We start from the raw sequence: 543331 nt of genomic DNA on the forward strand, positions 1-543331 counted from the left end.
GAAGGGCTCCCTGCTGCCCTGGATAACAGACTGGAAGACATGGCCCTTGGGGACTACAGCTCCCAAAAGAGCCTCAGGATGGGAGGCAGGTTCCAGTAATTGTGGCCCAAGCTCTGCTTTTGTTTCCATGATAGGGCCGCCTTCAGTCAGACACAACTGGAAGGCACACGACAACAACAGAGATAGATAGATAGATAGATAGATAGATAGATAGATATTATTTACAGATATACTCACACACACACACACACACACATATATATAGTTTCTATCTATCTTTCTATATCTGTTGTTGTTGTCGTGTGCCATACACACACACACACACATATATATATGTATATAATATATGTCTATATCTGTTGTCGTTGTCGTGTGCCTTCCAGTGGGGGAGCATCTTTAATTTACATTACAATTACAATACAATTACAATATATATATATAGTGTGTGTGTGTGTACAATATATATATATTGTAATTGTAATGTTAATAGGTTTTGCTGCAGAATGGGCCTTTCAGGTGAGCCCTAGAAGAGGGAGGGAGGGAGGCATCGGTCCCTGGGTCGATCCCTCTGCATCGCTCTCTGGTCTCCCTCTCTCTGGGTCGATCTCTTGCTCGACCTCTGCGCCTCTCTCTCTGGGTCGATCCATAGAAGTTGGTAGGAAGTTCAAAGAGGCTGCAGTGCTCTAGAGGCGCCACCAGATGGCGCCCTTGTATTAGGAATGTTCTTTATTAGCCAGAACTTGATCAAACCAAAGTCTATGGAGAGGAGACTCATGTGTTGATGATGATGATGATGATGATGATGATGATGATGATGATGATGATGATGATGATGATGATGATGATGATGATGATGATGATGGCATCTAAATGCACCTGGAAGCCTTCTTCCTCTCTTCCCAAGTAAAAGGTGCCTGCAGGGAGACCTCCCCAACCTCTGCATGGCCTGGGGATGATGGGAACCCTAGTCCGACTCTAGTCTTCTTGAAGGGCTCTAGGACAGAGAACCCAGGGCTTGCAGATTATATACAGATAGATAGATAGATAGATAGATGTATATATATGTCTCTCTGTGTGTAATTTATATCACTACATAATTTAACATCAAATTATATACAATTATAAAAAACGTATTTTATATAATTATATAAAATTATATATATATATACTGTATATATATTGTCTGTATATTATATATGTGTGCTTGTGTGTGTGTATATATATATAAAACTGTGTGTATATATGTGGGTGGGTGTACATATATATGTGTGTGTGTGTGTATGTATATATAATATTACACTTGTATATAATATTATATATATATAGTATATAGAACTGCATAAAGAATTATGTATATGTGTGTTGATATATATTTATATAATGTATATATAACTGTGTATATAGAATGATGTATATCTGTATGTGTGTGTATATATATAAAACTGTATACTGTATAGAATTATGTATATATGTGTATATATAATGTGTGTGTGTGTGTGTATATATATATAAATACCATAAATAAATAAATAACTGTGTATATAGAATTTGGATTGGATACTAGACCCCTCCTTACACAAGTGTGTTACAACCACACAAACCACTGCCATAACCCAGTTTAATGGCCATTTAAGGAGACTCTGAGAGACTGCGACTCTGGAGATCAGGATTCAAAGACATAGCCATGTTAGTCTGTGGAATCAGTACATAGAGAGAGATCTTGGAGCACTTTTGAGACTCATTGAAAGAAAGATGTTGGCAGCAGGAGCAGTTTTCCTAGACTTCAGTCTACTTCCTCAGATGGAGCTGTATCTGCTTCATTTCCATACAGAGAGCACATATATAATATATATATATATATATATATATATATGTCTGTCCCTAGTTTCCATTCCATCAAATGCATCTGAAGAAGTAGACTGAAGCCTACGAAAGCTCATGTCGTCAACTTCTTTCTTTCAGTGAGTCTCAAAGGTGCTGCAGGATCTCTCTAGAGATCAGGGTTCGAGTCCCCACTTAGCTATGAAACCCAGTGGGTCGCCTTGAGCAAGTCCCATGCTCTCAGCCTCAAAAGGCAAGGCAATGGCAAACCTGCTCAGAACAAATCGTGCCAAAAAGACATGATAGATAGGGTTGCCTTGGGGCTGCCATAAGCCGAAAGACCGGATGGGCCAAAAGTGAGGCCCTGGTGACTGGGGATACTGGGAGCTGGAGTCCAGTATACCAGTGCACCAAACTGGGGAAAGACTAGTCTATAGGTCAGTTCAAATCAGTGGAAGGACTTTATCACACAGTGCTTGGAGCACCGAAGGGAACAGAAAATTACTAGAGCAGAAAAGTCCGCTCTGCGCAGCGCAGGCCAGAAGGCAAATTCCTGGGCAGCAGCAGGAAAACACACTTATTGAAAAGTTGGCATGAAAAAAGGCCCCAGCATTTGCATCCAGACAGAAGAGACGGATATCCAAAGGCTCCGGAAAAATGAGGCTGGACACTGCTGCCCTGAAGCCATGCGTCTTATTTGAGAGAGCCCTCGCAGTTTATAGTTTGTACATGTATCTGTCCAAAAGGAAGCCATACTGAGTTCAACCAGGCTTTACTCGAAGGGAAACAAGCACAGAACTGAGACCTCAGTTTCCCCTCTTCCTCCTTATTGGCTTTATTTCCATTATTATTATTATTATTATTATTAGTCCAGTCTGTCTTCCTCATCTTGCAAAAAGTGTGCGTAATCCCTGGAAATGCAACAAGAAGGTTGAAGACCTTACTGAATGGGAATTGCAACCAAAATGGTGTAACATCTGGAAACTATTAAGCCCTATGAGGAGCAGTTTAGGGAGCTGGGGATGTTTAGCTTGGAGAAGAGAAAGTTAAGAGGTGATATGAGAGCCCTGTTTAAATATTTGAAGGGATGTCATATTGGGGAGGGAGCAAGCTTGTTTTCTGCTGCTCCAGAGAATAGGATCCGAAGCAATGGATGCAAGCTGCAGGAAAAGAGATCCCAGCTCAACATTAGGAAGCCCTCCAAGAAGGTAAGAGCCGTTCGCCAATGGAAAACGCTTCCTTGGAGAGTGGTGGAGTTTCCTTCTGTATCCACGGATTCAACCAACCAAGGCTTCAAATGTGTGTGTGTGTGTTAAAATCCCAAAAGCAAAGGTTGATCTTCCATTTTATAGAATGGGCATCGTTTCAATACACGGCTGTATATAACTGGACTTGACCATCCATGGGTTTCGATATCCACAAAGAGTCTTGGAACCAAACCCCATCAGATAGCAAAGGGTCCACTGTATAAAATCCAGTTTGGGGTCACAAGCATTTGAAATACGCTCGGGTATATTATCGAAATGGCTTTGGTATTCCAAATAGACACGTTACCGAAGATCACATTTGGATTGAGAGGGAGATGGACAGACGACCATCCAGCCTCTGCTTAAAGACCTCCAAAGAAGGAGACTCCGCTACTCTCCAAGGGAGTTTTGCTCCACTGTCGAATAGCCCTTACTGTCGGGATGTTCAGTACACTGAAAGCCAAGGGATAAACTCCAATACGAAATAAACCAAATCAAATCTGGCGCAGACGTCACTCATGTTGGGCAATTAGTTCACTCCAGTGAAATGCCAGGCCACACGCCGGGGAAGCGAATCCCCAGCGCGCTCTTCCTAATCCTCCCAAAGAATGTAAAGGATTATTTGATGCCGATACGCTAACAGGCATCGCCTCGCGACGGTTGCTGCATTTGGCCGGGGAAAAATAAAAAGCAATTAACAACGTTGCCGCTGTTGTTTGGGGGCAAATGGAGGAGATTAATTTGAAGCAGATTGCAGAGACGCAAGATACTTTCGGATAGCGTGTGCGTGTGTGCATGCATGCACATGCACACGCACACATAGGGAAACCCCTGGAAACCAATCTGGATCACTGCCTCTCCAACGCTGCACCGTTGAATGGCTTTCCAAGCACTGCTTGGCTGCAAAGGAGGATTCGGAGGGTCGTGTTCATTAAATGTGAATCCCAACCACAGAACAGGTGGCAGATTTTGTCCTACACACCTTTCAAGGCAGCTCTCTGGCCCTGAAATTCCTCCTCCTTGTCCTGAGACCTGGCAGTGCTAGTTATATGACTTGCTTTGCTAGGGCTCCAACATGCATTTGACAAAACTGTGGATCTTCAAGGCGGCCTTTTGTTGTGTTGTCCATAGCAAGCTGCCTCCCTGAGTTTAGTAAGCTGTCCTTATTGCAATAGTGGAGCATGGCATAAAAAGTCTTATCTTAATAAATAAACTATCTGAATAAATACATAATCTTAATTAATAAGTTAGTGGTCTCTAGTGGCAGCCTCCCTCCAGCTTGGCGGAGAGAAAAGGGAATGCGCTGTGACCACAAAATAGGTCGGAAATGGGTTTTGAGACGCATACTGATGTGCCATGATCCTAATCGTTCCTTCTTATTTTTAAAGGTTTTAATGTTATTATTACAAGCAGAACATTCAATCCATTCATTCATATATTTAACATCACATCTAGCGCTTGCATCGACTTCCCTCCGCAGAACAACACAATAACAACACCTTGAGAAAATGCAGGCCTGTGGTTAATATCATTTTATTTCTTCTGTAGGGTTAACCTCCTCTGGACAAATCCTGCCAAGAAAACCCCATGATCAGTTCATCTTAAGTTGGAAAGAACTTAAAGCTCACCACAACAATAATGGTTTTAGACATTTTTTTGCCCGATGAAGAAGCCAGGGGAGCTTCAAAAGCTTGCGTCGTGCATTTTGTGCATTGTGGTTGGTCTCTCTTTGATGGATTTTGGATGTTATTGTTCTTTGCTATATGGCCAACATGGCTACCAATTGCCATTCCTTGCAATGCAATTGTCATTCGTTGTCTCTTCTCCCCTTCCTCCTCTTTGACTATTTTACTATTCCCTCCCTTGCTTTGGGAGCACAGCCGTCATTGTGCAGCACCATCCATCAATTTTCCAACTGACCAAAGATCTGAGCCATTTATATTCAGATGCAAAAGCCCCCTTTCAATAGGATGACATTTGGAAGGAAGGGTGAAATTAAATAACAGAAAACCAACCACAAGCCATTAATACTTGTTCTCTCTCCCTCTCTCTGAATGTGCGAAGTGTCTGCAGACTTTAAGCAAAGGCCGATGAGCAACAGCATCACATGGAGTGGTGGTCTCCCCCACCCGAAGCCGCATGCCTGCACACAGTGTGCAGTTGTGTGACATAGACCCTCAGGCAGTAGCAATAAACAGGAATCTAATCCAATTAGCTGCAGACCCAGCATTAGACAGCCTGGCACTGCAGAGATCAGCCGCAGAAGAGCCAGGGAAGGGGGGCTGCTGCAAAAAGAGAGAGGGGCCACTTTGGAGGGTGGCCAATTCTTTTTCACCAGAGGGTTTTAGATAGCCATCTCTCAGCGCTGCTCCGGGAATGGATTCTTGCCCTGTCCAGGGGATGGTCTAGATGACCTTAGAATCATAGAATCCTAGAATCGGATGAGACCCCAATTTTAAATTATAACAGGCCCTTGGGATCCACTGGGTTTGGTTCCAGGAACCTGCGTGGGTACCAAAATCCGTGGATGTTCAAGTCCCATTAAATGCATTGGCATAGTCAAATGGTGACCCTTATGTAAAATGGGGAAATCAAGGTTTGCTTTTTGGAATTCCATAGAATCATAGAATTGGAAGAGACCCCAAAAAGGGCCATCCAGGCCAACCCCATTCTGCCATGCATGAACTCACCATCAAAGCACCCCCAACAGATGGCCATCCAGTCTCTGTTTAAAGACCTCCAAAGGAGAGACTCCACCACTCTCCGAGGCAGCATCTTCCAATGTCAAACTGCTCTTACTGTCTGGAAGTTTCTCCTAATGTTGAGTTGGAACCTCTTTTCTTGAAGCTTGCATCCATTGCTCTGGGTCCTAGTCTCTGGAGCAGCAGAAAACAAGCTTGCTCCCTCCTCAATGTGACATCCCTTCAAGTATTTAAACAGGGGTATCGTATCACCTCTTAACCTCCTCTTCTCCAGGCTAAACATCCACAGCTCCCTAAGCTGCTCTTCATAGGGCTTGGTAGTTTCCAGACTTTTTATCATTTGCGTTGCACAACTCTAGACACGCTCCAGGTTCTCAACACCCTTCTTGAATTGTGGCACCTAGAACCGGACACAGCATCCCATCCTAGGAAGAGCTCTGCCGAAGTCAAACACTCACCTTTTTTGTGACAAACCTAAGAAATGGCTTGCCAGCTCCGATGTTTATCCTCCTGGGAAGTTAAGTTAGTATGCTGAAAGGTTTCCTTCCCATGGAAGTCAGTTGTTAGATGGCTCCCCAGATCTTAGGCATCCAGCCTAGTTGAATTATTAGCTGCCAGGCTGCATCTCTGAAGGACCCCTTTGCAAACAGTGCAATCTGACTCGATCCACCCACATGAGGGAACGAAACCATAATTTTAAACAGGCGCATGGGGAGATGCAGGTTCTGTGCCCACTCTCCCACATCAATCATCTACCCTTTCGAGAAACAAAACACTCTTGGTTTGCATATATTTTTCCTCATGTGTTTGTGTCTGCAATGTCAGTTCTCCTGGATGCCTCCGTTCCAAACCCAAATAAATACTATTATCATGTTCAGCAGGAAAATGGAGGCGCAGGAGGTTTCATTCCGTTTTGGCCGTTGTGCAACAGATGTGTTCATGCTTGCATAAACACAGCTCTGCAAGCGTACCCATTTCACTGGCAGTTGCTCATTCTGGGACGGTGCATAAATAACTATTTGCCAGGTTCTTCAGCATACCAGTTAATTCACTGGCACTGCAAAAAAACATCCTTGTTGCACAGTGGGGCAGTAAGCACATGGTACCTTGCCAACCAAGTCACACTCTCTCAGCCTCAGAGGATGGCAACGGCCAACTCCCTTGGAAGAAACTTGCCAAGAAAGCCCTGTGATAGGTTTGTCTTAGGGTTGCCAGAAATGGATGACGACTTGAAAGTACACAACAACAACAACCAACCTTTGCTACTGGGGAAAAGGTATTAATTGCAAGTTATTTGCACTAGTGAATGTCAAATTACAGTTAATTGTAACTAGTTACTTCTAAGCTAGAGGGGAAGGAAGGCACCCAGAGATGGTGGACCTAAGATTCTGGGTCAGAAAAAGCAATTAAGACATTTCTGGAACTAGGCTTATTACTTCAGGGAGATGCGCAACCTGTCACTTGGGCGAGCTTTGAAGTGAGAGGAATTAATAAAACAGATAGACAGAAGGAGTGCAAAATATTTATTCATATTTCTTTCCTTTCCCCCGTCACATTGCAGATCTGGGTAGTGCATTTACTGTCAGGACGTTCTGCCTCCCTGCCCCCTGGTTCCCAATTCCATGTTCAACCCTATTCTATGTTCAACCCTGCACATTTGTCAGTAGTCATATGCCTCATCTCTCCTAAAACAGGCCATTTTTTCCTCCCCGCAGCCTGATATAGCAAGAACTGCAGGGTTGTTGTCGGCCCATGCACCAGAAAGCCACTGCGGAACCAAGTTTTGCTTGGTCTCATGGTGCATAATGTATTAAAATCAATACACACACCCCATTAATGCTTGCAAAATTATTCCTTTCCTTTGCTATGGGACAAAACTACATTCGCCTTTTTCGAAACCATCTTGGAAGTTTAACCGCCGAAGATCCCAGCGCTCAGCCAAGTTCCTTTCTGGGACTACAACTCCCAGGATCCTGCAAGCTATAGGAGCCTGGGAATTATAGTCCCAGAAAGGAACTTTGTCAGGGTTATCTGTGTATCAACTACAGGCACTTTGCACCCGTCGATGCTTCCAAATCCCAAAGACATCCAGGGCGAGGGGTAACCATTGTGCGTTTTCCATCCTGGACATGCTGGCTGGAAGATTCTAGGAGTTACTTCTTTTAAAATGACTAACCATCACCAAGATGTTTCCAAGCTCTGCTGAGGAACCCTTCCAAACCTTGGCAGAAGGTTGAAGGTACTCAACCGCTTGTGCGCAAGGTCCCTGAGGATGGTACTACTGTACTCTCAAAGTTTGGATGATACCTGTCAGTATCATTTGGATGATTTCCTAAGCTGCCACTAGGCAGAACAAGGCAGGTGAGAGGCAATAATGACCGCTTGGGCTGCATCTGCACTTCAGAATTAATGCAGTTTCATAGAATCACAGAGTTGGAAGAGACCCAAGGGCCATCCAATCCAACCCCCTGCCAGGCAGGAATTCACAACCAAAGCACTCCCGACAGAGGGCCAACCAGCGTCTTTCCCTGCCATGATTCAATGCTATGGAATGCTGGGATCTGTAGTTTGTGAGCTATTTACTAATCTCTGCCAAAGAGCTATGGTGCCGCAACAAACTACAAAGCCCAAGAGTTCATAGGATGGAGCCAGGACAGTTAAAGCAGTGTCAAACTGCATTGATTCTGCAATGTGGCCCCAGCCCGTTCCAATCAATATTCCTTTCCTCTAAAGTACAAAACTGTGTGCATCATACAACTTGCCCTAAACTAGCCTGCTGACCTCCGGTGTGGCGGAAAAAAAGGATCCCACTGCCAAGGTTGGCATGACTCTCCAGGGCTTCAGACAGTCGTCTTTCCCTGTCCTACCTAGGGCCCATTCATACTATAGATTTATATAGCACTATGATTCCACTTTAACAGCCATGGTTCCATCCTGTTGAAACCTGGGAGTTGTAGTTTGGTGAGGCACGAGAGGAGATGCTCTGGTTGAGAAGTCTAAATGCCAATCCCAGGACTCCTTAGGACAGAACCACGGAAGTTAAAGTGGAATACTAGTGCTATAATTCTGTAGTGTGAATGGGACCCCTTGGAAGTGCTGAGGGTTGAACCCAGGACTTTGGTATGCAGAGCAATGGCCCTGCCACTGAGTCCTACATGTGGAACGTCTATTATAGTAGACACTTGGTATCCGCTGGGATTTGGTTCCAGGAACCCCCCTGTGGATAACACAATCCATGGATGCTCAAGTCCCGTTATATACAGTGGCATCATAAAATACTGTCCTTTATATAAAATGGCAAAATCAAGGTTTCCTTTTGGGAATTCATACACTTTTTGAATATTTTCATGTCGTGGATGGTTGAATTCATGGACAATCTGTGGATATGGAAGGACTGAATTTTGCACCTGGCTTAGAGCTTGTAGCATTTAGTAGAAGTTACATTTGAAAGAGCACAGTTTTACATCAGTCTGGGCACCCAGATACCTCTGCCCTGGACTGACCCCATTCCCTAGCAAGACAGTACAGTTAGCCCTCCACATCCACAGAATTTTAATCCATGGATTCAAGCATCCACAGCTTGAAAGTACTGTATTTACTCAAGTTGACCTCATGTTAAGTCGAGGGAAAATTTGGAGGCCAAAATAATGTATTTTGATATGGCCCAGGATTTTAGGGTCAATTTTTGGGCATAAATTTTTCCACTTACAATTGAGTATATACGGTATATAAATCCCAAAAGCAAACCCTGATTTTGCCATTTTATATAAAGAGCACTATTTCACCATGCCATTGTGTTTAATGGGACATGAACATCCACAGATTTTGGTATCCACGAACGGTCCTGGAACCAAACCTCAGCGGATACCAAAGACCCACTGTACTTGGCACTGCGAAGCATCCTTATGGGAAGTCGAGGCAAAGGATGAGGTCCAGTGGCCCTTTAGGAGGGAATACAGATCTCACCATCACAAATGCTTTTATGGAATGACCCATGTTTGATATCTGTCTTAAGGTTTTGAAGTGAGTTCCTTAGCTATGCTCCTCCTGAACTCCAAAGTGCATGTGCGATTGTACAGCTTCAGAACCTATGGAATTTTCACCAACTTGCACGGCAAAACAGATTTCAAGCCCCCGACTCGTGACCCTGAACAAAACACGGAGGACCAAACTCACCCCATGCAAACCCTCCCACCCACCTGAGATTCCAGAAGTTGGCCATCCCTGATCCGAATCAATCCCCTGCTCTAGAAACCAGCTTCTGAATGCCCAACATTTAGTCCTGCGCAGGACCGACTGCGCAGTCACTGTTCCATCAGGACCAAACAGGGAATTTTTGATGGGCACCTTGGTGAGACTTATAAAAGGTGCAGAGGAAAGGCAGTGGAAGGGAGAAACAAGAATTCACTATCTCAGCTCCATTTGGTGTTGCAGAGACCAAGGTTCATTTGGGATTCTGCATTAAGGCTAGAGCATCTGGAGTACATCAAAGGAGACAGGAAGGTGCCGAGGAGTAAACTGTACCCATCAGTCCAGGTAGCTCAGTATTGGACTCTCCAGCGACTTGGCAATGGCTCTCTAGGGGGGATCAAACCCAAGACCTTGCGCATGCAAAATTGGTGCCCTGCCACTGTGACATGGAAAAAACGCATGGTTCCATCTCATGTTTCCTTCCTTCCAAAGGAACCCCAAGCAGCTCCCAGGGAGAAGAACTTCCTGCTCCAAAGGCATGACTCTTCCCACCTTAACTTTCTACGGATTCGAACCGTTTTCTTTAGAAACTGAAACACACGGATGGTAAGAAAGCAATGGTTAGCTGCCATTGGGAGCCTGCTGAAACCAAGCAGAAGCCAGGAACGAAAGGTTCAAAAGGAAATGCAGGGGGAACAACACTTGAGAGAGAAAGGAATGATCTGAAGGCCTCTGCTAAGGGTTCTAAGCAGGTCTGGGTAAGGCTGGGGCTTGGGTGACACACCATTTTGGGAACTGGGGAAAGGTTGGGATAAAGGGCTAGTAACCCGCCCTCACACTACCTGCCCTGTCCCCAAAACATAAATCCTCATGCCTAAAAGGGAACAGATGAGCACGCACTTGTGAAAGAAAAAGAATTTGTTTTTAGGAACCGAGGAGCACCTGTTCTGCAGGTGAGGTTTGGCATACGAAGGGTTTTGGGGACAGAGGGGTTCATTCATTCATTCGTGGGCTGCCAACTGTCTGTGCAACTATCCTGCCTCTCTGCAGGAGCCTAGCACAGGTTCTTTTTTTTGGTTTTCTGGCATCTGGCGGAAACATCGTTTCAGAGACGCGACGTGCGCGGCATGCGCTCTGGGCTCCTTGGCTGGCATGCACCAGGCCAGGCTTGCCCTCCTGCCTGCCCGTCCTCCCTGTCCCCCTCCCCAGTGATGTCTGCAATGTTGGGCACTTCCAGGCTAAGTGTTGCAGAGAGAACTGGGGCTGGGCAGACCGCTAAGGAGGAGGTGGAATCTGTGCCCCTAGAAGGTCGTAGGCGAAGATGTTCCAGAAGATGGCAAAGACCAAGAAGGTGGCGTAAGAGAGGAGCACAACCCACCACCCGCACTGATCCTGCAGGTTCTCCTCATAGCTCCGGAGGATGGTCAGGCCCATGCTGATGCCTACGATCGCCCCTGCCAGGTGGGCCATGAAGCTCGGCTGGGGACCTGAGGAGGGCAAGGGGGGTGAAAAGCGCAGCCAGACGGCTCGGCCCACCTCAGAGCTCACTGCAACAGAGAGAGAAGAGGAGTGGGGGAATATAATTCAAACAACAAAGTATTGGAAATAATTTGTACATATTTTTTTTAAAATACAGTTGGCCCTCCACATTTGCGGCTTTGACTTTTGTGGATTTGATTATTTGCACTAGGAATCTCTGGGTCTGCCAGAAGTTGATTCTGTTACGGTTTCACTTTGTGCTGCATGCACCCCTCGCAACATGCTAGTGATGTCACTGAGCACAGCCACACATCTTCTATCCATGGACCCCTGCTATCCAATAGCCACCAAATGAACATAAAGTGGGGCACTAGCAACTCAATGGAGGGTTCTGGAGGGAGTGAGAAGGCAACCATAGTCCCACTCCAAAACATACGCTGTTGCTCAGCATGCTGCAATAGGTGCATGGGTCTAGTGATGGACACAGGTGAAGCCAACACAGTAAGGAGAAGATTGCTCTGGAAGAAGGAGAAGGGAAGAAGAGATATACTTACTGCACACCAGTGCCAGCACCATGCGGAGCAGCTTATATGGACAGCGCATTCCTGCCCAGTTCTAGAAATGGAGAGACAAAACAGAAGCTTCTGTGGACTAAACTTTAACTTCGATCAGAGGCAATCTGTTATGAGTCACATTGAGTGTCGTTCATGTCAAAAACAGGGTATAAAACCTTCTAAATAAACAAATGTGCTCAACTAACCTACTCTCTAACATTAATGTACACAGATGGAGGGAGACAAACCACCCCCTTTTTGTGAAGTCATTTCCGACTTATGGCAACCCTAAGGTGATCCTGTTCCCAGGGTTTTCTTGGCAAGTTTCTCCAGAGGAGGGTTGCCCTTGCCATCCTGCCATCCTCTGAGGCTGAGAGAGTGTGACTTGCCCAAGGTCACCCATTGGATTTACATGGCCGAGCGGGGATTCGAACCCTGGTCTCCAGAGTCCTAGTCCAACACTCAAACTGCTACACCACACTGGCTCCCATCTTATATCCTTATATTACTCCAGTTATTCCTCACCTGGAGCTGATGGGACCTGAAGCCTCAAAACCCTGAATGGGTACAAGGTTCTAAATCTGCTAATGGTAAGTTTATTTAATAGTGGGTTTCAGACAAACCCAAAACAAAGTTGCTCAATGAGGGCCGAGCCGGTCCAGTGGCCAGGGGATTCTAGCCAAAAAGTGGGACCAGGAGGGGATGTAATGGAGTCTCTGGGAAAAGGTTGTGGCTGGCAACCAGTCAAGCAGCCTGAACAAAAGCATTACATGCTGCAACATCTTGCTGCAGGGAAAGGGATGCTGGATGAGAGGATGGAGACCATACCAATAGCATAGCCTTATTCCACCATTCTTACCATAACAACATTGGCCAGATGTGCTGAGCAAAGAGCATAGACTCCCCCTGAGCCTCCGACCAAAGGTGCTCTCATGTCTGTGATGGAGACAGTCAGCGAACCTGCGGTAAAAAGAAAAAGACGGGAGGCGAGATGCCATTTCCATCAGCAATGTCAGATTGGCCTTGTGGAGAGATCTTGTAGCACCTTTGAGACTCACCGAAAGAAAGAAGTTGGTAGTATGAGCTTTCCTAGACTTCAGTCTACTTTCTCAGATGCCTATATATGAAGTCTATGAAAGCTCATGCTACCAACTTCTTAGTCTCAGAGGTGCGACAAGATCTCTCTACATACTGATTCTACAGACTGACACGGCTATACCTTTGAATTCTACATAGTTATAGCACTACAATTCTGCTTTAACTGCCATGGTCCCATCCTATAGGGATGGGAGGGTTAGGGAGGGTTTGGGGTACAATGGTAACAAGCGATTATTGTACATTTATGGATGTTTTTAGTGTTAGCCACTTTGATCTTTTGGAGAAGCGGGATACTACTACTACTACTACTACTAATAATAATAATAATAATAATAATAATAGAAACCTGTGTTTTTTGTGAGGCACCAACACTCTTTGGCAAAGAAGGCTTAAGATCTTGTAAAACTACAGACTCCAGGATTCCATAGGATGGAGCTACATCACTTAAATTGGTGTCAAATTGCATTATTTCTACAGTGTAGATGCATCCCAAGGGCAGATTTCTTATTTGGCAGCACAATGCCTTCATTTTGCCCCTGCTCTGCATAGCTTTGTTGTTCTTGTTCTTTACTTTCAAGTCCTTTCTGACGTATGGCGGCCCTATGAAAGGATTTTCTTGGCACGTTTCTTCAGAGGAGGTTTGCCACTGCCATCCTCTGGAGCTGAGAGAGTGTGCCATGCCTGAGGTTGCCCAATGAGTTGACATGGCTGAGCCAGGATTCAAACCCTGGTCTCCAGTGTCACAGTCGAATGCTCAAACCATTACACCACACTGGTCCTCACCCTTGGTTAAAACCTTCCACTCCTCGCAAGCGTTTCATCTTTCTTTCATCCTGAATTTGGGTTTTAGTTTTCCAGGCTTTAAACCCCCTTTTAACACCTTCCACATTCCCAAACACCATAATAATTTAACATTGCAATATTGGAATTGGTTCCCTTATTGTTTCGGTTCTTTCTCTTGGCATTTTCTTGACTTTGCCAGACTGTTACGACAGTAAAAGTGCAGCCGCACAGTACAGAAATCAATCGGCCCAGTTCATTAGATAGATAAACAAATGTCGGATAGAAATTTGCAAGGCGGAGAAGGACAAAAAGGCCAGGGAAGAGTTAAAAAACCTTACACACAGACACCCGGTCCCTACAAACGGCAGTCCTGATTTGATCAAGCCTTCAGCAGTTGCTATTTCTAGGTTAAGAAAAGATTCACACCACATCAAGCTGCGCATTTAACGCATTTAACGTCACATCTGCTTCGGCCCTAAGAGCAGAGATCTAAAAATAATCCAATAGGCCTTGTGTTACCAGCGGTGAAATCGTAGCCAACTGATTGCTGGAGTTTTTATCCATTCATATCTCGGGAGATTTGCATTTCAATGAAACAAATACCAAAGGGGAGAGGGAATCATCTCTTGTTTTTAAATGACGGCACACAAGTGCCAGAGATGCGGGGAAATAAGCATTCCCTTGTGTGTGAGCGAGCATCCATGGCACCTGGATATTTGTAGGTAATATCCAAAATGCTGAAATCCAAAATATTCCAAAACCTGAACATTTCGGGTGGCTGAGAGAGTGACACCTTTGCTTTCTGATGGTTCAGTGCAAACCAATTTTGTTCCATTCACAAAATGATTTAAAATATGTATAAAACAACCCTCAGGCTATGCATGAAAGGTGCATGCAAAACATATATAGATTTCACGTTTTAGACTTGGGTCCCATCTCCAAGATCTCCCATTACATATATGCAGATATTGCAGAATCTGACAACAATCTGAAATCCCAAACATTTCTGGTCCCAAGCATTTTGGATAAGGGAGACTCAACCTGTACTTAGGTTCCAAAATAATTCATGAGTTTACAAGAGTAAAGTGGGGTTTCTTTTAAATCGATTGAACTAATTAATTAAATTATTAGCTGGAGCTGTAGTCATCGGCCAATTTTAAGAGAGCTTGTGACAGATTGAGAGAAAGCGAGAGAGAAGTCCTATGTATTAAACAATGAAAACCTGTTTCATGTTCATACTGCTGTCAATTCAGGGGTGAGCAAATTCAATGGGTCCATCCTCTGCCCTTGAAATCCTCCAAAGAGTTTCACATACTGCCCCAAGTCCCCCAAAATTAAAAAGGTAATAAACCATAATCTGAAGTGGCAAGATGTTCCCTTTTCATTTTATACAATGGACATTTATTACAAATGTTAAATAGCGCAAGGAGGCAGTGAGACCGATTTAAAAGGTGAATAATCACTCTTTTCGGCTGCTGCCACACTACGGAATTAATGCAGTTTGAGACTGCATCGACTGTCATCGCTCCATGCTATGGAACAATGAGATTTGTCGTTTGTTTTGGCACCAGCACTCTCTGACGGAGCAGGCTGTCGCCAAACTACAAATTCCAGAATTCCATCACATTGCACCATAGCAGTTACAGCAGCAACAAACTACATTAATTCTGCAGTGCAGATGCAGTCCAAATGTCTTCCAGGAGAGACAGCTTGCCCTTGTTTTACCAGAAATGGACAAGACAGAGGTTTCTGGGGGGCAATGAAAACAACCACAGAGAGCCCCACGGCTGCCCACCTTTGTTTTAAACTATCCAAGGTTTAAAAATAATAATAACACCAAGTGATCCAGTCCATGAAGTTATTTGTTGACCACATCATCATACCTTGAATTTTAAAAAAGACGTGGAAAGAAATGGTCCTGCGTGTTAAATACCATATATACTCGGCTATAAGTTGACTTCATGTATAAGTCGAGGGCAGGTTTTGTGGCCAGAATTATGGATTTTGATATGACACCTGGATAAGGGTAAAATGTAGAGGGATGTAATAAAGGATCTGAAGGATGAAGCAAAGGAAAACAATGCCAAAGAACTTACAAAATGCAGACAGCTGTGTTTATACTGAAGACTGAATGGATGAGAGAGGAGAGCGGGATCAGTACTTCCAGAACAGATTACGCTCTTGCCTTTCACCATTTTTAATAAGAATTAAAGTACAGTACTTAGACTGACCCATGGATAAGTTGACTCTGGTTTGTTGTATCTTATATGTTGTGTGTATATGTTTTTGGAAATGTATGAATTAATAAATGTATTGTAAAAGAAATAGAAGAAGTATGAGGAATTGCAAGGAGAGTCCCCCAACACACAGACCGCCTCTCTGTTCTCCGGAGACGGCTTTGCTGAGACAGCAGCATGCGAATGGTAGAGAGTGTGATGGTGTGGTTTGATGAGGAATTGTTCACCCTCCATTTCACTCTCTCCTCCGCCTCTTTCCAAAGATGTGGCTTTGTGCATGTTGCATTAATTGTCAAGGGGTTCAGTAATACCTCACTTGCTAGTAAGCACTCTCCAGAGCCCTGTAATTTTTTGCGGGGAGGGAAGAAAGGCTATCTTTTCCTCCAGCAATGTGTGTGTGAATTACTGTATGGACCCTGGAGATCATGTACTCCTATGCAATCCAGGGAGCACTGCAGAAAGGAAAAACCCTTGGTGGGAGGCAAAGTATAATCACAACCCAAATCCACAAAACAGGGCTATCTTTCTTGGCCCGCCAAGATGCACAAAATACATGACGCAAGCTTTTGAAGCGGCTGCTTCGAAAGCTTGCCTCATGTACTTTGTGCATTTTGGTGGGCCAAGAAAAGTAGCGCTGTTTTGTGGGTTTGGGATTTCATTGTACTTTTGCATCATGTATTTTGGGCATTTGGGATGGTTAAGAAAGGCAGCACTGTTTTGTGAGTTTGGGATATCAGTGGCACTGCGATACAAATAAATGTGCCCCAGTGTGACACAATGGCAAAGAAGGTGACACAGGGAGGCCATTTTGAGCAGAAGCCCTTTAGAGAAGACAGCAGCTGGAAGAATCCTGCAGAGGTGTACTATGTGCTGAAAGAGCTACGCTGGTGTCATCAGGGGTATAAATCTTCATAAACTTCATTCTCACAGGCAAGAGTGAATACAGTAATTCTGCCATTTCTCTCTTTGCTGCAAGAATGTTGTCAAATGCTGTACAGTTTTTGTTAGGTAGATGGAGAACGCAAGACTGGGCGAGCCACATTCATGAGGAGGGCAGGGGAAAGGTTTTTTATGACTGGGTTTCATGACTGATCCAGATTGGAAACACAGGGTGCATCTACATTGTAGAAATAATGCAGTTTCACGCCACTTTAAACTGCCATCTTGTGAAATCCTGGGAGATCTAAATATCTCCCCAAACTACAAACTGCAAAATTCCATGGCATTGAACAATGGCAGTTAAAGCCGTGAGACCAGTCCGACTCACCTGCCAAAACACCTGCGAGGTAGAGGAAGCTGATGCGAAGGACGCCGTGGACCATTTCGAGGGGCACCCCAATCATCAGCTGCAAAAGGGCATTAAAGCCTAACTGTTCCAACCTGGAAAGAGATAAGAAGGAGGTAGCCACAAATTTCCAGGACAGAACAGACACCATTCAGGTCACCTTGGCTTTAAAAGAAAGAAAATGAGATTTCGCTGTACGCGTCACATTTATTGGAGTGTATAGCATAGCCCTATGAACAATGGGGTTGCTTTTGAGATGCAATGCAGGGTTGCCACACTGGATCCTGTAAATTTCATCCAACCTTCACTTTTGGGTTGCATCCCCCCTGCGGGAATAATCCAGTTTGACACCACTTTAACTGCCATAGTTCAAGACCATGGAAGTCTGGAATTGTAATTTTGTGAGACATTTAGCCTTCTCTGTCAGAAAGCTCTTGTGCCACAGCAAACTACAAATCCAAGAATTTCACAGCACTGAGCCATGGCAGTTAGAGTGGTGTCAAACTGGGTTATTTCTGCAGTGCGGATGCATCTTGGCCAGTTGCTGTCCAAAGAAGGAACTTTCCCCAAAACTCTGTTCATCACCACTCAGATCTGTGCAACTTTGACCACTTCAGACTGATCATGGGTTTCACTCCTGAAGGAAATGGGCAAAAAATATAGGGAGACCCAAGAAATACCTACCCCACATGCATAAACATGTACGTGAGGAACCTCCAGGCGCGAGCGCGATGCCCTGGATGGTAGACCAGGGGGCTCTTCATGTACTCCGGATGGTACGTCTGCAGCACCCACTTGTTCAACCGGGCCCCATAGCAGAGAAACACGATGATCTAATGGGAAAAGGGAGAAATTATTTTAGGATAGTCTATTGTAGGGAGACCAGGGTTCAAATCTCCACTCCACCATGGAAACCCATTGGGTGACTTTGGGCAAGTCACACTCTCTCAGCCTCAGAAAATGACAATAGCGAGCCCCCACAACTTTCTAGTCCTCATGCTTGCAAAATAAATATTATTGTTTTGGCAAGTTGTACCCCACCTTGAGAAGAGGCAAGAAATAAATAAATTTTATTATTATTATTATTATTAGTAGTAGTAGTAGTAGTATTAATGAGTTATGGCAAAACAGTCATTGAAGCTCTCAAGAACCAGCTGCTCTCTTTTCAATGTTAGCTATTTCTTTCCCTCAGAGCAGTATGTCTTCCAGAGATGCCCTCTTGACACACCTGGGTTAGTGTGACGACTGCCATGAATACTGGCGGCGGACAAGCGCGGTGTTGGTAGAAGTACCACCGCCGATCCATCTCGCAGGGCAGGATCTCATACGCCACGTAGCGGACAAAACGCTTGTAGAAGCCCAGGCCGGTCTCATCCAGGAGTCCATCCCGGGGCAGTGCCCTCTGGCCATTGGCGATGGCTCGCTTGAAACTGCTGGACCGCTTGCTGCTGATCTGAAAAGTGAGACCATGATGTGCAAAAGCAGGCAAAGGATAATAACGTATGCATCAATAATTTGCCCTCCCAAATGCCACTGAAGATGCCCCTGAGCCAAGATGACCTACTCCACAAATTCTATGCCCACCACAAAATCAGCTAGACAGTGAGTGGCATGCAGTGAATTCACTCATCCTGATACTTTCTACATCCACATCTTCACAGAATCAAAGAACTGGAAGAGAAGTCAAGGGCCAACCAGCATTGAGCCGTGACAGTTAAAGCGGTATCAAATTGCATTAATTCTACAGTGTAGATGCAACCAGAGAACCAGCGTGGAGTTGTGGTTTGAGTGTTGGAATACAACTCTGCAGACCAGGGTTTGAATCCTAGCTCAGCCATACAAACCCACTGGGTGACCTTGGGCAAGTCACACTCTCTCAGCCTCAGAGGACGGCAAGGGCAAACCCCCTCTGAAGAAACTTGCCAGGAAAACCCCACAATAGGTTTCTCTCAAGGTTGTCATAAGTGGGAAAAGACTTGACACTTGACAAAGTGGCATGACATTATTTCTGTGGACCCTGAACATGCCAGTAAGTCCTGCAGGTGTTATATGTGTTTACAAATGGTCTCCATCCTCTTCACAGTTAGGGTTACCAACTGGCGATAGCTTCTGTACCTTTAAGGGTTGTGTATTAGAGGGCACCAGATTCGGCCTGATCTTGCAAGCAAAGCAGGGTCAGCCCTGGTTAGTACTTGGACGGATGACTGCCAACGAATACTTGGTGCTGTAGGTTATATAGTCAGTCCTCTTTATCCGCAGATTTTTTATCCATGGATTCAACCATCCATGGCTTGAATATATATATATATATATATAAATCTCCCCAAAAGCAAACCTTCATTTTGCCATTTTATATAAGAGACACCTTTCTAATATCCCATTGGGTTTAATGGGACTTGAGCATCCATGGGTTTTGGTATCCACTGGGGGTCTTGAACCCCAGTGGATCCCACTGTATTTCAGAGGAAGGGACAGTCAAAACCCCTCTGAGTATTCCTTACCTAAGAAAAATCTACTAAATTCACAGAGTCTCCATAAGTGAAGAGGTGACTGGAAGGCGCATATACATACACAAGAACCAACCTTGGCCCCTTTTCGACAAATGCTGGAGACCAGGGTTCGATTTCCAGTTCAGTCAGGAAACCTGTTGGGTGACCATGGGCAAGCCACACTCTCTCGGCCTCAGGGAAAGGCAATGGCAAATCTTCTCTGAACAAATCTTGCCAAGAAAACCCCAGGATAGGTTTGCCTTAGGGTCGCCATTAGGCTTGAAGGCACACAGCAACAAATGCAACCATTCAAGGCACAGGCACCCTCTCCGGTTTTCGCTTTGGCAACCCTATCCACCACTGTCATCCTGATGTACCCCTTCCTGCCGCCGTCCCACCTCCACACCATCTTGAGATCAGCAATGTCTGGAGCAAAATGAAGCTCACTTTGGGAGCGTGCCATTGCATTGAGGAATTGGCTTGCAAAGCACGTGGTCCCATCCGGAGTGGGCCCTGCTCACATTTCCTCTTGCAGGTCCAGTTCGGCACTCCACTTGAGCCAATTAGGGAGAAATTATTGAGCATTAAGTATTCATCGCTGAATAGCTGGAGGAGACTTAATGCTTTTGGGGAAGGAAATTAGGAGAAAGGTGGAGGGAAAAGGCAGGGAATCAGCCTGACATTATCCCATAAAACTTTTTCCTGGACCCTTTCCAAATCCAACTTTCGGCAACCTTTGGTATCTAAACGTATCCAATCTGCTTGGATTTCATTTTCACTCTTTTATTGTTGCTTTGTTCTAATTTTATCCTGATTTCCCCTCCAAGGAGTTCAAGGCAGCATGCCTGCCTCTTCCCTCCTGTTTTCACCTTACAACAGCCCTGCAACGCAGGTCAGGCGGAGAGGCAGCAACTGGCCCAAGGTTGCTAAGTACGTTTCGTGACTCAGGGAGGAGGGGAAGCTCCAAAGTCCCATTTCATTCATTCATTCAACCTTTATTTGGCATACAAGTCCCAGGTCAACACTCTAGGGATGCATCTGCACCGCAGAATTAATACAGTTTGATACCATTGTAATTGTCACTATTCCATCCAACAGAATCCTGGGATCTGTATTTTGTTGAGGAATCATTGCTCTTTGGCAGAGAAGCCTAAGGACCTTGTAAAACTGTAAATTTCATGATCCCATAGGATGGAGCTGCGGCACTTAAAGTGGTGTCAAACTGCATTATTTTAACAGTGTAGATGCATCCTAACCAGATGGGTCTCAGCCTTGGGGACTTCAATTCCTAGAAGTCCCAACTAGCATGGCCAATGGTCAAGGTTTCTGAGACCTTCCCCATAACCATTTAGGCTGCATCTGCACTACAGAAATAAAGCAGTTTGGCACCCCTTGAACCGCCATGGCTCAATGATATGGAATTCAGGGATTTGTAGTTTTATGAGATATTTGGCCTTCTCTGGTACCATCACAAACTACAAATCACAGGGTTAAATAGCAATGAGCAGTGGCAGTTAAAGCAGTGTCAAATTGCATTATTTCTGCAGTGCAGATGAACCTTAGCCATCAAACGGTTGTCCAGATAGAAAGCTCATTCTTGTTGGAGGAAGGAGAGTAGGGAGAATGGCAACCTAGTCTCTTCATCTCTACAGCTTGGAAACTTTTACAGTTTGGAAACCCTGGAATCTGTCTCCTCTAGCTTTGCCATTTCCCCTGTTCCTGGCTTGTCCATTGCCTCATGCGCACTGTTAAAACAAATCCCAAATTTCCGATTCCCGACGTTTTTCACAATTTGTTTGCTGACAACATGGGTTCCTCAACAAAACCATGGAACAAGGAAATAATGAGAATGAGTCTTTTGGAACAGAACTGTATTGATTTGTTTTAGGGTGCCAGACATTTGAAGGGCGGCGATAAAAGTTGATAAAAGAAAAGGATTGTAACAGGAAACATATCGTGAAGTAGCCATGTTGGCCATATAGTAAAGTACAATGACATCCAAAATGCACAAAACAAGGACACCTTCATTGAGCCAACCAAAATGCACAAAATATAGTAGGTCCTTTGTATCCACTGGGGGTTGGTTCCAGCACCCATTGTGGATACCAAAATCCATGGATGCTCAAGTGCCATTCAATACAATGGCACAGTAAAATGGCGACCCTTGTATAAAAGGGCAAAATCAAGGTTCTCTTCTTGGAATTTATATATTTTATAAATATTTTCAAATTGAGGATGCTTGAAGTCATGAGTCAAAAAAATCCATGGATGTGGAGGGATGGCTGTACATGTTGCATGCTTTCGAAGCATCAGCAACTTCTTAATCAAGCAATGGTGATAAAAATCATAACGGAGGAATAAAAAATACAGGCCACTCCATTAAGAATGAGCCACATTAATAAGTTATTTCATTTAAAACATATTTAGTGACCACAAAAGGTAATATCACAAGATCGAGCAAAGAGAGGAGAGCTTATGATCAAAAAGTGGTGCGGCCACGGTGTGGCTGCTGGTACTCACGCCACTGACCAGGTCTACCAGCTCCTGGTAGCAGATCTGTCCTTCGTCGTTGCTGTGGGCCAGTGCCACCAGCATTTCCAGTTTGGCCGGGTCCAAGGGCAGTTCATGGCTGTGCACCAGGCTGGCAAAGGTCTCCACGCCGATGAAACCAGTGTTGTCAGGATCAAGCTGCCAAAGGAGGTCAAAAGAGTTAGCATCAACAAAGTAGGTTTGCACCAAGAGTTGCAAACCAACTTGGACATCCTTGGTGTGTGTCATTCTACCCGAGTTGCAAGACTCAATAGTAGCTATAGAAACCAGCGTCCTGAAAAATGCAAACGTTCTGTTTGGAAACAGAAGGAGAACAAGTTCCTAGTCCTTATGGCACTAAAGCAGAAGTGGAGAAACTGAAGACCTCCAGATGGTGCTGGACCACAAATCCCAGATTTCTCCACCACTGGCTATGCAGGCTAAGGGTGCATCTACTTTGTAGAAATAATGCAGTTTGACACCACTTTAACTCCTATGGCTCCATCCTACTGAATCCTGGGAATTGTAGTTTTGTGAGGCACCTCCATGCTTTGGGAGAAAAGGCTAAAGACCTTGTAAAGCTACAAATCTCAGGATCCCATAGGATGATGCTACAGGACTTAAAGTGGCATCAAGCTGGATTATATGTGCAGTGTAGATGCACCTAGGATTGATGAGAGTTGTGGTCCATATCATAATCCATGTAGTCTACCCTGTCAAATTGAAATAGTTGGAGAGATGTGAATTCTTGACTTAAATATTGCATTCATCATTCAAAAGGAACCCATATTTATAATTTTTTCATTAAAAGATTTGATTTTCCCCCTAGACTAACATCTCACTGTCTCCAGGCCTGAACTTTCAACATCTTTACTCTAAAAATTGCTGCACAATTTTAAACCAACAGCTAGTGAAGAGTTGGGACGCAGAATTGGATGCCGAATAGGATTCCTCTTGACTGGGGCTGCATCTACATTACAGAATTAATTCATTTTGACACTACTTTATCTGCCACAGCTCAATGCTATGGAATTCTGGGACTTGTAGTTTTGTGAGCGACTGAACTTTCTGTTGGGTCACTCTGGTGCCAGAACAAACTACAGATCCCAGGATCCCATAGGATGGAGCCAAGACAGTTAAAGTGGTATCAAACTTCATTATTTCTGCAGATTGGGATAGACAGATGGCTTCAATGTCCTCCATAGTTCTTTGCCCATCTCTTTGCCCAGAATCAGTTATCTGGGGAAAAGAGAAGGGCAACCATGGCCAACACGAAAGCAATAGGGAGGGCAAGGAAATCTCAAGGCATGCAAAAATAAAGGTTTTATGGACTTGGTGCATTTTGAAATGCCACTCTTCCTCAGGGATGCTTGAAAAGTGTTCTGTGGTGTGCTCTGCAACCAAATGAATCAATTACTTGACATAAATCTAGCCGCATTGGTTAATTTCTGCGATTTGGTTTTGGGGGTTAAATGAATTTGGGAGAATGACATCGAAGTTGGGTTGTCTCTGAAGAAGGCGCTTGAAACAGTGCTCGGCTTTACTTTGGGCTCTGGATTTAGGAATGCAGTTGTATGTCCGCGAACAGTTATTCCTTGCTTTCCTGTAGTCCATAAAAGTAACTTTTTCACGGTGCCTGGTCTAGTATACATCGGCTGCCTACGCTCCATCAGGACCTGGTCATTTGTCATAGTTTCTGGTATGGTCCCCTTCCAGCCCTGTTTGGTGATTCCAAAGACTAAACCTGGACCCTTTTGCATGCAGAGCATGTGCTTTGCCAGGACGCTGTGGGCCCTTCTCACACACCATATGTCTCACAGCCAGGAAAATTACATTTCTAGTTTCTAGGTGCCCTTTGTGGGCACTGCATCACTTTTAAAAAATTAAGTGCCAACCCCAGATAACAATAAATGATCCAAAATGCCTAAACCCCTTGTGTCAAATTTTCAGCAAGCAGGTACCTGCAATGTCCCTGGCTGGAATGGGGAAAATCAAAGAAGAATACAACGCAGCCCAACCTGAAAGCCTGCCCCGGGCGCTTTAGGAATAAAAAGTTTCATTGAGTTTAAGGGTGCATCTACATTGTAGAAATAATGCAGCTCGACGCCACTTTAACTACTGTGGCGCCATCTGACAGAATCCTGGCCCTCTTTGGCAGAGAAGACCATGTAGAACTACAAATCCTTGTAGCTGGTGCTTGCAGATGTCGGCTAGGCCCGAAAAAGAAATGGTGGCGGATGCCCACTGAGACTGGTGGGATCAGCTGAAATAGAGGCAACTACATCTAGACTGCTACCTAACTTCCACCTTTGCACTAGTCTAAGTATCCCTTGTACCCCTCTTCTGGCAGGAAGAAGGGTTGAGAATTAAGTGGGCAGTACCCCTTGAGCCAAAATGGTAGGATCCCACAAGATCTCGATGGCTCCTGGACATACAGGATGAGAAAAGAAAAAGGAATCTCCATTATCACTTTCCAGGGACTGGAGACCACAAGGAGTCCTCTCTAACTCCATCTATTAGCCAGGAAAGGGGTGTGAAGTTTGAGGGCAGAGGACCAGTGACAGGTTGGTCACAAAAATTATTTCCACACTCCATCCCAAATGTGTATGATCACAGTCTGTGAGCTTTATCGCATGAAAAAATAAAGCCAAAACGGAGCGGGAGAGTAGTGGTGTTCTCCATGCCTCTCCGCATGCCGTCACAGCACTTCTATTCTCTTTCTAAGAGAGACGGTGGTAAAAGCATATCTTATGCCGAATGATTTTTTCCAGTGAGACAATGGGAAAAGAAGAAGACATTGATGTGAATGCCAATCTTGCAACTGACACCCAACAGCAACATTTCACACTTGAGGAGTCCTGGGACTGCCATTTCAATAGAAAAAGGATACCCTAACCACACTTGGCAGACACAGCAGCAATGGGTTGGCGGCAACATCGTGCAATATGTATTGCAAGTTGTTGCCGTTGTTATGCGCCTTCAAGTCGTTCCTGACTTATGGGGACCTTAAGGCCAAACGAGGATTGGAACTCTGATCTCTAAAGTCGTAGTCCAGCGCGCAAACCATGTTGGCTCTCCATGTCGGTCATGTTGTTGCTGCGTGCTTTCAAATCATTTCTGATTTATGGTGACCCTAACGTGACCATATTGTGAGGGTTTTCTTGGCAAGATTTTTTCCAGAGAGGGGTTGTTTTTGCCTTTCCCTGTGGCTGAGAGTATGTGACTTGCCCAAGATCAACCAATGGGTTTCAAGACGGAGCGAGGAACTGAACCCCGTCTCCAGAGTCGTAATCCAATGCTCAAACCACTACGCCATGCTGGCTCTCCAAGTATTGTTACTTTATGACTATAACCATGGTTTAAAAGCCGCTTGTAGTCATCTCCATACGCACTTGTTGCTGCCACGCTCAACAATACAGACAGCTAGCCAGTGTCCCCTCTGCACAAAAAGGTAGGCACCAGTCCTATGTGTACAAAGGGGGCAAAGGGAGGCAACAGTTGGCAGACACACCCCTGGCATGGCAGGAAAAGGAAAAGCAACAAAGATAGCATCGGTTGTGGTGCTGGCACCATCAGACCGTGTGTGTTTCTGAAGGAGGGACTGGTGGGTGGCAGTGGCACAGATACCCGCTCTATTTAGAGCTGGCATTTTTCTTTCTTTTTTCCCTTTTTTAATGCCAGGCTTCAAAGGGTCTTCGAAGCCAAGGCGTTTAGGGAGTGCTGAAAACTGCCTCTGGCTTAATTACGTCTATATTTATGCTTTTGTTTTTCTCCGTTGTCTTACGGATGCTGATGCTCCTGTTCTTCCCAACAGCCGAGTTGTGAAAAACAATTTAGGTTTTTGTGGTTTTCTCATTCTCTGTGTTAAATATACTTGGGCCTCATTCCCACTTACAAAAAAAAGCAGTTTGCGATCTGAATTGATGGATCCATTCGACAGTGAAGAGTGGTTCCCACAACATTTGCCCTGAATGCATTTTTCCCCTTGTAAAATAACCCACTTCTGGTTCACATTCACGAATGAATCAGTTCAAAACGAACCCGCTCCAGCCGGCCGAAGGGCAAATTTAAATCGATTCCAATCTGCATCTGGTTCACACTTGAGCAGAATTGATTAATCCAAAAAGATGTGAGTTAAATGGGTCTGGTGCATGGTCCCCCTCGCCGAATCACTTCAGCGATTCGATTTAAGTGGGAACCAGGGTCATTTGAACCAGTTCAGATCGAATTGTGGTCCAGTTTAAAAGGTAGTGGGAATGAAGCTCTGGCTCCACTGGAAAAGTGGGTTCTGTATTTTGGAAAGGAAGAAATGACCACGCAGAATATCTTATTAAACGTCAAGAAGCCCCCGTTTGAATTGGATCCAAAGTTCGCAAAGAGATGCCAAGTCCCTCTCAGTTAGGGTTAGCCCAGGTTAAATGCCTGATGGGTGGTACAGTCAGTCAGTTGTTGTTGTTATGTGACTTCAAGTCAACATTTGACTTAGAGAAACACAACCACAAGGCTTTCTTGGCAAGATCTGTTCAGAGGGTGGGTTGACACTGCCTTTCTCTAAGGCTGCTGCTACACTGCAGAATTAATGCAGTTTGGCACCGCTTTAATTGTCACAGTTTCCTCTTATGGAATAATGAGATTTGTAGTTTGTGGTGGCACCAGAGTTCTCTGAGAAGACTAACTTATTCTCACAAAACTACACATCTCAGAGCGCCATAGCCCTGAGCCATGGCAGGTAAAGAGGCACCAGTCTGCTTTTATTCTGCAGTGCCAATTAATCTTAAGGCTGAGAGAGTGTGACTACCCCAAGCTCATCCAGTCACTCTTCATGGCTAAGTGGGGATTGGGACCTTGGTCTCTCAGAGTCCATTTCAGCACTCAAACCAACAGTATACTGTTGTGATGCAGATATACTTCAGCTAACAACCTAGAGACTAGCCACACTGCAGAAATAAAGCAGTTCGGCACCATTTTAATTGTGATGGCTCTGTCTTGTGGAATCTCAGGATATGTAGTTTGGGGAGGTATCCAGTCTGGGAAGTTAGGTAATTCTGGTGCCTCACCAAACTACAAGTCCCAGGATTATGTAGGACAGAGTCATGGCGGTCAAAGTGGTGTCAAACTGCTTTATTTCTGCTGTGCGGACGCATCCATAGATGCACTCCTGGGCATGACTTCTTCAACAGAATATTTGATACCAGAAGCAGAAATAACAGGGAAAGAATAAGGATAAATTGGCCGCAAATAAAAGAAGAGCAGTTCAAGCAGCTTTTCATCTAAGGCTAAGGATATATATGCACATGTGAAACGAAAAAGCCAGGCCAGGTAAGTTTTGCATAATTAAACAAGAACATTTTAAACGTTCCAGAAACCAGCTTCTTCCTAAATGTATTCAGGGATGATTTGTGTCTTTCTTGCGTCACTCTCCGCTTTTCATATAATTTCAATTTTGGTGGCCAGGCTGATAGCTTTATGCTTCTTTAACATCCGGGTGGTAGCTGCTTAAAGGAGTTGATCTCTGTTTGCTATTCATGCATACACAGTAAGGGGCTTTGGAGAAACCTGAACCTGCAACCTGTTTGTTGTAGGTAGACACAACACAGTTACAATAGGATCCGCTAGACGAGAGCAACTTGATATATAGTGGGATAGATTGTCTATTTTACTGCGTATTCCACTCTTTCCCAGCTCAAGTTTTATTGCAGATACACAGCTGTAATAAGAGCGACTGCGCAACTTTCACGGGATAATCGCTGTTTAAACCCCCGATTTTCGCCCATGTGATAAAGTCCGATGTCACGTTACACTTGCAGATTACTGAATTTCACTGAATTTTGCAGTGCAAAGTTACTTTTACCATTGCAGCCTATATAGTTGCAGTGCTATTTAAATGGCGAAGGAAGATTGTGAGGTTCAGGTGATTCCGGGTAGTATACCTGTTGCTGCTGCTGAATGAAAAACAGGACTTTTAAAAACCATTTGAATTAATGTTGTGAAACAGGAAAGCAATGTCACAAAATACTACTATAGCTGTTACAAAGTATAGGTTGAGTCTCCTTTATCGGGAATTCCGAAATCCGAAGATCTCCAAAATCCAAAACATTTCTGGTCCCAAACATTTTGCATAAGGGAGACCCAACCTGTATTCGGGTAAAACTATAATGTTAACTATTTTAAGGAGCAACTTGCCCAGTGTGGTGTAGTGTTTTGAAGGTTGAGCAACAACTCTGGAAACTTGGGTTCAAATCCCTGCTCAGCCATTGGTAATTATTGGCTGGCCTTGGGCAAGTCACACTCTCTCAACTTCAGAGGCAAAGGGCTTTTGAAGAAACCTTGCCAAGAAAACCCTGTGATAGGGTTGCCTTATGGTTGCCGTACGTCAGATACAACTTGAAGGCACACAACAACAATAGCAACAACTTTGCGAGGATGGCCAATGACCCTTGTCAACTAGCAACTAGTCATATTTTGTCTTAAACTGGGTGCCACCTGGGTGGCATCTTGTTTGGTAGTAGAGCCAAGGTGGCATAGTGGTTTGAGCGTTGGACCGCAGCTCTGGAGGCCAGGGTTCAAATCCTGGCTCAGCAATGTAAACCCAGATTGGGTAAGCCACACTCTCTCAGCCTCAGAGGATGGCAGTGGCAAACCCCCTCTGAAGAAACGTGCCAAGAAAACCCTATGGAGTTTATGACATGGGAGGCATCCCCTGCAGAAACAGGATTTAAAATGGGATTTAAAACATGGAAGAAAAAAAACTAAGAAGACCTGCAAAAGTGCAATTGATTTTCAGACACGTCGGGATTAACGCAACATTAAACTGGCTAGAAAGTCAACAAAACGCTACTCATTTTACTCTTGGGATTTTTTGGAAGTAAAACCAATAATGTTTTGTTGACTTTCTAGCCATGTTAATGTTACGTTAATGCACCTTAACGGCGACGTCGTCTGAAAATCAATTGCGCTTTTGTGTGTCTTGTCTACATTCTGTTTGGGTTAATGTTAGGTTAACCTGGCCATTATCTGATAATAAATCTGCTTTCGTGGAGTTTTTTCACTTTTAATCCTGTTTTTGTACGCGATCCCTCCCATGTGATAAACTCCTAAGTTAGTTTCGCCTTAGGGTCGCCACAAGTCGGGAATGACTTGAAGTCACACAACAACAACAACAACGCCATGCGCTTTGGAGGTGTCTGGATGTGCAATTCTGCTTATCACCCACAACAAAAGTTAATGGGTAGCTGCAAAAACATCTCTGTCAACCATCACGACTCTCTCCCTTGCTCTATATGCACCAGGGCATGTGTGTCTACACAACACTCCAAAGAAAGGGTCAAGGCCTGCCGACCTCGATATTGCTATGCATATTTCTACACGCTATTGCCAGCCTTTCACTCTGGTGCCAGCCATATTGCATAGCAATAGCAAGTACATTTCTATTACTACTTATCAGTGCACTTAAGCGCTCTCTAAGCAGTTTACAAAGTGTAAGCTACTGCATCCACCAATCCGGCAAACTTCGGCTGACTCTCGCAAGCCAGCCAAGTCACAATGCATGCCAACGTTTCAAGAAAGTCCAAAGATGGAATTCTGGGTGCATCTCCACGGTAGAAATAATTTACTTCGACATCACTTTAACTGGCATAGCCCCCATCCTACAGAATCCTGGGGTTGGTAGTTTGCACTCTTTGGCAGAGAAGGCCTTGTCAAAGCAGCGCCAACCTTTCCTCTGCCTGGCACCTTTAGGTTTGACAAAGACGGGCACCAAGAAGAGAGAGTGGCACAGATGGCATCTCTCTCAACCCATCAACTCTTCCCTCCATTGCATCAATACAGCTCCAAAAGTTTTTGCCACTCTGCGCCACTGTGACGCTTTTGCCACAAAGGAGGATGAGGGCCCACAAATGTAGGACAAACCCCAGGACAATGTGACCAAATGAAAGCTAAACATACTCATATAGACATGAATCCATGCTTCTCAGTCATGCTCAAAACAGAGGACATTTGGGAATCAGCGGGGCATATTTGATAACAATTGGATTTCTGGATTAACCGTTGACTTTGATAATATATGAGTATGATTTTTGGGATTAGGATAGGTATTATTACTATTATTAATAATAATTATTATTTTATTTTCTTACATCCCGCCTTTCTCCCAATACAGGGACTCAAGGCGGCGAATAACAAGTATTAATCCTTATGGTAAAGCCAAAGTTAGGTTAGGTATATAACTTAGGAACAGCTGGAAAGAGTTAGTATTGTATTGCGAGTATTGGAAGTTAAGCACTGAAGATCAATTATAAGGATGGAACTGATAATATAGAAGAGAACTGTAAATCAAGTAGATCTGTATTAATTGTGTTTATGCTTTTTTAACCATTGAATTTGATAATATATGAGTATGGTCATTGTGATTCTGATCGGCCCGAATCCTGATAGCAAAGTTAGAATTCAGTTGCGTTGTATGTATAGTAACTTCGGAACAGTTGGAAAGAATGAGTTGGACCATGAAATATATTGCTAGTGGAGCACTGAGGATCAATGATAAGGATGGAACTGATAATGCAATAATGTGAATATTTATTTGGTTTGGGTTTTTTTAACTTTGTAATCCACGTTTTAGCTTGGTCTTTTCAAATACTGTAACCCGCCTTGAATCCCATCGTGGAGAAAGGCGGGATAGCGATCTTGGAAATAAAGGAACAGATAAATGTAGAAGATGGGTAGATCTATATTCATTGTGCTCATGCTTTTGTTATAAATATATATTTTAAAATAAATAATATTATTTAAAAAATAATAATACAGAGGGCATTTTGGAATCCTTCCTGGACAAGGAGGTTGGAATGGAGGACACATCTGAGGAAAGGAGGACGCCCGGTCACCCTGCATCATCCCCATGCCAAGCAAAGTGCCAGAGCAGGGTGGGTTTTCCAAAATGCTCACCATGGACCTCTGGGGAGTTTCCACTTCTGGATCTTGGAGAGAGAAGGTGGCAAAGCATCTCTGGCCCAGATGGATCCACCTTGTGGGCACTGTGCCCTACACAACCAACACACACATATATATATATACCCACTGAGCACTGAATGACCCACTACACACACACACACACACAGAAATCCACACACAAGTCCTTTCCTCCTTTGCTGACTCTAAATCCACCACCATCTGCTTCTGCCTCCCAGCCCTGCATCCAGAGATGCTCTTTGCCAACCTAGATGCCCACTACCAACCAGCCTGGCCCAGGACTTATGGGGGGGAGGGGGGTTTCAGGAAAAAAGCATTTCCTACTGAATATACCCCCCTCCTGTCTCCTTACACACACAACATGCACACACACGTGTCTGTCCGGTTGGCACCTTGCCCACTCTTCATCTTTCCTGGCATCACCCTGGCACCTCCATTCAGGGAGGCTGAAAGGCAAAAGGGGGCATCAAGAGAGGCAACCCACCCTCCCTCACCCACCCTCTGTGCCCACTTGGGGGAGAGATGGCACCCCGATGCCAGGAGGGGGAGGAAAAGGCTTTTCAAAAATGCCTGGCAAAGGGGGCATCCTGGGCTCACCTGCTCCTGGATGAGCTGCAGCAGGGAGCTGCGATCCATAGATGCCTTTCTGAGAGCCTCAGCAGCAGCAGCAGCAAGCAAAGCAGCAGCATCCAGGCTCCGGAGGCGAGTGGCAAGGCAGGCAAAGGGGGAGGGCGAGTGGGCAGCCTATGGCAGGCTGGCAAAGGCGGGGAGAGGAGGCTGCGGGGCCGGGGAGGGCCGCCTGGCGCAGGAGGAGAGGATGCCAGGGAGACCCAGGGCCCAGGAGGAACAGCCCTTGGCTGGCTGGCTGGGTGGCGTCACCTGGCAGGCCAGGACACCCAGGGCATCCCTTGGGTTGGCATCACCTAGGAGACCAGGGCCCTCAGGGGCATCCATTGGGTTGGCATCATCTAAGAGACCAGGGCCCCCAGGTGTATCCCTTGGGTTGGCATCACCTGGGAGACCAGGACTCCCAGGGGCATCTCCTGGGTTGGCAACACCTGGCATCAGTCCATTAATGTCATTCTATAGGTTAGGGTTTGATTCCTGATCAGCCATGAAACCCACTGGATGACCTTGGGCAAGTCACACTCTCTCAGCCTTAGGGGCAAACCTCTTCTGAACGAATCTTACCAAGAAAACCCCTTGTTCAGTAGTGGCCTTAGGGTTGCCATAAGTCGGAAATGACTTGAAGGTGCACAACACACATGCAAAGGTGTATATGTATATGTGTATATATATGTGTGTGTGTGTATAATATAGGGACAGCCAGTTTCTATCCACGCCTAAGATCTGAATTCTGAGAGCTGTAGTGTATTGGACTATGACTCTGGAGACCAGAGTCCCAACTTGGCCATGCAATCCATTGTGTGACCTTAGGCAAGTCACACTCTCTCAGCCTCAGGGGAAGGCAATGGCAAACTCCCTCTGAAGGAACTTGCCAAGAAAACCTCATGATAGGTTTGCCTGAAGTCGGAAACGATTTGAAGGCACACAAAAATTGCTTTGCTCTGGTGCCGCAGCAAACTACAATTCCCAGAATTTCATAGCATTCAGCTATAGCAGTTAAAGTGGTGTCAACCCAGATTATTTTTGTAGTAATGGATGTAACCAGCGTCGGCTATTTCTTCTCTATCAACTCCATGAGCCTTGATCAGAGATCTCATTTTAAGGAGGTGCCCGAATGCAGTACATTTGCTTTAGAAGTTAGCAATGTGAACCATGCTTATCTTCATGTCATGAAAGCAACCGGCCTACAAATCATCCCTATTTATCAAAGGCGAATGGATTTTTCCCCTGGTAAATTGGCAACATGGCCTTCAAAATGAAGGGATGGTTGGGATGCTTATTCCAGGCGCTTTTGATAAGAATGTACCCAAATGTGCAAATCTCCTCCTCTTCAGAGCAGAAGGGAATCGGAATTGTGTAATATAACTGTGGATATAAGAGACACCGAAATCAGATAGATTTCTCCATCTTTACCAAATGCTCAGCTTTCCCCAGTATAGAAGAACTATGCACTAGGAAGGCTAGAGATCTGGGGTCCTATACATGCAAGCCCTATATATGCTCCTGCATTGAGCTTTGCCCCATCTATCGCTGTTCTCTACACTCCTCCCAGAGCAGAGACACAATGGGGCTTCTTTCTATTCTACAAGCGATCGCTCCCCGGAACGTGTGAATATGCATTGGACAGTGATGAATATTCAGCCTTCCCCAATCTGAGCATTTCATGATCTGCTAACCAGCTTCCAGAGTGCCAGCACCACATATCTCCACTTTGCAGACGATGGTTAACCAGGTAGAACACCCTTTCAGTGAACGCACCTTGTCTCAGTTTTTACTACTCCTCGCTTAAGAGGAAGGTAGCCAACTTTGCAACAAGCTCTTGCAGCACTGCCTTTAACCTTAGCCTGATACGCCAACACGTTTATTGTTGTTAACCGGCCTTCTGCCATGGCGACGATGTGGATGATACACATCCAAGACCTCCTATCATCCACTGCTCTGCTTAAATCTTGTAGATCCAATGGCCTCTTTTGAGTTTACCCAATAGCATGCAGTTTCGCTCTCTATTACCTTCTATTTTCCCTAGCATTTTGGTCTTTTCCAATGAGTCATGCCTTATCATGATGTGCCCAAAGTATGACAGTCTCAACTTTATCATCTTGACTTCTAGGGGTATTTAAGGCTTGATCTGCTCAAGGACCCATTGGTTTGTCTTTTTGGCCGTCCAAAGTATCCCCAGCACTCTTTTCCAGCGGCACATCTCTAATGAATTGGTTTTCTTTTTATCTGCTTTTTTCACCGTTGAACTCTCACATCCATACTTGGTGATGGGAAATATAACATATTGGACAATTCTGACTTTAGCATTCAGTGGTGGTATGTCTTTCCACTTAGAAGAAGTACAGAAGAACAGGACCTATATCTTCCACCCGGGTCAGAATTCAGTACCCTCCAACCATCCTGATTTAATCTTTGCCAATTCCGCTTTTGCAGCCGCTTTTAAAATGCCCCTGTTTCTATCTCCATTTCCTCTTTCTGCCTTTGTCCTCGCTCATCTCAGTTGGTCCAAACTAAGCTCAAAGTGTAAAAGTAGTTTGCACCCAGTTAACTCAGCTAGAAGGAAAGAAGAAGAGGGGGCAGAATCCTGCCCTTCCCAATAAAGGGTTAAAGGTAAAGGTATGAATGTCTAGTCATAACCGACTGTAGGGCAGTGCTCATCTCCATTACTAAGCCAAAGAGCCAGCATTGTCTGAAGATGACTCCTGTGGTCATGTGGACAGCATGACTGCACTGAATGCTGTTACCTTCCCACCAAAGTGGTACCTATTTATCTATTTGCATTTGCATGCTTTTGAACTGCTAGGTTGGCACAAGGTGGGACTAGTGATTGGAGCTCACCCCATCATGCAATGCTTGGGCCTCAAACTGCCAACCTTCCAATCTTCCAATTGTCAGAACTGGTGTCTTATCCACTAAGTCACCACATCCTTTGCCCTTCCCAGTAGACTCTGGCAAAAGCAAACTGCTGCAGCATCTCCTAGCTTGAAAGTGCATCCTATTTCATAACTTTGGCCATCTTGACCATAACCTGATCTTGCTTTGTGTCCCAGTTTTCACCTGTGAAACATTGGAGGGAATGGACTTTCCTTCCTAGGCCTTTGTGCATCACTGTACACACCAAAGATAGTGCCCTTTCTCCACATTGGTCCCCGTGTGATCTTTTCACAACTCTAGTGTGTTAAACCTGTCCATCGACTATAGTGCCAACAGCGGTGTCTATCCGTCTGACAAGCTGTTTCTTGAACATTTAGAAACACACACAATCACACTGAAATCTCTGAGTCCTAAGTACCCTGGTCCACTCTCCGACCCAGACCTGGAAAGTGCTTGGATATTTGTGACGCTGGCTAAGCACACAAGCGCCTTCCTTGGGAAAAAATATATATATTTTCCCTTTTTTGTGTTTTAAACAAGAGTTACACTCACCTGACCAGGAGAATTCTGCTCGAAACAGAACAAGAAGAGCAATGTTGATGGCTGGGAGGGAGATTTCAGATGAATTAATCATAAGCAAAAGCATGTTGTTGTCAGTTGTGCTTGTTGTAAGCTGCTTCTTTCGGCGGGCTTTTGTGTCCTCAGTTTGTGTGAAATTGCACCAGTTTATTCTGCCTATATACCTTTGCTTCTCTGATGGATCTCCCACAGAGATCAGAAGGAATGGTGTCCCCTGCTGTCTCCGCTTTCCAAAGGCTTTCGTCTGTAGCTAATTTGGACTCCAGGTCAAAATGAGTCCTGGCCCCTTTCGTGCACAGATCCATTGGCATGAATTCTCTCTTGTTGCACACAAGTTAGCCACAATGCTTGCTGTCTCTCCTTCTGCACTAGTTGGCCTATATACCTCCATGGCATAGATCAGGGATGGGAAACTTTCAGCAACGGGCCAAATGCAACCTGTAGGCATTCCTTACTCAACCTGCAAGCTTCTCCTGCTCTTATCTCCAATTAGTGTTTGGAGATAAGATTGAATTTAAAGGTGGCTAAAGGAAGTTTTTGCATTGAGCTGTGGTACCTTTTGCAGTCGCAGAAGCTGTTGCATGGGAGTTTCAGTCTGGAAAAAGAAAAATAATGTTGCCAGAGCTAGCATAGGCTGCATTTGCACTGGAGATATAATGCAGTTCGACACCCCTTTCAGTCCATGCAATGGAATCCTGGGATTTGGAGTCTGAGCAACAGAGCTCTCTGACAGAGAAGGCTAAATAGCTCACTAAATTATAAATCCCTGGATTCCAGAGCATGGCGCTATGGCAGTTAAAGCGGTGTCAAACTGCATTATTTCTGCAGTGCAGATTAGCCCTTCCTGGCAGGTAGGAACCTCCAAAAGGAGTCTATTAGGAACACTGCGATCTCTCTGAAGATGCCAGCTGGTGAAACGTCAGGAATAAACTCTTCTAGAACGTGGCCACATAGCCTGAAAAACCCAAAATAAACTAAGACTGCAATATCGTTGGAGAACCTCAAGTACATTCTGTCCAATCATCCTGATTTGGTAGGGACAGCCCCAATTCATCCTCACTTTCCCAGCTGCTTTTAAAATGTCCCACTTTCTCTCTCCTCCTCCGATTTTGTCGTGACCGAAGTAAGCAGAGGACAAACTGAGCTCAAAGTCCAAAACTAGTTTGCATTTAGTTAACCGAACAAGAGAGAGAGGACTTGTGGAGGCAGAATCTTGCCCTTCCCAGTGGTCTCAGGCAAAAGCAAACTGCTGCAGCCTCTCCTAGTTTATGTGTTATTCCTTATTAATAACTTTTCCCATCTTGACCATGCTCTTAGGTTGGTTAGCCACATGTGCCCTGTATTCATCATGAAACATTGGAGGGTAACTAGAGTAGATCTATGCAAACAAAAATCCACCAGTGATACCTTTATTGGTCAACTGAAATGCACAATATACTTGTTGCAAGCTTTCGAAGCTCCATAGGCTTTTTCATCAAGCAAGATGTTAGAAATCAAAAAACAATTGGTGATGTTAGTCAGATGCCTGCATGTTGTTTCAGTCCTTAGTAAAGATGGTATACTGGGGCAGATATATTTTGTGATATATATATATATATACCATCTTTACTAAGGACTGAAATGACATGCAGGGATCCGATTCACATTTCCAATTGTTTGGTTTTTCCTCTCCTGTTTGGTTCGTAACATCTTGCCTGATGAAGAAGCCCATGGAGCTTCGAAAGCTTGCAACAAGTATATTGTGCATTTCTGTTGGCCAATAAAGGTATCACTGGTGGATTTTTGTTTGCATTTGTTAAATGGCCAACCCAGGTACCCCTGCATGTTTTCTGTATTGTAGAGTAGATCTATTTATTCAACAGCCGAATGGTAAGTCAACACATAAGTAAATCCAACTGTGTCAATGGCTCTCCTCTTCAGGACTAGCAATAGGATGGAGGCTGGACCTGAGAATAAGTAACAACAGTTTGGTGGCAGCTGTTGCTTGTCTCCTCTTGGTAGCAAAGACCTTGGTGCGTCCTATATAATTATTTGCCTTCATCGGGAAAAAAGCGCGTGGGGTGAGGATGCTGCAGGCTTTTCTTGCTGTTCCCTCGAGGACTCCTTGCATGCAGGGAAGAACAAATGCTAGCTTTCAGGGAATTTGCAATTATCTCCGAATGGTATGCTGCTTGCTCCTGAGAATCGCATTGAGTGTTGTCTCCTGGCTACTAGCAGCAAAGGAGGCTCTGCGCATGACTATTTGAGCATTGGCTATAGGCAGTTTACACCTGTTGGTATTTCCAAACCCCAAAGACATCCATTTAGAAAGGTGGATTTCTGCACATCTTGAGTGAGCCACAACAACGCTTCGAACTTTCGTCCTTTTTGGAAGCCGGCAACGCTAGGGCATTAGATGAATGACGAAGATGCTTAACGTAAGCGATGTTAGATTATAGGTAAATACTGGGCAAAGTTGAATGTGTATTGGAATGAAAATGCATGTAAAATGGAGATTTTGAAATTCCTCCTGGACAAAAGGTTGTTTATTGGGCCAACCAAAATGCACAAAATACAGGTTGCAAGCTTTCGAAGCGCCCTTGGCTTCTTCATCCGGCAAGGAGTTCACCATACAGAAGACGTTCGCCATAGGCCTGCATTTTGCTGTTTTTGTTCTTAGTTCAGATGGTATGTGAGGGCTCTGTTATGCAATGGCCAGCCTTTACTGCTGTTTTTCGACATCCTAGTCTTCACAGTCCAGACTTTTGATGGCTGTCTGATACTTACAAGGCAAGCCGACAAAGAATGAAGACTCATCCTGGATTCCTAAAAGGCAGCCCCTGGCCTTGTTTGCCTTGGCAGCCACATCGGATGCCTCCATCCCCAGCGGCACAAAGCAGTTTTTCCATTTGCAGCATCAGGCCCAGGAAGACTTCCAAGGAAATGTTCCGGCACCAGGCAGTTCTCGCTTCCCTTCGGCAGACGCTCTGCAAGCTTTGCTCCAACTGACCCCTTCAGAGACAGAAATAGCCACAGAGAGAGAAAGTGCTATCGCAGGGGATGGAGATGAGAGAGATTGAACAAACAAAGGCAAAGGGAGAAATTAAAAAAAAATGCACATAAAAGGAGGAATGAGGAAGATGTGAGTAAAAATAAGAGATGGGAAAAATGTGGATGTTGCTTAGGTCTTACACAAAGGTCTTGGGCATCTTTTGCCAAGAGGCATGTCTCCAGGTATCATTAGAGCAGGGCTGTGGGATGGCTGGCTCTCAAGATACTGGTGGACTACAACTCCCATCAGCCCAAACTAACAAGTGGTGATGGACAATGAGTATTGTAGTCTTGGGTAGCCCAATGCCCTCCATCCTTTCTTCAACTAGTCCTCAAATTATGGTAAAAAGGCTGAAGTGCCCTTCATTTAAAAAAAATATCTCCCCAGTTTTATATCAAGCTTATGTCTACTGGCTGACTTTAGGCAAGTCACACTCTCTCAGCCTCATAGGAAGGCAAGGGCAAGCCTCCTCTGAACAAATCTTGCCCCCAAACCCCATGGGTCACCATAAGTTGGAAATGACTTGAAGGTACACAACAATGACAACAACGAAGGGGACTACCTTAGCTTTTGAATGAGGAACCCATTAGATTTAATGGTGAGAGTGCAGAGAAGGTGGACATCTTTCCAGCTCTTAAAGACACCGTCACCCAGTTATGGATTCTGGAAACCATTTTGCTCTCAAGTTCCATGTAGTTGATGTTTAACATACATGCTTGTTGCCTATGTCAGTCCCCAGTGGGTAGCTACACCACTTCACCCCATAGAAAACCCCTCTGCCCTACAGCTGTCACCCGGGAGTCCTTCTTTTTTAGTGTCACAGTGCTTCTGATCCAAAAGAACCACAATGACCCAAAGCCTCACTACCAAATTATTGTTGCTGTTTGTTGACAGCTGTCCTCCGGTTGACTTTCACTCATGGAGACCTCATGAATGAGACACCTCCAAAACCCCTTATTCTCCACTGCTCTGCTCAGGTCTACTAGGCTATCCATCTAGTGCAGGGATTCCCAAACTTTGGTCCTCCAAGTGTTTTGGACTTCAACTCTTAGAAGCCCAAGCCAGCTTGGTCAACAGTCACGAAGTATGGAAGCTGACGTCTAAAACATCTGGAGGATCAAAGTTTGGGAATCACTGATCTGTTATGCACTCTTTCTCCCACGCTCCACCTTCTCTAGCATTATTGTATTTTCTAGTGATTCTTACCTTCTCATCATGTGGCCAAAGTACAACCAGCTCCATTTAGTCATCTTGGCTGCCATGGAGAGCTCAGGCTTGATCTGTGCTAGGACCCATTTGTTTGTCCTTTTGGGCATCTATGATATCCTCAGCAGTGAACACATTTCTCCAGCACATCTCAAATGAGTTGATTCTCTACCTTGTTATCAGCTTTCTTTTCTATCTGCCTGTTTCTTCACTGTCCAGTTCTCACATCCATACATGGTGACGGGGAATACAGTGGCTCAGACAATCCTCTAACTTTGGTATTCAGCTTGATAACTTTGTACTTTAAGATCCTGTCTAGTTCTTTCCTAGCTGCCTTTCCCAGTCCTAGTCTTCTTCTGGTTTCTTGAACACAGTCCTTGCTCTGATCAATAACTGAGCCAAGGTATGATTCTACAGAACAATACAAGCAGAAATGCATCAAGCAGCTGCACTGTTTTGCTGCTGGCGTAAGTGGCAAGATTTGGCCACAAAAGCAGAGGGAGACAAGGGGTGGGATGGGAGGTTCTTAGTGTCCAAGTTACTAAAACTATTCATTTTAAGTTTAATTTTGTCCTGCTTTCACCACCGAGTCTGAAATGACTTTTCTGAAGACTTGGGGGTGCCTCTAGATGGTGTCCCTACTGCATTGTGCAACGATTCCATCACATTTGTTGTGGACTGCCCTTGAGTCGATCTCAATCCATGGCAACCCTGTGGAAGAGACATCTCCAAGTCCTCCAATGCTTGGCTTACTTCCTGCAAATTTATAGCAGCAACCTCCCTAATAGAGTTCATCCATTTAGTATGCGGCCTTCCTTTTTTTCTCCTTCCCTCCACCTTTCCTAGCATTATTGTTTCTTCCAGTGATTCACGTCTTCTCATGATGTGTCCAAAGCACAACAATCTGTTTTGTCATTTTGGCTTCCAGGGAGATTTCCAGCTTGATCTGCTCTAGGACCCATTTGTCTGTCCTTTTGGCTGTTCATGGGATCCTCAGCACTCTTCTCCAGCAGATCTCCAATGCATTGATATTCTTCCTATCTTATTTCTTAACTGTCCATCTCTCACATCCATACAGGGAATACGGTGGCTTGTATGATCCTAACTTTTGTGTTCAGTTGTATATCTTTGCATTTTAGCATTTCTAGTTCTTTCATAGCCACCCTCCCCATTCGTAATCTTCTGATTTCCTGGCTGAAGTTCCTGTCTCTGTCAATGTTTGATCCCAGGTATGGGAACTCTTTTACTACTTCTGTTTCTTCATTGTCTAGGTTGAATTTGTCTAGAATTTCTGTTGAAAATCTCATTTTCCTGCCCTTGGCCGCACCTATTTTGAAAATGTGTTGGCAGCAAACAACTGTTGTAAACCTGATTGCAACAAAAGGGAGGCTGGGTCCTCTCCCATCATCAGCTCTGCTGAGACACCAGCCAGTTGTTATATCTTGGCTCACCTACAACTCATCCACTACTCAGCCGCAAGATGGGGGCGGTTGGACCACAACTCCATCAGTTTGGCTGAGAGACCAGCCGCCGTTTGGCTTCCCCGCTTCCTGCTTTCATTCTGCTCAGCAATCAAAAGCAATGGACTGGATCCAAGGTCAATTTGCAGCACTTAAACGTTCCATTGCACCTAAAAATGGAGCCATGACTTAGCATCCTACTCTTAGTCTGGTTCCCCACTCTATGGAGTTTATCACATGAAGGAGATCGGGAGTTTATCCTGTAAATATCCCAGAATGCCAAACAATTTCACATGACATCGCACAAAACCTGCCACTAAAGTGGTCACAAAGAAGCATTAATGCACATCTTTTTACTTTTGGGGACTTCAGTGACAATGCATTTTTGATATCACTTTATTTGTGCAATTGCATGTGTGATCATCATTTGTCCAATTACTTGCCTTTTTTGCTTTATTTGCGAGATCATTTAAATATGCGTTCATCTCTCTTTAATGCCAAAATTAGCCCCAGTGTGATAAACTATTATTACTGTTACTATGATTATACAAACTCCTATGTAACTTTGAAAAAATCAAGGACTGAATTTCTGGTTTTCTTCTCCCTGCTCTGTTAACTCACTGTAAGCCTGAGGCTGCATCTACATTGCAGAATTAATGCAGTTGGATGCTGCTAAAACTACCATGGTTCAATGCTATGGGTTTATGAGATCTGTAGTTTTATGATTTAGCCGTCTCCAAGCACTCTGGTGCCAGAACAAACTACAAATCCCAGGATTCCATAGGATGGAGCCATGGCAGTTAAAGCAGTGTCAAACTGCATGAATTCTTCAGTGTGGCAGGAGCCTGCCTTGCTTTTAATTTAGTGTCTGTCTGTGCCTCCAAGTCACTTGTTGCTTATGGTGACCCCATGAATTTAATAAGGTTTTCTTACACAAAGAGTACTCAGAAGGGGTTTGCCATTGCCTTCCCCTGAAGCTGCACAGAGCAACCGCTAAATTGTAGGTTCATACATTATTTTTGTAATGCTGCCCTCTTTTAGGATAAAGCCTGTTTGCCCAGGAATTTTTAAACTGGTTGAAATAGTTCTTACGGTCTTCCTGATTTTGCTTTATGCTCCATTTTAATTTATGTTTAGCGCTCTGAAATACATGTTATGTGTGCGAAGGAGCCATCTATACATGTTCATTATTAAAAATGAGAACTGTTGGAGTTGTTGTTTTTAACGGCGCACGGCCTCCTCTGGGAAACGACTTGCTGTTTTAATTTATTTAAATTATGGAAATTTAAATGTGGAAAGATGTGATAGGGAAACCAGCAAGCTGGCTTTAGCTCTGCTGCTTGCAACAGCGATGCTATTGCTAAAGCTGCACGGACAGCACACAGAGCAACGCGGCTGCATCATTTATTCCAATCCCAAATATTGGAATTTAAAGAAATCGTGGAGCCCCTTATTAACCAGATAGGCAAGCGGGATGTGTTTAAGGAAGTAATAATACATTTGCTGCAAATAGTCCGCCCTGCAAGCGTTCCTCCACCTCCTTCCCTTGGAAAGAGAAGCCGGACACAAGGTTTTCTTTTTCTCTGCAACTGGCAGGTGCATAAGGATTTATTCTGGTCAACAACTGTAGTCAGCTGATAAAAGTCCTACTTATGGTCATATGAAGAAGCAGGCAAAGAAGGATGAAGCCGAGAGAGAGAGAGCTGGCAACACTTCAGCCTCTTCCTTTTGTGAGAACTCCATTTTCCAGCAGCAAACTTTTACTGTTGGGACTTGGCTTTGCACAGATGACACACACCAGATAAGCATAATGGAAGAAGGAGAGGTAAATGTAAGATCCCACAGAGAACCCCCATCTCCCCTTTGGGTAGATTCCCAGAGATCCCCAATGAATTCAGAGGGTCCATTCTGTGTGCAACAAAACAAAGAAAGACTAACTTGAGCAACATTACTTTTTTCCAGTTACTTTATCCAAAACGGTACAGAGATGACCTTCCAGAAATGGCAAGACTGCAATTCCCATCATCTCACCACTGATTATGTGGGCTAGAGCTGATGGGTGTTTCAGTCCAACACCTACCCAGGCCTTTTATCACGGATTAATTCAAGAACTGAGATGAAAACTATTCCTTGACAGAAATGGAGAGGGCTGAATGATAACTCCTCTGTATAAAAATAGCTCTGGATACGGGAAAGGGAATAAAATTTTAGCCCATATTTCTACCCAAGATGTTAATTCTCTTATGCGAGGAAACATATTCAGGGGTAGCCATGCTGACCATGTAGCAAAGGACAATAACATCCCAAATCCACAAAACAGTGATACCTTTATCGGATCAACCAAAATGTACAAAAAACGCAATGCAAGCTTTCGAAGCTCGACTGGCTTCTTCATCAGGGAAAGGCGTTAACAATCATACAGGAGAAAAACATTATAAAACAATGTATTTTCTCAAGTTGTTGGTGTTGTTCTTTGGCAAGGTTCAAAAGGGACTGTAGCCTCACCAAGGATGGAGGCATCTGGGATTTCAGAAGAAGTACCTTTTTGTATTGCTAATGGAATTCAGATTTTACTTCCAGGACTTTGATTCATAACACTTTTGCCTGATGAAGCCAATTGAGCTTTGAAAGCTTGCATCATGTATTTTGTGCATGCACCACTGTTCAGCAGATTTTGGATGTTATTGTATTCTTATGTGAGGTTACCCCTAGCTGCTAATGGTTAGGCTACAAGAGCTTTGTCTACTGAAATGGTGCCATTAAGGAACAGCTTTCCATCAATTCATGGCTGGCATGTACTACACCTAGAAAACATTTTAAGAGGTGCTTAACATGGGCCGCTTTCTGAGAAAAGCCTCCCAACCTTTCTCCCATTATGTTTTTCTCACTGATGATCCTCCAAGCCAACTTCTTTCATTCAGTGAGTCTCAAAGGTGCTACAAGATCTCTCTACATACTGATTTTACAGACTAACACGGCTATCCCTTTGAATTCTTCCAAGCACAGTTCCTGAGGCAGAAATGCACAATGATGGGAGACCATTTACAGCAAGATCTTGGAACAGAAAGGATGCATCTGCCCTTTTCTCAAGAGAGGAAAATGTCAGCATCAAGTGCTTTCTAGTGGAGCTAGTCCTTATGAGTCATACTGGTATCTGAAGAAAAGAGGTACATCGAAGGTAATGATAAGAATTGCTATACTTTGGTTCTGAAGAGAGACTCACATCTGGGTTAAAACAATCACATAACCATTTTCATGTCAGCAGGCACCTTTTCAACTCAGTTACAGGACCCGTCCTTGTCATGGAGTGGGCCATGTTGCCACCCACAACCATGAAAAACATTTTCCAGGGATTACCTAGTAATCTTTATTAGTTTGAGATCACATTTACAGCCGTAAGTCCATCCTAAGGAATCCTGAAATGTGTAGCTTAATGAGGTACTTTGCTAGGGAGTGGTAATGCATTGTTTTGAGCTACAGCTCCCAAGGAAGCCTAAGAAGAAAGATGGAGAATTAAATTTGGGGGAGCTGTGGTTCAAGAATCCACTAGAGCTCTCCAGCAGAGAAATCGAAGTACCTCATTAAGCTACACATCCAGGATTCCTTAGGATGGAGCCACAGTTCTTAAAAATGGCCTCAGACTGAATTAACTGTGCAGTATAGATACTCTTAATGTTCCTTAGAAGAATGAATCTAAGAGGCTATGCAAAAATTAGGAATGTAAATGAGGTCCTGCCATGTATATTTATCATTACCTGGAATGATGAAGATCCATCCTTGACTCTTTTCAACTGATACTGTATATGACTCTGGAGGAACATATGCTAAAGTAAGGTGGCGGGTCTTTTTCTCATCAGCATGCAGTGTTCCTCACAACTTCGGAGTATTCTTTCATTTTTAAAGAATGACAGAATCTAGTACATATTAAATATCTTTCACCCTGAAGGAAGGAAGAATATCATATGAATACTCAAGAAGCAAGAGATGATAAAAAGGCCTACAAGCCAGAAGGAACCCAGGGTACCAACAAAAACATCAGCCCCATGGCAAGGTCTCCCTCTCTCATTCCATTATGTCTCATTCAGTTACAAAAATCATCATGACATGAGCATGGGGTATCTTTCCCTAAGCCAACAATGTGGGACAGAGATGGGGAAAATACATATCCCGACAACATCAGGACAGTGTGGATACTGGATTGTTCTTGGCAGGTAGAAAAGGAATGTTTGAATTTCGTGGTAGATAAATATTTTCAAATAAACAAGTGGTCACCCACCATGTTCTGCTACCTGAAACATTAATAGGATTTCCAGTGTGAGGCTGCATCGGTCAGTCATGCGCAACCTATGAGCAAAGCAAGTGATACATTAACACTGTCCACTGGAAAATCTTCTAGGTTTATTGGACTACAATGCTCACCATCCTTCAGACAGTACTGGGGGCTGACAGGCTGGTGCATAGGACAGAAACCCTGATAGGGCAGCTTCTGTTCATACAGAGGATGCCAATTCCCCATACAGACTTACTGCCCTGTGAAGCCTGCAGGGCCCTAGACTGGAGTGCACACAACCTCATTCTGCCACATATTCCTCCCAGAAGCACTTTGGGGAGGGGGTGCTAATTAAATATCTCCATCATAAGCCTTTATTGATCAGTGGCAGCACTCTGATCAACGCTGCGGTGAACCAGGGTAGATGAACAGGTTCCGTTCAATACTGGCCACCACCAATGGGAAATGGAAGCACACCACATCCCTTAACAGAACCATTGTGCAGCTTCACAATCCAATCTGCAGTAGCCCTTAATACTGGGACAGCAGGAAGCAAAGAGCTTAAGGAATCTTTAGAAGGATACAACAGCACCATTCTCGGCTGAAACAATGCCGATGGACCAAAATTTAAGAAGAAAAAAATAGATCCAATGAGTCCAGTGAAACCTGGCACAATGCTATACCAGAAATACAAATGATAATGGGGGTTCAGAGCCCTGCCTCTCTGTGCCAGAGTATCTAACCTTTCCCCATCATTCTCAATTGCCCAATGCCTTCCCCCTGCTAACATCTAGCTAGCAAGGCTTCCATACAGCCTTACTTCTCCCTTATATCAGAAAGAAATGATAGGCAATGGGGAAGGCAGGGATGGAACCGCAGTCCCTGGGGCAAAGATCAATGGATGGGGTCAGCAAAGGGAGCGCTAGCTCACCCAAAATTTTCATTAACACTGCTTTTTTGTAGCTAGCGTTTGGGAAGGCCGGGCTTTTTTTTAAGTATACAGATAGCTACAGTACTATAGCTACAGGACTTTGGCCTGTTACAGACTGCCAAAATAAAGCTGCTTCAGGTCTCTTTGGAGGTATGCTATTTAAATGATGCATGGGTCCTATGAGTCCGGAGGTTGCGCCAAAGCCACACTCCATTCCTAAGCACTGGAGTGCAGCTTTGGTGCAGCTTCCGGATTCTTAGGATGCATGCATCATTTAAACAGCATACCTACAAAGAGACCCGAAGCAACTTTATTTTGGCAGTCTGTAACAGGCCTTTGATGGAACTGCCTTGACTCCATCCTGTGAAATCCTTGGTGATTCTCGGCAGAAAGCTCTAGAGTTGTAGCTCAAGTGAGCAGGCATGGAATTCTAAGCAACCCTCAGCTACTAAACTTTGTTGTTGTTGTGTGCCTTCAAGTTGTTTCTGATTTATGGTGACCCCAAGGCACACCTCTCATGGGGTTTACTTGGTAGGATTTGTTCAGAGGTTTGCCACTGTCTTCCCCGAGGTTGAGCTACTCAACTACCGATCTAAAGAATGGAGCTGCAGTAGTTTAAGTGGCATCAGAAGCTCATCCTGCATGCAAGCAACAAGTGGAAACGTTTGAAATACTCTGGCAGTACACAGATACAGATGTGACTGTCTTTGCAATCACTGCATGCAGAAGGTAGACCCAGGCTTGGTGGAAATGGTTGTGTCCTGCTTCATATTAACAGCTTTGTTTGTCCAACATTTGGAAAAGTTCACAGAATCTTCCAGCCAACATGGTCAATGGCCATATCGGTTAGGAGATTCTGAAGGCAACAGACCCAGAAGTAACTTTTCCAAGCTCTGGTCGTATGGCTCATATGTATGCCCAGTCAGACTGCACAGACATGGCTAAGAGCAGCCGTGCTTTTATTTGGTGAAGTGCTTGCATCTCAAAATTATTCAGATGTGAAGTTTGTATTAAAAAAAAACACAGATGAAAGGCAGAGGGGAGGAATCCAAGAAAGACCAGCTCTCTCTTTCCCTTCCCCAGCCTTACCCCCCAAAAAGGATTACCCATGAAACTGTGCAGGAATTGCTAAATACTACCACTGTTTTTAAAAGCTTTGTTTTTAATTTTCCCCAAACTGCCTACTATAGAGCGCAGAAAAGCTTTCCTTTATCATATACATATTTACACTATTTTTTTAAGCTGAGACAGAATTTAAAAAAGAAGAGAGAGAAAAGCAGGCTGAAAGGGGCAGGAGGTTTTCTCACTCTCCTGGGGTGGCCTTGCTCCTTCAAACAAGAGCTTGCAGCAAGAAACTGAGGTGGGCAACACTTTTCCTGGTAAGCGATTAAAAGGCTAGGAAGTCACCACCTCTTAAATTTCCACTGGAGACAGAAGAGGGCAACCCCATTATTAGCCCAAGATCACTCTAGGACACAGATCCCTAACCTTTTGGTCCTCCAGATGTTTTGGCCTTCAGCTCTCATAATTCCTGGGACCTGAAATCCAAAACAAATGGAGAACCAAAGGTTGGGAACCACTACTCTATAAAGTAAGGAATATAAGCACACAGCCATCAGTTTCCTTTCCACCATTTCAAAAATTGCCTCTGCATTAGGGTTGCCATAACGGACCCCTGTGCTTTTTAAGGGTTGTGCTTAAGAGGGAGTTTCAGCAGGAGTTGCTTGCTACCTGGTTGTTGACATTCCCTCTTCTACACAGCCCTTCAAGGGACAGAAACCCACTCCAGTTCTTAATCTGGCAATCCTGCCATGGTTACCAGCTGGGGCACTGAAAAGACACAGCAGCTGCTGATGGATGTAGGGAGAGCAATGAATGGGATACAAGGAGTAGGCAGTCGCTTAGCAACCATCTCATCCATCCTCACCTTCTTTATACAGGTATAAAGAACTTGTGGTTCTCCAAATCCCATCAGCCTCAACTAGCCTGCCTGGCGATCAAGGAGGATGGGAGATGCAGTCTGACAACATATGAGGTTTCCCAGCCCAACTCAGCTTTGTCGATATTTGTTCAGGGCCTGGCCCAGAGGAGCCAACCCAAGACAACCAGAGAGGATTAGAGGCCTTTCAAGTTGCCATAGCAATGACAGCCCAGGATCACTGTACAAACAGCACAAACGCATGGCAAGTTGACATTAGCCCTGGGAGACACATTGTGCTTGAATGAAGCGTATCACAGAATAGCTGTTATACTCTCGTCATTTAAGCAACCATGCCATCCTTGCCGGGTTTCCTCATCCTGCCTCGTTTTGTCCCAACACACCAAGCAACATGAAGACTTTTGCCAAGAGAAGGATGCCAAAGAATTCTAGAAGCCTTTGGGTCCCCTCACGACAGCCAAGAGACTCCATTAAAGCCATACCTTCACTACAGAACAAGATGCTGAAGGAAGGAGCAGCCCTGCCATTGCTACAGCTTTGAGAACCAAACGGCACACAGTGATTTCGCAAGGCTTTCTAAGGCCCTCCTTGAGCCTGAATGTCCCCATAAAACACAAGTCTTTGTTAAAAAATAACAACAACAATTCATTTTGTTGCAACAGCTTCAGACATTGAAGACCTCCCCGAGTTGTAAAAAAGTGAAGCGGAGCCTTGAGATACATCTAGGAGCGCAAAGGAGGCAGCTGCGAGGTAACTGAAGCTATGGCTGAGGGGAGGCACTCCCTGAGTGTGCAAAAATGTACTTCTTTGAGGAGATGGAATGAGAAGGTGAGTCTTGCCCATGCCAGCGGGATGACTCTGTGACAATATCTGCTTCTGCTGGTGCAATGGCTGCCATCCATCCTATCCTTGCCCCCACAATAAGAGAAAAGGAGGTCAAGCCATTCTCCTGCAGCCATTTTCTTCCCCTTGCCCATTTCTTCTGCAGCGTGCCACTTGCTCGGGGCCAATGAAGCTGGTTTTGTGGAGCTGGGTGAGCAAAAGGCAGAGGAAAAAAGAGGGCCCTGATACGTTCTCCTCTTCCTCTTCCTCTATTTGTTCTTCGCCATCGCTTTGTAGAGAGTGACGCCCACAATGGCGGCAACCGTGGCTCCCAAAGCGACCCTGATCCAGAAGGAGGCAGCTCCCAGGTCGATGTCATTTAGATGCCTGTAAGACAAGAGAATCAGCCATTTAGCTCAAAGGGTAATGCAAATTTAAAAAAGAAATGGAAAGTAAAGAACAAAAGAGATTCATTTCTACAGCCCAGCAGTGTAGGGGAACACACCAGTATGAGTCAAGAGAAGCAACTATAGGAGTAATGCAGTTTGACACTACTTTAAGTGCTGTAGCTTCACCCTATGGAATCCTGGGATTTGCAGTTTTGCAAGGTCTTTAGCTTTCTTTGCCACAGAGAGCTGGTGTCTCGCAAAGCTACAAATCCCAGGATTCTATAGGGTGGAGCCATGGCAGTTAAAGTGGTGTCACACAGCATTCTTTCTACAGATAGATAGATACAACCGTGGTTCACTTAGCCCAATACTGCCTGCTCTGGCCACATGTCCTCCATCTCTGCTTATGTGTGCTGGGGTACTGAGTACACCCACAATTTCCATTACTTCCTTCTTCTTGTGGTGGTTTCTTCAGGGGAGGTTTGTCATTGCCTTCCCCTGAGGCTGAGAGCGTATGACTTTCCCAACCCTAGTCTCTAGAGTCATAATCCAACTCTCTAACTGCTTACTTGCTGGTATATTCTTGGAGGTATTAGTTGTTCCTCCCCACAAAAAAATCCCACATTTCCAGGCTCTTGGTACAATCTCTTCCCCAGAACACAAGAAGTTACTGAGAGCAAGATAACTTGCTCTCTTAATTCATCTCCTGTAGCCCAGCATTGTAAACAGCTCTTAAGGGTCTCTGGCAGAGATATTTCCAAGACCATCTATCCCAAAATCCCCTTCAAAATGGAGATGCTGGAGGTTGGCCAACAAACCCTGCAACATTGACACTAAGTGGGGTTGGGCTTTTACTGCCTGGTGTAGCACTTTCATCCCTTTCAGGCTAGTAGATGCAAAATAAATTATGCATCCTAAGCAAATACACACTAATTTCGATTTGTGTAACACATACAATTCCCCCCATTTAAATACCTCGCTCCATTTTAGCACGGGAGCAAATGTCTCCTGTACTCCTTTGCCCGGTTCCCATGCATATGTTCCAGGTTGGGCTCAGCAAAAGATATTACGCCAATGCTTTCTACTTAGCATGGGTATAAATAGTGTGATAACTTCTGAATAATTTGTACCAGAAAAGAGCAATCGCTGTGCCTTTCTAGGTCATGCTCCTTCGGTACCTATTCCTGATATGGAGGTAAAAATAAAAGAAACTTCCATGTTTGAAAAAGCCATGATCCACTCTGCACCAATTCTGTGAATCCTCCAAGCCAAGCCTTATTGAAACAGAGAGTACCTGGTGGAAAAGCACCAAAAGTAAGGCAAACATCTACTTAAGGCTCCCAACTTTTACAATATTATAAGATGGATCAGTATTATCTGAGGTTTGCTTTTTGGAATTTATATATTTAAAAAAATATATTTTGCAAGCCGTGGATGTTTGAATCCACAGATGAAAACTCTGTGGATATGCAGGGCCTACTGTACTGTTTTAAATTGGCTGTTATCCCTATAGTGGGAGAAAGGTGGGCTATAAGTACAAGTAAATCATCATCATCATCATCATCATCATCATCATCATCATCATCATCATCATGAGATTTAGGCCAAAGGAAGCTGAAACAAGAATACAGATGAAATAAGGTTCTAAGAGAGAGAAAGAAATAGCAGAAGCAGTAAAAGAAAAGAGCTGGACCAGAGGCTTGAGCAACACAGCCCCATCCAGATGGATAGTTACATTTCCAGTAACTAGTAGACATATAGCCCAACCAATGGCATCTGTCTCCACATGGACAAGCTGAATATTAAAGGAACCAAGATAAAATTAGATCCTTGAAAAGGAATGGATGTTATCACTCATACAGAGCACTTTTTCTAGCCTTCTTTCAACATATATTTCTTTTATCACTCGTGCTTCCACCTCCCTTTCCTCCCCCCTTCACAGATATATTAGGATGTTTTAAGAATTGTGGTATAAATAAATAAAGCTCTTAATGCAGGGCCCAAGACTGGCTTGCTCTCCTCTGCCCTTTCTGGATTTAGTAGGGTATAAATAATGGATTTCCCATCCTCCCTGGGGAGATGCTTACATTTATATGAGCCGAGGAAACACAGCACGTTCCCCTGCAAGCTCTTGTCTTGGTAAAATAATGGGCTAGGCCAAGCTTTGGCGGCTGGGTCACGTTTGTCCTGTCCAAGGTGCAGAGTGTACGAAACAGCATTTTATTTTGTCCCCAACATCAGAAGAGCTTGCCTTTGAGCTACACAGAACTCTTCTTTGGGCATCAGGATTAAAAAAATAAAAGTTATCAGCAGGACCTGGCTAACTGCACTGGCTGGCACTCACTTGTAATATGGGAGCCTTCATAAATGAAGCTACTTCTGGAAGGAACAGAGAGGGGACATTGTGACCCTTTGAGTATAACTATAGAAGCTTGCCAGAGTTACTTGGGATTAAGCCATGCCTTCTGGCATATGAAGGTTTTTGTGCTGCCTTTTAGCATAACACCTATTACTGAGGATGCCTGCCCAAGTAGAGGCTTCCACTGTCTTGCCTCACTTGGTGAGACACATTTGCACATCACAACAAGCTATGGCATAGCTTTCTGAAATCTAGTTTGCGGTGTGAACATGCAAGAGCAAGTGTGGTGTAGTGGTTTGAGCACTGGACTAGGACTCAGGAGACCAGGGTTCAAATCCCTGCTCGGCTATGAAAATCCACTGGGTGACCCTGAATAAGTCACCCTCTCTCATCCTCAAAGGATGGCAAAGGCAACTCCCCTCTGAAGAAACATGCCAAGAAAATCCTATGATAGGTTCGTTTTAGGATTAACATAAATTAATCCTAACTTAACTTCAGAAACAATTTGAAGGCACACAACACACATACAACACATGTGAACATACCTCCACTAATCTAAGCTATGGTTTGTTAACCAACTGCAAACCTCAATTGGAAGGCATGGTTTACCTGCTGGCTTACAAATCTCTGGCTTTTGAAACAATGGCTTGTTGTCACACAATGGCTTTACCCTGGTTGGTTTCTCAGGCTATCCACTTTGAAAAAGCAGATGACACAAGCACCAGAAGAGAAACTATCTAGACATGTTATCGTTTGTTTTTTCCCCTATGCAAGTTGTGGCTCAAGGAACGAACTATGGCTATCACAAACCATGGCTTATCATGATGTGTGAATACCCCTGGTTAAGAGGGGGTAAACCACGAGGATGTGGTCTTGAGAGATGGAAACCTATTGAGAAGTGGGTCTTTTTCTGTAGATTGAGGGTAGACTGCCTGAAGTGCCTTGCAGTTATTTCACTTTCTTTTTTCTCTTTTTGGCTACTAGTTAACAGGAACTGCTGAATGAATTTTTGGTCTATGAGTACACTGCTGATGCTATGAGGACTGTATGCTGTGAAGTAGCTCATCGACATATGTTGTATGCTTATTTGAAATTTTGATATCCTTTAAAGAAAGTGTTGAAGTATTAACTTGGAACTGTAATGATACTGTAACTATGGTTACTGCATTTAAAACTCTCTATTCCGTAAACAAGCTTTGAGCACAATATATTGTGGAGAATGTGCAATACAAACAATTCATTATGGTTAAATTTTTACTACATTTCTATATTGCCTTCTTCTGCAGAACTTAAGATAGCACACACCATGGTTCCAAGTAGTTTCCCATCCACTTACTTAGCTCCAAAAAGATTTGACTCATCAAGCTCTTTTGAGCTCTTTGTCCTTGGAACAAGGCCTGCCCAAGACGACTCTCCTTCACCTTGCATGTCACTGAACAAGCTGGCTGGACTGGCAGCTGAAGCTGTTTTCTATGCTGTAGATGGGACAGAGTCCTTCACCTCACTTTGCTAAAGCAAAAGCTCAGGCACTGTAGGGAGGACTGGACCTAACCAAGGAACCTAAAAGGCAATGTTCCAATGGTGTGTATCTTCAGTTTGACTTGAATCAAAATGCTTAGATACAATCTGATTGCTAAGCATTCAACCTGGAAAGGGTACTCCCTTCAAACTTCACACTCCCAGCACTGTGGCTTAGTAAATGCTAAAAATCTTGCTATGATGGTGCAGCACAGAAGTTAAGAGTGATACATAAACCTGGAAGTCACCAATTTGAATCTCTCCCTCTGACATGAACTCACTACACAAGACCACCTCCTTCTACCTTAATAAATTCTGTCCGTTGCCCTCTGCTAGTACACAGTTTGTAATATCTTACTGGGTTACTGTACGGAGTACAACTAGATAAGATGTGCCAAGTGCCCTGGACACTTGAAGGTATACAAGTATTCAATAGTATGGCTCAAATACTCTCATTAGGCCCTATTTTTGGCCACAGGTGCCAAAATGGCTTAGACAGCCTGGAAGAAGTATTCCTAATACCCACTGAAAGGAATATAAACAGGAGTGGAAGGAGATACTAACGGGAAGGTGGCGGCTGTGGCCAGCTTTGTGTAGACAGCAGGGCTAGGCAGACCCTGTCCATTACAAGTGAAGTAAAACGGTGGCGGGAGGCGGTGTTTGTAGCAGAACTCGGCGGGTGAAGGGCCATGTTGCGGAGACGTCTCAGGCAAGTCTGCCTTAGTGGCCACAAAGAGGCAAGGGATCTGTCCATCCATGTAGTGTTGCTGAGGAGACAACAATTAACGGGGAAAATGAGTGTTGAAACACAGACGAACCATAGAATCATAGAGGTGGAAGAGACCAGGAAGGCCATCCAGTCTTATCTCTTGCCATGCAGGAATAAGGATTCGGGGGTTTTGTAGCAGAACTCGGCCAACACTTATTTGACTCCCCTCCTGCTCTTATTGTCTGGTTTACATCCCCATTCCTTTGTTTTAACAAGGATACTGTGATCTGTAAGACTTGGGTTAACAGAACATTTGAAATGGGAAAAGTTCTTACCCAGCTTTAAAAAAGAGACCCAATGAAGATTCTAAGATCCACAGCTGCTCAGTCTCCAAAAAGGTGTGTACTTTTAAATATTTTAAACATTTTTACAATCAAAATCAAGGATAACAGTGGAAAGGCTCCACCAACAGTGCACCTTTGATTATTGTTTTATACCACTTGGAAATGTTCCAATATTAAGTGATTTATAAATATTCATAAATGAACCAACAGCGCTGAGGGAGAAGGGAATAAGAGAGAAAGTATTCACCCTCAAGATACTAACCCTTTTGTTATCCAATAAAACTGACAGGTAGAAAATTTACAACCTCAAGAAAGGGGAAGGGGATGTCTTTGTACAGCAATGGAACATGCTGTCATAGGATGCCTGTGAAGGCCACAAGCATAAATGGCTTTGAGGAGGTTATTTGCAGAGAAGGCTTTTAAAGCCATTGTTGCTGATAATGGAGTCTCTAACATTAAGCAACAGCTTGCGTCTGCTCTCCTTACCTATATTTATGTCTCATCTATAAAAAATATTTTAGAACCACTTCCCCTCCTTATGGATGCCATGGCAGTAAGCAAATATAGTTAGAACAACTAAATAGCAATTAATGATAAAATGGTAATTTTACTTTCTCTTTCATTGCCATTAATGATAAAACATATCAAAGCAGGAAAACAATAAAATAGTTCTATAATCCACAATAGCTCCAATATCTTTCCATTAATCTCTGTCTCATTCCAAACATACTAGTGTATTCAATACACTCTGATTTGCAGTGATATCTTTTTCCAAAAATAATGAATTTTAAGGCACATGAACCACACATGAAATAATGATTATAGTCTTTGACTGCAGCCTCTGCAACAGGAGAGGACAAAAAACTGCTGATATAAAGTGTTCTAACTCTCACGAGAGTCTCAGGAACATGAAAGACATTGCAGACTGGCCAGAAAAATCAGCAGTAGCAGAACTTGTTATAAACCATCCTGGGCATAAAATGCTATTTGAAAACACTGAAAGTCTGGGCCATGCCAACAACTGCCAGGTCAGAATGCACAGGGAAGCCATTGAAATCCACAAGGACCTGGACAACTTCAACAGGAAAGAAGAAACTCTTAAAGCTAGCTAAGTTTGACTAGCAGTCCTGAAAAACACTAAAATCAATACCCAGCAAGTGCAAATGAAACCCACCCAGGGACAGGGATTTTCCCAGCAAACATGGGATCTCTAATTAAACAGACACAAATCCTCCTGGAATATCCTCCCACCCTGAGGCCTTGCCATTCAACAACAGAACAATACACAGATGAACATGGAAACCACTCCTCCCAACCCAAGGTCACATAGTATATATATACACCACTCTCTTCCATGCCAGCATTCTCTGAAGATGCCAGCCACAAATGCTAGCAAAACGTCAAAAACAAACTCAACTTGAACATGGCCACATAGCCTGAAAAACCCACAAAAAAACTATGGATGCCGGCCATGAAAGCCTTTGACTACACATTGCTCTAACTCTCTTTTGCAGATATGCTGTGTATCTAAGGTACATGGAGAAGACCTTCCTGTGATGATCTTAAATCCCAGGCTAGCTGCTGGAGGGAGAAACAATCCTGCAAATCCCAAGCTTCTTCAGCTCTAAAGGTTAGCACCAGCATCTCAAATTGGGCTTGGAGCTGAACATGCAACTAATGCAGCTTTCTGAGAATCATATAAATTGAGAACTTAGAAAAGGGTACTCTTCACTGTATCTACTGAAATACCTCATGACTACTGGTCATCCTAGCTGAGGAATTCTGTGATGCAGTCCAAAGAAAGTAACTTTTCAGATCTCTTATGTGGCTAAACCAGGCACAATTCTTTCCCTGTTTGTAAGCATCCAACTGCCACTGCATAACCCATAGGGTTGGAGGCGTCCAGAACCTAACAATCTAACCTTGATCTTGGCCTACAGACCTTTCCTTGGCAGTATCCCCTCTTTCTGAAAACACTGGTCCGATGAGTTACTTGCCTGGGGAGCAGAAAGGAACAAAGCTCACCTTATAAATGCTTGCACAGTAGTTGAAAGACTTGTGGTCCGTCAGATCATATAACAAACAGGCAACATCACAAAATGCATCTGATGCCTTCACAAACTCCATGTCGGCATCAATCTCGTGCAGCTGGAGAGAAATGCAAAGAGGGAATTCACTATTTCTGAACCATTTTTGGCAACTCCATGGCACCTTTTGGCTCACACTATATATGTTCACTCCCCCCCACCCAAAAAGAGCACAGAACATGCATTAGTTTTATTCCCAACAGAAAATTAATAATAGGTAGACAAGAATTATTAGCATCAATATTTAGATCAAAATATTATTGCAAACAAAGCAATGCAGTACATTTTGAAGAACCGCAATAGAAAGACTTACTATTAAATACTTTTCCTGCCCGTTAACTTGCACAGTGTTAATGGTATAGGAGAACTCCTTTCCCTTGGATTCACTCTGGGCCTGGAAACAAAAGAAAGCAGGAATATTTATGTTTTGGTGTCTCAGAAGCCCCTGGCATAGAAATATGGGTTTAGAAAAGATGAGATGAGAAACACTTTTGAAGCCAAAACAGAGTGACAATCTTGGCCCCAGACCAGAAGGCATTTCCTTAGTCAGAAAAATGTGACTCTGGTGCTACAACAAACTACAAATTCCAGGATTCCATAGGATGGAGCCATGGCAGTTACATTACATGAATTCTGCAGTATGGCAGCAGCCTTAGAGGAAAAGCTCAGATCTGTCCAGCAATTGAATCAAGAAGAAAAGGTAGGCTGATGCTTTAAGTATACAGGACATCAGAAAGAAGAGACAATAATTTGGAACACAAATCTCAGGCCCAGTTTGATTATGGATTCCTGTTCAAGCTCAGTCTCAGTCTCTATCTGTAAAATGGGAATAAGAGACATTTTATGATTTGATCTGAGCTCATCCCATCAGACAGACTGGAGAAGGAGCATAATGCTAAGAGCTGGATGTTACTTGTTCACAGCAAACCCATGGCAGAAATGGACTCCTAGACCCAAAGGTCAAGGATCACACTGAATTTGCATTTGCAAAAAGCCAGAAATGAATGAGAAAACTGAATGCAGAGATTTCCTTACAACTCCCCCTCTCTCATTCAGACTTCCCTTCCATGATTTTGTCTGCCTTTTCGGAATCACCACACGATAGGATGAAAATGAAGGAGGGTTGAACAAAAGGCAAGGGGAGAATCCTGTTCACTCACAGCCAAGGTCTTCCCAAGGAAGGCCTGCAGGAATGCAGATTTGCCAGCACCTCGGGATCCAACCACTTTGCAGAGGAAAACATTCCGATGGGTTTGGCCCTTCTCCAAATCAATCCTTTTCTCCCGTGTAACTGGAGCAGAAGAAAGCAGGAAGGGAAAGTGGGAAATGAGAAAATTGTGTTTATGGTGCTTCCCTTTCCTTCTGTCTGTGACTGGAAAGTCTCTGCAAACAAGCTACTGTTATCTATGCAGGCAGATTGTTTATTTGACACCCCTTCATTTCCAAAGGTGACAGATTACTCCCAGTCTTCCCAGTATTGAACTCAGAAGCAGAGGCTTGGGTGGCAGCAGAGAGGACAAAATCTGCCATTGTTCCACGACAGTACCCCCTGCCCTGTCTTCAAGGGTGTTTGAGGTTTGAAAAGCAGAAGTGAGATGACCCACCTGTGACAGCGTGAACCTGTGAGTCCTGTTCAGAGAAGATGGGGTAACCCAGGTAGCCCAGATGCTCCAGGCAGCGATGTACGTCCAGATAGGCAACCAGCCTAGGAAAATCCGAACACACAGAAGGCTGCCCGTTACAGAGAACAAGGGAGGAGCTCACCAAGCATGAAGCAAACTGGTTTTAAGGAGGGAAGGCAGAGAGGGGCTGCGCTTACGTCCACTGGCAGAGGAATCCATGCAGGGAAAGCAGGCCTTTATCAGTGGTGCATACCGTGTGGTAGAGCTCAGGACCCCAGGGCACATAGGGGAACACGTTAAAGAAGCTCTGCAGCTCGGCAGGGGAGAGGGCTCCATCATGGTCCTAGAGATAAGCAGGGGAAAGAAATGGCAGCTAACCAGCATCCTGCATTTATCTCACCTCTTGCTACCATTATTGCCCCAATCAAAGATCAAGGCCTAACCATCAGAGGCTGTACTTTCTCTCTCATTGCCATTAAGAGAAACATCAGTCTGGCCAGGCTTCTGGATTAATAGCAGTGCAGAGTTTGTCTCCTTTTTTCAGAGGTTTCTTCTATTATCACTTGCCCTGTAGTTGCAGAGGGAGTCTGTAGGGCAAAGGATGTGCGACCAGGAGCTATAGATTATGGGTGCAGTGATGATTTATGGATGGCTGCATATCTGTTTTTATCTGTACAGATACTAAGTCCAAAATGAGACTTGCTAGTTCAGAGGTAGTGCAGCTTCAAGGATCAGTGGACAAGAATGAGAACCAAAGGGCTGCCTTCGAATTCCACTGGGAGCTTTCTGGAAATCTTTCTCTGGCCTCCACTGGAACCAGGATGTGGGACCAGACAGGACACTTTGGAAGATTCAGTCAGAGTCTGGAAAGGTTACTTTTCTGGACCACAGCTCCCATAATCCAGCAGCCAAGATGGCCATGCCAGTTGGGGGAGTATCAGAACTGTATTTCCAGAACTATGCAGCAAACAGTTCTTATATGCTCAGCTACACAACAGTCTATAGGTTATTATAGGTGGTGAATATGCACAAAGGGAAAAGCAGCAAGATGCAAATGGCTTAACAGGGGCCATGATAGTTTTATTCAGCCGGATTTAAAGAATGCTGAACTGGGAGAGACACACTGACTTGCAAAGGATTGTCTCTATCATTGCTTGTGCCACTATGAAGCTCACCTTGTCATGCTTCTCAAACATCCTCTGCAGAAACTGGTAGGCAAAGTGGTTGAGTTCTGTGGAGCAGTCGTGAGGCACCTGGATCCTGAAAAAAGGCAAGTTACCCAGGTCAAGGCAGGATCTTACAAGGAGAACTCAGAGACTCCCGCAGTCTTCATGGTCTTTTTTCAGTCACTGATTACTTGAGTGGGTTGATACAATCCCTCTGTAAAACATGTGACTGTGACCCGCCATAAGGGAAACTCTAGACAGGTAGAAAACGATGTTGTTATGCACCTTCAAGTCATTTCCAACTTATGGTGACCCTAAGGTGGACCTATCAGGGGTTTTTTTGGGATTGAGAGTGTGTGACTTGCCCAAGGTTACACGGTGGCAGAGCGGGGAACTGACCTCTAGGGTCATAGTCCAGCACTAAAAACACTCCACCATGACAGTTCTCATTCAAAATCATATACACCTTAGGAATGTTAGTATGCAAAGCTTGCTTAATCTTTCTCAACTTGATTCTTCTGGATGTTCTGGAACATATCAGCCCCAGCCAGCCTGGCTGACTGAATTTGGAGAAAATCACAATGGTAAGAAAAGCAGTTCATTAGGGTTCAAAATCTTTCTTTTCCATAGTTTCATATATCAGTAATATCATTTCCTTCCTCCCAAACAATCTAAAAGGGACATGATCTACTCACGGTGGGCAGAGATAGTCATCCATCAGTTCTAGTGCATCATCATAGCCAAAGCGGCGTAGGATGGTCCATGTGGTTTCATGTCGTCCTCGCTGGATAAAGAGAGTATTGAGGAACAGGAATCCTGGATAAGAGGAGAGGAATATCAGATCCAAGCATGAATGTACAGTAACAAAAAGCTACAACAGAACTGCTCCAAATGGAACATTCTCAGGTCTGGTTATTATTACTATTTCCCAACCTTCTTGCTAAAACAACAAGGACTGTCTGAATTTAAAACAGTCTTTAACTTTAAAGTCTTTAACAGTGTATTGGGAGTTGTTCGTTGCTAGACCAGTATCCAGTGTCAGTTGCTTCTTTTTAATCACTTTAATTTGTAGTGTACAAAATGACAATCAGAAATAAATCCTTCCATTAACCTGAGTTCAACCAAAACAACTCTGAGAGTACTTTGTATGTTTTGTTATGTATTGTTGTTGTTTGACTTCAAATAGTTTTCGACTAATGGCAGCCCTAAAGTGAACCTATCATGGGGTTTTCTTGGCAAGTTTCTCCAGAGGGGATTCGCCATTGCATTCCTCTGAGGCTGAGAGACTGTGACTTGCCCAAGGTCACCCACTGGGTTTACATGGCTGAGCTAGGATTCAAACCCTGGTCCCCAGAGTCACAGTCCAACACTCAAATCACTACACCACACTGGCTCCTTTTATAATGCATATTCTACATATTTGACATATTTAATAGGAATAATAAGCAGTAAAAAATGGACGTCTTATTGACAGATGTGCATCATATCAAAGCCTTTGGATTATTAATGTTAGAAAGCATTAAAACTTGCTTGATCAAGTTTACTAAAACATAAAATAATGTTGCACAATATTAATAAGCAAGTTTAGGTTTTTTTCATTGAAACATAAATGAAAAAATTACCTGTTTTAAACAAACAAACACAAAATAAAAAAAGGGTTACACTAAAAAAATTGGATTTAAAAAAAATAAAACCGGTACACACCCACTAGCTGCATAGACTGGCCTTTGCTCTTTAACAGCAACATGTTGTAACTGGGGCATGTGTATAATTTCTGCAGCTTGAATTCCCAGCTTGGAGGCATCATGCATAGAAGACTCTGTTTTGCAGTATTGATTTAACCTCAAATGCTCCTATAAATTATTTTATTCAAGGAACTTTCCCCGATTCACATCCCGGCTTCTCTCCCAGTGCAGCTCCCTTACTTTCCCCCATCATTTGCCTTTGTTCTCTCAGTGAAACTGGTACGTTGCTCCCAGGGTTATTGAAACAGGATGAAATCCACACAGAGCGGCAACAGGGAACAAGGAATGTCTATTAAAGTAGAAGTGTATTCTAGCAACACGACTTTTCAAGTTAAAGGACACAGCCGGTTTCAAAGCAGCAGCACTGGTGCCCTTAGGGGTAGGGTCTAACTGGATGAACAGCCATAGCATCAAAGCACAGCCTTGGGCTAGACATACAGTGTCGCTCAGCTGTCATCCCTCTTTCTCATCCGCCAAGAATTCTGAGATCAGCCCCCTGGGCCAGACGTGGAGGAGCTCTCTGCTATAGTTACCATTGAGCGTCAGGCCGTTGTCCTGGACCCCATCTGTCGTGTTCTTCCAGACCACCATTTTCACATCTTCTAGAGCTTGAGGGGCTAATGGGTTTCCAAAGCAGGACTTCTACTTCCCAAGAGAAACAAGGAAGCCAATAAGAACAAGGAGAACCATAAAATCAAAAAAAGAGTAGGAAAGACCCCAAGGGTCATCCAGTCCAACTCCATTCTGCCATGCACAAAAACACAATCAAAGTACAGTGTGCCCGTGTTATACGCGGACGCACTATATGTGGCTTGCAGCATATGCGGAAAGCTGTGAGGGAGCCATGTGGGAGCACGCGGGGTGGCACGTCCCATTTAGTTGAATAGGGTGCACGCCTGAGGTGCGTGTGCGCTGCCGTGCCACCGCCACATGCACAAGCCCCATTACTTTCAACGGGGCTCGAGCATACACTTTTTTTTATGCAGGGGGTGGGGGTGGGGGTGGGGGTCCGGAATGGATCCCCTGTGTAAGAAAAGGGTGCACTGTACTCCCAACAGATGGCCATCCAGCCTCCATTTAAAAACCTCCAAAGAAGGAGACTCCACCACACTCTTCTACTGTTGAACAGCTCTTACTGACAGGATGTTCTCCCTAATGTTTAGGTAGAATCTCTTTTCTTATAGTTTGAATCCACTGCACCAGGTCCTAGTCTCTGGAGTAGCAGCAAACAAGCTTGCTCCGTCCTCGACATTCCTTCCAATACTGAATCACTGCTATTACTCTAAAAATAAAGCATCATGTTTCGTGCAACTGTGGAATCCAACACACAGTTTCCTGAAGAAAACAAAAACAAGGTATCTCCTTCTCTTGCTTATTCAAGGGTGCAGGATGAATCCCAATGTCATCAACAGAAACAGAAGATATCATTCACAAATACAAATCAAGGGGCCAAAGGATGTAGAAGGGGACAGCTACACTAAACTACATTAATGCAGTTTGACACATCAGAAAAATGGTTTGGAAGCCAATGAGGTCCATGAAGATACAACAATAGCAAAGGTTATTAGGGAAAGGGGGTTTCAGGATAGTCAACTGACTAATAGCCAATCTTTTAGAAAAGGGATGGTGAATCTTTGATCCTCCTGAGGTTTTAGATGACAATACCCTTATTTTCTTATTAGTGGCCATGCTAGTTGGAATTTCTATGATTTGTCCTGTAAAGCCAAAGGATGCCCACTTTAGGCCTAACAGGTCCTATTTCCTGACCTTCAATAATCTTCAGCCAAGTATAGAGATGTTTTTTTCCAACTGTCCAATACATAATAACTGAACAAGACCCTTTGAAACAGGATACGTGAGACTGTGTCTTTTCAACTAGACCAGATATTTTGTCAAGGTACTCAAACCTTTAAGACCCAAGATCTTTTCCCCCTGCATTAAAAAGCAAAAGTAAAATAAATTTTGTTCTTAGTCAAGGACAATGCTCAGAGGCTGACAGGGTAAATCTGCCTTGAGAATTAAGACGGCAAGAACAGATTATGTGAACTGAAACCACAGTAGAATAAATCCTTGCCTAGAGAAAAAGTCTGAGTGGTGGTTTGGGGAGAAGGTTTGTTTAAAATCTTCAGGGTAAAAAAACACCTTTGCTGTCTATTTTTAATGCCACGAAACACTGACAAAGGAAAACCTCACTTTACCAAGCAGACGTAAGCAATACAGTTTAAAAGAACAAGAATATAGAGTTTTACAATATGATTTTTAGACAATATTGTCCTTATAGGTACAGGTTGGGTCTCCATTATCTGAAATGCTTGGGACCAGAAGAGTTTTAGATTTTAGAGATTTTTTGGATTTTATTCTATTTCCATATACATAATGAGGTACCTTGGAGATGGGACCCAAGTCTAAATATGAAATTCATTTATGCTTTGTATATACCCTATACCAGTGATGGCGAACCTATGGCACGCGTGCCAGAAGTGGCACTCAGAGCCCTCTCTGTGGGCACACATGCTGTCGCCCGAGCAGAGTTTGCCAGAGTTTCTTATTAGAAAGCCAGAGGGACGTGGCGCTTTTCAATAAATAAGTGGGGTCTGGGTTGCAGTTTGGGCACTCGGTCTGTAAAAGGTTCACCATCACTGCCCTATACACATAGCCTGAAGGTAATTTTATACACAATATTTTTAATCATTTTGTACTTGCAATAAAGTTTGGGTACAGTGGACCATCAGAAAGCAAAAGTGTCACTATCTCAGCTACTCATATGGACAATTTTGGAATATTTTGGATAAGGAAGACTCAACCTGTACCAAAAAGACAGCAAAGTGTCACTGTTAAGATCTTCTGGAGCTGTCTAGCACTGCTTTGTTTAGAATGGGATAATTATAATGGCATAATTGTGATAGTGAGGGACAAAAAAGAATGCAGGGCACCGATAATACCCAAATTGTGCCCCTCACCATCAGTCTTATTCAACCAGCCAGCTCCTGAAATTCCAGCAGCCATTGTTTACAAATTTTAAAAACACATTTTGCTAAAAACAAAGAAACAAAGCATTCACCAGAAGCTGAAGCTGGTTTCATCCAGCCTTTAAGAGGCACTTGTGTGCACATTTCCACTCCAAGTGTTTAAGGCCTAAAAGTTCCCCTTTTAAAAAGACCGAAGCTACAGATACCAATACCAAGAAGCTCTGCCGGATCCATCATTGCAAAGAGAGATTCTGAGGAATCAGGCTGATTTTCAGCTGCCTTTCCCCATTCCAGCCCCCAGTATGTTAAGCTGGAAACGCACCTGGAAATAGTTCAGCTCTTCGTCACTTAGGATCTGGTTGTTATCTTGGTCAGACATATTGAAAATCCGAGTGAGTGCTCGAGTGCACGCTGGTCTCAGCTGTGGCGGTGGTGTAGAGAGAGAAAAAAGGGAAGGTGTGAGGTTTAAAAGTAGGCCATGCAAAGCATACTATCCTACCCAATGAATTCAGTAGCAGAGAAAGAGAACAGTTCAGAGCCACTAGCAAAACCATCCAGGGCAGAGATGGGCAAGATGGAGATTCCACAATCCCCAACATCCTCTACCCAGGTGTAGGCAACAGTGGAAGACCAGGGGTTAGCCTTAGCCCCTAGGAGATATTGGAGGGCTGCACCCAACTAAAAACAACAACATTATCTCTCCCTCAAATGCCCTATAGGGAGCACTTAGGGCATGGTAACTATGTTTTTAGGTTCCCTGGGTCCAGAAAAGCCCTTTTAACAGGATGCATGTGGAAGTCATTGCCTCTTTTTTTAAAAAAGGCCAGTCTTGGACCTCAATTGGCCAGGGGAGGAGCATGACGAAAATAATCCCACATCATCTAAAGGATATTTGGAGACAAAGAAGTTATATGACCCATTGTGGGCACTGGGTGCCACAGCCAGACCCTAAGCTGCACTTTGCTCATCCCTGCCCTTAAAAAAACAAAACCCTCTACTTCCTCAGATGCATTTAGTAGACTAAAGTCTATGAAAGTTCATGCTGCCAATTTCTTTCTTTCAGTTAGTCTCAAAAGTGCTACAAGATCTCTCTACGTACTGATTCTAGAGACTAACATGGCTATATCTCTGAATTCTACCAAAAAGAATACAATAATTGTACTCATGAAGACCAATTATCATTCAAACCAAGATGTGCCTTTATGCCCTGTTATGCCAAAAGAAGGAAAGAAAAACAGAGGTGGGCTACCAAACACTTCCGATTTGGAAGTGGCATTGCCTATAGTGGATCCTGCTTGGAGGTGCAATCCTCAGATCCATTTAAATTGCCCACTCTGACCTATGAGCAACGTAGAGTGGCTTGATCTTTTGGTTGGAACTGAAGGAAATGTGGATTCAAAATGTGGATACAAATCCAATTTATAGGATGGCTATGGAAAAGCCACTGTCTCTTAGCTCACAGTTTTGACTTTGTACATACATGCAATGGTTCTGGTTCTGGCTCTGATATGACAGCATCCTACCTGTTTCTCCTCTGGGTCATACAGAGGAGCCGTTGGGTGCAGAACTGCTTTCTGAGCATAATAAAAAAGCTCTGAGATATTCTTCAAGTTCTTTGCCGAACACTGGTGCAGAAAGAGAGAAGGTGACTTGAGAATAGAGTCAGACAGGACTGCTTGATAAATAAAGCACACACAGTGCAAGGAATGCTTGAAGATACAATGTTCATGCAAGCCACAGAGGATGGCCTGGACTAGAACAGGGGAACTGTGACCCTTTAGATTTGTTTTGATATTCCCATCAGTCCTAGTCAGTATAGAACAGAGAGGGATGCTGTGAAATGCAATCCAAAAGTTGTTGCCCACCCTTGGACTAGAAGCAATAATCACCTGACAAGGTAAACGTCATGTCTGCTGTGGACAAAATTTCTCTGTGCACTCCTTCAGATGCAGCCATGTCTCACAGAATTACAATTCCCAGCATTTCTTGGGGTGGCAGTGTGGGAGGGTTGACAGGGAAGATGTGTTACTCCAACTCATTTGAACAGCTGGAGGAATGCTTCAAGATGATTATACATGGCATTTGGGACACAGACAGCAGACGTGAAGTGTCATAAAAGCCTAAAGGGCACCCTTGCCAGATCAGAACAATGATTCATTATCCTGCTACCCACAGGAAGAAACCAGGTGCCCCTGGGAATTCCAAACACACGCTAAACATCTCTCTCTATCCTTATATTAAGACTTTTTCTACTTTTACCCTGCAGCAGTTGACAATCACTAATACATATCGATGTCTGGACATGGAGGTTCCACTTAGTAGCTGGTCAGATTGTCAAAAAGTGACTTTTTGGATTAGAACACCCAGAATCCCCCAGCAAGAATGGCCAGTTGTAATGAAAAAAAATCACTGTTCCAAATTTTACTTAGCAGTCAGGGCTAATAGCCGCTGAAAGACTTCTCCGTCATCAACCTTTTAAAAGTTAGGTAAGCCAGTGGCCTAAATCTTGTGGCAGCGAATTTCATAGGTTAAGCACATGGTGTTGAAGCCTAACACATTGGGAGTGCACTAATATGGGGAAGGCCTTTGAGGGTTACTGAAGCTCCCCCCCACCCAATTCAGAAGTAGTTTCGAACCTCTACACAGGTCTCAATCTCTGAGAACTGGTTCATGATGGGCAGGATGGTTTCCATAGAGCTTCCAGTCTGCAAGTCGGACTTATTTCCCACAAGGATGATGGGGATCCTAAAATAGAGCAAAATAATATTTTGAAATGGTAAAAGTGGCTAAAATAGAGCAAAATAATATTTTGAAATTGGTATAGCCTGGCTGGTGGTTATAGCCAGGCTATACCAAAGAAAATCAAACTCTCCAATCAGAGGGAAAAAAGGAGGCAGGAATACAAATTCAGAAGATTTACATTTTCATTTGCCTTGTCTAACTGAGGACTGACTCATATAATGATGTATGGAAGTACTGAAATAGTTCCTATACAGAATTACAGGTTGCGTCTCCCTTATTCAAAATGCTTGGGACCAAAATTGTCTTGGATTCCATCCCCCCCCCCCCCCCCCCATATTTTGGAATATTTGCATATACATAATAAGATAACTTGGAGATGAGACTCAAGTCAATGTCCTCCAGCAAGGGTGAAATCTGCTTCTTCATTCTTTGGTGTGCAAGAACACTTAGGGCATCTCTGTGTTTGTCCCATGACCAATTAGAAGGTGGGGAAACAGATCTTCATCCAGGAGACTCCAACTGACCTTCTATACAAGACACCTCTATCTGCTAAGTCTTCAAAAGTGCTTAAACTGGCAAAACCAGAGGCCATGCCAGTGTAAGCAATCTATAAGATTTGGCCCAGAATATCCCATTCCATTGGATGTTATAGTACCTAGAACACTTTTCAGCTCCACCGTTCACCATTGGAATCCATTTTGTCCGAATCTGAAATATAAAACAAAAACATTAAATTGACTTGAGCACTCTCCAGACACATCATCATCATCATCATCATCATCATCATCATCATCATCATCATCATATATTTATAGCCTGCCCAATCACAAAGAATTTGGGCGGGTTACAGTAATAAAAACACATATGAAATACAGTAAAATCAAGAATTAGCCCCTTCCCAACCCCCCATCCCAGTACTAAAACTACAATTAAATAATCAGAATTTAAAAAGTAATTAATACAATAGTGTTAAAATTAGGGGAGAGCTCATGGACAGAGTGATGTAACTCACAGTATGTGGGGAGAGGATTTTTGTCATGCCCCAGCATGACAAAGCTCCATTCAAGAAATCATAGATAAAATATGACTGAAAGATGATCATCCAACACCTCCAAAGGCAAGTTCATCCCCTTCCAAGGCAGTCCATTCCACAGGGAAACAGCTGAAATTTGTCCTAGTCTTTAGATGGAATCACTTTTCTTCCAATTTGAATCAATTGGTTCCTGTTCTAACTCACTCCACCTTCTATCTACAGGACACCCCTTAGATATCTATGGCTATCAAGTCTCTATCAATATGGCTATCAAGCCTATCAGTCTTCTCTTCTCCAAACTAAATATACTCAGCTCTGTAAGGTTTGTTTTCTAGACCTCCTCCTGCAGGACAAAGAGAAGCCAAGTCATTCAGAATCAAGCCATGCCATCCAGATTGCTGTGAGTACCAGAGGAAAGCAGACACATCTGAAACTGGTGCTTGAAGATCAGCAAAACAAAGCCAAGGTAAGTTCTCAGTTTCACTTGCTCCCGCATTTGATTTTTGTCTTTATCGCAGACACTGTATGTCTCAAATAGGAAGGAATCTGCAGATCAGCAGAAGCTGAAAATGACACTTTTAAGTAATTTGTGCTGGGTAAATCTAAACCGTTTCACCATGCTCAGCATGAAAAGGATAGACTGGAAGACAGGCATTAAAGATGAGAAGCCTGCCAGAAAAAAAGAAGTGGCAATCTTAATTCAACACCGCAATCATGGCTAAATATACAAAGATTTAAAGTCCCGGGCCTGGTTGAATGAATCTGTCAGTCTGGATTTCTCTCTTATTCTAAAATCTCAGGCTCTTTCCACCCCAATTATGGAGATATCTTAGAATTTGGGTAAAATCTTCTTGAAAGTGATCTCAAAATTCCCATTCATCCTTAAGTGAGATGTTCTCCTGCTTTTAAGACTGAGACTGCTGCAGATGGGTCATGAAGAAGACAGTATGAGATGGCACCACCATGTTTGCCATGTTATGGGGAACGAGGAGCAGCTCATGCAAAAGGCCATGCAGTCACCATAAGTCGGAAATGACTCGAAGGAACACAACACACAAAGACAGCATTTACCTTGTCAATGGTGGACTCCTCTGTGACGTCATACACCATGCAGACCACATTTGCCTGTAAGGGATCAAAGGAATACAGGGCTTTTAGCAATATACAGAAACAAAAATGGATAACTACTGCAATGGATTACATCAGACCATCTAAATAAAATAAAATAAAGATATCACATGAGAGGAACAGACCTGTCTCCCTGCAGTGTCAGGGACAAATACTTTGTGCTCAATTGCTTCTCTTTCATACAAACCTACTAGAGTATTAAGATCTACAGAGGAGGGCTTTCTCTCAGTCCTGCCACCATTTCAGGCTGATATGGTGAGGACATAGAAGAAAGTCTTCTCAGTGGCTGCTCCATGGCTTGCATACTCCTCCTTCTCCGCAGTTGAGAGAAGTAGTTTACTGGGTCCCACATGTAGGAACCAATAAGCTCCAAATTAATCTTCACTGCTTGATTCTGCTAATTAGATGAACTAGCTGACTCAATAGACTGCAATTTCAGATCATAAGAGGGTCAGGAAAGGGCCTCTCTTTTTTAAAAAGGGAAAGATCTGACCCCCCTCCCTCCCTCCCTGGCTTTTGCAGAGCCTCTGCCTGTTTCTCTGCCTACGCTCAGCACTCTACTCAGTTCCGACCATCGCTTCAGCTCAGATGGTGCCAACGGCAAAGCAGATGGTGGGATCACCGTCCCTTTGGGAAGCGGGTTTATCGCTTAATCTCCCAAACATACAAGGTTTTAGATAGGATTTGGCAAGGCTGTGCTAAGCCTCGTATGTAGACACAATTGCTGGGGATAAGGAGGTGAAGGAGGCTCTCCTGCTCTCAGGGAGAGCACCTGCCTACCAAGTAAAATCCTTGACATATCAGCTTACGAAGAAGTTGGGAGCATTTGTAAGTGCTTCCAAACCACCTATCCACTTGTGGTGACTTCTATTAATTTCATAGGGTTTTCTTAGCCAAGGAATATTGCCTGAAATATAGCACCTGGCATTCGTTTGACAGTCTCCCACCAAGTACTAAGCAGGGGCCATTTGCTTCCTATCATCCATATCTGGGCTAAGTGGACTGACAAGCCCCCTTTAGTATAAAGAGTGGTTATGTTGTTCCATATGGTCCACATGGTTATCTCAGCTCGACAGAGAATGTTACTCAACAGGTAATGCAAGCACGTAAACCAAACTCGTTTTGACAGGGAAAACCAGACCTGTCCAGAGTGAGCATCCACCTGGCATCCTAAAGCAGGCACCACAATCTGCCTTGGGTCCTGCCTACTAAAAATATATATGAAATGGTGGTCTGGCACTCTGAGCATCATTGGAAGCCTGAGTTCAGAGGCCAAATTAATTCCACAACAGTCTTGATGAAGCCTCCTTCCAGGAGTATTGTGAGAAATTCAAATGGTAGAAAGGAGTAATACAGAGCACTGTTAGGCAAGTCTGAGGTGGCCCAATGGTGCTCACTTTGGATCAGGCTTGCTCATGTGCTCCAAAGATGGAGTGTGAGGCTCAAAGTGGAACACCAACCTCCAATGTATTTATTTGTTTGTCTGATCAATTTATATCCCACCTTTCTCAGTACAAAATCCAATGGCGAAAGGATTTTCACACAGCTTCCACATCCCCTGGTGCCTACTGCTCTCCCCCCACCCAACACACAGACCAATGTACCTTGCAGAGCATGGAAATGTTGCATTTTTAACTCCAATTTTCAGAATATCCAAGCCTGCAAGACCAGTGGCCTTGCTAGCCAGGAGATCATTTTCCAAGCTCTGCTCCAGACAGCAGATAAGAAGATGCCATGCTTCTCCCAATGAATGTAAAGGAAGTAGACATTCTGGGTGCATTGTGAGTCCCTCAACAGTAATACACACCACCCTTCCCCCTTTCCTTTTTGCTGGGGTCTGATTTAGCCCACCAAGTTAAGCCACATACAGTGGCTTACAAGCAAGCAAAGGATTATACAAACTTTTAACAAAACTGATAATGCTAATCCGAAGATGCCCTCTCTCGGAGAGTGGTCTGCTGTTGCACCTGAGCTTTAGGAGCAAAATTCAGAACTCAGCATGTGTGTGAGGGAGGGGGGTATAATAGGCCCGGGGGGATGTGGGAGCTTTTAAAAACTGCATTCCCATGCTTTTCTTGCTCACCTTGGCGATCTCCTCTTGTAGTTCCTCTTCTGTCTGCTCTGACTCTAAAAGGGGAAGAAAAGGTTTGTACATTTTGGCAGCCTGGTCCCTCATACAACACAAAAAACTGCTCACAAAGATATACAAACAGCATTCATGATTTATGTGATCCAAGGCATGGGAAACCTGAGTTCAAATCTAGGCTCACTCACTGCAGAATCTACACAGTTTGGGGAAAAGACTACTCTTTCTCACCTTCATTTAAATTTCAGAAATCAGAATGCTGCATAGTTTGTACTGAAGGTAAGGAGATCTGCCCCAGCCCCCAAACCTGCCTCCTCACTGTTTAGAACAATCATCAATGTCTTTGTAAGTTATAAAGGGTAGACTTAAAGTGTAAGCAAAACTTTTGTAATTGCAAGAGCATTTTCCCAGTGGAGTAAGCTGCTTAAGTAGATTGGGAAATCTCCTTCTTCAAAGATCACCAAGACAAGATAAGCAAACTGTCCACTGGGGATGCTTAAGTGGTAGGATGTTCTGTTTCATGACATGACAAGGAAGAAAACAGTATTAGTAATAAAGATGAGTGAAGCAGAATTCATTGTATTTATAAAATACACTCAAGTATCCAACATGTTTCAGCTATACTGTCAAAGTACAGTCATCTTACAAGCCAGGGGAATGTATGGAAACACAAGGAATTGCAGAAACAAAGTTATCTTTGGATTACAGAAGCAAGAGGAAATGACATCCTGGCACCTGACAGAGGCCAGACTATTAAGGGGCACTCATACTAAAGCCACCCATTAGCATTGTGGCTGTACTGGTACGTAACTGCGGACTTCCATCACCCAGCTTTGGTTCTTGAGAGACTGTGTTGTGTTGCAGTCAGCACTGGATTCAATCAGGGAGACCTGAGTTCCAAATCCTCTCTAAGCCATAAAGCTCACTGGCTGGCCTTGGGCCAGTTACCATTTCTATACCTCACAGGGAAGATTAAGTTTAAAAAGAAGGTAAGACAGGGGACCACTGTGGTCTCTTCAGCTTCTTGGAGGAGAAAGGGTAAGATATGAAAAATAAAGGGACTAGCGTTGTATAGTAACTATGATACAGCAACATTCAAAGAGCTTTATGTTTTGTTAAATCTCTTCCAATCCTCTACAGGTAAGAAAGTCTCAGAAGTATCAAGAAAATCTATCTACACATTATGTAGCATGAATGAAAAGGTAGACCAAGATGGCAGAATTCAGATTTCAGCTTCTGTGATATGTCATTTTTAAAGTATATCTTGAACTGTTTGAAAAGCTGCCCATATTATACCAGCTCAAATGGATGCTGTGTTAAGCCTTCAATGTCATGTGTTCACTGTCTATATGCAGGAAGATCTGGTCTTTTGGAAAAATATCACTTGGGTAGAAAAAAAAAGAACTAAAATGAAACTAGGGCAACTGCAACACCTACCTGAATAGTCCACAATGTGGGTGGGAACCTTCTCAGGGGTGACATCTGCTGGGATGGTGATTTCTTCTGCACGAGGCGGCACCTGGAGGGGTGGAACAGAGAGAAGATCATTCTCACAATAAGGAAACAGGTACACGGAGGGGTGGAGTGGGACGTATACTTCAAGTGGTGAAGAATGGCTATAGAGAATATAAGGAGAGCCAAGGGTTAGCAATAAAAAGGCTGCCAAAAATTATGAGAATGATGCATTTTGTGCAATTATATATTGATTTAAAGCACCTTTCTGCTGCTTTTAAAAGTAGAACAGCAGAAGCCAGAGTGGATTATATACAATTAATAAAACAAAGTAATCTCTGGCAGTGAAAGCCAATATGGTGTAGTGGTTTGACTCCAGGAGACTTAGGTTCAAATATCTATTCAGCTATGGATGGATTCAGCCAGCTGGTAACCTTGGGCAAGTCACGCTCTCTCAGCCTAAGAGTAAGGCAATAGCAAGCCTCCTCTGAATATATCTTGAAAAGAAAACCTTGGGTTGGGATCCCAGTAAATTGGTGAAAGAGAACAACACCACCACCACAATCCCTGCCGGCGGGTCTACAACCTTAAAGTTTGAACAAAAAGAAAAAGGGATTGGGTTATGGGGGAACTGAATTCAGATATCAGTTCTTAAAGTTAAAGAGTTATTCATAAGATGGTTGTGTAGAATGGAAATGGCTGATGGAAGCAAAAAGGCTAGTTGTTCAGCAGGGTAGCTGCCAGGATCTGGCTTCCCATCTCCCACTGCCCTACCTCATGGATTGGTTTTCATCTGTTCACCTTGATGGACCTGAACAACGCTGGGGAGTATACGCAGGTCTCTAGGTCTCATCAAGGGGACACCCCATTTGCCCCACAGACTCATATTTAGAGGCAGAATCTCTTCTGTATGTGTAAACTGAATGAAAGCAGAGACAGAGTCAACTCCTAATTGCAAGTTCCTTGAATACAAGGACAAAAGTGTGAAATGCAATCCCTGCCATCCATATGACATTCTGCTGGAGCCCTTCTGGCCTGTTGATCCCCTCAACCGCTTGCAGTCTCCTAAGTCTCTGAAAATCATGACCTGGTTCACTGACCACTGTGAGTGTACTAGTAGAGAGCTGGGGGGATGTGAAGAGGGACAGAAAACATTAAGCTGCTTGCCTGGGCCCAAAGCAGGGAAAGGTACTTAGAATGATCCCGGTGCCTGATTAGGCGACTTACTACACTGACCGTGCATGGGTCACGGGGGTCAACTTGGGGGGACAGGCTGTGACACCATCTGCTTGTGCAGATAAAGGGCTCCAACTTTGGAACAAGGAACAGGCAGGCAGAGGGGAAATACAGCCCTTCAAGGGAATTAAAGCCACATTTTCCAGCATCTTGGGACATGTGTGTGTATGTGAAGGGATGGGGGAGGTATTTGGCCAACTGCTGATGCTCTCAGGCAAATGGCAGGAATAGCTATGGCTGAAACCACAGGAACAGATGGCCACTGGCTAAAAGTCTTACACAGATACACAGAATGTAGCAGCTACTCCGGAAGAACCTCATGGGCACAGCCATGGTATTAGGAAAAACAGAAAGCAGCTGGAACACAATGGAAAAGCAAAGAATCAGGCTGAAAGTCCATCTAACCCAGCATAGGGTTTCTAATGGTAACCAGCAGTCAAATGCTCCTGCAAATCTAATGAACAAGGGAGCAAGAGAGGAGCTTGAAAATTTTACTTTTTTGGACTACAGTACCCTCTCCCTACTAGCAGTGTGTAAAAAGGTAAATTTCCCAAGGTCTGGAATGATAACTATCCCCTAATTGCTACCAGCATTCATAAACACCCACTTCACCACAGAAGTTCCACAGCCAGCTTTTCCTAAACTGGTCCACTCCAGATGTTCTGGTCTCCTTCTTCTATCAGTCCCAGCCAATACTCTGCGGGATGGATTAAGGCACAATGGGAGATGTACTACAAAACCTCTGAAAGGCTTTGGAAAAGGTTTCATTTCATTTAGCCATGACATATTGTAAAAATTGCCAGGTAGTCCCTGAAAGGTTGTGAGCACCTGAAAGGAAGAGGGATGTTCAGATGTGTCATCTTTGCCCAGATGGCTGCTCTATGATACTATCCACCTGGAGAATTTCTGCATCTGTCAGAAGCACCCCACACCTCCAAAACTAGAAGTCTGCATGTGGAAGCCTGAATACTTGAGCTCCTGATACTACGCAAGATAATAAAGGGGACTTAGGTTGCTTCTGCACTGCAGAAATAATACAGTGTGACACCACTTTTTGATTAGTCTCACAAATTAAAAATCCCAGGATACCATAGCATTGAGCAATGGCAGTTAAAGTGATGTCAAACTGCATTAATTTTGTAGTGCAGATGCAGACCAAGTCAGTGGACTTCTCCAGGGCACCCAATGGACTGGGTTCTGTTTGGTAGGCAAAGGAGCAGTCTGGCAAGAGCATTTGCAGACTGTGGACCAAGGAGCAGAGAAGATTGAGATAGACAGGGAGGTGATGGTAGGAAAATTTGACTATCTTGATTAGAAAATATCAGTCACACGTTTACAGTTGCAGATCTCATACTGATGCGCTCATGGCAAGAGCCACCTTCCACTCACCTCTTCAGGGAACTCTTCGCCCACCAGGGCCATAATCAGCGAGGTTTTTCCCACCTGGGCTGTGAGACACAGAGAAAGGAAGAAGAAATAAGATTATCACAGGAGCTGTGCTTAGATAAGGAGAGATGTGTACCAGTAACTAACATTTTATCATCACAATCACCCCGCACAGGAGTTTATTCTTGCTCAAGGCCATCCAATGATCTTTATGGATGTACAGGAATGAGAGCCAGCTTAGTGTGGTGGTTTGAGTGCTGGGCTAAGGCTTCAGGAGATCAGGGTTCAAATTTTCACTCAGCCCTGGAAACCCAATGGGTGACCTTGGGCAAACCACACTCTCGCAGACTCTCTCAGCAAATGCCATCTGTACAAATATTACCAAGAAAATCCTGTCATACGTTCTTCTTAGGGTCACCATAAATTTGAAGCTACCTGAAGGCACACAACAACAGCAAAGAGATTTGAACTTGAGACTCCTTTGCCCAGTTTCAGCCATCTTTCCCCTAGCTAACCAGGGATCTCTCTCATAGACTATAGCCATACTACAGATATCTTTTATCATCGGCAATGCTAACTCGGGTGACATGAATTATAGAACAAAAGCATCTGGAGGGCCACAGTCACTCACCCCTGTGCCAGGCAAAAGGACAGAGGAGACAGAGGTTTCGTTCACACTACACAAATATAGCACTATAATTTCATTGTAACTGCAATAGTGCCATCCTATGGAATTTGGGGATTAGTAGCTTGGTGAGGGATTTAGAATTTCCTGCCAAAGAGTTATAGCGCTTCCCCAAAGTATAAATCCCAAGATTCTGTGGGATAAATGCATGGTATTTAAAAGGGCATTAAAGTGCCGTAATTGCACAGTGTGAAAGGGACCAGAAGTAAAAAAGGAAAACTTGTGGAAGCTTGGAGAGAGAAGAAAGGTAAAAGTTGAAGAACACATCTACCATTTAAGAAAAAGCAGAGAATTAAATAAGAAAACCTGCAATGGCACAGTGCATGGCCTGGGCAGGTAGGCTGGCAGTTAAATGTCTGGGTCGGCTGGGTTTGCATCAACCACATGCTGAAAAGCAGGCAAAACACTGCCAGCATTCACTTAGGAGAGTCAAGTAGTATTACGAATGTGACATAAGTGTTTCACCTCTTTCCCAAAATGAAACCAGACCTTTCCGAGCAAAGCAGTGAGGCAGGGGAAAACCAGAGAGTTAAAAGCTTCTTGGTTGAGAATGTAAATCCACAATGCCCCCAATACATTGCTTCTTATATACACATGGATCTTTAGTGAAACTCAGATAATTAATAATACAAGGCGCCTCAGGCCCGAATTTGGAATAGCAATAGCTCTCAGTGAAGAGAAGGCATTTGGCTGTGTTTGGTTTCTTTTTTTTTTTAAAGGTTATGAATATTTGAAAAGGTTGTCTGCAGCCAGCATGTTAGGAAAAATACAGTTTGTTTTAAACTGTATTACAGATTCCCGAAGAGCTGGTGGAACAACTAACACTGCTTTCTGAGACATGGTTAATTTAAGGAAAGAAGGGAGGAGGTGAGCAAGATGCATGCTAATGGATGGTGGGTATAAACTTTGCTTTATACCCCACCTTTTCCCTCTCTGTGAAGGACTCAGAACAACAGTGATGCAAAACGGCCCTTGCTGAAATAAAAGGGGAATGAGATTCTCCACTTTCCCCCTTGCATTTTCTACATACAAATCTTGGGAGGTTTGAGGATGTTTTAAAAGGGCAAATTAAGTCAATACGGATCAAAGCTCCAATTCCAATGTTGTATGTCATTTTCGTGATTCTCATTGTTACAGAGAAAACCTTACCTGCAAGAGGGGAAGGTGGGATAGACAAACCAGATTAATTCACAGGAGACAGTTCCATCAGTGGGATATTCGATACTTACAATTAGTTACAAATAATAGTACAAATGAATCTCAGGTGAAAGTAATTACTATTAGAAAACCATAACTATCAGAAACACTAGAGCTTTTTGGATAAAGGATGTTTGTAATTCACAGCACTGGGTAGCCAAGCGTGCGCCCTCCAGACGCTTGGGACAATAATTCATACACTCCTTGGCTGTTGAATATAGTGCAGTTGTCATCCCAAACACCTGAAGAGGCACTAGGTTGCTCATTCTTGCAAGTCCTAACAAATTCAATTCTAAGCTCTAAATAATGCACATCAAACAAGCTTTTCATAGTTCTTTGCATTGTGTAATTCTGCTCTTGCTAGATAGGAATCCATCTTTCTGGACGTCCACACATTCCTCATCCCTGCCCTGCAGGGGAAGCATACAACTGGCTTTTAATAATGTACTGGCTTGAGAATGTAATGTAATAATGTACTGGCTTGAGAACTGACTGGCTATATTAGAACTTGAAACTGGGATAACTTCACTTTCTGGTGCTGATACACTGATTTTTCCATTGTTTGTAGGAGTGTGACTTCACAGGCTGTCTGACCGTTGTTTTTATCGGGCTCTGAATATTACAACGTTCAATGTGAACTCCATGGAACCATGACATTCACATTCCCAAGAAATTAATGAAGTAAAATAATAACACAGTAGAAAGAAAAGGGGCTCAGCAGAGGATTAGAAAATCACCCAATATCTCTATTAAGATAAAGGCACAGGATGTTATCTCTTTCAGTTCTGAGATCTCATCAGATACCACTCATACTTTGGAGAACTTTTGGACCCATGCATGATTTGGATTCCTATTCTTTGAAGCCCTAGCCAGCAAGATAAAGGTGTATGGGTACTGTAGTCCAAAGCATTTGGAGGATCTAGAGTTTCTCACCTTTGCTTTAAAGCTTATCGTCACAGCTAGGAACTCCCATTACACTCCCAGCCAAATGAAAGATAGAATTGTAGACCAGACATCAAGTTCCACAAGTTGTGCACTGGGAACTACAAACACGGTGAATCCACTTGTACTTCCACTCTATAGTCCCTACTCATCTTTCACTTCATTACCACAAGTACAGGTTTTAGGGAGCTGGGCCCACAGCACTTCCAAAATGAGACCAGCTCTTTTAAATGTAAGAAAAAGAATCTGTCCCTTTGGTCTCCTTCCAGTTCCATAAAGGCAGGAGAGAGTTCCTGGAGGCAAAGACATATTTGCAATGACTCTCTGGAGGAAACATTTGGGTTACGTGCAAATAAGAAGTTGAGCAGACATGACAGAATGGCTCTGTCCCAACGCCTGAGGCCTCCTCTCCAAAAATGAAGCCAACTGCAAAAATCCTGAGGAATCAGCAAGGAAGGAAGGCATAAGACAAGGATGAGGAACATGCAAGTTGTGCGTGCAGATGGTCACATAGAAACACAAGGTTTTTTGGGGGGGAAAGTAGTACCTTACAGAAAGCTATTATTACCATCTTCTCCAGACAGACCAGGCTTTCCAGAGACAAGTGCTTTTCATCCTGGCTGCCAGTTTGTGATAAAGGCAAACACAATATTTCTTATAAGGCTAAGCTGGACAGCCCCAAAAATACATTTCGGTCAAATATGCATGGGCACTGAAAGACAGGAGAGAAACTCCCTTATACCTGCTCAAGCTTGTTTCCCATTCAAACTAGTATTTCTTATTCTGTCTGGCAGTTGCTCTCTGCAGCGTTGGGCAAAGAAGAGTATTTTCTGTCACCGGCTCTTTTCAATGAGGGGAGCTTACAAGCTACATACTTGATACACCAAACATGTATTTGCTTGGTCAGTTGAGAGGCAGATCAGGGAATAGGGACTTTGCCTGAGCTGGAAGGGGTTACAACCCCCCTGAAATCTCCTAGGCGCAACTCTGAGCCTGGATGTCCACGTTTCAGAGGTGACAAGTTCAGTTTTAATAATGGTCTGGTCATCGGGGGACAAAGTAAAGATGTTGCCTAAAGCCAAGCTTAATAGATAACCATATGAATATTAGAATGCAATGTAGGAGCCAAAAAGAACATATGAACTGGCCGAGAGCCCCCATGAGACTGGGGGGTTAGCTTGCGCTACAGTGTGTGCAGCATGCCAGGAAACCATTGTTTCTGTCCAACCACTGCTGATGGACAGCAGTGGTTATATATTCCAATTCTGCCATTTCTTTCCAATCTTTCTTTGTGGCCTTTTTGTTCAAAGACCACTGTTCTGAGGTCCAAAATGGAAAGTCCACATTGTCACTGCATCTCCATACCCTCAAAGTTCTGCATTCCTATGGACATTCTCACACAAAGACTGCTCTGTCCATGGGTTTTCCACTTCACCAAATGCATCTGAGGAAACAGACTCAAGTTTAGACTCATGCCACCACCACCTTCCAGCTAGTCTCAAAGATCCCTTTGCATACAGGAAAACCAAAGGTGAGGGATGGCAGGAACTGTAGGCCAGCACCATCTGGTGGGTCATATATTCCCCAATTCTGTTCCAAGCCATTCATAGGGATCTGGCAATTCTTCCACTCACTACAGTCAGCTGTCCACATCCATGGATTTTTTTAGCCATGGATTCAAGCATCCACAGCTTGCAAGAATTTAAAAAATATATTCATTCCAAAAAGCAAACCCTGATTTTGCCAATTTATATAAGGGACAGTTTTACTACGCCATTGTATTTAATGAGACTTCAGCATCTATGGATGTTGGTATCCATGGGGGGCCCAACAGCTACCAAAGGCTCACTGTATTTCATAAGGAAGGGAGCTAATTCAGCCTCCCTTCCCATCAGAGGGCAAGCCAGAGGGAAGCCCTCCTGGTCAAAGGGTTTTGGCCTTTGGAAAGACATGCCTAATTTTAGATATAATTCTGCTTCGCGACAGACAAATCCCCCGTAAGCTGAGAGCTGGTGGCAGGTCAGTTTTTTTCTCTGGCTGAAGGTTCAACTTCATACAGAGTTCATAAAGACTGTCAACTTCACCAACTAGGAAACCCTTGAGCGTATTCAGTCCAGTTCAAGGAGGCTTTCAGATTTCATAGAAGAGATCTTATTACTATGAGTGAGAATAGGCAATAGCTTCCATCAAGACCTTGCCTGGAGAAAGGCCAACACAGAAAAAACATGATGATAGGTAACAACAGTTATTTGAACATTTAACATGTGTTATATATGATTTGTTCAGGGGAGGTTTGACAATGCTTTCCCCTGAAGCTGAAAGTTGTGATTTTCCCAAAGTCACCCAGTGGGCTTCATGGCTGAGTTGGGAATCAAACGCCAGTTTCCCAGTCCTACAGTCAAACCACTACTTCATGCTGGCTTTCCATACAGTTCTATACTTGGGGAGGAAAGAAGCATAGTGTCAAGATCAAGGGACACAACAGTGCCACTGTATTCTGCTTTGGTCAGGCCCCACCTGGAATAATGCTGTGTCCAGTTCTGGACACCACAATTCAAAAAGGATGTTGAGAAACTGAAGCGTGTCCAAAGGAGGGAGACTAAAATGGTGAAGTGTCTGGAAACCATGAGGCCCTATGAGGAACGACTCAGGAAGCTGGGGATGTTTAGCCTGGAAGAGAGACGTTTAAGAGATGATAAGACAGCCCTGTTTAAATACATGAAGGGATGACATATTGAGGAGGGAGCAAGCTTGTTTCCTGCTGCTCCAGAGAACAGGATCCAGAACAATGGATGCAAGCTCCAAGTAAAGAGATTCCAGCTCAACATTAGGAGGAACTTCCTGACAGTTAAAAGCTGTTCGACAGTGGAATAAGCTGGGTCTTGTGGAGTCTCCTTCCTTAGAGGCCTTTAAACAGAGGCTGGATGGGCATCTGTTGGGGATGCTTTGATTGAGAGTTCCTGCATGGCAGAAATGGGGTTGGACTGGATCAGGGCCCTTCTTGGGGTCTCTATAATTCTTCCTCCATCTCTTGCTGTCTCACACATCCACACAAAACATAGCAGATCCGTCCTGAAACTGAATGGGCTTTCAAAAGCTGTTTGCCATGAATCAATCAATGAAAAAGTTAAACCACTGACCATCAGGGCTCAGCGGAGCCACAATAGTAGCAGCAAACCCCTCGCGACCCTCCAAAGACACACTTTTAGTTGGGCTGCCAGACCTACCAATTTCATAGCCAAAGGAGCTCTTTGGGGCATCTATTGTTGTTGTTCTGGTGTGCCTTCAAGTCATTCCTTACTCATGGGGATGCTAAGATCTGACCTGGGGATTCTGGGAGTTGTCATTCCAATACAAAGTCCCCCAAATGTAGCCCTAGTAGCCCCAAGGCCTGCATCTTCTCCCTCCATGCCTGAAAAGAGGGATTTCAATGGGTGCTTCGTGTCCAAAATTCATTGAACAACAATTCCCAGAATCCCCTGGCATGGGAATTCTGGGAACTGGGGATTCTGGGAACTGCAGTCTCCCCCAAAAGTCACTCTAATAGCCCCATGGCCTGCGTCCTCCTCCTCCAGGCCTGAAAGGAGGGCTTTCCATAGAACTTTCCTGCCCCACATTCACCCAGCAACAACTCCCAGAATCCCCAAGCCATGGAGGATTCTGGGAGTTGTAGGCCCCACAAAAAAGCACCTAGTTTCTGAAGCTCTGGACCGATGCTGTACTCTTCACCTCCATGCCTGAAAGTTGATGGCACTTTCCATGGCCCCTTCCTGCCCTGCACTCTTTGAACAACGACTCCCAGAATCCTCCATGGTAAATGGGGGATTCTGGGAATAGCAGTCCCCACACAAACAAAGTCCCTCCAACATTAATTTTTCTGGAGGTCTGAAACCTCCCTCCCCTCATTCCAGGGTCTGTTTCCTCCCCTTTCCAGGCAGTCCAAGTCCCAGAATCCCCCAGTCAACCAGGACAATGGGTGGTGGATTCTGGGAGTTGCAGTCCCCCCAAACACACAAAGAAGCCCACAGAAAGTGACTTACTGGTACCTCCCTGCCCTTCCTCCCTGGTCCGTTGCCTCCCCTTTCCAGGCACCCCTTGAACAACAAGTCCCAGAATCCCCCATCCAGTGGTGGATTCTGGGAATTGCAATACCCAGGCATTTCTCCTCCTCCTCCTTACCCTCCCCCAGAAGGAGGATGCGGACGTCTCGCCTCATGGCTGCTGGAGCCTCCTCACACAGCTCCCCACGTTCAGCACAGCAGCGGCTTCTCCGTCCTCCCGCCGGGTCCACTTCCGGTTCCGGTTTCCGGCCTCCGCGCCTCCCGTTCAGAGTTGGGCTGTTACGCCACAGCGGCACCTAGTGGCTGGAGGGCGAAAGCGACCTCGCGCTGAAGGACAAAGACTGTATAGTGTAGAGAAACAGCGCCACCTGTCGGCCGTGTTTGGAACTCCATTGCAAGACTTTACACTGTTGCAAAGATTATTTGTAATGCAATATTTTGCATGGCAATTGATTAATGGTATAATAAAATGATAGCCCTGGTTAAATATTTGGAGGGGTGTCATGCTGAGGAGGGAGCAAGCTTGTTTTCTGCTGCTCCAGAGAACAGGACACAGTGGAGCAATGGATGCAAACTAAAAGAAAAGAGGCGTTTTAACTGTTATTTATTTATTATTATTATTATTATTATTATTATTATTATTATTATTATTATTATTATTATTATTGTGGGGATTTTATATGTTTAAGGGAGGGAGGGAATAATATTTGGGATTGTTTTGTATTGGTGGTATACTTATTGTTTTGCTTTGTAAGCTGCCTTGATCCTAGTGCAGAGGCAGCATATAAATAAAAATGTATTATTATTATTATTATTATTATTATTATTATTATTAACATTAGGAAGAGCTTCCTAAAGGTTTCAACAGAGGAATATGCTGCCTCAGAGAGTGGTGGGGTCTCCTTCTTGGGAGGTCTTTAAACAGAGGCTGGATGGTCATCTGTCATGGATTGAGAGTTCCTGCATGGCTTTCATTGAGAGTTCCTGCATTGCTTTGACTGAGAGTTCCTGCATGGCAGAATGGGGTTGGACTGGATGGCCCTTGCGAGTCTCTTCCAACTCTAGGATTCTATGACTATGATTTTAAAAACAGCAACCGTTGTCTTAACAGTTATTAATAACAAAATAACAAACCAGTAACGGTATGGATATGATAATGTTGAAAAAAAATAAGGGTATTGAGGAAACTTTCCAAAGGGACATAATAATGGGTGATGGAGAAACTCGCAGACAATATAAGAATGTCAAAAAGACTCATTGGACAAAACGTCACTTACTAGAAAAACGGTTCCTTTTCACAGAGCCCTTTCCCTTTCTTATTAGGTTGCATCCGCACCGCAGAAATAATGCAGTTTGTCGCCTCTTTAACTTCTATGGCTGGGGTTTTAAGTTTATTGTGTCCCCAGAGTTCTCTGACAGAGAAGGCTAGACCATATAAACCCACTGGTTGATCTTGGTCAAGTCACACTCTCTCAGCTCAGAGGATGGCAATGGCAAGCCCCCTTCTGAAGAAACCGGCCAAGAAATCCCTATCATAGGGTTGCCATAAGTCGGAAATGACTTGAAGGCTCACAACAACAACTAGGTTGCTACAACTTAGCACCCAAATCCTGTGTGAGTGACTGTCAGACCCATCACCTCCCAACCGAACTCCATGGCTAAACAGGGATTTAACTCACTGACTCCCTAGTCTAAGTACAACATAGGAGCCACTGCGTCACATTCTGCCTTTCTGAGTGTTCAACAACTACACATTACATTACGGTTGTTTTTCACAGAAAAAATGACTCTGACGATTTTATAAATCAATATGTTTTTAATTGAAAAGCAATTCAGCTCCAGTAGGCGTTTTGGAAAGCATGCCAGAGTTGTTATTTTTTAGCTGAATGATGTTCTTGCTGCTTCATCAATGCGCTGCGGAATTCCCTAGACTAATGAAGATCTGTGAACATCTCAATCTAATAATCTAGGACCACCAAAATGGTCTCTTCCCTAGTCCTAGTCCCCTGACACCAAATGGGTACAGATGTACTCTTCTCCTTCCAAATTGGTGGACCTAATGAATTCCAGTTATGCTGGGGATAAAGGTTTTCTGCTCCAGGACGTCTTGGCCTTGTTGATTCCACATGGACCACAGGTCTTTGTTATGAGCATTAAGTTGTCCCAAGGAAGCAAGTGTTTTCCGATAGACCCTTCCTGGTCCAGGGAGCTGAGAAACCTACCATATGGAGGCCTTAAACAACAAACTTATATTCCTTATAGAACGAACTTGTATTCTTTGGGATGTAACTGGTGTTACTAATTCAGGGCATGCAGACTATGAGCACGGATGAAGCAATGAGGTGTATCTTCTTACTCTGTAACATCTAAACCTTTCTTCCTCCCTTCCATCAAGAGTGTCCATAAAACAGAGGCATTCAGAAGGATGGATCCCCAAAGCCAACATCTTTCTGCACCTGTCTGATCTCCTGGAGAAGGTCCGCATTGGCCAGTTCCAGCTGCAACGAAAGGAGAAGAGGGTGAGACCGAGGCGCAAATCAAGGGACTATTTAAAGATCTGTCAAGTATGCTTTGGTTCCAGGAAGAAAATTGAGGCAGCTAATCCCTCCTTCAAGGCCACACAAGACAAGCAGAAATGGTTTCGTGGTCAATCTGCCAAGTGGAAGTTATCAAATATGGCATCTTGCGTCAGGATGGTAAGAGAGCAGCGAGCGAGAGCAGCTGACTCAGAAATGCCACGTTTAATTCAGCTGCATTTTCAGTATGCCATGGTCCTCACTTTTCATTATGGAGGCATTCAGAACTCAAGATGAAGCCTAACACACGTCGAGTATAGTGTGTGCGGGCGATCTAAAGGAGAATCTGTTTTTATACTGATATCTAAACACAACCAGAGTTTTAAAAAGCACTTTAGCAGAAGAGTTTATCTGTGCCTAGACAATTCACAAAGTAATTTACAGTGCAGTTCTATAAAAGCTAAAGTGTATTAAATGGAATGTGCTTCCAAGTCATTAAATATAGTATTGCAGTTTTAATTAATTTTCCCACAGTTGTTTCAACCTTCTGATGTGGCACACATTGCACCACACCGGGCAACTGGCAACAAGGACATTGGAGAAGACAGTGTTGGAGTGTCCACAAAACTAGCTTGGAGAAAAGAAAGGTTGTGTTTGCATCAGGGCATCTTGCTTTCAGAAGAATACATGGCCCCAAACAGATAGGCCAAACTAAAGCTGCTTCAGGTCACTTTGGAAGCATGCTGTTTGACACACACATCTTAAGAGACCAGAAGCTGCGTCAAAGCTGCACTCCAGTCCCTAGTATGAAATGCATATCCAGTTTGGCCATGGAATTAATTCATTAATTCTGGCTTTCAAAACTGTGACCTGCTAGTCGGAAGTAGGCTCAAATCTACAAAAGCTTGTGCTACCAGCTTTTTCATTCATTTAGTCTCAAAGGCGCTACAAGATCTGATTTTTTAGACTAACACAACTATGTCTCAGAGAACCTCAGAGCAAATGATACACTCCTCCAAAAATGCAGCAAACTAGATAGAGAGGGGAAAAAGTGACAAACCTTGACGGCATATTTATATGACTGTTCTGCTTCCAGTTGCCTTCCACCCTAAAAAGATATAAACAAAACAGCAACAGGAAATGTTGTTGACTTTTTTTTAACCTTATAAATGTTCCTACATTTTCTGTTCTGAAAGAAAGCAACCTTGAACCACTCCACGTACAAATCAAATCTTGGAGGATGCGCTCTTTCAAACCCACAAAGAAACAAAAGGAAAACCACATGAAGTCTGGAGATTAGGGACTCTGAGTACTTGCTTCCACTGGGAGCATCCTTGAGCATCAACTATTGACACCCCTAGTTTGCCACAAATACAGTTTGGATCTCTTCATAGCATTCAGTACCATATGTACCCTTCTGCATTGCCAGAGGAGTTTGGGAATCAGAGGCATTGTGCTTCAGTGGTTCTGTGTCTCTCAGGCATGTTCCAGATGGTGGTGCTTGGAGATAGCTGTTATATGGCATATCACTAGGTGCCATTCTATCTCCAGTGTGGTTTAATATGAAACCACTGGCAAAGATATTATGGAAGCATGGGTCTGGGTGCTATCAGTATCCTGATGACACCCAAATATACTTCTCTATGCTGTCAACAACAGCATCTGCTACATATAGTGTGTCTCCTTTGAATTAACACCTGGAGGAGGTAATGGCTGGATGAGGAAAGTCAAACTGAAGCTGAATCCAGACAAGATGGAGTGCGTACTATCAAGGGTCCTAATGTGGGTGTGGAGATGTCTCAACCAGTCCCTGGATGGGATGGCACTTCCCCTGAAAGAATGGGGGTGCTCCTGGATACATCGCTCCGAATGATGACTCAAATAGATGTGACAGTCGGGAGTGCTTATTATCAGCATTGGCTGTTATGCCAGCTGTGCCCCTTCCTTGAAGTGAAGGACCTAAAGATGGCAATGCACACACTGGGCTGCCCCTATACCAAGTTCAGAAACTTCGATTAGTTCAAAACATAGTTCCATGTTTTCTTTGACCACCCCAAGACTATGGAATGGCCTGCTGTCAGAGATTTGTCAGCTTGAGATGCTGTCTGAATTTAAGTTAGCAATAAACTCTCTTCCGGCAGGACTATGCAGATTAATTTTAAATTATGCTTTTCAAGTATTTATGGATGGATTTTAATTTGTATTGGTTTCACATCTTTTAACTGATGTTATGTGTTGGGTTACGGTATTTGTTGTTGTTCCCTGCCTGAATCCACAGGGAGAATTGGTTAAGAACTTCCTATCATCATCATCATCATCATCATCATCAATCTCCTGCTTGTTGCTGGAGAGAAGGACCTTTGGGAGCTCACCTGCATGCAGACTAGAGCCAGATATGCCCAAACTTCGGCATTGTTGTTGTTGAGAGCATTGGCTTCAGAGAGGGCATCTTCTGCCTCTGCCATCTCCTTTAGCTTTGGAGAGGAAGAAATAAACTTACTAATGGAAAAAAACATGAACTTCAGGAGAAAGACTTCACAGCTTCTCTAACAGCCCAACCTTCACCACCCCATCATGGATGTCTAGGAAAACTCTAGCAGCTCAGCAATGAGAGAAGCTTGCACATTTTAGGACTGAACACCAACACCTCCTTGTAGAAACAAACTGTAGATATTGGGACACAACCAGCTCATGCTCAGGGTCACGAATCAGCAGAGATGCACAACCTTCTTGGTTTTGAGGGCCGTATCTGGCACGGAGCCATAGATGCCAGTGAAACGTCAGGAATAAACTCTTCTAGAACATGGCCACATAGCCCCAAAACCCCACAAAAAACTATGGATGCTGGCCATGAAAGCCTTCGGTTTATATGTGCAGAAAGGTGCTAGGAAATGCAGACCCATGTAAATAAAGAAAAAAAACCAAGTTATAGTTACATGGGTTCTGGCATCACCATGGTTACCCAAAAGACATAATCCTTTAGAAAAAAAGCATCCGTGAAAGATGTTTGATATTGGCTGGTAAGCTGCAGTTTTCGTGCAAGAGCAGTTGGCACCAAATAGCCCATTCTGGGGCAAAATATTGCCCATAACAGCTGGGGAAGGGTCAAAAGACACTGCCTTATATGATGTCAAACCACAGGCCCATCTGGCTCACTACAGAGGAAAAATAAATGGTCAGAAAATGTGTTTTGCAAGTGTCCAGAAACACTGACGAGAAAAATTTCAGCGTGACGAGAATCTTTGCAGTTCCGGACTTATTTTGCACAAAATGTATGGGTTTTATGCAAAAACAGCAAAATGATGCTTCAAACAAACATTCACATGCAAATCCTGCACAGTCCTGAACTGTAAACAGTCTTCCAAAACGGCACAGTTTTCAAAAATTTTCTCGCCATGGGAAGGAAATGAAGCTACCCACTCCTCCTTTTTCCTAGGGAAAAGCAGGGGTTTAAACGGACATTAGTTTGTGAAAAGCGCACAGTTGGGGTGATCCCTGTGAATGATTTGTTGCTGGTTGTTACCTGTTTATTGCCGGGATAGGTCCTCTTTAATCGCAATGTGTGTGAAAATCTTCATGGGCTAATGTCCATTTAAACCCTCGTGTGATAAAGACCTATGACTGGCAGTGGTTCTCCAGGATTTCAGATGAGGATTTATTCTGGAATCAGGGATTCCAGGGACTAAAGCTGAGACCTTCTGCATGCAAAAGTTGTGCTCTGCCCCTGTCACCTTCCTAGTTAAGAATCCTTGCAGGTATTCCACATGAGATGGGAGCATGTAAGAGCATCAGGCCTTATCGGTAGTCAAGCCATGGGCACATCCACTATTAGCTAAACTCCCTGGCAGTAGTTTTCCCAGTGTTTTACATACAGGACTTTCTTTGCTTTCCCTGAAGATGCTAGGGACAGAGCCTATGACCTACTGCATCCAAAGCAGGAGCTCCATCACTGAATCAGGGCAATTCATGTCAAAGGAACTTAGACACTCACCCTATAACAGGCAATGCCCACTCCCAGCCAGGTGAGACACGTTGGCGATTTCTTGCTGGCTACCAGGTAGATGTTCTTTGCCTTGTCGTACTGCCAAAAGAAGAGATTGGCAAGTTATGCTCCACGCTCTGGTTGTTTGCACTACTACAGCCTGTTGCTTGAAAGAAGCTTTCTCCTCTGGAAGGAATCTCTGGATGAATTGCCAGAGGCAGGTGGCTGGGAAAGGCTCAGATATTTAGGGAATTGGAAACTGGAAACAGAAAACTGAACTGAGAGAGAGAACAGAGTTTACGTTTTTGAGGACACTTGGAGTTTTTGTTTTACGGTGGTGCACATTCACTGGGGTTAGGAGCTCAGGACCCCCGTGAAAGTGGAACAACTGCACATAAGAAGCCACTAGGTTTTTCAACCTGAGAGAACACCTCTCTAGGAATCTCTGATGAATCTGTGGGAATTTGACCATAGAATTGTGCTGGAGGACCTGCAAATGCCTAGAGAAGTGTTCTCTCTAGGAAGCTCGGGGTTCTCCAGTGTCACTCTATGGTCAAATTTCAGAAGGGTCACACTGGAGGACTTAAGAGATTCCTAGAGAGAACATAATAATGACGTATGTGAATAATCAAAGCTTCAAAAGTCAAAGTCGCAAACCTGGAGAGACGACTGTATCACTATCTGCTCCTTATACAATATTTACATTGTGTTTTAAGGGATAGAAAAAAAAGACCATCCCCTCCTAATGTACAGACATATGAAGTCGGCACATGCTGATGGGGGAATTTGAGAACTGTTGTCTCAAAGTAACTTTTCCAAGCTCTATTCATAGGTACACTGTCTCTGCAAAAGGAGGGTCCATTTAGCTACCATGGCCAGATCACAAGTAACCCAGAGTACCTCTTTTTCATCTGTTTTTTCAGCATCCTCCTCACCTCCTTCTCTTCCAGATAGATGGAACCCAGTCTCAGGTATACAAAATGGATCTCTTTTGCATCTGTCACAAAACTGATGGTTCGCTCATAGCAAGCCTTGGCTTCACTGAAGTTCCCAGTCAGATAGGAGAGGTGGCCTTTCTGGGCCCAAACATCTGGACTCTGCAGAAACAAATGATGGCAATGCCAAGGGAATGGGGTTAATGTTTCAAAAGATGAAGCCTCACTATGCACTGTGAAATGGTGAAAATGTAAATAATAATGTCAAATGGCTAAGAAATGGGCATGGTAGCATCTGAGATATCATTGAAGTGATGTGGTCTTGAGAACCAGTGTGGTGTTGTGGTTTAAGCATTGGACTATAAACTCTGGAGACCAGGGTTCAAATCCCAGCTTGGCCATGGAAATCCACTGGGTGACCTAGGACAAGTCACATTTGCTCAGCTTTGGAGGGAAGCAAAGGCAAACTCCATCTGAACAAATGTTGCCACGAAAACTCCATGCTATGCTTGCTTTAGGTCACCACACAACAGAAATGACCCAACAACCACTTGATTCCGTATGCTGCCAATTTTAGGGCATTGATATTTAGAGTGGAGTGTGCACTTTTCAGGGCTTAAAGGATCGGGGCGGGGGGTATCAATCACATTTATATTTTTTGCACGGAGAGATCCACATCTGTGAATCGATTCAAAATCGATTCACCATTCCCACTACGTTTTAAGGCAGTAAATCACTCTGTGACCTTTAAGTTCTCATTGGACACTGTTCTGGATCAAAATGGAGGCACCTCCATTTCCTGAACGGTGGCTGCACGATCCAAATCAATCCGATAGCACATTCACACTATCAGAGATGCGGATCGTTGTGGTTCTTAAGAAAAAGAATTGCTAAGGGATCCGGTGCCAAATGCACCGGTTTAAATGAGCTTTCTGGTGGGCCCCCCCACAAACTGCACTGAGTACAATCGGTGCAAGTCTGAATGACATGGAAATAACCTGGTTTCCACACCGGGTTATTTCTTGGTGTGAATAAGAAGGCTGCGCTTTCCTTGCAGCATCTTCAGTGGTGCCTTCCTTGTACTGGAGGGCATGGCGGAGCACAGCTGGTGCTAAAAGGAGATACTTGCCAAGTAATCAATCTGGACAGCCATTTCAAGGCATTCCTCTGACTTGCTGTACTCCTTCTTGAGCAAGTACGTCTGGGCCAGCACCAGATAGTAATCGCAGCTGGGACCGCCTTGTGGGCAGAGCAGTTCGTGAGCCAGTGCCCTGTGAACAAACTGATTGGGGAAAGCCAAATAACGTGAAATGATTTCACACGACGTCGCACAAAACCCGCCATTAAAGTGGTTACAAAGAAACATTCACGTGCATCTTTCTACTTTCGGGATTGCAGTGACCATGCATTTCTGATACCACTTCATTTGCGCAATTGCGTGTGATAATCACTCGTGCAATTACTCGCCACTTTCGCTTTATTTGCGGGATGCTTTAAATATGCTTTAATCTCTCTTTAATGCCGAAATTAATCCCAGTGTGATACGGTAAACTCCTAAGATTACTAAAACTTTATGAACCAGGTTTAGCGATTCTTCAGAGAGAAAAGGGTGCATCCTTTTCCGTTCCACCTTAGTTGGGAGCATCCCCATAATCAAGATATCAAAACCCCAGCAAATTAATTTGCAGCCCCATCATTTAAAACTGGTCCCTCTTACGATTGCTAACCCTTTAGATGTCAATGAATTCAGGCTGACAAGTCTGGAAATTCCCATTAAATAAGATCATGGCTGTCTTGCAGCCACCTTTGCCCTCCGGTTTTTCTACACTTACCTGAAGGGCATTGACTTCTATCAAGAAATTTATTGTCTCCATAAAGATGGTGATGGTAGGTTGGGGGGGAAGCACCGGGGGATGTTCTGCTTCAAATGTAACCCCAACAGGTTTGGCTGCCTCTGAAATGAAAAGAAAATATCTAAGCGTTTCAGGATGAACTCTATGATGACCTTTTTTCTTGGTTAAAGAAAGAGAACCAAAACAACAATGACACAAATTTTGAAAAACAGTTCAATAGAAAATTTCGATACAGATCGGCCCCCTGTCCTTGAATATATGAAGGAGCAATGGGGCAGTTTTTGTTGTTGAACGATTGAAATACTATTATACTACTTCAGATTAATAGATTACATCAATACAGATATCTTTTATAAGTGTGTAGATAAGAAATGTAATCGTGAGAAGTAGAGATTTGGGATATGCAGTAGGGGCAACTAGCTAGTTTTAATGCAGTCGTTGATCAACAGATAACAAGATTAAGTTAAAAGAAAGAGATTGTTAAAGTCGACATCGGTTTAGGGGAAAAGGAAGTCAGGTCTAGATTTATGAAATGAATGAGTCTAGATTTATGAAAGGGTTGTTGTCTTTGGGTTAAGGGTAGGGGACACTAGAGTAAGGATGTTTGTGTGCTTCTTAATGTGTTGGGAGTTTATCAAATGGGAGGAATTTCTCTTAATTTTGAATGAAAAGAAAGTGGGGCCAGAACGCATTCACATGAATTTGCTAGTTCGGCGAATTTACGTGAATTCAAATTGCGTTTGAACTGACTTCCCATTGCTCGAAAATAGCTAGCCATTGCCCAAAATTGTGTGCGATCACCTCTCATGCATTAACGTTAAACCCTATGATTGCATTCGGACTGACTTCCCATTGCCCGAAATTGTGTGTGGTAGTCTATCACGCAATAACGTTAAACCCCATGATTGCGTTCAGATGGACTATACTTCCAATTTCCCTTGTCTGATAAACTCCTTGGTCTCCTCCTGCCCCAAATGTGTGGCCTCTAACCTTTTTGAGTGCTCATCTTGAGTTTACTAGTAACCGTTGATAGCCTTTTGGATGCCCTCCGCACCACTAGTTGTTCCTCTTCTGGGTGAGAAAGGTTTAAGGTGGTTGGCTCCAAAGAATCGGGTTGGATTTTCATGGAGGTGTCTGCAGTGTCTTCAGAAACTAAAGGGAAATCAGCAAAAAAATGAGAACAACAAATAAGCAACTTATCCAGCCCTTGGCAGCTTCATCTCTATTCAATAGGACAGAGGTCTTACGATCAGCAGAAACAAACTGGCTCCCCACAATCCCATGTTTTGTTTGATTTTAAAAATACCAATTGTCTAGGGCTCTGGTGATTTTCTTGGGTTAACTAATGGTATGGACAATCAGATAACAGCTGGATGTGTAGTCAACATGTGCCAGGCATAGAGTACCTCAAAATGCAAAGGAGGGCCCACATGACGCCATGCGACACACTCCATGAACATAGAAATCTAGCATGTTAGGGAGAAGGAGTGTGGCTTTCTCCCTAACCAGTTATGTGGTCCATCTCTCTGCAGGAGAAGCGAATGAGCTCCTACTTGCAATCTCAAATGGTACCGAAAAGATAGAGGTGCCATCATTGCGCAGTGTCACTCTGACAACTGGCCTCACAGAGCGAGGATAGAAGAGAACATTCATAGTGTCAAAAGGCCTGTTAGCATTATGCATTCTGCACATTATGAACATGTTTTTGCTGTGAAAGAATAGGCGCTTTAACTTTCTTTGGGCCCAAACCACCTTATTTTACAGCCCATTCTCTGCCAACTTTCGGCAGACTGTGCCTCAACATACTCAGTTCTTCCCCAGCCATTGTGATAGACTGGGCTCTTGAACTCGGGGCAGATACGTTCTTCCGTCCTCCGCCATCTGAACTCTCAGGGGGCGGCTTCTCCTTGGCCAGGCGAGCTTTCTGAACTTTGGAAGCCTCCCGAAATGCCATCTCCACCTGAATGGGGTTCTCCTGCATATCATAGAACAGCCCTTTGGGAAAAGCCAGAAAATTACATGAGGACAATTATTGGCGGATGGAAGAAACTCAACTCCAACTGTCCACTTGCTTTAAAGCATGGGCTGTATGTAGTCTCAGCGCCTTTTCACACCGGACTTAAACCAATCCCTGGAAGCATTCCCAGTATTTAATAGGAAAGAAAGCACCTGGGGATGCTCCAAACACAACAAATGTAAGAGTTTACCATCCACCCCTCTCCACAATCCCTGCCAACCCCTCCAAAAATGAAAAATAAAACCAAAGACTGAAAATACATAAAGTGAAATTGACACGTGTTGAATTTACTGAAATAAAACTGTCCCACTGCAATCTGAATGGTGTTATTTCCTGAAAAAATGTTAAAATTTAAATATGCATGAATGTGCAAATGACAATACACACACTTAAATATTTTTATTCATGTTCTGCGTCGAGTGTGGGGTGACATTCACATGTAGATGTAAAAGAGGGTGCCAAGGGTACAAAGTTTGAGCACCATTGGCTAAAGCAATGAACCTGAGACGAGGAATAGGCAAGCTATCAGGCTGTGAATGAATCAGATGCACAGCCAAGCATTCCTGGGGACAAACTTATTTGAGCCTTAAAATGTCTACCAACATGTAGACAGACTCCTTTAAGTTTTCAGTTTAAATTTAGTTCCTGTACAGGATTTGTCCCATGCGATCAACTCCCAAGTTATACACAGTACTGGTGGATATAACATTGCGATAAATGCATCAACAAGCTATGCACACGCACACACACAAATCTAGTTGTACCTAAGATAGTCCAGGCCACAATGCTGGAGGGATGTATGCAGGTGGCATTCTCAAAGAAGACTTCAGCCTCTTCGTAGTTCTCAAGCATCACAGCCAAGATGCCGCAGACCAGCAAGCTGAGTAGACAAAGACCAAAGAAGTGGGAGCCCTTTGCAAAAACAGGCCTTTGCGCAAAGACTGGTGTCATGACAATTCCTTATGCTGCAGCTATGTGTGCTGATTCAGAACAAAAAAACCACAAGGCCTTCCACGGAGTTTACCATCACATCAATGTTCCTATACATTTAGCAGTAACCCCCATAAACTAAATGGGACATATTTCTCTGGAAACATGCCTAGGGTTGCACTGTTGCACTGGAACCTGTTGGTTTCTCCCAGCTGGAGCAGACCTTGCTGAATGGTGAGCCAACATATAGGTAAATCCAATTCAAAGGCAATACTCTAGTTGGGACTAATAATAGGATTCAGACCTTAGACTGTGACAAGCCACAAACCTCTTCTTTAATGAAGCAAAATGAAAACATTAAGTTGGATCCAAATTATGTTAGCTGAGCTTTGTCCATACTGAAATCAATGTGTCTTAATTATGGGTATATCTACACTGTAGAATATAGTTTGACATTACTTTAAGTGCTGTCACTCGATCCTATGGTAACTTTAAAAGTAACTTTCCAGATTCTATATTGTCATCTGTGGCATTATGCTCAGAGTATATGCTACTTAAATGTCAAAGAGGGAAGCATTTCTCCACTCCTCTGCTATACAAACCCTCTGGCTTTGTGATGCATTTCTGAACATAGCCCCAGATCCATCATCATCATCATCATCATCATCATCATCATCATCATCATCATCATCATATTTTCTTATGGCCTGTTACAGACTGCCAAAATAAAGCTGCTTCGGGTCTCTTTGGAGCTATGCTGTTTAAATGATGCATGCATCCTAAGAATCCGGAAGCTGCACCAAAAGCTGCACTCTGGTGCTTAGGAATGGAGTGTGGCTTTGGTGTGAACTCCAGACTCTTAGGACCCATGCATCATTTAAATAGCATACCTCAAAAGAGACCCGAAGCAGCTTTATTTTGGCAGTCTGTAACAGGCCTATATTTTCTTATACCTTTCTCCCAATATAGGGACTCAAGGCGGCGTACCTGGGCAGGTGATTGGGATTCAGCGCAAGGGCTTCACGGAAGCATTCTTGCGCTTTGAGAGTGTCTTCGGTCAACAGACAAAAAGCACCATAATCCAACCAGCTTCCAATATCTTGGCGATCACGGGCCAGTCTCTGCGAACACAAATGCCAGTACCACAAGGTTGGATTTTTAAAGGGTCTGGGATCACAACAGAGACGCCAGAATGCCAAAGATTGAAACTTCCTTTCTCAACATCTCCAACCCTGCCTTAAAAACAGAGGTCCTTTTTTGTGTCCCTGCAGCTGCCCTGTTTGGGGAGAAGTAGAAAGTTCTTTCACCTCCTGATAGTAAGTCGATGCCAAGGCATAGTCTTCATTGGTTTGGGCTTCGCGAGCAAAGAGCCGGAGTTGTTCAGAGGTGGTAAAGGCGGGAGCAGGAGGGCTTGGGCTCTGTTGCGATAGCACCTGGCCAAAAGGGAGGGAATCAGAAACGCATTACAGTCGGATCAACCAAGGCAGAGGTTTGCTGATGTTTAACCCTCAAAAACGAAAAGCACAGATATAGGATGGGGGACACCTGGCTGAATGAAACTACGTGTGAAAGGGATCTAGGAGTCCAAGTAGACCATAAGTTGAACATGAGTCAACAATGTGATGCGGCAGCAAACAAGGCCAATGCGATTTTAGGCTGCATCAATAGAAGTATAGTGTCTAGATCAAGGGAAGTCATAGTGCCACTATATTCTGCTCTGGTCAGGCCCCACCTGGAATATTGTGTTCAGTTCTGGGCACCACAATTCAAAAAGGACATTGAGAAACTGGAGCGTGTCTAGAGGAGGGCGACTAAAATGGTGAAAGGTCTGGAAAGCTTGCCTTATGAGAAACGACTCAGGGAGCTGTGTATGTTTAGCCTGGAGAAGAGAAGGTTAAGAGGTGATATGATAGCCCTGTTTAAATATTTGAAGGGATGTCATATTGAGGAGGGAGCAAGCTTGTTTTCTGCTGCTCCAGAGACAAGGACCTGAAGCAATGGATGCAAGCTACAGGAAAAGAGATTCTACCACAACATTAGGAGGAACTTCCTGACAGTAAGGGCTGTTTGACAGTGGAACAAACTCCCTCGGAGTGTAGTGGAGTCTCCTTCCTTGGAGGTCTTCAACCAGAGGCTGGATGGCCATCTGTCGGGGATGCTTTGATTGGGATTTCCTGCATGGCAGGGGGTTGGACTGGATGGCCCTTGTGGTCTCTTCCAACTTTATGATTCTATGATTCTATGATTTTCAACAGGTAAGGAGGGTTCAGATGACTATTTCTTTCATCAGGAGGACCTTTAAGCACATGTATCAATAGGGACCCAGAACCCATTTTCATGCATTTCAAATGCCATATGGCAAAACAGGGCTAGCAATCCCTTTGTGTGTTCTTTCAGGGCCATTGCATCCCAAAGCCAAGGATTTGACACGACCTGAAATAGCAGGCTTTGCTCTGAATACATTTTCTCCCTTTTGCCTTCGCTTTAACTTTGCGTTATTTTACTTTAACAGTGACGTTGTCTGATAAAGTTCCCGCATTTGTGGGTTTTTTCCTAATTTAAATCTAGTTTGAATCCCGTTTTTGAGCAGGATTTTGCACGTGTGATAAACTCCAATGGAAAACTGGCAAGGCCAAGCCAAAGCACTTTGGAGATAATAGTTTGCTTTTTCCAACCTTGCCTACCTGATTCAAAGCAACATGCATCTGATCTATCAAGTACACATACAATTCACTCAGGAATGCTTGGAGCTGGTCCAGGTTGTCAAACGCTTTTGTTTTCAAGTACTTCTCTCGGACAATTTTCACAACTGCGTGCTGGAGGAAATACAAAGCGAGAAAGAGTTGGAAGGAGGAAGGGTAACCAGGGGCTGGTTGATTTCCATCGCTCCGTGAGACTAACCCAGATAGAAAGGATGGAGGCATTTAAATGTTGAGTAAGAGGCAAATACACAGGAAAAATGTCAGGGTTGAGCAAGCGCTCGGAAACAATAACATTTTCTTACAGACAGCAAGTATGGGTGAATCAAATAAAAGAGAGCTCATACCTTGAGTTGCTCCTTAAAAGCGAAGTATTTTCCAGAGCTGTTGAGCTCATAATTGAGTTGGCATTTCTGGTCCTCCAAGGTGTGACTGTCAATGACAAACCCTTCTGCCAACTGCCTTCCAAACAGCTCATGGTACTCATCCAGAATGGATGCAGCAATGCTGGTAACCTGAGCATGGTAGTCTTCTACTGCCTAAAAAGAGAGAGAGAAATAAGGAAATATTTTGGGATGAACTCAATCATCTGTCTTGAGTGAGGTCTCTGTATGTATAGTTGGCCCTCCGTTTTCATGGGGATCCATTCCGGACCCCTTGCAAAAATGGAGGCTCGCGCATATTCAAGCCTCATAGGCTTGAATGGGACACGCCCCCATGCGCATGGCCCAGGCGCATGCACTGGGTGCAACCACCCTTGGAAATAGTGCAGGTCGGCCCTCCACAGATACAGTATTTGAGGTTGTGGATCAAATCCGCAAGTTACAAGGGGCTGCTGTATGCGCCGTCTATTTATTTTGCAGAACTGAGTTTTTCCTGGCATGAAAGTGACTCAGAATTTTAATTTTTGTGAGCCGGAGTTCAGAAAACCCAAATAATAGACCTGCTCTTCACCATACCTTCTTGGCTCCTGCGCTCTTTCGGGGGAGCTGAGGACGTGGAGGAATCATCTCCTTCACCCTGCAAGAAGAAGAAGTTGTTCCATGCTGTTATTACATTTACTATACATTACATACTTTAACCATTCTTCAATAAGCCAAGCCCTTCCTCCAGTCCATCTGCCTTGGTCCAGGCCTCAGAGGTTGAGAAGATCTGCTGGACCTGATCCTATTCCCCACCACCACTCCCTTCTCCTTTTGTGTCGTGTCTTTTAGATTGTAAGCCTGAGGGCAGGGAACCGTCTGACTAAAAAAATTATGTACAGCGCTGTGTAAATTTATAGCGCTTTATAAATAAAGGTTAATAATAATAATAATAATAATTACATACATATCCATATTTTACCTTAATGTCTCTTAAAAACACGACAGCAGGTTTTTTACATCATTCAAAGACATCATATTACCGTAATTCAAGGATAGTCAGTTTATTAGAAAACATCTTCTTCTTTTTCTCGCAAGGTGAAGGACATGATTCCTCTATGTCCTCAACTTCCCCGAAGCTGACTGCCCTTGAATTAATATGACGTCCTTGAATTACATTTAAAAAACCCTGCTGTTGTGTTTTTGAGAGAAATTAACTTAAAATATGGATATGTATGTATGACCAGGGTTTGATTCCTAGCTCAGGCATGAAACCCACTGGGTGACCTTGGGCAAGTCACAGGCTCTCAGCCTCAGAGGGAGGAAATGGCAAACCTCCTCCGAACAAATCTTGCCAAGAGAACCCCGTGATAGGATTGCCGTAGGGTTGTCATAAGCTGTTGTGAAGGCACACAACAACAAAAAAGTGATCTGTTGGCATGAGCAAAAGCTCTCATGAGTCTCCAAACTTCTTATGGGGAGGAAGATTTTGTTGGAAGAAAGCTCTGTTGGAGCTATCCGAGGCAGTGCAACACTACACTGTGATTGTCAGAATGAACTTCCCTTAGATGTCTGCTATGCTGAGCTCATGAACAGAATAGAATAATAGAATCCTAGAGTTGGGAGAGACCCCAAGGGCCATCCAGTGCAACCCCATTCTGCCATGCAGGAACTCTCAATCAAAGCATCCTTAATAGATGGCCATCCAGCCTCTGCTTAAAGACCTCCAAGGAAGGGGACTCCACCGCTGTCAAACAGCTCTTACTTAAGTCTTAATGTTTAGGTGGAATCTCTTTCCCTGCAGCTTGCATCCATTGTTCCATGTCCTATTCTCTGGAGCAGCAGAAAACAAGCTTGCTGCTCCCTCCTCAATGTGACACCCCTTCAAATACTTAAGCAGGGCTATCATATCACCTCTTAACCGTCTCTTCTCCAGGCTAAACATACCCAGCTCCCTAAGTTGCTCTTCCTAATGTCAAGGTGGAATCTCTTTTCTTGAGCTTGCAACCATTGTTCCGTGTTTTAGTCTCTGGAGCAGAAGAAAACAAGCTTGCTCCCTCCTCAATGTGACATCCCTTCAAATACTTAGACACAACCTAAAAATTAAGACTCTGCAGTGAGTGACCTACCTCAGCACATGGAATGAACAATGGAATTAACCTGAAGGAGCATCTACAGCACACCTTGGGTTGAATTAGCACTTTATGAAGCATTTTCCTTGACCAACCTACCCCTTCTACGCATACATCCCAAATCATTGCTCACCGGCTGGCAAGTTCCTCCGGCAAACGCTTGGGCACCAAGGGTCTGTCCAGTGCAAACTCTATCACCAGAAATGTTCCACTTTCTGCGTAGTGCTGAAAAAACAAACAAGTTGACACATGCTCAGCATCATGGCTCACGTTTTAGAATACAGCTTGAGCCTCCCTTATCAGAAATGCTTGGGATCAGAAGCGTTTTGGATTTTGGAATATTTGCATGTACATAATGAGATATCTTGGAGATGGGACCCAAATCTAAACATGAAATTCATTTATATGTTTCCTATGCGCATTATGCACATAGCCTGAAGGTAAGTTTCATAAATAATATTCTAAAGAATTTTGCGCATGAAACAACGTTTGTGTATATTGAACCATCAGAAAGCAAAAGTGTTTATCTCTGTTACTCATGTGGACAATTTCGGATTCTGGAGTATTTTGAATTTTGTAATTCTGGTAAGGAAGACTCAACCTGCACTGCCATTCATTAAATTTAAATCATTTCTGAATCTATCTCTTATATTAAAAAAGTATTTGATCTTTTACAGTCAGATGCATCAGTCCCAGTAACCATGGCTACTGTTAAGGGGAACTAGCTGTATTCAAATGGCTTGGCATGAAATACCAAGACATTCCAGCAAATCCAGGCTTTTCGAGCCTGCAAGGAGCTCCCAGATGGCACACAAACCAACATGGCGTTAACCAAAGAAAAATAATATACCATCCCAGCCACCAATTTAAATATACCAGAATATCCCACTCTGATTTGCCTAAAACCAAACATCATATAGTTATCTATATGCAACGTGAATCCATAGCGTAGTGTGGTATGCATGAAGTTTGCATTCATGTGTTCCTCTCTTCTTCCTCTCTCCTTCCTTTCACATGCCCAAGCATTCAAAAACATAGCCATGTTAGTCTGGGGAAGCAATGGGCAAAGGGATCTTGCAGCACATCTACCAAAGCTCCTGCTACCAGCTTCTTTCTTTCAGTTAGTCTCAAAGGTGCTACAAGATCCCTTTGCACGTGCTCACACTTAATTACAGTCACCCCTCCATTTTTGCAGGGGATCCATTCCGGACCACCAGCAAAAATGGAAATCCACCGATATTTAAACCCTATTGGCTTGAATGGTGGCGCGCCCCTGCGGGCATCCATGGATGCATGCCCCATTTTAAGTCCCACCATTTGCCCCTCACGAATAAGTGAGGGATGTGGATTCAAAGTCTGAACAAATGGAGAGATGACTGTAGTTAGCTGTGAGTCTACTCATGTAGAGGCCTGCTAATCCACATCTGTGGACTCTCACTGTGGGAGATGCATTCCACAGATGTTCAGAGTCACCCTGTTATTTATTCAAACATACTGTACATTGCTGTGACCCAAATCTGGGTGCCAGCACTGAAAACAAGGTTCCAGACTCAAGAGTAAGGTCTGAATGAGTAACTCCCCTGCCATCCATTTAAGGAACATACCTACCTGCCCTTCCAGATTCTGAAAAATAGACATGGCTGCGTCTATGGTGGTATCTGATGCGTCCTTTCTCACAATAGTTGACACCTTATAAAAGAAAGAGAGGATAGAGTTCTCACCAATCCAAGACCCAGCACCCTTGGGCAACATCTGTCAAATTAAAACCCATGCTTCTGCTTTGGCTAGAATTACTAGTGCCATGTCACCTTGGAGAAATCTCTGCAGCTTCAGGTTTTAGAAGAAGCAAATAAGGTTGGCATGAAAAAACAACCAGCACTCTGCCCTGACATCCCACTTTATTTCTCCACCATCACCCTGACCATAAGACCTCCAGCTGGATGGATAGATTTCTCTCCCAGCTTTTGGCTGGTGCTATCCCTGATTCTTCATGCAATGTAGTCTTGTGCATGGAGAATTAGCTACCTGATCTGGCTCTAATGCTGCAGATGTTCCAAGAGAAGCCCACCAGAGCCCACTGACTGAGGTGGGGATTGTCAGAGGAGATCTTGCCAAGGAATCCCACATCAAACATTTTGCTGAGGAGCCAAGTCTTGGTTGGGAGCCTCCACAGGTTGACAAAACACAGCAATTCCTCGGTGGAGTTTATCACACTGGGGCTAATTTCGGCATTAAAAAGAGGTTAAAGCACATTTAAAGCATTCCGCAAATAAAGTGAAAATGTGCGAATGCTTATCACATGCAATTGCACAAATAAAGTGATATTGGAAATGTATTTTCACTGAAATCCCGAAAGTAGAAAGATACACATTAATGCTTCTTTGTGACCACTTTAAAGGCGGGTTTTGTGCAACATTGTGTGAAATCTTTTCACATAATTATATGATTTTTCCAAGATATTCGTGGGATAAACTCCTGATCTCCTTTGTGTGATAAACTCTAGTGTCTGGTGAGGCTGCGATTTGACTCCAGGAACAATCACAGACTCCTTCTCCTCCCTTTTCTACTCTTTATCCAGGAGTCAATAGCATCTCTTAAGCGTGGGAAATGGGAAGGTTGACCAGAGCATGAGCTCTTATCCTCTCTTGCTTCTCTTGCCGACTAAATTTCTCCTTCCGATTTATCAGGACATCATCTCTTGTCCATGGAATTTCTCTCTGTACTCACCTTTCTTATGATGGCTTCTTTACCAGGCTTGTCATCCTTGGTGTTCTTCCCAAGTAAAGCTTTCGTATGTGGGACATACATGCCCATGGGTCCAAATTTATTGAGCGTCCCCTGGAGGCCAACATCACGAAAAAGACTGAAGAGAACCTTGGTCTGAAGCAAAAGAGGACAGAGGAAAACTGTTAAGACTGTACCATCAAGTTGTGTGTTGACATGAGTTTATCACACTGGGGCTCATTTCAGCATCAAAGAGAGATTAAAGTGCATTTAAAGCATCTCACAAATAAAGTAAAAATGACAAATGATTGCATGAATGTTTATCACATGCAATTGCGCAAATGAAGGGATATCGGAAATGCTTTGTCGCTGAAATCCAGAAAGTAAAAAGATGCACGTTAATGCTTCTTTGTGACCACTTTAATGGTGGGTTTTGTGTGACTGTGCGACTAGCTTCTATCTAGTGAGAACTTAAACTCATCATCCTTTTTGAACTTGTGTTGCCCAGAACTGGAGATAATATCATTCCAGGTGAGGCCTGACCAAAGCAGAATAGAGTGGCACTATTACTTCCCTTGATCTAGACACTATACCTCTATTGATGCAACCTAGATGTTAGAAAAAGCTCTTGCTTGTCTACCTCTTTGCTTGCCAACATCTAGAAAGCTGACATTTTCTGAGTGAAAACATTCAAAAGGGGAAGAGATGACCAAGAGGTGACATGATAGCCATATTTAAAGATATGGAAAGGTGTTATATGGCCAACTTGTCTCCTATTGCTCCAGAGACTATGACATGGAGCAGTGGACTCAAACTGCAGGAAAAGAGATTCCACCTAAACATTAGGAAGATCTTCCTTACAGTAAGAGATGTCTGACAGTGGAAAATGCTACCCTGGAGAGTGGTGGAGTCTCCTTCTTTGGGGGTCTTCAAACAGAGGCTGGATCTGTCAGAGATGTTTTGATTGAGAGTTCCTGCATGGCAGAATGGGGTTGGACTAGATGACCCTTGGGGTCTCTTCCAACTCTATGATGCTATGACAATCAAAAAGGAAAAGCAAGGTTGCATAGGACAGGTTCTTACCTTTTCAAACACCTCACTGTCATGGTAGGCTAAAACTCGGAAGGCTCCCCGAATCCGCTTCACTCCAGGGTACAGTAAAGGCACTAAGTTGACAAAAGCTACACCATGAAAAGAAATGGCCTCTTCCTCGGCTCCTCCAGCGCCACCTCCTCCGCCTCCCTGGAAATTGATCGTTTTATTAAGACTGATATTATTGTACTTGTTTTAATTTGTTGTAAATCAAAACCTGAGTCCTGTGTTGGGAAATGGGTGAGAAATTACATCAATAAATTCCTCATCTCCGGTTCCAAAAGCTCAAGAGGAGTTAGTAGAGAAAGTAAAAAAAACACAGAATAAACAGTGGAAGCCACTCCCCACCTTTGCGCTTTCTAACCTTGCAGCACTTTAACAAAAGTGTGATGACATTTTTCTTTGGCAGCCTTCCATTTTCATTTTCAAACTAGGATATTAGCAAGAACGGCCTTCTATGGTATACTGTTTGGCCTAACATTTGGCTTATCTAACTTAATCATTTTCTCCCAGAAGCGAAATACATGTTTTACCTTCTCTCCTTTTCCACCTTTTCCTTTAGTGGAACCGACCATAGGAACTCGGGTGATCTCCACAGGCCAGTACCGAGAATCTGCAATCCGCTTTCGAAAGCTACAATAGAAAAGAAAGACACTTAGGATTGTTCCAAGGCATATCAACAAATCAAATGAATAATAATAATAATAATAATAATAATAATAATAATAATAATACCAAAAATCAACTGACCCCAAAAGAGGATACTTCCCCAGATGCTCATTGTTTTAACTTATATACAAACCCCAGACTCACCAGAGTACAGCTGCAGGGTCTAAGTAACAGCGCCTTTCCAAATCCCACACGATCCGCTTTTTGACAATTTCTCCCTGAATCCTGACTTCCCTGTCCTAAGAAAGAAAGAAAGAAAGAAAGAAAGAAAGAAAGAAGTGATTCTAGAAGCCTCCAGCACTGAGAAAACCCCAGATTCCCCATTAGATAAATTAGCTATGGAGTTTATCACACAGGAGGCATCCCATGCAGAAATGGGATTTAAAACAGGATTTAAAACCTCGGGCCTCGACTTGTATATGAGGTCAACTCATATATACGATAGGTATAATGATCATTTTCAGCATTTATATTCAACACCATAAAACAGGATTCGGAGATGTGGAGGGGAGTCTGGCTTAGCCTGGCTGCTATCACAGTTCTACGATTCCCAGCAACTATTTTGGTGATGCTCTCTCCCTCCACTCTTGCAAAGTTACCTCCGCTGCGGTCAGCTCTCCATCCTCTTCCTCATACGGACCACCGACGATAAAAGAATCTGGGATGTTCAGCCCTCCGGATGTTAAGATGTTGGCGACCGGCCATTTCTTTGGTCGGGGGACTGGTTCTTTCTCACCTCCGAGTTTCAAAAGCCCGTTCCTAAACACGAAAGGGCATTCTTTCTGAATGGATTGAAAAAAAAGGCCCTTTAATTCACGGAATAAGCAAACTAATACAGTTAGCATAGAGCAAGCTAGGAAGAAGGCGGCACACATACACTTTAAAAAAAAATAGTTACACTGAATGCATGGAGTGCACTTCTCCATGTTCTGCCGGCTGGTTACAATACAATCATTCCAGCATGGCATCCTTCAACTTTCACAAGAGCAAGGCTAGCAAGAACATGAGAATAAAAACAACCACCATACTGTGGAGTACTGTGTCCAGTTCTGGACACTGCAATCCAAAAAGGATGTTAAAAAGCAGGAGGGTGTCCAGAGAAGGGCCACCAAAATGGTGAAGGGTCTGGAAACTGTGCCCTATAAGGAGCGACTTAAGGGGCAGGGTATGTTTAGCCTGGAGAAGAGAAGGTTAAGATGTGATATGATAGCCCTGTTTAAATATTTGAAGGGATGTCATACTGAGAAGGGAGCAAACTTGTTTTCTGCTGCTCCAGAGAACAGGACCCAGAACAATGGATGCAAGCTGCAGGAAAAGAGATTCCACTTCAACATTAGGAGGAGAGAGGGTTGTTTTACAGTGGAATATGCTGCTTTGGATTGTGGTGGAGTCTCCTTCTTTGGAGATCTTTAAGCAGAGGTTGGATGGCCATCAGTTGGGGATACATTGATTGTGAGTTCCTGCATGGCAGAATGGGGTTGGACTGGATGGCCTTTAGGGTCTCTTCCAACTCAATGGAGTTTGTCACACAAAAAGGATCCTGTACAGAAACTGAATTTCAAGTTGATTTTCAGACATGTCAGGGTTAATAAGCAATAACACAACATAGTTTTTGGTGGGTTTTTCGGGCTATGTGGCCATTTTCTAGAAGAGTTTCTTCATGATGTTTCACCAGCATCTGTGGCTGGCATTTTCAGACAATGCTGGTATGAAAGAGAGTGGGAGATACACACACACACACACACACAGGGGCACATATATATATACCCAACTCTCTTCCATGCCAGCATTCTCTGAAGATGCCAGCCACAGATGCTGGCATAACGTCAGAAACAAATAATAATAATAAATAATAAAACTTTTATTTATATCCCGCTTTTCAAGGCAATCAAAGCGGCTCACAACATATTCAAATCCACATTTACAAAATTATGTCCCAAATTCCCCCCTTAAAACAGGATTAAACATGTACAATTAAAATATCTATTTAAAACACACACACACACACACACAAAATACGAGGACAGAGCGGTGGGCTGGTACATGATGTGGGGGGCAGTCATTCTGTGGCCGGGCACTTTATTCGGGAAAGGCCTGCCGGAAGAGATCCGTCTTGACAGCTTTTTTAAAGCTGTCTAAGCTTGCAATTTGACGGATCTCGTCTGGCAGACCGTTCCATAGTTTGGGAGCAATTGCAGAGAAGGCCCTCTGGGAAGTAGCAGTTAGTCTGTTTTTTAAAGGCTGCAATAGATTCCTCCCAGAGGACTTGAGGGTACGGGGCGGATTATATGGAAGCAGGCGATCCCTCAAATAGGTTGGACCCAAGCCATGTAGGGCTTTAAAGTTTATAACCAACACCTTGTACTGTGCCCGGAAACTAATAGGCAGTCAGTGAAGAGATTTTAAGATGGGTGTTATTCGGTCACTCCTAGTTTTTCCGGCGACCAGCCTGGCTGCCATATTTTGCACTAGTTGAAGTTTCCAGACTAGGCACAAGGGTAGCCCCATGTAGAGCATGTTACAGAAATCAAGTCGTGAGGTTACCAGTGAATGCACAACAGTTTCTAGGTCCTTTTACTTCCAGGAAAGGGCGCAAACTCTTCTAGAACATGGCCACATAGCCCGAAAACCTCACAAAAAACTATGGATGCCCGCCACGAATGCCTTTGACTTCACAATAGCACAACATTAACCCGAATGGAAACTCGACAAAGCCTGCTCCTTTTTACTCTCAGGATTTTCCCAAAGTAAAAAGGAGCCAGTTTTATCTACTTTCTGTTTGGGTTAATATTGCGTTATTACTCATTAACCCTCACGTTGTGTGAAAATCAACCCGCTTTTGCGGGTTTTGCCCACCTTTCTGTTCGGATTAACCCCCAACGTCATCTGAAATGGAGTTTTTTGCAGTTTAAATTCAGTTTCTGCATGGGATTATTCCCTTGTGATAAACTCCATAGCTTATAATTCTATGATTCTATGAAGTCATAGCTGGAGGTAATGAGGAATAGAGGAATGTAGTGCCACAACAACAGACTCACCTCACCAACAGCTGGCACCTGAAAGCCAACCATATAGTTCTGTGGAGGCCCTACTGGAACAAATATTTCGGGAACGGCGTAAGCAGCTTCGACAGTAACCCTGAGAAGATTGCCTTCAGACAACTGTGTTGGAGACAGCAGACTTTCCGGGACAGACACCGACACATCGATGGCACACTAGAAAAGAGGGATCACAGTCTCAACATCATTTATGTACCATTTTAAATTATCACAGCAACCATGCAGGCATCACAGAGGGCTGTACTGAGAACATTAAAGGAATAACACAAATAAATAATTTGCTTAGGACTAGAATGTCTTTGATAGATTAACTTTGACTGAGAATGAGAAAAGGACTGGGAAATATTCTTCAAGTACCGTCCGAAAAGGTGGTCTATGCAATGTCTAAAATCAAAAGGATCTGACGCAAAAAATGACAATCACATAATGAAACGATTACGAAACACAAAATGTCTCTAACATCATTTATTTTTAGATTTAAGAAATTATTTAAATATGTATATGCATACCAATATATGCATATGTATATATACTCTCCCCATTTTTTAATGTTTATGTCTATGCATATTTTTTATGTTTTGTTTATATGTTATGTAATTATTTTATGTCAATAAAATTGTGTTAAATCAAAAAAGAACTAGAATGTCAACTGCCAATCCTTTCAAAATAGAGACGTCCAAATTATATCGCCATGTGCAGCTTCAGCATTAATTTGAAAGCATGCCTCCGAACGTTAAAAACAAAACAAAACTCAAAATAGAGGAAACCTTGGCATCTGGTCGAAGGGTCTCCAGGGGAGAACCAGGCAGAGGGTACACCGGAAGCGTTGCATTGAATAAACACAATCCTGCGGGGAAAGAAAAAGGGACTGAGAAGATGTCACAAAGAAAAATCTCTTTTTGGTTCAAAAGGGATAGATTGGGAAGTATTATGCCAGGAAGTCGAAGGCTTTCATGGCTGGCATCCGTAGGTTTTTTTTTGTGGGTTTTTCGGGCTCTGTGGCCATGTTCTACAAGAGTTTATTCCTGACGTTTCGCCAGCATCTTCAGAGAATGCTGGCATGGAAGAGAGTAGGGTGTGTGTGTGTGTAAAGGCAGAGTCACAAAGTATATATACACCCAACTATCTTCCAGAGAATATATACCCAACTCATACACACACACCCAACTCATCGTCAGAGAATGCTGGCATGGAAGAGAGTTGGATACATACATACATACATACATACATACATGCAGGGACAGACATTATATACACAGACACACAGACACAGACACAGACACACACACACATATATATACCCAACTCTCTTCCATGCCAACATTTTCTGAAGATGTCAGCCACAGATGCTGGCAAATGGCAGGAACAAAGTCTTCTAGAACATGGCCACATAGTCCAAAAAACCCACAAAAACTATTACACTGGGTTTGTCATAATTATCAACAGTGGGATGAACAAGGGAGGGAAGGGAAGAGATGCCCACAGCAAAGCTGCAGTAGTGGTCCAACACATAGTTAGCTGGGAGAAGTTCCCATTTAATTGCTGAGGATTTACCTATGAGCAAGAAGACGGTACAGTTGAAAGGGGTTTTTCAATGCGCACCTGTGCATTTTGCACCCAGACACACTGTGTAACTTCCAGGGAAAGGGCTAAATGAGGATAGAGAAATGATCGCCCACCTTGCAGTAGAGGCAAAAGGTCCAGCACAGCTTGGCCCAGGTTCACCGTCTTCTCCTCTTTTTGCTTCTTTTCCTTTGGCAAGACTTCAATTAAAGTCACTGGGAAGAGCAAGCAGAACGTGTTAAGGTTTAAGGGGTTTAAATTCTGCTGCGCAGAAACCATCCATTTCACAAGTGCAAATGTGTCCCAGGTTTTGTTTTGAATAAAAACAAGCGGTTACGCTCTCCATCCTCTCCGTCAAATACCTGGGATCCTCAAAATACTATTGCCTTACACCATCTGAATTACTCTAATTTCTGTTCAAATCTGGCATGTACCCAAAGGGTTTGGGAGAGAAATGGGCAACTACTGAAGGGCTGAGTGGAGACCACATATGTCCCTTTCTTGGTCTTGTAGGGCTGTACCTCTATGATGCCCTGAAATTAGGATTTCAAAATGCCCTTCTGCTTTTGTTTTGGAAACAAGAAAAACCGATTCTTACTCACAGAGCAAGGGTTTGTGCGCAATGTCATCCAGATAGTGGGGTCCGTCAGGGTTGCAGTCAAAGGTGATAGTAAAATTATACTTCACACGCCCTTCCGGTGAAGCCTCCGTTTTGGGGGAGTCCCCAAGAATAACGCCATTGTATTCAGCCCGCACATAGGTCACTGGGCTATCTCCTTTGATGCCTTTCTGTGGGAGAGGAAGATGTTGTCACATAGGAGTTTATGACATGAAGGAGATCGGGAGTTTATCTCGTGAGAAATCACGTAATTACGCGAAATGATTTCACGCGACGTCGCACAAAACCTGCCATTAAAGTGGTCACAAAGAAGCATTCATGCGCATCTTTTTTACTTTCGGGATTTCAACAACAATGCATTTCCGATATCACTTTATTTGTGCAATTGCGTGTGATATTCATCAACAGTGGGATAAACAGAAGGGAAGAGGAAAGATGCCTACAGCAAAGCTGCAGCAGTGGTCCGAACATTGGCCTCATTCCCACTTTTAGATAAATCAGTGTGTGATCTAAATCGATGGATCGATTCGACATCTGATCGTGGTTTACACTACACTTGCCCTGATCACATTTTCTGTCATCAAAATAACCTGCTTGTGGTTCCCATTCATGAATGAATTGATTCAAAATGATTCGACTCCAGCCGGCCGAAGGGGAATTTGAACCGATTCCGATCTGCATCTGGTTCACACTTGAGCAGATCCAAAAAGACTCAGGGAAAAAAACAGTGTCAAAAAGACGTGGGTTAAATGGGTCTAGCGCATGGCCCCTCTCTCTGAACCGCTGAAGCGATTTGGTTCAAGTGGGAATCAGGGTCATTGGAACTGGTTCAAACGGAATTGTGGTCTGGTTTAAAAGGTAGTGGGAATCAGGCCTTGGGCACGTTTCTGCTACTCTGCAGATTTAAAGCTAGATCCTAACAGGCTTGGCTTTGACAGTTTGGATATTTCAAGACTTAAATTGCTCTACCATACCCTGAAGATCCACAGTGATAGTATTCTATGAGCTAAAATACTAAACTCTCAGGATGCATCAGGATTTTGTTTTCGGAGCAACATTTACCAAGTCACGTCCCTCCAGCACTGTGATGCTCACTGGCTTGACTGAATTTCCAGAGATGTCAGCATGTTGCACAGAATTTGAGAGAGCCATGGGAAGGCTGGGATTCCGCCGCTGAAGCAAGACACCTATCCCTCTAATAAAAAGAGAAAATGACAACGACAACTTACAGTGGGTCCTTGGTATCCGCTGGGGTTTGGTTCCAGGATCCCCAGTGGATACCAAAATCCGTGGATGCTCAAGTCCCATTAAATACTGTAGCACCGCAAAATGGTATGCGTTATATAAAGTAGAAAATCATGGTTTGCTAGTTGGAATTACACTTTTAAAAACCTATTTTCTAACCTTGAATCCGTGGATTAAAAAAAATCCGTGGATAAGGAGGGCCGAATGTATCGATTTATATTCTGCATTTCCTCCAAAGGAAACAGGGTGGCATACGTTGCACTGTCCCTTATTTTAATAATAATAATAATAATAATAATAATTCCACAGAACAACCCTGTGGGGTAGCACCTTGGAAGGAAACTGTACGAAAGACATTGTAGCATAAGCTTTCCTCGACTTGGTTCCACTTCCTCAGATGCATGGAATAAACTGGTGCTCAGGACTGGGAACCGGTTAGCGTAGGTTTATTTTTATTCGTCGCTCTATTTTATTATTTCACGTTAATATATATTAATACACATTTTGTTAAATTATTTTAGTAGAATGTACGCCTTAGGCAGGTTTATTTTATTTTATCTTATTTTGTTTTTAACTGATTGTATGTATATAGTGCTGTGCAAGTTTACAGCACTCTATAAATAAACTTAATAATAATAATAATAATAATAATAATAGAAGTAGACCAAGGCCGCATCTGCACTGCAGAAATGATCCGGTTTGACCCCACTTTAACTGCCATGGCTCAACGCTATGGAATCCTGGGATTTGTAGTTTGTTGTGGCACCGGACTGCTCTGACAGAGAAGGCTAAATGTCCCACAAAACTACAATTCCTAGAAGCCCCTAGCACTGAGCCACGGCAATTAAAGTGGTCTCAAATTGGATTGTTTCTCTAGTGCGGATGTGCAAGAATGGGACAGGATCAGCCCTTAGGATCCTTCTTCCATTTGTTGTTTTGCAAACTGCATCATGGTTAACAGTTGCTATTGTCTGCCTTCAAGCTGACTATTATTATTATTATTATTATTATGGCCAGCAGAATATACAAACAAACAAAAAATGTCCCCACTGCATTGAGTTCACGTACATATATTACATACAATTAAAACTGCAACAGTAACAACGGGGAAAAGGAAGCATGGAGAAACCATTAACAAAATGCTTGACAATATCACTTTTCGACTGCAACACTGTATGGCCGCTGCACAACAACTGGCCATTTTTAGCTGTAACCTGAACATTTTCTGCAAGGCCTTCTGCCTTCCCATGAAACTGCAAATCCCAGAATTCCACAGGATGGGAGTTACGGCACTTAAAGTGGCGTCAAACTAGATTACTTTTGCAGTGCAGATGAGCCCTGAGTGAGTGACTCCAGGCTCTGGAATCCTGGGATCTTTACATTTGTGCAAGGTTTGGAAGCCTCCCTACCAAACTGCAGATCCCAAAATCTATAGGATGGAGCCCTGGCATTTAAAGGGGGCTCAAAGAGGATCATTTCTACAGTGCAGACACACAGAGGCATAAATACCAAAGTGCCTAAGCAAAGAGACCCAGCTGCTGCTCTGCCTCTGGCAGCAAAACCTCTTGGATGCAGCAGAAGAGCCAGGCCTACCTGCATCCACTGTGCGTCTTCCGTTGCCATGGCAACCCTAGGAAAGCCTCGCGAGAGGATGGGAGTGATGCTCTGGGAGCCATTTTGCTTTTGGGCAAAGGCTTGCTGCTGAGTCTCTATAGGAATAAGAGCCACTGATCATGACACTTGTTAGCCTTGCACTTGTGAATGCTTTCCCACCAAACAACACATGACTCTGCTCTGAGCCCCACAACAAACTCCAACTCTCAGAATCCCATAGTCTTGAGCCAGGGCACTTAAAGTGGTGCCAAACTGGGTTATTTCTCCAGTGTGGATGCTCCTTAAGCCTGACTTCTCGTGGGGTTTTCCTGACAAGTTGCTTCAGAGGGCCATCCTCTGAGGCTGAGAGAGTGTGACTTAACCCAAGGTCAGGGTTGAGCAGGCATTCGAATCCGAGTCTCCAGAGTCATATCATCCCCAGCACTGTCACTCAAGTCTGTTGTTGTTGTTGTTGTTGTTGTTGTGTGCCTTCATGTCCTTTCCAACTTATGCTGCCAGGTGGAAGGGGGCAAATGAATGGTTCAGGTTGCCAAATGCTTCCCGAAGCTGGCCGCTCTGTGAATGTGCATGCTGTCAGGGCATGCAAGTGTTGCATTATACTATTGTGACTGGAGAAAGGTATGGTCAATGGCAGGTGAACCTACGCTAGTGAGTCTGCATTGAGATTAGAAGGGCAATGAGCCAATAAGGCCAGGTGACAGTGAAAATCAGCAGACTGCTAAAAATGCTGTCAGAGTCTGCATGGAGTTTGGGAGCATGCTGGGAGTTGTAGTGCTCTACACGCTGGAGGGAGTTGTAGGGCTCTTTACGCTGGGGTTTGTATGCCGGAAGCTACACTGAGTTTGCTTTGCATCTTTTGCTAAGCCTGGTTGTACCTAGCCATGTCGCTTTGTTTGGCTTTTGACTCTTTTCGCCTCCGCTGAGTAAAGGTACTGTATATACACTTGTCCCTCCATATTCGCTAGGGCATAATGCAAACTTGCGTACCTTGACAACGTGCGCCTTCACAGAGCAGCCAGCTTTAGGAAGCATTTGGCAACCCAAATCATTTGTTGAGAAGTGGAATTGCAGTGGAAGGACCCATTGCACAAATGCTGTAATGAAATAGCAGCGGGATTGAGAGTCTATTGATGGGTTTTGCCCAACAATGGAAAAGTGCACCAAGTCACGAATGCAATGCAAGGCGGCAGCGGGATGGACACAACGTTGTGTGTTAAGTACTGGCCAAAAATGCTTTTATCCTGTTCAAATTCTACTTTTCTAGCCAGTGTGGGAAGCTTCAGCAGTGAAAAGTGATGCAAAGATGTTGTAGTGTCTGCTGTTTTCCTGTTGGAGGCAGATGGTCCATTCCAGCTTTGATGGAAGCATTTGGGCAGCGAGGAAGGAGCTAGGTTCAGGGTCTTGCAGTCCCTCTTGCCCAGTTAGCAGGATTCCTCAGTCAAGTCCTGGCGCTGGCAGGCTATCCTTACATGGATGACACAGCTCCTCCTTGCATTTCTGTGGTTAGAAGCTGAGAGCAGCCCAGGAAAAGTTGCACTCGCTGTTCGGAGAGAATCCAGCGCAGCAAAGGCATCGAACAGGCAAGTACCTGAACTATGAAAACTTTAGTAAAAGTGGTGCCAACCTTTGTTAGAATAAGGATGAGAGATTGTACAGAGGGCCTTTGGTATCCATTGGGGTTTGGTTGCAGGACCCCCCCCTCCCCCCCGTGAATACCAAAATCCGTGGATGCTTAAGTCCCATTAAGTACAGTGGCCTAGTAAAAAGAATGGAGAACGGTATCAAGAAGCTATCCGAAGAAGTAAGTATTCCAGTAATGCCCTAGTGGGTGACTTGATTTGCATTTATATACACTGGAGATATGCATGTTCCAGCCACAAAGAAGGAAGCAAAGTTTCTATATGCTATAAACTATTGTCCTAGAAAAGTTAGTTGCAGAATTAAACAGCAGGGATGTGACTCTGTAGGTAAAAAGGTCCTAGGACCTAGTACAAGATGTTAAGTGTTCTTAAACTGATTGCAAACAGTGTCACACTGCTATCAAAATCAGTGTGTGTGTGTGTGTGTGTGTGTGTGTGTGTGTGTTAGTGGAAAATTGCTTTTGCTTTTTGGAATGTCTATATTTTTGGGATATTTTCAAGCTGGCGTGAATTCATGAATCCATGGATAAAAAAAAAAATCCATGGATATGGAGATCTGACTGTACCTACGTTCCTTTCCTTCTGGGCACTATTTTGACACCTCAAGTCATATTGTGATCATAAAGTTGTTTCTGACATATGGCAACAAGGCCAGTTTTTTCTTGGCAGGAAAAACCCATTATAAGCTCACCTAAAAAGGTCGTCATACTGTATATGCTCAGCTACAAGTTGACTTCATGTATAAGTCGAGGGCAGGTTTTGGGGCCAAAATTATGAATTTTGATATGACCCGTGGATAAGTCGAGGGTAAAACTTAGGGGCATGTAACAAAGGATCTAAAGGATGAAGCAAAGGAAAACAGTGCTAAAAATGTACAAAATTCCAGCAGACATCACTGTTTTGGATGAGATAACAGAAGGGGGGGTCAGTGTTTCCAGGACAGATAATGCCCTTGCCTTTCAAAAGGGGATGGTTCCCTTTTTTTGTAAGAGTTAAAGTACAGGACTTATATTGACCCGCGGATAAGTCGATCTAGGTTTTTGAAGTCAATTTTTTCAACTAAAATTTCTGGACTGATACATGAATATATATACAGTAAGTCAGAAACAACTGGAAGGCACACAACACCAAACGACAAAACCACATATCGCCTGTCCTCAAGTACTGTGAGGACAACCCCTAATCTTTGGCAGAAACGGGGAGCTGGTATGTGTTTGGATGTGGATAAGTCGACTTGGTTTTTTTGGGTCAATTTTTTAACCTCCATTTCTAGACTTATTATACATGAGTATATGCAGTAACTGTCTTCATTTTCCTGTGCGCCTTCTCATCTGTTCACATCTATTCACCCTCCCATGCACAGCTATTCAAAGGCATGCAAAGCAAACGGGCAATAATGTGCATTTCTGCAGCTTTCGGTGGATACGTGTGAGCTGCCCTGGGTCTCAGTTCTGGGAAAAGAGAGGGATATAAATAAATAAATATAAATATAACAATAACAATAATACACTGGTAAAAATTGCAAAGCCTTTTTCGGTAGATTTTAAGGAATTTCCTCCATGGTGCAAAAACGCCTGAATTCCTGCGAATCGCCCATGGCCGGATCCAATGCGGACTGGAAAGGAGTGTTTTAAACTTGTAGACCAGCGCAAGGAGAGTTTTAAAGTAGGGATGAAAGTCAGTTAGACAGACCTCCTGGGCTCTGATGCATGAAAGGGGTGGGTTTCGGATCCGTTTCTTTCCCCCAGGCTCCGTTCCCAAACATCTGCTGAGATGTCCTGGCATATTGGCTGGATCCGCTGAGGCCTGGAATAGCCTTGCTATCTCATTCACGTTGGCAGAGGTTGTTTGTGATCTTCTTGGTCCCTGACATTTGAATCTGCCCCTACCCCGGTCTCCCTTCTCCAGACTGTGCCTCTGGTCCCATAAAGCTTCCCTTCTACAGAGTCTGCAGACGTTACCTTTTTGGACTATGGAGTGCCGACAGTATTATACAACATAGAGAGAACTCCGGTGAACATGTGGCCCATAATAACACCTTTTCCAGATTCACTGTCTGTATGGGATCCTTCTTTTTATTCTCAAAGGCATCCCTCTTCCTTTCTGATGGGACCTCATTCACCAAGGTGTCCTCAGTAGCTGACAGCAGTATCGCTCTGTTGCAAAAGCATCTAAGCCCAAGTGAAAGCGTGCAAAATTTGAGAAGCTGCACCCTTGAGATTTGAAGGAGAACGTCCCTTCGCCATTCCCGATTCCTTTCCAGCTCTAATCATGTTAGGACCTCTAAAAATACCTCTGCTCCGAGGACCTTTCGGAGTCAGATGTGGTATCACTTGCGGGTGGCTACAGCTTGAAGTGGGCTTATAAAAACCCTCTGTGTGGCTGGGCTCCAGGGTGAGTTTTTCTGTGGCAGCTCTAAGTGGACCTCAACTTTATTCTGCCACAGTGATGATAAGCAGACTCTTTTCATTTGAGAGAGCAGGTTCAGCATTGCTATCCTGACCATTGCTTGCATATGCATTAGGCTTCGGACTTTATCACATGAGCCTTGGTCTTGCCGACACTGCGTTATTAAACGAGAACAAAAACATACTGGTTTGGGAGCTTTTATTATCCCACCACTCTTCAATAGTGCAATGGGGGCTTTTTGTGCCATCAACAGTTCTTGCATGGTTTCTTCTTGTAGCCCCTTTGAGACTAAAAGAAAGAAGATGACAGCATGAGCTTTCATTGACTTCAGTCTACTTCCTCAGATGCATTCAACATCTAAACAAGACATGACACAAGGAAAAGGGAATGGGAATGAAATCCAGCCATTCCTGGTTGCTCTCCTTCCCACTCAGAGGCCACAGCACTGGCAGTAGGATTGGGGCACTTTTACTAGCTGCTGGGGTCCAAGCATGATGGAGTTGTGCCCAACTGATCTCCATATCCCCCAAAAGCCATAGTAGTGGCATCTGGAACATGGAAGGAAGAGTCCCAACATCTGCTGGGGTCCAGATTGCAATCTTCATGTGTGTGCTTTGTTGTTGTTGTGTGCCTCATAGTCGTTTCCGGCTTATGGTAACCCTAAGGCAACCCTATAAAGTGGTTTTCGTGACCAGATTTGTTCAGAGGAGGTTTGCCATTGCCATCCTCTGAGGCTGAGAGAGTGTGATGGGCCAAGGTCACCCAGTGGATTTCGTGGCTGAGCTGGGAATTGAACCCTGGTCTCAGTGCAGTGCAAAATGTTATCACCAGTCCAGTTGGCTTCTGTATCCAATTGGGAGCAGACAACATTTTGAGGTTTGCTTTGGGGTTTTGTTTTGTCCCAGGCAGTCAGATATTTAGGGCTGGGCCAGCCCTGCTGCTTGTCAACAGAGAGCCCCTTGTAAAGTAGGCTGATAAACCACGAGTTGAAACAACACGTTATCAAATGGATATCAGTTGTGACTAGGGCTGAGCTTTCCTGGCCATCAGCCAGTTGCACATGGCTTGCTGGAAGGTGGGCTGCTTGCTGCTGGGAGGTATCATATCATGGGATGATTTATGGGAGCAGGTGCAGGGGTGAGAGGAGAAGAGGCAGCCCTATTAGCTGGAGAAGAATGCCTTCTCCGCTAACCTTGGGGCCAACTCTTTTTGCCTTATGAACGCACTGTGCCTGTGCAGTAAAAAAAATGTGTGTGCATGTGCCTTTCAGTCACTTGTTGACTTATGGTGCATTTCATAGGGCTCCCTTTGGCAAGGGATGTGCAGAGGTGGCTTTGTTAGACCCTTCCTCTGAATTTTAGCCTACAGCACATGGCAGTTATTGGTGGTTTCCCATTCAAGTACTAACCAGGGCTGACCCTGCTTAGGGGTTGGGGTGGGAATTCGCATAGAGGCACACTGATAGATAGTCTTTGCACTAAGGTGCATCAGTTGATGTCCCCTTCCTTTCCATATTTGTTAGTTATTATGGCAGATGGTTTGACAAACTATGACTACTGTTGCCCCTCCAATTCCGCAGACTTGAAATCCACGGACTTGAAGAGGGGTAACTGTAATGGGGTGCACCCCTCGCATGCATGCACCCCATTCAAGCCTATGGGACTTGCATATGTGCAAGATTTGGCACTTGTGGGGTATGTGTCCAGAACGGATCCCCAGCGAGTTCCAAGGGGCGACTGTGTGTGTGTGAAATGATGAGCTTTTCAGCTTCTGCTGCTATTTTGTCTTTTAAAGAGACGCAACTGGAATATCTATAACAACCTTTTATTTACAGGTTGATTTTGACTGGAGATGGCTCAGAGAAGTAAAAAAGCAGCTTCCAAAACCAGCCGTTCCAAAGCCAGCCATTCCAGGAGCAATTCCACAGAAATCCCAGTTGTAACTGGGCCTAATATGGACTCCCTGGGCTTCTTGGCAATGGAGAACAACGTCCCGGGTCTGTCGCACGTCATCCTTCAAAAACTCAACATGAAAAGCTATGATGACTACAGGTGAGTCATGTTCAACACAGGTAGAGGACACATTTTAGAAGATGTACACACACAAACGTACACACAAAATTAGGATCCAGGCCAACAATGGAGTTTATCACACTGGGGCTGATTTCGGCATTAAAGAGAGATTAAAGCGCATTTAAAGCATCCTGCAAATGAAGTGGAAATGGCAAGTAATTGCACAAATGATGATCACGCGCAATAGATTGTATGAATTAAGATAGAGCGATCAAAATAAATTAAGCTTGAAAGTTTAACACTCGGAGGAACTGAAAAATATTGCAGTTGTACTGAAGACAGTAAGATTTGAGTGCTAAAAGTTTACTCAAACTGGATGAACTATGGGAAGTCAAACTGTCAATATGCATATTTAAAAGTATGTTTTATGAATATATATAGAGATGTAATATTGGATATTGTTATGCAAGGTAAAAAATGTTTTTTTTAAAGTCTTGCACTATTTAATGTATGTAATAAATTCCAATAAAAATTAAATTAAAAAAAATATCTTCCTCCCATACATGTGTCTGCAGATTTGTATTTTGCTTCGTGTACATGCTAATAGATCAATGCTGATGTACCAGACATTGAAAGTAATGGAAATGCCTTTAGCACGGCTGATATGTCTTCTGCCTCGTTCTCTTTTGGGCTGCTTCTTAACAGGTCCGCTATGGAGGGCAAGAAATTGTGCACCGATTTTGGCATCCGATCCTATTTTGAAATGTTCCAGAAAATGGAAGACACATTCAAGTTCTGCGTCGAGTGCAAAAAACTTCCGGGATCTCTCTCCGATCCCAAAAGCCTGCGGCGGTGCAAAAGGTAACACAACTGTTCATGTCGTTTCACTGCAGCTGTTACTCAGTTGAAGGAGAAAGTGTTGATTTATCTGTTGATTTTATCCATTCAACCTGATGATTGAATAATCATAGCATATCATAGAGTCATAGAATCGTAGAGTTGGAAGAGACCACTAGGGCCCTCCAGTCCAAACCCCCTGCCATGCAGGAAATCCAAATCAAAGCATTCCCGACAGATGGCCATCCAGCCTCTGTTTAAAGACCTCCAAGTCTTTTTCAAACATTTAGCCGTGTGGTTATATGGTGTTTCAATGTTGCCTGCAAAGTGCCATGCCAAATTTATGGTGCTATATAAATAAACATTAATAATAATAATAATAATAATAATAATAATAATAATGGTATGGATTCTAGGATTTGTAGTTATGTGAGATACTTTGCCTTTCCCTGTTAGAGAGCTCTAGTGCCTCCTTGTTAGTGCTGTTCTTGGTTGCCTCCAAGACATTTTTGATTCATGTTGACCCTAAGTCGAACCTCTTATAGGGTTTTCTTGCCAAGTTTCTTCAGAGGGGTTTTTGCCACGGCCTTCACTCCGTGATAGTGGTGTGGGAGCCAGTATCACATAGTGGTTTAAGTGTTGGACTACAATGCTGGAGACCAGGGTTCGATTCTCAGCTCAGCCATGAAACTCTTTGGGTGACCCTGGGCAAATCACAAACTCTCAGCCCCAGAGGAAGGCAATGGCAAACCTCCGAACAAATCTTGCCAAGAAAACCCCATGGCGACTTAGGGTTGCCATAATTTAAAAATGACTTGCTTTTTACTATGTATTTTATTTAATTTCTTTGCATGACCTTAACCTTTTGTCCTTCCACTTCCAGATGCCACAATGTCTACTACTGTGGTTCAGAGTGCCAACGTGCCAACTGGCCCATCCACAAAAAGGTCTGCAAGAAACTGAAACTAGTGGCCCTTGATCGACTGGTGGAATGGCTTATATTTACTGGTAGGCATAATGGAAAATGCAGTTGTCAATTTTTAAAGCCATATCATTGAAAGCCAATGGATAGGAAAGGGCAGAGTCTTGCCTTTCTCAGTAGGCTCAGGCAAAATCAAAGCACTGCAGCCTCTCTCACCAAAGTGACCATAGTTTTAAAGGTGGTGCAAGACTCTCTTTTTTTGTCTCTTTCTAGGCGACATCCCTTTCCCCACGAGCTCATGGACAAAACGTATCCAGGATGTGAAAGGCTGGGAGGACTGGTTCCTCATGCAAGAGGGCCTGGAGGAAAAGCTGTATTCGATCATGACCGGGCGTTACATGAACATCCTTTGGGCCAATGCAGGGAAGCCCAAGCCCGATGAGGCAGAGTTGGTGGAGTCAGTCAAGAGAGTGACGACAGACTTTGTCTCCAGGCCAGCCACTATTGGCCTGGGAATGTATGCATTTGGTCTTGATCCTTATGCCAAGCCAATTACGGTGCATGTGGTTGGGGCTTCCCACGTTGAGACCCTCAACGCGCGAGTGACAGACTATGATGAGCTGTCCCGCGTGTTCCCAAAGCATCAAGGCATTGAGGTGGTGATGGTCGGTGTTGATGTGGTGGACGGGCCTATCATGAGACCGCCGCTGGTGGCCTTTGGACCCCGAGGGAGAGTCTACCTCAGCAGCTACAAAGGCCTGTATCACGATTTTTGGGAATTGCAAGTGGAGACGCAGCAAGCTGCTCGCCCTGATATCGTGGTTGGCTTCCATCCTGGTAAGTCAGTGGGTCCCCAATATCCACTGGGCTTTGGTTCCAGAAATCCCTATGGATACCAAAATCCCATTACACTCAAGTCCCATTATACACATTAGCGTAGAAAAATAGAGTCCTTTATATAAAATGGCCAAATCAAGGTATGCTTTTTTGGATCTGTGTGTGTGAATATTTTCAAACTATAGCCCTTATCAGATGAGTCTGGAACTGGGGGTCTTCAGCACTGGGCGGTTCGAATTCACGTTATTTCGCACAATACCATCATACCAGCATTCGAATGGCCCAATCCGAACTCACGTGAATGCGCGAGATGCCGAACTGAATGCGTACTGGCTCCTCTTTTTGGAGCGTGTTGGCCAGTGCGCTGATAAGGGGATTGGCAATATCCTGGATTGGGGCTCTGTTCGATCTCAGTGCGAATGGCTCTGGTGTGACTACCCAATCCTGAATTCCATCGCAAGACCCCCAGATTCCAATTTTAACTTCCGGTGGGTCTTTCCTCTTGCCGGTTCCAGGGAAGCGGGGGGGGGGGGGGGGGCGGTTCCAGCGGCCTCCTCCTCCTCCTCCCGGCTTGGGAGCCAGCATAAGCTGCATCCCAAGAAGGGAAGAGACGCGGGGGGCCGCTGGAATCGTGGTTCCGGCAGCCTCCTCCTCCTCCTCCCGGCTTGGGAGCCAGCATAGGCTGCATCCCAAGAAGGGAAGAGGCGCGGGGGCCGCTGGAACGGCGGCGATCGCCGCGATTCTAGCGGCCCCGCGCCTGTTCCCTTCTTGGGATGCAGCTTATGCTGGCTCCCAAGCCGGGAGGAGGAGGAGGAAAAAAGCATCCCCATTTACTTAGATGGCCATCCAGCCTCTTTGACAGCCGCTGGAACTGGTCCTCCCCCCCCCCCCAGAATACATATTCACACACTCACACACACACACGTACAACCGGGCATTGCTAATTTGTTGCAAGGGAAGGTCATGGTAACGTTAAAACCAAGCAGGAATGTAGAGAGGAAACAGAGAGGAATGTAGAGAGGGCACGTTGTATCGCGATTGTTAATGTGCATGAGCTGGCTCTCCAGCTGTTTACCGGGCTGTCATGACGTGACCTCCCCTTTCACCCCGGAAGCGTTTAAGGTCGCAACCCATGCAGGGCACCACTGAGCATGTGCGAGGGGGCCGATACGAATCGGCCAATCCTCATGTTGAGCACCGGTGTGACAAAACATTCTGCACTGAATGCACTTCGCGCGAATGCGTATTGGCCAATTTGAATCATGCCAATTCGGAGGGGCTCCCAGGTATGATGGTATTGTGCGAAATAACGTGAATTCGAACCGCCCAGTGCTGAAGACCCCCAGTTCCAGACTCATCTGATAAGGGCTTATGGTTGGTTAACTCCGTGGATGTTTTAAATTTGCTGTTTGCCGCTTTGAGTCCCTATATTGGGAGAAAGGCAGGATATAAGTAAATAATAATAATAATAATAACAACAACCCAACACTCAAAACACTACACCATGCTGGCTCTCAAACATGTTTAATATTTGGCGGATGTATTTTCTCTCTCCTCTCTTTGTGACTCTAACCTAAGCTACCTCACAGCTGAATTAAAATATATCCAGAAACTCTAATCCATCAGCAGTGGGTTGAACGGAAACAATGTTTTCTGGCACACTATAGATATTATAACACTCATTAACATAAGGCTACTCTTAGCCAGTTTATCACATCTCCTTTCTGGTTCCCAGCCTGCATATGCCACATTCCCAAATGCCCTTCGCTATTCCTATGGTCACTCACCCACCCTGGTCTTAGGTAACATCTTTCCTCCTGCCTTTGTTCCTCAATGACCAGCATCAAAACTGAACTTGTCACCTCATCACCATACCACATGTTTTGCATTTCTATGGCTGTTCGTACAGTCTGATTATAAGGATCCTTCCTGGGCACCAGTTCACTCCTTGCATCTGAGGATGCAGACCCAGTCTGCAGATGCTTATGCTATGACGTCTGTCGCTGAGTTAGTCTCAAAGGTGCTACAAGATCCTTTTGCAAACTCATGGGGTTGCTTTGAGAGCATAATTGAGGTCAGGAGGGAACCATGTACACTGTCCTGAGCAACTTGGCAGAATGGCAGGATTATATAAATGTAATGAATATTCAGAGGCCAAGGTCTGAAGCCTGTCCAAAAGAAGTTGGAAAGGATTGAGGGATGGAGGTGTAGGCTCACAGAGGAAACTAGGGAAGATCAGGTTTTTGCTGTTGCTCAGGTAAAGTCCTAACCTGGAAAATCCCAGGATTCCATAGGATGGAGCTACACCACGTAAAGTGGTGTCAAACCGCATTATGTCTACAGTGCGGATACACCCGGAGACAGTTCTCTCACATGTTTAATGGTAGTGCTGGCTCTTTGAGTCCTGTCTGCTGTCATTCTTCCTTCACTTTGTATTCAATGACGGTGCTGCTTCCCATTTGCCCACGCTGGGTCTCCAGTGGCCAGAGCTGTTCTGGTGGAGAGCGATGACCCTTTGGTCTCTCAGGCCTTTTGCAACTCGACACAGGAGGAGCTGCTAAGGCTCCCCTGGCCTTAGAAAGGGAAGCTGACAGAGAGAAAGGTGCATTCCGGCAGCAACCTGACCTTTCTTGAAAGAACGAACTGCTAGACCCACGTAACTCAATCCCCAAGGGGTGGGTGGCATGACGGTCCTTGAGGAAGACTGCCAGTCTGAGAGACTGTTTGCTTGGCTTTGGGTCAGGTTGATCTCCCTACTCTGCCTGAAAGAACTGAAAGCACTTTGTCTGCAGAGGTTGCAATCTGCCTTTAATTTTTAAAAAAGAAAACAAAAGTTTGGGGACTGAAGTGTCCTAGGAAATCATAGCAAAAACTTTAAGATTGGCACTTTGTAATTGCTGTTGCCCTTGGTGTTTCTTTCCAGGACTTCCAGTGGAGATCAAAATCCATGGATGTTCAAGTCCCATAAAAGACATTGGATTGTGAAATGGTGTCACTTACCTAAAATGGCAAAATCAAGCTTTGCTTTTTTGGAATATACTGTATATATTCCAAAATATATATAGAATAGAATATATATAGAATATAGAATATTTTCATGCAGTGGATGCTTGAATCCATGGTTACAGAATCCATGGATATGGAGAGCTGACTGTATTTGCTTTCAGGCCAGCTTTGACATATAGCAACTCTTTTAATGAGAGACTTCCAAGAGACCATAATACTAACAGCCCTGCTCATGTCTTGTAAATTTAGGGACATGGATTCTTGGAGTGAAACATTGCTTTTTTTGAGTGGTGGAACCAGCCTAGAAACACCATCTTTGCAATTCATCATGGCTACCTCCACTGGCTGCCAGTGTTTCTGGGCACAACTGAAAGTGTTGGTTATGACCTATAAAACCCATCTGGCCTTGGTACAGGCTATTTGGCAAAGAAGGCAAAAACGACAAAATCCCAAGATTCCTAGAGCACTTAAACTGGTGTCAAACTGCATTATATCTACACTGTAGATGCCCCCCTAATTACCTTCTAAAATAATCTGAGTTAGAAAACCATCATGTCTGGGAGGTTAGAGTTCCATAAACTAATCTATGCAGTGTGCAATGCTAGTGAGATGCTGGTGTATCACATCTACTCACTTACGTCACATTTACTGATTTCTGGGGAAACTCCAGAGAACAGGATGTATGGGACCTCTTGCAACAAGGAGTTTGGGCTTTTTGTGATAAAGTTTAAGAGACATCACTGATGTAGGCCAGCAGCTGGTGACATCTGGCCGAACCTCTGGATTCCAGATGTCTCAGCAGGACATCTTACATTATGGGCCTCCGCTTTGCTTGACACGCTACATTCGCGTCCCGCTGTCTCAGTGATGGAGGCCATGCTTTCCCCCCGTCAGCTGTTCGCTTCTGTCAGAGGATATCACTGCAGGCATTAAGCTGAGCACTAAAGATCTTTCAGACACTGTCAGGATTAATCAGATCATTAGCATACCTCACACTAACTAGCTGGTTATGCGCGGAGCAGGTGTGGGGAGCCATTAAAAACCCTGGCCTCAACATGGAGCCTGCCTGTTTCCTGACAGTTGTTTAGCGCACTGTGAGCCTGGCTGGAAAGCTGCATATAATTTGTTGCAATGTAGGACCCTCAGACACTTGGTGGTCTTGGGCTGGGGAGCCCATGCATGCATTTCCAGATGTCGTTGGTTAGAAACTCCATCAGTGGGGATGGCCAACATTCAGAGATGATGGTGGCTGTAGATTTGGTCATTATTTTTGTTGTTGTGTGCCTTCAAGTCATTTCCGACTTATAGCAACCCTCTCATGGGGTTTTCTTGCCACGTTTCTTTAGAGGGGGTTTGCCATTGCCATCCTCTGAGGCTGAGAGAGTGTGGCTTGCCCAAGATCTCCCAGTCAGTTTACATGGCTGAGCTAGGATTTGAACCCTGGACTCCAGAGTTGTAGTCCAATGTTCAAACCACTACACCATGCCGGCTCTCTGCAGATCCTGTCTACTTGTAGGGCTCAGGTTTGAATCCAGACCATAGAAACGCATTAGATGTATTTATATTATAGAAATACTAACATGAATGGCCAAAAACCTACATCACAGATATAGTTATGAAGGCATAACTATGGGCATGTTTGCACAGTCCATTTAAACTGGTTTTTCCTTGTGGCATTCTGTCTTCACAATGTGGAGCCAATGCCTTGATTCAAAAGCAGATTGTCTTCATGATGGAAGACCAGTTCTGCATTGAATCTGCCCCATCCCTGCCTTAAAATGGATTACAAAGACTTACCTTTTGCTCCAGATTTTCCAGAGGAACCCAGAACAGAATAACACCAGGACTGTCTACACATACGTTCTGCTGTGCCACCCAGTGCCACCATCACTGGCACGAGATGCTCCCTCTGAGGTCACAACAAGGTACCCAGCCATACAATCAATGCTCGGCACCTCGTTTCTTCCAGAACTCCTCAAACAGCAACTCCTAGAGGATTGCGGGAGCTGAAGCCCAAAAAACAACTTTTCCAAGCACTGCGTCATACAAACCCCATCCATTGTAATGACAAATCTTTTTTCTGGTCATACCTGCTGAACCCCAAAAGGTAATTTGAAACTTTTTACAAACCCTGCAGAGCATATGTGAGTTTATTATTGCGTTCTGTGGCAATGCAAGTGCGCTCCTGTCTTGGAGCAAAGTTGTATTCTATCAGCCTGCTCCATAACATTCTCTTGGTATTAAGTGATTAGTAGCAGGACAGTGAAATGCCCTTGTAAATACGTGACCATCTTGGCACATCAATGCAAGCTTGTGGAATGGCAGTGAGGACTTAGCAAACCAAATCCCCCTTCTGCTGAATCGAACCATCCCCAAATGTTGTGATCTCAGACCAATGCCATGCCAGCCATGTTTCCCAGCTATGACATGCAAACAACTTTGGCATCCTTGTTCCGACAGCTGCACAAACAACGAGGACCTCACTGTTCCCTTGTGGAAGCTCCATTCTCTTCATCCTCAAGGTGTGATGTATGAGCGGAATGGAAAGAAATGCCTTTTAGGTTTCAAAGTGGGTAGGAGAAGACCCTGGCCTTGCAAGGTATGGAGCATTAAGCTGGCAATGTGCATCGACCCCTGGAATGAAGTCTATTCTGAGCAACCTTTTCCCATCACTCTATTGGCTTCGGTGCAGGAGTGTACACAGCAACCCAACTTCAGCTGCGCACTGTGTTCTTGGCTTGAACCCCATCTCTAGCCAATAGCACAGGAATGGTTCAACCCATTCTTATAATGCAACACTTAATGCTGCAGGTGATTGTGGAGCAGTGCTCATTGTTTGTTGTTTTTAACTGCCTTTAAATCAACTTTGACTTTTGGTGACTCTATGAATGAGAGACTTCCATGATCCATAGTCATCACGTCTTGCCAACTCAGGGCCATGGCTTCCTTAAGTGAATCACTCCACTTAATCACTGAATCAATCAATGTAGAGTAATAGAATCATAAGAGTTGAGAAAGACTCCAAGGGCCACCCATGGCATTCCTGACATGCAGGAATACACAATCAAAGCCCTCAGGAGAGATGTCCATCCAGCCATGTTTAAAAACCTCCAGATAAGGAGATTCTGCCGCCCTCTAAGGCAACGTATTCCATTGTCAATCATCTCTTACCATCAGGAAGTTCTTCCTAATATTTCGGTTGAATCTCTTTTCCCGTAGTTTGAATCCATTGCTCTATTCTCTGCAGCAGCAGAAAACAAGCTTGCTCCATCCTCAATATGACATCCCTTCAAATATTTAAACCTAGCTATCATGTTCCCCTTAACCTTCTTTTCCCCAAGGTAAACATACCCAGCTCCCTAAGCACTCCCCATATAGGACATGGCTTCTAAATCTTTCACCCTTTTGGTCACCAACTCTACCAAGCATTATTGCCTTTGCCAGTGAGTTATGTCGTTGCATGATGTGACTAAAATGCGACAGCCTCAGTTCAGTCATTTTGACATCTAGAGAAACTTCAGGTTTGGTTTGCTCTTGGACCCACTGATTTGTCTGTTTGTCATTCTGTACAATGTACCAGGTCTGATCCTGGAAGCTTAGCAGGGTTCACCCTGATTAATACTTGGACAGGAGACTGCTGATGAATACCAGGCTCTGCAGGCTATATTTCAGAAGATGGCAACTGCAGACCACCTCTGGCAGTCCTTGCTTAAGAAAGTCCTATGAAATTAATGGGGTCACCATAAATTGACAGATAACATGAAGACATATATACATGTGCGCGCACATACACATGCACACTGTCAGCCTGATCAAGGGTCAAAGGGTTGTTTTGAAGATAAAGTGCTGTGGGGAGAGAAGAGCTCATGGAAGCTCCAACTCATTGGAGAAATGGCAGAGTGTGGATGCAGTAACAGAAATCCTTAAAATATGACCGTCCATAATTGAAACTCAGGTGTTGTATTTCTGTTTCCTTCCACGGTTAGGGTTCCATGCCTGCCATGACCTGATGGAAAGTTGGCTGCCCACCTTACTCCTTCTCCGAGACTACAAGATTCCCTCGCTCTTCACTGTGTACAGGTAAAACATGGATTTTTTCTTCTTCCACCACCTGCATTTGTTGATTACAAATTTATTGTAGGGATCTAGGGATAAAACAGACCTGGTAAAATTATTTTTCAGCCCTTCATTTTAACTTTTCACACCTGGGAAACATAAAAGGGAATGTGTTTGGGGAACTTTTGACCTATGGGTTGGGGTGGAGATGATGGGAGATGTAGTGCAGCATAGCAGGAGTGCACCTGTTAGAGAAAGTCTGTTCTATTCTGACTGGTGGTGGCTCTCCTACATTTTGGGCAGAGATTTTTTGCTTCCTTGGCTACCTGATCCTTTATTTAAAAATGAGAATTTATCTACTGTAGGACCTGGCCACTTGTGTCTAAATCAGAATGATCTGCCAAACTGAGATCAACCGATTCCCTCTAACTCCAAAAAGGAAGGAAGGAAGGAAGGAAGGAAGGAAGGAAGGAAGGAAGGAAGGATATTTTAAATATGTCTTGGAATGAAAAAGAAATTCGCTCAAGGGTGGGAACAAAATGTGGGAACTAGCGATGGGGATTGCCGGAAAGTAGTGCACTACAAGAGAAACATTTAAAAAGGCAAGAACTATAGCCACAAATACAGATATTTCACAACACATTTGTCTCACTTGGAAGAGCCAAAGACTCCATTTATTTGACTTCACAGAGCTCCAAGATGCAGAGTTTGGGAAATGTTTGGATCTGTTTGGACTGCAATGCCCAGAATCCTCCAACTAGCATAGATGGAGGATTTGGGGAGTTGTAGTTTTGTTTTGTTTTTAATGATAATTTTGCCCAATTGTGGCTAGAACGTGGACTCAGAATCTCCTATTGCATTTACGTTTTCCACGACGGTAACATAATCCCTTACTTCTTCTTCTTAGTGAGCAAGAAATGAAGAATTCCCTCAAGATCCTGATGGAGTTAGAAGCCCAGATCACAGGCTGCGGACCCAATCCCTTTGCCTCCCTCAAACCGGAGCAGGCCTACTCGAACCCCAATAAGCCTCCGGTCTACTGCAACTCCCACTATATTATGTTCTATGGACTCTCTGGCGCGACGGATGAACCGGATGTGGGAGAGATAGATGAGGAAGAGATGGAGGATACAAATTAGGAGATTAGAAGAAGATTTAGAACTTTACTGGAACTCACATGTATGTGTGTTGTCACATGGCAGGCAGAGATGGAATCAGCAACCCGAGTGTCAATGTGTGCATTTTGTTGTTGTGTGCCTTCCAGTCTATCGTGCGGCTTTCTTGGCAAGATTTGCTCAGAGGAGGTTTGCCATTGCCTTCCCTGAGGCTGAGAGTGTGTGACTTGGCCAAGGTCACCCAGTGGGCTTATATGGCTGAGCTGGGAATTGAACCTTGGTCTCCAGAGTCACAGTCCAGCACTCAAACCACTACGCCACACTGGCTCTCCAACTTGGAGAGATATGCAATTTGCATAAATAAGCAATCTGTGCATGCTTATTCTTCAAACATTGCCTTTCTCCTTGCAGAAGAAGGATCAAGTGTTTTCTCTAGGAATCTCTAGGTCCTTCAGTGTGACTGTTGGTTAAAATTGACCACAGAGTTGTTATGGAGGACCTAGATATTCCTAGAGAGAACATACAGTATTAATAAAATTTATGAATAATCAAATCCGCAAAAGTCAAAGCCGCAAATGCGCAGGGGCAAGTGAACTTCCCATCTATGTTACTGAGCATTATTGCCTTTTCCAATGTGTCTTGTTTTGCCGTGTATCCAAAGTACAATAGCCTCAGTTTAGTAACTTTGGAAGAGTTTGGGCTTCACTGGCTCTTGGATCCATTTGTCTTTTTGACTGTTCATGGTATCCATGGAGCTAGGTATTGTTGTCGTTGCATGCCTTCAAATCATTTCCAACTTATAGTGACCCTATCATAGGGCTTTTTTAAAAATAAGATTTATTCAGAAAGGGACTTGCCTTTGCCTCCCTGAGGCTGAGAGACTATGGCCTGTTACAGACTGCCAAAATAAAGCTGCTTCAGGTCTCTTTGGAGGTATGCTATTTAAATGATGCATGGGTCCTAAGAATCCAGAAGCTGCACCAAAGCTGCCCTCCAGTGCTTAGGAATGGAGTGTGGCTTTGGTGTGACCTCTGGACTCTTAGGACCCATGCATCATTTAAAAAGCATACCTCCAAAGAGACCTGAAGCAGCTTTATTTTGGCAGTCTGTAACAGGCCTATGATTTGCACAGTCAGTGAGTTTCCATGGCTAAGCAGGGACTCGGACTCTGGTCTCCAGAATCATAGTCCAGCTACGACACTGTTTTCCGATCACAAGGTCCAACTATGAATCTGCAGCGATAGGGGAGACCAATTTTGACCCATGGCCAATTGCAAATTTAATTTGGGACTGTAGATCAGCCAGAAGCCATTGTGTTTGGAAGTCATTTCTGCTTGTGGCTTCCAGGTTCTCGGATTAATTTTCGGCATTTTATAAGTGGGGTCTTATAACCGCAACCTCTGGGAAGCCTCTAGTAGTAGCGGTTGAGCTCTTTAAAAAACACTTTCGGGTGATGCATCAATTTTTAAAAAATCCTGGGCACAAGGGGTTGTAATTCTTTTATCCCCAACTATATGAGAATTGGTCTACCCAGTTTTAGCATCCCTACCAGGCTGTTCTGATGACTTCCCACTTTCAACGCAGATTGAAGATCGGAGTATTAAAATTGCCCAGAAGACTGTAACGTTTCAGAAAGTGGTCTCAAAAAAGGAGGCCAAGGGTGTTAGCAAACAGCTCACTGTCTAAAGCTGCCTAGCTATTATGTCATTATATTCAATGCGGTTTTACCGTTTCTGCCGTTGCGGATTATGTTGCTCCATTGTGTAGCTCCTTTTTCCTTTTCAAAACGTGTGAGCTGTGGACAAAAGCAGTTTAGTGTAATATAATAGAGGCATTTGTAATTAATTCCTGTACCATTTGCGTCTCACTTTTGTAAAATGGCAGTGTACCTTGTTTTAATGGTTTTAACCATTTGTTTCTAAAATCAAAGTATGGAACACGTAGCTTTCTTTTCTCTCCTAGAGAAAGTAAGGTTTTCTTTTCTTTCTCTATATGCAACTGTATTATAAACTATATACTTTCAGAATTATGGAATAGTAACCAGTCATGGTTTTTTGTTCTGGAGGCAAACCACCAAATCCATGCCCTCCAACTGTCCTGATTTGGCAGGAACCGTTCCAATTAATCCTCTGCCGTCCTACTTTTTCAGCTGCTTTTAAAATGTCCCAGTTTCTCTCTCCTCCTCCCACTTTCCTCCATTGTCTTCAGTGTTTTCCAATTGCTGCAAATTGACTTTATATTATTTTCCACTCAACTCATCAGTGGGAGATGAGAGGAAGGAATCTTGCCCTTTCCAGTAAGCACAGGCAAAATCAAACTGCTATGGCTTCTCCTATCTTGTGTAGTCTTCCTCATTAATAACCTTTGCCATCTTAATCACTCATATTGCTCAAACCCACATGTCCTGGACTTAATCCAAAAATGCTGAAGGGTATGCAAACCAGAGCTTGGAAATGTTACCTTTTTGGCTTGCAAATTCAACAATTTCCATAAAAATAGCACTTTCCTGAGCTCTGTGCCCAAGATATGCAGGACCCATCTGTCATGTACCTAGTCTCTCACAGTGTTAGAATTGAAAGGCATAGCTGTTAGTCTATATCTGTATGCAAAGGGGTATTGTAAAGAAAGAAATTGGGAGCATAAGCATTCATAGACTTCATTCTATTTTCTCAGATGCAAGAAATGTCCAGGAAGAGACCTTTATAAGCAGGCTATGTGAATAGAAATGCAAAACTAGTGAGTATAGTGATGGGTTGACCATCTAATGATGGCCATTGGGGGACAAAGGCAAAAGGAAAGATGTTATCTAAAGCCAAAGTGATAACCATAGGAATATTCCTGAACACTTTTACTCAGTTCATCTCTGCCATGTTGGATATGCTTCATAGGTTTGCTCTGATGGCAAACTGGGTGGGAGACGGTAGAGAAACACTCTGCCTCAAACTGTAGGGCGGAAAGGGAAGAGGTAAGCCTTGGTCCAGGCCTCGGAGGTAGAGAGGAACTGCTGGACCTCTTACCCTCTCCCTCCACCACTCCCTTCTCCTTCTGTGTCATGTCTTTTTAGATTGTAAGCCCGAGGGCAGGGAACCGTCTAACTAAAAAGATTGCATGTACAGCGCTGTGTAAATTTACAGCGCTTCATAAATAAAGGTTAATAATAATAATAATAATAATAATAATAAAAACCCATGGCCATTGGTAATGTCATGCAACCACAGAATGCCAAGCGCACAACCAGAACATTTCCAATGAGCAATTGCCTTTATTATTCTTTTTTTTTAAAAAAAATCCCCAACATATAGCATCATTGCTACACAGATCACAAATTATTTACACCAGATCTCCCCCCACCCACATCCCACCCTTTTTGCCCTGCCCATGAAATACAAGTAGCCCAGTGGCTCATGCGCTAGATCTGAACCGACTCCGGTTCATCTCACACACAGATTCCAGATGGTCTCAGGGGCCTCTCCATCTGGTTATGCAGTGACCGATGAAGCCTTGATCCTTGTAGCTTCAGCAGGCAAAGAGTGTGGCTAGTATACAAATAGAAAATTAAAACCTTGTGTTGCCGGAGGCTATTTCTTTCTGCCATCTGACTCAGTCTTTTCCTCTTCATCAGAGTCTCATTGGACCCCGAGCAGAAAAAACACCCAGGGAATGCTCCAAAGTGCTTTCGACCTTGATAGACACTGAGCATTTCCAAAGGAGAGCATCTTCCTAGTACATGGCTGTGCTCTGGTGTCCTTCTGATGAAGATGCTTCTCTGCTTGGCCTCAGCTATGCTCATCTCAAGGCAAGCCCAGCAGTTTCTGTGCTTTTTTAAGATGCAAACTATAGCCGCTGGTAAGGGAGCAGCAGAGGAACAACCAGTCACAAAACCAACTTGATTGCAAAGAGAAGTGAGGGATCAACACTGATCTGAAGGGAGAGATGGCAGAAAATGTCCTGCACAACAAAAACAGTGCAAATCCAAACTGTGCTTGTACAAACTGGGTCCGAGAGAGACCACATTAAGACTCAAGAAGAGGCTGATGACTAAAGGAGTCTAGGACATCACCCCACTGTTCCTGGTAGGGGATGCATTTCTGGTTTTTCACAAGGCAAATTGGATGCTGGTGATGGCAACAAAGCTGGCCACCAGGCAAGCGGGTTTGCTCTGGCCCCTGGCGATGGGCCCGGGTGGCATCAATGCTCCCACCCCCTACAAGGCAGTGCCTCTGTGGATCACTGTTGCAACGGTAGGATGGCCCTCATTCCAAAGGCACAGAGGGAGAACAAAGGAGAAGAAAGCCAGAAGGGTAAACTGGTGGAAAGGACAGGCCTTCAAGGTGTTGGCAAAGCAGACCCTAAACCCAGAAGGACCACATTCATTAAATTGCTGAGCCTTGAGGATGCTCATCCACTTGATAGTGGCTAGCTAGCCTTGACTCACAAAGCTGGGGGACTGGGGCTACTAAAGGCTGAACGGCAGCCAGGGCTGGGGACAAGCCCTCTTGTGTAGTCCATCTAACCTAGGATTGGGGATGGTGTGATTCTTCAGATGTGGTCAAGGGCTCTAGCCACCTAGCCAATGATGAAGAATGCTGGGAGTTGCAATTTGGAAAACTTAGGAGGGCCATACCAGTCCTACCCCTGGCTCAGTATTTTCTATACTGACTGGTCTCAGCCCTTCGGGGTTTGAGACAGGGGTCTTTACCCATCTGACTGTCTGACTCAAAGTTGCCAGGGACCAAATCCAATCCCCCCTCCCCCCCAAAAATCACCCCATTGGATCAATAACTTCAGGGCTATTCCTTTAGCTGAGGATACTGTCGGCTGATACTGATGCAAAGCAGACAAATGGCTCAGTTCAAGGATTGCACAGAGCTCAGAAAAGTTACTGTTTTGGGTTGTTGTTGTGTGCCTTGAAATTGTTTCTGACTTATGGCAACCCTAAGGTGACCCTGTCAATGGGTTTTCTTGGCATGATTTGTTCAGAGGAGGTTTACCATTGCTTTCCCCTGAGGCTGACAGCAAGGTCACCCAGTGAGTTTTTATGCTCAAATGGGGACTTGAACTCTAGTCCCGCACTCAAACCACTGACATCCCCCAGCCATCATGATCACTGGCCATGGATTCTGGGAGGCATTGTCCAGTAAAAGCAACTTTTCTAAGCTTAAGGGTGCATCTGCTGGAAATAGCCAGATGGCACATTACTGAGTCCGATAGGTCAGTATAAAAAGCACAAAGAAAAACAATAGGCGGGGTGGCGGGCAACCTCTGGCTTTCTAGCTTTGTTGGACTGTAACTCTCATCAGTTATGGCTAGCAAAGCCAACGGTGAAGGATTATGGGAGCTGCAGTGTAACTCCTGGAGGACCACATGCCCCTCTCCCCTGGGCAAAGGGGAACACTTCTACAGACTTAATTCAGTTAAAAAAACAACACCAAAATTGGTGTAACAGTCTTAGCAAATAGGTTCTTCAAATCAATATGGATCCCAGTATATTTACATCCCCCTCCCCAGCAGAACAGACAACAGCAATGGTGACAGCAGCATCCATAGATATAGCGGCCCTGTGTTGCAAACCTCTATACACCCATCAAAGAATTCTGGGAATTGTAGTTTAATGTTCTTCTTGTTGTTGTATGCCTTCAAGTCATTTCCAGCTTATGGCAACCCTAAGGCCATGGCAAACCTCTGAACAAACCGTGCCAAGAAAATCCCATGATAGGTTCGCATTAGGGTCACCATAAATTAGAAATGATTTGAAGGCACACAAAAGCAGCAAAAAGGTGCCATAACAGGGTTTGGGGGGCTGAGAGTGTATGACTTGCCGAAGCTCATCCAATGGGTCTCCATGGCCGAGTGGCGAATTGAACCCTTGTCTCCAGGATTGTATTCCAACATTCAAACCACTATGCCATGATGACACTAGTTTATTATAGGGAATTTCCTGCTAAGATGTACCCTCTTCACAAAACTAACATTCCCAGAATCCTGCAAAGAAAGGGAGCAATATAAAATTGGTTTATGATAGCAGAGTGGTCAAATCTCCTCTATAGTAAAAGGTAGGACAAAGCCACCCATGCAATGGACAGGGGAGGCTAGCAGATGACAATGCAATCCCACCTCCCACTCCATGACAACGTCAAGGCAGCCAAAATGGAGCAGAGGATTTCTCACAATGTTTTTCTGAGCAGGTGTAACTCAAAGAGGGAAGAAGTTGGCTGCAATGTGAGCGGTGCCATCACAAATGCCCCCCATTCAAGCAAACGAGAGGGACTCAAATGTCCTGAAATGTTTTGAGGGATACCTTCAGCAATTGGGGACATCTCACAAAGGAATACAATGGGTCCTTGGTTTTTGCTGGGTTTGGTTCAGGGCCCTCCATGGATAGCAAAATCCATGGATGCTCAAGTCCCATTAAATACAACAGCAGAGTCAAACAGTTTCCCTTCTATAAAATGGCAAAATTAAAGTTTGCGTTTGCTTTTTGGATTTTTTAAAAAATATCTTCAAGCCAGGGATGGCTGAATCTGTGGATAAAGAATCTGTGGATAAAGAATCCGTGGATAAAGCAGTCCGATTGTATTTTTCTTTGTTTTTTTGTTCACAAATCTGAGGAAAAGATGTTCTGGCTGCAGGCTTTCTTCCTGTCCGGCAGATGTCCATTGGGATCGAAAAGAACATTTACAAAAATTACTTTCGAAATTTGACGCAAGCCAGGCACGTGCCCGTCTGTGGCAAGGAATGGGAGAGAAAGAAGACTCGAAGGGAGACCCCGAAGGGTTGGCCTGCCGTCACTCTGCGTTGGCGCGCTCCCTCAGCACTGGCAGAGAGAGCATTTCGGGAGCGGATTTCTTTCGCGGCCGGTCCTTGGGCACGCTGAGGAAGTCTGGCGCTTCGCCGCTGAGAGGCGTGGAGGGAGCGCTGGAAGGAGCGCTATGGGTGTTGGGCAGCAGGCCCACTTCATGGATGGCAATGTTGGGCGTCACTACACCCACAATCTCGTTGGTGGCTTCCTGCGTCTCCTTCTCGTACAGGCGCACTTCGTCCATCGTCATCCCTGCAGGAAGCAAGCAAAAGGAGGATTTTTAAACATCCCATACTTGAGGAACGTTAACTAGGGGCTGCTCTCCCATAGTAGGCCCACATCTTTCCTGAAGTGCTGGCACGGTGGAAAGACGGGTGGCTGCTGAGGTTATGTTCCCTTCTATCTACCCCACACTCAGTCCTGAGGCCCAATGTGGTACATTGGTTGAGTACATCCATTTTTAAAAGGGAGAATCAGGTTCGAATACTTCCCTTGCAACCTCAAAGCTTTGATAAGCTAATTTTGGGAGGGAAGAGGGTTCAATACAAGTCCAGAATGTCCATAACGTTTGGAGTATTTGGGGAGTTGTAGTATTCCACAGCATGGCATAGTGGTTTGAATATTGGACTATGACTCAGGAGACCAGGGTTGGATTCCCTGCTCAGCCATGTAAACCCACTAGGTGACCTTGGGCAGTTTGCACACTCTCAGCCTCAAAGAATGGCAATGGCAAACTTCCTCTGAACAAACTTGCCAAGAAAACCCCATGATAGGTTCACCTAAGGGCCGGCATAAGTTGGAAATGACTTGAAGGCACCCAGCAGCAACAGCAAGTATCCCACAAGTAACTTGTCCAAGCTCAGTTGTTCCCCACTCATGCATCTTAGTGCTGTGTTGGAGCAAGTCACCTTCTCTTTATCTTATATTGAGTTGGGTATGACTAGTACAACACAGTCTGTGACGAAGGGACAACAATCGGCACCAAGAAGAAATGGCACCCTGGAGTGTCCCACCTGGCCATGCGATGGTTTCAGGACTGGCCCTAAAGTTAGGTGGCAGATTTGGGATGTCACGAAGGAAAACCATTTTGAAGTTGAAGGCTTTCATGGCTGGCATCCATAATTTTATGTGGGTTTTTCGGGTTATGCGACCATGTTCTAGAAATAGACGGTGTACAGAAGTTCCAAAGCCCATTCTTTGGTATCTCCAAGTAGTTCTGGAAAAGACCCCTCTTAAAAATCCTAAAGAGCTCCTACCAGTCAGTGTTGACTGTGCTGAGCTAGAACCAGTGGCTCCCAAACTTTCATTCTCTGGAACGGGTGCAAAAAAGCCCCCCATAGCTGTGTCCAAAGGAAGGAGAAGCCTTGGCAGAAGTAGGGTTTTGGGTAAGGTGGGGCAGAAGCCACAGATCTGAGATTTCAGGAAATGTAATGAAAGCAACCCCCCCAAACCAGAACGTACATACAAAACAGGAGTCCTGGGCAGGGCTGGGCAGGTGGGGTGTGTTAGGGCTCCTGGCCGTTGAAGTTTTTGTTTGTGGCCACGTGCATCTGAGTCTCGAAGGCACGAACCTCCTCCAGGGACATGTCTGTAACACGCAGAGCTTGGTTAAGCACACAAAGGCAGGAAAGAGGAGCTGCCCAAAGGCTGCCAATGAGCAAGAAAGGGCTGGTGGGTGGAATTCAGCCCAGGTGAAAATGGTGAGGGGTGCCCAAAGGGACTGGCAAGGACAACAGAGCCAGTCATCTGTCATTTCTAGTAGGGAGGTATGTGTCCCTTTTGTGTCTGGAAAAACTCTGCACCCCTAAAACAGTAAGATCAGCATGTCCATTGTTTCCTTGAGGGTTATCACAGGGTGGGAAGAGAGGAACAGAGCATTTGAAAATGACTTTTAGACTACAGATCCCAGCTGTAGTCCAAAAGCCACTTTCCCCAGCTTTGGGCAAGGCCTTCTCAACAATGGCACCGAAACAGCAGAATCCTCCTTTTGCGAGGCTCACCTCCTCCACTTCTCTAATGACTTGGCATGACAAGGCTGCCTTCTTCCAGCAATGGAGAAGTCACCTTGGCTTCTCCCACATTGCAGGATTAATGCATCGCTTTAACTGTCATGGCTCCATCCTATGGAATCCTAGAATTTGGAGCTTGTTGTTAAAAATAACACCTTTTGAAAAATAACCTTCCAAGCTCTGTTCCTCTGCATTGTGTACATTTGCAAGGGTGATTTCTTCCTACAGGTTCCCAGCAATGTGGAGAAAGTCTCCTTTTGGGGAAGTGAGTAGAGAAAGAGCAAGTGTATTAAGAGTTGTCCCCAACAAGGAAGGCATAGAAATGTGAGAAAGCTGAGAGCAGTTTCAGCAGGTAGTGATGGGGCGATTAGTATCATTACACAAGAAAAAGGGGGAAGAAAAATCTAAACGGGATTGGCATGGTGCAGCCCAATGGGCCATATGGCCCCAAGACATCTCTTTTGTGGCCCTCAAAGCTTCCTAGCCCCACTATTTTTTTTAAGGCAATGCTTGTATCAAAACTACACAAAAGCCCCCCAAACACACAAAACACACACCCCGACTCCACAAGCACCCCAGAGTCCTATAACAACCAAAGTAGAGAGATCTTGTAGCACCTTTGAGATTAACTGAAGGAAAGAAGTTGGCAGCATGAGCTTTCCTAGACTTGTCTACTTCCTCAGATGCTACAAGATCTCGCTACATACTGACTCTCTAGACTAACAGTGCTATATCCTTGAGTTTCAAAATACCCGTTTTCCTCTACCGTCTATTTCAAAATGGTGATAAGAAGCACCCATTGGCATTGCTAGAGGCTATAATCCAAGAGGGATACATGGAAGACAGCATCACAGTCTGATGCAGTAGTAGTCTATAGCTACTTAGGGCTTCCACAACTTTACCCTCCGTTGCAAAGCTGCTTTTGTGGTTATATCTCAAATTCCATTTCTTCATATTTTGCCTTTCTACTGGATCATTAATTTCTACCAGGGGACGGTGAAGCCAAGCACATTTGTGGACTGGCACCTTGAAGGAAATTTTACAAAGCACGATCCCCAGATGTGCTAAGTTTTTCACTATTGGTCAGACGTGTGACAGTTGTCCTTATGCAAAGGCCACTGACAACACAGCGGCTCCAATTTTGGGGCCTGAATGAGAAGCACATGAGTTTAAGTGGAGCTCCCCTACAGTATTTACAAATTCACATTTCAAGAGTGTGAGGGATAGATAGATCTACTTGTCCTGCAACAGTTTCCTCCAAGAAAAGCTGCTCTAACTATCAGCATTGATGCTCTCACTCTTTTCTGATCCAGGGATCTGATGCTGGGCATCACTCGTGCCAGTCATGTGCCACTTTGTTGTTTTGCTGTTGTGTGCCTTCAAGTCATTTCCAACTTATGGTGACCCTAAGACAAACCTATCATGGGGTTTTCTTGCCAAGTTGCTTCAGAGGGGGTTTGCCATTGCCATCCTCTGAGGCTGAGATAGTGTGACATGCCCAGTGGGTTTACATGGCTGAGCTGGGATCGAATCCTAGTCTGCCACTGCAAGGCCCTTATTAAAAACTAGTTTCAAATTAACTGGCTCCAGGATGGATAGCTGCTGGGGACCCAGTATGAAAGCTTGCTTGTTCACACGTCTTTTTTGCCAGAAGGGAGGCAGCTACATGCTGCCACACATTTCCTACAATGCCTTGAGGTTGCACAACCTCCGAGACAGTTGTTCTCAACCTTTGGTCCTAGTACTACTGGTCCTCCAGTAGTAGGCTAGTAGTAATACGCAAAAACAAATAAAGAAGGGGAATTGGTTGAGTATAAACTCCATGAAAGAACAGACTCAGGAAAAGCAGGAGACAAAAACTACATACAAAGAATGGGGATTTGGAGGGGGAGTTAGCAGTGTTAGAAAAGGAAGCTAGGACATCTTACTCCAAAAGCGAGGGAAAGGGGAGGAAGAGTTACGTTCTGCTATCTCAATATCAGAGCTGGGTAATACCTTTACTAGGGCTGATTGCAATATATCTATATCTAGATATCTATATAGGTATACACTTTTGAGTTCTCCAGATCTTTTCATCAGGCTACATGGTAGAAAGGAAGAAACAAATAATCACAAGAAAGTCCGTCGGGATATTGTGGTCATTAGCTAAGCAACTAGCCTAAGGAGTTTATCACACAAAGGAGATTGGGAGCTTAAAGCCTGAACATCCCGCAAAAACCGTGTAATTACGTGAAACCATTTCGCACGACGTCGCACAACACCCGCCATTAAACTGGTCACAAAGAAGCATTAACACACATTGTTTTACTTTGGAGATTTCAGTGACAATCCGATATAACTTTATTTGTGTGATTGCATGTGATAATCATTCGCGCAATTACTCGCCATTTTCGCTTTATTTGCAGGATGCTTTAAGTGCACCTTAATCTCTCTTTAATGCCGAAATTAGCCCCGGTGTGATAAACTCCTTGGTCTGTCGGCAAATGGAGTCAGGCAGAGTTAGGGTATGAAGGCTATCAGTCTGCACTTCCTGCTGCTTGGATTCACAGTCGATCACTTTCCATTTCTGAAGCCAAACAAGCCAGATTATGTCTATCAATAGCCTCACTTAGAGCTCCTAAGTCAGCTCAGCACAGAGGCACTTTTGTAAGACTTTGGCTGGTGACTAATAAGGGTTTTACCCAACTCTGATTTTGGTTTTCACCCATGGATAGCATGGCTGCTTCTGTAGTTTTTTGTTCTGGCTGATATCCACTTACCCTCGAGAAGGGCATCCTTAGAAGAACAGCAGATCTTAAGGAGCTAGGAAGGGCATTGTGGTTGGTGCCTTCCATGCCAATGGGGTGGTGGTGAATCCAGGCCTATGTCTAAACTGTAAAGGTGCTATTCAAGAGGCTGAAGCTATTTGGCTCTTGCACCTTGGAGAACCCCTTTAAAGTTCAGACTAAAACCCAACACAAATTCACCATCCCACTGACATGGAAGCAACTACCTGCTATTGGTTCGGAGTAACCAACCAGGGACCCAGAGCAATGCAGGGCCCCATATTCAGAGGACAGAGATATTTGATAGAAATGCCTGGCCAGGGATGGTTTTGTGGTCCATAAATCTGGAGAGAAGTGGAAAGATGATTGGATGCACAATTTTGTCCCTCTTCCACAACTCCTGAGTGAACACACACTCACTCCTATGAGACTCAAGTGCATATGCACAGCCAACTTGTACGCTGGGCGCGGCATGCTACAACCCTGTACCTGGGAAAGGATCCAATCCATTTTGTGAAAATGAATTACTCTTGGCTGGAATCCTAGATGCAATCGTTTATCAAAGTCGGTTTTTATATGAAATTATGCCTTTTATGGGAGGGCTGGATGCTTTGGAAGCCCTCTTGGTGATCTCTAAAATCAAAATGAGGGTTACAAACATGTAAGTGAGTAAACATTAAAAATAAATAGGATCCAGCTGTTGCAGAGCCAGGGGAAGCAGACTTAATTTCAAAACAGCTCCATTTGTATGAGAGGATTCCAATGGCCGAGAGTCAAGAAGGATGATCAACAGGGAATGTCTCCCACCCTCCACCACAATTTAAATTGTGAGTATTTGGTGAGATCAGTTGCCTTTCAACCGTCTCAATGCAGACTCATAATCAGATCAAGTCAAATGAGGAATAGTACATCCAATAACATCCAAACAATGATACTTTTGTTGGGTCAACCAAAATGCACAGTTACATGTTGCAAGCTTTCGAAGACATGCTGACTTCTTCAGGCAAAACAGAAGCCAGTGTGACTTCGAAAGCTTGCAACGTGATCTTGTGCATTTTGGTTGGCCACATGAAGGTATCATTGTTTGGATGCTACTGGATTTGCTATATGGCCAACACGACTACCACTAGATGTTTTAAGGAATAGTACAGTCGGCCCTCCGTATTGTTGGACTAGCCATCCGTGGACTGGAGCACCTATGGACGGTGCTACCCCATTGTAGTAAATGACATCCATGCTCACAGCCATGTGCACATAGGCATCTATTGATGGGACTTGAGGTCCTGCAGTTGTTGGTATCGGCAGAGGGAGTCCAGTACCGATCCCTCGGCATTATGGAGGGCCCACCATACTAAGGAAATGATCAGAGATCTGGGAGGCCAAGGAGAAGCAAAGGATGGAGGCAACTCAGGAAAAGGGTGTGTGGACATTAATGTGCTACACATTAATTCTCCCACTGTCCACCCAGGATATTTTATCCCTCTTTCCCTCCTGCCTATTGGGACCAAGCAAAGAGGTTCACTTACCACACCATTCGTCCACCCAGGCGAATGCTTGTCGGTGGCCTATCAGCAAGATGTCCCGAATGACCTGCAATCCAGAACTTTGGGTTTATATATATATATATATATATATATATATGTATAAAGAACTTTCCATTTCATTGTAAATTTGACAGAAGGAATGAGATTAAGCAAAATCGAAAGAGTGGGGAAAAACAAAATGAACAGATCCACCCATTCAGGTGAGCATTTCTCTCTTGCAAGTCTGGTTCTGAATTCTTGTCTATTTGATGTCTAAGATACTAAATTAGAGCTGTGGCTTCCTCCTCCTCCCAACATTTTAAAAAACAGAGCCTTGTTTTTAATAGCTACATGACAGGCTGGCGCAATGGGATTCACTTCACTTTGCCAAAGTTCATTTAACTGAATCTGGCACAATGTAGGCGGTTGAGAATTTCAGTTAAAAATCAAAAACTTAACTCTATGGCAGTGGTTCCCAACCTTTGGTCCTCCAGATATTTTGGACTTCAGCTCCCATAATTTATGACTACTGGCCAAGTTGGCCAAAGGCATCTGGGATCTGAGGTCCAAAAGTAATGGTGAACCAATGGTTGGGAACCACTGCCCTATAAGTAAACAGTAAACCCAGGCTTTGGAAGAGCTATGTTTTGCGGGGAAGTATAACTACCATAATCCAGCACTCAGCATAGCCACTGGCCATGCTAGCTGGTGCATTCTGGGAGTTGGGGTCCAAAAACGAACCTTTGCAAACTATCTGGAGATGCTGATAGCCCCATTCTCAGCATGCCACATCAGGAACAGAGGTAGCTGTTCCAACAGCAGTGACAAGGGCCCCATGTGTGCTGTGCATGTACTGGGCATTGCTTTGTTGCCTTCCCCTGCAGTGGGACAGATTCAGGTTGTTTCTTGAACTCAGAAATAGTCATGCCCATGCTCGCTACAATGGCCATTCCTACCATCCCTTCAAGACTCCAGGCCTTACCTAACTCCTTGCATCTCACCTTGTGGACAAATTGCTCCACCCGTGTCTGGAGGCCCCACACTTCAAACTTGACGGTCACCAACTTGTAGGAGCACATGATGGGCTTGGTGTTTTCCCGCCAGCCCTCCCGCAAGGGACCGCGGCCTGTCTTCACCGAACTGAAGTGCCGGAGATCCTGCCACCGAGGAGAAGAGGAAAAACAAGAGTTGATAACCAACATGTAAGTTGCATTGTTCTCTGTTTGCATTTTTATAGGGATTGTGTATTCTTAAGTCCAGAACAGGACTAAAACACAATAAAAAGAAAGGCCACACACAGGAAGATACGAAATACTAGATACTCCCGATACTAAAGCAAGATGTTTACCTCTATACTCCGGTAATAGCGCTCAGGGATTTCGTCGAAAGCAATGTCCAAGAACGTCACCTCATGGTCTCCCAAGATTTCTTCACCATGGAAGATCTGGGAAGGCAAGAGGTTGGGAAAGGAAAATGGATCAGGCCAGCAGAGAGGTCCAAAACACACTGCAGAAATAATCCATTTTAAGTGCCATGGCAATACTACGGGATGCAGGCACCTGTAGTTTTGTGAGAAATGATAGGGTTGCCATAAGTCGGAAATGACTTGAAGGCACACAGTAACATACACGTTACTTTGCATTAAATCAGTGATGTTGCGGATGCATTATTGCTCTTGAGGAGTTTGTGGTCAGTTCATACCTGTCCTATTGCCCAGTTCTATATTGTTCAGATTAAGGGTACTTTGTGGGTTTTAGTGTTTTCAGCCCATGAATGGGCCTGAGTCTGCAAGGCAGCTTCATGTGACTGAACCAAAGCTACTGACAGGCCTGTTTTAATATTGCTCAAACTGGAAATTTAAGGCAAGAAGAAGTACCCTCCCTACCTCACATTGTGTCCTATGTTGTCCCTTGGAGACTGTCGGTTTTTATTGTGCTGTGCATTATGAATACTCACATTTGAGCTGTCTCCGCAGTTATCCTCATACTTGGTCTCTATGTAAATGGAAAATTTTGGCAGAAAGGAGCACTAGAAAGAATGAGATTGATGGAGACTATGAGAATGTATGTGAATACATATTGGCATCTAGCCACAGCCCCCAAACCACTTTTCTAGCTCCTTTATAAACTTTCCAACCCCAAGGGCTAGAATCACACGTTTCTAGATATCCCAAGGTCCCTTTAAGGGCATTTTAAAAATCACTTCGGTGTAACCTACACTGCAAAAATAATGCAGGTTGATACTGCTTTAACTGCCATGGCTCAGTGCTATGGAATTTTAGGATTTGTCGTTTGCTGAGATATTTAGCCTTCTCCTTCAGACAACTCTGGTGCTACAACGAAGGAAAAATCCAAGGATTTCATTGCAACGAGCCATGGCGGTTAAAGTGGCATCACACTGCATTATTTCTGCAGTGCAAATCAGACCTCAGACACCATGGACCTTTACTTGGGTGGACAAGGGGGGGCGGGGTGCCATTTTCTGCTTTGCTTCAGGCAACAAAACATCTTGGAACAGTGCTGCATCCCCTCTTTACCAACCACTCTCTCCCCCTATCTTCTGGCTTTCTTATCCCTAGCAGATCCCCCTGGAGGTCTTTAAACAGAGTCTGGATGGCTTTAGGAATGCTTTGATGGTGAGTTCCTGCATGGCAGGGGAGTTGGACTGGATAGCCCTTGGGGTCTCTTCCAACTCTATGATTCTATGATCCTCCATCCATCCCCTCCAGCTCAGGAGGCATCTCTGCCGCTGGATGTTTTCCTGCCACAATTGGTCCCGCTGGAGAAAGAGAAGAGCACTGAATGCGCATACGCATCTTGGCACTTACCGTGTACTCTGAGGCAACAGCGAGATAATCCCAGGAATGCACAGAACAGCAAAGGGGAGACACATAGAGAGAATCGGTGATGAGACACGGGAGGACCAAGGCTTTTCACTATTATAGATATAACAGGCCAGGCAGAAAGCAAACTGGCTACTGAGCCCTGCTGCTAACTTCACTTTTGTTGGGAAAGCCACAAAGGGTAAGGCAGGTAACCTTGCACCCAAACAAAATAGTGTCACAATACACTTCTTTAGCCAGAACTTCACAGAGCCTGGAAGTGTTAGTACAGTGGGTCCTTGTTATCCACTGGGTTTGGTTCCAGGATCCCCCGTGGATAACAAAATCCATGGATGCTCACATCCCATTAAATATAATGGCATATCAAAATGGTGTCCCTTATATACAATGGAGAATCACAGTTCACTATTTGGAATTTATACTTTTTTTGAGTATTTTCAGATAAGTGAGACTCAGCCTTTATGAGGACTAACACGCCAACACTATATTGGTAAAGGAAAAACAATTTGTTAACATTGAGACATGAAGAGAAATCCAGAATTTTAATTCACTAGTTTATTAATCAAATGGTTTCATTTCAAAACAAAGTGACTGCACATAATCTCACAAACATAGCTTGCAGCAAGTGAAGAGTGAATGAGAACCGATACTCAAAAATAACATTATGTACTAGTGTCCGATAATAAAAATGCATCTGAAAACGTAGACTGAAGGTTAGGGAAGCTCATGCAATCAGATGCATTTGGACTTAAGTCTACTTTCACCTAAGGAATTAGACTTAAGTCCACGAAAGCTCATGCTGCCAACTGCTTTCTTTCAGTTAGTCTCAAAGGTGCCACACAATCACTTTGTGGACTGTTGTTTAGGTAGGTCCCAAAGAGATCTGGCTGGTTACTGCGGGAAATGGGATACTGAGTGAAGCATACCCTTGGACCATTTTTCAAAGGGCTCCCTTACCTGTGATGGTGTAGGGGTAATAGTTCCAGGCTTTCTCTGTAATGTAGAATATCCGTGGGGTCACGGCACGGGCCCAGCTGGGAAGCTTGCTGCAGAGGAGAAGAGGAAGAATCGGAGACGAAACCGAAAATTAGTACTGTATATCTAACTCTTAGACTAGGAGGGCCATTGTGGTATAGTGGTTTGAGCGTTGGACTATGACTCTGGAGACCAGGGTCCGAATCCCGGCTCTGCCATGTAAACCCACTGGGTGACCTTGGGCAAGTCACACTCTCGCAGCCTCAGAGGAGGGCAATGGCAAACTCTCTTGAAGAAGCTTGCCAAGAAAACCCCATAGGGTCACTGTAAGTCGAAAACGACTTGACTTCACACAACAACAACAAACTCTTATTAGACTGCAATTAAAAGTCCAGGTTTTAAAGGTGCCAAAGAATGTGAAATGACCCATGTCAAAGAAACCAATGATGTTCAATGCTATTTTCCGTCAAGTCAGCTACGATTTATGGTGACCCTATGAATGAGAGCCCTCCAAGATCCATGGTCACCAGCAGCTTTTGCAAACGCAGGGATTGTGGCTTCCTTTATCTAACTGATCCATGCACAATATGGGGGGTGTTCCCATTGGCTTATATTCCGTGCTACAAATCGAATCCAAGGTACATCGGTCTTCTGCTTTTCCTACTGCCTTCCACTTCACCCAGCGTTATTATCTCCTAAAGACATTCGGGTGTGAGAAAACACTGTCAAGGTTTTAAATTTACTTATTATGACGGTGCAGCCGGGCCTCCATATCCACGGGTTCCCTATCCATGGATTCAACCATCCATGGCTTGAAAATATATTCAAAAATATATATAAATTCCAAAAAACAAACTTTAGCTTTGCCTTTTTTTTTACCTAAGGGACACTATTTTACTACCCATTGTACTTAATGGGACTTGAGCGTCCACGGATCTTGTCATTTGTGGTGCAACAGAAGGCTAAATATTTTGCAAAACCACATTCTACAGCACTGAGCTGCAGCTGTTAAAGCAGTGTCAAACTGCAACGTTTCTGCAGTGCGGATTAGACCTTAGACTCTCTGCTGGGATCCTGGAGGCCTTTATGCAGCCTGAACAGCTATTTTGCTCCTGAAATGTGGGGCAAGAGAGACACGTTTCTTCTCCCTCTTTCGCCACCGGTCAAACTATTCCGGTTCAGTTTGGTGCTCTATAAATAGGATCCCCTGAGTGGAGAATCGTGAGGATGCAGTCTAAAAATACAGCCTCTCTCGCATCCACGGCTTGTGGAGAGAAAGAGCCCCGCAGCCTGAGCTGTCACCGAAGACAAGTGAAGTTTTCCACTCAGAGGCTATCAAGCAACCCAACAAAGGTGGGAAGGAAAAGGATGGGTTTTGGCAACCGAACAGAAAAGCTCCTGGCTTCGGATCACGAACAGTTGCACATGCCTATTTATATAAAGCAAGAGGAAAAAAGACCGCCTATGTGCAGGGAATAGAGATAAGGTGGCGCTTTGATATTTGGGTCGATTAAGCTTAAAATATACAGCTATACACAATAAGAGCCAGTGTGGTGTAGTGGTTGGAGCATTGGACTATGACTCTGGAGGCCAGGGTTTGAATTTGACTCAGCCATGGCAACCCATTGCGTGAGCATAGGCGAGTCATGCTCTCTCAGCCTCAAAAGGGTGGCACTGGCAAACCTCTTCTGAAGAAACTTGCCAAGAAAACCCTGTGATAGATTCACCTTAGGTCAGCATAAATCGGAAACGAATTGAAAGCATGGAAAGCAGCAACAGTATTATAAAACCAATTGGGGAGGATGGGAGTTGTAGTCATCCAGTTATCTGGAGAGCACCGATCTGGGAAAGCAAGCATCTAAACGCTATTCCCTGTTGGTGGCACCAGAAGATAAAGGAAAAAAGGAGCAAGAAATTCAGTTTTGCACTTATCTACTTGAGCCAGTATGGTGTAGTGGTTTGAGTGTTGGACCAAGACTCTGGAGACCAAGATTCGAATCCTAGATTAGCCATGGAAACCCACTGGGTGACCCTGGCAAGTCACGCTCTCTCAGGCTCAGAAGATGTTACTGAAGAAGCATGCCAAGAAAACCCCATATAGGTTCAACTTAGGCTCACTATAAGTTGTTAACAACTTGAAGGAACACAATAACAACAATTTACAGCTATATGTGGATTTAGCTCCACCAAAGCTTAGTAGCATTGCATAGAGTTGGCCCTCTGTATCCATGGATTCCTTACCAACTCATCCAACCATCCATGGTTTGACAATAATACACACACACACACTCCCAAAAGCAAACCTCGATTTTGCTGTTTTATATAAAGGACACCATTTGACTCTGCCATTGTATTTAATGGGGTTTCAGCATCCATGGATTTTGGTATCCATGGGGTACCCCAGCAGATACCAAGGGCCTACTATACTTTGAATTGGGTGTTGGAACAACAAAGCGTGATTATTTGCACAAATGTACAGAGCTAAACTAAGATGTCTGAGTGTGGCACAAAAACCGGTTCATGCAGAAGCTCAATGGTGAGAGGCTCAATGGGGCAAGATGCCTTCAAGGTGACTGTTGCAGCTATCAACCTGCCAACTGCTCCATTCATCTTAAGAACCCCTTTCCTTTTCTTAGCATAGCAATCCAAACACTCACCAATAGATCCTAGCCTTGCTTAGAAGCAGCTGCAGAAAAGGACAAGGAACAGACAGCGCAGTATCTTCCTCCTTCCTTTTGGCTACTCCTAGAAGAAGCCAGGCTTTGCTGGAGGCTAAGCAAGACAGGAGGATCCCAACTCCCCATCTCCTTTATGTATTGAAAGACAAAGAAGGCCGGAAAGGGACTCACTGCAGGTGGCGGTGGGAGCTGGCAGAGCTGATCACTGCTGCAACCGCACAAAGACTTCTAATCCTTGGAAGCTTTATTTCGGGCACCCGTGCCAAATGGATGTTATCTAGCAAGGATGTTCTCCCACGTGTTGTCCTCAGAGATGGGCGCACACGTGAGATGTCAGGAAGCCCCGCTGCCAACACAGCTGGACTCGCTAATAATAGAAAGCGGTTATTGCGTTTGTAGCCCCCCAAAGTCTTGAGCCCTACCAAGTGGGCAACGTTGGCATGGCTGGCAAGAGTTGACTTCATGGGATCCATTAACTCAAGGGGGCCTCTCTGGGGATGTAAAGCAGCTATTGAGATGAAAAGAGGATGGGAGCTGAATGGCAGCAGGCATTGATGAGAAACTAGCTAGGAACCTTTTCCGGATCCCACATGGTGGGAACATTTTGTGCCGCTGGAGATGAAATGGAAAGGGCTTGAGTGGTGATAGGATGGCGATGGCAGGACCTAGAGAACAGCAGACAATAAGGAATGGCCAGAGCCTTTCAGTGAATCAAAGGACTTCATTTCATTTCATTTCTCCAATTTATTCTGTGACGCTGGCTGGCCCTTGGGAAGGCAATGTCCGCACCTGGAGAGGCTAGAAATAGGCCGAAAGCTCAGGTAAAAAGAGCCAGGTTCAAAATCTGTCACTGAAGTGTGCGACTAAGACATGGTGCAAGGAGGCATGAGGTCATCTGAAGTCTTCTGAGCCTGGAAAAGTTACTTTTTAATTATAATGTGAGAAAACCTCGAGCAAATGTGGCTGCTATCCATGGTGGATGAGGGATTCTGGGTTCTACAGAGTGTGGTGGTTTACTAGGGGTGCATCTGCACTGTCGAACTAATGCAGTCTGCCACCACTTTAACTGCCACGGCTCCATCCTAAAGAATCCTGGGATTTGTAGTGTTGTGAGGCACTAGTACTTTTTGGCAGAGTACAGTACTCAAGATGGTTCAGTCTTCCAATCAGGCACAATAAAGTAAATAATCCCCCATGGGGGCAGCTACACTGTGGAAATAATGCAGTTTGGTGCCACTTTAAGTGCTGGAGCTCCATTCTACTGAACCCTGGCCTTTGTAGTTTTACAAGGTCTTTAGCCTTCTCTGCCAAAGAGTGCAAAACTACTAATCCTACGATTCTGCAGGATGGAACCATAGCAGTTAAAGCGTTAACTGCATTATTTCTACAGTGTAGATGCACCCCATGCAGTTTATCTGTTAAATCATGATATTCTTCCTGATCAAAGAATGGTTTCTTTTGTGGAAGAGGAAGGTTGTGAGAAGGGATGACAACAAGTTTAGCTCAAGCCAGAATGTCAGGTTTTCAGCCTCTCTCTGACCTGGAGTTCTTTGTTCCGTCTCTGTGTATTTTGTAGATTATCCATCTGTGACAAGAGGAAAGCTTTCCCCAAGAGGGAATAATAGTTCAATCTGGGCATACACTGGGACAAAGAAGAGCTGGGGCTGTATACAGAACCAGTTGAGCAGGAAATCTGATAAACTCCTGCAACTAATAAATATAAATCCTTCTAAACTTTAACCAAGGACTCACACTCTGCCCTTAAGCTCGACTCTTCCGAGGGACTTTTCTCAAACAGAAAAGAACTGAACGACCTGGGAATCAAACCTAAGGAAAAGGTTGACTCACACAGCATGCTTTCCCATTTTGTAGAGAATCTGCAGGCATAGCTGGGTCCCTTGGGTCTCGGAAACGGGAAACTCTGGCAGCAGAATCTAAACATGTTATTATCGGCGCCACAGCAATAGCTTGCTAGGGACCAGAACTGCAGTTGTGTGTCACTTGAGAGATGGAGTTCAGACACAAATGAATCTCATATGCAGGCGCAAGTGTGGTGTAGTGATTCGAGTGTTGGAGAATGACTCTGGAGATCAGGGTTTGAATCCTGGCTAGGCCATTAAACATCAAATATGTTGAGGGCCAATGGGGTGTCATGGTTGAGCACTGGACTAGGAGACTAGGGTTCGGATCCTGGCTCAGACATGGAAACCCACTGGGTGACCTTGGTCAAGTCACATGCTCTCAGCCTCAGGGGAAGGCAAAGGCAAACCCTTTCTGAAATAATCATGCCAAGAAAACCCCATGATAGGACCCCCCTTGCAAGTCATATGCAAATACAAGTAGACAGATAGATACCACTTCTCAGTGGGAAGGTAATAGCATTCGGTGAAGTCATGCTGGCCCATGGCCGCCAGCGCAGTCCTCGGACAACCAAAGCAACAGTCCACCAAAGCAACGGATTTTGGAATTTGCAAGCCGAAGTGACTTCTGACTGTGATTTTTGGTCCAAAATGTTGTTGTGTCACCTGTCAAGGGGCAACATCTGCCCTCCAGTCCTGTTATGGCTGCCTCCTCCTGATCTAGTCAGAGGTGACCCTTGGAGGTGACCCTTAGTTGGAGGTAACCCTTAGTTCTCAAAGGTGATGCCAGCCAAGTGAAGACTTCTACCATGCCAGAAGGATTTCAAGTACAGCCCTAGAAGCAAACTGTGTGTCTCTTATCCCAGGATTAACCAAGTTTGAGGAGAGTCTCCATAGTTTGGCCACTAGGTGATGCACCAGCCACACCAACTACAGATGACAAATGAGTTGCAAGCTACATGTCTGCACATCACATCAACAAAAGCAGAGCTCTTCAAGAGAAGCACCACTAACACAAGGGTAACCTATAGTTTCCAACTTGTGGAGATCTTAAGGTGAACCTATCAAGGGATTCTCTGAGGCTGAGAGGATGCGGCTTGCCCAAGATTATCCAGTGGGTTTCCATAGTCAAGTTAGGAATCAAACCCTGGTCTCCAAGGTCTTAGTCCAATGCTCAAACCACTGTGCCACTTAAGCCAAGAAGCAGGATTCAGTTGAAGGATTGTAATGCTGAGGACTGGCAGATTTTAAGTGGAAGAGAGATGCAGAAGCTGCGGTGGCACCACAAAGAAGGTTCTATCTCCTTTCTGATGTCCAGCCAAATTGCTCTTATTTGGCTTCTGAATCTGGGCAGGTTGGTATGAATGAAAGTGGTCTTTTACATCAGTGCTTCTCAATCTTTGGCCCACCAAATGTTTGGACCCCGGTTCCCAGAATTCCTTACCAGTGGCCATGCTGGCTTGGGCTTCTGGGACACTCCAGATCTTTGGCAGACCAAAGGTTGGGAATCACTGCTTCAAGGTCCCTGGACCCAAAATATTTACAGGACAATGGTCCAAAACACACTGCAGAAACCATCCAGTTTGAGATGGCTTTAACTGCCCTGGTTCAATGCTAGGGAATTCTGGGAGTTTTGTGAAACATTTAGCCTTCTCTGTGAGAGAGCTCTGGTGCCACCATAAACTACCATTCTGACCCAGGACAGTTAAAGGGGTCTCAGACTGGTTTATTTCTGCAGTGTGTCTTAGACCAAAGGTATCATTTTCAACTGGGCCGAGAAAGGTCCTGGCAAGTAGTGCAAAAGAAGTGTCATGCAAAACAAGCACTGCACAAATACACCATGACACACGACGAACACACACTCACTCATATATCTGTTTCAGAAAAACTCTACAAGAAGTCCCCAGATGCAGATGGCTCTTGACAATGAGAGATGTGGCAAAGACAGCATACATTCATCATGATCAATATATATATATATTCCACTCCTCCCAGCCCCTCCATGGAGTGGGATGTCGATGTTCTGAAATACAAGGGGCATGGTTCAAATGGGGCTGAGGGTGAAGAGGCAAAGTCAAAGGAAGACAGCTATGTAGGTGGCGCAGGTGGATGATGGGATGGGTTTGGGGGATGCATGCCTTTGTCTCCCAGGGCCTTCAAAGAAAAGCTAGCACTGAGCAACTGTCAAAATTTCTGACAACTTAATTGGGAAGCAGCGAGCACATGAGGAGAGAAGAACTGCAGAACACTGAGTCAGCATGGCATTATGCAGCTTAGCTCAAGGTGCATAGGTTTCCCATGTCCAAAGTCTTGCATCCAGCTACTGGGCAGCTTGTTGTTACTGTGTGCCTTCAAGTCATTTCCAACTTACAACGACCCTATCCTAGAGTTTTCTTGGCAAGATTTGTCCAAAGGAGGTTTGCCATTGCCTCCTCTTAAGGCTGAGAGAGCATGACTTGATGAAGGTCACCCAGTGGGTTTCGTGGCCGAGCAGGGAATCAAACCCTGGTCTCCGGAGTCATAGTCCAACACTCAAACTACTGTCGCATGCTGGTGCTATTGGGCAGCAGAGGTGCTAAAAGCAGAGCTGGAAAAGTCCTCCTTCTTGCACTGCTACTCCCAGGCTCCTACAGCCACCGCAACTACTATTTGTTTAGAGCATTTATACTCTGCCCTTCAACCAGAATATGCTCTCAGAGCAGATTGCAAATGGTTAACTTGAGAGTTCCTTATCATCTAAAAAGACATGAAAGGCAAGGAGAAGGGGGTGGCAGTGGGGGAAAAGGATTAAAATCCAGCTAAATTACATTTTGCAAGAAAGCAGCCTGCTTCTTTGTTGATATAAGCAAGATGTGTCACACTATAAGCACCGCCTCATTCCATAACCCCTCACGTTTAATGCAGCTTCTACCACCTCTTTGATGGGTTTCTTGCAAGAAAAAAAGAAGAAGTTGGAGTTCACAAAGTAACTTATCCAAACTCTGATTAAAACTGTCTTGTAGGGCAAGAGAAAGTGCAACAGCTTGTGAAATCAGCATGCAAAGAGATCTTGTAGCACCTTTGAGATAAACTGAAAGAAAGAAATTGGCAGCATGAGCTTTCGTGGACTTAGGTCTACTTCTTCAGAGGCATTTGTGGAAGAAGACTTGTCCAAATGCATCTGAGGAAGCAGGGTTAAGTCTAGGAAAACTCAAGCTGCCAACTCCTTTCTTTCAGTGAGTTTCAAAGGTGCTACAAGATCTCTTTACATACAATACACTGGTGCCTCGGGATACGAAATGACCGCGTTACGAAATTTCCGGGATACGAAAAAGTTGGATTGGAAAAAACTGTTCCGGGTTACGAAATATTTTTCGGGTTACGAAATTAATTTCGGCGCGAAATTCAAATGCTATAGGCTTCCAGCGCTAACGGAAAGCCTTTTCGGGTTACGAAATTTTCGCGTTACGAACGGAATGGCGGAACGAATTAATTTCGTAACCCGAGGCACCACTGTATCAGTATGCAAAGGGATCTTGCGGAATCTTTGAGACTGTGTGAAAGAAATTGTAGCATGAGCTTTTGTAGACTTGAGGGCTTGACAGACCGCCCCTAAGGGGTGGTCTGCAGCCACCTCTCTTGGCGCCAGATTGGGGCCATGGCAACTACATGCTGCGGCCCTGATTTCTCCTTTCCTCGGTGCAAAAAGCGGCTCCTTTTTGCGCCCTGGAAAGAGTGCCATAGCTGCTGGTGTACGGCTTTTCGGTGCTCCTTTGCTGCTGCCAGAGGAGCGCTGTGATGCCATGCACTGTGTGAAGCAGCACATGGCGTCACGCCAGCTTGGGGGTGGAGTCAAAGCATGCGTCATGTGGATGCCACACCCCGACTCCACCCCCAGACCAGCCTTAATGGTCCGTCTGTTGGGCCCCTCTGTCTATTTTCCCAGATGCATGGTGTGATCTGATGCCCTGGAAGGACCTTTCTAGACTGTATGAAAGCCATAGAAATGCAAACCTTGTGGGCATGGCATAGGATTACAGGTTTTATCTATGGTTGTTGAGGGACAAAGGCAGGAGGAAGGATGTTGCCTAAGGCCAGGGTGGGTGGATGAGCATATGAATGGTGGAGGGAGTTTTGGAATGTGGTTGGTGCAGGTTAGGAAACAGAAAAGAGATATGTCAGACTTGTGTAGTGTGCCAGGAAGCCATTGTCTTTGTTCAATCCAGTGCTGATGGATTGGAGTTTGTAAATATATTCTAATTCAGCTGTTTCCAAAACCATCTTCCCCACTTACATCTCAAAGATGCTGCAAGATCCCTTTGCATACTGATATTCCACCAGACTAAGATGGCTATGCTTCGGAAAGTACTACGTTAGTCTAAAATTTCACTCAGGTGTAAGTCCCAGTGCAACACTCAAAGCACAGCTGTCGGTTCTATGTGGGGTGTTTAAGAACAGGTTTTTAAACCTTTAAATGGCTTTTAAATAACCTGTTTTCTGCAATCTTTGATCAGAAATAACTGCAGAAACTTGTAGGCTGCACAACAGCCTCATTGGCATAGAGGTTTTTCCATCCCTCCCTTGAGCTCCAAATCTTTGCACGCACTGACTGAGGAGAGACCCTAGCATCTGTTGGGTTTTTTGTTTAAAGGTAATACATTACCGTACTTGTTAGTAACGGTTGCTATGCTGTTATTTATGCGTTGCTTTTTAAAAAATGCTTTTGAACACCAATATTGCCTCAAATGGCTCAAAATTAACTGTGATGTAAAAAGCAATGTGTGAAAATATTAAGCAAATGTTACTTGTTGCACGAAGAAGCAAATGTTCTCTGTTGCACACAGCAGTACCTTTGGACAAAGTGTGGTCCCTGAAGCTTTCCATCATGTCCCCCTACAACCTCTTGATTTTAAACATGATTTCTGGGCAATTTTACCCCCCAAACCACACCGAAAGCCCCCCAAACATGTGCAAAGGTACAAAACTATCTCCCATATACAAGCACCGCAGAATTCCATACTATCCTCCAATATCTTTGTTGTCCTCTGAAATCCCTCTCTGCTTGTGTGCACCTTAAATGCTGGATGGATGAGACAACTGAGAAGGTTCAGTGCTTCTTGGACAGACTACACTCTTGACTTTCACCAGGGGATGACTCCTTTTTAAATCAGAGTTAATGCATAGTAGATATATTGACCCCGTAAATAAGTCGACTTATGTTTTTGGGGTCAATTTTTTGACTAAAATTTCTAGACTTATGCATGAGTACAGTGTGCCCGCATCATACGCGGCTTATACTGAAAGCCATTCACCATAAAAGGCAATGGTGTGCATGCCCAAAGCGCGCACACCATGCCGCACCGCGTGCACGAGCCCCATTGTTTTAAATGGAGCTTGAGCATCGGCGGAATTTCCCTTATGTGGGGGGGTCCAGAATGGATCCCCCGCATAAAGGAAAGGCACTCTGTATATACATGTTGATAAAAATGGAAGGTTTTTTTTAAGTTTCCAGGTTATGTTTGCAATGTGCCGATAGAAGATTTGATCATAGGGACTCGACAGACCACCCCTGAGGGATGGCCTCCAACCGCCCCTTTCCTAGCCAGATCGGGGCCATGGCAACCTCACACCACGGCCCCAATCTGGCCTTTCAAGGGTGCAAAAAGGAACCGCAAAAAGTGGCTCCTTTTTGCGCCCTCAAAAGGGTGCCTTAGCCATGGTGGCACGGCTATATGGCGCTCCTTCAGCACTGCATCCTCTGGATGCAGCACCGGAGGTGCACCATGATTCTGCACCCCATGTGGAATGCATGGCATCAGAGCACCCCGGGGAAGAGGTGTCGGGCATGCGTCGTGAGGATGTTACGCCCCGACTCTGCCCCCATGCCGGCCTTTCAAGCCGGTTGGTAAAGGGCCTTACTGAATCCAAACCACAACAGATCATGGGTTGCTTTTTCACACATGCAGGCATGCACACTGATCTTTTTTACCAGTGTAGCGAAATCCCATAGCAGACCTCTCAGCTGCTCACCTGGACAAGTGCACCCGTTTCTCGGTGAACTGGCCGCGGCCGTGAACTGGGTCGTCGTGAGGCTCATTCTTCACCACTTCCACGCCTTCCCCTTTGTCGCTCTCTTGGTGGCTGTGCTTGCTGATGGTGTACAGCTGCCCAACGCGGTACTGTTGAGGAAACACAAAAACATTGCTTTGAAATACAGAGACCCAGGCATGGGAGAAGAGTCGGAGTGAATGTCTCTCCCATTGCTCCATCTGTCCTTCCATCAGCCATGCATGTTCCAGCTTGTAACTAGCTATATCAAAACTCGGATTGATATGCCCTAAGAACGGATGGAAAGGGTGCCTCTGAGCATATGTTCAACTCAAAATTAGGTGGTCAGAACCAGATCCAAGCCCAGATGCAAGGGTTTTCCAAACAAAAATCCACTTCTAGTCACTCCAACCCCCAGCGTTCCTTTCCAGCATGGAGAAAGAAGCATTTAAATTGTTGCTATTCTTAGATAATTGGGAGTCAGAAATGCTTGTCAGTCAATTGAAACCTACTGCGAAATATCACCGTATGTCTCAAACCATTCTTGCACTCATCCTGTCTCTATACTAAGAAGTCAGAATATATCTTCACTACCCAGATAGCATGATTTAATTCCACTTTAGCTGTGATGTCCCCATTTTACAGATTTCTGGGATTTGCAGTTTGGCAAGGGAGCTCATATGACTTGCTAGAGAGCTCTAGTCCTCTCCCACAAACTACAGCTTTCTAGCAAAGGATGTTAAACACCACACCAAACTACAAATCCCAGTATTCCACAGGATGGAGCCATGGCAGATAAACGTGAAGGGTGCATCGGTTGTTGTTGTTGTTGTTGTTGTGTGCCTTCAAGTCATTTCTGACTTATGGCGAACCTTTGATGGGGTTTTCTTGGCGAGTTTCTTCAGAGCGGATTTGCCATTGCCATCCTCTGAGGATGAGAGAGTGTGACTTGTCCAAGGTGGGTTTACATAGCCAAACCAGGATTTAAGCCCTGTTCTCCATAGTCCAATGCTCAAACCACAATGTAATGCTAGCTCCGCTCAAGAGTGCATCTGCACTGTTGAAATAACGCAGTTTGACACCACTTTCAAGCGCTGTAGCTCCATCCTATGGAATCTGGGGATTTGTAATTTTGCAAGGTCTTTCACTTTCTCTGCCACAGATGGCCTCAAAAAAACAATCCCAGGATTTTGTAGGATGGCTACCTGGCAGTTAAAAGTGGTGTCAAACTGCATTGTTTCTGCAGCACAGATGCACCCAACTCACATTCTAGCTTAAGTTCTATTGAGCTCAATACTGCTTGCTTCGTAGAAGTATAGGATATGTATAGGATTGTGCTAAATCTCATGTGGTAACTGTGGTTTGAGGGTTGCACTATGACTCTGGAGACCAGGGTTCGATTCCCTGCTCGGCCGTGAAACCCCCTGGGCCACCTTGGCCAAGTCACACTCTCTCAGCCTCAGGGGCAGGCAATGGCAAACCTCCATTGAGCAAATCTTGCCAAGGAAACCCCATGATAGCATTGCCTTAGGGTCGCCATAAGACTTGAAGGCACCCAATACAAAAAATTCTGATTCTTATTGTAAATAAGAATTGGTCTAAACCCAGTTGTTCATCCCCAGGTACAGCAGACCCATTGATTCGCTTTAAGTGTTGCCTTGCCCTTGAGCAATGCATTCAATGGTCTGCTCTAGTTGGAACTAACCCTTGCAGAAAAGCCTCCTTCGTCCATGAAAAAATGCAAATAAAAATGTAGGGAGGTCTGCTTGCTCCGAGAGTATTCTCACGCGACGCTCCACCACCCGCTTGTCCTCTAAAACTGCTTTAATCCGAACGAGACAAATGTTCCCATCTATTTTTACACATTAACGGAGCCAGTTCCAACTCCTCACCCCACTCCAACGGAGGGAAAAGGGGGGCTTAGAAATCTGGAGTTTTACCACAAGAACAAAACATGCAGGGATAGATGAGAGTAAGTAGCTAACAACCACCCACTCCTATCATCTGCCAGTCCTAAGTTGCAACTCATACATTTTCACTGCATCCCAAATGTATAGTGAAAAAGTTAGGCAACTCTGGAAACCCGGGTTCAAATTCTGGCTCGGCTATGAAAACCCACTGGTTGACCTTGGGCAAGTCGCACTCTCTCAGCCTCAGAGGATGGCCATTTGTATACTGCATATTGTATTGGGTTGTAATCTCTGAACAAACCGTGCCACAAAAACCCCTTGACAACTTCGCCTTAGGGTTACCATATGTCGGAAATAACTTGACGGCTCACAACAACAACGACAACAAATGCACCCATTCACTGTTCCTTTCCCACAGAAGAATAGCACCCCAGGCTAAGGCTGCATCTGCACTGCAGAAATAATCCCGTTTGATGTAACTTTGCCATGGCTCAAAGCTATGGAATTCAGGAAATTGTAGTTTTGTGAGCCATTTGGCCTTCTCTATCAGAGAACTCAGGTGCCACAACAAATGGCCGTTACCAGAATTCCTGAGCCGTGGCGGTTAAAGTGGTGTCAAACTGGATTATTTTTGCAGTGCAGATGCATCTTAAGAGAGAACAGGGCCTCTATGTTTCATAAAAACAGAGAGGAGGGAGTTTGCCATTGCTTTCCCTTGAGGCTGAGAGTGTGTGACTTGCCCAAGGTTACGGGAATCGAACCCTGGTCTCCAGAGTCATAGTCCAACATACACACCACTATGTCACAGTGACCCTCTATATATAATACAATAGGAATGGATAATTTGTAGCCCTCCACTTGTTGCCGGATTGCAAATTCCATCAGCCCAGTATTCTCAATAGTGAGGGATGATGGGCTCAGCAGTCCATGGAGCTCAGGAGGGCAACAGGTACCTCATGCCTGAATTATGGGGTAGATCTGGGTTTCCATCAAAGCAAGAGATAGAATAAGAATGTGGGTTTAGGCACCAACATGTTAAATAGCAGGGAAATGTATGCTGCAATATTGCTATATATCTGTACCTAACCATAAGAAAACTTCTTTGCATAGAGACTGACTTCACAAGACCTTTTAAATGAGAATGAGATTTCTTAATAGGAGGGAAAAGGAAGGAAGTCACGACAATTTCTGCTAGGTAGGCTAAGTACCGTTCTGAGATCTGTAGTGCATTTTAAGCTATTTATTATCTGTCAGAACAAGACAACAACATAAAGTGAGATGCATGTACTCAGCAATTATCAATGTGCGAAGGGAGGCATCCAAAACATTGGAAATACATTTGACTCAATTATGGAGCATGCATTTAAATTATTATTTAATTATTTTTTTCAGTTGACTTATTTGTTAAAAGCCCACAATGATTTCAATAGGGAAAAATATTGAGCAGAAGAGTGCAATCCGAGCTGCTCAAAAAGCACTCCGATTTGGCTGGATGGAAGACGCGTAGCAGTTGCCACAGCTATTTGCCATATTTTGAGGAAAGTAAGGATAGGCCACAGAGCCAGTGGTGCAGTGGTTTGAGCACTGGACTAGGACACCGGGTTCGAATCCAAGTTTTGCCCACTGGGTGACTGGCCTTGGGCAAGTCACACTCTCTCAGCCTCAGAGGATGGCCATGGCATGCCCCTTGCCAAGAAAACCCCATGAGAGTTGGATGCCGCCTGCAATGTGGATGCAACCTGAGACAGCTTGGATCTCAAGAGAAGCATTCTTTTTGTCTTGTTAATGCAATAATAATAATAATAATTATTATTATTATTATTATTATTTCCTGGATTACCCACATGGCTAGAAGTAGGAGAGGTCTGCCTGCACAAATGTCCCTCCAACAACACCTGACCAGGTGCTTCTTGGCAAAATGAAACCATCATCATTTTTCTCCCTCCGGTACAATTTTTAACATCTTTGCCTGGTGAAGAAGCCAGTGGCTCTTTGAAAGCTTGCACCGTGTATTTCATGCATTCCGGTCGGTCAATAAAGGCGTCACCGTTTTGTGGATTTTGGATGTGATTGTACTTATGCGCCTTATGTTTGGCCGAAGAAAAGGATCACCATGCAACAGTCTTTGGATTTTGTTGTAGGATAAACTTGGCTACCTTTGCAAAGAAGTCTAGTTGCTCAGCCAATTCAGGATGGCCATCGGCTCTCCAAAATTTTGAACCTTGGAAGACTATTTGTCCTTTTAAATTGATGGGTATTTTAAACGATGTGTTTTAACTGATGTCCTTTATCGGTTCATTGCTGTCATTGCCCGCCTCAATGGGGTGGAGAGAAATGAGTAAATAGTAGTAGTAGTAGTAGTAGTAATAATAATAATAATAAGACAATCAGGGGGTCCTGTTTCTTTACTTCTGACCCAACTTAAACCTCTTGGTTCCCAGCCCCTGCTTGATGGCTACCCGAGGCTCAGTTCGCACCAGTACATAACACTCCACATTGATTTGGAGTTGCACGACGTTCATTTCTTGAGTAGTCCTGGAAAATGGAAAGCCATCCAAGCATAGCTGTTTGATGTTTGCATGTGTGGGCTTGGGTAACTATGGAAAGAAAGGAAAGGGAGGGGAAAAACCTCACCCACTGAATGCAGCTCTCCAGGAGACAGGCTAAACGTGAAAGCGTTTGTCTCTCTTCTTTTTCAAAGTCAATTGCACATGTTATGCAATCTTCTTGAAAAAGTGGTTTTTATTAACCCACTTGTCCAGGGCTTTTACTATCGCAACCAAAGCCCATTTATGAGGGATGCATGCACAATCATATGAGTCTTGGGGCATTATCACACCAGGACCAATCCAGCCACAATTGTGCTTTTGGACGGTAGCACAACAGTAGCGCTATAGCAATAGTGGTTTTAATATGGTTGAGCAGTTGCGCAACAATGACAGCATAAAACCTAATTAATTGCACAATTGTATTCTGCACACATGCATGAATGCATTGCTATTACATTGTGGGTGATCGTTTTGCGCATGCGCCTTTACGGCCCTTGGTATCTGCTGGGTTTGGGTCCCATTGATACCCAAATCCGTGGATGCTCAAGTCCTATTAAATACAATGGCATACTAAAATGGTGTGCCACATTAAAATGGCAAAATCAAGGTTTGCTTTTTGGAATTTATATATATTTTTAAAATACTTTCAAGCTGTAGATGCTTGAATCCATGGATAAGGAATCTGTGGATATTATTATTATTGTTGTTATTATTTAATTGGAGGGCCAATTATTATTTGCTATGGAGGGCCAACCGTACCATCATCACCACCAGCATCAGCATCTCCAAAAGCAAACCAATGTCTCCCCCTGTTTCTGATAACCCTAGTAGCTATCACATCTATTAAAAATTACATTCAGATCCATAAAGGTTATAAGCTTGCTTCAGAAGACACTTCCGAAATTCTTCCCGGATGGAATAGTCATGCCATTCAGAAAAGAGGTCATCAAGACTGTATACAACAATGCAATGGGAGTCATGTTCCTTGAAGCATGCATGTATGCATGTTGCTGTTGTGTGCCTTCAAGTCCTTTCTGATATATGGCGATCCTGAGGCAAACCTATCATAGGGTTTTCTTGGCAAGATTTATTGAGGGAAGGTTTATCTTAGCCTCATTCTGAGGCTGAGAGAGTGTCACTTGCCCAAGATCACCCAATGGGCTTCCATGGCTAAGCAGAGATTCAAACCCTGGTTTCCCAGTGTCCTAGTCCAATGCGCAAACCACTACCCCACACTGGCTTAAACGGCATTCATATACCTAACTTTTCCAAGGAATTCAAGGAGGCATATAGACTAATTTATCCTCACAACAACCCTGCAAGGTAGAGAAGGCAGAGAAAGAAAGAGAGAGAGGATGGCTGAAGAACCATTCAGCAAAATTCATGTCCTGGCTAGACCGACCATTGACCCTCTCCAATATCTTGGCTCTGTAGCACCTTCTACAGCAAACCGCAGCTCCCTGATTCTTTCCAAGGGAACCTGTGGCTGAACTAAATTCAATGGGGACGTTTCAGAAGAGTTCAACGGTTCCTCCTCGGATATAAGGATCCCTTTGCGTGGAAAGCATGGGGAGGCTGCGTTTCACTGCCTGCCTGGGAACACTTACAGAGAAGGGAATTGTTTCCACAGAGTAAACACCATCATCTCCCTGAAAGCCATCAGGCTGGAGCAAATTCTGAATGCGCTCGCTGGGGCTGTTTGCTCAGCCTAACCAAAAAAAGAAGGGGAAAAAAGAGGCAGCTGTGTTGAAATGAGCTACTTTTAGACTGGCACAAAAACACACACACACAAAAAGCAAAGAGGAGCTGAATCATACAACCCTGCTCTCCAAGCTGGCAGGAGGCCACAACCACTAGGACAGCCTTCCTTCGCTGGAAGCTTTTCCAGAGAGGGTTGAACTACAACTCCCATCACCAACGTCCCCGTCTGATACAAAATGTGGCATCCTTTGGCTGCCCCTAAAAGTGGTGAGTGTTCGGGATTTCCAAAGGCAAAAAGTACCTTAACTGCCTTCAAGTCAACTTGGACCGATGGCAACCCTATGAATGAGAGGCCTTCCAAGTTACCCTATGCTAAACCCATGCTCAGGTTTTGCAGATTCATGGCCATGGCTCTTCTGATTGAATATATCCGTCTGGAATGCGGTCTTCCTCTTTTCTTATTGCTCTCCACAAACATTATTGACTTTTTCAGTGAGTCATTTCGTCTCATGATATGCCCAAAGCACAATAACCTCAGTTTCGTCATCTTGGCGTCTAGGGAGAATTCAGGCTTGATTTACTCCAGGAGCCATTTATTTGTCTTTTTGGCCATTCACAGTATCCAGAGAACTCTCTTCCATGAGTTGATTTTCTTCCGATCAGCTATTTTTGCAGTCCAGCTTTCACAACCGTACATAGATATGGGGAATACAATGGCACGGACCATCCTAACTTTAGTATTCAGTGATATCCCTTGACACTTCAGGATCTTTTCTAGTTCCTTCATTGCTTCCCTTCCAAATCCAAATCTTCTTCTGATTTCTTGACTGCAGTCTCCCAGGATCTTGTCTAGTTCTTTCGTAGCTGTCTCCAAAACCCAATCTATATTTTCTGGCCAGCTTCCATGTAGTTTCTGCTTTGCTGCTTCAGATGCAAGGGTCATCCCGCTATCTGCCTAGTTGGGAAAACCCATACGAAGCAATAATGCATGGGTCACAGCTACAAGCAGATGTGCTACAATGAAATCTGGAGAGGACAAAACCAGAAACCACTCAGTAACATCATTGCTTGTTAATGATTGTGGGGATTCCAGAGTAAATATGTACTTCCTCGGCAACAATGGCTTTCCTGTTCTTGTTCTCAGTTGATTTCACTTGCCTTCCAGATCGGATGAGTTGTATGGCACAGCGATGCCACACTTTTGCTGTTACCTCTGGTTGGGGTTTATAACCAGATCAGACAAAATAATGGGATCATGGGGCCAGGTGGAGATGACTATTCAAACAAACTGTTATTTCGGAAACATTTCTATCTCACTAAAATGTCAGAACGGGAGCATATTACATTACTGTGGCCAGATCACATGTAAGACATGTGTTTTACAAAAACCCTTATACTGTAGTTGCTTTTTTTCTAGAGAGGCAAAAGTTGCCGCCTATATATATATATATATGTAGCAGCAGTGTTTGCATGAGCCCAGATTTGAATTAGAAAAAAGCAGAGATTCTGTCATTATTCTTTCTCCGCCACCCTTCAAGGAAGAACTGGGAACAAAAAAAATGTGCCTTTCCTCTCAATAGATCATGTGCATGTTGGAGAAGGGAAGAGCATGACTTGACAATGGCTCAGCACCCTCATTATTTTATTGTTCTGAAACCTCTTGTCATTGCGCTAATTGCAAGAGAGATATCATCTGTACTTCTATTGACTTGCCAGTGTTCTCAGAGTGTTACCTTGAAGAGTTTGCTCAGGCAGCGCATAACTCAGCTCATAACTCATCCGCAGCCCCCACAATCTCCTTGCGCAAGATGAGAGCAGAGCCCCATGTGGGGTTCACATGTGGTCACAATAAGGAGTGCTGGCGAGATTCCCAACAACAAATGACCAAGGGTTATTCACACTGTGAAAATAATCCAGGACGAATCCAGGTTAAATCTCCATTGTTCACACACATCCCAAACCCTCACTAAATCTGGGATAACTGATATTGGGTTTCCTCCCAAGTTTTTAAAAAAGATCCTCCTCATTTGTAGTGTGAGTAACCGATGCGAATAGACCCAAATCGAATAAAACATTGCATATCAAAAAAGGGGTTTTGAATGCACTGGCATCATTGACTCCATCTTTATTTGAATGTTTCAGAGGAAAGAACTGGCAAAACCACCTCTGAGTCTTTGCAGCCGAGGAAAACCCTATGAAATTTGTGGGGTTGCTATAAGTCGGCAGGCAACTTGAAGGCGCACTCATTTTATGATGCACTTTGACTCCTCTCAAAATGCTTTGCCTGATCCAGTGCCTAAATTTCTCTCTTTCTCTATGCGCCTTCATGTCAATCGTTTTCTTTGGAAAGGAATACTCAGAAGTGGTTTTGCCAGTTCCTCTATATTCCCCTGAAATATAGCCCACAGCACCTGGTAACTTCCACCTGGCTGTTAGCTTCCAAGATCAGATAGGATCTGGTGCCTTTAGGCCCTACATTTATCTCTTGCCATAACATTAGGCTTCTTTGGAAACTCATTTCAAAGAGGCCTGGGACTTTGAGAGCTATCCATTGGATGGAGTTGGGTCTGATTTTTAAAAGGGGTCTTTGGATCTCCTTAAGCAGAGAACTAATTTTATGGCTCTTCCTTCATTGCTTTTGGGATTCTCATGGAGCTCAGACCCATTGATAGTATGTCCTTGCACAGATACAATGGTGTCTTTTTGGGCAGCTTTACCACAATACAGACAAGACTGCCTCTTGCATTTTTTATCATGTTAGATACCTTATTAGATATGAGCTCCAGCATGTTATAGTGGTTTGAGCTTTGGACTACGGCTCTGGAGACCAAGGTTTGAACCCCAGCTCAGCCATGTAAACCCACTGGGCGACCTGGGGAAAGTCACACTCTCTCGGCCTTAGAGGACGGCAATGGCATCTGAAGAAACTTGCCAAGGAAACCCCATGATAGGGTTGCCTTAGGGTTGCCATAAGTTGGAAATGACTCAGAGGCACACAGCAACAAAGGCTTTTAAAAAGCTGCTCACCCGTGATGAGAAAGAACTGCCTACACAGAGTTGCTTTGGAAAGCTAGAAATGAAGTTAAGTCTTTAGGTCTTATGTGAGTAAAGAGTAAAGCTCTTTTGGGCATTTGTAACTGTGCGGAATGCATCTGAGCTTGGAAAAATGACTATTTTGAACCCAGAATCCCATAGCTAGTGTGGTTTTTCCAAGCTCTAGACTCCGTTGGTAAGGCTGGAAGCTTAGCTGAGACTATTTGTCCACCGATCTTAGTTCTGTCCATTCTCCAGCACCTTAGTCAGTCGAGGATCTTTCTACCACCTCTATGCAAATGCCCAAAAAACGGTGCTAATGGTACCGAAAGAAAAGGTGCAAATTAATTCTTTCTCACACTCAGCCTGGAACACACTCAGCCTGGAACAAAAAGTCCGGCACTTTTTGCATGGCATTGTTCTCCTAGTAAGCCAACACAGCCACATGTCAACACAATGGCCCAACAACTTTATTAGGATCCTTGTCTTAATGGACTCTATGTGGCTGCCTGCCATTTGCACCTCCTTTGGCACACGGTGTCCTCCTTTTCTATTTTACTTTCTCTAAAACCACCTGAAAACCCATTTCTTGGAAAGATCAAATTGGTTTGAGGCAGAGTTTGGAAAAGTAACTTTTTGGGGGGATGACAACTTCCAGAACGCTAAAGTGTTCCCCCAAATAACCTTTCCTATCTGTTCTACAAGGAATTCATCATCAATGGCTTTTCTGTAACAGAAGCCGCAACCGAGGCTGCTTCCACACAGCAGATTTAATGCAGTTTGGCACCGCTTTCACTGTCGTGGCTCCATCCGATGGCATCCTGAGGTTTGTAATTTCTTGTGACAGCAACAACGGAGAAGCTCCCCCAACTACAAACCCTAGAATTTGCATTTAGATTATTTCTCAACTTTTGTATATCTTAAATTTTGTATGTTTAATTTTTTTAACTTTTTACTGTTTTAATTGGGCTATTTTGTAATTGTTTTTAAAAATGTTGTTTTAATGTGTTATTATATTGTGAGCCGCCTTGGGTTCCTTTTTGGGAGAAAGGCGTCTGTGGCCTTCTCTGCCAAGGAGAACTGGTGCCTTGCCAAACTACAAATCCCAGGATCCTGTTGGATGGAGCTATGGCAGTTAAAGTGGTGTCAAGCTGCGTTATTTCTATATTGCAGATGTAGTGGTTTGTGCATTGGACTATGACTCTGGAGACTGGGGTTTGACTCCCCGCTTGGCCATGGAAACCCACTGGGTGACCACACTCTCTCAGCCTCAGAAGAGGACCAATGGCAAAACCTCTCTGAAAAAACTTGTCAAGAATACCATGCAATAGGTTCGCCTTCAGGTCTCTGTAAGTTGGAACTGACTTGAAGGCACACAAGATGCATCCTAAAAGACTACGCTTTTAAAGCCAAATGGGTACCGGGTGCAAATCCCAGAGACTTCTCTTTCCAACCCTCTCTTATCAAAGGCTAGCAAGGCCAGAGTTGCCAAACAGAGATGGAAACAGTCTCAAATGTGCTACAAGATCTCTCTATGTACTGATTCTACAGACTAACATGGCTATGTCTTTGATGTACCAGATGTGCAAACAGACGTGCAAATGTCATTGACGCTGCTGTATATTTTGACTCCTTTTATGTTTGTCAAACCACTGTTGGGGCATGAATGTAGAGTCCCCTCCCTTTCATTCCCAGCATTTGGCCTCTTCTGGGAGTTTGTATAATCATCGACAGGGTTACCAAGGCTTCATCCCTCCAGGGCAGGAGAACATGTGCATACCAGCCATCCTTAGTACGCCTGGCTGAGATCCCAGCCAACACAGGAGGAGCTATAGGACTTCCCTCCTCCACCCATTCTCTTTCTTTGGCTAAAGGCAGAACACAAAACATTTACCTTGAGCTGTGCTTTCCCAATGCGCAAAGAGTCCATTTCACACCAGCCCTAGAAATAGTTCTTGTCTCAAGCAAAACTAACGGCCATGGAAGAGTTCCAAGAGTTCAATATAAAGGTGGAAGAAACTAAAATAAAGATTTCCCATACCTTGGAGCAAGCATCGATCAGAACGAGGATTGCAGCCAACAAGTCGGGAGTTTATCACATGGAGGGCGAATTGGTTAAACCCCGTGCAGAAATGGGTTTTTAAAACCCAGGTGCTGTTTGTCTGACACATTGGCATAGAAGACAAATAACGCAAAAATAATCCGAACGGAAAGCTTCTTTGTACTTTCGGAATTTAGCGAAAGTAAAAAGGAGCTAGTTTTGATGACTTTGCATTTGGGTTATTTTCGTATTCTCTTTCACGCAAACACTGTCTGAAAAACATCCCGCAAATGCTTCAACTTTCTGTTGGGTTAACCCCAAACGTAGTCTGAAAAAGTACCTGTTTTCAGTTTAAATTTAATTTCTGCATGGGATTCGTCCCGTGTGATAAACTCCTAGGATTGGGAAAGGCAGCTATGAAAGAACCAGACAAGATCTTAAAGCGCAAAGGTATTAAACTAAAGACCAAAGTTAGGATCATCCAGGGCATCATATTCCCCATCGCCAAGTAAGGATGTAAGAGCTGGATGGTGAAAAAAGCTGATAGAAAGAAAACCAACTCATTTGTGGTGTAGAATTCAAAGATATAGACATGCTAGTCTGTAAAATCAGTATGTAAGGATTTCTTGTAGTGCCTTTGAGACTAAGTGAAAGAAAGAAGTGGGCAGCATGAACTTTCCTAGACTTCAGTCTACTTCCTCAGATGCTTCTCATCTGAGATGCGGCGCTGGAGGAGAGTGCTGAGGATACCATGGATGGCCAAGACGACAAAACAAAATGGTTCAAGAAGAGATCAAGCCGGTATTCTCCCTGGAAGCCAAGATGACAAAACTGAAGCTATCATTCTTTTGGCCACATCATGAATAATTGGAAAAGACAATAATTGGAAAGGTGGGGGGCAGTAGAAAGAAAGGAAGGCCACATCGCAGATGGATAGGCAATCATGGAAGCCATGGCCCTGAGCTTGAAGGACCTGAGCAGAGCAGCTATGGAAAGAAGGGCTTGGAGGTGTCTCATTCGTGGGGTCACCATGAATCGAGGCCGACTCAAGGCAGTTATCAGCAACAACAAGCCTTCCTCCACGGTCCCAGCTAGATCTCTTGAAGCAGTGGCTGTTTAAGGGCAAACAAACCAGCATCCCTTCATGTTTTGGACTACAACTCCCATAATCCGCAGCCAGCATGGCCAATGGTCAGTGAGAGCTATGGTTGAGAAGATCTGAAGGCCACGATCAAGGCTGAGAACTGTAAAGGTCTGAACGACTACAACTCCCATCACCACAGCTGACATGATATCAGATTGTAGTCCAAAACTGCCTGCCCCAACTTTCCTAGATCTGTCACCTTCCAAATGTTTTGGGCTGCAGTGCCAGCCAAAGGGAGGCATTCGGATATGAGGAGGCGCCTAGAAGGCCGTATGTTATAAAACAGAAAGTGGCTTGTAACTGCACATTCCAGGGGATTAAGTCGTATTCCTTGGTAGCTGCATGCACACACAAGCAAAGAAATGCTTACAAATCTGCCACTCGCACATCCCTCCCCTTTAAAGCCACAGAGACAAAGCATGCAGTGTTGTAAATCCCGAGTTTCCCCTATTTTAATGTCATCAAGAAGGCCCAGGATCACCAGGTTGCAAAATCCAGAAACCAGGATGCCTGTTAGAAATCATGGCAACAATACCTTTGACTAACTACCTCCATTTCCATGCATATAAGGTGACTTTGGGGTAGTCACACACTCTCAGCCTCATGGGGAAGGCAATGGCAAACCTCCTCTGAACAAATCTTCCCCCCCCCCCGCAAAAAAAACCATGATAAGTTCGCCTTAAGAGTTGCCATAAGTCAACACATAACACCACCACCGCAGTGGTTTCGAAAAAGGGCCTTTGGAAGGAAATGGGACCTGGACATCTGTGGATTTTGGTATCCATAGTGGGTCCTGCAACCAAACCCCAGCAGATACCAAGGGCTCCTTGTATACTGTGGATTCGATGCTGAACTGGCCGTACATTTGCACCCGAATCGGGGAATGGGCCCTGCAATATCTGGACTGATCGCTATGAGGTTGGGAGGAGGATGGGTTATTTGGTCTGTGTGGACATGGCCTATTGCAATTAAAGTGGAATTACAATGCTTTTAACGGTGTAGTGTGAAAGAGCCCTGGAAAACCTCCAGGAGTGGCAATTCACCTTTTAGCAAATCTCAGCTCTCACCCCCCACTGCACTATTTAACCTTTTCTTAAAAGCCAGTTTTCAATAAGCAACCAGCCTCTTCTAGTTTTGGGCAGCCTGTGTAGCCTCAAGAGAATCCCAAGGGCAGAATGACCCCTGAATTTACCAGATGCCCCCATCTTGTGGTGGTTGTGTGCCTTCAAGTTGTTTCCAATTTACGGAGGCATGGGGTTTTCTTGGCGAGATTTGCCCAGGAAAGGTTTGCCATTGCCTTCCCCAGAGGCTGAGAGTGTGTGACTTGCCCAAGGTCACCCAGTGGGTTTCATGGCTGAGCTGGGAATTGAACCCTGATCTCCAGAGTCCTAGTCCAACCACACTATTGCCCTCATCTGTTGATCACACCTCCAAAATTCTCCCATTCCTAGCAGAATTCAAAGATATAGCCGTGTTAGTCTGTAGAATCAATATGAAGAGAGATCTTGTAGCACCTTTGAGGCTAACTGAAAGAAAGTAGTTGGCAGCATGAGATTTCATAGGCTAAAGTCTACTTTCTCAGAAGCTTTTGGAGCATCTGAGGAAGTGAAGTCTACAAAAGCTCATGCTGCCAACTTCTTACTTTCAGTTAGTCTCAAGGGTGCTATAAGATCACTCTACATATTCTCCCATTGCTGTTACATAGCTTTGAAGGCAGCTTTCCCTCACAGAACTGCTAGACTGCAACTCTCATCATCCCCGAGCCAGAATAGCTATTGATGCCTCCTCAATGAGCAGCGCTAGCTGGGAATGAAGGGAGCAGCACCTGGTAAAGTTATTTTGGATGACAACTTCCAGGATCTATGAGCCAGCATGGCCACTGGTCTGGACAGAGGATGCAAACACATGTAGGAAGACAGATGGAGTTGCAACAGGCACGCTTGCCAGGGACGATGGGCTCTGTAGTCCCAGGCATCAACAGAGGAGCACCTTATAAAAGCTAGGGAGGGTTTCGTGTAAGGACAAGGGATGCTGGAGTTAAGGATGCAGCCCAAACAAATGATGGAAGGTGTTGTTCTATGAGAGGCCTTGCAAAGATTAATTCCCCACTCTGGACGGCTGACTTGCTTTGCAGCGGCACCACCACCGCATACCTTTAGTTTCCGCTTCTCCACAGACCTGTTTATGGGGAGGAAGTTTCCATGACGCATGCTACCAAGGCAACAACAGAGGCTTTTCACGTGAGGAGGCAAAAGCCGCACGAGCCGAGAGTGACACTCCTCATGCAAAGCAAGGGAGGCCTCCCTGGAGGAGCTGGGCAGCCCCCGGAGTCTGGCCTGTGCCCCCAAGAGAGGCTTGCCAGGCCTCAAAGGGCACAACCTACCAGTGGTTGCCCAAACTATTCTCCCCTTCAACTCCGCAACTTTAAAAACCCCTTCATGGCGAGCCCTGAACTCGGCACCCAGTAATAAAGTTATGCTGCTATGATGTTGCTATAGATCAGGGATATTGTTTTGGCTGTTGCAGTGCTATCATCAGTCCTAAGAGTTGTCTGCAAAGGGCCAAATAAGGCATCCTCCTCTCATTTGCACGGCAACCGGTCCAGATGATGCAGGGTCCAATTTGGGTGCAAATTGTCCGGGTGACAATTGTCCAGATGGAGATTTTCTCCCATGTATTAGTGTTTCTCTAATTAAATCACAAGTTTAACGCAGATCACTAGATATGATGAGTTTTTAGTCTTCTTCTAAGTATGACAGCATCTAGTTTTCCTCTTCCAAGTAGCTAAGAACGAGAGGAGCACTGGTAGAATCACTAGCTGAACAGCAATATAGAGAAATCTCTTGTTTCCCACAGCATGGAAATAAGCAATAATCCCCTTAAAATGTTTTTTTAAATCACCTTTTCCTCCAGCTCTGTTGATCTGTGTATGCAAGAGTATAGGAGCAAGGGCAAGAAGGAAGAACCATGTATACTACTCTGAGATCTTTGAATGGAGACAAAATTGTAATAAATCGGACACACTTAATATTGCATTGCTGTTGTGTGCCTTCAAGTCCTTTCTGACTTATAGCAGCCCTAAGGTGAACCCATTGTGGGATTTTCCTGGCCAAATTTGTTCCGCAGGATGTTGCCTTTGCCTTCCTCTGAGGCTGAGAGAGTGTGATCTGCCCAAAGTCACCCAGTGGGTTCTTGTGGCAAAGCTGGGCATCGAATCTCCAAACTTAATACATTGATCACTATAAACCACGACAAGGACTTATTCCATAGGGACGCAATTTTCTGAAGGTTTACTCCTTTCTGGTGGTTTATGGCTTTCTGAAGATTTACTCCTTCTCATTGCCATGTTTTGCCTGATCCGGGGCTTACGTTTCTTTCCATTCCAGCCTTGATAAATAGAGATTTCCCGAAGAACCGACAGCTCTCTTCAAACAAAAAGGCTTCTGAGCTTTGCACTGGAAGAGATCGGTCTGAATTTTCAACGGGTTTCTTTTTTTCTGAAGCGACCAAATAAATAAAAATAAAATTATGGGGTATTTTTGTGGGGTATTTATGTGGCCGTGTTCTAGAAGAGTTTGTTCCTGATGTTTCACCAGCATCTGTGGCTGGCATTTTTACTGCTCTCCTGCTATTACCTTTATTGTTGGCACAGAACTCCGGTTCATTATTCTCTAAACACGAAGTCTACAAATCTCAAAGAGGGGGCGAAATAGCTCAGTGAGGCAGCACATACCTTCCTTGATAGATCCAGGAAAGATGCCTGCTGCCGGTCAGTACTAGCGTAACAAAAGTATGAATAGACCTTGTCTGGAATTTGTGGTTTGCGGATTTGCCTTAAGGTCAACAGAGCTGCCCCATCTTTGCATCAATCCACAAGATTCAAAGACAAGCCGTCTGGGATCAGACAATACTGATAAATCACCCGAGCGACTTCTTCTCTCATTTGCCATGAAGTTCACATTTATTTCAGTTCCAGTCTTTAAAGAAGGCCTTCAAGTCGTCTGTTGACCTACAGTGACTTCATCTATTTCTTTAGGTTTTCCTAAACAAGGAATACTTATGGCAACCCTAACTAATTCTTTAGATTTTCTTAGACAAAGAAAGCCATTTGCCACAGCCTTCCTCTGAATATAGTCCACCGAACATAGCCTGGTATTCCCTGGATGTCTCCTTTCTTTGGACAGATTATCCAAACATGTTCAAAAATAGTCCAACTAAAGGTGAGCAGAAGACTAGTTTTTACCATGTGTGATGAAGCATGGAAATGCTGGATTCCAATTAACGTTGGAAAATGTTTTAAAACTGAAAATACAATTGAAACCAGAGACATTCCTGTTGGGAATGTTAAGTGCACAAATCAATAAGTAATTCAGAAGGACTTCATAATATAGGATTGCCGTTGTCTATATTAGTTGACCATTTTAGTTAGAGCTAGAGTAGATTCTGCCTCTGTAGCTTGAAGCAGCTCCAATGGGATGCAGCCTGCTCCTGGCGATGCATCGCTTTGATCAATACATTTATATTGCTTTTGGCAATGCATTGCATTGAGTGAATCCTCCGTTGCATCTACATGTTCAGAACTCTGCACAGACTTTCTATCCTAGAATGGCAGATGCTCCTGCATTATCTCCCCCAAGTTGCCACAGGTAGAGTTGAGTTATCTCGCTTCCCTATCACTATCACATGGATGGAATGGGCAAAAAACATGCCCCAGTTTGCACAGTGCTGTTATGTGTAGCCTAGCCCTGAGACAGGGCTTGGAGGCATGACCATGAAAATATACAACCAGGATCTGTTGTGTGCACATGTGCCGATCCCCGACGCTAACTCGCATTTACCTCGTCCGTCGTGAGGGGCATGCAAATGCGGTACTCTTTCACCAGCATGGTTGGTCCCGCTTACTCCAGGTGCTTGGCCGACCCTTTCGGTGGATTCAGACGCTGCGCCGAAAGTGTGGGTTCGTCACCAATGGAACGGCGCCGGAGGGATGCTCAGGGAGAGACACATCCTGCAGGGAAACAGGGAATCCCAACCAGAGGTTGAGGCCGGAGAGAAAGAAAGGTTAGCACATTGCAACGGCGGATTCTCGGAATATGCAAGATGGCCTCAGAGACTGTACGTTCCCTTCTGTACTCGGAGCCAAAGCGATTCTTTTCCTTCTTTTGCTACAGGCGTTTGTGACTTCATAATTGGTTGCCACGGCAGCCATTGTGAGGTCACCAGCGTCCTCGTGTGGCCACCCCAGAGACAGAGGAGCCACGGGAGGCGAGGGGGAATGGTTGCGCTTCAACTCCTTTTCTGCAGCAAGGTGTGGGGCAGCCGAGAACGTTCCCCTGATCTTTCTATTACAGTCAGTCCTCTATATTCGTGGATTCTTTAAATCCGCAGATTCGAGCATCCATATATATATATATATACATACATACACACACGCATACACAGTGGGCCCTTGTTTTCCGCTGGGGTTTGGTTCCAGGACCCTCCGTGGATACCAAAATCCGTGGATGCTCAAGTCTCATTAAATACAACAGCAGAGTCAAACAGTATCCCTTATATCAAAAGGCCAAAAATTCAGCTTTGATTGTTGAAATTTAAATACTCCTTATCCATGGATTTTTTATCCACGGATTCAAGCGTCCGCAGCTTGAAAAATATCCATAAAAAGTATAAACTCCAAATAGCAAACCTTGATTTTCCCTCTTCCTATGCATTGTTTTGCAACCTTTCATTGCTATTATTTTATGTTTGAGGAGCTGGAAACAAAGGAATACATCTAATAATATTCACTTATTTTATTTCAGGGCTCGCACAAGACAATCATTGAGCAAGTGGCTATATTTTTAAATCATGGCAATTTTTACCAGATTACTCACAGTTATCATCATTAGGTAATCATCATTACATGTAATGTATAGTTTTCTTTAACAAGACCGACTTTGTTTTAAATGCCATCATTTACATTATGTGCTTTTTCATGATGTTTTTAATATGATATTTTAATAGCTGGCAATTCAAGATGATGACAGCAAGCATCTGACTATCCGTCGGCCACATATTTGCCCCAAGGCCATTTTGGGTTCAAGAGAGGCCTTTTTTTACGACAAAAAAGCAAAAAGTATGTCGGTGTCTGGCTCCCTTATCCGGTCCAGAAACTGATTTCTGACTCACTTCCTGCCCAGCGGTTTTCCAGATGTTCACAGCTGAAAAAAAGGACAGCCCTGAGACTCCCTTGCCTGACAAAATGCACCAAAGGCTACATCTGCACTGCAGAAATAATGCAGTTTGACACCACTTGACCCTGGGATTTGTAACTCGTTGTGTCTCTCTCCAACAGAGAAGGCCAAACATCTCACCAAACTGCAAATCCCAGCATTTCATAACACTGATGCGTGTCAGTTACAGCAGTGACAAACTGCATTATTTCTGCAGTCTGAAATCACAGACGCACACCATGCGTCCTTTAACCCCTGGCAGGTTAGAGAGCGAGTGTGACTGACATAGTGGTTTGAGCATTGGACCACGACTCTGGAGATCAGGGTTCAAATCCCAGCTTGTCTATGCAACCCACTCGGGCAAGTCACACTCTGTCAGCCTCAGAGGATGGCAATGGCAAATGCACTTTGAGCAAACCTGGCCAAGAAAACCCCAAGAAAGGTTCCTATTAGGGTTGCCATAAGTCTAAAACGATTTTTAAAATAGTGACTTGGAAGCACACAGCAACACCAAACCGAATTATTTCCACAGTGCAGATGCACCCTCTAAGACCTCTAACTCTGTTTTACGACTCGGGAGCTCATATCCGTGGCCTGCATTTCCACCTCTTGTAAATATTTTCCAGACCAGGTCGAGTTCTCTCCCGTTGGCTCTGACGTTCAAACCCAATCCCTGTTTGGCTTAGCCTTAACTCCGGCAGCTGGGTGTTAAACATTAAGGAGAGATGGCCTGCCTTTCGGAGCTGTATTGACTGTGGATTAGCAGCTACGTTATAGAGACAAGTGCCCTTTGGGCCTAAGAGCAAACATGGAGTATCTGTTCTTTAGAGCACCGGTGTGCTCCGAAGGGGGATTGGAAGGAGTGTCCGATTCGATCCATGGAGAGAGACGGGCAATACATTATTATTATTATTATTATTATTATTATTATTATTATTATTACCACTATCATCATCATCATCATCATCATCATTATACACCCCTCCTGCCAGTGGCATCACCTGGACTGCACCAGGTGACACCTTAAATGTGGCACTCACTTGCTTCCCTTTAAAATTACCTGCTTCCCTTTAAAATGCTTTGTTTTTGTTGAATGATATTGCCTATTAATTTTGTATTATATTCCATTTTCTAGAATGTATGCCATTTTATTTTAATCTTATTTTTATCCCACCTTTCTGCCAAGTTGGGACCCAAGGAGGAATATATATATATATATATATATATATATATAAACAAACATCTCATCTGGAACGGACGTTGCTTGAGACAATGAAATGGCGAGGATCCCAAAACGGATTGCACCCTCTTCATTCGAAAATATTATTTCTATTATAGCGTTACCCACTTTCCCTGATCAGACCCCTTGAAGGCGGGTCAGACCCCCATTTCTGTCTGAGAGCAATGGGATTTGTGGTCCTAACAAGAGATGCTACGGGTTCAGCGTTCCCCAGACAAGTGCCATCCATATGCAGCGCTGAGTCCCAGTTTTGAGAAAAGAGTGGGATATAAATCAAATAAATTAATATTAATATAAATAGGAAGATAATGTGGGGAGCAGAGATAAGTACAGCCCTTTGAGCAGACTGGCGGAAAGATGGGACATATAACTAAGTTCTGTCTATATTCTGCTCTCCTCCAAGAGCCAGTATCCTCAAGGCATCCTACCTGATGCTTCTCTTACCCACTTTAAAATAATAATAATAATAATAATAATAATAATATGGACTGCACCTCCCATCTCATTGTTGTTGTGGGCCTTCACGTTGTTTCTGTCTCATATTGACCCTATCATGGGGTTTTCCTGGCAAGATTAGTTTAGAGAAAGTTGGCCATTGCCTTCCCCTGAGGCTGAGAGAGTGTGACTTGCACAAGGTCACCCAGTAGGTTTTGTGGCCGAACTGGAAATCGAACCCAGAGTCATAGTCCAACGCTCAAACCGCCAAGCCATGATCTCCAGCTAGTAGCGATCATCAAGCCTCCATATTCAAAAGTAATGTACCTTGAAGACTGACCATCTGAAGTTTGATGCCGCTTTACAGTAGCTGCCATGGCTGAATGCTAAGGAATTTGGGGGTTTAGAATTTTTTGGTGTATAATATATATATTCAGCCTTTTCTGTCCAAGAGGGTTGGTGCCACACCAAACTACAAATCCCAGGGCACCATTGTATTCAGCCACGGCAATTTAAAGCGCCACCAAACTGCATTAATTCTGCAATGCAGATGCAAACGAAGCGACAAACTTTACACAAATGATCCTCTCCATCACCCAACAGTTTTTAGAGCACAGACGGTTAACAGTGACGCCTGGGAGAGAAAGAAGCCGGCCTGGAAAACATTCCTTTGGAATGGAGCAGTCAACTTCATAGATTTATTTTCCAGGCTAATTCCAGAAGGGCTTTCTAGGCTGGCCTTTGGCCAATGAGCAGCTGGGTTTTAATGAAGAATATCTTTCCTTTCCTCCCCTCCGACTCCTTTATGCACTGGTCTAGTGGTTAGAGCAATCAGCTGCATCCGCATTGCCAAAATAACCCATCTTAACTGCCATGGCTCAGTGCTAGGGAAGCCTGGAAGCTGTCATTTTGTGACATTTTTGTACTCTCAGTTGGACTACAATTCCCGCAGTCAGATGCATTGGACTAAGACACCCATCATCCACTCCTCTGTTGGGAGTAAAAGTCCCACAGTCAGATGCACTGGACTAGAACACCCATCATCCTCTTCTCTGCTGGACTAAAACTGTCACACTCCCCCCTTCTCTTTCCAGCTGACCTACCTCGCAGGGTTGTTAGGGAGGCAATGTGGGGGAAAGAGACAAGTAGAGCAGACTGGAGGAAAGATGAGGCATTTAATTGATTTCTTCTTATAGTCTGTCCTCCTCCAAGGATGCTCAAGGCATCCTCCCTACCCACTTCAACAGGAGCAATGATACTTCACCCAAGCTTTGAAGAATCCTTCTTGGCGAGAGCGAATCTTCATCTGGAGATGTTTGAGGGTGCCACAATCTGCCTCTCCTTCGCCGGAGATACTCCAAACAGAGGCAGGGGTGCTTTTCATGGGGCAGAGAATCCCCCATTGGGCACGAAATCCACTCCAACCTTTTAGTCTGCAGTTCCAAAAAGTAACTTTTCCAAGCTCTGCAATCTAAAGAGGGGAGCGGCTCTTCCATATGGTTTCTTCAAAGCTTGGGCGAAGCATTGTTGATGGCTGGCTCCAGAGACGAGGGAGGGAAGCACTCTGGACATGCTCAGGGGCCTGATGAGAGGTTCCACCGAAATATGAGGAGGAATTGTGTGTGTGGGGAGGTGGGGGGGGGGGGGCTTTTTTTGGGCTCTGTGGCCATGTTCTAGAAGAGTTTGTTCCTGACATTTCTCCAGCATCTTCAGAGAATGCTGGCATGGAAGAGAGTGGGGTATATATATATATATATACTCTGTGAACCTGGGTTGGGAAGAGTGGTTTCCATATTAATCTGTGTGTTGCTCTATTGTTGAGTGGGAAGATATTCAAGGAGGATTAATTAATTATTTTTTAATTAATTAATTATTAATAAACCCAGGGCCACACAGTATATATATACACCCCACTCCCTTCCATGCCAGCATTCTCTGAAGATGCCAAAGCCACAGATGCTGGCGAAATGTCAGGGAATAAACTCTGCTAGAACATGGCCACGTAGTTCGAACCCACCCACCCACCCCCCAAAAAATCCCTATGGATGCTGGCCATGAAAGCCTTTCAACTTCGGATATTAGGAAGAACGTCTCGATGGCGGGAGCTGCTGAGTGCCACCTCGGGAAGGCTGCGAAATCTTCTCCTTTGGAGGTTTTGAAAGAGAGGCTGGATGTCCCTCTGTCAGAAGTGTGGCAGGATAGGGATGGACTGGATGACCTTTGGGAACCTTCTGACTCTTATGATGCCAAGAGTCTGAAAGGCTCCAAGGCTAAATCATACCTGAAGTCTCTCTCTTCTGGTGCCAAAGCAAAGGAGGCACTAAAGGGAAGTCCAAACCCTGAAGACCTGTGTTCAGTTGCATCCTCCATCCCTTGGCCTGAAGTCCCAAGGACCCCAATAGCCTTGCTTTGGAATGCAGCACCCAGAGGACTAGAAACTTCAGCCTCCAGAGGAGCAATTGCTTAGACTTGGAGGGAAGGGGTGCCTCTACACTGCAGAGATGCTGTGATGCAATCTGGCCCCACTGGGATTTGCAGTTCGCTCTCCTCTTTGGGAGAGGAGGCTACAGACCTTGTACAACTACAGCACTACAAGCAGTGCCAACCCGCGTTATTTCTCCAATGCAGATGCACCATAAGGGCTCACTCGCCCTGCCTCCTCTAGACACAGTGCTCTTGGATGGCACTGGGATTTGTAGTTTGGCTCCTCTTTGGGAGGAGAGGCGGCAGACCTGATCCACCTAGGCATCCCAGGACTCAAAGCGGTGCCAAACTGCCTTTATTTCTCCAGTGTGGATGCACCCCCCCCAGGTCCCCCTTCTTTCCTTCCTTCATGGTTTCAGCCCCCCATCTTCCCCCGGATCCCCTCCGATCTCAGTTCCTGATCTTCCCCGGATCCCCTCGATCCTGGATCTCCTTTTCCCGGGTCCCCTGGGATCTCAACCTCTCCCCCAGTCTTCCCTAGATCCCCTCCCTGATCTTTCCCTGAATCACCCCCCCGGTCTCAGCACCAGATCTCCCCCTCTTTCCCCAGATCCCCTTGGATCTCAGCGCCAGATCTTCCCCCGGATCCCCCCTCCATCCCAGCCCCGATCCCCCTGGATCTCCGGGAGGCTCACCCGGTCCTTGCTGGCTTCTTGCTTCTTGCTTCTGGGCGTCTCTCTCTCTGTGTCTCTGCCTCTCTCTTTCTCTCTCTTTCTCTCTCTCTCTCTCTCTCGGGGCTTTTTCGGAGGCGCTGCTGGAGGAGCCCCTTTGGCCCGAGGGCGACCCCTGGCGGAGAGAATCCCCTCCCAGTCCCAGGGAGGGAAGGAAGGAAGGAAGGAAGGAAGGAAGGAATAGAAGGACTCTCCTCCCCAGCCCCACCCCACGCCCTGGACTCCAACCCCCATCCTCCCCCACACTGCAGCCCCAATGGACTACAACTCTCACGGTCGGATGCATTGGACTAATACTCCCATCATCCACTTCTCTATTGGACTAATACTCCCATGGCCAGGTGCATTGGACTACAACACCCATCGTCCACCTCTCTGATGGACTAAAACTCCCATGATCAGATGCATTGGACTACAACACCCACCATCCACTTCTCTGTTGGATGAAAATTCCCACTATCGGATGCATTGGACTAGAGCACCCCTCATCCACTTCTCTCTTGGACTAAAATTCCCACAGTCGGATGCATTGGACTAAGACATCCATCGTCCACTTCTCTCTTGGACTAAAACTCCCACAGTCAGATGCACTGGACTAAGACATCCATCGTCCACTTCTCTGACACCCATCGTCCAGTTCTCTGTTAGACTAAAACTCCTCACAGTCAGATGCATTGGACTGGGACACCCATCATCCACTTCTCTGTTGGTCTACAACTCCCCCAGTCAGATGCCCTGGACTAGGACAACCATCATCCACTTCTTTCTTGGACTTGAACTTCCATGGTTAGATGCATTGGACTAGGACACCCATCATCCACTTCTCTGACACCCATCATCCAGTTCTCTGTTGGACCAAAACTCCTCACAGTCAGATGCATTGGACTAGGATACCCATCATCCCCTTCCCTGTTGGACTAGAACTCCCACAGTCGGATGCATTGCACTAGAACACCCATCATCCAGTTCTCTGTTGGGCTAAAACTCCCACAGTTGGATGCATTGGACTAGAACTCCCATTGTCCCCTTCCCTGTTGGGCTAAAACTTCCACAGTCAAATGCACTGGACTAGAACACCTATCATCCCCTTCTCTCACAGCCCCATAGTCCTAATATTTCAGGCAGCATGTTTTCTCTTCCTTCCACTTTCTAAGGACTGAAAAGTATCTTGTGTCAATGAACTTCAAGCTCAGAAGGGTTACATTTCCCCTTATTTCATTGTACAGTTATTATGTAGTTTTATATTACATTATATTAGTTTTAGATGGTACACCTTTTGGCAGGACTTAATTGTTTTAAACGGATTGTACTGGTAAAGTGCCATGTAAATTTATGGCACTATACAAATAAACGATAATCATCATCATCATAATAATAGCAATAATACATTACAGTCAAACACTGGGCAGGCTTTATCCACAGATCCATATCTGAACCTCGCTTGCTCCAAATGGGGAAGCAACTAGACTTCTGTGGAGAAATTACCTTTTGGGACTCCATCTCCCAGCATCCCCTGGTCCAGAAGGGTTTCCAAGCTATATGGCATTATACAAATACATAAAATTATTATTATTATTATTATTATTATTATTATTGATATAGGGCATCCTTCTCTGAAGATGCTGGCGAAATGTCAGGAATAAACTCTTCCAGAACATGGCCACATAACCCGAAAAACCCACCCCAAAACTATGGTTCCCAGAACTCTTGTGGAAAGTCTTGAGGAGCAAAGCCAGAGATTTGTGCATGCAAACCATGCACTCAACCGCTGAGCTTCTGAGACCTAGGAAGCGGCCTCATCCTGACTCAGACATTGATCGGACGGAGGAAGATGGATCAATGGTCTCTGACTCATTGGAAAGCAGCTTCTCATCTCCATCATCAGACAAGGCCTGCCTCCCAAGTAAAAAATTTGCAGGCAAGATTGCAGCCTTGGTCATCATGGTGCTTCCTTTGGCAAGCCAGTTTTAAACATTAAAGGGGAAAAAAGTGAGCATGGACATATTCTTGGAGGCTAAGAAACAGCAGATGGGTTTGGAATCATAAAAACATACAGTTGGAAGAGACCCCAAGGGTCCTCTACTCCAATCCCCTGCCAACGTTGTTGTTATTGTGCACCTTCGATTTGTTTGCAACTTATGGTGTTGTTGTTGTGGGCCTTCAAGTCTTTTCAGACTTATGGCGACCGTAAGGATTTCGTCTATCATGGCGTTTTCTTGCCACATTGCTTCAGAGGGGGTTTGCCATTGCCACCCCCTGAGGCTGAGAGAGTGTGACTTGGCCAAGATCACCCAGTGGGTTTCCATGGCCGAGCCGGGATTCGAACCTGAACCGGGATTCAAACTGCAAATAAAGTCACATTTTCCATGGTTCCGTGAGAGTGAGCTGGCGAATCCGCTCTGGGTTCTAATCCAAATATCCAAAGAGTTGGTCAAGTTGGAGTGCATTCTATTAGGTAAAAAGAATACTGTTTCTTCCACATTCATGAGGGTCCTTCACCCTGAACCGCAGCGAAGATGGAGGGACCGCTGTGTTAAGCTTGGAGAGCCAGAGCTTGGACAGTTACTTATTTTGGAGAACCACTCTCACAATGCTTGGGGGATTCTGGGAGTCGTAATCCGGAAAGAAGTCACTCTCCAAAGCATTGCTGGCAGCCATCTAGGTGATTTGAGGATTCTTGATGCCAGCTCAGAAAGAAGCCATTTGGAGAGTGCGGCACGAAGGCATAGGCCAGGTTTCTTGGAAAGAAAGCGTGCTGCTTTTCCTCCATCCCCATCTCCAGCTCCAACCTATTAGCAAACCCAGCAGGATGCTTCGGCAAAACTCTGACACCTTTAGGGGAAAGGCAGGGAAAGAATATGTGAGCAGGAGAAGGTGGAACATATGGCAGCGTGTTTGGCAAGCCCAAGGGCCTCATTAATAATAGCAGTGCGCCTCTGCGTTTCTGAGTTTGGAACATGGAAGGGCAAAAAGGCTCTGGGAATCTAAGAGGAAGACCCTTGCAGGAAAGTCCTCAGGATGAACTTTCTCTGGGTGAAATTCAAAGATATAGCCATGTCAGTTTGAAGAATCAGTACGTAGCAAGATTTTGCAGCACCTCTGAGACTCACTGAAAGAAAGAAGTTGGCAGCATGAACTTTCCTGGGCTTCAATCTCCTTCCTCAGATGCCCCATGGTGGTGATGACACATTTATTGTTCTCGATGTTGCGTGCCTTCAAGTCGTTTTCGACTTACGACTGCCCAAAGGCAAACCTATCCGGGGGCTTTCTTGGCAAGGTTTGTTCAGAGGAGGCTGAGAGCGTGTGACTTGCCCAAGGTCAACCAGTGGGGTTCATGGCTGAGCTGGGAATTGCACCCTGGTCCCCAGTCCAACACTCAGACCATTACACCACATTGGCTCTCTATAAAAATACAGGTACAAACTTATTCATAGAGATGTACCTAAGGAGCAAGAGGGCCAGCATAGTGTAGTGGATTGAGCATCAGACTGTGACCCTAGAGATCGGGATGCAATTCTTCTCTCAACCATGGAAACCCACTGTGGACCTTCGGTGAGTCACATCCTCTCAGCCCCAGAAAAGTGCACCTTAGGGTCACCACAAGTTACTGAAGGATCATCACTCAGATCCAGAATGGTAGTTGAGAAGGGTGTGAGGGGTTGTTTTCCTGCTGATTCCTTCCTTCCTTCCTTCCTTCCTTCCTTCCTTCCTTCCTTCCTGATTCCGAAAGTTGTAGTCCCCAAAAGTAACTTTTCTAAACTCTCAAGACAAAGGGAAGTCAAATGGCAGTAGACAGGATTGTAGGTTTGGGGTACTTTCAAAAGGGGGGGGGGATCAAAAGGTTGCATTTTGCAACCTTGTTCCATCTTTTCCTCCTTAACCAGTTTTTTGAGGGATGGTGGTAGAAAGAAATAAAGGAGAAGCTGTCAGAAAACACCAGAAGGCTCCAGAGAGGAACAAAGCGACATATGGAGTCCCCATAAGACTGCATCGAGGCAGAGCAGTTGCAGAATAAAAGCCATCTGGAAGCAAGCAGGACTGTCCACGGATCTCACCTCCCCTACCCAGCACAATATTAAAACAAGTTTACATATTATTTTGCGTCTACAGAAAGTCAAAAGCAGACCCGCACCCCCTTGTGGCAAGCAGAACTCTTGCAAGAACCTCCACTGAAACAAGAAAGCCCCATCCATCAGAGTTGATTTATCATTTATACACTGCCATCCACTCGGGTTGAAGAGGCTACAAGATCTGAACTGGGTTCTGCAGAGAGACCGTGTTCTGAATGACGCAGCACTGAAGTTTGCAGAAAGCATCGCACCCATTGTCTCAGCAATTGCGTCAACAGGGTTGGTGTCACCCCAAAGTAGCTCATGGTGTCACCATCATGGCTGCACCCCCCCCCCCAGCCAGAAGGTGTGGAGCAGCCGTCGTGGGAATCGGGGAGCCCACACGGACACATGGGACACCACACAACCCCTCGCCAAGGCTCATCGTCCCCATGAGCAAGAACATGAGGCGGGAGCGAGCTTGTTTTCTCCTGCTCCAGAGAGTAGGACTTGGAGAAATGTTTGCAAAGTACAGGAAAACAGATTCAACCTCAACATTAGGAGGAACGTCCTGACAGTAAGAGCTGTTCAACAATGGCATGCATTGCCTTGGATCATGGCGAACTCTCCTTTTTTGGAGATTCTTCAGCAGAGGCTGGATAGCCATGTGTTGAGAGTGCTTTGATTGTGTCCTTTTGCACGGCAGAACTGGATGGCCCTTGAGGTCTCTTCCAACTCTTGGATTCTTTGATTCTATGGACCAGGACTCAGAGAAGCCCCCCCCCCCCCCCCACAAAAATTACCCCCAAGTTCTTGGCTTGCCAGGATGCTGTCATTGGGGATACATAGCTGGCCTGGCCAGGATGAGGAGGACAGGCAGAGCAGATCCTTCTCTTCTTCCTACTTCTCTTGAGCAAGAGGCACTGTGGTGGGAATCAGTGGGACAAAGGGGATGGAGGACAGCACAGAGGCATCTTGGCACTCACTGCCAGCCCCATTGCCCTCATCCAGACAACCAGGACAATGCCTTCTTCTGGCACAGGGGATGCCACCATCACTACTTCTTCAATTATAACATTCCTTGCATCCCCAAGTGATGCCACTGTTTCTCAGCCATTTTTAAAAGGATCTTATAAGTGTTGTGCAGTGGTTGGATTAGGACTCTGGAGACCAGGGTTTGATTCCCAGCTCAGCCATGAAACCCGCTGGGTGATCTTGGGCAAGTCATACTCTCTCACCCTCAGGGAAAGGCAATGGCAAACCTCCTCTTTACAAATCGTGCCAAGAAAAGCCCATAATAGGTTCACCTTAGAGTTGCCATAAGTTTGAAGGGACACAACAACAAAGGTAGTCTAGTATGATTATCTCCGTAATAAAGAAATAATGATAAAGGACAATGGCTGGCCAAGTCAACTTGTGGCTCAGGTTGTGGTGTGGCTTGCACATTAGTGGGGTGGAGAATCAGTGTGCGGCTTGAGTCTGAATTTTAAAGGAACTAGCCGAGGTACTCAGTCTGTTTTTGTGGCTAGGGTTCCTCAAATAGCTTAAATAGCTCCTTTAAAGCTCAGGCTAAAATGGAGAGCTTATTTGCTGCTCCTCTGATGTGAAATCTCCAGCTGCTGCTGGACCGAGGTGAGATATTAATCAGGTTGTTATGATACCGAATGGAGAAATAGCACAAACTGTCTTTGTACAGCAGGAGGAGGAGGGATTTTGTGTGTGTTGTGAAACAATTGAGGAAAAAAGGATCAGCCAACTGACAAAGGGGGACCCATTAATTAAATGCAGAGAGTTCACCTTTCAGTGCCAAGATCAGAGAGCTGGGGACATTTTGCATAACAGTACAGCAGGCTGGCTTTAGTTCAGGGTAAGGCAAAATGCATAAAAGATGATGGTCTTCAACATGTGGGGACGTTCTCATCCAGAGGAAAAAGGTCCTATCAAGGGAGATGCATGACACAATAATGCTCTCCAACTTTTTGCAGATGAAGATCAACATGCATGAGACCAAGCCACAAACAGGCAGCAGCTTAAAAAGCCAGTATGATCCTAGGCTGCATCAATAGGAGTGACATTTCTAAATCAAAGGAAATAATAGTATCACCTTCTTCTGCTTTGGTTGGATCTCATCTGGAATACTGTGTCCAATTCTGGACACCACAATTCAAAAAAGATGTTGAGAAGCTGGAGTGTGTCCAGAGGAGGGCAACCAAAATGGTGAAGGGTTTGGAAACCATGCCCTATGAGGAGAGACTTGGGAAATCATTGATCAGAATGGAGACTGCAGTCAAGAAACCAGAAGAAGACTAGGAATGGGGAGCACAGCCATGAAAGAACAAGACAAGATCCTGAAGTGTAAAGATGCATAATCGAATACTGAGGTTAGGTTTGTGCATGCCATCATATGTCCCATTTCTATGTATGGATTCAAAAACTGGACAGTAAGGAAACATGATGGGAGGAGAATCAACTCATTTGAAATGTGTTGGAGAAGAATCTGAGGATACTGTGGAGTGCTAGAAAGTCAAATCAATAGAAGTTCCTGATCAAATCGAATTTGAACTCTTCCTGGAAGCCAAGATGACTGAACTGAGACTGTTGTACTTTGGCCATATCATGAGAAGACATTAATGCCTATTAAAGTAGAAGGCTGTAGGAAATAGGACGATCTCATTCCAGATGGATAAACTCAAGGCCTGCAAGAAGTATTGAAGATAGGAGAACTTGGAGGACTCTTGTTCATAGTCAAAGTTAACTTGATGGCAGTTGACAACAACAACAATGATGCAATCTGTGCTATAGTTACTTCAAAGTGTGTTTTTGCCTGTCTTTTTAATTGCATTTGTTTTAACTTTTCCAAGTTGCCTTGGTTCCCAGGGAACCAAAGGATATAAATGAATTGTCATTATCATCATGATCAAAGTTCAACTTCTTCCCAACAAAATTGCTGCCTTTGGTCCATTTGCCATTAAAATCTGAAGGATTGTAGGTGCTACCAGTCCGACTTGGGTTTCATTCAAATGAGAAGCAAAGCCATTGACATCAGTACAAGCGACGCCGGGTAAATTTCCAAGCTAAAAATACAGGCGCATTAAAAACAACAACAGAACCGTCTGCTATTGGCAAGATATGTAACCTTTATTTAAGCCAACCGTTCTACAGATTTGGAAACAAGAACGCCGCGCTGCTAGCCCATCTAAAATCAGAGAAAGAAAAATAAACCAACCAGAAATAAAACATCAGGGAAGAGAGAGGACAGAAATACCAAATTGGACAATACCAAAGACATCGGCACAGAGTGTGCTATATTTACAAAGGAGAACATTGGTTCCAAAATCTAAGCCTTTCAAAAAAAACAAATCAATCAATTTTTGTTCCCTTTCAACTAAATCACGAGTCTCTTGGAAAATAAAAAGAGTGTTGGAGAGGGAATGGGAGATGGAGGTTCAAGTCCTGAGTGATGAAGCTCATGGGTGAGTTTGAATCAGTTGTTCCCTTTTAGGATGATCTACCTCCTACGTTTGTTTGGAAGACAAAGTGAGAGCGCAAGAACCATGATTCCAGATTTGGGAAGAAAGGCAATATATATATATAAATATATTAAAGGGTTTCTTTCATTAGAACTTGTTGTTGTTGTGTGCCTTCTAGTCATCTGACTTATGGAGACCCTAATGGGGCGTTCTTGGCAAGTGTCTTCAGAGAGGAGTTTGCCATTGCCATCTCTGAGGCCGAGAGGGCGCAACTTTCCCAAGGTTATGCAGTGGGTTTACATGTCGATAAAAGCGGAACCGGGATTCACACTCTGGTTTATAGCTTGGACTGTCCCAGCCCTGTATTTCTAAGAGAGCTACTTGCCAAACATCATCCTTGTGTGTGCCTATGTGCCTTCAAGTTGCCTGCCAACTTATGATGATCCCATGGATTTCATAGGGTTTTCTTTAGGCAAAGCATCCTCAAAGGTGGTTTTGCCAGATCCTCTGAAATATAGCCTACAGCCCCTGGTATTCCTTGCCATTCTCCCATCCAAGGACTAACCCTTCTTAGCTTCCAAGATCAGACAGGATCTGGTGCCTTCAAGACATTTAGGGCCTGATTCCCACTATCTTTTAAACCGGATTGCAAATCGGTTTGAACCAGTTCAAATGACTCTGGTTCCCATTTGAATCAATTCACTGAAGCGATTCGGAGAGGGAGGCCATGCGCTAGACTCATTTTGACGCTGATTTTCCCCTCACATCTTTTTGGATAAATTGGTTCTGCGCAAGTGTGAACCAGATGCAGATCGGAATCGATTCAAATTTTCCCTTTGGCCGGCTGGAGTAGGCCCATTTTGAATCGATTCATTTGTCAATGTGCACCACAAGTGGGTTATTTTGTTTTATTTTGCAGCAAGAAAATGCGGCCGGAGCAAATGTAGTGGGAACCATGCTCTGATGTTGAATCGATCCATCAATTCAGATCGCACACCAATGTATTTTTAAGTGGGAATGAGGCCTAGGTCCAACATCTTCCTTAATGGTTCCTGTATGGCTAGGAAAGATCTGAAACTTCCATTCTTTCTCCCCCTCTCTTCTTCTCCAAGCTAAAGAAGATATAATCTATCTGCACTTTCTATTGTGAAAGGGTAACAATAGAAACAACAGTCTGAGTCAGAAGAGACAGATGCAGACGGATCTGTGTTTGGGATGTGTAAACTAGCTGCTAACATCCCATTTGGATTGCTGTAATGTATTGCGCCAGAGGCTGCTTTTCAAAATGGTTTGGAAAATGCCATCAGTCCAAAGCAAGACTGCAAGACTGTTAACTAGGATGGGCAGTATTGGATCAAGGCATACCAGGGCTTGGTCGATTGCATTGATTTTCAGTCTATGCCCAGCTTTTTAAAGAATCAATACAGCTTTTTAAAAGGATTAAAATATCTTTGTAGCTTAGGAGCAGGGATATCTGCAAAATTGTTGGTTCCCATATAGCTTGGAATGGTTATTTTCTGGGGGAAGATTATAACTCCCATAAGCTTCAGCATACCTTTAAAAAAGGAGATGTAGGGTGCCTGTACACTATAGAAATGATGCAGTTTGATGCCACTTTAACTGCCATGGGTCCGTTATACTGAATTCTGGGATTGGTAGTTCTAGGGAGCACCAACACTCTTTGGCAGACCTTGTAAAGTTACAAATCCCAGGATTCCATAGGATAGAGCTATGTATCAAATTGTGCAAAATGGATTTATTTGACTTCCAGTGTTTAAATAGTCATGGTTCTCTTTCTCTCTTAACTCAGTGACCACTTCTGTGGCATAAATCTTCCTAAGCTTAACATTGTATATATATTTTCTGGAATAGTCCTTTTATCGACTATTACTGTGCTTTCCAATCCTGTAACATCCCCTTTGTGTTGCTGCCAGGGTTCATTTCACAGTTTTTATTTCTCTGTGGAATCAATGCAGAATTAATTATAAAACCGCCATTATCATCATTATAAAGGCACTTAATTTTTATGACTTGGCATCGGCACGGCCAAGAAATGGAGAGGCGGTCAGTGAAGTGAAGGCATCTGAAAGGAGACTGGCTGTCTGAGTAATGGAGCCATAAGGAAAGAGGTGAAATATGTCAGAGCGATCAGGTCAAGTTGACCAGTTACTGCAGGTTGTTGCTTTTGTTATGTGCCTTCAAGTAATTTCCTAAGGCGAATCTATCATGGGGTTTTCTTGGCAAGATTTGTTTAGGGGAGGGTTGCCATTGCCATCCTCTGAGGCTGAGAGAGTGTGACTTGCCTAAAGTCACTCAGTGGGTTTCCAGGTGCAGGGAAGTCATCCTCAGATGGTGATGGGAAGACTATCTAGGTTGGAAAGTTATAGAATCATAGGCCTGTTACAGACTGTCAAAATAAAGCTGCTTCGGGTCTTGTTGGAGGTATGCTATTTAAATGATGCATGAGTCCTAAGAGTCCGGAGGTAGCGCCAAAGCCACACTCCATTCCTAAGCACTGGAGTGCAGCTTTGGTGCAGCTTCTGGATTCTTAGGATGCATGCATCATTTAAACAGCATACCTCCAAAGAGACCCGAAGCAGCTTTATTTTGGCAGTCTGTAACAGGCCATAGACTCTTGTCGTTCTTTCAAGAGTCGCCTAGTCCAACCATCAATCATGCAGAAATACATAGCTAAAGCATTCTTGAGGGATGCTCCCCCAAACTTCCTTTGAACATCTCCAGAGAAGAAGGGTTACCATTCTCCAAGGAAATTTATTCCATCCTCTAACAGCAAAGAAGTCCTTCCTAATGTTCAGATGAAATCTCTTTTCTTGTAATGTATAATTGGTTCATATTCAAGTCTTTGGAGCTTGCTCTGCCTTCCACATGACAGGCCTTAAAATATTTAAAGATGGCTATCATGTCACTCCCCAGTTGTCTCCGCTCCAAGATAAGCCTAGCTAGCTCTCTACATCTACCAAATCCAGCCATTTTGGGTGGTGATTCTGGGGTCTGTAGTCCAAAAAATTAACTCATTCAAGGTTCAGGCCAGACCTGCCTTCCATATCAGAGGCTGCATCTGCACTGCAGAAATAATGCAGTTTGACATTGCTTTAACTGCCGTGGCTCCATGCCTTGGATTTCTGGGACTTGTAGTTTTGTGAGCGATTCAGCCTTCTCTGTCAGAGAGCTCTGGTCCCACAGCAAACTCCAAATCCTAAGATTCCATAAAATGGAATAAACATATTTTGGCATTGTATTTGATCATTATTTAGTTTATTATAAGACAACGATTTGCAACTATTGATTTAAATTAATTCATATGTTGTCTTATTTTCGGCTAATTTATCTTATGCCATTGTATTTTATGCATTGTGTTTTCTTGTATTTGACCATGTTTGCTGATAACTGTTTTGATACGGTCGATTGACTAATCAATAAACTTTAACTAACTAAGCAACGTAAAATGGAGCCATTGCAGTTAAAGTGGGGGTCAAACTGCATTGTTTCTGCAGTGCAGATGCAGCCAGAGCTCACTTTCCAAAAACCCAAGGGCTAAGAAAAGTTACTTTTTCGGGCTGCAATGTGCAGAGGCCTGCACCATCCAAGGATTCTGGGAGCTGTAGTCCAGAATAAAAATAATCCACTCAATTTTTCCTAGCTCTACTAAACCCTGCCATGGATTTCTTTTATGATGAGAGAGATAGGCTTGGTTGCTCAGCAGCAGTCGGTGCATGCAGAAGGATGGAGATGTATTAGTAGTCAGAGAACATTTGACTTGCTAAATAGAGCCCAAAATAGAGACTTCAGAAAAGGAGCAGAAGCTTTTTATAGCTCCGTACCAAGCCAGCGAGAAGCACTTTAACAGAACCCAGTTCTTTGCAAGCACAACACTGACACCATTTCCTAGGCTGGAGTGGATGACAGGAGAAGAGAAGGCACTCAAGGCCAGGAGGGTTGTCAGCGGTCTGGGAAGAAAAGACTGACCCACCCCATTGTCTTGGACAGCAGTGTAAGATGCAAAAAATAAGCTTTTCCACTGCATGGAAGAGAACATGACCCAGTATATACACAGTAATGCAGGACTGCTAGAAAACTATACCTGTACTTAGGACAAGAGGCTACTGTAAGGACAGAATATGGAAAAACAACATGGTTCCCAATTGGCACAGAGAACCAGGCAAGGCTGCATTTTATCACTCTATATCGGTTCAGCATGTATGCAGAAAATATCACAGGAAGGCTTCGAATTGACAGAAGGAAGAGCGAAAATAGGAGGAAGGAACATCAGCAATCTCAGGTATGCAGATGACACCACACTACTAGCAGAAATTTTCATAGGCTTGGAACAGTTGCTGAAGGAAATCAAGGAAGAACATGCAAAGGTAAGGGCTTCTCCTAAACAAAGAAAACAAAAATAATGACCACAGAGAATCTACATAACTTCACCCTATAATGAGGATACTGATATAAAGCGTTTCCATACCTTGGATCCAACATGGATCAAAATGGAGACTGCAGTCAAGAAACCAGAAGAAGGTTAGACTGAAATCAAGAAATCAGAAGAAGGGCAGCTATGAAAGAACTAAGCAAAACCCTAAAGTGTGAAGATAGACAGCTGAACACTAAAGTCAAAACTGTCCAAGCCGTTGTATTCCCCATCACTGTTTACAGATGTGAGAGCTGGACAGTAAAGAAAGCAGACAGAAAGAAAATACATCTGAGAAATGCCATCTAAAACAGCAGAGCCAGTATGGTGTAGTGGGTAGGTTGTCAGATTCAGACTTAATGCATATTTTTAAAGGATGTTTTTTTGACACCTCCACAACTGCCCATCAGAGTTTGCCTTCCAAACTGTGTCCAGATCATGGACGGTTTGGGAAATGTAGATCACCAAGACGCTAAATGATAGAAGGACTGGTGCTGATTCAGGGCAACATGCTTAAAAAGTTTTTTGGGTGGTTTTCAGGTTATGTGTCCATGTTCTAGAAGAGTTTGTTTCTGAGGTTTCGCCATGGCTGGCATCTTCAGAGAATGCTGGCATGGAAGTGAACATACACACACACACACACACACACACACACACACACACACACACGCACACACACTGTGTGACCCTGGGTTGGGAGGAGTGATTTCCATGTTAATCTGTGTTAATCTGTGAAGGTGTCAGTCACAGATGCCGACGAAACGTCAGAAACAAACTCTTCTAGAACATGGTCACAGAGCCCGAAAAACTCACATTGCTGCTGTCAAATATTGGATCATCCTGATAAGAGTTCTTTCTTTCTTGTCGCTGCTCATTGTTGATATACACATACACACGAGTCTTTGACGGATCAGATAACATCAGCTGGTCCTTCCAAGACTGGATTCCAGGATGGCAATTTGCAACTGCAAGGGCAAACAAAAAAGGACTAAGAAAGCCAGTTCAGTTACAAACAAATTATAAGCTCATTAAGGTAACTGACACCAAAGAACTTTACCTGGCAAGCAAACCATCTCTGGATGAAGCAGAAACTACGTTGCCCAGTAATGGGTCCAACACAACCAGTGTGGTCTAGTGGTTTGAGGGTTGAACTCTTACTCTGCTGACCAGGGTTTGAATCCTGGCTCGGCCATGGAAACCTATTAGGTTACCTTGGGCAAGTCACACTCTCTGAGCCTCAGAGGATGTCAGTGGCAAAGACAAACCCCTCTGAAGAAACTTGCCAAGAAAACCCCATGATAGGTTCGCCTTAGAGTCACCATAAATCGGGAACAACTTGAAAGAACACAACAACAACAAACTTTTGTTAATCCTCCACTGAATTACAACCATAATGCACTTATACCATCACTTTTTTTTTAAAAAAAGAACTAATTACAAAGTGAGCGATTAGTGATTTTGCAACAAGTTAGGCCCAGGCTTTGAAAATGTCATTAATTGGTGTTCACACGCAGCCATGCGCTCTGGATAAAAGAGAGCAGAGGAATCCATTGTGACCGCCAGGCTTCCGCTGCACTCCAATTTGGCACACAAATGTTCCAGGGCCAACCCACTGGGAGAAATAATGAGGCCCAGAGGCCTGCATCCAACTGCGTCAGTTCAATCTGGCCTTCTGTCCAGAAAGAGAAGAATGAGAAATCGCCCTGGACAGGAGTGATCGATGCGTTAAGTGTAAGCTGGGGAGCTGGCCGGCTTCCCTCCGCTGTCAGGGATCACGGGGTTCGTGAAAAAGGAGAGCCTTGTGGGAGACAACCTGTAACCATGGAAATGCTTCTGCACATCGGTACAAGAACATTGAGGCTCACCATCCAGGTGCGATAATGATCTCTTTCCACTTGTGTCGAAACAGGTATGCAATCAAATGCAGAGCCGGAGGTTTGTTCCCCGCTCAGCCTTGTCTCCGGTCTGTGCACCAAACTTCAAAGCCCATGATCTTTGGGTCAGTTTAAATGCTGGGCTGCCAGGCAAATAAAGGACTTTAGCCCTGGAGGTGTTCCATGGGGCCGGCATGGAACTTGAATGCACTGTTACCACATAAGTTTTGGGGAAAGGCTTTTTTAAAACTGTAACTGCTGACATACTCTCTGCTTGCTCTTTTTTAAAACGTTCATGCACAGTCACACTGTAAGGTAGGTAAAGTTATGGTAATCATCCCATCCTAATAGGTCTCCCAGTATTAGTCTGATAGTCTAACCCAGGGGTAGGCAACCTGCGGCCCGCGGGCCGGATGCGGCCCGGCAAGGCCTTGGGACAGGCCCCAGCCCGGTCCTGCCGCTGATTGCTGCCGGGGCCTTTGGGGGGCAATTGTCTATAGAAGCCTCAGAAGCAAGCATTTATATTAACATTTTAAAAAAAATTAGCAACTTTTTTCACGTGTCCTCCATTTTTTTAAAAAAAGTGTCTTCCATTTGAAAATTTTGTCCTACATTTGTCCTGGTTTATTTGTATATTTAATGTTTTAAAAAATTATTTAATTATTTATTTTTTGGCTTCGGCCCCCCAGTTGTCTGAGGGACAGCAACCCGGCCCCCGGCTCAATAAGGTTGCCTACCCCTGGTCTAACCACTACAACGTATGGGAGCTTTTACCCTCAGAATCAAAGTGATGGGGCAGCTGTTTAGCTACATCTGAGGCTTCTCCATTCAATGACAGTTCACAGATCTGTTCTTCCAGGGGTTTGTTCGTGTGATCCATGTAACTCTGGCAAGACTTGTGAGCCCAAGATTTGTGAGCTTAAACTGGGTGTTGTCCACCAGTCTACCGGTCTCCATAGGGTTGTGTTAACATACCCTTTACCTGCTCTTGCTGAAATATGGTATTATCGGATGTACACTTGGCCAATTTGCTGCTATAGACTGAGGTTGTCACACAGATTGGATCTCTGCTTTCTGTGTAGCTCCCAGATGCAGTCTGAGCCCTGGTTTATTTCCCATGGAAATCCCCCCCCCCAAATAATCCCGATTTCTCACTATCCAGTCTTTCACATCTTTTTCCAAATGCATCTTAGGAAGTAGACTTAAGTCTATGAAACCTCATGCTGCCAACTTCCTTCTTTCAGATAGTCTCAAAGGTGTTACAAGATCTCTCTACGTACCAGTCTTTCTCTTCTGTTAGCCTTGTGTGGTTCTTAAGGCTGCACTGGTTTGTGTGTTTGCTTGCACCTTTGCGTGTTTCTAAATAAAACTATTCCATTTAAAACTGGAGTCTTGCAGTAGTTGTTATTGTTGTGCGCCTTCAAGTCATGCCGACTTGTGGCAACCCTAAGGCAATCCTATCATCAGATTTTCCTGGCAAGTTTCTTTGTCATCTAAGGCTGAGAGTTTGTGACTTGCCCAAAGTCATGCATTGCGTTTACATGGCCGAGCCAGGATTCAGACCCTGGTTTAGTCCCAGTCCAACGCTCAAACCATTACAACATGCTGGCTCTCAGTACTGGTTTACAGAGGTATAAAAGATCCCTAAAGTTACCCAACTTCTCACAAGCCTATTCAGCTGAATATTTCCCCCCAAGGAGACACCATAAATGTTGGTGGGGACCCCAATTCTCCCCAACATTTGGGGTAACAATTGCCAGAGTGAAAACTGGAGAAGGCTCCATTACCTTTAAAGGTTGTACAGAAGAGGGGATTTCAGCAGATGTTGCTTGTCACCTGGTTGCATGACAAGCAACGCCTGCTGAAATTTCCTCTTCTACACAAATTTTAAAGGCACAGGAATTAATATCTAGCTTTCAAGTATGGGACTCCTAGCTCTCCATCCATCCCCTCTCCTGCTTGTGCTAAACGCTCAGCATTATAAAACTAAGGGGTGTAGGATATGAGGGCAAGGCGCTTTGAACAGTATGGTTGCATCTATCATTGGAGACATTGGGACTTTGCCCGCCCTTGACTAATGGGACTTGCCAAGCTGAGGAAAAGTACTGACTATGTAAGAGGCAGGCGGTGTAAAAAGAAAATCAATACATTTCCGTCACTTCAAGGTCAGGCTGGATTTCCACATTCGTGCCTTGCTAAGAGGAAAAATTCTCTCTCCGCTGGCTGGTTTGCTCTCTCAGCAATCCTGCGGCATCTTTCTCAAGAGAGGAATTTGTGTCAAAAGGTGCACTTAAAAGTCCAATGAAAAATCCTGTCCCCGTTCCATCCAAAAGAGGTAAACAGATGACCCCCATTCTCTGTTGGTGCAAGGATATGGCTTGGAGAAGATTGCATCCTGTTAGTGGCATGGATGGGTTTATGTTAACCATATGCCAGCACAAGTCTATTCTTGGTCGCTGTTCTCTTCCTCCCTCCACAGTGGCCAAGGCCTTCCTCTGACCTACAGTACATTTGCTTCAGCCACCTCAACCATCCCATGCTTGGTGGGGGAAGAATTGCAAAAGTGTCTGGCTATGTTTACATAGCCAGACATGAAATGATTGCACCAGCTGCTAAGACCTCTGGAGGAACCTGGCAGACATAAGTGCATAATGCAATAGCTTTATGTCTGGTGATAGGGGCATAGCCAGATACTTTTGTTCTCCATCAGGCATGGAATAACGGGAGTGTGAGGTTACTCATAGCTCTATGGTAAAGCTCCAGGTGGGAAATAAAGTTTTGCATGTGGCACAGCTGATTGTTGGAGGTTCAATTCCTGCTTGGCTATGAAACTCACTAGGTGACCTTGCGCAAGCTGCACGCTCTCAGCCTCAGGGGAAGGCAATGGCAAACCCTCCCTGAACAAACAGTAGCAAGAATACCCTGTGATAGGGTTGCCGTAAGTAAGAAATGACTTGAAGGCATACAACTACAACAAATGTGGAACTGCTCCCTCAACACTGGGCTAAACATGACTATAGCCAAACACTGAAAAGGGTTAAAGAAGGAGGAAGAGGAAGGGAGGGGGAACAGGCTGTAAAAATTGAAAACATGGTTTATTTTTTAAAAATTAATACATTCCTTATACTATGCAATGGGAGCCATTTCTATATTTCCCATTTGATTTTGTACAATATATATATATATATATATATATTTATAAATAAAATAGGTTAGAAAAGATTGTTCCAGCACCCAACAGTAGCTGGAGAAATCCATGTCAGTGGCATGGTCAATCTGCCATGGTTTTTAACCCAAAATTTAAAGGAGCTAATCTGTTTGGGGGATTAGATTTGGCACTTTGAACAGCTCCATTAAAGTTCATACTAAAACCCAGAGTGGGTTCACCATCCCACTGGCATGGAGGCCACCTGTCACCATTGCTTCCAGCATCTTTTTGTATCAGCTTTCATCTACGTCGAGGAGGGTTTCTTCTTCTCCCGGCCGGGGCTGTCAGTCCTTTCTCCAGGATCAGCTCTAGTTTTGATCTTCTCCTGGTTCTCTAGCACCAAGGCCCGGAGTTTTTGGTAGTCCAATGGAGCTTCCACAGCTAGGAAAGAAGAGAAATCAGCCGTGTGTGGTTAGAAAAACAACAATATTCTCCTTATTAAATGTCAGCTTTCATTACAAAATCATAAGAGTTGGATAGCACCCCAAAGACCATTTAGTTGAACCGTCATTCAGTACAAAAATCCATAACGAAAACATCCCTGACAGGTGGCCACCCAACCTCTGTTTAAAATTTCCAAAGAAAAAGAATCAACCACTTTCCAAGGTAGTTTATGCACTGCTGAACAGTGTCTGTTCCTTTTTTAACTTCAGTAAGACAAACAGAAATATAATGATCAATGCAGAGAAACAGAAGACAAAAACAAAAAATGAAGAATGAGAGACCTCTTCCACAAGATCCAAGAACTCAAAGGGAAGTTCAAACCAAGGGTAGGCCCCACCACTGCTGCAAAACATGACCTTTTGGGCCTGTTACCATCTCCCTCATCCTGACCTACCTCACAAGGTTCTTAGGAGGTTAAAGTCAGGTGGAAGGAAGCCACCCCCCTTGACATGTCTAATAAATAAATAACTACTCACAAGGCTCTGTATAATCTGCAAAGGGATCCACGCTGAGGGTGGGTGGTGCTATTTTGATGGGCTCCACCTTTTTCAGTGCAGCAGAACCTCCCAAAAATGGGTTCAGCATGGGGACCGAGTCCAGCTCCCCCTCCACATCCTTGTAGTGCAAGAAAGACTCGATCAGCAGAAGGTTGTTGCTCTTCTTCTCAATAATACCTGTAGAGTTGCAAGGACGTGTAAAAGCAGGGGCAGGGGTTCTGTGAGCCAGCATGGTCTAGTGCTTTACATGTTGGAGTAGGACTCAGGGAGACCAGGGTTCAAATCCTTGTTTATCCATGGGAAATCATTGGGTGGCCTTTGGGCAAGTCCTGCTCTCTCCGCTTCAGAGGAAGGCAAGGGCAAACTTCTCTGAACAAATCTCTCCAAGAAAACCCTTGGATTGGGTCACCATAAGTTGAAATTAGTTTTAAGGCATACAGTAGCAGCCTCAGCAGAAATGACAAGAAGGAATCACATGGTTCACCAGATGTTGTTGGACTACAGCTTCCAGTAATCCTTGCCATTGGGAGATGCAGTCCAAAGACAGCTGGTGGACCACACAATTCTCAGCCCTGTACAATAAAGAAATCTTTTATGCCTAAATCCAGCTGGCAGTCTCAGTTGGGTCAATGGAAGTTATATAAGTGTTGATATAAGTCCTATTGATTCTATGGGTCTACACTAGTTGGGACTAACAAAATTGAGGACCATTTCCCCTTCAACGCACTGAAAGTTCGGCAGTCTAGAGTGATTTAGCAGCACAAGAGGTACAGGATTCAGCAGGAGGGGAAACAGAGCTTAGAAATGTTGTTTTAGACCACAACTCCAAGCATCCCCAGCCAGTGTACCCACAGCATGGAGGTGATAGTAAAACATTTCCAGCTAAAATAGTTCAGTTTTTCTGGTTTGAACCTTTTGTCAATGGAGCCTACCAGAAAATGTAACTGAAATACAACATCTCTGAAAGTGAATTTGGACCTCCAGCAAAACCATAATTTCTCTGAAGATGTCAGCCACAGATGTTGGTGAAACGTCAGGAATAAACTCTTCTAGAACATGGGTGCATAGTTTGAAAAACCCACAAAAAACATGGATGCAAAAGACCCCAGATTGAGGGAGGGTGGGTAGGGATGCCAGTCAATGCCAAGCAACTATTGCCACGGTGGAGGAAGCTGCTTATAGTGGAGAATCGACACATCCAAAACATGGTACCTGTCTTTACTGTGCCCACAGCTGCAATCTGTAAATTATTGTCACTCTTGTCCTAAGCTTCTCTGAAACTGAACTTGGCTCTCAGGCAGAAAGAGGCTCCCATCTTTGCCTATAGAGAGCTCTTGGGTAACTTTCAGAACCCTCCCTGTGCCCACGCAAGGCAGGATGCCCAAAACACCCATGGAAGCTGCTCAGACTGCTCACGCACTTAAATAAGCCAACAGATTTTGGTCCGTGATGTCCCCACTCTCGCCCAGGTGTTCCTTGATCTTGGTAGCATCGCAGTCCAACTCCCTGAAGAGGAGGTCCACCAAGGATTTCAACTGGTCCAGGATCTTCCGGCTCTCCTTCAGCTTCAGCTCGGCCCAGTTGGCACCTTCGGTTGTCTTCTGCAGCTGTTCCTATCAGACAAAGCAGATGGGCTCCTTGGATAGGGTATCATGGAATAGGACAGAAGACAGGGAGATCCCGATCTTGGATACATTACTGTTCTGGACAATAACTGCCAGAATCCCTAAGCCAGGGGTGTCACTAAGGGGGTGCAAAAGATGTGGGATACACCAAGTGACACCCTAAGATGGGGTGATCCCAGATCCCCAGCCAACTTGGCCAACAGTCAGGACGTATGGGAGCTGAAGGCCAAAACATCTGGAGGACCAGCAATTGGGAACCACTGGTCTTGAGCTAACCAAAGTCCTACAACTTTGATCCCTTGTCTGACCAAGTCACCCTTGAGTGTTAGTTGTATCATACGGATTCCTGTTTATGGTCAGGACAGGGCAACCAGACGGTGAACCAAAACCACTTCCCCTTCATCCCTACATGCCCCTCCAACCTACTTCCATTTCCTTCAGCTTGTTGTGGGCTTCATCTTCATCCTTTTTCTGCTTGGCTATCAGTCGGTTGGTTTCATTCTGCAAACACGGAGGTGCATCAACTTAAAAGCAACCACAACATGCAGCTTGTTCACCAGCCTCAGCTTTACTTGGGACTTTGCGAAAAGAGTGCACAGAAGTGCATGTCTAAGAGGGCTGTGAAATGAAAAGGCAGTGCCACCCTAGGCTGCAGAAATAACAGGACAGCTATAGAGGCTGGCCACTATAGTTGTACTTTATGTTGCATTTATAGGGGGAATTGCTTCCAGACTGGAACTAGGACTTCAGAGGGTTCATCTGCGCTGCAGAAATAATGCAGTTGGACGCTACATTAAGTGCTGTAGCTCCATCCTATGCAATTCTGGGATTTGTAGTTGTATAAGGTCTTTCACCTTCTCTGGTGCCTACAAATCCCAGAATTCCACTGGAGGCAGCCATAGCAATTGAAGTGGACTAATAATGCTACAACGATGCGGTGCGATCTTGCCCTTTGTTATACTTTGGACATGTCATATCCAGCGACTCAATGGAAAAGATGATGCTTGGCAAAGTTGAAGGCAGTAGAAAAAGAAGGAGACCACATTATAGATGGATTGATTCTATCAAAGAAGCTATGGTTGACCATTGCAAGACCTGAGCAGGGACAGCTGATGACTGGAGCTCTTGGAGGTCCCTCATGCATAGGGTCACCATAAGACCAAGTCAACTCGATTGAGAAAAAGAAGAACAACAACACAACAAAAGGGACTGACCTGAGTGTCTTCGATAATTTTCTGCAGCCGATCATTCTCATTGTTGAGCTCGGTGATGTAGCTGAAGAGAGCAAAATTCTTCTCCTCCTTGTCAATGAAGTCGTCCACCAGCTGGTCAATGTCACCATCTTCTGTCAGATCCAACAAGCGCTGGTATGCCTTCTCGTAATTCTGCAGTTTTTCCCCTTTGGTCTTGGCCCGCTCCCTTGCCTTGAGAGCTAAAAACAAAGGAATACGCAGAGGGACCACTTCAGTTTGAGGATACTAACCAAACTAGATATTCGTTGTGCAAAACAATTAGTTCTGCAATGAAGCGCCTGCTACTGTTACTGCAGTTTAAGTCTCTCTTATCCGGAATTACAAAATCCAAAATGTTCTCAAAACCAATATTTTTTCCATGGGGGGCTGAGATAATGACATCTTTGCTTTCTATGGGATCAATGTACGCAGACTTTGGTTCATGTACAAAATTATAATTTTGTGCATGAAACAAACTCGGTGCACCTTGAACCCGTAGAAAGCAAAGATGTCACTATCTCAGCCACCGATGGGGAAAAAATGTTGGTTATTGGAACACATATAATGTGTATATTAAACATAAATGATTTTTGTGTTTGGACTTGGGTCCCATCTCCAAGATATCACATTACATATGTATATATAAATATAGATATTCCATTATTATTATTATTATTATTATTATTATTATTTAGTCCAAATTCCCCCCAAAATCCCAAATCCAAAAGTTACCCACAATTCTGTAGGGTGGAGCCATGGCAGTTTGAGGCTGTGTCCACACTGCAAAAATAATGCAGTCTGACACTCTTTAACTACCATAACTCAGTGCTATGGAATTCTGGGAACTGTAGTTTTGTGAGATATTTAACCTTCAGAGTGCTGTAGTGCTGTGACAAACAACAGTTCCCAGAATTCCATGGGATGGAGCCGTGACAGTTAAAGTGGTGTCAAGCTGGATTATTCCTGCAATGCAGATGCATCCAAAGTGGCACCAGACTGTATTACCTCTACAGTGTAGATGCACCTTATCTCAAAATGCGAAAATAGCAAATGCGCATTCTTTCTCTTCATATCATGGTACCTTCTTCCTTTTTGGCTTGCTCCTCAAATTCAGAGCGGTCCACCATTTTCATGAACATAAAGGCCCTCAGCTTGGTCTCATGGTTATAGATCCGTTCCAGGTCTCGAAACTCGATGTTGAACGACACAAGGTCTTTGGCGCGCCGTTCCTTCATGGCAGAGATTCTTGCAAGGGCTTCCGTCCTGAAATGGGGGACAGAAAACCAAGGACTTGGAGAATGGTGGGATGTATGTGAATGCACAAAAACAGGATCGGATTAAGAAATCTAGGAGTCTATTTGAGCTATGCATAACGCTGTCCTACTTAGTCCTGGAAGCAGCAGTTTGGGGAATTCTCCAACATGGTGGAGTAGTTTAAGTGTTAGAATTTGATTCCTTCCTCAACCGTGAAAACCCACTTTGTGACCCTGGATGAATCACACACTCTCAGCCCCTGAAACCTATGTGATAGGGCTGCCTTAGGGTCACCATAAGTCGGAAATGGCTTGAAGGTACACAACAACAAGCGCACCTCCTACCAAACAACAGCATGAGAGAACTCAGGCAGAAAATGTGAAGTCCATCACTAAATTACAAACCACAGAATTCCATGGGATAAAGCCATGGCAAGCTGGTATCAAAGTGCTATATTCCCTTGGGCAAGTCACACTCTCTCGGCTTCAGAGGAAGGCAATGGGAAACCTCCTCTGAACCAAGAAGGCCTTGTGATAGGTTCGCCTTAAGGTTGCCATAAGTAGGGAAGAACATGAAGGCACACAATAAGAGAAACAAGGACTGTGTACCCTGAACCACAGCCTCGGTGCCCCTCTGTTTCTTACCTTTGCTCATAAGCCAGCATTGACCGCTCGATGGAGAAGTCTATGGTTTTCCGTTGCTGGTCCAGCTGCCTGTACATCCTCCAGTAAATGCCGTCAAAGACAGACTTCTGGATCTGCAGGTTGTCTATATCTTCGCGGAGCTTGGCGTTGATGGTCAAGAGTATGTCAAAATGGACTGTTAACTGGAGTGAGAGAAAGGGAGGAAAGTTTAAAAGGTAGTAGGAATGAGGCCGCATGACTAGAGAAGGGTTCGCTCTAGGATTCTCGAGGTCCTCCAGCATGACCTTTCCGCAGATGTTGGCCATAGAGTAATGCTGAGGACTTAGAGATTCCTTGGGAAAACATATTAATCAAATATATCAATAATCAAATCTGCAAAAGTCAAAGCCACCAACGTGAAGGGCCGACTGTAATGGGAGTTTCCAAGTGTGGTCCAAAGCTAGCCCAATGTACAGCGGATTGCCTTGAGGTTACCAGCGCATGTTCTGCCATCTTTAGGACTTCCAATTCTAGGAAGGGGCCTGGAGTACAACTGCCAGAATTTCACGGACCATGCAGACACACAAAGTAACTTTTCTAAACTCTGAACTACTATAGATAGAAGAAAAGGAACCAATTCAGCATGCTCCATGGCTTGGTTTTAAATCCAATAATAATAATAATAATAATAATAATAATAATAATAATACTGTATTTGTACCCTGCCTCTCCCTACGGATCGAGGTGGCTTATATACATAAAACATATTACACAATACACAGAAATCATAAAATAACCAGGAACATAAATTAAATCCTCTATCCCCATATCCAAACAGGCAAGAAGAAAGGTTAGAGGCTTTGAAGAAGCAGATGCCGCGAGGCAAAGCGGCGCACCTGGTGGAGGCGGTTATCCAACAGGTAAATCCGTTTCTGGAGCCGCTTTCCTTCGTACTCCTGCCTCATTCGGATCACAAGGATTTTTTGTTTCTTAATCTTCCCTTCCATTTGCAGTACCTAAAATAAAAATATTAAAAAAGAAGAAAGGCAGTAAGTGTCTTCTATCCATAGTCGAAAGGATGTAGCTATAGTGCGTATGTGGGGATGTTATATTTTTGGACTCTATTCCCCCTCCCCATATATCCATGCCCCAAATATTGGGCCCACCTTATCGTGTATTCTTTTACAAACTCATCTTCCGTCTCTTGTTTCAGAAGCCATTTCTACGCTTTTTACATGACATGGTCATCATCTGTACACAACTCTAAATAAAACGCATTGTCTCTTGTCTCCATTAAATCTGTCCTTAAGTTGCATAGAAGCAAAGCAGCTAAGATCTTTGACTTTGTGCAAAAACATCTCTCTTGATCTAAACTTCCAGCTGTCTTGTTTAAAATATAAAAGATAACCAGGCAACCATCTCCAATTTTTAACCCATTATTTCATTTTAAAAGGCTTCCTGTAGTATGGAAGCCAATATGATCTTAGGAAAAAGGCCTCTGTTTATACTTAGCAAAACTAGTAGCAGATCCTTTCTAATACAAGTTGAGACTCCCTTATTGGAAATGCTTGGGACCAGAAGTGTTTGGGACTTTCTTTTTTGGATATTGGAATACTTGTATTTTCATATATGGATATAATGAGGATATCATGACCATTTCTGATCTGGCTTGGAAGTGGTCCCAAAACAAACACACCAGCATCCGAATGAAAGCAACGATAAATGTTTTCATTTTGGGTGTGTGGACTGAGAAACCAAAAGTAACAGCCAGACATTTGGAAACTAGGGAGGGCAGCAACAAAATACTGTATGTTTCCACACAATGCCAATTCCCCTCTGGCAAAACCAAAACCAAACTTCTCATAGCAATACCTTGCTGTCCAGTTCCGCCAGCAAAGCCTTTGTGGCCCTGATGCAAGCGTTGCATTTATCTTTGGCATGAAGAAGGAATTTGAGGGTCAGGCAGTTTTGCTCATCCATGAATAAGTTTTGGGGGGACAGGATCAGACTCTGGATTAAATTGATCTCCTCGTTCTCTTGCTTCAAGACATGGATCTGTTTTCTTTGGGGTCAGAGCACAGAGGGAAAGAAAGGATACATGAGTGTTAGGTACATCAGTGTTCACCATCAGAGTACCAAGCTGGGTACTCATTTTACCAACCAACAAAAGGATGCAAGGCTAAGTGAACCTTGGAGCGCTGCCTGGGATCGAACCCACAACTTTGTGGTTGGGAACGGTTGCAGGAGTGGTATTTAACCACTGTGCCACTAGGACTCCTTGGTAACCATCTTTCTGGGGGCAATTGGTTTACAGATTGCAAATCGCTTAGAGAGCACCAAGTTGTTTAGTGGTCTAGAAATGTAAATGCTAAATGCTCATTGTGACGATGCCACACAACCCTTTCCTTTTTCTTTCTTCGCTGCAACAGACTAGCAGGCCTAACCTCCTTTGGAAAGCCTTAAAACTCTGCCCCACTCACTCTTGCTGGTGCAGCAGCTGTTCGGTCTTGAACCCAAAAGACTTCCGGTTCTCCATCATGATCCGGAACTGTTGCTGCAGCTTCCTCAATTCGATGTCCGCCATAATCTCCCGCTCCTTCTCGGTGTAGTCCGAAAGCTCACCATGGTTGTGGGCTCCTCTTTGGCGCTGGAGGTTGGCGTTACAGAAAGAAGAGAAAGACAGAAGGGGATGTGGGTGAGTTTCCATTTTAACAATGAAACATTGGGTGGGTTCCGCTATCTAGCCTTTTTTTGACTTCAATAAAATAGAAGAGAGTTTGAAGTGGAGACTCTGGCATCAGGAACATGGGCACCTTATTCTCTGCGCCAGCCTTCCTCAGCATGGTGCCCTTTTACTGAGCTGGGTTACAACTAGGGTAACCCAGTCTTTTATATTTGCATCTTGTGCAAATTGTTATAATTAGGCCTATTAGTAATTTGCATTCCGATTTTGCAAATTCAGCACGTGAATCGGCACTGCAGAAATGATGTGGTTTGACACCTCTTGAACTGCCACCGAAGTCACGAAACGACCAAATCCCACAACAGAAAAGGGACTGTATCTCATGCAACCGGTGTGACCTCCCCAGAAATTTTAAACCCAAAACAGGGCAACCTGACGCAAGTGAAGTTACTTCTTTGGGTCACTGGTTTTTCTGGGTCCCGCACGGTGAAACAATCTGGAAACCAAGTGGGTCGCCATTGAGAAGCAAGGGACAGTAGCATGCGCCAGCTGGTGCTTCTAGTTTTTAAGGACATTCAAGGGAGCACTTTGCAATCACAGGAATTACCCAGGCTTTTGATGCCGGATTCATCTTTCCTTTGGTTACAACTAAAGACAATTCTGTTATGGAAATGGGCTAATCCTCCTCAAAGTGAAGCCAGCATCCTGAAAAGAAGAGCAAATGGGAAAGGGGTCTATGTCAGCAGATCATCTCCATCCGGTCCTAAAGAAGACCTCCATCATCATCATCATCATCATCATCATCATCATCATCATCATCATCATCATCTTCTTCTTCTTCCCGCCTATCTATATGTTTGCTATAGGACACATTCATCCCAGGAAACTCTCCCAAAGCTGCCAACTCCTTTCTTTCCCTCAAAGGTGCTACAAAATCTCTCTGCATATGGATTTTACAGACTAGCATGGCTATATCTTACTATTTGCATGTAGAGGTTTTGTAGCACACCTTTGAGACTCACTGAAAGGAAGAAGTTGGCCGCTGGAGCTTTCCGTGACTAAAGTCTACTTCCTCAGATGCATGCTGAAGCTCATGCTGCCAACTTCTTTCTCGCAGCGAGCCTCAAAGGTGTGCCGCAAGTTCTCCCTACAAGCCAACAATCCAGCTCCACAACATTTGCAGAGCCCCACACACCCCTGCCTTGTTATTGGACTGCAGCTCCCATCCTTCCCTACCACTGCCTCTCCTGGCCAAGGCTGCTGGAACCTGCAATCCAACAAAGGCCTCTGGAGGAGCCTGGAGGCTAAGCCTGGTTGTAAGAGCCAGGCTCCAAGGTTAATCCTAGGCGCAGCTGCTGCCTTTGTTAAGGCTCCTCTATTAGAAGGAGAACCTCAGAGCATTCGAATGCAGACAATGGAAAGTCCGTTTCTACAAAGGCAGCAGCAGCAGCAGTTCGGAGGTTCCAGGAGGAAGGCAGCGCAGGGAAGGGGAAGGGCGCCGCCTGGTGGACGAGGTCCGACATGACAGCTTGAGTCTCCCTTCTCCAAAATGCTGGGCAGCAGAAATATTTGGGGTGTGTGTGTGTGTATTGGGGGGATTCCCCTCTTTTTCCAGGACCTGGCTTCCACTTGCACTTTCTGTCCAGGAGGAATTCCCAAGTGTCCTCCATCCAGGTGACCAAGGCATCCTCTTTTTCCAGGACCTGTTCTACATTTCAACCTTCTGTCCAAGGAATTCCCAAATGTCCTCCATTCAAGTGACCCAGGTGTCCTCCTTTTCCAAGACAACCTACATTTCAACCTTCTGTCCAGGAGGAATTCCCAAATGTCCTCCATTCAGGGTGACCAGCTGTCCTCCTTTTCCAGGACCTAGCCTACATTTCAACCTTCTGTCCAGAAGGAATTCCCAAATGACCTATCCAGAGTGACTCAGATGTCCTCCTTTTCCAGGACCTGTCCTCCACTTCGACCTTCTGCCCAAGAGGAATTCCAAAATGCCCTCCATCTTGAGCATGACCCAGAAGCATGACTTTACATTTCCATGAGTGTTTTTCGCTTTCATCGGGTCGTGTCCTACATTTGTCATGACTGTCCTACGCATTGTAGTGCCTTGTCCTCTGATGCGGTTGTGACATCTGCTCACGTCACCCTGATCTGGAAATGCTTGACTTTGCATATATGTATGGGATGTGCGCGTTTGTGTGTGTTGTGTGCCTTCAAGTCATTCGCTGTCACAAGATTTTTTCCCCCCATTTTAATATTTTATTGTATAAAGCACAGTACATTTAACTGTGTTATTGTCATTATTTACAGAGCATTCATTTCATAACTAAAACTACCAAGAACATTTCAATAAATGCCCACTGAAACTGGTTTATTGTTCCTTGATATGACCATCTTTGCAGTCCTCATTTTGGAGGCTACTGCCACACTACAGAATGAATGCAGTTTGACACCACTTTAATTGCCATGGCTCCATCCTATGGAATCCTAGGATCTGTAGTTTGTTGCGGCACCAGAGCTCTCTGACAGAGAAGGCTAAATAATGCCCTAATCTACAAATCCCAGAATCCCATAGCATTGAGCTATGGCTTCGGATCAAGCAAAGGTTTAGGATTAAGTGCCTGACAGCACTGGTTTTGGTCCAGTACACATTGCAGAAATAATGCAATTTGATACTGCTTTTAACAGCTATGACAGTTTCCATTGCATTCCATAGCACTGAACCATGGCCATTAAAGTGGTGTCAAACCGCATTATTTCTACAGCGCAGATGAGACCGCTTTCATTTCAAGATGTGTCTACACTGCACCACCCTAGCAGTCTAATAGCACTTTAACTGCTAGGGCTCTTTGTATTTTGGGGGAGGAACTTGGATTTCTCTAATCCACCGCATTGAACGCCAATACAGTGCTAGAGCTCTCTTGCAGAGAATCAAAGGACAGAGCCAGGAGAGTTAAGGTGGTATCAAAGTGCCACAATTTTGCAGTGTGTACGCACCCTCCACTTGGCCGCTTCAAAACGTATACTATGGAAACAACATCACAAATGCAAATAAACACTTTGAATAGGTTCACCTTCCAAGGTTGCTGTGAACGTTCAGAACTGGCCCCAGACATTTTGCTTCCAGAGGCAAAGAGCAGGAAGGAAGGTGCGGAAAGCTTTAAATCCTTATTCAAAGGAGTTGTGTGAACCCTGGATATTATTCTTAGGTCCCATGTATGCTTATGAAACTCATATACGTCAAGATAACAATGATGTATACATTACACTTAGCAAGCCATAACACATTTCTGAATATGTTTAAGTTGCTTATCTGAACCTGTACAGGTTTTTAAAAGATCAGTTTACTATGAATAACATGCAACTGCTCCTAGACAGATCTCTCATATTTCATTGTCATCCAGTTGTCTATCTCAAGTGATGATGGACATGATCGACATGCTCAGCGTACGGAGGTTCGGCTTGCTAGACCCACACAGATGATTTATATTATCGCCATACCCTCCAACATTTCACTACCACATGTACACAACTATAAGTCGACCTCATGTACAAGTCGAGGGCAAGTTTTGAAGCCAAATTATGGATTTTGCTATGACCCATGGATAAGTCGAGGGCAGGACTTAGGGGCATATAACAACGGATCTAAAGGATGAAGCAAAGGAAAGCAATGCCAAAGGACTTACAAAATTCCAGCAGACCTAACTCTTTGTGTTTATTCTCAAGGCTGGATGAATGAGAAAGTAATGGGTTTAAAAATGTCAGTCTCAACAAGTCCACTCATCCCTCCATATTTGCGGCTTTGATTATTCACGGATTTGATGAATATGTTCTCTCTAGGAATATCTAGGTCCTCCAGTGCAACTCTATGGTCAACTTTAACTAAAAGTTGCACTGAAAGACCTAGAGATTCCTAGAGAGAATACTCTACTAGGCCTTTGTAGCTCCTCCAATGCAGTTCTAGGGTCAATGTCTGTTGGACGTTGACCACAGAGTTGCACTGGAGGACCTAGAGATTCCCAGAGAGGTGTCCTCTCAGGTAAAAACATGGTGTTTTTGTTATTTGCAGTTTTTCCATATTCATGGGGTCTTGTGCCCCTAACCCTAGCAAATATGGAGGGACAAGTGTACTGTCTTTCTTATTCCTTAGCAGGACAGTACCAATGTCCAAACTGCCACCAAGTGCAAAGAATTTCAGGGACTTTAGGGCAGCTGTGGGGTGTCACTGTATAACCCTGCAAAACCACATAAAGAATTCTACCCAGAGCTTCTTTCTTTCTTTCTTTCTTTCTTTCTTTCTTTGCTCAGACTTTCAGAACAGCCATTGGTTACATTGCCTGGAGGTTACGGGAAACGTAGTTCGAAAGAAAAGTAGTTTTCAATGCTCTGATTCTATTCCATAGCAAGTGCGAGCATATCAGTCAAAGGGACTGGAAAGTGGTTATCTGCATCCCCACCTGAGAGCAAAGGTTAGGAATATAAGTTCTCCCTGCCAAAGTCCCAAGTTCAACTCTAAAATAGTTCTTCTCTGTTGTTCCATCTCCAGTCTCCATCCTGACATCCTCTTTCCCTTTCCAACAATACCTCTCTCATGTCCTTTTCTCCAAAGAGCTACACATTTCTTGTTTTAGGCCACATAGAAACACTGGGCAGCTGGGGTGTTTCCGGGATCTTCCTCTTTCCTGGGCCCAAGTCACATCCTCTAATATTTCACAGAGGAAAATGAAAGCCAAACAAAACCAGAATGGGATGAAAATGGCAGAAGTTATTAATGAAAAAGAAAACACAAGCTAGGAGAGGCTGCAGCAGTTTGCTTTTGCCTGAGCCTACTAGGAAAGGGAAGACTCCACTCCTCCTCTCTTTTTCCCCTTTCTGAGTTCAGGGAGAACTGCTTTTGCACTTCAAACTGAGCTTGCAGGAATTGAATTAACAAAGAAAGCGGGGAAAGGAAGGAGGAGAGAGAAACGGGGACATTTTAAAAGCAGCTGAAAAAGTGGGACAGCAGAGGATTAATCAGAGGATTAAACTCTGCCAAACAGGGACAACTGGAGGGAATGCAAAGTACAAGTATCAACTTACAGTAGCATTTTCATGAGTTGCAAATAATTCATGGAAACCTGAAGAAGGAAGGGGTGCTATGCTTTTAGGAAGAAAGGATCCAGCCACAAAGTACAATTCTAAAACCCAAGAACAGTGGATGAAATGTTTCCCAAAGACAACCAATAACAATGATTAAAAGCATTGATAATAGCTCGAAAACCAGCACCCCGCCAGAAGCATGCTGCTGATGGTCTTGGTATCCAGTCATAAACTTTATTCTACGGAGGTTGAGTTCGGTCTGAGTAAACCCACTAAGCCGGTGTGGTCACAAACACCATTTTGGAGGAGTACACAAGATCCACAATGTAGGCAATGAGGTTGAAGTAAGTCAGGAAGGTCAGTCCTAGGCGGTTGTTCCACGCGGCGCATTTTGAGGACTCACACGAAGAAGGCCTTGGAAAGTTTCTAAAGCTATATAGGGGCCATATGACAGCAGCTGTCAGGTACATGAGGACAGCCAAGATGTTGAAGCCCACAAGGACCTTCTCCAAGGGGAAGGGCAGGGAGGCGAGGCAACGTCCGACTGTGAGGATGATGATGAGCAATGTGACGATGAAGCAGATACAGTAGACAGCCAGGCACCACTGCAGGCCAGGGAAGGATCGATAGTACGCGCTGTCGGACACCAAGGAAAAGATGAGACAAGCCACGTAGGCCTCAAACACCTTCAGGAGGCCAGGAACGGTTGCAAGGAAGCTGCTGACCTCTCCTTCTTTGGCTCGTGTCAATCCCACTTCGACGGCGTAGGCGATGAAGCAGAAGCAGGACATGGCCGTAGCCGCAGCCTGGTAGCTGCAGTTGGAGCAGCCGGGAATATAGATCGATGGGTAGATGATGGAGGAGGTGAAGATCATGAGAGCAGCCAGCATGGAGAAGGCAGATGTAAAGTCTGGCCAGGAGAGAGGCACAGACTCGGTCAAACCAACAAGCTCCACAACCACCACCAGGATGGAGATGCTGAAGCAGAAGCACCATGTGAACATGGACCAGGCCCCGTATGAGTCATGGTAGGTGTGGGAGGCTGCCACAAGGCTGAAGGCTATGCAGGAGAGGACGATCTCCAGTAAGCGAACAATCCCCAGCGGAGAGATCAGGGAGCGGACATTGGGTTCCAGGGTTGGCATTGTGCTCCCAGCACCGAAGAGCCACCGCAGGCACGGATATGCTGATGGTGGGGTGGCAAAGCAATGGCGAGGCGAGGAGGAGATTAGCACGGTGTGGAGTGAGGGACCGGAATGAGGTTGTGAAGCTGTTTGCACTCTGGATGTGTGACCTGCCCTGAGGAAGAGAAACGCCCAGTTGGAGTGGAAGAGATTAGCCTTGCTGGGGGAGGAACCCTGGAGTTCGAGGAGGAAACTACACCAGGCCCGTGTTGGCCAAGGGAAGCTGCGAAAGGGTTGTTGCAAAACCCAGATGAGAAACCAAGAAACCATATGCGGGCTGTGTGGTTGTCATGCGCCCAGCCCTCCTTGGCACCTCTCCTCTCGAGGAAGGAATGCAACCTCTGGAGGATGCTTATGCAGGAAGGTACACTGCCAGGACAAGACAGAGGTGCACTGAGTAGCCAGCAGTGAATGAGTAGTGTGTGTGAGTGTGTATTGGAATGCGTGGGTGTGTTTCCATGTTGAAGCCCTTGGTTGTTGCTTTTTTTAATAGGTCTCTTGGCTCAGAGCAGCAAACCTGTTCTGGAGGTGAGAGGCGGGTAGATGATTAACGAAGAAGAGGATTAAAAAGTAACCGTGCCCCTGGTCATCATGTCATGGCTGGTTGGGCGGGTACCGCCGTAGCTACAGGGAAGAAAATAACAAAGCAGGTGGCATTAGGAATGATCTCTCAGGTGATGGAGGTGGGATGGGTGGAGGTGGAGCGGAAGCCTGGTTCCCCTCTCACTCATGTACCTGGTAGGAAAACATGCCCTATCCTTATCTTTCTCTCCCTAGTACGTAACAAAGAAACAGCACAGATGGCAAAGTCAACATCTTTATTCATTAGTATCCAGGGTGGAAGTGAGTTAACTAGGCAGATACATGTGTGAGGTTGGCCATCCAGTCACTCTGGCATAACTGTGGGCAACTCACAACTTCCAGGTCATATGTGGCCCCTGGCTGCTTTTGTGGAACATGGGATCCACGCTGCCACTATTACAAAAACCATGATGGTGGCAGGAATTGGGGAGTTGATAGCGATGCACCAATTCCGACTTCGAAGTTAAAACCTATAATAATTAACACCTATGGGTTTGTTTGATTTTTTGCATATTTATTTTGCATATTTGTTTCCTTTGCTTTGCCCCGTTGTGCTTGTACGCCTGGCTGTCTGGCAAGATGGAGATGGCCTTGTTTGGGAAGGTGGGGCTGTGCAGCTTACAAAGTAGATTTGGGGGTAGATTCTGACCTCCACAACAACCCAAAAAGTGATTTGTGGTGGTGCAAGTCACATTTACCCCACTGTATGCAAAGGGGTCTCGTAGCACCTTTGAAACTTACTCGGCAAAAGAAGTTCTAGCATAAGCTTTTGTAGATGTGGTGCAGTTATCAGATGCATTGAGTGAACCCAGAGGACCTTTAAAATCAGACTGTGGCCTGTTACAGACAGCCAAAATAAAGCAGCTTCGAGTCACAGTGGAGGTATGGTGTTTCAATGATGCATGCGTCCTAAGAGTCCAGAAGCCACACCAAAGCCACGCTCCAGTCCTTAGGGCTGGAGCGTGACTTTGGTGCGACTTCTGGACTCTTAGGTTGTATGCATCATTGAAACACCATACCTCCACTGTGACTCGAAGCAGCTTTATTTTGGCTGTCTGTAACAGGCCTAAATGACTAGCCATAGAAATACAAAACTTCTGAGTATGGTGATGGGGTGACAGTTTCAGTTTTAACTATGGTTCTTAAGGGACAAAGGCAGGAGGAAAGATGTTGCCTAAAGTCAGGGTGGTTGGGTGGTGGAGGGAGTTTTGGAGTGTGGTCTGTGCAGATTGGGATACCAGAAAGAAGATATGATAAATTGGCCAAGAGCATCCTCATGAGGCTGCATTTCTATAGCTATTCATAGAGTCTTATTATAAAGGTCCTTCCTGGGCAACATTTCACTTCATACATCTGAGGAAGTCAACCAAGTTTACAAAAGCTTTTTGTGGGTTTTTCGGGCTACGTGGCTTTGCTCTGGAAGAATTTAATCCTGATGTTTTGCCTATATCTGTGGCTGACATCTTCTCTCTGAAGATGCCAGCCACAGATGCAGGTGAAACTCCAGGAATAAATTGTTCCAGAACACAGCCACATAACCCCAAAAAACCACAAAAAGCTATGGATGCTGGCCTTGAAAGCCTTCGACTTCACATAAAAGCTCATGCTACAACTTCTTTCACTCACCGTCTCAAAGGTGCTAGACGATCCCTTTGCATGCTGATATTCCAGACTATATGGCTACACCTACAGTAGAAATAATGCAGTTTGAAGGAACAGAAGGAACAGGATGTGGGCAAAGCTTGCAAATGTTACTTATTCATGCTACAGTTCCCAGAGACCCTAACAACTATTGTCATGCTTTCTGGGAGATTCTGGGAGTTGTAGTCCAAAAGGGAAGGTTCCCACCTCTGGTTGCAGGTGGATCATATACTTGTGGAACAGCAGCCTATGAAAAGTGTATGAGGACCCACTGAGCCTGCAAAGTGAAATTTGGCAGATGTGGTATATACAGTCCCTGGTCCTAGATGCAGTATTAGTATTTGGGAAGTAGGGGTATAGATTTTTAAAAATCCTGAAAGAGGACTATGCAGTCTCCTCTTGCATAGGTGTTAGGAAAGGCTGCCAGCAAAGTGAGCACATCTTTCCCTTTGGGTGTGGTAGGGGAGCTTTATGTGTGCACTGGCTGTTTGTTTTGTTCTGTGCATACGGGCGACAGCCCTGCAAGGCTAAAGGGCACTTGAGTGAATTTTCGCAGGTTTGGGAAACACATCCAACTCTGCATCAAAACCCAGCTCGAGACAGAGATTTATCAGAGACGGATAAGATAAATCAGAAATGGTGAAGCAAAAAACAAAGGCAGGAGGATCAATGGGCCTGAGAGCAAATCAAGCCTGAATTTTCACAAGAAGCTAAAACAACCAAAACGAGGTTGTCATACTTTGGACATATGAGATCCCATTTCAAACTGGCTTCAGGACAGGCTTTGGGGTTGAGATTGCCATGGTTGCCTTGACCGACGATCTGCGTCTGAGCATCGACAGGGGCAGTGTGACCCTGTTGGTACTCTTAGACCTCTCAGCGCTTTCGACACGATAGATCACGGGCCAAGAAACACTCTGAATTTGCTTGGCCACACACATCTCGGTTTTCATCTGTGAAATACTGGAGTATGCACATGTATTATTAGAAAAGACAAAAATGCTCAGTAAAGTGGAGCCCATTAGGAAGACAAGAAGACCACTTTGGACTGACACAATCAAAGAATCCATAGCCATGTTTGCACAGATGGGAACATCCAGTTTACCATTGGGGCATCTGGATCTATGGGGCGGATGAGCAGTCCGCACAATTGTCAACCACAACAGATCAATACCAACAGCACTGCCTGTGCCCATTGTTGTGTGAATGGGCACTTGTGCAGGCAATGTGCATCAGTGTGTTGCACTGATGGTGGAAATTGTTCTGCTAATGGGTGATTGAATTGCACGTCTGCAAAAGGCATGGCGCCAGAGGAACCGTGTGAACTTGAAAGCTCTTGGTGTGTTGGAAATTCCTGGAGTGAAGCCATTTGCCTACCCACCAATATTCCTCCCCCTGTCCCTGTATAATCTGCATGCGGAGGGGATTCTTTGGAGTTTCCAGTGTAATCCAGAGTAAAAGGGGACTAATTTTATTCTGGATATTACTCTGGAGTATGGACTGGGCCTGTGCTCCACTTATTTTGACACTTGCATCATCTCAATAGGCCAGTGTGGGAATGGGCCAGGAATGTTTCTTGTTCTCCTTGGGGACACCACTTACGTTTACCCCGAGTTTGCAAGACCCCAGCAAGGGGTCCCAGAGGTCTTTTACTCAGAGGTTCACCAAAAGTTGAAGCGGACTTGATGGCCAATAGGGACAAGTGGTGGACGTGTGCCATGCCCACGATAATAATCGCTCACTGTTCTGCTCCGTACCTTTCCTTCCAGCTGAACTTGGGAGGGTCTGTGAATTCAGGTGAGAAAAACACACAGCGCACCGGGGGCTGCCTTCTTGATAGAGTTGAGTCCAAAAGCACCACGAGCGAGACTCTGAAAGAAAATGCTTTCTTTTCCCTTTGTTGGGCACACAAACCAGAACGTAATCTGATGATGATGAAGCATCTGGAAAGGCCCGGACCGTACCCAAAGCCTCCTTTGTTCTCAAAGAGCAAACAAAGCAACGTCTAACCACCAAGCCCAGGTATGCCTGAACAAAGAGGCTAGTTTATTCTATGTTTTGGTGTGGCTCAGTTAGACCACACTTTTAAAAAAAGACCCAGAGTTAGAAAGAAAGAAAGACTGCAGTAGATCCAAGGAAATACTTGGGTCCTTCCCTACACACCTCTCTACAACTGTTGTAGTTTTTTAATGTCATTACAAAACAATGGCTCCCATTTTGTACCCTGATTTCAGGAAAATGTGCATTTTCATGCTCAACCTGTTTTTGCTTGAGGAAATGTGTCCGTTGATTTGGAAACACAGGGAACAGGCTAACTGCCTTAAGTCAAAGCTGGTGGAGATGCTGGGCTTCCAACTCTCATCCATCTTGACAATCAGAGCAGAAGGAACCTAAGCTTGAGGCTCACAAAAATTGCTTCTCTGAACTACAACTCCCAGAATCCCCCCTCCTAGGATGACCTCAGGGTTCCAGGAATCCAAACAGTAACTTTTCCAAGCTTGAACAGTCCTGGTTCAGCGTCTGATGGGGACAGCTTGAGGCGCACACATTTGATGTTCATATATTCCAGAGTTGTTATTTCGGTGCCGTATTTGACACTTGTTTTGGATCATTTTTTAATATTCCCTCCTCCGTAGATTTTTGTGGGTTTTTCAGGCTATGTGGCCATGTTCTAGAAGACTTTATTCCTGATGTTTCACTGGCATCTGTGGCTGGCATCCTCAGAGAAATTCATTCCTTCCTTCTCTGAAGATGCCAGCCACAGACACTGGCTGTGAAACCCTTCGACTTCACATTCCTTCAACAGCCTTTCCAGGTCTGGCGGAGTTGTTGGCTGGGCAGGAAAGTGACACAGTTGGATGGAAATAGATCCCAGGATTCCATAGGATGGAGCTACAACACTTAAAAGTGATGCCAAACTGCGTTATTCCTACAGTGTGGCAGCAGCCTAAGCGCAAAAGCCAAAGTATGTGTCTTCATGTCCTTTGTTGACTTATGGCAACCTCATGAATTTTGTAGGGTTTAGGCAAGGAATACTCAGAGGTGGCTTTTCCACTTCCTTCTTCTGAAATATAGCATATAGCACCTGGAATTTGTTGGTGGTCTCCCATCCAAATACTAACTAGGCATGATTCTGCTTAACTTCCAAGATCAGACAGGATCCAGTGGCTTGAGGCAGCTAAGCAACTACTACTGGCATGTAAAAATGGCCTCCTTCCTCAATGCTTTCTTGGCATCTTATGTGTTTTAGATCGTATCTCTGAAGGCAGGGTCCTCCCTGCTTACTGACTGTTGTGAGCTGTTTTGGAAGCCTTTTTTGGATGAAGAACGGGGTTTAACCATGCCTTTTAATAAATGAATAAGTAAATATGCTTGTGATTATGTGCTAGGAGTGTAAGCCAGATGCATATTTGTTCTGTCATGCAAGAGAGGAGGGAAAGCACTGGTTTTAATGGTTTGAGATTCAAAAGATACTGCATGTCTGCAAAGCATGTAAAAAAAAAAAGGTTGGGAGAAAACAACCGGAACATATTAGTGACTGCAAAAACACTATGGAAGGGGGAAAGAGGAAAAAGGCAGGGAAAGCAATTTGTCAGGATATGGAATTTGCTAATCCTGTTGCACAAAGATGAAAAAGGAGTCATGCTGGACTTTTGCAATTTATGGTACTGTTTTGAGTTTTGTGGCACAGGGTACAGATGCAAAAATTGGATAAAAGGAGAGTTGGTGGAACAGCAGAACAACATTTATCTTTGGAAAGACAAAAACAGTTAAGCCAGATCTCCAGCAAACCTGCCCACTTCCATTTTAAAGCCCCCATTTTCCTACTAACTGCAATAATGAATGGAGCGAGTAACATTAGTAACCATTGCACCAGATGGACATAAATGCCACCCACACATGCCCCAATTTTAAGCTCCGAAAAGCAGTGCGGTATAGCAGATACTATTCCGGAGTTGCAACTGGGCAGGGCTGGATTCAAATCTATGCTTAAGCATGAAGTAATCAACACAGAATGTGCGATGTTACTTGAAAAAGCAATAAGCCACAGCTCTAAAGCCAAAAGCAGTTAGTTTAGAAAGGTAACAAACCTCTCTTTTTCTCATAAGTAACTAGTTTGTAACTAGAGGCAAAGCACAATGCTCAAAGCATGTGACATTCTTCCTCCATTTAAACTAGAGAAATAACTAAAAATTACTAACTGCAAAGGGATATATCTGCATTTTTAAATAAGAAAGGAAATGTTTGTTTTTTGGAGGGGTATATGTGCAAGTGACATGATCCATGCTCCAATCTGCTTTTTCTTTTGACTCAGAAGCAAAATCTTGAAAGGAGTGCTTTACTACAACCTCAAATTAGAGGCGCACATCTGCTTTCAGTTAATGGTTGCGTTTGCAGATGCAGTTTACAGAGAATACAATGTCTGGTTGCGCCAGCCCTCCCCTCCTGCTCTTTTTCATCCCTGTCATTGACACCAAAGAAGGGCATAAGAGTAAGAAAAGAAGCATCAGTGTATATATACAAAGCTAGCTGGTTATCTTGGAGCTTTGTACTGGAATCGCTGGCTTTTCCGCAGATGCTCCGCAGCTGCTGTGGTTTTGCAAGGGCTTGACCCGCAGAATGAGTAAAGGCAGCGCAGGCAAATGTTTGGGGCCAAGTTAGATGGCAGCGGTGTAGGATTAAGAGCAAAAAGGGACTTCCATCTTCCTAATAAGCCCAACCCAAGACATTTTGCTGCCTGAGGCAAGGAAGAAAATGGACCTATCTTCCATTTCCATGCACAAAACCTGGCTGGAATGCCAGTCAAATCCTTCCACAAAGGTGGAGATGGCGCTGCACCCATAGCCCACCTCCTAGCCATTTCCACCTAAAGCAACCACCTTACTCCGCCTAATGATAGGGCCAGCACTGAACCTCAAATTATTTTTTATGGGCTACAAGTGCTTCTATTAACACAGCCTTAGATGAGAGAAAAGGAGACACAACCAGGCGCTATGAGGAAGTCAGTCTGAGGATACCAGTACTGAGAAGTAAAATGAATGTGGAATTTCCATGCTAGAGCCACAAACAAAGTGTGTGTGTGTATTTTGCAAAAATGCTAAAGGTTTTAAGGGGATGGAGGAATTTCTTTCTCTCCGGCTCCTGCCCACCCATTACTCCACCTCACACTTGGGCCTCATTCCCACTTACAAAAAAAGTGGTTTGCAATCCAAACCTATGGATTGATTCGACAGCGGAGCGTGGTTCCCGCTACATTTGCCCCAATAGCATTTTTTCCCTGTAAAATAACCCACTTGCGGTTCATATTCACCAATGAATGGGTTCAAAAGGGACCTGCTCCAGCCGGCTGAAAGGCAACCACATCTGGTTCACACTTGTGCAGAATCGATTTATCCAAAAAGATGCGGAAAACATCAGCGACAAAAAGATGCGGGTTAAATGGATCTAGTGCATGACCCCCTCTCTGAATCACTTCAGTGAATTGATTCAAGTTGGGTCCCAGGATCATTTGAACCGGATTTGTGATCCGGTTTAAAAGGTAGTGGGGATCAGGCCCAAGAGACCTTTGAGAAGATTGAAAGATCACACCGCAGGCCTGCATAGGACTCTTCAGAGTCTCTTTTTAATGTGTAAACTGGAGACTCACAACCTCTTTGCCCAGGAGTATAAAATGCAACCTGACAGAAGGATGAGGCTGGCTGGCTTCTGCGAAATGGTGAGTTTTCCCATTCTGCTCTGGCATCATTGGGGATCAGCCGGGAGAGGTCTTCTCTGAAATCCCAGCCCTCTCCGCGCTCTGTGGGTCAAGAAATACCCAAAGGGAGATTTGCGCCAGACAAGAAGGCAGCTTAGACCAATTCTGGCTTGCTCATTGCTGACAGAGAAGCCTTCACACCACTCCTCTCCATCCTGAATCCTTACAAACAGCAAGCAGTCCTGGTCCAAACTGCACAAGAGTGCTGGGACTGTCTTTGCTGATGCCTGTGACTCCGATGGTGGCTACAATCCCAGCCTGGGGGAGTTTCAAACAAGGATGGGGCTCCCTCCTCCCTCTCAGAGGTTATGGGTTCAACCTTTTCATGGAATACCGATCCTTCGGGGGTTCTCAGGCTCCATACCCAGCCAAGACGCACCAAAGAAGAACAGTACGGTTGCCACCAACATTAGACAAAGGGAGGAACATGAGAGAAAGGTAGTCAATGGCAAAAGTTGGGCTCATTGTATCAGTGAGTGGGATCGGCCAAGACAGAGATATCTTAGCTATGGAGTCGGGAAGGCCCAGTTAGATAGGAGAGAGGTCTTCTTGGTTGAGAAGCTGAGACCAGGTCTAGAAAAATCCAGCAGGCAGCTGCATTGTTTCTGAGGTGTGAAGCAGTAAGGATAACAGATGCCCAACAACAAGCTGCAAGGATATGTAGATGCCCAAGAACAATGTTGGGATTTCAAAGTCAGAGGTGGAACTTCTGATCAGAGGAGACTGGGGCCAGGGATAAGATGTCTTTCAGAAAACCTGTTCTGGCTGATTGCTGAAGAAGGAGCAGGAAGGAGAAATCAGTCTGCGGAAGCCATTGGGGAATGGGTCAGTGAAGCTGGGGTTGGGACGGATGGGACAGGAGAGGCGACGCTGTCCCTGCAGCTCAAAGGTGACTCTCCGGCTCTCCGTTGACTGGACTCAGTGCCAGGCACTCGCCGCCCTTGGCTGGCAGGTTGCTTCCATTGAGACGCCGCATGCGGTACTGCTCATAATGCACGTTGTGAGTGATGTCTTTGAGGTCCTGCAGGTGAGACCTGAGAAAGATGGAGACAAGAATAGGAGAAGCTGGAGCAACTTGGCCAATTGGTCCTTCAAATGGCCTGCTCAATCTGAGACCATCACCCAGAAAGATATCCTACTTGAGGACACTGCAGGTTCAACAGTGCCACCATTCCCTGATCAGTCTCATCTCACCAGCTCCAGATCCTTCAAGACCACCTCCAGGATTCCCTGATGGTGGTGTATCTGAATGCAAATCTAGGACCAAGGGTACCCATCTGAGAGATGGGGCCTCACATCCCTGTGTCCTACATAAAGAGAAAGTCAGACTCCGCATGTGTTCCGAATCAAGGTCCTGAGGACACTGAGTGGGGGATAGAGCAGCAGACTCACATACAAATCTGCTTGGTTTGGGAGTAGCCATTACTGAGGCAATGGTTGATCTTATTATTATTATTATTATTATTATTATTATTATTATTATTAACCTTTATTTATAAAGCGCTGTAAATTTACATAGTGGTGTACATACAGTCTTTTTAATTAGACGGTTCCCTGCCCTTCCTATCTGGCACACCTTGATCCCTGACCTGAAGACAACCTGGTGGCAAGGCCAGACTTTTGAATCATCCAGCAGTACAGGCAGGAATAGGATTCATATCTGCAGGTATTGGTGTATGGGCCCACTCCATGTAAGTGGATGCCTGGCCCTACATGCCTACATAGGTGATAGTGTATCTTGGGCAAGGCTTCCTTCGCTCTTACGCCAAATGTGTGGTTCAGAAGGTAGGGCTGGTGCATACATCAGTATGTCGAGGGCATGGCTAGTGGGAGAACCATTCCTCCCATGTGTCCTGTTAAAGCAGAGGGTCGGTTGGGTGATCACCCTTTTAGTAGGTAGAGCCATGAGAAAAGAGTCACAGTTAACTCCTCTGTGGACTGGAACCCAGTTCACCCACACCAAAATCTAGATTTTTGGAGACCACATCTTACCTGATTAAGAGATCCCGCAGCAAAGGAAACTCACAGTGGGCAGGGTTTTCCACTGAAAGACAAGAACACAAGAGACGGCTGAACATCTTCTATGACCACCAAGGAAAAAAAGTGCTTGGGGGGAACAAACGGATGGACCTTTCCAAGGTGGCAGAAGGCTAAGAGCCCAGTAACTGCAGAGCTTGAAAAAGTTCCTTTTGGGGAACTACAACTCTTAGAATCCTTCAGGCATCATGTCCGGTGGTCATGCTAACTGGGTGCTTCCTCACTTGGTAACCATATCTAGTTCTGCTTGAAGCTTGAAATTCCCCTTTAGCTCATAAGAACAGCTCTTCTGGACTGGTTTAGAGGAGCAGCCTAACTAACCTCATGTTCCAAATAGTAGCCACACAAATGCTTATCAGCACAAGACTGAGCCTTTCCAGCTCAGGTATACTGTTACATTAGCTCAGCTTTGCTATGCAAGGATCTGATATCTAGCCATAATGCAAGGCAAGCAATTAATAGGAAATTTATCACCAAATGGCAATCATAAATATATAAAAGCCTTCCTTAAAAAGTTTAAAGTACACTTGAAGTTGGATGTGTAAAACTATATGGGCTTATTTAGTCTGCAATCGTGGGGAAGTTGTAAAAGCTAGAAATTTGCACCTGAAGTAGGTGTTATAAGACAGGAGTAAGAGCCAGTATAGTGTAGCAGTTTGAGTGTTGGACTTTGACTCTGGAGATCAGGGTTCGATTCCCACTCAGCCATGGAAACCCATGGGTGACCCTGAGAGAGTCACACACTCTCAGCCCCAGAAAACCTTGTGATAGTTTTCCCTTGGGGTCACCGTAGGTTGGACGCATTTTGAAGGCACCCAACAACACATTACCGATATGCCATAACAGTGTCTCTGCTTTCCACGTTTTTCCTTCTGCCTTTTGTACATAGCTTGATTCCTATACAATTAGCGTCGCTCGCGCTGCCTGACTTGTGTTACGTTTCATTATGTTGGGCAATGAGACGCTTGCATAAGAAGGCTGAACAAACGTAGCAGCATGTTGGAGTTGGAATTGCAACAGTTTTGTCTTTACAACGATTTCTTGATTGAGTTTCATTAACAGCTGTCTCTGCTTGGTCACGATCTAAACATCCACGCAGTGACATGTTTTTGGAATGAATACAAACACACCACAAAGGTAACAACATTGCCTCTGTGTCCCCAGATGCTCAACCTTTGTCATACTCTGGTATTCAGTTGTACATGGCTCCCAAACTTGCAGGTTCCATTTATACTCCATGAACGACTGCAGTCTTCCCTAGCAGTTTGCTCTTCCTTGTCTCTGAGGAGCCAATAGTCACTTGGCTCTTTGTTTTTGTTGTGTGCCTTCAAGTTGTTTCCAACGTATGGTGACCCTATCACTGGATTTTCTTCACAAGTTTCTTCAGAGGGAGTTTGCCATTGCCATCCTCTGAGGCTGAGAGAGTGTGTAACTTGCCTAAGCTTGGTTTTCCATAAGTTTCCATGGCTGAGTCAGGATTCAAACTCTGGTCTCCAGTGTCATTGTCCAATGCTCAAAACACTACACCGCTGGCTCTAGTCCTGCCTTATGTAATAATTATGATCGTTACTGCTAATATTAGCACCTATTGATGTTGTTGTGATTGTTATTATTAAGAATCATGTATTGCAGGGTGTACAAAATGTGCCATGGCCAAAGGAGTTATTCTGTGGACAGAACCAAGTGTTTTCCACCTAAACATTTAATGTCAGAAAGCACGAGAAGAAACTGAAAGTGAAATATAGTTATATGAAATAAAATGTGAACTCCTTGGACTCTGAGCTATTTGCTGACCTGATGCATTCTAGTGTCTCCCCATGGAAGGTGATTCAATTGCTCCCGAATGAGGCCAACCTACTGATAACCAAAGCATGTTATTACAGCTTTTCGCCATCATGACTTGCTCAAAATAGGGCTGGGACATCCTCCCCGGGAAGGGGAATTACCTAAGTGTCAAGTTTTGGTTTATGTATTCAAAGATGATCCTAACAAGAAGTTGAAATCTGTGGACATTGTTTACAACCGTGCAAAGGACAATGCCACAGAATGCTCCACTCAGGTGAACCAAAATGTTCTGACCGAGTGTGTCAGCACCATCAGCGCACGTGGCATTTGACTGAGTATAATACTGCATCGACATGGCAGAATTAATGCAATTTGATCCCACTTTAACTGTCTAGGCTCAATGGATTCCTGGGATTTACACTTTGGTGAGCTATTTAGCCTTATCTCTCAGAGCGCTCTGCGGCTAAAACAAACTACACACCCCAGAACTCCAAATGAAGCAGAAACGGTGAGTAATTGTGCAAATGATTATAAAGCGATATTGGAAATGCATTGTCACTTACATTCCAAGTGGGAAAAGATGTGCATTAATGCTTCTTTGTGACCACTTTAAGGGCAGGTTTTGTGCATTGTTGTTTGAAATCATTAGATATAATTACGTGGTTTTCCCGGGATATTCATGGGATAAACTCCTTAATCTGGAACCATCCTTCATTTCAGGCTGAGTTACAGCAGGACATGGGAAGTAGGAGGTTGTGCCAAGGATTTCACAGAAAAGGTGAGGGTCAAGGGGCTATATAAGGAAAGTCGGAATGGTGCCATCATGCAGGTGTGCTGAGATGCAATTTGAAACACAGGGAGCAGCAAGGGAAGAAGGCATACTGTGCATTTACAAAGCAGCAGGGAAAAGGGTGCGATTTCTGGGAGAAAAGTAGCAGAGGAGAGGGGTGGCATTGAACCCTCTCCCTCTCCACCTTTTTCGTCTTCATCTCCTACCCATAACTGACATTCCAGATGTATCTTTGAAGAGGAAAAGGAGCTGGGAGGGACTGAGAATGCAGAGAAGAAGCAGCAAGAGGACGGAGGGTTGAGCACCTTCTCCTGGTGCATTATATTCTCCCCTACCCCTGATATCCTTTTGCAGGTTTTCAAGAGCACTCCTGGTTTCTATACTCATTTCTGCTTCTGAACATTTAGTTCTAAATTGGGAGATCCTCTGCAGTGCTTTGAAGGAAGCATACTTTCTGCGGCTCGAGTCTCCCTTATCTGAAATGCCTGAGACGAGAAGTGTTTTGGGTTTTGGAGTTTTTTTAGATTTTGGAAGACATTTGTCCTTCCATTTGTGCGGACTTCGGAGCTGCGTCCCTCGCTTACTCACAAGGGCCAAATGGAGGGACTTCAAATTGTACATTGATCCATCAGAAAGCAAAGGTGTCACCATCTCAGCCACCCATATGTGGACAGTTTTGGACTTTGGACTATTTCAGGTTTTGGGTAAGGGAGACTCGGCTTGTACTGAGAATAAAATCTCTGCATAAAAGCTGCTGAACACAAGGAGGCAGCAGAATCTTAAATACTGATCCCATGGAGAACTGCATGGCCAAAAGAGATCCCTGAAAAGCATAGTGGCATTGCTAGAAATCATATTCCATTTTGGGGCACAGGGATTGCAACGATGTGCCTCCTGTTTGGTAATTCGGGATGAAAAAAAAATACCTGACACATGTGGCCAGGGGTTCAGCATGTGCTTTACATGGAGAAGGTCCTGGGTTTCATCCCTGCTACCTCCAGATAGGGTCGAGAACCTCTGACAGTCAGTCTAGACAATATTGAACTTGAGGGACCAAGGACCAAGGCATTACTACCGAAAATGCCAGGAGGGGGCATGCAAAGGAGGAAGGCAGCATCCAGAGCTGTCGTAATACCTGTCCTGCTCCTAAGGGCCTTGCAATGCGAGCTGTGGAAAAGTACACGAAATGGAAAGAAAGGAGACGTTATTTTCAAGAGTGATATTGTAGAACTGAGCCCTTTGAGGAGACAAGAGGAGATCAATGGCTGAAAGAGGAGCCCAAAGAGAAGACATCAGTTCAGAAAATAGGAGAAAGCTATGAAACACCACAAAAGAAAGGGACGGAAAGATCATCCCCAAACATATTACCGCCTGAGGCCAAGGGCAAAATGGACCAACCTCTCTGGATGTACAAACACCAGCTGAACTGGCAGTCGGATCTCATTTTGGCACTACCAATGGAATATTGTTGTGATAGGAAACTGAATAATGGTGAACGCGATTGCAACAATTCTAATACCAATAACCTGTACAGTATTTGCTATTGACTGTCCTTTTCCATCAGTTCTTTTGCATTTAGGGAACATTTCCACTTACTACAAATCTTAACCAAGTAAACAAAGGTCAAGGGTGCGGCTTCTCTGTAGAAAATAATGCAGTTGGACACCCCTTTAAGAACCGTAGCACACTAGAGGAATCCCAAACGGAAACAGGATTTAAAGTAGATATTTCTGAATGGGATTTCGCCAGTGTGATAAGGCCCTAAGTGCTGTAGCTCCATCCTATGGAATCCTGGGATTTACAGTTTTGCAAGGTCATGAGACGTCTCAGACAAAGAGGGCTGGAGCCTCACCAAACTATAAATCCCAGGATTCTGTAGGATGGAGCTGTGCCAGTTAAAGAGGTGCCCAACTGCATGATCTCTACAGTGGAGATGCAATCTAACTTAAAGATGTGAATTCTGGATGCATTTTGGGTCTATAAAACAGGGTTCCTGGTATACAAGAAGATGCCACAATGGGATGACCATCTTTTCCAGAGGTAGAAGAAGGAGTCCTCCATTACACACACACACACCACCCGAGTCTGCTAACCTGCTTCTCCTTCTTCCATGCAGTGTTCCCCCAGTTTTTGGCTGGCCACGTTTGCTCCAGGTGGGAGCGGCTGAACTATCTTGGCCCAGAGATGGGTATGAAAACAGTGGAATGCAGAGCAGAGGTTTGGTGTTTGTGTGTAGGGGAAAGAATGTGGGAAGCTGGACTCTGCAGGTGCTCCAATTCCAGGGCAAGGTAACAAGAATCCCCGAGACATCTCTCTTGCTGGAGGAATTATGAATGCAAGCCAAGGACTACCATAGGATGACTGTTTCAGGCAGCAGACTTGCAGCATTATGAACAGGCCACAAATGCATCTGAGAAAGTAGACTATGAGCTATATCACAGTGGGGCTAATTTCGGCATTAAAAGAGAGATCAAAGTGCTTTTAAAGCATCCTGCAAATAAAGCGAAATGGTAAGTATTTGCTGCATAATATCCCAGGTGGGCCATGTCATACCAAGATGCAAAGCTGCAACAGACATTACCTTCAATGACCCCCCACTTGGTTTTGCGGCCCAGCACTTTCTTGCCGTTCACCTGATGCTCCTTGTCTGCTCCAACCACGGCAAAGGGGATTTTCTCCTAGATGAAGACAACAAGAGAAGGTTATCAAATGGACGACCAAGTATTTTTGCCCTCCTTTCTGGGGGGCCATCATACCTTTGTCCTCTAGTGTTAAATCTGTATCAATCAGCCAGAAGCAAAGGCGGTCCACACTTCTTTAGAGAAGCAGAACAACCCTCTTTCCATTTGGAGAATGGAAAGCCGGCAGCTGGAGGCTATGTGACTGGCACTGATAACTGGATCGTTGATGCCATGTAGGGAAACCACAGTATGACTTTGAGTGCATCTACTCTGTCAAAATAATGCAGTTTGACAGTACTTTAACTACCATGGCTCCATCCTACAGAATCTTGGATGCCATAGGATGGAGCTAAAGCACTCAAAATGGTGTTTGATGGCATTATTTCTACAGCATAGGTGCACCCTAAGATCACTATGCATATCCACTGAGGATCTTCAGCTTCATTTATAGACCCTGGACCCAATTCCGTTCCCTCAAGAGTGCATTGTCTTCTCCCTGGAATAGTTACACCGGACAATCCTAACCAGGGATCGCATAGTAAAACCAAGGATGTCACATTTAGCTTTCTGTGTCAGAAAACTGATGGCACAATAAACAACAGTTCTCAGAATTCCATGGGATGGAGCCATGACAGTTAAAGCGGAGTCAAGATGGATTATTTCTGCAATGCGGATGCAGCCAAAGTGGTGTCACGCTGCATTACTTCTACAGTGTAGATGCACCCCTTATCTCAAATATTCACACTCCCCGCACCCACCTATTGATGCCCCTGACCACAGGTGACATTGCAACAGAAACCAGGTTTCCACAGAGAATTACTGCCATGCTCAGTTTGTCACCACCTACCCGGATTTTGTCATTCAGAAGCCGGTCATCTGGGTCATCATCAAAGTCCACCTGGGGGTAAACATGGATTCCGTGGGCCTTCAAGTCTTTCTGAATCTGCCAAGATAAAAATATTGGCCAAGATGAGAGAGGTAGCACTCCCCTTGGTTTGCTTAGGAATGCAGGTTCTTTGTTGACGGGATGAAAGAACGTCACAAAACAGCAAAGCAGATTTCAGCACAGGACATTGGGACATTCAGAGTACCTAGAGCTATTGAATCAATGGGGTGCATGCAAATTGTTGACTTCCCACTCCACAATTGATTCAATGGGTCTACTACAATTGGAACTTGTTTATAAGGAATTTTATACTGTGTGCACTGCATAACAGTATCCATACTCTCTGGACTACCATTACTGTGAGCATTATACCTTCTCCAGTATTAAAAACAAGGTTCAACTAGAGAGCTTCAAAATGGCAGAGTTGAGGGTGAATATTAATGTTAACCTTGATTCAGAATTTGAATGTATCAATTAGGATATTATGTTCAGCGTTAATAAATATGTGAAGATCAGTTCTTTCATTGCTAGTCTAAACTGGCCTCCTGAGTGCCTATAAAGTCAGAGACACACGTGGAAACAGTACTTTTTGGACTACAACTCCCAGAATCTCCTAGCCAACATAGCATTTGGCCTGGGAGAGTGGGGATCAGATGATGTGGTAATGCCTCTAAGCATGTGCAATGCGCCTTTCTTTCTGTTAGCCAGAAATGGGCAATCTTGTCCATGAGTTCCCTCATCTACATAAACATTCTTTCTATACAATCCACATTCCATAACTTGGAAACGTTCCTTTTTGAATTATAACTCCTAGAATTCCCCAGGCAGTATAGCTGGTGGCAATGCTAGATGGGAGCTTCTGGGATTTATAGTTCACAAAAGTGACTTCTCCTGTTCCCCTACAGCAACCCAATGGAGAACTGCACATCACCCAACGGCGAAGTCAGAGGGTGAGAAAGGTACTGCACATAACTCTTTGTTCACTCCAGTTCAGCATCATTCCATGGCTTCCTCCTTGTTCTCTTACCCTCTGTTTGAATTCTGCCCGTTCCTCTAGGGTGAGGGTATCGGCTTTGGCAATCACGGGCACCACATTGGTGATCTTGCTGAGCCGCCTCATGAATTCCAGGTCCAAGGGACGCAGCCTGAGAAGGGAAAAACAGGACGTTGTGCACAGTCCGGATATCACCGGCGTGACCATTGCAACAAGACCTAGGCCTTCCCAGGCCTTCCAAACCTTTGGTTCCTTCTGTCAGCTATGTGTTATCCTAGCCCTTCTTAACTTGACTATCTGGAATGTGCCTTTAATGACACTTGGCTCACTGAAAAACTTATAGAGAACCCCAAAAGATTGTTCTAGGCACCTTAGCTGGTACTAATAATCTTATTACTCCACTTTATAGCTACCTGGACTTCTTTATTCTCCTTATGTACAAGAAATGTAAGATCTACAACTTGGAGCCATGTGCCAAACTCCATGGCAGTGTGGGAGGAGAGACGCATACTCTTTGAAGAACAGATGCTCCGGTTGTTTTTGTAACTGAGAAGTGGGATATAAATAAATTTTATTATTATTATTACTACTACTACTACTATTATTATTAAGAAAGGAAACAAGAGTGTCTCTGAGCATATATCCAAGTAATTGTTTTTGATCAAGTTCAAAGTTCTACCATATAAAAATACACTCTTGCTCTCCTGACCAGGTTTTTTGTCCATCTCACAAACCTAGTTTAGAAAAGGGAATGGGATTTGGTTTGGTTTGGTGTGTGATAAGGAAAGAGAGATTAGTCAAGAGAAGTTTGTGAGAAGCTGGCGGCACTTCCTAGCAAACGTAGACGTCGCTCCTGATAAGATGGAGGAAAGATGTCCGCCTCCGCTTTTGGACCGTGACTTAGCCATCCGATAGATAGGTGAATCAACATGGGATGTTTGCTTTCCTTGCTCAAGGATCTGCTAACCAAGACTATTTGCTTTTATTTCTATTGTCCATTGACTTGATTGTTCTTTTGTGTCAGAAGGAGCCTAAAACCCGAGTCACACACTCTCAGGCCACCCAGCATCAAAAATCCCACATTGCCGTCTCCTTAAATTCATGTTCTGGAGGGGAAAAAACCCAACTGTGGATTATTTGTATCAGCAGAAACTTCTCTTTGTGGGCTTCTCTCCCCCTTCGGTAAGAGGAAAAAACCCACTGTAAGCCTTGGGCATGTTTTCTTGTGGTCTAGCCACTTTCCTGGCCACATGGAGTCAATTGTGGTGAGGATCAACACTACCTTCGCATGATCAGGGTCAGTGGACCAGGCCATTCCTTTCAAGCAAACACGACTTTTGTAAGATAAAAGATCACTAGTTCTTTTTTCCCCTTCCAGGCCATAGCAGATTGACTAGTAACTTATCTGCAGAGCTTGGAAATGTTACTTTTCTGGCCTCGATCTCTCAGAATCACCCAGTCAATGCAACCATCCCGGAAGTAACTCTGACAAGTAACTTCCACAAGCTCTGCTTATGTGGACTTATTTTTCCAAGCCTGGATTTCCTCTTTCAAACCGTTCTTTGCCAGAGATTATCCCACAGCATGGCTACGCTAATGTTATTATTTTATTTTGGTCTAGTTTCATAGCTCTAGAAAGAGTGACCCTGCTTTACCAGAGGTGAAACAACAGCTGTTTTAAAGCCTGATCTTGATGCTCTGAGTGGCAATGCTGCTTTCTGTCACTAGGTGCCATGCTTTCCAAAAACTCTTGGTACATTTTTATGTATAGAGTTTATCACATAAAGGAGATCAGGAGTTTATCCCATGAATATCCTGGAAAAATTGTGTAATTGTATGAAACGATGTCACATGATGTCGCACAAAACTTGCCACTAAAGTGGTCACAAAGAAGCATTCATGCACATCTTTTTACTTTTGGGATTTCGGCGACAATGCATTTCCGATATCACTTTATTTCAGCAATTGCGTGTGATAATAATTCGTGCAATTACTCGCCATTTCCGCTTCATTTGCGGGATGCTTTAAATGCACTTTAATCTCTCCTTAATGCCGAAATTAACCCCATTGTGATAAGCTCCTATGTGAGGTAGGGACTAGGGCCAGCATTGCACAGTGGTTTGAGTGTTGGACTATGATTCTGGAGACCAGGATTTGATTCCCAGCTTGGCCATAAAACCTACTGGGTGACTTTGGGCAAGTCACCTACTCTCAGCCTTAAGGGATGGAAATGGCAAATGTCCTCTGAACAAATCTTGCCAAGAAAACCCCATGATCGCAATAAGTCGGAAATGACTTGAAGACACACAACAACAACAACAAGAGCTAGGGTCTAAATACCCCAAAGGCACCAAAACCCATCTGATCTTGCAATCTAAACAGGGTCATCCCTGGTTAGTACTTGGATCGGAAACTACCAAAGAATACAAAGTGTTCCTCTTGCAATTCCTAAGAGGTTTAGGGGGAGCTGTGCATCTATGAAAACATCATTAGCTCAGATGGTCTATCGGGATTAATTTTAAAAGTGGGAACGAAGAAGCAAAAAGGCTTCATCCTGATTTAGGAACTGATTTGGAGTCATCCTCTGCCCAACTCACACAACACTCGCCTCTCCCTCTGCAGCATCTAGCATCCTGGCTTTGGTGCACTGTCTCCTGCTGACCTGAAGCAGATCAGGGAGGTGAGAAAGGAGAGCAGCTGCGCCACAGATGTCGGAAAATAGAGCATGGGGCCAAAAGCACCCACAGACATTGGGGGGGGGGAGATGAGGAGTAGAATAAAGAGCCTGGTAGTTCATCCCCCACCCCTCTTTTTAAAAAAAAAACTGGAGGAAAATAGTTTGTTTAATTGAAAATGACAAAGATTCCTGGCAGGTACTGAGGTATGCAAGGCACGAACCAGCCCCTGCCTTCCCTTGGCTGATCAAAGCCGCCCCAGTGCTCCTCACTATCATACCTGTTGGCGGTATTGGCTCCAAGAGGCAGGGGGGCATGAAGGGTAAACAGGGAACCACGGAAAAGGCAAAAGGCGGTCCAGAGGACACTTCTGACAGCTCCTGTGATCCTCAAAATGAGTGACTTCCTACCTCTGGATAACAGCAGTCTGAGAGGTGAACAGATTATCCTTGAAATGGTGGCTTCTCCTTTTCTGAAAGTCCTTAAACAGATGCTTGGCAGACTTTTGAGATATACAGTAATTCATATTTTATTTGTTGGTAAAGTCTGAAGTTTGCCTTAATGACCATGGTTTCTCACTTGGCTCACTGAAAGACTTACAGAGAATCCCCCCAAAATTGTTCTAGGCATCTTAGCTGGTCCTAATAATGTTATTACTCCACTTTATAGCTGTCTGGGATACTGCTGTTGCATCCAGCATTTGAACTAGATGTCCTCCAAGGTCTTTCCAAATTTCTGGCTCCATCAGAAGACATCACAATGATGAAGCTCTATTCTACATATGAGAAACCCATGCAGCCTGGCATGGAATGAGAAAGACTTACCAGTGACCGGTGGGTGGCACAAAATACACGCAGGCATGGACTCGGGTGTCGGGGATTTTCCGTTTGCGGCTGATGAGGACCTCCTCTCTTAAGTAGCGCTCATACTGGTCATTGATATATTCAATTATTGGTTCCCAGCTACAGGCAAAAGAGAGAATGTGATGATGGGAAGGAGAGCAAGGCTCTGAATCACACCAAACAATTGCTTTCAAGGATGCCACTAAGTCTGCCTTACACAGAAATAACGCTTCATTATCACACTATCTTGGGATGCTTAATGCTTTGTTGCTAGAGAAATACTACTCCCACCTCTACCACCCCACTATCACATATGTTTAGAGTGCCATGCAGCAAAGGGATGCATTAGAACATGCAAAGTTACTTTATCAGCTATGGCTCTCATATTCTTCTAGATCATTAGCCATGCTGCTTGGGAGGTTATGAGAGATGTAGTTCAAAAAAGGTAACATTTCCAAGCTTTGGGCTATATGGAAGTGGTGAGTTCCTCCTAGTAGTCCAGGGGTTCCCAGCCTCTGGTATTTTGGACTTATACTCCCCGAAGCTCCAGCCAGCATTGCCAATGGGGCATTATTTTTGGAGCTGGACTCCCAAATGCCTGTAGGGCCAAAGTGAACCATTGCATTTTAGCCAGTTCCTGTGACATTATTAACTCAGGACCCTCTATATGGAGTAACAACTCTGTAGTAAAAAAAACAAAAAATCCAACAGCTGCAGCTTTGGGTGGGAGTGCTTTTTGTATAAAGAAGAAGCATCTGTGCACCCACTCAACCCTTCCCTTGCTCACTGCTCCAAATTAATCCCCTAGCTACCCCAGCCCCCATAGAAGTGGTGCTCAACAAGGGTTTGCGAGGGTAAGACCATGTCTGGAACACTTGAGGACAGAGAAAAACAGATGGGGGAGCATATTTGGAGCAGAGACGTGTGGAGCACACAAAGGATTAATGCACACAGAGACGCACCAATTCAGTGGCAGAGCACATGTTCAGTCTCCAACAGTTCTGAGCAAGGCCAGCAAGGACTTCTGCCTAAGGCTCTGGGCAATAACCGCCAGTCAGAGTCTACTGTATTGGGCTAGAAGCCAGCCTTTAGCTAGGACAAGATTGCAAATGGTAGGAACGATTTCATGCCACGACTTCCCCATGGGATGCATGGCGGCTACTGGGGCAACCAGAACATATGCCACGTCACTTCTGGCCCTGGCCCACATATGTCTGATTTTTGCATGCGGGGGATTGTGGGGATAGGAAGATTGCAAGGGAACTGAAATTGCCATGATTTGTGCTGGTTTGGTGGGGGTTATTGTGTTACCATGAAATACAACAGTATAGTGAAATGGAATCCCTTATCTAAAATGATAAAATCAAGGTTTGCTTTTTGGAACATGTGTGTGTGTATCTATCATATATACTTGATTATAAGTCCAGGCCAGGTTTTGGGGCCAAAATCATAGATTTTGATACGACCCATGGATAAGTCGAGGGTAAAAATTAGGGGCATGTAACAAAGGATGTAAAGGATGAAACAAAGGAAAACAACGTGAAAGAACTTACAAGACCTCAGTAGTTATAACTGTGGTGGCACTAAAGGCTGGATGGATATGAGAGAGAGAGTAGAGGGTGGTCAGTGCTTCTATGACAGATTATATTTTTGCACTTCATCATGTGCTTTTCTTTTTCACTGCTTGCTCTCACACACATATTCAAGAAAAGAGAGAGCAATGCAGATCCTAACCGGTTACTTCCAAGCCTGGTTTGATTCAACAAAGCATAACCAATAAAACCGATTCTCCTCTTTCTCCTGGAGGTGTCAATAACCGAGGCTCTCTTACCAGTTTTGATTGTTAATCTGATCCCCAAATCCTGGTGTGTCGGTCACCGTCAACTTCATCTTCACTCCCTTCTCTTCAACAACTGCCAGGAACGGAAGGTATACCATTACTTTAGAGGCTCTGAAGCTCGCCCACTATTTCCTTGCTTTTGGAGTTAAAACATATGCTCCAGCTTTGACAGTTTGCCCAGGAGAAACTGGGTTTCCTGGCACCCAGTTTCCCCAGCAAATCAAGTCCTGGTTTTGGCAATATTAAGATCTGGCACGGTTAAAACACGCACATTGAGAATAGAGCTAGTTGCTATGGAGGACACTAAAACAACAGCTTATGTGACAGTTGTAAGTGGAAGCAAATCCACCTTCCTAGAATTGGTGATCAGTATTCTAGGGACTGGGATATAGCTTTCCTGACAAAATGAACTTATTCTCAATATAATAAGAATAAAGAAAAGGCACTTCTCTGGGGGGAGGGAGAGAAAGAATGAAGAGGAGCCCAGAAAGGAAAACAACATGGCACAGACTGCTAATGATATGACATAGGCTGCATTTGCACTGCAGAATTGATGCAGTTTGACTCTGCTTTAACTGCCACGGCTCAATACTATGGTATCCTTGGATTTGTGGTTTGTTGCGGCACCAGAGGTATTTGACAGAGAACACTAAACATCTCACAGAACTACAGATCCTTTCATTCCATAGCATTGAGCCAGAGCAGTTAGAGTGGTGTCAAACTGCATTAATTCTGCAATGAAGATGAGGTCTATGGCTCAGTCTGAATCAAGGGAGGGGGATGAAAATCAAGCTTAGAAAAGCTGACATTTGGGGACTATAGCTCCCAGAATCCCCAGGTGAACATGGACAACTGGAAAGTGCACAAATGGGGAAAATATGGATTGGGACTTCAGTGGGCAAAATGTCACAGTGCTCCCTCCACAGCCCCAACCTGGTGTGACCCAAGTCATTTTTGACTTATGGTGACTTTAAAGTGGAACCTGTCATGAAGTTTTCTTGGCAACTTTCTTCAGAGGGTCATTTGCCATTGCCATCCACTGGGTCTGAGAGTGTGTGACTTGGCCAAGGTCACCCAGTGAGTTTCCATGGTTGAGCTGGGATTCGAATCCTGGTTTCCAGAGTCCTAATCCAAAGCTTGCTCCTATCCAATGGTTTCATTGCTGTTGTGGGTTTTTTCAACCATGCAACAGTGTGCATAAAGCAATGTTCCCTTTGGCCCACAGGGCTGAACAGCTGACACCTTTTCCCCTTCAGGCTGAGTGAGAAACATCGCCCAAAGCAAGCTGGAAGGGGAAGCCATGCACTCCAAAGAGTGTGTGGGAAAGGGAGGCCTGTTGCAAAAGAGACCCCCTCAGCCTTCCATGAGAATGGCAGCACCCACCCCAAGGCAGGCCTGGGCTCCCTTGGAAAGTAGCCATGGTGATGCTCTTGTGGCCTAGTGGGAAAGCCTCACAAGAGAGCCATTGTTTGCCAGAGTTCACGTTCTCAGACACAGGCCTCTTCCAAGCAGGGGGGTAGCGGGTGCAAGTCAATGGCAACGTCTGGATGACACAGCCAGCAGCAGCCAGGGCTAAATCTGCACTGCAGAAGTAATGCAGTTTGGCTTTGGTGTCATGCTATGCAACCCTGGGATTTGTCATTTGCTGCGGCACCAGAACTCTCCGATAGAGAAGGCTAGATGCCTTGCAAAATGACAACATCCAAAATCCAATGGCATTGAACCATGGCAGTTAAAGCGGTGTCAAGCTGCATTGTTTCTAGAGTACAGATGCAGCCAAAGTCCCCCTTCTTGCTCAGACTGGCTGTTAATGTGGAATCATAGTGCTCTAATAGTTGAGAGTGAAAGAAGGAGCAGCTCTTACCATGGGTGACAGAGAGTAAGTGCACAGTCTTGGGGATGTGCTCCTCATAACCGGGGCATGTTGCTTTCCGACTGACTTTGGATTTGAAGAGTGTGTTCACCATGGTGGACTTGCCAAGGCCGCTCTGTCCTGGGTGCGGTGGAAAGCAGTGAGAGAAGAGGAGAGAGAAGAGTAAGCTCTGAAACCACATCATCCAAGGTGTGAAAACTTAACAGACAGCCAGGATAAAGCCTGGTTCCCGAAACCAGTGTCCTTCTTGGCTGTTGCTATGTGCCTCCAAGCCCTTTCCAACTTTTGTTGATCCTAAGGCAACCCTATCATGGCAAGGTTCTACAGAGAGGGTTTGCCATTGAGGACCTAGTTTGCAGAAGACAGTCTTTGGCTTTGAAGGTTTGAAAGGCTGGACAGTCCAAGAGCTAAAGAACCCTAAGTAAAGGGGAATCCAGACCTGAACGTGATCAACACAAAGGAACATCTGGACAGAACATTAAGCAAAGGGATGAGAGGAAGAGAAGAACCATGAAGACTCCCAGATTTGCAGCTTTACTCCCACTCTCTGTTGCCCTTCCCCACCCTGCAACACCCTTCGCCATGTACAAAGGGATAGACATAGCCCTGCATGCTTGACAGCAACCATGACAGGCCCAAACAGTGGGGAGATTATTATTTTTCCTAATAAAACTTTGCCTCTGCTTTGCCTTCTTGGGACCTTTTCAGATCTCTCTCCTCCGGGGCATTAACACTGCCTCACCTTTGGCCTTGGCTGGGTCACAACAACAGTTGCTTGGGGCTGCAAAGCCAAGCAGACGGAAGGGGCTCTTGAAATTAATTTGGAAGGAATGAAGGACCGCAGCAGGACTTTTATGACGGAAGACACTGTTACAGCTGGAGGATCTAGAAGAGACTCCTGTCATCTTGTGCTGGGTGACACCTTGAATTAAACGGAGCATGGAAACGCTCCTTTCTTGGAACTCTAGCTCTTCAAATCCTGCTATCAGCATGGCCATGTATTATAGAAACGTTGGACAATAGTACCGTGGGCCCTTGGTATCTGCTGGGGTTTGGTTCCAACCCCCCCCCCCCCCCATGGATGCTCAAGTCCCATTAAATAAAATCAGTGGATGCTCAAGTCCCATTAAATACAATGCCAGAGTCAAATGGCATCCCTTATATAAAACGCCAAAAACAAGGTTGGCTTTTTGGAATGCATATATTTTAAAAAATACTTGCAAGCTGTGGATGCTTGAATGTATAGACAAAAAATCTGTGGATACAGAAGGCTGACTATAGGCCTCATTCCCACTACCTTTTAAACCGGATCACAAATCGGTTTGAACTGGTTTAAATGACCCTGGTTCGCACTTGAACCGAATTGCTGAAAGGGCCATGTGCTGGGGGGGGGGGGGGAACATGTGCTAGGCCCATTTAAGCCACAACGTTTTGAAACTGATTTTTCCCCACGTCTTTTTTGATAAATTGATTCTGCGCAAGTGCGAACCAGATGTGGGTCGGAATCGGTTTAAATTTGCCCTTTGGCCGGCTGGAGCGGGTCCATTTTGAATCGATTCATTCGGGAATGTGAACCATGTTTTATTTTATTTTGAAGGAAGAAAATGTGATCAGGCCAAATGTAATGTGAACCACGCTCCGCTGCCAAACCGACCCATCGATTTGGTTCGCAAAGCGATTTATTTGTAAGTGGGAATGTGGCCTCTAGTACAGGCTTCAGTACCATGATCCTTACTCTCTTGGTGTACAAGGTGTACAAAGAGGCCAGCTTATGAATGAGAGCAGGCTCTCCTACCAAACGGAACAGAAAAGGAAGAGACCTTTCCAATAGGCTGCTTGCTGAAGGGTGCACTGGAAACCAGCAGCTTGCAATGGCATATCCTACAACCAACCTGAATTCTTCATTCGACTTACAAGTTAGATAAAATGCTATCAGCTATGTTTGTTTGGAAGGGAAGGCAGCATGGAAACAATGACCTATCTTGTTCTGTTGTCCAGAGTGATTTTTTTTAGTATGCATGAACCAACAGCGTTCTTTTAAAGAAGAAAAATGAAACCCCGTATCTCAAAGCAAAGGCCCTCTGGGTCTCCCTTCCCCTCCTGCTTGTTTATTTCAACTCCCCCCCCCCCAAGCGGCTTATCTGGTTTCAGGGGGGTTTCCCTCTCCGTGTCACACAGGCAGCTCTGCTTTCCTGTCCCTACCCCTCCATGCACACCCTCCTTTTAAGTTCAAACACATCCAGCTTCACCACATGGGAAAGTGCGTGCATATGTGTGTGTATATGTGTGTGTTCCCAGGATTGATTGAAGCCAGATGTGCAACTCCTAGGAAAGGGTCGGAGAAGTTACAGCTGGAGCAGCTTTTTAAAAAAGCTTTATATTTCCTGATTTGCAATCTGACAGTCCCTTTGGGCCCCGGAGGAAGGGTGTTTGGCAGACACCACATTGACCCTGTTGCCCAACTGTGGCAAGGCAAAGCTGGCACCGGGTGGGTGGTTAGAGACTTCCTTTTTTTCCTTTTTAGTGACGGACATCTTTTCGTTTCAATTACAACCTCATCACTTTTTTGGCTACGGTTCCCAGAATCCTCCCACCATCATAAGAGATTGGGAGCTGGAGCCCCCAAAAGTTAACTTTTCCAGGGTCTGCTTCTGATTGTAACTGGAAGGTACAAGGAGTAAATCAATGCTGTCTGTAGGGGATGGCTAGATCCTAGGGCTTTTCACAAAATCATAGGATCATAGAGTTGGAAGAGACCTCAAGGGTCATCCAGTTCAACCCCTGCCATGCAGGAACTCACAATCAAAGCACCCTCGACAGATGGCCACCATCCAGCCTCTGTTTAAAAACCTCCAAAGAAGGAGACTCCACCACTCTCCGAGGGACTGTCTTCCATTGTCGAACAGCTCTTACTGTCGGGAACTTTGTCCTAATGTTTAGGTGGAATATCTTTTCCTATAGTCTTGCACCCATTATTCCGGGCCCTATTCTCTGGAGCAGCAGAAAACAAGCTTGCTCCAACCTGACATCACACGAAAGAAATCTGGAGTTTATCCCGTGAATATCCCAGAAAAATTGCGTAATTACACAAAACGATTTCACACAATGTTGCAACCCCCCCCCCCCCCCCCCAATTAAAGTGGTCAAAAAGAAGCATTAACGCACATCTTTCAGGTCTACCTTTGCACCAAGAAAGATATGTTGTTTTTTCTTAAAGCTGAGGTTCTTAAGCAGCTGGATTTGGTTCCTTTTAGTCCCTCTGAATGAATCATGGCACATGGATACATAGCTGGAAGGGATTTTTCAGTGACAAACACACTTCTTTTTCCCCATCCTCCACTGTGGGAGTTGAATAGATCATTGTGCAGCTGTCTTGACCCAAAGGCAAGGCATACAGGAGTCCCAGTCTTGGGGAAAATAGTGGCATCTAAATGACATGGATATATTGGCTTATCTAACCCCTTATTCTCCACTAGGACCTCTCTTGCCCCTGGCATCTCAGGCCCATCTCTTAGAAAGCGATCATCCATATATCTTGTACCTAAAGTCCTCCTGGGGGGAAACAGAACACCCTCTTTTCTTGCACCTGTTCTACCGGTTCCCCCAGAACTGGGAATCCCACGGTGCAAGCTTCATGTTCTCCTTTGCTTTACTCTTAAACATGTGATCCCTTAATCCACCCCGCTCTTCTCCCTGGAGGAAGTTTCAGGCCCCAAACATAACCATCCTTCTTACTCAGGATTACTTTTTGGCATCTCCATAAGGGCCTCCAGCTTTTGATCTGGGGATATTTATTGCCAAGTGCAGGAAAGGGCCATAGCTTTGGAAGAGAAGGCCATACAAAGACTTTCTCTGCAGTTGGAGGCAAAGGGAAAGAGGTCTGAGGAGGGGTAGTGGTGGGAAAGGGCACAAGGTTGCTAGGAAAGGGACTGTTGTTTACTAGGCACTCACAGATTGCATGTGTTTGGAGTAGCAACAGCCCCCTGCCTTCCCCCCATAAAACCTAGAATTGGTGGATGCAGCAGGGTGCCGGTTGGAAAGCTGCAGGTGGCATACAATTCTCACGTTTGAGGGGAGCAAATCATGGCCTTTGGGTTGGCACAGATGAAGAGCTGGCAGCTTGGAGGAAAGCTACACAAATCAACCAACTCCTACATGCAGAGAGAGAACATTTCTCAGGGAATTTAAGGCACCAAGGGGACGACGGCAGCAGATCTCTCCAAATCAGGGACTTTGAAGGGATCGCTTGTCACATCCTAGCATTGCACAATCCTGGGTCTGGGGTACAACATGGAGTCGCTGTTGGGGAAAGTGGTCATGCACATATGTCTAAAGACCAGGTATGGACCATGTTTGCCCTTGGGTCATAGGTAGCCAATCTCAGAGGTTTATCAGACTCAAGTTTTGGACCCTGCAATTGCGCTAAGGAAGTGTAAAGAACGTTGAGAAATGACTGTTTCGCGCGATGTCTCACCATATTGCTTGCTTTTCCATCATTCACCCGTAACGTTATGTTAGCGCTACAATAGCGCGATGTTGCGCGAAAGTTGCGATTTCCGTGATGCGAAATCACGCATTGCGGAACTATTTACTACACTTGCGCCTTCCTTTTGTCTTTCGCATTTTGCAACAACATATTTGCGTATGCACCTTGGAGGTTTTGGTGGCATCCTGACCTTTTTGCTTCCCGGGGGGGGGGGGGGAGAGGAGAGGGGAAAGGGGAGAAGCCCCTTCCAGTCTCCTGTTTCCTGTTTTCGCCTGCAGTGTGTGCATATATATGATCGCTATGAGCGATCATATATATGCACATGCTAGCTGTGGGAGGATTGTTCACATGGGGTTCACCATTTCCATCCTATGAGGCTGAGAGAGTGTGACTTGTCCAAGGGCTTTCTCTGGGAGGGTTGCAGGTCGAATTAGGGGGGCAGATAGGGGGGCAGATAGGGGGCCTAGGTGATGGGATCAGTGACAGGCAGAAGGGGAGGTGCAGATAGGCCCCTGGGGAAAGGCAGTGGATGACGGCATTGGTGGCAGGCAGAAGGGGAGGTGCAGATGGGCCCCTGGGGAAATGCAGTGGATGATGGGATTGGTGGCAGGTGAAAAAATGGGGGCAGATAGGGGCCTAGAAGGAGACTGTGGATGATGGGATGGGTTGCAGGCAGAAGGGGAGGTGCAGATGGGCCCCTGGGGAAAGGCAGTGGATGACGGGATTGGTGGCAGGCAGAAGGGGAGGTGCAGATGGGCCCTGGGGAAAGGCAGTGGATGATGGGATCGGTGGCAGGCAGAAGGGGAGGTGCAGATGGGCCCCTGGGGAAAGGCAGTGGATGATGGGATCGGTGGCAGGCAGAAGGGGAGGTGCAGATGGGCCCCTGGGGAAAGGCAGTGGATGATGGGATTGGTGGCAGGCAGAAGGGGACCCTTAAATTTCTAGCATCCTAGGTGTTCTTGGAGGGCAGAGGAATGGGGCTGGAATGGATGACCCCTAGGGACACCTTTCATTTGCAGCCTCCCAGGTGTCCATGCAGGAAAGAGGAATGGGGCAGCCTCCCAGGTGCTGGAGTGGATGACCCCTGGGGGTTCCTTACATTGGAAGCCTCCTAGGTGTTCATGCAAGACAGAGCCACCCTCCCTTCCCCGGGGGTGGGGGGGAGGAAGGAAGGCCACCAGAAGGGAATGGGGTCAAAAAGCAGCCCAGCATCATGGGAACTTTGCAATCAGTAACTTTAGCGTTACGCTGCGCTGTTGGCTACTACACCAAACCATTTCGCAACACATTTCGCAAGATAACGGGAGACCATGGCCTGGCTTCCACTTTTACCCGCAATGCCCAAAAGGGGGAGGAATGACGCTTAAACTACGGGAGCGTTGCGCAACGGGCTCCCATAGAAATGAATGGCGTCTGGAAGAACATCGCGCTTTCACATTATTGCGCAACGTTCGTGACGCTAACATTGCACGATAGGCGGGGGAAATCGCCAAAAACTCGCGTCTGATAAACCTCTCAGCCTCCTAGGAGTGTTGTTGTTGTTGTTGTTGTGGGCTTTCAAGTTGTTTCTGACTTATGGCCCCAAATCCCCACCCCACCTTTTATACCTTTTATACCTTCTCTGCCAACTTTTTGGTGAACAACAAGCAGTTGCTTTTCGATGCAGTCGCAGGGAGCTGGCCAGCATTGCCACTGCAGGCGCAAGTCTCTCTGAAGTCAGAATGACCATGCATTCATGTTATCAACACTGTGCATCTCATTATGATCTCAGAGAAACTCCTGGAAACCCCAAGTCGAATGCAAGCATTGTGAAGACAGTCTGGATCCAATTCAAGGTTTTGGGCCAGAGTAATGTAAACAGGATGCAGTGAGCTCAGGGAAATTTGGGGTTAATTTGCAATGTGGACCAGCCCATAATAATAATAATAATAATAATAATAATAATAATAATAATAATAATGGCAAATCTCCTCTGAACAAGTCTTGCCAAGAAAACCTCATGATAGTTTCGGCTTAGGGTCGCCATAAGTCGGAAACAACTTAAAGTCACACAACAACAATGCTTTTTTAAAAAAATATCATTTTATATTGTTTTAAAGTGTTTATTGTAAAATCTTTTTAAACATTTTTATATCTGAGCTGTCTTGGGTCCCTTTCTGGGAGAAAGGTGGCATAGAAATGAAATGAAATGAGTTAATAAATAAATAAGGTGATGCATTCATTAAGCACTCCAGCTTTTTCGACAACAGTTGTCAGGATCTTGCAGCCACATCATCCAACATTTGTCATTCCACATCTTCCAACATTTCACAGATGACAATGAGGACATGTGACCAAGTAATGCCAGCTGAAGATGCCAGCCACAGATGCTGGTGAAATGTCAGGAATAAACTCTTCTAGAACATGGCCACATAGCCTGAGAAACCCACAAAAAATCTATGGATGCTGGCCATGAAAGCCTTTGACTTGACAGCTTGCATTTTCCTAAGCATACTGGGAAGAGTAAGATTATGCCCTCTCCTCTCCCCCTTTTTGCATTTTGAACTCAGTTTGCAGCAAACGAAGTAAGATGAGAACAAAAGGGGAAGAGAAGAGAGAAACTGGGACATTTTAAAAGCACATGAAAAAGTGGGAGGACAGAGAATTAATCAGGACTGTCCCAACCAAGGTGGGACAGTTGGAGAGTATGCCATTCTGGGGTTTGCAGTCTGAATTTCTTTAGAAACTAATCTCTAGGGATTAGGGTTTTGGTTCTGTGCTCACCTACAACCATGATGTTGAACTCAAATCCCGTCTTCATGGTCTTGATTCGCATCTGGTCCAGGACGGCCTCAATCCCCACGTAACCAAAGAGCTTCCGGTCCCCCGTGCCGAGGGGAGAAGGGACATCCCGGGAAAGTTGTTCTCGAGGTGGCTGCTCCTCCATGCTGAATGTCGGCTGCAGGGAGCTCTGTTCTGAAAGAGGAAGAGAGAAAGACAAGGAACTTGAACCTAGACTCCAAACTGTTAGGTAGTTCCCTAACAGAGATTTCCTTCTCCCCATATCTAGTTGTACTTCTGCACTGAAAGTTGTATGACACGGGGAGAGATGTGCCTGTGTGTCTTTATTGTTTTATTACTCTTTCTCTCTCACACACACACACACACAACCCGTGATATAGACTCCAAAGAGATTCTGGGTGTGATTCTTAACTCCATGCTACAAGTTGTAATGATGGCCACCAGCTCAGATGGCTTTATAAATTCCTCGAAGGCTATGGATGAGTACTTGTCCAACTGGCTAGATGATACCTCCAGGACCAGAAATAGTAGGACTAAATCAGAGCCTCCAAAAGTTGCTTTTTAATGTGTTTACTACATAAATATTTATTTATTCAATATTTTTATATTTAGTTATTTTGCACCTGCTGGGTAATGGAAAAGAAGCGCAATTGGGAGCTTATTGATGGTCTTCCCCTGTCAATGAAAAGGAATACCCGGACCATGCTTTGGAGACACAGCGGCTACGAGTTGGAGGCAATGTCATGCAATAAGTATCGCCAGAGATGCTATTTCCCAACTGTAATTTAAAAGACACATGTAGTAATCTAGATGGCCCTTGTGGTCCCTTCTGACTCTATGGATCTTATCACACAGGTGGGATCCGGTGCAAAAATGGGATTTAAAGTGAAAAAACCCCGCAAAAGCGGATTTATTATTAGATGACGTCTGAGTTAACCCAACATTAACCTGGACAGAAAGTGGAAAAGAAAGTAGAAAAGCCTCAAGGGAAGGCAATGGTATGTCCCCTCTGAACAAATCTTGCCAAGAAAACACCATGATAGGTTTGCTTTAGGGTCGCCATACGTTGAAAACAACTTGAAGGCACTCAACAACAGCAAAATAAAAGGGTAGAGCCAACCCTGATGATGGCAATGAATCATCTTGCTCCTCAAAAGCTTGCAGTGCCCTTGCCCTCTTCATAAGGGGATGCAAACATTATGGATCAAGATGGAGCCATCACTGGTTTTCACTAGGCTGGGCGCTTGCTGAAACACTGAATTTCTTCGCCCATCACAAGCCGTTTCCCCAGCAGCAGACACCCCGGGCCAGGTCCAGACTGTCTGGTGTGCACAGCATGAGGAAAATTCTTCAACAGAAATGTTAAACACACAGACACACAATCCCCGCACGTCCCCATGTAATTCTGCAGCAAAGCAGAGATGGCAAGGAGCCCTGAAGCTGTCAGTCCCTCAGCTGCTTTTCCACAAACAATGCAAGAGCCAGAGGGAGGGAAGAGGGACTCCCTCGCGCCAGTGGCAGTTGGTTCACCAGGAGGGGAAGGCATTGCGCCAGAGGCCTGTCATCCTGAAGAGAGAAGGCACCATCTTTCTCAGGCCTGCTGTTGCAGCCTCTTGGCCAGGAAAAGCCACAGCCCTTAATCCCAGAGACATGTGGAGGCGGCTTGTCGTGACTTAGTGGTAAGGGAAAGACATCCCACACACACACACACTCCAAAAGGTTACTACAGAGGCAGAAAGCGGCGCAGCCTTCTTTGAGAGATTGGGGAAGGGACTTTTGGGGGCAACAGTTCCCAGAATCCCCCACCTAGTATGGACACTTGTTGTAACTTGAGAATAAATGCCTTGACCTACGGGGATGGCCCTACCACTAGGCAGGATGAAGGAACTGTCTCATGTCAGAGATGCTGGTAGACACTGGAGCGTACAGCAGATGATCTCCTTCCTAAGACCCTTGGCCATGTCCCTGTTTTGGAGACTACAGCCAATACTTCTTGTTGTTGTCAATTGCCATCAAGTCAACTTTGACTTATGGCGACCCTTTGACTTATGGCTATCAGTGACAGACCTCCAAGGATTGGATGATGCTGCCTTCATGGCATTCTTCTCTTTTTTGCTGCCAGTTTTTGGCTCTTGCAGCCAACAATGGGCAACTGCTTTTCCATAGGGCCATGTCCATCACCTAGCACTGCTGCTGAGGTCAGAACAAAGTGTGCAGCCATGCTCTCAGTGCTGGGCATCTTGTTCTGACCTCAGAGTGATTTGTGCCCGCAGCAGCGGCACCAGCGGTTTGTGGAGATCGTGAGTGAAGGCAGACATTGCCATATGGGAAAGAAAGCCAAAAACCTGCAGCAAAAGGTGCGTTTTTAAAATGTGGGTTAGGGTGAGGAAGCCCTAAATCGGATGCGGGCATCATGGAGACCTTCCGGAAACAATTTGGGGACCTGGCCCTGTATCTTGTAAACAAGACATAATGAACCCAGGGGGAATTTGGGGTAAAACGTCCATTTGGACAAGGCTCAAGCACTTCTTCATCAACAGCTCTGCCCAGGCCCTGCAAAGTCATGGATTCCATCCTCATTGAATCAACCCAGTGTGAAAGAAGTTGTAACATAAGCTTTTGTAGACTTGGGTCTCAGATGCAATAGAGGTGTATTTCTGACTACTGTCAGGAACAACATACTGGATTAAATCATGCTTTGGTCTAATCCAACTGGTTTTATTTGATGATTCGTAGTCGAAACATGGACTGACCTGCTCTGGAGGTGCTTTTCAAGGGAAATCCAAAGAGTTTTTCTACAGTAATAACAGCCACAAGTCCAGATGTGAAACAGAGCAGTACTCCAGAAAAAGGACACCTGTCATCATAGGACTCTAGAATGGTGCCTGCAGCAGTGGCACCGGCCGGCTTATGATTTCCACAGCAGTTGCTGTCTCCCTTCAAACTGGAATTTTTAAGACAACCAGCAAATGGTATGGGGGAATTGGCACATTTTACAACTGGCATGCAGAGGCCGACCCTGCAAAAGCATTAGGAACACTATAGAAAGTAGACATCAGGAAGACAGAGGTTGGCAATTAGCAACTTGGGGTTGAACCGAGCCTACTGAAGGATACTGAGGTCTAGATTCCCAAAATTCCTCATATTTCTGCTTCAGCATGATGAAAAAGAAAAACCAATTTAGCAATGCAGGAACAATGAAGCTGGGCGTTCTCTCATCTTTTTGTTTGCAAGCGCCACCCTTCCCATCCTCTGCTCTCTATCATGCTGTTCCCTCTGGATGGAGACAGAAGGTGTTGGGGACCCATCTGTATATCCTCAGAACAGCGTGGGAGATGCTCTCTGGATTTTCCTTTGCATGCTGCTCCAAAGATATATGGGCGAAGGAACCACAGTCGGGGCCATTGGCATTACTCTGTCTGCTGCCATAGGTTGGGTGATCAGTGTATGGAAAGGGACCACATCACTGTCACTGGCCTTCTAGTTTCAGAAATCTTTGTTTTGCTCCTGTGCCTCACTACACCAACCCCAAGTGTTTCGATCACACCAAAGCCTAAGGAAGTCAATTGGAGAGAATGTGGCAATGCAAAGCATTATTTTGCCATTGATGTGGCCCTTTGGAAATGCATACCTCATATAATATCCAAAGCTCCCGTCTTTTAACACTGCTACCCTAGTTTGAAAAATCACAGGTTGGGGGCAATGTGACCAGAAAAGAAATCCACTGAGCTATGTGACACTCATTAGGGCAGGCCATCCCAAGTGTGGATGAGTGGGCACCCTTAGGGTTATGGGAGTTGTACTAACCCATCTGGGAAGCACACTAGGTTTGGGGCAGGATTGCCCTTTGAATGTGTATATTATCTGTGGAATTGCCAGTGAGCCATGAATGCCTTGTGAATGCCCTCCATGTAATCCCATCTTGGCACTAAGGAGGACTTAAGCACACCAGGGATGTGACTACATTGTAGAAATAATGCTGTTTGACACAACTTTAAGTGCCGTAGCTCCATCCTAAGGAATCCTGGGATTTCCAGTTTTACAAGATCTTTATGTTAAAGAGTGCTGGCAAAAGCCTCCACATCCCAGGATTCTTTGGGACGGAGCTGTGGCAGTTAAAGTGGTGTCAAACTGCATTATTTCTACAGTGTAGATCAACAATCTGAGATACGCAGATGACACCATACTACTAGTAGAAAACCTCACAGACCTGGAACACCTACTAAGGAAAATCAAGGAAGAAAGTGCAAAGGTAGGCTTCATGTTGAACATAAAGAAAACCAAAATAATGACCCCTGAGGACCTTCACAAGCTCAACCTAGACCATAAAGAAATAGTAGTAGTAAAAGATACCTGGGGCATTTCATACCTAGGATCAAACATTGACAGAAATGGGGACTGCAGCCAGGAAATCAGAAGAAGATCAAGAATAGGAAGGACAGCTATGAAAGAACTAGAGAAGATGATAAAATGCAAAGATATACAACTTGAGCACAAAAGTTAGGATCGTACAAGCCATCGTATTCCCTATTGCCATGTAGTGATGTGAGAGCTGGATGGTTAAGAAAGAAGATAGGAAGGAAATCAATGCATTGGAGATGTGGTGCTGGAGTAGAGTGTTGAGGATCCCACGGACAGTCAAAAGAACATCCTAGAGTAGATCAAGCCAGAAACCACCTTGGAAGCAAAGATGACCGAACTCAGGCCGTCGTACTTTGGACACATCATGAGAAGGAAGGACTAATTGGAAAAGACTATAATGCTGGGAAAGATGGAGGGAAGTAAGAAGACAGGAAGGGCACATGATGGATGGAGCCCATTAAGGAGGACACTATGGATTTTATGGGGTTGTAGGAAGCAAAGCAGTGGAGGACAGGGGTCTTGGAGATGTCTCATCCATAGGGCCGCCATGAGTCGAGATCGACTCGAGGGCAGCTAACAACAAGAAGATGCTCCCCATTACTTCACCCCATGGGCCTTTGACTTACAGGTGAGGAAAAATGTACATACACATTTTTAAAATTTAATATTTAATTAATAATAATTATTATTATATTCTCTCTCTCTTTTCCTTCCCTCTTTCTCTCCCCTTGGATGAGATCAGTCACTTTTGAGAAAAGTTGCAAAACTCTGTGCTCCTGCCTCAGCCACAACTTAGAAGAAAGGAATGAGTTCTGAGTAACTTCGTTGCTTGTAACACATCCTTTTTGGGAGGAGGCAATAGGGTGCAAGAAAATGGAATATAAAAGGAGCATAACGGACGGAAACAAAGTTACCTGACTTCTATGAGGGCTAAGATTCGTAATAGTGTTAAACAAAAAATATTTTAAAATGTATTTGAAGGCATTCAAAAAGAAATTTGCCCCCGTTTACATGGATTACTTTCTAAATTCGATTTTAATGTTCATCTTTTGCACTGTATCTGATTTAATTGGTGAAGTCGCCTTGATTCTTCATTCTGGGAGGCAAGGGGACAATGTTACAGGGATCAACAAATGACACCTTTAAAACTGCACCAATTAACTACTTGTGGGGGCCTTGGAACTATAACCGTAACGTCTTTCTTTCATTCCAGAACTAGCTTTCCATGCTCTAGCTTGGGGAATGGCATGACTACTTCTCTCCACAGAAAGGAGGTTCATTTCAAGTCCACTTTAAAGATTAAAGAACCAGAAGAAGGAAGAGACAAAAGCCTATCCGTGGTTATCACCTGGACAAATGTCACCCAGATCACCTGCCCACAAGTCTTCATCTGGCACTGTATTTCTATGCAAATTATAGCATTGGTCTTTGCATTTGCACCACTAACCATGCTGGCTGGGGGATTCTGGGACAAGCAGTCCAAAGAAGCTTAACTTTGCCAAACTCTGCACTGACGTTGCAGCAACTCAGTTCCTCTGCTGACCTTTCTGGACACTGTGTAGGTAGCCATCCTAGAAGACAACCCTGTATTGAGGCTGTGCACCACTTCACACAATACGCCTTACACCAAGTAGGGCAAAGAGAAGGTCTGTAACCTTGGGTGCAACCAGACTGCAGAATTAAAGCAGTTTGATACCACTTTAACTGCCATGTCTCTATCCTACAGAATCCTGGGATTTGTTATTTGGTGAGGTACTCTGCCTGGTCTGTCAGAGAGTTCTTACCAAACTACAAACCCCTGGATAGAAGTATGGTAGTTAAAGTGGTCTCAAACTATTTTGATTTTGCAGTGTGGAAACACTCCGAGTTATCTTCCTGACCTGTTTTATTTCTGTCATTGTCACCATGCGCCTTCAAGTCATTTCTGACTTATGGTAACCCCTAAAGTGAACCTCTCCTGGGGTTTTCTTGGCCAGAGTTGTCCAGAGGAGGTTTGCCATTGCCTTCCTGTGAGGCTGAGAGAGTGTGATATGCCCAAGGCCACCCAGTGGGTTTCATGGCAAAGCTGGGATTCGAACCCTGGGCTCCAGAGTCATAATCCAACACCCAAACCACAAGGCCACACTGGGTCTAAGGGATTAAAAAAAATTGCCTGGAGGAGGATTCAGGTCCATACCCCACATATTTAAAAAGAAGATTTTAGTGCATCTTCACAAAAGATCCCAAAAGCAACGTTAAGCTAGAAACCTTTTCCCTGACCTGTCCTATTGCAAATACAGAGGGAATGTTTCTTTTTCTCAGACCAGGTTCCAGGACCATCTCCTCTGCCACTGCTTGGAGCAAGTGGTTCTCTTCTTTGCATCGCTACACAATGGCAAAAGCAGCCTGGTAGCTCACCAGTCCTTTGCATGGGCAAAATAAAAACCACAGTGCAAAAGGAAGAAAAGGATTTGCTAGGCATGATTAAAAGGAAAGAGGGGGCGAAAAGAAAGGCATCATTGTCCAGGAAGGCAACCAGAGATGGAGAGGTTCACACCGGCATTTGAAAGCAAAGATAGTTTGCTCAGAGGAGCCACCCATCCACCTGGTCCTTTGCAAGGTCTGCTCAGCGTGATGAAGAAAGCAGGTGGCTCGGTGATGCTTTATCAATAAGGAATGATCCCTGAAGTCAGGTTGGCACCCAAGGTGTCCTGCCGCCAGCCGACCATCTTTCCCACTGGGCCTGAACCTCAGGGCACATGCAGCACTCCTGCTGCCATCCACACCCACCCACTTAATGCTGCTGAAGAGCCTAGCAAGATGCCCGTGTGAGCATCGCTTTCCACCCCACGTTGGTCACCCATCCTCAGCCCCCTGACCTTGCCCAGAGGGGAAAATACATATGAAGACCATCTGCTTCCCTACACTGATGCTCCCCCAAAAGCATGCAGAGACAAAGAGGCAAGATTGAGCATCTGTCCTCTCATTTCCTTTGTCTTCCAGCTCTTTCTTTTGCCTGCCTTGCCTTTGCTGGGGCTCTCTGGCAATCCTTTCCACCCTTTTGCCCAGGTCCTACCTTCTCTCTCAGCTATGGGGTCTCGGACACAGGGTCCCCCTTGGCCCCCAGTTCCATGGGAGCAGCAGCGCCCACTGCATCCGTGCTTCTCCTCCTTTTGCCTTCAGCTCCCCATCATCCTCATCTCTTCCAATGCTAAAGAAGGAGTCCCCTCCCCTCTGTCAGCTCCCCTATTGGGATCAAACAAGAGAGACAGACAGACAGAGCCCGGCTGGTGCCTCGAACACATGACCAGCATGGCAATAATCCTCCCTGCCCCCCTTTCCCCCTCAAGAAGGGGGAGAAAGACCCTTTTGAGAAGTTTGTCCAATTGCATGAGCATGCTTGGTTTACTGCAACCGGCCTGTCCATTTGCATTTTCAAGAGAAAAGAGAGAGCCCCCCCAAAAAATGACCCCCCCCCCCTTTCTTTTTAAAAAGGTTTTGTTTGCTCTGGCCTCTCAGCAAGCAAAGAAGGATGGAGAAGGGTGTCCATCTGCACCCAGCGTGGTTGGATTAGTCAACATCCCCTTTGCAAAATGATGCAAGAATCGTTTCATTTTTTAATTTAAAAAATTGCAATTTTAAAAACGCCGCTCATTGGTCACGTCTCCAAAACGGTTTCTGAATATTCGATTGCAATAAGCTGGGAATGTAGGATGTTTATGTCAATCTCTTGACCATCTCTTGACCACTAAACAGTCCCAATGGAGGCCTCTGGGCTTTGCAATCTCTGCTGCTACTCACAGTGAGATGGAAAGAGTCATGCAATAAGGAGATCAGGAGAAGGTCGTAATTGATGATCTCACTTGATGAACTTGGGTGAGTCACACACTCTCAGCCCCTCAAAAACCCTAACAACAAATGGGCTGATGAAGCCGTCACACCAGCACCGTTGCTGAAGCCAGGGTTGGGGAACGGGTGGCTCTCCAGATGGACTACATGTGAAAGGGATCAATGAGTCAATAGTGCAATGCAGCAGCTAACAAGGCCAATGCAATTTTAGACTGCATCAATAGAAGTATAGTGTCTAGATCAAAGGAATTAATAGTGCCTCTCTATTCTGCTTTGGTCAGGCCCCACCTGGAATACTGTGTCCAGTTCTGGGCAAAACAATTAAAAAAAGACCTGGAGAAACTGGAGTGTGTCCAAAGGAGGGTGACTAAAATGGTGTAGGGTCTGGAAACCATAAAGCCCTATGAGGAACGCCTTAGGGATCTGGGGATGTTTAGTCTGGAGAAGAGAAGGTTAAGAGGTGAGAGGATAGCCTTGTTTAAATACTTGTAGGGATGTCATATTGAGGAGGGAGCAAGCTTGTTTTCTGCTGCTCTGGAGAACAGGATCCAGAACAATGGATGCAAGCTCCAGGAAAAGAGATTCTAGCTCAACATTAGGAGGACCTTCCTGATAGTAAGGGCTGTTCGACAGTGGAACACACTCCCTCAGAGTGCAGTGGAGTCTCCCTCCTTGGAGGTCTTTAAGCAGAGGCTGGATGGCTATCTGTTGGAGATGCTTTGATTGAGAGTTCCTGCATGGCAGAATGGGGTTGGACTGGATGTTCCTTGTGGTCTCTTCCAACTCTATGATTCTATGCAAGTCCCATCCACCCGAGTCAGCATTGCTCAGGAGGAAAAGTTCATGGGAGCTGCAGTCCAACAATGTCTGAAGGACCATCCATTCCCTATCCCTCTTTTAGGTAGCACATTTTATTTTCCTTACCATCTTATTTTCACATGGGGTCTCATGTGGCCTAACCTACAAGGATTTGGAGGCTTTTTGGTAGGACACCTGCCTTAAATGCAAACAGAGCTTGGGGAAAATGTCCTGTTTGGATGGCAACTCCAGTGACCTCGATGGCTGAGAGATTCATGGACTTGTAGCCCAAAAAAGAGCATACTTTCAGTACTTGGCATCTTTAGAAGCAGAGAGAGAGAGTAAAGGAGGAAAAGGCTGATTTAATGTTATATGAAGTCCGCACCGACTAAGATAGGAGCGTAGGAGGGTTTGCAGACTTGAACGGATTAGGTTTTGTTTACTAGGTGCTATTTCAACCATGCAGGCTTCCCAAGTTCAACACCAAGTAAATCTTTCCCTCCCTCCATTCTCCACTTTCTGACCATCGTTCCTTTTTTGTACATGTTGCCTGACAAGAGGATCTGGAGGTCTCAAAAGGGTGCCCAGAATCTTCTGCAACAGTGATCGTCCCTAATAAATTTGGATTTGCGGAGGGTTATCGCTGATCATTTGGAGGCAAACAATAATTTTAGGATATTACCACATGAGTCTCGCTCTTGCCGTTATCGCGTTGGTTCATGAAAATGGAAACAGACTGGTTTGTGAGCAGCCATTATTGCACGTCTTTGCAGTTGCGTGACTGGGGCTGCTTCTATCATCACATTCTTTTCTGGACTTCCCCTTAACCTTACCTTCCTGCCCTATGCCTTTGGGTAACCAGTCTGCTTGGGAATAGCAAGAGGGAGCATTGACTGGGGGAGAGGATGGGACTGCAGCAGGATTGCAAGCTTATTGATGGGTTTCCCCTGTCAATGAAAAGGGATGCCCTAACCATGCTTGGGCAACATAGCAGCTATGGGTCGGAGGCGTTGTCATGCAACATGATTTGCCAAAGGTACTATTTTCCAATAGCAATTGCAGTTTAAAAACTGTGTGTAGTAATCCCTTTAGACCACACAACTTTTTCAGATCACAGTTGGAGGGGGTCTGTTTTGGCTCTCTAGAGCCACAGAGGGGCGGAGGGCAATGCAATCTCTGGCAGCTTCCCATCCCTGCATTAAAGGCATTGCCTGACATGGATTTTTACTGTTTACTCTTTCTGTAAACTGTAGAGTGCTGGGACATAATAGGCATTTTGCAACTGGCATGCATTCTCCCAATCAATGCCACATTTTTTTTGTACACGGAGGGGATATGTGTGTATGTATGTTTAATATATGTATTAAACAGAAATTGATGCAGGAACGTAGATAAAAGTGCCACTATGGACTCCCCCGCCCTCTCAAAATGTGAGAACGGCCAGGGACAAGAAATTGACTGCATTTCACCACTGGAGCGCTTGGCTGTCCCAACCCATAGAACGGAAAGTTTCGGGGTTAAAAACAATGGCCCACCAAATTTTCCGTATAAAACCAGATCCAAGGAAAAGTTTAAAACAGTGGTTCTCAACCGTCCTAATGCCGCGACCCTTTAATACAGTTCCTCATGACATGGTGACTTCCAATCATAAAATTGCAGTGTCTCGGTTCCTACAACCATCGGAAATATATGTTTTCCGATGGTCTTAGGCAACCCCCTGTGAAAGGGTCGTTCAACCCCCAATGGAGTCGCGACCCACAGGTTGAGAACCGCTGGTTTAAAAGGATTCGTACTCTACTCACCTGGGTTTGTTTGGTGATATTTTAATAGCTCAAAATTGGGTGGTTTTCTGGGTTTCAAGCAGTGGCCCTGAGGTTGGTGCCACCCAGTGCGCGTCCCAAAAAAGGACTATGGGGGGCAATACCCCACCCTCCCTCCACGTCGCTTGCATGTCCCTTAGCCAGCTGTCCACCACCAATCACCCGACCAGACAGTCGTAGCCTCTGGAGGGCCTGTTCAAGGTCTGGCATGGCTGCTGGGCAGGAAAGAAAGAGAAGCAATGCCTTTTCTCGCTTGCCCAGTAGCTGCAACAGTCCCACCAGGTGTGCACCACTCCAGGGTGTCACCCAGTGTAATATGACCCCCCCCTGCACCCCTAGCGATGCCTCTCGTCTTCCCACTCACATCAGCCAGGGATTTAAAGATAATGGCATACCCCAGAGGCAGTCTGAAGAGGGTACAATCCATCACCCTAATGCCCCATCTCATTGCTTTACTGCCACGAAACAGCCTCTCAGTAGCTCACAATACCCCCCCCCTCCCGCCCTAATATCATCTTGGTCTTATGTTTTCTCAGCACCCTCCTCCATGCAACTCAGCATTTTTAAGAGGACCAAAGTCCTATAAAGAGACTTGGGTCGCAAAGACAGAAAAGCTAATCTAACCTGATCTACATCTCCTTCAGACGCAACAAGAGACACCTCAGATGCAGGGACAGGCATTTGGGAAGTTACCTCTTGCAGCTGAGCAAAAGCCGCCTGTGGTCCAGGAACCTCAACCCGAGCCCTGAGATGTCTGGAGAGAAAAAAACTATGCAGGATTGTTTCTTGTGTGCTCGGTTAGGTCCCGGGGCCACCAAAGAGCTTGGCGCAACTGACTTGGCACTTCCTGCCTTGTGGTTTCGCCTTCCTCCCAAGAGTGCTGAGCTGTATGGAGAAAGGTTGCTGGGAAAACACAAGACCAGAGTGACACCAAAAATGGGGGGACACGTTCCAAGCTGCCAAGATTAAGACCTGTTGGTCTCTATCTGTGGCAAAAACAGGTGAGCAGACAGTAGGGCAGATAGTGGGGCTTCAGACTGCTATTTCTTTCCCCTATTGCACAGCTATTCAGAGGAAGAGCTCAGGACAGCAAAAGAAAACAGCTCTGCCTTCTCACTCTTCCTATCCAATGCAGGCAAATGATAGCTATCAAGAGGAGCAGCAGAGAGAGAGGTCTGGTTAATTTTGGATGAATTCTCAGTGCATCTGAAAATGATCCTGCTTTTGTGGGATTTGCCCACTTTCTGTGCTGGTTAATTTTGGATGAATGCGCAATGTGTCTGAAAATGATCCCGCTTTTGTTGATTTAAATCCCATTTCTGCATGGGATTTGGCCGATTCCCTCCCATGCGATAAACTTCAGAGAGAGTCTCAGAGGTTGGGCTGTAAGATCCGTCTTGGGATGGGGGCCTGGGAAGACGTCCAACTGTATTTTCCCATAATGCACAGGCAGGCTAAGTGCGACTTGTGGGGGACATGCAGCACTTGGGACCCAAACATGTGCCCCCCGAAGTCCCTAGACCTATTGTTTTTAAAGATCATGACTATTTTTGGGTGATATTTTTGCCCCAAAGCACATGGGGTGGTTGATGTCGCGCACCTACAACAGAGACCCCCAAGTCCTCCAAAGAAACAGAAAGACCTTCTGAAAACTGGCTAATGTGAAACCCAGAAGTAATGTTACATCATTTCCAGTGTGCTGAAAGACAATAGTGCTGCCCAACAGAGAGTGAAGGAACATCACTCCTGCGTCCCCTGCAGTTTCCCATCTCTGCCTTTACGTTTTCAAACACTAACCCTCTTTTCCCTCCTGCACTTCTTGGCCACATGTGCAGCATCCTACCTTTCTTATTTTAGACTATCATCCCCACTGGTCTGCAATGAGACCCTGCGAACTTTGTCCCCGAGATGCTCTGAAAACAAATCCAGGAGGAATTAGAACCGCGGTGGTGCAACGGTTGCTCAGAATCTTGGATGCCACTGCTACTGGTTCTTTTTCTTAAAGGGAGATTGCCTTTAGCCTGATGAGAGCCAACATAGTGTAGTGGTTTGAGTGTTGGACTATGACTCTGGACACCAAGGTCCATGAACTCCCTCTAGGTGACCTTGGGCAAGTTGCACTCTCTCAGCCTCAGAGAATGGCAATGGCAAACCTGAAGAAACATGCTAAGAAAACCCTACGATAGGGTATCCTTAGGGTTGCCATAAGTCAGAAATGACTTGAAGGCACACAACGCACAACAATGACGCTCCAGATTGCTAAGTTTAGTGGAACGCAGAAGCCTGCAGTCAGTAAATACAGAGCACAACAAGCTCTAAGGTTCTGGGCTTGATGCTTCATCTACAAAAAGTGGCACTAAGGAGTTTATCACACTGGGGCTAATTTCAGCATTAAAGAGAGATTAAAGCACATTTAAAGCATCCTGCAAATAAAGCCAAAATGGCGAGTAATTGCGTGAATGATTATCACACCCAATTGCAGAAATAAAGTGATATCGGAAATGCATTGTTGTTGAAATCCCAAAAGTAAAAAGATGCACGTTAATGCTTCTTTGTGACCACTTTAATGGTGGGTGTTGTGCGATGTCGTTTCACCTAATTACACGATTTCTCCCGGATATTCACGGGATAAACTCCCAACCTCTTTCATGTGATAAACTCCTATGTCTTGTTTCTATTTCTAACTCCAAAACATTGGTAAGCACAGAGGTGGATTGCAGAGATGGGACCAATGAAGGGGTAGGAGAAGGAACAGTCATTGCATTGTTCAAAATGCACCAGGGCTCATATCTGCTTGGAAGCCATACACCACATCGTGCCAGAAAAGCACTCTGTTGGTGCTCAGAGAAGGTCTTTCCTCTCTGGTCATTGAGAGAATAGATTTGCTGCATTCTACAGGACCTGTCATAGGAATATTCTTTAAGTGGAAGCATAAATCACTGTAGTGCTGAAAAACGCTACCCAAAAGCCTTCCCTTGCCTAGGGAAAAAATCACCAGCTTGCCAAGAACATAAATATTCCTATGAATTAATGAGTCAGATTCCCTTCCGTTATCATTCCAAAAACTCACAGGGATATATTTATGGTCTCTTGTTCTCCAATGATGATGATTAATGGACAACCTGAGAAGTCCCACCGCATACATGGGTGAAGAGAGTTGGCAGGCCTAATTTCCTAATTTATCAAACACTCCTCCCATTGCTTCCCTTGCAGCCATGAGAGCATCAAAGCTTACGGTTCTAAGCAAACTTTGAGTGACGGAGAGTTATCGCTAGGGCTGGAAAGGAAAAAAGTACATCTATATCTGTCACATCAGTTGAGTGGATAACATATCCGTAGATATGGAGGGCCGACTGTATTTAGGTGCTAGAGATTCCTAGAGAGAACACATTAGTCAAAACCACAAATAAAGCCATAAAAGTCAAAGCTGCAAATGCGAGGAGCCAACTATAATCAATAAAAGTATATTTAGCAAACATGAGGCTGGGTACCTCTGTTTTCGGAGATAGCCTGTGGTCCTCTCCAACATCCCCGGCACATTAATGCCTTTGTAGAAAAGAAGGCCGCATCGACTGGTAGGATATCAAAAGCATCCAACACAATGGCAGGTGGCATGTTGGTGACTTTGTTCAAAGAGAGACCATGACAAGATAATGGTCCCCTATAGACAGGGACTAATTGGAGCAGGTTTATTTTCCAAAACGGCTAGGAATAATCCTAGGGCTCTGCTCAATTAATAAAGATTTAATTACAGATGCAGGTTTAACCCACAGATGGGCTTTAATGGGCTTTTGGAGATGCTCAGTGGAGACACTGGGGTTTCTTGCCATCTCGTTCCTTAAGCGATACATGGAAGTGAAGAACTCAGCACTTCACATTCCCAGGATTGTGCTTCATCTCCTACCTTTCTTTGAAAAGGTTTATCACATGCAAGAAAAAGCTACCTAGCATGCAATCTGCTCATCGCTTGCTAAGTTATCCTGCCGCTTTCATGTACAATGGAGAATGCTGACCCATTACAAATGGCTATTCCTTTTGTAGAAATAGCCAACTGGTTCCATATCATCTTTTGCCAACGGGTGCCATATTGTCCTTTGCTTTGAGCGGCAAAATGGCCCCTCAATTCATTTTGCCTGGCCACTGGGCAGCAAGCATGGAAAGGAGTTGAGGACCTTGTGGGAGCTGTAAGTGCATAGGGGAAACAGAGCTTAGAAAAGTTACTTTTTTGGGATCACCCTTCCTGAAAGCCACAACCGCACATTATCCAAATGCAGGGTGAAGGAGGGCTCTGCTTTCTTTGATCATGGGTGCTACGTGGCCCTGAAATTAAACAGCCAAAGGGCATTCTGTTTAGATTACCAACCTCTTAGATATTATAGAAGTGTGTCTGCAGGAATGACTATAACAGGGAAAACACAAGAGTTACCTTGTCAGCCAGAGGTATAATCAGGCAAAACCTACAGTTAGATAGAGAAACGGATAAACAGAGGAAGGCGATGTGCTCAGTTCAGCTACAAATCTCCACTCAGATTCACAAGACAGTCCTGATCATTGATGAGGGATATAGGAGAGGCTAGGATATTCATTTGAAATGGGGTTCTAATCTCCCACTATTTTTATTTCACTTTTCAGGTACAATATAAAAACGACATTCATGATTAGTCTTTTTCATACTTTCATTCCTTAGTTCCATAACTTGCTACCCCTCCCAAACATTCAACAAACATTCAACAATGCATACAACTTCCTAAGAGCAAAAAAACCAGAATTTCTTACTCATTACTTTTTCACCACTTGATATATAAAGTTCGTAAAGGAAAGCGTAATAAGTCCCCCTTAACTTTCCCCCCGGAAAGGAATATATATTTCCGCCTCTTCCTACCACTTTCCCTTTTTCCTTACCTAAACTGAAAACCTCTATTTTGTTATTATCTTTTCTTCTTCTCCCATAATTGGGTTATTTTTCCCCATTTTGATTTGAAACAGAGTTCTGAAGGAGAGTTCTGTGAATACAGTGAATTGTTAAAAAGACAAAGGATTGGGTTCTAGAGCAAATCTGGGCCCAACGCTTCCTAGAAGAAGATGATGACTACTAGAAGATGACTATACTGTACTCTAGAAGATGACTACTAAGCCAAGATGACTAAACTGAGACTGTCATACTTTGGCCCTGGCATGAGAAAACATGCCTTCCAAGAAAATGCAATGATCCTTGGGAAGGTGGAAGGCAATAGCAAAACAGGGAAGACCATACTACAGGTGCAGAGACTCCGTCAAAGAAGCCATGGCCCTGAATTTGCAAGTAGGGCTCTTGATAACAGAGTGGCATAGAACGTGAATTCGCATCATTGGACCTGCAGTCACGTCGGATCTGAGCTCCAAAAACATCCGTGTGATAAACATCTATGCCTCATGTTTTGGCTCCGCAAGCTCAGGATCTCCAGGCCTGGGATGATCCTGAACTGAGACAGAGGTCTAAAAGGAAAGGTAGTTTTAATAGCAAGTTTTATTGCGGGTGGGCCTGTCTATATCGGCACCAGGAACGTGTTGGTTGGAGCCACTTCTCAAGAGAGAACAAAGTCCCACCCGTGCCGCTCCCACCACCCACCTCACCTGGAGAGATTACACAGCTGTTCCTCCGTCTATTGCTTAGGTAGGTGTTAAAACATCTTTTAAAAAGTACAGTTTGGCCCCCTGCCACCCACTCTTCTTGCAGGATAGAGTGCAGGACAAGGCGGGTGGGAAGCCGCAGCCTCTGCCAAATAGACTTCAGCTTTTGTCCCAAAGCCAAGGGAACAAGGGAAGTCACGGAAACTGGGGCTAGGGGAAAGAGAGGAGAAAAACAACCCCAAATATATAATAATTGGGGCTGGCTTGGGTACAAAACGATTGTGTTAGACTTTAAAAAACGACAGCCGAGCCATTTCAGGATCTCCTGAAGAAAACAATGTCTATATATGTTGTCCCAACCTGCCTGTCTTCTGTTTAAAGACAATTATGATCACTTTTGACGACGGAGATAGCCGACGGCTGTTTTGCAGAGAGCAAAAGGCAGGTCAAAAGAGGGAACGTAACTCATGAAAGTTTTTTGTGGGTTTTTCAGGCTATGTGGCCACGTTCTAGAAGAGGTTATTCCTGGTGTTTCGCCAGCATCTGTGGCTGGCATCTTCATCTAGAGGAAGCAGATGAAGTCTACGAAAGCTCATGGTGCCAACATCTTTCTTTCAGTGAGTCTCAAAGGTGCTACGGATCTCTTTACCTACTGGTTAACATGGCTATATCTTTGACTTCTATTACTAAGGATTCTGTCTGGTGTGGTATGAGTGGAGTGGCGTTATCCCACCGGGTGATGCCAACCCTTGTGACGCCACTGCATTTCTGGTCTCTTTGGACTTGATCCCAACAGACTCCTCACCACCTGCAAAAACTTTGCTGAACTCAATAGCATATCAAGGATGTGAGACAGTTTTTTGGCCAACCTCACTGCTACAGAGAATCCTCACTAATCTGTGACCACATAGTAGTTGCTCTGTGACTTATGTGATGCATACTTTAGCCATCACTAGATGCTAGGTCCCATCTGTCCAGTCTCTCCTTATGCCCTTCTGAATCATCTATGAGGAGTGGCACACAGCGCATTCCAAGCCCAGAGAGGAGAGGCTCCGCCAGCAACATGACGCGAAAGAAGAAACTGAAACAGAGAACGACTTTGTCCTCCTGATGCCTCGAACACAAGGAAGTTTGGGGAAGTAAACTTCCCCAGATTTGCAGACAACAAACCTGTCTCATCAGAAAACTATGAACAGAAACTGTAGTGGAAATATAAATAAATAACACATGCCAGACTTGGCAAAGCTGTGCAAAGAATGTCCGAGGCTGGCAAAGAATGTCCCAGGATTCCATAGCACTGAGCCGTGGCAGTTAAAGTGCCGTCAAGCTGCATTAATTCTGCAGTGCAGATGCAGCATCAGATTTTTAAAAAGATGGCACATTGTAAAGGCTTCAAGAGAAGGATAGATCCTGGGTGAAGCAGCCAGTGCCTGGGGAAGCAAACTAGCTCCTTTACAACCAGAGAGGTAGAAAAAGAGCTCAGAGAAGTTACTTTTGGGAGGATATGATCTGCCAGAATCCTCCAGCCAGCTTGGCCATTAGACATGCTGGCGGCGGGGTTCGGGCAGATCTCACCCTTCTAAAAGTAACTTCTCCAAGCCCTGGATAGGCAGAAATGCTGCTGATCTCCTGCCAGCCACAGTTACTACAGAGGACTGAGACCAACCCTGGAAGCAGGGTGGGGGTCTCAGTATTGCACAAGTCTCTCCGTTTTATTAACTTCCCTTTCTTGGGCGAGGCTCATACTATTTACAGTTTTCAAAGGTTCTGCAGCTTTTGGAGGGATTTTTATTTTATATGCTGTTAAATGCAATGGCAAATTAAAAAGGGATGGCCTGGGGCTAAGGAGTGAGGCACCGAAACAGAACAGGGTGTCCTTGTATTTTTCTCATTCTTTCTCTTAGGTCTCACAGAAGGGTGACTAACCCAAAAATACATGCACCCTCCCCAAAAATGTTTTTATGGCTCTTGATACCTCCATACCTTCCTCTGGCCAAAGGAAAGGGTACATTTCTTGTGCTGTGAACTTTTAGGTGCATCAATTTACCTTTCAAATAGGTTGGCAACATCTCACTGTACCATTTAACATTTTAAACACATGATTGAGAATCTGGAATGGAAATCTGGCTTCTCGCGCAAGGGTTGCCACTTTGTTGTTGGGTGCCTTCGGTCATTTCCAACTTATGGTGACCCCAAGGTGAAGGTATCATGTAGTTTTCTTGGCAAGATTTGTCTAGAGGGGGTTTGCCATGGCCTTCCTCTAAGTCAGTGGTTGTCAACTTATGGGTCGGGACCCCACAGGGGTCACCTAAGACCATCGGAAAACACATATTTGCATGTAGCGATGAAAATAATTTTATGGCTGGGTGTCACCACAACATGAGGAACTATATTAAAAGGTTGCGGCATTAGGAAGGTTGAGAACGACTGCTCTAAGTGAACGAATGTGTTGCATCCAAGGTCTCCCAGTGGGTTTCTACAGTAGAACGTCCAGACTCCTAGTCCAATACTCAAACCACTAGACAACACTACGGTGTGGCAACCAAAGGATGCCCCCTTTTGTGGGAACACAATGGCAAGATTACTACTACGCCACTTAGTTAAATTCTTTTGGCTTTTTTCAACACCCCTGAAGAAAAGGAGCTTTGAAATTGATCTCTGATGAAATTTCAGTAGTGACTCCACCTACCTTCATTCAGTAGATCCTTGCCTCGAGGTTCTTTCTTCTCAGAGGAAACGTCCAGAGGTCTGTTTGTTCTTGTGAGGGAATCTTTCCTTGGGCAAGAAGGTGGTACCAGAGCTTGAAGCTTGGAGACCTCTTGGCAGAGAAAAGAGTTGATCCTCTCAGTTGGCACACAGCTGCTTTCTTTTGGGCTTGATGGCTCCCCTTGTGGAGGCTCTGTCGATGGGTATCCATGAGAAGATGGCTGGCAAGTGACTTGTGGCATCTGAAGGTGTGACACAAGCTGGAAAGGAGATGCCAAACTCTCACTACTGGCTGCTCCTGGGAGGCTTCCAGAAGACAGTGGCAGGGAAACACTGCTCCCAATAACAGTTTTATCTTCCTTGGTTATTTCTGGACATTTCTGGGACAAGCCAAGGTTGGCGCCCAGGTTGACCTGGAGCTCTGCCTTAGACAAAGGTTTGGGTGCAGGGTCAGTCTTTGGTGCCATTGGGAAGGCACACTCAGGAGGCTTCCCAATCAACCCGTCAAGACTGATGGGAAATTTCTGCAACTTCGTCTGTCTGGAGGCTGGAGCAGAAGGAGTCTTGTTTGCCAACTGACCCACCTGCCCGGTTGGAATGAAGGCCTCCTTTCTCATGAACGTGTTGTTCTTTGGCAGAGGCGAGATGCAGTTCCGGTCCCTGCAGCTTTGCATGGCAGTGGGATCAAAGTTTGGGGCAGAGCAGAGAGGGAGGTTGGGTCCCTGGTCTTCAGCAATGTGCAGGTCGAGGGATGGCAATGAACTGTGATTCACAGCGGCCTTGGAGACGTCCTGGATGGGTTGATCCACCTCAGCATGGAAGACGTTACCATGGGAGGAGAACTTCTTCAGGATGTGACTGGAGAGCTGGGAGGCGGCAGGTGCAGGGGACTCAGACTGCCGGACGGCATTTTGAGGGCCTTTGATGGGTGTTGGGCACTCCAAGCTGGATGAAGAGCTGTGGAGGCTCTCATTGTCACTTCCGGGCCCTGAGGAGGAAGAGAACCCATTGGGGTTGAGACGGGTTTGGAAGGAGGAGACCCTAGTGAGGTTGGTCCCATTGGCTCGGGGTGGATGCATGGTGCCCCGGTTGAAAGAGAGGCTAGTGCTGATCCTTGTCTTGAGGATGGGACTCTGAGTTGGGCTGGAGCTGGAGCTGAGGCTGATGAGGTTCTGGTAGGAGGGCATGATTGGGCCTCCCACTCTTCTTCCCTCTCCATTGCCAGGGGCTAGGAGGATGCCAGGCGGGTTGGGACCCAGGGGAGATCTGGGTGGAGATGAAGCAGGGAATGCAGCTTCCTCTTCTCCATCTTCTACATCAAAGGACCTCTTTAGAGCTGGAGAACAAAATGAGAAAGGAAAGCCTTCAGACCAACAGTTAACCCCATTAAAAATTACTGGCAAATCTTAGTGGACCCATTTAAAAGAGAATGCGGACACACACACAAACACACACATATTGATACTCCATTTACCTGTTTTTAATTGCTTTATAGTTATAATTATAAACATTTTAATTATGTAAACTATGGCCCGTTACAGACCGCCCAAAACTGTCTTGGGCCGCTGCCGGTTGCAGTGCGGAGGAGCCGCAGCAGCCAAACCGCGTGACTCCTCCGCGCTGCAAAAAAGGAGTGCAGAAATCGCACTCCTTCCGGCAACCCGGAAGAGCCACCGCAAGTGCCAAAGCGCACACTCGCGACGGATCTTCCAGGTTTAGACATCCGGACGCTGTGCGTCCGTTACGTCAAGATGGCGGTGCCCATCTGTATAGGGCGTCGCCATCTTGCCGTACGGAATACGCACAAGGGGTAAGGCGCGTCCAGAAGCGCCGCCCCTCGCGCGTATTCCTGGCACAACGACGGCACCGCTTAGGCATTTTGGACACTGGTGGAGGGTTGGGGATTACGTAACTGATGATTTGTTGTGTATGTATTGTAATTCCTTTTATTGCAACCCGCCTCAATCTTTAGGGAGAAGCGGGCTAAAAATAAACATCATCATCATCATCATCATTATTATTATTATTATTATTACAACTCTCACAGTGTCCCAGCCTGTGGCCATGTTGGCTGGGGGGTTCTGGGAATTGTAATCCAAACAAATAACTTTTCGAGCTCTGCTGCTTAATAAATTTATCTTCAATCGTTTTCCTTCATTCTTAGGGAAAATGTTCACCCTCAGTGACATCATTGTTGGAAACGAAACTATTGCAATGTTAGAAAAATCACAGGCTTTGTTCCAAGCCCTCATTTCCCCGTTTGATACTCCAGGCCTAATCCAAGTGGCTATAATTCTCCATCCTTGGTAAAAACAAATCCAGTGTAAGGCAGAGTACATGTGTTGATTCTTTTGCAACATTTCCATGGACCACTTCCATGAGGGTCAAGGACCCACAGCGACCTATGAACCACTGTGTCAGACAGAAAGGTGGCCACAATTCAGTGCATAAAACTCCTCCATGAAAACTTCAACTCTGAGTGCATCTGCGCTGTAGAAATAATGCAGTTTGACACAACTGTCATGGCTCCATCCTGCAGAATCCTGGGATCTGTCACTTTGCAAGGCACCAGCACTCTTTGGCAGAGAAAGCAAAAAACCTTATACAATTACAGATCCCAGGAGTCAACAGGATAGAACTACAACACTTAAAGTGGTCCCAAATGTATTATTTCTAAAATGTAGAGATACCTTCTGCCAACCCTGTCCTAATGTAAGGATTGCAGCAAAATTCAGAGGGAACAGTGGAGGACAGATGACACCATTGTCCCTGCCAAATGAAATGAAGAAATACAACCTGGAATCCCAAGTCTGTCAGTTTGGGCTCTATAGTACCACAGGTTTTGTGTGCTTTGGCTTAGTTTTTGTGTAGGCAAAACACCCTGCCAAATCTGTTTTCAAGATGCCATGAAGTTCTTTCCCATTCTTGTCCTGACAACAGTGTAATAGCTACCCAGATGGGATTTGTCACAACATACTCAAATCTACCCTAATGGGACTTGTGAATGGGAGGTCCTGTTTGGAAACCTGTCCTTTTAGTCGCTAAAAGTTAGCTGGCTCTTTCCTGCCATTGTGGGCTCCGGGTCCCCCCAAAATAGGAGAGAAAGCTCATGCACATCAGTGCCAATAGTGCCATCCTTCCTTAGAATGGAGGCGTTTGAGAGCGGCTACGGGAAACCGGAGTCAGGTTTTGGATTTGCTCCTCCCAAGGCCTCTAATCTCTTGCATCTAATTGTTTGGCGTGTTTTATCTCTTGGCGATACCATATCCATCAAAAGTCTCCCCCGAGGGCAGCACAGTAACCGCTTTATTCACCTCCAGCCGCCACATGTAAAAGATCCTGCCCAAGGCATCCTCGAGTAATCAGATCTTGCTCCCAGAATTGCTTTCCCTCCTCCCTGGGTTGCAGGTTAAGCGGTGAGTCTAGGGCACAATGAAGTTCGTGATAGAGAGGAGAGGAGAGGAGAGGCTGGGAATGCAGGCCAGGAAAGAGCAGGAGGTATTTGGACCTAAACCTGTACCCTAAAATTTCTCAACAAGGTTTGCCCAGATCCTTAAGTTTCCATGAAACCAAGGGGTGCAATAGGAGGGTGCAGGAGGTGCCGACCACATTGGGTGATATCCCAAAAGGGTGGCATGTGGGGCGCTACACCAACAGGACTGGTGCAGCTGCTGGGCAAGCGAGAAAAGGCATTGCCTCCCTTTTTCACTCACCCAGCAGTCCCAAAATGGGCCATCCAGAGGCCACAACACCAGCCCAGCAGTGATATGGTTGGTCATTGGGTGGCCAGCCAGGCAACAGGTGAGTGGGGCAGAGGAGAGAAGGAAGGTGGACAGTCTGCCACCCTGCAGCCCTTTCTGGGCACCTGCACTGGGTGACACCAACCGTCATAAGAGAAGTTGCAAGGGCTTCTGCAAGAATCTGTGGTGGCGGAGAAATCAAAGTATTTCTTTGAGCTGTAGATATAACCCACTGGGTTGACATGGGGCAAGTCACACTTTTTCAGCCTCAAAGGAGGGCAAGGGCAACCCTCCTGATGAAACTTACCAAGAAAACCCTATGATAAAGTTTGGCCTAGGGTCACCATGAGTTGGAAGCAACCTGAAAGCATACAACAGCAACTACAACAGCAACAACGGCAAAGATAGAGCAATCCTAAGAAGTTTCCTAGGACTTTACATTTCTTTCAAGGGTTCCTCCAAGGTAAGGAAAAAGGTTGGGAAAGGCTGCTCTGTTGTATAGGATGGCTAGTATCTAAACTAGGGGTGGACCATGAGCCATATGATCCTAGGGATCAGAGCGTGGTCCCTGAATCTATAAAGAGCGCTAATTGTTTTTCTAAAAATTTCTTGGGGTGTTTGTGTGTGAGAGAGAGCATGAGAAGGGGAAACACTCTTTCGCCGAAGAAACCCCTCCAGAAGCCCCATTGCCTCAACACTCCACAGCCCTGACATCTAGCAGAGGAGAACAACATTATGGTTGAAACGCTGATGAACAAAAGTAAGAACAGAAAGAACAGAAGATTTTGTGTGCATTTCATATGCAGTTTAGCAGTGTTCAAATTAATTCTATGGATCAGAGTCTTGGCCTGTCATCACCTCCTCAGCAGATTAGCACCCAAGGAATTAAGCAAATTAGAATTTCCATCTGCTGATGTTCAGGTGAAATATTTCACAATTAATTTCATTGAAATTAATCTGACAGCCAGCATGGTTTAGTGGTTTGAGTGTTGGGATGTGACGCTAGAGACCAGGGTTCGATTCCCAGTTCGGCCATGAAACCCACTGGGTGACCTTGGGCAAGTCACACAATCTCAGCCTCAAGGGTAGGCAACAACAAACCTCCACTGAACAAATCTTGGCAAGAAAACCCAATGATAGGTTTGCCTTAGGGTTACCATAAGTCAGAAATGACTTGAAGGCACACAACGAGCATCAAAGATGTTATACCACCTTTTCCTACAGATCATAGAAACACTGAATCTTAAGAGCTGTAAAGGATTGCAAGGGTCACTTGGTCCAGCCTTTAACCATGAAGGAATACACAACTACAGGATTCCTGAAAGATGGCCATCCAACCTCTATTCCACTGTCTAACCTACTATTGAACAATGTTCACAGTAAATGCATTCTTCCTAGGACAGAATAAGCATAGGATGGTGGCCGACACCACAAAACATTGAGGGTGTCCATGTGGATCTTGGTCTGTCCTCTCTTGTTTTACATTATAACCTACCATGAGCCTCAGTGATGAAGAAGGCTACAAAATCAAAGTGTTGGGCTTTTTTTTTTTGGTACAACACCTGAAATGTATCGGTGGCCAGCTGGTCTCCAAAAACACCAGTAACCTATACGGAGCCCAAGGCTATTCCAACCATCCATCAGCACCGCCGACAGCTTCTGAAACTCGATGCTACCCCATTACCTGCTTGTTTTTGAAGCCCCTGTTGTGCCATGGCGATGGGAATGCGCTCTTCTGCTTCAGGCAGGAGGCATGTGAGTGCATCTCCTAAACAAAGGATGTTTGGAGAAAATGAAGCTAGGTTTCAAGCCAGAAATATATTCTCTGACCTGAAATAGGGTGACAAAATGCAGAATGCAACTTTGCCTGACTCCTTTTCCAATTTGAAATGTGTTCGCTCGAGAGAAAGTAGACTGGTCCTAGAGTTGCCAGTAAGAGCCATGGGCATCACCAATACCCATGCAATACCATGGGGGTTGCAGTCCAATAATACTTGTATGACCACAGGTTGCCCATCGCTTCGCTCCTTGATGTGCAGATGTACAGGTAGGTGCCTCTGCAGCTGATTTATCCCTCACCTGCCTCTGCCTGGTGGAAACGTATCTTCCAAATGATCTGAGAACAAGTTGAGATTATACCCGGAAGGAAGGACTCCAGAGAGGCTTCCTGTTGAAGCCAAGTAGGCATGAGAGCCTGTTTCGACAAGCTCGCTGCACCATAAAATTCATTCTTGGTGGCCTTGGAATGTATGCTGTCACCTTCCAGCTAGAAACCAGATCAGAGGTGCCCTTCACACTACACAACTATTCACTTTGGATAACACTTTTACGATAATGGCTGCAGACTACGAAAGACTGGGGTTTGTAGTTTGGTGAGGTGCTAGAGCTCTCTGGCAGAGAATCCTCATGAAAGTGCAAATCCCACGTTTCAATCCCGGCAATTAAAATGGTCTCAAAATGCTACAGTGTGAAAGAGATACAGAGAAAGGATCAGGGTAAAGTCCTGGTTATACAGAAGGGGAAGTTGTATTTGACAGTTCTAGAGCTTGAAAAGTTCCTTTTCTTGGACTATAACTCTCAGATTTCCCTACTCAGCGTGACCAGAAAGATCTGCAGTCCCAATATAATTTTTGTTGCTCTGGACAAGTCAAACTTTTGGTCAGTGTCACCAACGTATTCTCTAAAGCCATGCAAAGGAATCTTGAGATGAACTGTGTAGAAGCAGTTGTAGCATAAACTTTCATAGTTTGTCACCACGAGGCTAATTTTGGCATTAAAGAGAAATTAAAGCACATTTAAAACATCCCATAAATAAAGCAACAATGGCAAGTAATTGCATGAATGATTATCACACTCAGTTGCGCAAATAAACTGATATTGGAAATGCATCGTCGTTGAAATCCCGAAAGTAAAAAGATGTGCATTAATGCTTCTTTGTGACCACTTTAATGGCGGGTGTTGTGCGACGTCATATGAAATCATTTCACGCAACTACGTGATTTTTCCGGGATATTCGCGGTTTAAACTCCCGATCTTTTTTGTGTGATAAACTAGATAGACTTGGTCTGCTTCCTCCTATGAAAGCTCTGTTTAGCACAGTTAGTCTCAGAAGTGCTACAAGATCCCTTTGAATACCAATATACCAAACCAAAAACAGCTGTGTCTGAATATTGAGCATAATGTTGTTGTTGGTGTGGGACGTCAAGTAGTTTACAACTTATGGCAACCCCAAGGCAAACCTATCATGGGGTTTACTTGGCAAGATGTGTTCAGAGGAGGTTTGCCCTTGCCTTCCCCTGAGGCTGAGAGAGAGTGACTTGCCCAAGGTCACCCAGTTGGTTTCATGACCAAGCTGGGAATCGAACCCTGGTGTCCAGAGTCATAGTCCAACACTCAACCACTACGCCTCTTTTAAAAAGCAGCTTCCTGGGAGTAAGTCCTGACCCTGTCTGTGAGTAAGGCTTACTGAAATCTATGTGACTTACTTCTACAATTGGCCCCATTCTCACTTACAGATAAATCGGTGTGCAATCCAAACCAATGGATCGATTCAACAGTGGAGCGTGGTTCTCACTACATTTGCCCCGATCGCATTTTCTCCCACTACATTCGCATGGGTCGTTTGAACTGGTTCAAACCGATTCATGATCCGATTTAAAAGGTAGAGGGAATGAGTCCATAGACAAGGACCCACTTGCATCATAAGCTTTGGGTGGGTGTAATTTGCTAAGCTTTCTCCTTCATTCTCTATCAGACTCAGTCGTCACAATTTTTCTGGGCTGCTTCCAGAACCCTCCTTCCTGCTGCCTCTTTGCTAAACGCATCATCTGCCTGGGTCAACTAGGGCTCACAGATGGGTCTATGGTAAAGCTGGAAACCATCAATCCTAATTTCCCCTCTGAAGGAAGCTCTTCCAGGGAATAAACCAGACCCTTGACCCCACTCATCTGGTTTATTCTATTGCATTGAATCAAAGGAAGTTCGAGGCAAAGCCCTTCCATACATAATTAAAAATCAATATAAACACATCTGTAAACTACAGATGCAGGTACAAGTCCATGAGACCTTTCACACTACGTAATGATAGCACTAGATTCCTTTTTAACCGCAATGGGAGCATTCTGTGGAATCCTGAGATATGTAGTTTTGTGGAACACTAGTGCTCTCTGGCTGAGAATTCTCAATTGTTGTTGCTGAGTGCCTTCAATTCTGACCTATGGCTTAAGATGAAACTATCATGGTTTTTTCTGGGCTTGAAAGAGTGTTTCCATGGCTGAATGGGGAATTGTGGGCCTCATTCCCACTTACAAATAAATCGGTTTGCAATCTGAATCGATGGATCGATTCGACAGCGGAGCGTAGTTCACACTATATTTGCCCTGCTCGCATTTTTTTCCCTGTGAAACAACCCACTTGTGGTTCATATTCACGCATGAATTGATTAAAAATGGAGCCGCTCCAGCCAGTCAAAGGGCAAATTTAAATCGATTCCAGATGCCAAACAATCGGCATCTGGTTCACACTTGCGCGGAATCGATTTATCCCAAAAGATGTGGGGAAAATCAGTGTCAGAAAGATGTGGGTTAAATGGGTCTAGTGCATGGCCCCCCTCTCCAAATTGCTTCAGCGATTCGATTCAAGTGGGAATCAGGTTCAAACCGATTTGCGGTCCAGTTTAAAAGATAGTGGGAATCAGGCCAAACTCTGGTCTCCTGCTGTAGCAGTATGTGGACAGCCTTTGCCTCGAACTTTCTTCAGTGCAACAAGTTTGCTTTTGGCATCCCAGCCCCTCGTGGGTTTGCAGATCCCAACTGAGACCCTCCTATGCCAGACGTTGCCCACCTGGTTTAGAATCGCAGACATAAATGCAAAAGATGCATGCACAGAGACGCAAACCGTTTGGTTTGCTTTCCCTCTCTTTCTTTTTGGATCAAGTTTCCTCCAAAGCCCCTGGATGACATGCAAGAGGAACTGATAGGAACACATGATGCAACACGAAGTCAGCCTATCTCCCCGATAATTTCATCGCTTTTGGTAAACAAATTTGCTTTGTTTTAAATCCAGGTGGAGGATTTGCTGCTGAATGGGAACACTGGAATTCCTTGTTTTACTCACAGAGTAAGCACACACAGTGATGCCTTGCTGTTATCTGTACCTTACTGTATCGCCTTGAAGCCTTTCAAACGACGGGTGGATCCTGGACTCAGATAGTTAAACTCAGTCCTTACTTCAATGAATCAGATATAAGTAAAGCCATGATTAACTTGTTCCATGGGTTTTAACGGGGTCTAAGTTCAACCAAACCATGTTGAACGGTTGAACTCAAAAGGTTTCGGATGGCTCATTGCATACAGAATGGCCTTTAGAGAGATGTGTTCTACTTTTAACTTCACTGTTATGTTCTAAAATGTTTTGAAACTGTTTTAAAATTGGTTGCTTATTTAATCTCCCCTCTCACTTTTGTATTATAGGTCACCACTTTGAACTTTTATGTTTAGACTTGGATCCCATCTCCAAGATACATCTCATTATGGATATGCAAATATTCCAAAAATCCCCCCAAATCCAAAAGGGTTCAAATCCCAGCTCGGTCATCAAACCCACTGGGCGACCTTGGACAAGTCACACTCTCTCAGCCTCAGAGGATGGCAATGGTAACCTCTCTTGAAAGAAATCTGCCAAGAAAACCCCATGATAGGTTGGCCTTAGGGTCACTGTAAGTGGGAAACAACTTGAAGGTCCACTACCACCACAACAATAGTAAATAGCTTAATGAAGACATAAAATAAAGACGTAAAGCAGAGATCTAGATGGCACAAGTAAATACGCCAACCCTCCCCTTGTTAAATCAAAAGCCACTAGGTGAACCGTCCTCCCTAATTCTAGTATATCACGATTTCTGGATGGAATACAACTTTTCCATTTATTGGCTTGTTGGCTGGGAAATTTAGGAATCGCTTGTCCTAAATGAGAACACAATTTGGTTCCAAGAACCGTTCTAACCAGGGGCTGGTCCTGAGTATCACAGCTATCTGCTCAATTCAAGTGGCTGCCACAAACGGGAGTATTTTGTTCCTTTCCTTCAGGGGAGAAAGAGGGTTTCGTTTCTGCACTTTGACCCGGGTTGCCCTCGGAGGTCGGACCCCCAACAAGTCAGGTGCTGACCTCCGAATGACGCGGGGTAAGGAGGAGAAAGACATGAAACGCTCCATCACTGTCAGCACAGAATAAAAAAGATCTGGGCCGCAGGAAAGAGGTCCCCTTAAGCCACAGGCTAAGTGAAATTGAGTGAATAAAGCATCTTGCATCATTCATGGGCTCCATGGAGTGTAGATTTCATCCAGGACCTAGCATCATACACCCAAAGATGTGTATGCATGATACCCATAGAAAGCAGGGCTGGTGTCACCCAGCGTGGTCCTTCATGGAGTCACCCCCTCACTGACGCTTCCTTCTGTTTTGTTTAACTAATGGTTTTAATGATTCATTTTATATTTTATCATTGTTATATTTAGACATTTTGTTATATATGTAAAGGGAGGGAGGAGGGTATTGTATTGTATTGTATTAGAGTTGCATTGACCTTTATGTTTGTATTGGTTTTTATTATTGTATTACTGTATTCTATTGTACTGTATCTTATGGATTTGCTTTGCAATTGTGTAAACAGCCTCGATCTTTTGGAAAGGTGGTATATAAATAAAATGTATTATTATTATTATGGTGATTGATTGATTGATTGATTGACTGACAGTGGAAATATACTGGCTCAGAGTCTCCTTCTTTGGAGGTTTTTAAATAGAGACTGGGGGGGGGGCATCTGTCAGGATTGCTTGGGGGTTGGATTGGATGACCTTTGGAGTTCTCTTTCAACTCTAGTTTCACCATCAGAGGCTGTGTTAAGGTATCCCTGTAATGATGGAAATCCCTCCAGAGTGAACCAGACCCAAGAAGCTGTGCGTTCTGCCAATGCCACTCTCATTCTTCCTCAACAAGAACTGAGGCTTGCTTTCTTTCCCTTTTTCTTTTACTCCTTCTGGTCTGACCTGTGGAATGCAATCAACAAGAATGTGTTTCTCTGATGGCGAAGAGAACTGGTAGCCAAAAGGTAAATGTTTTTAATTATAGGTATGGGCACATTCCTTGGCAAGCAAGAAGAGAACACCCCTGGACTCGCACTCGCGCTCCACCTTGGTCCAGGGATATCTGGCTCAGGTTGATCTCCCACCTTCCCCTTCCCTTCCTTTCCCTTTTTTACCATCGTTTTTAAAAATTAATAATATAACCTACATAAAATACTAAAAATAGTATTCCACATGCCATATATAATCAATCATATGAATTATCTATGCTTAATGACCTTATCTGAATCTTATTCATATCAAACCATAAACCCATAATTTTAAAAAACGCATACAATTATTACTGATATCTTCATTCTTCTTCTTATCTTCTTTTCAACATATTCTATTCGTAACATATATTAGCCATTAAATTATAGTACTATTAATTTATCATCATCGCCATGAGTTGAAATCGACTCGAAAGCAGGTAACAACCACAGCAACAGAATCTAGGCTCAGCCTTTGTCGTTCACATGCATTTCTAATGCATCCGATTGAGTCTGAGCGGGTGCCAAAAAGCTTGGTTTTCCCCAAGTCTTCCTAAAGATCACATGTCGGCTGTGTGAATAACCCATGTGAATGGACCTGGGATGCGCCTTGAACATGCTTCGAAGATACATTTGCATCATGGACTCCATCTCTATTTGAATTTTGGCATGTGGGAGCAACAGAACCCACAGAGGTGAGGTTCCAACAACGCGTGAGTGAGATTATGCGTATAGTTGCGCGGAACATGTGAGTGAGATTATTCGTATAGTTACGCTAAAAAACGACGACGTCTAAATGACACCAAAGAGAGGCTGTTCTTGTTTTCACTGCCTTGCTGAGCAGCGCACTTCCCTTGCAATCTCTGTGCAATGCACTCTGGAGGCCCTGCCTCCCAGGCATATTCTTTCTCTTTCTTTCGCTGGCTTGTCCTCCTCCAAAACCTTCCTTAATTACAATCTGTGAAATGCTGAACCGGAGACACTGCCACAACGACAGCTGGTAATGGGAAGCTTTTCTTTGCACTCCCTCCCTCTGATACACACACAACACGCACAACACCCTGCCCTGCCCTCTCTTCTCCCCTTCCTCTTTAAGAGAGACACACTAGTTATTGTACCTCCTTCCACCCTGAACACACTCTCACGGACTTTTCGGGATGAAACTGTATCCGAATACTATGGTGAGGATGGGTTCTTTACCTGCATTTCAGGTAATGAATGTGGGCAAACACTTGCCCTCTGGAATGGCCCATTGCCAAACTCAAGCCATGCTTTTCACTGCCAACGCAGCCAGACCACAGTTCATTGAAAATACTCCACTCACCGCACCCTGGAAATCTAAGGGTTTTCAAGTTTCTCGATTTCTGGGATGCCTGTCCACAAAGACCTGTTTGCTAAATACTACTTGGGTTTCAAAGGGTGCATCTAAACTGTAGAAATGATGCAGTTTGACACCATGTTAACTGCTATGGCTCCCATTCTACAAAATCCTGGGATATGTCATTTGGTGACTCTTTGGAAAAGAAGGCTAAAGGAACTACAAATCCCAGGATGGATGGAGCCATGGCAGTTAACATGGATCAAACTGCATTATTTCTACAGTGTAGATGCATCCTCCATAAGATGGCGGCGCAGAACTTAAAATGGTGCCAGACTTTATTTCTACAATGTAGATGCACCCTAAAAGAGTGACTTAGGTCCGTATGAAATTCATAGATTGGATTAATATTTGTCTCTAAGGATCTCTAAGTCCTCCAGTGTGACTCAAGGTCTGCCAGAAGACATACTGGAGGACCTAGAGATTCCTAGAGAGAATACTTCTCTAGGCATTTGTAGGTCTTCCAATACACTTCTATGGTCAGTTTCTGGTAGATGTTGACCATAGACTTTGGTGAAGCACCATCACTCTTTGGCAGAGAAGGCTAAAGACCCTGTAAAACTCCACATCCCAAAATTCCATAGGATGGAGCCACAGCACTTAAAGTGGTGTCAGACTTCATTATTTCTACAGTGCAGATGCGCCCTAAGAGAGTGGCATGGGTCCACATTTAATGCCCTGGCCATTTTGGGCAGCCTCTCGTGCCTCTATTGGCCACTGCTGCTGGCATTGGTTGGCACTGCCAACCTTGCTAGATGCATGCACCGTACAGAAAAAGGAAGAAAAAGGACCCTGCCAGTCTACTGATCTGTATGGACAGGAGGTTGCTTTGCAACCTGCTTGCATCACTGAAAGCAGCTGACAGTTGCTGCTGAACTCTGGTGATGGGAAACTTGGAAGAGGCTATCACTTTTCAAGGGCAGCTGCCAGTCTGCAGCAGCGCAGCCCTTGCGGAGGCTCCAGTGCAAATGCAGATGAGTCCTAGATCCCCTTAGGAAATCTCACTGTTGCTTTTCCACTGGGCCTTTTGGTCAGGCAGGTCTTTGTCCCCTGACCCCACTTGTTGCAGAAGAGGCATTTAATTCCATGGCGGCTGCATTTTCCTTTATTGGTGTGTTACCAAATTGTGTTTGAAATTTTTTATTCTTTCATTCTTGATTATGTTTTGTTTTCAATAACCTGGAAAGCCAGCGCGGCATAGTGGTTTGAATGTTGGACTGCGACTCTCAGGGCAGGGTTCGAATGGAGAAATCTCTGGAGAAACAGTGGCTTTGGGTCTGACCGAAGTAGCAGCGTTAGGTAAAAAATCCCCACCCCTTCTTTCGCATGAGTGTGTGTGCATGTATTAATGTTCATAAGAATAAATATTGATCAGGTGAGTGTGTAAAAGGGGGGGGGGGGGAGGAAGCAGCAAGCCATGGCTGTGTGTACTTTAATGTATTTGTATAAGGAGCTTGGATATGCCAAGTGCCCTTTTGAATGTGTACCTTTTAAAGCTGGAATGCAAGGTGGTGGCTGGGGTGTGAAAATGCCACTCGAAGCCCCCCACAGTTCAAAAAATATAAAGAATATCCACGGAATATATATATATATATATATATATATATATATATATATATATATGCACACACACACACACACACACACACACACACACACACACTCCATAAAGCAAACCTTGCTTTTGCCATTTTGTATAATGGACGCCATTGCACTATGCCATTGTATTTAATGGGACTTGAGCATCCACATATTTTGGTATCCATGGGGGGGGGGACTTGGAATCCAGTGGATACCAAAAGCCCACTGTACCCCCAAATTCTGGCTTTCTGCCCCCAAGACTTTTTGCTGCCTGTTTGGAGCAGCCATTGGTTCTGGCATCACACCTCACAAGTCAAAGTGCATTGCATCCAAAGCCAGCCAAGTTACTTTTGGCACCTAAGGCAGAAAATCCCACAAACTCTTTATCCCTGGCAGTAAAAACACAATAATAAAAAAGTAAATCACTTGCAATTTGTGGTCCTATTATGACATTCAAAAACCCACCGCCTGAGGCAGTCACTTCACTATCGTATTTATTGCATGAAGGAGTTTATCCTGTGAATGTGCCCGAAAAAATCATGTAATGACGCGAAATAAAGTGATATCAGAAATTAATTGCCACTGAAATCCCGAAAGTAAAAAGATGTGTGTTAATGCTTCTTTGTGAACACTTTAATAGTGTGTTGGTTTTGTGCAACGTCGTGTGAAAAAGTTTCGCGGCATTACACAATTTTTCCGGGATATTCACGGGATAAATCCCTGATCTCCTTCGTGTGATAAACTCTAAGGTTAGACTGATCAACAAGTTGTTTCCTCTGTTGCAGGTTAATTGGAACCAAAAAGACAAGTCTCAGGCTGCGCCTGCACTGCAGAAATAATCCGGTTTGACACCACTTTCATGGGCTCAGTGCTAAGGAATATGCAAACGCTGGTGTCACAATAAATTGCAGCTCCCAGAATTACATAGCATTGAGCCATGAAAGTGGTGTCAAACTGGATTATTTCTGCAGTGTGGATGCAGCCTCTATACAGAGAAGGCCTCTGGTTTAAATCTCCAAGTACAGCGGGGGGAAATCCCTATCTAAATCCCTGGAGAGACACTGCCAGTGATAGTATTGATAGTATTGGTCTAGATAGATGCAACAAGAGTTTGGATAAATATAAGCTAGCATGACTATGACTGGAGACCAGGGTTCAGTTCCACCACTTGAAACCTATTGGGTCCCCTTGGGCAACTCACACTCTCTCAGCCTCAGAGGAAGGCAAAAGCAACCCCCTCTGAATTAATCTTGCTAAGAAGACCTATGATATTGTTTGCCTTTGGGTCACCTCCAGAAATGACCTGAAGGCACACAACGGCCAGACAGCTTTGTAAATACCTGGCACATATAGGTTGAGGATTCCTTACCTGGAATTCCCAAATCTGAAATAACTCCAAAACCCCAAACTTTTTTCATTGGGTGGTTGAGATAGTGACACCTTTGTTTTCCTATGGTTCAATGCACAACAACTTTGCCACTGGGAGAGTTCATTTAAGGAGTACAAAGCTCTCATTTTAAAAAATACCAAACCAGGTATACTCCTGCAGTGCCCAAGACTGCAGATGCACCACAGGTATTTCACACTAGAACTTGGGGGAAGTTACTTTTGTGGACTCCAGCTCCCAGAATCCCCCAGCTGGCTTGCTCACTGGCCATGCTGGCTGGGCAATTCTGAGAGCTGGGAGTCCATAAAAATAACTTACCCCAAATCTTAACTGGGCACAGGTTAGGACTAGAAGTCTTTTATATTTTAGGCTTCTTTGGATTTTGGAACATCTCCATTCCCAAATAGACACACTGTGAGCTATCTTGGAGCTGGAACCCAAATCGAAACACAACATTCATTTATGTTTCATATATTGGCGTAGTGGTTTGGCTGTTGGACTATGACTGGAGACCAGAGTTTGATTCCATGCTCGGCCATGAAACCCACCGGGTGACATTGGGCAAGTCACACTCTCTCAGCCTCAGGGGAAGTCAAGGGCAAACCACTGACAAAACCTTGCCAGGGAAAACCTGCGATAGCTTTGCCTTAGTGTCTCCGTAAGTCGGAAACGACTTGACACACACATAGAAAAATGCCTGAGGACTAGAACCTTGATCCTACCTTCGAAGTCAGAAAGTATCCCATCCAGATGTTCTTTGACAGACAGCTGGGACATCTTGGCTCGGTTTTGGAGAGCTCTCACAGCTCAGTGCTGCTGCGTTGCCAGATCTCCGGCCGCCTCCCGGATCCACAGCTAGGAAGACTCTGCAGCCAAGAAGAAGAAAAGAAACAGAGAGAAGCTGGGCAGTTTGGAAAAGCAGAGAGTGTGAAAGAGTGTGCAAAAGCATGCACAGGGCAAGGGGACCCACAACTCTGGCTTCTTCCCCAGCCTGTTTGGTTCACCCACACCAACCTGGAGGCTTTCCTTCTTGCTTCTGGCTCAGCAAGAGTAGGAGAGGGGAAAGCCAGCCTTGCCTTCACTTTTCACTTTTCTTTTCCTTTTCCCCCCTTGAGAAAAAGGAAAAAGCCCCCAGCAGCCCAGCCCCAGCAAAAGCCTTGCGCATTGGCTGAACAGCCTTGCCTGTCCCTCTTCCTTCTCTGGAAAGAAGAGAAGAGAAGAAGGGAGGAGGAAAGAAAGAAAGAGGAGAAGGGTGGGAGGGGATCTTGGAGGGGGGGAGAAGCATTGCTTGAAACTGATCTTTGCAAGAGAGGAAAGGGGAAAGTGCTGGGCCTGCCTATGGAAAGAAAGCAACAACAGGCAAGAGGTGGCCTGGCAAAAGCCCAAGCCAGTTGGCTTCCTAGGGGTCAGCTTTCCCGGTCACCAGCACTTCCAGCTGCAAGGACACCAATGTCTGGAGATCGGCTCAGATTCCAGCACGGGTGGTCCATTATTATTATTATTATTATTATTATTATTATTATTATTATTATTATCATTATTATTATTATTATTATCATTATCATTATTTTTTTTTACTTTATTTTAAAAATGCATCCAATTTTTTAATATGTACAGTCTTATCTGTTTTCAGTCCTCACGCTTTCTAATACATAAACTTATTCCAGTTCATCTCGTCTTTTCTCCACAGACTTCATTCCTCTTGTACATAGTGTTTTCTAGTAAATTTTTCTTTTCTTTTCATCTTTCCTTCTCTCTTCTTCCTCTTTATTATCTCCTTTCATCCATCTTCTCGTCTACTTTACTTTACTTATTATCTCCGATTTCCCTTCTTCCTTTTCTCCTCTTTCCGTTTCTTCTTCTACTATCTCCTTGACCATTTTTTCCCATTCTATTTAACCCTGTATCTGTTTATCTAAAGCATATTTATACAGGATATAAAGCATATTTATACAGTCGTGGGAGTCGCTGAAAGCGGAAAGTACTATCGCAAAAGGCATTCTTCTGCTTTGTGTACCTAAGAGGAAGACCCCATTGAAGCAAATACCGAAAGTACAGAAATACAGAAAGTACTGAATTTGATGACTGGTTCCCCATTTGCAGTTCCTTATTTGCCCCAAAGTAGGAAAGAAAAATGTATGGTAACCCAAACTCAGAGAGTTTTATCCCGGTTTTGTGGAAGAGAATGATGCCAACCCTAAACCAAGGCCTAGTTTAATGCACGAAGGGGGTAAAAACAGCACGGTATTCAGAATGCAATAGTTAAAAAGAGACATAAAATTAAGCAATTCAATGAAACAACCTTTTTGCTTTGGGGGCTTTGGTTGCAGCCCCTTCCCTGTTTCACATCCTTGCAGGAACAAACCCAAGAATGTATATTCTGAAGCTCCTTTCTTTGCTGTTTACCTTCAGCTTATCCAAGGGGTTAAAGGTATGAAGGGAGGGAGTCCATTTGGGAAAGGTTTTGTTTGGAGAAAGGATTTTCTAACACCTTTTCTTCCTCAATTCCTCCTTAGCAGATGGGTGCCAAACCAAACGGATGGAGAGTTTATTCTGGTTTTTCCTCGCCTGCAAGAAAAAGGATAGTTCTGTGTTATCTTCCCATCCAGCTATCTTTGCCTGGTTTGTTTTATTCCCAAAAAAGCATGGAGAAATCAGAAACAGGTTCCAAATTGCAAACTACTTCTGTTTTTCATTCCCTTGATTTTTAAAAAATCAGGTTTACAAAATTGCAATTGAATGTGCCTTGCCTATTTCAATGACATACCCTCCGACTAAAGCAAAGGATGGGACTATTTTCTAGCTTTGAGACTCATGTTAACTGCCATGACTGCATCCTATGGAATCCTGGGATCTTTAGTTTGGCAAGGTCATTTGAATTCTCTGCCTGCCAGCTCTCCTGATATAGTTCAGGAGAGGAAACTAGAGCTCTCTTGAGGGGAATGCCAAGGCTCCCGCTAACCTGCACATCCCAGAATTATGTTGGCTGGAACCATGATAGTTAAATTGAGATCGTTGGGTACCATCCTACATAATCTTGGGATTTGTAGTTTGGTGAGGCACCAGCACTCTTTGGCAGAGAAGGATGTAGACCTTGCAAAACTACAAATCCAAGGACTGCAGAGGACGGAGCTTCAACACTTAGTGGTGTCAAACTACACTATTTCTACAGTGTAGATGCCCCCAAAAGGATAGCACTGTTTTAAAGAAACGTGGCATTAGGCATGGGATTTTATCAAGAGAAACAGAACGGAGTGAGTGACTCTTGGTGGCTGGTGGTTTTCATGTCAATGGAGCAATGAGACCGCTCTGGGTTCTAGTACGAACTATTAAAGGCACTATCTAAGGTGCTGAACTGTGTCTCCCCCCCAAAAAAAACATAGGTCCAACAATTGGGTTTGTTGTTATGTGCCTTCAAGTCATATCCGACTTATGGTAACCCTAAGGCGAGCCTATCACTTGGTGAGTTTCTTCAGAGGGCATCTGCCATTGCCATCCTCTGAGGCTGAGAGAGCGTGACTTGCCCAGGGTCACCTAGTGGGTTTTTATGCTCGGTTTGAACCCAGGTCTCCAGAGTCGTAGTCCAATGCTCAAAGCGTTGCACCAGTCTGGTTCTGGTTGCTCTGAAATCCTCACTTAAAGCCAGAGCACATTCACCAACTCACAGACATGCCACCAGCTGCCTTTTAACGTGGTTTTAAAACTATTCTCTGGAGGACTTTTTGTGATGTCTAAACAATAACAACGTAATTGGGAATGGGTGTGATGCTGCCGACGTGGCAAAAGAGCCTCTTCCCTGACATAGTATGAAAATGACGGTCCAAACTCATCCAAGCTGTATATTTTACCTAATTACACCTCCGGCTCCAAAGTGGTCCTTCCCTTCTTATCACAGTCTCTGCGGAGAAAGATGTGCAATAATAGTCCTGAAGGTCCATAATTTAAATAAGAGGCTGTTCAGCAAGAAGATCAGATCTCAGCCCTCATCTTTTAACAAAGGCCACAAAGACTTCTCTCACTCTTTCCTGCCTCATTCCCACTACCTTTTAAACCAGGATCGCAAAACGGTTTGAACCGGTTTAAATGACCATGGTTTGCACTTGAGAGGGGAGCCATGCACTAGACCCTTTTAACCCGCGTCTTTTTGGATAAACTGATTCTGCGCAAGTGTGAACCAGGTGTGGATCAGAATCGATTTAAATTCACCCTTCGCCGGCTGGAGCGGATCCATTTTGAATCGATTCATTTGTCAACATGAACTGCAAGTGGGTTGTTTTATTTTATTTTGCAGCAAGAAATGCGATCGGGGAAAACGTAATGGTAACCACGCACTCCACTGCCAAACCGACCCATCGATTCGGATCGCAAAGCGATTTATTTGTAAGTGTGAATGAGGCCAAGGCTTGCTGGAAACAGTTTCCTTAGTTTATAGTGCCGTCTAGTGGAGAAATTGAAAAGTGCTGCTCCAGCATTTGTGTGGCAACTAATGTTGTTAACATATCCAGGGGTAGCTGTGCCGACCCTACAGCAAAGTACAATAACATCCAAAATCCACCACACAGAGATACTTTTAATCAACCAGCCCAAATGCACAAAGCGTGGTTGTCTGCCTTCACAGTGTCTCTGACTTATGGCAACCCAAAGGCGAACCTAACACATAGTTTTCCTGGCAAGATGTGTTCAGAGGTTTGCTTTTGCCTTCCTCTGAGGCTGAGAGAGTGTGACTTGTCCAAGGCCAGCCAGTGGGTTCTCATTTCCAAGCAGAGATTCAGATCCTGGTCCCTGGAGTCATAGTCCAATGTTCAAACAAATACAAATACACTTTATGGCCACGAAACCCACAAAAAGACTATGGATGCCGGTCGTGAAAGCCTTTTGCTTTGCACTATTCTGGCTTGCGGGGGGGGAAGTACTAACTAGGCCTGACCCTATTGAGCTTCCAATATCAGATGGGATCGGACATGTTTGGGAAGGTATGGCCATAGGCATAACATGAATACCTTGGACTCGAAGAATTTTGAAAGCTAACACTAAAATATTTTGCACCTTTTACTGGGGCTTATAAAGTTATCCCCACAATATGGACTTTGGGTTTTGCTCTATGGTCGGTAGGGCTTATCATTTTTATTGATTGATTGATTATTTCATTTATGTCCCGCCTTCCTCCCCGGAGGGACCCAAGGGCTGCCTCAAAGCAGAAAAGCAAAAGTGCAACAACTGCAATGGATGTAACTACACCATACACAAACCGGATAGTCCTACAGAAAGGCATGGGGTAAAGGGTGGTGTGTGTGTGTGTGTGTGTGTGTGTGTGTGTGTGTGTGTGAAGGGAGCACATATTGGGGCCTCCATGATCGTGCTTTGCCAATGTATCACTTGGCACACTGATGCACCAGTGCCTTGTACACATGGAGTGTCGTACATGCGACAGTGTGGCTGATCAACGAGGTGGCCGTACAATGGGAAGCCATCTGGATGGGACATGGGAGTAACTAGGGGTTGCGAGTGGTGGGTTTGTGCGAGAGTGCACATGCATGATGATGATGATGATGATGATGATGATGATGATGCATCTGTGCATGTTTGGCCCGTCTTGGAAATAGGCCGTGTGAATGACACAGTTTCGACCCACATTTGGAAAACCCAGAATTGAGCCACTTTTTCCTGCCTGTCTGCTCCGGCCCTAAATAAATGATTCCCTTTTTAAAAGCACCTTTGGATAAGACAAAAGAACACGACAACAACAACATCATCATCATCAACAACAACAACAACGCTTCATCCTGGCCTGCTAGCAATTCTTTTGCACTGGAGAGCATTCAGCTCTTTCTTTAATTTACTAACATATGTTTGTTCCGCCTTTTGATTTCCAAGCCTAGACCTAGCTTTGACAAGAACAATAAAACAAGAGAGGACAAAATATGAAATAGGGTAATATATATATATATATATATATATATATATATATTAAAAAGGAGTATTAAAATCTTTCCTTTTATTTTCTTTATTAAAATGTCGGCCTCACGTTTCAATTTACAACCACAGAGGCAGCTTTCAAAAATGATGGTCAAATAAGAGGGAACAATATTAAAGACGGGACCTATTTCAAAAAGAGTACTCAAAGCTTTCTTTTTATTTATGCATTAAAATGTCTACATTGCTTTTTGATTTACAATGGCAGAAGCAGTTTGCAAAATAACAGTAAAACAAGAGAGAACATTAAAGAAGGGGCCATTTCTTAAAACAACGACAAGAGACCAACTGTCTAAGAAAGAAAATGGTATTGGAAGCATCAACAGACTGTGCTTGAGGTGCATCTACACTGTAGAAGTAACACAGTTTGACACCACTTTAGGTGCCATAGCTCTATCTTACAGAATCGTGTAGACGCCTAAGAGTATATATGACTCCTCCAGAGTCATAGTCCAATGCTCAAACCATGATGGATCTCTCTCTCCCATGCTGTAGCTGAGGCATGCGGCAAAAAAGTACACTTGTCCCTCCATATTTGCAAGGGTTAGGGGCACAAGACCCCCGTGAGCATGGAAAAATAACAAAAACACCATGTTTTTACTGGAGAGGACGCCTCTCTAGGAATCTCTAGGTCCTCCAATGCAACTCTGTGGTCAACGTCCAACAGACACTGACCATAGAATTGCGCTGGAGGAGCTACAAAGGCCTAGTGGAGTATTCTCTTTGGTGAGAACATATTAATCAAAGCTGCAAATATCAAAGCCACAAATATGGAGGGATGAGTGTATCTTTTTCAAACTCTGTGTCATTTTACTCTCTATTTCCTGAGAAAAACCAGAAGATGGCAGTGTGTGAATGAACATGAGCAGGTGGATGGCAAACAAGCAATTGCCATATCAGGACAATGAAAAAAATATGCAGCAAGGGTTTTGTTTCATTCAGTTCCTCCACCTCCTGTGGTTTCAATGCTCATTTCCCAGTTTGGTCATGTAAACCCATTGGGTGATCTTGAGCAAATCTCACTCTCTCTGGGATTTGTAGTATAGTGAGGTATTTCACCTTCTCTCCATCAGAGAGCTCTGGTGTCACGACAGACTACAAACCCCAAGCTTGCATAGGATGGAGCCATAGCAGTTAAAGCAGTGTCAAGCTGCATTAATTCTACAGTGTAGATGCAGCCTTAAACCAGAATTGAGGATTGCCAGAGTGAAAACAGAGAGCCAGGAAAAAAATATAGGAGTGAAGCCTTGGAGGAAAGAAGAACCCAAGAATGGCAACCCTGGATAAAGCAAATGAATTAAAATTTATGAGCCCAAGTCTGATATTTCTTCGACTCGTGATCCATTATATTTCACATTTTTCCTGCATAGTTGTAAGGACTAGAAATGTGCTTCTTAATGTTTCTTTCCCAATGGATCAAATTGTTGAAAAAAGGTATCCTGATTCTCTGGCTTCTTCATGGACGCATGGCCCTCACAATGAGATGTTGTAACAAGCCCAACCCATTCCAAATTCGGTGGGAACAGATACAAAATGGGTTGGATTGGGCCATATGGTGTAATGGTTTGAGCATTACATTGGGGAACCAGGGTCTGAATCTCCACTCAGCCATGGAAACCCACTGGGTGACTTTGGGCAAGTCACACTCTTTCAGCCTCAGAGGATGGCAATGGCAAATCTCCTCGGAAGAAATTTGCCAAAGAAAACCCCAACACCCATGATAGGGTCGCCATAGGTCGGAAATGACTCGAAGCCACACAACAACAACAACGTTACTTGTGGATCTGGTGTGCCGCAAAGACCAGGGGCATCAATAGGTCAGTGCAGGAGGTGCGATCCACATCGGATGACCCTAAATAAGGTGACGCCACTGCTTCCCAAGCATCTGCCTTTTGGAAGAAATGGGCCGCAACATTCGCCTGCATCCTTTTAAAATGCTGGAGCTCAGCGGAAGAGACTAGTGTGTGACTAGGGGAAAGGCTGGTATATATAAATACATGCGCCAGGTATGACTTTGACCTTTCTTTCCTCTGAAATGTAGCCTACAGCCCTTGGTATTAGTCGATGGTTTCCCTTCCAAATATTTTTTGCCTCTCCTTGCCTCACAGCCGCTCCCACCGGCAGTCACATAATGAAAGACAACCGAAGCGCTCCGCTCTTGTCTACTGTTCAATAACCAGGCCTCCTTTTTCATTTTATACAAGATTGAAATTACCTGCAGATACCCAGTTAATAGGATGGTATTGTGCCCCCAGGAGGTAGCTAAACCATCGCGGTCGGCACACTGGATCTATTTTTCTGCGCCCAGCATTCCACCTTTGTCCTTTCTACGCAAACAATGGAGCGCAGTATTGAAAAAGGTGTTTCTCACATCGTCTGGGGACCCGTTCTCAGAAAACAGCCCACTGCTTTGCATGTATATAAAGAAAAGCTGCAAGTTGTATCGGTGCAGGTTGATCCACGTCTGGCACTCGCCTTCCAAGATTTAGTCAGCAATGTAGTGAAACGGAAGAAGTTGGTTTTGTAGGGCCAAAGTTCCAGAAACCTTTTGATTTGCAGGGACAAGGATGTTGTCCGTCAGCCCCATCCTAAATTCCTCTGTTCCTTCTGATCTTGCAAACCATCTTTGCAAAAGCTGGAAACGAATTTTCCCAGGAACAATACATTGCTAGGAATTATTTCAGGCACAATGCAAAATATTGGGGAGGTTGGTCTTGAATGGACGATTGAGACCATTACCTTTACATAAGATCAACCTCTGGTGAAGATGAAAACTATGGCCTCTTACAGACAGCCAAAATAAAGCTGCTTCGAGTCACAGTGGAGGTATGGTATTTCAATGATGCATGCGTCCTAAGAGTCCAGAAGCCACACCAAAGCCACGTTCCAGTCCTTAGGGATGGAGTGTGGCTTTGGTGCGACTTCTGGACTCTTGGGACACATGCATCATTGAAACACCATACCTCCACTGTGACTCAAAGCAGCTTTATTTTGGCTGTCTGTAACAGGCCTATGTTGCCAAAGCAAATATTAGAGACAGCTACTCTACCTTTATTGGTTGTGCAGAAGAGGGAGGTTCAGTAGGTGATGCCTGTCTTCAAGCGGGAAACAAGCAGCGCCTGTTGAAATCCCCTCTTCCACACAATCTATAAAGGTACAGGAGCTCTCTCCATTTTTCACCCTGGCAACTCTGAAACTGGTGTCTTGATGTGTCTTTGTCCCTGCAGGAAAGCCCTGCAGGTCTTTTCAGATCAGAGGTTTAAAGAGAAACAAGGTCTCAGCTGGACAGCTTACAAAGGAAAAGGGCAGTTTTCCACCTCAATTAAAGATTATTGATAGGGCATCGACAGCAGTCCCTGGTTTCTCTTTGAGCGTTTGCTCCCTTTTTGCACATTGTGGCTGGATCAGTTTCTGGAAGAAGCAAACAGGTTGCGCATAGAGCCTTCTTTGATTCCAAAAAACAGTTGTTGAAGTATTGTGCTGCCACAAATGGAAAAGACACAGAGAATAGGCCACAGTCGCAAAGCAATCACTGTGCAAGAGGAGTGCTTTCAGCTACTGCAAAAGCAATTTCAAGGTGGTCGGAGACGAAGGGAAATTTTCTCACTTTGCAGTTTATCTGGATATGCCATAATGCAGAGCCTGTAGTTTAGGAACACATTTGGAGGCGAGTATTATCAGGAGGGATCAGCGAGGCTTTAATTTGGTTCGTGGCCTTTTTGAGAAGTGCTTTCCAAAAGTTGCTAATTTCTTCAAAAGCTCAAGAGAAAGTCTTCGAGATTAGAATATATAATCAGATGGATTGTTCTGCAAAGTCATAACCCCCAAGATTTGACTGATGAAAACTGAGACGCATGCAGCCCAAAAACATCGGCGTGGGATCAGAATGACAAATCTGTGTTAGTCCAGAATATCAGTCTGCAAAAGGATCTTGTAGCACCTTTCCTGGAAGCACTGACCCTCTCTACTCTCACATCCATCCAGCCTTAAGAGTAAGCTCAAAGAGATGTATCTGCTGGAATTTTGTGAATTGACGTTGTTTTGCTTTGCTTCATCCTTTCAATCCTTTGCTCTATGCCCCTAAATTTTACCCTCTCCATAATTTTGGCCCTAAAACGTGCCCTCGACTTATGCACTAGGTCAGCTTATATTCGGGTATCTACAGTAGTACATATTGCCTGACTGTTCCTCCCTGTTTTGGCCGCCCATCTTGGCCAAATCTCCCATTTGCCAAACAGCCGGGCCGGCACCAAAAATAGGATATGAATTATCTCCTGAATGTTGTGTGACGGAGTCTTTCCTTCTCGGTGGCACCATCCAGACACTTATCTCTGGGACATCATCCCTTCCCTGTCTCTTCATCCTAGCCGCACGCTGGCAGTAGAAAGCTGTAGAATGATGTGCAAATTGTTTTCACTTCCTATCAGCTGGAAATGTGCAGAGAGGTCTTGGCGGGAAACTTCCTTTCTTATAATGGTTGCAGGAATCTGCAGGGATATAAAAAAGTCCCATTACTGCAAGGGGGTCGGGTGAATCATATAGGGCCAAGGGGTTTTGCTACCTGAAGGGACAAACCAAAAGCTGGCGTGTCCTTCCCTATTCATTCCTCCAACCACAGTAGCCAAAACCATCCTAGTTATTTGGACACATGAGCTGGGCTTGGAAGCACATTGTAAAAAAACACCTTAAGGCTTTAATTTTAATCATTATGCCTCTGGTTAAAAATAAAATAGGTTGCTATTGTGTGCCTTCAAGCCATTTCTGATTGACGACGATGACCTAAAAGAAAACCTATTACGGGATTTTCTTGGCCATGCTTTGTTCAGAGTTGGATTGTCGTAGTCTCTGAGGACGAAAGAGTGTGACTTGTTCAAAGTCACCCAAGGGATTTCCATGGCCTAGTGGGATTCGAACCCTGGTCCCAGTCGAACACGCAAACCATCACACCTCATTGGCTCTGGTAAAATATCTGTTGTTGTTGTTGTTGTTGTTGTGTACCTTCAAGTCATGTCCAATTAAAGCTGACCGTAAGGCGATCCTATCATGGGGTTTTCTTGGCAAGCTTCTTCAGAAGGGGTTTACCATTGCCATCCTCTGAGGCTGAGAGAGTGTCAGAAGGTATCATCATCATCATCATCATCATCATCATCATCATCATCATTTCTTACCTATCTTTCCCCATTTGTTCAGAGGATGCTTGCAACTGCCTTTCCCATTATTTATTTCAACGTCGCTGTACTATGTTTTATTCTTATTTTTACCAAAAGCGGGGGAAAAACATTCCTGAATATAGAAAAATGGCTAAACATGTCCCCAAATAATTCTTTAACAATAATCTTTTGGAAGTAACTTCCAAAAGTACTCGGCACACCAAAAACTAGTGAAATTAAGGCTGCGTCTGCACTGCAGCAATAATGCCGCTTGGTACCACTTTAACTGCCACGGCTCCATCCTATGGAATCCTGGGATTTGTAGTTTGTTGCGGCACCTGAGCGCTCTGAGAGAGAAGGCTAAATAGCTCACAAAACTACAGATACCAGGATTTCAAGAGTTATTCCCCCATGTTTCAACCCAAAAGTATACCCAGCACAAAATAATGATCATTTACCATTCAAAGGGGGGGGGGGAACCCTACTGCAGAGAGAGATGAGGAACCGAGAGAGATTTGTGGAAACCTAGACTTGATTTGTATATAATAAAAGCAACTTGCAATGTCATTATTATAAAATATTGAAGCCCATATCAGAATCCTCCGAAGATTGCCTGTCGGTTGCAAAGGAACGATGGCTGGCGGATGAGCAAACGCCTGGGATTTATACTCATGGATTTTAGCTTCGAAACTCATTTCAAGGTAGGACTAACTTCTGGAGCACCTTTTTTTTATTATTCTGTGTACATGAGGATAGCTCTGCATCCTACTTTTCAGATGACAGATTTGCAAGGCCGTTCTTTACTTTAAAGGGCTGTCTGTTAGTTCATGGGTGCATCTACACTGTAGAAAGAATGCAGTTTGACACCACTTTAACTGTCATAGCTCCATCTGACAGAGTCCTAGGATTTGTAGTATTGTGAGGCGTGATACCTGTCTAACAAAGACAGCTAATTGTGTCGCAAAACTGCCAAACCCAGAATTACACAGCAATGAGGCATGGCAGTCAAAGTGGTATCCAACTGCATTAATTCTGCAAAGCAGATGCAGCTTCAGGGTGGACCTAAACTGTGGAAATAATACAGTTTGACACCATTTTGACTGTGTAGTTTTGTGAGGCACCATCACTCATCAGGGAAGGCAAAAGAACGTGTAAAACTACAGCTCCCAGGATTCCATAGGATGGAGCTACAGCACTTATAGCTGCGTCTAGTTGCAGTCCAATGCTCCAACCATTACTCTATGTGTATAGTCAAGTTGTAGTCCAATGCTCAAACCACTTCTCCATGTGTATAGTCAAGTTGTAGTCCAATGCTCAAACCACTACTCCATGCGTATAGTCAAGTTGTAGTCCAATGCTCAAACCACTTCTCCATGTGTATAGTCAAGTTGTAGTCCAATGCTCAAACCACTACTCCATGCATATAGTCAAGTTGTAGTTCAATGCTCAAACCACTACTCCATGCGTATAGTCAAGTTGTAGTCCAATGCTCAAACCACTACACCATGCTTATAGTCAAATTGTAGTCCAATGCTCAAACCAGGTTGGCTCTTAAGAATGCTCCTGCCAGCAACCCACTATTTAGAAAAGGCGATATTTGGGCAGCCTACCTCTTACTAGGGCCAATTCACCAGAAGAACATTTGGTGTGACATCTGTCCTATAGCGATAGAGATTGTCAGAATGCGCCACATTTGTGCTTCAGAATGTCTCACTCTCTCACCGAAGTGGAACAAAGGAGTGTGTGAACAGCAATGGATCCTACTTTTCTGCTGAAAGGGAGGGAGGTGGGTGTTTGATGGAATCAGAGAAGCAGAAAGAGGAGGAGTCGGTTGGAATAGGAACCTGTAGCAAGACAACGCACAGAGATCAGCAGCATAGAAGAGAGAGTGGGAGGCTGGCATCACTCAGGAGCAGACCACGCCAATATGTGCCAGCCGAAGCGCATGCCACTGTGTGCCAGCCTGCAGATGAAGCACCAGGCAAGAGAGTTGTGAGAGTGACAGTGGAACTGACCACAGCTTGGAGCCTTCGAAGCAGCAGGTAGGTTGCTGCCCACAAGATCATCTTCTTCCAGGCATACAAAACAGAAGGAGGCATTTTGCTCTCTGGTTTGCTAGATAGTAATGGAGAGTGGTTACAATAGGGATTCTTGCTGTTCTTGTGTGCCTTAGTTGTTATGCAACTCATTGTAAAATCTTGCCCAAAGTCATTTCTGACTTATGGGAACTGTTATTTGTTTGTTTGTTTTCATTGTTGGATGCCTTCAAATCATTTCCGGCTTATGGAGACCCTAAGGTGAGCCTATCATGGGGTTTTCTTGGCAAGTTTTGTTCCAAGAGGGTTTGCTATTGCGATCCCTAGGTTGAGAGAGTGTGACTTGCCCAAAGTGAGTTTACATGAGTACCCTGATAAATAGATCATGACAGCTGCCGCATGTTTGAACTCTTCTTGCAGAGTGTGTAGCGCTATATATATATATATATATATATATATATATAGTGTACAGAGATTCTCAGATTGTCAGCCCCTCCACTTCAAAATGTATCACACTTCTACTAAAGTGGAGCAAAGAATTGTGTGAACAATGGTGACCCCAAGGTGAACCAATCATGGGATTTTCTTGGCACGTTTCTTCAGAGGGGAGTTTGCTATTGCCATCCTCTGAGGCTGAGAGAGTGTGACTTGCCCAGGGTCACCCAATGGGTTTCATGACCAGGCAAGGATTTGAACCCTGGTCTCCAGAGTTGTAGTCCAATGCTCAAACCACTACAACATGCTGGCTCTTAGGAATGCTCCTGCCGGGGTTAGCAGCAAGCCATCCGTTGGAGAAGGTGACATTTGGGCAGCCCACCTCTTACCAGGGACAACGCACCAGGAGAACATCTGGTGTGACATCTGTGCTGAGTCCTTAGTCTTACCCAGTGAGAGGTAGATGTTCTAGCTACCAGGACGAAGATGGCAAAAGCGCATTGCTTAGAATAACCAATTTAAAGCATTCTCAGTTATCATTTTCTTATGCTCTTGGTGCTAAAGTCGCTGCTGCTGTGTTTTTTGCATCTCCAAAAAAAGTGAGAGATTGCTTTAACCTGATGACATCTTCAGTTGTTATAACCCATCAAAGCTCTAAAAAACAGCAGGCAGAAATGAATCTATGAAAAGAGTGAGCTTGGGGTTTAGTGTTACATTTTAAAATGGACGGTCCGCATGGCCACCTCCCTGTGAATAATTTCCATCGCTTTTGCCCTGCGTTGGGAGGCAAAACAAATTATTTCTGCACAGCATTTTCTCCCTTCTTTGCGCATTCTGAAGTCGTCCAGGAAATTATGCTCTGCAGAAATGTATGTGGGGTTCCTTTGTGGAAGGCATTGTTTCCCATGTGGAAAAGCCACATGTATTTATGCACAGAATAATTCTCCAGCATATTTGGGAATGACTGAATACCAGGAGAAAATGGCACAGAAAGTCCTACTGCTCTGCTATTCTTCTCAGAAGCGTTTCTCAAGCGTTGAAGAAACCCCTTTTTTCCTAACCAGAGAATAACAAAGATCATTTCCATCCCTAAACTTGAGTTACCACCTATTTGTTTCTGAACAATTCCCTAAAATCCTTGCATGACTTTAAACTCCAAAGTGGAAAGAACTTGAGGTCTTTAAACTTCCATAAGCGTAACATTAAGACCTTATCACACTAGATGAATCCTGCTCAGAAATGGGATTTTAGAAGTAGAAAAGCCCTGCAAATGTGGGAGGTGTTTTCACATGGGTTTCTGCAAAACAGAAATAAGGCAAAAATAAAGCGAACGTAAAGAGGACAAGAATGACACCGTTTTACTTTTGGAGCTTCCCGAAAGTAAAAAGGTGTCGTTTTTGTCCCCTTTACGTTCGCTTTATTTTTGTGCTATTTCTGTTTTACAGAAACGTCGTGTGAAAAACCTCCCGCATTTGCAGGTTTTTTGTGCTTAAAATCTACTTTAAATCCCATTTCTGAGCGGGATTAAGGAATTGCTCTTCATTTCGAATGAAAAGAAAGTGGAGCCAGAATGCATTCATGTAAATTCACTAGTTCAGCGAATTTACATGAATTCGAATTGCATTCGGACTGACTTCCCATTGCCCAAAAATAGCTTGCCATTGCCTGAAATTGCGTATGATCGCCTCTCATGCAATAACATGAAACCCCATGATTGTGTTCGGACTGACTTCCCATTGCCCCAAATTGTGTGTGGTAGTCTATCACGCAATAACGTTAAATCCCATGATTGCGTTTGGATTGCCATTGGATTATAATTCCAATTTCCCTTGTCTGATAACGTCCCTTGTGTCCTCTTCTGCTCTGCTTAGGTCTTGCAGATTCAGGCCCATGACCTCTTGGACCCATTTGGTGTGAGGTCTTCCTTTCTTCCTGTTACCTTCAACCTTTCCTAGCATTATTGCCTTTTCCAATAAGTCGTGGCTTCTCAGGTTGTGGCGAAAGCGTGACAACCTCAACTTGATCATCTTGGCTTCCAGAAAGATTTCAGGCTTGATCTGTTCCAGGACCCTTTTGGGTCATCCCCGGTATCCTCACACTCTTCTCCAGCACCACATCTCCAAAGAATTGCTTTTTTTCCCATAGCTGTGTCATATCCCACTGATATTTCCACACGAAAGAAAGGGTTATACCATCATGGCAACAGATGAGCATGAACGATAGGTGGAACTTACTGCAAGGATGCACCTGTAATAAACATAACTCATAAAAAGTCTAGCCAGAATCATAGAATCATAGAATCATAGAATCGTAGAGTTGGAAGAGACCACTAGGGCCATCCAGTCCAACCCCCTGCCATGCAGGAAATCCAATTCAAAGCATCCCTGACAGATGGCCATCCAGCCTCTGTTTAAAGACCTCCAAGGAAGGAGACTCTATCACCTTCCGAGGAAGTGCATTCCACTGTCGAACAGCCCTTACTGTCAGGAAGTTCCTCCTAATGTTCAGGTGGAATCTCTTTTCCTGTAGCTTGCATCCATTGTTCTGGGTCCTGTTCTCTGGAGCAGCAGAAAACAAGCTTGCTCCCTCTTCAATATGACATCCTTTCAAATATTTAAACAGGGCTATCATATCACCTCTTAACCTTCTTTTCTCCAGGCTAAACATCCCCAGCTCCCTAAGTCGTTCCTCATAGGGCATGGTTTCCAGACCCTTCACCATTTTTGTCGCCCTCCTTTGGACACGCTCCAGTTTCTCAATGTCCTTTCTGAATTGTGGTGCCCAGAACTGGACACAATATTCTAGGTGGGGCCTGACCAAAGCAGAATACAGTGGCACTATTACTTCTCTTGATCTAGATATGTATAACATTGTCTTTAGGCTGGGCTCCAGACATTTCTGATCACAGTCCGGAAGAATGAGATTATTATTTTTTATCCTGAATACCATTTTAAAAATGCTGTCCAAAACGCCACAGGATAACAAACCTGATTGCTTGGTCTTTCATAACAGCTAGCAGTGATGCCAAGGAGAAAATTCAACAGAAGGGTGGCACTGAAGGAACACAAAAGTCAACTGGAGTTGAAAGGTTTTTGAGCACAGTGCATAGTTCAGAGAGGACTAAATGCAGCAGCGGCTGGCATACACCGATCTCTGTCTTGCATGTTATCCTTATGGAAGGGGCATAGCTATGGCGGGTGGGTGGCAAAATGAGGGCACTGTCCCTCCAAATATGAATCCAGCCCAACAAGGAAATTTTCCTTGACGTCTCAAATTATCTAGTATTGCAGTATAGACATACGTCAGTTAACAAAGCCTCCCGACAAAGATACTCCTTTTTAATAAGTCTTTTTTTATTTACCTCTGGTGTCGTAGATCCAGAGAGTTCAAAGAATTGAAAGTCCCTTCCCAAACTACAAATCCCAGGACCCTGTAGAATGGAGCCAAGAATGGAAATGGCACCAATCTACAGCAATTGGGCAGTCCCCCCTGATATTATTATTATTAATATTAATACTGTATTAACCTGCCTCTCCTATAAGATCAAGGTGGATAAGACTGGCCCAAGTTCAATCAATGAGCTTCGTGGCTAATTGTAGATTTGAACCTGGATCCCTCCACTGTTTTAGCTTTGGGCACCAATGGAAATGGAGATTGTAACTTTTCTCCCCCCCCCCCTTCCGCTTTAAAAAACATATCCAACGTTGTTGTTGTTGGGCGCCTTCAAATCCTTTCTGACTTATGGCAACCCTAAAGCGATCCCATCACACGGTTTTCTTGGCCAGTTTCTTCAGAGGGGGTTTGCCATTGCCATCCTCTGCTGAGAGAGTGTGACCTGCCCAAGGTGGGTTTATATGCCCGAGCCAGGATTCAAACCCAGGTCTCCAGAGTCATCACCCAATGTTCAAACCACTACATCATACTAGCTCTCCATATGTTCTTCTAGTAGTAGAACAGAATCCAAAGGCACTTGACGAGAGGGATGAATATTTCGGGAACATCTATTTTTCCAGCGCTGTAAAAATCCATTTTCTTGCCAAGTGTGTCGATTTACCCCTCAGATCTCATTGCCAGAGAGGCACCTGCTCTGTTTAGCTGTAATAATGCGTCTAAGAGTGGTATTGAAGGCACAGGCACTAGAAAGAGAAGAACAAATATCAGGCTGTCTTCCTTGCATCTTCCCTGCATAAGTCAACATAAATCAAGACAGTATTTCTTATCTGTGGCCAAATATTTAGATTAGAATCTGTGCCTCTGGGAGAAGCCTGGAATGCTTTGACCGATGTTGGCTCCAAAGGCAGTTTCACATTTGTGATGTTTCAGAAGCTCTTTTGCAAAACAATGTTAATGTAAAACCCCAAGCCCTATTATTAACTCAGTACCTCTTTGACTGAGTTTTACGAAATGACTTTGTTATATGTGGTCTTTTTCACACAGTTATAGCACCGTGGTCTTACTTTAAGTGCCATGAAATCCTGGGCTTGGTAGTTTGGGGAGGCACTAGAGCTCCCTGGCTGAGAAATCTAAATACCTCCCTATAACTGCAGATCCCAAGATTATGGAAGGATGGAACCATGGAAGATAAAGTGGAGTCATAGGACGGAACGGAAAGCCGACAGAAACGACACCTTTTTACTTTGGGAAGTTCTTGAAAGTAAAAAGGGGTCATTTTGGTCGACTTTCCATTCACTTTATTTTTACGTTATTGCTCTTTGGAAGAAACCTTTGTATATGTCATAGCCTCGGATATATATTATCTACTTGGGGCTGTAGTATCTACTGCGTCATTTTCTGACATGGCCATGCAGTTCTTTGCTGAAATATTAAAAAGTGAGTCCCCAAATGTATAAGATCCCAGAATTGGAAGATACATCGGAGATCGGCTAGACTAGGTCTTCTCAATTTTTGGAACTCCACATGTTTTGGACTTTAGCACCCAGGGATCCCAGCCAGCATGGCGACAGATCAATAATTCTGGGAGATGAAGCCTCAAATATATAGACGATCAAATTTGGAGATGTACGGATTAGTTCAGCCAGCTGCTTCTCAGTACAGACTCATCCATAGGTCCTCATCCAGTCCCTCGAAAACCTTTGTTTGCCTTAAACTGGAGAAGAACAGGATACCTTTTTGTTCTAATATGTCTTCGAATGAGAAAGACACTCGCTCAGGTGTAGGAATAAAATGTTACAGCTGGTATTAGGAAGTGCCAGGAAAGAGTACGGAGCAACAGAGCCTTAGGTGTATCTACACTGTAGAAATAATGTGCTTTGACACCACTTTAAGTGCTGTACCTCCGTCCTATGGAGTTTGTGGTCCTCAGCCTTCTCTGCCAAAGAGTGCTGCCAAGATGATGATGATGATGATGATGATAATAATATATTTATATTTCCTGCCTCTCCCTGCGGATCGAGGTGGAATTACAACCTGATAAAATACAACCAACGAGGATTGTCTAGGATGGAGCCGTGACAGTTAAAGCGGTGTTAAACTGCATTATCTCTACAGTGTAGATGCAAAACAAGCCATCACAAACCTCAGCAACGAATTTATGGCAACTCTAAGGTGAACCTATCATGGGGTTTTCTTGGCAAGATTTGTTCGGAGGAGGCCTAGAGGAGCCCGCAGTCATAATCTCCATTATAACCTTCTCCCCATCCTTCTCGCTTCTCCTCCCAATACTCTGCAGGGGGAAACCATGACCGAGCACGAAGACTTTGCCGGCTTTGTGGGACACTGGAACGCCTCGGACGCCTCCCAGTTTAGCCCGGCCAGCATCATCGTCCCGGTGGTCTTCTCCCTCATCTTTCTGCTGGGCACCGTTGGCAACAGCTTGGTGCTGGCAGTGCTGCTGAGGAATGGCCAGATGGGCCACAACAGCACCAACCTCTTCATCCTCAATCTCAGCCTAGCTGACTTCTTCTTCATCATCTTCTGCGTCCCCTTCCAGGCCACCATTTACTCCTTGGAAGGCTGGGTTTTTGGGTCCTTCATGTGCAAGACTGTCCACTTCTTCATCTACCTCACCATGTATGCCAGCAGTTTCACCTTGGCGGCCGTCTCAGTGGACAGGTAATCCAGCTAAGAATGAAAGCTTCTACCCCAGGAATGGGCTGGATGTCTCTTGGTGTTATATGCTAGCAGTTATGATGCAGTTGTGTGTGTATTGAGGGCTTTGCTGTTGTGTGCCTTCAAGTTGTTTCTGACTTACGGCGACTCTAAGGTGAAGCTATCATGGGTTTTTCTTGGCAAGGTTTGTTCAGAGGCGGTTTACCATTGCCTTCCCCACTAGTTATTTCTCATTGCGTATTGCATTTTTATTGATTATTTATTGGATGACTATGGTTGATCAGATGGCCCTCAGTGTGTGTGTGTGTGTGTGTGTTGTGTGCCTTCAAGCCATTTCCATATTTTGGTGACCTTAAGGCAAACCTATGATGGGGTTTTCTTGGCAAGATTCGTTCAGAGGAGGTTTGCCATTGCCTTTCCCTGAGGCTGAGAGTGTGTGACTTGCTCAAGGGCACTCAATGGGTTTCATGGCCGAGCAGGAAATTGAACCCTGGTTTATAGTCCAATGCTCAAACCACTATGCCACATTGGCTCATTGCCTGAACCATATGTTGAGTTTAATACAAGAAACAAAAATTGGACTCCATTTGGCCACTACACATTTCCGCTGGCTTTGCAACGCCTTCCCAGGAATTCCCTTGGGATCCAGCTAACACAGTTTGGCTCTCTCCCTGCTGGGTCCTTCTCCTGCTTTTCCATCTGCCCAGTGACAGCTCCCTTCTCCCAAAGTGACACAAAAATGGGCAATCTATTTTCTTTGCTATCGTGTCAACTCATCAACCTGACAGAGGTGTCAGCATTCAGTATGATCCCTTGCCGCCAAGCCGTCTCTCCTGGAGGACAGAGTCTATCAGGCAGATGGTCTCTATCAGCTTCTCATCATCTCTAGTCCCTGGGGTGCTGCACACAGCAGAATGAGCCATACTGCAACAGAGATGCATGTTTAAATCACTCCTGTGTCGGTCCCAGGACGTAAGCAAGTTCACACAGCATAAGGAGAGGCGGGGTAATAATAATAATAATAATAATAATAATAATAATAATAATAATATCCCAGGCTATCCCAAACAAGCACCCTCCAGATGTATTGGACCAGAGCCTGCAAAGCTTACTTTTCTGGAGTACAGCTCCCAGAATCTCCCAGTCAGTATGGCCACTGGCCACGTTGGCTGGGAGAGTCTGGAAACTGTAGCCCCAAAACTATATCCTTCCAAGCTTTAAATTAGGCTACAGTGACTATGATTCGGTATTCCTAATTCCTTTGGGAAAAGGCAAGATATAAATAAATTATATTATTATTATTATTATTATTATTATTATTATTATTATTATTTCTATGACTACAGAGCCAGTGTGGTGTAGTGGTTGATCTTCTCCTCTCAAAAGAGTTTTGAACCTGGGACCACGGGCCATAAAAACTGCAAATGCACCCCATAACCCGTTGTTGTTGGGGTTTTATTATCCTTTCTCCATGATATGGATTTATATGGTCAAGCTCCTGCATCAGGGCTGTGTAGTGTAGACCTTTCATATAGATTTGCACATTGGTTGTGCTATGCAACTCCAGCATTGAATGGCAGCATTGTACCACGGGACATACAACCAAATATACAACAGAATGTTTGTGTGCCCATGCTTTGGTATGCATATTGATATGCACATTGGCATCTGCGTGCACATTTCTGCATGGTTAAGTCGAGGGGAATTTACATATATGCAATGACACTAGCAGGGTGGTAGTCTATAGCAGGCTCCCAGTTCATGTTATAGTGTGGATGAGTTACCTTTATAGACTGCCTTCTCTTCAGTAAGCATGAGGCAGAGGGCATGGCTTTCTTCTTGCCCACTTCATCCTCATAACAACAACCCTGCCAGGTAGGTTGGGCTAAGAGAGAATATCAGCCAGTGAATTTCATGACTCAGTGAGGACTGGAACACAGACTCCCAAGGGCCACATCCAAAACTTGAACCACTAACCAGTATAGACCATGTTCAGGTTAGACATCACCCCAAACCATAGTTTGCATCAGCTCTAGCTGAGAACCCAAACTATGGCTTGAGTTTCTCAAACATACACTAGCCAAACCATGGTTTAGACCTGCTCGATCATGCTGACTTTTCTCCACTCAGTATTAGAAATTCAAAGGTTCCCTTAACTTTCATCTTTATTATTCAACAGCCTCTGGAGTCAAAGAAAAAGCTTGTCCATGCAGACACTGCACCAAGCTATGGGTAGGATAAGCCATGTTCTGTGAAACTATGGTTTCTGATTTGAGTTTGGGGGCAAACCATGATCAGAGTCTAAACAGAGCCTGTATGCATGCTAGTTCACTAGAGCATCCTTCATTGCCCCTGTCAACCTTGGAAAGTATAGTAACTATACTGTTGATAATCCTCAGCCATTCCTAATGCCATTGACTTCTTTTGGGGCAGGTATTTGGCCATCCGTTACCCACTGCGATCCCGGGAGTTACGGACCCCTTGCAATGCGGTGGCAGCGATGGCTGTCATTTGGAGCCTGTCTGTGATCTTTTCTGGGCCCTACCTGAGCTACTATGACCTGATTGAATGGGAATCCAGCTACATTTGTGTCCCGGGATGGGAGGAATGGAAGCGCAAGATCATGGACACCAGCACCTTTGCCTTTGGCTATGTGATCCCAGTGCTTATCGTCAGCCTCTCCTACACCCGGACCATTAAATACCTGTGGACGGCTGTAGACCCACTAGAGAATATGTCCGAGTCCAAGAAGGCCAAGCGCAAAGTGACCAAGATGATTATCATTGTGACTGTCCTCTTTTGCCTCTGCTGGCTGCCTTATCATGTGGTCATCCTCCGCTACCTCTACGGAGACTTCCCTTTCAACCAAACCACCTATGCCTTCCGGCTGCTCTCCCATTGCATGGCTTACGCCAACTCTTGCCTCAACCCTATCGTCTATGCCCTGGTCTCCAAGCACTTCCGCAAAGGGTTCAAGAAGGTCTTCAGCTGCCTCCTGCGAAAGACGGCCCGGAATAGGGTCCATGTCATCCACGCGGCTCACACCGTGCCTGGCTTTGAGGCAGGCTCAACTGAAGTGTCTCAGATGAACGATGACAATGGGCAGTTGAGCGGATGTGAACTGGATCCCAGATCCCTAGTGGTCCCATTAGGATCCACCAGGCCTCTCCATATTTCGTAAACTGGGTGGAAGGAGAACTTGGACAATCTCTTCCAACTCTATGATTCTATGAAATGGTCTGAAACACTTCTATCAAGGCTGCTTGGGAGGTTGTTTCCTTGAGAGACTCTGCGCCACAGATACCTTCACAGTTATCTTCACTGAAGTTAGGGTTGCCAAGTCAAGCATGTCCGAGGCCTTGAGATTTCAGGGCCAAAACCAGACATTTGGTGTCCTGTTGGTGTCCTCAAACATGGTATGTGGAGCATGAACCACAGTTGCTCAGAGCATGTTCTTCAAATAATAAACACCAAATCGAACAAATAAAGAAATATTTCTCTGGTTGGAAATGATGTTTGCTGAGGACTGCATTGAAACTGGGGGGGGGGGGGAGCATACTTTTCATAGCTCTGTTTTTAATACCTTTGCAAACATACCTCATGTTAGTAACTTTTGCATACACACACACACACAGGTTGAGTATCCCTCATCTGAAGTTCGTGGGACCAAAAATGATTGGGACTGCAGATTATTATTATTATTCTAATTTTGGAAGAGTACACATACACACATGCAAATAATGAGATATCTTGGAGATAGGACCCAAGTTTAGACATGACATTCATTTATGTTTTGTATACACCTTTTACACCTAACCTGAAGGTAATTTTATAGACAATGTTTTAAATAATTTCTGCGCATGAGACAAAGTTTGTGCACACTGAACCATCCGTAAGCAAAGGTGTCGCTATCTTAGCCGCCCATCGTGGCCAATTTTAGATTTTGGAATATTTTGGAATTCTGAAATATGTTTTCTGAGACACCAAGGCAGAAAAGGCTAAAGACCTCTTAAAACGACAAATCCCAGGAGTCCATGGGATGCGGTTACAGCATTTAAAGTGGTGTCAAAGTGCACTATTTCTACAGTATAGATGCACCCTTGGTGTTAGTCACAGTACCATCGAGTTGGGGCTCACAATAAGTCTTGTAAAACAAATGCAATTCTCTGTGTTCATGCTCATGTCTGTAATGACATTTTAGACTGGACCTTCCCAGTATCCTGATCAGATCCCACTTGGGCTCCTAATTGTCTGTGAAATATTACAAGGGAGAGTATAGAAAGGAGGCTGGCTATAGATTGCAAGGTCAACTGAAGCGCAGCCTGGTCTCTTTGCTCCCTCCAATTAACAAAGTTGATCCACATTGGCAATCGATTTCCCTGTCCTCAAGACGCCTCTGGAAATAAACCCAAAGGAAAATTGCAAGTGTGCAGGGGGGGAGTGTCCATGAGATGCGCACATGCTGGCTGGGAGCCACAGTCACATCCATGTCAGAAGTCTCTGTTGTCTCCTGGGTCTCACTAAGAGGGAAGCTCACTCTGTGATCCGCTGTGAACCTGCTGTGTTCACTTTCTTGGCCTGCGACTAATTAATAGTCCTCAAATATTTGATGTCACACTTGTTTCGAAGGTCAACCGCTGAGGCCACCAATAGCGGCTATTCATTATTGTCCCTTTTTACTTCTTAAGGGGTGGTATTGATTCGACATGACAGTAAAATCTCCCATAGTTTCTGTTAGGCCCTGGCCTTCTTTTAAAGAATCGATGCTCCAGATAAAGAATCCTTATGTTTGTTCAGCTCAAGCCCTAGTTGTCTCCAGTAGCGTCACTAGGGTTGGCGTCACCCGGTGCGGTAACTCATGGTATCACCATCTCCATTGAGCTTCTCCCCTATCATACCATATAAAATCCTTAATAATGTGGGTTTTTGTGTACAATGCACCTGCGTCATATGCGGATGTGTCATAGGCAGCTTTCAGCATACACTGAAAGGCATGCCATATGCAGCTTTCAGTTTACATTGAAAGCTGCACACCGGAAGAGGCAATGGCACGTGCATGGTGCACGCACCATGCTGCACACAGGCACAAGCCCCATTGTTTTCAATGGAGCTCCACCATACGCTGTATTTTCCTTACGCGTAAGAGAAGGGCACGCTGTACTAATGTTACTCATAAATCCTAATTCCCATATATCACTGAATGTAATGGTAAGAGTTGTGATATAAACTAGCAAAATTAAAATTACAGTGGTCCCTCCACATTCGCTGGGGTTAGGGATGGAAGACCTCCGTGAACAGGGGGGAAATGCAAATAAAAACACTATTCTTTTTACCTAAGAGAACATGTCTCTAGGAATCTCCAGGTCCTCTATGGTCAACATCTGCCAGAGGTTGATCATAGGATTAAGCTGGAGGACCTACAAATGCCTAGAGAAGTGTTTAATCTAGGAACTTGTAGGTTCTCCAGCACAACTCTATGGTCAACCTTCGGCAGAGGTGCGCTGGAGGACCTAAATATTCCTAAAGAGAACATATTAATCAAAAATGCAAACCAGCAGTTCTGCAAAAGTGAAAGCCGCAAATGTGGAGGGCAACTGTATACCTTTCAGTTACAATATCAAATGGCTCAAGGATTTAGGAACACTGAAAGCCTTCATCCTAGCTGCATCCACACTCCAGAAGTAATCCAGGTTGACACCACTTTAACTGCCATGGCTTCAGGCTACGGATCCTGGGATTTGTCATTTTGGGAGATATTACGCCTTCTCTGCCAAAGAGCTCTGGTGCCACAACAAACTGCAATTCCCAGAATCCAATGGCATTAATCTGCAGCAGTTAAAGTGGTGTCAAACCGGATTATTTCTGCAGTGCGATACAGCCTCTCTCGACATGACAAGCCTGGAGGTAAGTGGTCATGAATGAAGGCAGGCACACAGAAGTGAATAAACTCAGTTTCCCGCTGCCTATCCACTGAAGCATCATCCATTGCTATGGTTGCATATCTGTTTTGGCTACCTGATGTCGATGTTTCCCATTTGGGTTATGACTCAAAATCAATCTAGCCCTGTGATATTTGATTGCTTCTAATCATTTTAATAATGTGCCTCTCCACTCAGAGCTGTCCAAATGAATGCATGAAAAGTAATTAATCTGAAATTGCCAGTGAGGGCAGTGGGAGAGAATAAAACAAGGGAGACGAAGGTCCTTCTCTTGTCCAGAGATAGATATTATTAACTAGAGAGCTGGTTGAATTCAAAGATACAGCCGTGTTAGTCTATAGAATCAGTACACAGAGAGATCTTGGAGCACCTACGTGCCAAACTAGATCTCATTGGAGCTGTTTTTCGTAACCGTTCCAATTTGTTCTGGTGACTGTCCCTCCATCTCAGTGGCCCCAACAGGCTTCAGCCTTCCCTGATCCTAAACACCGAATGCTGATTTACCTTAAAGAAGCAGCGGTGAGGAGGAGGATCTATTGATGGAATTCAAGATGACAAACAACTGTTTGAGGGCAGACGGAATAGTTTTCATGCAAGAGTGCTTTGGGCTTCTCCGGCGCGTGGGATGCATGCAGATACCTATGCGCGGAATAGCTTTTTGCTGGGCGCCAACTTGATGATGCAAATCAGTGCTTGTGCTTGACACGGGCAGCCAATTGTATGAAGCAGGGGAGAACGCAGACTAAGCTTCAATTGCATTATGCATTGCATTTTTTAAAAATATTGTATTTGTGGATAGAAGTGGCAACTTGCCCGCAGCATAATGTTGGCATGGGATGTGTCCATCTCAATATTACAGCCAGCCATAGCCTCCTCTGCAATACTCTATTCCATTTCCATACCTCCTTCCTACCCAGTTTTCAATCTCTCCCACCTTCATTCCATTTGAGTCACTAAATCCTTCAGGGGCTGTTTTAGTTGTCCGTTGTTGTTTACCTGATATACCAGGGATTATTATGTCCAGGTTCTAGCTATAGTTGGGTTGCATTCGTTGATTTTCAGTATCATCATCACCACCATCATCATCTCCTTGTCCTTTTCTTTATGGATATGCCATCTTTTCCCCGCTCTGGGATGCAAGGTAGTTTGCAATAGTTAAAACAGATGCAGCTAAAAAAATTCACGTCAACTCACCTGCTTCTTTTGTGAGGCCACTTTCATTTCAAGGCAAAGGTCTTGATCCATGTACCATTTTCACATTTTAGACAAAGGCAAGGTCGTCCTTTTGAGAACATGAATAGAACATGATTAGCCGACTGGAAGAAGGACATTGTGCTTGAAAGGAACGGAGAACAAGAGACAGCGGCCTAAAAGAACACAGAATGGCACAGTGAATGGGTAGAAGATGTTGCCTTATAATGGAGGCCAGCCAAAGATATTTTGCAGGCAAAAAAGGCAAAGAAAAGGACGGTGCCTTCTCTATATTACAGAAGCAATCTGTAAATGGGTGAATTTCGATTCAGGGACAATGTTCCCCATCACATCTGAGAGCAGCACATTTCATTGAAAAAGTAATTCCAAAATGATGAAAGGTCCAGAAATGATGCCCAAGAAGGAGCTGGGTATGTTTAGCCTGGAGAAGAGAAGGTTCAGGGGTGACATGACAGCCCCGTTTTAATACCTGAAAGGATATCATACTGAGGAGGGAGCAAGCTTGTTTTCTGCTGCTCCAGAGATTAGGACCTGGAACAGTGAAGCTACAGGAAAAGAGATTCCACCTTAACATTAGGAAGATCTTCCTTACAGTAAGAGCTGTAATGGGTGGCCCTTGAGGTCTCTTCCTTCTCTAGGATTCTGTTAAGGCCATTATTATTATTATTATTACTATTATTATTTCTTACCTGCTTCTCCCCATGGATCGAGGCAAGAAACAACAACAGGCCAACAAGCATGCATCAGTTCAAACCCAACTTCGGTTACAACATGCATCAGTCTGAAGAACAAACAAGACGCATACGTATGAAAGCAATCTATGTTTAAAATTCATCATATAAAATTTACAATTGACAGTTTGAAGACCCAACGAAAAGGTTGTTGTAAGCCAGAGTTCACTCGAAGGTAACGGACAACAGCAAAGTGGTTTCCAACAGGGCCGGCATCCAAGCCCTGAGACTTTTTTGTTTTTAAAGAAGATGTGATCTGCACATGTGTGCACACATATACACAGACACACACTTGCTCCTGACCTCTTTCCTATGACCTTACCTGTAATTCTTGCAATATCTGGCAAAAGGGAATAGGGATCGATATCCCCAGAACTGATATCCTGATGTGAGGGATCCCATTTAATCTGTGAAGTATTTTGGGGTGGTCTGGAATGGACCACTAGAACCCCTTAGCTCTACAAAACGCCTTCCTCTGCTGGAGATGCTGCAACCGGTTTGTTGCCATGGGCTGCATCCACACTGCAGAAACAATCCAGTTTGACACCACTCGAACTGCCATTTCCACTTGAACTGGAAACCTGAGAATAGTAGTTTGCTGTGGCACCAGAGTGGAATAGGGCTCAGAACGGCATCTCTTGCACTATAAAATAAGGTGATTTAAAAGAGGCCAGATGCAGTGACCTCTGATGTCACAACAAACTGCTATTCCCAGAATTTCATAGCATTGAGCCATGGCAGTTCAAGTGGTGTCAAACCAGATTGTTTCCGCAGTGTGGATGCAGCCACGGTCTCTCTTTGCAGACAGCCTTATGGGACCTGCCTTGCTGAGAGCTCACCCTTCAGAATGTATCACTACCACACTGGTCTTCAGGAACCATAGGAGAAGAGGAAAATATCACGGCGGGGAACCTGTCTTAGGAGGGTGGCCAGTGGAAATGAAGCAGGGTTTTCAAATGTCACTGCCTCTGACCTTTACCAGCTGCCAGCATCTCTTCTTGGACACTTTCAAAGCGACTGTGTTCACCAGGCTGCGTTTTACTGAGCCAAAGTGGAAGCGAGGCAAATTTTCACGCTGTGAACATCCAGTGACGAAAGTCTTTTTTTGCAGGCGATTCCCAGAAATAATGTTATGACTCGCAGTGTTGGAAGGGGGATTGGCACTGCAAGTTTGAAAATGTTACTTTTGCAGAGTACAGTTGGCCCTCGGTGTCCATGGATGCTTTATTGAAGCATCCACGGCTTGAAAATATTCCCCAAAAATATAAATTCCCAAAAAGCAAACCTTGATGTTGCCATTTTATATAAGGAATGAAATTTTACTGTGACATTAATGGAAATGGAGCATCTGCAGATGTTGGTATCCATCGGAGGTCTTGGAACCAAACCCCAGCGGATACCAAGGGCCTACTTTATTTTTATGGAGGTTTTATAGGGACAATGAGCTGGGTTGCTTCCAATCCTAGGTTCCTTTGGGGCTACAAATCTGGATGTAAAGATGGACTTTTGCTCCTTATATCAACTCCAGCATGCAATGGCACACATTATATTTCATATCACTTTATGGCAAGTTACAGCGTGAAGTAGACTTATGCGGCAGAGCAGAATATGGACACTCAATAAATATCATGATCCTTTTTTTCAGGAGGTTCATTTGGAGAAGTGGGAACTGTCACTGAAGGCTCTTAAATCAGAGCATCCCCAACCAGATCTGCCTTTAACTGCATTCATTCTGTCGTCTAGGTCTGACATTTCTGAAGGAGTCATCAATAAAACTTGTTGCGATCCGTGAGAAGCTCGCTTTCTTGCTCTCTCTGCATCTCCTTCTCCTTGTTGACTTGGTTTTTGTCTTTCATTTTTTATGAGCTTGGCAGAGACTGATTTCTAACTTTGCCCAGGCATAGATTTCAGGGCATTTTAAAAGGCAAATGCCTTGTTAGCGCATGGAATTATGGCACTTCCAATATATGTCTGGGTGACAATGAGTAGATATGGCCATCCAGGGACTTGCTGGCATCTCCTCCTCTTTGTCTGGATGCTGCTGTTCTTTGCAGACTTCAGATGTGTCCTCAGAAGACCTTGGAAAAGTTAATGGTGGCATGGTTTCAAAATACACAAGGATGTGTAGTTTTAAAACTATTTTAAAGAGTTGTTCCAATTTGGTTTTGGGACATATGTATTGGCGTGTTTAGTGCGTTGAAGATTTTACCTGTGCGTTGTGTGCCTTCGGGTAATTTCCAACGTATGGTGACCCCAAGACATAGGGTTTTCTTGGCAAGATTTGCTCAGAGGAGGTTTGCCATTGCCATCCTCTGAGGCTGAGAGAGTGTGACTTGCCTAAAGTCACCCAGTGGGTTTCATGGCTGAGCAGGAATCGAACCCTGGTCTCTAGAGTCGTGGTCCAACACTCAAACCACTATGGTTTTACTCATTGTAAATCTCCTTGGGAGCCCTTGTAGGTTGAAATGGGGTAAATAAATGCTTTATTTTGGACTTATTACCATATAAAAGTAATTTTTTAGGGTTGCCATATGTCAGAAATGACTTGAAGGCACACAACAACAACAACAGCCAACAGGCCATTAGGCAACACAAGGTATATGAAAAACGTTAAAACTGTGCTATAAAACAGTCATTCATACCAAACATACTCCTAATAATAAGTGGTGTTCAAATATTAAAATAGCACTATCAGAACAAATATTCAAGACAAACATACTTACAATCCTAATATAGTGCTTAGAATATATATCAAGTTTCTGAGCTACTTTACATCACTACATATAAGAACACCTCTTATGTTTTTAACCTGAATTTAACAACTGAAAGGCGCATAACAACAACAACATAGTATCTGTCGCCCATATCGAGAGGCAGTTGTGAAGACATGTACCACCTAGGAGTACAGACACATCTTTTACTTTTATTGCTTTGTTCTTAGCCCTATATTTCTTTGCTAGTGCCATGTCTCAGGTGGAAATGGATCATGTGCTGGTGCTCAAGGAAATAGATCATGTGCGGCCAAGAGTATTTTCGGCCATCCGAATGGTCTGAAGCTTCCAGTTTTTTAGGTTGCTGGGTGACGGATGACAAAAACCTTGTCAATGGCTGTCCATTATTTTTCTTGTTTGCCTGTCCAAGGAAGAAACTCAGCGCATAATATCATAATATCAGCAAACAACTGTTGGCCTAATTATGGCCATTTGGAAGCTCATTAGAAAAGCGTTCTTTTCACACTTGTGTCTCCAACAAAAGAGCATATTAGTTCTTGTCTTTCAATAATAATAATAATAATAATAATAATAATAATAATAATAATAATAATATCCAATCTCACATTCATGTTAGCGGTGAAGAATATCACATCTGTAATACAGGTTGAGTCTCCGTTATGCAAAATTCTCGGGACCAGAAGTGTTTTGGAGTCTGGGTTTATTATTGTTGTTGTTGTTGTTGTTGTTGTTGTTTGGAATACCTGTCTTTGCATATACAGGTATTGTACATGAGCATTTTGCACATAATTAGATATTGTGCGATATCTCTAAACATGAAATTCATTTATGTTTCACAGACGTTTTATACACATAGCCTGAAGGCAATTTTATACACTGTTTAAAATCATTTTTCTACATAAAGCAAAGGTTGTGTACAGTGAAGCATCAGAAAGCAAAAGTGTCACTATCTCTGCCACCCATGAAAAAAAGTTCCAGTTTTTGGAACATTCTGGATTTCAGAATTCTAGATAAAGGAGACACAACCTTGTTGTTATGGTTGTTGTGTGCCTTCAAGTTGTTTCCCCATTTATGGCAAGCCTAATGTGAACCTATCACTGGGTTTTCCTGGCAAGATTTGTTCAGGAGGAGGTTGTGCAGAAGGAGGCACCCTGAAGGAAGCACTTGACGCTACTCCTAGGTAGTATCTCCATGCATCCTCACAACAGCCCTATGTGGTTCTCGGATGGGCTGAGAAATTGTGACTACCCACAGTTATCTAATGGCTTTGTAGTTCCCAATGAAGCTAAGTTGTTTTCTTCATTTTAGGCTCCATCTCCCAAGTTCATTAGCCAAGGCTCAGCAGGGAACTAGTAGCAGTGCATTCGCTTTTTGCAATTTGTGTTTACTTTCCTGGATTTTGGCCTCTCTTCAAATAGCCCACATCCATCCCTACTGCAGACTCTTGCAACTTTCTTCCAAGTGGCCTCTGTAAACTCAGCAGGCATCCTAATCTGGGGCCAGTTGGCGACATAATGCTCAGCTTCTGGGGTGTTTTTGCCCCATAAAGCCCCAGGTTGATCCAAATGCAGTAAGCACTTGTTAAAAAGCATTAATGTCTCGCAGTGAGAGCATAATAAAGCCAGAAGACAGAGCAGCTGGTTCAGTCAAGGGACTGAAAGTCAAGGCATTCTTGACCTCCGTGCCGCAGGGAGGAAAAACACAACCTGATCAGCCTTCCAAATGTTTGCAGGGACCTCAGAAGGGCTTAAAAGAGCTCCATCATTATGGAAAGAGTTTGACGAGGACTGTTTGCCACAAATGAGCTGCTCCAAAGTAAAATTTATCTGAGCACAGGACAGGGCTACGTGTGGCTAAAGTTGCCATACTCCACTTACAGATAAATCAGTGTGCGATCTGAATCGATGGATCGATTTGACAGCAGAGCGTGGTTCCCACTACATTTACCCCGGTCGCCTTTCCCCCCTCTAAAATAATCCACTTGTGGTTCACATTCATGCACGGATCGATTCAAAATGGACCTGCTCCAGCCGGCCGAAGGGCAAATTTAAATCGATTCCGATCCGCATCTGGTTCACACTTGAGCAGAATCGATTTATCCAAAAATGCGCTGAAAACATCAGCCTCAAAAAGATGCAGGTTAAATGGGTCTCGCGCAAGGCCCCCCTCTCTGAATCACTTCAGTGATTCGGTTTAAGTGGGAACCAGGGTCAAACTGATTTGCGATCTGGATTAAAAGGTAGTGGGAATCAGGCCCTACTACCAGTTTGGACCATCATCTGGCCCAGATTCCAAGCTTCCATTTTTAAGAAAGCAAGGGGTTGTATAGACTGGCATAAAGAGCCAGCATGGGGCAGAATGAGGGTATGGAGGCTGCATGCCACCTGCCCAGACTCTGCCCCCACACAAGCGTGATGCCACCCAAGCAACCACACGGTGGGTAACATCATGCCACATCTTTTTTTGCATGCACTGCACCAAAGACGTGTAGAAGAACTTTAAGAGATCTGACAATAAACAATGAAAGAAAACCCCATAACTCCCACTACACCCCAGTCGTTCAAACACCAGTGCAGTAAAACCCAGTCCATCAGTTCCCCTTGTTAGCGGCAACACAGATATAAACATCAACAACTTTATTGCTGCAACCACAGGCGATAATGCAGTCAGGCGAAACATACCCATAAAACATAGATAGAACTATAAAATCCAGGATGCCAAGTAGTAGCTGCAAGACCTAAATATAAATATGGGCATGGCAGGGATATGTACGAAAGGCCCAAAAGGAACAGAGTACATCCTGGGAATGCTATGAGCTTTAGGTTAGTCTCGAAGATGCTATAAGACCCTTTGCATTGTATACTGAGCCCACACATTCAGTTTCTGAAAGTGAAAATAACAGTGTATTGTAGATCCTATTGTTAGTCCCAAGTCGAGTAGACCCACTGAATCAATAGGATCTCCCATAATAACAGGGAAAAGGAGAGGGATAGGTTCAACAGAGAGCAGTTCAACATGGTTTTAGCAAACATATTATTCACTATGCACATGTGAAATGAAACAACCAGCTCAGGTAGCTTAGCATAAGTCAATAAGGACATGCTGATGCTTTTAAAGACCACTTCACAGTTTTTCCCCCAAATGCACCCAGGGATGACTTTATTTTTTCCCCACCAGACAAGGCACCTGAAAAAGAAAAGAGGCAGGAAAAGAAAGCATCGGCCTGAACTGGAACAGCATCCAAATTCATCTTCGCATCAGTCTTCAGCCATACTTGCAATGCCTCTCTCTATGCCTCTTTGCGTGCCAGCCTAAGCTGTCCCCGTTCGACCACATCATCCCATTTATCTGCTTAATGCTCTATTGAACAATCAGTGTGAATTCATCACTTTTCCAAGCATTCACCCCACCATCTCCTTAACCATCATTTCAATCAGCCCCGTGCCCGCAAAAATAAATGCCCAATCCTTGCGCCTCCCTGCCGAGAGCCATTGGCGCAAAACGTTTCATGGGAAAGCAGTAAGTTAGAAATATCGTCCTTCCATCGCCTGGCGATAATATGAAAACCAAGAACGTCTCAAGGGTGTCTGATTTCGTTCTGCCTCCCCCCATCTCTCTCCCCAAAAGCAAATTACTTAATTTGCTAGAAAGACTGTAGCCTTGAAACGTTTGGCGAAAGGCAGCTAGCTATTTAGAACAGCCTTTTCTTCAGAAACATGACAACTAGAACCTTAATTTTTAGGGGAAGGGCTGTCAGGCCATAGTAGAGCACCTGCTTTGCATGCTGGAGGTCCCATGTTCATCGCCACGTTTGCTATGTATGGCTGGGAAAAGACTTCCACACTCTTGCATAAGTCTCCTTTTTGTCAAGGTGTTGTGGTTGTTGTCCTCAGTTCAGGTGGCATGGAAGGGGATTCATGTAGGTGGCCCTATGCTCCTCTTCCTGGCCATTTGGGTGCTATGAGAGTCTTAAAGCCCAGGGAATCGTCACTTTTTTCTTCCTTTCTCCTGTACTTTTGCACTTTGAACTCACTTTGCAACGAAGTACAATAACACCCCAAATCCACCAAACGGTGATGCCTTGATGGTCAACCGAAATGCTAAGATACACGCTGCAAGCTTTCGAAGCTCAGCTGGCTTCTTCATCAGGCAAAAGGTGTCAAAAAAAGAAGCCAGCTGAGCTTGGAAAGCTTGCAACATGTATATGAACATCTTGGCTGGCCCAATAAAGGTTTCACTGTTTGGGGTGTTATTGTACTTCGCTGCAAACTGAGTTTGAAGTGCAAGAGAAGAGGGAGCAGAATCTGGCCTTTCCCAGTAGGCTGAGGCTAAAGCAAACTGCGGCAGCATCCCCTAGCTTGTGTCTCCTTCTTCATTGCTAACTTTTGCCATGTTAACCACACTCCGATGTTGCTTGGGCACACATTTCCAAGAAATCTTGGAAGGCACGGATCTAGTCTGAATCTGCTGGTGTGCAAAGGGGAAGACAACAAACCATAAACAACTTGTCGCATTGCTTTGTCCATTGTCACATCAAATGAGCGTAGCCACAAGGCCTTGGGTGGTGCGCTGGTAAATGAAATCTCCGAGGAGATTGAAAGCATTGGGGGCTCTTGAGGGCACAGCCATTGGTTGCTCTGAGATCCGATTCAATGCTGACTGGGGCGGACAAGCTTTGTTTTCTGGGAAGCAGCCCCTCTATCGCTTTCCTTTGAGGCTGTTATGACTTATTTACTGCCATAAATCTCCTCTCAAAGACACATATGCAGAGGGAATGTTTCTGGGGACTCTTGCTTAGAGATTCTTGGTGTATGCCCATGTGCTTGGATGGGATGCCATGTTAGAACTAGGACGTTTATGGGTACGAGGGAAATCTCATGGACCCCTTTGTTGCTGTTGTTGCTGTGTGCCGTCGAGTCATTTCCGACTTATGGTGACCCTATCATGGGCTCTTCTTGGCAAGTTTCTTCCGAGGAGAGTTGCCTTTGCCATCCTCTGAGGTTGAGAAAGTGTGACTTGTCCAAGATCACCCAGCGGTTTCCATGGCTCAGCTGGGATTCAAACCCTGGCCCCCAGCATCACAGTCTGATGCGCAAAGCATCACACCACACTACAGCAATGCACCTGAAACATTAACCTTCCAGTTGTTTTGGGCTTCCAATCCCAGAAGCCCCAGCTAGCATGGCCAATGGTCATGGATCCTGAAGTCCAAAACATTTGAAATGCCAATGGTTGAGAACCGTTGCCTTACAGAACTACACTAGGGATGCCTCTGCACTGTAGAAATAATGCAGTTTGACACCACTTTAAGTGCTGCAACTCCATTGTATGGAATTGTGGAATTGGTAGTTTTACATCGACTTTAGCCTTCTCTACCAAAGAGCGCTGGTGCATCACAAAACTACAAATCCCAAGTAAGCATGCTTAGGATAGAGTTCAGGCAGCCTTTATTATTCCTCAATGACAATTGCTAATAATTCTTATTGCTTGATCAGTTAGTATATTTCTGATTCTCACTGATAACTCCTGCGTCGGCTCTACTACAGGGACATCCAGTTTTGCCAGATCATCTTCACCTAGCTTTACTGGGAGCTTTAGTTTTCCAATGCAGAGACCACTTTCAACAAAGCCTCTGACAAAGGCGTTCCCTCCAACCGTCCCAGTTTGGCAATGAAAGTCCCACTTTCCCAGCTGCTTTTAAAACTCCATTTCCGTTTGGCTTTCGATAATGTCAAACTTTGCACATTTCTTTGCATGCGAAGGACTTAGGATTCCTTCAATGATATATGAAAGTGGGGGGGGGGACCTGAGATCCATCCAACCAGACCTAAAGATCTTTCAGTCCTTGCATATTAAGTCATGTTTGGGATGCTGAATCAGTGCAGCTCGTTCATTTTTCTGATTTCTATTCATACATACTATACATACACACGCAAATATATATATGGCAGACACGTATAACGTGGTCGTTTCCATGCTGAGAATAGTCATGCCTTATGGAATCGGAAAGATGTCATTTCCAGCTAGTGTTTGCAATAGACAGAAAGCATTAAAGGTTTGAAATGTAAATGGGGAACAGACGCTAGTCTATGCATGGCAAATAAAAGGTTTAATGTTGCCATCTGCTGGACAATTGACATTTGTATATAAGATTTGATCATTCCTCTTTCCATTGTTTTATAATAGGAAGGTAATCTTCCTTCGTATGTATTTACATATGAGAAATCTATATAGATTACATATGCGTCCTCATAAATCTGCTTAATATTGTTGGAAGGATACATAGTAGGTGTGGAACGTACTAATGTCATGTAATTAATAAGACGAGCAAGAAAATAATGAAGGGTAATGAAGACAAGAACTGGGGATAGAAAAGGTTTGCGACAAATAAGAAGAAAGTCGGAATGGGAGAATATTTGTATGCAAGTTTACCTAAGAAGAAAAGGATTTTGTGAAGGATTGAAACGATACTAATGTTATATATTCTTTTTTTTTAATTATACTTGGCCACGTCACCCGAAAAACCCACAAAAAACTATGGATGCCAGCCATGAAAGCCTTCGACTTCACAATGGCTTATATGATTCTAACTTTTGTGCCGAGTAACCGAGTTGTATATCTTTGCAATTTGGGATCTTTCCCAGTTCTTTCCTAGCTGCCCTTAATCTTCATCTTCTTCTGGTGCTAAACTCCGCCGCCGAGTTTGGATCTTCCCCTTTAAAATCCCACCTCTTTGATAGAGAAGCAGGAATCCCAGGTGGCCTTTTTGTGTTGCGTTTCCACCTTGCTTTCCTTGCAGAGAGAGGCAAGGAGGGCGGGCCTGGCTTTTTGCTGGAGCCCAGGTGGTTTATAAGTCAGCCTTCTTGGACACTTGGCAGGAAGAGGAACAAGGAAGGAGAAAGTGAGTCCAGTAGCAAGATCCAAAAGGAAAACAATAGGAGAAAGTGCTGCCAGGTAAGGTCTCTACAAAGAAACCCACCTTGGGAAGGTTTGTAAATTCCTCTTTTTAAAAATTGGTTTTTCTTGTTATTTATCCAAGTAGCAGCTGCTTCTTTGAATTCTGCCTCTGTCCCTTGGAGAAAGCAACTTCCTCATTAGTTCTTTTGGTCTTTCGGGCTCTATGGCCATGTTCTAGAGAAGAGTTTATTCTTGATGCTTTGCCAGCATCTGTGGCTGGCATCTTCAGAGAAAGGAAACACAGACAGGCAGTCAGTTGGGCACAAGGGCTGTGACAACAGCTTGAGCCCCAGCCTTTTAGTATAATACTAAAATGTTGGTTTTGGGCATAGCTGTGTGCATATCGCAAAATAATATCCTCTGGGAAATGAGTCTGTCTCCAAAAGAACAAACTTTGCTGAAAGCAGAATATACATTGCCTTCACTTTGTAACAGCTTAGAAGCCTAAGACACATCTGTATTAGTTGGCAGGTGCAAGGATCATAGAATCACGGAGTTGGAAGAGACCCCAAGGGTCATCCAGTCCAACCCCATTCTGCCATGCAGGAACTCTTAATCAAAGCATACTTGACAGATGGCCATCCAGCCTCTCTTTAAAGACCTTCAGGGAAGGATACTCCACTGCTCTCCAAAGGAGTGTGTCCCACTGTTGAACAGCCCTTACTGTCAGGAAGTTCCTCCTAATGTTGAGCTGGAATCTCTTTTCCTGGAGCTTGCATCCATTGCTCCGGGTCCTAGTCTCTGGAGCAGCAGAAAACAAGCTTGCTCCCTCCTCAATATGACATCCAAGTATTTAAACAGGGCTGTCATATCACCCCTTAACCTTCTCTTCTCCAGGCTAAACATCCCCAGCTCCCTAAGGCGTTCCTCATAGGGCTTCATGGTTTCCAGACCCTTCACCATTTTGGTGGTCCTCCTTTGGACACATGGCTCCAGTTTCTCAATGTCCTTTTTGAATCGTGGTGCCCAGAACTGGACACAGTATTCCAGGTGGGGCCTGACCAGAGCAGAATATGGTGGCACTATGACTTCCCTTGATCTAGACACTATACTTCTATTGATGCAGCCTAAAATTGCATTGGCCTTGTTAGCTGCCGCATCGCACTGTTAACTCATGTTCAACTTGTGGTCTACTTGGACCCTTTCTGATTATTATTATTATTATTATTATTTTCTTATATCCCGCCTTTCTCCCAAGATAGGGATATTGTGACAACCAGTCCTTTCTATATGCATTTCATTCTGATGCCATCCCACTTGCCCCCATGTTAATGCATTTATGCCTATGTCTTGCATATTCCACTCTCTTGGATGCATCTACATAGTAGAAATAATGCAGTTTGACACCACTTTAAGTAGTATAGCTCCATCCTATGGAATCCTAGGATTTTACAAGGTCTTTAGCCTTCTCTACCAAAGAGTGCGGGTGCCTCGCAAACCTACAAATCCCAGGATTCTGTAGGATGGATCCATGGCAATTAAAGTGGTGTCACACGGCATTATTTCTACAGTGTAGTGGTAACCTTGTTGCGCTTAAGTGAGGTTTAATCCATGAAAGGCAATGCTAAAATAAATTGTTGAGTCTTAAAGGTGGGAGAGCTTGAAGACTGGGAAGGAGGTATAGAATAGAGTATTGCAGAAGCAGCTATGGCTGGCTGTAATAATAAATAATAAAATGTCATTATTATATTAATCATCGTTTGGTATTTTAACGTTGTCTTAATGTTGTAAGCCGCCACGATCCAATTGGAGAGGCGGGATATAAACTCATTCAGTTTTGAGGGTTGACAAAATTGTACGGCGCAGATCATTGGCCCTTTTGTTAACTCCAGTTTCACAATGTATTTATCTTCCCTTTCCTCTCTTTGCAGATACAAGAGCTCAAGGAAAATGGCTACTCCAAGCAAAGATTTTGGCCAAGAGCTAAGTGACCAGGTCAATGATGTCCTGAGTCGACTGGCAAGCAAGGAGATGTTTCAGTCCACTTGGGACATTGTGGCATTTGCCATTTTCTTTACCTTCATTGGTAAGTTAGGGTCCAGGAACAAGGTTGGCTCTTAGAAGAGTCCTTGTTTCTGTGCCATCGGCAGCTAAGGATGCTGATCTCTATATTCATACATGCTTTTGTCCGTTTCAATAGATGAACGTGGACTCCAGATATTCTGGGCCAGAAAATGCAAAGGACCCCATTCCATCATGAATTGAAAAACAAAAACATAAGCCTGACACCAGGAAACTAAAGAATTAAATGAAGCAATGAAGGAAGAAACTAAATGCACTCGTCTCCCATTTGCAGCTTTGAGTTTTGCGGGTTTTATTGATATGCTCTCCTTCCAGGAATCTCTAGATCCTCCAAAGAAATTCTGCTGGAAGTTGACCATAAAGTTGCACTGGAGGACCTAAAGATTCCTAGAGAAAACACTTCTCTAGGCATTTGTAGGCCCTCCAACATGCTTCTATGGTCAAATTCTGGTAAATGTTGACCACAGAGTTCTGCCGGAGGACCTAGATATTCCTAGAGAGGTGTTATCTCAGGTTAGTACAGCGCTGTCTAAATTTACAGCTCTGTATAAATAAAACTTAATAATAATGTTTATTCCTTTGCATTTCCCCCACTTTTACAGGGGTCTTCTGTCCCCAACCCCAGCAAATGTGGAGGAAGAAATGCAATTGTTTTCTGAAACCAAACAGGTTCTAAATTTAGTCAGTGGCTGGATGGGTAAACACCTGGGAAGTCCATATAGGCCTTCTTTGAATAACACTTAAGATGTTTAATTATTTTTCTTCTCTCACTTTTGAATAGTACTCCAAAAACCAAAGACAAAGAATTATTCTTTCTAGTAGGATCTGCCCAAGTTCCAGTAGGTAACATACTCAAGAACTGATGCATCTGTTTGATTCTCTTTGCCAGGCATGGTTCTCCTGATGGCCCTTCTGGTTCTTATCCGCTGCTTTTGCTGCTGCTGCGACTGCGACTCTCCTCGATCAAAGTACAACAAGGTAAAAACCTTCTGGTGTATTGGTATAACTGATCGCCTTGTAGGTTGAAGATCTGGGTTCAGGCTCCTCCAGTTTAGCATTGGAAACAGCATTTAATACAAACAATGGGTAAACCACATTGCGTATTCTTGCAATTGAGTTTTTCAGAAAGATGTGCGTCATCCAGCCGTGTGCAGAATGGTGCTACGGCAGCCCTTTCTGTTTGAGGCGAAATAGCTCATCCAACTTAAGAAAATAACTAGAGCTTTTGTGGGTTTTTCAGGCGATGTGGCCATGTTCTAGAAGAGTTTATTCCTGACGTTTCGCTGCCATATGCAGAGAATACCCCACTCTTCCATGCCAGCATTCTCTGAAGATGCCAGCCACAGATGCTGGCGAAACGTCAGGAATAAACTCTTCTAGAACATGGCCACATCGCACGAAAAACCCAAAAAACTATGGATGCCGGCCATGAAAGCCTTCGACTCCACATTAAAAAGAAGTGTCATGACATACTGAAATGTTGAACACGAGGCTCTAGGTAAGCCAGCATAGGATTCTTTAGTTAAGAGCAGATCAAAAGGAACTGCTGGATCTCATGGACAGAAATAACATTTCTCCAGCACAAACATATGAACCTGTCACACTCTAGATGTTGCTGGACTCTAGCTTGTCTGTCCAGAGCTAATGGGAGTTGTAGTCCATCCCTGCCTCAGCAGTTTGCTTAATAGATATGTACTCTCCCTGAAGCTCTTAAGTAATTGTTTGTGTACACAGGTTCCCAGAAGAAAAGTCGGCATCGATAACAAGGGCATGGAGCCCTAGTCTTGCTGTGACAAGTTACCTATGCAAACACGATCAAGTGCCTCTGCTCTATTGATTTTTCTCTTCTGCATTTTGACTGATTGTAAATCGGATCTCACCAAAGAGGGAACATTGGACAGGTGAGCCTCCACTGACTTTGGTGTTCAGACTGTGATCATTCCTAACCTCTTCCTCTGGACTATAAACCCAGAGGAAACAGTCAAGAGTCAGACACATTCACCCATGAGCCTTTTATCAGATGCTTCGGATCACTGCTGTTACAATAACTGTACAAGCTAAAAAGGCGGCAGACCCCTCATCTCGCTCATTACCTTACTTCTCCTCTACCACTTGGCAATGTACATTTTTGTTTCTTTAAGAATAGAGAGGTCAGTGTCAGCTTCTCTGATATTCTTATTCACTGCTGTGAGACTACAGCAGGGAAATTATACAGCTCAACAAATGCTGTTGGGAATGGATCACCAATCTTCCCTTGGTTCTGCCTGGAAGTGGAATAGATCTGTTCTTGCCTTTTGGCCCCACTGCTCTTTTCCCCCCTTTCTGTAACCATGAATTTTTCCGCCAACTTCCACACAATTGAAAAAGGGCAATCTTGACTATGAAAGCTTATAGCACCACAAATTCATGTTCTTCATTTTAAGGGGCCGTGAATTTTCTTCTTCATTTGCTGTAAAAATGTTGTCTGGATCATAATAGTTGTGAATTTTTTGTTTCTCAAGGTAATTACTTGACGTTTATGTTGAATAAACTGCTGTTATGGGAAAGCAGCAAGATCCTTTGAATATTTCATAGACACAAAGGCGGGGTGTGGAGAAAAAATTTGATTCTTTTACACTTGGGAGACAAAATAAAGTAGGCAAACATATACTTGCTCATTCATACAGTGTGGAAAGTAGTCTTCAATGTCATCTACATACAGAATTTGAACCAGGCTCTCAACCGACTCATCCATACTCCATGGTTTAAACCATCCTGTGTCAAACTGAGATTCCACAATCTCTTTCATTGTCTCACACCGCTGTCACTTTCAAAGGATGCAAGAAGGACAGCCACCCATCACGATATTCCAAGTACGTTTATTTCACAACACAGTAGTTTGAGAAATTACTCTCACAAATTTAGCAGCAATCAATCACTTCTGCCACCAGGACAGCATTTGGAGCTTGCGTTGCCTTGCGGTAGACAGGCAAGGAATGGATCACCGGAAGACTTGGTAAAGATGTGGTGCCCCTGCTTAACAAAAGCAGGTTTAACCCACCATGAAAAGGAAATGGTTCCCTATGCCTCTTTTATGGAAGTTATGAAATGAACCATCACATTTGTGCAAAAGGGGGGGGGGGGGGGGTGCAGGTGGATATGACACCAAACCCTAAACATGACAAGGAATGGGTATAGGCCATTAAGCAGTGCCATACCTCTGGCTGGTCCCTCTTATGCTCCAGGAATGGGAAATAGGCAGAGACTGGTGAATCCCTGTTGTCCATAATTTCCTCACACTAGTGGGAATATTCTGATGGATTAGCCTTGCACCCAGCCTCAAAGAACATGGAAAGAAAGTCTGGACCTCTAAAGTGCTAATAAATAATGACATACTACACACAAGGATGCCAACACTGGGTATGGTGCCCTACCCTGTGGCTACCATGAGTGGAGGGATCCAACGACGTCTCACATACACAGCTTATACAACAACCTCCTCCCCAGAAGAGAGAGAAAGTGAAAACTACAGATGGACCACTGTCGAAACAGGAATTAGTACAGCTTGTAATTCCAGTAGCCAGAAAATACATTGATCTGGAAAAGAAGGAAAGGAAAAGTATTCGATCAGAAGCAAAGTCAAGCTGCTCCTTATTGTATGGAAAAGTTATTCAATTGGAAAAATCTACCGAAGTTTCTTTACAGGGACAGGGAATCTAAAGCTGACCTAATCCCATCTCGATTGTGTACATCTGCATTTACACTGAGCTATGCTTATTGTAGGTACATATCATGCCAACTAAACATGTTTTTTTAACCTCCTGTATCAGAGGCAATGAGCCTCTAAATGCCAGTTATTGAAGAATATGACTAGAAGGGTGTTTGTGGGCTTCTCAACTGGTTGGTTATTGTGGGAACAGAATGATGGACTAAACAGGACTTGGATCTCATGCAGCATGGCTGTTACAATGTGCTGAAGTTCATTTTCTAGGTGAAAAGAGGGCTGCACCCCCTTTCTTAAAAAGTCAATGTTCTTTGCCTAATAAAGGGGCGGCTGGCCTTCCACAAGACAGAGATGGCCAGGATCACAATCGAAGTTACTTTGCTGCTGCTGCTGGATTTCAAATTGTATTGCTTATCTTTTACTGCCCTTTGTCCCTGGTTCCCACATGACCAAGAAAGGAAATGGCCTCTGTCTGCATTCCTTATCCCTCTAGAAAAGTGATTTTGAAACACTGGTCCTCCAGCTTGGTCAATAATTCTGGGAGCATGAATTCAGAGGTTCTCTTGGGCTCAGCACTGCTGAGTCTAAAATATAAGAATGATACTGATTTCTCTTCATAGAGCTGTCATTTATTCCTTGCCTTTGTTTCACATGAAAGACATACTGAACATTCCAGTGTGCTGTATAGGAATTGCTATCTGTACCTCAGCAGGATACTGTATATGATCCTAGTTTCATAAACTCCACATCTATTTACCTTACATTCTTCTTTTGGCAAAAGATATAAAATCCAAACATACGTACATCTTCGAACTGATCACCTTGGTAAGACAAATACACTTTCAATAGCCTCATCCTCCTCCATGTTCAGAGCAAGGATAGTCCCTGCCCAAAACTATCCTTTCTTCCCATCACCTCACCTTATCCTTTAGCTGCTGGCAGAGCTGCAGAGATACTGTGAAGAAAACGAGGGCATCGTTCAACCAAGGTACAACACACTCCACCTTATGAACATGGCTGACTTCATATCTTTGGTTGTTGAACTCACTGTAGAAAGAAATGTTATGGGAATATTGGGGTGAGGGAGTTGTGCAGATAAGCCATCACCCTCTAGCATCAATAGAGGCCCTTCCCCAAAATCCTAGATTGGTGATACTTACAACATGGCTCCTGGGTTGTGGAGAATGGACCCTCCAGCAGGCCTAAAGTTCTGAAAAATAATGAAAGATGGTGATTTGCAGAATTTCAAATAATTACAAGACAGTGCAATTCAGTTTCTATAGAAAATTAAATTGGTAGCAAGGCTTCATGGGCTGCGAAATGAAGATTATATCAGAGGGAGAAGTAGCAGCATTAGAAGCAACTGGAAATAAACAGGTTACGAGTGGAGTGTGTGTATTCTTGGTTGATGAGAAACCATGCACATTTTAAAAGTACAAAGCAAGAATAAGGATTAAGCTGCTTTATTTAGGGTCAGACCAATGTTCCACCTAGCTCAATGCTGTCAACGCTGACTGGCAAAAGCTCTCCAGGGTTTCCTGCAGGCCTCGTTCCCAGCTTTCTGTGAGATTTGTGCATGGTCTAGGCCAGGGGTGGGAAACATGTGACCCTCCAAATGCTGGCCAGGAATGATGGGATTTAAAGTCCAAAAAAATTGAGCGCCTTTCTGGTTGAAGAGCGGATTATAAATACAATAAATAAAATATTGGGAAGGCCATATGACTCCCATGCTAGCCTTCTCGAGCTTGGTGCCCTACAGTAAAACGCTCATAATCCATTGTTAGCATTGCCTACATTACAACTTTCAGGTGCAACAATAACAAGGTTTCACCTTCACTTGCAGTTAGAATGAATGCCAGCCCCTTTTCTAGTGGTAAGGGATGGTCCCTGTAGGGAGAACCTGGCCTGGTAGTGACCTGAGGCTCACTTTTATTCATTTAATTTCATAAAAGACTACCTGTCAGTGATATTGGTAATACCTTTGTGGAACTGGGCTGCAGTGCATGCAACTGGTAGACTGTCAAGCACAGCTTGTTCAGGTTGATGTAGAAATTCACCAAGATATCTGCAGGCAGACCAGGAGTGAACATCTTCTGCAGAGAGAAAGAAAAAAGCCAATTATTGGTAGGCTATAGTGCTTAGATGCTGAAACGTGTTTTTAAATGGCTTATAATAAGGGCTGTTTGACAGTGGAGCACACTCCTTCCTCGGAGTGTAGTGGAGTCTCCTTCCTTGGAGGTCTTTAAACAGAGGCTAGAGGGCCATCTGTCGGGGATGATTTGATTTGGATTTCCTGCATGGCAGGGGGTTGGACTAGATGGCCATTGCAGTCTCTTCCAATTCTATGATTCTATGAAATTTCTCTACATCTTTTATATCTTTGTCTTCATTTGGAGACGTCACTGTAAGAATCTTATTGTATTTTGTTGTTGATGTTGTCTGCAATGTACTATGGCGAACAGTAATAATTATTTTTGACTGAATTAAACTGATCTAATTTGAAGAATCCTAAGATGTATCTCTGCAAATGAAATCATGCAGCAAGATGAATGCAAGTGTATACATAAAAGAGGGTTACTGTACAAAGAAAATGTAGCTTGCCTTTGATTTAACTTTGTGTATTCTAGAACAGAGGTATAGTTAACCCTTCAGGGAATGGAGTGGGTAAAAGGGCTGCCATAAGCAGCCTTCAGTTACCGTGAGGCCGCTAGATGCAATTTCTGGGAGCGTCAAAGTAGCTGGCGTAGTGAGCCGATTCCGAGCTCTTGTCAACTGTAACATCACTGCATCCATCAGCTGTCATGGAAAGAAAACACACACATAACACATAAGCACACAAAAAATTATTGAAACTCACTGGCAATTCATTACCTCTTACCAGGTTTCTTAAGGTTATAAGTCAATTGTGGCCAACTGCGGAGGGGCTGAGACCTTTATTTTTGCACCTGCGCTTCCCCCAGGCACTTGATGTTACAGTAAGGGTTGTCACATCATTTTCAGTTTTGTTTTTAACCAATCTTGGGGGGAGAAGACTCAAAACAGGTATGTGGGGAACCTGGGGGAGAGGCGAACCACTGTGTTTTGCATTGGTTTAAATACGCTTTGATGGTTTGGGGGCAAAATTGCCCAATTTCTTTAAAATATAGGGGGCTGGGGAGGTTACAGGGATTGCAAACTGAGGCCCTGTGGGCCACATATGGCTGACACTTTATCCAAACCTCCTGCAAAGAAACAGAAACTGCATGGCTTCAACATGTGCCAGGCTCTCCCTTCCCTTACCCCTTTGCTTTGTTTACCATTTACCAATCTGTTCAGCTAAAAAATACTTTTTGGTCTGAAATTTGACTGACCGATCCTTTTGTGGCCCTTTCCCCAAACGAAAAAAGGTCACTTCTGGATACTGCTAGATGGTTACTGCTATCCACCAGGGAACTGGAGGAGCCAAATATTACCTTTCATACCTTTGACAGTTCCCACCCCTGCTTTAGTAGTCAGGCCAGCCAGATAATGTCAACAGATCCAAATGTGTTTTAGGAAACAAGTGCTATGCTTACTGTATGATGCTGGGAATTGTTGTCAAAATAAGTAATATTTCCAAGCTCTGCACCCCGATGCATACTACATCAGACCAGCAGTCCCACCTAGCCTAGTACTATCTAACTTGACAGCATCAGTCAGTGCTCTCAGGCAGAGATTCATCCCAGCCCTATCACCAGAGTATCCTTAACAGGCGATGCAAAAGGCTGAATCTGGGACTTTTTAATACATGCACAGTATCTGCACTGCCACAAAGCTATAGCTCAGTCCTAGCAAAGTAAAGATAAAAGCTTCCTCAGCTAGAAAAACAGTTATTGACAGGGAAACAAAGCCAGTGTCCATTTTGTAGTGTTCACTGGGAAAAAGGGCCACTGGCTCACCTTGATGACCTCGCATCCCGTCTTGAACTGGTAATTAGCACTTCTGTTAGTGAGTAAGTAGATTGCTTGGTTGACATGATTCCTTGCATCCTGAATCTAGGAAAGCATAAAGGGCAGTCCATCAACATACTGGATCAAAACAGATAATATAGTGAATGTGTGCATGCATACTGGTTTCTAGTCACCCTAGGAAGCAGCATTATTGTCATTTTTGCCCTGTGTGAATTGCACTTTAAAAAGAATGACTTTAATTAGGAATGTGGTCGTGAGAAGATGAAAGATTAAATGCCCCCAGGGTCAAGACTGTCCCTTCCTTCACCTCTTAAACAGCAAATTAGAAAAGAAAAACTACATGTATCATCTTATGTGACCATCAGATGAACCTGAAAGCATTTTCAGAATATTGAACCAGAATGTTGAATTTCGGATATCTAAATTCTACAACTGATGCAAGACATTTAAGCTGAGCAAACATATGGATTTTTAGCAAATTTAACTATCAGTCTAATCTGCACATTTGCATCAAGAATTATGTTCGAAATGGAGGAAGAATATTGAGTGGGTATTGGATCTAAAGCTCATGCCTCCCTTATCTGGATTCTAATCTAGAAGATATTGCTGATACAATCGCACAGATGACTGAGCCTGAAAATGACAGCTGTACCTGCTGCAGTTTCCACTGCTTGTCATCCCGGAATGCAAAGTGCAGGAGCTGGTTATTCCTGGGCATTTTCAAGTTAATATCCTGAAAAAGGGAAACACAAACACACTTATTACTTCTCAGCTCTCTGTTGAGCTAATAAAAGCTCAACAGAATCCATCTCTTCAACAGAAACAGGCAAGTCTTGATGCCAAGGAATACAGAATCTGTCCCACTCTAACCACCACAATAAAACCACTAGATTTTGCAGGGCACATACATATTGAAAGTTTGCTGGCTGTAGAGTTAGCAAACAAGGGTAGGCAGAGGGGATGATACAATATCCTGTTGCATCACTGGCTCAAAAGTTGCAATTTAATAGGTGCAAGCTTGATGGTCTGAAGTCTCTGAAAGTATGCAGGATCTGTGATACACTATTTCTGCTCTAGTCCTGCAGTTCATAGGGGACAAAAGATGTTCCTCTCTGATCCTTTAGGATCATGTTTATTATGCCAACAGTGAACGGAGGATGACGGACTTGTCAAACTATCTGGGGAATCCATTCCAAAGCCTCATAGCCACCCCCAAACATTTGCATGATATGCTGTCCATCTCTGGTGTCATGCTGGTTGGCACTTCTAAGGGGAAACAACGTCCCAAAGCTATGCCTGATCAAATTAATATTTGATCCTAGATCTGTCCTACAGAAGCACTATGCTAGAAACTCAGCCAAAGAAGTTTGAGAGGTTTCCTGTTCTAAAGAGGAAACAGCCTCAGCAGTTACAAGATAGACCCGTTGCCCTCCAAGCCACTGAAAGGCTGTTAGACAAGATAAACGAACAAGGCTCATGTGAACAAAACAAACCAGGCAGTTATTTATCTGATTGCTGTAAGGAAACAATAAAGGAGAAAATCTCATGAAATGCAAAGAGAATTAAGAGCAGATGAAGTTCACTTGCTCAGTACATCAGAGAGGTACAAATTCCCTGGTACCTAAAACCTGAAAGAACAATACTTACTGCTTGGGACAGGGCATCTCCCTGAAGTGTCAGGACTCCTTTCACTTGGTCAGCACTAAAATAAAAAGTAGTATTGTTAACAAGGCTAAATACATCCAGTGTCCAAACAGCTCTGCGGCTGTCTGCACAAGCTAAAAGAGCAAATCAAAACTTCTTAAGTTAGATATTTACAGTGGACTTCTGCAACGGACACCAGCAATAACCAGCATAAAGACAGGCTTTGTACTAATTCCTAGCCTCTCCATTGCCAGAACATCACAAACAGTACCTTTGTATAATCAAAGGAATCTGATCTAGCAATCTGAGTTCAGTTTGTTATCTAGACATAAACCCTTTCTGTTTCCATAACAGGAAAAGGAACATAAACTGGGTGTAGTTGGGAATCTGATTATGATATGCATGTTGGTCTCAAAGAAATGCCAAGTACTGGAGAACTTCTCTCTTAGGCCTCTCATTTCTATCGCAAACTATGTCTGGGACAAGAACTAGGGAAACTTTAAGGTCAAGAAGCAGAAGTGGGGAGGATCCAGCCTCTGTCAAATTGCAGGTGAATTCCCAATTGAGGAGAAGAAGGAAGGCATGAACCAGTGATTTCAGCAAAATAAAATTAAATAGAAGAAATCTGATCTATCATCACTGCTTTAAGTTCAGGGCCCCATAAGACCAGTGAGCTTTGTTTCTGAGCGACTCCCGTGAGAGAAAAGGCCACTTTCCTTTCCCCAAATGATGCTACGAAAGACATTTTGTATAGCTTTATCTCAAATGCACACTGCTGTCTTTAAAGTCCTACATATGGGACATGGCAATACAACTAGCAAAAGATACAGAACATGCAGCCAAACTTTTTATTTAAACAGCAGTGGAAGGGAAGGAATCCAATAGTGGAAGAGAAGAAATTCAAAATCGCTGCCCTTTCAAAAATCACCTCCTTGTAATCTTTTCCTCTGGTCTCCCTTTATTATTCTTATGGCACCTTACACTTTATAAAGAAAGAACACTAGAAGGTGGGGAGGACAGAAAAAGCTGAAATGCAAGAATGAGAGCAAATGCTGCTACTACTGTTAAAAATAAGAACGTGACATTATGTTAAAAGAGGTGGTTACTGAAGAGGAATTCAAAGGGGAGGAGAATGGGCTTGTTTTAAATTCCACAGTGGAGGACAACAATAATAGAGATCTTATCAGCACAAGCATATACTTCCGTCTAAACTTAATTGCGCCAATAGAAGCTAAATGGTTTTTAAATCCTCCTGTACAGAGATTTGTTGGGATGCAATCTGAGAACCCATTTATGCATAAGCAACATAGTACAGTGGGCAAAAGGGTTCAACTGCAACTAAAGACTGCAAATATAACTTCTCTCTCATGAGCTGATCTTGGCTAGGGAAGGTTCACCATGGCTATGAGGAGTTAACAACTGCACACGCTGCACAACAACAACCTATTACCTACTTTGAAGTACCCAGAATAAAGTTCTCCTGTTTGATGGGTCCCTCTGAGCCACTCACAGGCAAAGTGAACCGATGAGAAGCCTCCTAGGTAAGGAAGAAAAAGAAAAACGTGAATGCAAAGGCACAAGTTGTTCTAAAGAGGGTTTTTTTTAAATTTAGGTACAGACTGAGGGATGCATAACTTTGCTTCCAGCAAAAATAAATCTACAAGTCTAAATCACTCAACTTGCATCACTACTGCATTTGATCTCAATCAGGGGAAAGAAATAGGGGGAGTGGGGCCTCTGTGGACAACATTCAGCCATCAGGGTCCAAAAATACTCCTGTTTCTTTTTTTGTTCTAAAATGTCCAAAAATGTTGCCCATAAATGCTTTTATGAGATGTATCAGAACATCTTGTATCTGGAGTTTAAGTTTATTCCACTAACTTCCAGCTCCACCTAAGACTGATGGTGTGAAAACAAATCTTCAGTTCCTAGCTAGCAGCCCTCGGTTAAATCCTTTCCAGGCTATCCTATGAAGCTGGCCTGGGAGGCAGAAACTTGGCTCCTTGCTGCTGAAACCTCTACTCAGTCTACAGCTGGTTATGCCATATGAGCACAAGCTTTGATAAGGGAATAAAAGAGCAGAGCCTATACTGACTTGCAATGGAAATGGAGGTCTGGGTAGTTGCTAGCATGGCTAGTAATTTGAAGATTGCTGACAGAGAAAAGCACATTTGAAAGCAAGTGGGACTTAATGTAAATACTGTACCTTCAGGATATCTTGTAGTTGCCGAAGGACAGTGTGCACCTCCTCCCGTAAGAGCCATTTGAATTCTTCTTGCTGTGTGGACAGGAAAGAAAAACGCCTTAATTTCAAAGAATCAGTATGTACTGTATACCCCACTTTCTTTAAAATATTTTAATGAACAGTATCTAGAGTATTATGCAGTGAGAGGTTTCATATGATGCTACTGAGTATTTATTCATTACATTGGGGTGGACAATGTTCTTATGGTGGTGGATCACATTAACCTGCATTGAATCTGTTGGGATCAACGCAAGATGCCAAGACTTAACAGTCAGTGGGTCTGCCATGCAATATGGGCCAATATGGTAAGCAGGGGAAATATTTAGGACCGAGGGGCATAAGGGGTACAGTGAATATGATGAGTATAGCCAGGGTGGGATGAAGCCTTTACCGGGTCTCCATCTCAAGATCAGAGTTTTAACCCTCTTTAGAACAGTCACCCATCTTGTTTTATTTGGACACCTCGAGAAGGGATAAATTCATATATGTCTAGATATAGAAATATGAAAGAAGACAATTCATCTGGCTCAAAACCATTTGGGCTTTAAAGGTTGAAAGCAAACCTTTGAAACATCCACGGAAACAGACTGGTAGCCATGCCAATGGCAAACTACTGGCATAATGGAATCATATCAGTTCAAAGAGGAACATCAATGCTAGGAATGCTTGGTGGGAGAATGAATGCAAAGGCAGTGTGAGGCACCAGCCAGGCAGCATGACATTGAAAGGCCCCTAAAGGGCAACCAAGACACAGTCAAATCTTCTTCTGGAGGGCACTTTGGACTTTCCTCTCTAGCAAGCATGGCCACAAACAAATTTTCTCAGAAGCATATGATGCCTGCCATTCCCAACACTGCTGTAATAATTAACTTGCATCTGTTGCCACAAGCCTGCCCTCCTCTTCTTTTAAAGGGAACGGCACAAAGCAGAAAGTAACCCTTAAATTGTCCCCACATTGCTGGAGAGGACATTCTTTTTCAGGGCTGAATGGGAAGGTGACTGATCGCTTATGCCTTCCTACTTTGATTATAGATGCCTGCTTGCTGCAGATGTTCCTTGGTCAACAGATCCTTGCCAGCACTGAATGAAATCCCTTATGGTGCCATTCCTGTATTTGAAACATGTTTATCCCATATATACTCGACTATATGTACAAGTCGGGGGCAGGATTTGGGGTCAAAATTATGGATTTTGACATGGCCCGTGGACAAGTCAATGGTAAAACGTAGGGGCATACAACAAAGGATCTAAATGATGAAGCAAAGGAGTTTATAGGTGTTAAAGTACAGTATTTACACCGACCCATGAATAAGTCGACCCAGGTTTTTGGGGTCAATTTTTGGACTACAATTTCTAGACTGATACATGAGTATATACAGTATTGGATACAGGCTTCCTACATCATACGTCATGTCATATCAGTGGCCTGTCATATTTTGTGCAAGAGAAAAATCTGCTTTGGCTGGAAGGTGCTGTGAATTGTCTTTCCTGGATAGGAATGAGTCTCTGCTATCGAAATGCTTGCTAAAAGAGAACTAGAGCACTCTGGAGAAGCATCTTCTAAACCTCCCCCATCGCTCTTTCAACAGAGATTGTGAAGATTACACAACACAGTTGTTGTCTCACGTACAAAGGCGGCTCAGGCAATTCAGTGAAGCATACAAAGGAATCAGTGGCCAATGAGATTAGAATGAATAGAAAACCTAGTGATATCAAGACCAGGGTTTGATTCCCAGCACAGCCATAGAAACCACTGAGTGACAAGTCACACACTCTCAGCCTCAGAGGAAGGCAATGACAAACCTCCTTTGTGCCTCTTCTTTTATTACCCATGGACAGATTTTAGGTGCTAAAACTTAAGACTTTTAGGCTAGGATTTTAAAGATCTTTAGATTTAGAATGCCTGACATATTTTACTCAAGTGTGTCAACCTCTGGGAATGAATTGTAAACTTTCTCAGTCATGAATCTGATATATATGTGTGAGTGTGAGTGTGTATGTTTGTACACACATATATGTATGTTTTACGAGTTTTATACTGTACGGATTTTAGTCGTAATTAACTGTACTTTATATTTTGGTCTATGACCGTAAATAAATGATGGTAATGATGGTGACAAGTCTCCTCTGAACAAACCTTGCCAAGAAGACCCAGAAACACCTTGGAGGCATACAACAACTACATTTAAGAGGCTATAAAAAGACAAGGCAAGACCACAAGACAAGCAAAAGCCTAAAAGACTTGGAACTGAGATGGGGAACCAGTTTGCTGGCTAGACCTTTTCCAACGAGAGGTTATCATCTGGCCTTGCAGCTTCCCTGCTGCCCTTATCCCTAGTCAGAAATAAGAGATAAGGGATCGCACCCTCTGCCCTTGGAGGCTAAACTGTGACTGCATCCACACTGCAGAAATAATCCAGTTTCAATCACTTTCAGTGCCATGGCTCCATCCCATGGATTCCTGGGATTTGTAGTTTGTTGTGGCACCAGAGCTTGTTGACAGGGAAGACTAAATGTCTCACAAAACTACAGTTTCCAGAATTCCATAGCAATGAGCCATGGCATTTAAAGTGGTGCCAAACTGGATGATTTCTGCAGTGTGGATGCAGCCTGAGTTTTTGAACATGTGTTTGAGCAGAGGCTTGTTAAGAGGAAAGAGCTAATTCCTACTCAGTGCTGAGACACCCTGAAAAATCAGTTCTCTCTCTCTGCAATGGGGCTTTGAAAAGCTTCAACTGACACCAAAGGAGGCTTTTCTTTTTGCTGTGCTGTGTGCATGCTTCCCATAACATTTCAGCCATTCAGTTGAGAAAGGGTCCCCACCATTGCTTTAGAGAGAGTCTTAGACCCTAACCTTATAATCTCAGGTCCTTACAGAGGAAAATTAACCACGCAGTTTATGGATTCCGCCATCACAATGAATAAAAAATGCTGAAATTCAAATACTTGAGCCTTCATGAACAGCAATATTAAGAGAGGGAGATGAAAGCGTTGCAGGGTTTGAGGGTTCCCAAATCACCAGAACTCTGTTTAGTATTAGTAGGTCAAAAGCATCTAATCTCCTGATCTGAACAGTTGCCTCAAAGCAGTGCGCATGGGGCTTAGAGAACAGTGTGGTGCTACACAGCGGCCCACATACATCCATAAATACATATATCTTACTCCAACAGCAGTGACAGTGAAGTCAATGTGGTGCTGCACAGTGGCCCACATACATACATACATTTTGCTCCAACAGCAGTCACACAAATAAGATCTCCGATTCAGACTAGGAATTTGTGCCCAAACTGAACAAAGCTCTTGTTTTCCTATAATCCGCTCCTGACGACCCCAAAAATGCTCCGTTCAAACAGTGTGGGTTTTATTTTGTTGCTGCTGTAAGGTGTCCTTGCTAATCTACAAGTCATTCTGAATTGTCGCAGCAGTTCCACCTACAAAGAACATGGCTGTGTTTGTGGACGAAGCCTTAACACTGACCATGTTGCCAAAACATAGGCATGGACAAAGCGGCTGTCGTGTTTGTAGGTCGTTCTATCCAGACGTTAAAGGTCAAAAGCCTATCCAAAGACTGTGAAGGTTAAAATGGATCATCCCCGTTCAGAAGCAGGACATGGGTGAACATAAAGACACAGAGGTTGTGCGTGATCACAAACCCTTTGTTTGTTAAGGTGGAAATACCTGGAGGGCCACTGCTACAGACAGAATGAAGAGCCTTTTGTAAGAAATCGGACATTGAAGCCGCTGTTTCGGCAGAAGGGAAGCCTGAACTGGGATTTCAACACACAGCTGAATGTTGCTGCAAAAGAGCCAAAGATGACAGAATGGGCTACACAACACTCCAGATAACAGCTGTGTCAAGAGTCTTGTTTTTATTTAATGCTCCTGTGTCAAACACACACACAAAACGTCTGGAAACTATGCCTTAGGAGGAGAGACTTAGGGAGCTGAGGATGTTTAGCCTGGAGAAGAGAAGGTTCGGAGGTGATATGATAGCCCTGTTTAAATACTTGAAGGGATGACATATTGAGGAGGGAGCAAGCTTGTTTTCTGCTGCTCCAGAGAATAGGACCCAATGGAGCAATGGATGCAAGCTCCAGGAAAAGAGATCCCTCCTCAACATTAGGAGGACCTTCCTGACAGAAAGGGCTGTTCAGCAATGGCACACACACACAAATATATATATAGATATACAAATAGACATACACACACACAGAAATATATACACAGATATAAACATACACTCACACACACACACACATACATGTATATATCTATATATTTGTATATGTGTGTATGTGTGTACATACCTATACACACACACACACACACAACACATATATACACAGACATATATATATATACATGCATACACACACAAATATATACATATACAGAATACAAATACACACACAGAAACACACATACATGTATATATCTATATATCTATATATTTGTATGTGTGTGTATGTGTATACATACCTATACACACAAATATACACACACACATATATACATATAGAAAGACATACAAATACACACACACACACACATATATGTATATATTTATATATTTGTATACAGTACATACAGATACACACACACGCAAACCTACACGTATATATTCATAGACACAACACACAGCAGAGGGAGGGGGAAACCACTGCGCAGTGCGCATGCTCGTTGGCGGCCCATCACTGTAGTGACGTCACCAAGAGCCCCAGTAGTGACGTCACACAAAGACCCCCGCCCCGCCCCTTTTTCCACAGAAGCGTCCCGGCAGCTTCCCTTCAGCGGAAGGAGGGCAGCAGCCGAGCCCCGTCGCCTCGGCGTCCCCAAGGGGCCTTACCAGGACAGCCCTCTCCGCCGCGCTCGCCAGCGCCGCCATCCTCATCGCCTCTGGAGGAATAGCCGCCTCACGGAGACGACCAACGGCCTCCCTGCTGCCTGAGGAGAGTGTTATGCTGAGGCTGTCACTCCTCCGCCCTCATTGGCCAGCCCCTGACGACGCGGACGCTGCCATTGGCTGAACGCCTTTTTAAGCCCCGCCCACTCCGTCCTCCTTTAAACACTGATAGGCTGAGGAAACAATCCATCTTGGCACCCCTTTGTCACTCACGGCTCAGTGCTGTGGCTCCAGGGAATTGTGGTTTATTGTGGCACCAGAGCTCTCTCTCAGAGAAGGCTTAAGTGCCTCACTCAAAACTACAATTCCCAGGATCCCTTAGCATCCAGCCACGAAGGCTGCATCCACAATGCAGAAATGATCCGACACTGTTTGAACTGCTGCCTTGGCTCATGAGGAAAGGCTTGGTTGGGGATGTTTAGCCTGGAGAAGAGAAGGCTAAGAGGGAGGTCATATTGAGGAGGGAGCAAGCTTGTTTTCTGCTGCTCCAGAGAACAGAACCTGGAACAATGGATGCAAGCTCCAGGAAAAGAGATTCCAGCTCAACATCAGGAGCAACTTCCTGAGTGACAGTGGAATATGCTGCTTTGGATCATGGTGGAGTCTCCTTCCTTAGAGGTCTTTAAGCAGAGGCAGGATGGCCATCTGTTGGTGATGCTTTGATGGAGAGTTCCTGCATGGCAGAATGGGGTTGGACTGGATCAGGGCCCTTCTTGGGGTCTCTTCCAACTCTGCGATTCTATGATCCCTGGCAGCCTTAGCAAGCTATGGCTGTGGTTACTTCAACACAATGAAATATGTCAATCTGGAGCAGATTTGAATCCCGCTTCCTAAACCAGTATACAGGCAGATGTAGAGCCAGCTTGGCATAAGTGGGTTTGAGTGTTGGACAAAGACTCTGGAGACCAAGGTTCGGTTCCTCATTCAGCGATTTAAAAACCCACTAAGCCAAGTCACACTCTCTCAGCTTCAGGGGAAGGCAATGGCAAACCACTTCTGGTACAAACCCTGCCAAGAAAACCCCAGGGTAGATTTGCCATAGGGTTGCCATACATTGGAAACATACATAGGCAGCTCAGAGAGGGGGGGCAAATGGCGTCTTTCTGCTAATAGAAACATATTGGATCCTTTGGCACTACGATCCCTGCTTCTGCTACAACCAGTAGTTGTCAAATAGTAGGGCAAGACCTTGGCATCCCTGGTCCCTCCTCTTCACATGATGCATTGAGTTAAATACTGTTCTAAATTGAACAATGTTATTTCCTTATAAAATGTTAACAAGTATTAATATACCGCATTCATTTGACTATAAGTCGACCTTGTGTATAAGTCGAGGGCAGGTTTTGGGGCCAGAATTAATGGACTTTGATATGACCCCTGGATAAGTCGAGGGTAAAACTTAGGGACATGTAACAAAGGATGGAAAGGACGAAGCAAAGTAAAACGGCACTAAAGATCTTTAAACATTTTGACAGGCATCTCACCCTAAAGGTTGGATGGATGAGATAGTAGAGAGTTAATGCTTCTTTTAGGTGCACCCAGAAGATACTAAAGCTCTCACCTTTTACCAAGGCATGGTTTGTTTTTTATATATGTAAGAGTTAAAGTATTTATATTGACGCTTGGATAAGTCGACCCAGGTTTTTGGGGTCAATTTTTAAACTAAAATTTCTAAACTTATACAGGTACAGTATATGAACGTGTGAATTATTTGCAATGGCAGACCTCCTCTGGACTAATCCTGCCAAGAAAACGCCGGGATAGCTTTGCCTTAGGGTCGCCGTACATAGGAAGCCACTTGAAGTCACGCAACAATAAGAAATTACACTAAATGGGTGTATTGACAACGGCGTTATATTGATCTAATGATCGTTGCTCAAACACATAGTTAAGTAACTCAACAAACTGTCTGCGAAGAGCAGCAAACTGGGAAATAATTCCAAGAGTCATCTTAATGTAAAAGTAAAGATCCACGTAAAGATCCCTTGGAACAGACAGGCCAAAATAAAGCTGCTTCGGGTCACTTTGGAGGTATGCTGTTTAAATTATACATACGTAGTAAGAGTCCGGAAGCTGTGCCAAAGGCATGATCCAGTCCTAAGGACCGGAGCGCAGCTTTGGAGCAGCTTCTGGACTCTTAGTATGCCTGCATCATTTAAACAGCCTACCTCCAACATGACTGGAAGCAGCTTTATTTTGGCCTGTCTGTATGGGGCCTATGAGTACTGAGTTGTGAGATGTGAGCCGGTACTCACATCTCGAAATGAATTTTACAACGGAAGGAAAGAAACAGGAGACGATCGATAAAACGTGGCTACTAGGAAATGGTAAACCATGCAAGCTATGCCTCTGGTGTTAATAGTACAAGAAATAACGTGAGAGGTTTTAGGAACGCTCAAGTAACGTTGTGTTACCAAGAAAGGTTTTATTTCTTTTGCCAGTAGCTTTGTTAATTGCACAAGGAAAAAAGAAATCATTTCTTCTGTTTTTGCCATTTAATCATCACCACACGTCCTATTCTGAATGACAAACGTTAATTAAAAACAAGGCAAAATAAAAATTCACAACCTTAATTACCTATAGATCGGTCATCGAAGAAGGGTTTGAAAGAAAACTGCTTTTTTTTCTTACAAGCTTTCCACAAGTGTCACATGTTTTTTTTATTCTCTTTAAAAAGGAGGGAACAAAAAAAAAAAAGCAATCGCTAAAACAGAAATCCCCGTTAAAAAGGAACTTTACAGTCTTCTCAACAATATTAAGACAACAAAGACTAAAGCCAGTTCCATTATACTCTCCTGCAATCCATGCTTCCCCTCCTGCACCAACGCCGACTGGGATTTGAAGAGATCCGTACAAAGATTTTGAAGGAAAGGTGGCTCCTGGAGCTATGAGAGAGACTCCATAGTGTTGAATGAGGAATCCTGGGCATCCTTAAAAACTAAGATATATTGTGGTATAAAACCTATGAGGGCAGAGCCCTATTCTGAACCACGAGAGCTTATGCCATAATAAAATTTTAAGGCACTACGCACTCTTACTGTTTCGCTACCAACAAGGAAAACAAGGCTATCTCAAAGCGGCATCTGAGATAGTCCAGTACTTGCCACAGCCTTGGTTTCTATCTCAGCATGCCCTTACTCTTCCTTGGTGTTTCGATAACTGCAGCCCTACAGCAAGGACCACACCCTTTAGCAGATCTTTTCCCCCGTTGCCAAACAATCCACAATATAGGCCTTTATTGGAAGACGTTAACGTTCTCTTATTACCTCCATTCCCAGCCCGGTTTCGGGTTTTTTGCTTGAAGGCAAATAGTTATCTCGGTGCAGTTTTCATAAATTAAGAAGTTGTTCCTTTAGCAAACTCCAGACATGTTTCGGGAGAGCAACTCATGAGCCTTGGCAAATATTAAACGCCTGCACAAAGGGCTGAAAAGTTACCTCTAATGCCCCCAGACACACCTGCTGTATCCGAGACACCCTAGCAGTCCTTGCAAGATCCAACTGGAAGTACAGGTCAATACAATTACAATGTTCAGTAACAATGAATCTGAGTGTAGAAAAAAGCAACTATAATGGCTATTTGAGGCAGTAAGAGCAGCCTTCTGCAAGCTGTCACTGGCTACAACTCCCTTCACTTCACTAGGTGGGAACAATAAGTTTTGTAGTCCTAAGCATCTGGGTGTTATCTGGTTGGACCAGACAAAGCAGTGTTATCTCGAGGTACCTAGGCTAAACTGGTTTGTTTCTTTTCCATGAGGATTATCCATATCTCAGAAAGCAAAGCACCTGAGAAACATGTGTTCCTAACAGAACTAGAACACAAAATGGATTATCCCATTCCTGGAGTTTCAAACACAAAACAAACACCAAGTCTTCTGCTTGTATTCTGAATACGCCCAGCACACCCTCATTGCTCATCTCATCTGCTGAAGGTTAAATTTCCCACGAGGGCCTAAACACACAGAGCCCAACGTTTGTAGATCTGATCTAAGAAATATGTGTGCCACAAAATCAAGATTGTACAGGCCAGTTCTATGTATGTAGCCGCCTCCTCAAGTGTGAAATCCAACTCACAAACTGGGAGGGTGTTTCATCTTCCCAACCGCACATCACAGAGACTTTCTTGGGGTGCATAAAGGAGTCTCTCCAAAGAGTAATACTGATTTGAGCTCTAAAAGCAGAAGCATCAGAATTTCAAAAATCTTTGTAATGTTGCAGGTATGAACCTTCTTTGCTGTTTGTACCCCACTACCTCTTCATACCTTCACAATCCATTTTAAAAATTAAAGGGCCAATTGGGGAAAAGTGACATTGCTCAGTGTGCCACCGGTTGTTTTGTTAGCCAAGTATGTTATCAAGATCTATTGGGTTCAAAAAGCTTGCTTTTATGGAGCAATCACAAAGTTGTTCAAAAGGAACTCTTGAGGATTTTGCTTCAATTACTATGGGATGAGTATTGTAAAGGTATCACCAGTTGGAGCCATTTCTCATACTTTACGCAGTATGAAACACAGGTATCCCTGATTGATCCGCTTTCGGGGATATTGACAAATTCACCATTCAAACACTCACACAAAGAGTTTGCTGGTGAATGCTACCCTCTATGCTGTGAAACAGGTACTTCTCCTCCACTTTACGTGACAAAAATATTCTGAGGTTTTCGTTTGGGGCTTCTGAAAGCCAAGCTCTTTCATTTTCTATTTCTTCCCCTATAGCTAATCTAAGCAACACTGGAAGAACCCAAGTCTGCAAACCCTGACAAGCACAAAACAACAGGTGTGTAACTGGTGGGCATGCCAGCTGGATGTAAAACCCATACATCTTAAAAATATACAGGCTACTTCATTCTTTCTATGGGCAATGGCATGGATGGGTGGATGGAGTCAGTTTTTATTCTAAAACACAGTAGCAATGAGTTGATGAAGTGAAGAACCCACCCATCAACCCTGTACTGATATTAGTGCCATCACCGTTTCCTCTCAGGAAAAGCCCACAGGAGCCAGGTTACGATCCCAATCCAAGTCTATAGCCATAAAAGTTTACAGGTAGGTAGGACATCCTCTAATTTTTCAACTGTCCCTAATGCACAAGAGAGGCCAACGTATACATTACCCACCGCAAAAAAGTGAAACAGCAGTTAGAAAACAATTAAAAGAAAACTTTGGGGACACTCATATGAACAAGAACCAGTATAAGGCCAAGCAGCAGTTTTTCTGGCAAGAGTCGCCTGTCACCAATTTCTTTCCATGACTCTCAACGGGTGACACAGACTTGTTGTCAAGATGGTTAAGGGTCCAACCTTTTCTATTGCTGGCACAGGAAGGTTTGCTGCAGCGACTGCCCTCTTGGCTGTAACAACTGCCCAGGTGGCAGATCTCAGTTTTTGTATTAAAAAAAGAAAAGGAGTGGTAGGGGTGGGGGGTGGAAGAGAAAGACAGACAGACAGAGATGGACTGGTCCAGAGTTAAAACCCAGTATTCATCATCATCAATAATCATAGTATTAACAATAAGAATGGGATGCCTAGTGGATGTAGGCCCTGTACACAGCAGACATATCATTGTCAGATTGGTCCAATGCTTTTGCCCGTTTGTAGACCTGAAGGAGAGACAAGACGGTAAGAGATTAGTCACATCAGAAAGGAACAGTATTATTCTAATATTTAGCAGTTTCCCAGTAGAATATAAAACACCCTCAGTAACATCTAAAAACCCTCCCTTCAGGCATAGCTATGGTTTTAATGGGTGCCCCCCCAGCCAGGATCTGTGTATAGCTATGTAAACTAAGGCCTGTTACAGACTGCCAAAATAAAGCTGCTTCGGGTCTCTTTGGAGGTATGCTGTTTAAATGATGCATGCATCCTAAGAATCCGGAAGCTGCACCAAAGCTGCCCTCCAGTGCTTAGGAATGGAGTGTGGCTTTGGCGTGACTTCCGGACTCTTAGGACCCATGCATAGTTTAAACAGCATACCTCCAAAGAGACCCAAAGCAGTTTTATTTTGGCAATCTGTAACAGGCCTTAGCCTGCTGATATCAGCCCCAAGAGTATTGTACTGTAGCTATGCCATGTAAAACACCTAAAACTTTCCATTAAAATACTAATATTTTGCATTCTGTCTGGAGAAGGGGAAATATGTCCCTTCCCATACATCCATGAGGGCTTCAAAGTGAATGAGTCACTGTGATGGAATGTATGTACTGTATATGTATTCCCTGTAGTCTCAATGCTGCTACAGATCCTATTGTAAATTCTGTAAATGCCCTAGGTGCTAGTGCCATGGTGAAGGGAAATGCTCTGAACTGGTAGTGTGTGTTGCAGTTAACAGAAACAAAGGTACAGTGAGCCTACTGTATTGGCAGACTAGCCATCTGTAGATGCAAGCTGCAATAGATACAAGCTACAGGGAAAGAGATTCCACCTAAACATAAGGAGGATAGTGGAGTCACCGTCTTTGGAGATTTTTCAACAGAGGCTGGATATAAAACACCTGGAAAGGTAGTCTCAAAAACAGAAATGAGATTAGACAAGACATACCTCATTGGCTGCAGCTGCCATGGGAGTTGGATGGTTAACAGAATCACCTAGTGCAATGGCTAATCTGAGATCTTTCTGGATGTATTTCAGGTAGAAGTCTGGTTTAAAATTTCCTTGCAAGATATCTAGAAAAGAAGAGAGAAAATCCAAGGTACTTCAAATTTGGAGACCTTCTGAATGCAGCACGTTTTACAACTGAGCTGTGATGCCACCTTGTCCCTCCGTGAGTTCTAGCATTTAAAGGCCTAGCTCCAGAGACTGCCCAATTAACAAGTACTGTATATACTCATGTATAAGTCTAGAAATTTAGGTCAAAAATTGATTCAAATAAAAAAAACCTGAGTCGATTTATTCATGAGTCAATGTAAGTACTGTATTTTAAGTCTCTCACACACACACACACACACACACACATGCTCTGAAGGACTGGCCCCCTTCTCCTCTCTCATCCATTCAGCACAAATAGTTATCCCTGCTGGAATGTTGTCAGTCCTTTGGCATTGTTTTCCTTTACTTCGTCCTTTACATCTGCCATTACATGTCCCTAAGTTTAACCCTTGACTTATCCACGGGTCATATCAAAATCCATAACTATGGCCCCAAAACCTGCCCTAGACTTGTACACGAGATTGACTTATAGTCGAGTATATACGGTATGTACAGCCAGTACAGCCCCACAAATAATATCCTTTGCGTGGCTATAGAAGAGCTGAATATCTCTCACTGCAACAAATTCACCATGCACTAGAAAGGAAAGTGTGGCTTCATGAAACTTCGGAGGCAATATCTATTCCACCTCTTCTCCCACCCCTTTAAATATTTGACATTTAAAGACTTAATGCCTCTTTGTATCAAAGGAGAATGGGGGGGGGGGGGGGGGAGAAGAGCTTTACTTTGGCACTTCTGGTCCAGGAAGATGCTGGCAAGCTGCCCCTGATTGAGGATATCCAGAAGGGTCTGCTGTGACTGACCAGTCACTTGAGCCAGAGTCAGTCCTTCTGCTATTGTGGCCATGAAGCTCCCTTGGACCATGTTGACGATGAGCATCATCTTGGCAGCATTGCCCACTTCCCCTGGAAGAAAACACACACATTGTTGGCCAGCCCAATGGAAGAATGAAGTAAGGACATACACCTTATGTCAAACAGCATCTACTATTCATTCTGTAAGTAGAGGGGCACATCCCTTGAAGTCCTCCTTCTTTCAAGCCCTTATCCCAAACACTAAAGGAGGGGAAGAATAATCACTTACAAAATGTCTGTAGTTTCTTCATCATTCTCTTCTGAATTGTAGTACCTTACTGGTTCTAAGCAACTACAGTTATCTGCCCCCATCTAGCATCTTCTAAATGTATAGGATTATACTACCATCATCCCAAACTAGCAAGGTCTGTAGTTAAGAGTATCAGGAGAATTCATCAACAATGCAGCAAACAGTGTCACGCTGCCCAATTAAGCATGCAACATTCTCAACATTTGCATTAAAGATCATTAAACCTCATTATTCATCTGGCAGAGATTTTTAGTAGATGAGAACACGATCCCAAGAGGGCAGTGAAATAAAACTGTGGAAAACTAGCCAGATCTCTCTCCCACAATAGTTTTAGATCATTCCAGAACATATATCCCAGAACCAGAAACATAGCATCCATGGATTTGTATGTTCCCCATCTTACTTGAGATAAATGTGTGACTGTCTGCTTCTCAAATCCTTTTTACTCTAGACTGTATCTGTGATATATTTTGGGCCCTGGAACCTAGTTCAGATGTTTTGGTCCAAAAACAGTATGCTGATTTCTTTCAGTATTCCAACTTTTTAAAAATGTGGAGATTTATTTAATATGAGAATACTTACTGCTTAAGCCTATTCTGGGTAGGCATCAGTGGATGTAGACTACCTCTGCCTATGATCACACTATTATAGTTCTTTTCAGAACAGAAGTGGGAGTTTTACCTAGAAAAAAAGAGGTCTTTCCCATTGCCTGGAAACAACTACTGCAGTCTTCGTATAAACCTCTGTCTCCAGCCGCTAGTATCACCAACATCCCATCATTAGACAACTGTTGGTTCCCTGAAACTGGTGCCTCCAGAAAGCGACCACCTCTGGATACAATCACCTAAAAGGAACAGGAGGAGAAATGTCCTGCTCATTCACACACAGAAGTTGTTATCAACAAAGATTTTCTTTTTAAAAGCTGTATCACATTACCATCTTGAGGAAAAAATGTATTACTGTACAGGAACACTGATGAACTCCCACCAGCCACTGCTCAAGATGCTTTGAACTAACAGGATTTAAAAATACTGTATGGCCTAAATCCAATTGCTAGTCCCAACTATATGAACGGAAATTTGTTAGCACTTACATAAGGTCTATTCATTTAATGGAACTGATTTAACTGGATTTGGGCCTTAACTGCTAATGCATGGATGGGAAACATCTTGGGGATAGCAGAACAAGAACATGGCCATACCCAGCACCACTGACAAGTGCTGCCTGGCCTACTCCAGCATTTTGACGCCATTCAGTCCATGGTGGTTACCTGGGCCAGTTCTGTAACAGTGTCTGCATCAACAGTTGACATGTCCACGTAGCACTTCCCTGGACGTATACCCTGGAGTACCCCACTAGGACCAAGCACCAGCTGTGGGAACAGAAGAGCGGTAAAGCAATAGGGTGTCTGCAAAGACAAGTTACCCTTCCCAATGCCAAAGCAGCCTCCACTGACATCCTCTCACTAAAATATCCAACTGCTATGTAGCATCAGCATTAACTATACAGAGAACAGAGCTGTTCAATATTTGAAGTGCAGGAGTGACCCACTTCCATGGCTAGGGACCACACTGGTCTGCTCCAATCCCACCAGGAACTGAAATCCTTGTTAATGGGAAATCGGGTACAAAAGCTACAGTTTAGCTTTAAAACAAGACATATGGTAGTGTGTACCTTGTTTCTACGTTGATAGCTTTGCTCCTATGAATTCCAACTAATTTTGAAACAAAGTCCATACTTACTATATATGTTGCTTTTAAATCAAATTGCTGCATTTTGCCTGGTGGGCTGCAAACAGATTCAGGGTTTGCATGTAGCTGCTGAGTTGCCATCCCTGTGTTAGTGGATGTTTTACACATACTAGTTGCAGAGAAAGAGTTTGTTCATTATGTTAACACCAGAGAGTTTTGACTAACAAGTACTTATGCTACCAGACTGTTAAATGGGGCAGCTACTGTGGATAGAGAATGACATCTAAAAATAAACAAGGAAACAAATGGGATCAGATAGGGGATGATGGCAAAGGCTTCTTACCAGAGACAAGTTGCCAGTTACAACAGACAACAGTAGGCTAGATGAACAAATAGCATGACCTGGTATAAAGACAGCTTTCTATTTCCTCTATATCCGGCTCAAATCAATTCCATAGTCATACTTAATTTACTTAAGCTACTGCATAAACTTGATTTTGGATTATGCACTCATCTTGCTCAAGTTATGGGTCCCGCCTTATGTCCCTTTTTGGAAGAAAGGCAGGATAAAAATAAAATAAATAATAAATAATAAATAAATGGGGAGGACTCTGAAGCCTAAACACCCATTTAAAAAAATCACACCCAGTTGTGTCCATGCTTTCACCATTGCTGCCAAATGTCTTGAGAATTTACAAAGCACTGAACAGCCTTGAAATGTTGTCTTTTTGACTTACAACTCTAGATTTAAAGACCCCATTCTTCCACCCTTCCTTTCTTCCCTAGTTCTGAATTTATCACAAACTAATATATCTACTCCTGCAGCCATTAAAGCTATAAAAACCTTGTAGGACTGGTGTGCTTCACACAAAGATGGAGAGATCCTAAAACAGCTGGACAACCCTGAGCACAAATTAAAACCAATGTAACAGCTAGCAGAGCTTAATCTGAATGTCTACTACCTCCTCCTACAGTCTATCTTAAAAGAGTAACTAAATGCAGACTCTGGCTTCATAATCAGACAGCTTTTCTCCTCTGCCTGCTTCAGTTTACTTCTAATGTGCTGAAGAAATACTGGGAGAACTCAAAAGTTTGCACTTAGTCATGAAACCAAGATTTAAGCTCCATCTCCTGATGGTCTCATCCTCTGTTTCTCAACTGTAAAATAAGAATAAGGATCTTTCACAGCATTTACTGTTGTGAAGTAAAATAAAAATAAAAATTATGTAAAGCATGTTAAACCTCAGCCTGTAGGAAACTGCCACACAAACTGAGACAACAGCCTGCACACAAGGCTATATATCTCAATCCAATGGTGACCCAGAGATGTATTCTGGTCATCTGGTCAGAGATGTATTCTGGCCTCCTCCTAACTCAGGTAATATTACTCCGAAGTCACACCACACACTTTTCCCAGTGAGAGCAGGGTTCCTGGATAACAGTATGCTTCCCCTCCCTTCCACATCCCTTTGTTACTGCTATGAAGGAATCCTAGCATATTAGACTCTCGCCAAGGGAGAAGTATTTACCTGCTGAAAGTAAGACCAAGCCTAAGTATGCTGCATGGTCCCTCACTCCTCCCAGGGACAGAGAATGGAGGATGCCTCCAATATCGTGGCTCGGTGTTTCAATTCAGCTTTTCTCATAGCATCACAAGGCGGCCTGACACAAACCAACTTCCCCTTTCATGTTCCCAAAGGAAACTGGGCAAAAGACACTTATAAACCTAGGTCTACAATATAAACATTCTAAAGCCAAGATGCTAATGGACAACCCTTATATTCTACAATGATTTGCTCTGCTAGGATGTTTTCTTGTTTAAAAGCAGGAATTTAATTTCTGTACCTTCACAGCCTATCATGAAAGAGTCACAAAGCTAATCATCTGGGATCTTTAGAAGGATCATTCATCTGGAACCAAGGTTTAGATAGAACAGTTTTGGGCAGCACAGGACAAGTCAGCTGTGAAAAGGAAAATGTACACAGAGGCTGCAGGGCCGAGAAAAGAGATAATCCTTACATCCTTGGCTGCCTTTGGGTCGGATACGCAGGCGAAAGTGATGTCACAGGTCGAGACAACTTCAGCGGGGGTTCTTCCTAACCTTGCCCCCTCCTGGATGAACAAATCACACTGCAAAAGTCACAGACCCAGATGTGAGAAATGGAAACCACTGAACAAAGCAGGCCTACTCAAGTCTTTGTTCTACCAGAGATATTTTGAAACAGAGCTTTGTTTTTTGGGATGAATGTATGTCACATTAATCTAAAGACTGTATCTTCTCTGTAGAGATCACCATTTTCCTCTGACTAGTGGCTTTCAAGCCACTGTGTTCCTTTCTCTATGGTTCCGCAAAAGCTTGTTAAGCCCACGGACCCCTTGACCATCTAACTGTAGCCATGGCCAGCAGCAGCTCCAGGTCAGAGCTAAAATTCAGAATGTTAGAGGTTAACTCTTATCTTACTAATGTTGGAAGAAAACAACCTGCTTCCTTCTGGTAGGGTGGCTACAGGACACGATTCTTGACACTAGCTTCTGTCATTCTCCTGTGAACAATGAGACCAATTCACCATCACAACAGTCTTGACTGGCAAAGTGGTGGCACTGATACCAAGCTGTGAAGCATGGATATCTTAGCAGAATGCAATCTATTTCAACCCATGCCTTGCCCAGCCCTTGTAATCAAATCTCCTCAGAGCTCAGCAGAACTTTAAGGATAGGAGATGGATATCCTCTCCCACACCACACCACACATGAAAATCTGTGGGATATTCATTATTTGCCAAAAAATTGGTACTGAACTAATGAGATCAAAGCTGTTCTAGTAGTGCTCAGAAGGCAGAGCTTCTGTTACCAGCCACAAGAATAGCACATATTTGGAACAAAAAGATGAAGCAGAGGGAAGAAAAATGTTACCATAGCTACTATAGTCTGGTACGATAAATTAACCTGGTACAGCCAAAGCAGTAAGAGAGCTCAAAATGCATGCATATCTCAAACAGTTATTTTGAATGTGACTGGTAGAACAGCTAAGGTTTTTGGCTAACTGGCTCCTCTTATCTCACATTTCGCTAAACAAGGAAGCCAGAGTTTGGGATGTTCTCTTGATCTGAGGTCAACAACTCAAAAGTTACCAAAGTATTATGACTAAGTCTCTGAAATCCAAAGCTCTGCCTAGGTCAGGAGTGGTTAGAAGATAGATTGGGATGTACTACAGAGTCTCTCTTAATTGAAATACTTGAGACCTGAAGTACTTGGGATTTCAGGTTTTTAAAATTTATTTTGGAATACCTGTATTTCCATACATGTACCTAATGAGATGGGACCCAAGTCTAAACACAAAAATTGTTTCATATACACCTTATACACATAGCCTGAAGGCAATTTTATACAATATTTTAAAATAATTTTGTGCATGAAACAAAGTTTGTGTGCACTAAACCATCAGAAATCAAACGTATCACTATTTAAGCCACCCATGAAAAAAAGTTTGGTTTTGGGAATATTTCGGATTTCAGAATTTCTGATAAGAGAGACTCAACTTGTAGGAAACCTGAGCAATTTACAGAAGTCTGACAAATGTCTCCTGTTACTATTTGTTGAACACTAGCAATAGCAACTGACCTATTCGAATCCTCCTTGCTATAGTAACTGAAATAAAGACATCTTGAGCATTTTGCATCTGGCACCATTTGGAGGATCTGGGCTTTAATAAATAATAATAATAATAATAATAATAATAATAATAATAATAGTTGTTGTTGTTATTATTATTTAAAAAGAACCAAGAACCTTGTCTGCCTGCTCCAGTTCCAAGTAGCTCTGGTACACTGTTTGACATCAACTCACCTTTTCTAGAGGAGAAACTCACCTTTTCAGCAGTCCGGTTCCAGACTGTAACAGTATGACCCATTTTTAGTAAGTTGGACACGATGCCACTTCCCATCAGGCCAAGGCCAAGGAACCCTATCCTAGGTGGGAGAGGAAAATGTTGTTACTGGAAGTCTGTGTAGGAAGGGCACATGAGGGTAATAAAAGCCTTCTCCTATTGACTACGATCTATATATACCCATGTTTTTAAGATCTTTGAATGTATGTTTTAGATAATGTTCTGGTTTTTAAAACGTATGATGTATGCTAATTTATGTCTTAATGTGCTATTTTATTTTTTAGCATATTCATTCCTTTGACTGTAAACCGCTTTGATCTATCGGAAAAGCGGTCTATAAATAAACAATTTATTTAATTTTATTATTTAAGGATGGCTGGCATTTCTTCATGGCAGGAGCTCCTCCCTCCTTCCCAAGGTTCCAGCTTCATGCAACACAGGTGAGCCATGGGATGCTGTGTTTTAGGGCTTTAGTACAAGAGACCTAATCTTCTCAAGGGAACAATACAAAGTATAGGTTCAAATAGAGTATAAAGTATCATTCAAGTAACACATACAAGCAGGCAACCTGAGGCATGTCTTTCTGCTTACAAAGGTATGGAATCCTTCTCCTTGAAGAACAATTATAAGGAGACCCATATTACAGACAAGTTGTCACAGGCAGTGCACAAATGGCTTAGCACAGTACAGTAAAAAATGTCTTGGGTTTGCACGTGAAAGCTCACAACCCGATGGATACCTCCCTCTCTCAGACTATTTGCCTTACCAGGCTGCTGTGAGGATAAAATGAGGTGATTTGGAAGAAACTATTTTGAGGATCTAGCAGTGCAATAACAAAAGCTTACAGGCACTGATTTTTTTTAAAACAAATCTCTTACAAAAGACAAGATTGTTATGAACATACTATAGAAATCCTGCTCCTGTACATTATGAAGACACAGTGGCTGAAATCCAGTATCTTCTCAGCACAGCACAAATTATCCGCAAGCTGAGATATACCATACCAGCACTACACAACTGCCATGCAGAATACCAACATTGCACAACTGGGTGGCATCACCAATGTACAACTACAATATGCAACATTGCTGCATGAGCAACTCTGCTTCTACTACTGTCAGCAGACTGTAGCTGTTGTACTAAGGTGAACAATTCACATAACATTGATCATTAAATGCTTGCGTGTGAAAATAATATATCCCAGAATCCTGTAGTGATTTTGCTGAATTCTATTCCCCCAATTGTTTTACAGACCACTAATGTTTCTTCTGAGACACATCTACTACTATTGCCATCTCAGATTCCACAACACTGAGCAGCTTCTGCAGCCAGCAACAAGCACATCAAACTAACTACTATTGGCATCCAAAGACTGAATGAGGGGGTATGACTTCTCTCAGTGGAACATTTGGTATCTTAGTGCGCAATTCACAGACAAAAAAGAAGTCTGGACATTGCTTTTTTGGATCCTATACAAGGGACTAAGGCATTGTTTCCATTCATACACTGGTAGCCTTTCTAGGTTTAGAGACAAGGAAAGCCACAGCTAAAGGCCATAATTCCTTATCTAAACAAGTACCAAACAAAGTGGGGCACACCAGTTGTGGTTAAGAGCCTGCACTCAATTACTAGTAAAATGTAACAACAGCTACAAGGCTTGTGGATACCTGACAGAAACAAAGACCAAGCTATCAGGGACTTCTTTGAGTTCATCCTAACAAAGCACATTCTTAAGCATTTTAGCTTCCTGTATGTCAGCTCTTTCAGCTCACAGCTGGCTGCACTTGCAAAGCTTAAGTAAACCAACATGAAAGAACTGTGGCAGGCCACAGTTATAATGGCATCACAGCCAGGATTCACCCCAGCTGCACTTGTCAGCTTATGAGTTACCATGGGGAAGAATTTACCTGAATGCCTTCATAGTTATTTTAATTTCCTTTCAGCAAGCCTGAAAAACTGCCATCCTCAGAAGGCTACAATACCAAACAGGCTGCAGCCTCCTCTGCATCAGAGTAGGAGGGAAATCGCTTCCGAGGGCAAGGCAGGAAGTGAAACTGTGGCTCCTGTCACTCTAGAAAGGAGAAGGGAAGCGCAGGAAGCGCCAGAAGGCCCAAATGTCACAAAATGCTGCTTCTGGAAGGTACAAGCGCTCCATCTCTTCCCCCTCCTCCTTCTGGTGGTTTGGAGTTAGTGGTTAAACAGACCTTGTCACATGAAGAGCGCTGAAATTTTGGTTGGGCAAACATACAGCAGAGGCAACGCCCAAAAGATTCTTACCATAACACTGTGCTGTGACAGACACTTTCACATTTCAAAAACCATTCAACAATCCAGAAGGGAAACTCCCTTAAATGCCCAGGAGGCTTTGTGTTACTTTTAAACGATCGCAGTTGTATTCTGACCTTCCTCAAATATGCTCAAAGGGCATGTATAGGGGGTGGTATTCCTATTTTAGCCACACAACCACCCTGTGAAATGAGTTAGGCTAGAAGAAAGTGATTAGCACAAAATCACAGAGCAGGCTTTTTAGTTTAAACTTTACACTTTCTGATTCAATAATTAAATCGGGAAGATGGATGCCTCAAAGCCACGTTATTAGGGCATTATGTATATGTACACCTTGAATTGTACAAGTGGATTCACATTGCAGAATTAAACCAATCTGATAAGCATTTTAACTGCCACAACTCAATCCTACAGAATCCTGAGATTTGTAGTTTGGTGAGGTGTTCAGCCTGGTCTATCAGAACACTCTGGCATTTCACTAAAGTACAAAATCCAAGATAGCATCATGGCAGTTAAAGTGCTGTCAAAATGCTGTGCCGTGTGGATACACTCTTAGATTCACCACAAAGTGAGAGATCAGTGGACAAAATGGCTTATTGCCATTAACCATGACTGTGTCACTGGGTGCCATTCAGAGCTTAGAAAAGGTATCTTTTTTTAACTATAGGAACAAAAATCCCCTCCATGGCTATCAGCATTCTTAAGAGACTCAGTCCAATTTTGAAAACCTCTGCAGTCTCACGGTCAAAAGACAGCCATAGGAAAAAAAACAATACAGGAAAGGAAAAAGTTCAACAAACAGACTCTTACTTCTTGTCTGTAGGAGTGATGCTGCCATTTATAGCTGTGCTGTCTGCTGCCTGAATGGATGTGGACCCGGTTTCCTAGGAGAGAAAAAACACACCCACAAGAGGTAATTGTACACTAGAGAAACAGGCAGTAATCTTGAGACACCAACAAAGGCCAGGCAAAAGCAAAGTCTGCTGTACCTCTTCACACACCTTCAGCTTCTTTGTGATGGCCTGGTAGCAAACAGCTGGCTGCATGGGGAAAGAAAAACAATACATTTTGAGTACGTACAACTTCTTTCATGCAGGCTGAATAGACTCGCATTGGCCCCTTACAGACAGGCAAAAATAAAGCTGCTTTGGGTCACTTTGGAGGTATGCTGTTCAAATGATGCATGTGTCCTAAGAGTCCAGAAGCTGCGTCAAAGCTGCACTCACTGGATCATGGCTTTAGTGCAGCTTCCGGACTCTTAGGATGCATGCATCATTTAAACAGCTTACATCCAAAGTGACATGAAGCAGCTTTATTTTGGCCAGTCTGTATGGGGCCATACTCTGCAGAAAGAGGTGACTCATTCTAAACAGCCAAGGACCTCCACCCCAAATTGACTTTCTGTGCAAGAAAATACTTTCCCCCCCCCCCCACCTCTATTGCAAGGGTCAAAAATCCCTCCTTTAATCCCACACTCGACCCCTTCAACCTTGTGCACTTCCATATAAGATTAAGACTGTGTCAATAAAGAACAGGAGCTACTGAGTTGACCTGCAGTAATATACTTGCATGGAATAACAGTGAATAGCTACTTCTCAAACCTGTTTCTTGCAGATGGCTTATGGACTACTCCTTAAAGAAGCTTTCAAAGGCTGCTTTTTCCTCTGGCTTTAGATAATCTCCACTCTGAGCATCCCAAATCATTATGACCATACTTTTACCCTTGGCCCATGACATTTTGTCTCAGGATTGGAGAATGGGATTGGATTCCACCACAAGCAATCTATGGGTCAACTGACACTAGGGGTATGGCCATGCCCTCTGATGTCATATGATTCTCAGCAGAAATGCTGGGTAGTTTTGCTACCCGATGCATCTTTATGAAACCAGGCTCTAGTATGCTGTAGTGCCCCATGTGCAGAATGGGGGAGTAGTGTTCAGGGAGTGCCAACAAAAACACTTTGCTTTGCTCCCACATCCCCTCTTCAGCTGGAAAGGTGGTTGTTGATGACCCTTCAAGTTGTTTCTGATGAGGAAGCAAAACAAAGTACACTCAGCTGGTGCTTACAAGGGTTCCATTAAAGTACTAGCTGGGAGGCAGGTGGATCACACCTCATCCTTTTTTCCACTACGAAGGAGGAGAAGCTATATGTTCTCAGCTGACAGTCACAGGACATATCTGGCATCATTGGCTGAGAGGCAAAATCAATTCCACTCTTTTCTTCTCATATGGGGCCACTCATTTTCCATCAGTGTCCCCAAAACTGGATGAGTATCAAGCTGGATCTCAGCTAGCTCCTGCAAACACCAGCTAAGAGCAAGATAAACCCATCCTATCTCCAGAGATCTCCAGAGATTCTCTTGCAAGTCCAAGGACATACACTGCATGGATCTCTCTCCAGAAAGGATGGGTTGGGATTTTGTGGAGGAGCTGACCCCGGAGTCCCTGATAGGCCGGATCCTGAGCCTGGGAAAAATGAACTCGGCCTGCAGACAGGAGAGTCCCTTCTTTGCTTTATATTATGGGTGGGCAACTTGGGGTCCAGTGGCTTGGCCTACAGTTTCTATCCATCCCAGTCAGCAAGGACAATAGCAAGAGACTATGGGAGTTTTGGGTCAAAACATTTGGAAGGCCAACTGTTCCACAACCCACTGTATATTTTACAAATGACTGCTTCTTATGGAAATCTGAAGATGAGACAGAGCCTCTGCTGTGGAAGAATTTGCATCTAGGAATGCCAAAGCAAAGCTTATCAGAGTTGTTTCAGAGACTTCAACTCCTGAAGATGACACTAGATAAATTCATCACCTAAACCTATGGCTCACCTTCTCTGTCTGGCTAAGCAGGAAGTGATGGAAATGCGGGTCACCATCTTTCACAGGCTGTAATAGCAAAGAGGCAAACTGAGAAACCAAGACAACCAAACTTCACATCTGAAGAGACCCCATACACATTTTGATTTAAGCCAGAGCTCTTCTAGATTCTGATGAAGTTTCTTGAAATCCTTCAGAGAACAGTTGTGCTTATCTCCCTACTTACTACAGGATATGTGTAAAGAAATATGAATTAAGAAGTGAAAATTAACACTCTAGTAGATACAGGCTGTGGAGCTCACCTAACAAAAAACTTGGAATCTGAAATGAATTTTCTGCACATATTACATCAAATTGCCTGCTTGCTAAAAATCACCCACAGCAACCTATGGAAGAATGTTTGGAAATGACTGCTCTGGATAGATTCCACATAAAGCATCTCCTATAAAAGCACTATCCAGTTCAAAAACAGAGCCCATCTTGATTCGATAATCTCTGAACTACAATTTCTATCACATTTATTAAGCAGCAAACAGAGTGAACAAAATGTGATTTGTCTCTGAGAAATTACATTTCAGATTGCGCTGTACATGTTTCAGTCCCTTTGGATCAAGGTGACAGACAAAAGAGGAATGCTGAGTTGAAAATGGGAAGAGGTGGGCAAGAATCACTAGTAGAAGGCTATGGTCTGACAAGGAGAAGACTGAAAATGGAAGAGCAATGAAGTGAAGAAGGTCCCCTCCTCAGATCCCTAAGAATGTAGGAATAAAGCCTTCTATTAAGGAACTGTGCTCTGTATAAAATAGGCTATTATGATCCAATTCTGGGCCCAAACAGGTACTTTCAGGGAGTTCATTGTGGCAGTGGAGTTTAAACTGCAAGGGATTTTATTTTTGGATAATTTGGGTGCAAATTCCTCCCAAAAACTATTTGGAATTTAAATATACATGCATACATTGGAAGACTTTAGGGGACTGGCAAGAGGCTTTGGTGGCCGCAAATGTGGAGTTTAGGGGTCATATGTAGCCACACTGTTTTCTTACTCCTGCCCTAATACTTCCTATTACAGCAGTTTGTCTGCTGCTCACTTTGACTGCGAAAAATGTGAAGTTTTAAATCACCTCGCTTACACTTGGTGGCCATTTAAAGCCAGCGACGGTGCCAGTCATCATTCTCTTCACTGTGCTTGATTCAGGGATTGTCAGGTCCTGTGGAGAAAGAAAAAGACTGATCAAGAAATCAGTTCAGTGACAAGGTTCCAAAAACTATTGTGTGCAGGAAGCCTTTGGGATACTTGAACTGCAGCCATAAAATTATGCTAGGAATCTCATGAAGTACAGACATATCTATTAACAAAGACAAAGATACTCCTTTTTACAACATCTTTCTATGCTCATTCAGCCAAGCCCCGGTTTCCTCTTTATTCTCTGACTACCTGGAATTCCTTTAGCAACATTAGCATTCAAAGAATATTGAAAAGGGGCTGGGGAAACAGAATTTTGGTATTGGTTTGCAGCAGTATGTCTGCAGTAAACAATGCAATGAAGCTTGAGCTGGGGGAAAAATATAATTCTAATTTAGCAATTATGCTACAGACATGTGTTTCTGCCTGTCACAGGCAAAACATATAGCAGTTGCCCTGAGAATTCCTTACTGCTCATGCATTAACAGCACAACAGAGAAAAATGGGAAAGCACATGAACCTGCCTCACCAATGTTAAAAAAAATTGATATCTCATGATATGGCGAAAGTACAACAGCCTCCGTTTAGTTAGATGGCTTCTAGGGAGTTTGGACCTGCTTTGCTCTAGGGCTCATTTATTTGTCTTTTCAACAGTCTACATCTACAGTATCCTTAGAACTTCTCCAGCACCACATCTCAAATGAGTCCTGTTCCTACTGGTTTCTTCACTGTCCAGCTCTCACAAGCATACACAGAAACAGGAAATAAGACAGTATGGACCGTCCTAACTTTAGTATTCAATGATATATCTTTACACTTCAGGATTGTGTCTAATTTCTACACAGCTGTCCTTCCAAGTCCTAGTCTCCTTCTGGTTTCGTGACTGCAGTCTCCATTCAGATTAATTCTCACTACATGTCACCTAACCATACCATTAATTCTTACGTTATCTTCCAACCACATCATAATTAAGAGACTGTTTTTAAAGCAAAAGGTAAACATGTTGTATTTCTCTCCTTGACAAGAAATTATAATTTAGACCAATCCTCCCAGATGTGCTGCAATTGAACTCCCATTACTTTTGCAACATGTCTAATCATTGAAGACAGTTGATTTGGCATGGTGGAAGCTTAGTCCAACAAAAGGGTGATTCAGATAACAACTGGCTGTTCTGAGCTTCTTATTTTCCCCGCAAGTATTGGTTCTTCCAGTTCCAACCTCTACTGGGCAAAGTCCAGGCATTAGTAGGCTTAAATCTTAAATCACTTTCATTTAAAAGTTGCAAGAAAGCAACACAAAGAGAAGAATAGTCGGCCACACAACCAGAGCCTTATAATTTGCTAGGCAGATGTTAGAGACTGTAGACTGCAATCCTAGGCATAACTTACCCAAGACTGATGGAATTTAGCAGAATTAACTTCTGAGCAGGAATGTGTGGGATCAGCAGTAATGTATGCCCCCTTCTGCCTTCTCATGTAACATAAATGCCACCTCATCTATTTGCATTACCAGATTCCATTACCATAAAACAGTTTAGAGTGTATCCACTTTTTCTGTCCATGTCTGTGTGTCTTGGACAGAACAGGATGTGCTGCTTCCACCGGACAATAACTTTGCATTATACCAGACAGCCAGATCAGGTAGTCTTTTCACTTGTTTCAAATAAGAATTCTAGAATCAATGCTTTTTCCTTCCTACCACCACTGCAACCAAGAAATCATTTGTGTATCATACAAAGGAGGATTGTATTTTCATGGTTCGGTTTAGCTATCCTGCTTTTATGCTTCCATTTGTGTGAGGGGTGTGACAGACTTTTTAAGGACTAAAAGATGAGGGGAAATTTAATGAAATAAAGTAAAACAACACATATACTGTAGGAAGGTGCCCTTTATTATCTAGATCAGCACTTCTTAGGCTATCTGATATAAGTTACAGGCAACATGCCAGGGACCTGTACCATATTTATGTCCACTGACTACAACTGCTCCTTTCGTTACTGGAAACTCTCTGAAAAGCGGCAACCAATGGCTCATATGCTGGCATCAGTTCAGGGACCACCACTTTGTGTAGCAATGTTTGACTTCCACCCTTACAGTTATCGTACCGATAAAGCATCCCATAGACGCCATTGCTTGGAATCGATTTTTTTTTCCCAAATTGTCTTATGTGAAATTTGCAAATCCACCACATTTTGAATAGGAAAATTAAAAACTGGATGGATCTCTGTCATTTAGCTGACAGGTTTTACAGACCCTTCAATTAAACATCTTCTTAACATCTTCCACACTAATTTGGAACCCCAGGGTGAACTTCTGCAACAGTGACCAAGCAAGATCATTCCAGCTGCTATGACATCTCAAGTGCCCCACCCAGAAATACGAATTAAAAAATCAGGCCAACAACTCTGTTTGTTAAGAGCAAGGCTTTCCTTCACTGAAACTGAGCTTGCTGACAAGATTCTCTTCACACCTGAATGCTGAAGAATGAGGAAATTTACCTCAAAAGCTGAAGGCAGGAATGACATACAAGTGGTAGCTGAATATGGAGAGCATCATCAAGAAGTGTGGAATGAACATGTCACTAAAAGCATCAGGGGACAGGCCAGTGGTATCTGGGGCATGCATAAATAAATATTTCCCATAAAAGATATCAATAGTCCAGACAGATGAGAAAAGTCTGCATGTAAAGAGTGCCATTTTAATAGTGTCCTATGGCTTCAAGAACAGTCAAATCCTGCTGTAGTTGTAATTTTCCTGCTAGACTTCCCCCTTCCCAAGAAATCATGCTCAAAGGAAGGTTATGCTGTCATCCAGCTGACCATGCCAAAAAATAAAAGCCATTCTACTTCTCACGATCCTACTAAGACAGGATTCTGTTCTTCAAGATCAAGTTTGAAGGGCTTGGTTTAATATACCAAAGCAACCATTGATGCACCATCCAAAAGAATATGGGAGTAAATATGCATGCCCAGAAAACAAGGGCTCTGAAAATGTATAACCTATGCTCAGCTCTTGGGAAAGAATTACAGAATCCAGAACTCTACTGTCAGTTGCTTCTTAATATCTAAACATATGGAATTGTCATCAAAACAGAATCTGGGTGACTCTCACCAGACTGCCAAGGTCTAAACCCAAAGCAGGTAAAGATCACAGCCTCAACTTTAAAAAAGGAAGTGATGAGGAAGCACAATATACAACTTGTCTGAGGATGAGTGGTTTGTAATTCTAAATCTTATGCGTCTTTGTGGTTTTCAGGTTTAGCTCCTCATGAACATTAATTCATTTTGCAGTGGGAAAGTCACAATATGGAGGTTCCAACTCTCTTAAAAACCACAGACCCACAAAGACTGCACAAGAAAATATCCATAAGGGCCCAAGGGATAAGAAAGACCATAATGCAGGAAATAAGATGAAAGATGAGAAAAATCAAATACTGTCAAACCAAGAGAACAAACACACAAAAAACCCTGAAGTCTTCTAGCTGGGTCATCCAATTCTAGAAACATGACTCCTTTCTTCTTCCCTACTGAAATTCAAATTATTGGCCATGTTCAACATGAGCGCACCAGGAAGAGAGAGAAATGGAAGAGATTTTCATCTGATTAAACATAGGAATGGGATGGAGATGTTAACACATGGGCTCTGTGGCTACTGAAGGTGAAATAGTGCAGATAGTTCCATCACCAAAGTAACAAAAATGGTATTAGGACAAACTCATGAATTTTCAAGGCAGACATGAAGAGAGGCCACTGCCTTAAAGGAAACTTTGCATTCTGCAAGAACCAACTTATCCATATTACGTCTGTGAAAAAATTGATTGGTTGGTAAGACTCTCAAACAGTTAATAGATGAAGCTTTCCAAATGGCCATAACAATGAAGTCATCTGGTTGGCTGTTAGGGATACATTCCATCTGGACAAGCTCACAGGACATGAGAGGAGATGCGCAGCAAAACACCAACCTTCTCGTCTTTGGGGGGGCGCCCTCGCTTCCGGGGGCTCTGCTCATATGTTCTCTTCAATGGGGATTTTGCTCCTCGCTCAGAGGAAACTGAGGACACTCTCTTTTTCACCTTCCCTCCAGACAACCCAGCTTTGTGTTTCTCCTCTCCCACTGACTGCTTGCCCCTCTCTTCACTGGAATTCCGCCGGTTCTTCTCTTCAGTCGAGTTATGAGAAGATGCCTGAGAGATTACAGAACAGAAGCGTGAGGAAAAGAAGGGGCATGCGCTGGCAGCGATTTTATTTTCCTCACACTGATAAAACTCAAGGGCGACATGTCATGTCAAATATCTGATGGCACTCCAGTACTCTGAATTCAGGTTTTAGCAGGTTCCAGCTAGTAGCTAGGAAAACAGACAAGGAGTGGGAAAGCACAGATGCACATGCAAAGACCCACTTGAGAAGAAAAAAATTATTCTAAATGAAGAATGTTTAAAAAAAGCATAACCCAACACTGTAAGTAGCTCAACTGAACATTTCGTTTCAGTTCACTATAAGTAAGTCAGAGACACCACAGGCAATCCACAAATAATCCTACTCACTGTTCCACAGCATAATTCTAAATAGGGAGCTTGCCTCCTACATGGCAATGAAGAAGAAAAGTAGCATAAAATCTCTACCATTCATTACTCACCTGGTCCTTGCCTTTGCCCTTCTTGAGAAATTCTTCCACAGCATCTACAGCTTGCTGGAACCTCTTGCCTTTGTTGATTTTGATCATTTCTTCTTTGTGGGCATGATAAGGCTTCAACTGCTCCACTTTAATCCAAGCACTAAGAAAGAAATCAGAATGAGATTTTCCAATCAAAAGCACATCAGTATTGTTTTGCGATATAACTGGTGCCCCTCTCAATCTGGCAAAAGCCTTCAAGATCTTGTTTTAACCCTCCCACCCCAGAATAAAGAAATACTTCCTACTCAGGCAAGATCAATTCAGACTCCATTAGGGACACTGACTTGTATAGAAGCAGCAAAGGATGGCACAGTAACCTACATACATGTCTGTTCTTTGCAATATTTCTACTGTGCTACTGACGTGTGAACAAACACCATTTGCCAATAAAATAAAATAAAAATAGCTATGTAGATTCTACAGCCAAATGCAAACTCCAAGATTCAGGGACAGAAAGCAATCCAAACAAACATATGCATGTTCAATGCATTCTAAGCCAAATAGCTCTTCCTTATAATCTATGCTTGGGGTCCAGTGCACAAGAGTCTTCCTCCCCACCTCCCCAATGTAAACCACTAAAGTCATTTTTGACTATCCTATATAAAACAGCTATACTGAATTACTTTTTTTTCAAACAGTGTGAGCTTTGTCTGCACTTTTCTGGTACAAATCAGTGACTATCCCTGCTTTTGCCAGAACTCTAGCCCTTTTGTTCTTGAATTACTTGATAGCTTAGTTCTTCCTCTAGGATGTGCAAAAATCATAACTGCATGATCCCTCGCTGAAAGAGAACACATCTGTCTTTAAGCGAACATAGATTTTACAGAATATATTGATTAACTCTTAAGCATTCACAATACTTCCTTTCTAAGTTACAAATCTAAAAGCAAAAACAAATAACCTAATTAGCATTTCCACATGTTCTACACCAATGGGACTCAAACTTTTTATCACTGGGACCCCTGCTTCACCATGGAAACCCACTAAGGACCTGGCACAAGTCACACTCTCTCAGCCTGAGAGGGAGGCAAGGACCCCCCCCCCCACAAAACAAATCTTGCCAACAAATGCCCATGATAGGGTCACCTTAGGCTTCCCATGTCAGAAACAACTTGATGGCACGCTTCAACAAAATACAGCAATGGGGAAACAATCTACAGGACACCAAAGCCCCCATATTTAACACTGGCTGTCATTTAAAGTTTCTGCACACTTCCATGGAAGACTGGTATATATCATAGGCCTTGAACCAACTGCATTGGCTCCAATTTGCTTCTGAGCACAATTCAAGGTTGTTTTTGAACTACAAAAAGCGGAACAGCTTCAGGCCAATACATATGGATGGATGGCTCTTGTGGTCTCTTCCAATTCTATGATTCTATAATTTTGAGACTCTCAAGATTAGGTAACATTTTCATTTAATAAACCTACATGATTCCTCCGCCCTGATCATAAGTTGGTTCTGCTTTCTGGCTTAACATTCATGCCCCAGGTGGTTGCTACAGACATCAATCAAAGTATTTTGGAGTCACAAACAGACTATATTGCCATGTGGGAATGTTTTAACTTTATGGTCAAGACTGTAAATAAACATTGATCACATAGAGGTCTGCACTAGTAACTCTCGTCTTATTTTCTTTATTGTTTACTGATCTGATTTAGTTCCACCCTGCTTCATAAGAATTTGGGATAGATATCAATCTACTTTGACAGTGTTGAGTATATGCATCAGAATCCTATAGACACAGGATACTGCATCTAAGAGTGAAATGAAAAAAGGAAGGCAGAAACACCTTGCTTATCATATAATGGCCATGTGCAGAAAAATATGTTACCACAGCTGTTTCCTTGGTTCACATAGTCAATAACTCATGCTAAGTCTGTAGACTCAATGCTGGTACAGCATTTGCAGCAAGTATTTTATTAGGGATAATAGATAACACTCACTTGTCTTATGCATAGAAAAATACTCCCCATATGCAGACAGCAGGCACCTTACAAATGCAACACAGAACCATGACATAAGATGGCATTATTTAGTAGAAAAATAAATGAAGGCTCTGCTGAAATGCCCCTCCCATTCTCAATGAAATTTGCAGGCAGAAAATGAGGATGAAAGAGAGAGAGAGAGAGAGAGAGAGAGAGAGAGAGAGACTGGCACACCACCGGATAGATAGCAGATGCTACTTAGTTTCCTGGCCATCTCCTGGGAATGATGTTACTCGATTATGTAGTGTTGGTCCAGGAGTATGCCTGGAAAATTAATACAATAACTTCCCAGAGGACCAAAGGCTGATGATTTATACAGCAGTGCTAAACAACAATGAACTAGGAAGTCAGGGTTGGAGCATGTTTAAATCCAGTATCCATTTCTAGCCAACCTCAAAGTCTTGAGTAGTAACTCAAAGAGGTGATATGGGGGGTGGAATGGCCAAAATTTAGGGCTTAAATTATGAATGACCACATTCCTTGCCACCTAAAATAAAAGCACGTGAAATCCCCAGATAATGTCGTGCCTTTTTCTTTCTACAGTGGAAGGGGAGAAGAAGAGCTTGAACCATATTATCCACCACTCATTGGACAGAAATCATTCAGTAAAAAAATGATTCGTTAATCCTCCAGGCCTCCTTTACCAAATAATAGGATTTTGCCAAGCCCAAATCTAAATACACACCAAACTCCATTCCTGTGGCACTGCTGACCTTTCCATCTGCAATCTGTTCACTAATCTACGTTGGGGCTAAACAATGTTCCAGACAGTCAATCCACTTTTCAAAAGCTACCCTTGTTAATAAAAGCATAATGCATTTCCCAGCGGAGAAGGCTAGTTCTTAAACGTCAAAGAAAGCAGGACTGTATAATGAAGAAGCTACGGAGGGCATTTTAAAAAACATTTTGTGATGGACAAGTTTTTGAGAGGCTACCCAAGTTTTATATAAGATGCATTATAAACCTTATCAAGCTGTTTTACAGCATGAGACTAGTGGCTCAATAACAAAATCACTATATGGGTAATGCTAACCTTGTAAGGAAGAGAAATGAGCAGCTAAAGCAGACAGACAGACTGAGAGTGAGATTGGCTTGTCTATCTAGGAAGTTCTGCCCAGATAACAAACCTGAACTGAATTCTGCCCAAAGCACAGCTATGCTTCACAACTCCTAACTGCACTAACTTTCTATTATATGCCCTAATTGGTAGCAGATGTCAGTTTCAGGCAGGGGGGCATCCCTAGTAATCTAATAAAATCCTTTACTTGCGGATACTGGTGTTCTGAAGCTTGTTCACCCATTTTGTAGAGATGTATGGACCAGGAGCTAGAAATTAGTTTGGTTCTTTTAAATATATTTAAACTCCTTCCCCATGTCACAAACTGCTTTGGAAATCCCTCCTCATGGCACTTAGGAAACATAATACTTGATAGCCTCTCCAGCATATCTATGTTACTAGCACAAGAATGGATTTTATAGGTTGACTAGGAAGATAAAAGATAGTCAGGAAGTCCTGTCTTTGGTAGAAATGTGTGACTGTGGGGAGGGAGAGTGGCTTTGTGGTTTGGAAGGACTGAACTAGATACTTCTAGGTTCTTGTCAATTCTGCCACATTTCTTCCCATTTAACTGTAGTTCTTTGATGCTCACTGGAGCAATGTTCAGTGTGAAACTTAAGCTTTTAAACCAACATATTCTGAAGATAGGTTAGATATATACACTGGCCTGGTCTGGATGTTACAATTAGCCACAATTCCTTAGCATTCTGGCTCATGAGGAATGAGCAAGTATGCTACACTGCTCAAATGCATTTGCTTGCCTCCTTGTGCCAGTAAGAACATTTGAACAAACCAAAAAACTATCATTCATAATTTACTGAGCCACTATGGTTCAGTTTAAGGGTTCGAATCAATGCCGCCTGCAGATATTGTTGGACTGCAACTCCTACCATTCCTCACTGTTTGCTAGAGCTATCACAATTTGAAGCCCAACATCTGGAGAGCCACATGATTCCCACCCCAATTTAATGTGACATCTGAACCAAGATCCCCAGCATGCAGGAAGCCCAAGTCATAAATGAACACTATCTACTGACTTTGGTTGTCATAAGAACAACAGCTCAGGTATTCTGGTTCTGATGTACACTAAATCTGCATGCCCCAACTGAATGTTCACCAGATGTTTTCGATGGTGATTCTCACAGTTACAGAAAACTGGTCATGCTGGCCAAGGATAATGAAAGGTGTTTTTCAATGTACCTGGAGGGCACAAGGTGCATTAAACTTACAACATATGGTGGTGTTTTGATTTGAACTGCTGTTCCAAAGGGCAGGAAGAAAACGCACCAGCATTTTTTACCATTCCCAAGAAACTAGAATTCAAGCGTTTAGTGTTTACCATTATGACTGAACCATCCCACTGTCAAATTAACCACAATAAAGAGGGGGGGAAACCATGGTGTGTAATACATTCACTAAGAGACCCAACCCCCCAACGCCCCCAAGTGTGGATTATCTGGCATTTAAGCTTCTTCAGCCTTGTTACTAGCTGATAAGTTAATATTTCTTTTTCAAAACTCATGAAAATGCAGAATGCTAGGACAGTGCTTTTCCATAAAGGTTCTAAAGTTTAAAAATGGATTTTTCCTTGCAGGCAGAAAAGAAGTGGATACGTACTGGTCTTCAGTCCCAAAAAACTTCACAAAGAAGCACTTCTTCCCACGAGGCTTCTTTAGGTCCTTAGGCGGATTAACAATCTGTCAGGGGGGAAAAAACACAACACTTAAGGGATGATGAAGGCTGAATTTTGCACTAAACATTCTCACTGTAGTCTCCCCAAGGTCTTCTAATATGCTTTAATTAAAAATAATGGTAAAACAAAAGTTCATAGAAAACACCTTCCAACTAAACAAATACTTGCACTAGGACAAAAGACCTACACTCTGTAGGTGTAGATTTCTAGCTGCAGTGCTACTTTTAGTCCTCATTCTACCAAAAGTATGAGGCAGAATATATTTCACAGACTAACAAGCCTTCCCATACACAGGGTTTACTTACTCCATGCTGGAAGACATTTGTATAGACAAATGAAAAAAAAATTAATCTAGCCTTCAGTGGATCTTAGACTATTTGTCTGCCAGATTTTAGGAAATATCCTAAAGTCTTCCCCAACTCCTGTCAGCAAAGGAAATGAAGCTCTAGCATTTCTGCGTATGTATCAATATTTACACATTTTATCTGTTCAACTGTACAATGATCAGTAATTGTGCCAATCACTCTAAAATTGACCAAGCTTCACTGGTATTCCTATAAGTGTACAGGGAGAATAAGTATCATACCAAAATTATCAGGACAGATTGGAATTATCAGGATAACACATTTACATCAATAACAAGGCTACAAAAGCATAATGGATGGCCCTCGCCTATGAAGAGGTAAACCCAGCCATTTGTCCCAGCTGTCAGCCATTTCTCAGGTTTCTCCAAGACAGTGGAAGGGAACACCAGGCCTGTGCAGAAACTGCACTTCAGCAGTGTATTAAAGCTCCTACTGAAAGAGTAAGGAGAAGGAGTTCATTTTATGATTTCCCACTGAGTGTCTATGTCCTAAAATCAAGGTCATGGTTACTAAAATTACTTCACTCTTTTAAACACAGCACTGCTGTGAACAGTGACAGTGTCACTATAGGGGAACCAACTTACAGTGACTGATGGCACAGAAGCGTGTGTTTCTGGAACACCACAATAAAACAACAGGCCTGGGTCCACTTCTTGATCAGGAGATACAACTGACAGAAGGGCTACATGTCATGAGGGGGGCAATTTCTCTACTTTTAGGGTTCTTCCAAGCTACTTTAGGCTTAAGAGGCTTTTAAGAAGGAAATAAACCTAAGCACTTCATTCTTTGTTTCAAAAAAGGTGGCATGGGGGATATTTTGAATAAAACAATTAAGGTTAAGGCTGTGAAAAACTCCCCAAGAACCACTTGGAGTCCACAGACCACATTTTCCATATCCCTGTTATGTGCCTTTTTTTAACCATCAAAAGTCAACATTTTGGGACTTCTATTGGATATCACTCAGCTCTAATATATGAGAGGTGCAGAAACAAAGCACAATTAAACCAAAATTATGTTGTTGTTGTTGTTGTTGTTGTAGTAAAGTGCACTGTAATCCTGTACATTCATCTGAGGAAATTGTTTTCCTTTGGCTCTAATCCTATGCATAATGATTTGGGAGTAAGCCCTACTGATCTTAATGGGATTCTTCTCCTTGACAAATACAGAACCAAACCACATATAACACTTGAAGGTGGCGCCAAGACTAACTTATGGAAGGGGGAAAACCAGTTTTGCAGAAAGTAAGGTAATGATTAAGTAGCTGCACCCAGGGATACAATTCACTTCAAAACCCACCTAAATCTGCCTGGTTTTTCAGTGTAAAGGTAAGTTTGTTCCCCTGAGAAGAATGTCACAATAGAGCTTTACCTTGTGTTCTTGGAGAAAGATGGAATATGCATTTTAAAAATGAATAAAGTTATTTAAGTACACACTAGAATCTACTTAAAGACTCACCTTTCCTGGCCAAGGAGGATATCGGCCCAGCTTCCCCCTATGAAATAAAAACAGAAGTCAGACAGAGCAATCCAAAAACAGGAGCAATTCTAAAAGAAGAGCTACTTTGGCCTGTTACAGACTGCCAAAATAAAGCTGCTTTGGGTCTCTTTGGAGGTATGCTGTTTAAATGATGCATGCATCCTAAGAATCCGGAAGCTGCACCAAAGTTGCACTCCAGTGCTTAGGAATGGAGTGTGGCTTTGGCGCGACCTCCAGACTCGTAGGACCCATGCATCATTTAAACACCATACCTCCAAAGAGACCCGAAGTAGCTTTATTTTGGCAGTCTGTAACAGGCCTTAGTAAAGGATTTGCACCAATATTCCTCCTGAAATACCACAAAGTTCTGGAGCCCAAGCAGATTCTTATCTTCTTCATTGCAAACTGTTTCCAAAATGATAAGCAAACTTGCAAATGCGACTGACAAGGTACTCATTGAGACGCATTTGTACTATACCTTCACAATCATTCCTATATTGTGGTCTCAAAGCAATAATTTCAGAACAAACGCCACCATGTTTTGTAAAGCTTACTAGCCTGGTCACTAGGAGAAAATATCGATGTGCCACTGGCAACCATGTCTGTGGCTATTTACAGTTCTGGTGACAAGCTCCAAACAACAGGTGTGGGCAAAAAAACCCAAATAATTCACATAGCACCTTGGAAAACCTCTTTTACATTTCCCTACAAGTATTTAATCTGTTTCACCAGAAGCATGAATCTAGTAACTGTATTCCAGGGCCAGAAGCAGCAATGCCTTAAGTGTACTGATTTTCAAATTAAAATAGCATCTAATGAGGTAAACCTATTGTTCCACAACTGCATCTGTGTAATCCTAGATCTAAGGAATGATTCACTTAGGACAGTCCCCTACTGATTTTTATCTTACGATCAACGCATGCCCCACCAAATTTTCATTGCTAAACTGCCTCCTCACAAAAAAGAGGAAAGAGAGAATATGACTTTATGGTTTTACGTTTGATTTCGCATAAGAGTTTCCTTCATGATTCCTCCATACAGTATATGATCTTACATAAGATGATTTTACATAAGATTTTACATACTTCGTGTATTAGCCTCCTAGAGTTTGGAACAGAAATGGTCTGAAGATGCTAAAGACAATTTGAGTCCCAATATGGGAAGATACAGAACGAACGGTGCAAAATGCACGTCTTGTTGACATTAACCTTGCCTTTCACAGTTCATTTAATACACCTCCTAAAACTCTGACACTGGATCTTTCACTTCAGAAGTATGTCCCAAAATATTCTGCATTTAGCCTACTCTCTTGTCCTTTGCTGAGCGTAGTATTTGCTGGATTTTCTTGGTCGGTTTATAAACCATTTGGAGGTTGTGCTTCCTCACCATTTTGCCTATTCTGTCTGTGACTCCTTTGATGTATGGTAGAAATACCTTCCCTTTGGGTGGTTGCTTGTCTTCACTCCTCTGGGTTTTTCTGGGCCTGGCAGCCCTTCTGATGTCTGAGCTGAAATAACCATTTGCCTGTAGAGCCTGGTTTAGATGCTTCGATTCATCCTCCAAGAAGTGGGGTTCGCAGATGCGTTTTGCTCGGTCTATCAGTGTTTTGACAGTGCTTCTTTTTTGTCCTGGGTGATGGTTGGAGTTCTTGTTCAGGTATCTGTCTGTATGTGTGGGTTTTCTGTATACTGTGTGGCCCAAATGTTGGTTCAGTTTGCGGATGACAAGGACATCCAAGAGTGGCAGTGTTCCTTCCTTTTCTTTTTCCATAGTGAATTGGATGTTAGGGTGGATGTTGTTTAGATGGTTCAGGAACACGGCCAGATCTTCTTCTCCGTGGCTCAAATAGTGAAAGTGTCATCCACATATCGGAACCAAGTTGTGGGCTTTTTCGGTGCTGTTTCCAGGGCTTGCTTTTCAAAGTGTTCCATGTAAAAGTTTGCTATCACAGGGCTTGGAGGGCTTCCCATTACTACCCCATCTCTCTGCTCATAGAATCCAACACAAAAGAATTTGCAATCCTTGACTAACACCTTCCTAGCTCAATTTAGATTAAGCCTACATAGGTATGCCATTCTACCAAGATCAACCAACACCGTCTGTCACCATGACACCCCTGGGTTGCCTTTACAAAACAAGTGTTGCAGTTTAATTTGGGCTCAGACCACCTGACATTAGAAACTACAGAAAACATTATATACTATAGACACAAGGTTGGATCCCTAGTTTCCTTTCTGCAGATGGAAAGTCTTCCTCCATTTCTGGAAGGAACTGAAATCCAGCTAAGGTTCATGCTGCAGAAAGTATGTGTGCCTGCAGAGAAAATTCATCAATATCCCAGCAGCCCTGGGGCCCCAGGCTACTTCCAATAGGTCTTTCAAAGTTATCTTTCAAATTGACAGACTACTATATTATCCTGGCAGTTTCCACACCTGACTATTACATGGCAAGCTATGAAACTCATGATAAACAAAGGATCCCAGACCTAAAAATACTAGGATGAGAAAATATGAAAGATTTCAAATATTTAGGTGGCTAGGGTCCAAAACACACGGTGGAAATCATCCAGTTTTAGATACCTTTAGGGAATGCTAGGGAATCCTGGGAATTGAAGCCCATTGTGGCAGCAGAGCTCTCTGACAGAGAAGGCTAAATGTCTCACAAAACGACAGTTCCCAGAATAAGCTAGCATTGAGCCAGGGCAGTTAAAGCAGTCTCAAACTGGATTATTTCTGCAGTGTGTTTTGGACCAAAATCAAACTGAACAGATAGTCTGAAGCAAAAAGACTATACTGTACAAAAATTATGATAAACCGTCAATTACTGTGCGGATTCCCAATGCTATCAACAGGTATTAGTTACCAAACATCCAGTATAAAGGGCTTGAAACCCAGAGTTAATAACTGAACTGGATGGCCTTAATGCCCTAGTCTAACTGGAACCAATTCTAACACTTCAGCAATATGTATTTTAGGACCAAAATGTATGAGACTGCTAACTGACCTTGGCTCAGCGCTTAGTTTTCAAAAGTGGAACAAATAAAGTCATTTATTGTCCAATAAACAGATGGAAGTCTTGCTGTACTTTGACTTTTTATTAAACTTTTTAAACCCACATGGACCCCATGAATGCCAAGTTAAGAAAGTAACCATAAACCCTCAGTTAGTTGACTATCGCAGGCACAGATCAAGCTTGTTTCACAAAGGAAAGCAAAACAAGAGCCAGTTTAGATTTGTAAGGTGTAGACACACTTGAATTGTGGTCCATGATGCCTAAGCACGCTTCAGATGTTGTTCTCAATCTTTGACCCTCCACACATTTTGAACTTTGACTTCCCAGAAGCCCTGATTATTTGCTTTACTGGCTGGGACTTCTGGGAGTTGAAGTCCAAAACATCAGGAAGGTAGAAGGTTGAGAATCAAATTCTCATTTGTATTTTGTCGTTGTTATTGTTGTATATTTTTTATTTTTAATTGCTTTATCTATATACATACATTGCTACTCTACTTTACTGACACGAGTAGCCATTACAGAACACTCTTCTTTAACCTGAAACCTCTTTACACACCTAACAAATATTGCTTGAAGTAAAGGGAAAAAGATTACCACAACAAACAGGCTTAGAAGGAAAGAACTGAGGACCAATATGAACACACACGAGCAACAACTAGCAAGTGGTTATTTGTGAAGGCAGAAACTCAGTGATGCTGCAGGACATGAGACCCTCCCCTCTCTTCTTGCTTCCCCAAGAGAGACAGAAAGAGAGAGAAATAGGCAGTCAGGGAAAGAAAGATATCGTGACAAGCAATCCACTCATTTGGACAGTGGCTTTCTCTAGTGTGATATTCCCACATTTAGAAAGCATCTTGCTAATTTATTAAAGAAACAACCCAAATCTAAATTGTCAAAGTCCATTGCTACATGTGAATTCCTACTTGAACTCAACATGTAGAAACCCATTATTGGGATGAGGAAGAAAGAAAATAGGTACATCTATTCATTTGAGATGTGGTCCTGGAGAAGAGTGCTGCGGATGCTGTGGAAGGCCAGAAAGGCAAAGAAATGAGTCCTAGAGCAGATTAAACCCAAAATCTCCCTGGATGTCAAGATGACAAAACTGAGGCTGTTGTACTCTGGACACATCATGGGAAGATGTGAATCATTAGAAAAAACAATAATGCTAGAAAAGGTGGAGGGAAGTAGAAAGAGGAGAAGGCCACATGCTAGAAGGATGGACTCTATTAAAGAGGTCATGGCAGGAGTCTTGGAGATGTCTCATCCACAGGGTTGCCATCGATTGATCGGCCTGAGGGCAGTTAACAAAAACAACTGGGGGGAAAAGGTATCACTTTGCATTTTCTTTGCTGTGCAAATTTAACAATTTCACACTGCTACCAGCAAGTTAAACATTAAATCTGGGAAATTTTCAGGTGATCACAACCAAGACTGTATAATCAGTTTATTTCTGTAGAATAAAACCACACACTTGGATCTTGTTTCAAGAACAACCAACTAAACAGAGTAAGAATTGTCACTGGAAATTCAAAATGAGAACAACCAGGGAAAACCGCAGAGCGCAAAGCAGGATCAGATGTGCTTAGTACATGTACAGGAGACGACGAAGGAATCCCAGGGATTGCCATGGCTCTCCCATGCGCCAGATAATGGCTGATGTCTTCCCTTCGTATTGGTCATTACACTGGCAATTCTTAGACGATCGTCCTACTTCACCTCTCAGTACTAACCCAGACAAGCAAATAAACTTGTTTGATTCCATTAATTGCTCAAGGTTTTCTAGAGCCTTACTACAGTTGAGCCTTGCCTTACACAGGGGATCCGTTCCGGACCCCCCCCCCCCCGCGTATGGCAAATTTTGCCTATGCTTGAGCCCCATTAAAATGAATGGGGTTCGTGCGTACAGCAGTGCGGTGATGCAGATGCACCATGGGCATGTGCCCCATTCATCTGAATGGGACGCACCACCCCCTGTGGCTTGAGTGCATACATATTACATGTATTTACATGTATTTACATGTATTTACACTGACCTTCAACAACCTCTTTTGTACTACAATCATTTAAGAACATTTAGCCTGACTCTGAGTAGCAAGAGCACAGAATTCCTATCTCTGAAGCGACTGCCTTAGTCACCTACCTCTCAAGGCTGCTGGCAAACAGGAACAAGAGTCTGTGAAGGTTGTTGGACTGAGGCAGCAATCCTATCCCTATCAGCAAACCTTATCTGAAAGAAAGCTCAATGGGATTTACTTCAGAGTAAACAAGTGTAATATTCAGATGGAAGACTTGCACCCAGGGTTAAAACCAGACTTCAGCTGTGGACTCCTGGGTGGCTTTTACCAAGTGCTACTCCACAACTCCAGATCCACAAAACAGGGTTCTTGACTGCACTCTTCTTTCTGATCAATGTTTAAATCCAAGGTATGAGAAATCTTTCCTCCTTATTTAGGTTGAATTTGTGTAAATCATCCATGGTTATTATTCCTGTTTCCTTTATGTGCAGGAACAACCTTGCCTTTCCACTTTCTTCCTTGACCTTCTTCAGCAAACTGGAAGGGATGAGTAAGAAGGAAAATAGGAACAAAATCTATTGAGATGTGGCGCTGGAGAAGAGTGCTGTGAAAGGCCAGAAAGATAGACAAATGGGCCCTAGAGCAGATCAAGGCAGAAATCTCCCTGGAAGCCAAGATGACAACACTGAGGCTGTTGTACTTCAGACACATCATGGGAAGACCTGAATCAGTGGAAAAACCAACAATGCTAGGAAAGGCGGAGAGAGGTAGAAAGAGAGGAAGGCTGCCTGCGAGATGGATGGACTCCATTGAGGAGATTGCGTCTCCAATGAATACCTCAAGACTACAACCCAGGCCCAGTTTCCAAGCCCCCTCGTCCCCAGACTTTCAACGGCTCACCTTCTACTCCCTCAAGGCCTGTTGTTGATACCAAGCCTGAGCCCCACTGCAAATGAAGACGCTCTCCATTATATGGCCCCTTATCCTCAAGCCCACCTGGGAGAAAAGTCATAGAATCATAGAGATGGAAGGGAGCCCAAGAAGGGCCCTGGTCCAGCCCAACCTCATTCTGCCATGCAGGAACTCTCCATCAAAGCATCCCCATTGACAGATGGCTATCCAACCTCTGTTTAAAGACCTCCACTACACTCCAAGGCAACTTATTCCGCTGTTGAACAGCCATTACTCTCAGGAAGGTCCTCCGGATGTTTAAGTGGGATCTCTTTTCCTGGGGCTTGCATCCATTGCTCTGTGGCCTGTTCTCTGGAGCAGCAGAAAACAAGCTCGCTCCCTCCTCAATATGGCATCCCTTCAAGTATTTAAACAGGGCTATGTATGGCCTCTTAGCCTTCTCTTCTCCAGGCTAAACACCCCCAGCTCCCAAAGCCTTGGCTTAGACACTGCCTTAGGCCAGTGGTCCCCAAATTGTGTCCTTTAAAAGATGTTAGACTTCAGCTCCCAGAAGCCTCAGCCGTGTTGGCCAAGAGTCTAGGATGACAGGATCTGAAGAGGGGGAATCCCTTCAAGGCCAGTTTGGGGGTCACTGCCTTGGATGATCCTTACTTCAATGCTTTCCATCTGAGAAGGGTGCTTTCCTGGTTGTGCTTTCCTTCCCATTCCTAGCCTCCTCCTGGTTTCTCCATGGCCCTCTCTGTCTCCTACAGACGAACAAGGTTATTATACCTTTGGAGGAGGAGGATGACGATGACGACGATGTGACTCTGAGGAAGGAGACTGAAGCCTGGGAAAGCTGCTGCTGCCAACGTCTTTCTATCGCTTCGCCTCAAAGGTGCTGCAAGGTCTCTCGACGTATCGATTTTGCCGACTATTCTTACCTTTGAGTTACTACTCCTACTACTACTATTACTACTACTAGCAACATGCCTGTGAGGAAGGAGGCTTCAGCCTGGGAAAGCTCCTGCTGCCATTTCTGACTTCCTTTCAGTCAACCCCGAAGGTTCCTTCGGCCGAGAGGGTTTCTGTGTCTCTGAGGCTCCAGGGCCGGGCTTCGTCCTCCCCAGCCTCCAAGGCACGCCGTTCCCGAGGGGAGTCCTGGGCCTGGCCTCCTCCTCCTCCTCCCTTTCCCTGGGGAGCGGAAGGCGGGGACTCTCCCTCCCTCCCTCCCTCCGAAGCCAGGCCCACCCCCGCCCGCCCGCCCGCCCGCCCGCCCGCCAGGCCTGCCTCCCCTCCGCCACTCACCAGACCAGGTCTCCCAGGCGGAGGCTGACAGGGACGGGCGCCGTAGGAGCAGCAGCAGCAGAGGCAGCCGAGGCCGCCATCTTCCTCACTCGGCCCTCGGCGTCGTCGTTGGACCACAACCGCCGCCACGCCCCACACCTCGACGGCGACGCTCTCCTCGCTCTCGCTCTCTCCTTCTCCTTCTCCCTCAGAGGCGCTCCCCGCCCACTGCCCTCCCTTCTCTTTTCCCCTCAGGATTGGATCGAGGAAGCCGACGGCGACCGGGGGCCAAACGGGTGAAGCTCGCCCGCTGATTGGCGGGGCCTCTCCACGTGACAAGGGACGCGGAGGCTTCGCGGTCTATGTCACTAACCCCCTCCTCCGCCTCTCTCAGTGTCACGTGACGCTAGCTCCACTGGCTCCTCCCTCTTGCTCCGTTCAGGGCTCCCCGCCTCCACTTTCCGCCAGTCCTTTTTTTTCCCCCGACGCTGATTGGCGGAGCCTCTCCACGTGACAAGGTACGTGGCGGCTTCGCGGCTTACGTCTCTAACCCCCTCTCCTCCTCCTCCGTTGGCGTCACGTGACGCTGGGCTCCATTGGCTCCTCCCTCTTTCACTGTCTCTTGCTGGATTTCCCCGCCCCCTTCTTCTTCTTCCTCCTCTTCCTATGCAACCTACTCCCTTTCCTTCAGAAGCGTTCGGGGAATCCCCGCCCACTTTCTTCCCTTTTCGCTGATTGGCGGGGCCTCTCCACGTGACAAGGGACGCGGCGGCTTCGAGGCCTACGCCACTCGTCTCCGCCTCCTCCGTTAGCGTCACGTGACGCTTGCCTCCATTGGCTCCACCCCCTTTCTCTGAATTGTTGTGGGCTTTTCCCCTCTTCTTCTTCTGGTCTCCCCTGTCACGTGACAGGGGCCTAGACTAGGATCCGGCTCGCGGCACCGGCGAGGCTGGGACTCTCTTTGAGGCAACGATAAAGACCCTTCTCCCTCCCTCCCCTTGGTACTAAGGAAAGCTTAGGGTAAGGGGCGGCAGGAGGGACAAACTTCCTCAGACCTTCCCTGGTAACCCTTGGCAACGCGGCCTTCTCTTTTCCCGCGCCTCTTGGGAGTAGCCCGAGAAGACCTTCCTGGCCTTGGAGCCCCGAGACCCGGGCTGGGCCTTTCTTTCCGGGCGGAGAGGCCTGTCGCTGTCTGTGGGACCTTGGCAGCCTTGGCGAAATGGAGGTAGGTAGGTGGCTCTTTGTGGCTTTGAAGGACGTCAAGGCCTCGAAGGGACTCGGAGCCTCGAAGACAGAAAGGAAAGCCATTTTAAACATACGTACATAATGAATAGGTAAAGTTGACAATGGCTGAAGGGATGACTTTGGCCAGGCAGCAAAGGACTTGGTGTCGTTGTTGTTGTTGTCTGCCTCCAATTGGCGTCTCGCTTGTGGCAACCCCAAGGCAGGCCTATTCTGTGGCATTCCAAGGAGGTTCGGCATGGCCTTCTTCCATTGAGGCTGAGAGAGCGTGACTCCTTGCCCAAGGGCACCAAGTGGGTTTCCTGGCTGGAAGCAGGCATTACGCGAAGAAGAAGGGGAGAGAGAGCGCAAAGCCCTGGTTTCACATTGAGCGAATCAGGGTTGGAAACCTTGGGGAGAAGAAGTGAGAAGGAGGGCCTCAGGACTCATAGGATGCTAGAGTTGGAAGGGAGCCCAAGGAGGGCCCTGATCCGGTCCAAGCCCTTTATTCTGCCATGCAGGAACTCCCCATCAAAGCCTCCCCATTGACAGAGGGCCATCCAGCCTCTGCTTAAAGACAGCCTCCAAGGAAGGAGACTCCACCAGACCCAGATGATTCCTCTGTCGGACAGCCCTGACTGTCAGGAAGGTCCTCCTGATGTTGAGCTGGAATCTCTTTCCCTGCAGCTTGCATCCATTGGGAAGACATTCAGGAACCACTGGTGTCATCATTGTTTAGGTGGCATTGAAGGGCATGGCTTTTGAGGAGTACAAGGCATCCTTTAGTGATGAGAGAGGAGTCTAGGGACTGTTGAAAGACCAAGGCAAGTACAGCCAGGAGGAGAAGAAGAAGAAGAAGAAATGCAGGGGTGGCATGGTAGTGGTCTTCCAACATCTGACAGTCTGATGCCAGGACTGAAAGCAGTGGGTGGAAACTGCAGGGAAGCCATCTGAGACTAATAGCAACATGGGCTGTTCATCATTGGAACAGATTGTCCCTGGAAGAGATGAGCTCTCCTTTGCTTGACTAGATTGTTCCCACAGAATCTATGGCCTGTTACAGACTGCCAAAATAAAGCTGCTTCGGGTCTCTTTGGAGGTATGCTATTTAAATGATGCATGGGTCCTAAGAGTCCGGAGGTCGCGCCAAAGCCACACTCCATTCCTAAGCACTGGAGGGTAGCTTTGGTGCAGCTTCCGGACACTTAGGATGCATGCGTCATTTAAACAGCATACCTCCAAAGAGACCCGAAGCAGCTTTATTTTGGCAGTCTGTAACAGGCCTATGACTCCAAGATGCCTTCCAGGATCAAGTCAGACCATTGGCCAACAAGCTCTTTACTATAGGCACCGAGAGGCAGATGCAGAAGGGCTCAACGGACAGAATCCATCATGTTTGCTCTCTTAACAAGTTTTTCTTCAGCTCGTTTTCCTCAGAGATGTATTGTTTTGAAGCAACTGTTGTCCCTAAGGAAATAGCGTGTACCAGTGTGTTCTCTCAAGCGAGTTGTTTGTGCGCGCCTCAGTTTCCATGCCCCGGGAAAGCAGGATGCTATAAGCACGGCTATCCAGGGACAGTCTTCATTCACAAATATTTATCTGGGCGCAAGTTTTTATTTGAACTGTCGTCCCCGATCCTTTTTGTCGACCTTTTGAAACAATTTCAATTTATTATTGTTCTCTTTAGAGAATGGAACACCTGAACATTGTGTTGGAAGAGACCGCAAGGGCCATCCAGTCCAATCCCATTCTGCCATGCAGGAAATCCAAATCAAAGTATCCCCGACAGATGGCCATCCAGCCTCTGTTTAAAGACCTCCAAGGAAGGAGACACCTCTACACTCCAAGGAAGGAGTTTGTTCCACTGTCAAACAGCCCTTACTCTCAGGAAGGTCCTCCTAATGTTGAGGTGGAATCTCTTTTTCTGGAGCTTGCATCCATTGTTCCGGGTCCTTTTCTCTGGAGCAGCAGAAAACAAGCTTCCTCCCTCCTCAATATGACATCCCTTCAAATATTTAAACAGTGCTATCGTATCACCTCTTAACCTTCTCTTCCCCAGGCTGAACATCCCCAGCTCCCTTAGTTGTTCCTCATAGGGCATGGCTTCCAGACCCTTCACCATTTTTGCTGCTACTGTTGTAAATTATCTCCGGCTGGCATTTAGTCAAGTGCTAAAAGTAAATCTTTTGGGGGGAAGCATCTGTAAGAGATCAACCAAAATACATTCTGGTCAGCTTCTGGTGAGAATGTTGGTCCCTGTGCATCTTGTATTGTATGTCTGTCCGTTGCTGCTAAAGGTCGAAATTGCCTCGGCTGATCAAAGATAAAGCTCAGCACTCCGTTTTCAACTGTGCTTCTGGCTGGAGTTCAAGAAGGGCACGATAGTGACAGTAATCCATTGGGATTACTGGGTCCCAGAGTCTAGTAAGTGAAGGTGTGCTTGTCTAACAATAGGATTTCTATTGTCTGCCCAGTGTATTTATTTACTCAGCAAACTGCTCAGCCTGAATTGTTCTCTTCCTAATTCAGGGAAGGAACCTTGCAGTGCTTGGCCAAGAAAAGGGGCCGATGGGCCCAAGTGGCCCATGGACTGCACTTTTCCTATACCTGGTTTAATAACTAATTGCAATCAATGGTGGTGGGGAGCTGTGAGTCGTTGGTGAGGATGCTTGGATGCACATCCTTCACGTTACAGTGTACAGTCACTGCTTCAGTATAGCCTCACACTTGCAAACCAAGGCTTATTTATATTTGCATATGAATGCAGAAATGAACAATAACTTACGCAGCAGGGACAACAAAATCTGTGTATTGATGATTGAGAACAGCACCTGCATTGGCTTATGTGGCTGAATTATTTTTGTTTTCTTATTTAGGTAGAAACGTGAAGAAATGTCTTTGGAAGAACGTTTCAGGAGCATGGCCTGCATGCCAGGGGTCTGGATTAATTTGGACCTGAATGTTTGCATACCTTTCTTTGGCACAAATACAGTGAAAAAACAGAACAAATGCATTCAGCATTCAGTGCTTCATGCCAACTGTCAGCATGAGGAAAGCCCTAACGCAAGAGGAGATTGTCCAGACTGACTTTAATGGTGAAGATCACACTGGAATTGCTATAGAAACTGCACCATTCAAAATTTTTTTTCTTCCTTTCCATCCTCATTTTGTGCATGAAGTGGAGTTGGACTATAATAAAGGCCATAACGTTTACCACAAACTTGACTTGTAAAGGTGCTGCTATGGGATGATTCTTCCCATCTGTGAAATGAGAGATTGCTGGGTTTCTTTTGTGCTTTAAGGTGGAATCCAGCATCCTTATCAATTTTCTGCATTTGCTATCTATTCTGTGTTTGTGTGTGTGTGTGTATTAATGGTGATGCCTCTGCATACATACCTGTGCAGTCTTGGGCATAGGCTAATGGGAACTATGCCATGAGAACAACTACAGCGTAAGTGTAGCCATGACGGAGCCTCACAGGGTCCAGCTCACTCCTCTGCCAGGCCCGCTGAGCACCACTTTACTGAAAAAGGCGCGTCGGGAGGATGCCACAGGAGTGGAGCATGCGCAGGAAACTGAACCCACAGCAGCAGCGGTTCGCATTGCTCTGACCCTTTTTGAGCCGGATCACAAGCGCTGTCCAGAGTTCTTTTATCCCGAACTGTTGAAGAATGCACGCGGAAAAGGGAAGAGCAGCTCCGCTGGAGAAAAGGTACACGGGGATTGTTTTTGTTCTCTAGTGTGCTAAAATTCGCAAAGCACCCAGAGCAAGGCTAAACCCGGCTTCCTTTTGCTTGGGGTGAAGGTGAACCTATCATGGGTTTTTTAGGGCTCAGAGTGTGTGTCTCATACAAGTGGGCTTCCACGGCCAAGTAGAGAGTTGAACCCTGATCTCCAGAATCATAGTCCAACACTCAAACCATTACACCACTATGGTTCTATAGAGGGTATATCACTACTCATAAATCCATAGTTCTAGCTGGCGGCTAGGGTCAGATTTCAGTCCTTTTATCGAATTGGTGTGCCATGAGAAAAGAACATCAGCAAGGTACCCAGCTTCAGTATTATTATTATTATTACGCTGAAAGCTGGACGATGAAAACAAAATGGTGTGTGTGCCCGTGGCCACGCCAAACTGTGTGCACAAGCCCCATTATTGTCAATGTGGCTCAAGCATACGCACTATTTGCTTTATGGGGGGGTGGGGGGGTCCGGGACGGATCCCCGCATAAAGCAAGGATTCCATTAAGATATTTTTCACCATTTTTCTTCCGCTACAGAAAAAAGACCTTGCTGATCCCTTCAATGATGAAGAAAAAGAGAAGCACAAAGTGGAGGCACTTGCCAGGAAGTTTGAAGAGAAATACGTAAGCTTCTGCATTATAGTTGTGTGCCTGACAAAGTCTTTTTATTCCATCTCATGCAAATGTTGTAATGTTAGGAGCATATGCACTACAAACTACCACTGAAGTAATTAGTAGTTGTAATGATTTTGGTTCATGTAGTGATGATGCAGGAGGTTTTTGTGGGTGGTAGATTTAACAATGAAACATTTTCTGGCATACCTGCTTTTCAAGAGTTGTGGGTAAAAACACAGGTCTTTCTAATTTCAGGGTGGAAAGAAGCGCCGGAAAGACCGTGTTCAGGATTTGATTGATATGGGCTACGGATATGATGAATCTGATTCCTTCATTGATAATTCTGAAGCAGTGAGTAATGAATGGAGGGCTCTGGCTCCCATTGCCTAAGCCATAGGGCAGGTGATGGAGCTGCATGCCCTCAAACATGGGCGCTCCAGTTGGGGTCAGCATCAGGGACCCACATTTCCAGAAAACTGGTCTCATAGCAGTGTTTCTAGGTTTTGCAACTGGTGTTTCTTGGGCAAGTTTCACTGCATTTGGGCATGCTACACAGGCCCAGACTGCTATTTTATTTTCTGGCAGGGCTAGAGCAGGTGCAGCCAAACCAAATCTTAAAATTAAAATTCTTCTGATCTTTTGATAGAGTCATTAACTTGAAAGACAGACCACCTCTTAGAAATTAGAAACAGGATGTCTTTGAGCATGTGTTCAGGACAGACATTGGTTTTTTAGTGTTAGAAGTGAGTTCAGGAGCCTTTTCACACATAGACAGATGTATACATTTTGACCTCCTTCAAACTTGTTTCATTTCAGTAGCTTATTTAATGGTGGGGGGTGTCAAGGGGAAGTTTAATATTGCCGAGGAAGGGAAAGTAAAGCTGTTTGTCCAGTTTATTGCTGCATGGAAGACGACATACAGTACAATTACCCCAGTTTTGTCTAAAGAAAGCATTACAGGAATGCTGATTAATCTCTCTCTTCTGTTCCCAGTATGATGAGCTGGTCCCAGCATCACTAACAACCAAGTATGGAGGCTTTTACATCAACTCTGGAACGCTACAGTTCCGACAGGCTTCTGAATCAGAAGATGACTTTATCAAAGAGAAAAAGAAAAAATCTCCTAAGGTTTGGAATTAAAATGCTCTGGATGCAATCCTGTGTTTATTTATTTAAAGCTAGCCTTCCATAAAGAGTGCTTGTGACTGACGAGGAAGAAGAGCAATATCCCAGGGGCTTTGTTTTTCTTATCTTGCCTTGCTGGAAAGAAGCTCAAAGGCTACAATTCTTTGTGAACTTATGTTAGAGTAAGCAGAGCATAGAAAAGTTTTAATTTCCAGCGTCATCCAGCATGACATCAACAATTTTGCCAGGATAAGAATTCCTTAAGGCAAAGTGATTGATCCTTTTAAAAACTTGATGTTTAGTGTTCCCAGAGACACTTCATCTGTCTTGGGTGAATTAATTGCTATTAATGGATAGCTGGATGGGCTTGTATACTTGAACTGGGCAGTAAATTTTGCTTCTGTTTTTTAAACTTCTAGAAACGGAAATTGAAAGAAGGAGGTGAGAAGATGAAGAAGAAGAAAAAGGATGATTCTTATGACAAGGAAAAGAAGTCTAAAAAATCTAAGTTTCCCAAAACTGGGTAAGAGTCTGCATTGTTATAATGTGATTGTTGAAATGGTGAATGCCTCATCCTTTGCTCGGAAAGAGTAGTCAGGCTTCATTGGAGGACTTCTGAAATAAGAAAAGGAGAAGATCAGTTTGGAGAACTGGTGTGATCCACATCCTTGTTCTAGCTATTAATTTCCTGCTGTGGTGTAAATGAAATCTGGTTTCATTAGTAATATGTCTCGCAGGAAATTTATGGCAGTAAGTGAGATGAGTGAACAAGATAATTTGACAGTGCAAAAATTAACATTGCAGATAATAAAATGAGTCAATTAGAAGGTCTTATGTCGCAGAGCTAGTCCAAATGATCCCAGCAGCCAGTCTGCTTATCTCCATGAATGATCTAATTCACATAGTCGGTGTAAGGCCTAAAGTGGCAATTTACAGAACATTTCAGCGGCTGTTTTAAGGATTAGAAAAACACTGATTTTTGTTCTGATTGTAGAAGTATATGATGCACTCTTCTGAGATTGCCAATTTTAAATACTATTTTAAACAGAACAAAAAACAGGCAAACAAGGGAGTGGAAAACCCCTTGAATTAATTTTCTGCTCTGGGGGTTCAGGATGATGATTCATTTGTGACTGTCTGGGATTTATGTGTTTTTAAAGCAAGGGAGCCTATAGGAAGGGACTTCACCCCATAAATCTTTTTGAACAGTTGTGGGTCACTTTTATATTTGCTCTGATTTGTCTGGCATCCTAAGGGAAAGTGTTAGATCTGTGGTGCTGACACTGAAGCTCGGCCTACTCTCCGTAGATTTCAGGTTACTGGATTAAGAATAAGTGAGTGTCAGCACACTGGCTTGTAGAAATCTGTACAATGAGCAAAAGGTCAAAAAACTAGTAAAGTTGTAGGTGGTAAGCTGGTTGGGTATATTGCTTTTCTTTTATGTATCTCTCCCTCTATGTTGGGAATAATACTGAGCCTCTCCTACAGTTTCACAGCCCTGAATGCAAGCAAGGAGAAGAAAAAGAAGAAATACTCAGGCTCCCTGAGTGTCAAGGAAATGCTGAAGAAATTTCAGAAGGAAAAGGATGCTCAGAAGACAAGGAATGATGAGCCAAAGCTTCCTGTCCCCTGTGTGGCTGAAGCCACAGTCCCACGGGAAGTAGAGAGCATGCCCGACCCTCTTCTCTCCCTCTTTGGCCACACCAGTGACAATGAACTGCTTCAGGCAGCCACAGCCATGGACTCCCTGAGTGACCTTGATCTCGAACGGCTTCTCTTTGAATATCCAGAAGAGAGCCGATTCCATGACATGGATGATGGGAGTGATTCCCTTGGGGCGAGCCTGGAGCAGGATGCCAAGCAGCCTCTCACCCTTCCTGATGGACTCCCCGCACCCTTGGAGAAACGCATTGAGGAACTTAATCAGGTACTGCCAAAACAGCAAGCCCAGGAGTCATCCTGGCTAGGAAACAGGCCTATACTGAACCAAGTCATTGGCCCTTTTAGCCTGGCGTTGTCTGCGTTCCAGGGTTTCGCACAAACTTCCCCCAGCCTTCCCTGGAACTTTAGGACCTTTTGCACCCTCATCTTGGGACCTTTTGCACCCTCATCTTGGGACCTTTTGCACCCAGAGCATCTAGTCAACCAATGAGCTGCAGGTGTCCCTCCAGCCAGTTGCAAGGCATCCACAGGGTTATTGTTGTTTGCCTACATGTTTTGAAGAATTGTTTCCTGGAAAGCCAATCTGTAATGACATGGCACATAAGCAGGGAATTGTGGTAAATGTGGTCCCCTAGTAGTCTTTATTTCAAGTGAGAAATGAGAATTGTGAGTGCCTAGTTAGTAGAAGTGAAAGATTTACCGAGTGGGATTATTCTCCTGCTACCGAGTACATTTGGGTGGTCATGCTCCTTGTTTGGGAAAGGCCTTTGGTTAGGTGCAGGAGTCAGTGGGGTGAGTATCAGTGAGTTTTTCACTCATTTGTGACTCTATTGGTTAATAGCTGTTCTTTTCATTATGAATTAGGCTGCCAGAGCTGCAGAAGGAGAAGTCAAACACAAATTCTTCAACCAGGACATGAACAGCATTTTACTGGAGTAAGTCCATAATGTACCATATGAACCCTATAAGTTCTTGTGGGAAGGGGGAATGGAAGCTCTGTAATATTCTGCACCACAGCAGCTATGTCCCACAGCCTGGAACATCGTGGGTAATCCCCAGTCTTAAGAAATCTTTCTGGCATTTAGGGGAATTGATCTGAGGCCCCAGTGCCCCCCTGTACACTTCTGGAGATGAAAGAATTGAGCACTTGTGACAGAGTTGTGGAATCACGTCAGTCACACTTTTTCTGGACCAATGCATCCCACACAATGTGCAAAGGAATGCCAGTTTGTCACTAGAAGATTGGAAGTGTATCTTGAAATGCAGCAGAAATGCTACTATTTAAAATTCATACAGCAGCAGAAGGGATTTTTCTGTTACAGCTTTCTGATTGTGGAACTACACTGCTTACAGAAATCTGCTAGGGCTGTCAGCTAATTGATTAGTCCTTTAAAACATTTCTATTCAGACTAGTCTTTGATGCCAAATAGTGCTTTGCTGGTAATGTTTTCAAATTGCCTTTTTATGACAATTATTTTCCAATTATGGCTTCTTAATTTTTAGATGACTTTAAAGTATTTTGCCTCTGTCAGCTCATTCTGATAATGGAGAGAGTGACCTGGATGGCCTTTGGGGAGGTAGACAGCTAAATTGTTCTGCCTTTTTTGCTGTCTATAGTATAGAGCTACAAACTCGGGAGCTGAGCAGCCAGATGCGATCCGGGGTATATGCTCACCTGGCCTCCTTTTTGCCGTTCAACAAAGATACCCTCCTCAAGCGTGCCCGCAGACTTTACCTCTGTGAACAGGTATGTAATCACAGAAGTGCAATGCCACTGTTCACTTTCAGGGACAGTATTTCCAGATTTTAGAAGAGCTATTACTTTGTTTAATGCTCTTCATTACACAAGGAATAGAAATCATAAACTTATTATTATTATTACGCTTTATTTATATAACACTGTAGATTTACACAGTGCTGTACATACAAACAATAAAATAGATAAAGTAAACCTGTCCATGGTGTACAATCTAAGAAATAATAAGATAATACCTATAAATAATACATAACAATACTGGAAAGGGTTCAATAAAGTAAAACAGGCAACAAATTAAAAACGTCAAATAAACATCTCTTTAAAGGCTTCTTATGGTTATAGGAATGTGTGCCTTTGAATTGCAGTGCCTTGGCCATTCTTGGGACAAAGGGAAATGGTTATCTAAAGATGTTCCCACAATGGATTTTTAACTGAGTTGCCCCTTCCTTTACCCTCAGAACACATTCTTGGTAGAAAAAAGAAGTTTTGCTCAGTCAAAGTATTTAAACATTACTCTTCCACATAAGTGAAAGTAATTCATAATTTGCTCCTTCCCAGAGCAGAATGTTTTCCTCCTATCTATTTCTGCTCTACCCACTGAAAATATTGGTGGTCAGCAATGCCAAGTGGCTAGTTCCCATTTAGTGAGCAGGCTTGTTGGGAAAGATCAGGCCTTAAATGATGCAAAAAATATGATTTCATCCATTTTTGCCTGACAGATCATGGGACTGACTGTGTTGATGCTGTTAAACATAATAAATAGAAGGTAAATTCTTTATTCTTTCCGCTTCCTTCAGGGTGGTCGGTTGAAGGAGCCCCTTCAGAAATTAAAGGAAGCCATTGGCAGAGCAATGCCAGAACAGATGGCCAAATACCAAGACGAATTCCATGCACACACCCAAGCCAAGTTTGCCAAGTATGTATGTTGGCTGTATAATTCCTTCTCATTTGTTTTACCTACATACAAGTTTATGCAAGACTTTAAGCGCTGATGGATCATTGTTGACATATTACTGAAGTATCTCTGTTGCCTCTTGTGTAGTGGTCTTGTGGTTTTAACCGAAACATTGTGAGGCAGTGATATATTTTGGGAGTAGGTCCTGTAGCCGCCCTGTTGCTTTCTTTTTCTCAGGATGCTTGAAGAGGAAAAAGACAAGGAGCAAAGAGACCGGATTTGTTCAGATGATGAAGATGATGATGATAAGGGAGGGAAACGGATCATGGGACCCCGGAAGAAGTTTCATTGGAACGATGAAATCAGGTTTGCAGAGAAACAGAAAATAGCTGGGGAGTACTGGCAGACCACAAAAGATGGTGGCGTCATCACATACAGCTTGCAAATATGAGTGTTGCCCACCCTGACCCACATGGAGCAATGTCACACCAATTCCTAAGCATTTGCTTTGGCTCCTTATTTGCTACCAACTCATATTCCAGGTGCTGGCATTCACTTGTAAAGCCCTATCTGAAGGACTGCCTCACACACCATAATATCTACCAGTTAGAAATCATCTCTGAGGCCCTACTTTGTAGTTCTTCCACTTAATGGCTTTTAACTTCATTTCATTTCTCCTGTTATAATGTTATCTGCACTGCACTGGAATCACCTGTGGATGAAACATGGTGTATTTATGTTAAAATATATATTTTAATGCTAATATCTTAAGAGAACAGTAAAATAGATAGAATTTAAAGGTATAGCAGTGTTAATCTGTAGAATTAATATGTATAGAGATTTTGTAGCAAAACCTCAAAGGTGCTAGAAAATCTCTATACATAGTAAAATAGAGAGAGAGAGAGATACATACATACATACATACATACACACACGGTATGAATATACTGCAATCCAAATCTGAATAAATATACTGCATTCCAAATTTGAGTGTTCAACTGACAGATCCCAGTTAGAGTTAAAACACCCTTATAAAATTTGGTTAAACTGTGTTGTGTGTGTGTGTTGGAGCAGGGGGTGATGGGTCTGGCTAACATTGGAAGAAACCTTCTCCCCTCCTTCAGGGATTTGCTCTGCCAGGTGGTGAAGATCAAACTGGATGCATATGACCTCGAAAAGAACAAAGCACAGTCACTGGAGGATTATGTGAAGACCTTCCTGGATGGGGAAGTCAGATCTCTTTGGCCAAAGGGCTGGATGCAGTCCAGGTGAGAGGGAATGTAGAAGAAAACTAGCTGTGTACTTCCAAGAGATGTAAAATAACCAAATATTTTGAAGCAATAGGAGAAAAACTAGGGTTTTTTAGGGGGGGGGGGATGAAATTTTCAGAAAATTGAAAAAATGCAGCATTAGCCTCCTTTACACATTGTCAGTCACTTTGTTAATTTAGGAACATAAAATACAGTGCTACCTCGGGTTACGAAATTAATTCGTTCCGCGGCGCCGTTCGTAACCCGATAAATTTCGCAACCCGAAAAGGCGCTGGAAAGCCGCTAGCCGCCCGCTAGCCGCGCTTTCAGATTTGAATTTCGCGCCGAAAAAAATTTCGTAACCCGAAAAAATCTTCGTAACCCGGAACAGTTTTTTCCTATCTAACTTTTTCGTACCCCGGAAATTTCGTAACGCGAGCAATTCGTATCCCGGGGTACCACTGTATATTTGTGTGGGTTTTTTAACTACGTGGCCATGTTCTAGAAGAGTTTATTCCTGACGTTTCACCAGCATCTGTGGCTGGCATCTTCAGAGAATGCTGGCATGGAAGAGAGTGGGGTATATATATCCTTTGTGACCCTCATATACTTCCAGTGAACAGGGTAGTTGAAAGAAGCCTCTTTACATGGTTCCATCTAAGCTATAACAGGTGTTGTCTGCATATTCTTCTGGCATTTCAGTTTGCAACCATAAGGTTTAGAATCTTGAGTTTCTTTTTCAAAAAAGAAAGAAAAGAAAGGGATGATTGTCAGGATTTGTAGAAGAGGCGCCAGGATCTCACAGTTGCAGGAGTCATTTCTGCTGCCTGGAGATCTCACTCCTGCTTTGACCAACAGGTCTGGTTGAGCTTCTCACTCTCACTTCCTTTTTCAGAACTTTATTCAAGGAGAGCCGGCGGGGACACAGTCATCTAACTTCACTCCCGTAAGTTTCTTTACTGTGACAGTATGGTAGATCTACTTGCAAACAACAAATGGATCCTGTCCTTGTGCTTTTCAGTCCACTGATCAGGTTTAGCTTCCAGATGTCTAGATTATCACTCAAAATGCAGTTGTCCTGCTAAAACTGAATTTACCCCTAGCTCTGAAAGAGGGTCCCAACTTTTGTAATGAATGCAGGACAGTCTGAGGTCTTCTAGTTCAGCCATCTTTAGCAGGTTTCATCACACTGGCATTTCAGGATGTCCTGGAAATCAAACAAGCCCCTCTTTTGCTTGTGTCTTCCTACAGAGCAAAGAAGAAAGTCGTGGCACCACCAAAGGTGAAGGCAAAGGTGAGCAAACTCCCTGCACTCTTCAGCAAGCTCTCATTCCCAATATAGTCTTGCTGGGGAAGTGAAAATGTGTGGAAAGATACAGTTTCTTTTTGTTTGTATCAAAAAGGCTCTCTACACAGCCACCCGTATTTTCCACCACTATTCTATGTGATATTTTCCTGGTTAAGCAGACTGAGTCTCCCTTATCTGGCATTCCTTTACAGAGAGGCTACTTTCACCTGAATGGTAGGTGTAGGGTTCAAAGTGTAAAGGAGGTAGCATTTCCTTCTATTTTTTCACAGTAAAGATTGAGTCTTCCTTACCTGGAATTCCAAAATCTGAAATCATCCAAAAAAATTCATGGGTGGTTAAGATACTGACTTTTGTTGTCTGATGGTTCAGTGTACACAAACGGGTTTTTAGACTTGGGTTCCTTCTCCAAGGTAGCTCTTTATGTGCATATATGCAAATACAGGTATTTTGATCAAGGGAAGTAATAGTGCCACCATATTCTGCTCTGGTCAGGCCCCACCTGGAATATTGTGTCCAGTTCTGGGTGCCACAATTCAAAAAGGACATTGAGAAACTGGAGCGTATCCAAAGGAGGGCGACTAAAATGGTGAAAGGTCTGGAAACCATGCCCTATGAGGAACGCCTTAGGGAGCTGGGGATGTTTAGCCTGGAGAAAAGAAGGTTAAGAGGTGATATGATAGCCCTATTTAAATATTTGAAGGGATGTCATATTGAGGAGGGAGCAAGCTTGTTTTCTATTGCTCCAGAGACTAGGACCCGGAGCAGTGGATGCAAGCTGCAGGAAAAGAGATTCCACCTCAACATTAGGAGGAATTTCCTGACAGTAAGGGCTGTTCGACAGTGGAACACACTTCCTAGGAGTGTAGTGGAGTCTCCCTCCTTGGACGTCTTCAAACGGAGGCTGGATGGCCATCTGTCGGGGATGCTTTGATCTGGATTTCCTGCATGGCAGGGGGTTGGACTGGATGGCCCTTGCGGTCTCTTCCAACTCTATGATTCTATGATTCTATGAAATCCAAAATGGTCTCAATCATTTCAGATAAGTTAGACTCAGCCTGTATAAACATACCTAGATCCTAGACTTGGTTGTTGTTGTGTGCCTTCAAGTAATTTATGACTTACAGCAAACCAAAGGCAAACCAATCACACGGCAGTTCATTGGTTTAGTATTGTAACATTGGCTGCCTGTTTGTTTCCAGGCCCAATTTTGTATGCTGGTGTTTGCCCTTGAAAAACCCATGGTTTGGCAGTGCACTAAAAAGGCAGGTTGTTTATCTTAAATAAACCCCTGTATTGCAGCCTCCCCACTCATATCTTTGTTCCTGAGTGTTCAAACAACACTTTTCAAGCCTTTTGCAAGGCCTAGCTGGTTTTGTTTTAAATAAAAGCAGAATTCCTTTCCAGGTACCAAGTAATATAGGTGAAAACTCCCACAGAGTTTACTCAATCATTTAACATATTCAATTTAGAGTGCTTTGGAAGTTTAAGTTCTCAACCCTCTTGAGTCCTAATTCTAGGAGAAAATACAAAACATAAATAATGTGCCCCCTCCTCATCTTTTAATTAAAACAGAGATGACATAATTTACAACTCTAGATTGACTAATGTGCCTTCTCCTTTTTCTCAGGAGCCTTCCGGTAAACCAGACAAGAAGATGCCGCTTTCTGTCCCGTTGATCCACTCGAGTGGCACAGTTTCTCCAGAGTCTCAAGGAGCTGCTGTTGGCCTCAGCCCGCAGACTAGGGAGCTCCTGGCCATGAGTTCAACTCCAGTTGCCAGCAGCTCAGTCACACCAGCTGCCTTCAATATGGATGATTCTTTGAATGAGGACTTAATCCACAATGCTGCTTCATCCCTGGAAGCCGTCTCCAAGGAACTGGCTGTGTTGAACAGCCGAACGGGTGGAAGTCCTGATTTCACCCTTCCTGCAGCCCCAAAGATGCCTTCGGAGAAGCCCCCTGTCCAAGCAGCACTGGAAGAGAAGAGGCCTTTCTCCAAACCAAGCCCTTCACCTGTATCATCATCTTCTAGCAGTTCCCTACAGTCTCCCCTCAACTTCCTGGCTGAACAGGCCTTGGCATTAGGCCAGTCCCCTCAGGACAAAAAGGCCGAGGGCTCCACTTACAAAGACCTGCCCTCCCAGACTCCCCCAACTAAGGTCCCAGATACCCACCAGCCTAAGCCGAAGCACCACAGCCTGCCACGCACAGTTCATGGACCCCTGACATCAGCCCCTGTGCAAACACCCCAGGTGAAAGTATTTTCCTTGAGTGCTCAGCAGCCGAAGACTTTCTCACCATCACCTCCCTTTGTGAAGCTGCAGAGTCCTAAAGCTGTCTCCCCACTCCCCCAGCGCCCCCTCCTCCAACAGCAGCAGGCGAAAACTCCCATCAAAGCACCAGGATTCCACTCCTCTTCTTCCTCCTCTTCCGCCATCTCTCCAGGATCTGGCAGCTCCCACAAGACCCCTAGTTCTGCCTCTGTGTCACTAAGCTACACAGGGAAGCACCTAAATAGCTCTGGCTCCTCAGGACAATCTTTCAAGTCACCCTTTGTGGCGCTGTCCAGGCACATGGCTTCGACCAGTGGCTCTACATCAAGCATTTCTACAAACCAGAGCTCAACCCCGGGCAATTTGCTGCCAGGCGCATGTCTTCCTTCTGGGCAGGCTCCCAGTCGCTCATCGCCCAGTTCTATGGTGAAGAAGACTCTGGTCTCCCAAAAGTTGACATTGGTAGCTCCACCAGGGGGTCCAAATGTCAGTTCAAGTGGAGGGACACAAGGGGTGGCCAAGTTGCTGACCTCCTCCCTGAAGCCTGCTGTGGTTAGCAGCACTGCATCCTCTACCTCTATGCCAGTAAGTGACCTCTTAGGAAAGCCAGTTATTGAATACGTGCATGATCTTACACATTTCTTGCAAATTTCTTGCCCTCTTTAGCTTATGCTGTAAAGTGCCACATAGAATCCTAGGGAACTGAGGTCAGGGTTTGTCCATCTAGCCTGTTCCCTCTGCAAGTGACTCTCCATGGTTTGTAGCAGATGACTTTCCTATCCTCTGCTATTTTGGAATCTTAATGTGAATAGTCTTTTAAGGACCCCTGAATTCCCTCCCTCTTGAGGAAAAAAGGCCGCCAGCAGGCCACCCTTTTCAGGCGGTCTGTCCCAGGCCCTAGTTAGCGCTGAACCAAACACAAAGCAGAAATGCAAAGTCGAAGGCTTTCATGGCTGGCATCCATAGTTTTTTGTGGGTTTTTCAGGCTATGTGGCCATGAAATGTTTGCCATGGAAGATCTTGTTACAATTGTCAGTGTTTGTTTTAACATTTTATTTGTTTATTTAGAGCATATATATTCTGCTTTTTAGCCACAAAACCTAAGAGCAGTATACAAATTGTTAATTTGGCAATTCCCTGCCCTCAGGCTTACAATCTAAATAAGGCACCACAGAGTAGGAAAAGGGAATGGCATTGGGAGAGGGGATCAAATTGTCATTGGCTGCTGAGTAATTTCTGGTGACAAAGGAGGGTGAACTTGCCTTCCTGGGAAGGTCAGAGCCCACTGGTATCCTTCCCAGGGCACTTCCCACATTGAGGACAAAGGCCATTACTTCCTGCTAGTCTGACTGGTTCTTTCGCTCCTCTTTCCAGAAGGGAGCCAGCGGAGCAGTGCTGCTAACCAGTTCGTCTTCCTTGAATGTCCTCTCGCCCTCTTACAAGCCCAGCAACCCGAAGCTGCCTACTGCCCTCAGCTCTACCCCACTGGGGATTATCTCACCCATCCATTCCTTCCCTCTTCATGTGATTTCCTTCAGCTCTGAGTCTCCACCTAAAGCAGGGGTGTCGAAGGATGCCATCGTAACAGGACCAGTCCCAGGGACTTTCCACCACAGTCTTGGCCATAGTAAGTGATGCATGTGAGTAGTGGGAGCAGCCATGCCCTTGAGGCACTGTTGCAAATGGCCACCTCTCAGGCTGCTGCAGGGGGCTTGATGATGGCTATTCTGTTTGTGCAAGAAGGAATTTCGACTGGGATAGGCTTCGGGTGGGCTCTCTCTCCTTCAGTAGTGTGTTGGGGTCTTTGAAGCTGATCCTGTTCTGGAATTCAAGTCTTGTCAGCTAACTGCCTAAGGCAGTGGTTCCCAAACTTTGGTCCTCCAGATGTTTTGGCCTTCAGCTCCAAGAATTCCTGACTGCTGACCATGTTGGCTGGGGCTTCTGGGAGTTAAAGTCCCAAACAACTTGAGGACCAGAGTTTGGGAACCCCTGGCCTAAGGCACCAACATTTGTGCACTGGGTTTATTGATAACACTTGGGGGCATCTAAAATGAACTTTGAGAAGTTTGAATATCTACTTTTGCCTATGGTGGATTTTTCAATTCTTTCTCTCTTCTAGAAAGAAACTAGAATGCTGTTTTTAGCTTGTAGCAATTTGCTCTGAAGTTATCTTGTAATTTCAGTTTTGGGTTGCACCATTGGGGCACTAAAAGCCCTTCTTTTTGTATTTCTTTCAGATACATCTCAGCTACATGCTAAAGGGTCCAACTCACAGCCACGGAAATTGTGACAGCTCTGAAAGAGTGCAACAACCGCTGAAGTGGGGCCACCATGAAACTGAGCAGTGGACACAAGGGGGTTCTCCCCCACTCACTCTTGTTATTCTGACTTAAATGGGAGTTGAGCGGGGAGGATCTTTCCGACTTTGGACCAGGAGTTTTCTATGGGGATCTGTGCCTCACCCAGAAAAGGAAGCACTTAGGTGGCACAGTTGTGGCAGCTGCGCTTATTCATTGTACTCCAGCCGCCCAGGCAGGGAATGGAGTGACACAGGCAAGTTTGTACAAGCCAAGCACTAGCAGAGCCTTGCTGCCAAGTATCTGTGGATCCAATTACCTCCTCATCGATGTTGAAGTGGATTACAGGAAGGTGTTTGTTCTTTTCTTGACTCGATCATATGCCATATCGCCCCACCCCCCTACACACACACACACATGCACTCTTTCTGATGGTACCCAGAATAAAGCTGTGCTCATGTTGACCGGAAGATTGACCTTCCTCTTGTAGCAGCTTTGTAAAGTCAGTCAGCTCACTGGTCCTCTGAGAAGGAAAGTAGAGACTTGAGAGGCCTCAAGATGCATTCATGAACACTGAGCTGAATTTGTGGCTTTCATTTTTCTTTTTCTTTTGCTTCCTTGCCTGACCTCTTCTGTTTTTTGTTTTGGGTAGGCTCCATTATCTGCTCCTTGTCCCCACCTTGTCATTACCCTTGAATGTCCAGCATCAAAAAAGACCCTTCCCCACCCACGCATGACGTTGTGTACAATGAAGCTGTAATTTCAGTGCCTTTTATGGTGGAGCAAGAGTGCAAAACATTTCAAGCTCATGTAGTATGTGAACTCCCTCAAGCTTTTTTTTTCCTTTTGACATTTTCTTATTTTTAGAGCTGTATTTAAGGTGCACTGGGCTTTATGTAGAGGGGTCCCTCCCCTTTGGTGGCATGGCAGTCTCCAGGCAGTTGTGCAAGATGGCCAATGCCAAGCAACTTGAAGCTGTGACTTAAGCTTCACTTCTGAAGCTATTGTCCTGAAACAGCCAGCATTCCATAAAGAGCTCAAGATCACGTTGTTGTTTTTCTTTTGCTCTCACAGGAATTATCTATGACCATTTTTTGCATATGCAGCCATGCAAGGGCAGGAGGAGCTGGCCTTTTGTAGGGCTGCAGGAAGAAAATTAAGCCATCAGGAGGTGCTTAGTTTGCATCAGGGTGCCTGCATGCATGTGGTTTAGGGCAATCGGATGGAAACCATGCCAATCCAATGAATGCAAACTGGGCTAGAACATCTTTATCTCAAGAGACTTTCCTGGCAGATTGTGCCAACTGTTTCTCAAGCTGCTTAGCTCTTTTGGTGACATTAGGAAGATGGTGGAGGCTCACCAGGGTTTGCTTATAATCCTCAGTGATGCTCTTGGCTTGGAAATTTGCAGAACTGACCAAAAGAGCTACCACTCCTAGCTAATCCTTCTGGCTTTGAGGCAGTGGCTGGCATCTTGATGGTTCTGTAGGATAATTGGTGAAAAAGGACCAAATCCTTCACTGACTTGTTGCCCTGACATGTTCTGGGGAGGAAAAAGGCAGGGAATAGCTGGGACGTGGCACACACCCCTCCACCCAGAAGCCTCTTGCGAAAGGTTTCCTGGAACAAAAAAATCTCTTAATAGAGTGGCGAAATCATGTTAGGCCCTCTGGTTACCAACTGACTGATACTCTTTGAAACCTTGGTGCAGCCCAGTGGCACCCTCCCCACAAAACCCCCCTCTTATTTTACCTGCCTAAATTGAGGGCTGCTTTCTGATCATAATCTGGAACTCTTCTTTCTTAAGTGTCAACTTGCTCATTGTTCCTCTGAAACAGAAAATACTTGATCTTCAACTCAGTTTTTTTTAAAAGCGTTCTGTTTGGATTGTGACCTCCAAACCAAAATTTGGAGAGCAGTTATTTCTTTTGACATAGTAGTAAGCTCCTTTGTATTTATTTCCATCAAAATGAATTTGAGTCTTGCTCACTACAATCAAATTCATTTTTTAAACCAGTCAATTAAAATCAGCATACACACCCCTTAAGTTACAGAAGAAGAGCCAAAGACCAAATCTGAAGCTTGCCAGTTCTGAAGCACAGAGATGTGAAATGAGTGTCCTTTGTTTAGTTGTTTCCTTTTTGGTCAAGGCTCAATCCTGCTGTCTCTTGGTTACCTTTTAAGAGCGGCTTCATTTTCATAGGAACTAGTGCTCAGCACTGGGCAGGATTCAGGCCATGCTTAAGTCCTTTCTTGCTGTCATTCAGATGCTTCTGTCACCACATATCTGTACTTGCTGAAGCTGGAGCGGAAGCCCCATGTTGTAGAAAGAAACTTCACAAAGCCTCTTGCCTCAGGGAAATGTTATACGGTGGAAATTCTGTGCGATTTCTTCCCCACCTGCTTTTTTCAACCCCCCCCCCCCTTTTCCTTTTGCGTTTTAAAAAGCGAGATAAACAGAGCCACAGCAAGGCAAGATCTAACCGCCAGGGCCTGCAAACAACAGCGGAGCACCACATGTCTCTCTGCCTTGGCTGAAGACCATTTTGCTAGGTTTTGTTTATGGTGGGCATGCGCACCACCAGATGGCACTTAAAACTTAGAAAAGCAGTTTCTTTGTGTGCAGAAAGAGCTGCAATTTATTTTTGTGTGTGTCGTGGGGGAGGGAGGGGGCCTTTCTAGATAACCAGGAGGGTGGAGGTGACAATTAAAAAATGGTTAATCTTGTATACAGCAACGGAATAAAATTGTTTTTTCAGTTTCCAAAAACGCTGCTTTCATTTTTCTCTCTTTTGAAAGAGGAGCCGGTGGAGGAGCTGTTCTGTGGACAGAGTTCTTTCCCCACGTCTCCGATGAAAACTGATCAGGTAGCAGGGTAAGATTTCTGCCTAAAATCCACTGTCTATCACAGAAGACAGTAATGGATTTGATAATCAAATTGAAAATACAAGGTGGCTTCCCAGGAGGTGTGTCAGGAATGTTTTGGACACTTCTAGAAGGGTGAAAAGTGGGTAGACGCAACCTTCCCAGAAGGACAGGAGCAGAGCTGTCTGAACGAAAAGAACTATGCCACTCCTTCTTAAAATACCTTTTCTCAGAAAATGTTAAAGTACCCCAGATGTCATGCCATTTTGTACACAGTGCTTATATATGCCGAATTTAGCAATACAAAGGCATTTATATGAATAAAAGGACATTAATAAAAGGGAGAGTTTCCTCAGATTAGATCACTATATCTTCTTTTTATTTGAGGGTATAAATAAAGTTTCCCATTCCCTTCTACAATAAGTATTTGAATACATACGGTCAAATATAATTAAGCACAACACCAGTACGCACATTGTATAATTGCAACATGGGAAAGAAGGCACTTTTGGCGTTGGTACTGTAGCATTATCTATTACCACCCTTTTAAAGCATGCAGGCATGACCTGAAAGGTGTACAAGCGTTGTCACTTGGCTACTTGCTAATGTGTGACAGTAGATAATTACATTGAGAAGAGTTGTACCTTCCTTAAATGCCACTTGCAGTGTCACTCAGTGGTCATAGCTATAAAGGCATCCACCTGAGGACTGCCGTCTGCATCGGCAGTCAGTTACTTGGCCTCTGTTGGTGATCAAACTGGGCAGTTCAATTTTTCTGTGCTTGTCTTTTCCTAACCTTTTAATACCATCCAGGAGAATAGATCACTTTGCATAATAATAATAATGTAGTGTTTTGGATTGCTCAAAAAGTTACAACAGCCCTGTATCGTTGACTAGTATTGCTCCCATGCTACAGCTGTGAGGAGCTACACAGTGACTTGCCTGAGGCAACGAACTGAATTTATAATGAAGGTGAGCTTGGAATGGGCCTTGCCCAGCTTCCAGCTTGCTTTCTTATCCTCTTCATGCAAGGGGTGCTCTGGTGGAGGCTTGTAGGAGTGGGGATGCCAAGTGAAAGTTCATTCAGAAATTGCCATTTTTGCCTGCTTCCCCCCCCCCCCCCCCAACACACACACACCTTGGATGCACTGGTGGGAACCTAAGGTGGCTTGCAATCTTCACAAAATGCAACGCTGACCTTACGTTTGGCAGGATTTCCCAGAATTTAAGTAAGATGGAGTGCAGGTTCATTGCACCCCAGTGTTCAAATCAAGCATTGGGTTTTTGGCATGTAGACCCCGTGGGAAGTAATAAGTAAACATCTGAGTTTGTAACAAGTGTTGATCTCTAAACCAGCTGTTTTAAGAACAGTGGTCTCTCACATAATCTACTGTGTGAATGAAGCAATTTATTTTTGTCCAGACACCAAGACTGCCAGCTCCTGGATAGATATTTCCTTGTTGAGGTAACTGTCGTACTGAGCTGCAGTTAGTCTTCCACTCTTCAAGGCGTCTTCAATGGAGAACTTCTTCCCTGACTTTCTGTCATGGATGACGGAAGATTCACCGCTGGGCCCTTTGACTGTGGTCTCTTCCCAGTCGCATTCTTGGTTCTTCAATTTGACATACAAGCTCCATTCAATAAGGCCAAACCTGTGGGCTTCTTCGGGAGACATCTCTTTCCCTGTGTCTGGATCAATGACCACGATGGAACGCCTCAAGTGATTCTCTCTCTGCTCTCTCTTGATGGCCACTGTCTGGAGACGGTTTTGAAGCTGTTCAATCTCACTATCTTTTTCTCGAGATAATCTTTTCAATTCTTCCAGCTCTTTCTCCAAAGCTTGGAAACGGGAGTCTAGACTCACACCACTTTCCACTTGCGACATGTTCTTTAAATCTCGGGCTTCTGCCATGGTGAGCTCAATCTCTGAATGCAGCCGCCTCATCTCCAGCAGCAGGTTCTGTTTCTCTAGATGAAGCTTGTGGTTTTCCTCCCTCAAGAAGTCCAGCTCCTTGGAAGACTTGGAATTGTTGAACTCAACTTCAGATAACTTGGCCTCCAGTCTATTGATATCTGCATCCATTTCCATCTTCCGCCGACTTTCCTCCTCCAGATTGTTCTTCAGTTTCTGAATCTCGTACTCACTGTCTCCTTTGTCCACTTGGATGCTTTCTGAAAAGACCACTTTCTCCTTGACTTCCATCTTCTCTAGTGCTTGAAGTTTCTTTCTCAGGGCTTCTAACTCAGTCTGCAGGACTTGCCTCCGATGTTTTTCCTCCTCCAGCTCCAGCTTAAGGAGAGCATGCTCCTTTTCCTGCTGTGGGTCTTGCTGGAGGATTACCTTCTGCTTCACAGTTACTCTTTCCGTCGTCTCCTTCTCCTGCTGCTCCAGCTCACTCAGCCTGATCTTCAGCCGCTGTACCTCCAGCTCTGCCTCCCGGCGAGCCTGCCGCTCTTTCTCCAACTCATCTAGCTGACGCTCCAGCTCTGACCTCCTCCGCTGCAGCTTGCGCATCTCATTCCGAAGTGAGTCTATCTGCTGCAGCTCATTCTCAATGCTCTGTGAGAAGGAGCTGATCTCAGCTTTCAAGGCAGGGTCTTGTTCTAATTTCACCACTTCCTGCTGTACCACCTTCTCCCTCACCTGCAAAAGTTCTTCTTCTTTCTCCCTGATCCTCTCCTCCTGGACCTTCTTCTCCCGCTCCAGGTCCATGTGCTTCTTGTGTTCTTCAGCCAGTTGAGCCCTCAGGGATTCCACCTCTTCTCTTGTGTGGGGGTCCTCCCGGTACTGCAGCACCTCCTGAACCACTTCCTTCATCTGGACCTGAGGTTTGGCTTCCTTCAGCATTTGGATGTCTTGCTTTAGCTGATAGATCTCCAGATCTGCTCTTTCAATGGCTCTGGTTCTATCCACAATCTCATCCCTGAGGCTCTGCAGCTCCAACTCTGTCTCTGGGTCAGTTTTGTACTTAATAACTTCTTTTATAACCTCTTGCACTTCCACCTGTGGCCCTCTGTTCCTCAGAGCCGCCAACTCATTCTGGCAACTCTTCAGCTGCTCCTCTCCATCCCGGTATCTTCTCTCCTGTTCCACCAGCTCTAGGCGAAGGTTGGCCACTTCATTTTCAGCCTGGGGATCAGGACGAACAATCTCCCGGACTTTCTCCTGGACAATCACTTTGGCATTCTCTTCTTGCAGGGCCTGGATCTTCCTGAGCAGCTCAGCTTTCTCTCTCTCATTAGAGCGGCCTTTGGCTTTCTCTTCTTCGTACAGACGCCGCAATTCGCTCACCTCTCTTTCCGTTGCAAGGTCCTTCTCCACTTTCAGCACTTCCTTCACGGTGATCTTGCCCTCTGCCATTGCCCGCTCTTTCTCCAGACGCTTCAGTTTGGCTTGCAAGAAGCGGAGCTCTTCCTCCTGCTGCTGTCTCAAGGCACTCTCCCTCTGCTTGCTGTCCTGCAGCCGCCGAAATTCACTCTCCAGCTGAGGGTCATTCTGCAATTTCACTACTTCCTTTTCAGTCACCTTCTCTTGTTCCTTATTCTTCTCATCGGAAAGCGCAGCAACTTGGCGGCGCAAGAGAACCATCTCGTTCTGGCGGGCTCCTTCCTGCCTCTTGAGGTCCTCAAGGTTTTCTTTCAGCTTCAGGATTTCCTCTGCCTGGGCTTTATCCGGTTCAATTCGAAGGACCTCCTTGACTACATATTCCTGCGCACCTTCTCTCCTTTCATGCTCCAGAGTGCGCAGCTTGAGCTTCAGGGCCTCGAGTTCACTCTGCAGCCCCTGATTCTTGCGCTGCTCCTCTGCCAAGTTCTGCTGCATTTTGTGGAAGCTTTCGTCCAGCTGTGGGTCGGGCACTTTCTTTACCAGCTCATTTGTGACCAACACCTCCTGTGGCCTCTGGTTTTGAAGGACGAAGATATTGTCCTGGATGACTTTGATCTCCTCCTCCAGCTGCAGTCGGCGCTGACACTCATCCTCCAGCTCCTTCCTCAGCTTCCAGATTTCTTCTAGTGGCCTTTCAGACTTGCTGGTCTGAACAGACTCCTGAATCACCTGAACTTCGGGCTGCTGTCAACAAAGAGAAAGTGAAGAGTCAGTGAGAGACCTGAACTGCATCAGTGTCATTATAGGGGAAGGGTGAACAATTGGGAGTTAGTGGAAAACATTTGCCACCCCACGGAAACATCCCTGCCACAACTCCTGAAAACATTTTGCCCCTCAAATCATCCTGGATGATTTTGCCACATTTTTTGTCCTCTGTTGCATGGATGCAGCATGTGATACACAATGTACATTGACACACAACTATAGGTGCTTTATTGTACATAGGAAATCATTTTGCACATGGAATTCCACTTCCATCAGCTAAATACATCCATTATGTGATGTCTAAAAAGGTTACTCTGCAGGCATAGCACAAATTATACTTGTGTATATTACCAGTGTGGTTTGGTTTGAGTGCTGGACTAGGATGGGGAGACCAAGATTGGAATCTCTGCTCAGTCATGGAAACCCATCTAGAAGGCCTTGGGCAAATACTACTCTGAGCCTCAGCGGAAAGCAATTACAAAACTCCTCCAAACAAATTTTGCCAAGAAGACCCTGTGATAAGTTCACCTTGGAGTCACTGTAGGTCAGAAACAACTTGGAGCCAAAGAGCAAGACCACAACTATGTCACCAACGGGATTCTGGCCAGTATCTGTAAAGTCTTAAAAAATGTCACACATCTTTGTTTTGCTCAAACAGACTGACTAATATGTCTACTACCCATTTAGAATTTGCTGCAAAGCATCATTTCCAATGCTTACTTGTTTCAGGAGATTCTGGGCAAACTCCAAGTTCTGCAGCCTCTGCCTATTGACAGCATTCACCTCTGTGAACTTTGCAGCCAGGATGGCTTCCTATGAAAGGAAAATGGACACACATTCAGAAAAGGTAATAAAATGGGGGAACCTGCAGACAAGATGAAAAGCTGTTTTAGACCCACTCAATAGACCCACTCACAATTGAATCATCAGTTTGTATCTAAATTCAAAAGATCAAATTTCTCAACCACTTCTAGAAAGCGTGGTGAATGGGAAGCAGGCTTTACACCTAGCTAGCGCCGTACATCAACCACAGCGGCCCTGGATTATCCCCTGCTGCTGGTGATGGGATTCTGGAAAATGTCATCCAGGAAAGTAACTTTTCTAAGTTTAGGGAAGGGCAAGATATCAATGTGACACCTAAATAACAATGTTGCATGCCATCATCATCAAAGGTTGACTTCACAGAGTGGCAGTCTATTCAAAGTGAGGTTAAGTAATGCTGAAATCTTTCACAAGGTAGCTACTAACTCTCTCCAGCCAAATACCTCTTCTTTCACTTTAGCGGCTGGAGACTGGAGTCTGGGTCTCTTGCTCATGAAGCCATTGCGGCCATTTTCCAGGTCAAGGATGGACCTCAATTTTTCAGCCTCTAGCTCATAGTCCTGTAAGAGGGCAAAGAAGTCATGAAAGCATCAGCGAACCAACCATACCTACACAGAGTATGTATCTGCAATATTTTTTATTCAACCCAACCACACAGGCTGCTGCTACCCTCCTCGCCATCCTTCTTACCTTTACTGCCTGCTGATACTGTTGCGCCTCAGCAGAGACTTTCTGGACCTCTTTTTCCTTGCTGGCAATTTCTCCCAGAAGAGACTGAAAAACAGGCCAAGCAGATAAAAGTCAAAAGGCAAGAACTGGATGGGAACACCTTCCTCTAGAACAGATTGGAGGGACCTCTTTATATAGAGCCATTGAGTGGCCTGTAGGGAAAGTGAACTGGCAGCTGGAGCCAAACTCAAAATTTGTGGGGTGAAGAAGATTGCATGATGCCCTGTGCTTTCTGAAATCTCTTTCTGACCCTCCCCATTTTCTTTTTGCTGCAGCACATTAATATAGCTCCTCCTCTGGAAATGGTTGTGGTGGAAAGCACCAGGCTTAGCCACAGGGAGTGGAGCTGAGGACACCTGTTTAATACATCTGATGAAACAGACTCTAGCTCATGATGACTTATGGCACAACAAACCCATTCGTCTTTAAGGTTCCCTAGCTGTTGTTGTCTCCAACATCCATTCAGTACAACAGTGGCATGGACTGTGAGAGTTTAATGCGCTCTCCTTGGTAAGGAGGCTCTACACAGAAGTAGACAACCATCTATCAGGGATGTGGTAAAAAATTATTTTCTGCATCAACAAAGGGTATACATTAGACTGGGGCTGAAAAATGACTTGCCCTTGAAATGCTGTTGGACTGCAAACCCCATCAACCTTCATCATATTGGCTTATGATGGTGGGGTGGTAGTCTTCTACCACCTGGAGAACCATGCTTTGCCCAACCATAGACTAGAGTTTTGAGGTTTCTTCCAACCTAATGATTCTGCTTCATCATTACCCTTTGATTCTTCAACTTGGTTTCCACTTGACTGATGTTGTCAGTTTCTTGAGGCTCATAGTTGGGCACATTATAAAGGAACTGGCTCAGGTTGTCATAGCCGCTGCGATAGTTGGAATAGGCTGATTTTGCTTTCTGGAGCATCTGAGATCTAGGGAGAGAGAGGGAAGAAGATCACCTTGTAACAGCTATTGTCACAGACATCACAAAATCACATTATCTATAGTAACTGTATGAGTTCCTCGGCATAAATGTGTTACACACTGGTGAAGAATTTCCATGAACTCAGATTTTTATAGCAAGAAATGCCAGATCCAGTTGTTTCCTTTAATGCAGTTCCTGCCACTTGAATTTCATGGAGAGTTTTTTGGGAGGATCGGTTTGGATTCTGGAATTTGAATTCTGGAATTCTAAGGCTTTTGAGAAACGTTGAGACTGGAGAACCACAGCAATTAAATGTCAAGTCAAAGAACAATGGAAAAAACAATATCTATAATATAGAGACAACGTATTATAAACATAATGTCAATCTTTCTTTTTTAAAAAATATCAGCAAATCCTATTTCGTAGGAGGAGGTATTTGGTCACGCATGCTTTCCTCTCCATTTTTCTGCCAACGCTTTGCCTTTGCTCATCCTTCCTTTTCCCTCTGGGCAAACACTGCTCTCTGCAGACCCTCACCTGTGGTCAATTTGCTTGCTGAGGTTGCCCAGCCGTTGGTTGAGCTTGTGGAGTTCGGTTTCTTGGCGCTCGATGTCCGGACAATGTTCCTGGAACTGGCTGGCCAGGGTACTAGAGCACCTCTTGGCCTTCTGGAGATCCTGTTCTGTTTCATTCAGCAAGGATCGGTTGGCCTGCAGCTCAGAACCCAAAGCCTGGGCAAGAAGGAGAGGGAACAGTGTTTTGCCAAAGGTCCATCAGAGGAGCTATTTAGTGTTTAGGCCCCTTTTTTTGAGGGCACAAAGGAGATTACAAAATTATATGCCCCACAATTAAAATACAGCCCTGAAACTGAACAACACCAAAAGCAAGAAAACATACTATAGAGCCTGTACCATAGGCTACATTTCGTAACTTTACAAATGCGTAGCTATGTCGCAGAAACACAATTGTTAAAATTAAATCAAAACAATTAAAGTTATTACTGTTGTTTTAAACTCTTCCAAACTGATCTTACTGTTCTCAGAAATACGGCAGGATAGAAATATTTAACCAATAAACAGCTATTAATTTGTGGTTGTGTTTTTGGGAGTGCCATTGGTCAGGAAAGTGGAGCCCCTTATCCACCTTGGTGACCCCGCCATTGAACACTAACCCTTCTCACATCTTTTTAAGTAGAATAGCTCTTTTTATATCTTTGCCTTTCCCTGTCTTTACTGGTATCATTAAATTAGTATTGATTTTAAAATCAAGCCTTGACTTTTCTAGGTCACCCCAATGCATTTTGCACCCTCCTGCAGGACAGTTTTGAGAGTGACCCCCACAAAGCAACTACTCACCTGTAACTCTTCTCTCTTGCGCTCCAGGGCTCTGATGTCCTCTGGAATGGTGTCTTCAATGGCCAGTTTGTTCTCATAGCCAGAAAGCAGGTCTCTGCCTTGCTGCAGGCTCTTTTCAAGGCGATTGGCAACATCAACTCTGCAAAAGACAGGCAGAAGCCACTTGTTAGATACGCATGCATATGGTCAGACTTGTCAGTGAAGTCCCTAAATCAGACATGGCAATTGAAGCACCTAGGACCTTGTGTGTTGTGCATGAGTTGTCAATACACAAAAAAAATATAGAAACTCACATTGCTTTTCGTGTTCAATGAAAAATGCAGCTTCCTAAAAACCGTGCCTTGTTACTGAAAAGACCTCATGGTTGCAAAGAGATGTTTGAAAACCCATTGGGCCATAATGCCTGTGAGAATCCTTTGGCAACCAGAAGCCTGCATGGGTGCTTCCATGCCTTTGGTAGTTCATGGCTACCAAAGGCATGGAAAAGTGCCAAAGTCCCAAAGTTCATGGCTACTTTTGACAATTCATGGCTACCAAAACCTAGTTCATGGCTATCTTGTTTTCTGCTGCTCCAGAGATTAGAACATGATCCCATGGATTCAAATTGCAGACTTCACCCAACAATTAGAAGTTTGTATACTGTGACAGCTGTACAATTGTGGAATAGACTCCTTTGGGCAGGGGTAGACTCTTCTTCTTTGGAGGTCTTTAAGCAGAGGTGGCGTATTCCTGCATAGCAAGAGGTGGCCCTTGTGGTTCCTTCCAACTCTAAGACTGTACCATTCTATGTTGTCTGTGGCTTCTAGAAGCTGGTTCAAAACATCTGGAGGGCTACAGGTTGGGAATCAAATGAGCTCAGGATGAAGGTACAACAAAGGCATTAAAAACTCTTTTTAAAAGTCAGTTTTAAAAAGTTGCCTAGTGCTTAGTTTTAAATAGATGTTTAAGCAAAAATATGCTTGTATTTTCAATCCCATTTTTGGTCCCTGCCCACCACTAGCACCCAATCTCTGAGAACATTTTAGAGACTGAATTCAGCCCCCAGACTGGAAGAGGTTCCTCAGCCTTGAAAGATAGACCATCAGCATCCTCCAAGGTCTCAGACAGGGGTTCTTCTCAACTCTACCTGAAGATGACTGGAACCAAACCCAGGACCTGCAGCATACACATTTTATGGTAACCACGTTTTATGGCCTGTTTCCAGATAGACAAGGAGAAGCCTGAAACAGGCACCTACTTTTCCTGAGCAGCACTGAGCAGCTGGACAACATGGTTGTATTTGTTGTTTGTTTCTTCCACTTTGCTCTTCATCAACGTGACGCTGCCCTTGTCGGGCGCCGACTCGATGAAGGCTTCACACTCCTGGATCTTGTGTGCTTTCTCAGGTTCGATGCAACGGATCTCATTGGTGATGTTCTGCAAAGGGAGAGGGTCAGTGGGAATGGGGAAAGATGCAGCAGTCAGTCAGTGAGCAGAGCATGGCACCCCTGCTATCCATCTGGGGTGGGATCGGCTGGGGCTTGAGCCAGGATCCTCTTGGTAGACATGTTGGTTGGTGCCTCCATGGTTGATGGGATCCTGCATAGCCCTGCTAATCCCAGCTTAGTTCCACCTCTTTCTAAGCATCACATTGGTTGGCCAGTATCCAACCTGAGTACAAATGCCTAAACCCTTGTCTGAGCAACAGCAAAACTCAGGTCTTGTCCATGTGACTCTCTAATATTCTTCTAGCTCTTTTACCCAGCAGCCTGCATATACCTTCCTTGGATTCCTGTCTAACTCCATGCCCTGCTTTCCCACCCATTTCTCAGCATCTTAGCTCCACACCTTCTTTGGTACTATTCTTAAGTTTACCAGAGGAGGTTGGGAGTAATTCTGGCCCACGGAAAAACCCCTTTACCTTAAGGTCCTTTGACCGCTCCGCACTGTCTTGCACTGCCCGGCTTTGCTCTAGCGGAGGACGCAGGTTGGCTGTGATGGCCCTTTCTTGCTTGTCTAACTCAGTGTTCACTTTTTCCAATCCTGCCAGCAGTTGTCGCCCTTGTACGGAGGATGCATCTGGAGCAAAACATAACAAGTGAATTAAAACTCTATCTCAATTCCTGGTCAAAAACTAAACACCATCACTTCCCAGCAGTCCCTTGTTAGAAAGGATCATATCGCTTTCGATGGTGTACAAACCAAAGCTCGGAGAAGTTAATTTTGAATTATAAATCCTATAATCTCTTGGGCAACATGAACCATGGTCATGCTGTCTGAGGGATTTTGGAACCATAGCCCAAAAAATTAACTTTTGCCGAATGCTGACTCAAAGACACACTTTGCTTTTGCTTTTGGAGCTGTTGTCTTGCAAAAGTAGCAAATCAGAGTTGGCACAGGCAGACTCAAATGCTCAACTTTACACACAGAAGCATTTAGTTCAAGTAAAAAAATAGGCAGAGTTGAAGGTTGGCTGGGAAAGAAATCTCTTTTCTCCAAATTTTGGGTGTGAAATTCTGATGCTCTTGTCTTGTCTCATCATCATCATCACAAGCAACTCTGATGTGACCTTGTTTAGTGGAAGGTATAGGTATGAAAAAGCACCAAGCCTGACTCTAAAATTCACGGGAACTGCATGAAAGATTTACAAGTGATAGACCAGCTTTTTGCCTGTTGCTACTTAAAAGACATTCCTGCAACATCCATGCATCTCCTCTATGTTTTCTTTTTTGCCTTCTTCTCTAGCAACATGCAGAATTAATTAGGTTTATGAAAATATGAATCCACTTTCCAGTGGCTTAGGCCAGGATGCAGTCCAATATAGTCCATTGTGCCCGATGGTGCATAATTCTCTGTCAGCATCTCCCACCTAAGATCCTTCCAACTGGAAAGAGCACAGTGTCATGGACAGCCCTGGGCCTGACTTAGAGACACAGCCAGAAGACTCAGACTCTGAAGACATGGAGGAGGCTGAGACAGGGGCAGATCTGGGTCCCAGAAGAGACTCAGGAAGCTTCAGAGGGAGCAATGGACTCTATGGACTCTAGGCTGCAGGTGCTAGGACCTGTGGAGCGAAGGCAGGTCAAGGAGTCTAGAAGCCAAGAGGAGAGCTAATAGGTTTCAGCTGAGAGAAGCAGAGGCCTTTTAAGAGACCTCCGGCTGCAGAGGGTCTTTGCAGCTGATAACCAGTCTTGCAGCCTTGTTGTTCCTTGCTCTTGGATTCCTGACTCCGGTTATCTGACCCTTGGACTTGCCTTGTGACTATGCTCTTGCCGTTGCCCTTTGCTGTGACTGACTAACTGGTATTGTCTGACCTTTGGGCTGGACTCTGGACTATTCCTTGGTATACTCCCCTGCTGTGCTGCCCTCAGGAGAGGTAAGCAGGACACACAGACTGAATCTAGGACCTTCTGCAATGCAAAACCTAGGCCCTATGGAGCCAGTGTGGTGTACTGGTTTGAGTGTTGGACTGTGACTCTGGGGAGCAGAGTTTGAATCCCAGCTCAGCCATGCAAACCCACTGGATGACCTTTGGCAAATCACTCTCTCAGCTTCAGAGGGTGGCAATGGCAAACCCCCTCTGAAGAAACTTGCCAAGAAACCCCCATGATAGGGTTGCTATAAATTGGGAAAGACTTGAAGGCACACACAACAACAACATGATCCGGGATCTTTCTCCAAATCAAACAGTTGCCATATTCTGACTCAGGTAAGAGATTCTCTGCACATAGTTTAATACTAAATAATGTCCATCTCCACACCCCTAGGAATAGACAAGCTTTCTGCAGACGGATAAACATAGGAATGCATACACACATTTGCTAAAAGTGACCTAATTCTACAGGGCATAGAACTCCATTTCTAATTGTTACATAATTCTATTAATTTCTATGGGCCACAAAGTTCTGTTTTGAGGGGTCTCGAAATTTTAGTATGTTTCAAGATACTGGAGACCCAGAATTAGAACCTTTTTGCCATTTATGGGATCGTATCCAGTATGTCTTCCAGTTAAATTGTCACAAACTGACTCTTCCAAGATACACAATAAAAAGAGCTTTGGAGGGTCTTGGTTTGAAATGGGTGCTATGCCTTCTGCAGGGACACCCACCTCCAATGCCATCAGCCTTCAGTGTTTCATATCTCTGCTGCAGAAGCTTCTTCGTGCCACCTATCTTCTGTTTTACGCTCTGGTGCTGACCAGTAATGCTATGGGATGAAAAGATGGAGACAGTTATGCACCCCGGGTTTAAAATGAATAGTGGAATACATCAGAGAGTGCTTTGTTTGAAGCACTACGGAGGCTAGCAGGGCTTAAATCCAGTGCTAGACTAAATGAGAGTAGACGCATTGTACCAATGGGGCTGCCACCATTCAGCTGTTGTTCCACTGGATTTTCTTTAACTGGTCTACACTGGGATTAGTAGTTGGATTTAGGCCCAATATTGCTTTTGTCAATGCAGCCGAGGCTAGGAAGCACTTACTTATCAGAAAGGGTCAGCGATTCAGGATCCGTAGGGGGAATCATGAAGCAGACGCCCGGTGCATTGATCACATTTCCGGCACTGTCCGTTACCTCCCACTTGTCGCCATTATTCTTATGCAATGTGTATGTTGCTCCGCGAGACAGGTGGCACTGGGTCAGGAAGAGAAAGCACACGCATTTATAAATAATAATAATAATAATAATAATAATAATATTTTTATTTCCCACCTCTCCCTGAGGATCGAGGCCGGATGACAACCAATAAAATGCATACAAAGTATAAGTATAAAAACACAATAACAATGATACTTCGATTAAAATTAACAAAGGCCATCATACAATTGTAGCAGCAAGCATAGATTGTGGTTTCCTGATAATAGGAATGCTCTAAGGTGACCCTATCACAGGGTTTATGTGGCAGAGGGTTGACTAAATGACTGTTGGGAGTACATACTTCCAAATCTATCATTCTGTGATCAGCATCATCTGATCTCTGCGCACATAGGTCCATCACCATTCCTGCCCTGTTTCCAACTCCGTGATCAGGGCATGGCCTTTACCCCACAGTGACAATGACATGTATGGGCCAGGCATCTCCCCGCTGCAAGATCTTCTTACCTGATCACTTTCATAGTCACAGAGAGCTTCCACTGGGATGGGTTTGAGGGGGGTCTCCCGGCGGTACCTGAGAGGGAGGACTTGTTGGCTGCGCTTTTGCAGGGAGGTCACCACATTGTCATACTTGTCCAAGGCCTTCTCCTGGTCCTGGTCAGAGAGAAAGCAAAGATGTTGGTGCACCAGGGAAGGGATGGTCAGGACAGGCAACCAAGAACAGCTAAGATGGCAGAGAAGGACAGTTCCCTGTCCAGTGCCACAGAACAGAGATGAATGAATGTCAGCACTGCAAGATCTACTTGCGTTGTTGTCAAGTGGACGTTTGATTTACTTTTGGTTCCTAGAAAGGTCCTTTCTGGGTCTAAAACATGGCAAAATGCACCCTAGATGGCATTTAGGAGCACCACCGAGGGCCACAAGAACAGCCTTGTTGGCCATCCATAGGCCACACTTTGCCCACCCCTGTTTTACCTGTGGTCCCCAGATTCACCAAATGGAATCTGGTTCAAAGGACAGAATTAAAGTATTCCAAGGCAAAGAATTTATTTCTAGTTCCAGAACGAATGGAATGCAAAAATCGGTTGCTACTGAGACCTTATCATAGCTACCCATCAAAAGAGACACCCATTGTTTAGCTGGATCACTGACTTGGCTTGGCACAGAGCAGTTTTTGATATCTTACACTTACTCCCCCATCCGCTCTACCTCCTCCTGCGTCCTGAAAAGGGGATTGTAAGGCAGGGATATAAATCATTGTTTTCTTGCCCATGGGGAGAAAAATTTTCTCCCTGCTGAGTAAGATAATAGGGGTCTGGGGGGCATCTTCCAATGATTTTCCAGATTTCAGGACTTTCACGTCCTTTCTCCCCTGACTTCCTAGCAATGCTGTTGACTGAATACTTGCCTCGAGCTCCTGCAACAAGGATTCAATTTGGTACCGGTCCTTGAAATCTGGGCTATACTTCTGGTCCAAGTCTGTGTCTACTTTCCTGAGGAGGTCTTGAGCATCTTTAGCATCCTTTTGGAACTGTGCAAAAAGAATTTAAACATTGAAAGATACAGATGTGTTGGTCTGTGCAATCAGTATGTAGAGAGATCTTGTAGCACCTTTGAGACTCACTGAAAGAAAGAAGTTGGCAGCAGGAGCTTTCGTAGACTTAAGTCTACTTCCTCAGGTGCATTTGGGAAGTTGACTTTAGTCTACGAAAGCTCACACTGCCAACTTCTTTCTTTAGTCAGTCTCAAAGGTGCTACAAGATCTCTCTTAAAAATTCAAGTGATTCTTATTATGACAGAATCATTACAATGCAGGGCAGGCTGATACATGTCGGAGGCAACGTCTGAGGAGCTCCATGCCAGCCTGCCCTACCCTCCAGCGCTTGTTGAAACCGCAAGATTAGCAAACCCTAAACTGTAGTCACAAGTCTCCTGCCAAGACACAAGTATCCCACAACATTGGTTTTCAACTGATGGGTGTGGAAAAAAAGCCTCCCCATCTCCATTTTCTTCAAATCCCAGCTGCATTTGTGTCCCATCTATATCCGTTTGCAAGAGGCTCCTTTATCTTCCCAAATGGAAATGTGCATGCATTTTGCATACACCTTTTCTCCATTCAGCAGACATTCTTGTGGGCGGGTATCAACTGTACGCATTTTAACCACTCGTTTTTTAAAAGTGTATGTAAGGTTTATTTTACCCAAATAAGTCACAAGCTGGCTTGCTTGCTTGCTTGCATATTGAATAGTGAAAAAGGAAAGGTGTGCTTAGTCTCACAATGAATCTCCACTAAGTAAAATGGATACAGTATGTCCCACCCATCCTTGCTCTACTTTCGCACGCCTTCTTCGACTTTTCTTTACCCTCACTGCAACTGAGCAAGTCCTCGGTGTGAGGGTTACCTGGTGGTAGTCCTCCATGAACTTGAGATGGCTTTCCTCACAGATGAGCAAATTGAGGTATTCTTTCCAGTCGGCATGGACTGCCTCAATGTGAGCCTACAAACAAGAGAAGAATGTGTTACCATTTTATATAATGTTTAAGCACCGGAAGAACTCATGGTGGGGTTATCAACAAAGGGAGAGGGAGAGTTCTCCTCAGATTAATCATGGAATCGTAGAGTTGGAAGAGACCCCAAGGGCCATCCAGTCCAACCCCATTCTGCCATGCAGGAGCTCTCAATCAAAGCATCCCCATTGACAGATGGCCATCCAGCCTCTGCTTAAAGACCTCCAAGGAAGAAGACTCTACTACACTCCGAGGAAGGAATGTGTTCCACTGTCGAACAGCCCTTACTCTCAGGAAGGTCCTCTGAATGTTGAGGCAGAATCTCTTTTCCTGTAGCTTGCATCCATTGCTCCATTGGATCCTAGTCTCTGGAGCAGCAGAAAACAAGCTTGCTCCCTCCTCAACATGACATCCCTTGAAATATTTAAACAGGGCTATCATCTCACCTCTTAACCTTCTCTTCTCCAGGCTAAACATCCCCAGATCCCTAAGGCGTTCCTCATAGGACTTCATGGTTTCCAGACCCTTCACCATTTTAGTCACCCTCCTTTGGACACGCTCCGGTTTCTCAATGTCCTTTTTGAATTGTGGTATCACAAAGGTTGGTGACACGGCTGCTTCAGATGGACCCTTTTCAAGGCAAACTCACCTCAATGGGGATCTTCCCCGGATGATTATCAGACAAGAGTTGGTTGCCATCTTCATGAAGTTTGTTGATGGCTGCCTCCTTCTCTTCTAGCTTCCGGTTTATGAAATTCTAAGGAAGATGAAAGGAACACAGAGCTGTTAATGGTACACAAATCCTTACAAGCCACAGAACCATTAGATCAAGGTCTATTTCTTAGATCAATAACAGAATAAAAAGTATAAAACCAATATTGCAAGATAACAACACTCAACATGAGAACCCTTAAGCCAAAGAGACATTCGTTTCAAGGAATTCCACAGAATCCCTTGGAACAAATGTGTCGAGCAGAAGAGAGATACTGAATCTCAACAAATTCCTCTATGGGTTTTCAATTTTATCTTGGAGATGGGATCTAATTCTCAGCATGGGATTCATGTATGTTTCAGATACACCTTATATGCCTATATGCATAATAGTTTTGTGCATGAAACAAAGTTTGTGTATATTGAACCAAGGTATTCTTCTGCAAGAGAACCACGGCTATAAGAGAACAGTTGTCTGCCCCAAGGACTTAACCTTCAAATATCTGATATGGGGAAATAACAGAGGAAAGGGAGGGCAGTGGGAGCTATGCCTCCTGTACTGTGTGGAGTGAAACCAGCGTTGGCGAGAGAGATGTACCTCGTATTGGCGCCGTCTGCTGGGGTGGTCAAGGTTGCGATCGCTCCAGTCGTACTGCATCCTGTCCTTCGCTTGCTGATCGAGCCAGTAGAGCTTGTTGGTGCAGCGCTGCATGTAATCTTGCAGCGAGTTCAGGTGCTGCTGCCTCTGTTGGGATCCTGACTATAAGAAGAAAGATGGGTTGGCCAAGTATCAGACCACCCTTCGAGTTGCAAAAGGCAACCTACTAAGGAGTCTCTTTCCCATATCTTTCTCCAGGTGTCAAGATTTGAGACCACAGTGAATCTGGGACTGATAATATGGATCAGGGGAGAAAGAGGGAAGGAAAGATGAATGGCAGCAAGAGAATGAGCTCATGCATCTCCTCCAGATCCTCTTCCAAGGTAAGGAAGTGTTTGGGGAAACACTAGACCAGAAAAGAAGGTCCCTTATACTCACAAGCCACGATGGTCACGTGTTTAAGGATTAGATTGTTCAGGCTTTCAGATGTTTTAGAAAACCTAGAATCCCTTACCATTGGGATGTCTGGAATTTGAGGTTCAAAACATCTGGAGGGCTAAAGGTTCCCCAAAGCTTCCAGGTAATATTTCATTGCTGGTCTTTACTTCTTGTTAGCTGTAAACTGCTTTCAAAAGTGCCTAAATAAATTATATCCAATGGTCCCTGAGCACTCCCTTTCTCCTTCCCTTTGTGTTGATGGTTTCACCCTCGCACACATTCATTTTACCACAAAACCCAACAGTGTCAAGGCTGACATCTTACACTCAACTTTATATTCTCCATCACCCAGGACCAAAAATGGTCTTAGACCAGGGTGAGCAACTGCACAAGGATCAGAAGCCAATTCTGTGTCTCCAGATCCCCTGTGAGCTGCAACAGTGCTCCCAAACATCTCTATCTCCATCCATGTCCTTCTCAAAAGGGTGGGCAGTAGTGATGTGGAACGCCATTTTGAGAAGGACTCTGATTAAAATAGAGGTATGGGGAAGGTGCTGGGGGATCGATGGGGTCCTTCTGTGTGGGGCTAGCAGGTCTTTGCCTATTTTGGGTGTTCTTGGCATAGTTTTCTGGAGAAAACACCTGAAAATCATGTCAAAAAAATAAAATTGTGGGTTTGGGGGCTGTGGGAGAAGGCTTCAAGGTCCACAAATACTGAGTCGCATGCAGTCTATGGGCCACAAACTGTCTACCTCTGCCTTAGACAGATTGTAAAACTGGCTCACTGCAATCCATGGCTTGCAAATCAGGAAGCCAAGTTAAGAATGGACCCTCCTTAGTCACGATCCTCAGAATTCCCGAGTCCCTTGGATCATGAGTACTGATGAAGGCATCCTCATGCAAGCTAAGGATCTTCTCACATCCCCTTCTGACTTTCTCAGATATACCAAATTTAGAACCTTATCTTTATACGCTTAAGGAAAAAAACTTACCAGCAATTTCTGGTATTTCACCTGGAGTCCACTTGTATATTCCTGGAAACCGATGGAGAAGAAGATTAGTCTTACAACTATTGCAAAGACGCTACACAGGGTGTTTGCACACTCTGTGAAGGAAACATAGCTGTAGCATGTTTTACGCCGATGCTTCCCATAGTAAATGCGTACATACAAAAGGACCCAAACCAGGATTTCCCAACCTGTACAAGGACAACATAACCCACACTTTTCTTTATGGAGTTAGAGAATAGTAGCTTTCTCCATGCCTTATCATCATCATCATTTTCTTTTCTTATATCCCGCCTTTCTCCCAATATAAGGAACTCAAGGAGGCAAACAACAAGCATAAAACAATACAATTTAAAAACAGTACAATATTAAAATATTTAAATATAAAATTTGAAAAACAATTCAACAGCTTTAAGAGTTAAAACAATTATTAATGAAAATGTAGCACATTAAAAAGACAAACCATTAAAATGTATGGTGCACGACATTAAAAACCCAGCCCTTATCAACTTAAAAGGCCTGACTGCACAAAAACGCCGGCTCCGGAAGGATAGTAGGGATGGCGCCATCCTGGCACGACATCAAAGCATGGCATCAAAGCATTTCAGTTCTTTTCTGGCAGGAGATGGTTGTAAAAGCGAGCCTTTTATCAAATGGATTTTTCCTGCTAGAAAAAAGGTGCACTTCTACAACCGTCTCCCACAACATCATGCGCTAAGGCACAGAGAAAGGCGCTACTCTCCAGTTCTGTTTCCACTCTGTTTTTTCATGTGATAAGCTCTCAGAGGTCTGCCATCTGATCCCAATCTAAGTTATCCAGGGATTAACCAATGCTTACTCTCCCCATGCCAAGTATACTGAAGAATCATGAAATGGACATACATCAGAGACTGGTGATGCTTTGTCTTCCTTACTGATGTGCGGTCCAATAGCCATCACCTCATTGTGAAAGATGTTGTGTTCCTCCACCTGACTGTTGACCGATGGCAAGTCAGTTCCAAAGCCTTTGCTGTTCAAGAGTTCCTGACGACAAAAGAAAACGTGAATGAGTGCTGTGTTTTCCACACTTCAGGCAGCCAACACAAAGTAAGAAGGCAAGAACACAGAATGCCACCTTGTGCCAAGTCAGATTATTGATCCAGCTTGGGGTATCCACACCACACAATTATAGCAGTTTGATACCACTTCAATTGCCATGGTTCCATTCTACAAAATTCTGGGATTTGTGGTTTCGCATGCAATTCTAATTTACTCCAGACAGGGCTAGGACTTGGACTGTAATGGTAACTAACTACTCGGGTGATGGGATTGTCTTGGAACTACAGCTTTAATTAAAGGGTAGGAATCTTGTGGCAAGTGCCAGTGTGGTGTAGCGGTTTGAGCGTTGGACTATGACTCTGGAGGCCAGGGTTCAAATCCTGGCTTGGACATGTAAACCCACTGGGTGACTTTGGCAAACCACATTCTCTCAGCCACTCTGAACACATCTTGCCAAGAAAACCCCATGATAGGCTCACCTTTGGGTCACCATAAGTTGGAAACAACTTCAAGGCACACAGCACAAAGGCACTTCAGCCTTTGCCTTCATAGGAATGCTGAGAGTTGCAGTCCAGCAACATCTGGAGGACCACAAGATTCCACATCTGCTTTCACTAAAGACTTCATTCATCACACAGGGATGGCTGCCCTGATCCCACCCAGAAAGCACAGGTGAAAGTGATCACGCAAAAGGCTTTCTCGCTACATTGCGCCAATCCTCTCATGTCCCATCAGTGAAGTGGGATTGCATTAACAATGTTCTGATAATACCAAATGACGGGAAATGAGAGGGCAATTCCACTTCATTCACAGGATAATTTTGCTTCATTCATGGGATCAACGTGATGTTCATTCCCTCATGCTTTCTGGATGGGATAATGTCCTGATAAGCGCAATTTAGCGTGAAACCACTTCCCGCGACTGCGTGAGAAGCAGAAGATGGGAATGGGACAATGACATCCAGTCCCCGATGTGATAAAGTCCTAACTATTTATAAAAGTAACTTCCCTAGCACTGGTTCCAGAACCACTCACTCTTCCCTCCCCCTTCAGCTTTCTCCATTTGCTCTTTTTCTCTTCCCTGAATCCAGGCATTTAAACACATGGCTACACGCATCCTGTGTTTCTGGCCCTGGAAGGTGCGTGCTGCCAAAATGCAAAGGCACATGGCAATGACGACGACATCCTTGCCCTGATCCTGCTAACAGGAGGGCAGCTTCTGCCAGGCGGCCCAAAGAGAACTGCAAAGCTGGCAGCCCTTCCATGCCGCAAAGTTGCTCATTAAGCTAAGCCTGCCCCGGCCAGCAGCCAAGGTGGCTTTGGGGGATTGGCAAGTGGAAGCTGACAAAGCAACTGGGAAAGTAGCAAAATCAATAGCAGAGAGAGACCCCGATGGTGCCTGTTTCCCTCTCTTCTGCTCCTCTGCATTTTGTGAGACCACTCTATTAACCCTGCAAGGGGGAGAGCTGTTATATTTTTGTTCCCAAAACCCTTTTTTCAGTGCTTTGTGGGCCAAATTGGCAGTGACTACTACCATGGTAATGGGAATGTCTACCCAGCAGATGCTGGGAGAGCTTTTTTTTATGGGACCTCCACATAGGATGAGGCTTGACAGACACACAACTGCCAGAATTTGCAGCGACTGTATATAGTCCAATGCTCCTCCTTGAAAATAACAACAACAACAACACAGCGGGAAGAAATGTCTCTTCAAAAGTTAACTTTCTAGTTGCAAGGTTTGGAGAGATAAACCAAAAGATAAGACATTGTGGGGCTGTTGTTTTTAAAGGGATGTGTACAACCGCCATACCTGCTTCTCATCAATGACTGTGGACCAGTTGACTTGAGGTTCAATTTCTTGGGGGGTGAAGTTGTAGATCTGGTCATGCTTCACACGCAGGTTGCCTACTCTCTCCTTTAGCTGCCGGATGCTGAGAAAAGGCAGAGGAACCACAGCTATTATTGGTTCATCTGAACACGAAACAAAGGGGTTTCCCACCACTCTTCCTCCCAGAACTGAAAAGCCTGGACTTCTGCCCCAAACTATGAGATTCATAAATTATTGGCAGCAGGAGCTTTCGTAGACTTCAGACTGAAATCTTTGCTAAGAATGGAAAATACCCATTTTTAGCTAAGTAATGGGAGACGTTTCGATCGGAAATGGGATGCCTCCAATCTGAGCATGGAGCTGTGCGATAACACATGGCCCCAGTCCGGTCTCAGCCTCTGCCCCGAATGGGGGAAAAGCAGTGCAATAATCTCCAGAATCACGACAAACACAATTAGCAATCCATTCCCCGCAACTCACTCTTCTGTGATCATGTCCCCCTGAGGGTGTTTCATGTGGCGAGCGACAGCCGCATCTCCATCCAGGACATAGAGGAGCTTATCTGATTCTATCAGCTTGTCTGCAGTGTGGTCTCTGAACTCAGGAGGTTGACCAGCCTTGATCTTGTGTAGGTCCTGGGTTTGGTGTTAGGAAAGAAGGAGCAGATTTACAACAGGGCAGAATCAAAGAGCACAACAATATCTTACCACAGTACGAAGAGAGATCTTGCAGCACCTTTGAGATTCACTGAAAGAAAGAAGTTGGCAGCATGAGCTTTCCTAGACTTGAGTCTACTTCCTCAGATGCAGAAGCAGACCTGAAGTCTATGAAAGCTCATGCTGCCAACTTCTTTCTTTCAGTGAGTCTCAAAGGTGCTACAAGATTTCTCAACATACTGATTCTACAGACTAACACAGCTCTATCTTTGAAATCTACTGCAGCGTCATTCTAGGAGAGCAGCAGCACACTTTCAGCTCAGCTGGTGATGCTCCGGTTGTTCTTACTGAACAGTCAAGCTTCCTAGATATAGCAGGCAGCAAATACTTGTCAGAAGCTGGAAGCAACATCTATCACCTATAGTTTTTTTGTGGGTTTTTCGGGCTATGTGGCCATGTTCTAGAAAAGTTAATTCCATAAGGAATAAACTCTTCTAGAACATGGCCACATAGCCTGAAAAACCCACAAAAAACTATGGATGCCAACCATGAAAGCCTTGGACTTCACATCTGTCACCCACTCTGTGGATAAGCCATCCAAGCCAGCTCAGAGACCCTGCCCTGCTTTCTGGATCCTTGGAGCTAGACCCTGCATACTCTTTTGGAGTAGTCCTTCTAGCTATCTTGGATTTCCTGGTTATTGACTGATCCTTTGGCTTTTGGACTGCTGATAAGTCACCTCTCCTCTCCTATTGACTTATGACACACAGGGACATTCTAACTCCCAAACCTACCAGGCAAAAACTGACACACAACGATGTATGTGACAGTGTGTGTAAGAGAGGCACTCTAACAGATGCAACAGGCTTATCGTCTTCACAGTCAACGTTGCATTTATTTCCGACTGCATTAGAACTAGGGATGTCACCAATGCATTTGGGATGAGAGGTGCAATCTCAGCACATCAAGACAGACGGTAGAGAAATCTTTAACCGCCGTCCAAGCTCCTCCAGTGGAAATCATGACATGGAGCACTTCCGTTTAGTCCAGGTTTCTGCAAATTGCCCAGGATGTCTCTGCGCAAATTCAGTGCGCTTTCCCTTTGTGAAGCTAAGTGTATGAGCACATACAAACATATGCCCACATAAATGAGTGGTCAAATGACCATTTTAAGAAATGTGCAATGTTCGGGTTTTTAAAAGTCCATGCCACAAAATAGTAACTATCCTGGTTTTGTGTAGTTTTCACAAATTTGTGCCAAAATACCTATCTGCAAGGACTCTCATTGCTACTAATAGGAAATATATTGCAGCGTCAGACATGGAGGGTGTTGTTGCATGTTTTTGTTCCCCACACAAGAATGAGAGAAGGCAGGATTTAGAGGAGTAGAAACAGTAAAACATTAGAGCCAGAACTACTTCCAATTAAAATACAACAACAACCAGTTATTCCTACATTAGAAAACAGGATGTAAGTCATGGTTAGTTAAAGGTAAAGGATTCCTGATGACCACATTTGGCTTCCTTTACATCCCATATTCAAACTAGTTTTAAAGTGGATTTCCATAAGGAGGATATTGTACACTGCTGCTTTTCCTGGATGGAGTCACCTTGCCATGATCCATGATCAACTAACATTCAGGCTGGATTACTGAAATGTCTTTTATGAAGGGCATCCCTTGGAAGCGGTCCAGAAGCTTCATTGTGTGCAAAATTTGACAGCTAGAATTCTCAATTAATTTACCTAGACGGAGCAATGATGCGCTGGCTCTGTATTTGCTGCTAGAGTTCATGGTGCCAGTTGTCACCTTCATGGCAATAAATCCAGAGCTTGGGAGCAACACACTGCTACAGGTTACAATGTTATTTGCATGATGTTACTTTTGGGATTTGTGAGGCCATACCAATGATCCTTTTGGGAAGTTACACACTGTTGAACCAAGGATCACACGATGGGAACCTCCAGCCAGTGATTCCACAGTAGTTGAGAATGCTTATAATTGAGAGCATTATGCACCATGTGCTCAGGCAGAAGTGCAATTGTTGGCACAATCTCCTGCAAGTGGTAGAACCAGTTGCACAAATGTATTTGGGATACCACCCTTTTATGGGGACATAGGAAGTGCAACAGGCTGGCACCGCAGGAGTTATGCCAGAGTAATGACACAATAAGATCATCGTCTAGGAATGCATTACTCTTAAAGCAACAGCTAACAGGTTTCCTGGCTTCCAGGTACACACAGTCCCTGATACATTTTTCCTTCTTCCAAAACTGTCACCTTTTCCAAAAACTATCACCCCAGCTACTCACATTCTGCATCTTTGTGTCGGCCTCCACAATGTTTCTTTCCACCTGGTCAGCATTTTTCTGCAACTTCTCAATCAGTTCTGACAGTTCTTTGCTGGAAATGCTGGAAAGCGAAGCGAAAACAAAGAGTTCAAAAAGGAGGGAAGAGCGGGGTTTTGATCAAAGATGAGACTGACTCAAGATTAACCTTAGAACCTGACAAATGGGAAACAACAATTTACAAAGTGGTCTCCTGAATATACACAATTTTTCCCCCTTCACCAGGGAGTACTTGCCGCAACAACACCACAACTTTGGGCTTAAGAAGACAAGAAAGTTTCGGGAGGTTTTGAGTTCCCAACAATTTACAGACGGCGTGAATAGAAAAATGGATTGACCACGTTGCTCTCAGTCTCAGTGTGACAGGAGGTTTCTCCACAGTGAGTATATTTTAAAGCCTTCAAAATGTTGTTTTTAATTTACAATACAGTTTTACAATGTCCACATTTGCTGAAGCAACCTTGCTGCACATTAGGCCGCCATTATCACCATTTTACTGTTAGGGAATGAGGTTGGAGCCAGGAGCCACCCAAGACAAAGACAGAATCAGTGGTGAAGTGCAGTTGCCATCTTTTTATTGACTCTGTATCTGCTCCTTCTATGTACAAACTAAGCAAGTTGCTCTTTTTCTTGTCTTTAGGCCAGTTGGTGGGAAATGATTAAATTTTACTACATCAGGCTGCTGCTGTTGTTGTGTGCCTTCAAGTCATTTCTGACTTATGGGGACCCTAAAGCAAATCTGTCATATGATTTTCTTGGCAAGATTTGTTCAGAGGAGGTTTGCCATTGCCTTCCTCTGTGGCTGAGATTTGCCCAAAGACTCCCATTGGGTTTTCATGGCCAAGTAGGGATTTGAACCCTGAGTCCTAGTCCAATACTCAAACCACTGCACCATGCTGGCTCTCCAGGCTTCTACTACTAAAAGCAAAAGAGCATCCCAAGAAAAACACTAGCAATAGTGCTTTGGTCACGAGAAGAAGCATTCAGTAAGTCGGTTGAGCATGCCAAATTGTTGGGTGCTCTACTTGTAGATAAGGGGCTCAACAGACCACCTGGAAAGGACGGGTTGGAGCTGCCCATTTTTGCTCTTGAGGAACGGTGCAGCAGCCAAATCATGCAGCCTCCCTCCACACCAAAAAGAACCCAATAAAAGTGGAACGGACGCCACGAGTGTGCCATTGGCGCACTGTTGCGCATTGATGATGCAAGCGTAGTGCCACAACGTGCAGATGCTGCCCTGTGCTTGCATCATCATGGCGACCCCCATGTGGAGGGGGCCAAGGCATGATGGCACCGCTGTTGTAGGGTAGGGCTCAAGAGCATGCAGTTGCTCCGCATTCCCAAGCCCTAAAATCGCCCCCCAGACTGCCGCTTTCAAGCAATCTGTACTGGGCCTAAGGCTCTTTGGCACTTGGAGGGAGAGATCAGTGTCCAACCAGTGTGTATGTGATTTCCATCACATTTACAATATCAAGGGCCGGTCCCACCATTTCTGCTTGAGGGCAATGAAGCAGACCATGAGGCACCTTTGGATCTGATTTGCCAGCGCTGTGCCAACAAGGTGGATTTCTGAGATAAAACCAAGAAGGGCCCAAGATGTCTCCAAGCCACCCCAATGACTGCTGGAGCTAATCTTGTCTTCAGGGTGCAGGAGAAGGAAAATCAAAGGCAAAGGAAATCTGGTCCATACCCCCAAGGGAGATGTTGGGTGGATTTGCCCTAGATCCATTGTTTGAAGAGAAAATGTATACTTTCAGAATAGAGTGGCTGCTTTGAACATAATGACTGCTTCTCCTCAATCCCAGGGTCAACTTAGGTTCCCTCCTGGGATACCGCCTTCTGCTTTTAAACTGGGAAGGCTATCTGTTTTATGCAACCTTTTGCGTTTCCTCTCCATCACCACTTCCTACGCCAGACTACAAGACATGTAAAATCTATTTATTGGATTTCTTTCAAGACCAAGGTCCTCCCAAGGTGACTGGCAATACGCAAATAACTCAAATCAACATCTAAACCAGGGATTAAAAACGCAAGTATGCCAGTTAAAATAAAAAATAGTTTCAAATTCCTAACACCAGATAGCCTTTCCAGGCCAAGGAGAACAAATATGCTTCCAACAACCTACTCAATGGTTCTTGTTCTAAATAAAGCAACTCAGTCTATATGCATGTACATTGGGATCTAAGGGACCCATCCACATTGCGCAGTCATAGCTGTATGATTCCACATTAAATGGCATGGTTCAGTCCTAGATTTTATTTCCCCAACAATGCACCCATTTTTCTGTCTATTGACTTTTTCACACAGAACCCAACAGGAGCCCCTGAGAACTAATCTAGATCTAGTCTCTTTTAGGGCTGAGTCACTTTGCATAGGATCACTCTGGATTTCATTTCTTGGTAAAGTCAGTGTTCCTCAAACCTGATAGCCAACATATTTTTTAACCCCTGAATTATAACTGAATATACTCTCCCCAAAGCTCCAAAGTACAGATTGAGTCTCTTTTATCCAAGATTCCAAAATCCGTAATATTCCAAAAACCAAAACATCTTTTATGGGTGGCCGAGATAGTGGCACCTTTGCTTTCTGACGGGGTCAATGTACGCAAACTTTGTTTCATGCGCAAAATGATTGTTAAAAGATTGTATAAAATTACCTCCGGGTTATACTTATAATAAGGTGTATGAAATATAAATGAATTTTGGGTTTAGACTTGGGTCCCATCTCTAAAATATCTCAATATAGATGTATATGCAAATACGGGTATTCCAACATCCAAAAATACCTCCTGTCCCAAGCATTTGAGAATATGGGAGACTCAACCTGTATGCATTGCTTTAAATAAATAAGTAAACCTGCATGAGTCGCTGATCTGATCCTGCAGAGACATAACAAGAAGCTTCCCTGACAGATAGTGGTGGATTTGGGCTCAAATTTATAATGGCATACCTGCCATTCTCTCATTGCAGACACTGGGAATTTTGTGTGTTAGTGGTTCAGTGAAAACACTGGAAAGTGGTTCTGAGAAGATTGCTCTGGTGAAGCCGCCTTGCTCTATGGACAGCATGTTCTCTACTAAGTAACAACCTCTTTTTGCCTTATCTATCAAATGCTGCCTCTTTCCCAAGCATGCATCCTTCCAGAGACTGAATCACAGCTACTTTGCCTGACAGTTTCGACAGGAAAGGAAACAGAGTTCCATATCCGGACTGGAACAACCAGACGAGCCAAATGAAGGCAGCGGGGGAATGACAGGTCTTGGCAAGACTGGCAAGATTGGCCAGAGGAACAGTGCGCAGCAACATTCCTGGAGTTCGTGAACATGGGAACCTCTCACATCCCCAAGGTTTGTGCTGGCCTGAGGTCATTTTTCTAAATGATGCCAGCGAATGCCTTCTGATACATGTTTCTAAATCAGAGATGTAATTCTCCATTAATTTTGTTTGTAAAGGAAGCAACAAATAATTTTAGCAAGCTTCTCCTCGACTTGACAAAGTGTGTGTGTGTGTGTGTGTGTGTGTGTACATATATATATAGTTTTTTATGACTATGGTCCAAAACACACTGCAAAAATAATCCAGTTCGAGACCGCTTTAACTGCCCTGGCTCAGTGCTAGGGAATATTGGGAATTGTAGTTCATTGTGGTACCAGAGCTCTCCAACAGAGAAGACTAAATGTCTCCCAAATGCATTAAGCCAGGGCAGTTGAAGCAAGTCTCCAAACTGGATTATTTCTGCAGTGTGTTTTGGACCTATATTCTCAGTTTGGGACTTATTTATTCTGAATAAAATTCACACATGGGGGGGGGGGGTGTTCCACAGAAAAATGCATTTTGTGCACAGAAAACAATGCTTCTGCACAAAAATGTTATTTTTTGTCTAGACAATGTTGGTTCCTGCAAAGAGAATGGTGTTTTCTGCACAATGCAGAGATAAGTGAATTTTTCGCAGAGTAAGCCCTGCTCTGCAGAAATTCTCATCCCTCCACAATTCTCTTCAGCAACTGAGTTACTGCACTGAGCAATGCCAACCCTAGGGATGCCAGTGGTTCGCCATGTTTGCCCAAGTGCATATTTTCCCACTGGGTTTTGCCCCACCTTTGGAGCATCCCATTTCATTTTATGTTCATTTTGGTTGCTTTAACTCCAGGCTTGGCTTCTGTCACTGCAGCTCTTCTCCATCAACAAAGGCCTGCTATTTCAGCCATGCCTTGTGCATCAACAGCAAATGAACAGTATTGTAGAAAAGACAATAGCCGCTCAGTTTGCCTTTCAGACCTTGCCAGGCGGGCAAAATGATACTGCTGGCTTCTAATCTGCGGACAGCTGAAAAACAAAACCTCCTGTAGTAGCTTTGCTGAAAAGACTGCAGGTGCCAAATTGATTTATACAAATGCAACCTGCAATAAAATGTGGTGTCGACTGCTCCAGCCAGCCAGGTGAATATGTCTTCTTCTGGGATTGTTTTTATTAATAGCAATCATCATCATCATCATCATCATCATTGCTCACCTTTTTCCCAGACTGGGACTCAAAGCGGTTTACAACAATTAAACACTCCCCAAATTTCTAACATTGCAGTTAGTTCAAATTTCAAATGAGCCTTTAGAAATAGTTTAGGCATCCTAAGAGAAAAGTGAGGCAAAGTGACCAAGGAAGACAAACATAGCAAATATAAGGGTTTCAGGTGTGAATGATTTTCATTGTCACACTCTCTCTCTCTCTCTCTAGAAATTATGGGACTGAACAAAAACTGGAAGCAGAATTCTTACTTAGGAGGCAATCTTCCAGTTTTATCCCCCGGTAGCTATACTGTGGTCTTCTTTCAATATACTTTGTTCCGTTTGCCACAGTTTTCTATCTCTCTCCTCCAAACATTCTGTGGCTATTGATCGCATCTAGTCCTCAGGTTGCCCTTTTAGGCTAATTTTTCCATTTTAAAAATTGTACTTCTGCAAACTTCGGGCATCCTTTAAGCTTCGTCATATTGTTGGTAATTGCATCAAGTCAGCTTTGACTTATGGTGACCTTATGGATGAGAGACTTGCAAGATACCCTGTTAATAACAGCCCTGCTCAGGTCTTGCAAATTCAAGGTTATGGCTTCCTTGGTTGACTCAATCCACAAATGGAGTCCTTCTCTTTCCCTACTGCCTTCTACTTTGCTTCCTTATATACTTCCCTTTATCTTCCTTCTCAGCCTCATTTGACTACATGTGGTCCAGCAGGTAGAGTAATGAATATATATCCTGTGCTATTAATACAGGACAGATGACAACGTTTTGCCACATATTGCTGCAGGGCAGATAGCATCATCTTAACACTGCTGTCACAAAAACACATCTTCCATTATTTCATTCCATTCACCGTACACTTGTCCGTATGGAAACATCTTGGACTAATTCTCTAATATGGCTGCCCTCCAAGTAAGGAGCCCATACACAATTCAAGAAACAGACCTTTAAAAGCCATGCAGAAATCCTCAAATGGAGTGGAGAGGTTAGCAGTTATGCCGGCTGTTGGGTTCTGGGAGCTGTCATAAAAAGTAACTTTTCCAAGCTCTGATAGGGACCAGTATAGTGGGCCTTAGGACCAGTATAGTGAATCTTGGGGTTGCCGGAGAACTGCCACGGAAGGGACCTATCACACAAAGGCAGTAATGGAATAGCAGCGAGACTGAGAGCCTATTGACAGGTTTTGCCCGTCAATGGAAAGGCTCACAACAACTAACGGAAAGCAGGGTGCCAAGCAGGACCGGCATCATGTCAGGTGAGAAGTACTGGCCAAATACACTTTGATCCTGTTAAAATTCTGCTTTTCAGCCTCATGTAATAAAGTCCTAAATTGACAATTAAAGTTACCGTATTCCTCATCCCAACTGTTAATTGCCCTTTGGGGCAAAACATATAATTCTGTTTTCTCCAGCAAGGTAAAAAGTAGCCAATGGAGATTTTAAACAAGGAAGGGAAAGGGTCATTTTTCACTCAGCCAAGGCCAGGACTCAGATTTAACAATATTTCCTAATTTAAAATAAAACACACATGGGGGGAAACACTGTTCGGTCCCAAATCTGTCTCACGATATTTATCCCATGTTTGAATGGCAGCAGTAAGGAAGCGGATGTCAAAAAAAGACTTTGAAACGGGACCCAAAATAACTTTTGCATTACAGATGTAGGAAAGGCAAAATCCATGGAGAAGGGGGGGGGGGTCTTTCAATAGGAATTATTCTTGCACCTTGCGAGAGCGGTGGATATTATAATGTCTTGTTTTCTCTTGCAAGAGCTGCATAGAGTCTTTGCAATGTTGTTGTTCACCACAATGACACGGTTGCCGTGAGCTATGAAGGTTAAACTGGTTTGGCGATACTGGTTTACAGGTGGAGCGAGGAGACGCCCAGGGTCTAGCTCAGAGTATTAGATTCTAAGAGTCCCTTGAAATTATGGGTATGTTGTTGTTGTTGTTGTTGTTGTTGTTGTTTGAAAAAAGATTTCTTACTCCTAGCAAACAGGGCATTCTGATTTCTGGTATTTCCGTTCCATGAGCCTTAACTCATAATCCCAAATGTATCGTTGCTTACACCCATTCAAAATATGCAGCCGGTATTACTGGAATAGTCTCCAAAACAAAGAGAACTGTATTCAGGCTAACATCTACCAGATGATTGGTTTTCAGTGTAGTTTTAAACCCGTCAACTTGAACGTAAGCTCTATTGGTATTAATGGATTCTATTTCTGAGTCAACAACTGGGCCAACAGAGAGCAAATATCAGAAAGGTCGTCTTTAAAAGCAGAGAAGCAGCAAGTGGTTGGTTAGAAGGAGAACTGGGGGAGATTACTTTTTTGGACTACAGCTCTGAGAATCGCCAGCCAATATCTTCACTGGCCCTGATGGATAGGTGCTTCTGAAAGCTGTAATCCAAAAAAGTAACTTTTCCAGCACTGTAAGGCAGCTATAAAATAGAGACTTGGAGGGCTTCTGGTCTTAAGGATAGAACTCAGGAGCAAAAGCCATCAGGTCCCAAAACATGAGTATGACAGACCATGGTTAAGGGAGGTGATCTATGGTTTCATGTGACGTCTTAACTCACAATATGCAACACTGCCCAACCAGAACCATGGTTTTGAGCAGGTGCAAAACAAGGTTTATGCGAACAACGATTGGAATACCTAACAATGGGACTATACCTGAACTGGCAGACTAAGGTTATGGCTGTTGTTCTTTCCCTTAAAGCTGGAGATGGCTTTCTCTTGAGGCTGGAGGGCTAAGCAATGCAAAAATAAGCCAGACCAGCAGCTAAAAACTATACTTTTCCCAGTTGTTTGGCAGTTTAAATCCTGGTTTGGGTTCTCTACTCTGGTTAGTGCAAACTGCGGTGCAACTGATTTCTTGTTGGGATTCCATCTGTCAATATTTTGAATGTTTACTATAAAATGTTTCTTCTCTTTCTTTCTTTCTTTCTTTCTTTCTTTCTTTCTTTCTTTGTTTTCAGCTAGTCTCTGTTGCATTCTTTCGTTTTGATTAGTTGTGCTGATTATAAATGTCTTTTCTGGCACAACCTTCAATGACTTTGCTGTGTTGTAAAGGCTGTGTGCCATACGCCCAGCCCACACTGGATTGCAACTCCCATACCTCTTGGACTATAGTTCCCAGAACTCCCTTAACAAACATGGAAATTCCAGGCCAGAAGACATGCTGGCTGGAAGTTCTGGAAATTATGGTCCAAAAAGTAATTGTGTTCCAGCTTGCTTTTTACTATAACTTGGGACTCATGTTGTAGTGCAAAAAAGCAAAGTTTCTAAGGCCTGGCCTTGTATCTGGTGATCCTCAACAGCGGTTCCCAACTTGTGGGTCGCAACCCCTTTGGAGGTCGAATGAGCCTTTTATAGACGTTGCCTAAGACCATCAGAAAACATCAGAAAATTACAGTTATGAAGTAACAACAAAAATAATTTTATGGTTTGGGGTCACCACAACATGAAGAACTGTATTAAAGGGTTGTGGCATTAGGAAAGGTTGAGAACCACTGCTCTAGAAATTAAAAGCAATGGTTAAAAGGCTTAGAGAAACAGACAGAAAAGAGCTGGATTTGTGGTGAGATGATGTTTTGCATGTGAATTCCATATATTCACTACTCAGTGGGACGTTGTGGAAATGGAAATTAAAAGAATGACATTTACAAGGTTTGCTCTCTCCGTTGACACCTGTGTGGAGGCACAATGGTGAATGACAGTGTGAGCCCAACTCTTGAGTGAAAGCAATAGGAACTGAGCTGCTAATAAAAGACAGATGTCGCATAAGGCCATTAAAAAGCTAAGATGGTGCCAACATCCATTTGGCTGTTTTTCTTCTCATTAAAACTGTAGGCCAGGCTATTCTTGGAGGGGGGTCAAGGGACCTGTTTATTTCCTTGGAAGGACACCATAGGCCTTGCTTGTTTATGCCAGGGTACGGGTGGAGTAACAACTCGGATCTCATGTCAAAGAATGCTGGAGGCCATTCAAGGCAATTACTCATCCTATCCCACTAGAAACTACTAATCGTATGTTAAATACACTTTGCTGTGGTGTTTGGCTTTCTCCCCACCCATCCTCTGCCATTCTCAGAAAGAAACCTGAGTGATGTTAGTAAGGATAGTAGTAGTTTTATTCCTATTACAGACGGAAAACCAAGACTGAGAACTAGTGGCCTGGGCAAAGCCATAGAAGCAAGACTTCATAATCTACCATCAATTCGATTTATCGGATTACGGTGAACATTGTACGGATGCATTTATTCTACAGGGAAAGACAACTTGGATAAAAAGTCCTAAGGTCTACCTTCTGTCATCTGAAACCCTTCTCTTGTTGCCTCTACCGCTGCTGACAAATAAGGGAAATCCATTTTACAAAATCCATTTCCATCCAAGGAAAATGCATTTGACAAAAGAATCTTTCTTTGCACAAGGAGACGTCTGGAACATTCCTTCAGGTAGCAAAACATTTCCAAAGTAATACGAGATACTCAACCCGAAGGAGGATCAGATCAAGAAGATAAGCTTTGTACCTGGTTATTTGCTTGCTTCTTTTATATAGCAATAGCATTCCCCAATCTAGCATGCTTGGCTACAATGCCTTTATTGGATGAGGAGGATGGGAGTTGTAGTGTATACAGTCCATCTGGAAGGTTCTGGGTTGGGGAAAGGTAGATGTTCTAACTCCCTTGCAATTTCATCTAGAATTCCTCTTGATGTGAAGCCATGTAGCTGCTAAAAGAAAAACTATAGTGGGACAAATTATAGCCCTGAGGTTTTGTCTACAACAAAAAATCCACCTGGGTGATATGCTGGCTTTGCAAACTTAATGCCCATCTACACGCAAACATGGTGCAGAACACGGAACAAGACGCAGCAAGACATCAAATCTAGTGTCAGGCTTTGTGTTATAAAAGGATGTTTGTCCTACGCTTTCCACACTGCCTCAAGTGCATACGTATTTGCAAAGAAAGTTCATTAGTCTGGTTAATAATTGACAGCTTTCCTAATATCTCAGTCCTCTTTAATAACACACACACACACAAACACACACACACACACACACATAAATATAACAATGGAAGGAGCTTTATGGGACGTTTCACGATGCCTTCACAGTTCTGCCAGCAAGAAAGAGGGCAGAGAGGAGAACAGTGTTCCATGGGGATTGAGGAAGGGAAGAGAAGAAGAGAAGGAGGTCTTTGCGTCGGCCAACTCCCAGAAATGTAAGAAACGAAGAGCCTCCTAGACCTGTATTGCAGCGATTGGAGGCTCCCCCACCCACTCACTCCTGTTACCAAGAGGAAAAGAGGCAAGAAAAACCACAGCGTCCTTACAGGTACAGCTGAGCACCTGCCACCAGGTATGAACGGCACGTGAAGAACAAGAAGGAATCTGGAGAAGTCAACCCAGGCACATTCCAAACATAGTAAATCTTTAGACTGCGGGCATTTGTCCAACAGTATACACGCACCATAAACGCTAGGAAAGGTGGAGCGAAGTAGAAAGAGAGGAAGGACACACACTAGATGGATGGACTCCATTGAGGGGGTCACAGGTATGAATCTGCAAGAACTAAAGGACACTAGTAGTGGCTGGGAGTCCTGGAGATGTCTCATCCACAGGGTCACCATGAGTCAAGATCAACTCGAGGGTGGTTAACAACAACAACAACAGACATACACCTACTTTAGTCTAGCTACCTAAAAGATCCTGTGCAATGTAGTGTTTACACTGGCATCTTAACCCTGGTGAGACTGGGGCGCATCTGCACTGCGGAAATAATGAACGTTGACACCACTTTGATTGCTATGTCTCCATTCGATGGAAGGTTAGCATTTGTAGTTTGTTGTGGCACCAGAGCGCCTTGACAGAGAAGGCTAAATATCCCACAAAACTACAAACCCCAGCACTCCATAGCATTGAACCATGGTAGTGAAAGCAGTGTCGAACTGCATCAGTTCTGCGGTGCAGATCAGATCTTTGTTGTTGTGTGCCTCCAAGTCATTTTTGACTTACGACGACCCTGTCATAGGTTTTTATTGACATGTTTCTTCAGAGGAGTCTGCCGTTGTTATTCTCTGAGGCTGAGAGAGTGTGACTTGCTCCCCAAAAGTGGTTTGTAAATCAGAGAGATGAGCAACACCAGGCGCAACTAGCAAACCTTGGATAGAGCTTAGACTAAACATCCCAGTCTCCACAGATAAGAGTTACTCTTAATTAATTGCTTCTAATTAACTCACTTCAAATTAATTGTGTTTGGCAATAATCGGGGCTTAACCAATTATCAGTGTAATGAGAGATAGCATCACTCCTTTTGTGGTGTAATTGTCACCATGTTGAAGTTACTTTTATAATTACAGGATGCCCAACCTCATTACGCATGTTTGGCACCATAGTCTAGCAGCTTGTCACAATCTGGTTTTTGTGTCTTTCAAAGCAACTTAAAAAAAACATTTTAATATCATTTTAGTTACTGTTGAACAATAAGGAAGCAAAAAAGTTGCTTTTTAAAATGCTTTTTTTAAGTGCACGAGGGACTAAACATTTTGGTGGGCCTTGAAACTTAACTGCAACTAATTCCTTTTTAGGCCCCATTCACACTATGAAATAACTGGGTTTGGAAACCGGGTTACTTTCCAGTCATTTAGATTCGTACCAATTGTACTCGGTGCAGTTTGTGGGGAAGGGGCAACTGAAAAGCCCATTTAAACCGGTGCATTTGGCACCAGATACCTCCATTTTGATCCGGAACAGTGTCAAATGGGAACTTCAGACCGGATTAAAATGCCACAGAAAGATTTGTTGCCTTAAAACGTAGTGGGAATGGTGAGTTGATTTTGAATCAATTCACAGATGCGAATCTCTCTGTGCAAAAAATAAAACGTAAGTGTGACTGGCCCCTTAAAAAAGTAACTTTCTTAAACTCTAAACGACTGGCGCCTTTTATTTGCCCTCCTGGACCTTCTTCTCCAGTCCTCAGGTCGCAAGGGAGGAATCTCAGGGCGAGAGAACTATCTTACAGATGGAATATAAATTCAGTTAAATAAATGAATGAATCTCCAAACCCTTGTCAGAATCCAGGATCTCAACCATGGAGGCACTGAAGTTGCTGGCTCTAAATGATTAATTCACTTGTTTGGACAAAACGAAAACCAACTACAGACGTCCAAACGCAAACAATGAAATCCAGCTAGCGTTTAACCAACCTTGCTCCAGCCGTGGGCCCTATTCTGCTATTCTAAATTGTCTTTGCATGCTATTGTGTAGCAAGTCCTGTAGTTCCTCTATTAAGCCCAGTGTGAGCTCATCCTTTCATGCAGCGCTTTGTTTCCAGGACCAGAACAACAGGCACAGAGTACCTCTTTCGTTGTCTCACTTGTTTGAAATGTCTCCTTTCCATCCCTGTCTGCTTTGGTCTCCATTCTTCCTTACGCACACAAACAGATCTATGAACTCAGGATGCATCCTGCAAGAAAAGTGGGTACCAAAGCATCCTCCTTCCTCAACAATCAACATTGGATGCAAAGGATCAGGAAGTTGGTCACACTTGCCACCTTTTGCATAGGCAAAAATCATCCAAATATCAAATTTAAACCAAGAGAAAAGAAAAATAAAACTATAAACAACAAAGGCTACATACACCTTTTGGATGTTCTTTGTTTTCTCACTTTTCTAATCAGCAAATACCCAAATTTAGCAAGTGCCATGAACCCCAGCAAGAGCCAGTCTGGAGAACTGGTTTGAGTGTTGGACTAAGACTACAGACCAGGGTTTGAATCCTCCATCAGCCATGGATTCTCATTGAGTGATTCTGAGCAAGTGACACTCTCTCAGCCTCAGAGGCAGGCAAAGGCAACCTCTCCAAACATATCTTGCCAAGCAAATCCCATGATAGAGTCTTCATAAGTCAGGAAAAAACTGAAGCTATACAACAGCAGCAGCAAGAGATATGAAGCCCCAGAAAATCCTATGAAGTATAGAATCATGGAATTATAGAATTGGAAGAGACCCCAAGGGCCATCCAGTCCAACCCCATTCTGCCATGCAGGAACTCACAAACAAAGCACTCCTGTCAGATGGCCATCCAGCCTTTGCTTAAAAACCTCCAAAGAAGGAGACTCCACTGTATGTATGTATGTATGTATGTATGTATGTATTCCACTGTCGAACAGCACTTACTGTCAGGAAGGTCTTTCTATTTAGGTGGAATCTCTTTTCCTGCAGTTTGCATCCATTGCTCCATGTCCTATTCTCTGGAGCAGCAGAAAACAAGCTTGCTCCCTCCTCAATGTGACATCCCTTCAAATGCTTAAACAGGGCTATCATATCGCCTCTTAACTGTCTCTTCTCCAGGCTAAACATACCCAGCTCCCTAAGTCATTCCTCATAGGGCATGGTTTCCAGACCCTTCACCGTTTTGGTCACCCTCCTCTGGACACGCTCCAGCTGCTCAAAGTAATCTCTATGTACATCAAGTACCTGGTTCTGGGGCTGACGTTGCATCTTCCTTTAATTAGTTATGCAGCATGGCCTTAAGTAAGGCGACTCAGAGGTAAGCTGCATGGCATCAAATCTGAATTGCTCTCTAGCCGCTAGAGTCTCCTGACTGAGCTCAGTACTGCAACCTTAGCAAGTACAATATGTTCATGGTAATCGGGAATATCACCATGCAAAGGGATCTTCTAGCACCTCTGAGATCAACTGAGCAAAAGGTGCTCTGTAGCCGAAGCATTTGAGGATGGAGCCTTGTTTTGAATGTGAGTCCAAAAAAATTCATTGCACACCATCATTAGGAAGGGGAAACATCCTCCCATTAGTGCCACAATGGTACCCGCAGTGGTATTTATTCCATGGGTTCAGGGAATGGGGAGAATATTTGGTTTTGATCTCTATATTGGTTGAGAACACATCCTTTTTGCATTTTAAAAAAAACCCTTTATGTAAACCTTGCATCCTTTCTTGTGGATCTTTCTAGTCTTAAGTCCCTTTGAGACGGCTTTTGTGATGGTAAGCCATGCTTACGTTGAATGAGTCAGATACTAACTGTGGGAAGGGAGATGCTACAGGCTTATAAAGCAAAGAAAGCATTATCCAACTGGAATTGCTGAAAGGCTGGGAAAAATGTGCCATGTTTGAGTTTGAGCTCAGAACAACAATTTTCACCTACTTTGCAGGAATGTTGTAAGATCAGACAGGAGATTGAGACTTGCTCAAAGCAAGCCAATGCAATACACAGCTATGTGGAAATCTTTTGCCATGTCCAAGGTGGCTCCTTTGCCACATCCAAAAGGTGCATGCCAACCACCAGAACATCATGACAGCAATAAACAACAAAATGTTGCCTCAAATATTTGGGTAATTGGTTTATTTTTTGTCCTTGCATCCTTTTTTTTTTAAGATGGCAAGGGGACTATGATGCTACAAAGCAGAAACGGCATGCTTTCATGGTCAGTAGATTGGTTCTTGTTGTTGAAAAATATTAGTATTCTCAGTGGGATCAAAAAATAACAGAAGCCTATATTAAACCTCAACCCTTCCATGCCCCAGAGACATTGGGATTATTACCGAGGTGGAAAATATCCTATATTTCACTTAGGATGCATCCGCACTGCAGGGGGAAAAATCCAGTTTGACACCACTTTAATGGCCTGGCTCAATGCTATGGAATTCTAGGAATTGTAGTTTTGCAAGACATTTAGCCTTCTAGGACAGAGAGCTCTGGAGCCACAACAAATGACCACTCCCAGAATTCCATAGCACTGAGCCAAGGCAGTTAAAGTGGTGTCAACCTGGATTAGTTCTGCAGTGCAGATGCAGCCTGCTTTAAAAGTATCCTGCTGCATTAAGGTTAATTCGCTGAAGCCTAAAGACGATGAGCAAACCTTCTTATCGGAGAGGCATCGATGATGCAAACCCAGCTGCTGCATGTTAACATGACTATTGTTTTTCTAAAAAAGCAAAGAACAGGTGGCTGTTCACCTTCTTCCCATCGTTCCATTGAGGTTTTTGGTATCAACACAAAGCAGGCTGAAAACAAACTTAAGGGCTTGTTTCATCTTGTCATAGACACAATGCATTATGAGCCTGTCTGCGGAAGGGGTGGGTGCAGATGTTGCAATGAGTTTGACAGAAAGAACTTGAGCCTAAATAACAATAATAATAACAACATGTTAGGGAAAAAACGAAACTGACCAATATGTCCTCCCAGCTTTCAGCTCCAGGTGACATCAGGCTAGTCATCATCATTCAACCTGATCTCCCTCGCAGGCTTGTTGTGAGGGTAAAGGGGGAAAAGGAGACCTGTGCACATTGCCTCGAGATCACTCAAAGTTGGGGTACATATCCTTCAACTCTCTCGATTTGGCTGGAACAGTTTCGATTAATCCTCTGCCATCCCACTCTTTCAGCTGCTTCTAAAATGCCCCAGTTTCTCCAGCCTCCTCCCACTTTCCCTCTTTGTCCTGGTTGCTGCAAAATGAATTCAAAGTGCAAAAAAGACTATGGCATCACTAATATTTGATTCTGTCGCAGAAGGACAGAGCTGTTGTTCTGAGCCGAAACTCAAATGCAGCATATTTTTTTCAGCCTTCCAGATCTCTTAAAGCCCCTTCGCCCTGCAGTGATACACTATTAATCTATAGATTCCCCCAAGAACTGCTTTCAAAACGCAAATGTAGTTGAATTACTAAACAGTTATTAATGAGGGAGAAGAGACAAGTTAGTAGAGGTTGCAGCAGTTTGCTTTTGCTTTAGCCATCTGGGAAGGGCAGGATTGAGTCCATTAACTCAACTACTTTTGCGTTTTGGATGCGGTTTTTCAGGGACTCTATGGAATAATAGTGTATAGTTGTGTAGGGTGAAGGGGCTTTAAGTCTCAGTGACCTTGCTTGTTGGTCAGTCAATGTCCTTCTTTTGTTGCAGGTAGCCCAGGTGAGCTATCAAAAGTCAACTTGCTTCTTGATAGTGGCATACATGCTTATCTTTTAAACTTGGAGCCAGGGTCAGGGGCAACAGCAAGGTGTGTTAACACTTCATGCTATGCCATGCTATGCGTCTTCTTACATGTTGGCTACTGTGCTCTCTCAAGGTGGTATCTACTGTATTCAGAATAAGTATACTCCACAGTTGAGAGCCAGCAAAGGTTTGAGTGTTGGACTTTGGAGGCCAAGGTTTGAATCCCTGCTGAGCCATGAACTCACTGGGTGACCTTACACAAGTCACACACTCTCAGCCTCAGAGGATGGCAATGGCAGACCCCCTCGGAAGAAACTTGCCAAGAAAACCCCATGATAGGTTCACTTTAGGGCCTCCATACGGCGGAAATGACTTCAAGATACACACCGACAACATACACCACATTTACTGTATACATATTTGCCCTATTTACATGGCCACTCATGAAAAGATCTTCTAGATGGCCTCCCTTCAGAACTGTCATATTGGAGGTGGCATATAATAAAACAAAGCAACATTGCATTTTAAAAAGAAATGGTTTAAAATGGGCCATCGGTCTGAGCTGTTTGGTCTATCGTTCCTCCATTATTTTTGCCATTTACCATAGTTCCCCCCTCATCCATCTGAACTTTAGGGCGAACCCAAACACTTATAGCTGCCAGCACTTTGTAAGTTCTTTTGCATCCTTTTCCTCTGCTTTGTCCTTTACATCCTTTGTTATGAGCCCCTATCTGATGCCGTCATTCTGGCCCCAGAATCTGCCCTCAACGTATACATGAGATTGACTTATAGTCAAGTATATATGGTGATGATGGTGCGGATGATGATGATGGAGACGGAGGACTACATCTCTTTCAAGTATACAGTTTTAGCACTTTTGATGCCACTTTAGCTGCCATGGCTCCTTCCTATGGAAATGCCATAGGAATTTAGTTTGGAAACTCCATAGGATATTTGTCATATAGTTCCAAGAATGAAATGACAAATCCTAGCATCCCATAATGGAATGGAATGGAACTTTACTGGCTGCATCCTCACTGTAGAAAGAATCCAGTTTGACACTGGTTTAACTGCCATGTCTCAATGCTATGGAATTCAGAGAATTATAATTTGTTGTGGCACCAGAGCTCTCCGACAGAGAAGGCCAAATATCTCACAAAACTTCCATTCCCAGTATGCCATAGCATTGAGCCATGGCAGTTAAAGTGCTTTCAAACTGCATTAATTCTCCAGTGCAGATGCAAGTAAATACGTAGTAGGTTGCTAACGTAGCCACTAAGCAGCACCACCATGTCCTCCTTCAAAACAACAACTGGCTGAGAAGGAAAAGGTGACATTAATTTCTTCGGTCTCCAACTACAGTCCAGGAATTCGCACTTGGCATCCGACACAACAGTCCTGGGCAGGTTTCGCTTCATTTTTTCCCTCCTATGAGCAACCCTCTTTGGAATTGTTTTTTTTTTTCCCCTCTTGTTTTTATATGTTCAGAAAACACCGTGTGCTGAGCCCCATTAAATTACAGCTTTGTTTGCAACCGGATTATTTGCAGGTTGAAAATGCAGGGTGCATTACAGCACTTCCTGCCAACCATCTCCTCTTCAAGGAGAGGAAAACCAGATCAGCGATAGGCATTTGCTCCCAAACATCCTTCAGTGGTAATCTTGCAACAACATACAGCAATTCAAGTTGCCCAAAGGTAAAAAGCAATCGCCTACTATAACAACAGCATGGCACAGTGGTTTGAGCATTGGACTAGGACTCTGGAGACCATTTGGTTCCCAGTTCGGCCATGAAACCCACTGGGTGATGTTGGGTTAGTCGCACTCTCTCAGCCGCAGGGGAAGGCAATGGAAAGCTTCCTCTGAACAAATCTTGCCAAGCAAACCCCATGGCCTTAGAGTCGTCATAAGTCGGAAACGACTTGAAGGCACACAACAACAACAACAACTAACAAATGCTCTTATTGCTGAAAATATGGAAGTTCCAACATCATCACATTACATGAGCGGACAGACTATGAGAGTATCTGCATTACGCAGTTATTACAATGTGATCGCGGACTTCAACTGCCTAGGATTTGTAGTTTGGGAAGGACCTTGCCATTCTTGCTGAGAGAGCTCTAATATTGTAGTTCACACACAAAGAGGCTATATGAAAGAGGGAGAGAACCAGCATTCAATATGCTGTTTTATGTATTTGCCATTCAAATTGGAAATCCAGACGAAAGATGGTCTCGCATCACACCTGTAGGATCCAATGCCAGTTTCATTTTTAGATGGGGCAGATTTGGGAGGAAGAGAGAGAATCATTTATTTTAAAAGGATGTTGAAGTCGTGTCATAAAGATGCCATCTCCTGTAGTACTGACATCTTTAAAATCTCTCTAGCACTTCTGATCTGCCTTCTTGTATCATTTGCCTCACTCAGAGCCTTAGGAAGAGCAGCCTTTTCATGGACTTAATCTGGAAGCGCTGGGTGCATAACAGAACCTGGACCTATTCCAGTTTCCCTTTCTTGCTACAATGAGTCATTTAGAAAAATGAATGGCAATTTGCCTATAAAATTTAAGCGTCTTTTCCATCCCCAGCAATATTTTGGATGCACATGTGTGCGTGTGTCACGCAGTGCTCTTTTCCAACTATGGCACATTTATTAATGCCATGACAGTGGAGCAAACATGTCACATAATTGATAACAAGGTTGCCTTTAACTAACCCAAGACACCCAAATGAAGCAGGTAATGTATCCTCTCTCCATCATAACTTGACTTCGAGGGCAGCAAAAGTATGACCTGCTTCATTTCAGTGCGACTGGCACAGGAGCAAGGCCAGGAAGAAAGCTGCAACCTTAACAACCTGTTTAGACAAACTGTGTTTGGAATTGTGGGGAGGGGGCAATACAAACAGTTTCTGTTATTTCTGCATTTAGCATTAAGCAGAAAGTGGGACTGGATTGCCTTGAGGTGAATTCCAAGTACTCTGCAATCCTGTACGTTTTCTCACTTGCAAAACCAAAATAAAGCAGGAATGGAAGCAATAACAAATGTGTATACAGAACACAACTTGGGAAAGTCCAAAAAGGAGTTGTTTGCACTGTAATTCCCAGAATTCCCTAGCCATCTTGGCTATTGGTGATGCAGTTCAGCTGTAGTCCAAGCAAGTCACTTATCCCAGCTCCAATCTGGGCACAGAGATATGAAAACCCCATCCATTCATGCTCTTAGTCGCTTCAAATTCTCCTTTCCCATTCCTCCTGATGACTTTTGGAGCTTGTTTTGTTAGATGCTAGGTGTTTGGTAAGGACTTCTTTGGACACCACCTATCATTACTAAAGGCCTTTATAATACTTGCTTTCAAATGGCTTTAAGTCACCGAGAGCTGTCCTGAGAGGATGTTTTCACCTGAAACCCCAAATTATTTAAAGTACATACATAGGTTTTTAAAGAAATGCATCATCACAAGCAAACATGCTGGCAGGATGCATCCAGTCCACACACCCCTTTCATAACTACAGGGACAGACAAATATTCAACAGGTAGCCATGTTAATCCAAAAAAACAGGATCTTGTAGCACCTTTGAGACCAACTGAAAGAAAGAAGCTGGTAGCATAAGCTTTCATAGACTTGAGTTTCCTTCCTTGCAAGAGGTCATGCTACCACCTTCTTTCTTTCCATTGGTCTCAAAGGTGCTACAAGATTCCTTTGCCTACATTGAACAGGTAGATGGTTTCCCAGCATGGAAACACAGAATTGTACCTCTTGAACCGTTCCCAAATAGACAACCATATTGTGGAAGAGAAGAAGAGATGGCAATCTTTGGTAGGTGTCCTGTGGCCTTAGCGGTAAGGGAGATAAAACTCTACACCTGGATTGTGCCAAATACATGATCATTACAAAAGACAGTGATCCTTCCAAGACAAAATGAAACTCCAAAACAGGGACGTAGCCAGGATTTTGGGAAGGGGGGGGGGGGCAGACTAAATGCTACCATTATAATGGGGCTTGGGTGCAGCGGCGCGGCGGTACACACTATTCGTTTTATCTAACGGAAGGGGGGGGTCTGGACCCCAAGAACCCCCCCCCCCCCTTGGCTACGTCCCTGTCCAAAATGATCTGGTATACAAAGTCCATCCTGATTTTCTCCAAATCTGTCATCTTACCCATTCAAGCAATATCCAACCCTCTACCCAGCCACTCTGGGAAAATGGGAATAGCGGGATGTTCCCAGCATCATTTTGTTTCCATGCTGCAATGCTTCTTCACCTCTTGAGGACCCACTACCTCCAGATTTAAACCACCCTAAGCACTGCCATTCTTGTCCTGAGTTTGGAAATCAAGCAGGGCCAAAACTTGCACACACATTTGAAGGCTGGCTTATGGAAATCCCTGGCATCCTGGGAGGATGAAGCATGTCACACCAAACTTGCCCTGGCCAAGATTTCAGATGGTTCGTTCTGAATTAACAACAGAACTAATGAACAACATAAGTATATTGGTAACAAATGCATTGAGAGAAGAAGTTCAGCTCCAAGTCTCTCCACCCTCTGGCTGCGTTTCCATAACAAATGCTCTGGAACAAGGGAGAACACAGTGCCCACATGGAGCATGCAATCTTGGCTCAGCTTTACAGGATTCCCTAGACAATGAAAGTTGGGGAAAGGAGGGGAGGAGGAATCCTTCAAGTTTCCAGAAAATCTGCATGCTCTGTTCCAAAGGCCGATGCACAAAGTTTCCAAATGGCCATTGGAAGGAACAGGGCTGAAGTGGCACGCAGCTTCTCTGGAGGCACATTACAGCAAATGAAGAACTCTTCTCCCTTGCTTGTATGGAAATTTGGAGTCTGCCTCTGGAGTGAAAAGATTAGATTGTGCAAACAGGGCTCAAGTTCTTCTAAAGCACTGGGACTTGACCCTTAGTGGAAGGTTTACCCAGTGCCCTGAAAGACGTATTTGCCCACAGTGCCAGCTGGGAGAGGGGTCAGACAGTCAGATGCAAAGAAAGGTGGACCAGTCTCCTGCACCTTGACAAGGGCATTTCAGGAAATGGTTTGGCAGGCAAGAGACATTGGTTGAAATTCCCACTTTTGCACAACTGTTAAAGCAACCTTATCCCCATCTGCATCCAGCTGCCCCAACTATGGATCAGAATAGTAAGGAAGTTTAGAATTCATCTGAAGCAACACTGGTTGTTTCTATTTTAATTAAGACGCATCGAGACATGTTCTTTGGAAGAAGTAGTAGATCAGGTGCGCATGCCAATATTAGAGTCAGGAGGAGGAGTAAAAAAAAACAGAGAAAGAGGGTGATGAAGCCACACCCGGAGAGATTAAATTCTGGAATGTGCCAACAACAACCTCAAACAAACTAGACTGAAGAGGGAAATTAAAAGGGTGTTATCATGTTCGCATTTCCCTGGCTGGTAGCACTGTTGCGCACAGCATAATACAATCCTAGCAAGACAGGATGCGAAACAAGAGGAATCCAGAGCTCACTCTGTCGCCTGTACCAACGCAATCACCTGGTTCAGTGAAGAAGTTTCCTTTTTGGACTATACCTCCCAGAATCCCCCATGATCCTTGGTCATTGTGGCTGCGGGGTTCTGGGAGTTGTAATCCCCAAAGGGAACTTTCCCAAGCTCTGAAAATCATGTGTCAGACAGTACATTCAAGCTTATAGAAAATGTCTTTCACACACCTGTCGATAACCCTAGACCGCCCATGTGTAGAGAGCTCCTGTAGCACCTTTGAGACTCATGGAAAGAAAGAAATTGGCAGCATGAGCATTTATTGAAATGTATTGTAACCCACCTTGATCCATATGGAGAGGCGGGATATTATTATTATTATTATTATTATTATTATTATTATTATTATTAGCTTTCCTAGACTTCAGTCTACTTCCTCAGATGCATATAGGCTGAAGTCTAGGAAAGCTCCTGCTGCCAACTTCTTTCTTTCATTCTCAAAGGTGTTATAAGATGTTTCTATATACCGATCCTACAGACTAACCAACTATATCTTTGGATCCTAGGCCACCAAATTTAAGAGAAAGTGGCATGGATTTTGTGGACAGTCACTACTGAAGACAAAAATTGCTCCGAGTCCTAATTTTTATTAATAATAATAATAATAATTAATAATTTGTTTTATTTATATACAGCTATTCCAAAGATCATTGCGGTGAACAACAAGTAAGCTAATTTCCCCCTGACAGTCTGGGTACTCATTTTAGCTCCCTCCTCGGAAGGATGCAAGCCTGAGTCAAGCTTGGGCCCTTTTGTTGGTCTTGAACTCGCAACCTTGTGGTTTTGAGTGAATGGCTGCAGTACAGGCATTTAACCACTGCACCACCAGGGCTATATGTAAAAATTAACCAAGTAAAGCTTTCTTCATCTTTCTAGGTAAAGGTAGCTTTCAGTTTCTCTGCTCTCGGACTGCCGTAAAACATAGAAAGTATCACTGTGATAACGTGGTTATAGAGTTTGTCTGGGACTTGGGGAAATCCAAATTCAATTTCTCAGCCAGCAACAAAATGCACTAGATGAACCTGGGCCAGCCACTCACTCATACCCTCTTAGGCTGCATCTGCACTCCAATAGTAATCCAGTTTGACACCACTTCAGCTGCATTGTCTCAGTGCTATGGAATTCAGGGAAATGGACCTCATGGCACCAGAGCTCTCTGACAGAGAAGGCTAAACAAAACTACAATCCTCAGAATTCCATAGGATGGAGCCATGGCAGTTACAGTGGTATCAAACTGGATCATTTCTGCAGTGTGGATGCTGCCGTAATCTAACCTACTTCACAAGTTTGTTCTCAGGATAAAGCACTGTGGGGAGGATTAAGAGAGCCCTTTTGCACATTGGAAGAAATATAGCGCATAAACGAAACAGAGCAACAACAATAACAACCTTGCTTCAAAACAAGGTTTAGTCCTGGACCACAAAAACTAGTAGCAGAGAACATGTGAAGAAGGGTATTTTGAAGGATGAATGCAAAAGTGAAGCAGTAAAGATGTTTAACTTTTTAGCACGCTTGAACCCAAACGCAGAGGATTGTTCAAATGAAATAAAGCAGCACCAGGGGGATCCTGGTAGCTATAGTCTGAAAAAAGGTAATTTCCCTAAACGTCATAGAAATGGTTCAGATATCCTGGTACGCACCTGTGTCCAGGTCTAGGAAACGGGATTCAAAACTCCACAGCCACACAAGTATGATTTATTCTACCTGTCAAAATGTAGAGAGATCTTGTAGCACCTTGGAGACTAACTGAAAGAAGTTGGCAGCATGAGCTTTCCTAGACTTCAGTCCACTTCCTCAGATGTACATAGGCTGAAGTCTAGGAAAGTTCATGCTGCCCAAAGTCTTTCTTTCAGTTAGTCTCAAAGGTGATACAAGATCTCTCTACATACTGATTCTACAGACTAACATGGCTATATCTTTAAATTCTACCTGTCAGGTGTGGTTTCTTCTACCTGGTCCTACCCACAACCAGCCTAACCAGGGACTGGATTTTACTCCACCAACAGTGCCTTACATGAAGAACAAGACTCACCTCTTCTTCTGGACAGTTGGGCTGTATTTCCCTTTGTTTCTTTTCTTGAACAGCGAATGCATAATGATAACCCCGGGGGGACTTGGCCGTTGCAGGTGAAAACTCTGGTTTCAGTGGGAGTCCAGGGAATCAGGTGCCAAGGGTTGTTGCAACTCCTCTCTCTCCCTTGGCAAAAGGATGGTGCCTCTGTCTCTTTCTTTCCCTCTTGTTGCTAGAGCAGGTTTCAAAAAGTGGCTGAATAGAGAGGAGTCAGAGCGAGCAACTGGCAGCTGCCTCAAGTCTTGTGTCTCTGCAGCACTGCTGCCAAAGAGGTGTGCGCTTCCCAGGCCAAGCTCCCTTGCAGCTACCTCCCATAGGGAGGTGGCGCTTAACAACACAACCTACCGCACATGTCATGCATGGCTCACAGGCGGAGCTCCTCTAACCCATCGTTTCCTCCTCGGCCTTTTACTGGGAGCAGAGGTTGCAAGGGGAATGTGTGCGCCTCTCTCTGGCTATATCAGTACATCTTTTCTGCCACTAGTTGGATCAGAGTGGTCAGCTTCGGCTTTGTGCCGATGCTCAAAATGTGACTTTGAAGAGCAGCCCAACAGGCAGAAATCAATCAGATGAAATTTTCCAAGCTATGATCACAGGACAGGTAAAGGTCCGATGCTAAAGTCATTGGTCTCGGGCTGCTGTTAAAAGCTGCAGCAGCCGACAGAAGCAAAGAAAGGAGCAACTTGGTGTGGGATGCTATATTAGGTTGCTAGGTCTTGAACAAGCTCCTGCAACTGCGATTTTAGTATAGGGTTTGTTGCTGTTGATGTGAATTGGCCTTGAGTTGACCACAACCCTCTGGATGAGACATCTCCAAGACCCACTATCTCCACTTTTCCTTAGGTCCTGTAAATTCAGGACTGTGAATTCCCTGATTCACCATCTGGCATCCGGGTCTTCGTCTCTTTCTACTGCCTTCCACCTTTCCTAGCATTATTGTTTTTTCCAATGAGCCATGCCTTCTCATGATGTGGCCAAAGTTCAACCGCCTCAATTTGATCATCTTGGCTTCCTGGGTGATTTCAGGCTTGATCTGATCTAGGACCCATTCCTTTGTCTTTTTGGCTCTCCATGGCATCCTCAGTATTTAGAGAGATCCTGTGGCACTGTTGAGACTAACTGAAAGAAAGAAGTTGGCAGCATGAGCTTTTGTAGACTCAGAGGAAGTAAACTGAAGTCTACGAAAGTTCATGCTGCCAACTTCTTTCAGTGAGTCTCAAAGGTGCTACAAGATCTCTCCACATACTGATTTTACAAACTAACACGGCTACATCATGATATCCTCAGCACTCTTCTCTAGCACTACATCTGAAATGAGTTGATTTTCTTCCTATCCACTTTCTTCACTATCCAGCTCTTTCATCCGTACACCATGATGGGGAATATAATGGCTTGGAAAGTGATGACTTTAGTGCATTGCTGTACAATCAGCCCTCTTTTCTCACAGACTTGAGGGCTGTGGTCTTGATAATTCATGGAGGGTTATTTTTAATGGGGCATGGCCCCATGGCACACACCCTGCGCACGCTCATTGGCACACCATTCAAGCCTATGGGCTTTCATATCAGCAAGTCTCCATTTTCACCCGGGGGGGGGGGGGTCCAGAATGGATCCCCCGTGAAAACGGAGGGCCGACTGTATATGTCTACTCTTTAGGATCTTGTTTTACATCCTTACATTATTATTATTACAGTATTATTATTATTTCTTGACTGCAATCTCTGTTCTTCTCAATGTTTGATCCAAGGCATAAGAAGTCTTTTAACTACGTCAATTTCCTCATTGTATAGATTGAACCTATGTAGATCCTCCATGATTATTATTATTGTTTTCATGTTCACCAGCAAGCTTGCCTTTACTGATTCCTCTTTGACCTTCCTTAGCAACTGTTTCATGTCAATTATATATATATATATATATATATATATATATATATATATATAAAACGATTGACTGATCAAAATTCAAGTCAATTATGTTTTCTGCTAGTATTATGGTGTCATCTGCATATCTTAGATTATTGATGTTTTGAGGAACACTGACTTTACCAAGAATAAACTCATGTAGTGTTTTTAAAAAGGGAATTTCAACAGGTGTTGCCCATTACCTGGTTGCGTGACTGCTGAAATTCCCATTAAACAGAACAATTAAAGATACTAAAGCCAATTCCAGTTTTCACTCTGGCAACCCTAAACTACCAAATTTTCATGCCACATTTATATTTTGGCACCCCACATTTTAGAAAGGAAGGCTCCCTCCAGGACCGACTAAGAGCTAGTCTACACCAAAGTGTGCTGTGCAAAATGCTGTGGATTTTTGCACATTCGCACTGATGCTTCATTTTCTTTACTGTGCAAATTTGCATCGGTTCACCTTCCCTCTGCCGAAAATGTACAGCCATGCAAATCTATATGAAGCAAATGGATGGCCACATTTTGGAAAATGCAAATCCTTGCAGATATGCCAGTAAAATCCACAAATCTTTTTTTCAGTGGAATTTATGGAGTTTTTTGCCCACTCCCCTTAAAAAGCCCAAATTCCTTCAAATTGCATGTGGATCGCAGTCTATTTGAATAGAATGAGGGGTATATAAATCATGAAGACAAGCCCTAGAGTGGGAATAGACCCAATTCTGAGAATCTTTCTTCCACCTGAAATGGTTTATTCCAGGACTTTCATACTGAGAAGGTAGAAGTATAGCCATAGAGGCACATCTTACGGCTCAGGTGGTCTTGCCAGGGAACCATAGAAAACCCATTTGGTTGCCAAGAAAACTCCTTCTTAGACCCAGCATTTTTGGCTCCTTGTCTCATCTGTGACAGGACAGGTGTGCCTATGAAAGCAGTGACTGAATAAACAGGTTTGGGGAGGGTGTTCCTTGTCTCCAGGGTGTAACTCCATCCTTGACAGAGCAATAATGAACAATGCATTCCTCCCCTCGCCACCTCCAAATACAGGCCTTGCCGCTTATGGCAGATCACTTATGAGGAAGGGATGTGACCAATCTCCCCAGCAGAAGCAGAGGATCTGAGCTCATACCGTAAAACCATGACCATGAAGGAAGTCCCAGCCCTCTAGTTGTGAGGATATCCATAGCGAAGTTGAGATACATTGTGGTGCAGCTTCATGTCGTTTCTGATTTATGGCAACTCTAAGGCAAAGTGATCACAGGTTTTCTGGGGCTGGGAGTATGCAACTCGTACCAAGCTCATTCAGTGGGTTTCCATAGCTGAGTGGGGAATCGAACCCAGCTCTCCAGAGTCATAGTCCAACGCTCAAACCACTACACCATGTTGGCTCGAAATACACCATGAAGGCAGAGACATACCTGTTCTCAAATGCTGACCTCAGAGAGGTTGCTTTCCCCTCGAATCCCCTCAGCTAATATGTAGGGTTGTCAGATTGAAAACTGGAGACAACTCCTGCACACCTTTAATGGTATGTAGATTAAGGAATTTCAACAAATGTTGCTTGTTGCCTAGTTGTGTGACAAGCCACACTTGCTGAAATTTCATCTGGATTATTTTTGCAGTGCGGATGCAACCTGAGTTGATTCTGGACAATGGCATTTTTGGACTGCTTTGGTCACTAGTATGTGCTAGCCTAGTCATCGCAGGCAAGAATAATGCAACATAACACGCAGGCAACTGAATATGCTAGTAGAGAAGGTATGAAACACTCTTTTTTGCACTGGGGCCCAGTAGAAAAAGCACATGGGTTGCTAAAGAATGGAAGTACTTTCTGCCTTACCCAGCATAGAAATGGAGATAGCAGAAAGAACTAGATGAAGCTTAGCTGGATGGGAGAAACTGTTTAATCTGAAATTCCCATTCAGTTGCAGCCAACTAGTCAGCCACAGGCTCAAAACAACATCCTCTCAGAGAGGATAAACAAAATGTCATCCTCTCTCCATTCCATGAAGCTAACTTGGAGAGCCAGCTAACTTGTTTTTGACAACACTGGCAATGAGATAGTCTTATTCACCACACCAGAATCAACAGGCCAGTTTAAATCATTTAAGCCGAGTTTCAAAAAGACTTTGGACAACAACTTCCAGAATCGCCTGCCCAGCCATAGCTATTGGTCAGGCTGGATGAAACATTATGGGAGCTGCAGTTCAGGCAAATAACCTGACTTCCCAGGAGCAGCGCTGGGTCCAAGAGCATCCTCAAACTATGAACTTGATGCTTCAGAGGGAGCACAGTTGTTTTCTTGCATGTTTGCTATAAACTGGTGTCCACAACTGAATCACCTATTAATACAGAAATATATTACATACACGGGGTGGACCTTCCCTTACTAGGACCGAAACAATGCAGCATCGTGTAATTATTTTGGCTTAGTGGTTAAGATGCCAATTCTGATGATCAGAAGATTGGCAGTTCGAGGCCCAAGTGCAGCATGATGGGATGAGCCCCTGTCACTAGTCCCAGCTTCTGCCAACCTAGCAGTTCGAAAGCATGCAAATGCAAATGCAAGTAGATAGATAGGTACCACCTAAGTAGGAAGGTAACAGCGTTTGGGGCAGTCATGCTGGCCACATGACATGCTGGCCACCAGAGCAATGTTGGCTCTTCGGCTTAGAAACAGAGATGAACACCACCCTTACAGTCGGTTATGACTAGACATTCATGTCAAGGGACTATGGCACGTTACAGACTCTTGAAAATGGCGGTCTGCCGGCGCCATCATTTGCGGCGCCAAGAAGCCCCAGCGGCCAAATCGCGAGGCTCCTCAGTGCCGCAAAAAAGAAGCCCCAAAATGGTGCTTCTTCTTGCGGCGCACTAATGACGCCACAAGGCGCCAATGGTGCACTCGTGACGTCATTAGCGCCACACAACGTGTGAATGCTAAGCATCCGCTACTTCAAGATGGCGGCACCCGTGTAGAACGGGTGCCGCCATTTTGTACGCACCAAGTGCGTACTGGGGTTAGGGGCATCCGTAAAGGACGTCCCTTCCTAATCCTAGTACGCGCTCGGCGCGTACTTTACGCCTGTTTGTAACAGGCCTACCTTTACCTTTTTAATCAGGGACTGGGGTTCTCTTCCTCTTGCTACAGAGATTGCAAGATGGATGGCAGTCAAAATAGATCTCTTTCTGGAAGGAGAAATAAGACACAAGCTCCTTATAGCTAGATGATTCTGGCTATTGTGGTCCAAAAGAGTAATGTTTCCACTGCCAGGGCCTTGTCTGGCCCATAGAGAGCCTGTGGATTCTCTTCCCTGTATCTTCTCCATTGCAGCCAGCTCAAACTCTTGGCTACTCAGTGGCTATAGATTCCATAGGCTACTTTGTGCTGAAATGTCTGCCCATCAGTTTCTGTAGAGGACTGGGCCTCCACCAGTATTTGCATTCCTTGTCATCCAGCCTGCTGGTGATGTTCCACAGATGGTACTTGGAAGTAAGGGAATGGCAACCCGTGCCAGCATCTGAACAACAAAAAAACACATGGGGATCCAAGCAGTCAGCTACATCACGTTCTGCTACTTTCAGAGAAATTAAACAGATGAGGGTATTGCAAATGTTTAGGAAGGGCAGGACTGGATCTTGGATCCCCCTTGGCAAGGCACTATGTTGTGTTACCATTTCACCAGAGAAGCCTCTGAAAGACAAAAAGCCTAGAAAACTATTGGCAGTAGGACCAGCCCTTCTGTTAGGCAAAGTAAGGCATTGTTAGTGGAGTACCATAGCATCCAACATTTCACAGATGAAAACTGGGACAAAAGGAAAACAGGAAGAGAAAGAAAGAGAATGAAAAGTAGTCTTGAGTATGGCTGGTAGAGTGACCCCTTTTTTTCTCTTTACTCTCTTTTACAGGCCAGTTGAATAATGGTGATGGTGACAGAAAAAGTTTTCACAAAGGTGATCCTTCCCAGGTGCTGGTGACATTCTTCTGTACTTAAGTACCAGTGATGTACTAAAGTCTTTGACTCCAAAGTCTTTACCTTCAAGTCTCAAGCTGAGTCTCAAATCTGGAAGCCAACTTTAACCAAGAAAAAGGAGGTGGGTGCATTTCTCGGAGGGGAACAGCAAATATGTTAAGCAATGGGCTTGAGGCTGGGGTTGAGGTCTGCTTGACAGCCTGTCCTTTCTCCACATCAAGGAGTCCTCTAAGCTTTTGAAAAGCTTTAGAAGGACCCTTCCACCTCAAGTCCATCGCCTAATGCATTTGCTGTCCCCTCCGAGAAATGCGCCCCACAGTTTGGGTACAGATCTTGCCTGTTGCTCAAAGTGAATGATGTCAACAAGTTGGTCATTGCAGATATACAAGTTGTGAGTCAAGCCGAGTCAGTCTGTCATTTATTGCCAAGGTGAGTCCAAGTAGAATCACTGTAGTGACTTGTGTCTGACGCGGGTCCAAATCAATTGACTTGAGTCTACATCACTAGTAAGTACCACTAGGACACCTAGACTTTATTGAACGTTTGTCAGCATCTTAGGGAGGCTGAAAAATACAGTGTACAAGCAGAAGACCAACAATGGTAGAACTGAAAGATATAGCTGTGTTATTAGTCTGTAGAATCAGTAAATAGAGAGATCTTGAAGCACCTTTGAGACTCAAGAAGTTGAGAGTATGAGCTTTCATGGACTTAAGCCGACTTCCTCAGATGCATCTGAGGAAGCAGACTGAACTCTATGAAAGCTCATGCTGCCAATTTCTTTCTTTCAGTGAGTCTCAAAGGTGCTACCAGATCTCTCTATGTACTAAGACTATTTAAGGGGTTGGGAGGAGGGGAGGAGATGAAGACAAGACAGAACAAGCCTAAAGTACAAGGATAAGAAAGCCGGAAGACAAAGAGCTGAGATTCCCAGGACTCTCTAGTTCTGACTCGTCGGCTCTCGCACCTGAGTTCTGCTAGACAAATTGCTCTAGCAGGCTAAGAAATCTGATAACCATAAAGCTGCCTTATGCTCTTGACTTATTGGTCCTCAAAGGCAGTGCTCCCTCTTCAGAGGGAGAAAATTTGCCCTTCAAACCCTAGGACCACTTCAGCAACCCGTGCTCTTGGCTTTAAAAATAACAGCAGAAGAGCTCTAGTGCAAATCCAAGACGTCACACAGCTTGAACGGAACGAGTAGAATCAGGCGCAACGACAACTAGTAAAGCCTGAGGAAATATACTCTGAGGATTCACACTGCTTTAGACCAGTCTGGAAGACCCCTGGAACTGAGAAAGCATTTGTGTTTTTATTTTTGAATGTGAGGAGATAGTGGAGATAGTGTGTGTGTATGTGTGGACAATTCACAAGCAAGTCTGAGGCATCCATGCTTCAAGGGGATGGGGGATTGCCATACATGCAAGCAAACAAATATAGCTCCACACTGGCAGGTTCTGAGAGCACTGTGTTGTGGTTCTTTGCCATACCTCATAGGTGGCTTTTCCAGATTTCAGCTCTGGATGGCTTGACAAGACTAAGTCTTACTGGTAAGACCGGTACAACCCTGGCAACACAACTGATACGCCACATGCCTGTGGGCACCTCTGTGGATGGATTGTTTGCAGGTGACGAGTCTGGCAGTGCCATTGACCGTGTTGCTCTAACCTGGCAGAAGCCATTTTGTGGCACCGATGTGGAAGGGAATGAGAGTGAAGGGGTAGACTTATGTAACAATTGGTGGTTTTGGTATGCTTCCCCCTTAGGGCCCAAACAGACAAGCCCAAATAAAGCTGCTTCGGGTCACTTTGGAAGTATGCTGTTTAAATGGTACATGCATCCTAAGAGTCTGGAAGCCGTGCCAAAGCCACGCTCCAGTTCTAAGGAATGGAGCACAGCTTTGGCGTAGCTTCTGGACTCTTAAGAAGCATGTGCCATTTAAACAGCATACCTCCAAAGTGACCCAAAGCAGCTTTGTTTGGGCCCTTAGATACACTTTCTGGTGCCCCACCCTTGAATTTGATGCCCTCTGGTATTTGCAAATGTTGCCTAAAATAGCTGTGTCCCAGGACAAAGACGTATGCATGGGTTCAGGCATTTTCATTCCAAAGGCAGGAAGGCACCATCCTAAGGGGCTGTTGGTTCTCCAGATTCTCATCCCTGCCCTGTTGCACATTCCAAGGCAGGCTCTCCTTTCGCCTAGTCTTCAAGGGCACAGATACAGCCTCTGGCAAAAGCAAAGTGGTGGTGGATCAACGCAACAGGCTGCCAAGGCAGGCTGTAACTCAAGACGAAAGCGGCACTTTGCTAACACACAGCCTTCCTTCCCCTCCTCGCCCTCCCATCCCACATTCGCTCTCCACTCTTATCTTGATAGGTATAAAGCAAATTCTTTAAATGCAGCAACAGCTCCCAAGAGAGTTGGCTTCTCTTCCCTTCCCTTTGCCTCCCTTCACAGTTTTAAGGTTGGAACGCAGGCGTTGAAAACAAACTATAAACTGGGAATGAGCAAATTGAAGACTGGGGGCCTTATGTGGCCCTTGGACTCCATTTTGGGGCCCTCTGAACCCTTCAATAGTCCTCCAAGCCCCCCTGGCATGAATTTTGGATCATTTCTCCCCCAAACCACACTGAAAGCTCCCGAAACACATGAAAACACACCAAAATATCTCCCTTACTTCCACCTGAACCTGGTGCCACCTTGAAACACCTCTATTTCCCTTGCAGTCCCTCTTGAAAGGACAATAAGAAGTGGTGCGATGTCACTTACTGTCACCATTTTGAGACGGACTTCAGAGGAAAATTGAGGTATGTGGTTTTGGGGGGGAGAAGCTAGGAAGTTTAAAAACCCCAACACTTTATACATGAGGTTGGCTTATACACGAGTGTATAAAGGACATGGTATATTTTACGATAGGTAAACCAGCCTCGTTCACAGCGAGAATAAAGGAGCGGAGACAGTATGGGAAAAGAATCATGTAGCAGTAGATCAATATTTATTTTGTGAAGTATTCAACATTTATTCAAGCCCAGATCTTTCATCCTTACATCAAATAAATGCACAAAGTAAAAAAAAACTGCACTCCGGGTAAAATGTTGATCAGATGTCATGAAAATTGGGCTACCTTATTTATTTTTTATGACCTGTCTCAAGGCAGCTTGCATTGTTTTCTTCCTCTGCACTTTATTCCTACAACAACCTTGTAGGTTAGGTCAGGCTAAAAAAAAGAGAGAGGAAGAGTGAGCCAAAAAAGTGGCTCATGGGCATTCAGCGAGTTTTATGACTTAGCCTTTGGGTGTATCTGCGCTGTAGAAATGATGACGTTCGACGCCGCTTTATCTGCCGTGGCTCCGTTCTGTGGAATTCTGGGATTTGTAGTCTTGTCAGCCACCAGCACACTTTGGCAGAGAAGGCTAAAGACCTTGTAAAACTGCAGATCCCAGGATTCCGTCGGTGGGAGCTACAGCACTTAAAGTAGTGTCGAAGTGCATTATCTCTGCAGCGTAGACACACCCTGCAACAATTCAGTTCAAGCCTAAATGTCTGCAAAAGAACCACAGCGATGCTTTACGACAGCAGTAATAGATGAAAACACTATTATCTTAACCTCCTTAATTACCACTTGTATTGTTTATCTACGATTGGGACAAAATGAGCCTAAATTTGATGCCTTTTGTGGTGCCTAGTGTATATTTAACACACACCCTTTGTACAAGTGTGGGATATCTTCTCTATTCTAGGCCTGCATCATTCACAAACAATGAATGTTCCTCCAGGCTATTTAGATCCAGGATCTGAGGATGAGCCACATGGATCACACGACTTTACTATAGGCCCCGGGGCAGAATCACTCTGCCTCTCTTTCTCCCTCCTTCCTCACCTGCGAGGAAGATACCCAGGATCTGTGATGACAAGGAGCTATAGCAAGCGTTTGCAAGACACCCAGCAATTTACGTGTTCCAGCAATAATGGGCCGCTATCATATTAATTAAGTCCTATACGCTAATAAAAGGTTTTGAATCTGGGGCCACTTTCCTGGAGGCTGGGAAGGAAATGGAAAAAAGAGGACATTGCAGCCTAATAGCCAGAAATTAATCCTGTTGGGTGGCCAACTGACCAGGAAACAAGTTAAGACCAGCCAAGGTTGCTGCGGAGTCTTAGACCCTGGCTTTCGGTGCAGCTACACTGTAGAAATAATGCAGTTTAACACCACACAAGACATCAACAATCATCATCACCGTCACCATCATCATCATCATCATCATCATCATCATCATCATCATCATTATCGCTACTACTACTATTACTCCATGTTGGGTGCATCTGCACTGTAGAAATAATACAGTTTGACACCATTGTTTTTTGTCAGGTTTTTTGGGGCTATGTGGTGATGTTCTAGAAGAGTTTGTTTCTGACGTTTCGCCGTCATCTATGATTGGCATCGATGTATGTAGCTGTGCATCGATGTGCATGGCTACACACACATTTTCACGCACTGCACATTTGATGTACATTTGCACCTCACATGTACTTGTACACAGATGTGCATGGTTATGTATTGTACAGGACTGTGCCTTGCAATGTACACTGATGCACATTTAGTTGCCCCACATCACAATTTACTATTGTGATGTTGGGCAACTAAAGGTGCATCAGTGCACATTACTATTGAGGTGGCATTGTACACCTACAGTGTAACTCTGTGAGCATAAAGTTACACTCCATCTTTTCGATGGAGCTTGTTATTTGCCTTCTGTCCTCTTTAGCTGAAGAGTGGGCAACTTATGGGCTTCCAAATGTTGTTAGAGTACAACATCCATCAGTTCTAGCCAACAAAGTCAACAAGAAGGAATGATTCGAGTTGCAGGCCAACAACATCTGGAGGAGCACCATTGCTTACCCTGATAGATCTTGTTGCCTAATGCAGCACGCTTTCAGCTTATCTCCACAGCCAGCAATTGCATCTGGCAACCAAAATTGTTGTTGTCATGTGCCTTCAAGTCGTTTCTGATTTATGGAGAACCTATGATGGGGTTTTCTTGGCAATATTTGTTCAAGGGAGACCTGCCATTGCCTTCCCCTGAGACTGTGAGCATGTCACTTGGCCAAGGTCACCCAATAAGTTTCATGGCCGAGCTGGGATTCGAATCCTGATCTCCAGAGTGGTAGTCCAACACTCAAACCACTATGCCACACTGGTTTTACATTGGCGATAAAAGACAGTTTCCTTATTTCTATGCCAGGAGATACATGTGAATTCAAGAGCATGGCTCTTAAGAAGCATCTCCCATCCTCTGGCATCACAGGGCGAACCGAGATTGCCTCTATGTTGTGGCACAGGCCCCGTCTGTCGTGTGTCAGCAGGAAGCAATAAATAATCCACTCCGGCACTTACTGGGTCTTGTTGTCCCTTGAGTCAAACTGCTCCATCAGAGTTGACAATTTGATTGTTTTTCTAGCAACTTTCCACCTACTTACATGGAGGAGCCAGCTAAGCAACCTTGGCTACATCCTGAATCTAATTGCACCCCAGTCATTTCCCACCAGCAGCACCAGAGAGAGGACACTGAACTCCACAAGGCAAATACTCATCACGATTGCTTACTTTGTTCCCAAAAAGGAGGTCAGCTTAGGTAAGGAGACCTCACAAAGGAGTAAAGCTCTTGGAGATCAAGCCACTAAGAGATGAGGAGAACCCCTGGGCTGGACAAGACAATTGCCTGAGATTCCACCCAAGCATTAGGAAGAACGTTCTGACAGTAAGAGCTGTTTGACAGTGGGATGCATTCCCTTGGAAAGTAATGGACACTTCTTCTTTGGAGGTTTTTAAACAGAGGCTGGATGGTGATCTGTTTGGAGTGCTTTGATTGTGAATTCCTGCATGGCATGGATTGGATGACCCTTGGGGTCTCTTCGAACTCATAGGACCTTATCACACAAGGTACTTACCGCATGGATATCGTGGCCCAAACACTCCAGAAGCGCGGAGGTGGGATCACCGGCCACGCTTCTGAAACATCACTGAATCACGTCCCACTGTTCTCCCATCAATGAATCATTCATGAAGTGGCCATTTCTGTAATAACGGGATTTTCGAATGATTCGATGGGAAAATAGCGAAATGCCTCAATGATGCTTCAGAAGCATGACCAGTGATCCCACCTCTGCGCTTCTGGAGCATTTGGGCCACGATATCCACACAGTAAGTCCCTTGTGTGATAAAGGCCTATGATTCTATAAGTCTATGGTACAGATTGAGCAGTTGAGAGGTCACTCTGCCTTCCTTGTCCCATTGCTGTCTCAGGTATTTTTCACACTACACAGCTATGGTGCTATGATTCCAGCAGGCATAACTGTTTGTGCTCACGCTGAAGGTAGGATGGATGAGAGAGTAGAGTGAGGGTCAGGTTTCCAAGAGAGATTGCACTCTTGCATAAAAAGGCTGGCTCCTTTTTTGGCAAGAGTTCAAGTACAGTACTTACATTGAACCCATGGATAAGTTGACACAGGTTTTGGGGGTCAGTTTTTTGACAAAAATGCCTAGACGTATACAAAAATGTATAGACAGTAAAGAATATTTTTTAAAAGGCAAAACTCAGAAGAGAAAAAGGGTTGGCACTATTGCTGGCCCGTTCTCACAAACAGCATCAGAAAGATCATTTCCACTCCTGCGCTCTGGACACAGCGGCACCAGTTCTGCCCACATTGCCCACGTGCCAATAAGGTGATTCATCCTGGTACCATCAAGGGATGGGCGAGACAAGGATGCTGCGCATACCTGTGTCACGTGAGAAGGGAACACCCTATGTTAACCAGAAGTGGAGGGGAGGCTAATAACCTTCTGTTAATAAAGGTCTGTAAAGAAACATGACGAGAAAATATTATATGTGCCATTGCAGTGCCAGATTTAGGCAGCAGCCAGATAAACCAGTCTGATGTAGTGGTCTGAGTGTTGGACTACCACTCTTGAGATTCAAAGCCTGCTTGGCTGTGGAAACCCATTGGGTGACTTTAGGCAAGTCACACTCTCTCAGCCTCAGAGGGAGGCAAAGGCAACCCCCCTCTGAATACATCATGCCAAGGAAACCCAGAGATAGGGTTGCCTTAGGGTTGCCATAAGTCGGAAAGGACTTAAAGGTACACAACAACAATTAGATTAGTTGCTGCACAAGGCCTAGAAGATGATGAAAGTGATGATAGAATACTTTTTGGGTGGCTAATTCTGAGACCTCTTAAGCTTAGTTTAAAGACCTCAGTGCTCCTCCATCCCTCCAATGGGTTTCTTCAGAAGAGATTTGCCATTGCCTTCCTCTGAGGCTGAGAGAGTGAGACCTGCCCAAAGTCACCCAATGGGTTTCCATGGCTGAGCAAGGATTCAAATCCTGGTCTCCTGGAGTCTTAAGTTGCATCTGCACTGCAGAAATAATGCAGCTTGACGCGGCTTTAACTTGCCTGACTGAATGTTATGCAATTCTGGGATTTATAGTTTTGTGATATTATGATGATGATGATGATGATGATGATGATGATGATGATGATGATAAAATTTATTTATACCCTGCCTCTATAATTAGATATACAGTTAGTCCTCTGTATTCACAGATTCTGCATCCACAAATTCAACCAATCGGAGTTTGAAAATATTCACCCACATTTCCCTCCCGAAAGCAAGCCTTGGTTTTGCCATTCTTTATAGGGGATGCCATTTTACTACACCATTGTATATAATGGGACTTGAGCATCTAGGGATTTTAGCATCCACTGGGGTGTCCTGGATACCAAGGACCCACTGTATTTCAGCTTTCTCTGTCAGAGAACAACAAACTACACATCCTTGGATTCCATAGCACTGAGCCATGGCAGTTGAAGTGGTGTCAGACTGGATTATTACTGCATTGCAGATGCAGTGCAGAAACAATGCATCCCACTGAAGCTCATCTTGAAAGGCCTGGTCAGTCCTATGCATCATGGGGCAATCATGCTGCTATGGGAGGGATTTCCATGGGTCTCCATTCAGAGGGCAGGTGCAGCCCTGCCCAAGAGGCATGACCGTGGACCTCCTCTGGCTGTTGGTGCACCTGAAACCACCACTGACCGCAGAGCCTGGGTTCTCACTGAGCCTCGGCTTTCCCAGCCCTCATTCTTGGCAGAGCCTCTCCCTTGATGAACCAGCTCCGGGGGCTCCGGGAACAGGTTTGGCCTGCCTTGCTGGGTTGTTCCACCTCCCTCATTCCATCTCTAAAGAAAGTAAAGTGTTCCACCCTTGCTGTGCGTGTCTTCAGTGTCGCTCACAACTCAGTGAGTTGGAATCCACAGCCCAGCCCTCTGTGTATTTGTGTGTGTGTGTATGGGGAGGGGAGTTTTAATTTTCGAAGAAGCCTGGGTGCCCGGTAGAGCGAGGGCAGGTGTAATGTGGTCCACAGGACTACTGGCAGCCCCTGGACCACACATTTGTGCCCCCATGTCCTCCCTTTTTCCTCTCTGTTTCTCTCTTTTCTTCCCAGAAGCAGCTGTTCCATTGGGGAAGGGGTGTCGCTTTCTCGACTGTATGGCCTGTCGATAATGCGAATGCATTCAAAACCCGTGAAAGGCATGGACGGTTTTATCCCGAGTCCATTCGGGTCTATTCGCATCATTGCTCACACAACCGACAATGTGAATCTTTTGTAAAAACTTGGGGGGAAACCCAATATCGATTATTCTGCAGTAAGTGGGGGTTTTGGCACTCCCCCCCCCCCAAATTTTGGGATGTGTGTGAACAGAGAATCATTTTGGATTATTTTCATTGTGTAAATAACCCCTAGGTTTGCCAAGTCAGGACTACTCCCATTCCTCACATTTCAGGGCCAAAAGCTGCAACATAGGATCACCTTGTGATGCGATGGTGAGCCCAGAATGCATGGATACAGAAGGCCAACCATAAAATGGCAGCTAGATTCAGCCACACAGTGCTCAGAGCCAGAGCTTCAAAAGCTACTTTTCTTGGACACAACTCCCAGAATGCCCCAGTCATCATGAACTCTGGTGGCTATGGGATTCTGGGAATCTAAGTTCTGAGCAATGCTGCCTTGTCAGTTCAAAGGGACCCACCATACCAGCAAAGGAGAAAGCATATTAGAGGTCACTTTGCCCAAGACCCTTTCTCTTCCTCTAGATTTGGACTGAGCCCTTCCATGTTTGTGTATTTCATTCTTCCTTTTCTCAAACAGGAATTATACGCCTGCCTTGCCTTCTCCCCACCTCGGATTTACTGGCTGAAACTACTACTCGGGTAAAATGCTTGGCTGAGAAATGACAAAAGCTGAGAGCCAAGAGGGAGGGAAAGGTATTTGCTACACCGGGAGCTTTGGCGATGCCCCAAACTAACTAAGAGCTAAACCAACTCCTCGAACCCACAGCATCACCCAAAGGCCAGTCTGAGCTGGAGAATGGGTAGCTTTTGGGCAAACCTCCTTTTTGAAGATGCGTCCTTGGCAATGGTGGCACTATGGATTCCACCCCTTGCCTTCCAGGGTCCTGTGATGTTTTTTGCAAACTGGACTGAGGACAGAGTTATTTTGCAAAAAGAAATAGGAATACAGAATGCCCAATGGTGACTTCAAAGACCCATCCCTGCAGTGAACAAGGGATGGAATGGCAGCTGGACCCATGAAAAAGAGACATGCGATTTAGCCCAGGAAGGTTTAAAGATAGGGTTGGAGGAAGCTAGGTTGGTTAACGTTGCCCTGTTCACATCCTCCCTCGGATGGTTATATGTGCTGAGAACAGTATTGACTTTCATATCTCCATCAATGGGGAAGAAACCACCATTGACTGCAGTGTCTTTGTTTTGGGCTGCATTTAACTCTATGGTGATCAAAGTTCTCCCCCAGGAGGCAGCAAGAGGACTAACAGCATCAGGAAACCCAAGGGAAAATGTCAAATGGTGCTGGAATGGGTCACGGTAATAATAATAATAATAATAATAATAATAATAATAATAATAATAATAATATAGAGTTATATGTGAGTATATACAGTGTTTGAAAACATTTTTTTTTTAAGTTGGGGAAAGTGTTTTTCAAGTGTCAGGAAACCCTGATGCAGAGAATACTGGACTGTCCAGAATTTTTGTAGTTCAGGCTTTAATGCTGTGCAAAATTCACATGTGGTATTTTACTACCGAAAGCGACATTTTCTGCACAGTGTAACCGGAAGAGAATGAAAGATGCGCATCTTTTTGTTTGCCTGCTGCATTTATTTAGCAATGCAATAAGGCACCAAGTTAAATTGAATTGCCAGCTAAAACCATCCTGAGCTGCTGCACTTTGTTTGTGCCACAAGAGGGAACCCCTGGATTACATTCAGTGGGTAAATCATCATTAAAAGTAATTGAAAATTTCATCCTTAAAGTAATTGTTTGAATTAAAAGGATGCTCAGGCTGCTTCCACACTGCAGATATAATCTGGTTTGATACCTCCATCAATGAGGAAGAATGTCTTTGTTTTGGGTCAGCCTTAGCTGCACTGACTCAGGAAAGAGAATGTCTGACAGTCAAAATAATCCAGATAGAATCTGGATTGAATTTTTCTGTTTACATGCATTTCAAATGCATCCGATTAAGGGTTGTTGGGGTTTTTTTTTTTGGGGGGGGGGGGGGGCTGCCAAAAACACACTTAACCTGGAATAATTCATCTCAGTTTTTCCTTCTTCTGAAAGATTCGCATTGTTGGCTGCATGAATAACCAAAGCTAATAACCTAGGATGAACCGAGATAAGACTCCGTATGCCTTGAATGTGTTTCGAATACATCCGCATCATTGACTCCATCTTTATTCGAGTGCTGGCACATGGGAGCAACAGATGCGCAGTGAGGCGGTTCCCTAGTGTGAGCAACAACCCTGGATTGAGTGAGATTATTCACATAGGTCCAATCTATATTGCAGAAATAATCCAGAAATAATCCAGTTGACACCACGTTAACTGCCCTGGCTCAATGCCAGGCATTCTGAAAAATGTAGTTTTGTGAGACAGTGAGCCTTCTTGGTCAAGAGAGCTCTAGTGCCGCAATGAAGTGCAGTTCCAAGAATTCTTCAGTTAAAGCGGTCTCAAACTTGATTGTTTCTGCAGTGTAGACTGGACCTTAGTTGTATTAAGAAATAATAATGGGGTCAGTCACAGCTACGTCTTTTGCACAGAGAGATTGGCATCTGTGAATCAATTCAAAATTGATTCAACATTCCCACTATTCTTTAAGGTGCTGAATCTCTCCGTGGCATTTAAATCTGATTTGAGGTTCCCATTAGCCACCATTCTGGATCAAAATGGAGGCATCTCCATTTCCTGAATGTTGGCGCTACCATCTGAAAATGCATTCACACTACCGGAGATACAGATCATCACCGTTCTTTAAAAAAAAGAACAGGTAAAGGATCCGGAACCAAATGCACCAGTTTAAATGGGCTTTTCGGTGGCTCCCCCACAAACTGCACCGAGGCAACTCAGTGCCAGTGCGAACGACCCTGGAATAACTTGGTTTCCAAACTGGGTTATTTTGTAGTGCGAATGACCACAATGTTTGAAGTACCCCTTGGATTGCCTGTGTTAAGTGGATCAGTCTACAGTCATAACATTGAAATAGCCACATGCTTTGACTTCAGTGTAAATACCTCTCCGCTTGCTTGGCAGAAGCCACTGGTGGGTGGTGATGGAGCCGTGAACATCCCTCCTGTCTGCCAAGGTCCATAAGTCTATTGGATCATGGGTGTCAGTGCAGTTAAGAGGTTAGGTGGCAGCAAAGAGGTGCCGCACCTCAGCCAAGGGCTCTCCATGGAGCTGATGCTAAGCAAAGGCATTAGTGGCACAAGGCCACAATCTGCCTTCATCTCTCTCTCTCTCTCTCTGGAGGTGCTTCCGTGATTAAACCCTCAGGATCCCTCCAAGGATGCATCTGCAATGCAGAAATAATGCAGATTGAGAGAAGGGGAGAAAAAGATATTTAGCCATGAGTTGTGGGCAGAGAAATAACGCAAGCATAACCCAAACGGAAAGCCAACAAAAACCACTCCTTTTTACTTTTGGGAAATTCCAAAAGTAGAAAGGAGATGTAATTTGTTGGCTTTCCGTTTGGGTTATTTTTGTGTTATTTCTTTTTCCGCCGATGCATCTGAAAAACAACCCGCATTTGCAGGTGTTCAGCGGATGTTAAAATCCCATTTTTGCATGGGATTTGCCTCCATGTACCTCCATGTGAAAACTCCTATGTCTCAGACTAGGATGAAAATTGTGCAGCTCCAGCTATTTAGGGTAGGGCAAGGAGAGCAGGGACAGAACTCGCGAAAAGGACAACTAGAAAGGAAAAGCCACAAAGGCAACAACTACCAAGTCAGTGCAGACAGATGCAACAACTTCAGAGTGTGGTCCACACCCTGAGATCTAGTAACCCTAAGAGTTACACCAACATCACCTTTGCATCCACTATTGATGCAGAAAATGTAAAAGTACAGTCTGAGTATCCCTTATCCAAAATTGCAGAATCTGAAATATTCCAAAATTGTCTACATGAGTGGCTGAGATAGCAGCACCATTTCTTTCTGATGGTTCAACATTTAGGCTTGGGTCCCATCTCCAAATGGATTTCACATTTAGGCTTGGGTCCCATCTCCAAAATATCTCATTATGTATATGGAAATGTTCCAGAATCCAAAGCACATAGGGGGCCCCAGGCATTTCGGATAAAGGAGATTCAACCTGTAACTCTCAAATCTCTTTTGACTGCCTTTGGTGTCGAGGGGGAATTTTGCTGTATATTAATCTTTTTTTTTTTCCTTAGCTACTGAAATTGGATTTTAAGGGTGTTTTGTGTGTGCGCCTTTAATCTCCTTTTCTTCCAGCCTGAATTTTTTGGGGGAGGGATGGAGGAGGTAATTTTATTTTATATTGCCTTTAACCTCTGAATTCCTGGGCTGAATTTTCTGATAGAACAGAGTGGTCAAATTATTATTATTATTATTATTATTATTATTATTATTATTGGTAATGCACAGAGGAATATGTCTCATGTGTGTTTAAAAACAACAACACACCTCTGTTGTAGACATTTGCTAATGCCCCAGAGGAAAATCTTTTCCTTCTCTTCTTCTGTGTATATGGTTTTTCCCCAGCTCCTCCCCAAACTGGCAAGCAGGATCTTCATACTGTTTACATGCTAAATAAAACCCTAAAATCTTCTTTTCCTTGATCTGCTCTCTTGAGCAAGGGATCTTTTATCAACTGAGTGGGAGGAAGGGCAGGCTCCATCAGCAGCATCTGTAACTCTGAAAATGTGGCTGGTGATGCCAAGACTCGGCACCCATTCACTATTAACGGCACGCCTTGCCCACCCGCCCACATCTCTAAAAGAGCTGCGTCTTCCATGCCTTCCTCAATTCCTGAAGCGTAAGACGTATTTGTGGTCCGCTCGCTGATTAATATTCCTTCTTTCACTGGGGTAGATCTCCCCCTGCCTGAGCGCAAAAAAGATGCCAGGCATTCCAGGGATCCGGCTGGGTTTTTTTGCATCCATCCTCTTGTCTGGAGACTGAGCTAAAACCTTGGAAGCCCTTGGGAACAACTCTGCCCTTGACGGACCTGCCACTTAGGATTAAGCAAGAGTTGCAACATCTGTTCCTAGCACGCTGTGTTCGGAAAGCTTGCCAGAGCGAAGCAGGCCGGCCAAGCCAGCGACACCAAGCCACCTTGGGAAACGGTTGCGGGGAGAGCGAAGGGCATTGTTTTTCGCTTGAGAAGGAAACGCACTCGTACACAAAAACATTTCGGATTTGGATTTTCTCTCCTCTTTGCTTTGGGATTCAAGGCATTCCATCCCCAGGACGAGGCGCCGGTGATTATTCTGTCCAAATGTGCCAGTGATTATTCTATCAGCGTCTGGATCATCCGGGAGAAGGGAAGCCGTGGTCACTAGTCCTAAGGACACATGGCTCTGCAACTGAGTGACAGGATTTCGTTCCACGGCTGAGAAGAAGAATAAAACAAAGGAGCCAGGAAGAGAATGTCCTATCTCAAGTCAACTGGCAGGGAACTTGAACGTTTTGACGGACTCTCTCTCATTTATTGGTAAGAAGGGCTGATGGAGGTCCAGATCTGGAATGTGAAGGAAGTTATTTTTATGTGTGGGGGGTCTTTTTAATTGAAATGCACTCAAACAGTGGATGAGGTTGTGGGTGCTCTTTAAGGCATGTTCAAGAACAGCATGCGTGGGTACATAGGTGTATGTATGTGAGATGGTGTATTCTTTTGAATGACAGGGCCAAGCAAGCATTCTAAATCTTTACAGACATCTTAAAATTAGAGGAGGTGACAGGAACCCTGAGATGCTGTTGCATACCCAAGGAACCAAAGGTGAAAGCCAGATTTTTAAAGATTTGAAGATGCTCCAGGGTGAGGTGAAGCATCTTGGTAGCTGCAAAGGTCCAGGTGAGAAGAAGCACCTTCAGCAAAGTGAAGCAAAGGCACTGTCCCTTCACTGGAAGAAGTTTCATATAGCCGCCACTCAAATTGAAACGTTAGTACTGGAAATCCTAGGAAAGCAGGGAAAAGTTCAGAGATCCTCACCAGAACAGTGTCTCCCCTCTGGATAGTTTTTAGATGGCATCTCAGATGCTTTCTTCTGAGATTCTTCTAATGCCAATGTTGGATTCATAACCTCAGTCCAAAGTTCATTGCACATGCTGCCATGAACTACATACAGACATATATACATACAGGACATGTAAGCATTCTGTATGCACACTGAGCTGAACAGATAACTGGTGGTGGTGGATTGACTGGGTCACCAAGGAGATGCATCTTTTTAGAAGGGTACCCAAGTTTAAAAATACAAGGAGCACATCTCCAGAGAGGCATATGTATGGAACTGTGGAAAAGATGAGTAATGTTTAGAATATAATGCAGAAATGTGTTCTGAAGGAAAGTGGGTTTTAGACAATATTCTGAAAGTTGTTGGGTAGTTGCCTGAAAAGGTGAGAACCTGCAGTGATCATATAACTGTACTAGTAGCCTATGGTTCAAGCATACCTCTGTGCGGAACACATCTACAATCATTTGTGGGCATCTTTAGGCAAAGTGCCATGTGCATGCAAGTTGCACAGTACTATTCTATGGTTTTTGCAAAGAAAGCCATGAGTAATTTGAGCAATTTTCTTCCTGCTGCAAATATTCTTCTAAAACTGAACAATTTTTCATGATTTGGGAATTACTCTGTGCAACATTCACCCATGGTTGTTTTGTGCAGAAAACAGCAAAAAAGACATTTCTGCGATGAATGCTAAGCTGGAGTGTGACAACAGTTGACAATCCCCATGATTCCCAGCCCAATGTATGCTGTTGATGGATATTTCAGTAATTTAACGAGTTTTACAGGACACCTATAGTACAAGAGAACCCTCAAGAAGTGGCTTGCAATTATATTTTTTTAAATCAAAAATACACCATAAAAATCCAATGAGCATCTTAATGACTAATAAAAGCTAGACAAGAAGACTCAGCTCGAGAATAAACCCTGAAATTAATGATCTACCAAAATAACCTTCATAAAGCATGCAACCATTTCGCTGCTGGTGGTAGTAGAAAAAGCAGCCGTAGCGATGATTGGCGATAGATTTTGAACTTTAAAAGAGGACATGTGTATGTGAATGTATAATATATATACAGTCAACCCTCCACATTTGCGGATTTGACTTGTGTGGATTTGATTATTCATGGATTGTATTTGTATATTCTCTCAAGGAATATCTAGGTCCTCCAGTGCAACTCTGTGGTCAACATTAACCAAATGTTGCACTGAAGGACCTATTGATTCCTAGAGATAACATTCCACTCAGCATTTGTCTGACGGACATTGACCACAGAGTTGCATTGGAGGACCTAGAGTAATAATAATAATAATAATAATAATAATAATAATAATAATAATAGGTTTTATTTATATACCGCCCAATCACTGGGAATCCGAGCGGTTTACAACAGAGGGGATAATAGACAGTTCCCTGCCCTCAGGCTTACAATCTAAAAGACATGACACAAAAGGAGAAGGGAATGGTGAGGGGGGGAGAGGATCAGGTCCAGCATTCTTCTTTCCCTCTGAGGCCTGGACCAAGGCAGATGGAGCGGAGGGAGGGCTCTTCTTCTTCAGGCTATTCTCTCCCTCAGAGGCCAAAAGATGACAGTTATGGAGGGAGGGCGCTCTATCTGAGTAGTGATGGCGAACCTTTTAGAGACCGAGTGCCCAAACTACAACCAAAAACCCACTTATTTATCGCAAAGTGCCGTGCCCCTCTGGCTTTCTAGTGACAAACTGTAGTGAACTCTGTGTTGGGACGATGGTGCGTGTGCCCACAGAGAGGGCTCTGAGTGCCAACTCTGGCACGCATGCAATAGGTTTGCCACCACTGACCTAGAGATTCCTAGAGAGGTGTCCTCTCAGATAAAAACACTGTGTTTTTGTTATTTGTGGTTTTCCATATTCATGGGGGTCTTGTGCCCCTAACCCTAGCGAATGTGGAGGGACCACTCTAGACAAAGTTATTGGCTTTGAGGAGGGTGATACCACCCTAAAACTGATACACCAAAACCTTCATGAAAAGTTATGCAGCTTTCAGACACTGTGCATCGTGACCTGAGTGAAGCTATGGCTGCTGACCCCCAGGCACACCTCCTGTAATGATGTACCCCCAGAATACCCTCAAGACAGGATTATTTTCCTCCATTTATTTCATGCCCTGGATGGGCAACTACCCAAAGAAGGGGAAGAATAAAGCTCTGCAAATCTATCCATCTATCAAACTGTATCAGCAGCAAAAGTTATGGAGTGGTTAGGGAAGTCTGCCACCTAGTGACTACAGAGCGTATTCAAGACTTCAGATATATGGAGACATTAATGTTAATTCATGCATTTAAAAAATGAAATAACCTGCAGGCTCACACCCATAGGATCCCTTTAGTATAGTGTGCCTGCGCCTTACTTGGGCTCACCATACGTGGACTTGATGGTATGCAGACGGTGAGCCCTTGTTAAATGAATGGCACTCGCACACAGCACGGTGTGCCAGAGCGTGCCACCATTGAAAACAATGGGACTTGAGGTCCCATGATATTTCTTTTATGTCGCGTGGTCCGGAACGGATCCCCCACGTAAATCGAGTTTCTACTGTATATAGGTCAAACTTCAAGTGGCTAAGTTTCATTGCTTTGGGGTTATTACTCTGAAAGACAGAGAGACTAACATAGATTCCTCTTTTATTAGTACAGATATGCAATCACTTATATAGAGCAGCAATACATCTCATCATGGAGAGAAAGACTTTGACTAGCAGTCCTATGTACCTAGTACACAACCTGCTATCCAAGCCTTCGTTGATGGCTGATACTTGTTGATAGGCAAGCAAAAATTTGGACTAGGTAGCTCTTCATAGAAAATGTGCCCTCAAACAGAATGGCTCTTCTCTTCCTCTGGCAGCCCTTTAAAGAGAGACCTGCCCCCAGTAAAATAAGAGACATGGCCACCTTTGTGGTGGGCCCTTGGTTGGGATGCATTCCCGCTCCCACACAGATGCCTAACAATGCTGTCTGCCAATGCCAGGCCCTGTTCAGGGGAAAGATGGAAAACTACTGATCCTAGCCAGGGAAGGAGAAGGAGATATGGCAGCCCTCCCAGGGAAGGTTGCTCTGTTTGTGCTCCAATATGGGGATGATTAGTTCTGGTGACGCAGCCGAGGAGAGCTGTCTGCCCAGAGCAAAAGCCTGGCTCTCCGGCCAGAGCGGCCCCTGCGTGTGAAAAAGGGCCAGCTGTGCAGTCCGATGTTCAGCTGTCCTTACACTTTTATTAGGATTTTGTCCAGCAAGCCAGCTTTGGAGGGGAAGCAAACAGATGGCGGGCAAGATAATGCGGCCCCCATCACTTTGATAAATATGGCCCAAGTCAGTGACTGATTAAAAGATTAATTTGTTAGAGAGTTTGGGGACGGGGAGCGGAGAGGTGGAAGGAGGAGGAGGAGGAGGAGGAGGAGGAGGAAGGGGGGATCTTGACCGGAACTGGCCCAATTGGTTTTGCTGCCTGAGGCAAAGTAGCAGCATCCCACGCCCTCCTCCTAAGCAGTAATCCATGTGAAGGGGAAGAATACCCAGGGCCAGCCAAGTTATTTTGGCATAGGAAACAGAAAAAATATCACTGGCATACACATACACACAATCTCTCCCACAACCATTTGCTCTGCTTTCATGACACCTAAACTGTGCTGCCTCGTTCTGCCTAATAATAGGGCCAGCCCTGATCTTGGTTTAGTGCTTTTCTATTTACTATGTCCTAGTCAAAAACGGCTTGGATGTGTATATTCCTCTACCTTCTTAAAATGCATTTCTGTATATGACCAGTTTTAACATTTCTGTTTCTCATATATTACAAAAGAAGAAATCATAACCCATCCCTGCTTCACCCTACTAGCACATGATCACACCTCACTCTTAACCTTAGATGTAGAAGAGCAATTTTAAACCTTAGATGTAGAAGAGCGACTTTAAACCTTAGATGTAGAAGAGGGACTTTAAACCTTAGATGTAGAAGAGCGACTTTAAACCTTAGATGTAGAAGAGCGACTTTAAACCTTAGATGTAGAAGAGTGACTTTTAACCTTCGATGTAGAAGAGTGATTTTAAACCTTAGATGTAGAAGAGTGACTTTAAACCTTAGATGTAGAAGAGTGACTTTTAACCTTAGATGTAGAAGAGGGACTTTAAACCTTAGATGTAGAAGAGCGACTTTAAACCTTAGATGTAGAAGAGCGACTTTAAACCTTAGATGTAGAAGAGTGACTTTTAACCTTAGATGTAGAAGAGTGATTTTAAACCTTAGATGTAGAAGAGTGACTTTAAACCTTAGATGTAGAAGAGTGACTTTTAACCTTAGATGTAGAAGAGGGACTTTAAACCTTAGATGTAGAAGAGTGACTTTAAACCTTAGATGTAGAAGAAAGACTTTTAACCTTAGATGTAGAAGAGTGACTTTAAACCTTAGATGTAGAAGAATGATTTTTAACCTTAGATGTAGAAGAGTGACTTTTAACCTTAGATGTAGAAGAGTGACTTTAAACCTTAGATGTAACAGAGTGGACTGTCCACCCCATAGCTATTTGGATACCACCCCATAGCTATGATAATACTTTGCAAAGTGGAAGGTAGTAGGGAAAAAAAGAGATTGCATTCTAGGTGGATAGATTTGGAGCGTGACTACATGAGCCAAATTCAACAGTCTCGATTAGTTTTCACAGCTAGCTGTGTAAATTATGTACAGTATGGGATGATTCCTCAAGGCTTTAATCCGGAGGGAGAAAGGTCGGGATTTACCTGGTTTTGAGTGGAAAATCCGGATATTGGCGTGTCTGTAGCAATGTCAGTGTGAGGTTGGGGAGAAAAGTTCAGAAATACATACATTTGCACGCATGGGAGGGGTGGAGAAATAAGACTTTGTAGCAGCCACAGCCATGTGGCTACACATACTGTGGTTTGTTGATGTGTGGACTGTTTGCCTGAACTCATCTTGGTATGTATAGACAAGTCCATGGTCACTTCAGATCGGGTAACCCAAAGGTAAGATGGATTTTCATATATGCAAACGGATTTTGTAGCACCTTTGATTCTAACTGAGCGAAAGACATTGGAGTTTATCAGACAAGGGAAATTGGAAGTATAATCCAATGGCAATCTGAACGCAATCATGGGGTTTCACGTTATTGCGTGACAAACTACCACACGCAAATTTGGGCAATGGCATGCTATTTTCGGGCAATGGGAAGCCAGTTTGAACACAATTCGAATTCATGTAAATTCGCTGAACTAGCAAATCCACGTGAATGCGTTCTGACCCCACTCTCTTTTCATTCGAAATTAAGAGAAATTCCTCAGGTGTGATAAAGTCCATTGTACCATAAGGTTTTCTAAATTTGGTCCTCTGTTTTGGCCCTGAGTCTGCAAGACCTGAGCAGGGCTGTTGATGTCTGCGTGACTTGGCAGTCTCTCATTTATAGGGTCACTATAAGTCGAAGCTGACTCGATGGCAGTTAGTAGAAATATGTACACTGCTGGGGAAGATGGGAAAAGGGGAAACAAACAGCAGGGACTGTCTTCCATCCATACTGCAGCTTGCTAAAACAGAGAGAGAAATTGGATGAAGGTGTCCTTTCCTTGGTTCTCTCCTTGGAGCTCTGCAGCAAGGACAGGAGGCAGCCCCAGCTTATCATTTCCCTTTCACCTTCCCTGTTCCTCTTACATGGTCCTTTTATGGCCATTCCCTTAGGGCAGTGATTCTCAACCTTCCTAATGCCATAACCTTTTAATACAGTTCCTTATGTTGTGGTGACCCCTCAACCATAAAATTATTTTCATTGCTTCATGCAAATATGTGTTTTCCAATGGTCTTAGGCAACTCCTCTGAAAGGGTCGTTCGATCTCCAAAGGGGCCCCGACCCAGAAGTTGGGAACCACTGCCTTAGGGAATGTGGCAGCTGCCAGGATGGGGAGGGTTTTGGATGGAACAAAAGCAGTTAGTGAATATACCCTCTGATGCAAACAAAACAATTTTGAGCTACCGTACATGTGCATACATCACTAACAGGATCTGGCCACAAATATATTTGCAGCATTCCATCACTTTGCATATCCCTGTTACCTACAGTGAATTTTAGTGATGTGTAAATAGAATATTGGTTTAACTGTGTTTTCACTTTGGTACTGAGCTTTTCAGTCATACTTAGCCATCCAGCCTTTTAATATTGTTTATTGAATTTTCTATACATAATTTAAAACAAGTCCATTACAATCCGTTTAATAAAATCAAATACACTTTACAGATTCATAAAGTGAACCCTACATACTGTATATCCTTCCTTCCTCTTTGGTTCAGTTCTGTTTTCTTAATCTATATCACGATCTCCAAAAATGTACATCCTAACGATAAATGTCAAATAAATTCACTGTGAGAATTAAAAAGAAGCATGATATGTTTTTACCACATGGTTATTGGGTCTAACTTTGCTTTTTAGAATGTATCTTTACTCAGGAACATAAAGTTATTCCAGACCTGTTACAAAACTCTTTCCTCATTTTGTTTTCAAATATATCAGGGGATTCAATCTTTTAAAAGGTTGTACCCTGCCTTGGATCCCATGCTGGGGGAAAGGCGAGATGTAAAATGAATGAATGAATGAATGAGATCAAAGGTAGAAAAGAAGGAGTGGGCTGGGTTTCCCCCTTTTTTAACCAAGCTTTTTTTCAAAGCAAAGTGATACTAAAACCACTTGTGGTCTGGCTTCCCAAAATTTCACATTGTATTAAATAGGGGAATCTTGCCTTCTGGTGAGAAGGTTGTCCATTTGATGGCTAAAAATTTGGATTGGGAGGGGGGGATGGACTTGAGGTCTTGGTGAGCCATATGCGGCCCACAAGCAGCACAATTCCCACCACATCTCTAACCACAATACCACATTAATGTAAGTGAATGAATTACTAAATACATTTCCTTGTGAAGATGGGAGTCACAAGCGTCAATATAGGATTTGTTGGTGTCAGGTTTCCTTGTTCCTAACACTTCTATGCAATGAATGCTGTTTTCTGTTGAGGAAGCTTGTTTTCTGTGCAGAAAATGTTTCCAAAACAGGGAATTTCGCTGTCAGTGCCTTTGCTGTCAGTGGCTTTGTTAACGGAAGCATGGCTCTAAATCCTTTGTGAGTGCAAAATTGGCGTGGCTCTCCAGGGTTTTTAGACAGGATTCCTTCCTAATCCTTGCTGGTTGAGATCCCTGGTATTCCTTGGTGGTCTCCCATCCAAGCACCTACCAGGCTCAGCCCTCTTTAGCTTCCAGAATCCTGCAAGATCTTGTGAACACCACTTGGCAGTGCATCCAAAGAAGTGGGTTTATATCCACAGAAGCTCATGCAAAAGTAAAAAGCAGTTAGTCTTAAAGGTACTGCCACATTTCTTCCCCAATTTCTTCCCCTTTTTTCTTCCTTTTTGTGAATTCAGAGTGACACGTTTTCTTCGGTGTTGGAAGGATCTGTAACCTTTGAATGTTGCAATGTTAGGAACTTGATGAGAGCTCTTTTCTATGCCCAAAATGTGCCCCTGCTCCACACTCGGAAAAGTTATCGCATGCATCTAAATCCTTTGTGAGTGTTTGAGGAGCTCGACTGTGTGAATAAGGCTGCATCCACACTGCAGAAATAATCCACTTTGACACCACTTTAACTGCCATGGCTCAGTGTTATGGAATTCTGGGAACTATAGTTTTGTGAGACATTTATTAGTCTTCTCTGTCAGAGAGCTCTGCTGCCACTACAAACTATGATTCCCAAAATCCCATTGCATTGGGCCATGGCAGTTAAAGTGGTGTCAAACTGGATTGTTTCGGCAGCGCAGATGCAGCCCACATAAGCGGAGTGTTGCCCTGTTCAGTCTCACCAGCAGTTTTTGCTGCTCCCTCTTCCTCTGCTTCCTCCCCTCTCCTCCAAGAGAGAGAAGCGTCCAATTTTGACAGGCGCTTAAAATCTCATTTGCTTGATCCTCATCCTGCTAGAAGCTGGCACAACAAACCGTGCAGTTTGGTGACGATTTTGCAAAGCTGATTTCATTGATGCCATGCGGGAACGACAATAGACCAAGGGGTTCAGGGTGAGTGTATGTTTGCAATGATAAGGGATGCTGTATTCACTGCACACCACCGACCTGCTAATACCAAACCCTTTCCCTTTGCTTTCCACCTAATCCCTAGGCTTTACCTTTGTACCAATGATTGAAGAGATTGACTCCAGATGCAGTAGAGGGGTGTCGCTTGAGATTGCAAGTGTGGGGCGGGGGGGACATAATTTTAGGATGCCTCCTTATGCCACCAAAGAAACCTCTGGCTGGTATTTAGTATCGCAGTTATGGAGTTGTGGCCTAGAGTTATAGATCTGAAACTGGTTTATATTCAATAAGACTACATAGTAATAACCCATGTAATGACAACTCAATGCATTTTAAGAGCCAGCTTCTGGATCCTGGTGAAGAAGGTCCATTGAGCTTCTGATCAAGGTACAAGGAAGATGTTTCCAAACTGAATGGCTCTCCTTCCCCTGATTTGGTGTCTGTCTCTTGAAGTGAACTAGAAGGGGAAGAGTGTCGCTCCAAGAGACATTATAGGTTGAGTCTCCCTTATCCAAAATGCTTGGGACTAAAAGTGTTTTGTATGTCAGGTTCCCCCCCCCCCCAAGATTTTGGAAAATTTGCATATACATAATGAGGTACCATCATTACAGTGTTTATACCCCACTCTTCAGCCCTCAAGGCTCACGACAATAAAGCGTGGTGTGTGAGGCCTGGTTTATAGTCTGAGGTCGAGTAGCATGAACAGTTTGGAGTTTGAGGCCTGATTTGTTTTGAGTTAGTAGTGTGTCATGATCCCATCGACTGAATGTTGGATTAGGCCTTTGAGAGACCAAAACCCCTTCCCATTAGGTGTCCTTGTGCAAGTCACACTCTTCCAGCCTCTGAGGAAGGCAACGGCAAACACCCTTTGAACAAATTTGGCCTATGGTAGCCATAAGTTAGGAATGACTTGAAGGCACACAACAACATCAAAATATTAGGGATAGTGGACATTCCTAATACTATACAGCTATGTGGCCATGTTCTAAAAGTGTTTATTCCTGACGTTTTGCCAGCATCTGTGGCTGGCATCTGCACTCTCTTCCATGCCAGCATTCTCTGAAGATGCCAGCCACAGATGCTGGGGAAACAATGAAACTATAGATAGAAACTATGAAGTAGTAGCCTAATAGCTGTGTGCGTGAGGGGATCCATGTGATTGTTCTTCCTGGGCAGAACTTTATGCTATGTCTCCCAGTCCAGGACCTTAGTTGTTAAATCTGACCACAGTAGAGAAGACACACTCCCCAAGAGAGGACTGTTCTCTGTCAAGTAGGACACGTAGCCAGTCTAGATAGCCTAGAGACAAGTGCTTAGCATTGAGTTCTTCTATCAACCTGCTTCTGGTAATAAGTTTATAACCAGTAAAATCCTAGAGGCTGGGGAGCTTGGGGGACGGAGAGCGGAGAGATTTAGTAATGTAGGGAGACGGATAATCCTGTTAACCCTTAATACATCTGACTTGCAGACAGAATACAAAACAAATGATTTTAGCTAGGATTCCCCCATCCAACCCAGGTCTTTAGTATTGCAGCAAAGCATGCAGAGCCATTGATGACTACTTATTTTCCTGAATGATAAAGATTACTCTAGTGCAGGCCTGTTCCCATATCATCTCAAAACATGGAAAGCAGGTTGGGGTATAGAAGGCAATGGAGAAGTGTCTGGCTATGTTGCCGTCACTGGACACACAGCAATGACATCCTCTGGGACCTCCAGAAGACCCAGAAGGTCCTGCAGAATATAGTTTTTTGTGGGTTTTTCAAGCTATGTGGCCATGATCTAGAAGAGTTTATTCCTGACGTTTCGCCAAGATCTGTGGTATCTTCAGGGAAGTTGAAGATTGCGCTTATCTCATCAGTGTCCCGTCATTAAACTGTGATTGACTGCAATCGCGCAAAAGACTTTCACATGATGTTGCGCTTTTCCTGCCATTGACGTGGAATTGTCCCGTCTTTACCTTTCATTTTGTATTAAGGAGAGACTGCCTTATTGCAATTCCACATCACTGACAGTTTAATGACAGCATCAGCGCAATTGTGTGAATGTCTTTTGCGCGGTCGCTGTCACAGAAATGATAAGGACAGGATTCACTCCTGTCCCCATCTGATGATCTCCATAGTGTCTGATTTTTTTACTCATACATTATGCAAGTAAACAATTAAATATTGAGAATTTAAAATGGGAAGGGGATAAATGCAGAGAACCCCAAGGTAATGACTGGCCGATGAAGCCATTCCTATCTAGGTAGGCTTTTGAAGTGTGAATTTTACTTGTGTAGTGTTTGTGTGTGTAACTGGTGCTTTAACGTTTTTAATTTTTTATTGACATGGTTTTAACCACGTTGCATTTTTAGCTGTTATGCTTCAATACTAGTATGATATGATTCTTTTTTAACTTTTGCAATTAGTGTTTTAGTCATATCCTTCTTAAATTAACTGGAAGGTGCCTTGAATCCCATTTGGGGAGAAAAGTGAGATGTAAATCCAATAAATAAATAAATACTGGGCTCACTGTTTCAAATAATCGGGTAATGCTAGAACTTAGGAAAGTTACTTTTTGGACTTTGTTTCTCAGGTAAAATCATAGGCCATGCTAAGTCTAGGACAACTGTGCATTCCCCCATTGCAATGGGTGCCTCATTCAAAAATTTGGGCTTGCTGCATTTGCAACTCATAATAGTTGCTCCTTGTGGCGTTACAGCTGATTTTGGCCCAAAAGTGTGGCCTCTTGCTTTCTGCAACAACCATCCTCTGGCTTACTAACTGGGCTACACACACCTCGATGGTAGGAGACCCTGGTTTTCCTCCCTAGTTGCTATGGCTACAGCCATTTTGCATCATCCAGCTCTCTAATCATCCTATTCCCGCACGCAGTGGGCTGCTGATCAGATTAGGTCGCAGACTCGGCGCAGGGAGAAACAGGATGACATGACGCTGCTGTTTGGCAGCTGGGGACTTAACCCTCTGCGGGAGACGGATGGAGAGATGGAGATAAACACAGAAGGAGGGAGGGCACAAGTCAGGTCTTGCCACAGATATCATGCAAACATGGGCTTCTTCTGGATCTTGCAAAGAGTGGGAGACACCAGGGAGGTGTTTTGGGATGGCTGGTGCTTGCACGATATAGCGGCCAATGCAAGATGGTAGAAACAGGAGTTACTACTTGGCATAATAAACTTGCATTTACGGTCTCAGGAAAACCATCCAAGGAGCAGGAAAGTGATCAAAGATCCAATCTATGTTTGGTTGCTGGTTTATAAAGCCCGAGGAGAAACCAGAGTACTTGGGCCCAAGAGCCCCTAAAGTTGATTCTTAGATTTAAGCGTTAAGATCGCAGCCATTAGAGCAGTGGTTCCCAACTTGTGGGTTGCGAACTTGCGACCCCTTTGGTGTTCGAACTACCCTTTCCCAGGAATCGCCTAAGACCATTGGAAAACACATATTTCCGATGGTCTTAGGAACTGAGACACCACAATTTTATGGTTGGGGGTCACCAGCGCAAAAGAGTTTCCATTCCTCATTTATATACCTGTAGTACTTTCAGTGTGCCCCAAAAGTATGTTTGCTTACTTGTTTCAATGTATGATATGCTTTTCAACCTAAAATTTCCCAAATACATTGCTATTATTTGTGTATTTGTTACACGTACTCTGTCTCTTCGCTTAAAAAAAGATGCTAAATGCTGCTTGCAAACCACTTCTAAATAGACCTTAGCGGGCAGCATCCCTTCTGCAAAAAGTAGGGTTTGTTCCCCCCCTAAAGAACCCCAAATGCCATGGGGGGCATTTCCACAATGTGGTGGGCCTTCATGGGCCATTTTAGGCCCCGGAGAGGCCTTCTTTTTAACAGAAAGCGATGGCCATCAACTCAGACAGCATTAAAAAGGGATTAGCCTACTTCATAGAGGACAACAAAGCGATCAATGACTACTAGTCATGAAGGTTTATAAGCTCCAGGATCAAAGGCCAGCCTGCCTCAGAATAACAGTCAATGGGAAATGCAAGTGACAGAAGGTCTACTCTTGCCTTCCTTTCACACAACCCAGAATCATCTGGTTGGCCATTGTGGAAAACATGATGCTGGAGGAGATAAACTGACCTTTGAGCTGATCTAGAAATGAGTTTCTTCTGCCTTGTAGTATTTGCTTTAGTTTTTTGTGGGTTTTTCGGGTTGTATGGCCATGTTGGAGAAGAGTTTATTCCTGATGTTGGGTCACACAGTATATATATATATACCCCACTCTCTTCCATGCCAGCATTCTCTGAAGATGCCAGCCACAGATGCTGGTGAAATGTCAGGAACAAACTCTTCTAGAACATGGCCACATAGTCCGAAAAACCCACAAAAAACTATGGATGCCGGTCATGAAAGCCTTCAACTTCAGTATTTGCTTAGTTTATCATCAGACATCAGTGCATAAATGGAGGCAACTTATTCCTACAAATCAGAAGATGCTACTCCAGTGAGAGCCATTGGGATGTCTCCCTGCCCCAAGTCTAACTCATTCCAGCTCAAATTCTTGCCTCCTTTGGTTAATTCAAACATAAAGATGAAGAAAGTCCAGAGACCCTTACTTTTGCCAATTGTTTGGCCCCTTCTTGTTTTGTAAAATGCGTCCAATGTGTAACATAGGTTCAAATTGTGCCATTTCCATGTACAACTGAACGTGTTGGTTATGACCTGTTGTTGTTGTGTGCCTTCAGGTTATACCAACTCATGGCAACCCTATCATGGGGTTTTCTGGGGCTGAGAGTATGTCACTCATCTTGTGGGTTTCCATGGCAAATCAGGGAATCGAACCCTAGTCTCCAGGATCATAGTCTGATGCTAACCACTACACCACACTGGCTCTTTGTATGACCTATTCATCTCTATTGCTCACTGTATGAGGCCTAAATTCCAGATCCCATCTGATCTTGGAAGCTAAGCAAAGTCAGCTCTGTTATTTTGATGGGAGACCACCAAAGAGTACCAGGTACTATAGGCTAGATTTCAGAGGAAGGGGCTACCTCTGAGACTTCCTTGGCTAAGAAAACCCCTGAAATTCATGGGGTTGCGATAATTTGACAAATGGCTTTATAGCACAGGTACACAATACCTGCTAAAATACAGTGGAGTGCTAAAAAGACCAATAATCCTAGAACAAGGCCTGAACTCTCCTGAGAAGCAAAGATGACTAAACTGAGGTTGTTGTATTTTGGCCGGATATGAGAAGAAAGGACTTACTAGAAAAGACAATGATGTTTGGTAAAGTTGAGGGCAATAGGAAAAGAGGAAGACGGCATCCCAGATGGATGGTTTCAATCAGGGAAGCCATGGCTATGGATCTGCAAAAGCTGAGCAGCGTGGTTGAGGATAGGGTGACTTGGTGTTCTTTCATTCATAGTATCACCATAGGCTGAAGTTGACTTGTAACTTGTAACATGCCACATTAACCAACTATATGCTACTGGTTGTACCAGTGTTAATGTCCTACACACACCAGATCCTGTCTGATCTTGGAAGATAAGCAGGGTCAGCACTGGTTAGTAGTTAGACGGAGGATCACCAAGGCATATCTGGTCTTGTATGCTATATTTCAGAGGAAGTAACTGGCAAAACCACCTCTGAGGATTTCTTGCCTAAGGAAACCTTATGACATTCATGGAATCACCAAGTGTCAACACACAACTTGGAGACACATACACACTCGCGCACACACACCTCCTATATCATTGGATAGAATCCAAATAACTGATGGACCAAAACTCCAGTCCATAACAGCTGGTAAATGCTGAAACCAGAGTAACAACAAGAACCACCATCACAACAAGAACCATCACCAGCACCACAACAGAATACACGCACTGACATTAAAAGAGGTTTTAAACTGGACATATTGCAAGGAATCACTCCAACCAGGGCCTTTTTGTAGCTGTCTGGTGAAGTCTCCTGGGAGAGCGGATCCTTGACCTCATTTGAACGTTGTCCTGCATAGAGCTGGGTACACAATGAACAATAAAAACACATCAGAATAATTACTTTGCTGCTCTAATTACATGTCAGCAGGGATGGTTAGGGAGAAAGAGCAAAAGGGTGGGTAGGTTAGAGGATTTATTTAAGTCTAATTGATTTGTTTTACCGCTTCCCAGCCCCCCGACCCCGTTCCTGTTTTCTGAAGAAGTCATTTGCGATAGGCCTAACCTGCCTACGCTTCCCTCGCGTAAGCTTTAATCTTGAGCGACTGGTGGCTTCCCGATCATCCGTGTTAATGTTTATGTTTGAATTAACATGCCCAAGGGAGGGTCACATGCACTCCCTTTCCCTTCTCCGCACTTTATCGGATCTCGGCCAAAGCTGGGCCGGAACTGGCCATGTTCAAAACGCAAGATGCCAGCAATCTCGGTCCTCTACAAAGGAGCGATCATCATTAGCAGGTAATACCTTGGAGGGAATAAGACTTGAAGGGGGTATTAGATTGGGCAGAATTTGCAGGTAATCCATGGTTATGGGCTTACTTCAGAAATGGTCCTCTCCTTTACAAGCCCCCAACGTCAGGCCTTGCATCTGTCAGTGTCGCTGGGGAGAAGATTGCATTTACTTTATCCAGAAATACGAAACCATAGGCCTTCTTCAAAGAGAGCTACAAAGGTAGAGAGGGAGATTTTTTAGAAAATGTTTTGTTAAGAGTTGAATGTAATTCTTTAGGTCAGATATCTTCAATGACTGGTTGGAGTCCCATTGATACGTACCTTCAAGTCAACTTTGGCTTAAGGTGCATCTATCTTCAAGTCGCCTGTCAAGTTATGGTGACTCTATGGATTTCGCAGGGTTTTCTTAGGCAAGGAATCCTCAGAGGTGGTTTTACCAGTTACTTCCTCTGAAATATAACCTACAGCACCCAGTAATTCATTGGCGATCTCCCATCCAAGGACTAACCAGGGCTGACACTGCTTAGCTTCTAAGATCAGATTGAATCTGGTGCCTAGCACATTGAATGCACCTGAGTAGCTTGTGACTGCACATTGCCTGTAAACATTGCCTTTGCCCTTTGTGCATTGCAGTTGCACAGTGCATTGCCAGCCATGTGCATTGAACATGGATCCATATTCAGTGTAAGGGTTGCATAGATTCAGTAGCACATGCTTATGCTATGCTGAAGTGATGTAGGATCTCAGCCTATGATTGAAGTCTTCAAAATAATAATTTGTTGTTGTTGTTAACCACCTTTGAGTTGGTCTCAACCCATGGCAACTCTGTGGGTAAGATATCTCTCCAAGACATGTTATCCACCACTACTCTTCCCAGTTTCTGCATGTGATCTTCTTCTCTTTCTAATTTCCTCCACTTTTCCTAGCATTGTTGTCTTTTCTAATGAGTCTTGTCTTCTCATTATGTGACCAAAGTACAACAGCCTCAAATTAGTCATCTTTGCCTCCAGGGAAATTTCAAGCTTGATCTGTTCTAGGCCTCACCCATTGGTTCTATTTGCTGTCTATGGTATCCTCAGAACTCTTCTCCAGCACCACATTTCACATGCACTTATTCTCTTTTTGTCTAGTTTCTTAGCTGTACAGTTTGTGTATGCATACATACAAATTATCATACCAACCTGAATGCGCTTATCTTGTTGTATTTCAGAAGCCAAGTGGTGTCTGACTTGGATGATACATGAATGAGAGACCACTAGGGAACTCCAGGCAGGGCTAAGTCAGAATCCTGTCTAAAACTGGGGGAGTCATTGCTGTCAGTCAGAACTGACAATACTAGACTAGAGGGACCAGCAGATTGACTCAGTTTAAGTAAGCTTTCTATGTTCCTATGTGTCACGTAAGAAATACCAGCCGCTCCAGGGCCAAATACCGTTTCACTTTGTCACAATAGCCGCTTCCAAACATTTAGGCATTGATTACCCAAACAGGAAGACATGTCCGACCACACTGATCATGTGTGTGTTTCTCTTTCTGCTCCATGAACCAAAATAACCAGGCTGCCATTGGATATGATGAGCCTTGACTTGGATGCTCAGCAAAATGGGCCAGCTTGGGTTTGGTCAGTGAACCAGTGCATCCAGTCCCTTTAAGAAGCCATACAAGAGTTATGGTATAGCAGTATGTCCCAAATTTGGGTCCCCAGAGGATAAGCTCTGGCCAGTATAGTCAATGGTCAAGGTTCCGAGAGACATAATGCAACCATATTTCCTGCCCCAAGTTTCCGAAACACTGCCCTAAAGGGACCATAATCCCTATCCAGTTTTTAAGCAGAGGTTGGATGGCAGGGGGTTGGACTGGAGAGCCCTTTGAGTCTCTTCCATCTGTAGGATTCTGTGGTTCAGTATGGCACTTCTTGTGCTTAGAATCATGTTGCCAAGGTCCATAAAAAGTCTCCTTTTCATTTCGGTTTCCACTTTCAGGACACTAATGGGACCGCATGGAATGGATCGGACTGTGCATCGCATCGAATTCTATGACTGCACCAATGGGCTGGGTGAGTGTGTTGCTTTTCGTTTTTCTATTATATGACAGCAAATACTGTCAGCCCTCTGAATCCGTGGATTTTTTAATCCATGTATTCAAAGTTTGAAAATTATACACACACAAATTTGATAATGTATATTATATGACCTATGAAGCCCCTGTAGTTCACCAAAATCCCACACAGGTGCACACACACACACAATGAAAAACATTTCAGGTCTCAAAGGAGAATCACACTTCCAAAAGCCTCCAGGGTATGCGATTCTCCATTTTTAGAAAATACCTTTTGTGGCTAAAAAAAAGGAGTCCCACTGAAAACGCTTCAAATTGAACCGATTCTTTTGCCAGTGTCAACTGCAAGTGGGTTGTTTTGAGAGACTCCCGCAGGAAACAGTTTAAATTGAATCGATTCATTCATCAATGTGAACCACAAGTGGGTTATTTTATTTTACAGCAAGAAATGCAATCGGGGCAAATGTAGTGTGAACCGTGCTCTGCTGCCGAATCGATCCATCGATTCAGATCGCAAAGCAATTTATTTGTAAGTGGGAATGAGGCCATGGAAGCCACCACCAGCTACCTCCGGTCACAACTCTGGATGTTATCAGACAAGGGGAATTGGAAGTATAATCCAATGGCAATCCGAATGCAATCATGGGGTTTCACGTTATTGCGTGATAGACTACCACATGCAAATTCGGGCAATGGCAATCTATTTTCGGGCAATGGGAAGTCAGTTCGAACGCAATTCGAATTCACGTAAATTCGCTGAACTAGCAAATTCACGTGAATGCGTTCTGACCCCACTTTCTTTTCATTCGAAATTAAGAGAAATTCCTCCCGTGTGATAAACTCCTCTGCCTCAACACTTACCTTCCCCATAGGCTAAGAGCATTAACTTGCCTAAGGTCACCCAGTGGGTTTCATGGCCAAGTGAGAAATCGAACCCAGATCTCTATGCCATACTGGTTCTCAAAATATATACAGTCGGCCCTTCTTATACACTGATTTTTTATACAGGGATTCAAGCATCCACGGTTTGAAAATGTTCAAAAAAAGGTATTAATTTCAAATATCAAACCTTGATTTCCCATTTTTTATAAGCGACACCATTTTACTATGTCATTATATTTAATGAGACTTGAGCATCCACGGATTTTGTTATCCACGGAGGATCCAGGAACCAAACCCCAGCGGATAACAAGGGTCCACTGTACTTTCTGGCCACTTCTATTATTATTATTATTACAGGTTTTATTTTGTTTATATCCCCATTTTCTCCCATTATATGGACTCAAGGCGACTACCTCTCCCCTAGAATAGGGCATTATTTCTACTCTGTGAACCTCCGGCCGCAAGCCAAAAGCTGAAAGTGTCTTGGAGATCTGCCCTGATCATTTAATTAGAAATTAATCACTGGAGAGAGATGCTGGTTAAGCAGTGCTCCTCTGAAAAGCTGAGATCCAATTATCCTGGCCTCCATCCCCTTAGACTGAAGCTTAGCTCGTTCACCTGAATCTTCATGAAACAAAAGATGCCACTGAGATAGATGCAAAGACTCCAGGGAAAGGAAGAAAGTTTGAGCCAAAATGTAATTAAACGTGGTTATCTCTGGGCCCTTGCACACCACACAGTTATAGCGCTATGGTTCCACTTTAACTACCATGGTTCCATCCCATGGAATCCTAAAACCTGCAGTTTAGCCAAAGTGCTTTAATGCCTCTGCAAACTACAATCCCCAGGATTCCATAGGATGCAGCCGTGGGGGTTGAAATGGAAATATATGTGTAAATAAATGCCTTCGGTTGAATCTGCACTGCTGTTTGACTCCGCTTTAACTGCCATGGCTCAATGCTATGGAATTCTGGGATCGCGAATTAAATTCTGAGATGACGCCAGGCCTTCCGGGAATAAAGTACTTGGCTGCACAAGACTCCCCCGCACATGGGAGGACTCAGCTCATGGTTATTGGTTATTGGTTATTGGTATTGGTTATCGTTTTGGTTTTTAATTGTTGAATTTTACTATTATACTGTTTAATCCTTTTTAAGCAGGGGGGGAGATATTATGTATATATTGAGGTATTTTAATGTTTCTATGCTGCTTTGATTGTCTCGACAAAAAGTGGGATAGAAATAAAAGTTTTATTATTATTTATTAAATAGATACCCTGAGGCCTTTCCATTTACCAACAGACCAACACACAGATTAAATTGCTTAGGCTCACAAGGATGGATGGATGGATGGATGGATGGATGGATGGACGGACAGACACACACACATACCCCACTCTCTTCCATGCCAGCATTCTCTGAAGATGCCAGCCACAGCTGCTGGCCAAACGTCAGGAATAAACTCTTCCAGAACATGGACACAGAGCCCAAAAAACCCACAAAGCACTATAATGTCTGGTTCGTTTTCAAAACACAAATATACACACATGTGTGTCCTGAGTGCTGTACGCAGATCTTCCCAGACCTAGGTGCAGGTGGTCCCTGCAAAGGCACACAAGACATATACATTGGTCCAATAGGGAATGACCTAAGGCATCATTGACCATTAAATTAAATTGAGTCCCTAAGGTGGGAGAAAGGCGGGATATAAGAAAATAAATAAATAAATAAATAAATAAATGTATTTATGTGTTTGCTGATCATTTGCAGGAAATGTTTTAATGTATTCAAAGCCTTCTCTCGGCAAATCCTTCTTTATCCCTAACAATGTCAGAAGAAAATCCAATCTGTTTATTAAAAACCAGTGATTTACTCCACACAGCATTAGCCTCCGGCACATTCCTCTTTCCATGGCTATGTGTGTAGGGAGGGGATACGAATTGGCAATGTTGGTTTTCTTGCTGTCATCATGTTTTAATTATTATGGTATTTAATATTATTATATTATTGCATTTAATATTTTGAAGGGGGAGAGAGATAAATTGGCTCAGGTTGAATCTCCCTTATCCAAAATGCTTGGGATCAGAAGTGTTTCGGATTTTGGAATATTTGCATTTGCACTTTTTTTGTGGGTGGCTGAGTGTTTCGGATTTTGGAGTTCCAGAAAAGGGAGACTCAACTTGTAATGTTTTTTTAATTTAACATTGTAATAATATTTTCCAATAATTATTATTCCATTTAATGGAATATTTTGTTGGGAGTAGCTTCAGATTGAGAGGCAGTGTTGCTAGACTCCCTTGTCCCAAAGCAATGGCAGATATCATCAAGTTCTGAATATGCCATTTCTATTTCCCACAATCCCCCTGAATATCCAAGCATGATAGGATTTATTTTTATTAATGACAACACAAACAGTAGGCGCTTCTACTCAGTTTTACAGCACTCCGATAGCACTTTAAATGCCATATCTCCATTGCATCGCGTAATGAGATTTGTAGTTTCACCGAATGGTCAAATTTCTCAGGCAAGGAGCTATAGTGCCTCACCAAACTACAATTCCCAGGATTCCATAAGATGCAGTACCATGCAATCAGACCAGCCACGGTTTAAAGTTTGTTCCCGGTGTCTTTGAAATGCCTTTTTCAAACATGAGATTTGTCAGTCTTCTATACACTGAAACCCAATTCTGGGTTGTTGTTTTTTTACTGATTTTGAATTAATGCTGAATTTTATTCCAGGTTGAACATCACCAGATTTGATATAAGGCCACAAGAGGGTGCTGCTTGACCAGCACTGGGCCAATTAATGCATCTGTTGAAATAGACTTTGGCTGCATCTACACTGTAGAATTAGTGCAGTTTGACACCGCTTTGACCGCCTTGGTTCAATGCTATGGAATCCTGGGATCTGCAGTTTGCTGGGGCACCAGTGCGCTCTGACAGAGAAGGTTAGCTGTCTCACAAAACTACAAACCGCAGGATCCCACTGCATTGAGCCATGGCAGTTAAAGCTGTGTCAAAATGCAAACAGCCGCCCCAGTTGTGCTGCACAGAGAGGCGAGATATACCATTGATGCAGCCAATGAAGGATGCTGAGACTTGTAGTCCAATACTTGCAGGGCCCCATACTATCCTACCGTTTGGAGCACCTGCCATACTATCATCATCATCATTATCATCATCATCATCATCATCATCATCTACCTGTACTCTTCCCCATACTACCTTTTCCAAGGGAGATGCACACAGATCCTGACATTTGTCACTATTCATTTTACTGAGTCTTCCCAAATACGCTTGCAGCTGGATTGTTTGTAGTGGAGAAGACCACTGATATATAGTGTTGTCTTTATGAGTATGTTGTTCTGATCCTCTGCTATGCATTTGTTTTAGAGACAGATATAATTTTGTCAACGTAAGAGCATCCAGAAGATTACTATGACCCTGTTTTGTTTTTGTTTTCAAACACAAATTCATCTATAAAACAATTTGCACACATTAAGCAATGCAACCCTTTTCGTACTGCACAGCTATAGCACTCTGATGGTGCTTTAACTGGTTTGGCTGTAGATCATGGGATTTGTAGTTCGCGTTCAAAATATTCCGCAAAGGTACAGCTTCCAGGATTCCACAGGATGGAGCCATACTAGTTAAAGTGGAATCATAGTGCTATAACTGTGTCGTGTGAAAGAGTCCAATGTCATCATTAAACAGATTAAGGATAATAATACTGTTGTTGTGTGCCTTGAAAGTCATTTCTGACTTATGGTGAATCTATCATAGGGTTGTCTTGGCAAGACTTGTTCAGAGGGGTTTGCCTTTGCAAGGTTGAGAGAGTGTGACTTGCCTAAGGTCATCCAATGGGTTTCTATGGCTGAGCGGAGATTTGAACCCTGTACTCCAGAGTTGCAGTCCAATGCTCAAACCACTATGCTACATTGGCTCTTACAAGGATATTACTACTCCAAAACAGAACAGACACATCTAGTAGTTAAACACTGTTTATATGGCTTTCAAGAGTCAAGACATGTGAAGATGGGGTTCAGGAGGCTCCTTGTAATGGATTTTTGTTTCCTTGAAAGGCATTAAAGTGATTGGTGGCATTAAGGAGTTCAATGGAGAAGAATATGGTGTTTATGTCAAGCGAATCCTTCCAGGTGGAGTTGCTTATGCTGATGGTGAGTTGATTCATTGCTGAAATTTCTGGTCTGAAAATTCAAGTGGCAATATTTTATCGAGGCTCCTGCAAGCACTGTCCCGAAGTTAAGACTAGTTGGGAAACCATTGACTGCAATTAGCAATGGATGGAACAAATCTGTTAAGCTCATCACCTCCAGTTTTGAAACCACAGTCCTGGATCTATATAGGTATTTCCCCCGGCACAAAACTGGGTACCCCTTTTGGGGATCCTTTCCAAACTGGTGCATTTACTACAGCTACGGCCACCAATTTAAAATGTTATGTTTTCTTTCCAGTTCTCCAAAGGGACGGATCCCCTGTGTTATAGGAAGGGCCCACTATATATATGTATAAGTCTAGAAATCTTAGTCCAAAAATTGACCCAAAAATTCTGAGTCCATTTATCCGTGGGTCAACGTAAGTACAGTGGACTCTTACCTTACGCGGGGGAATCTGTTCCAGACCACGTAAGGCGAAAAAAGTGTATGCGCGAGCCCCATTCAATATAATGGGGCTTGTGCTCGTGGCATGACAGAGCACACGTCCCATGGGCGCACGCACCATTCATTCTTTTGTTGTGCAGCTTCAGCATAAGCTGAAAGCCGCATTTTGTGTGCCCGCGTATGGCGTGGGTGCACTGTACTGTACTTTAACTGTTATTAAAAAATGAACTATCCCCTGGTGAAAGGCAAGAGAGTAATCTGCCTTGGAAGCACTGACATGCCTCTATTCTGTCATCCGTCCAGCCTTTAGGGCGAACACAGATATTTATGCCTGGTGGGATCTTGTAAATTCTTTGGCATTGTTTTCCTTTGCTTCATCCTTTAGCCACATCCCCTTGACTTATCCATGGGTCATATCAAAGACCATAATTTTGGCCCCCCAAAACCTATTCTTGATTTATATATGATGTCAACTTATAGTCGAGTATATACAGTAGTCTAAAAAAATACTCCCGGCATCCCATACTACCCTCAAAAGCCTTCTTTCCCCACCGCAGCCACTCTCAAAATGGTGATAAGACGTGATAGGGCATATCTGGGCTTGTTGTGGGAGTTACAGCCCACAGGAATAGGGGGCTTGCAAGAAATGGGTCCTTGGCTCCTATGCAGTGATGCACCCCAATTTTGACAATTACCAAACTTGTGTTACCATTTTTCACATCTGTCTCCTCTCAAATACTGTTTATTCAACTACTCAGAGATAGATATTTGCCCTTTCTTCACCTGTGAGACCAATTTTTGTTCTTTTTAAACATCTACCTATCTATGTATCTATCTTTCTATAGGTCGCCTCCAACCAGGAGACCAGATCCTAGAAGTGAATGGAGACAGCCTGCGTGGTGTTACCAGTGAGAGGTAAAGCATCTGAAAGAGGACTCTGAATTGATTTCAGTTTCATTTTGTTTCATTTTGTTAACCACTGTAGTAATAGACCACCATATTATATTTTGTAGCATGCCGAGACTCGTCTCTTTCTTACCTGCGTGTCTCGACATCATTAACCAGCTTGACTCATTATCCTTGGTTGACGTTCTTTGGGAGAAAGGCAACACATCAACCCGATAAAGAATTGGCCAAATGACCATCATTTGTCTGCTGAGAGTGCGCCCATATTGCACACTTATGGCAGTTTGATATCACTTTAATAAAGAGCTCCACTCAGAGTCTTGTCTGAGGAGTTCATGACACTTAATAAGATGGAACTATGCCAGACTCGGAGTTGCGTAGAAATGGAGAGGATCCAAAATAAAGTACTGCCTGAATAAAGTACTTGATACGGTTGAGATGGACCGGCTTATAGCTTTAATAAATGGGAAATCGATTAGAAAATGGAAAGAAGACTGGGAAGCCATAATGAAATATTGTAAAGAGAGATGGACCAAATAGATAACAAATTTGGAATAAATAGGAAAAAAGCTGACTATTAATTAAACAATGAGAAAATGAAGGTCAAGGTTAATAGAAAGAAGAAAGACATTTGAAAACTATATAATTACGGAACACGTATCGATATATCAATATTGTAATAACATTGTAATATATGAATTTATAAAGCTCAGTATATTTACACATCTGCAATGTATGAAAGTACAATATTTAAAAAAAAGATGGAACTACGGCAGTTAAAGTGGCATGAAAATGCTAGAACTGTTTAGTGTGCAAATGCTCTAAGTCTCTCACTTTGGCTGTTTATTGGCTTTCCATAGGGCTGTGGATATTCTCAGGACAGCTTCAGCCACCAATCACATGTGCCTTCTTATCGCCCGGGATGACGATGCCCGGTAAGAATTGGCTTTATTCCGCCTGGAGAAATGGGCAGTTTTTGGTGCACAGTCCTCTGAACGCATATTCCAATGTTCAGCTTGCCAGCAGAGTGTGCATTACAGATGGGAGAGTAAAACTGCAACTATTTTGTCCTAGCATGCAAGGAAAATAAAGTACACTTGTCCCTCCATATTCGCTCAGATTAGGGGCACAAGACCCCCGTGAATATGGAAAAATCACAAATAACAAAAACACCAGAAACACCTCTAGGAATTTCTAGGTCCTCCAGTGCAACTCTGTGGTCAACGTCCGACCGACACTGAATACAAGATTGGCCGATTTACCCACCCAGACCAAGAGCTTTGAGCGCTTGGCACGGCCATTAAAGTCTGGCTTCAAATGCCTGTGTATTCAACCCTGTTTGCATTCTGCCTTTAGGCTTGGTGTCTCTGTTTTCAGGCAGCTTTTATTGTTTAACAGCTGCATGACAGGCATGTATAACACAATCCTCTCCAAACTAGGGATAGCTTATGCTTATTGGCGGACTGAGTATTTTGTTCAGCTCGGTTTAGATAAGAAGCCCCCCCAGATTTGGGCATGTCTTCATACGTTTCACATTGCAGCCTAGGGGTATGTGTTTTAGCTAAGAGGATTTCATGGATTTGAAACGAATGCTTTCAACTAAAGCCAGGGTGCCATTTCCCCACTTGGCTGTCTTAAAACTGTGCCAAAGATGGCATTCTGAGTCAGTGGGAAACAAATACCCGATACTAGAGACTAAACAATAGCAATAGCATTTGTATTTCTATACCACTTATCAGTGAACTTATTTTACTGACCTACAAAAGGATGGAAGAGCTGAGTCTACCTTGGAGCCCTCTGGGATCGAACTCACAACCTTGTGGCTGTGGTACCAGCATTTAGCCACTGTGCCACCAGGATTCCCTATAGACAGAGAGCTATTCTCATTGCTGGCACTACCATTTGCCAGGGCAAGGCAGCATTCAAGTGGCAAATGCTGTGCATCAGCAGCCTCCTTAGCCATACAACCTGAGCTATAGCTTTGAAGCATTACTTTTCTCAGTATTTCCCAGACACCAAGCTCCTGACTGGGAAGATTCTGGGACTTCCCTGAGAGTTGTTGCCCAAAAGTCACTTTTCCAAGCTCTGTCTTGAGCACACTGGACATTCGCATCTGTTGCAGGACAGAACCCTGTAGAAAGATGCTGTAGAAATAATGTGCCATTTGGCACGGCTTTAAGTGCTCCAGTCTATAGAATCCTGGGATCTGTAGTCTTACAAGGTCTTCAGCCTTCGCTGCCAAAGAGTGCTGGTGCCTCACAAAACTACAAATCCAAGGAGTCTGTAGGATGGAGCCAGGGCAGATAAAGTGGTGGCAAATTTCATTTATGTGTACAGTGCAGATGCATCCTAAAAATCTGCAAAAATGTTATTCAGAGGGGAATTTGACTTGCAGTAGTATAATAGTAGTAGTGATGATGATGAGGATGGTGATGGAATGTATTTTAATGTTTCTTGCATTTTGTACTGTATTTTATGTGAGGTTGGAAGCAACCTCAATCCTGCAGGAGAGGCGGGGGGGATTAATTTATTTTTATTATTATTATTATTATTATTATTATTATTATTATCATCATCATTATTATTATTATTATTATTATTTGTGTGGTGGTGGGTTCTTTTAAGTGTAAATTTGTAGCGATTCGGTGAAATACTTGTAGAGATTTCACTTTCATGATCATCTCGCCAAATAGCGAATACACTAATACACCCCTCTCCAAGATTAAAGAGAAAGGCACAGGAAGAGTGAATGAGATGGTATGTCAGCCCACCTGCCTGCCTATCTTTTGTGCCCAATCATTATTCTTTTGTTTTATTCATCCTTCGTTCCTCTCTCTCCCTCGTGTCCTTCAGCTCGGAGGAGTAATCCTTCTCTCCACTTTAGGGTCAGGGGTGATTGCTGACGCAGATGTGGAGCCGGGGCTAGTGCTATGCCCAAATTGCTACCCCGCTCATCCCCTCTCTTCTTTTAATGCCAGCCTTTGAGCATCCTGAATGATGCAGCCAGTCGCCGGCCAACAATGGAAGGCCGGGCCAAGCTTTGCTGAGCTTGTCTTCTGTGTGGGTCTCCAGGGCATGACTGCAAATGCAATTCTAATCTCATCAAAGCTTGTTTGTCCCTGGCCTGGGTGATAGTTTTGGATGACATTGGTACTTTTCATCTCCAAATGAATGAGAGGGACTCACTTAGGGCTCCTTCCCTCTTCCCTGCTAGAAATGGCAACAATCGCAGTCAGCCATCCAACATTTGTGGTTTGGACTTTTGCAGATTTGATTATTTGCCGATTGATTAAAATGCTCTCTCTAGGAATCTCTAGGTCCGCCAGCACAACTCTGCCAGAAATTGACCGTCATCCTGAAAGTTGTGCTGGAATGTTACGGAATAATTTCAAACCAGGATTTTAACCAGAATTGGCAGGGAGACCGGGAGCCGACTGGAAAAGAAACATAGGCCCCATACAGACAGGCCAAAATAAAGCTGCTTGGGGTCACTTTGGAGGTATGCTGTTTAAATAATGCAGGTGTACTAAGAGTCCAGAAGCTGCGCCAAAGCTGCGCAATCGTGGCTTTGGCACGGTTTCTGAACTCTTAGTACACATGGATCATTTAAACAACATACTTCCAAAGTGACCCCAAGCAGCTTTATTTTGACCTGTCTGTATGGGGACATAGTTTATTTTGCTGCAGTGATACCAGAAGGAAATGCATCCAAATTACCGGGATCCCGATTCCAAAGAGAACCAAGCCTTTATAGTATTTTGAACAACAACAATAACAACAAAAACCTACAAATTACATTTCATTGGTTGCATTTGAATCAAACATTTGCACCCCGATATATTCATTGCATACTCAAATATTTCACCTAACATACATTCTTTGTGGGGTACCCATCAATCAAACTGTTATCTATATGTTTTTCTTTCAGTGTCTCCAACTGCCCTGTATTACATCATTTTGTTTTAAGTAATAGCTTAAAGCAGGAACCAAGGCCATTGGAAAACACATATTTGTACATGTGTTATATAAATAATTTTACAGTTGGGGGTCACCACAACATGAGGAACTGTATTAGAGGGTCGCGGTATTAAGACAGTTAACCACTGGACTTGGGTGACATAGCCACATGTTTTTTCAATCCCTTCCACTCTCCACCAGCAACAGAATGGCCGTGGGGCAGTGCTAGTGCAGGGCAACAGTGGATCCTGAAGGTAGTGAAAAGGGAGACGTAGTGGACTCCTGTATATGCAACTTGTGTGCTTCACTCAACCATGTAGGATCCTGCCTGCTATCTGGAATACCAAACTTGGAATTACTTGAAGGGGCTATATGTCATCCAGAATCCCCCAGACAGCATGGCAACTGGGAGAGGGGGGTTCTTGATGTTATACCCCCAAAAGTAGCTTTTCTGAACTCTGTTATAGAAGTTTTACATAACCATCCCAGCTAAATAGGAGGCATGTCTCTGTAGAGACGGAGTCAGTGGTTGAATTCAGCTATGGATTTGATCAACGGATCTGGCCCTACTATTAGGCAAAGGGAGGCAACTGCCCAAGCAACCAGTGCGTGGATGTGCATTGAAAGGAGTAACAATGACATATCTCTTACTATTCCTCCTGAGCCTCTTGGTCATTCTCTTCTGTTGGAGCACATAGCTGTGTGTGTACCCCATGGCCATCCTATCCCCCTACCGTACCATCTTAACCTTGTCTTCAGGCAGCAAAAAGATCTTGGCCCAGTCATATTGATTGGGATGGGGCTAGGGAAATGTCGTTTCGGGAGGCAAGATTCATATTTATTTCATCTACATCATTTTGAAAGCATTTTGAAAACAACTGAAACTTGTGCGGCTGATTATTTTAGTTTATTCAGGTTGGATGCGGTATCAAAATGTAGTGTGACATTTTTCTTTCTTTCTCATCCAGGAGAGAATTCTCTGAGCTCCTGGAAAAATATGGCTCTCACAGCAACACAGGCTCAGCACGCAGTTCGCCCGTTCTCCATGGCGGGAGTGAGTATTTATGATCTGGACTGAAGTGAAGTGGCAAAAGCCACTATTTGGAAAGGGAGAGAGGCTCAGAAGGCAGAAATGGAATTATATGCACAGCTGGGATATCCTCCAATTAAGCAAAAGTAGGCATTGCAGGGAAGATCTGGGTGAGGAAAACACAAGCGCTTTGGTCAGACTAACATATAGTTTGACTTGCCAAGATTTTTTGGACTGCATCCACATTGGAGAAATATCCCGGTTTGGCACTGGTTTAACTGCCCTGCTCAAAGCTATGGAATTCTGGAAGTTGGAATTTGTTGTTCACCCAGAGTGGAGCAGAGCTTTTGTTTGTTTTTATTGTATACTGATTAATATTATTTTAGAGATATTGTAATCATGTAATGTTGGTGTTTTATATTGTACGCCGCGTGGCAGGTTTTTATTCTCTTTTTCTCCCTTATTTTATTTGACCCTTACTATGTAAAGCACTGTGCAAACTTTACAGTGCTCTCTAAATGAATGTTAATAATAATAATAATAATAATAATAATAATAATAATAATAATAATAATAATCTCAAACCACTATTCTTGGCTTTGTTCTTCAGGTAGATATTTGGAAAGCACATCCTCGGGGTCTTCATCTCGTTCCCAGAGTCCTTTGTTGTTGAGCCCAGCAAATTCCCATGGACCACTGATAGGAAATCCAGGACATTCACCGCACACGGTCTCTCAGTATGTACTGCCTTGCTTTTAAGAAGTTAACTGAAATCTATTGATCCTGTTGGAGCACCCATTGTGCTCATTCTTCCATTATACACAGACCCATGTAGACATAGATGTGGGTTCATCCTTCTTATGCATTCTATCCACTCATGTTTATGGCAGGTGTATCTTGCAGGCAATGGGATATACATGCATGAGGATGGATTTACCAATCACAACATACATGCCACTCATCTGGTGCATAGGAATAGCTAGTGTATTATGGAAAAGAGATTTAATCTATGTTTCTTTCGGGTGTGCAACGTTTTCACTGTCAGGGAATGTTGTTGTTTTTAAGAAGGTGCATGCTTCAATGCTGCCTGTGTGTGCGCGTTTTAAACATAGTGTGCTTTGAAGCATGTAATCTTTATACCTACAATCTAAATCAATAGAATCCACAAAGGGCTGTACAATTTGGTTGGTTTTGAAGACTTTGGTAGACTGTTGGTGAGCACAGTCTGTGTCAAGCTAAGTGAAAGGTCCTATCCTGTGAGTAAAGTTGCTGGAATTCTTTGATTCTTTCAGAACTATGAATCTATCCTATGCAAAATGTCTAGCGTGTATATTTATAAAACAGCTTGGAAGAATTGATGTCCCATAGAAGCTATTTGCTTCCTGCCTCCATGCTCAGAAGCCAACTTTGGGTTCTCCAGATGTTTTGGACTTCAGCTCCTAGAAAGCCCAGCTAGGAAGTCCAGTGCTCAGGAATTCTGGGAGCTTACATCCCAAACATTTGGAGGACCAATGGCTGAGAATAACTGCCTCAGAGCAAGAACAGGGATTGTGTTGTTCTCCAGATGTTGTTGGACTGAAACTCTCATCAGCCCCTAGCCAGCATAGCTGGAGGTTAGGAATCGTGGGAGCTGTGGTCCAGAAACATTTGAAGAACCACATATTCTCATTAGAGCCATAGAAATCTAGCCACTATTGGAAGCAGGATCTTGTAGGGTGCGTATTTTTGCTTGATCCAGCTGGCTTTCTCTTATGTCTTCTGTTAACTTATTACCGTTTGTCTGTGCAGTTGCTCCATTGACTCTGGGATCCAGAGCATCACGATAGCAAAATCCTCTGGCTTGGGACTGACCCTCGGTGGAGGGGCCAACAGACCAGATGGACCCATGGTGTATGTCCAAGAGCTACAACCAGAAGGCGACTGCTACAGGGTGAGCAAAGCATTTGGATATCTGTAGTCCAACATTGCTGCTTCTCTATGCTTATGCAGTAGTTATCCTTTCAAGTGCCTACTGTTAAATGGTTTGATGAGTGGGGATGTATAATGGAGACCTGAGGAACTAAAACATTCAGGGTTTGGGAGGACGTCCTGGGACTGCTGCACAATTGGGAGCTATTGATGGTTTTCCTCCATCAATGCAACAGAAGACCCTAACCACACTTGACAGACACAGCAGCTACAGGTTGGAGGTGATATCACAGGAAAAGTATTTCCAAAGGCATTATTTTACAACTATAATTGTGGTTTAAATATGGCGTGTGATAATGTCCTTTGTCTCTGAAATAGTCCTGGCTTTTTTTACCAGTGGTCCTCACACATTGTTGTACAGACCCAGGTCATGAGTCTGATCACCACTGGGTGCCATCACACCTATGAGCCCCATCTTAGGCTGCAATGGAGCAGAGATGTTTGGTGCAGGATAATCCCCTTTGGTTTGAATCCTGAAGGTCAGAAAGGAGTAATATAACTTAGGTGCAGGGGAGTCCTGGATAACTGGCTCCTGGAAGGGTAGCTGCAGTCTCCCTGAAATGAATGGATCATTCTACACCTTTTGACCTCTTCTATTTTGGTATCTTGGTCTCTGACAGTCTTCCTGTTCCTTGTTACCTTACGCTGGGTATCACACAGATATTTCTCCCTCACTTTCTTGCAGGATGGGCGTCTGAGGGTAGGTGACCAGCTCATTGCAATCAATAAAGACTCACTAGTGGGTGCTACGCATGAAGAGGCCAAAAGGATACTGGCAAAAACCAAATTCAGGTAAGGAAGTCTTCCTAGCCATCCTATCAGTGACAGCACTGTGGGACGAGAAGGGGTCCAGTGGAACAGAGTTGGCATTAGTCAAAGCATGGGCCTATTCATCCAACTGCTATTGTTCCATCCTATGCAATTATGGGACCTGCAATTTAGAGAATTGTTGCTATCATCCCCAGCCATTATTACGCAGCCATCGTGGACATGACATTCCCACTCTCCTCCTCTGTTTGCTCCTCTCCTTCTAAATAAATATGTTCTTTTCTTCTTCAGACATGAGGGAAACACTGAAGTGGCCTTCATTCCCGGACGGGGGCGGTTGCACCCAGGAGTCTCAACTCACAACAGCATCCATTCCTCGCCTACCAAAGCCATTGGGAATGGTCTGGGTTCTTCCCGGTTGAAAGTTCATGTACGGTCCCCCGAGGTAAGGAGACGTGTCCATACAAACCCATGAGATCCTACCCAAATGACCTCCCTTTTACGGGATTATCATGTTTAAGAGCCTGGATTAGTTTTTGGGAAAGTAGCAATGTGTACCTGTTTGTTTCCTTCTTGCCTTCTCCCTCTCCTTGGTGGAGTCTGATACTTTTATTAGGTGTCTTGTCCATTTTAAATAGCTAAGCTGTTATTAATAGCCTGCTTCTTGCCTTATGCCTTATGGTGGTTTCGCTGCATCTAGAATGCACCTCATACCTTGGATCAAACATAGATCAGAACAGAGACTGCAGTCAAGATGTTAGAAGAAAACTAGGAACAGGAACGGCAGGGATGAAAGAAGTGGACAAGAAAGTGAGGATTGTCCAGGCAATCATATTCCCCACCGTCATGTACGGATGTGACAGCTGGACAGTGAAAGTGAACAGAAAGAAAATCAACTCATTTGCAATGTGGTGCTGGAGAAGAGTGCTGAGGATCTCATGGATTGCCAGAAGGCAGACAAATGGGCTCTTGAACAGATTGAGCCTGAGCTCTCCCTACAAGCCAGGATGACTAAACTGAGGCTGCTGTACTTTGGGCACATCACGAGAAAGCATGAATTGATAGAAAAGACAATGATGCTAGCAAATGATGCTAGCAAAGGTAGAAGGCAGTAGAAAGAGAGAAAGGCCACATATCAAATGGAGAAGCCAGTGTGATTTTGAAAGCTTGCAACATGTAATTGTGCATTTTGGTATCATTGTTTGGGTGTTATTGCACATGTCAAATGGTTAGACTCAATCAGAGAGGCCACATGCCTGAATCTGCAGGACCTGAGCAGAACAATGGAGGATAGCGGGACTTGGAGGTGTTTCATCCATGGGATTGCCATGGGTCGAGGTTGATCAGAGGCCAGGTAACAACAGCACCTCAATTCACTAAAGGGTCACAGAAAGGGCTTGGGAATATTCTTGGCAGGCTCTTTTTCTCAGGACCAGCAAAACTAAAGATCTGCCTCTGGCCACTGTTTTGGAGTGGCACAAAATGTCTGTCTAGTAGTTGATTTATTGCATTTGGCTCTCTGTTTCCATGGATTCTGCATCCATGGATTCAACCATCCATGGCTTGAAGGTATTTTTTTTAAAAAAAAAATCCAAAAAGCAAACCTTGAATTTGCCATTTTATATAAAGGGTACCATTTTACTGCACCGTTGTATATAATGGGACTTGAGCATCCACAGATTTTGGCATCCGCAGGTGGTCCTGGAATGTTTCAGCTATGCCCCTTACATGTTCAGCTCTCATGCTTTTCCTCACCTATATATTCATCTGTCTGTTTCTCTTTTCCAGAGTAGACATGACAGTCCCTTTCCAGTGCCTTCTCCATCACCAGATATCTGCCCACCAGAACTCACCATATCTGGTAAGGAGTTTTCCTTCTGTTCTTTGTATTCATGATGGTGTGTTGGGTTAAACTTTAGTTTAGACACAGCCAGCGACTTTGGTTAACAATTCATAATGCCTCAGCTCCTGTTCTACATTCAGTAGAAGGAGAACAAGAGTGTATATCTGCACAGTTGGGGGGAAGGATTCATATGAAATGGACTGCAACCCTGCAAAACCTTCCAGAGTTATCTGTGACTGTTTGCCCATTGCCTATATGACCATAAAGCTGATATTTTGGCAGTGACTGGGAAAGTTACCCCTTGGACTACAATAATCCCTCATGGACCTGTCGCTAGGATATTCTGGAAGTTGTAATTAAATAAACCCCAACATTTCCAAGCTCTGTATTTTGGACACTTTTAGCACCAAGTAAACTCCATAAATGTGATCAAGACATGGGAATACCTCTCTGCTCTCTTTAAACTAGGGGTCTGGAACATGTGTCGTTTCTAATGTTGTTGAACGGTAGTTGCCACCATCTCTTATCATTGGCTATGCTGTCTTGGGCTGATGAAAATGCAGTCCAACAACAACTAGAGACCATGTATCCATGTGCCTTTAAGTCACCTATTGATTTATGGTAACCCATCAATTTCATAGGGTTTTCTTAGGTAAGGCATATTCAGAAGCCAGTTCCTTCCTTTGAAATACAGTCTACAGCACCTGGTATTTGTTGGGGGTCTCCCATCCAAGTACTAACCAGGGCTGACCCTGCTCAGCTTCCAAGATCAGATGGGCTCTGGTGCCTTTTAGGTTATTTGGGCCCCACGTATTGTTTAATCCTGCGTTTAACTTTTGCAAATAACAGCTGCAGGGAATGGCTTCTAGAGCAGGACGATGCAGCAGGGAAGAGGCCAATCCTTTCCACTTGTCTTGTTTTTTCTAATGTAAACACAAACACACACGGAGCTACTCACTTCCAGGATTTTACTCTGTCTGTGTAGGAGGTGATTGGACAGGTGCTGAGGATGTCATACGCCAATGTTAATCAGCTAATTTGGGCTTCGGTTTAGTATGTGTATGTCAATAGCCTCCTACACCATTTTCCCACTGTCACAGGAAGGATTGTAGCAGTGACCTGGTGGGTTAAGGGATTAGTACAGTAATAAGATACAGAATCTCTTGGCCTAGTGGCCACTGACTCAGGACCCTTTCACACTAAGCAGTAAAGGAACATAGTTTTGGTGGGTTTTTCGGGCGATGTGGCCATGTTCTAGAAGAGTTTATTCCTGGTGTTGCGCCAGCATCTGTGGCTGGCATCTTCAGAGAATGGCATTATCTGAAGATGCCAGCCACAGATGCCGGTGAAATGTCAGGAATAAACTCTTCGAGAACATGACCACATCGCCCGAAAAAACCACAAAAACCTATGGATGCCAGCCATGAAAGCCTTCGACTTCACATTCTTAATAACCCCCCATAAACTGCAAATACAAGGTTCATGCAGGTGAGGAGGGATAGCAAATGGTTTCAGTCCAAGGGATCATCCTTCAGTTATATGAATTAACATGGCGAACCTGAGTGTGTTTATTCAGAATTGAGATTCACTGAGTTCAGTGGGGTTTAGTCCCAGTTTAGCATGTGTGAGGTTGCACCCTAAGCGAAGATTCGGTGCAGAGTTTGTGTTGCCTTAGGCTGCATCTGTACTGGAGAAATCATCCAGTTTGACACTACTTTAAATGCCATGGCTCAATGCTATGAAATTGTGGATTCTGGGGAAGTCGTGCTTACCCAGTGCTAATAGTGAAACTCCCCATCCAGTCTTTTCCCCATCCCTTCGCTGCCCATTTCTTTACTGACAGATCCTAGCCAGCAAAGATTTCTGAAACGTGCTGGGAGAAGTTTATGCCTGCTCTTAACCCCTTCCCACAACTGATGGCTTTTTTGTGTTGGGGTTGCGCAGTGAATTGGATGCTTGATGCATTTATCTGAAGCATTTCAACCCTGCAGGCTGAAAATGTTTGGTTGAAAATGGCTCCCAGAGGTATTTGCAAAGCTGAGTAATAATGACTGCCCCTACATGAGGGTTTATAATCTCAAAAGAGATGGGACTAAAGAGAAAGTGATGGGGAGGGCAGAGGAAAAAATGCTCAGGAATTAGGGTAGTTGTGAGTTGCAAAATTGTTATACACGTTACTTCTGGAAAAGAGGCGTAAAGCAAACTCTCTGCAGCAGCTCCTTCTGTGGCCGATGGATGATGCCAAATCAGTCTTCTCATTGCCACACTGTTTTTCCTGGAAGACAAGGGGTGCGTGCAAACTCCCCATGGCCCTTAGCCATAAGGCCAAAGTCTAGCCTGAAAAGGGCACCGATGGTTCAAAGTGAGATTGAGAGTTATTCTCAGCTATCTGTGCCATGGACGGAGACGGGTTCCACCCCAGGATGGCTGGAAACAGACGGACCATCTGTGATGAGAGAGGCGTATGTGCCGGCTGGCCTTTCGCTTCACCTGGGAAAACTGCATTCCAAATTAAAGAGCAAACCCTTGCCCCCAGCAAAACTAAATCCCGATTAACTCAGAATTGGAGGGGGAGATGCTCCGTCCTTGAACCCTGCCTGGCCGAACTCTGGTGGGTGACAAATCCCACAAACCCGTCGGTTCCCTCAGGCCACGCACAAAGCCCTTGCACTTGGCAGGGGATGAGAGATCTCGGGATTTAGCTGGATTACTCTTGCGACGGCGGACTCTCTGTTGCGTCTTCTGATATTGCGGTGATGGTGTGTGCTGTGGGAAGGGACCTTCAAGGTGATCTCTTCCCAGGAGTGTCCAAAGCTGTTGGTCACACTCAGCTGTATGTTGGCACAGTTGGCACAGAATCGTGGGATTGCTAATGGGCCAACAGTAGGGTTGCCAGTTCTGTGTCTAGTTTTGGGTACCACAATTCAAAAAAGTCGCCTGCCTCTCCTTGTTCTTGAACTATGATTTCTTGTCTTCCAGCTCCTGTTTCCCCATCAAACCAGCGAGCAGTGCCAGCCACCAAACCCAAAGTTGCCCTGGATCCCCACATTCGTCTCAAAGATGGCAAACTTGAACTGGTGAGTCTGGCAAGGAGAAGCCTTCCAAACAAAGGATCTATTTTCTGTCTTAAAGGTTCCTCTCTTCTTTCCCTCTCACTCTGAAAATCAAACAGACCCAAACAGGGACAAGTCATCTACAACCCAAGAATGGCTTTCCACTTCTCTTCAGGCTTGGTGCATGGATTTTTGTTGTTTGGCGTTGTGTGCCTTCAAGTCATTTCCAACTTATGGTGACTCTAAGGCAAACCTATTGCAGGGTTTTCTTGGCAGGTTTCTTCAGAAGGGGTTTGGCATTGCCATCCTCTGAGGCCGAGAAAGTGTGGCTTGTCCAACATCACCCAGTGGGTTCTTATGGCAGAGCTGGGATTCGAACCCTAGTCTCTAGAGTCATGTTCCCATGCTCAAACCACTGTACAGGCCAAAAAAGCAGTTGCATTTGGTCAGTTGCCTTTTACACTGTGACCTGTCCACATGATGCAGAGTCAAAGCCCTGATTCAAGTGCAGACTGTCTTCACAAGGAAGAACAGTTCCACACTGAACCTGCCCTATCCCTACCTAAATTAGATTTTAAAAACTCCCCTTTTGCTCTGGATTTTGCATGAAAATCCAGAGTACTACTGAGTAACACCGGGTGGCTGTTTACACACATGTCCTGCTGTGCTGCTTGGTGGTGCTGCCATTGCTGGTGTAAGGCACTCCTTCTGTTGTTGCAATGAGGTGCCCAGCCATGAAATTGATGCTGGGTGCCTTGTTTCATTTATGTTTCATATACTCCTTTAACCTCTGGGACTTCTTAGTACTCACGGACATAAAGTATCATAATCTTATGCCTTGCCCATAGCACTCACCTGCTGCTTGAGAACTTGTATCTTACCTGTCTCAGAGTTTATGAAGGCACATACAATTGAAAGCTTATAAATTCTCTGTATCCACCTTTTCTGTGTTCATTGCATGGCTTTGCATATGCAGATGCTGCAGTATCTAAGTCTTGATGTGAGCGAGGAGAAGAAGAGGCAGTTAAGGCAGAGCCTGACGACGGACTCGCAAGGAACAGTGGCCTACGGAGGTGAGTAAAAGCAACCTTTTCCAACTATAACTCCTATCATCCTTAGCCAGACTGACCAGTGACCAGCCCTAATGGGAATCATAGTCTAAAGGCAACTAGAGGGTCACAGTTTTCCCACTCTTGGTCTGCAATGCTTCTTTGGCCTCATTCCCACTATCTTTTGAACCAGATCACAAATTGGTTTGAACCAGTTTACATGACCATGGTTTTCACTTGGGGGGGCATGTGCTAGAGCCATTTAACGGGTGTCTTTTTTATGCTGATATTTTCCCCACGTCTTTTTGGATAAATCGATTCTGCGCAAGTGTGAACCAGATGCGGATCGGAATAGATTTAAATTTGACCTTTGGCTAACTTGAGTGGGTCCATTTGGAACCGACTCATTCGTGAATGTGAACCACAAGTGAATTATTTTATAGGGAAAAAATGTGATTGGGGCAAATGTAGTGGGAACCACACTCCGCTGTTGAATCGATCAATTGATTCGGATCACAAACCAATTTATTTGTAAGTGGGAATGAGGTCTTTCTTTGTTCATTTTGCAACTCCCGTTACTCAACTTTGGCTGTATCTGCACTGTGTAAATAATGCAGTTTGATACTGCTTTGACTTCCATGGTTCTGTCTTATGGAATTCTGGGATTTGTAATTTTGTTGTGGCACCAGAGCTCTCTGACAGAGGAAGCTAAATATCCACCAAACTACCAACCTCAGAATTCCATAGCATTGGAATTAAAGCAGTGTCAAACCACATTATTTCTGCAGTACAGATGCAGCCACAGAAACTGTATGTCTGGGAAAGTGATAGATATTTTATCTGCCTTAACTCTGCGTGCCTTTTCCTGCTTCTTGTTTCTCTCACAGATTTCCTCCAAGCTCTCAGGGACCTCCTTCCAGAGGAGCTTGAAGAAGCTGGCATCAATTCCAATTCTGTGCTCTTCACTCAATACGAAGTGGCCACTTTGCTGGACACGTCCGCTTTCCATTCTCTGGTCAGCCTTCAGCTCTCCCAAACCCCTTTATTCCTTGCCCCTATTCCAGGAGGCATAACTATTTGTGCACATACTAAAGGCTGGATGGATGAGAGAGTGGAAGAGGGTCGGTGCTTCCAGGGCAGATTAAACTCTTGCCTTTCACCATATATGTGCTGCTAATAGTAGTAGTAGTAATAATAATAATAATAATAATAATAATAATAATAATATGCTTAAGCAATGTTAACCATTTCCAGTGTGGAAGCAACCTTAATCCCAGCTCAATCAGTCAAGCAATGCTAGTTATAGAATCTCTGAATGCTTTGCATTTGTTCACAAGATCCCTCCGGCATCTCTCTGAGTCAATTGAAATGCTGACTTCTGCAAGAAAATGTCTTCCAGATGGTATTTGAAGTGCCATCAGATTTCATGGGTGTCCTAAGACTTTGAAGGGAAAGCAGCTGAATCTGTATGTTTCTTCCGGCTATGTAAGAAGGATTTATCCCAACAAAGCCACTCAAGAGACGTTTCCTCTGCTCAAGGGGATGGTTTACGGCAGTTTACTAGCGATCGGGAGGCTTTGTGGAACCCTTCTAGATAATCCCTATTCCCACAGGGGAGAAACTGCTGTCACTTTGGCAGGGCAGGAAGAAAGCTGCATCAGTACATACCTCTTCAAATAATTTCAAGATACAGCAACGGGATCCTAATGAAATGCAAAATCCCCCAAGATAGATTAGCAATTGGCATTGCAAAACGGTTTTATAGGCTGTTGTCTTGTAGCTGTTTCAGGGACGTAGCCAAGGGGGGGGGTTCTTGGGGTCCGGACGCCCCCCTTCCGTTAGATAAAATCAATGGTGTGTGCTGCCGCGCCGCCACACCCAAGCCCCATTATAATGGTGGCACTTAGTCTGGACCCCCCCTTCCCAAAATCCTGGCTACGTCCCTGACTGTTTGTTGGGCGAAGCACATCTAGGGACCTTTTGAATGACAACATTGAATCTTATCACACAAGGCTAAAATGTGGGATTCTAACAGGATAAAAGTGTCACACCGCAATGGTGTGACTTTTCCGGGGAAGTGCCTTTTTAATCCCGATTTCCTCCATATTGTAGTCTCCTATTCGATGTTGCCATGGCAGTTAAAGTGGAATCATAGTGCTATCACAGTGTAGTGTGAAAGGGCCCTTATAGAGATACATTTATCTCACAACTACACATGTTCTCCTTGCCAGCTTTCATGATGAAATCCTCCTCATTCTTCTTATTATTACAGACGTCAGACTCCATCAGCTGCACTGACAGCGAAGAGCTGGACCAACTGCAGCTGGAAACAGCAGACCTACGTCAGGAGGTCCGGAGGTTAAAGGTGAGTCCAGCCACATCGAAGGTAAGCATGCTTCTGAGCATATTCTTGGTGCCTGTCCACTAACACTGCAGAGACAACCTTATTTTGTGCTCCAGCTTCCCTTGTAGGGATTTATGGAATATATAATCCAGAATAGATTTACCGCCACCAAACTCTGGGATTATAAGAGCCAGTGTCTAGTGGCAATGCTTCAGTTTATAAATGGTTGTAACTTCACATTTTCATGGAAGAGGCTCTAGGAGAATTCTCAGCAGTGAGGAGAAAACGACTTCAATTATTTGTACTCACATGCAAAGATAAAACAATCAAAGGATTTGCATGAGCTGTCACAGACTTGAGCCTACTTCCTCAGGTGCATTTGGTGAAGTGGGAAGCCCAAGGACAGAGCTATATAGCATTCTGAGTGAGAATGTCCATAGGAATGTATGTTCTCTGAGGAGGTAGGTTCAAGTCTATAAAAGCTTATGCTACAAGATCCCTTTGCACGCCTAGTTTAGAGATATATCACACAGTACCAGGTTTAGGAGAGCCAGTGGTTTGAGTGTTGGACTATAGCAGTTTGAGTGTTTTAATTTTGATAATGTGATTGCAACAGGACCAAGGCAGTGCCAAGGGTCGTGTGATACAGTCCTGAAACAGGACATCTTCAGAAGGCATTGCCTGGATGGATGACACAAGGAAATAGATTGCAATCTCCCTTTCTCTCTTTTCTCCTAGTCTCTTCTGAAAGAGGTAGAGAGCAACAAGAAGTCCATGGAAGAGGAGCTTCAGAGACTGAACCAGGTCAGTCAATGGTTAAATGGTTGGATTGAACTCCTTGGTTTGATTGTCTCCATTGTGCAAACAATGAACTGATCAAGTCACAGTCACCATTCATGATGCTAAAACAGAATTGCAGCATTATAGCAGAGCTGTCAGTGAGATTCTCTGGGTGTAACCTCAAAAGAAGATGTGAGTTTTACAAGCCCTGAACCTCTCCGCTTTGGAGCACTAAGGTCTTTTTCATACTACACAATTACACCACTTTGATACCTCTTTACCTACCACGATGTATCCTATCTAGTCCTGGGATTTCTAGCTTGGAGAGACATTGGAGGCCTCTGACATCAAACTACAACTCCCAGGTCTTTGTAGGATAGATCCATGGTGGTTAAAATGGTATTGAACTGGTATAAATTGCATAGGGTGAAAAAGAGATTTGGGGAGAGGATTCCTGTCTTGCTCAGCCTCCTGCCTCTGTTGCCCTTTTTATCCATAAAATTTACCCTGCAGATGAAATTTTAAAATGACTATCATCTCATGTCCAGCCCTTCCTTCTCCATATTAAACATACCTAACCCCCTCAGACATTAGGGCTTGGTTTCCAGATCTCTGATCGTCTTGGTGGGCAACATGTGGCAGGGACGTAGCTAGGATTTTAGGAAGGGGGGGGGGGGTCCAGACTAAGTGCCACCATTATAATGGGGCTTGGGTGTGGCGGTGCAGCAGCACACACCATTCATTTTTCTAATGGAAGGGGGGGGGGTCCGGACCCCAAGAACCCCCCCCCCCCATGGCTACATCACTGCATGTGGGCATGTTCAGTAGCTACATTGTGCTGAAAAACAGGGTTGGTCCTATTCAAGGATCATCAACTGAGCCCTTGAGCTCTGCCTTCTCTGGATGCTGGATTCAATTCCGCCTTTTCTTTGCCTCTGCTTGTTGAAAAGCTCAGAGGAGTCTTTGCTCTTTGGGTTGAAAATATGCTCAGTATTCTTTTCTTGTAATTACAGCCAGCAGTTCAAAACATCCCTAAGCAACTGCAACATGTGACATGGTGGATCATGCACCAAGACACTTCTGCAGTCTTCTGGCACATGCATCTTAATGGATGAGAAGCCCACACACTCATCCGCCCACCCAGAAATATAATTTACAAAGACCCAGGAGACTGAGTTGAAATCTATAGAACAGCCCACTCAGTACTTTCCCTATGTTTTTCTGCTGTGTGCTTTTGAGTCATCTCCGATTTATGGAGACTTTCAGGAAAACCTATCCTGGGCTTTTCTCGGCACGATTTCTTCAGAGGGGTTTTGCCATGGCCTTCCTTTGAAAGTAAAAGAGTGTGATGTGACAAAGGTCACTGAGTGGGTTGCCATGGCTGGGTGGGGATTTGAAGATGGACTTTATCATAGGAGGCTGCCAAAGGGAATTGCAGCAGGACAGTAGCATCTGTGGCCATGACTCATTATGCCATATCTGTCCTATAGTTGCTTCATCTTCCATCCATCCCTAGAGCGCTCCTTTCCATTGATGGGGAAAACCTGTCAATGCCTCCCAGTTGCGCTGCTTTTCCACGATTGCTTTCCATGTGATAAGTGCTTTGGGCTGCAGTTCCGAAATGTGGGCACTTACATCATGTGAACAGGCGTGAATATGCTCCTTTTTCTCCTCTTTCTATTCCCAAGCAGGCTGTTTTTCTCCCTGCTCCCATTTCTCCCCCCCCCCCTTTTTAAACTGAATCACTTGCTATGACTGCGCAACTGATGCTGGGAAGGTCCTAGGGCAAGAAGGCAGAGCTATGAAGGCCAACATGCAGAAGAGAGAGCCTGGGACTATAAGGAGCACCATGGCACTTTTGAAGTACTGTGTGAAAATAGAATCGTAGCGCTGGAAGAGACCCTGAGAGCCATCCAAACCAACCCCTTTCTGCCATGCAGGAAGACACAGTCAAAGCATTCCCTGTGACAGATAGCCATCCAGCCTCTGTTTAAAAACCTCCCAAGAAGGAGGCTCCTCCACACTCCAAGGCAGCGTATGCCACTGTCACACAGCTCCCACCGTCAGGAGGTTCTTCCTAATATTCAGATCGAATTTCTTTTCCTGCAAAATAACTGGTATCTTAGCAGCCTGGTGTGACAAAGTCCTGGCCTCGGGTCTTTCCATACTATGCAGATATATGACGATTTCACTTTAAGTGTCTGGCATTTGCAGGTAAGGAAGGGGCACGTAGACTTCTCAAACAGACAGCTCAAGTGTCTACAAGTCACAAGTTCCCATAGTATGTAACCATGGCAGTTAAAAAGGAATCATCATGGTGTAACTATATAGTGTGGAAGGGCCCCCAGTCCAGCACCAAAACTGCTACTGGCTCATGTTACAGGTCGAACTGCAGCTCCCATAATGTCCAACCAGCATGGCCAGCCCTACTGTACCCATTGCACTACACTGGATCCCCAGTGACCTGAATTGTACCTCTTTCCACCTTGGAGTGACCTGCCTGTCTTTCTCTTGCTCCCTCCCCAATCTCAGAAGGCCCTGGGCTTCCTCTCAGAGAACCGGAGTTTGCACAACAAGCTGCAAGTGGCCGAGGTGTCGCAACGGCAAGCCCACAGTGCGGAGCAAGATTACGAAGAAGTGATCCATTTACTGGAGGTGGAGATTGCAGAGCTGAAAACGCAGCTCATGGGGAAGAAAACCAAGCAGGCTTCAGAGGTAGAGGTCAGTATGTAATGGGATGATCTGTTTAACAGAGTGGGAGAAACCATCAGCCCTTCAGATGTTGACTAAAAAGACCTGAATGCATGAGAACGCTACCAGGAAGAATGGCAAAAACAAAACAAAACTGCAGCACCTTCTTTGAGGAAGCAAACTGTCTTTATAGTCTTTATAGTCACACTTTCATTTTGGGAAAAGACATCTCCTTGCACCTCCTTTTTCACCCTCTTGTCTTTCTCTTTCCAAACCCAGAACGATGTGCTAGAGTTGAAAAGGCAGTTATCCTTGGTGGATGGGCAGCTGAGAAAATCGGAGGTCACACGGAAACGCTTGGAAATCCTCAACCGGAAGCTGCTCCTGTTTGTGCAGGTGATGCATGGAAACTGTGGCAGCTATGAAGATCTGGGGATCTTGTCCATCTGAGAGTCTATATAGCAAGAGGACTGGATTGTTTTGATTTTGTAGGGAGAAAAGAACAGTTTTAGGCTGCATCTGCACTGCAGAAATAATACTGTTTGCTACTCCTTTACTATGGAGTTTATCACATGGGGTTTAAAATGGGAAAATCCCACAAAATCGGGATCATTTTCACACAACGTTACACTTTAACTTACACAGAAAATGGACAAATCCTGTAAAAGTGGGGTCGTTTTCACATGATGTCGGGGTCATTGAGCATTAATCCAGCATTAACCCACACAGAAAGTGGACAAAATCAAACGCTTTGCACTTTCAGGAGAATTATTTTTGCATTAATGCTCAATGCTCCCGATGAGTCTCAAAACAATCCTGATTTCTGGGATTTGTAGTTTTGTGAGATATTTAGCCACTTCTGTCAGAGAGCTCTGGTGCCACAACAAACTATGAATCCCCGAATTCCCTAGCATTAAGCCATAGCAGTTAAAGCAGCATCAAACTGCATTACTTACTACTTAGTCCAGGGATTCTGCTCTAAAAGGTGAATCAGCCCCAGAAACGATAAGGTTGGTCTTCTGTCTTGATAGGGATGGTGTGGACCTCTGGATGTTTTGGACTCCAGACTCCATCAGCCCCAGCAAGTCTGGCTAATGATCCAGGATGATGGGAAGAGTAGTCTTAATAATATCTGGGGTGGAGGACCCAAGTTCCCCAGCCTTGCCTTAGCACTTCAGGCACTCCTTGCCAAATAGTGAGTCAAGGTGACTTCAAGTCACACACCAGAAGTATTGTGCGAAAATATCAATTGATCGATTTACTCAGGCTGGTCTTTGTGTCGGATCTTTTATTTTGCTATGGATTAATACAAGCTTTCCTTGGAAATAGGAGCAGCAATGGCAGGGCAAAAGGATTCTGCGGATCGGGGGGATAACCTTACTAGCAGGGTTAATTGTTTTTCCAGTACTGAAATACTAAAATCCTCCTCCTTTCTGTTTTTACCCAGAATGCCCATAAGGTATTAAGTACCTCCTGCCCATTCCCAGAGGAAAAGAGGTGAGAAGAGCTTTGAGGAATAATGCTTGGCATTTCAATACACGACTTTATGAACATATATTTATTCATTATTGTTTATTATGTATATATAGTCTTTCCTCCAACGAGTCCAAGGTAGCATATATGGCTCCTTTCCTCCCTGATTTCCTCAAAGTGAGCCATTGAGATTCATGGCTCAGTGGGGAGCCATGTCCATAGTACCCAACCCTGGATCTCAAAGCACTTTGTATAGCATACCCTCCAACATTTCACCGACAAAAACCAGGATCCGTGTGGCCAACCAATATCAGAATGTGGTCCAGGTGGTCAAAGTTATTATTCAGGAAGAACAGAAAACTGCAGCAGTTTGCTTTGGCCTGAGCCAACTGTAAAAGACAAGACTCCATTGCACTTCTCCTCTCTGCTGAGTTTCTTTAGTGCAATCTACTTTTCCGCTTTGAGCTCAGTTTGCAGCACTTGAAGTAAGCTAAGGACAAAGGGGCAAAGCGGGAGGAGAAGAAAGAAACTGGGACATTTTAAAAGCATCTGGAAAAGTGGGATGGAAGGGGATTAATCGTCTCTGCCAATTTGAGACGGTTGTGGAGAAGATGGTATTGATTCTCTCAGGAATCCTTGCAACAACTTTATAAGATAGGCTACCCTTTTATTGTATTGTAGGCAGTGAGGTTGGAGTCTCCACAGCTTTGGTAAAAGGTTGCCCAATGATTTTGTAGCTTGGTTACCCCAGCAAATGATTCTTAAATAAAATATAATAAAATAATTTTTGTGGGTTTTTTGGGCTCCATGACCATGTTCTAGAAGAGTTTATTCCTGACGTTTAGCCAGCATCTGTGGCTGGCATCTTCAGAAATTTCGCCTGCATCTGAAGATGCCAAACACAGATGCGGGCGTAACATCAGGAATATCTCTTCCACAACATGGCCACATAGTCCGGAAAACCCACAAAAAACTATGGATGAAAGCCTTCGACTTCACAAAATAAACTAAAATCTGTTCTTTCTGAAAAGAGGTGACAGTCAGCCCGAAGCGGACAAAACAAAGAGGCCCACAGAAGCCTCTCTTCCATCTTCAGATCTTGTGGGCTTGTTGATAGCAGAAGCAAATGAACTGTTGGAACCCGTGTCAAAGTCTAACACTACAAGGGATGGTAAGTGCCTTTCATTCCTGCTTCTTGAGAGATATAGGACAAACTAATGGGGTATTTCTGGGGGGGGGGGGGGGAGAGCGCCTTTTCTATTAGGTGGCACTGAAGATGCCAGCTGGCTTGTTCTAGAGTGAGCAGACCTGCCCTATCCAAGGTGGTGAAGTTGTATTCCTCATTGCTAAGAGGTCTAACCAGAGCTATAGTAGCACGTTTTAGACTAACTGTGCAAAAGAAGTTGTAGTATAAGCTTTCATAGCGTCACTCTATTTCCTGAGATGGAAGCTTGTGCCACAACTTCTTTGGCACATTAACTGGTGAAGAACTGGGACCTTCTGCCTTCAAAGCATGTGTTTCACCACTGGACTGTGGCCCCTTCCCTGCCGCAATATAATTCTGCATGCTAGCTTGCGTCTGTATTGTGGAATGGTTGCAATTTTGTTGGTCAATTTGAACAGGTCAGTAGCAATGCAGGGGATATATTTGAAAAAGAGGTTTCTGCTTTGGTTAGTGACGTAGAATAGAAATTACCTTCCTAGCAACACGGGCGCATGCATGCACACATACACTTTGTCCACTTCTCTTTCTACTGCTTCACCTCTGACCATGAGGGACCTATCTTTGTCTTTTCCGCACACATCTACCTCTGCTGTCAGTCTTTGGCGTTGTGGTGCAGCAGCAAACCTGGCACCAGCAACCCTGAAATGTGTCATTTTCTCGGTGCTGCTTTCAAGGGCACTAGGGAGAACGTTTCCCCAGTGCTTCTGGCCAAATGGAAAAGGGAGAAGGAGAAATCTTACTTTCTTCCTCTGAGCTTGTGCCGTAACAGAGTCGGAGGAGTAGCAAATAAAGTGGGTGGACAGAGAGAGCAGGGCTGGAGGTAGAGAGGTAGAGAGACAAAAGGGTGCAATTTAATGCAACATTTAGATGAAAACCTGAGCCGAAGAAGAACTTGGAGTGACAATGGTCATAATATTTGCCTTGTTATCACTTGCTAACATTTATCTGCTGAACCGAAGAATTCTGAATCTTGATCTTGACTAATTTAGATCTTCATTTAGATGTTGACTGAGAAATTATGAAGGTTAATACTGACTTCGCCCTGTCGGTAGTGCATTCTGCGGATAAGATGGTGCTTTCCAATCTGATCTGTTTCCCTTGTATTGACAGCTTTATTACACGACTGGGACAGTTGCCCGGCTGGGAATGAAACCTCAGACTACAAAGAGTGAGTATCTAGTGAACAATTTCCCCAGCAGACAGTTTGTGGGCCAAAAAATGCATCTTTAAAACGCCCCTGCAGAACCAGGAGCCAGGTTCTAGAGAAGATGCCACAGATGCTGGTGATACATCAGAAATAAACTCTTCTAGGACATGGCCACATTGCCCAAAAAACCCACAAAAAGCTATAGATGCCAGCCATGAAAGCCTTCAATTTCACAATGACCCATCTTCTATAATGAAGGTTAATGCAATTACAGCCAGCCCTCCTTATTCATGGATTCATTTTCCATGGATTCAACCATCCCCGGCTTGCTTTTTTTTTTTAATATATAAATTCCAAAAAGCAAACCTTGACTTTACGATTTTATATAAGGAATACCATTTCACTATGCCATTGTATTTAATGGTACTTTAGTATCCACAGATTTTGGATACCAAGTGTACACATATTTAGACTTTTGCAAGTGCAAATGCAGACAAAGTTTAGGCAATAGCATAACACCATCTAAATACGAGTGGCTGTGTATGCCTGATCCTAGTCCAAACCATCTTGGTTTCGCGCTGAAAATTATTTGCACAAGGATCAATATATTGTCCTCCCTCCCCATTCCCCGGGTTATCAAAGGCTCTTGGGCGGGGAGAAAAAACCGAGATTGAAAGTACATTTGAGATTATTATAGATCAAAGACTCCTCACATCCGAACAATCTGCCAGACCTCCCACTGCTTCCTGAGACAGAATGCCTTTGCCTTTCAGTCTGTTCCTGGGAGTAGCTGAGTGCAATTTTTGCCTCTCAATATGCCTTTTCAATACGAAGCGGGGCTGGGCCCTGCCATTAGGCAAAGGGAGGCAGCTGCCATGGGCAGCTGATTTTGGAGCATCAGTAAAGAGCAGCAAAGTGTTAATTATTTTGTCTACTTTCCGTTGGGGTTAACACCACGTTAACAACAACATCGTGTGAAAATCAACCCGCTCTTGTGGGGGTTTTCTGATTTAAATCCTTGTCTCTGAATAGGATTCCCACCCCACCCCCATGTGATAAACTCTATGGTTTTGTTAAGCCAGCTGTCCCCCATCATATATCTATGCTTTTCATTTTTTGTGACTAAGTGCAGTACCTTACGTTTCTCCCTGTTGAAGTTCATTTTGTTAGTTTTGGCCCAACTTTCTAATCTATTCAGGTCATTTTGAATTTTGATCCTGTCCTCTGGAGTATTAGCTGTTCTTCCTAATTTGGTATCATCTGCAAATTTGATAAGCATGCCTTCTATTCTGTCATCCAAGTCATTGATAAAGATGTTGAATACCACTGGGCCCAGGACAGAGCCCCACTGGACACCCCACTGGTCACTTCCCTCCAGGATGAAGAAGAGGAGCCATTGCTGAGCACCCTTTGGGTTTGGCCGGTCAACCAAGTACTAATCCACTGAATCATAGAATTGGAAGAGACCGCAAGGGCCATCGAGTCCAACCCCATTCTGCCATGCAGGAAATCTCAATCAAAGCATCCCCGACAGATAGCCATCCGGCCTCTGTTTAAAAACCTCTAAGGAAGGAGACTCCATTACACTCCAAGGAAGCTTGTTCCACTGTTGAACAGCCTCTTACTGTCACAATGTTCTTCCTAATGTTTAGGTGGAATCTCTTTTCCTGTAGCTTGCATCGATTGTTCCAGATCCTAGTCTCTGGAGCAGCAGGAAACAAGCTTGCTCCATCCTCAATATGACATTCCTTCAAGTATTTAAACAGGGCTATCCTATCACCCCTTAACCTTCTCTTCTCCAGGCTAAACATCCCCAGCTCCCTAAGGCATTCCTCATAGGATATGGTTTCCAGACCCTTCACCATTTTGTTGGCTCTCATTTGGACACACTCCAGTTTCTCAATGTCCTTTTTGAATTGTGGTGCCCAGTCCAGGTGGAGTCTGACCAAAGCAGAAGAGAGTGGCACCATTACTTGATCTAGACACTATACTTTTATTGAACAGTTGCATTGTCTAGCTCAGGGGTAGGCAACCTTTTTGAGCCGGGGGCCAGCTTGCTGTCCCTCAGACTTTGTGTGCCCAAAGCATATCACAGTTTTCCTTATGCACAGATGGCCCTGTGGGCACAGGGGAGTCCGATGGTAGGAGTGGCGTGGCTGGTCGTGCGTCAAAAGGCTCATTGAGCTGGATCTCTGCAGAGGAAAGGGCAGAGCAAGTGTGTCTGGGCAAAGATTAGGGCAAAGCAGGTTCTCCTCAGACAGTGCCCTGGTGGGGATGTCTGCTGAATTGCCCCCTTTAGGGGCAATGGCTGCTCCTTCCCAGAGCAATAAGGATGCCCGGCAATGCCAATACCCTCTGGCCAAGTTGGTGTGTGTGTGTGTGTGTGTGTGTGTGTGAGGGGTGGAGGAGATGTCCAACTCTAGGTGGGGGTCCTTATGTGGGTCCCAGAGGGGATGTAGGGTCAAAGGACTCACCTCCAATGGTGGTGTCCTCCTCCTCAGGTATTTCTGGAAGCTCCTCTCCTGCTCCGGATAGCCTGAACAGGGAGCACATGGCACAGTGGGGAACCCTGCCAGGACTCCTGTGGGGGTCTTGGCCAGCCTCACTCCACCATCCTGCAGCATCCGTGTCAGCCACATTCATGCCTGCCATTTTGAACGCCCACTTGTGGGCACACCCCACAGGGCGTACCTGTGCTCCCTCCCTCCCTCCCCTTGTGTTGAGTCTGCTACTTCAAGTGCTCTGCTCATCTCTTTATGAGAGACAGTTTTAGCAGCATCTCCGTGTATTTTTCTGCAGAGTGTGCTAAGCTGAGATCTGGATTCGATCCCATCTCCTGGAAGACTGAAGTAGAAATGAGGTCCATAGGTCACCAAGTAGGATGCTGAGTGATGTGGGCCAGGTCAGCATTTCCAACAAGGCACTGCTTTCTGTGCCCACAGAATAATAAAGGCCAGTTTCTCCCTCTCCCCTGCCACAGACCATGTGCAGGGCCACTTCAGTTGGTCCGCTCCTGGCCACCCCACCCAACAGGAAACCCAGCAGCCCTCCCTTACCTTACCTTTTCCCAGGTGGAGAATGTTCTCCTCATCAAGGTGTCCTGACAACTCTACACTGTAACCGTTCAGTGCATGACCTAAGCAGATAGGGACACTCTGAGACCTTGGAATTTATGCTCTGCATCCAATCAAATCATCCCTTTGCAAACAGATTGCCCCCCCCTTTGCACCACCCTCTTTCTGCAACGTATAAACCTATGCCCAAAAGCCTTTAGTCTCATGTACCCAGAAATAACATGGGAAGCCCCATGCCTGGGAGGGTTCATGGCTAGAGGAGGGTCTCCCCAAGGGCTCAGAGGGAGGAAAGAGGAAATGCCACTGTGCATATGATGGGGGGCAAGAGCACACAAGGCACCTAGCCCTTGGCTCACCTATGAACTGGCCTGCTGTGAACCTGATTCTGGCTTGTGGATGGTGGAGATACTCTAGAGCCTGGCAGATGAAGAACTAAGCTCTCTCCTTGTGGTTATTTATCTGCAGAGATAGGAAAGAAATCTTGCCATGGCTCTGCCTCCTTTTGATTCCCAGTTCGAAAGAGAACCATACTTGGGTTGTAGTGACTGACATATATGGGGTGATTGGCAGGCAACCAGTATTTGTACAGAGAAGAGCATTGGAGAAGTTCCAAACGCGATGTGTGAGAAAATCTTTGCTACAATCGCGTGTCCTGGGGAAATTTCTTTTTAACCCCTGATTTCAGCCTATGTGATACAATCCAGTCTCCTATGTGTGTGCCTTGAAGTCACAAGTATACTAACCGGGTACTTCCAAAGCTCTTCTAGACAGGTAAGGAGGTCTTCCCAGGCAAAACTCTCAAATATCATCTTAATCTCTGGCCATCCCAGGAAGTGGATGCAGTGCAGCAGTGTCAGTTTGCACATCTGCAACCAAAGAGAGATGGAGATTGGTTTTCCAGGGAGGCTGCCATCTGGGAAACTGGAGGCCCTGTTTCACTCTGTGGGGTGACCTGCTGGGCTGGCTGCACAGTCCTAGGGGCAAACTGGTCTCCCTGCTGCTAACTCCTCATTTTCCTCCTCCAGGCAGAAGTTCTTGCCTCTCTGCAGCCTAAAAAGATGAGCCCTCTTTTGCCTACCAGCTTGGAACCCAGAGTCCCACAGAGCAGGATGCCCCATCCTTGCCTTTTGGTTCCCTTTGCCTCTCCTTCCACTTTAATGGGAGCTTCAGTCTAGCCACATCTGAAAGGGGTCAAAAGAGGGTTGAGGGAAGGAGCTTTAAGGGTCGAATGGGGGGCGGGGGGAGATGGACTTGCCATGGCGGCGGTGCTGTCATTGTCCCAGATGTGCAGCAGGCAGTGAAGCACTTGTATTAATAGTGCATTCTCTCTTTCCTTGGCTTTAATCATTATTAACCCAAATACATTCCTGGAGAGAGAAAAGAGATGTCTTGACAAGAAACCCTACTTGCTCCAGGGACACTCTGTCCCTCTCTGGCCAGTGATGATCACAGGGAGGCAGGTTGCTGGCAGGTCAGGAAAGCAACGTGGGGTCTGGGAGACATCAAGGGAGGTTGTTTTTTCATGGGAAATGCTGCCCTGGGGGTGGCACAGAAAAGCCTGTGCAGGACTTACGTGTTCAAAGAAAGACTGGATGTGGAAGGGACTTCTAGGATGATGTCTCCAGCCTCCTGGCCATCCAAACCATGGAGAGTGGTCATGATGTCCTTCAGGCCCCGGAGGACATCTTGTTCTACTCCACTGAAGAGCAACTCCGTAAAGACCAGGAGCTCATCCCTTAGGCGCTTGACCTGAGCAAGACCAGAGGTGACCAGGGTCACTTTCCAGCAAGCAGGGGCTGTCCATGCATAGGAAGCCCCCCCCCAGCCCTTCCTGAAACCCCTTGAACCCTTCTGCTCATTACCTCTCCTGGCTGGACGATGTTGTCCCCAAGGAGCTCCAAACATAGCTCTCTCATTGCAGTTCTAGAAGAAGTCGCCCCTTTCTCCAGGTGATGCCTGAACGATGTCCAGTCCATCATCTCCTTGGCAGTTGGGCTTTTCAAAAACTGGAGAAGCAGGGAGAGGAGGAAAGAAGAAGGAAGTTCCGGTGTGTTTGTGTGCATCCAAAAGACAGAGGGCCTTGGCTGGGTGGATGAGTAGGTCAAAAGGGCCTCTCTGGTCCACAGCAGGACCTCCACTTGAGAACCCACAGGACGGAGAGAAATGGGGCAGCTTTCCTTGTCTTTCAGAAGCAGACAAGCCTTTGATCTCAAATAATGAGCCAAGCCCCTACAGCAGGTCTCTGTGGCAGTGTGTCCCACTGTTCCTAACCATGGACTTTGTGGGGCGTGAGACCCATGGGAAGTCCAGACTGATGGGCAAGGCTTTTTTGTGCATGGCAGGAGCTACTCTGGGGTCACTGGTGAGAGGGGTCTTACCTCAGCCATGAGGGAAAGAGCTGTCAGCTTCTTCATTTCATACTCATCATTCTTGAAGATGGACATGGCCTCAGATAAGATCCCTTGGATCTGAGGGCTAGCACACTCTGTCATGGCCCTGAGGGGCAGAACAATACAATTGGTCATCCTGTACACCTCTCTTAGCACTGGTGGTGGCCACATGCAGCTCCTTGAGATGGAGAGACACCCCCAGCCATGGGGGAGGATGATGCCCTTGCACTCCAGCAACAAGCAGGCCTTTCTGGGCATGCCAGACCCACGAAGAAAGAGGACCCCCCCACACTGGGGCTCTGCCTACCTGGCAAGCAGGCGTGTGCCTTGCAGGAACGTCTCTGGGGTGTCCAGGACTGTCCAGCCCTCATGGAGCATAGACAGCCCAATCCTTGGTGAGCAAAAATAGGGCCTTGATGATTTCCAATGATGTGCTGGAGACATAGGAAGAGCCCGTGAGTACTGCATCAGGGCAATGCCCACTAGACCCCCACCAGGCTCTTCTGTCCTGGGCACCCCAAGGGAGGTTTGTGTTGTTGTGGCTCGTGTGCTGCGCTCATAACCCTTGTTGGGACATTCCCCTCCAAATGACATGTGGTGTGTCCCATGTGTCATTTACCCATGTGTGTTTCCATGAACCTTCCTGTTCCACACAATACCTGATCTCCTGGATCTCTTCCACCCCTCCTGCTCACTGCATGTCCCCCTGAGCTTTTCTTGGGTGTTCACAGATCTTCTGACTGCTATCACTGAAGAGGCCTTTGCCTGCTTCACCACAAAGAACTTGCCCTTCTGAGACCTCATAGGTATCAAGAACGTTCCTTGACCACCCTCAGTGTCACTGCCATTAACACTGGCCTGAGTGTCTTGCTCCTGAGCCTCAATCTGTTTTTTCCTTACAGTCTCTTTCTTTGGTTTTGATTGCAAGTCTCCAGGTTGTTTTAACATGTCTGTTCCATTAGGCAGAGGGAGGCAGCTGCCATGGGCAGCAGGTTTTGGAGCATCAGGAAAGAGCAGCAAAGTGTTAGTTATTTTGTCTACTTTCCGTTGGGGTTAACAAGTACTAATCCACTGAATCATAGAATCATAGAATTGGAAGAAACCGCAAGGGCCATCCAGTCCAACCCCATTCTGCCATGCAGGAACCCTCAATCAAAGCATCACCAACAGATCTGGCCTCTGTTCAGTCAGATCTCCAAGGAGGGAGATTCCACTACACTCCAAGGAAGCTTGTTCCACTGTCGAACAGCCCCTTACTGTCAGGAAGTTCTTCCTAATGTTTAGGTGGAATCTCTTTTCCTGGAGCTTGCATCGATTGTTCCAGATCCTAGTCTCTGGAGCAGCAGGAAACAAGCTTGCTCCATCCTCAATATGACATCCCTTCAAGTACTTAAACAGGGCTATCCTATCACCCGTTAAACTTCTCTTCTACAGGCTAAACATCCCCAGCTCCCTAAGTCCTTCCTCATAGGACATGGTTTCCAGACCCTTCACCATTTTAGTCACCAGCCTTTGGACATGCTCCAGTTTCTCAACATCCTTTTTAAATTGTGGTACCCAGAACTGGACACATTATTCCAGGTGGGACCTGACCAGAGCAGAATAGAGTGGCACCATTACTTCCCTTGATCTAGACACTATACTTCTATTGAACAGCTGCATTGTCTAGCTCACGTTTTGAAAGCTTGTTTGTTCCTCTGTTTCCGCCCTGGAATGACGCCTGTTCTAAATTTCCAGCCATCTTCATCAGAAGACAACGTGGCCACCTCCTCCTCCAAGCCAGAGCGACGAAGATGATGCGCAGCAGATCCCAAGCGCTTCCAAGGATCCTTGTTCCGAGAAACCTGCATAGATCTCCAGCTTCAGTTTGCTCCTTGTCTTGACTTTGACTGTTTCTAAACATGGAGAAAAGGAGTTGGTAAAAATACACAAATCCCAGTACTCCTTTCTTTTCAGAAGACTGATGATGCTCCTGATCCCTTCATAAATAAGCAACAAACACATCCTCTGGATGAGAACCTCTGGATCGCTACACACAAACAAATGAGAAAAGCATGGCTGCAGGATATTTCAGCCAGGGACCAGGTGCTTGAACTGGTAGCTTATAGTAGTTACAAAGGAGTTGCAACCTACAGCGGAGAGGATAACCAGCGGACCAAAAATGGTCCATCCAAAGTCCATTTTTCATCTGGCTGTAGGTTGTAGTGGCTCAGTTTTCCCCTTAGATCTGCATAGATGTCTTTGGATACATATCTTTTGCTGCCTTGTTTGTGTAAACTTTAAATACTGTAAAGGCTTTTTTAAATGAAACAACTTCATAACTGGCTGATTTTATGGAAAATATCCCCGAAAAAGGAATGTACTGAATAACTCAAGCAATACGGATCCTCAAATGCTGTATTGAGACGGATGAAAACTTCTCAGACAATACTTCTCAGTACCAATTTTGTGTTTAAAAATATGGGAGGGGGAAATAATATTGATGAAACATTGGGTTTTGCTTTTTTTAATGTAGTTAGCAAATAACATGGTAGCAGACAGTTCTGGCAAATAAAATGAAGATGCCGGCTTTGAAAGTACTGTGTTTCCAAAGGGATGTCTTTCTTTGCTGGTTGGGTCAGTCTCCAGATACTGGAAGGAGACTGGGAAGGAAGTTTCAAACAGACCTGGAGGAGGATAGGCATTTCTTACAACAAGGAACCTGGTCAGATTGTGAAATATTCAAAATGGGAGACCGGATCTGGAGGACTTTTGTCACCAAAACTGTACCTTCTCTTGCTTCTGAAATAGAGTCGGATCAAAGGAGTCCAGCATTGTACAGGTGCAAAACACACTGCAGAAATAATCCAGTTTGAGACTGCTTTAACTGCCCTGGCTCAGTGCTAGGGAAGTATAGCAACTCTCATTTCATGAGACATTGAAGCCAACTCTGTCAGAGAGCTTTGGTGCCACAATAAGCTACAATTCCAAACGTTGTCTATATTTAAAATATAAAATTAATATATAAATTATATATATACACACACACACACACACGCACACAATATAAATAATAAAATTATATATATATATATATATATATATATAATGAAATAAAAATAACATATAAACAATAAAATACAAATATATTATATTTGTATTATATTATTATTTATATTTTATTTTTATTATATATATATATATATATATAAAATAAAAATAAAATATAAATAATAATATAATACAAATATAAATATTATATATATATATATATAATAAAATGTAATAAAAATAAAATATAAATAATAAAAGTATATATATATATATAATAAAATATAATAAAATATAAATAATATATATATATAATAAAATGTAATAAAAATAAAATACAAATAATAAAATTATATATATATATATATATATATATATAATTTAAATATAAATATAAATATTTATAATATATAAATAATGAATATCTGTTTGGATGTGTTATCAGTGGAATACTTATTGGAAGATCAGATCCCCACATATTTCCAGGCTAATAGCCAATTTTGTGGTGGAGGCAACAAGATAATGGCTTAAATCCTGAAGTCTTGTTGTAAATGTATGTTGTTGTTCTATGCCTAATAAAGACTGACTGACTGACTAATAAAAATAATAATAATTAATATATATATATATGTGTGTGTGTGTGTGTGTGTGTATATTTACCATCTTGAGGGGGAGAGAGGCTTGTTATGTTTTATTTCGCATTTGGATATTGTATTGTACTTCCTGTTGTACACCCCTTTGATCTAATTTGGAAAAGCGGTATATAAATAAACATTATATATATATATATATATATATATATTAAAATATTATAAAATAAAATATAAATAATAAAATCATATATAATCTATCTATCTATCTATATATATATATAATAAAATAGCAAATAAAATATAAATAAAGGTTATTGATAATAATAAATAAAATCATATAAATATAAATATGTATAATATATATGTAACAAAATATAATAAAAATAAAATATAAATATTTATAATATTATAAATGAATAATATATAATATTATATTTTTATATATATATATGTGTGTGTGTGTATCTATATCTATAAACATGTATGTATATATATATATATATATATATATATGTATATATATATATATATAGTCCCCAAATGGAGGATGCTGTTTGTTTATAAGAGGACACCTGCTATTCCAGTAGAAGGCCCAAGCAGGTAAGAGACGTCCATCATTATGATGGACACCTGCTAGGCCCACTCTGTGTCTGGAGGAGGCGGGCCTTTGGAGCAGGGGCGGGTCTTAAGGCCTCCCTCTGAAAGTGGTTGTCGGAAGGGGCGTGGTTTTACAGCAGGGGGCGTGGCTTAGCATTGGGGGTTTTCCCCTCAGTTGAAGGTGGGTGTGTCTTGTCCTCGAGTCCAGAGCCGTTGAAGGGAGGAATGAATGGCAGGTGTGTTCTAAGGCCGCGGAGCTCTCTGATTGGCTAAAGCGCGCCGGCCGGCCTGTCTCCGCCCACCACGCTTTTCAACGCCGAAGCGGAGAAGAAGGAAGGATGGCAGAGGAGAAGGCGGTTTTCTGGCTTGCTCTCGGCTTCTTCCTCTGTGGGACTCCGGTGAGTGAGTCACTGAAGGAAGGAAGGGGACCGAGACCTCCCTTGGTCGCCTCAGGCAATGGGAATTCAGGGCCAGAACCCATTTGGAGGCCTCGAGAAGGGACCCTCTAGGTCAAGGGCTGATATATATATGTGTGTGTGTGTATATATATATATGCGCACTGTATATGTCAATTCTATTATTATAATATATATATATATATATCTTATGTTTAATATACGTATATATTATATATTATACATATATTATATTTTAGTATATTATATATATATTTCTTATATATTGTTCATATAATGCTTATATAACGCTAATATTATATAATAAAATACTAATTATAAAATAGAAAATTATTATTATTTTTATTTTATTATATCCCACCCTTTCCCCAAAATAAATATATATATATATATATAGCTTATTATTATTATTATTTTATATCCCACTTTTCTCCCAATGCATACATCTATAATGCTAAATATATAAAATAAAAATTATTATTATTATTATTTTATTATATCCTCCCTTTTCCCAAAATACATATAAAAATGCTATTTGTGTAATGTAAAATTATAATAATTATTATTTTACTATATCCTGCCTTTCCCCCATATATATATATATATATATATATATCTAATTATATAATGTAAAATTATTATTATTATTTATTTTATTATTTCCTGCCTTTCCTCCAATATTTTCTTATATCTCAACTTTATCCCAATATATATATATATATATATATTGCTAAACATATGATGTAAAATTATTATTATTTACTCCGCCCTCCATAACTGCCATCCGCCGGCCTGAGAGGAAGGAGACTCCGCATTCCATAACTGCCATCCGCCGGCCTGAGAGGAAGGAGACTCCGCATTCCATAACTGCCATCCGCCGGCCTGAGAGGAAGGAGACTCCGCCCTCCACAACTGCCATCTGCCGGCCTGAGAGGAAGCAGACTCCGCCCTCCACAACTGCCATCTGCCGGCCTGAGAGGAAGCAGACTCCGCCCTCCACAACTGCTATCCGCTGGCCTGAGAGGAAGGAGACTCCGCCCTCCACAACTGCCATCCGCTGGCCTGAGAGGAAGGAGACTCCGCCCTCCACAACTGCCATCCGCTGGCCTGAGAGGAAGGAGACTCCGCATTCCATAACTGCCATCCGCCGGCCTGAGAGGAAGGAGACTCCGCCCTCCACAACTGCCATCTGCCGGCCTGAGAGGAAGCAGACTCCGCCCTCCACAACTGCCATCTGCCGGCCTGAGAGGAAGCAGACTCCGCCCTCCACAACTGCTATCCGCTGGCCTGAGAGGAAGGAGACTCCGCCCTCCACAACTGCCATCCGCTGGCCTGAGAGGAAGGAGACTCCGCCCTCCACAACTGCCATCCGCTGGCCTGAGAGGAAGGAGACTCCGCCCTCCACAACTGCCATCTGCCGGCCTGAGAGGAAGGAGACTCCGCCCTCCACAACTGCCATCCGCTGGCCTGAGAGGAAGGAGACTCCGCCCTCCACAACTGCCATCTGCCGGCCTGAGAGGAAGGAGACTCCGCCCTCCACAACTGCCATCTGCCGGCCTGAGAGGAAGGAGACTCCGCATTCCATAACTGCCATCCGCCGGCCTGAGAGGAAGGAGACTCCGCCCTCCACAACTGCCATCTGCCGGCCTGAGAGGAAGCAGACTCCGCCCTCCACAACTGCCATCTGCCGGCCTGAGAGGAAGCAGACTCCGCCCTCCACAACTGCTATCCGCTGGCCTGAGAGGAAGGAGACTCCGCCCTCCACAACTGCCATCCGCTGGCCTGAGAGGAAGGAGACTCCGCCCTCCACAACTGCCATCCGCTGGCCTGAGAGGAAGGAGACTCCGCCCTCCACAACTGCCATCTGCCGGCCTGAGAGGAAGGAGACTCCGCCCTCCACAACTGCCATCCGCTGGCCTGAGAGGAAGGAGACTCCGCCCTCCACAACTGCCATCTGCCGGCCTGAGAGGAAGGAGACTCCGCCCTCCACAACTGCCATCTGCCGGCCTGAGAGGAAGGAGACTCCGCCCTCCACAACTGCCATCCGCTGGCCTGAGAGGAAGGAGACTCCGCCTCCACAACTGCCATCCGCCGGCCTGAGAGGAAGGAGACTCCGCCCTCCACAACTGCCATCTGCCGGCCTGAGAGGAAGCAGACTCCGCCCTCCACAACTGCCATCTGCCGGCCTGAGAGGAAGCAGACTCCGCCCTCCACAACTGCTATCCGCTGGCCTGAGAGGACGGAGACTCCGCCCTCCACAACTGCCATCCGCCGGCCTGAGAGGGAGTTCACCAGTCAGGTCCAGCTCCATCAGGACTAGCCTGGAAGAAGGAAGAGCCCTCCCTCCAGTCCATCTGCCTTGGTCCAGGCCTTAGAGGGAGAGAAGAACCACTGGACCTCATCCCCTTTCCCTCCATCATTCCCTTCTCCTTTTGTTTCGTGTCTTTTAGATTGTAAGCCTGAGGGCAGGAACTGTATGATTAAAAACAATAATTGTAAGCCGCCCTGAGAGCCATTAGGGCTGAAGGGCAGGATATAAATACCTAAATAAAAAATAAATATATTATTATTATTATTATTATTATTATTTTATATCCCACTTTTCTCCCAATACATACATATATAATGCTAAATATATAATATAAAATTATTATTATTATTATGATTTTATCATATCCTCCCTTTCCCCAAAATACATATAAAAATGCTGTTTGTGTAATGTAAAATTATAATAATTATTATTTTACTATATCCAGCCTTTCCCCCATATATATATATATATATATATCTAATTATATAATGTAAAATTATTATTATTATTTATTTTATTATTTTCTGCCTTTCCTCCAATATTTTCTTATATCTCAACTTTCTCCCAATATATATATATATATATATATATATATATATATTGCTTATTATATAATGTAAAGTTATTATTTTCTTACTTCCTGCCTTTCTCTCTAAATATAGTGCTAATTTATATGTATATGTGTAATATACAATGCTTAGAAATATGTGTGTGTGTGCATAAGTAATATATTATAGATCATATATATATACACACATATATACACATACACACACACACACATGATGTTCCTGCTGTGTGCTTTCAAGTCGTCTCTGACCTATAGCAACCCTAAGGTGAAGCGGTTTGAGGACTGGAGTATGACTCTGGAGAACAGGGTTCGAATCCCATTTGTCCATGAACTGCATTCTCTCTGCCTTGGAGGATGGCAATGGCAAATCCTCCTTGAAGATAAGAAAACCCCATGAAAGGTTCATTGTAGGGTTGCCATAAGTCAGAAATGGCTTCCAGGCCAACAACAAGGCAAATCTATTCCAGGGCAAGGCTTGTTCAGAGGAGGATTGCCATTGCCATCCCCTGAGGCTGAGAGAGTGTGACTTCTTGCCCAAGGTCAACCCAATAGCTTTCTGTGACCAAGTAGGGATACGAACCCAGGTCTCCAGAGTTGTAGCATAACACTCAAAACCACCATCGTCATCCTCATCATCACTATTTTTGGAAGTGTGTCTCTCGCATGTCTGTGTGTGAACTGCCTTTGTCAGCCTCTGTTTATGGCGACCCTATGAATGGGAGATCTCTCATGCTCTCTGTCCTCAGGAGTCTTGCTCAGGCCTGGCAGATTCAAGGCAAAGGTGGCATCTGCTGTCTAGGGTGCATCCACACTGTATAAATAATGCACTTTGACACCACTTTTAAGCGCTGTAGCTCCTTCCTGGAATGTGTGGTTTTATACAAATGTGTGGTTTCTTCTCTGCCAAAGATTGCTGGCGCCACACAAAAGTGCACATCCCAGGCACTATGGGGATGGAGCCATGGCGGTTAAAGTGATGTCAAACCACAGTTTAGACGCAACCCTGGTTTATCCACTGGAACGATGTTCTTCTACTTTCCTTCCCTCCTTCCTTAACATTGTTTTTCTTTGTGAGTCATGGATTGCCTAAAGCAAGACAGCTTCAATTTAGTCATTTTGGCTACTAGAGGCTTGGTTTGCTCTAGGATCCATTCATTTGTCTTTTTAGCAGCATCTGGAGAACGCTTTTTCCCAGCGCCACATCACACATGCGCTCACGCATATATGCACCCCTACCTGAAGGGACTTCTTCCCTGGCTTTTTCATTCCATTTGCCAGCCTATTGCCCAGATCATCTAGCCAATTGGGTTTGAGAGATTGCGGAATCCAAATTATTGTGATACAGCATAGAAATTGAATAAGTGAAGTGCAGGGATGCTGTGTGCACATTCACAGCACATGCCTGCCTCAGAAGCGGACGTTCTTTGGAACGGACCTATGGCTCAAACGCAGTAATGGAATGGCAGCAAGATTGAGAGCCTATTGATGGGTTTTCCTTGTTATTCAAAAGGGACACTACAGTAATGAATTCAAGGCATCAGCAGGACAGTTCAAAGTTGTGTGATATGTACCAGCCAAAGACGCTTTTATCCTGTTCAAATTCTGCTTTTCAGCCTCGCCTGGTAAAAGTCTGCAGCCTCAGAGGAAGGCAAGGGCAAACCCTCTCTGAACAAATCTTGCCAAGCAATCTCAATGAGAGATCCACCTTAAGGTCACTGTAAGTCAGAAACTGCTTGAAGGCACACAACAACGACAACAGCAGTTTGTCTGCATTCTGTTCTCAACAGTGACCACCCAGTTAGTTCTGCAAACCTTACACAGGCGGGTTACAGACGGGCAGGGGAAGACGTCTTGAAGGTGTCTTCCCCTTAATACGGAGCCTCCAGACCACCTGCCCCGGGGGCGTGGCTAAGGTGGATGGGGCTTCCACACTGGGGGTAGTGAAGACGCCTCACCTGGGGCCGTTTCTTACCCGCAGCTTCCATACCGCCGCCTCGCAGGACGCTGCAAAGAGAGAGGCAGCTTCCGCACGGGCGGCCAAAAACGCGGCTTTTTTTTTTCTTTTGCCGGCTGGCGGATGTGCAGCTGCGCAGCTGCGGCGGTCAGCACTGGCGGCAGAAAGCGTATGGGCACATTTAAAGCGCCCAGACCCCTTTAAACTTTTTCCCCTGCCCTACCCAAGAACAAAGGTGGCCTCCTGCCAGCTGGTGATCAGCTGGTGTTGGCATCCTTGTCCGCTTGCACGTTGCCAGTGTCATGGATGCCTCCTCTCCTTTGGTCCCCGCGCTCTTGCTGAATCTGCAATGCACAGCCACAGCTGTCACTGCTGCCACCGCTGTCCCCCTGCCATCCCCCATCACCTCCCTTGTACATATGTTAATATTTAAAGTTTTAGCGTTTTTTTATTGTTAGGTGAAAATGGTGCAGGAATGTGTGTAGGGGTTCACTTTAAATTCCAGACTTTCCACAGTTCTAGCAGCGCATGCGTACATGTTGCTCTAGGGTTAGGGTTACGAGCATTAAAATAGAGTGCAGCTGTGCTGCAGCTTCCACGTCTGCATGGCATCTGACGCTCTAATTAGAGCCTCGGTGCAAACTGCGCTTGTTCCAGGACCCCGACTCGGAGCCTTTAAATGGGCAACTTAAATTAGCGGCGTAACAATTCTGGCGTACCGGTGCAGCAGCTTCCAGACGGAGATGCGCAGCTGCGCAGTATACAGAAAAGAAGCGGAAAAAAGCGGCACCTTTTTAATGCCACTTCTTCCCGCTTGGGGCGTGCAGGCTGCGTGTTCATGGCGGCATTCAGGTAAGGGTCGTCTAAAGGCTATACCTCCATGATGTCATGAGCACACCCCTTTTTGCCCGTCTGTAACCCGCCACAGAAAGCATAGTTTTCCTTACTTGGTGTTTGGAGGTATACTTAATGGAAATGCGCACAACTGGTTATGAGGATGAAGCACTTCTCGGAGTCAGATGTGGTTAAAAGTATCGGCTCAGTATCCAGATTTGCTCCTATTCCTATGTTCTCCTTGCCAGCTTTCATGATGAAATCCTCCTCATTCTTCTTATTATTACAGACGTCAGACTCCATCAGCTGCACTGACAGTGAAGAGCTGGACCAACGGCAGCTGGAAACAGCAGACCTACGTCAGGAGGTCCGGAGGTTAAAGGTGAGTCCAGCCACATCGAAGGTAAGCATGCTTCTGAGCATATTCTTGGTGCCTGTCCACTAACACTGCAGAGACAACCTTATTTTGTGCTCCAGCTTCCCTTGTAGGGATTTATGGAATATATAATCCAGAATAGATTTACCGCCACCAAACTCTGGGATTATAAGAGCCAGTGTCTAGTGGCAATGCTTCAGTTTATAAATGGTTGTAACTTCACATTTTCATGGAAGAGGCTCTAGGAGAATTCTCAGCAGTGAGGAGAAAACGACTTCAATTATTTGTACTCACATGCAAAGATAAAACAATCAAAGGATTTACATGCCTAGTTTACAAAGATTGAACTGGGTTATTCTTGACAAACAATCTGTAGCACCTTTGAGACTAATTGAAAGAAAGAAGTTGGCAGCCTGAGCTTTCATAGATTTGAGCCTACTTCTTCAGATGCATTTGGTGGAGTGGAAAGCCCAAGGACAGTTCTATATAGCATTCTGTGTGATTGCAACAGGACCAAGGCAGTGCCAAGGGTCGTGTGATACAGTGCTGAAACAGGACATCTTCAGAAGGCATTGCCTGGATGGATGACACAAGGAAATAGATTGCAATCTCCCTTTCTCTCTTTTCTCCTAGTCTCTTCTGAAAGAGGTAGAGAGCAACAAGAAGTCCATGGAAGAGGAGCTTCAGAGACTGAACCAGGTCAGTCAATGGTTAAATGGTTGGATTGAACTCCTTGGTTTGATTGACTCCATTGTGCAAATAATGAACTGATCAAGTCACACTCGCAACTCATGATGCTAGAACAGAATTGCAGCATTATAGCAGAGCTGTCAGTGAGATTCTCTGGGTGTAACCTCAAAAGAAGATGTGAGTTTTACAAGTCCTGAACCTCTCCGCTTTGGAGCACTAAGGTCTTTTTCATACTACACAATTACACCACTTTGATACCTCTTTACCTACCACGATGTATCCTATCTAGTCCTGGGATTTCTAGTTTGGAGAGACATTGGAGGCCTCTGACAGAGAATTTTAGATGCCTCATCAAACTACAAATCCCAGGTCTTTGTAGGATAGATCCATGGTGATTAAAATGGTATTGGACTGGTACAAATTGCATAGGGTGAAAAAGAGATTTGGGGAGAGAATTCCTGTCTTGCTCAGCCTCCTGCCTCTGTTGCCCTTTTTATCCATAAAATTTACCCTGCAGATGAAATTTTAAAATGACTATCATCTCATGTCCAGCCCTTCCTTCTCCATATTAAACATACCTAACCCCCTCAGACATTAGGGCGTGGTTTCCAGATCTCTGATCGTCTTGGTGGGCAACGTGGCAGGGATGTAGCTAGGATTTTAGGAAAGGGGGGGGGGTCCAGACTAAGTGCCACCATTATAATGGGGCTTGGGTGTGGCGGTGCAGCAGCACACACCATTCATTTTTCTAATGGAAGGGGGGGGTCCGGACCCCAAGAACCCCCCCCCCCCCTTGGCTACATCACTGCATGTGGGCATGTTCAGTAGCTACATTGTGCTGAAAAACAGGGTTGGTCCTATTCAAGGATCATCAACTGAGCCCTTGAGCTCTGCCTTCTCTGGATGCTGGATTCACTTCCGCCTTTTCTTTGCCTCTGCTTGTTGAAAAGCTCAGAGGAGGCTTTGCTCTTTGGGTTGAATATATGCTCAGTATTCTTTTCTTGTAATTACAGCCAGCAGTTCAAAACATCCCTAAGCAACTGCAACATGTGACATGGTGGATCATGCACCAAGACACTTCTGCAGTCTTCTGGCACATGCATCTTAATGGATGAGAAGCCCACACACTCATCCGCCCACCCAGAACTATAATTTACAAAGACCCAGGAGACTGAGTTGAAATCTATAGAACAGCCCACTCAGTACTTTCCCTATGTTTTTCTGCTGTGTGCTTTTGAGTCATCTCCGATTTATGGAGACTTTCAGGCAAACCTATCCTGGGCTTTTCTCGGCACGATTTCTTCAGAGGGGTTTTGCCATGGCATTCCTTTGAAAGTAAAAGAGTGTGATGTGACAAAGGTCACCAGGTGGGTTGCCATGGCTGGGTGGGGATTTGAAGATGGACTTTATCATAGGAGGCTGCCAAAGGGAATTGCAGCAGGACAGTAGCATCTGTGGCCATGACTCATTATGCCATATCTGTCCTATAGTTGCTTCATCTTCCATCCATCCCTAGAGCGCTCCTTTCCATTGATGGGGAAAACCTGTCAATGCCTCCCAGTTGTACTGCTTTTCCACGATTGCTTTCCATGTGATAAGTGCTTTGGGCTGCAGTTCCGAAATGTGGGCACTTACATCATGTGAACAGGCGTGATTATGCTCCTTTTTCTCCTCTTTCTATTCCCAAGCAGGCTGTTTTTCTCCCTGCTCCCATTTCTCCCCCCCCCCCTTTTTAAACTGAATCACTTGCTATGACTGCGCAACTGATGCTGGGAAGGTCCTAGGGCAAGAAGGCAGAGCTATGAAGGCCGACATGCAGAAGAGAGAGCCTGGGACTATAAGGAGCACCATGGCACTTTTGAAGTACTGTGTGAAAATAGAATCGTAGCGCTGGAAGAGACCCTGAGAGCCATCCAAACCAACCCCTTTCTGCCATGCAGGAAGACACAGTCAAAGCATTCCCTGTGACAGATAACCACCCAGCCTCTGTTTAAAAACCTCCCAAGAAGGAGGCTCCTCCACACTCCAAGGCAGCGTATGCCACTGTCACACAGCTCCCACCGTCAGGAGGTTCTTCCTAATATTCAGATCGAATTTCTATTCCTGCAAAATAAGTGTCCCAAAGATCAGTATGTTTGCATTTCCTACACTAACTCAATTGTGGTATTTTAGCAGCCTGGGTGACAAGTCCTGGAGTCCTTGGGTCTTTTCATACTACGCAGATATATGACGATTCCACTTTAAGTGTCTGGCATTTGCAGGTAAGGAAGGGGCACTTAGACTTCTCAATGAGGCAGCTCAAGTGTCTACAAGTCACAAGTTCCCATAGTATGGAACCATGGCAGTTAACGTGGAATCATCATGCTGTAACTATATAGTGTGAAAGGGCCCCAGTCCAGCACCAAAACTGCTACTGGCTCATTTACAAGTCGAACTGCAGTTCCCATAATGTCCAACCAGCATGGCCAGCCCTACTATACCCACTGCACCACACTGGATCCCCAATGACCTGAATTGTACCTCTTTCCACCTTGGAGTGACCCGCCTGTCATTTTCTTGCTCCCTCCCCGATCTCAGAAGGCCCTGGGCTTCCTCTCAGAGAACCGGAGTTTGCACAACAAGCTGCAGGTGGCCGAAGTGTCCCAACGGCAAGCCCACAGTGCAGAGCAAGATTACGAAGAAGTGATCTGAAGATCCGGGGATCTTGTCCATCTGAGAGTCTATATAGCAAGAGGACTGGATTATCTTGATTTTGTAGGAAGTAAAGAACAGTTTTAGGCTGCATCTGAACTGCAGAAATAATACTGTTTGATACTCCTTTACTATGGAGTTTATCACACAGGGTTTAAAATGGGAAAATCCCACAAAGTCAGGATCATTTTCATACAACGTTACGCATTAACTCACACAGAAAATGGACAAATCCTGCAAAAGCGGGGTCGTTTTCACATGACGTCGGGGACATTGAGCATTAATCCAGCATTAACCCACACAGAAAGTGGACAAAATCAACTGCTTTTTACTTTCCGGAGAATTATTTTCGCATTAATCCTCAATGCTCCCGATGAGTCGGAAAACGATCCTGATTTTGTGGGATTTCCCTGGGATTTAAATCCCGTTTCTGCATGGGATTTAGGCACTTAGCCTAATGTGATAAACTCCAACCATGGCTCAATGCTATGGAATTCTGGGATTTGTAGTTTTGTGAGATATTTAGCCACTTCTGGCAGAGAGCTCAGGTGCCACAACAAACTACGAATCCCCGAATTCCTTAGCATTAAGCCATGGCAGTTAAAGCAGTATCAAACTGCATTACTTACTACTTAGTCCAGGGATTCTGCTCTAAAAGGTGAATCAGCCCCAGAAACGATAAGGTTGGTCTTCTGTCTTGATAGGGATGGTGTGGACGTCTGGATGTTTTGGACTCGAGACTCCATCAGCCCCAGCAAGCCTGGCTAATGATCCAGGATGATGGGAAGAGTAGTCTTAATAATATCTGGGGCGGAGGACCCAAGTTCCCCAGCCCTGCCTTAGCACTTTAGGCACTCCTTGCCAAATAGTGAGTCAAGGTGACTTCAGTTTACTCAGGCTGATCTTTGTGTTGGATCTTTTAAGTTGCTATGGATTAATATAAGCTTTCCTTGGAAATAGGAGCAGCAGTGGCAAGGTAAAAGGATTCTGCGGATCGGGGGGATAACCTTACTAGCAGGGTTAATTTTTTTTCCACTATTGAAATACTAAAATCCTCCTTCTTTCTGTTTTTACCCAGAATGCCCGTAAGGTATTAAGTACCTCCTGCCCATTCCCAGAGGAAAAGAGGTGAGAAGAGCTTTGAGGAATAATGCTTGGCATTTCAATACACGACTTTATGAACGTATATTTATTCATTATTGTTTATTATGTATATATAGTCTTTCCTCCAATGAGTTCAAGGTAGCATATATAGCTCATTTCCTCCTTGATTTGCTCAAGGTGAGCCATTTAGATTCATGGCTCAGTGGGGAGCCATGTCCATAGTACCCAACCCTGGATCTCAAAGCACTTTGTATAGCATACCCTCCAACGTTTCACAAACAAAAACCGGGATCCGTGTGGCCAACCAATATCAGAATGTGGTCCAGGTGGTCAAAGTTATTATTCAGGAAGAACAGAAAACTGCAGCAGTTTGCTTTTGCCTGAGCCGACTGTGAAAGACAAGACTCCATTGCACTTCTCCTCTCTGCTGAGTTTCTTTAGTGCAATCTACTTTTCCGCTTTGAGCTCAGTTTGCAGTATTTGAAGTAAGCTAAGGACAAAGGGGCAAAATTGGAGGGAGAAGAAAGAAACTGGGACGTTTTAAAAGCATCTGGAAAAGTGGGATGGAAGGGGATTAATCGTCTCTGCCAATTTGGGACGGTGGAGAGGATGGTATCGATTCTCTCAGGAATCCTTGCAACAGCCTTATAAGATAGGCTACCCTTTTATTTTATTGTAGGCAGTGAGGTAGGAGCTTCCATGGCTTTGCTTACAAGGTTGCCCAATGATTTTGTAGATTGGTTACACCAGCAGATGATTCTTAAAATATAATAAAATTATTTTTGTGGGTTTTTCGGGCTATGTGGCCATGTTCTAGAAGAGTTTATTCCTGACGTTTTGACTGCATCAGTGGCTGGCATCTTCAGAAATTTCGCCTGCATCTGTGGCTGGCATCTTCAGACGTTTCACCTACATCTGAGGATGCGAGCCACAGATGCGGGCGTAACGTCAGGAATAAAGTCTTCCACAACATGGCCACATAGTCCGAAAAACCCCAAAAAACTATGGACGAAAGCCTTCGACTTCACAAAATAAACTAAAATCTGTTCTTTCTGAAAAGAGGTGACAGTCAGCCCGAAGCGGACAAAACAAAGAGGCCCACAGAAGCCTCTCTTCCATCTTCAGATCTTGTGGGCTTGTTGATAGCAGAAGCAAATGAACTGTTGGAACCCGTGTCAATGTCTAACACTACAAGCCTTTCATTCCCACTTCTTGAGAGATATAGGACAAACTAATGGGTTATTTCTGGGGGGGGTGGGGGGAGAGTGCCTTTTCTATTAGGTGGCAATGAAGATGCCAGCTGGCTTGTTCTAGGGTGAACAGACATGCCCTAACCAAGGTGGTGAAGTTGTATTCCTTATTGCTAAGAGGTCTACCCATAGCCATAGTAGCACCTTTGAGACTAACTGTGCAAAAGAAGTTGTAGTATAAGCTTTCATAGAGTCAGTCTATTCCTTAGATGGAAGCTTGTGCCACAACTTCTTTGGCACATTAACTGGTGAGGATTTGGGACTTTCTGCCTTCAAAGCATGTGTTTCACCACTGGAAAAAGAGGTTTCTGCTTTGGTTAGTGACGTAGAATAGAAATTACCTTCCTAGCAACACGGGCGCATGCATGCACACATAAACTTTGTACACTTCTCTTTCTACTGCTTCACCTCTGACCATGAGGGACCTATCTTTGTCTTTTCCGCACACATCTACCTCTGCTGTCAGTCTTTGGCATTGTGGTGCAGCAGCAAACCTGGCACCAGCAACCCTGAAATGTGTCATTTTCTCGGTGCTGCTTTCAAGGGCACTAGGGAGAACGTTTCCCCAGTGCTTCTGGTCAAATGGAAAAGGGAGAAGGAGAAATCTTACTTTCTTCCTCTGAGCTTGTGCCGTAACAGAGTCGGAGGAGTAGCAAATAAAGTGGGTGGACAGAGAGAGCAGGGCTGGAGGTAGAGAGGTAGAGAGACAAAAGGGTGGAATTTAATGCAACATTTAGATGAAAACCTGAGCAGAAGAAGAACTTGGAGTGACAATGGTCGTAATATTTGCCTTGTTATCACTTGCTAACATTTATCTGCTGAACCGAAGAATTCTGAATCTTGATCTTGACTAATTTAGATCTTCATTTAGATGTTGACTGAGAAATTATGAAGGTTAATACTGACTTCGCCCTGTTGGTAGTGCATTCTGAGGATAAGATGGTGCTTTCCAATCTGATCTGTTTCCCTTGTATTGACAGCTTTATTACACGACTGGGACAGTTGCCCGGCTGGGAATGAAACCTCAGACTACAAAGAGTGAGTATCTAGTGAACAATTTCCCCAGCAGACAGTTTGTGGGCCAAAAAATGCATCTTTAAAACGCCCCTGCAGAACCAGGAGCCAGGTTCTAGAGAATTTCTAGAAGAGTTTATTCCTGACGTTTCGCCAGCATCTGTGAACATCTCCGAAGATGCCAGCCACAGATGCTGGCTAAACGTCAGGAAGAAACTCTTCTAGACCATGGCCACATAGCCCCAAAAACCCACAAAAGACTATGGATGCTGGCCATGAAAACCTTTGACTTCACAATGACCCATCTGCTATGATGAAGGTTAATGCAATTACAGTCGTCCCAGTGTACACATATTTAGACTTGTGCAATTGCAATAGCATAACACCATCTAAATACGAGTGACTGTGTATGCCTGATCCTCCATACCATCTTGGTTTTGCGCTGGAAATTATTTGCACAAGGATCAATATATTGTCCTCCCTCCCCATTCCCCGGGTTATCAAAGGCTCTTGGGCGGGGGGGGGGGGGGGGTGGAGAAAAAACCGAGATTGAAAGTACATTTGAGATTATTATAGATCAAAGACTCCTCACATCCGAACAATCTGCCAGACCTCCCACTGCTTCCTGAGACAGAATGCCTTTGCCTTTCAGTCTGTTCCTGGGAGTAGCTGAGTGCAATTTTTGCCTCTCAATATGCCTTTTCAATACGAAGCGGGGCTGGGCCCTGCCATTAGGCAAAGGGAGGCAGCTGCCATGGGCAGCTGATTTTGGAGCATCAGTAAAGAGCAGCAAAGTGTTAATTATTTTGGCTACTTTCCGCTCTTGTGGGGGTTTTCTGATTTAAATCCTTGTCTCTGAATAGGATTCCCCCCCCCCCCCATGTGATAAACTCTATGGTTTTGTTAAGCCAGCTGTCCCCCATCATATATCTATGCTTTTCATTTTTTGTGACTAAGTGCAGTACCTTACGTTTCTCCCTGTTGAAGTTCATTTTGTTAGTTTTGGCCCAACTTTCTAATCTATTCAGGTCATTTTGAATTTTGATCCTGTCCTCTGGAGTATTAGCTATTCCTCCTAATTTGGTATCATCTGCAAATTTGATAAGCATGCCTTCTATTCCGTCATCCAAGTCACTGATAAAGATGTTGAATACCACTGGGCCCAGGACAGAGCCCCACTGGACACCCCACTGGTCACTTCCCTCCAGGATGAAGAAGAGGAGCCATTGCTGAGCACCCTTTGGGTTCGGCCGGTCAACCAAATACTAATCCACTGAATCATAGAATTGGAAGAGACCGCAAGGGCCATCGAGTCCAACCCCATTCTGCCATGCAGGAAATCTCAATCAAAGCATCCCCGACAGATGGCCATCCGGCCTCTGTTTAAAAACCTCTAAGGAAGGAGACTCCATTACACTCCAAGGAAGCTTGTTCCACTGTCGAACAGCCTCTTACTGTCACAATGTTCTTCCTAATGTTTAGGTGGAATCTCTTTTCCTGTAGCTTGCATCGATTGTTCCAGATCCTAGTCTCTGGGGCAGCAGGAAACAAGCTTGCTCCATCCTCAATATGACATTCCTTCAAGTATTTAAACAGGGCTATCCTATCATCCCTTAACCTTCTCTTCTCCAGGCTAAACATCCCCAGCTCCCTAAGGCATTCCTCATAGGATATGGTTTCCAGACCCTTCACCATTTTGTTGGCTCTCATTTGGACACGCTCCAGTTTCTCAATGTCCTTTTTGAATTGTGGTGCCCAGTCCAGGTGGAGTCTGACCAAAGCAGAAGAGAGTGGCACCATTACTTGATCTAGACACTATACTTTTATTGAACAGTTGCATTGTCTAGCTCAGGGGTAGGCAACCTTTTTGAGCCGGGGGCCAGCTTGCTGTCCCTCAGACTTTGTGTGCCCAAAGCATATCACAGTTTTCCTTATGCAAAGATGGCCCTGTGGGCACAGGGGAGTCCGATGGTAGGAGTGGTGTGGCTGGTCGTGCGTCAAAAGGCTCATTGAGCTGGATCTCTGCAGAGGAAAGGGCAGAGCAAGTGTGTCTGGGCAAAGATTAGGGCAAAGCAGGTTCTCCTCAGACAGTGCCCTGGTGGGGATGTCTGCTGAATTGCCCCCTTTAGGGGCAATGGCTGCTCCTTCCCAGAGCAATAAGGATGCCCGGCAATGCCAATACCCTCTGGCCAAGTTGGGGTGTGTGTGTGTGTGTGTGAGGGGTGGAGGAGATGTCCAACTCTAGGTGGGGGTCCTTATGTGGGTCCCAGAGGGGATGTAGGGTCAAAGGACTGGTGTCCTCCTCCTCAGGTATTTCTGGAAGCTCCTCTCCTGCTCCGGATAGCCTGAACAGGGAGCACATAGCACAGTGGGGAACCCTGCCAGGACTCCTGTGGGGGTCTTGGCCAGCCTCACTCCACCATCCTGCAGCATCCGTGTCAGCCACATTCATGCCTGCCATTTTGAACGCCCACTTGTGGGCACACCCCACAGGGCGTACCTGTGCTCCCTCCCTCCCTCCCCTTGTGTTGAGTCTGCTACTTCAAGTGCTCTGCTCATCTCTTCATGAGAGACAGTTTTAGCAGCATCTCCGTGTATTTTTCTGCAGAGTGTGCTAAGCTGAGATCTGGATTCGATCCCATCTCCTGGAAAACTAAAGTAGAAATGAGGTCCATAGGTCACCAAGTAGGATGCTGAGTGATGTGGGCCAGGTCAGCATTTCCAACAAGGCACTGCTTTCTGTGCCCACAGAATAATAAAAACCAGTTTCTCCCTCTCCCCTGCCACAGACCATGTGCAGGGCCACTTCAGTTGGTCCGCTCCTGGCCACCCCACCCAACAGGAAACCCAGCAGCCCTCCCTTACCTTACCTTTTCCCAGGTGGAGAATGTTCTCCTCATCAAGGTGTCCTGACAACTCTACACTGTAACCGTTCAGTGCATGACCTAAGCAGATAGGGACACTCTGAGACCTTGGAATTTATGCTCTGCATCCAGTCAAATCATCCCTTTGCAAACAGATTGCCCCCCCCCTTTGTACCACCCTCTTTCTGCAACGTATAAACCTATGCCCAAAAGCCTTTAGTCTCATGTACCCAGAAATAACATGGGAAGCCCCATGCCTGGGAGGGTTCATGGCTAGAGGAGGGTCTCCCCAAGGGCTCAGAGGGAGGAAAGAAGAAATGCCACTGTGCATATGGGAGGCAAGAGCACACAAGGCACCTAGCCCTTGGCTCACCTATGAACTGGCCTATGAACCTGATTCTGGCTTGTGGATGGTGGAGATACTACAGAGCCTTGCAGATGAAGAACTGAGCTCTCTCCTTTTGGTTATTTATCTGCAGAGATAGGAAAGAAATCTTGCCATGGCTCTGCCTCCTTTTGATTCCCAGTTCGAAAGAGAACCAGACTTGGGTTGTAGTGACTGACATATATGGGGTGATTGGCAGGCAACCAGTATTTGTACAGAGAAGAGCATTGAAGAAGTTCCAAACGCGATGTGTGAGAAAATCTTTGCTACAATCGCGTGTCCTGGGGAAATTTCTTTTTAACCCCTGATTTCAGCCTATGTGATACAATCCAGTCTCCTATGTGTGTGCCTTGAAGTCACAAGTATACTAACCGGGTACTTCCAAAGCTCTTCTAGACAGGTGAGGAGGTCTTCCCAGGCAAAACTCTCAAATATCATCTGAATCTCTGGCCATCCCAGGAAGTGAATGCAGTGCAGCAGTGTCAGTTTGCACATCTGCAACCAAAGAGAGATGGAGATTGGTTTTCCAGGGAGGCTGCCATCTGGGAAACTGGAGGCCCTGTTTCACTCTGTGGGGTGACCTGCTGGGCTGGCTGCACAGTCCTAGGGGCAAACTGGTCTCCCTGCTACTAACTGCTCATTTGCCTCCTCCAGGCAGAAGTTCTTGCCTCTCTGCAGCTTCAAAAGATGAGCCCTCTTTTGCCTACCAGCTTGGAACCCAGAGTCCAACAGGGCAGGATGCCCCATCCTTGCCTTTTGGTTCCCTTTGCCTCTCCTTCCACTTTAATGGGAGCTTCAGTCTAGCCACATCTGAAAGGGGTCAAAAGAGGGTTGAGGGAAGGGGCTTTAAGGGTTGAATGGGGGATGGGGGGAGCTGGACTTGCCATGGCGGCGGTGCTGTCATTGTCCCAGATGTGCAGCATTAGTGGCAGCAGGCAGTGAAGCATTTGTATTAATAGTGCATTCTCACTTTCCTTGGCTTTCATCAGTATTAACCCAAATACAGCAAAAGCACTGGCTCGGATGCTGGGACATTCCTGCAGAGCAAGAAAGGAAAGAGTTGTCTGACAAGAAACTGTACTTGCTCCAGGGACACTCTGTCCCTCTCTGGCCAGTGATGATCACAGGGAGGCAGGCTGCTGGCAGGTCAGGAAAGCAACATGGGGTCTGGGAGACATCAAGGGAGGTTGTTTTTTCATGGGAAATGCTGCCCTGGGGGTGGCACAGAAAAGCCTGTGCAGGACTTACATGTTCAAAGAAAGACTGGATGTGGAAGGGACTTCTAGGATGATGTCTCCGGCCTCCTGGCCATCCAAACCATGGAGAGTGGTCATGATGTCCTTCAGGCCCCGGAGGACATCTTGTTCTACTCCACTGAAGAGCAACTCCGTAAAGACCAGGAGCTCATCCCTTAGGCGCTTGACCTGAGCAAGACCAGAGGTGACCAGGGTCACTTTCCAGCAAGCAGGGGCTGTCCATGCATAGGAAGCCCCCCCCCCCCCATCCCTTCCTGAAACCCCTTGAACCCTTCTGCTCCTGGCTGGACGATGTTGTCCCCAAGGAGCTCCAAACATAGCTCTCTCATTGCAGTTCTAGAAGAAGTCGCCCCTTTCTCCAGGTGATGCCTGAACGATGTCCAGTCCACCATCTCCTTGGCAGTTGGGCTTTTCAAAAACTGGAGAAGCAGGGAGAGGAGGAAAGAAGAAGGAAGTTCCGGTGTGTTTGTGTGCATCCAAAAGACAGAGGGCCTTGGCTGGGTGGATGAGTAGGTCAAAAGGGCCTCTCTGGTCCACAGCAGGACCTCCACTTGAGAACCCACAGGACGGAGAGAAATGGGGCAGCTTTCCTTGTCTTTCAGAAGCAGACAAGCCTTTGATCTCAAATAATGAGCCAAGCCCCTAGAGCAGGTCTCTGTGGCAGTGTGTCCCACTGTTCCTAACCATGGACTTTGTGGGGCGTGAGATCCATGGGAAGTCCAGACTGATGGGCAAGGCTTTTTTGTGCATGGCAGGAGCTACTCTGGGGTCACTGGTGAGAGGGGTCTTACCTCAGCCATGAGGGAAAGAGCTGTCAGCTTCTTCATTTCATACTCATCATTCTTGAAGATGGACATGGCCTCAGATAAGATCCCTTGGATCTGAGGGCTAGCACACTCTGTCATGGCCCTGAGGGGCAGAACAATACAATTGGTCATCTTGTACACCTCTCTTAGCACTGGTGGTGGCCACATGCAGCTCCTTGAGATGGAGAGACGCCCCCAGCCATGGGGGAGGATGATGCCCTTGCACTCCAGCAACAAGCAGGCCTTTCTGGGCATGCCAGACCCACGAAGAAAGAGGACCCCCCCACACACTGGGGCTCTGCCTACCTGGCAAGCAGGCGTGTGCCTTGCAGGATGTCTCTGGGGTGTCCAGGACTGTCCAGCCCTCATGGAGCATAGACAGCCCAATCCTTGGTGAGCAAAAATAGGGCCTTGATGATTTCCAATGATGTGCTGGAGACATAGGAAGAGCCCGTGAGTACTGCATCAGGGCAATGCCCACTAGACCCCCACCAGGCTCTTCTGTCCTGGGCACCCCAAGGGAGGTTTGTGTTGTTGTGGCTCGTGTGCTGCGCTCATAACCCTTGTTGGGACATTCCCCTCCAAATGACATGTGGTGTGTCCCATGTGTCATTTACCCATGTGTGTTTCCATGAACCTTCCTGTTCCACAGAATACCTGATCTCCTGGATCTCTTCCACCCCTCCTGCTCAGTGCATGTCCCCCTGAGCTTTTCTTGGGTGTTCACAGATCTTCTGACTGCTATCACTGAAGAGGCCTTTGCCTGCTTCACCACAAAGAACTTGCCCTTCTGAGACCTCATAGGTATCAAGAATGTTCCTTGACCACCCTCAGTGTCACTGCCATTAACACTGGCCTGAGTGTCTTGCTCCTGAGCCTCAATCTGTTTTTTCCTTACAGTCTCTTTCTTTGGTTTTGATTGCAAGTCTCCAGGTTGTTTTAACACGCCTGTTCCTTCATCCACCACATCAGTGCAAGCTCGTGCCTCTTGCACCATAAACCTCTCTGGTGGTTTCCTGACTCATTGAGTCCTTCGTGGAATAATCTCTGTACACCCCCATCGCCCTTACTTTCACTACTTGTCTGCACCTCTGCATCTGCAGATGGCACTTTCTCACTCTCTCTAGTAGTGATGGGTGAGGTCTGTGTACTTCTATGTTCCCTGGAGGTGCTAGGCTGGCCATCTGGCTTAATCTCCGGTGTTTGTGTGTCCACTGAAGTGCTAGGCTCCTCCAAAGTGCCTTGTTGATGTGAATCACTAGGCTGATGTGAAGTGCCTAGTTCCTCATCCTTCACATCCCTGGATGCTTGTACCCCTCCATTTCCAGAGTTTGTGTTAACACCAATGCTTTTAAACTTAACAAAAACATCTTGATTTGGATACACTTTTTCCCACCCAGCACGGGTTTCAAATCTAGCACTCCTGGAATACAAAATCCTGTTCCCATCCATTAGGAACCTGTACTTATTCCTTTCATAGCCCACAAATCGCAGCCTTTTGCTCTTGTGCTCATTCTGTTTCCTGAACTGAGAAGGAATGTACACTGAGGCATACTGACCAAATACTCTCAAGTATTTTAGGTTGGGTGCTCTGCCATATAACAGCTTATATGGGGTTTGATTAATTACACTGCACCATGACCTATTTACAACGTGGCAAGCCGTTCTTGTGGCTTCTCCCCACAAACTAGCCAGTGCTCCAGAATCCTCCAGCATTCAGTCCCTGATTTGATTAATCATTCCTATCCTGCGTTCAGCTAAACCGTCTTCTGCAGGACAACCAGGATTCGTGGTCTTATGCTGGATTCCCTTCTGCCCAAACCATTGCTGTAATTTGTTACAGAGAAATTCCCCACCTCTATCTGTCACAAAAGTGCCCACTTTGTAGGGAAACTCCCTCTCAATGGAATTCACCCACTTCTTGATCATATCAGCAGCCTCACTTTTGGTTTTGAGCATTGCAACGTAAGAAAACCGGGTATGTCTGTCCACAATCAGTAAAGTAAACTTGTTACCTCCTACACTCTTTACTTGATGTGGCCCTGACAAGTCTGCGTGTACCACCTGAAAAGGCCTTTGGGTTACGCATTTGCTCACTTTTGCCACAGGATAAGCCTTGACTTTTACCTTCTTACACACAGCACAGTCAAGGTAACTATTACAGTTCTCTACCCTGAACTCTGGGCATATCTTTTGGAAGTTTCTTAAACCTTTGAAACTTATGTGGCCCATAACTCGATGGAAGTAATGTGCACAACCATCATGCAGTGGCTTATTTGTTACATTCCCACACTGCCCCTGTGCCACCATGTGGTAAATATGGTTTTTCTTTACAGCTTTACCACACACTATCCCCTCTTTGGATACAATCCCTTCATTCCCTTTGAAAAGGATCTCATAGCCATCAGAGGTAAGAGAAGATAGACTTACAAGGTTATTTAGCAGTTTTGGTGCACACAGTACATTATGAAAAACCTTTTTCAAACCTGGGATTAACACACACCCTTGTACTTCCACATTGCCAGAGTCACCATCTGCAAACACAACAGTGTCCACTGGTGCTGGCCTTGGGCTCTGTAGTTCATCCCTGTTAGGGGTCATGTGGTGAGAACACCCACTGTCCAAAATCCAGACAGACTGGTCCTTTTTCCCACTCACAACTCCCTCCACAGAAGTAGCAAGCCCCCTCCCATCCTGGGGCTTCTTCTTATGTGAAGTCTGCCCTTTCTTTGCCGCAGAGACCTTTGGACAGTTCTTTCTCAGATGCCCGGTCTCTCCAAAGGAATAACATCTCCGTGTCCTGCAGACAGCAGCACTCCCCTCCTCGGGAAGGACCTAGGTTGCTTGGTTGGTTGTCGTCTCCAGCTGGTCGCTCCCTTGAAGCTCTCCTCAGAGTCTCTCCTCTGTACTTCCTCCAGGATCCTTGATGCAACAAGGTCCACATTCAAATCAGCTTCAGCTACTCCCTGAAGGTTATACATTAGAAATTCCCAATCGTTGTTTAGACTACTCAGAAGTATGTAGGCTTTCTGGGATTCTTCTATTAGGATGCCACGCTCACTGCACTCTGCAAAGTTGTCCTGCATTTTCTTTAAATGCACAAGCACAGATTCGCCTTCATGTTGCTTGCGGCAGTATAGCTTTCTGCTACAGAGCATCTTAGACAAGGCTCCAGCTGGCTGATTAACGCTTTCCAGTGCTTTCCACACATCAAACGCTGACCTCTTATTTCTGATGTGATTCAGTTGGTTTGGCTCTACAGCTAAAACAATTGCTGCCGTAGCCTTTTCGTCACTAATTGATCCTCATCATCCAGGTCTGGCTGTTTCTTTACATAGTCCCATAAGTCCTGCTCTATCAACAAAGCTTTCATGTAGACTTTCCAGGAAAAATAATTCTTGTCATTTAATTTTTCAAATCTGATGGCCGTTTCCATGTTGCGCTGAGTCGGCGACTTGAACAGACGCAAACAAACACACCAAACAGACTGATTAGAGCAGAGTCCGTGAGTAGACACACTTAACTCACTTCTCTTCAGGACTTTTTCTCTTCAGCCCTCCAATAAGCCAAACACAGCTCACTAGTTGCAGAACTAGATCTCCCACAGCTTCTCTAGCGTTATCCACGTGGCTACTGGGCCCGTAACCCTTGTTGTGGCTCGTGTGCTGCACCCATAACCCTTGTTGGGACCTATGGAAATGATGCGCAGTGTCCACCACGACCACCTGCAGAGTTCAACCACGTCGACAGAACGCCAAGAAGAAGGAATCTGTGAAGATGTCTTCAACTAATAATGACTCTTACAAGTCTTCACTCTAAACGACGGCTTTAATCTTCCTTTGCAGTATTTACAATATAAATATACACAATGTATTGAACATCTGTCTCTAATACACACTATTTACACCAACCAACAATAACACAACCTCTGAGGCAGCCACATTAACACACAACCATCTCACTGCCTCTCATTAACAGACACAGCCCACTTTAGCATTTCTTTAAGTTAGCATCTGTACTTAGTGGTACTTAGAATGAAACTACGTCTCGTTTCTCTTTCACTGGCTGCTCAGCCCCTGAATTCCTTTGCACCTGAATTCCTTTGCTCTCAAGAAGCTCAATTTGCAAAGCACAGCAAGTCCTGAGGCTGGGCAAGGCAGATCTTAACCCTTGGAAGGCCAGCTGAGTGGAGCCAACATAGTAAGGGGATTGCAGGTCCCATCCTCCCTTTGTGATAGTTGGCTGCAGGCTTTCACCAGCCCAAGCTGTACATCTTTGTCTCATGTCTCATGTTTGGTTTTTCTCCTATCGCATAGCCCATCTTCTTGGAAATGACAGCGTAACCATGTTTTTCTTTTCATGTTTCTGGGTGAGATAAGAATGTCTACCCCCCCCCCCCTCCTTTGTACTCTGACCTTCTTGGCTTTGTTAGATGAGCCTCACTGGCTAAGTGCATTCTACCTGAGTAGATTCCATTGCTCTGTTGAAAAGAGAGGTGGGAAGATTCCATCTCCTATCTCTGTCTCCTACTGTTCTGTTTGGTTTTTGGCACTCTGCACATGCTCCAGAGTCTTCTTTCTTTCCCTTCCTAGATGTAAAATGTAAGGAGATAATCAATACCCTCATGTCTCATAGTTATTTTGTTTTGTGTGGTCGTGAGTATGTGACTCAGCTACACTTTCTGGCTTCTTGAACTTGTTTTGTCCCTTGCCTCCCAGAGTATAACCAGTCACTCTTTCTGGCCTCTAAATGGCTGTGCTTTAGAATGAAAGCACCTTTCAAATGCTAATCACTCTCTTCCAGGCAGTTTCAAAAGGTTTTCTTTCCTCTTCTCAGCTCTTCCTAGTTCAGGTTGTTGGGGAGGAAATAAACATAACAATAATATGTTTTCTCTTGCATCTTAAAATCCATCTTCCATCAGTGTCAGATTTTGCTTCCTTGAATTCATGTCCCACAGTGTCTTTGTTCTCTGTCAAGTAGTTGTAGAGGGCCTCCCTCATCAAGCACAGTCTATCTGAATTGATTGCCTTCCATAATTGCTTTGTTCTTTGTTCTTCTGAGGCTGTGAATATGTGACTCCATCACACTTTCTGGCCCAAAGATCTCTGGAGGTGCCTCAGTGACAGATGTTAATTAGATCTCTCTTTCCGTCACCATTATATTATATTATATTATATTATATATTATATAAATTATATATATTATATAAAATATATATATTATATAATATAAATAAATAAATAAATAAAATAAATAAACACCAGCTCAGTTCAAATAACAATAACAACAATCACTTTTCCTTTCTGCTCTTCCCTCCTGTTCCAAGTGTTTTTCTGATTTGTGTTGTTATTTTTCATTGGACAATTAATTTTAGTGCTCCAGGCTGTTTTCTTTTTGTGTTACATTTCACACATTCGACCATCATCAATCAGTTCACCAGTTTTGGTCTTTTGTTTTTGAAGCTATTTTAATGTTATTGCTTCCGAAAGGATGCAATGTTGTTGTCAAGTTTTGTCTTTTGATCAGCAGGCCTAGCGGTCATTGAAAATTGCCTCAGGTGATCTGATTTTGATTTCTTTCCTTTTGTTTTTGTTACGCGTCTTATGTTCCAGTGACACTATTTTTGTTTAAATGATTTTGAGAGTCATTTTGCTGTTGTTGTTGTTGTTGTTGTTGTTGTTTTGCTGACCCAATGGTTAGAGACAGCCTAGCCACATTTTTTAATGAGTTTTTTTTAAGGAGATTTTTGGGTCGCTCCAGTTTATTTTCTTTTTCTTTTTTGTGCTTCATTTTTATTCTTCTTTTGGTTCTCTTTTCAAGAGAAAGTTTTTTGGTCAGTCTAAGATTATGTTCTGATGGTTTCCTTCTTTTCCAAATTTAAACGGTCAAGATAAGAGTTTTATTTTGATCAAAAGAGGGGTGAGACACCTCCTCTTCCCAAAAATGTTAACTGCCCTATAGATGTCCTTCAAGAAGGTCCTCCATGTTTTGCTTACACAACTGTTCCAGACCTGAGCTGCCAGCGATTCCCCCAAAGATGCTTCCAGTCGCTAAAGAGGGGTGAGCCATCATGCTGAGATGCCCAAGTGATCCGGCCTTCTATACTACACTGAACACCTGGGATGACATGCCAGGGTCTTCCAATAACGTCCTCTACTCCAGTGATGAGATGGATCATTCAGGCTCTAGGTCTGATCCTACACACCAACAATGTTGTTCCTGTTACTCTCTCAATGTTCCCACAAAACTACTTGCCACTGGACCCCCTGAAGCAGCATCATTTTGCTCAGTGCTGCCACCCCATGGACCCTGCTTATGCTACCAGGCAAAGCATGAGCACAGTTCAAATCACCTGTTCCTGCAGCAACGTTTTTGTTCTTGAAAGCCCTGACTACTTTCAGAGGCCCTGGTCTACTCTGATCTTCCTCACTAAGCTGCTTGAGCTCCATGGACACTGCTCACGCATCCTGGGTGTGTAAACACAAACTGATTCAATTGGCCTCCTCCATGTTCCAGAGGCCTCCCTACTCCTTACATCATCAGCCACCAGCACACGAAGGTGCTAGTCCACCATTTTGTTTGTCCGCTCCAGACTGGAGTCCGAACTTTTCTAAAATTTTCTGTAATCCAGCTCAAATTTGGTGGACATGTTGCTATACACATTCTACACCACTACACAACCTGCACAAAGATTCCTGGACATTGGCTATTGATGCCACCTTGATCCTAGACTTTGCTATACACTACCTCAAACCCTTTTGGACAGTGGTCTATGGACTCAAAGATCTCCTGGATGTGCCTTTCACCTTCTAAAGCTCATACATGCTTGTGTTTTAATGTTCTTTTGATTGCTGTTGAAATATATGTTCATGCAAGTTTATGTTTTGATGTCTCTTTAGTTTAGTCATGATATCTATAGATAGTGATTGCCTTTGATTATTGATTGTTTTACATTTTCAGTCTAATTGCTTTTGTTTTAATATGTTTACTCTAATGTATGGTGTTTGGTTTTGCTTCAGACACATACTACAAGCTATGTCAAACTGCCTCTATGCAATTGTAATGTGTCTTGCCTGACCCTCTATGTTTAACACTATGCATGTAGCAAAGGGGGGTGGTGGTTTCAAATAGAGACTTTCTCTTTTCCTCCTCTCCTCAGTACTATTTCAAATTCCTTTTCTCTATACAGCCTTCACAGACATCACTGCCACATACTACCATTTTTGTTGGACATTGTTAACATCATTGCACTACCTCATTCATCGACAGCTTGGTGGACTATCATTCTCATTTCTTGCCAGTCTAATGTACATTGGTGCATTAGTCCTTATCCTCCAAACTTGGCTACAATAGTCATAAGATGGTTTATGCTCGCTTTCATTTGTTTTGAATATTGGCATCACCAATACTGCTGTTTTTGCCATTGTATATTTTTCATGTTCTGTTCGCTTTCATTTGCTGGAATGTATATTGCATACATTCTCATGACAACCATTGCTTAATGTACATGTATTGAGTGTGATTGTATGTGTGAATGAGTTCCAGAGAAGTTTAGTACTGGCCTTCTAAGGAAAATACTCACCTGATGTCATAACCCTTCCTCTAATATTGTCACCCCACAATTTTACAGACAAAGGTTTAATGGAAATAGCTTCGTTCTCACAGAGACTGTTCGAACTGCGTATTTCAAAAGGGGGGGGGGGATGATAGGCATTGATCTACGAAATGATAGGCATTGATCTACACCTTTTTAATATATCCAAATGATAATCTCTGACCTGCATCTTGATATCAAAAAGTGCATCTTGACCTGAGTAGCTATATGGCCCTAGCATGTGATCTGAAAAGAACAGGTTCCCACTGAAACAAGGGGAAACCATGGGTTTTGATATGTAAAGGAATTTCTTTTCCCAGCTTTGATGAGATCATGCCAGGAGCTGCCTTAAAGATGCTATCATGTGTCTCAAGGAAGTGTGTCTCTTTGTGATTGAGGGGGAACCATTTGAATCAAAGGAATGGCATTTGCATTTGCATAGCCATTTGGGTCCCTGTTCTGTTGGAAACATTTGGTGAGATCAAAACATGGACCGAAGATGTGAAATACACTTCAAACAGTTTCCTTTGATTGCCCTTTGTCTAGAGACGCTGTTAAACCCTTAGAGGGTCTCCCAAATTTAGGAATGTGCTGTGGCCAGCCATTCACTGCTGGTAGCCACTCTCACTGCTGACAGGAAAACAGCTATGTCAGTTTGAAGTCAGAGTCTCTCTCTGACTTGTCTGCTAAACCTTACATATTAAGCAGACCTACAAACCCACACACAAATTGGACATAGCAAGATAGAACTTCTACATCAGGTGAGTATTTCCATTAGAAAGCCTAATATCTATCCCACATTTACTACATTACTTCCTGAGCCTTGTAGGAATGTATGAGCATATGTGCCTGCATGTTTGAATCCCTGTTTCCAATAAAAGAGACATTGCTTGTACTTAGAGCCTCTGCCTCATTTCTGGATTTCTAGTTCCTGGTATACAGATCGAAGGGGCGATCCCTGAGGTGTAGTAGTAACAGGCCTTGAGCTAATTCCATCTCCTATCTCTGTCTCCTACTGTTCTGTTTGGTTTTTGGCACTCTGCACATGCTCTAGAGTCTTCTGGATCTTCCCAGACATTATGAACTTCAAAGGAGTGTGAGGAGTTTGCACAATGACCTTGGCTCCACCAATGATGAAGTCCCATTTAGTCAGAGCCCAGATCAGAGCCAAACAATTATTTTCGCAAGGACTAAATTTTGTTTCAGTGGGGGACAGATTTCGGGAGGCGTAAGCCACTGCCCTATGCATCCCATTGCGGGGTTACAGCAGGATTGCTCCCACTGACCCATCAGCAACTGCAAGCTGGATGTAAAAAGGCTTGGTGACATCAGGATGCACTAGTGCTGGGGCTTTTGCCAAATCTCTTTTTAAGGTTGCAAATGCTTCCTCATGTCTGTGCCCCCATTCCCATGCTGCATCCTTCTTCAGAAGGACATACAAGGGTCTGGCTTTGTCGGCAAAACTCTCTATGAACTCTCTAGAGAAGTTGAAGGTGCCTAGTACTGCTCTCAGTTGCCACATCTGTAGGGGCTGGAATCTTCCTAATTGTCTCTATCCTTTCCAAATCTGGGGTCCGGCAATCTGGTTGGAGGTTCAAACCGAGGTACTTGACTTGAGTTTGGACTAACTGTGCCTTCTCCCTATTAGCCTTGAATCCTGTCTCTCTGACCAGTTCGAGAACCTCGCGCGTGACATCCGCTGTCTTTTCCTGGGAATCAGAGTGTACCAGAATGTCATCCACATAGGACAAGACGTGGGGACGCGATGTAGGGCGCAGTTTTGTCCACATCTTGACCACATGAGCATGACGTATACTGGGACTGGAGTGAAACCCCATTTGTGTACCCCTGAATTCGAAGGAGAACTTGTAATAACATTTCTCATGGCGTGGGA

The 543331-nt window shown here is 44.3% G+C and overlaps 15 protein-coding genes, 2 long non-coding RNA genes and 1 pseudogene across 33 annotated transcripts; 6 read left to right on the top strand and 12 right to left on the bottom strand.

The window, feature by feature from the left end:
• Positions 1-11169: 11169 nt before the first annotated feature.
• LOC149306332 (rhomboid-related protein 1) lies at positions 11170-32031 on the bottom strand. Of its 2 annotated transcripts, none has more exons than XM_089540357.1 (8): positions 31977-32031; positions 22416-22574; positions 18626-18850; positions 18082-18230; positions 17380-17492; positions 12854-12954; positions 11995-12055; positions 11170-11508 (listed from the first exon to the last, which is right to left on the bottom strand). In XM_089540357.1, the coding sequence occupies exons 1-8, from the start codon at positions 32013-32015 to the stop codon at positions 11237-11239; spliced, it is 1119 nt and encodes a 372-aa protein (XP_089396483.1). In that variant the 5' UTR covers positions 32016-32031; the 3' UTR covers positions 11170-11236. The 2 variants fall into 2 exon arrangements, with proteins under 2 accessions (XP_089396483.1, XP_089396482.1); XM_089540356.1 differs by having other exon boundaries at positions 22407-22574.
• Positions 32032-47279: 15248 nt separating this feature from the next.
• Positions 47280-82202, bottom strand: LOC149306333 (mitochondrial Rho GTPase 2). The gene is made up of 19 exons (XM_089539862.1): positions 82093-82202; positions 75093-75151; positions 72453-72534; positions 71013-71056; positions 68873-68926; positions 67424-67476; positions 66663-66771; positions 65550-65651; positions 64349-64447; positions 61591-61699; positions 60008-60128; positions 59322-59406; positions 58344-58489; positions 58129-58229; positions 57685-57815; positions 56838-56918; positions 56463-56585; positions 53949-54151; positions 47280-49505 (listed from the first exon to the last, which is right to left on the bottom strand). Exons 1-19 carry the CDS (start codon positions 82127-82129, stop codon positions 49388-49390), a joined length of 1857 nt encoding a protein of 618 aa, XP_089395988.1. The 5' UTR covers positions 82130-82202; the 3' UTR covers positions 47280-49387.
• Positions 82203-83797: 1595 nt separating this feature from the next.
• LOC149306334 (cilia- and flagella-associated protein 70-like) lies at positions 83798-111959 on the bottom strand. The gene is made up of 28 exons (XM_089540694.1): positions 111881-111959; positions 110189-110321; positions 109110-109296; positions 108624-108722; positions 107712-107791; positions 106924-107100; positions 104485-104667; positions 104030-104124; positions 103750-103849; positions 103208-103366; positions 102128-102280; positions 101009-101089; positions 99534-99625; positions 97866-97926; positions 97254-97445; positions 96892-97023; positions 95515-95640; positions 95195-95328; positions 94042-94157; positions 93067-93255; positions 92251-92412; positions 91240-91361; positions 90537-90689; positions 89408-89569; positions 88482-88571; positions 86863-86964; positions 85551-85598; positions 83798-84472 (listed from the first exon to the last, which is right to left on the bottom strand). Exons 2-28 carry the CDS (start codon positions 110276-110278, stop codon positions 84392-84394), a joined length of 3366 nt encoding a protein of 1121 aa, XP_089396820.1. The 5' UTR covers positions 110279-110321; positions 111881-111959; the 3' UTR covers positions 83798-84391.
• Positions 111960-117885: 5926 nt separating this feature from the next.
• Positions 117886-129693, top strand: MSS51 (MSS51 mitochondrial translational activator). Its single transcript, XM_089540729.1, has 6 exons — positions 117886-118085; positions 118752-118907; positions 119767-119891; positions 120079-120642; positions 127635-127728; positions 128612-129693. The coding sequence occupies exons 1-6, from the start codon at positions 117886-117888 to the stop codon at positions 128841-128843; spliced, it is 1371 nt and encodes a 456-aa protein (XP_089396855.1). The 3' UTR covers positions 128844-129693.
• Positions 129694-132094: 2401 nt separating this feature from the next.
• On the bottom strand, positions 132095-179837 carry LOC149306336 (cytoplasmic phosphatidylinositol transfer protein 1-like). The gene is made up of 11 exons (XM_089539645.1): positions 179681-179837; positions 173513-173682; positions 156279-156427; positions 150434-150441; positions 150350-150377; positions 144743-144782; positions 143872-143943; positions 143264-143359; positions 142917-143072; positions 141919-141982; positions 132095-135870 (listed from the first exon to the last, which is right to left on the bottom strand). Exons 2-11 carry the CDS (start codon positions 173558-173560, stop codon positions 135605-135607), a joined length of 927 nt encoding a protein of 308 aa, XP_089395771.1. The 5' UTR covers positions 173561-173682; positions 179681-179837; the 3' UTR covers positions 132095-135604.
• Positions 179838-196797: 16960 nt separating this feature from the next.
• Positions 196798-205790, bottom strand: CCDC63 (coiled-coil domain containing 63). The gene is made up of 11 exons (XM_089476756.1): positions 205712-205790; positions 204902-205068; positions 204294-204483; positions 203318-203437; positions 202443-202624; positions 201626-201807; positions 200527-200744; positions 199739-199813; positions 199108-199300; positions 197667-197864; positions 196798-197127 (listed from the first exon to the last, which is right to left on the bottom strand). Exons 1-11 carry the CDS (start codon positions 205733-205735, stop codon positions 196991-196993), a joined length of 1686 nt encoding a protein of 561 aa, XP_089332882.1. The 5' UTR covers positions 205736-205790; the 3' UTR covers positions 196798-196990.
• A 1540-nt stretch (positions 205791-207330) lies between these two features.
• Positions 207331-211426, bottom strand: LOC149306338 (myeloid-associated differentiation marker-like). The gene has a single exon (XM_089540953.1). It carries the CDS (start codon positions 211329-211331, stop codon positions 210459-210461), a length of 873 nt encoding a protein of 290 aa, XP_089397079.1. The 5' UTR covers positions 211332-211426; the 3' UTR covers positions 207331-210458.
• A 7475-nt stretch (positions 211427-218901) lies between these two features.
• LOC149306339 (septin 12-like) lies at positions 218902-278521 on the bottom strand. 3 transcript variants are annotated; one of them, XM_089540313.1, is made up of 12 exons: positions 278354-278521; positions 278062-278205; positions 262126-263478; positions 243001-243192; positions 235743-235871; positions 233870-233951; positions 232021-232158; positions 228555-228672; positions 227489-227584; positions 226542-226638; positions 221341-221392; positions 218902-220382 (listed from the first exon to the last, which is right to left on the bottom strand). In XM_089540313.1, the coding sequence occupies exons 2-12, from the start codon at positions 278114-278116 to the stop codon at positions 220232-220234; spliced, it is 2463 nt and encodes an 820-aa protein (XP_089396439.1). In that variant the 5' UTR covers positions 278117-278205; positions 278354-278521; the 3' UTR covers positions 218902-220231. The 3 variants fall into 3 exon arrangements, with proteins under 3 accessions (XP_089396439.1, XP_089396437.1, XP_089396438.1); XM_089540311.1 differs by lacking the exons at positions 262126-263478; positions 278062-278205; positions 278354-278521 and adding an exon at positions 255670-255762 and having other exon boundaries at positions 218907-220382; XM_089540312.1 differs by lacking the exons at positions 262126-263478; positions 278062-278205; positions 278354-278521 and adding an exon at positions 250436-250579 and having other exon boundaries at positions 218907-220382.
• Positions 278522-290435: 11914 nt separating this feature from the next.
• LOC149306340 (galanin receptor 2b-like) lies at positions 290436-300476 on the top strand. The gene is made up of 3 exons (XM_089476703.1): positions 290436-290504; positions 296623-297005; positions 299436-300476. Exons 2-3 carry the CDS (start codon positions 296632-296634, stop codon positions 300181-300183), a joined length of 1122 nt encoding a protein of 373 aa, XP_089332829.1. The 5' UTR covers positions 290436-290504; positions 296623-296631; the 3' UTR covers positions 300184-300476.
• A 13928-nt stretch (positions 300477-314404) lies between these two features.
• Positions 314405-319088, top strand: SMIM22 (small integral membrane protein 22). Its single transcript, XM_089540964.1, has 4 exons — positions 314405-314570; positions 316445-316599; positions 317485-317573; positions 318330-319088. The coding sequence occupies exons 2-4, from the start codon at positions 316464-316466 to the stop codon at positions 318375-318377; spliced, it is 273 nt and encodes a 90-aa protein (XP_089397090.1). The 5' UTR covers positions 314405-314570; positions 316445-316463; the 3' UTR covers positions 318378-319088.
• Positions 319089-319437: 349 nt separating this feature from the next.
• ROGDI (rogdi atypical leucine zipper) lies at positions 319438-333094 on the bottom strand. The gene is made up of 11 exons (XM_089476696.1): positions 332963-333094; positions 328078-328149; positions 327326-327408; positions 325875-325929; positions 324880-324960; positions 324216-324311; positions 322996-323094; positions 322278-322391; positions 321459-321508; positions 321219-321345; positions 319438-320171 (listed from the first exon to the last, which is right to left on the bottom strand). The coding sequence occupies exons 1-11, from the start codon at positions 333005-333007 to the stop codon at positions 320130-320132; spliced, it is 864 nt and encodes a 287-aa protein (XP_089332822.1). The 5' UTR covers positions 333008-333094; the 3' UTR covers positions 319438-320129.
• A 2308-nt stretch (positions 333095-335402) lies between these two features.
• Positions 335403-371555, bottom strand: GLYR1 (glyoxylate reductase 1 homolog). 11 transcript variants are annotated; one of them, XM_089540932.1, is made up of 16 exons: positions 371168-371555; positions 363918-363954; positions 362022-362101; positions 357320-357458; positions 356646-356867; positions 352624-352710; positions 351515-351571; positions 349690-349728; positions 349499-349572; positions 346385-346484; positions 344536-344646; positions 342096-342197; positions 341507-341669; positions 340447-340626; positions 339554-339678; positions 335403-338616 (listed from the first exon to the last, which is right to left on the bottom strand). In XM_089540932.1, exons 1-16 carry the CDS (start codon positions 371245-371247, stop codon positions 338542-338544), a joined length of 1671 nt encoding a protein of 556 aa, XP_089397058.1. In that variant the 5' UTR covers positions 371248-371555; the 3' UTR covers positions 335403-338541. The 11 variants fall into 11 exon arrangements, with proteins under 11 accessions (XP_089397058.1, XP_089397059.1, XP_089397056.1 ...); XM_089540933.1 differs by having other exon boundaries at positions 344536-344628; positions 349678-349728; XM_089540930.1 differs by having other exon boundaries at positions 342096-342192; positions 344534-344646; positions 349678-349728.
• A 459-nt stretch (positions 371556-372014) lies between these two features.
• On the top strand, positions 372015-392162 carry UBN1 (ubinuclein 1). Of its 3 annotated transcripts, none has more exons than XM_089540926.1 (17): positions 372015-372375; positions 375244-376080; positions 376649-376735; positions 376982-377077; positions 377720-377854; positions 378271-378374; positions 379340-379778; positions 380378-380448; positions 381131-381260; positions 382067-382185; positions 382402-382530; positions 383289-383432; positions 384310-384360; positions 384666-384708; positions 386351-387580; positions 388370-388622; positions 389233-392162. In XM_089540926.1, the coding sequence occupies exons 2-17, from the start codon at positions 375832-375834 to the stop codon at positions 389283-389285; spliced, it is 3333 nt and encodes a 1110-aa protein (XP_089397052.1). In that variant the 5' UTR covers positions 372015-372375; positions 375244-375831; the 3' UTR covers positions 389286-392162. The 3 variants fall into 3 exon arrangements, with proteins under 3 accessions (XP_089397052.1, XP_089397051.1, XP_089397054.1); XM_089540925.1 differs by having other exon boundaries at positions 372015-372371; XM_089540928.1 differs by having other exon boundaries at positions 372015-372371; positions 388373-388622.
• Positions 392163-392514: 352 nt separating this feature from the next.
• Positions 392515-439086, bottom strand: PPL (periplakin). Its single transcript, XM_089540924.1, has 22 exons — positions 438803-439086; positions 415748-415847; positions 413262-413416; positions 412764-412884; positions 410799-410939; positions 409902-409943; positions 408472-408633; positions 407812-407919; positions 407057-407152; positions 406063-406185; positions 405162-405308; positions 404542-404693; positions 404169-404266; positions 401982-402139; positions 401319-401497; positions 400082-400220; positions 399264-399457; positions 398583-398733; positions 397763-397846; positions 397516-397632; positions 396971-397063; positions 392515-396229 (listed from the first exon to the last, which is right to left on the bottom strand). The coding sequence occupies exons 1-22, from the start codon at positions 438862-438864 to the stop codon at positions 393566-393568; spliced, it is 5286 nt and encodes a 1761-aa protein (XP_089397050.1). The 5' UTR covers positions 438865-439086; the 3' UTR covers positions 392515-393565.
• Positions 439087-473683: 34597 nt separating this feature from the next.
• LOC149306346 (syntaxin-binding protein 4-like) lies at positions 473684-513660 on the top strand (annotated as a pseudogene). Its single transcript, XR_016282503.1, has 22 exons — positions 473684-473849; positions 475826-475899; positions 480864-480959; positions 482249-482318; positions 483170-483244; positions 487235-487320; positions 487907-488033; positions 489085-489226; positions 489950-490056; positions 490324-490477; positions 491821-491893; positions 494855-494952; positions 495905-496001; positions 496865-496992; positions 498250-498342; positions 499060-499125; positions 501634-501822; positions 502072-502188; positions 503240-503289; positions 504297-504436; positions 505601-505658; positions 512839-513660. The product of XR_016282503.1 is annotated as a syntaxin-binding protein 4-like (transcript).
• LOC149306347 (uncharacterized) lies at positions 502180-510122 on the bottom strand. The gene is made up of 4 exons (XR_016282504.1): positions 509967-510122; positions 509455-509577; positions 508699-508773; positions 502180-502262 (listed from the first exon to the last, which is right to left on the bottom strand). It is a non-coding gene; the product is annotated as an uncharacterized LOC149306347 (long non-coding RNA).
• Positions 510684-511727, bottom strand: LOC149306348 (uncharacterized). Its single transcript, XR_016282505.1, has 3 exons — positions 511409-511727; positions 511090-511207; positions 510684-510717 (listed from the first exon to the last, which is right to left on the bottom strand). It is a non-coding gene; the product is annotated as an uncharacterized LOC149306348 (long non-coding RNA).
• A 1856-nt stretch (positions 513661-515516) lies between the features above and the next one.
• Positions 515517-540249, top strand: LOC149306349 (uncharacterized). Its single transcript, XM_089476788.1, has 6 exons — positions 515517-515719; positions 521697-521789; positions 522417-522482; positions 526243-526292; positions 528499-528556; positions 539853-540249. Exons 1-5 carry the CDS (start codon positions 515660-515662, stop codon positions 528536-528538), a joined length of 309 nt encoding a protein of 102 aa, XP_089332914.1. The 5' UTR covers positions 515517-515659; the 3' UTR covers positions 528539-528556; positions 539853-540249.
• The last annotated feature ends 3082 nt before the right edge of the window (positions 540250-543331 follow it).

Source organism: Sceloporus occidentalis, unplaced genomic scaffold (assembly GCF_023333645.1).
Source record: "Sceloporus occidentalis isolate IW3139 unplaced genomic scaffold, rSceOcc1.0.p SCAF_10, whole genome shotgun sequence".
Classification (NCBI taxonomy): Eukaryota; Metazoa; Chordata; class Lepidosauria; order Squamata; family Phrynosomatidae; genus Sceloporus; species Sceloporus occidentalis.

What these genes read in the sequence shown, in the direction of transcription:
- GLYR1 (XM_089540929.1), bottom strand. Translation starts at nt 371,247, where the DNA reads ATGGCGGCCTCGGCTGCCTCTGCTGCTGCTGCTCCTACGGCGCCCGTC. An exon ending in GCCCCCCCAAAGACGAGAAG is followed by an intron (nt 352,711 to 356,645) that starts GTTGGTGTTTTG and finishes CTTTCTCCACAG; the next exon opens with GACCTGACAATCCCTGAATC. An exon ending in TGCTTAGCCAGACAGAGAAG is followed by an intron (nt 349,729 to 351,514) that starts GTGAGCCATAGG and finishes TTCCCCATGCAG; the next exon opens with CCAGCTGTTTGCTACCAGGC.
- LOC149306334 (XM_089540694.1), bottom strand. Translation starts at nt 110,278, where the DNA reads ATGGCTCTCTCAAATTCTGTGCAACATGCTGACATCTCTGGAAATTCA. An exon ending in GAGAGCTGACCGCAGCGGAG is followed by an intron (nt 104,125 to 104,484) that starts GTAACTTTGCAA and finishes TTTCTTTCTTAG; the next exon opens with GACAGGGAAGTCAGGATTCA. An exon ending in TTCAGAATCTGGAAGGGCAG is followed by an intron (nt 99,626 to 101,008) that starts GTAGGTATGTTC and finishes TTGTTTTTTCAG; the next exon opens with CACTACGCAGAAAGTGGAAC.
- LOC149306336 (XM_089539645.1), bottom strand. Translation starts at nt 173,560, where the DNA reads ATGCTGGTGAAAGAGTACCGCATTTGCATGCCCCTCACGACGGACGAG. An exon ending in TGGAGCAATTTGTCCACAAG is followed by an intron (nt 141,983 to 142,916) that starts GTGAGATGCAAG and finishes TCTGGATTGCAG; the next exon opens with GTCATTCGGGACATCTTGCT. An exon ending in CTGGGTGGACGAATGGTGTG is followed by an intron (nt 135,871 to 141,918) that starts GTAAGTGAACCT and finishes TGCTTCCTGCAG; the next exon opens with GGATGACGATGGACGAAGTG.
- LOC149306340 (XM_089476703.1), top strand. Translation starts at nt 296,632, where the DNA reads ATGACCGAGCACGAAGACTTTGCCGGCTTTGTGGGACACTGGAACGCC. An exon ending in GCGGCCGTCTCAGTGGACAG is followed by an intron (nt 297,006 to 299,435) that starts GTAATCCAGCTA and finishes CTTTTGGGGCAG; the next exon opens with GTATTTGGCCATCCGTTACC.
- MSS51 (XM_089540729.1), top strand. Translation starts at nt 117,886, where the DNA reads ATGGCTCAGAGAAGTAAAAAAGCAGCTTCCAAAACCAGCCGTTCCAAA. An exon ending in GGAATGGCTTATATTTACTG is followed by an intron (nt 119,892 to 120,078) that starts GTAGGCATAATG and finishes GTCTCTTTCTAG; the next exon opens with GCGACATCCCTTTCCCCACG. An exon ending in TCGCTCTTCACTGTGTACAG is followed by an intron (nt 127,729 to 128,611) that starts GTAAAACATGGA and finishes TCTTCTTCTTAG; the next exon opens with TGAGCAAGAAATGAAGAATT.
- LOC149306339 (XM_089540313.1), bottom strand. Translation starts at nt 278,116, where the DNA reads ATGTCCCAGCTGTCTGTCAAAGAACATCTGGATGGGATACTTTCTGAC. An exon ending in CTTACTCTCTGTCACCCATG is followed by an intron (nt 233,952 to 235,742) that starts GTAAGAGCTGCT and finishes CGTTCCTGGCAG; the next exon opens with TTGTTGAAGAGAAGGGAGTG. An exon ending in TTCTGAATGACAAAATCCGG is followed by an intron (nt 226,639 to 227,488) that starts GTAGGTGGTGAC and finishes GTCTTCATCTAG; the next exon opens with GAGAAAATCCCCTTTGCCGT.
- LOC149306333 (XM_089539862.1), bottom strand. Translation starts at nt 82,129, where the DNA reads ATGAGGCGAGACGTCCGCATCCTCCTTCTGGGGGAGG. An exon ending in GATGACTATCTCTGCCCACC is followed by an intron (nt 59,407 to 60,007) that starts GTGAGTAGATCA and finishes GCCTTTTTTCAG; the next exon opens with GATCCAGGTGCCTCACGACT. An exon ending in GCCACAGCCGCCACCTTCCC is followed by an intron (nt 49,506 to 53,948) that starts GTTAGTATCTCC and finishes CTTGTCTTACAG; the next exon opens with GCATCTAAATGACATCGACC.
- PPL (XM_089540924.1), bottom strand. Translation starts at nt 438,864, where the DNA reads ATGCATTCGCTGTTCAAGAAAAGAAACAAAGGGAAATACAGCCCAACT. An exon ending in AGCGGTCAAAGGACCTTAAG is followed by an intron (nt 401,498 to 401,981) that starts GTAAAGGGGTTT and finishes CTCCCTTTGCAG; the next exon opens with AACATCACCAATGAGATCCG. An exon ending in CCCAGAATCTCCTGAAACAA is followed by an intron (nt 396,230 to 396,970) that starts GTAAGCATTGGA and finishes CTTTGTTGACAG; the next exon opens with CAGCCCGAAGTTCAGGTGAT.
- ROGDI (XM_089476696.1), bottom strand. Translation starts at nt 333,007, where the DNA reads ATGAGGATGGCGGCGCTGGCGAGCGCGGCGGAGAGGGCTGTCCTG. An exon ending in CGGCGGAGAGGGCTGTCCTG is followed by an intron (nt 328,150 to 332,962) that starts GTAAGGCCCCTT and finishes CTGTCCACACAG; the next exon opens with CAAGAAGAATTCAAATGGCT. An exon ending in TGCAGCCCAGTTCCACAAAG is followed by an intron (nt 321,509 to 322,277) that starts GTATTACCAATA and finishes ATTATTTTTCAG; the next exon opens with AACTTTAGGCCTGCTGGAGG.
- LOC149306349 (XM_089476788.1), top strand. Translation starts at nt 515,660, where the DNA reads ATGGCAGAGGAGAAGGCGGTTTTCTGGCTTGCTCTCGGCTTCTTCCTC. An exon ending in TCTTCCTCTGTGGGACTCCG is followed by an intron (nt 515,720 to 521,696) that starts GTGAGTGAGTCA and finishes TTATTATTACAG; the next exon opens with ACGTCAGACTCCATCAGCTG. An exon ending in AGGAGGTCCGGAGGTTAAAG is followed by an intron (nt 521,790 to 522,416) that starts GTGAGTCCAGCC and finishes CTTTTCTCCTAG; the next exon opens with TCTCTTCTGAAAGAGGTAGA.
- CCDC63 (XM_089476756.1), bottom strand. Translation starts at nt 205,735, where the DNA reads ATGAATCCGGCATCAAAAGCCTGG. An exon ending in TGGATAACCGCCTCCACCAG is followed by an intron (nt 202,625 to 203,317) that starts GTGCGCCGCTTT and finishes CTCTCACTCCAG; the next exon opens with TTAACAGTCCATTTTGACAT. An exon ending in ACAAGCTGAAGGAAATGGAA is followed by an intron (nt 199,301 to 199,738) that starts GTAGGTTGGAGG and finishes TTTGTCTGATAG; the next exon opens with GAACAGCTGCAGAAGACAAC.
- LOC149306338 (XM_089540953.1), bottom strand. Translation starts at nt 211,331, where the DNA reads ATGCCAACCCTGGAACCCAATGTCCGCTCCCTGATCTCTCCGCTGGGG.
- SMIM22 (XM_089540964.1), top strand. Translation starts at nt 316,464, where the DNA reads ATGGCTACTCCAAGCAAAGATTTTGGCCAAGAGCTAAGTGACCAGGTC. An exon ending in CATTTTCTTTACCTTCATTG is followed by an intron (nt 316,600 to 317,484) that starts GTAAGTTAGGGT and finishes TCTCTTTGCCAG; the next exon opens with GCATGGTTCTCCTGATGGCC. An exon ending in CTCGATCAAAGTACAACAAG is followed by an intron (nt 317,574 to 318,329) that starts GTAAAAACCTTC and finishes TTGTGTACACAG; the next exon opens with GTTCCCAGAAGAAAAGTCGG.
- UBN1 (XM_089540926.1), top strand. Translation starts at nt 375,832, where the DNA reads ATGACGGAGCCTCACAGGGTCCAGCTCACTCCTCTGCCAGGCCCGCTG. An exon ending in GACTTTACCTCTGTGAACAG is followed by an intron (nt 381,261 to 382,066) that starts GTATGTAATCAC and finishes CGCTTCCTTCAG; the next exon opens with GGTGGTCGGTTGAAGGAGCC. An exon ending in CACCAAAGGTGAAGGCAAAG is followed by an intron (nt 384,709 to 386,350) that starts GTGAGCAAACTC and finishes CCTTTTTCTCAG; the next exon opens with GAGCCTTCCGGTAAACCAGA.
- LOC149306332 (XM_089540356.1), bottom strand. Translation starts at nt 32,015, where the DNA reads ATGGATCGCAGCTCCCTGCTGCAGCTCATCCAGGAGCAG. An exon ending in TGGTAGACCTGGTCAGTGGC is followed by an intron (nt 18,851 to 22,406) that starts GTGAGTACCAGC and finishes CTCACTTTTCAG; the next exon opens with ATCAGCAGCAAGCGGTCCAG. An exon ending in ATCTGGCCAATGTTGTTATG is followed by an intron (nt 12,056 to 12,853) that starts GTAAGAATGGTG and finishes CTCCATTTCTAG; the next exon opens with AACTGGGCAGGAATGCGCTG.